Here is a 553,673-nt window from a genome sequence, read left to right as displayed (position 1 = left end):
TTGGATAGCATAAAGTGATGCAAACTTTATTTTATGTAAAAATCAAAAAATATCAAAATTATTTCAGTAGTTTATTATCCAGTGAGATAATAAACCACAACATTATTCAGAAAAATTCAGCAAACTTCAAGTTTTAGGATGGTAGATTAAAGATGTTTCTGCCTCTTTCCTTTTCTGAAATTATTCCAAAACAAAAGTAAAAAATAAAAATGGAAACTCTGTCTTTGATACCTGTAACCCAGAACCATAATATTTTAAGTTGGGAGACAAAGATAGAACAATGGCAACTGACTAAACAGAGCATAGACAATGCTTACTGAAGGGGAAAGTAAAAAGAAGCAACCAAATCTGCCAAGTAGAACCCCAGAAAGACTCCGGAATGTGAAGCACCAGGTACCACAAAAGGCAGAGGTAAAGAAAGGGGTCAAAAACAAGGGAATTGTATCAAAGACTATACAAACAGTAGTTATAAAATCCCTCTCTGTGGGGGAATTGAATGCAAGAGGCTCTGGACTCAGATAACTAAGTATACTAAAGTACTAGGGTGAGGTGCTATCAGAAGATAGGAGGATTAATCATTAAAAAAAGAGAGTTTAACAACATTCTATACTAACAGAACTATACTAATCCTAACAGACATCTGTAGAATGTTACATCCAATCACAGCAAAGTGTGTATAATAACTCAAGTGCACATGGAATATTCTCCAGGATAGACCATATCTTAGGTCATAAAACAAGGAACAATGCATTTAAAAGGACTGAAATCACACAAACTAGGTTCCTTAATCACAATGGAATGAACAGAAGGAAGTTTGGGAAACCCACACAAATGTGAAATTAAACAACATACTTTTAAATGAACAATAGGTCAAAGAAGAAAGCACAGGGCAAACTAAAAAATATATGAAGACAAATGAAAAAGGAAACACAACATACCAAAACTCATGGGATGCAGCAAAAGTAGTACTTAGAAATTTACAGCTGTGGATTCCCGTATTTTTTAAAAAGGCAGACCTCAAAACAATAGCTTAACCTTCTACCTTAAGAAACTAAAAAAGCCCTGGCTGCTGTGGCTCAGTGGTTGAGTGCTGGCCTGAAAACCAAAGTGTCCCTGGTTTGATTCCCAGGAAGGGCACATGCCTGGGTTGCAGGCCAGGTCCCCAGTAGGGGGTATGCGAGAGGCAACCACACAATGATATTTCTCTCCCTCTTTCTCCCTTCCCCTCTCTAAAAAAATAAAATCTTAAAAAAAAAAAGAAACTAAAAAAAAAGGACACACGAGGAAGCAGAAAGAAGGATATAATACTGATTAAAGCAGAAATATGTGAAATAAGAATAGAAAACTATAGAGAAAATCAATGAAGTCAAAAGTTAATCTTTGAAGAGTGACAAAATTAACCCTCAGCTAGACTAATCAAGAAAAAAAAGAGAAGACTCAAATTGCTAAAATCAGGAGTAAAGAGGGGACATTATTACCAAAACTATAGAAATAAAAATGATCATATAAATTAGATAACCTAGATGAAGTCCCCTACCGGGAGCACACCCTTGCCTTTCCTTTCCCTCTTTTCCCCCCACTCCTAGGTGCCTTATTGTGCCTTTTTCCTAAACTCCAAGGGCCCCTCTTTTGTTTCTGTAACTTCTTTCCTGAGCCTGCTCAGCCTAGCTGGCTGACTTCTACTACCCCTGCAACTTTCTAAATAAACTTTTTCTTATAATTTGAAAAAATAATTAGATAACCTAGACGAGATGACCAAATTCCAAGAAAGACACAACTATCAAAACTGACACAACAGAAAATCTGAATACAGCTATAACAAGTAAAGAGATAAAATTAGTAATCAAAAAACATTCCAAGAACCAGATGTCTGCACTGATGAATTCTGCCAAATATTTAAATTTGAATTAGTACTAGTCCTTCACAGATTACTCCAAAATGTAGGTGATGAGGTAACACTTCCCAACTCATTCTATGAGGCAAGCATTAACCTGATATAAAAGTTCATGAAGACTTCTAACGAAAAGAAAAAGAAAACTACAGAACAATACTCCTTATGAATATAGGCACCCATTCCTCAAAAAACCACTAATCCAGCCGCATGCGAAAAGGAGTATGCAACATAACCAAGTAAGATTTACCCCAGGAAGGCAAGGTCTGTTGTGTTGAAATATGAAAAATCAATGAATGTAATATACCATATGAATTGAATAAAGCACAAAAACACAGAATAATCTCAATAGACACAGAATAATAATTTGACAAAATCCAACACCCTTCCATAAGAAAAATACTCAACAAACTAGTGACAGAAGGGAATTTCCTCAGCTGCATAAAGCATGCCTATGAAAAACCCAAAGCTAAAATCATACTTAGGGTTTAAAGATGGAATGATTTCCATCCAAGATCAGGAACAAGAATGACCACTCTGACCATTTGTATTCAACCTCATAGTCAAACTTCTAGTCATGTCGGTTAAGAAATAAAAAGAAATGCTAATTGGAAAGGAATAAATATAAAATGTAACTATCTTTATTTGCAGATGACATGATCTTGTATATATGCAATCCTTACACACACACACACACACACACACACACTCTTTCAGAGCTGATAGTAAATTAGTTCATGGAGATTGCAAAATACAAAAAAATATACAAAAATCTTCTATTCACTAGTAATGACAATAGAATCTGAAATTTAGGAAACAATTCTATTGTATTTACAATACATCAGAAAGAATAATGTATTTAAAAATAAATTTAACAAAATAAATACAAGATAGTTATACTGCAAAATACCACTGCAAACAATAGCATTGAAAGAAATGAAAGAAAACCTAACTAAATGGAAAGAGGTCCCTTGTTCATTGATTGGTAAACTTAATATTAAGATGGAAAGACTGCCCTGGCTGGTGTGGCCCAGTGGATTGAGTGCTGGCCTGTGAAACGAAGGGTCACTGGTTTGATTCCCAGTCAGGGCACATGCCTGGGTTGCAGGCCAGGTCCCCAGGTTGGGGTGAGGGAGAGGCAACTGACGGATGTTTACCTTGCACATTGATGTTGCTCTCCCTCCCTTCCCCTCTATCTAAAAATAAATAAAAACAAACAAAAATAGATTGAAATATTCTCCAAATTGATCTACAGATTCAACACATTCCCTAGCCAAATATCAGCTGCGGAAATTTTCAAGCTACTCCTGCAATTCATATGGAAATTCAAAGAACCCAGAATAGTCAAAACAATGAACAGTGTAGTAATGCCATAAGGACACACATATAGATCAATGGAATAAAATTGATATTGCAAAAATAAACCCATACACTTATGGTCAATTGATTTTCAACATGGTGCCAAGACAATTTACAGGGAAAGAGCATAGCTTTTTCAACAATTGGTGCTTTGACAACTGATGTCCACTTGCTAAAGAATTATCTTGACCCTCTACCTCATATCATATACAAAAATTAACTCAAAATGGATCAAAGACACCCCAGCCAGCTAGCTCAGTTGGTTAGAGCATTGTCCCAATACACCAAGGTTGCAGTTCAATTCTCAGTCAGGGGATGTACAAGAAACAATCAGTGAATGCATAAATGAGTGAAACAAAGTGATGTTTCTCTCTCTCTCTCCATTCCTTTCTCTTTCCCTAAAATCAATAAAAAATATAAGAGCTAAAATTATAAAACTCTTAGAAGAAAACACAAGTGTAAGTGTGAGCTTAGATTGGATCTCTTAGATATAACACAAAAACACAAGTAATGAAGAAAACTGATAAATCGAACCGCATTATTAAAACCATTATGCACCAAAGTATCCTGTCATGAAAATGAAAAGAAACACTCAGAATGGGAAAAATATTTACAAATCGTAAATCTGATAAGGGTCTAGTATCCAGAATATATAACAACTTTTTAAAAAAGATTTTATTTGTTTACTTTTCAGAGAGAGGTGAAGAGAGGGAGAAAGAGAGGGAGAGAAACATCAATGTGCAAAAGGAACATCAGTTGGTTGCCTCTTGCACACACCCAACAGGGGACCTGGCTTGCGACCAAGGCATGTGCCCTCAGTATCAAATGGCAGCATTTTTCTTTGCGGAGCTACACCCAACCCACTGAGCACCCAGTCATGGCCAGATTATATAAAGAACTTTTACAACTCAACAATAAAAAGAAAAACAACCCAATTAAAAACAAAAATAGAATTGAACAGACATTTCTTCAAAGAAGACATTAAATGACCAATAACCAAATGAAAAGATGCTCAGCATAATTAGTCACTAGGAAAACATAAATCAAAACCACAATAAGATATTGCTTCAAACTCACTAGGATGGCTGATAATTAAAAACACAGGTGATAACAAGTATCAGAATAGATGTGGAGCACTTCAAACTATCATACATTGCTGTTGGGAATATAAAATGGTGCAACCTCTTTGGAAATCAGTTTGACATGTCCTCACAATGTTAAACATAGGGCTATCAGCAATTCTACTTCTAGGTACAGACCCAGGGAACTGAAAACATATATCCACACAAAACCTTGTACCAAAATGTTCACAGGAGCATTATTCCTAATAGCCAAAAAATGGAAACAACCCAAATATTCCTCAACTTCTAGGTGGGTAACCAAACCCAGCATATCCATACAATGGAATATTATTCTACCATTAAAAGGAATGAAGTGCTGATACATGAGATAACATGGCTTAAACTCCAAAACAGTATGCTAAGAAGCCAGACACAAAAGGTCACATGTTAGTTCTTCCATTTGGGGGTGATGAAACTATCTGGAATTAGATAGTGATTGTAGTTACACAATAGTTGCACAACATTGTGACTATAATAAAACCCACTGAATTGTACACTTTAAAAGGATGAATTTTATGGTATGTGAATTATATCTAAAAAAAAAAGTAAAAATAGCCCTGGCTGGTGTGGCTCGGTGGATTGAGTACCGGCCTGTGAACAAAAGGGTCACCGGTTCAACTCCAAATAAGGGCACATGCCAGGGTTGCGGGCCAGGTCCCCAATAGGGAGCATAAGAGAGGCGACCACACATTGATGTTTCTCTCCCTTTCTTTCTCCCTCCCCTCCCTGGTCTAAAAATAAATAAATAAAATCTTTTTTAAAAAGTAAAAATAAATAACTACCAACCTATCATGTTATGTACATTGTCACAGGTATGGTTTATTATTTTCATTCTGATAGGGTGAAAAAGATTTTAATGTTATGTTAACTGGATGTTTATGTTGAATATTCATGTTTCTAGAAAAGCCAAAACTATGGAGACAGTAGAAGGATCAGTGTTGCCAGGGTTTAGAGGAAAGGAGGGAGGGTTGAACGGGTAATTTTAGGACTAATGGTGGATACATGTCATTATGCATCTGCCCATATCCATAAAGTGTTCAACATCAATAGTAAACTATGGTCTTTGGGTGACAATAAGGTGCCAATGTAGGTTCAGCAATGACAAGAATTACTGCACCCTGGTGGAGGGTATTGATAATGAGGGAGGCTATACGTGTGTCGGGGCAAGAGACGTGGGAAATCCCTATACTTTCCTTAAAACTGCTATGAATTTAAAACTGCTCTAAAATAGAAAGTCTATTAAAACATAACAGTACAACAAATATGCATGAACCTATTCCCAAGACTGTATACATTGTTTAGTATGTTTCAACATTTGTTAAGGACAGATGAAACATGAGGCAATGTGCTTTGTTTTAAGGAAGGGGGAGAAAAAAATAAACTGTGGGGGTTCAACTTCATATAAACACTTAAACAAATACTGTCTTATTTGATTCCCATACCTATTACCATTGAATTCCTATACACTTCAGGCAGTAAAGTAAGGATGTTTTTGAAATCCCAAATATCTGCTTAGCTCTCAGCAACAAAATACAAAGAAAATTTCTAATGAGATTTTTAACTCCTTTGCTAAATTTCTTCCCTCTAAACACTCTTAACAGTGTATATTAAAAATGTACAACAAACAATGATTTGTTTATTGGATAACTTAATAAATTGACAATTTGGTTTTCAATCAATGAAGTGCTTTGGAGGGATACCTTGACATATATTCTGCCACAGAGGAGCTTACAATGTAATTAAACAGGAAAGACATATGAAAGTTAAATAATAAAGATTTGAACAACATTTCAAAACAATAAATAGAGATTTCACAAAGCACTGCATGACCAATTGTCAAATAATCAGTGTTGTAAGAGTAATTAGAGGAGAGAAAGGTTACTTCATAATTGCTGTGCTTATGACAAGGGTGAAATCTCAGCTGTTTCTATACTAACAGAATTGAGTAGATGAAAGAGGCAGAGAAAAAGGTAAAAATACTGAAACTTGCATAAAATATTGTAATAACTACAAAGAATCAGTATCAACATACAAGGCCTGGCACGAGTAACACCCCTTTTTTATTACAAAATCTTTTATTACAAAATCATAAGCCCATAATTCTGTAACATAACAATATCACATTCAAGCACACCATATGCCATTTTAGGTGAAATATTCAAATTAAAACTATACATTATTACACCCATATTATTACCCTACCAACCACACTCAAGCCGGCCTTACTTCTGCTTGTATATCTTCAAGTGTCCTGAAACTTACTAGCAGGACTCTTTCTTTGGGTTGAAATGTCAGCATTGGGGTAGCAGAGGCAGACTGAAAATTCTCATTAGTTTCATCAGTAAAAGCAATTAGTTTCTAAATCATTGGTCTTAAAAATCTGTGTTCCTGGCTTTTCCTGACATGCTAATTGTTGCTTTTTGTTGCCAAGATGTGAGACTACCAAGGTTGGTGTGTGCAAACAGTCTTCCAGAGGAGGCCTGCAAGGACATCTACGCTGCAGCTGTGGCCCAACACAGACAACAGATAACCACAGGGCTGACACGTGCCCTTTGTCCAGCTCCACCGTCATCCGCTGAGGAAAAAACAAAGGCATAGGTTGTTTGCTGTGCTATCTACTTACTAACATGAGCACTTAGGTATTTTTCAGCTTCAAAAAAAGAAACAGAAAATCCAACTCCAAATAGTTTAAACAATAGGCAAATTACATAAAGAAGTCTCGAGCTAGGACAGCTTCAGTTGGTTCACTTCCACTCAGCAATGTCCGCAAATACCAGGTGCTGCTATCTTTCTGCTCTGCTTTCCTCCTTGTATTGACTTTGTTCTTAGATACCACCTTCCTCAACAATCACAAGATGGCTGTCATAATTCAAGTTGACACATCTAGACACTATAAAGTCCAAAGAAAAAAGATGCTTCTTAGTATCTCTGTTTATAAGTGGAAAACGTCTTCCAGCACTCCTCCCAAAAGCTCCCCATGACACCTCTTTGGCCAGTTCTTCATACACCCATCCTAAATCTGTCACTGGCAAGAAAAATGGGATTACTATTACTGGATTACAAAAGCATACTGCTGTGTGGAGGAAGATGGATCATTATAATAAAGTTCTAATTTTGTTATAAAGAGGAACACATCAAAAATGATAGTTAGCAGCCCACCATCAATGTTCACTATAATAACACCAATTCAGGTTCATGTAAGCTCTGACTCAGTGCATTCATTTGTTTATTTATTCACTCTACAAACACTTTTGCCTACCTACTGTGTACCAAGCACTGTGCTTTCTTACTGGAAATGTTGGCAGCAAGAACAGCGCCAGGTGTTACACTGGTAAGGTTAGACTGGACCTTGGTTCAGCAATCTGGTTACTTGAGTTCTTGCTAAGAAACAATCAGAGCCAAGACTCAAACTATAAGAGAAAGTTGATTTAGAAAGTCACAGAGGTAGAAGAAATGAGCTCAAGAAACAAGTTACAGAGGCAAAAGAAGGGCCCTTGGAACTCAGGAGGGAGAAAGGTGAATGTAACAAGCCTGGTGGGGCAGGAAAGCTGTAGGCATGCTTTGGAGAGGGGGAGCACACTGGGTTCTCTGTCATAAGGGCTCCTAAGTGTGGGGACTTTAAGGGCGGTGGATCTCAATAGATCACAACTGAGGCCTACCTGTATTCAATGTGGGTCAGAACCTCATTGTCCTGGGGGCTTAATGCTTAAGGGCTAGTCTCTGTTCCCTTGTCTGTTCCCCCTCTAAGGGGTCTAACCTGCATGATTAGCAACATGCCAGAGGAGGAAAGGTCAGGGAAGGTCTGAACCTCATGACCAGTGATATGAAAGGTTGGGGGTTTTAAACTGCATGACCAGTGATATCTCAGAGAGGAAAGGTCACCCTGGGGGCAAGGTCCTTGTTTTCCCAGTTTTGCCTGTTGCTAGGCACCCTTGGCTTTCCACCCTGGTGACCTTCTGTACCTGGCCCATTGTCCTTGCTTTCCTAGTATCTGCCTAACTGCCCACAACAGAAACACAAAGTAGGAAAAGACTTGGTTCCTGCTCTTGAGTTTACATCAATCTCCCAGTGAGACAAAAAAAAAATTAAGTAAATTAGAATAAAGTAAATAATAGAGATGCAAATAAATTAAAACTCTAACTTATAAGATCTACTAAGAAGAGTATATTATGGTCTATAGACTTCAGATATCATCCACCACTTGAAATTTAATAAGATATAGGCAAATCTTAATTCCTTTAAGAAGAACAGGTTTTGATATCCTAATTTGGTGAGTTTTCTATTTTTGCATTTTATCATAGACAGAACTCAAGAGAAGAACCATTGCTGATAGTAAGTATTTTTACTACTATACCAGCCTGGAGCCCACAGCACAAGTCTGAGCTGGAAATAAGAGACTTAGGAGTCATCCGCTTACAGGTGGCAGTTGTGGTCATGAGGATGGATGTGATTACCTAAACAGAGCATAGGCTGAGAGGTCAGGACAGAACCTTACGGAGCAGCGACATTTAAATTGAGGCAAAGAAAGTAACTTCTGAAGGAATACTAGAAAGTTAGGAGGGAAGCAGAGAGAGTGGTGCCCAGAAAGAAAGGAGGAGAAAGTTCCAAATGAAAGGAGTGGTTAGCAGTGCTAAATGTTAGAGCAGTTATCAAGTTGTGAACTGAAAATTGTTCACCGATTATGTTCTTAAAAAGTGAGTTACTACAAAGGGATAATAAAAATGTTCAGAAATTGGATTGTGCCAGTGGTTGTACAATTCTATAAATTTGCTTCAAATCACAGAATTAAACACTTCAAATGAGTGACTTTTATCATATGTAACTTATACCTTATTAAGGTGTGTTTGTTTTTTTAAGGGTCACTGGTGGCCCGAGTTAAAGAAGTTTCAAAGAGTGAGGACAGAAGCCAAGTTTGATTTTAGCAAGAAATAGGAGATTAAGAAATGGAAGCAAGGCCAGTGTGGCTGGGTTGGGCACTGTCCCGCAAAGCAAAAGGTCGCTAGTTTGATTTCAGGTCCGGGCACATGCCGGGGTTGCAGGTTTGGTCCCTGGTCTAGGGCATGCGTTAAAATCAGTCAGTTGATTCTCTCTCTCTTTCTCTCTCCATCCCCCTCTCTTTAAAAATAAATACATACATTTTTTTAAGAAATGGAAGGAAGAAGTGAAGACTCTTTTATTCAAATAATTTGCTTCTGAAAAGAAGAAAAAAAAATGTAGCAACTAAAGAGGCATATAAGGCCAAGACAGGGAGAAAGATAGTGAGTTCAATTTTAAACATATTCCATTTGAAGAATCCATACACCTAGAAGTAGATAACTACTACTCTTTGTTTTAAAGTAGAAATTGAAGCAGATTGCTTAGTACAAGTTTCCATAATAGGTGGGAGTGGAGTTGAAGCTGGAAAAAGCAACACACAGCAGATATACATCCCCCTTTTTATCTCCAGGCAAATGTCTTTTCCCAGAATTAATGAGGTCAGAGAATATCTGTAGGGCTTATTCATCTCCACCAGCTGCTAGCCATAGAAATATCAACTGATTCTTCAGTATGTATAGTGAAAATCTCCCCATTCTTCCTGTTCCAGTTCTTCAATATCACAATGTTTTCCTAAATATTCAATCTCAAGTTCATAACTGGGTCTTTAAAACTCTTTAAAACATTGTTACATATGTTGTGTTTTCTCTTACTAGTGTTAATAAGGTCACCAGAAATCTTCTAAAAATATAGGACCTCACCTCTAACCTCTCCAAACTTTGTTTCCCCATTAAAATTAAATTAAATGATGTTCGTAAAGCATTTAGCACAGTACCTGCATAGAAAAGAACTCAAGAAATAGTCACTATCATTGAAAGGAGAGAGATGAAATAAAAAAGTTTCTGTGCAGTTGTCATTCTTCCCATCACCCTTGGGATATTATTCCTTTTATATTATTTGATAGAAAACATTATTATCTGAACTACTGAACAATTTTACTTGTAAATTCATAAGTTAGAGATAAAATTACTCACTTTGCAAAACAACTTGTTAGTTGCAAAGGTGTCACAGGGTTCCTGTAAGTAGCACCTTCCTGTTTATTTAGGGATCATCAAATTTCATTAAGACTTTACCAGAAGGTAAAAACCAAAAGTATAACAAACACTCTTTATTAAATATCAATCATAAATCAAGATAAAGCAAGTTTGAAATTATAATGAAATAAGTGTCCAGTTTTCTAATTTTTCACTTTATTGTACAGAGCAGGGGTGTCAAAACTCATTTTCCCTGGGGGCCTTCAAAGGGCCAAATGTAATTTTAGGACTGTGTAAATACAACTACTCCTTAATAGTTAAGTGGGAGCTCGGCACTGCCGCTGGGTAGAAACAAGGTGCCGGGCCAGATAAAACAAGGTGGAGGGCCGGATTCAGCCCTCGGGCCATGTGTTTGCCACATGTGGTACAGAGAGTTAAAATATTGGACAATCCTATTTAATAGTATATGTTTATGCTTGGTGGTAATGAATGGGCAAAGCCACTCGGATTCTAAGACACAGCTTTACTGCAGAGGAAGGATTCTGTTGATCTTATAAATAAATACAGATTCCTGGAAGGGATCAGACTCAAAATTCAAAGAAATAAACTGCATAGAGACTGGCAGTCAGCTCTATGTAGTAATATCATTATACATGCAGTTTTCATTTATTTACATATAATTTCAGTGTCTTGCTTTATATCTTCTAATAATCACACACTTCTTGAGGACATAAATTTTTACCTTCAATCTGACCTACAAAGCCTAGCCCAATGTTTTATTCTAATGGTGTTCAATTAATACATGTTAAATTGAAATAACAAATGCATAATATTGGTGTATTACGGACTGGCTGCCAAACAAACTACAGGGTGCACAATTTAAACTGTTAAGATTTTGTATTCAACGCCCTGGCTGGCGTAGCTCAGTGGATTGAGCGCGGGCTGGGAACCAAAGTGTCCCAGGTTCGATTCCCAGCCAGGGTACATTCCTGGGTTGCAGGCCAGAACCCCCAGCAACCGCACATTGATGACTCTCTCCCTCTCTCTCTCTCTCTCTCTCTCTCTCTCTCTCTCTCCCCCCCCCCCCCTTCCCTCTCTAAAAATAAATAAATAAATAAAATATTAAAAAAAAAAGATTTTGTATTCAAAATTTAATTGGGCGTCCTTATTTTTATTTGCTAAATCTAGCAACTCCAATTATAAGTAACCTTTCATTAGTAAAAAATCATATCTTGCAGCTCCACAGACTAAGGGCTTCTCTCCTTAACAGCAAGTCTACCCCAATCTGAAAACTTTAGAACAAAGTAACCTAACTTGCTCAGCAAAGAGACATAGATAGAAAACACGTTATCTGGAATGGTCTGATTTTTATAGGAAGGATAAAGTACACTACTCATTATAGTTCTTTGCAGAAATTTTGGGAAGGAGAAAAAGAGATACTTGTTAAACCTTTTTGTGTTCCTGAGAAGAGATATGCTCTGTAGATACAAAAATCTTTATATACACTTTGTCCCCCACGTTTGTTTATTTTTAAAGGCAGTTCTAATAGGAGATTAGCTTAAGGGGTAGGCAAGTTGGTGGAAAGATTTGAAAGAGGGAGAAATAATTGGCAATTTCTGCACTTACAAAATTAAATACTTAGTGAATTCAGTTTCTGTTTTGGATAAAAGTTTTTTTAATTTCCAAAAGTAAAAGCTTCCATATTCTTTTAAAAAACACAACATAATATGTGAATGACCCCACTGTCATTACCACCTACTCTGGGAAGGGTTTAAGAACTCCTCCCTCTTAACCTATGATTTCTAATTAATTGCTCTCTGTCTTAAACCCTAGAGTTTTAAAGGGGGAAAAAAATGATGCTGTTTAAAACTGTCCAGGAGCATTTGAAATCTTGTTCCCTAGCATATGTCATCAGTTTGGCCCAAATAAACTATTGGGTTGGCTAAAAAGTATTTTTTGTTTTTTTTTTCTGTAAGATGGCTCTAGTAGCACTTAGTTGCCTTTCACTTCATTTGAAACAATTTTGTTAGATTGTGTTGTGACAGCTGTCATACCAGTGTGCAATTAAAAAAACTTATCAAAATTGGTGAATTTTTGTGCAGCCATTATAATATTGAAGATGGAAGAAAATACTCAACATTGTCGGCATTTTATGCTTTATTATTTTGAGAAAGGTAAAAATGCAACTGGAACACAAAAAAAATTTTGTGCGGTTTATGGAGAAGGTGCTGTGACTGATTGAACGTGTCAAAAGTAGTTTGTTAAGTTTCATTCTGGAGATTTCTTGCTGGATGATGCTCCATGGTCAGGCAGACCGACTGAAGTTGATAATGATCAAATCGAGACATTAATTGAAAACAATCAACGTTGTACCACACTGGAGACAGACGACATACACAAAATATCCAAATCAATAAAGTCATTGGTGAAAATTTAACAATGTGTCTTTTATTTTACAGAAAACACTAAATAGACTTTTTGGCCAACCCATAAAAAATTTTTAAATAATAAAAATAGTAAGAATGCTAATGTCCAGAAATGAACATGATGGAGAAGCACTGGCATTATTTACACGGCACATTCATCTGGACTTGCATACTTGATACAAGGACCAGCCTTGTTCAGGCCTTAACAGAGTGTATCATGGACATCTCACAGAAAGAGAAAATCCTAATATTTACTTTACAAATTAATGTATAAAGTAAGAATGAAGACCTTAGTAAACTAAAGTTATCTGTAGATAGTTGTTGAATAAAAGAATTTTAAACTTTACATGTGTGGTCTATAAAAAAAAACAAATTTTGCAGGAGTATTTCTATTAAAGTACACTGATGAAAAGAAATTCAAGTTAAATTGATATTTGGGCTCTTGGTTTCAACAAAGATCTATTCGGTAACTCAGCCAGAAAAGATTCAGATTTCTAAAATCCTAGTATCCCAGGCCATGGATTAAAAGACCATTCTACAAACTTTATGTTCTGTAATAAGGCAGGATTCTGTATGTTTCTTTATCAAAGACATCAACTTTTATTTGTTTCTTTGTTACTTTAAAACTAACCCCAACATTTTCCAATCAGAGTTGTATATTGGTACAATAATTTGAACTATTTATATAACCTTTGTTTATTCTAAGAGCAAAGTTGTTCTGAAGGTTTACTCTATTACATTGTTTTTATTCTTAAAAATAAAATTCCACTTGATAATTTTTTAAAGTGTATTACCATTATTTTCTAATCACTGGCTATAAGTAGAGCTCTGGATTTTAGTCCCAGCTGTCATTAACTTCCAGTGACCTTGAGCCTTCAGGCTTTCCTCCCATAGGCTTCAGTTTCTCCACCTGTAGAGTGAGATGGGCCACATGACTTTGGATTTGGTAACGGTTTCTTAAATATGACACCAGAACCACAAGCAAGAACAGAAAAAATAGATAAATTGGACTTGGCTAAAATTAAAAACTTGGTGTATCGAAGGACACAATCCACAGAATTGGAGAAAATATTTGCTAATCATATATATGTAAGGGTTTAATATCCAGAATATATAAAGAACTACTACAACTCAACATTTCAAAAATGGACAGATGACTCGATAGAAATTTCTCCAGAGAAGATATAAAAATGACCAGCAAACACAAGAAAAGATGCACACCATCTAGTATTAGTCATAAGGGAAATACAAACCAAAACGTGAGATACCATTTCTCATTTATAGGATGAGTTCTCATCACTAGGATGACTATAAAAATAAAAATCAGAAAATAAGTGTTGGTAAGGATGTGAAGAAACTGGAACCCTTGCACCGTGCTGGTGGGAATGTGGAAGGATTCACTATAGTCAAAAAGTTAAAATATAGAATTACATGGCCCAGCAATTCCACTCTTCAGTATATACTCGAAATAATTAAAAGCAGAGACTGACAAATACAGGGTGGGGCAAAAGTAGATGCACAGGTGTTCATATGAAAAATAATATAGTAATTAATAAGTAATACTACAAGAATAAACTGGGTTTCACATACTCACCACTGTAAATCTACTTTTGCCTCCACCCTGTACTCATATAGGATATATTCGTTCATAGTCGCATTATTCACAAAGCCAAAAGGTAGAAAATCCAAGTGTCTATCAACAAATGAATAAATTTAAAAACAATGGTATATCCATACAATTAAATATGTTTCAGTCATAAAATGGATCAAAGGGTTCTGGAAGTTGATACATGCTACAACAAGAAAGAACCTTAAAAACATTCTAAGTAAAATTAAACAAGAGGACAAACATTGAAGATTCCACTTACGTGAAATATCTAGAATAGGCAGATTTAAAGAGACAAAAGTTGACTAGCGTTTATAAGGGGGTTGGCAGGAGGGTTAATAAGGGAGTTACTGCTTAATGCATACAGTTTTGGTTTGAGATGATGAAAATTTTTGGAAATGATAATGGCAATGACTGCACAATATTATGAAGTAGTTAATGCCACTGAATTGTACACTTAAAATGATTAAAACAGAAAATTTTATGTTATATACATTTTACCACAACTAAAAAAAGTATAACTGACTGAGGCCCAGGACCTGGTGATTTCTAAGTAGGGTGGCTCGGAGCTCCACAACAGTCCTCATTTATGATTGTTGTGCCAATTGTAATTAGCAGTATCCCCGTAAACTCTCAAAGTTGTCCTCGTTTGAGCAATAAATTGTATGGTCACCCCATGTCTAAGGATCTCTGATATTCAGCGGTTCTGAGACCTTCACCACGGGCATTAGGACCTCGTAAGGTTTTGTAATGACATCACCTCTGGAAAACTAGGCCTCCACGGAACTGGAGGCAACGCAGCACACCTCACTTCGCACAAAGGCCCAGCTTCCTAGTGGCAAACCTTCCCTACTAGAGCCTGAGAGCCCGCGAGCAAGGAGAAACACTGGAAGGGTACTAGCGAGGCAGCGAGCAAACGGCCCCACCCCGTCGCGTCCCTGCACCCACAGCGAGGCCAGCCCCCTCAAAGTGGGGGCGGAGGCCGGGCCGCCCTTTTGGGCTGGCGAGAGTGGGGGCGGTCCCTAGTAACCAACCTTGGCTCCGCGGACCAATGGGGAGAGGCAAGGGGTGGAAACTATTGGAGGAGGGGACCTCAACCAGAGGGCGTTGGGGGTGGCCTGGACCGGCAGCCCTGTGGGCTCTTGGAAGCTGCCACGTAATTCCCGGTTTTTGCGGCTGGATTTTGTCCGGTGGGGTGCCACCGTCAGCACTTCCGGGGTGAACTCGGGCGGAGCAGATCAGTCCCCACCCCGTCCAGTGCTTCCAGTGCACCCTTCAAAGCCCTTGTCAAAGCCCAGCTGTCCCCGCCCTCTCCTTTTAGATGACTGTCTACCGCGCATCTCGGAGGTGAACTGGCGGCTCCAGGTTGTTCTGACACGTTTGAACTTGGTTTTTATTACAAAATAAATGCATAATGTAGAAGATTGGGAAGTTGAGAAAAACATTAATGTAAAATGAAATAAAAATTGCTTATTATCTTGTCAACCATAAGCAATCGTGATAACCTTTGGTTGTTGTTGCTTTTATTTTTTTTCTTCTGTCTGTTTAACACAATTGGGACAATGCTGTAAGGAAGTCGTGTATTGTTCGTTATATACTAAGTGTTTTTCCTTGTTATTTTAATTATATGCATAGTATAAAGTATTCCATAGATGAATGTGCCATTATATCACATTTTCCCAATGCGTCTTTTTTTGTTCTTCCTCCCCACCCCCAACCAATGGGTATTTAAGCACTTGGAACGTTAAGTGAATAGCTTACGGGGGTGGGGTAGGTAGAGTAGGAGAGACAGGTAAGAACTGGCTAGTCCACAGCTTCATCCTCCCTTTCTAAAGTTGTTCTACAAGAACCACAAGAATTTAGAGCCTTTATAGACTTCATAGTATTGGGGTTCTAGAGTACAATCTTGAAAAACTCATAATCATAATATTGTGGGGGTTGTAAGGACCTCTAAAGAAACAAGTCCAAACTTTCACCAAATGTAGGTGTATCTAACAATCAGAGCTTTTTCCAAAGTTGAGTACTTTACATCTAGAATGTCACCTCTTACTAGCTGTACTCAGTCTCTCTCCTGTATCAGAATGGCTCTAACAAGTCTTCACAGACGGGTAAAGAAATATGTTGGGACTTCCAGCCCCAACTTCTTTTTCACTAGGAACTAGATATCTAAATACTTTGTACCTTGCACTACCATTTCTAATTAAGTAAATAAGCAGGACAGGGAAGGGTGAGTTTTATATGGATTTATTCACTTATTTATTTGCTAGAAGAGAAATAAATTTTGGTCTCTTTTGGCCCGTTCCATGAAACCATGGAAGGAAAGGGACTGGTTGCTCAGGGATTTTGTAATAATGAAAAACTGGCCTAAATGTGTGTGTCCAACTAACAATATTCAAACGAGGTAGCATTGAGTGGAAGTTGGATAAAAAGAGCGCTGGGCTAGGAGACTAAAACCTGGGTCCACTTTCTAATGGTGTGATGTTGAGCAAGACACTTTAACTCTCTGACCTTTAATTTCCTCATCTTATGAAAAGGATATTAAGTCTTTCTCTGTTTGCTTCAAAGACTGTCGTGAAGAGCAATGGAGAAAATGTTTACAAACACGTTTTAGAAAAAAGAAGGCACTGTATTTTGTTATTATTGGATGGCATAAAATTTTTCAAAAGAATGTTTTGAAACCTTTAAAGAATCATTATAATTTATGTAATCGAGAGAGGAGGTCTGGCACAAGTCAAGTGGTATGGTAAATTCCTAGACCTATATGACAATTTCTTATGCCACGATAGCATTATCAATTCAGGTAACTTGTTTTATTCAGAAGAATTTGCCCCTTTGGCTTGGAAGGAAGAGAGTTCTCAAATGATTCAGGGTGGAGATTTGTTGAGCATTTTGTTAGGATTATATGTACTGGAGGACCAGAAATGCTGAGCAGCCCAGTTTCAGCAAGAGAACTCAAGAAGAGAAGGTGGTTTGGGGTTCAAGAAGGACCTCCGGACCACAACAGAGTTGGAAGGTCTGTCTTCCTCTTACTTGGACTTGAAGAATAATGTGTTCATTTGGGTTGAGCCTTAGTTTCCATACGTAAATGGAAATAACAACAATAGAAATGTTAGCTAATTGTGTTTTACTGCCTATTTGTGGCAGAATAGTGGCATCCAAGATCATTAGAGATGAAAGGGCCTTAGAAATTTTATATATATAATTAAAGCAGGAGGCAAAAGTTCTGGATGATAGCCTGATCCACTTGGCCTGTCCCTTGATCAGTGAGCTCCCAGACCATCACCCCCAATTGTACAGATTTGCATGCTGAGGTCTGAAAAGAAAAAGTGACTTTATCTAAGTCATTCATGTCACATAGTGGTAGTGGCGGACTTGAGCCCAGATTTCTTAAACCCTAGTATGATGTACTTTCCCTGAATATAAGCTGCTTCTTAAAACATAATCAGAGTGTGTATAAAAGGCTGAAATTGTCAGGAAAAAAAGTATTAAGAATCCAAAGGTATACATAGGTAATGGACATGATCAGGCAATTCACAAAGGAACTACAATTGGATAAGAAAAAATGGGGAAAGGTTCAATCATATTAACAACAGAAAATGAAAATTCTTTAACTTATAAACTACCAAATTTGCAAAGATTTTTGATATGCAATTTTTTACTTATCACATGTGGAAAATTTTCAAATATATTAATATTCAATGATTGTGAGGATGTGGTAAAACAAGAAATAGAAATAAAGTTAGCGATTTGGCAAAATATACCAACAGCCTCAAAATTAATCTATATAGAACCAATTCTATTTCTCATGATAGCTATCATAAAGTAATATTAACAAAAAAATTTAGTATAATCTGTAATGCTGAAAGTAAAAAAGTTAGGATCCAGTGATATATCTTTACAACACAATATTATGCAGCTACAAAATGTTATTCGCAGTAAGTTTCAATAAACTAGGGAATAGTTTATGTCATAATATACTGGAAACAAAAATGCCTCTAAAATTGGGTGCAGAATATATTGCAACTATTTTTAAAAGACATGGAACATGGAGAACTATAATGAAATGTTAATATCTTGGCTGTCTTTGGGTGGTGTAGATTTAGATTTTTTGTTTGTTTTACTTTACTTTTCTGCCTTTTCTACATTATTTTATAGTAACTATGTTCCTCCTTTTTTTTTTTCAAGGAAAAGCACTGAGAGACTCAAATAGGAGTCGCTTATCATGAGGACCATTTGCATTTTGATTAGCAGTCCTTGGGCTCAAAAGTGCTAGTGTTCTTCAGCAGTCCCACTGTTCATCCACAGACACTCTCTGGTGCCTCCCATGTGCGCCAGCTGTAGGGGTGCTGAGAGAAACACAGTGCTGAATCACAAGGATTTTAAAATCAAGGAGCATGGCCTGGTGATCGGAAAAAAAACATCTGCAAATAACTATAATACAAATGATAAGTTCCAGAAGGGAGGGATAGGAAAATGTATTGAACAGCATTATCAGTGTAGTAGAAGCCAAGGGTAGGTGAATAGCAGTAGCTGGAATGGTAAATTGGAGGTGGATCATAAAACCTATGAATGATGAGGTAAAGACTGTGTTGTTAAATTGGAGGACTGTATGCAGCTATTGAAGGTTTTGCTCTGTTTCGGTCTATATTGTTTTTGAAATCATGACCTTCATGACATGTGCTTCAGGAAGCCTGCTTTTGGAAATAAACTGGAAAGTGGATGAGACTGAAGGCTGGCAGATCAAGCAGTAGCTAGCACAGTAGTTCGGGTGAGAGGCAGTGACTGTGGACTCAAGAAGTAGATTGGAAAGTGAAGAGGAGGAAGCATTCAAATAGAGACAGAATAGTCAGAGATGAAGGTTAGAAGCTCTTATTTCAGTAGATCAAGGAGGTATTACCATCTCCTAAGGAATTTATTTCAAAATTGGCCTCCCCATCATGATTTTGTAAAATCTGCACCTGTGTCTCCTAATCTCAGACTGCCAGGCAGGATAACTCCACTAGTTTTTCAGAGTGAAATTATGGTTTTTTCTGTTTCTATTTTTTTCAGTACACATGTGATATCTGGGGCTTGGATAACAGCAACTACAAAGGATTCTTCCTAGTTTATTAGAAAAGTTTTTCTTATGTCACATCATGGTGTAAGCTATAAAAGGTGGTATAAGCTATAGAAGGGATGGGACCTTGGCTGAGTAGCTCAGTTGGTTAGAGCATTGTCTTGATATGCCAAGGTTGTGGGTTCAATCCCTAGTCAGGGCACACACAGGAAACAGCCAATAAATGCATAAACATGTGGAACAACAAATCAGTACTTCTCACTCCCTTCTTCTATCTCTCTAAAATTAATAAAAAACCTTTTAAAATGAATGGGAAGAAGGAGGGAGAGGATGGCCTCTACAGTGTCCAACTATTCCAGTACCCCTATTCTGGAGGGGCTCTGTGCAGCAGGTGCTCTCCCAGGAACCTGAACACAGGTTGTGGGCTTCTAGAAAGAGTCTCAGTGGAGTTGCACATGCTGCTGCTTGATGAGTGGTTCTTTGTACAGTTTCTCCCTCCCTTCCTGCAGGCTCCCGTGATCTCACCAACCACTTGAGCTTCCCTCTTGCAGCCTCTTTCATCATCCTTTCTCCCTCTCTCTGGTGTTAGGTAATCCCTACTCACCCAGCCTAGGCCTGTACAAGCAAAAAACTCCTAGTAGGCTACAGGCTGGGGAGGCAGCACCTTTCTGATTTTCCCTAGGTAACCAGCTCTCTTGCACCTATGGCCTTGATTTTTTTAAAGTATGGCTTTCTTTGTACTAAAACCACACCAAAACATAGAAGCAGAAATGCCCTACTGAAGCTAAAATAGTTTCCAATTGGAGTTAGTTTAACACATATTTTCACTTAAGCCATACATTAGAGCTATTGTGTCACCCTTGGGAAACTTTTTATAATATAATAGGTACCATGGAAGGATTACTTTAAAGGAAGTTTAACTTGGGATCAAACATATTCTTCTAAAGGGCCTCCCTTTATTCTCTCTTGTTTCCTACAGCTTTCTCTGATGTGGTTGTGCTGAAAACCGAAGCAGGTTTTTTATTTTAAAAAAAGATTTTTAAAGAAAGTGGGCCTGTGAAATAAAGCCAGAAAGGCAAAGGTCCTTTATGCTTTTATCTGTGGTTCAAGATCTTGGAAAATCTAAATTCCATAATAACATCTAGGAACTTTTAAATATTCGCTCATTATTTCATTCAATATTTATTTATTTTATGTTTTACTGACTTGATAGAGAGAGGGAGGCAGAGAGAGAGAAACACTGATTTGTTGTTCCACTTATTTATGCATTCATTGGTTGCTCCTTGTGTGTGCCCTGTGACCAGACATAGAACCTGCAACTTTGGCATATCGGGTCGATGCTCTAACCAGCTGAGCTACCAGGCCAGGCCCATTCAATGTTTATTGGAGCCTCATTGTGTTCTATGACCTGTGCCAAATACTAGGAATACAAAGAAAAAGGAAGAATACTCCTTTTTCAAAATTTATTTATTGATGTTAGTAAGAGGAAGGAAGGGAGAGGAGAGAGAGTGAGAGTGAGATTTGTTCCTCGTATTTATGCATTCATTAAGTGATTCTTGTATGTATCCTGGCCAGAGATTGAACCAGCAGGCTCGGTGTATAGGGGTGATACTCTAGCAAACTGATCTACTGGGCTAGGACAGGAAGAATATTCCTTTAAGAATATGCTACCAGCTAGGGTTATATCCTAAGAACCCTGAAACATCAATGCAAAAGAACCTATGCACACCAATGTTCATAGCAGCACAATTTACAAGAGCCAAGTGCTGGAAGCAACCTGGGTGCCCATCAGTAAATGAATGGACCAAAAAACTATGGTACATTTACACAATGGAATTCTATGCAGCAGAAAGAAAGAAGGAGCTCCTACCCTTTGTGACAGCATGGATGGAACTGGAGAGCATTATGCTAAGTGAAAAAAGCCAGGTGTTGAAAGACAAATGCCATATGATCTCACCTTTAACAGGAATCTAATCAACAAAACAAACAAACATGCAAAATATAACCAAAGATACTGAAACTGAGAACAGGCTGACAGTGACCAGAAGGAAGCGGGGAGGGAATTTCAGTGGAAGCGGGGAAGGGTTTGCAGGAACAAGTATAAAGAACACATGGACAATAACAAGGGGGAGCGTGGAGACTGCAGGGAGGAGGGGGTGGGCTGGGCTGAGGGTAAAGGGCAGAAAACTACTTGAACAACAATTGAAATAAAAAATAAAAAGAATATGCTACCAGGACTAAGTCTAAAATCAACAAAGATTGGAAAACATCTGTTTGGAAATGGAGGGGAAATTTACAGGATTGAAAAAGAAGTTGGTGCTTCAGTACATTAAGCTTCCATTATGATCTAGGAAAGGCTGATTCCATAATCAATTTCTCAGTAAAATTGCTAGTGGCCCAAATTCATGTGTGCTGTGTAAATGCCAATTTACTGGTTTGAGATTTAGAGTTGGCAATGGGAGGATACCAAAGCTTCTAGTTTGCTTTTGGTATTTGTTGACCATAAGAAGGGACTTCTAGAGCAAAACATCAATTGCCCTTACCCTGGTCATGTACAAGTCGTTTAAGCTTAGGGAAGCCATGTATCTTCTTCCCTTCAACTACAAAGTGAGAAAACATACCCACCATCCATTTTTTGGTAAAGTTTCATAAGGCTCATGTAAACAAATAGTTACAAGACACTGTGTTAAGAGCATGAATAATGGGCTGTGCAGATTACAGTGGAGGGACCACACCACACCATTCCTGTGAGGTGAGTATAAGAGGCTAAATAGAAAAGGCAACATTTATAAATGCTGATAAGGATGTGGAGAAAAGAGAACCCTTGCACACTATTGGTGGGAATGTAAATTAGTACAGCCATTAAGGAAAACAGTATAAACAGTACATATAAATAATGGTAGATTACACCAGCCTTTAAAAAGAAGGAGAATCTGTCATTTGGGACAACTTGGATGAACCTGAGGACATTATGCTAAATGAAATAAGCCATGCACAGAAAGACAAATACTCCATGACCTCACCTATGTGTAGAATGTAATATAGTCACACTCACAGAGGCAGAGTATAGAATGGTAGTCACCAGGGCTTGGGGAGTGGGGTGTGGGAGGGGAGAATGGGAGATGTTCAAAGGGTACAAAGTTCCAGTTATCCAGGGTGAATATGTTTAGAGATCTAATGTACAATGTTATGTCTATAGTTTAAAATACTGTATTGAAAAATGGAAATATGCGAAGACAGTAGATTTTAGATGCTCTCATCACACACAAAAAAGGAAACTATGTGAGAAGATATGTTAACTAGCTTGACTGTAGCAATCATTCCAGTATGTATATCAAATCATCATATTGTAAACCTTAAATATATACATGTTTAAAAAGTGGCCCACAGAAATTAGTAAGGAGACTGAGTCATAAACAGACAGCTATAAAGTGATGCGGAATTCCAATCACAGAGATACAAAGAGTCCGTGTGTGAAGGGAGTACCTGGTCACATGAAGTCAATATCAAGTGAAATAACATATATGCAGTTATTCTTATTGCTGCTGTTACTGTTTTTAGTATTGCTATTGTTTTTAGCAGGAAAAGGTGTAAAAATTGGTAAATATGAATGGAGCTTCAGAGATAGGGGGTTTGCTTTATTGTCAGAAAACTTGTCAAGATTTTTTTAGCCTATTGTTTTATCAATCCTTCCTATGATGAAGTTCCAAGGAGCTTACAAAGGGCTATGTAGGTAAATCGGGGCGGAGTTGCTAAGACACCATCTAAAGAGACAAATTCACAGTTAAGCTATGCACTGAGCATAATGCATTGCACACAGTGGTCACGCAACAAAAAATAGTTACTACCGATTTATTATGGGGCAATTGAATGACAGAAAAGTTCACTTAGGATCCATCAGCTTCCCTTCCCACCCATTCAGCTTTTAAATAGTGGTTAGAAGTCAGATTCCCATGTTCTGTGCTAGATGCTAGAATGAATTAATCAGACAGGATCTCAATCCTTGAGGAGCTCACACTTAAATACGGGAAAGAGATAGTAACAATATATAGTATGGTCCTGCCTGATTAATTCCGCTGTTTCAGAATCGTGCGCCACGTGTCTGGGCAACAAGAAAGGGCAATTAATTCTGCCTGGAGAAAGCCGTTAGGGTGACACTTTAGCTGTAGTGAGCGCGGAGACTGCGAGGGATTTCTGGACAATGAGTCTCAGAAACTGCCGGAACCAAGGTGCTGCGGCAGTAGAGTGAGTCTCGGTCGGATATTGTTACTGGACCCGACCAAGGCCGTCCTGCCAGAATTGTCAGCCGATCCGGGAGTGCAGCTGCTTGCACGGATCTTCAGCTTACACAATAACAGGCCGCCGCAGCAAAGGATGAACGGAGCTCTGGGAAAGGTAACGTGGGTTCTACGCACGCCAGGCGCTAGGGTTTCAGAGTAGAGCTGGGAGATGGCCCGGGCGATCGCCGCCTCTGCAGACATCCGGATGCAGACACTGGCGAGAACCTGGCTCTTCCCGGCAGCACATGCGGTGCCTTGTAATCCAAGGGTTGTGCTCCCTCCTCTCCACTCCGGGTGCACTCGGCCTCATATTCCCGCGCGCCGCGTACTTGCTGCTAGCCACTCTCCTCGCCCATTGGCCTGGCAATAGAAGATTCCCACTATGGCAGTCACAAAACCAGGAGAGTGCCAGTATGACCTTGAGCAGGTCACTTGATTTTTGCGTTAACTCATCAATTTCGATTTTTTTTCCCCTAAGAATACCGTTTTGACTTGCTGAACTGATTGTGACGTGAGGCTACTTGGCAATGATGAAAGGGTGGTGATAAAATATATTTTACTTATAAAACTTTATTTAAATGACTGCGGTAAAACCGCATGAACCACCATAAATGCATTCTTTGGCCTTCCCTTGTCCTCCTAACAGATTAAACAAATTTCAATTGTGCTCTTTCAGTTGTATTATGCTGCTTGGTAAATTAATGACTTATTTTTAGCAATTTATGTTAAAATTTTATTTTATGTATTAATTGTAGAGACTCTATCTCCATGATGCAAAGATTAGCATGCTTATGATCTACTAGTAGTTATCTTCTGGCAGCCCCTGAATTTCTATAGCTTTGTTTCCTTAAGGGCCCAAACTTAATCTGTACGAAATAACTCGCTGTTGTTCACCTTAGCCAAATTTTGAGAGTTGGGCCAGATCTGGTGAAAGAATAATAGAAAAAAAATCACGTTTCGAAAATCTATTGTTAAAGATGGTCAGATTGTTAACTCCACACTTCTGCTTTATTTGCCTTGATCCTGAGGAATGCTGAAAGGGAAGGATCATTTTTCAAGGAATGCTTTTTTTTTTTAACAGTTCCATACTCCAGGAGAGCCCATAGAAATATGTCATTAGGCTATTACCTGAAGATACAAAGACAGATGGGGCCCTTCTAAGTCTGATGCCATTTTCCCCTTCCAGACTCCTTTGTAGACTACCCTTCCATTGCTCTGCTGCTTTGTCCAGATAGTTTCTCATTTATTTTCCAAATGCTGGCTTCCTGATTCTAGATCCTGTGCAGTCTTCTCACTTGGAGTGCCCTCACCCTTCTCACCACTTATCCAAATGTTCCTTCCTTCAAGGCCCAGCTCATCTCATCTTTTCCAGAAAATGGTTCTGACTACTTCAGCTAATGTGCCTATTTATTTTCTGAACTTCCAACTGGTATTATGTTTTGGTACCTAATCATGTTCAGTCTAATGGTCATCCTTGTCTCTGCCTGTCTGAAGTGTTAGTTAATACTTTACAGTTTTAAGGAAAACCAGTGGGATTTGCATCAAACCTAGGTTCTATCTCTTGCTACTCATATGACCATAGGCAGGTTATTTGACCTCTCTGTGCTTCAGTTTCTCATCTGTAAAATGCAGATCATGATGCTCACTATATGAAATTGTTGTTTATACTTTAAAAGATTATAGAAGACAATGTAAGAGTAGTTTGTAAAGTATGAAGGACTGTACACATGAAAATATTCATATTCTATAATTAATAAAATGGTTCATTTGCATAAATTAATTTGATCTTCATGATATTCTGAGATGATCCTGGCAGATACAAGATGAGGAAATGGAAGCTACTGGTAGTGTCTGGTACCCAATAGGTTCTCAAATGTTCTCCTGAGTGCCTGAATGAATGAACGCCTTGCTTATAGGGCAATAGCCTCTTAAGTGGTAGTGCTGACACTAGAGCCTAGATTTCCTACCCCTCAAAGACATCACTGCCTTTCCTTTTCTGGGTATTTCACATCTCCCTAATTTAATCATAATCTTGGTTTTCCTCATCTGTGGAATGAAGAATGAAAGGCTTCCTTGACCTTCCCAGTTGTCAGTCCTTTTATTTATTTATTTGTTTGTTTGTTTATTTATTTATTTATTTATCCATCCTCACCCCAAGATATGTTTATTGATTTTAGAGACAGGAAGAGGGAAAGAGAGAGGGAAACATTGATCCATTGCCTCCTGTATGCACACTGGCCAGGGATCCAACCCTCAACCTAGGTATGTGCCCTGACCAGGGATTGATGCTGCAACCTTTTAGTGTAGGGGACAATGCTCCAATCAACTGAGCCTCTCAGCCAGGGTGTCAGTTCTTCCTTTTTTGTGACCTATGGAGTCCACCATACTGCTCTCACATTGTAATACAATAAGTAATTTGCACATCTACTATCCTCACTAGAAATATATGGGGATAGTCAATTATATTTTCTTTACATCTGTATGTACTCAGTCTACAGTGTACTTGGCTTAAAGTAGGTACCTGATAAATATTTAATGAATAAGTGACTGAACAAATGTTGACATTACATGGTATGTAGATGGTAGAGCTGATACTAATACTTCAAACTTTTAGTTCTCTTTCTTTGGGACCCTAAGATGTTTTTAGCTTCTAATCATCTCAGATTTTAGGTGAGTGAGAAGCCTTGCTTTACTGGAATAAAACTGGGTGGAATCATGTACCTCCTTGGGTTAACAGGAGTAGTAGAGCAGAGTAGACACTAAGACACTAATGCTGATTTTCATCAAACCCCAGAAAACATATTGACCGATCAAGATGACAGCCCAGAAAGAGCAACTCTGGGGACAGATCTCATAGTTCAAGTGAAAATATTGAAGGCTAACATGGAGCAGAGTTCATATTTCATATGAACAAGTGACAGACCAACAGATATGAATTAGGAGGACATAAGAGAATGGAAATGGGAAACAAATTTACAGTGCCTAGGAGGGCAGGGAGTCCAAAATCCCAGTAAAATTGTCAAAAGGTTCGCTGTGTCCTGGTCATTACTAGATTTTAAGTGGAGGACAAGGACATTTTTCTATTTTGTTCATGGTTTTGTCTTCAGCACCTGTCACACACTAACGTATATATTGTTTAATAAACGAGGAGCTGGACCATCACCACCACCATCATCACTACTATCTATTTGACCTTTAACAGTGTGTATTGCACTTGCTAAGCCCTTTTTATATATTATCTAATTTATTCATGTCAACAACTCTGAAGTAAATATTTTTATAACTTCCATAGAGATAAGGAAGTAAAGTTTGAAGGCATTTATTAATCTAATCAGTAAGTAATTATTGAACACTTGATACGTTTAGAGAGTGTGCTAGATGCTGGGATGTAGCAGTTTTCTGTTTTCCTAGAATGTGTATTCCTAGCAAAAGAGACAGACTGATTATAACTCATTCTGATAAATGCCACAAAAGAAAGTTTCTGAGTGCTGTATGAATGTGTAACGACAGAATCCAAGCAAGTCTGCATAGTCAGAAAAGTATTCTTGAGGTTGTTACATGACTAAGACTTAAAGAATGATAGCATTTAGACAGGGATAGCATGTGCAAAAACCCTGAAATGAGAACACACTGGGAGTTGCGGAAGGCCCAGAGGAAGCTGGGAGGGAGAGAAGCTCTGGGGCTTGGATCAAGGAAGAGTGTGCAGGGAAGTATTGAGATGAGAGTTGGGGTGATAGTAGGGCAGTGGACTTAAATTTCAGGAGATGACCACAGGTATTTTGAAACTGAATTTAGTTCTGGATGAAGTTAGGGAATTGGGTTCAACAGAGCTCAGCTGTGGCCTAGAAATATGATCTAGAAGTTATGATATAAGACCAGATATTTCTTTTTTTAAGAAATTGACATATTGCTCTGGCTGGTGTGGCTCAATGGATTGAGTTCCAGCCTTCAAACCAAAGGGTTGCTGGTTTAATGCAACCCTCTCTCTAAGAAAAAAAATTAAAAATTAGAAATAAGTGAACAAAAAATATTGAGATATAATTTACACATCATAATATTCACCCTTTAAAGGTGGAAAATTCAGTGGTTTTTAGTATATTCACAAAGTTGTACAGCCATTTCCACTATCTTAATTCCAGAACATTTTCATCATTCAGAAAAGAAACCCTGTACTCATAACAAGTCACTTATTCCCCAATCCCTGTGTCTACCCTCTGGTAGCCACTAATCTACTTTCTGTCTCTGTGGAATTGTCTGTTCTGGTCATCTCATATAAACAAAATCACACAGTATCTGAGGTCAGATACTTTCTGTCTCTGTGGAATTGTCTGTTCTGGTCATCTCATATAAACAAAATCACACAGTATCTGAGGTCAGGTATTCCTTAACTGACTCGCCGAAGATTATACAGCTAGTAAAATGCAAGTGCTGATATTCACACCCACATCTCTGGAGATCTTTAACCTGTGCTCCTAACTGCCATAAAGACTCAGTGCAAAGACAGACTTTTTTAAAAAGGATTTTATTTATTTATTTTTAGAGAGGAGAAGGGAGAGAGAAAGAGAAACATCAATGTGTGGTTGCCTCTCACACACCCCCTATTGGGGACCTGGCCCACAACCCATGCATGTGCCCTGACTGGGAATCGAACCGGCGACCCTTTGGTTTGCAGGCCAGCACTCAATCCACAGAACTACACCAGCCAGGGCTGAAGACAGACTTTGATAGTCAATGTATTAAACATCTTCAGAAGAGAATGACTAAAGGAAAACTACAAACAAAAGCAGGTTTGAAAGAACTTAAGATCAGCTAGAACACATTTACTAGCTATGTACATTGGACAAATTAATTCACCTTTCTGAGCTTTGGTTTTCTCACAGTAAAATGGGAGCAAAAATATTTACCTAACAGAATGGTTGTGAGCATTAAAGGAAATGATGTTTGGTAAATAACAGGTGCTCAACAAATAGTAGGATTATTTAGGGTATTATTAGTATATGAATTTCACTAATATAAACTGGTATTACTCTTTCAAGAGGTAGTGTGGCAGAATGGAAAATGTGAGCTTTGTATTCAGTCAGACTTGGGTTAGAATTCTAGGTACCTCTTACCAAGCCTGTAGCTTCGGGCAATTTACTCAAGCTTCTGTATTTTCCTCTATAAAACAGAGGCAATTATGCCAGTAATGCTCTATCAAAGGATTGGTATAAAGATTAATTGAAATAGTATGTGTAAAGTGCTTAGCACAAAGGACATACTCATAATAGTAAAAAAGGCATTTTAAATAATAGTTGTTAATATACAAATATATTGTTAACCTTCATAAAACAGCTTTCAGTTGCTTGCCTTATGGGCTCCTGACCCACCGCTGGCAGCCCCCACTTTGGAGCTCTGGTGTCTGAAGCTACTCAGGAACTGTAGGTTTTGCCTCGTGACTTAGCGTTGGTAGCTGTGAAGTCCTTTCTCAGTTCTTGGCTCCCAAGTTCCTGCGAGAAGTATTTTTGAAACCCAGTGTAGCAGCTGTGTCCTCATTCATTCATTCACTAGCGTCACTGCCCTCCTCTTCCATTTGCTCCAGAGCTAGAGCTGCTCTTCCTTTGCTGTCTGGTAGGAGGGGGTATTTGTGGGTACAATCCCAAAATAGACTACTTTGGTCCTGATAAATACTGCTGATCATTGCAGGGAGAGGAAGCACATTTCTCAGCTGAGAGTGTTCACACCACAGTTTGAATGTCTTCCAGAAAATTGTCAACCTTTAAGCCTGGCTTTTAGATAATTAAATCCTTTGCTATTGTAGAGACTCAAAAATCTGAACAATTAAAGTGAGGAAAAATTAGTCTCATCTAGATCTTTCTTCCCATCCAGTACTTCCTCTGTTTGAAGTGACCCATTTAAGAATATATTCTGTTCACTGGTTTTCTTTTTATTTTTTAATTTTATTTATTTTTTAGAGAGAGGGGAAGGGAGGGAGAAAGAGAAGGGAGAGAAACATCCATATGTGAGAGGAACATCCATAGGTTGCCTCTTACACGCCCCCAACTGGGAACCTGGCCCCCAACCCAGACATGTGCTCTGATCAGGAATCAAACTGGCAACTTTTTGGCTTGAGGGAAGATGCCCATCTCACTGAGCCATACCACTTAGGGCTGCACACTGGATTTCTCTTCTGCTTGTCATGGTTGGTATGTAGATCTTAGGCCTGGAGGGCCCTTAGAGTCACTTGCTCTAATTCCAGAGATGGGAAGTACCAAGGTATGGTGACAAAGGTATGTCACCAAGGTATGGTGACAAAAGGTTGCTGCTACCAATCGAACGCCAATACGAGTCCCTGATTTGGGGCACGGTGAAGGGGTAGAAAGCTTATTCACATGAACAGTTTGCAAACCCGGGAAACACAGTCTCTGATGGAAACTGAAAGTGTGCTCCATGAACACAAAGGAGAAGCCCATTTATATAAAGAAAGTCCCGGCCCTGCCCTGGCTGGTGTGGCTCTATTGGTGCATCATCCTGTGCACCAAAAAGTCTTGGGTTTGGTTCCCAGAGGCAAGCAATGAATGTTTCTTTCTCATATCGATGTCTCTCTCTCTCAAAGCATTAGAAAAAAAGTCCTTAGGTGAGAATTAAAAAAAAAGTCTACCCTGGCTGGTGTAGCTCAGTGGATTGAGCACAGGCCTGTGAACCAAAGGGTTGCCAATTCAATTCCTAGTCAGAGCACGTGCCTGGGTTGCCAGCCAGGTCCCCCATAGGGGGTGTATGAAAAGCAACTACACATTGATGTTTCTCTCCCTTTCTTTCTCCTTCTCTTCCCCTATCTACAAAAATAAATAAATAAAATCTAAAAAAAAAAAAAAAAGTCCACGCCCCATCCCTGGTTGGTCCTTTTTTATGCAAATGAGGATTCCAAATCCTCACAGTATGATTGGTCCAAATAGCTTGTCCTGATTGGTCAGAATTCTGTGTTCAGAGTGGTCAGGAAATATGCAAATGAGGATATAGTTGTGCAGTTCTGATTGAATGAGGCAGGTCTCGGCCCATTGGTCAAAATACAGTACAGGCAATCCTTTATAAGCGTTGATTGAAAAGTCAGGAACACAGTGCCAGAGGCTGGCAGCTCAGTCTATGCCTTTCCCCTGAAGTGTAGAGGGCATCAGAGGCCTCTTTCACTAGTGGCAGGAATTTGGGCCCAGTTAAACACAAGGAATCCTTTGCAATTACTGTCCTTCTGAAGGTCCACAGTATGGTGGTCAGTGGTGGGGGAGCCAGCTGGCGTTCCTGTCTCCTGGAGCACACAATTGCCTACTCTCTATCTTTTATGTTAGGTTAAGCACTTTATATACATACATACTTTACATTCTTTTAGTATCTCATTCAGTTGTGATTTCTAGGATTGTCTATATACTTTGCCCTTCCTGCTACCTATTTATATCCTTCCCAATCTTCATGACCTCATATTCTCTGGGAGAGTTTTCCTAAATGTAATCACTTCCAACGCACCAACACATTCATTTATGAGAGAAAGGGTGTAAAATAGTTAGAAAATTATTTGCTTTGAAGTCAGAGAAACCTAAGATCCTTTGCTAGTTTTTATAGTAGCTATTTGCTTTTGGGTAAATTATTTAATCTCAGTTTCCTCAACAGCAAAATGGGATAATAGTACTTAACCTGTAAAGGAATTATGATTTAGAAGTGTGTTAGGTACTGAACAAAAGATATGGGTGTGCCCTAACTGGTGGGGCTCAATGGGCTGGGCGTCATCCCATAGGCTGAAAGATGGTGGGTTTGATTCCCAGTCAGGGCACATGCCTGAATGGTGGTCCTGGTCCCTGATTGGGGGCATGCAAGAGGCAACCGATGAATGTATCTCTTGCACATCAATGTTTCTCTCCCTCTCTCTCCCCCTTCCCCTCTCTCTAAAAATAAATAAAATCTTGAAATAAAAAGATGTGGGAGCATAGCAGAGGGTAGCATCGATTATCACTCATTCACTTCTTTCTAATCATATTTATTCAGCAAAACATACCTTGATTGAATGTCTACAATGCCTGTGAGGAACACAACATGACCCCTGCCCCTGAAGATCTCTTGGTTTAGTGTAGTGGTCTATGGGTGATGTTAAGAGTTTCAGTCAATCTTTTGAAGTAGCATGCAAACTTTTGTATATCCATGTCTGTGTGTGTTTGTCTGGGGAGAAGGTTCATGACTTTGAGCAGATTCTCAGCAATGTCTGTAACAGGCCAAAAGCTAAGAACTTCTGGCCATCTTCACCTGGGTTTCCTGCCAGAAGTGCTGGTTGTTCGTACCATTTATTGTGACTTAATCATATAATGCTTATACTATTGCTTAGCTCTTTGACAGAAATGTATACCTATATCTCCAATCTTTTGAACTAAAAATTAAGGAGTATGTTTATGACATTCTGTAACAGCTTTATTGAGATATAGTTCAAGTACCACACAATTCACCCATTTAAAGTGTACAATTCAATGGCTTGTAATATATTCAGAATTGTACAGCCATCACTACAATCAATTTTAGAACATTCATCACTCCGGGAACAAACCTCCTATCCCTTGGCTGTCAACCCCAGCTCCTCAATCCCACAGCACTAGCCAACCACTGATCTGCTTTCTTTCCCTTCAGATTTGCCTATTCCCAGTATTTCATATAAATGTAGTCATGCATTTGGCCCTTGTGACTAATTTCTTTCACTTAGTATAATGTTTTCACATTTTTGTTTTTATATTCCTGTTAATATTCAGCACAGTAGTTGGCACATAATATTTTTTTAAAAATAAACTTTATTTTAGAATAGTTTTAGAAGTATAGAAAAGTTGGAAAGATGATACAGAGAATTCCCATATACCTCACATCTAGTTTTCCCTATTAACTTATATTAGTATGGTACATTTTTCATAATTAATGAACTAGTGTTGATATATTATTATTAATTAAAGTCCATTATTTATTTATATTTCTTTCTTTTTTTAACTGATGTCCTTTTTGTTTCCCAGAGCCCCATCCAGGTTATTATGTTACGTTTAGTTGTCTGGTCTCCTTAGGTGCCTCTTGTTTGTGACAGTTTCTCAGACTTTGTTTTTGTGTAAAAGGCTTTTAACACATACATGTTGAAGGAATTGAAATTGTTACCCACCGTGGACAGGATTTTCTCTTTATGTTATGGGACCTAAGGACATTTAGTATTTATTATCTAGTTACTTTATAAAAATAGATTTCCTCTCTGTTAAACACTCCTTTAGTAAAGCTACACTGGTGATCTTTGGAGTGGGTGCCCAACAGGACAGGCTAAGATTGAAATAACTGGGGAGGGGAACCTCAGGGAGAGAAGCTTCTATTGCTACTGTCTCTCTCATTATTATTGTTTTGTTGATGTCATAACACTATTATTACTATTGAGAGAGACAGTGTGTTGTAATAGAGCAAATAGCCTTTGGAGTAAAACAGTTCTCTTAGCTACTTACTGACTATAATTTCTTGGACTATCACCTCCATGGGCCTTGCTTGCCTCACCTATAAAATTGCTTTGCAGTGTTTTGAGAATTAAGGAAGAAGTTAAGGAAGTCTGTCGTATGGTGTCTGTACTTGGCAGAAGCATAATAATTGTTGACTGATGTTAGAAAAAAATGGAACAAATTGGAAAGGGGAAATAAGGTTCTTTTTTTTTAAGAAGGCAGCATGGAAGTGGGTTGTTTTTTAAGCATTTTCTGTAGTGGATGGAATAAGAAAAAGAAGACGACCTTGGTTTGCCTTCATGTTTGGTATTAACTACAGACGGCCTCTTTGCTAGACAAGAGCCTTTGGGTCCTTTTGTTTGTGTTCATGGGTTTCTAGGCTCTCTGAAGAAGCGCTTGGAAGTTTATTAGTTTGTAAGATTTTCCTAACATGGCTGTTTTGCTGTAGGTGCTGTGTTTGAAGAACGATGTCATTTTTAAGCAAGCCTTTCCCCTCTTAAGGTAAGTATATTAATTAATAACAGTACTTAAATATAGCTAATATTTGCATTGTGCTATGTAGTTCACACAGCATTTTTCTTTCATCATCTCCACTTGCACGCCTGCCGAGTACCTGCAGTGTGAACTCCCCTGCCATCTTGCTCTTTCCCCATTCTCAGAGAGTGACAGTTCCCTTCATCTAGTTGCTTGTGCCAAAATCTTTGGAGTCAGCCTTGACATTGTTATTTCTCTCACTCTACATCCAATTCTTTAACCAATCCTGTTGGCTCACCTTTTGAAATATTACAGACTTAAACCATTTCTTACCTCCAGTTTCAGGCCTCATACTTTCTGTTTTACTAAACTACTAGGGACCAGCTCCTTATCTTTTTTTTTTTTTCAAAAAACCACTTCTTTTTTGATGTATGAGAATTTTCTTCTTTATTCTTACCCAAGGATATGTTTACTGATTTTAGAGAGGGAGAAAGAGGGAGGAAGAAAGAGAGAGAGAAACATCGATGTAAGAGAGAAATATCGATCGGTTGCCTCCCATATGTACCCTTACCAGGAATCGAACCTGGATCCTAGGTATGTGCCCTGACCCAGGACTGAACCTGGAAACTTTTGGTGAATGGGATAATGCTCCAACCAACTGAGCCACCTGGCCAGAGCCAGCTTCTTATCTTTTTAACTACCATCATCCTTCCTTCTAATTGGTCTTCCTGCTTTTATTTTTGTCTTCTGTTCTTAGCACTAAAATCAGAGTGATTCCTTTAAAATCAAGTTAGCTGATGTCACTTCTGTCTCAGAACTCTCCCATTGAAATAAGAGCTGCAGTCCCTACCATGGCTTTCAAGTCTTTTTTTTTTTTTAAACGGAATTCCCTTTTTTTAAAAAATATTTTATTTATTTTTTTTTTAGAGAGGGAAGGGAGGGAGATAGAGAGAGAGAGAAACATCAATGTGCGGTTGCTGGGGGTTATGGCCTGCAACCCAGGAATGTACCCTGGCTGGGAATCGAACCTGGGACACTTTGGCTCCCAGCCCGCACTCAATCCACTGAGCTACGCCAGCTAGGGCGGCTTTCAAGTCTTTATATAACCTATTTCCTCATTGCGTACTACTACTTACTCAGCTTTAGCCATGCTGGCTCCCTTTCTATTCCTTGATGATCTAAGCATCCTCCCACCTAAGAATCTTTGCATGTTCTCCCCTCAGACACCCATGTGGTTTGCCCTCTGACTTCATTCAGGTTTGTGCCCACATGTCATCTCATTAGAGAGGCCTTCCCTGACTACCCCTCCGTGAATCTCTATCTCCTTACCTTGCTTTATTTTTCATAGCAGGTGTCACCACCGGACACATTTTATGTATATGTATGTGTATATATATTTAAATTATCTGTCTTCCTCACCCTGCCACTAGAATATCAGCATCATACGGATAAAGACTTTCTAGTTTTGTTTACTGCTATATCCCTAGCCCCTAGAATGGTGTCTTGACACACAATGGGCATTTAATAAATGATTTTTATTGAATTAATAGCTCTCTATAGTGATCTGGTGAAATAGATGATGTTATCTCAATTATATGCATAAACAACTGAGATTCAGAATGGTTAATCGATAGCTCTAAGATGACATAGCTAATGAGTTGGAGTTAGGATTCAAACCCAAGTTGTTTTTTACTCTTCTGCATATACAGCATGCTGCCTCTCCATTGGTTTTTCTCTAGGTGGTAATGAAGAGCATTTGGCAGTTTATTTATTTCTCTATTCAGCAGATAGCCACTGAGTGGCTTATGTGTGGCAGCCACATGATATAAACTGAGTATCTTCCTGGACCATGTGATGCTCGTGAGCCTGGATGATTTCTTTAATCCTTTACATTTATTAATGCCTTTTCCCTGTTATTCCCTTTCCATCTTAATCTGTTTTTCCATTAATCAGTCAGCTATTCAATGTGCACTTACTATGGCTCCATGCTAGGCATTTTACATGTTCTCTCTAATCAAAAAATACTACAGGACAAATATAAATATTGTCATTTTACAAAAGAGGAAGCTGGCTCAGAGAGTTTAAGATAGATTTTCAGTCCCATGAGATTATACTCATATTATCTGCATTTTAAAGGTGAGATAACTGAGTTACAGAGATATGAAACAACTTGCTTAAGGTCACAGTTTAGAAATGGTAGAGTCAGCATTTAATCACAGGTCTGCTTGTCTCTAACTTGTTCCACAGTGTAGTGTCAAAGCTTTGCAGGATGCTTAACTATAATACTCTGCTTACCAATCAGCCAGACAGAACCGTTTTATCCTCCTCCACATTCTCTGGCTTCTGTCTCCAGTCTGGCTCTCATTGCTGTCCCTTCCTCTCCATCCTCCATGAACTTGTTCTAATAATGCAAGACTCCTGCAAGAACCACCTCACTGGTTCTCTTGCCTCACCTCTTCGCATTCATTTCTCACCTACTGCCAGGGTTAACTTTTCCAAAACTTACTTTATTTATTGATTTTAGAGAGAAAGGGGGAGAGAGAGAGAGAGATCAATCTGTTCTTCCACTATTTATGCATTCATTGGTTGATTCTTGCATGTACCCTGACCAGGGATTGAACCCCCATCCTTGGTATATGGTGACGATGCTCTAACCAACTGAGCTACCCAGCCAGGGCAACTTTCCAAAACTTAAACTTGACCATATCACTCCCGTGCTTAAACTCTGCCAGAAGCTTCCCACTGCCTACACAGAGTAAAGACCAAGCTACTTATACAAGTTTCTTCATAAACTGGCCCCTGATTACCTCTTTCACCCTGTATCCTTTGCTTGAGTTTCCCTTACATGCAACTGCTTGCTGTTCCCTAAACATAACCACTTTTGTCCCTCTGCCTAGGATGCTTTACCTGTAAGAGTAAATAAGGCAATTTCAATTCCCTGGTAGAAATGATCACACTTTTTTGTGTGTTCCACCAAATCTTGTCCCTGTTTTTGCTCTGGACCAGTACTGTACTGTGGCCAGTATTTGTTTACATACAGTCTCTCTCTCCTGACCGGATCACTGATAGAGACAGTTACTTAGTTTTGTATCCTCGAGACCTAGCACATTGTCTGGCACATAGTACAGTAGGTCCTTAAAAATATTTGTGAAAGGGAGGGAATAAGGACATATCTAGTATTAACATATCCTTTTTTTTTTAAATTGTTGTTCACATTGACTTATCCTTAATGAGGATTTTACAAGTTTGGATAACTGGGCAAGTGAATAGTCAGTATCTGATTGTATTCTACATATGCTCTCCCTTTTTTTAGATTCAAAACTTCAGGAGAAAATCCCATCTGTTCTGCAGGTAAGCATTTATTTCCTGGTGTAGTCTGCCTGCTTTAAGTGACTCTCTAACACTCTAATAATTTTGTCTAAAAGGATGCCTAACATATCTTTGAGAACAGTGGCTGGGACCGCATCCTAGCCCTCACATGGAATAGGACACTGGGCAAAAACATGCAGTAGCAGTTAACAGCAAGAGCTCTGCAGTTTGGATTCTAACTCTACCATATACTTATTGTGTGACCTTTGGCTACATCTCCATAGGTTGGTTTTCTCACTTAAAATTTTTTTTCCCTTTACTTATTGATTTGAGAGAGAGAGAGAGAGAAAATGAGGGAGAGAAACAGTGATTTGTTGTTCCACCCATCCATGCATTCATTGGTTGCTTCTTGTTTGTGCCCCGACTGGGGACGGCAGTCGCAACCTTAGCTTGTCAGGACGACGCTCCAGCCAACTGTGCTACCTGGCCAGAGCCAAAGTTCATTCTGAACTACTCTGTATTCTGAGGAAGTTTTTTTAAAAGTTAGTATTGAAATTATCACCTGTTAAAATGGTTTCAAATGTAAATATTCATATGAATGCATGTGGTAAAAATAAATATAAACTGTAGAAAAGATGTATGATAAAAAGTTGAATTTTCTTCTATTTCCCAGTCTTACTCCCTAGTGATGTCCACTATTAGAATTTTTTTAGATATTTTTCAAGAAAGTTTTGTGCATACAAGAACATATATATAATGTGTATGTATGACTGTATCTTAAAGCTGGACATTTAGGTTGTATTTAGTTTTTGATATTTCAAAAAATGCTGCAGCAACCATTGTTATACTTCATTGCAAACTTGTTCCTGTACATTTGTAAGATTAATTCCTGGAATTGAAATTGCTGTGTCAGTGGACTGTGAATTGAAAATTTTGGTAAGTGTTGTTAAATTGCCCTTCAGAGAAGTTGTGTTAATTTACATTTCTATTTTCTGGCCAAAACTGGATATTATAAAACATATTATTTTTTTTGTTAGTCAAAAATTATGTCTCCTTGTAATTTGCATTTCTTGAGTTTGTCACTTTTTCATATTTTTATTTTATTATTTTTAAAAAGATTTTATTTATTTATTTTTAGAGAGGGAAGGGAGGGAGATAGAGAGAGAGAGGAAAACATCAATGTGCGGTTGCTGGGGGTCATGGCCTGCAACCCAGGCATGTACCCTGACTGGTAATCAAACCTGTGACGCTTTGGTGCACAGCCCGCACTCAATCCACTGAGCTACGCCAGCCAGGGCGTACTTTCTCATATTTTTATTACCATTTATTTGTATTTCTTTCCTTGTGAACTGTTTATATTTTTTGCCCCTTTTTTAATTAGATTGTTTGCTTTTTCACTTTTGATCTATAAGAAACTTTTATCTAGGTTTTATATACTAAGGAAATTAGCATTTTTCTGTTATATATGCTTTGTATGGTTTTCAGTCCTCTGTCCCTTGATTTTGTTTTTGTGTTTTTTGTTAAACAGAAGTTTTAAATTTTTATACAGATATGTGTGTTAATTTTTGATTTCCAGATATTCTTTCATGCTTAGAGAAAAAGATCTTCTGTATGCCAAGATTATTTAAAAAAAAATCCTTCATGTTATCTTCTTTATTTTTTTTTCCTTTAGATATGTGGTCCATATGGAATTAGAATTGGGTGGGAATGCAATTTTATCCCCAGAATGAGTAGTCAGTTGTTTCAACATTAACACATCCATCTTTCCGTGCTTGCTTTAGCGGCACATGTACTAAAATTGGAACAACACAGAGAAGATTAGCATGGCTCCTGAGCTAGGATGACACGCAAAATCGTGAAACGTTCCATATTTTAAAAGAACAAAAATACAAAAAAATCCATCTTTGCTCCATAGGTTTGAAAGTATCACCTTTATCATATACTAAATTTCCATATAGGTACAGGACTATTTTAACTATATTTTATTTCATTGATCTGTCTGTATATTTGATGCCAATACCAAGCTGTTTACATACAGTTTTGGAGTATATTTCAGTATTTGATAACTATCTAATTCTGAGGGTTTTATTTGTTTGTTTGTTTCATTTTATTTTTAAAGCTGAGATCAAATAGAGCATGTTAAATGCTATTGGAAAAGACCCAATAGGGATCCTTTTGAAGAGACAGGTGGGGGATAATAACATAATTTACTCAGTGTCCTATTCGGTGAAATTTAAGTTGTCTCCAAGAATTTCCAGTGTAAACAATACTGTGGTGAAGATCCTTGTCATTAGTATTTGTTCCCTTGTCTGATTGTTTACTTGGGAAACATGAAATTGTTAGGTCAGAGGAAATGCACATTTTTAAAGTTATTGATGTGTATTACTAGACTACTCTCCAGAAGATTGCACCATTTTATATTTCTTTTGTATTTCAGAATCCCTTTTTTATACATTTGTCAATATTATTATTTTTAAAATATTTGCTAATAATAAAAAATGCCACCCCTTGTATTTTTAATTTCTGTGTATTTGATTAGTAGTTGCTTGAACATATTTTCATACATTTTCATACCGGTCATTTATGTTTTCCTGTGCCCATTTTTCAATTGTTAGGGAATCCCAATGTTTAGAAAGCTCCAAGGCCCAGGGTAACTCACCAGTGTTGGCATGCCAAGATTCTACTTGAAAACTTGGCATTTTTTCATGGGTTCTTTGAGATATCTTTAAAGTCAGAAATTTGAAAGTTGAATTGTAATGATGTTCAGGCGAAAAGAGCCGGGAGTAATGTCACATCCCTGCCTTCACCCTTCACGCTCGCTGTGGGCCCTGGGCGCCATCCCAGCCGCTCTCTCCAAGGCATGGGCCGGATGGTAGTGAATGCCTTTTTCTCACTGATTGAAGCATACATAGAGAGGTAGAAGTAGATATTTACAAAGAGGTCTAAAGAGGTTAAGTGAAGGGAACTCGAAGTCCTCTCATTACAGCATGGGCAAAAAGGTGGAGTCAGAGAAGCAAGGTATATTGCAGTCCGCGTAGTTCAGTGTAATTAGAAAACCTGAAAAATGTTTGAAAATAGATTTTGAAACAAAAGTGGGTAGCTGCCAGGGCCAAATCATTGCAGAGTCTTGGTAAACTATCTCAAGAACCTTAAAATATATATATATATATACACATATAATATATATAAATAAATATGTATTTTTATATGTATTTACACACACACATTTTATGAGCACATACTACTTGCCAGGTGCTGGGTAGGGTGTGTCGGGGACTAGCAGTCTGTTGAATGAAGAGAATATCCTGTAATTAATTCTTGGCTGGGGCTACGCCAGTGTTTTTCTCGTTTTCTTCTGCATAGCTGTGCTAAAAATACTTGTTCCAATTTTGCAGGAGAAATAATTAAAGTGAATTTGTTTACCTGCACCCCGGATTGATGGGTTGAGTACTGAGTTTAGTGACAAGGACATTGAAGGACAGTTGGCTCCGGCACGTGCACAGGCAGAGGTGCGAGGTGGGAGCAGCCCGTGTGTGATCACATCCTGGAGTTGTGCTAACTGAAAGATTTTCAAAGCCTCCTTTTGAAACCCTGGGGTTTTGTGTCTAAGAGAAAAGAGTTGCCTTTTCTCTTAGAAGGCTGCAATGTCAATGTGACAGCAGGAAACCCAGCTTAATGACACACAGCGAGAGGGAAATTCAGTTGAACTTATCAGAAATCAAAGGCTTTCAAAGTTGTAAATTTTATAATTAAAACAACTGGCTAATTAAGCAGGTTAACCACTGGTAATTTAAACAAAACCTTTCATTTAAGGAAGAAAATGGTTAATTTAACAGTAGTTTGAATTGGCTTCTTAATTAACCAGCTGCTCTAATTATAGGAATTGCCCCAAACTGAATTTGAAAGTGCCTCCTTGCCAGCGAATTCCAGTACGTGAGAGGCCGAGGCGAGGCAAGCATTTGTGGTACTCTCACCTGACCAATGTCACTTTTGGTCCTACTTTTTAAAACCACTGGAGGGTTATTGAGTGTCTGTGTATTTCAAGGTGGTGATGGTATCTGAGTTTTATTTATACAAAGGTTTTACTGTATACAGGGGTGGGCAAAAGTAGATTTATAGTCATGAGTATGCCAAACAGTTTATTCTTTTTTTTTTTTTTTTTTTTAAGATTTTATTCATCCATTTTTAGGGAGGGAAGAGGAGGAGAGAGAGAGAGAGAGAGGGAGAGAGAGAGGGAGAGAAACATCAATGTGCGGTTGCTGGGGGTTATGGCCTGCAACCCAGGAATGTACCCTGGCTGGGAATCGAACCTGGGACACTTTAGTTCCCAGCCCGCGCTCAATCCACTGAGCTACGCCAGCCAGGGCTTCAAACAGTTTATTCTTGTATTATTGTTTATTAATTTTGTATTATTTTCCACATCAACCACTGTAAACCTACTTTTGCCCACCCCTGTAATAGGCGCATGGGAGAGTGATGAAGTGAACTCTTGGTGATCTTTGTATGTTTAGAGCAGCAGAAGAGTTTCCCAGAGACTGTGACATTGGAGCTGGCTCTGAAGGCTTATAGGGTTTCACCAGGCAGAGGGGTGCAGTCCCAGCATGGGGAGTGTCCAGGGTGACAGGGGTATGAAAAGTGCATGGTTTCTACAGAGTGGCCAGTGTAGCTGATGCTGAGGAACAAGGTTTTAAAGGCCTGGAGGAGGGGAGAATGAGGAGATGAAGTAGTTGGAACTAGATCATGAAATCAAGGTTCTTCCATGCTCACCCAAGAAGTGTTAACTTTGGGCAGTAGAAAATCATCAAACGTTTTGAAATATGGCAAAAGACCTTTCCTGTCTCATTCGTTGGTGTGTCTGTAGTGATTGGTATGGTGCTTTGCACACAATAACTACTTTTTAAAAAATTGTGTGTGTACAATAAATAAATAATTGAATTAATGAAAGAAAGTAATTTGATTAGATCTGTGTTTTAGAAGGATTAATTTGTAAGCCCTGGAGGATGGAATGAGAGAGAGGGATGTGGATACTCTGAGATCCCTGACAATAACTTAAGCAAGGCCACCACTTGTATCTCCTACTCCTTTTGTCCACACTCCCTCTCCCCAGGACGACCAAAGTGTAATCTTTTCAAAATGTAATAGACATATAATTTCCCTGCTTATGCTCATTCAGTCAGAAATCCACACCCTTAACAAGGCCCAGTGTGGTGCGTTCCAACTCGCTGTTTGAGTTTCTGTGTCCCCCTCGCTTTGCGCTGGTCCCACAGACAGCCTTTTTGTTCCTTGCACGCGCCAAAACTGTGTCGCACAGTGGAGCCTTCACATGTGCTATTTCCTCTGCCTGGAACATTCATCCTCCGTCTTTTCACTTAATAAACTCTTATTTGCCTTTCAGGTCTCAATTTATTTTATTTATTTTTTGCATAGGTAATGCATGTATGAAACAAGTTTTAAAAGACACAAGAGTATAAAACAGTAAATGTCCCTCTCCTCCTGCCTTCTAGCCACTTCTCCTCCCTGGGCATAACCACTGTTACTGTTTCCCTCTGAATTCTGATCACAGTTCACATGTCATTTTTCCAGACAGGCCTTCCCTGAGACTCCAGTCTAAAAGAGATAAACCGATTGTATTGCCATAGCCCGCTTGTGCTTTTTTAAATTATTTATCTCAACTAATAATTTTATGTTTATTTTGTGTCTTCCATTAATTATACCTTCCTCCCACTAGATTGTCAGCTCCATTAACTGGAGTTTTGTTGGCCTTGTCTACTTTTATATCCCCAATTCTTAGCATAGTGCCTGGCATATCATAAGTGTTCAATAATTAAGCCCTTCCTGAGCTTTGCCTGTTTCTGTAAACTCGTCTCTTGCCACCCTGCTCCTCATGTTCTGCCTTGAAATTCTGTCTGGCTTTTCCTTTCCCCATACCCTGTTCTCTCATGACTCTTAGAATCCTTCAAGTTTTACTTAAAAGCCACCTGCTCTAAGAATCCTTTCCTGGCACCTCAAAACCAGCTTCAGTGCCCCTCCCATGTATAGCCCTTATCACCCTGCGTTGGTATTACTGTTTCCCCAGTAGATCATAGGCTCTTTGTTGTAGGGACTCTGTCTTTGTCCATTGTTATAGCCCCAGCTTCTAGGGCATTGCGTGGTACCAATAGTCGTGCCACAGATAATGGGTTGGTTATACACTGCACAGCTCTAGTGTGTGCCATTCACACGGCTTTGAGGGTATAATTGTCACTGGCTACCCTGATGGGAATTGATAAATATTTATTAAGTGAATGAACATGGTTTGAAGGGTTCAGTGCTTTTTTCAAAGTCTTATTTTTGAGGTCATGATAAAATCTTGTTGGATAAGATTAATTTGCAAGGCTCTGGTCTAAGGATCATTGTGTACCCATCAGGAGGATTTGGATATGAGCTCCTTGGGTGGGGTCCCAAGTTGCAGAGATGAAACTCAAAAGGCTCAAAGGATGAAAAGTCTTAGATTCAGAGAGCAATTTGGGGGCAGGGTCCAAGAACACACCTCAGTTATGTTCAGTGCTCTTTGGGAACGAATACCAAAATACATCTTGTTCCTTGAATAGTATACTCTTACTCTTTCAAGAATGCAGCTTTTACCTCTTCTGAACCTATTCCCCTGCACCCTTCCCCACTCCCACCCCATTAGGCAGAGTTAGTTGTTTCTTCCTCTAGGCACTTACTACCTTGCTCTCATCTCCACTGAAATATTTTGTACAACATAAGATAATTACCTGTTTTCTCATCGTCCTTGCCCGGGACACACTGAGTGAGTGTCTCTGGGGAAAGTAGCATATTTTAGTTATCTTTGTCCCGGGTTCTATGCAGTCATTGGCATGTAATAGTAGATTTGGAATAATGCATATTATAGGACTAATGCATATCCCAGGGCTGTCTGGATGAAACAGTGTGATTTTAAATATAGGATTGACTCTGAAGCCAGTTTCTGATTGGCCTGGCACAGAGCCAACTTGTATGGGAACCCATTTTAAAAAGAGAAGCTTAAGAAACATTCCTCTGGAGATTTCCGGTTAAGATAGGGGTGTGGTTAAGCACAGCTTACCTCTTTGCACAACCACAGCAAAAATTACAACTAGACTACAAAAAAAAAATTATCACCCAGAATCATCAGAAAATAGAGCTGTATGAAAATCTGACAACCAAGGAGTTAAAGAAGTCACATTCATCCAGATGGGTAGGAGTGGGGGGGATGGGGAGATGAGTAGAGAGGTGCAAAGATACGGAGATGCAGAATGGGTGGTCCCACACCTACATATGATGGATAAAAATTGGAAGGGATACCTCGGGAGTGAAGGAATCCAGCCCCATATCGGACCACCCAGCCCAGGGTTCCAGTGCCAAGTCCCCATAACTTTTTACTGCAAAAACCAATGGGGGTTTGGGTGGTGGAAGAAACTGTGGGATCCTCAGAAGTCTCCTCTTAAAGAGCCCACAACAGACTTAGGACTTACACAGGCTCATTCCCTCTGGACTTCAGCAATGGGTCAGCAGCTAGAAGGGCATCAGCAACGTACCTGGAGAAATCAAAGTGCCTGACATCAGGATGAGTACTGGGGACAGCTTCCTCCTGGACAAAACTCCAGACACCAGACATTGTCCCCTTTCTGAGCCCTCCCAACACAGAGCCACAGAGTGGCAACACCATATTGGAGACTCCATCAACTTGGTTTACATGATTTGCCCCACCCTGACAATTACCTAAGGCTCTGCCCCATCCGCTTAAAGGTGCACTTTTCTACAACAGGCCATGCTACTAAGAAAAGGAGTCAAAGCAGCTCTGTCAAATACATAGAAACACACAGAGAGAGGCTGCCAAATTGAGGAGGCAAAGAGATATTGCCCAGATGAAAGAACAGAACAAAACTGCAGAAAAAGAACTAAACAAAATGGAGATATCTGTCAGATGTAGAGTTCAAAACACTGGTTATTAGGTTGCTTAAGGAACTCATTGGGTACTTCAATAGCATAAAAGAGACCCAGGCAGAAAAGAAAGTTACACTAATGAAATAAAGAAAAATCTACAGGGAACCTACAATGGAGTAGATGAAGCCAAGAATCAAGTCAATGATTTGTAACATAAGGAAGAAAAAAACATTTGATCAGAACAGCAAGAAGAAAAAAGAATCTAAAAAATAAGGATAGGCTAAAGAGCCTCTGGGACAACTTCAAATGCACCAACATTTGAATCATGGGGTGCCAGAAAGAGAATAGAAAGAGCAAGAAATTGAAAACTTATTTGAAGAAATAATGAAAGAAAAAACTTCCCTAATTTGGTGAAGGAAATAGACATACAAGTCTAGGAAGCACAGAGAGTCACAAACAAGAAGGATGAAAAGAGGGCCACACCAAAACACATCATAATTAAAATGCCAAAGGTTGAAGATAAGGAGAGAATTTAAAGGCAGCAAAAGAAACCCATATAGTTATTTACAAGGAGCTCTCATACGACTGTCATCTGATTGCTCAAAAGAAATTTGGCAGGCAAGAAGGGACTGGCAAGAAGTATTCCAAGTGAAGAAAAGAGGACTTACAACGTAGATTACTCTATCCAGCAAAGCTATCATTTAGAATGGAAGGGCAGACAAAGTGCTTTGCAGACAAGGTAAAGCTAAAGGAGTTCATTATCACCGAGCCATTATTATATGAAATGTTAAAGGGACTTATCTAAGAAAAAGAAGATCAAAACTATGAACATTAAAATGACAAATTCACAACTATCAATAATTGAATCCAAAATACAAACTAAGCAAACAAACAGAACAGAAACAGAATCATAGATATGGAGATCATTTGGAGGGTTATCAGGTGGGAGGGTGAAGGGGGAGAATGGGGAAAAAGGTACAGGAATTAAGAAGACAAGTTGGTAGGTACAGAATAGACGTAGGTTCTAAGTTGGTAGGTTAAGAACAGTATAGGAAATGTAGTAGCCAAAGAACTTATATGCATGATCCATGGACATGAACTGAGGGGAGGGATTGCTGGAGGCAATGTAGGGCACCAGGTGGAGGAGGGCAAAGGGGGAAAATTGGGTCAACTGTAATAGCATAATCAATAAGATGTATTTTTTAAAAAGGAAACATTCCTCTAGATGCCATTAGACTTTTCCCACCATGCTGTGTTTGCCCCCCACAGCGTGATAACCCTGGGGCGATGACAAGAAGACCATAGGAACTGGGAGGAAAGGGAGTAGTACTAGGACTAGTCCAGAAGGCGGACACCAAGCAAGAGAGACAGACAGACATAGCAGAGCTGTGTAGTGCTGGTTCCAGTGAAAGCATGGAGATAAGGAACTGAGATCTGAGCTAAAAAGATGAGATCCAGCTAGATTTTGTATTCCAGAAATTCAGGGGCATAACACATCTGAGCGTAAATTGCTTAATCAGAATGACCTGGGTTTAAAATGCAGTTCTGCCTTTTATTTGCTGGATGATTTTGGCCAGTTCACCATAATTTTTGAGCTGTAGTTTCTTTATTTGTTAATGAGAATAAAAATAATGAAGATTAAAGGAGAACACATATATATTAACAAGTCCTTCCTTGAAGGGGGATCTGGGAGGCACGTCTCTGGGCTAACACAACAAAGATGCATATGGAGATCCTATTGTATACTTAGTGGTAGTATGCACACACAGTTTGTACATTAGGTTTTTGTTTATACTGTTAGTCACTTAGCAGTGTGTGTTAGAGATTGTTCCTTATCAGCACAAATAAATCAAATTAGACGGTTTTAAAGACTTTGTGGAAAACTATGATTATTCTCTTACCTGGTTATATTTTGCCGCCTGTTACTTTTGCTATACAATTCACAGAAAACTTCAAAGGAATTATTGCCTGTTGAGGGAAAAGAGAAAATGAGAACCCTGTGAGAATGTATTTTGTCCCTATACCACCAGTGGCTCTAGCAGGAGAGAGTTTCTCTGAGATAGGTAGTGGGGACTGGATAGAGTCCAGTGGCCAAACGGATAAAAATGGGGACTAAACTAAGGGCCAGCCCAGGATAAAAATATATACATATATATAGCTCTGGTTCTTTAAACCAATAAGACACCTGCTACCCCAAAGTAGTTCCAGTCTTGCAATGGAGAATTTGTCTCCTCACGTGTGATCTGTCTCTGGAGGAGTTTTGAAATAGGTTTGTGTTATTTTCTCTTTTAGGTGGCATTTTGCTGAGTACCAGTCGGCACTACAAGACAAAGCCCACCCATGGCATTGGGAGATACAAGCACCTAATTAAAGAACAAGAGGTAAAGGGGACAGGGATCCTTTAGAAAAGGAGAGTGTGCAGCTTTTACAACACCCAAAGTTGGATTTGCATAGGCTGGCTGGTATTGGAGCTAGAAAGAATAGGGGGTCATCCCTCAGTCCTCTCTGTTTATTTAATTTAGATATTATCCATAATGGAGATGCTTCTCCCAGTTCCCAATCTTATCCCTAGGCCACGTTATCACAGTAAAAAGCAAATGATTTGTTTTTATTATTTGTGATACTTTACAATATGTTCCTAGTACTTGGTGCAGTGTAGACCTCACAATAGAAATGATACATTCAGTTTAGCTGAGTGAGTGGCGAGTAGTAGAGGTAGACTGCTTTTTTAGCCAACTAGCTGAGCTTTATAGTAGTTGCAGATTTAAAATACGTATGTGTTCCTAGAATCCGTTATCAAAGGTTATTGGGAGTCAGTTCTAAGCATTATAAGATTATTTAGCCCACTTAAAATGCAACTGCTTTTTGACCCAGCATTTCCACTGCTGGGATTATACCCTAAGAGCCCTGAAACACCAAAAAAAAGAACCTATGCACCCCAATGTTCATAGCAGCACAATGTACAATAGCTACATGCTGGAAGCAACCTAAGTGCCCATCAGTAAATGAGTGGCTCGAAAACTATGGTACATTTATACAATGGAATTCTATGCAGCAAAAAGGAAGAAGGAGCTCCTGCCCTTTGCAACAGCATGGATGGAACTGGAGAGCATTATGCTAAGTAAAATAAGCCAGGCGGTGAGGGACAAGTACCAAATGTCTCACCTTTAACTGGAACATAATCAACAAAAGAAAAAAGCAAACAAAATATAACCAGAGACATTGAAATTAAGAACAATCTAACAATAGCCAGAGGGGCAGGGGGGTGGGGTTGACAGTGGGGAGAAAGGTTTTCAGGAACTACTATAAAGGACACATGGACAAAACCAAGGGGGAGGGTGGAAGCAAGGGAGGGAGGTGGGTTTGGCTGGGGTAGGGGGGATTGGGGGGGAGGAAATGCAGACAACTGTAATTAAACAACAATAACATGATTAAAAAAAAGATTAGCCAGTCCTGGCTGGCATAGCTCAGTGGATTGAGCTCAGGCTGCGAACCAAGTATCACAGGTTTGATTTCCAGCCAGGGCACATGCCTGGGTTGCAGGCCACGGCCCCCAGCAACCACACATTGATGTTTCTCTCTTTCTTTCTCCCTCCCTTCCCTCTCTAAAAATAAATAAATAAATCTTAAAAAAAAAAAAAAAAGATTAGCCCATTTCTCTGGCTCCAGCCTCAGGATTGCTTAGATTTCTGTGCACGTGCTGAGGATTTTCTGATGGGGCAGACGCAACACTGGGCGGAGTGTCTGAAGGTCTGGCTTTGAGTCCTGACTCTGTCACTTCCTGTGAACAGTACAGTTAAGAAGATTTTGCTGTTCTACCTGAGGATTCCACAACATCACTTTTGGTTCTTGGGCTTATTTTAATGCTCCTACGTAACCATGCTCATCTCCTACTGCCTCTGTGTCCTTGGCAGAAGTTCAGTACCACTGTACTTGGGCCTCAGAAGCCACTAAACTTGCCATATTCTCCTGAGCCTCACCCTTATGTCAAGGCATTTCACTGTAGGAGCATTGCTATGTCTGAGGCCTGTATCAGGCAGCCTCCCCAGCAGGAAACAGCTCAGTAAAAATGGTTTGTTTGTGGTGGGAAGACTATGCAGTTAAGGACCAGGAAACTTGTGTTCTAGGCTTGCTTCTGCAACTCATTAGCTTTGTGACTTTGGATAAGCTAACCTTTCTCCTCTGGGCATGGTAGGTCCTGAAATTCTATGGAAAATGTTTTCTATGTGTGAATTTTTCTGAGAAGAGAGTCCTTAGGTTTTTTCAGGCTCTTCAAAAAGGTTGAGAAACCCTGGATTAGAATATCTTTAAGAGTCTTTCTGCTTTGATATCATGTATCTCCACGATGCCATAAAATATTAATCGAAAAGCTACTATGTGCTAGGCACTGTTGGGGGTGACTTGCTTATTCAGACTGGGTTGCAATAAAATTTTATAGGATGGATGAACAACAGCTGGTTTATGCTCGGAGAGAGCTGGTAAATAATTTGAGATAAGACAGATGATTATGCTGCAAGCAGAAAGTGACAAGTGGTAACAGAAAGATAGAAAGTGCCATTAAAATTCAGAAGGAGTGATTTACACCCTTTCTGAATTGTGATAACTTAGAGTAGTTGTTGGAGTCGTTTTATTTTAGGACATCCCTCTTCTAAAAGTCCCACATAAATTAGTGGGAAATGAAACTGGTTTTGTTGGGGTGTGTGGTTTTTTTGTGGTTTTTTTAATGTTTTGGGATCCTCCATCTTAAGATAATTTTTTGCATATGCCATGCTCCAACACACTCCTTAGCTTGGTTTAATGCCATCCGTCTGTCCCCATCTTTCTCTCTAGCCTCTGCTCCCGTCTCACGGATTCCATGCTTCAACTGCAGTGGGCCTCTTGCTTTTCCTCCAGATCATCATACTGTTCCAAGGCCTCTCACATGCTGCTCTCTCTGCTTGGAAGACCTTCTCCCCCTTTTCACTTGTTAATACATCCTCAACCTTTAACTCTCAGTGAGGAGCAAACTGAGGACAGAGGAAATAGCTCTGCCCTTCTGAGGAACCTTCCTGGATTCCCTGCACTGGGTCACTTGTCCTACCATGACTTCCGCAGTTCCCGTGCTTCCTCTGTCCTGGGACCTAGTGGTCTGTTTTAACCATCTGTGTTGATGGCCATCTCCCCTTCTAGATGGTGAGCTCCAGGGTAGAAGCCATGTCTCAGTTTTTCTGTATCCTCGGTGTCCAATGCAGGGCCTGGCATCAAATAGAGCACAGTAAATATTGATTGAGCTGAACTGAAATGTGGTTACTGAAGCTGCCCTGAGGTTTTATAAATCAGAACTGCAAACAGCCCACTAGCTGCAAACAGCTGGCTCCAGATGACCTTGGTGGCTTGAGGGGAGCAATGCTCTCTTTGTCGGTGTTACCAGCTTTTCTCTGATGTCATTCATTGTTCTGGGGTTGTGAGCACAGTAGCTGGATAGGGATGGAAGCTGCTGCAGGCTCCTTGCCTCCTGGACAGGACAACACAAGGAAAGCTCTTAGCTGCCAACTTGCAGAGTGTCCGTCCGGAGTTCCTGTCTCTTTCCCCCACGGGGAACTGGGCTGGAGAAGCTAGAAGGCATCTTGTGATTCCCTTTCTCTCCTGAAATATAAAGCCTAGAAAAAACACTCAGTAGCTAGATTCCCATTTTTGCCTCTGTGGGTGTCAAGGTGGGCCCTCTATTCTTTAGAGCCCCAAACCCCTGAGATGAGAATTAATTTTCACACAGTAAGTTCCCAGCCCTCATCCCATTTCTGCTGGTCCCATTTCTCTTCATTCCTCCTTCCAAAGGTCCCACATGCAGTCTTCAGACTCCTGCACCTTGGGAAGGAAAATGAGCACCGACTTCACCTCAGCTTTCCCTGGCAGTACTGGTTTTACCCCTTTCTTTCTGCAGTGGCCTGGTTGGTTCCCATTCCTCCATCCTGTGCCCATGTCTTTGTTACTTCTCTGAGGAGTGAGTGATGGGGGAGATGAAAATGAAGTTTCCTCTTGGGTGGCAACGTGAGGATGACAGCAAACCATGGGATTCCAGGTCTCTCAGAGCGTGGACCCAACCTCCTCCTCAGTGACTTCTCTTTTTGCACCCTGCGCTTCAGACTCAGGCCTCATGCGCCCATGCTGTCCTGTGCCTCTGTGCCTTTGCATGTGCTCCTTCCACTTTATGGAGTGATACCTTTCTTCTTCTCTCATCTCTAAGTCCCAGGTTGACTGGTGGCAGTGAGAGATCACATTTCGGAGCACACCTGCACACCTAGTACTGTGTCTCAGTGTGTAGATCTCATTATCCTCTCAAAGGCTCTGCATTATTCTGTTAAAGTTAAAAGGCCACAGGGTGTTTGGAGTGATTTTTATTAGACAGAAATGAAAACAATGTAGTCCTTCATATTTGTATAGTGCTGGGTCATTTCTCCTAAGACTACTTCCTTACGTGTCTTCAGTTGTTGTCCTGCCTTCAGCCTTGGGGTAATTGCAGCCGAAGAATCAGAGAATTGCGAAGAGGAAGATGTAAGAAGATGAAACAGAGGCCACATACGTTGCTGTCAATTTGTAGTTGTTATATTTTCTGTCTTCTAGGCCCTGGGGCAAGAGAGTAAGGTGTACCTTTTGTAACATTGGTAATTTACTTCCTTTTTATAGAATGGCTCCCAAGACTCCAGATACCTTTACTCTCGGAAACTTAATGCTGCTTTGACTGTTGATATCTGCCATTTCCGACACCTATTTATTTTATTGTAGCACCCTTAGCTCCGTGTGGAGACTGTGGCCTCCTTCCTGGAAACATCAGCAGCCCAGAATCACTTTATGGTGACAGTCCTAGCTTCCTGGGAACAGAAAGATTGGCTTTGCCTGCCCAGGGACTGCCGGGCTAGACCTGGATTATAGGACTGGCTTAGGAAACATTGTTTTAAACCAGCATCCATGTTTTCCGTCAAGTGTACCTCTTGTAACCCATTGAAAAGAAAAACCATCATTGAACATCTGTTACGTGCCAAGCACTGTGCTGAACACAGATGGTTCTCAGGTGATTGGACACAGTCTCTACAAAAGGTGTACAGTGGGCTAGGGAAAGATAGTGCTCAGGTTGGAAACTTCAGTGAGCAGAGACTATGGCTATTTTATTTACTGTCCTATCCCTAATGCTAACCCTGGTCCATCGCATCACTAGTGGTCAGTAAATATTTGTTGAATGAATGAATATATGTGGTAAGTGACAGAAGTGTATTGGGGGCTGCTGTGACTTAGCCTGAGGAATCAGGAAATGGCCTTCTAGAAGAGCTTGAGTTGAGTCTTAAAAACTGAGCAAGAATTTACTCCCATTAAGGATGTGGGGTAAACAGTCAAACACTTTGGAGGGAGGGGAAACATTCTGGGCAAAGGCGGGAAGACACTGATCCTGGAGATGCAGTTAGGAAACTTTCAACGGTTTGTTAATCCTGGTGTTCCCAGTGGACCCTAGGGGATGAGGGGACATGAAACCCGAGAAGCAGGCAGGTATGGATCAATCTTTTTAAAGATACCATTTACTGAGTGACTCCTACAGACCCTCGTGTGTCTCTGCTCACTGCCCTTTCAGCTGTACCCGTCTGTGGCGGTGGTTCTCCGGTTCCCCTTAGGGACATGATTGGCGTGGCGCAACAAGGTAGTTTGTGTTGGACTTGCCACGGGAAGTGGGCTGCTCTCCATGACTGAACTGAGAGGATCTGTTCTTTCATGCATGTCTTTTCTCCCTCCCTCTCTGAATTGTAAACTCTTTGAAGCCTGGGACTATGTTCTCTATTTCTTTGGTGTCTTTTCTTAGAATGGTTGAATCAGCACTTTGCACACAGGAGGTGCTTAATAAGTGCTTCATTCTGTAAAGCATACCAATAGGATACCAGGAGCATACTTTACCTCTAGTTTATAGTAATCATAATGTCCTGTCTGTGTACATTAGTCAACTTTTTCAAAGATGTCATTTATTAACTACTATATACTAGATGATATAACTACTATTGACATATGTCAGGCTTTAAAAAACACTTCACTTACAAATGGTATATTTTGACCTGGGTGATGTGGCTTAGTGGACTGAGCACCGGCCTGCGAACTGAAAGGTCGCTAGTTCGATTCCCAGTCAGAGCACATGCCTGGGTTGCAGGCCAGGTCCCCAGTTGGGGGCATGTGAAAGGCAACCAATTGATGTATCTCTCACACATTGATGTTTCTCTCCCTCTCTTTCTCCCTCCTGTCCCCTCTTTCTAAAAATAAATAAGTAAAATCTTTTTAAAAAACAAATGGTATGTTTTATTTAACCCTCAGATATCCTATGGTCATGAAAGACCTCATTTGAGGAATATAAAACTCAGAGAGATTAAATGACTTGCCCAAATGGCTAGTAATTTCCAGGGCCAGTATTTGAACTGAGGATGGTCAAATTCCATCTCGCATCCATGCTATTTTCATTTCCTATAAATTCACTATTTCAAGCTTTACAAGAACCTTAGGTGTTAAAGATGAACAAACTGACACCCAGAGAGAACACTCAGTGTCATGTAGTGACTCAGCAGACAGGACTCAGGTCCAGATTTGTTTGGGCTTCCATCTAAGTCTCATGCTCTTTGTGCAGCACCAGGCTTTGCCTGTGCCACCCCGTCAGGGCCGGTCTGCTGTCTAGTGTGTGTCCCTTGAGTACGCCACCTGGAGTTAGAAACATAATCACTTGATTTCTACGTACCTTATAGCTCATTGTGGGCTGTTCGGAGTACCCTCACCAAATTACTCAAGATCCCAAGTGTAAATCTTAGAATTTCCATCGCCAGAATTTCTAGAAGCTAAATATACTTTAAATATATCAGTGTTCTCATTTGAGGATTAGGGTGATACAGTTCCTTCCTAACTTCCCCACCCTGTTGAATGCCATCTATAGTGATACTATTAGCAGAAGCTAGAGGAGAGAGCCCGGGCTGCTAGACAAAAAGTAGGTAGCGTTTGCCATTTCCTCCCTGACTGTTGTAACCTGAAATAAGTCATTTCCCCTTTCTGGGCCTCAACTTCTCCCTTGTGTAAAATGAGAGAGGGTAGGAAGGAGAGACCAAATTATCTCTAAGATCCCTTCCAGCTACAGCAGCCTGTGATTCTAGTTGGACTCCTTTCTTTATCTGCTCTTTTCCAGCGAAGTTTCCCAGTGACTTTGGGCAAGCAGTGTGCCTTCACGGGATCTCAGTTTTCTGTCTGTAAAACAGGGTAATGATGTGGCCATTTCTGTACAAGAATGGTTTAGTAATTTATTCCACTATCCATTTTGGGGATCATAGTGCATTCCTACAGGGATCTCAGAATGGCCACCCTGGACCACCCCACGGTGAATCCAGGTCAGTCACAGGAGTGCCAGAGTTTGATGGTGGACAGCAGTTCATCTGGCCTGCCACCTTTCTCCCACCCTCCCTCTTCTTCCTGCCTGGCTCTCCTTCCTGTGCAGTCATGGTGGACCCCCAAACACAGCTCGAGTCAGGTACGTCCCTGCACAGGTATCTTTAGTAAATCTCCACGGCAGTCACAAATGCCTGAACTCAGGCAGTCATCATGGAAATGCAGGGAAGGATGTGAGAAAGATTATGCAGATGAAATTATAGGAACTAGGGACTGAGCTTCTGTGCAGTCGTCAGGCTCTGCTGGTTATTCTGTGCCCTGGCTCAGAACTGAAATATAATATCACAATGGGCTCCTGATGGTGGGTGTGGATCACTCCGGGCATATCTAGGCCAAGGAGGAAAAGCAAGCAAGATGCCAAGAGGGATACTGGAATCAGCTTTCTTTTTTTGTTCCCCAAAGTGACACCTTTGAAAAGCCCTGGCATTTTCTCTGGTTAAGAAAAGGCTTCTGAGAAGCTCCTCCCCTCCCTGCTGGAAAATTTCAGCCTCTCCCCATTGCATTCTGAGGTTAGCATTCTCCACAGCTGACTGCAGTGCTGACCATCAGGATGGAAAGCCTGGATTGGTGCTCTTGGCCTCGGGGGTGGGGGGCTCTGAGGAAAAGAGAGCCAAGCCCCTGACCCAGGACAGTTGGTCTCTGGAGGATGGTGTCTCACTCACTGCAAACTCTAGGATCCTGGGGTGGACACTGCTGTTTAGGACTTCAGGAATACAGAGGCTGCAGTAGAAAAATCCCTGCATGGGGGTGGGGGCGGGGGGTGGTCAGGAAGTCTGGGTTTTTGTTCTTAGCCTCTATGCTGTCTGGCTGTGTGCCTTTGGGGGACTTAATCTCTCTGGGCTTCATATTCTTACCCTGCAAAGATGAAGAACTAGGACTAAACCATCTCTAAATGCTGTCCTGTTCTAAAATTCTATAACAGTGATTCATTGTATGTTTTTTTTCTCTGCCAGGCCCTATGCTAGATATGAGGAATATAAAAATAAAAATAGTACTAAAATTTGATATTTATCGAGTGCTTAAATGTGTGCTACAGATTATATTAACTACTTTGCATACAGTGTGTTCTTCAGAACACCCTCGTGAGATCAGGCCTGTCATCAGTACTACTGGCCTTGTGAAGGACTGTTTCTTAGTCCTCCCCTGGCTTCCCCACACTGGGGCCCGGCTCTTAGGCTGCCCTGGGGAGCAGTGATGTGAGAGAGCTGTTCTACCAACTACCTAGACTTATCATAAGTCTCCAATAATTAGGACTGCGTGGTTTAGGCTCAAGGACAGACAATGGAACAGAATAAGAAGCACAGGGACAGACCTGGGTGTCTGTGGACACTTAGGTGGTCAATGTGACACTGTAGTTGTGCTGGATCAACTGGGCTGGTGATCGTGTGGAGAAAAATGGCTCCTGACTCCTATTTCACACACCATACACGAAATTACTTAGAAATAGACTATACTGTCCTGGCTGGTGTGGCTCAGTGGCTTGGGTGCTGGCTTGCAAACTGAAAGGTCGCTGGTTCAGTTTCCAGTCAGGGAACATGCCTGGGTTGTGGGCCCATGTGCCCTGTTGGGGGAGTGCGAGAGCCAACCAATAGATGTATCTCTCATCTGATGTTCTCTGCCTCTCTTTCTCCCTCCCTTCCCCTTTCTCTAAAAATAAATAAATAAAATCTTTTTAAAAAATGAGCTGTAGATCTGTCCCCTACACCAAAAGGTTGCAGGTTCAATTCTGGGTCACAGCACATACCTAGGTTGTGGTTTCTATCCCTGGTCAGGGCATGTACAGAATTTTAAAAAGTCACTATAACCATAAAAGAGTGAGTAAATTCAATTACATTAAAAGAACTACTCATCAAAATATATCATTAAAAAGTAAAAAGGGAAGCTACTGAGAGAGAAGATATTTACAGACTTTTTGGATATACAAGCAAATAAATACATATGTAATACACACACACACCCCTACCCTATTTTAGTATGTGTGACAGTATTGTGAACACATTGTTCTACAGTTTGCTTTTGTCATCTAATTTACTTCAAAGGCCTTTCCCTATCGGCACATAAAGAAGTTCCTTATTCCTTCTTATAGCTCCATAATGTACTATTGTATGGATGTTCCATGATTTATTTAACAAGTCCCCATCTTGATGGGCATTTAAGTTTGATTATTTACAGTTGAGAAATTTCACTGATCCTGATCTGTATTCCCAGGCCTCATTTTAACTTTTAACAGCAGCTTGCATAAGCTGATATGCAGTGAAGCAACAGTTTACATGAAAGGGAAAAGTAGAAAAAGTTTCCCCCTCTCAATTCTTAAAAGGAAGACTGTGTAAATAATCACAGAATTTTTGACCCAGCAATTCCACTGCTGGGACTCTATCCTAAGAATTCTAAAACACCAATTCAAAAGAGCTTATGCATCCCAATGTTCATAGCAGCACAATTTACAATAGCTAGATGCTGGAAGCAACCAAGATGCCCATCAGTAAATGAATGGATCATAAAACTTTGGTACATTTACACAATGGAATTCTATGCAGCAGAAAGAAAGAAGGAGCTCCTACCCTTTGCAACAGCGTGGATGGAGCTGGAAAACATTATGCTTAGTGAAACAAGCCAGTCAGTGAAAGACAAATACCATATGATCTCACCTTTAACAGAAACCTAAATAACAAAACAAAGAAACAAGCAAAATATAACCAAAATCACTGAAATAGAGGACAGGCTGATGGTGACCGGAGGGGAGAGAAGAGGGAATTTAAGGGGACAGTGGGAAGGGTTCACAGGAACAAACTTAAAGGACACATGGTCATAAGCTAAGGGGAGGGTGGTAATGGGAGGGAAGTGGGGAAGGTGGGAGAAGGGACTGGATTGGGAGTAAAAAGGCGAAAACTGTATATGAACAATGATTAAAATAAAAATAATCACAGAATTTTAAAGCTAGGAGGAGTAAAAGAGAACTAATGCTGAGTTACCTTCCAACCAATTTCTCTAAGATTCTGATGAAAGCAAAGCTTCTCAAAAAATGTGCACATGTGTAAAATTTTGCACATAAATTTTGGGGTTGACAGACTCCTTGAAATTCCTCTATGGGTTCTAAATTAAGAATCTGTTACCTAGCATAAGCCCACCAATTTAAAAACTGGGAAACTAAGGGCCAGATATGGGAGGTGAGTCTCAAAACAAGTTAATTATAGAAGACAGTTACTTGTATTCATCTTAAAGTCATGCCAGGAATATTCCATTTCCTTTCCTTGGCTGATGTCACAGCCCAGACTGGCAAGGGAAGCTGCCCATTCGTTTCCAGGAGAACTTTATTTTCTAGGTACGGTAACCTGAGAAAAAAGTGGTAAACAAATTAATATGAAAGATTAATTTTTAAAAATAATTATATGGTATGATTAGAATTTCTTGTATAATAGTTTATCTTTCTCTCTTTGTTTTCTGTTCAGCCCAAGAAGAAAAGGGGAAAAGTGGAAGTGAGACCCATTAATCTGGGGACAGATTATGAGTACGGGGTTCTGAACATTCACCTGACGACATACGACATGGCCCTGGCAGAGAGTTACGCCCAGTATGTTCATAACCTCTGCAACCATCTCTCCATTAAAGTGGAGGAAAGGTATGAAGGATGCCTTTGCATGAAATATTGTTGGTGTGGGTAGCATGCTGTGCTTCGTTGTTAATTGAGGTTTTGAGATATAACTTACATGTAGTAAAATTCACCCTTTTTAGATATATAGTTTGCCACAATCAAAATATATAACTGTTCTATTTAACTCTAGAAGTTCCCTGATGCCCAGGTGTAGTGTAGTAAGTCTCCTCCCCATTTCCCCCCAAGTTCCTCACAACCACCAACTGATTTTCTGCTCCTGGTGTTTTAAGTTCTCCAGAACATCACATAAGTAGAACCATACAGTACATAACTCTTCATCTAGCCTCTCTCACTTAGCATAATGTGTTTAAGACTCATCCATGTTTTTATAAGTATTTTATTACTGTGCAGTATTCCATTAAATAGTGAGCTTTATTTAGCTTATCCATTCACTCATCAGTGGATATACATTAGCATGTCTCCAATTTATTGGTAATAATGAACAAAGCTGCCATAAACATTCTCATGTAGGTTTTGTGGGTCATTTGTCTTTTTTTCTCCTGGATAACTACCTAAGACTGCACTTTTGTGATTGTGTAGTGAATGTATGTTTAACTTCATAAGAAACCACCAAACTATTTCCCAAATTGGCTGCACCATTTCGTATTCCCGCCAGCATCATAAGAGTGTTCTGGTAACTCCTTATCCTGGTTGGCACTTGGTATTGTCAATATTTTTAAAGGTATTCTAATGCATACATAGTGGTATCTCAATAGTGGTTTTAATTTTCACTTTCCTAATAAATAAATGATGTTGAGTATCTTTCTGTGTGCTTATTTACCTTCTGTATATCTTCTTTGATGGCATGTCTAAATCTCTTGTCTGTTTTATAAATTGGGTTGTTTGTTTTTTTATTGCTGAATTATGCAAGTTCTTACAATCTATTTTTGAATACCAGTTATTTTTCAGTACATGTTTTGCAAATATTTTCTTCCTATCTATGACTTATCTTGCCATCTTCTTTTTATTTTTTTAAAGATTTTATCTAGCCCTGGCTGGTGTAGCTCAGTGGATTGAGCGTGGGCTTGTGAACCAAAGTGTCACAGGTTTGATTCCCAGCCAGGGTACATTCCTGGGTTGCAGGCCATAACCCCCAGCAACCGCACATTGATGTTTCTCTCTCTCTCTCTATCTCCCTCCCTTCCCTCTCCAAACATAAATAAATAAAATAAAATAAAGATTTTATTTATTCATTTTTAGAGAGAGGGGAAGAAAAGGAGAAAGAGAGGGAGAGAAACATCAATGTGTGGTTGCTTCTTGCACACCTCCTACTGGGGACCTGGCCTGAAACCCAGGCTTGTGCCCTGACTGGGAACCCAACCAACAACCCTTTGCTTCACAGTCCGGCTCTCAAATCACTGAGACATGCCAGCCAGGCCCTCCATCTTATTTTTAAAAAAAAAAATTTTTTTAGCCACACCCAAGGACATGTTTATTGATTTTAAAGAAAGAGAGGAAGGGGGAGAGAGAGAAAGGGAGAAAGAGAGGGAGGGAAACATCAATGTGAGAGAGAAACATTGATCAGTTGCCTCTCGCACATGGCCTGAGCAGGACCAAATCAGTAACCCAGGCATGTGCCCTCACCAGGAATCAACCCTCAGTCTTTTGGTTTATGGGACAATGTTTCAACCCACCGAGTCACATTGGGCAAGACTCTTGTCATCTTCCTATCTGGGTCTTTTAGAGAGCCGAAGTTTAACTTTGATGAAGTTCCATTTATCAGTTTCAATTTTTTTCTTTTATTGTTCATGCTTTTGGTGTCACATCTATGCTTAACCCAAGATCACAAAGATGTTTTCTTTCTTCTAGAAGTTCTATAGTTTAAGTTTTACGTATAGGTCTGTGACCCATTTTGAGTTATTTTTATCCTCACTTGAGGACGTACATATTGATCTTAGAAAGAGGGGAAGGGAAGGAGAAAGAGAGGGAGAGGAACATTGACGTGAGAGAGAAACATCAATCAGGTGCCTCTCATAAGCACCCAGATAAGGGACCAAACCTGAAATGTGCCCTAACCAGGAATCAAACTGGTGACCTTTTGCTTTGCAGGATGACACCCAACCAACTAAGCCACACTGGTCAGAGTTCGAAGTTCTTTTTTAAAAATGTACCTAACCAGCCCTGGCTGGTGTGGCTCAGTGGATTGAGCGCTGACCTGCAAATCAAAGGGTTGCTAGTTCGATTCCCAGTCAGGGCACATGCCTGGGTTGCAGGCCAGGTCCCCAGTAGGGGGCGTGTGAGAGGCAACCACACAGTAATGTTTCTCTCCCTCTCTTTCTCCCTCCCTTCCCCATGTCTAAAATAAATAAATAAAGTCTTTTAAAAAATGTACCTGACCAATTGCTCGAGTGCCATTTATTAAAAAGATTTTGTTCTTCCATTGAATTGTCTTAGCACCTTCTGAAAGTCAATTAACCATATATATATAGATGTATTTCTGTACTCTGTTCCATTGCACTGATCTATATATCTGTGCTTACACCAATACTACATTATCTTGATTACTATAGGTTGATTACTGAAACTACAACTTTGTTCTTTTTTAAAATTATTTTGGCTATTCTAGGTACTTTGTTTTTTCATAAAAATTCAGGATTAGTTTGTTGCTTTATCCAGGAAGAAGCCTGATAGAATTTAGTTGGGATCGTGTTGCATCTATTAGATCAATTTGAGGAGAATTGATGTTTTATCTGTTTTAATTCCTCTGACCCATTAAGATGATATATGTCCCCATTTATTTAGGTATCCTTTGCCTGCTCTGCTTTTCATTTACTCTTTGGGTTTGTTGGAAAACTGTAGGGGAGGAGAACTAATGCTTACTGACTTGCTACTCCAGACCAGGCACTTCACATATCTTATCTCAGTGTTTCAGAAAGTGTGGGATGCCCAGTGGTTTGCCTTAAATAACATTAAGTCACATCATGAAAAATTTCATCCCTTTTTACTTCTCATTCAACCTAACACGTCAAGGAGAAATTCTTCGTGTGGTCCTGGTATGTCCTTAACAACACTTTAGCACTTCCTAATCTTTATGACAGAGAGGGGACCTCTGACTCACAGTCTTTGCCTTGCACTAGAATCTAGCTAGAGTTTTATAACATGATTTTGTTTTCATTGTATTTATTTTTAACTTTCTATTTATGACAGCTGATACTGGTTTTTCATTTATGGTAGTAATGTAAAGTCAGGCTTATTGAGATACAATTTACATTCAGTAAAAATTTACCCTTTTAGTGAACAATCTCTGAGTTTTGATCGAGACACACATTAGAGAGTAAATACTATCATAATCAAGGTATAAAATACTTCCATCATCCCAAGAAGTTCCCTCCTGCGTTTGTAGTTATTCCCTCCATGCACCCCCAGTCCCTGCAACTACTGGTCTATTTTCTGTCCCTATAGTTTTTGCCTTTTCCAGAATATCATGTAAGTGGACTCATACAGTATTTTTCCCGTGAGCCTGGCTTCTTTCACGTAGGATAATGTATTTGAGATCCATCCATATTGTTGCCAATATCAAGCTGTTTGTTCCTTTTTGTTGCTGATTAACACTTCATTCAATGAATGTATGCTTATTTGTCCATTTACTAGTTGAAGGACATTTGTGTTGTTTCCAGTTTTTGGCAATTATAAATAAAGCCACTATAAACACATATGGATTTTTGTGAGCAATTAAGTTTTCATTTCTCTAGGAGTGTGATTGAAGGGTCAAATGGTTAAGTGTATATTTTTAAATTCATAGGAAACTACCAAACTATTTTCCAAATTGGTTATACCATTTTCTTGCTCATCAGCAAAATGAGTTCCAGTGGTTCTAAATCTCAAGTTTCTTTTTTAAATTAATTTTTAAGTTTTGAGTTAAAGGACAATATTTAATAAATAATAGTTTGGGTGGTTTGCCATTGTGACAAGGTAACAGATGGTAAAATATATAGATATGGCAAAAATTATATTTTCTTACTCACTAGATAGATATTAATGTTGTATATTCCCATGGTACAGATGAGGAAACCAAGGCTCAGAATAGCTAAAAGTAAACTATTCACAGAACTAGTAAATTGTCTGGATTTAATCCAATTCTACCTGACTCCAGTGTTTTTAATTCTGTAGGGTCTTATTTTAAGTCATTAAGCCAAATTTGAACTTTTGAACCTTTATAACTTAGATATAACTATACTAAATGCTATTTGGAAGACTGGATGATCAGGTGTGATTTTAGCTCTCGCAGCAGATAGTACTTCAATTGTTTTAGACCTGAGGATGTGCTTTATCTCTTTCTGATGCCCCAGAGAGTCGGTTGCTCTTTCAGCACTTGACACTCACCTCGATCTCATCACTTAGCACTTTGAGCTGTGATGGTCTATTCATGTGTCAGCTCCCCTCCCCACTGACTAGATGGGGAATCTGTTCTTTATTTCTTCAGCACCTAGCACAGGGCCTGCTGCCACATGGGGGGGCATGAAGCCATTTTTGAAAGAATGACAGGTTCTTGAATATGACTGCACAATCCAGGAAATGTATACATTTCCTAAAGTTTAATGACCGTGCTTTTAATTAATTAATTAAAAACTATTTATACTATTGATTGAGCCTCTTCTTGCTATGTGATAAGCATTGTACTAGGCATTCCAACTGGAGGATACTAAGGCAGATGTTGCTGATTTCAGGAAATGTGTGTGTGTGTGCACACACAGAGATAATTTTAACATAATGTGGAAGGTGGTAAGTGAAAGATGAAGTGCAATGTCAGTTCAAGGAGGCAGAGTAGTATGATAATTTAGAGCAATGCCTCTCACAGTACCACTCCAGGAAGAAGCTTATGCCAAAATGTGCATTCACATTTTGCTTCCTTCATCAAAAAAGTCTTGCCATTGAAAAAATTGTTGGCTGAATTCAGTATTGGGTTCGGTGACTGTTGCATGCTTCTCATCTTGTCCTGGACTGACAACGGACACTTTGCTCGCCAATGACTTGTCTGTGGACCACACTTTGAGTAACACAGTATGAGCTCCGGAATCACACTGGCTGATTTAAATTCTAGTTCTACCAGGTATTGGCAAAATGATCTTGGGAAATTCTGAACCTCAGTTTCCTCTTCTGTATAAATGGGATGATAACTTTCTTATTTGAGAACTTAAAATTAAACAATGTAGTATATGATAGCACCTAGCAGAGACTGGAACATTTGGAAAATTACAACACCCTAAATAATAATTAATAATTAGTGAAGAGATTTTTTTTCAGCCTGCAGGGATTGTGGTAGCAAAGAAGCATTAAATGTCATTTACAGAATGTTATCTTACCCACAGTGAATCAGCTCCCTGGCACAATGGTTTTAAATTTTCAGAAGGACTTTTAAAAAGATGCTCTTTTTTAAAACCCAACTGTGAAAAGCTCTGGCTGCATTTGTTGAGCACCTACTGTCAACCAGCCACTGTGCTAATTTTTTGTATATTGTTACTTAATCCAAACAAGCATGTTGCACATAATGAATCAAAGCTCAACTCTGGAGCCAGACCACCTAGGTTTTACATGTGCTTTGCTGCATTCTCATTGTGTGACACTGGGCAGTTTGCTTAGTTTTGTCATCTGTAAAATGGGGTTAATTAAAGTACTTACCTAAAAAGGCTATAGTAAAAATTAAGGGAGTTAATACATTTAAAGTGCTTATAACAGTTCCCAGCAACTCTTGCCTGCCATCATCATCACCATCACCATCATCATCATCATTATTATTATTACTTGGCTATAGTCATGTACCTAATAAATGGCAAGGTCTGGACTTCAACCCACTTTCTTTTTTTTTTTTTAAATTCTCAATCCCTCCTAACTGGTTCACCACACAGCTTTCAGTGTGATCTTTCTAGAATGGAAATAAGATCATGTCACTCTCATGTTTAAATTCCTTTAGGATCAGATTGGAAGTCCTCATATGGCTTACTAGGTGTCCATGGCCTGGGCTTGCTTCTCTTAACCTAACTCACACTTTCTTCTCCCTCTCCCTCTGATTATACTGGCTTTGTTTTTGTCACTTCCCACCCAAACACCTTGCATTTGTTCTCTAGAGCTTATAATACTCTTTCCCCTTCACCTAACTAATTCCTGTTTTTTCCTTAGGTTTCATCTTGAAAGTCACTTCTTCGGAGAACCTCATTAAATTAGGTCCTATGTTAAATATTTAGTAGAAGCAAAGGTTACATAACTTCCCTTTCATAGCAGCCAGTCCTTACCCTTGTAGTTACTTGACTTTTATTGGTCTTCCTTATTAGGCTATAAGATCATTAAGGCAAGGACTGTTTCTGTCTCCATCAGCAGTCTAACCCTAAGACCTTGCCCAGTACCTGACATATAGTAGGCAATGAATAAATATTTGTTGACTCGGATTGAGATGCACTAGACATGGACATGATTCCTAGAATAGCAGAATGAATGATGTGCTGGTTTTTGCTGGCTCTTTGTTCCAAATAGCACAGAGCATAAAGAGATATTTATTTTCAGCAACTCATTTCTCTGCACTGATTGAGTTTTTTAGACTACCAAATTGTTTGGCATTCTCACTGCCCAGCTTTTCAGAGATGAAATCATTTTTTCTCCTGATTTTCATTTCATTATGATCCATTTTTCCTCTGAGGGGGGCAAGGTAGGGCTTTGACCTTGAGAAAGAGAGCAGGGGAGCAATGTTCAGGCTTTTGTTCTATAAATGGTCTGCTTTGCTGTAGCTGCTACTCACCTAGGAGAGGAGGGGAAGGGGCCTCGCATGCAGGTCTCTTCATTTGCCTGCTTCCCTTGCTGAGCAGTTGCCTGGAGAGATGGAAGTCTTACTCAGCTGGGAGCAGCTTCTAAGCCTGAAGCTGATGTAGCCCCTGTGCTGTGTGGAGAGAAACATCATCACTCAGCATCACTCTCTGTAAGGCTACTCTTTCTGCTTTTTTTAAAGTCCACTTACATTATTTAAAATGAAGGTATAATTTATATGTCGTAGAGTCCATAGATTCTTAAGTTCCCCAGCACCCCCGCCAGCTCCCATCTGTCACGTCTCAGGCAGTACTCCCAAAAGGTAGCATTATTTTGTCATGTTAGATTGACTCTTGAAATTCAATTATTTCATTTCTTTCTATCTGTCTTTACTGTGATCATCCAAGTAATGTTTAAAATGTAGAAAATTTGGAAGGTGTGGAAAAGTATAGACAGTAATGGAAAATTACCTATACTTTTATGACTCAAAGGCCTATTCTACTTTGAAATGACCAGAGTTCCCAGTATTCCCCTATCAAACTATGTCTGGTTTTTCTGTTGGTTCTCTGAGGGTCTCTCATGCCTCCTTGCCTTTGTAATAACTGCTGCACTTTTGGGGGCAAACACATCTATCCATTCTTTAGATCTTGATAAAGCACTACTTCACCTATGAAGCCTTCCCTGAACCCCCCTTCTCTTCCTATTGTCCCTATAATATTTGGTACATACCTATTATTGTCTTTGTCTTACTGTAGTGAAGATGTTCATGTACTTACCTGTTTCTCCAAAACACTCTTAGTGAACTCCTAGAAAGCAAGGGCTACATATATTGCCCACCAGAGTGCTTAGGACAGAAGAGGCTCTCAGTAAATGTTTATTGAATGAATGAATGAACAAATCAATGAAATATTGATAAAGTATGTGAAGAATAAAATTATACTCAGTAGCAGGAATGGACAACTCCCTTTAATTAGTCAGACTTATCTGCAGAATGTCAAAAAGGAAAAAATAGTATTTTAGAGTGCTTTTTACTTTCCTGAAAGCTTTTACATAGTTATTTTACTTGATCTCCCATTACAAGGCTATGAATGTGTCATTTTTTTTTTAATATAGGGAAGCTACTATCAAGTTTGAATTGGAAGAGGAGGAGATCAGAGATTGTGCTGAAAAGTGGGGAATGTTATTTAGGGAGGCTGCCTGGAAGAGTTTGCAATACCTAGCATTTACTCACTGTTCACAGGAGCAAAGGAACTGGCATTTGTGCCAGGCAAATTATTATGTAGTCTCAAGTAATCATTGCAACAACCCTATAACTAGGTATCGTTATTTTCATTTTATAGCTGAAGAGTCTGAGACTCAGAAAGCTGATTTGTCCAAGGTCAAATGGGCAATAAGTGGCAGAGCCGACATTTAAATCCAAGACTGACTGTCATGTGTCTAACCCATGTTCCATCACACCAAACTTCCTTTTGTAGCAGTTCATCTGTAGAGAGCATGCCCCCCTGCTCTTAATTAATGAAGCTTTTCATGGCATGAAAATTCAGGAATTCTGTTATTATGATTCCACTTGTCTTCAGTTTGACGAACCTTTTGATAAGATGAACACTACTGCCATATTTCTGTGTAGCCATCCACCAGACCTAGCCCTCATAGTACTCTATTGATACGGGCCTAGATTGGAATCCTCTCCTGAGGGAGCAGCAACTTGCTGTAGTCAATATTGCTAATGAGCGGCAAAGCCAAGATTTGACCCCAGGTCCAGTGTTCTCCCACGGTGGCATGTAGATCTGCTGGAGCTGAGTATAGTGGGCACTGATTCTATAGCAGTGGTTCTCAATTGGGGGACATTTAACAATATCTAGAGATAATTCTGAGTGTCACCACTTGGGAGTACTGCTGGCATGTGGTGGGTAGAGGTTAGGGATGTGTAGGCCAGCCCCCCACAACAAAAAATTATCTGATCTAAAATGTCGGTAGTGCTGAGGTTGAGAAATCTTTCTCTAAAACAATTGGGTTTCAGGCGTTACTCCTGTAGAAGAGGTGAAATACCCAAAGTGAGCTTCCAAATATACCTGTTAATGAGCTTGATTCTTTTAGAATTGGCTATTCTTTAGAAGCAGCAAGTGCTTATTAATCACCAGGCTTTATTCAGATTGTTATACTAGGCAAGATTAGGGATGTAGAAAAGTGTTAGACATCACATGTCCCCTCAGGGAGGTTAGAGACTTCTGGGGGAGGTTTAAGAAGATCTGAGTACCTTGCCCCAGCTGCAGAGAACAGCCCTGGATTCCAGGAGCTGTGCACGCAGTAGTGGCTGTATCAAGGACTACCCTGACTGCAGTGGTGCTGCTGGCTTAAGGGAACCCTCCCCATAGCTGACTCTTCCTTTCCTCAGTTATGCGATGCCCACCAAGACCATGGAGGTGTTACGGCTGCAGGAACAAGGCAGCAAAATGTTCCTGGATGCAGTTCTTACCACCCATGAGCGAGTGGTTCAGGTAGGCACTCTGGGAGAAACCGGAAATGTATTTGCCTCTCCTGGTTCTTCTCTCTGTCCATTTTACCTTCTTCTGCCATGCCTGTCTCCTCCTCTTGCCTACCTTGAATGATGATGTTCTCCAGGTTTCAGTCCTCTACCTCTCCTTATGTAACATCTTTCCTCTACACAATCTCATTTGCTCACCTGACCTCAGTAACTGTCATTATATACTGGTAATGTCTGGATCTCCAGTCGTGATCTCCTAATATCCAGCTGTCTCCCAGACTTCTCCACTGGTGTGTTCCACAGGTACCCTACACTCAGGGCTTACAAAACTAATTTTAGAGGAACTGATGTCCTTTTTTTTCTAGACTCCTCCCCATCTTTGAGACTAATGCTTGATCCTTTTTTGCTCTCTGATATCTATTCATTTACCAAATTCTAAAGTTTCTACCCCTAAAAATCTTTTAGCTCCATCAACTTTGCTTTATCCTCATACCACTGTCATCATGTCATTTTCTTGCTTAAAAGCCTTCAGCGGCTTCCCTTTAAAAGCTCTAGCAGTGGTTTTCTGTCTGTGCACTGCAGACAGGTGGGTGCAACCACACCACCATGAGAGTGCTCAGAGCTATTGAAAATTCACAGTTAACATCACCTCCCTTTTTTTAATAACAGCTTTATTGAGAGTTTTATTCCCATGCAATACAATTTACCCACTTGAACTGTACAGTTAAATGGGTTTTAGTACAGTCAGTTATGCAACCATCACCGCAATGTTAGAACGTTTTCATCGCCCACGAAATAAACTCTACCCTTTTGCAGTCACTTCTCTCTCCCTGTCCTCCCAATGCCTAGCAACCAGTAGTCTACTTTCTGCCTCTATGGTTTTACCCCTTCTGGACCTTTTATTTAAATAGAATTATACAATCAATATATGGCCTTTTGTGTTTAGCTTCTTTCACTTAGCATAATGTTTTCAAGGTTTATCATGTTATAGCATGTGTCAGTACTTCATTCCTCTTTATTGTGAAATAACATTCCAATAGATATTACCCCTTTTTGATCCACTCAAGAAACATATCAGCAAGGTAATGAATGTTAAGGTAGTAACACCTTAAATCTATGTTAATTTTTAAAATAACTAAAGTACTTAAAATCTTCCATACTTTAAATATTATCAGGAAAAAATTGAGATACATCTAATGACAGGTCTAAGTTGCTACCGAGGCCCACAGAATCAAGTCTGAACTCTAGATTTGCACGCAACTGCCTTCATGATTCTCCTGCATTTTCTTCATGTTCCATTCATCCTAGCTACTCATGGAACTGGTTTTAATTCCCTAGTATTGTGCTGTGCTGCCACATTTTACTGAATATTGCTTCCTCCATTTTGAAGACTCCCAATACTGTTGAATTCTCCCAGTTTACTCCCTTTTTTCTTCAAGACTTCACTCAGATGTTACCTCTTTTGGAAACTTTCTTTGACCTCCCCTGATTAATTTAGGTAGGTATTTCTCTGATGGGTTTCTGCAGGCCCTTCATACCCTTCTACCACATTATCAGCACAAGGTCCGACACCAATCAGTCATGGTCTTTGTGGGTTAACTTGAGTTGAATCAGAAAGTCATCTTGGACTTGATAACCTCTTTGGTCCACTTATGACATCCATTGCCTACCAGAGCAGATATAGGCCATGACCTTCTTGGCAAGCAGACATGCTGGCAGAGAGGAGGAGAAATCCTGCAGAGACTGGGCTCCGAAACCAGCTCTGGAAAATCCTTCACCCGAGGGTCGTCTAACTCTGCCGGAGCTGATATTTGCGCCCATGCCGTGTCTCCCTATCACCTAGCTTTCGGCACCTCTCTTAGAGCATTTTCTTTCCTTTTGCAGATAAGTGGTTTGAGTGCTACATTTGCAGAGATTTTCTTGGAAATAATCCAAAGCAATCTTCCTGAAGGAGTCAAATTGTCAGTGAAGGAGGTAGGTGCTGCTTTGAGAAGGGGCCCCCTGGTGGCTCACCTGTGTTCAAAATATCTAGACTGCCTGGCTTTAGAAAAACAAAGAAATGTGGATAATTTAGCCCAGACAATAATCAGGAAAGGTGTGCAGGCTGGAATTACTGTGGTCATTATTTGGCTTTTCAGAGATAATGCATTATGGACCATTAGCTGAAATCCACCACAGCATCCTGATGGTAGGGGTGAGCCCATCACCTCTCAATTCTCTCCCTCAGACAGCTGTATAGCAAGAGCATGATTTAAGATCACATACAGTATAACTAATCAGAACACAAATAGGGAAATGTACTTTGGAGAAAAGTTTCTTGGATCTTTGAGTCTTGACTATACTCTGACTGAATACATTTAATAAAGAATACCAGTAAGGAGGAAGTTTGGCATGGAAAACTTGGAATACATTAGGAACTTCAGCCTAAATATTGAGTATTTGGGTCTTGTTGCCTGGCATACAACCCATGCATGGGCCCTGACTGGGAATCAAACTGGTGACCCTTCGCTTTGCAGGACGCCACCTGACCAACTGAACCGCATCAGTCAGGGCTGATACTTATAGAATTGTGACATTAGTTTGTTATAAGTCTGCCTTCTCTCACCAGACCATATGTTCACGTAAGGCAGGGAGGAAGTCTAATTCAGCTTTGAATCTTTGGTGGATCCTTTTTTGATGCTGTGCATATTTGAATAACTGGGAGCTCTGCAATAATTCCCAATTATCTGTCTTCTCTCCAGCACTCTGAAGAAGACTTCAAGGGAAGGTTCAAAGCTCGGCCAGAACTAGAAGAATTGTTAGCCAAGTTGAACTAGCTCATCACAGACTCTTTCGTGCCAGCACTGGTGATACTGAGTACCAAGGGGAAGAGCTTGCTGTGTGGTCAAAGTTAGGCAGGGAACCCGGACCCTTAGATACAAGTGTGAATCTCCACAGCCAGGCATGTGTCCTCTCCTCTGTGAAGGAGTACTTGCCACTTTCCTGGGAGCCAACCCTAGGTATCCTCCATCTAATAAAAATCTGCTGATGATGGGTGTGTTTTTTAAAAAAAATAATTATTGAGGTGAAATTCACATACCACAAAAGTAACCATTTTAAAGTGAATAATTCAGTGGTGTTTAATACATTTACAAGAGGTCATGTTGTGCAACTATGACCTCTATCTAGTTCTAAAACCTCATAACCTGTTTTTGTAATAAAGGTTTATTGGAACAGAGCCATGCTCATTCATTCACATATCATTTATGGCTGCTTTCACACTCCAGTGGCAGAGTTGAGTAGCTGTAACGGAGACTATAAAGCTAAAACATTTATTATGTGGCCCTTTGTAAAAACAGTCAAATCCTGATCTAAGTCATTAGTGCTCAAATGTAACCATGCATCAGGATCACCTGGAGAGCTTTTTAAAACACAAATTGCTAGACTGTACCTCCAGATTTTCTGATTTAGTAATTTTGAGTGAGGGCCCAGAATCTGCACTTTTTACAAGTTTCTAGGTGAAACTGATGCTAAGTGGCCTTTAGTGTTTTTCCTGTTCTGAGCATTAATTCATTCATACTTTTGTATAGAAAAACTATCATTTATTGGGCTAGACCCTGTGTCAGGTACTACGTTAGCTCTAAAACTCTACCAGATTTTTAGGGTGTGTATGAGTGTGCAGGTGGATCAGTATCTATGTGTAAGTACATGTGAGTATCTTGAGTGTGTGTAAGTATATCTCACATTTATTGAGCCCTTATAAATGCTGTGTACTATATACAGATTATCCTTGAGGTTGGTGGTATTATATCCCAATTCAAGAGATGGAAAAACTGAGGTTCAGAAAGATGAGTAACTTCCTAGGGTCACACAGCTAATAGTGGCAGAACTTTGTCCCCTGTACCCCATTCCTTCTCTGAGATACTCCTACAAGTTTGTGGGAGCTCAGAGCATTTTACTATTTTAAAAAAAAATTATTGAATATATTGAGGTGACATTGGTTAATAAAATTATACATTTCAAGTGGATAATTCTATAATACATCATCTGTATATTGTATTGTGTGTTCACCAAAGTCAGGTCTCCTTCTGTCACCATTTGTCGCCCCCTTATCCTCTTCTACCTGCTCCCACCTCCCTTTCCCTCTGGTAATCACTATACTGTTGTCTGTGTCTATGAGGGTTTTTGGTTTTTTGCACTTAATTCCTTCAACTATTTCACCCAGCCCCTCAACCCTCTCCTCTCTGACAGCTATCAGTTTGTTCTCTGTATCTATGAACCTTTTTTTATTTTGTTTGTTAGTTTATCTTGTTCATTAGATTCCTCATACAAGTGAAATCATGTGATATTTATCTTTCTCTGACTGGCTTATTTCATTTAGCATAATATTCTCCAGGTCCATCCATGCTGTCACAAAAGGTAAGATTTCCTTCTTTTTTTACAGCCAAGTAGTATTCCATTGTGTAAATGCATCACAGCTTTTTTTATCCACTCATCTACTAATGGGCAGTTGATCTGCTTCCAGATCTTAGCTATTGTAAATAACACTGCCGTGAACATAAAGGTGCATATATTCTTTCAAATTAGTGTTTTGGGTTTCTCTGGATATATTCCCAGAAGTAGAACTGCTGAGTCATAAGGCAGTTTCCTTTTAATTTTTTGAGGAAACTCCATACTGTTTTCCATAGTGGTTGCACCAGTCTGCATTCCCACCAACAGTGCACAAAAATTCCCTTTTCTCCACATCCTCACCAGCACTTGTTTGTTGATTTATTGATGGTAGCCATTCTGACTGGTGTGAGATGATATCTCACTGTGGTTTTTATTTGCATTTCTTTGATAACTAGTACTTTACGCATCTTTTCATATGTCTATTGGCCATCTGTATGTCCTCTTTGGAGAAGTGTCTATTCAGATTCTTTGCCCATTTTTTTCAGGTTTTAAAGCTTTTTATTTGCATATTTTAAAAAAGTGCATTCTAATAATTAAAATCATTTTAACAAATAAATGGCACTCCAATTAAACTGCATTTTACAGTCTACAGGACACCTTAGAACAGCTTGGCTTTTACTCTAGATTTCACTGTTGTTCCACCAGTTTCTTCCTTCACTAACATGCAAGTTCTTTTCCTTCCCTGCCAGCCAAATAGGCAAATGGGAGATTGGATTATTTCTTTTGGTGTTGAGTTGTGTAAGTTCTTTATGTATTTTGGATATTAACCCCTTATTAGATGCATCATTGGTGAATATGTTCTCTCATTCAGTGGGTTGTGTTTTCATTTTGTCGATGGTCTCCTTTGTTGTGCAAAAACTTTTTATTTTGATGTAGCCCCATTTGTTCGTTTCTTTTGTCTTAGGAGATATAGCGGAAAAAATTATTGCTATGAGAAATGTCCAAGATTTTATTGCCTATGTTTTCTTCTAGAATTTTTTGGTATCAAGTCTTACTTTTAAGTCTTTAATCCATTTTGAGTTTATTCTTGTGTATGGTGTAAGAAGGTGGTCTAGTTTCACTTTTTGCACACATCTGTCCAATTTTCCCAACATCATTTATTGAACAGACTGTCTTTACCCCATTGTATGATCTTGCCTCCTTTGTCAAATATTAATTGACCACAAAGGTGTGGGTTTATTTCTGGGCTCTCTATTCTGTTCCATTGATCTATATATGTCTGTTTTGATGCTAGTACCATGCTGTTTTGATTACTATGTCATCGTCGTATAGTTTGGTATCAGGTAGCATGATTCCTCCAACTTTGTTCTTTCTCAAGATTGCTGTGGCTATTCAGGATCTTTTGTGGTTCCATATATATTTTTGGAATATTTGTACTAGTTCTGTGAACTATGCCACTGGTATCGTGATAGAAATTGCATTGAATCTAGATTGCTTTGGGTAATATGGATATTTTAATGATATTTATATTCTTCCCACCCATGAACACAATAACACTTCCAGTTATTTGTATGTCCTTCAGTTTCTTTCTTTGGTGTCTTATAATTTTCCACGTACAGGTCTTTTATATATCCTTGGTTAAATTTATTCCTAGGTTGTTGGGTTGTTTTTTTTTGTTTTGTTTTGTTTTATTTTTTAAAAATATTTTATTTATTTATTTTTAGGGAGGGAAGGGTGGGGAGGGGCGGGAGAAACATCAATGTGCGGTTGCTGGGGGTTATGGCCTGCAACCCAGGCATGTACCCTGGCTGGGAATCGAACCTGGGACACTTTGGTTCCCAGCCCGCGCTCAATCCACTGAGCTACGCCAGCCAGGGCTTGTTTTTTTTTTTTTATCCAATTGTAAATGGGATTGTTTTCCTTTGTTTCCCTCTCTGATGTTCCTTATTGGTGTATAAAAACGTAACTGACTTCTGGATACTTATTTTGTATCCTGCTACTTTACTGAATTCATTTATCAGTTCTAATAGTTTTTTGATGGAATCTTTAGGGTTCTCTACATACAATATCATGTGATCTGCAGAGCATTCTTAGTATTGCATGTACCTTTCTGAAGATAAAAAGGTGGATAGATGTACACTCACATACACACTATCTCCTTATCCTGTGGGCAATGGGCAATGTCACATGGACCCCCTTGGAACCTGGGATACAGCAGTCCTTTCCAGTTGTTCACTTTCCCTTGTCAATTTGTAAAAGCAGAATGCAGGATTTCATAAACTGACAAGACATTAAAGTCGAAGGACCTTGGGACCCAGACAACCTAACCCTCTCTTTTAGCAAGTGCAGTTTAGACCAGGAAGGGCAGTGCTTTACCCAAGTTCACAGGGCACCTCATTGGCAGAATTGGGAGCAGGATTCTGACCTCAATTCCCAGTCCGTCCCTTTTTATTATGTCACTGGGGATGAGTCAGGCTTATCTCTTAAACAGGAGGCAGCTGCACTCTGTCACCTTGAAGCCCTTGTGTCACTGACCTCACTGATGATTTCTCACCAGAGTGAAAGGGCTTCGTTGCTCATGATTAATCTGCCCTGGGACGATTGTAAATTGCTCATATGCCTTGTCCTGGTGAGAGGGACGGGAGAGACTTTGATTGCTAGAACCCCAGTTACAAAACAATTACAAGCTTCACTTGACTTTCTCCAGTGAAGCCCAGGGGGAAATGGACTTCCCTAGGATCCAATGGCAGTGACATCAAATGGAATGCAAGTATCCCAACTCTAGGTTGAAGTCTCCCTCCCTGGGACAACCTACTTTAAAGAGGCTGACGAACCAGGGCTATTCCTAAATTTCTACATGTATTAGTTTTGAGGACTCAGGTGAGTCACTTTACTCTCATTAAACTGGTTTTCTAATCTGTAAATGGGGATAATTCACTTTCAGGAGTTCGAAATGGAGACAATGTATATAATGGGCTAGCAAGTGCTCAGGAAATGTTATATTACCTTCCCCTCTAAGCTTCAGCATACTTTTTAAAAATAATTTTTGCCCCATTGAGGTATAATTTATATACAGTGAAACAGATTTTAAGTGTATATTTGATCAATCTTGAAGTCAGTCTTGATCAACCGCCCTTGAAACCTATATACTTCTATCAAAATAAATACTTCCATCACTCCTTGGAAATTCAAGGAAGTTCCCTTACATTCTTTAATTTTTCCCCAGAAGCAACCACTAATCTTACTTCTATTTCCAGATTAGTTTTGCCTGTATAGTAATACACATATGGTATCACACAGTATGTAACTTTTTGTGTCTGAATGCGTTCATTTACCCTAGTTTTATCTGTGTTGCATTTATCAGCAATTCACTCCATCAGCATACTTTGTTTTGAATACTTCAGTCAAGGTTAAACTACACCTAGTACTGCTGTCAAGACAAGGGAAATAGGCCACAGAGGGATGCAGACCCCGGCTCATGGGGTCTGCATCACACTATGGATGAGGCATGAGAAATTCACACAGACTACCGAATCCTGTGGAGGAAAGGGGACAGTATGGCTTTTCTCTCAAGAGGAGAAAAAGCCTCGGCCCTTGCCATGACGGGCCTTTATTTCTTTTCTGGGCACATTACATGATGGTCCTCATTTACTATGCACAGGATCGCTTCAGGTGATTACCTTTTACAGAAAACAAAGGAGATGATGCTGCTAATCACATCACAGAAGAAGGATATTTGCAAATGCAAAGGGCAAAGTGGTTGAACTGGTTACACTCCATACTGGGGAGTTTTAGTGTTGATTTTAGGAAGTTACAGTAAGCACTTGCTGTCTCAATTCAGAGTGAGGGAGTTTTAGCAAAAGCAAATCTCATAGCAGTCTAGGTACATTGCAGAATCATCTCCTGATTCCCCAAGGGAGAACCTATCCGTGGGCATGGGTCCTGTCTGGGCCCGCACCACGCAGAACAGTCTCCTACAACAGAGAAGTGAGGAAGGTCAATGGGTTAGGAATGAGGATAGAGGGGTGCTAGTTTTGGCTCTATCAACACATAACCTTTGGGATAATCTGTTTTGGTCTTCATTGTACAGATGAGCAAACTTGCCTGGGAAGGAAAGAGACTTGTCCAAGGTCACCCAGTTAACCAGTGACAGCCAGGGATAGCTCCAGGTCACTCAATTCCTAGTTCACTACACATTACTGAGATTTTTTTTGAAATGGATTTTTATGTAGATCAGTAATTTTCAAGAAGAAGCTGGGGTCAAATGGTGAGTTTTACTAGTTACAGCCAGTAGATTCCTCAGCTTCATGTTAGTCCCTTTCCTCTGGCTGAGGATTCCAACTCCCACACCATACAGTTGGAAATTGCCAGCTGTGGATTCCGAAAGAGTATGTTTTAGTTGCCGAGAAAGAAATTAAATCTAGATATTTTGGCCACTCAGACACTGTAGCAATGCTGAGGTCTCCAGTTCCCACTGTTTCTAGGATGTAAGATGTACTTAAGGAAGGAAAGCTCTCTGAGCAGGCAACTGGACACGTCTAAAACTAGACCTGCTGGAACTGCACTGCGGACGGAGGTGGCCCGTGTACCTTGTGCTTGTTTCATATGTACTTTGATCTCTTTGTGCCGTTTTTATCTTCAAATGTCTGATCTCCCTGGAGAATCTGAAATGATTCATTTAGTTCTTATAAACCCCCAGAATAACTTTCATTCTCTGACATTTCAGGTTTAGGGAAATCAGCTCATCATTTAGACAAAATACCCAGGCTCTGAGGAATGAAATTTTTTCAGAAGACAGCTTTTCAAAAGAAAACTTTTCAGAAGAAAGAATCCTTCCCACTTCCTCTAACTGCTTGAAGTCCCTGCTGGAGCAGGGAGCCCTAGCATTCGGTATAGCGGGAAAGTGTAAGGTTTCAACCTGGACCTGCTCCAGCTCTCTTTGGATTTCTCAAGTCAGCAGCCCAGGACTTAGTCTGGCAACTTTACCTGCGGGAAGGAGAGTGTGAGCAGTATCTTATTACTCATCTAGTAAAACACATTACAGTGCAGCTTTGCACTGAACACAGGCCAAGTCCCTAGCTAAGGACCTTGCAAAGAAGAGTCGAATCATGAGTCTGCTGTAGGTCTAGCCAAGGGGGAAGAGCCAGCCAAGAAGTCTCTCTACTCATCCTTCACACTGCGCCTCTCTGCAGAGGTAGGCATAGACTATATAGGAACAGGCATGGACCACCTTAAACTCCAGCTGCATAGCTGTAGGCTGTAGACAAAAAAAAAAATCTAAAACACTATAGGTAACTTACACTAATTTCCTTTTTGTAAATCACTTTTAAAAAAGTAATATTTACCCTGGCTGGCGTAGCTCAGTGGATGGAGTGCGGGCTGGGAACCAAAGTGTCCCAGGTTCAATTCCCAGCCAGGGTACATGCCTGGGTTGCAGGCCATAACCCTTAGCAACCGCACATTGATGTTTCTCTCTCTCTCTCTATCTCTCTCCCTTCCCTCTCTAAAAATAAATAAATAAAATCTTAAAAAAAAAGTAATATTTAAATAGTAATTATGGTTACTTACTGTATTAAGCATCATACTAGGCACCAGATGCCTGTGAGAGTGCAGATGATAGCACAGGCTTTAGAAGAAGACACACTTGGAGTCTAATCCTCAATCTGACCTTTATTTCCTCCTCTGTAAAGGTGAATTAATGGAATGTTATGAGAGATTAAATGATATAACACAGGATAGTGACTAGCACACAATAATGACAATAGCCAGCATTTATTGACTACTTTCTAAGTGCCCAACACTGTTTCTTAGCTTTTTATAGTAAGTCCTCAATGTCATCGATAGGTTCTTCAGCTTTAAGAAAAACTATGCATAATGAAACCAATTTTACTATATAAGCAGAGTACCTACCACATTTCTCATCATTATAAAATGACATTGAAAGAAAAGACATTATTCAAAGGTCTGATGTACCAATATTAACTCATTCTTTCTACAACCCTATGAGGCAGGTCTACATTTATTTATTAGTTGTGAGGCCTATGAGAAAGGCATTATAACTGCATTTTTACAAGAAAAAAAAGTCTGAGATGTTAGATAATTTGCCCCAAATCACCTAACTAGTGAGTAGCATAGTAGGATTTGAAAGCATATTGTTGGGGGGGGCACGAGAGGTGGGGATGGATACAACTGTACTTGAACAATTTTTTAAAATGTTTAAAAAAATAAAAATAAAAAAATGTATCATGGGGAATAAGAGCACAGACTCTGGAACCGGACAGCCTGGGTTATATGCTCCATAAATACTAGTTAATAGTTCAATAAATGCTAACAATTTTTTATTTATTACATATTATCTCATTTAATTCCTTTCATGTGCCTATTAAATAGGATTCATCTCTATTTACTTGACGAAGAGGCTTGGGTGGCAATAGAGTAGGCTTTGCCCAAATACACTGATTACCCGCCCAGTGTTAGCTCCCTGTCAGAGCTGGAGCCCTCCGAACCTACTGCCTCCACAGAACTGGTTTGGAGCTCTTTTCACTTACCCTCTCTGCTAGAATCTCCCCTTACTACTGTAACGATCACATTGTGACCATTTATCCACTATTATAAACAATGCTATAATGAGCATAATAGTATATACATCTTGTAAAATAACAGGAACTGGCAGAAGTAATGCTTGTTTGAGTGTGGTTGGTAGGGTAATAATATGGGTGTAATAATTTATAGTTTTAATTTGAACATTTCTCCTAAAATGTCATATGGTAGGCTTGAGTGTGATATTGTTATGTTACAGAATTACATGCTTATGACTTTAATAAAAGATCCAGTCATAATAAAGAGGTGTTATTTGTGCTGGACACTTTATATTTAAGAGGATTCCTACTAGAGGAATTACTGTTTAAATATTTAAAATATTTATAGATCACACCAAATTGCCCTGGAAAAGCTTTACTAAATTATAATCCTTCAAAGTGTGAATGTGTCTGTTTCTCTCTATCCCCACCAATACTAGTCATTATAAATACTTCGATTTTTGTCAAGAGGATCAGCTAATTAAACTTTTTTTTAAAGACTTTCTTTCTTTTTAGAGAGGGGAAGGGGAGATGGAGAGAAACATCAATGTGTGGTTGCCTCTCATGTGCCCCCTCCTGGGGACCTGGTCTCCAACCCTGGCATGTGCCCTGACTAGGAATAGAACCAACGACCCTTTGGTTCACAGGCCCACATTCAATCCACTGAGCTATACCAGCCAGGGCTGACCTTTATTTTTTAAATCTGCATTTATCTTACCATCAGTGATGCACAATATTTATTTACATTTTCCTGTTTTGGTGAACTTTGTTCACTTTTCAATTGGCCTGTTTTCTTTTTCTTATTGAATTCTAGGTACTTATTTACTGCAGATGGTAATCCTTCCTGTTATATGTTACAGATAGATAATATCTCTTTCATCTTTAAAGGTTCAACTCAAGCCTTGACTGGCATGGCTCAGTTGTGTGAGCGTCATCCCACAAGGCAAAGGGTCCCTGGTTTGATTGATTCCTGGTCATTGCACATTCCTGGGCTAAAGGCCAGTCCCTGTTTGAGGTGCAAGAAGCAACCGATGTTTCTCTCCCTTTCTCCCCTTCTTCCCCTCTCTAAAAATAAAGGTTCAACTCAAATCCCTTTGAGATTCTTGCTGAAAGCTCCAGTCCACACTACTCGCTCTGATGACCCACAACACTGAACACACATTCATCTTTATATATATGCTCATATACCCAGTCAGCCCCTTCTGCTTGAAGGCTGAAATTGCACTTTATCATTCTTTAAACTGGTATTCCTCCTGTCTTCTGCCCTCTTTGCTTTCTCTCCACCCCAAATACCAACACAAAGGTAGTATTAGGGCCTACTATACTTCAGATTTGTGCTTCTAATTTATATATACATAAAACAATAAAATGATGTGTATGATACACACAAACATACAAGAAATATTACTGGTGATAATGACAGCATATGTCCCTTTGCATTCCAGCTTCTATGACAAGGGTCACTCTCCCAACTCCCTTCCCACTCCCAATGCCTTACAGGGCTAGGCAAAGAGTAACAGAATGGGTAATGTAATTCCATAGAAGAAAATGAGAAGTGGTGGCAATTTATGAGCCAGAGAACACAACCACCTAAAAAAGAAACCATATTCAGCTCTAGCAAATTGTTGTCAAGTAACAATATGTTCAGATGATATGCTCATCTCTATTTTTCAAAAGCGAAAATCTGTATTTTATGTTAAATGTACTTTTTAAATGTCAAGCTAACATTGTGTTTGCTGGGTTGGGAGTGTGGTGAGGTCAAACTCTGTATCTGTCAATTCAACAGACTCTGAATGAGAGTCACTCCATGTTTTTTGTTTTCACATTTGCTTAATGATACAATGAAACATCCAAAACAATTTATGAAAGATAAAGGCATTTATATCACTGTCAGGATATAGCTGTCCCAGTGTGGTTTTATTTCGGTCTCTCAGACTACACTAAACAACATGAAGGCAGAGATCATATTATTTATCACATCAGTTTCCAACAGTGCCTAGCACTAGAGAAGGTCTGAGAAAAACTTGCTGTTGAACCAATGACTGAATAAATGAAGACATGAATAGGTAACCAATTTACCTTTAGATTGTGAATTCTAAAATTCAATGTCCATGTAATCAGCTCAGTATTTGGCACACTGGCACAACTCAGCATTTGGCATAAAGTAAAAGAACATGCCTTAACCCTTAACCTCACTCTTCATATTACATTGCAAATATTGGTCAATATTTAATATTCATAGAACAAGATGAGAGAGGATGTTTGGGTCTCACCATGAAAATATGACAGCTCTTTCTATGACAGTTATGTCTAAACTCATGGCTTCCTGGTTCTCAACTCCAATCCCAATGACCATCCCCAAGTTTTATACCCCTTTGGCCCACATGTCCACTGTTTAGGATTTCTCTCTCCCAGGATTTCTCTGGGTGCTAGTTTCTGCAAGCCGACCTCTGGGGATAGATGGTTTGGGGTCTCAGCTGTGGACACTGCCTTGTTCTTTCCTCCTCTGCAGCTCTTCCCGCCGCCTTGCCTGCTGCTCACTCATGCAGTCCCTGAAGGCCTGCACCTGTGGCTGACACTGTCGCCAGTCCTGGTGCTGGGCCATGCACTCCTGCACTGCGTAGTGGGAAGCAGCACAGCCAGAGCGGGAGATCAGCTGGTCCAGTGGGTCCTCTTCCTCACCCTCCTTCTTCACCTGTCGGGCCCAGGTATGGCCTTGAGCTGACATCTTTGGGAGTCTCTAGACATTAATGGAAGCAAGGTTAGAATAGGAGCATGATTATATATGGGATTCCTCTATTATAAATAATACTGATCACTGCACTACTATAGCTTATTTGTGCGTATGTCTCTGGAGACTAAGCTATTTGAGAATAGATAATGGGCTTCATTCAACCTGGTGTCTTCAGCACTAGGCCTGGCAGGCAGCAGGCCTACAAAATGGTCTGAACTAAAAGGAATGACATAAAGTATGTGCAAATACTTAGAACAACACTAAATACACTCAAATGGATTCTGCTAATGGGATTTGAATTAGGTGAAATGTCACCTTTCTAAAGAAGATATCTCTGATTCACAAACCAAGAATTAATCTCATCCTGGCTGAGTGGCTCAGTTGGAGCATTGTCCCATACACCACATAGTTGCCGGTTCGATTCCCAGTCGGCATGCATATGGGAAGCAACCGATCAATGTTTCTGTCTCTCTCTCTTTATCCTTCCTTTTTCTGTAGAAGCAATGAACATATTGTTGGGTGAACATTAAAAAAACTAAAGAAAGAATATCTCTTCTAATATTGGCCTTATTCTATGGCTACAGAAGAACAAAGTTTAACATTAGGGAGAGAACCCAAGAATGGGTATAGTTTGACATATGGGAGGAATGGAGAGAGTTGTGTGGCTGTAACATACAGCATATAGTGGCCAGGCAAGAAATGAGTCTGTGAGGTAATTGAGAGTACTTAATGTGAGGTGTATTTGCCTAAACTTCTTCCAAAGAGCATCTGCTTCAGAAAACTGAGCAAAAGGTACCACACAGAAGGAACTTAAGAAAGGCTTTAAGAGAAATGATGTCAGCCTTTGTACAAATTTCACCATGAGACTATAAAGGAACTAGAATTTCTTAATGCCTTTTCTGTGTCTCTGACTTATTCAACAAATGATCACTGAGTACTTATCATATACCAGACACTATGCTATAGTTGAGGATACAGAAGTGACCAGGAGAGATACAATTCCTGCCTTCACAGAATTTATAATCTAGACAAGTAAACAGGCAGCTTACTATACAGTGTATAGATAGCTCAGATTGAGAACACAGTGGAATGATATCCTGACAAGGGTAGAAACAGGCAGAGGAGGTTTCCTGGAGGAACTGATTTCTAAACTGACTCTTAAAGGATGAACAGGAGTTAGCCAGAGATGGAAAGAATATCCCTGTCAATGGAAGAGCAGGGAGGGGTGTGGGGGGTGGGGGTGGTAATAATTTGACATGAGAGCAACGGAAAATTCTGTATGGCTGGGGAATATAGTATGAGAAGTAAACAAAACAAATGAAACTGGCAAGGTGACACAGTATTTGATTACAGCCAGGCCTTGTTAGCCATGTTAGGGTGTTTACAGGGCAATGGGGAAATGACAAAAAGGATTCATGGACTCTGTAGCGCTGCATAAACTTATTGACTTTGGGGGCAGTATAACCTGAGGAAGGAGAAAATGGGCTTTGAAACAGACTTGGGTTGGAAACTAGCTTTGTCACCGACATATTGGGTGACCTTGAGCAAATCACTTCATATTGTTTTTGAAAAATACAGATAATACATACCCCACAAGATTGTTAAAGACTGAATGAGATACTGCCTGTAAGGAACCTGGCACGTCCAAAAGAGTTCAATAAATGACAGTTCCTATTACTGTATTTGTTTCCTCTTCCTAAATACATTGTGAGCTCTTTAAAGGCAAGGTGCAAACTTTAGAGCAAGCATAGTAGCAAACAAAGTGCCTTAAATCCTAAACCAAGAAATCTGGGTTTGAATGCCGGCACACGCCTTACCAGGCAATCTTTTTCAGTTTCCTCCTTGAGATAACATTTAACTAGCAGAATTACTGTAAGGTTTAACATAATGATGCCAAATGCTTGGGCTACAGCTGGACGCAGGAAATGCTACCGTACTCTTTTACCAACTACATAACAGCTTCAGTCTCCCTGGGAGTAAAAAGAGGAATACCCTTGCTCAGAGATTAGGGCAAGCTAGATGGCCGGCCTGGACTAGGAAGGCAAGGAAAGAATGGGAAAGCACAGAAACCCAGGAGGCCAAATCACCTGAGGTTCCTTTCCCACCATCAGGAGAGGGCGCAGGCGCGCCCCCGTTGTGCACGTCACGCTTCACCGAGCAAGTACGCGGCACCCAGTGCTCATCAAACAGGCTGACAAGAGGACCCGAAAGCGCGCTCCAGTACGTCGGTTTCGTAGGCAGTTGGCACTCTTCCGAAATGCCCTTCTGAAACTAGCCTCTGCAAGAAGGGCGCGCGCGCCCAGGAAGTTCGGTGGGGACAGAGAGGAAGGGACTCACCGCGCGTTTTCATTGGTGGCCTCTTGGTGTAGATCCCACCGTTCTTACTCGCCGCTGCTCTCTCGGAGGACACATTTCCGGGAAAGAGCGGAAGAGGCGGGCTGGTGCGGTGGGGTCAAGATGGCGGCGCCTCTGAGGATTCAGAGCGACTGGGCCCAAGCCCTCAGGTGAATCCAGACCTAGAACCAGGACAGAGGAGGCGGGTAGTTGATGTTGCCTTTCCATCGAGAATCATGCCCAGTCCAAGATATCCATAGGGGTTACTCATCAATTGTTGAGCGAGCAGTGAGTCAAGAGAAAGAAGTCTGAAACCCACATGGTCATTGTTTTTTCATTCCCGGAAGGGATGCCCTGAAGCTAAGGGACAGGAAAACTGGGAGGCAGTTGGCCAAGTAGTTATAGTCATTTAGTAGATATTTATTGGTCGTCAGCTATTTGCCAAAGTCCCAATACTCACCACCACCACATTGTCTTTTAGTATGTTTGTCGTTTAGACCACTGTCTTTAGTAAACCACGTAGCATCTACCATGTCCAGACTCTGACGTAGATAGATAGATGCTCGGCGCTTTTCAGATGCAGTTAGATGTGTACTCTGAACAGAAGTGGTGGTTCCTGCCCTAGAGCTTACAGTTTAATCGGGAATGCACAGCAAACAGTTCATTTATTTAACATATTTATTTCTCTGGGTACCAGGATGAGTACAGCAGTGCCATGAATGGCAACTATTACTACTAATAAGGAGTTTTTAATTGAAACAATGGTAAAGATGAATAACATTCTTGCATTTAAGAAACTTACACCTTACTAAGTGGGCTAAAATAAAATAGCAATTACTACAACACAGAATGTGTGATAAGTAATAAAGGAAGAACACATTTATTGAGGGCCACCAGGTGCCTATGAGAGAATGCAACATCAGATTCAGAGGAAATAAGTTGTCCAAGACTGTGCAGCAAATAAGTGATAGTTGCTGGCAACCTAAATGCCTAGGCCCTTCTGTACCCTAAGAGTGTTAGGGTGATGAGATAATGATTTGAATGACTGGGGAAGTACATTCTAAAACATGGGAAAAGTCTGTAAGTTGGTAGAACACAGACCTTGTGTAGTAGTCCCAGGTTTCAATTCCTGCTTCATAGCAGTGACCTTGGGCAAGTCATTTCTCTCTGAGTTTCAGTTTTTAAATCTTTAACATGGAAATAATAGGATACCTTGTTAAATTGTTTTGAGGGTTATGTAATGATGCTATATGCAAAGTGTCTAGCACAGGGCCTGGCTTACAATAATTCCCAAAATATCTAAATATATTCTTGATTTTTCAAAGCTATGCAGCTATTAATGAGTAGTGAACTCCCTATTGATGAATTGGTTGAGCTTCATTTAACCAACAGATATATACATTAAACACTTAATCTACGAATATTTCTTCAACAAATAAAGTTTGTCTTGGAATAATTTATCCGTGGGTGAGATGTTAGACTAGATTATATTTAATTACTGTGGCCAAACTGGAAACTATATAATCTTTCTCCACTTGCATCAGTAGCATCCTTTTCAGTGTTGAGTGAGCCTAATTAGGCTTTGTCTCTCTTCATAGGAAGGATGAAGGGGAGGCCTGGTTGAGCTGTCACCCCCCAGGTAATGTCCTTAAATCTACACTCATTCCCTTTAGAGAAGGAGGATTTACTACCCTTAAAAGAAAGCTTCCTACTTTCTCCTGGCCCAAATTCCTTGCAGAGTGCTCATACTCCTCAAACCTTCTTGACCAGTCTGTGCTGCACTGATATCACCCCAACTCCTCCATTCTAGGGGAAGGCCTTCAAATTCGTTTTCCATTTGTAAGCCATAAACTTTTTCATAGAGACATTGCTGATGCATCTCAGTCTCTTACCCATATATTATTGTATTCTAAGCAGTTCTATAGTTTGAAGTATGACCTTTGTGAAGATGACTCCTATATCTATAGCTCTAGCCCTGACCTCTCTTCAATTTCAAGCAGTTGTATGCTTGCTGTTTCTGCTTGAAGCTCTTGTCATCTTAAATCATCTAAAATCAAGCTGAGCATTTATGTCACCAAACAGGTTCTCTTTCTTAATTTTCTCATTTAAGTTACTATCATTCTAAGCATCAGAGTGTAAAACCTAGATACTTCACCCTGCCGTATCCAGAGCCCCCAAGTCTTACCAATTTTTCCTTGGAATGACACTCCTGTGTTATTCCCATCCATTCATTTGCACTTAGTGTGGTAACACTAAAAACAAAATAAAAGAAAAAAAACTCCTAAATTTGTGAGAACATTTTGTTTTACTGATTATTTTTTATTTCAGATATCTTTGATGGTTTTATATAATAATATATTCTAGTTTATGAGAACTAGTGTTATGAGAACTAGTTTTAAACAGAGTTTTCTTTTGAGGAAACTGGTGCATAGAAGAGTAGATGTTAGCTAGAAGGGCTCATAGTCAAGGGTATTGTTTTGTTTTTAAAGATGGGAACTAATTGGAGAACAATTAAAGTTATAGATAGAGGAGAGAAGGACTAACTAGAAAACCAGTGTCTTAGAGGACAGAAAAGGAAACTGAATTAATTTTAAAAGACTAAGATAAAAGAAAGTGAGATTAAATGCAGATACAAATAAATACATAGACATGGGCATGGAAATGTGAGAGTATCTTATAGTCTCAGTTTTCTTTGTGATATTGGAGGGAGGGTTTCGGGTGTTTTTAATAACAGTTTTATCAAACCTAAATGTGTGCTATGTGCTGGATGCTTTACATACATTAATTATTCTTACAACCCTATGAGGTAGGTACTATTAGTATTCTAATTCTTTTATAACATCTTTATTGAGATATAATTCACAAACCATAAGGTTGACCTTTTTAAAGTGTAAATTCAGTGGATTTTCATATGCTCACAGTTGTATGTCTGTCACCAATATCCAATTTCAGAACATTTTCATCACCCCTAAAAGAAATCCTATACCCTTATAACAGTCACTTCCCATTTCCCTTTCCTTTTAGCCACTGACTGACTTCCTGTCTCTATTGATTTGCCCATTATGGACATTTCATGTAAATAGAATTATTTAATATATGGTCTTCTGTGTCTGTCTGACTTTCATTCAGCATGACATTTAAGGTTAATCCATTTTGTAGCATTCATTCCTTTTTGTGGCCAAGTAATATTCTATTGTATGAATATACCACATTTTTATCCATTCATCAATTGATGGATATTTGAGTTGTTTCTACTTTTTGGCTATTATGAAGGAAGAAGGTTTTGATGGCAGTATAGGTGGCATGAGAATTGGCTGCTGTGGGGAATAGAAAGGGCAAAAGGAGTGCAAAACTGCAGTGTTTGGGAACATGAATTGTGGTGTTAATCTATACAATTGTGCACTTTTCTGTAGCAGCCTGCACGTAGAAATCTAGAAGGTGGGTGGGTAGTTTGATTCTAATTCTATTATATAGACAAAAAAAAAATACCAAGACAGATCATGTCAGTGGCTTGACAAATGCAGAGAGGTCATTTGAGGGTGCCAGCAGGAGACTGGTTGAAATGATGTATCATGAGGGCCAGGCTTCATAGGGCTGCTGGTGAAGCCAGGAGGAGTTCATAGAGTGGGACCAAGCACAGAATTCCCCAATCCCGTTTTTGTGGCATCTTTCTTAACCAGCATTTCATGCCACTTCTTTGCCAAAAGCTTCTTCACTAGATCTTCCCTGGTCCAAACTTCTACCCTAGATTGTGAGTTCCTCTGTCAGTGCCTTCAACTTCCATTTCCATGAGTGTTGTAACCAAACTGGTGTATCAATTGGTGCCTCCCTTCTTGTTCTTTCTTTCTTTAGTTCTTGACATGCCCCCTCCTTTATCTCCTGCCTGGACCTATCTTTCTTTCAACGTTCCACCTTCTCTATGAAGCCCCCCTACACTGTGAATCCAGGATGGTTTTTACTTCCCTCTTACTCCTAGAACTTCAGTTTGGCACCAACAGTTATTTGCTGAATAATTTATAGCAACCTGCTAGTTTCTGAACTCTAGGACTTCACAGTCCAATGGGAGGTCAGAAATGTAAACAGCATGTTACAGGCTGTTGCGGAAGTGTATATATAAGGTGCTATAGGGGATTAGAAGAGAATGTTTTTAACTCCATTTTACTATCTGCATATGCTAGTGTACAGAGTAATAGCTTATTTAGCCCATATGGTTCTACTTAAGTACATTTTCCAGATTAATAAAGCTTAGCTCTCTCTACTGTGTATTACACATATACGAGTATACTGTGGATAAAGGCATCTGTATTCACATTGATCTTCACTTTTCATCCTGGAAGAATTTCATTTTACAGCCAGTAAAATTCAGGTTCAGATCACTTTAGTATCTTTCTCTACAAATGCTACATTGTGTCTCTAAACCTCTATTCTTAGTTTTTAGCCCTTCGGTGTATTCCCTCTCAAATTCGGGTCATTTAGGCTAGTATTCTTCCCACTTCACCTCATTTTTAACACCAGTACCTGGTTTTCTTTCATGAACCAATTTCCTACCATCTATACAGATACCTAAATTGGGTCTTCAAGGAGAAAAAATGTTAAATTCTTACTATTTTTTGAGACATGTTTCTTTTGTGCTATATAGGGAAACCAACTTTGTATGGCAGCCTAACCTGTCAAGGAATTGGCCTTGATGGCATTCCAGAGGTTACAGCTTCAGAAGGATTTGTTGTGAATGAAATAAACAAGGTAGGTTTTTATGTCTTCTAGATGGCATTGTGCCCATGCATATGGTTGTACCCATATATCTATTTTAAATATTTATACTGTTATATGTGTATCAGTGTCATCTCCATTTCATTTGTACAGTAATCAGTTTTTACTGCCTTTGAATGTCAAAGTTTTTCTTTTGTAGTTACAGATACTTTTAAATGCAATCAGACTCCCTCTTCCCTTATACCAGCACTTTCCAACAGATAAATAATGTGAGCCCCATATATCATTTTAAATTTTCTAATAGCTCCAAAAAGAAAGAGTGAAATTAATTTTAATAATATGTCTTATTTAACTTTCATGTATCATGCATATTGCAAATATTTTCCAGAAGTTCAGTGTCCTTAATTTATATCTCATAAAGGTTCCCTTTGGGTTGTGGTTGGGAAAAAATATATATTTTATAATACACAAATATATTTAAATTTATATATAATACATAAGTACATAAAATATATAAGTATATTTTTATATTTATAAAATATTTAAAATATTTCTAACTGCAAATAAAATTAATGAGATAGTTTACATTTCTTTTTTATTAAGTCTTTGAGATCCTACGTGTATTTTACACTTATAGTGCATCTCAATTCAGACTCTAATTTTGTTATTAGAAATACTTTATATGCCCTGGCTGGCATAGCTTAGTGGATTGAGTGTGGGCTGCGAACCAAAGCATCACAGGTTTGATTCCCAGTCAGGGCACATGCCTGGGTTGCGGGTCAGATCCCCAGTGGGGGCCACATGAAAGGCAACCACACATTGATGTCTCTCTCTCTCTCTCTTTCTCCCTCCCTTGCCATCTCTAAAAATAAATAAATAAAGCATTAAAAAAAAGATTAGTCCTATAGAAATTAAAAAAAAGAAGAAAAGAAATACTTGATATGCATTTAAATTTTATAAAATTGAAGACATAGATCACATACTTAAAAACTTTCCTAATAGAATCAAATATCAATTTTTATATTAAACTTTAAATAAAATTTAAACTTCAGTTCCTCATTTGCATTGGCCATATTTTGAGTGCTCAACAACTTTATGTGGCGAGTACCTACCTGTTGTCAACACAGCACTATAATATGTCTGGATGGGCCTCGGTGAAGACCTGGGCCTTCACCAGGTACTTAATAGTTTTTCTCGTTGGTCTTTGAGGTAAGTATCTAACCAAGCTAAGTGTTGTATAACTCATGATCTAACTTTCCTTACTCATTTCGATGGCTGCAGTCAATATGCTCTGGTGAGATGATTTCCAGAGGGTAAACTAGCCTTTCCTTTATTTTTCCTTTGGAATTAAACTGTTGTAGTTGTGAAATATTTCTGGTATAGACAAGAATAGAAAATACAGGACTGGCACAAATAATGCCCTTTTTAAATTACAAAATCATAAGCATGTAATTCTGTAACATAACAATATCACATTCAAGCACACCATATGACATGTTCATATTGCTGTCCACTTCATGCAACACATTTGTGTGCCCTACCAACCACACTCAAGCAAGCCTTACTTCTGGGCACTGTGTTTTGTTTTCTGTGTGATGTGTTTAGCAAATGTTCGTTCATTACCCTTTTTGCAAGGTGATAGGTTACATGTTAACACTGTATTTTGCTATGTATAATGCACACTTTTTTCCCCAAATTTTTGAGGGAAAAATAAGGATGCGTATTATACATGGGTAGTACTAATTCCATATCTATATAAATGTTTTTAATTCTTATATTTATGCTTGTGTGTTAAAAGTGTAACTCTAGTAAGCAATAACAATATCCATATGCAAAATGGATATGGAATATGATCATCAGTTTTGTTTCTAAATATAAATAAATAAATAATTGACTTTAAAAATTAAAACGAATATCCCTGGCTGGCGTAGCTCAATGGATTGAGCGCGGGCTGCGAAACAAAGCGTTGCAGGTTCGATTCCCAGTCAGGGTACATTCCTGGGTTGTAGGCCATGACCCCCAGAACTGCACATTGATGTTTCTCTCTCTCTCTCTTTCTCCCTTCATTCCCTCTCTAAAAATAAATAAATAAATAAAATCTTTAAAAAAATTAAAATGAGAGATTTTTTTCCCTGAAAGTTTGGGCCAAAAATGTGGGTGTGCATTATACATGGGGCACGTTATATGCAGCAAAATATGGTATATATCTTATGTTTGTTTTTTTATGAGCAGCTGTGGAATTGTAGAAAGTGTCAGAAGATATGTCCAACTCCTAGTTAACTCTGACACTTACTAGTAATATGATTTTGGACAAACTCATAGATAAGACAGCAGTATGGTGATTACCAGAGGGAAAGAGGAATTGGGGGAGGTAGAAGAGGGTATGGGGGGATGAAGGGTGATGGAAGGAGACTTGACTTAGGTGATGAACACACTCTACTAATACATAGATGATGTATTATAGAATTGTACACCTGAGCCTTGGCTAGGTGTGGCTCAGTGGATTGAGTGTTGGCCTGCAAACCAAAGGGTCGCTGGTTCAATTCCCAGTCAGGGCACATGTCTGGGTTGCAGGCCAGATTCCCCCAGTAGGGGGCACACAAGAGGAAACCACACATTGATGTTTCTCTCCCCTTCCCTTCCCTTCTCTCTAAAAATAAATAAATAAAATCTTTAAAAAAAGAATCATACACCTGAAACCTACATAATTGTATTAGCCAGTGTCGCTCCAATAAATTGAAATTTTTTAAAAAAGAAAAATATATTATTTGGGACAAATAACTTAGTTTCCTGAGCCTCAGTCTCCTCTATAAAATAGAGATAATATTCTACCTCATAGACTGGTTAGTGAGGAGTGAGACTGCATATGAATGAAACTATAAAATATTACAAAAATTAGTTATTGTTTATTATAAGAGTCTTTTCAGGTTGGCACTTTAAATTTCCATTTTGCAGATAAGCAGATAGACCCAGAAAAATTCATTAACCCTTAATAATCAAAGCTAATTAGACTGGAGTTCTATTAACTTCAGGTATAACACCACCTGGAAGCCTACATTTGTCCCAGATGTTTCACTGCTGTCCATCCATAGTCTGGGTGCTGACTTCTTTCTTCCCTTCGTACTCAGGCCCTGATACAATTCTTACCTTCCAACGTCATTGCTAATTTCTGCTGTGTACCTGCTGGGTCAGACAGTAAGTGCTTATGGTTGAGCATTCATTTGTTTCCTAATTCCCATGAGTCACTTTGTTATTTGATGTTGCTACATTGTTCTTTTAAACAGATCTGTCAATATGCTTAAAAACCTAACCCCAAAAGATAAAAGTTTCATTTTGAATTTTACCTTAGTGTAGAATACTCACACGCCCTCCTCCAACCCCCAACCCTAAATTCTGTCCGTGTTGATATCTCCTGCAGCTTTTCTTTAAACTCTTTTCATTAACAGCATGATTTTCTACTGCTGACATTGGAAGGTAGTTCAACGTTTATCTTCCTTCATAGTCTGTTATGGATTAAAGGTTAATTTACAGGATTGATAAACAGGAGAAAACCACTGATTCTTGAAATCTTTCCCATAATTGGCCCTAAAGAAATGAAGTCTTCTGAGCGTAAACCAGTGCTTAGGAAACTGGAACACTAAGTTTTCAGGGCCCCTTGCATCCTTGCTTGGTATGAATACTAGCTAGGAGAGTTTAGCTGACACTTTAGTTTTGGGTACAGGAGACAATCCCAAATCCAGGTCAGCGCTCTGGCAGCTGTAGGGGCTTTGTCATGCGGTTAGAAGCAAAAACTCATTTAATGAAAGGCCTGCAGGCAGCCAGGCATGGATATGCTGGCTAAGGAAGTACTGTTTATATAGATATTCCAATTGCCTTTTTAAAGGAGTAGGTGACCAGTAATAAGAGCATATTGATTTTTAGTGATAAGACTATTATAACTTTAAATTTTTTTCTAATAAACTATGAGGACTGTGCTTGTACATAAATTAGTCTTATAAAGAGGTTCAGAAAAATCATGATTATGGAAGATATTTTCATTGTCCAACAGAATTTCCAGAAACTTTGAAGTACTGTTATGGAAGACATAACAAGTTAGGGGCCCATTTGTGAGTGCAGCTCCTCAGCTCTGTTAGGAGATACACACTGAGATGACAATGTTTTCTGCTAGTTAGAGTAAGGAATTGTCATATGAAATCCTTGAAGGGTTTGCATACTAAGCCTTTTATATCTCTGCACATACTACCTTGAAATACCAACATACTTACTTGGAATGACTACAGAGGCTGCCTTTAGCAGGTCATGTTTCCTGAATCTAACATCTTGTTCTAGGTGTAACTTCCTACTGTTGTCACTAGTGTTATCTTGCTATGGTAGCTGAAAGATCTGTGATAATGCCTAGGCCAAACACACAGGGAATCATAATACAGCTTTGCCTGTGGTAGCGACCAGTCTGCAAACACGTATGGCCAGTTTCAGTCATAGGTGGGAATGGGCACCGCCAGCCTGACCAGGCCCTACACACGCTGTAATGGTACACACAAGTGTACCATTATTTACTATACCAGTGTTCTCTGGTAACTGTGAAGTGGCTGTCAGTGGTCTAACACTTTTTCAGAAAGTTCTTATAGGCAGCAAACTGACTTTTAGACTAGTCCTTTAGACTCCAGGCTGGAGGGCTGGTGCTGTTTCCTCCCATCTGTTGATCCTGTTCCTTGCCCCACTGCTAATTAAGAGTACTGGTATTAGATTTTCTTCTAAAAAATTAATGCTATCATGTTTGTCTGTTGTCTCTTATTATTGGTTTGTCTTCTATGGGACAGTTTAACCCAAAAAGATACTGACATCTCAGTGGTACCAAATTACCTTGCAGCCCTGCAGTGAAAGGACTGTTAAGCTACAAGGGAGTGATTGTTTTGTGGGCAGAGGAAGGAGGGTTAGAGAGGATACACTTAAAAGATGAGAACTTCCTCTTGTCCTACTGTTCTATTTAAGAGGCTTTAATTCTGTTGGAGTAGCTTTACTGATATATTTCATCTTTCCCTCTCTCCTTAGAAGAGCATTCATGTTTCATGTCCAAAGGAAAATGCATCTTCAAAGTTTTTGGTACCATATACTACTTTTTCCAAAATTCATGCTAATAGTGTAAGTATTTTGATAAAATGGGGAGAAATGTAATACCATGTTAATTTTTTATTTTATCTACTTGTTGAGTGCTATAAACAATAATTAATGAGAACCAACCGTGTGGGAGAACATATGTGCCAATGATACCTCAGACAAGGGTTTAATCTCCAAAATATATAGAGAACTTACACAACTGCACTCTAAGAAGACAAGCAACCCAATTAAAAAATGGGCAAAGGACTTGAACAGACACTTCTCCAAGGAGGACATACAGAGGATCCAAAGACATATGAAACGATGTTCAATATCGCTAGCTATCAGAGAGATGCAAATTAAAACCACAATGAGATAACACTTCACAGTGGTCAGAATGGCCCTCATAAACAAAGCAACAAACAACAAGTGTTAGAGAGGTTGTGGAGGAAAGGGGACCCTAGTGCACTGTTGGTGGGACTGCAGACTGGTACAACCACTATGGAAAGTAGTGTGGAACTTCCTCAGAAAACTAAAAATGGATCTGCCTTTTGACCCAGCAATTCCGCTGCTGGGACTCTATCCTAAGAACACTAAAATACCAATACAAAAGAACCTTTGCACCCTGATGTTCATAGCAGCACAATTTACAATAGCTACATGCTGGAAGCAACCAAGATGCCCATCAGTAAATGAATGGATCAAAAAACTATGGTACATTTACACAATGGAATTCTATGCAGCAGAAAGAAAGAAGGAGCTCCTACCCTTTGCAACAGCGTGGATGGAGCTAGAAAACATTATGCTAAGCGAAATAAGCCAGGCAGTGAAAGACAAATACCATATTTGATCTCACCTTTAACAGGAACCTAATCAACAAAACAAAGAAACAAGCAAAATATAACCAAAGACACTGAAATAGAGGACAGGCTGACAGTGACCAGAGGGGAGAGAAGAGGGAATTTCAGGGGAGAATGGGAAGGGTTCACAGGAACAAACTTAAAGGACACATGGACAAAAACTAGGGGGAGAGTGGTAATGGGAGGGAAGTGGGGAGGGTTGGGTTGGTGGGCTGGAATGGGAGTAAAAGGGAGAAAACTGTACTTGAACAATGATTAAAATTTTAAAAAAATAATTAAAAAAATAAAAATAAATAATTAAGGTACCATTCACGTATTGTGATTATAATAGCTGATGAAGTATGAATGTTTGGCAAAACTGGTACTTAGGCCACATAGAGTAGGTGTACACTTAGAGAAAGGAAATTTGAAGTTAAATTTACTTATATTTTTAGCAGAGCTACTCACAGGCTTTTGGGTAATGGTGGTAGTAGCTGATGCTTGCATAATTTGCCACTGCTCATATTTTTGTCCCTTTGCCTACAGGACGGGGACATTTTCTCAAAATTCTAAGTACAGCTTATTGGGGAATAATTTCCAAAGGTCTTTTTGAGAAAGCCCTTTCTACTACTGTGGGTTTTTGGAAGCAAAGGGAGAAATAGGTGGATAAACTGGTTATTTTAAAGCCTCCACTTCTTACTGTGTGGTACATGTTTTTAAAAAACTATTTTTTGTCTTACTGCAAAACAAATAACATGTTTAGGGCTGAAAATCTAGGGAACAAACAAAAGTGAGTCACTCATCTTTCTGTAACTTAAAGATAACTTGTGAACTTTTTTATACAGCTTTCATTAATAGTCATCAGTAGTAATGGCTAATATTTATTGATTGCCTACTACATGCCAGCATCATGCTAAGCTTTGTGTATCATTATTTTATCCAATCTTTGTTCTTTAAATATTTTACCAAAATAGGTTTTATAGTACTTGCTATTTTCTGACTTGCTCTTTATTCTTTAATAATATATTATGACCCTGGTGTTGTGACTCAGTTGGTTGGAGCATCTTCTCATAAACCAGAGTAGTGGGTTTAATTCCTGGTTGGGGCACATGCCTAGGTTGTGGGTTCGGTCCCTGGTTGGGGTGTGCACAGGAGGCAACCCATCCATGTTTCTATCCCTTTCTTTCTCCCTTCCCCTCTTTCTAAAATCAATAAAGAATGTCCTTGGGTAAGGATAAAAAAATTTTCTTTAATTAAAAAATTATTATGTACATCAATCCATGTCATCTTTCTATGTATTCTTTTAAGAGCTGCATAGTATTCCACTATAAGATTTTACTATAATTTGTTTTTCCAATCTTACATTATGGACATTCAAATATTTCAATTTCTTAAATTCCTATTTTGATGATAGAGTTAACCCTTGGCTTACAAAGATAGGAAGAATTAGAATACATTGGTAAAAGTAGAGTAGCTGAATCACAAGGAATACAAATTATAAGGTACTTGGTATGTTCTGATTGACATCCACTTAAGTGACCTATTCAGTCAACCTTTGCTCTGCATTTCCTCTGTGAAATATCCTGGCTGATGCCCACAGCATATTCACAGTCTGTAAGCTCTTCTTTGAGGTCTGCATACTTCTGACACTACTAGGTAAGTTGAGTGGTTATCACAGATCAGTTTCAGTGCCAGTTACACTGGTTTTGAAATTATGTTAGTTAATTAAATATGTTAAACTGATGAAATAGTGTGAAAAGGCAGAGAATGATTATGTCTGAAAACCAAGTTGATTGCTTTATAAAGACTTGGTAAAGAAGAGGAGTTTTTTGTTTGCTTGATTTTTTAAACTGCTATTATAGTATGAGTGAGCAAGATAAATGCAAACTATTAGGGGAAATATTGAAAAAAAAGAAAAACAACCTAGCCCTGACCAGCATGGCTCAGTTGGTTGGGCACCGTCCCACAAAGCAAAAAGTCACCAGTTTGATTCCTGGTCTGGGCACATGCATGGGTTGCAGGTTCAGCCCCCAGTTGGGGCACATCCAAGAGGCAACCAGTTGATGTTTCTCTCTCACATTGATATTTCTCTCTTCCTCCCTTCCTTCCCCTCCCTCTAAAAATAAATAAAATAAATCTTTAAAAAAACCCTAGATGAATTTTTGTTTTTAGATTGCTTTGTAAGTATCAATAAAGACTTAGCTTACTTCAAAGAAACTGGAAATTGTACATTGTGCCTTTTGGTTGTAGTTTATTAAAAGAAAGTCAAGATAAAGCTTCCTTGTAGTAATCAGTGGACTAATGAAAAGATTAGTGAATTTTAATGTACATTTGTATATTTGAGTTAAAATGTAGGTTTTATGCATCATTTTCATTATTTTCTACTTTAACTGAAATTGTTGATTAATTGACCTATCACTGGGCCTCTTCCATTGCCAAAAAGGTTCTGACTGCATTATTGCTTTTCTACCAGCCTGACTTAACATACTCTGTCAATGCTGTGTATTAAAACTTTTAAGTTTTACCTATTTGACAGATGGCAGTTCATTTTATTTTAACTTGCATTCTTTTGATTAATCATGACTTGACCACTTTTTCATATATTTATTGGCCACTCTTCATGTCATTTGCCCATTTTTTTAAATTGACTTTTTAGAGAAAGAGAGAGAAGGGAGTGTGGGAGAGAGAGACAGAAAGAGAACAGCGATTTGTTGTTGCACTTACGCATGCAATGACTGGTTGGTTCTTGCCTGTGTCCTGACTGGGGATTGGGCCTGCAGCCTTGGTGTGTTGGGTCAATGCCCTAACTAAGCCACTCAGCCAGGGCCTAAGTGTGAATTTTTTTCTTTATTGCTAAGAGATTTTATAATAAGAATACTGATCCTTTGCCAGATATATTGCTGATTGTTTTTTCTAGCTTATTGTTTGCTTATGATGTCTTTTGACGTACAGATATTTAATATTTCTAGATATTAAAATATCTAGTTTATTCCTTTATAGTAACTGCGTTTGGAGTCTTGCTTGGGGTAGTCCATGATTTTATATATAATCTCATGTGAATATATATAAAATCACTTTTACTTGCATAAAATAGTGGGTAAGAGCATTGACTCCAGAGACAAACTCATTGGATTTGACTCCCAGGATTCAAATCTTGATTCTGCCACTTACTAGCTGTGTGAACTTAGGCCACATAATTAACTCCATGTGCCTATCTATAACATGGGGGTGAAAATAATATTTATCTCTTAGGGTTGTTATGAGGATTAAAGCAGTTAGAATTGGGACTGGAATATAATAAGCACAATATAAGTGTTTGGGGTTTTTTTGTTTGTTTTTTAATATATTTTATTGATTATGCTATTACAGTTGTCCCATTTCCCCCCTTCTCTCCCCTCCACCCTGTACCCCCCTACCACCCACACTTCCCCCTTTAGTTCATGTCCATGTGTCATATTTATGAGTTCTTTAGTTTCTACATTTCCCGTACTATTCTTGCCCTCCCCCTATCTATTTTCAACCTACATTCTATGTTACTTATTCTCTATACCTTTTCCCCCCTCTCCTCCTCCCACCCACCTGCTGCTAACCCTCCATGCGCCCTCCATTTCTGTGGTTCTGTTCCTGTTCTAATTGTTTACTTAGTTTCTTTTGGTTTTGCTTTAGGTGTGGTTGTTAATATTTGTGAGTTTGCTGTCCTTTTACTATACATGTCTTTTCTTTATCTTCTTTTCTTAGATAAGTCCCTTTAGCATTTCATAAAATAAGGGCTTGGTGATGATGAACTCCTTTAACTTGACCTTATCTGAGAAGCACTTTATCTGCCCTTCCATTCTAAATGAGAGCTTTGCTGCATAGAGCAATCTGGGATGTAGGTCCTTGTCTTTCATGACTTGGAATATTTCTTTCTAGCCCCTTCTTGCCTGTAAGGTCTCTTTGGAGAAATCAGCTGACAGTCTGATGGGAACTCCTTTGTAGGTTACTGTCCCCTTACCTCTTGCTGCTTCTAGGATTCTCTCCTTTGTTTTTACCTTGGCTAATGTAATTATGATGTGCCTTGGTGTGTTTCTTCTTGGGTCCAACTTCTTTGGGGCTCTCTGAGCTTCTTGGATTTCTTGGAATACTGTTCCCTTTGCCAGATTGGGGAAGTTCTCCTTTATTATTTGTTCAAATACGTGTTCAATCTGTTGCTTTTCCCCTTCCCATTCTGGTACCCCTATAATTCGGATTTTGGAACGTTTAAAGGGTCTTGGATGCTCTTAATCTTTTCCTCAATTTTTTGAATTCTTATTTCATCATGCTTTCCTGCTTGGTTGATTCTATCTTCCTTCTGGTCCACTGTATTGTTTTGAGACTCATATTCCTTCCTTTCACTATTGGCTCTCCTCCGCGTGTCTTCCTGCATCTGTTTTATGGTAATCTGCATTCTTTCATCTAAATTTCGTCCAAAATCCACCAGTTCCGTGAGCTTTCTGATCACCAGTGTTTTGAACTGCGCATCTGATAGATTGGCTAGTTCTTGGTCGCTCAAAAGGATGAGTCCTGGGGGACTGATCTGCTCTGTTGAAAACATATTTTTTTTTTCCCCGTCTCTCCTTTTTTTTTTTTCCGGTCTGGTTGCTCTTGTTACGGTGGGGGGCGGAGCCTTAGGTGCTCTCCGGGGCTGGGCACCCCAGTCGCTAGATTATGACATTATATGTGGGGGCATGGCGGGAGTGGGGCGGGAGAAAACAATGGCGGTAGTTCCGTTCCCCTTGACTCAGACCCTTGTCTGGGCTTCTGGGCCGTGAGTTCTGCCCTGGTCCACAATCGCTACCCCTCTGGGTCTGCCAGCCGCAGCTTGCGTACTCAGGGATCACCGCTGCCTTCTTGTGTGCCGGATGGCTTTTGCGCCGATTTCGCGCCAAACCTTCCCCCGACCTCCGCGCGCCGCCGACCTGAGCCAGCCCCGCACCCACCCGGCTCGTCTTCTCTTACCAGTCCGGATGAACGCGTCTACTTCAACTTCTTGGCTGCCCGACTTCCATTCAGATAAATCCTCTGCCGGATCTGGGTGTTATTCTGATAGTAAATTATTGTTGTAAATTATTGGTTTTCTAATCTTGGTTGTACGAGGAGGTACGGTGCGTCCACCTATTCCTCCATCTTGCCGGAAGTCCTCCAGTGTTTGTTAATTAAAATTGTAAATATAGTGTTTTCTTTGGATTATTATTTTTTTACATTTTAATTTTGTTATTTGGTTTGAAGTAGGGAATCTAACTTAATTCTTTTTGAAGTGATTAGCATGTCAGCATTATAAAATAATTCACCCTTTATCTCACTGGTTTGAATTGTCATCTTTTCCAATATTTAGGATTGTCCCAAATATTGTCCCAAATATCGATCTGTCTGTTCTTGCGCTGTGACTAAGGAAGGGATCTTTAGCTTTGGACTCTGACCTGGGTTTCTGTCCTGGTTCTACTATGTCATGGTGGGAAAATTACTTAATCACTTTTTAAACCTCAAATTCCTCATTTGAAAAACAGATAATGCCTATCTTACAGATATCTGAGGGAATTACATGAAGGTAGTATCTGTTGCATGTCTGGAACAAAATACCTATTCAGTAAATGTTAGTCCCCTTTCCTTTTTCTTTAATAAAAGTTCAGAGGCAGGAAACAGCTGGTATGACCTATAGTGTACTCTTCAGTGTTTTGTCACTTTGAAAGAAATGGATAATTCAGACAAAAGTACTTTTTAGGTCTAGGAACTTGGGCCCCCAAAATACGTACACATAAATAACACAGTATCCATGCTGCCTCCAGGGACAGTATATTAAGTGGGAGGACGCAGTATAGCATATCAGACTGTCTCAACTATGGCAACCTTGGCACTACTGATATTTTGAGCTGGATAGCTTTTTATTGTAAAGGAGCTATTCTGATGCACCGTAGGCTATAGCCTTGTTGGGAAATCAGTGATGATAAATTAACCTTTACCTGAAACATGTCCTTTGTGTTGGGATAAGTCTTGGAGGAGTGTGAAATGGGAGGTTTATGGCATATTTCAAGAGAAGTTGAGCATTTTATTATTTGTAACTCGGGTTATTTTGTCTTTTGAAACAGATAACATGCCTGGACATTTCCAGTGGAGGAGGCCTTGGTGTGTCTTCTAGTGCTGATGGGAGCATGAAAGTCTGGCAGGCTTCCAATGGAGAGCTCAGAGTAAAGGCTTTGGATACACTTTTAGGGTCTTGTACATGACAGGTAGTCTAAGAAAGGGTGGACTGGGGCATGGAAAGAAGAGTGTCTTGTTCTAAAAATATAGTACCATTGCACTTCAATTGAGCTTTGTTCCATTTGTTAATCTGAGAACCATCCTTGAGGTTGGTGATTTACCACAACAAATTGGGGCTGGAAGAGTGGAGGAGCCAGCCCAGTGCATGTCTAAGTGGGTGGTACCCTGGAGTGAACTGTCTTCAGTGATCAGTTTCTAAGACAAAGTAGCTAGGCTATTATATTGATTATATGGCTTAGCCCCCCCGATGTGTACAGTGGATTTTAAGAAGAAGTAAGTAAGAGTCCTTAAGCTGCCCTGGCTGGTGTGGCTCAGTGGATTGAGTGCTAGCCTGTGAACCAAAGGGTCGCCAGTTCAATTCCCAGGCTAGGGCACATACCTGGGTTGTGAGCCAGGTCCCCACTAGGGGTGTGTACTAGGGGGTGTGTGAGAGGCAACCACACATTGATGTTGCTCTCTTTCTTCCTCCCTTCCCCTCTCTAAAAAATAAATAAAATCTAAAAAAAAAAAAAAAGAGTCCTCAAGCCTCCTCAGCCTCTTATATGTAGAACTAGATTTAGAGTCATGGAGTTCAAATCCACATCTGCAGCCAAAGCCAAAAAGGGAGCCTATAGCTCTTAGAATACTGCCTGGTAGACAGATAAACTAAAGTGATGCATTGGACCTCCTTAGATTTAAAACCCAGCATGTGCGTATAGCATGTAGATACTTCATTTACAGGATCAAGGATACAGGAGGTATGAGAACATCAAGGGATGGACAAGAGAACTAGCCTGAAATTTTCTTTTGTTTTTTCAGAGAATATTGGAAGGACATGTGTTTGATGTGAATTGTTGCAGGTTTTTCCCATCAGGCCTTGTGGTTCTGAGTGGGGGAATGGATGCCCAGCTGAAGATCTGGTCAGCTGAAGATGCTAACTGTGTGGTGACCTTCAAAGGTCATAAAGGAGGTATGAATGGTGATTTTTTTTAAGACTTCTTTAATCATCCCCAGAGACAAATAGCTAAAGAAATAGAAAGAGAAGCTCGTTTTTTGCACAAATACAAATAATTCATCCAACTGGCCATTTAATGAGCTGTTATTTCCCCAAGGATTAGAAATTCCTTTGCTACTCAGTCTAGTTATTGCTACCTAGAACTAACTGTCTTACACAAATAGTTGTTTTCTACAGTTGATAAGGGAAAAAAATTCTCCCCAGGAGATCATCTCCTTGTGTGCAGGGAAAAAGAGAGAGAGATGAACCCACATTTTCTCATTATTAGTCCTTCGGCTGAGGCGACAGTAGAAGGTGGCACATGACTCTGTCACTACACACCAGAAATAGAGCAGGCAACAACTGTTCGATGGATTTAAATCACAGTTCAGATTTTAAAAAATGGATAATCCATACAACTAGTTGATAGCAGATTATAGAGAAAGAGTAAGAACATACTCCCTTTATAACTGATTGGCTGGTTTGTTGGAAAAAACATTACATTTAGAGATGTTTTATCCTTAATTGAAATGGTAAAAAGGTGATAAATAATGTTATTTTTATTTTATAAGTTTGGATATTTTTGAAAATGTAATAACATTCTCAAATAATTCCTTAACTTGATCCCTCCTTTGGAACTATAATACACATCATCTATACCATTCATTTGGGAATTAATTATAATTAATTATGTATTGCTCTATACTTAGGACATTTAACCCAGTGTTTTTGCCTTATGTACTTGACTGTATTATAAATATCTTATGTGTAAGGATTGAGTTTTAAGTTTTAATTTCTTTATAATGGTTTGTCAAACTGCACAGAGATCATTTAGTAAACACATGTTAACCTCAGCAAATAAATAGTTTACTTCTAAAACTGCAAGTAGGTGGCTGCATGGAGAGGGAACAGAAAGGATATTTGGAGCCTTCTTCACATTTAGCCTGAAGAGCTGACAGGTCTAAGGAGTCAGAGCAGCTTGCACAGTCCAGGAACCAAAGGAGTCTGGAGGAAAACGGAGGTATCACCTGTCTGGCTGTGCTTCTGAACATCTAAGGTGTGGAGGAACTTCCCAGTGGAACCATGCATGACTGTGCATAGTGAACATAACAAACTGTGCATTCAACATCAATACGCACTTAACTCAAGTTAGGATACCTTTGGATTATTGCGTGTGCCCTCCACATGAATCCTCCACATGAATCCTCCACATGAATCCTAAGCCTCCCAACATTCTTCAGTTCTTCTTAAGAATACACAAGTGTCACTGGGTTTAGAGTGGATTATAGGATGTTTGTTAATCTGGTTTAATCTGGTTTCAGTGTTTTGTTTTTTTAAAGATTTTACTTATTTATTTCTAGACAGAGGGGAAGGGAGGGAGAGAGAGGGAAACATCAATGTGTGATTGCCTCTCATCCAATCCCTACTGTGAACCTAGCCCACAACCCAGGCATGCGCCCTGACTGGGAATCAAACCGCAACCCTTTGGTTCTCAGGCCAGAGTTCAATCCACTGAGCTACACCAGCCAGGGCTAATTTCACCTTTTATTCATATAGTTTGTTCCATTCTTTTGGCCTTGTGAGAAAGTTCTGGGGTGGGAGTAGAAAAGGAAAACTTTCTAGATGGCAGATTTTTGGTGAGCATTACTTGAAATTTGTACATAGGTAATACCATTCACAGCTCCCTAACCATAGTTGTAGCAGCCAGCCATGGGTACATGCTTTTAAGAACTTTTTCTTTTTTCTAAAGCTTGAATAACTTCCATGAAACTCAATATTTTTAAATAGTTGTAACGTTCCAATAAAGACATAAACAGATCTTTGATTGCTTAATAAGAGCTGGAGGCCCTTCCTAATGTTCCTACTGGTGATTCCACAGGATTCTGAAAAGATATAAGATCCTTTTCTAGGTAGATTTATGCTGAATGTGTTATGGAGATAGAGTGAAAAGGTGCATTTTCTTTAACTCAAAATACTTTACAATTATTAATATAAGATACAATTAAATATTATATAAGGAAGCAGCATAACATGTTGCTTCCTTAGATCTGTTTTTGAGAGGAAAACTGTTTTTAAAACCTTGTTTATAGTAGCTTTTATATATAGTAGATGTATAATTGCAAGGATTACATTTTTCCAGCTGTAGTCAGATATCTAATTTGGAGTTAGTCCTTACCTTAAATTGGGTATATTTGGAAGCTTACATTGTGATTAGCTCTTGTATGAGTTGTCTCTAATCATATTTTCTCAGACAGGCCCTAAATTGGCTACTTTTTCAATTTGTGGCATTTTCATAAATTAATCTTTTTCTGAAGAAATCTTTCAAGGTGAAATTTCCAGTAAGAGTTGAGGCATTCAGTCAGTTGCATGGGTTCTCCATCACCTATACCTTATGTTGAGTTGCTGTGGAGTTTTTTTATTAAGGTTTGTATATCCGAAGTCACCTCATCCTCAGAGCAATGGGAGCAAGACAAAGATCACTGATTGACTAAGTGACCTTTGGTCAGGTACTCTTGTTAGTCAATCTGCAAGTATTTACATAGGATCAGTAAATAGGTTTTAAGAAAACAAGTACCAGCCCTGACTGTATCACCACAGGGTCAGATTACTTTCTGCTTTCTACAGCCCCATGTTATCACACATATGCCACTGTGTTATAACTCTGTGTCTATAACTACCTTTAACTTTGTACACTCTGTGCTTCTAAGGCCAGACACCATAGCAAAACTCAGATAATGGGTAATAAAAGGACTCCCAAAGCTATAAAATCTACCCTGACCGATGTGGCTTAGTTGGTTGTGTATCATCCCACAAATCTAAAGTCATAGGTTTGAATCCCAGTCAGGGCACATGCTTAGTTCTCAGGTTCGGTCCCTGGTCAGGGCATATATGGAAGGCAGCTGATCAGTTTCTCTCCCTCTTTCTCCATCCCTTCCCCTCTCTCTTTAAAAATAAAGTATAAAATCTGGATATTTTGGATGTTATAACACTCTGAATCTTATTTGGTCTTTTTTTAGCAGGCAGTCCCTGTCAAATTATGGTGTTAGGGCTTGTCAAATCTATGGTGGTAGATCAAATAGCTTCCTGCTGGGCTCCTATAACACCACTCTAGCAAGAGCAAAGTACTGTTCATAGGGCCTCTTTGTAAACAGGTGAGGTGGTAGCTCAGCTTCCCCTTGGCCCTGGTGAAAGTGGGTCCATGACTTGCAGCCACCTCAACTTGTACCACCTCCTTGCCTTCAAGGGGGCTTGTCAGCTCACTTTCCTGCTGATTGACACCAGGGTGGGTGGGTGGGGAAAGTGGAGTGCCATTTCCCACGACTTTATTCTGCCTCTTTCCACCTGTTCGTGTCAGGTGGGGGTGGAGGCTCAGTTCACCTCTGGACCCTGCTGACTGTCCCCAGCTGGGCCTGGTCAGTGTCACTGGGTGGAGGGATGAGACTGCTTCCTCTCACTTCCTTGGGGTTGGGGTAGAAGATCATTCCTGATTCAGCCCCACTGAAACTTCGGGTGAGGGAGAGGTAGCGGTTTTCCTGTTGCTATTTGAGTGGGGTGGGTTTTCTGTTCTCACAGGCCATCTCTGTCCCAGGCTTTTGCCTGGGGCAATAGACTTTTCTGGGAGTTTTTGGTGTTTGTTTGTTTTTTTAAATTGTGCCTAGTGTTTTACTCAGTTCCATGTTAGAAGCTTCTGCAGTGTCCCATCCGGGATATGTGAGAAGCAATAAGGAAATCTAGAGAACTCATTGCTCTTCAAGCCCTGAGGGCCATCGGTGGTCTGCCTTCTTTCCATCTTTCAGTCTTCCTGTGCTTGTTTGTTGCGTTACGTCCAGATTTTTATAGCTGCAAGAAGAAAGACCTGGGAGGAATGGGGCTCGTCCATCTTGGCCAGATCAGAAGTCATACCCTCTCTTATGAGATGGGGAGACTAACCCTTTCATTTAGTTCTCAATGAAAGCAGCAGGTCTTTTTAAGACAGTGATTTTCATATGGCACTCTCTAAGGTGTCTATTTAATTTTTGCTTAAAAAACAGGTTTTTAAGCCAAAATAAAATCTCAAAAAAACACTACCCTAGAATACTCCACATACACACACCAAAAAAATCCAAAGCTGCTTTTTCTATGCCTGTCTCCCACAGGTAGTCTTTTTTTTTTTCTTACTTAGAAAAAACATTGATTTGTTGTTCTACCTATCTATGCACTCATTGGTTGACTTCTGCATGTGTCCTGACCAGGGATCGAACCTGCAACTTCGGCATGTTGGGACAACGCTCTGACCATCTGAGCTATCCAGCCAGGGCTCTCACAGCTAGTCTTTGTGCTCTTGGGAAGCAGGGACTCCTCTGTTCTATGTATTTGTTTTTCCAGCACTTGAACATGCCCAGCATGTAGACTATGTCCAGTACATCTGTGAAGGAATGGAGTCATTTATGTGGATCTGTGTTCTCTGCCCTTGTAATTTCTTTACTGCCTACTCCATCTTAGGGTCTTTATTTTCCCTTTTGCCAGGTATCCTAGATACAGCCATTGTTGAGCGGGGGAGGAATGTGGTATCTGGTTCTCGGGATGGAACAGCACGACTTTGGGACTGTGGGCGGTCAGCCTGCCTGGGAGTCATTGCGGACTGTGGTTCTTCCATCAATGGAGTGGCTGTGGGTGCTGCTGACAACTCCATCAACCTCGGCTCGCCTGAGCAGGCGCCCAGTAAGTTCATAATGATATGTGAGCTTATTTTGTTTCCTAGGCCCCTTCAGTATTTGCTTTAGTTTCTCCTTTTCTTCCTTTTCCTTTCCTGCTCTGTAGCTGGTATTTTGATTTCTACCATTAGATTAGTATTTATTGCAAACCTGTTGTTCCTGTTGCTTTGGAATCTGCAGAGGAGCTCTATGTCATAGTTACTATACTTGAGTAGTTACAGTTTCATATCAGATGAGACTAATGCCTATAAAACAGGACAATAAAATCTTAACTGAAATAACAGTGATTCTTGGAAGAAGAGAGTGCTTTAAGTCAGTGTCAATGAGAAAGATGTCACAGAAGAAGTTGACTTGAGCCTGGAAGAATGGGTTCTGGGTGAACGGACAAGCCCGGGCAGGATGGGAAAATGGAAGCTGGGGCAGGGGCCGCAGGGACTCCACTCCGTGTTGCCTGATCCAGCGTTACTGCTTTGTGCTTATCTTTCTGGATTCTCTACAGGTTCAACGTAACCAGCTCCTCTTCTCAGGACTCTTTTTCTTCCTTGGCATCCATGATACCACACTGCACTGCTTTTCTTCCTACCTCACTGGCTGCTGCTTTTTAGTCTCCTTTTATAAATTTTCTTTATTCTACCTTTAAAGTATTTTTTTTATTTGAGAGAGAGAGAGAGCGAGAGAGAGAAAGAGAGAGGAAGTGGGGAGAGGGGAGAGAGAGACATCAGTTGGTTGTTCCACTTATTTATGCAGTTAGTAGTTGCTTCTTGTGTGTGCCCTGACTAGAGATCGAACCCATGACCTTGGCATATCAGGACAACACTCTAATCAACTGAACCCCCTGGTCAGGGCCTATTCTACTTTTAAATATTGGAGGGCCCTCAGCTCTAACTACAGTTTCTCCCTAGATGATCGATGGCTTTAAGTATTGTATTTAAGGTGGTGATTTCCAAAAGTATGTCTAAAGTATAGGCCTGAGTTTTTGACTATGTTTAGAAGTCTAATAGCTCAGACTTGCCCTGTCTGACAGGGAGTTTCTTATTTCCCATCCCTACCCCACCCCCTAATCTGTTTTTCCCTGTCTTCTGGTTTGCTCAAGCCCAAAGCCCAAGATTCATTCACCATCCACCCCCACCTTTCCTCATGTCCCACATCAGCAAAGTCTGTCATCTCTGCCTTCACAGTGTTTCTAATTTTTCCTCTTTACTTTCTCCTTCCCACTCTCCCTCCTGCCAGCATGCTGGTGCAATCTATCATCATCTGTCCCTTGTACTCTTCTCCTTTGTGGTCATTTAAAAAGCACATATCAAGCCCCTGTCACTGTTGTTTGTCGCTACTATTTTAGACATACATTAAAATCTTAACCTCTCACCATGGCTTATCACAAACCCTCACACTTGCTGACCCCTGTGTTCCTCTCCAGCCTCACGGCACACCGCCCTGTGCCAGGCTCACTGTGTCCCAGCCACAGGCCTTGTGTTTGTTTTTTTAGCACATGCCTTCTGCTGGCCAGTGCTTTTCGAAACTCTTCACATGACTGGCTTCTGTTTACTATTCAGGTCTCAGTTGAAAAGCTGACTCCAAGGAGCCTTTTTAAAGTTGAAGTTTATATTTAAAGTTACCTTCCCCCCCCCTCAATCTTCCCACTGTCTATTTATTTCTGGTCATATTTTCCTGTTTTATTTTCTTTTTAAAACTCATCACTCTCTGAAAGTATCCTGTTTGTCTACCTATTCCACTGTTTCCTCATTCCCCTAAACTCCTAAAGGACCTTGTCTGTTTGTACATCACTGTTTTCCTCGGCACCCAGAATAGTGTCCGATACATTGTAGTCCCTCAATGAATATTTAGTGAATGAATACATTTTATTTCCTCCAGACTGGAAGAAACCTGAGGGCAGAGACTGTTTTGTTCAATGTTGTACCTCTGCTCCTAGTATGGTATCTTGTCACATTTTTTACAAAGGACTTAATAATAATATATTTAAGTTGTGTTTATTGAAATATATTTTACATAAAAGTCACTCTTTTTAATTGTACAGTTTCTGTGAGTTTTGACAAATGTGTATAGTCATATAAACAATACCACAGTCAAGATACAGAACATAATAAGTGCTTTTTAAAATTAATCAGTGGCCCTGACTGGTGTGGCTCAGTTAGCTGGACATTATTCTGCAGAGTGAAAGGTTGTGGGTTTGATCCCCGGTTGGGGCATGTGCCTACTTGGTGGTTTCAGTTGCCAGTTGGGAACAGAGACAACAGGCAACCGATCGATGTTCTCTCTCATATCGATGTTTCCCTCTCTTTTCACCCTCCCTTTCCCTCTCTCTAAAAATAAACAAAACCTTTAAAAAAATTAATGAGTGAATCACTAACAAAGTAATTCAGTCAACAGCCATCAGTATCTGTGCTTTCTGGGTACTGCCAGCTGATTAGCCCGTTACTGACATAGCTCATCTGTCATGCAGGTGAACGGGAGGTTGGAACAGAATCGAAAATGCTGCTGTTGGCCCAGGAAGATAAGAAGCTTCAGTGCTTGGGACTACAGAGCAGGCAGCCGGCAAGTGGTTCCTCTAAAATCTTTGAATTCTTGGGGACACTGGATCACTTTGATTCTTGATAAGCTGTTTTAGAAATATTTCTAAGCCCTGGCTGGCATAGCTCTGTAGATTGAGTGCGGGCTGCGAACCAAAGTGTCGCAGGTTCGATTCCCAGCCAGGGCACATGCCTGGGTTGCAGGCCATAACCCCCAGCAACCGCACATTGATGTTTCTCTCTCTCTCTATCTCTCTCCCTTCCCTCTCTAAAAATAAATAAATAAAATCTTTAAAAAAATATTTCTACATGCTCGCTGTATTCACCTTTTAAGAAAATTACATGAGTGAGAGGCAGTACGTTGTAGCAGTTAAAAGCATGGGGTTTGTTATAGGGCAACATTTAAATCCCAGCTCTTCCTTTTAATGGCTATGACATTGGACAGGTTACTTAACCTCTCTGACCCTCAATTTCCTCATTATTAAACTGGACCTGGTAGGACCTACCTCATAGGGTTATGTGATGAAGATTAAATGCTCTATTGCTTTGTGACCTTTGTTATTTGTTAAGCCACTCCTTCCCTCTTGACCTTCCTGCTTGACCCTCATATGTGAAATGAGGTTATATAGACCCCTTTCTACCTCTGAGGTAATATGAAGAAATTCTGAGTAAAGCATCAGGGCTCTAGATCAAATAATGATCAGAACTGTCTTTTATAGAAGAATTAGTTGGTTTTTTTCCCTCATCCTCTGGGGTTTTGCTGAATATACTGTATTCTTAATTAAACTCTGAGTTCCGTGAATTAGATTTTTAAAATTTCTTTCCAACAGTCAGATAACTTTAATGATTTGGTTTAGCCATAGGGTGTGTATTTTCATTTTATTTTGCTGTGTCATTGTGTTGGTAACATTTCCATTTTCAATGTTTGTTCCAGAAACATCACCATTTTTTATCATATTGCCTTTGCACTCTTGAATTTGCATGCTGGCTTTTACTTCCAAAGAGAAATCAAGGATTTTTGTTTGTTTTGTTTTGCTTTCCTTTGTTTCTTTCCTTTGTAGAATATTCAAGGGAGAAATGATCAATTTGAGCTAACAGTAAGGAATAAATAAAAATCAGATCGTTTCCTTTTTCAAGTACATGGGAGAATTGTGGTTCTTTAAATTACCAGTTTATTTAACTTTTTTCTGTTTGTTTGTTTTTTTTAATTCTCACCCAGGGATATCTTTATTGACATTAGGGCAAGAGGAGGGTTGGGGAGAGAGAGAGAAACATCAATGGGTTGCCGCCCCAACTGGGGACTGAACCCACAATCTCAGTATGTGCCCTGACCAGGAATCGAACCCACAACCTTTTGGTGTATAGGACAATGCTCAAACCTGAGTCACCCCACCAGGGCTAAGCTTGTTTCTTTTCCTGCAAAATATTTCCCTTCAAAAGGTGGTTAGAAGTGACATGAAGCAAATCTTAAATGTGTGAATTACAACTGTTTCTCAAATGGAAGGTTGTAATGAAAACAGGAAAAGGGAGGATTTTTGGTGTTGAAGATCCTGTGAGTCAGTGTGTTGAGGGTTAGTAGTTTGAAAATCGCTGCCTCTATCAAAATTAAAAGCTTCTGCACAGCTAAAGAATACAGTTTCAAAATTAAAAGAGAACCAACTGTATGGGAAAACATATTTGCCAATGATACCTCAGACAAGGGTTTAATCTCCAAAATATATAAAGAACTTACAAGACTGCACTCTAAGAAGACAAGGAATCTAACTAAAAAGTGGGCAAAGGACTTGAACAGACACTTCTCCAAGGAGGACATACAGAAAATCCAAAGACACATGAAACGATGTTCAATATCGCTAGCTATCAGAGAGATGCAGATTAAAACCACAATGAGATACCACTTCACACCAGTCAGAACGGCCATCATAAACAAAGCAACAAACAACAAGTGTTGGAGAGGTTGTGGAGAAAAGGGATCCCTAGTGCACTGCTGGTGGGACTGCAGACTGGTACGACCACTATGGAAAGCAGTATGGAACTTCCTCAGAAAACTAAAAATGGATCTGCCTTTTGACCCTGCAATTCCACTGCTGGGACTCTATCCTAAGAATACTAAAACACCAATTCAAAAGAACCTATGAACCCTGATGTTCATAGCAGCACAATTTACAATAGCTACATGCTGGAAGCAACCAAGATGCCCATCAGTAAATGAATGGGTCAAAAAACTATGGTACGTTTACACAATGGAATTCTATGCAGCAGAAAGAAAGAGGGAGCTCCTACCCTTTGCAACAGCGTGGATGGAGCTGGAAAACATTATGCTAAGCGAAGCAAGCCAGGCAGTGAAAGACAAATACCATATTTGATCTCACCTTTAACAGGAAGCTAAATAACAAAACAAAGAAACAAGCAAAATATAACCAAAGACACTGAAATAGAGGACAGGCTGACAGTGCCCACAGGGGAGAGTAGAGGGAATTTAAGGGGACAGTGGGAAGGGTTCACAGGAACAAACTTAAAGGACACATGGTCATAAACTAAGGGGAGGGTGGTAATGGGAGGGAAGTGGGGATGGGTAGGAGGGGGGACTGGATTAGGAGTAAAAAGGAGAAAACTGTATTTGAACAATGATTAAAATAAAAAAAAGAAAAGAAAAGAAAATCGCTGCCTCAGAATACATTATGATATAAACTACTGAAGAAGTCCTCAGCCAGCCTCAGGTTCCTGAAATCCTGGGAGTGCTTCTTCCTCAGTTAACGAATGTATAGTTTAGATTAAGAATGCTTTACGGGGGAAGAAAGAAAATATCTCCACAAATAGTAAACTTTCTCTTCTTCATGCCTGTTTATTCCTGGAAACAAATTAAGCTTTAGTAGCATTTTTGTCTCTTACTTGTTCCCAGATATTCCACTTTATTGGCTCAGATGCCTTCAACTGCTGTACTTTTCTCTCTGGCTTCTTGCTGTTGGCTGGGACACAGGATGGAAACATTTATCAGCTGGATGTGAGGAGTCCAAGGTGAGTCACCACGCGTCTGCGTGATGTAGACCTACAGAGTGGGGGTTTTTATTGACTGCAGCGTAGCATATGGATGACTGCTGAGTCAAGGGTATGTTTTTCCATTTATAAAGGTTTTCTGGTGTGAATTGTCTGGTTTTTTTTTATTATTCTTAGGGTCATATTGAAAGGAAATCTGACTCATACTGTCATGATTGTCCAAGTGTAGTGATTGCTTTGGAAATTAAGCTTAAATACTAAACTAATATTTCACTTAAAGTGATTGTCAAACTTAATTTTGGGGAGCTCAGTAATTTTCTCAATGGTGTTAGATCTGGGTTGGCCTAAGACTGATCGGTTTTCAAGTTCAAGTAAGCCAGGTCTGGTTCTTTATTTAGCTTTTATAATAACCTATCTAAAACAGGCCTTCTTCTGGTCTTAAAGCTATCCAGAGAAAATCACATAGCCTTGGTCCCAGGATTTTTCAGTGTCTACAGTTTCTTCCTCCTCCTACTTCCTTCCTTTGTTCAGCTGATACTGAACGGCTCTGGCTTGTGCAGGACACTGAAAGACAGGAAAGGAGGCATTTGGAGTCTGATAGTCACACTGGACTGTCACGGTGCGGTGACCAGTGGGCTGAAAGGGCGGTACACAGGGATGGGCGGAAGCATCAAGGAGAGGCCGGAAGGTGAGATTGCGTCCCCAGGGATCTGAGGCTTTCACTGCACCTTGTCCAGTAGGAAGTTACAAGTCAGGAAGAAAGGGCCCTGCCCTGGGTAGAACGGCACGTAGGGAAGCACGAGGGCGTATGGAAGTAGTTTAGTATGACAGGTGTGTGCCCTGCAGCGGCACAGCAGTGAGAAGCGATGCCAGACAGGAAAGTGCAAGTTTGCTTAGAAAAGACTTGCATACCAGCCTAAGGAGCTTGGACTTTATTCCAAGAGCAGTGAAGAAATTCCAGCTAAAGAGTGACTAGCTTATACTTTTCTTTCATAATTTGTTACTTTATTTTTGTACTTGTTTTTGCCTCCTCAGAGACAGGGAATCTCTGATTACTATTATAAAATCACTCTTACATGTAATATATATATCTTCCGTTTTGTTTTACAAAGTCTGACAACTTTAATATTTCACTTCTTTCTTAATTGTCTATAAGTAAAAAGGTTAACATATTGTTAACATTGTTGTGTTAAACCCTTGTCAGGTCTCCCTGACAACTGGAGATGCCGGAGGTGACCAGGTTCATTCAGCTCAGTGACATGTTTAGAGACATGTTTACATGTACTCCAAGGTGTGAATGCACTATCTTGATCTACCATTTAAGGGTCTTGCAGGAAAGAAGCTGTGTGGTTGTTGAATCTCCATTCACCTACGTCCTGTTTGCTGTCACGTGGTTAGTACTATATACTCAGGCATTGCTTTTGAAGAAAAAAGCTAAAATTGCCCCTTTTACCTCGAATCCTAGGGCTCCAGTACAAGTCATCCACAGATCAGGAGCTCCAGTTCTGTCCCTCCTGAGATTCAGAGATGGATTCATTGCAAGCCAAGGTGGGTCTGGGGGCCAGTGGAGACGGATGGTTCCATGTGGTTCAATTAAACATAGGTTTAAGTGCCTGGTCTTTGGGGCTAGGGGCACGGTCCTCCATGAACGCTTGGTATATTGTGCTTATCACATAATGTTTATCACCCTGCATTATAATTGTCTGTGTCCCCCTCCAGTCCAGGTTCCCTGAGAGGAGTGACTGTGGCTTATTCATTGTACTACTATCCCAGCATTTAGATCAGTGCCCACTATGTAGTTGGTGTTCAATAAACATTGGTAGAGTAAATGTATTGTTCCTTATTGTACAACATTGAGTTTCAATAACGAATCAGTTACAGTGTGCCCTAAAGGAGCTTATAGTTAGTAAGACGGACAGCGGTGAATATGTGATTGAGTACAGTTTGATAAGCACTGCAGCCGAAAACTCTATGGGAACGTGGAGAACAGCTAGCTTTGGTGGTAGGTGTGCTGCAGCGATGTCTTCACAGACCAGGCGACGTGTGTGCCGATGAGTATCTTACCAGCAGGAGATGGAGAAATGAACGTTGCAAGGCAAAGCTATAGTTTGTACAAAGTCACAGATGAAGGAAGGGAGCAAAAAGAAGGAATCTGTCATTTACTAGGTGCCTGCTATGCAGTAGGTCCTATGTTTGAGGCTTTACATAAATAGTCCAGGTAAAGTGGTGTAGCCAGGACAAGATATTTGGAGTTGGGGAGTGGGTTTGGGGGAAATGCCTGGAACAAGGTGTTCACTAAGGGACAGTGTGAATCTTCACAGGAGTGATGCAGGTGAGAAGACGAGACAGTATGGGCTGGAGGGACCATCCTACCTGAGTCTCTCAGGGTATCAGTTAGGGTGTTTGTGGCTCTTAGTAACAGGACCCAATTAAAAATGGCTTCAATAATTAGGAAACTGTACTACTTCACTTAATAAGAAGTCCAGGTTTATGGTGGTTTTAGATTAGATTCATTTAGTGATTCAAAAACAGTTAACAGAGGAAATTGAAGAAATTTGGCAACTAAGTCAGTGTGGTGTCCTGGATTGGGTCCAGGACATTAAAGACTGGTGAAACCCAAAAAAGTGTCCACTGAAACTGGCTGGCTACTCTGCAAGGTGCTGCGGAGGGAATTCTGTAGTTACTTCAGGAGTTGGAAACAGGTGATCTATGAGGCCCTTTGGAATGGTTTGAAAACAAAGACAAGCCTTCTCTCAGAAGGCACTCGGCCTGCAGATCCTCTCTAGCTCAGCATTCTAGGCAGCCACCATTAGGTCCTCATATTTGACCTACATCATGAGACCTGTTTGCCTTTCTGGGTCTTAGGATTATCTTCTGAAATATTGAGGTTTTAAAAAAACTCCTTTGCATGTAGCTGTCTTTTCAGTTTTCTCAATTTTCTTTTTGCTTTAGGTGATGGAAGCTGTTTCGTTGTCCAGCAAGACCTAGACTATGTCATTGAGCTCACTGGGGCCGACTGCGACCCTGTGTACAAGGTACAGGTCCGACTGCAGACCGGTCTCGGGGAGTCTCACATGGATCTAGAGCTTTGGAGGAGACTGAATCCAGCTATTTTGTGATTATTCGGGTGATAAAATACTTAGGAATGAGATAGAAAGAAATCAAAATTTTGAGTCAGATCTAGAAACTTGAAAAATTACTTTACCTCCCCAGTCTGTCAGTTCATCTGTAAAAGGAGGGCAATAGTGACATAATGCATATGAAAGCTCTTTGTAAATTTAAAATATTCTCCAAATATTAACTATTATTATGATTAGTTCAAGAGTGATTGTCTTATTTGATTAAACAGGAAAGAGAAAAATAAAAGGGGAAATAATATTTATTGACCAGATACTGTGATGGATGTTTTATATATATTATCTCATTGATTAAATGTTATTATTCCTTGAAGTGTAGGTATTATTATTCCTGTTTTTTTAATTAAAAAAATTATACAGTTATTACCTGCCTATAAAAATTCAAGCAGTACAGAATTATACAGACTTAAAAGTCCCCTCTAAGTCTATTTTAGTTCAATTCTTTTCAGAAGTAACCAGCATTAACAGTTTGACACATATCTTTGAAGACTGTTTTTGTGTTTATGTATTTATGTAAATAATACAGTTTTATCTCAGTTTGTACATAATTGGGATCATCCTATATATGAGGTCTGTCCAGAAGGTACCCAGCCATGTAATATGAAATATAGAGACATTTATTGAAGAAGATACAGGACATGAGAAACATTGTATACAGGATAATGACACCTCAGTCCCCTTCAAAGTAGCCACCTTCAGACCTCACACAGTTCTCCCAGTCGCCATAGCTGCTCTGTCACATTTTCCTGAATCTCATTGACAGTCTGAAATCTCTTCCCTTTCAAAGGTGATTTTAGTTTTGGAAAAAGCCGTAAGCACAGGGTGCCAAATCTGGGCTGTAGCAGGGCTGAGTCACCTGGGTGATTTGCTGTTTCACAAAAAACTCTGCACCAGACATGATGAATGAGGGGCACGTTGTTGTGATGAAGCTGCCAATCACCAGTTGCCCATAGCTGTGGCCTTCTGAATCATGCAAATAGTTTCTGTGGAGGAATGTTCAAGCTTAATGTAAAATTTCAACTCATTCAGTCATTTTGAATTTGACAGCCACACAGTACACATGCTCAGTCAATGGCGTCTACCAGCCCTACTGACTAGTACAGTGAAGTTGTCATTGTTCACACATGTGCATTCCAGTCCACACTGGTTGGCTGTCACATTACATTGGTATCATGCAAACCATTCTCACTATATTAACAGTGGCTGGACTTTTTCCCGATAGACCTTGTATGTGGTCTTATGACTTTTTTTTTTTACTTATCATCTTGCAGCTCTTTCCGTACAAATGGATATAGATCCACTTCATTTCTAAAAGTTTCTGTATAGTGTTCTATATTGTAAGTGAACATGTCATTTTCTTTGTACAAATAAGGAAATGGGCCTAGAGGAAGTTGAGGAAGTAGCCTGTGGTCATGTCACTGCATACTGCCCAACCTGAGATTCCAAAAGCTCACTCCTGAATTCATGCTATGTCCACTATATAGGGATTCTTAACCCTCTTTAAGTCGTAGACTTCTTTGAGAAGTCAATGAAACTCTCAGAAAAAAGGCACGTATTGAGAACTGGTTTATATACAATTGTATGAGGTTCAGGGATACCCAGGGCTGTCTGTGGACCATCTCCTCCCCAGGTAGTCCAGAGGGTTTAGACTCTCTGCACTAAACCATGCACAACACTAGTGGGTTTGCTCTCCACTTGACTAATTAGGATCTCTGTTCTGTAGCCATAGTGCACTTGACTCTGGCCAGCCATTTTTAAAATACATGTGAATATAGTTCTTTTCTTGTCTTTGGAGTCAGTAACGCTTCTCAGACTCCCTTGTACTAGGAGAGGATGAGTGACTAGGCTGTATCTTTCTGAAATGGAAGAATTCCAGGCTTACTTTGGGCTGTGAACTTTTGTGTTCCAGGTGGCCACGTGGGAGAAGCAGATCTACACATGCTGCCGAGATGGTCTTGTGCGGCGCTATCAGCTCTCCGACCTCTGATTCCTCGGAAAGAGAAGTCCTACTCAACAAAAACCTTTGACCCCGATCAACAATGAGCAGAAACGTCATCAGTCCTTCCCAAGAACCATGCCCTTTATTGTCTTGGGCACCCTTTGGAAGTCACAGAAAGCCAACTCCATTGGCCATGCACAACTGTCATTCCATAACAAGACTCATTTGAGCTGAATAAGGAGCTCACATGTGCTCACTGCATTTGCCCCAACTTCTTGTATAAAGTCACCCCAGCAACACAGGGTGAGGTTATGGATTGCTTACAGTTTGATCTCACACCAGTTGTGTTAAATGTTTACAGGACCAGAGGACTAAAGCCTGTTCTCTGAAGGAAATAAAGAGAATACATTTGGAGAAGTCTGAATTTGAAAAACTTTGTTAAATACTCTTGTTCCAGCAAAAACTCAGTCAAGCTGATGGAACTCCTTTCTCGGGTGCTTCCTGTTGGCCTGGCCATAGAGAAAGGCTGCTTCACAGCAGCAGGAAATGTCCCATAAGCAGCAACCTGGAAAAGATTTTTATACAGGGAGGAAAAGCAGCCACCCCAGTTTCCCTTGGACTGAGCGGTTTCTGCCACCTGTGACTTTCTGTCCAGGCAAACCAACTTGGACTGTCAGCCTGTACACAGGTGATTGTGAAGGCAGGGGCTGTCAAAGTGCGGTCCCTGGAACAGCTGTATCAGTATCGCCGGGGAACTTAGAAATCCATGAGCCCTAGTTCAGACCTAAATCAGAAATTCTAGGGGAGGGCCCACAATCGATATTTTAACAAGCCTTCCATGATTTGGATGTTTGCCGAAGTCTGAGACCTAGAGGAAGAGATGATAAAGGGCACTTTAGTCATAGATGGAACCCAAGGCTCATGGGGTGGCCAGGCTGGCCTGTAGGAGATGAGGCTGGAGAGGTTGGCAGGGCCTAAATAGTGAATGGGCTTGCATGCCAGTAAGGAGTTTGAACTTCACTTAGTTGGCAGTGGGGAACCGTGAAGGCGTTTTTAAGCAAGGGTGTGACATAGTTACTTCTTTTTTTCTCTAAACATAAGAATGAAATTATAAGGTATGTATTCCCTGGCTTATTTTGACTCAGTGACTCTGAGTTCTTTTCATCTCAATACATTTGGACTTCACTCATTCTTTTTAACTTCCAGAGCATGAATACCATATAATTTACATTTTAGAGATTATTAAAGAGAAAGTTTCTTGGATCATGCCACATTTGAGGTGGGCCATGTAGGCAAAGTTCTGGAATTTATTTAAGGGAAGAAGGTAATTCCTGTCTGGGGTAATAGTATGATTTACAGAATTCTTAAAGGTATATTCTCATGTAATCTTTTTTTTATAGAGATAATGAAAATTTTTAAAAGATTTTCTTTATTTTTAGAGAGTGGAAAAAAGAGGGAGAAAGAGAGGAAGAGAAACATAGTGTGTGGTTGCCTCTAGTGCACCCACTACTGGGGACCTAGCCCACAAACCAGGCATGTGCCCTGACTGGGAATCGAACTGATAACCCTTTGGTTAGCAGGCTGACACTCAATCCACTGAGCCACACCAGCCAGGGCTCATGTAATCTTTATTACTACCTTGAGACATTCTAGTAGTGAGGCTTAATGAGATGATGTGATTTGCCAAAGGTCATAGAGAACAGGAACTTGAACACAGTTTATCTTGACTTTTTAAAATCTTTATTATATTTTTTCCATTACCATTTAGTCCCTTTATACCCTCTTCCTCCCAGCAACCCCACACTGTTGTCCATGTCCATGAGTCCTTTTTACTTTTTGCTTATTCTGTTTTAACTTTAAATCCCATTTTTTCTACCTGTTGCTAATTGCTAAACAAAATTGTGAAAATAAAACACTGTAGTTAATTTACTGGCTACCTACTCTGTTCTAGGTGCTTTATTTATTTCTTTAATCCTTGCAATCCTGTTTTACAGAAAAGAAAATAGAGGCTCAAGAAATTAAGTACCAGAGCCTTGATTTGGTCCTTGCTTAGTTTGTCTGCAAGGTCTGTGCTCTTTCCTCCTCTCCATGTGGTCACGAGTCCTCTGGGAATAGAGCTATTTCACTTAAGGGCATTTGTGATAGGGTCAGGTGACCCAAAGAGACAGTCCAGAACACAGAAACATTGATTCCTAGGAGGTCCATGGGGTACCTCTAGGAAGTCAGATGAAGAAAACAGGGTGACGCAGGATGTGGCTCAAGTTCATTACATGGCAACTATGGCTGTGAGTCCCCATTCCAGGGCTCACTCTTCTCCATTTGCTGTCACATTCATGAGCTCCTTGTCATAGGGCTCCAGGGTTAGTATCCTGGCTGTTACGGAATTAACGACCCTTGAAAGCTGCCATGAAATCCAGAATTAAACAGAAGGAGCAGAGACTAGCTCTCAGGTGCCCAAAGCCTTGTCCACTTTGAATGGAAAAATCCCTAGTTGGCAACAGACAAAGCTGTTTTTTCTTTTGGGTTGAGGATTTGGGTTGAGGAGTGCATTCTGGGTAAGGAAGGATGGACAACCCCCATCCATAGCACTAGAGGCCTAGTGAGCTCTGTGCTAGACCTTGTTTCTTGGTTTTCTGATGCCCCCTTGTGACTTCTTGTGAGAAATACTACCTCTGTTTCTCAAGCCAGTTGTGGCATCAGCTATTGAGTAAATACTCTGCCAAGCACAGTCCTCACAACAGCCTTGCAAAGTAAAGGTTTCTTTTTCTTGAACTCAAGTCTCTGTAGACCTCTTTTATATATTTCTTCTACTTTATTTTATTTTGAAGTTCAAATTTACAAATAAGTTGCAATAATAGTACAAAGGATTCCACTGTATCCCCGCCCAGATCTCCTCCCAGTTAACTTCTTTTTTTTATCCTTACCCATGGGCATGCGCGTTGATTTTAGAGAAAGGGAAAGAGAGGGAGAGAAACCTCGATGTGAGGGAGAAACATCAATTGGTTGCCTCTCGTACACACATTGATCATGGGACCAAACCCACAAGACAGGCATGTGTGCTGACCAGGAATCCAAACCATGACCTTTTGGTTTACAGGACAATGCTCCAACAAAGAGCCACACTGGCCAGGGTGACAGTTGTTAATTTCTTTCTTTTTTTCAATCACCATCCAAGGACACTTTTTCATTACTTTTAGAGAGAGAAGGAGGGATAGAGGAAGAGAAAGAAATATCAATGTGATAGAGAAACGTCTGTTGGTTGCCCCACCTGCATATACCTGGACCAGGGATTATACCCACCTGGACAGGGGATCAAACCCCCACCCCCCATTAAGGAATGTCACTCCAACCAGCTGAACCACACCAGCCAGGACAGTTGTTAACTTTTTATTATGTTTATCATTTATATTCTCTCTTTCTCTCTCTCCCTGTCTCTTCTCTGCTCCTTTGGCTCATGCATACACTGCTGCCCTCAAACAGGTAGGACAGAACTTCTCACTCTAAGGGTTGCCTCAAAACTACTTCCCACCAAAATGTGCAATCCGGAAAGGGAAAAACAGAAGCGACCTTTCAGTGGAGAGACCTAACAAGCATCACCTCAGCAGGCAGTCAAGTTCAGCATCACCAGTGAGAAGTCATACTGCTGTTGTGCACCTTCAATCTGATGTGGTGGGAAGGGTGCTTTACCTCTGTGATCTTCCTTCCAAAACCCCATCCTAATCATAAGAAGAGCATCAAACAAATCCAAAGTAACTGACCAGTGCTTCTTAAATTGTCAAAGTCATTGAAAAGAAGGAAAATTTGAGAAGCAGTTGTAGTCAAGATACCTGAGGAGACAGGACAACTAAACGTGATGCGGAATCCTAGGTGGGATCCTGGAACAGCAACAAGACCTTGGGTTAAAAACTGGGAAATCAACTTTCGGCCAAGATGGAGGCATAGGTAGACACACTGTGCCTCCTCGCACAACCAAAATAAGGACAACAACAAAGTTAAAAACAAAAAAACAACCAGAACTGACAGAAAATCAAACTGTATGGAAGTCGGACAACCAAGGAGTTGAAGAAACATTCATCTAGACCGGTAGGAGGGGTGAAGACGACAGTTGGGGCAGAGAGGACTCATGGCAAGGTGGTGGCTGGTGGAGCAGGGCGGGCGGTCCCACATTTGTGCACAGATAAATCGGGAAGAACAGCTGGGAAGCAAGAAAGACCATGCAACCCAGGGCCCCAGCGGGGGGAAATAAAGCCTCAAATCACTGACAGAGAACACCTGTGGGGGTTGAGGTGCCAGGAGAAACTTTCAGCCTCACAGGAGAGTTCATTGGAGAGACTCACAGGGTCCTAGACACCCACCCACATGGGAATCAGCAACAGAAGGGCCCAATTTGCTTGCGGGAAGCGGGAAAAGTGACTGAAAACTGGGAGGGGGCAGAGCAAGCGCCATTGTTCCCTCTTGACCCGTCCCCCACATACAGCATCACAACCCAGCAACTGGGTTGCCCCGCCCTAATGAACACCTAAGGCTCTGCCCCTTACTACATAACAGGCATTCAGAGACCACCGCCCCCCCCCAAAATGGCCTAAATGAAAGAACAAATCAAAGGTCCAGAAAAATACAACTAAGCAATGAAGAGAAAGCCAACCTATCAGATACACAGTTCAAAACACTGGTAATCAGGATGCTCACAGAATTGGTTGAGTACGGTCGCAAATTAGAGGAAAAAAATGAAGGCTATGAAAAATAAAATAAAGGTAAATGTACAGGGAACCAACAGTGACGGGAAGCAAACCAGGACTCAGATCAACGGTTTGGGGCAGAAGGAAGAAAGAAACGTTCAAGCAGAATAGAATGAAGAAACAAGAATTCAAAAAAATGAGAAGAGGCTTAGGAACCTCCAGGACATCTTTAAACATTCCAACATCCAAATCATAGGGGTGCCAGAAGAACAGGAAGACCAAAAAATTGAAAACTTACTTGAAAAACTAATGAAGGAGAACTTCCCTGATCTGGCAAAGGAAATAGACTTCCAGGAAGTCCAGGAAGCTCACAGAGTCCCAAAGAAGTTGGACCCAAGAAGGAACACACCAAGGCACATCATAATTACATTAGCCAAGATTAAAAATAAGAAGAGAATCTTAAAAGCTGCAAGAGAAAAGGAGATAGTTACCTACTAAGGAGTTCCCATTAGGCTATCAGCTGATTTCTTAAAAGAAACCTTGGAGGCAAGAAGGGGCTGGAAAGAAATATCCAAAGTCATGAAAAGCAAGGACCTACATCCAAGATTTTCCAGCAAATCTATCATTTAGAATGGAAGGGCAGATAAAGTGCTTCCCAGATAAGGTCAAGTTAAAGGAGTTCATTGTCATCCAGCCCTTATTATATGAAATGTTAAAGAGATTTATCTTAGAAAAAGAAGATAAAAAAATATGAACAGTAGCCCTGGCTGGTGTAACTCAGTGGTTTGAGCATGGGCTGTGAACCGAAGGGTCGCTGGTTCAATTCCCAGTCAGGGCACATGCCTGGGTTGCAGGCCAGGTCCCCAGTGGTGGCCATGTGAGGCAACCCCACACTGATGTTTCTCTCCGTCTCTTTCTCCTTCCCTTCCCCTCTCTCTAAAAATAAATAAATAAAATATTTCAAAAATATGAACAGTAAAATGGCAACAAACTCACAGCTATTAACCGAATCTAAAAACAAAAACAAAAACAAACTAAGCAAACAACTAGAACAGGAACAGAATCACAGAAATGGAGATCACATGGAGGGTTATCGGTGGAGGAGTAGAAGGGGAAGAGAGGGGGAAAAGGTACAGAGAATAAGTAGCATAAATAGTAGGTAGAAAATAGACAGGGGGAGGGTAAGAACAGTACAGGAAATGTAGAAGCCGAAGAACTTATATGCATGACCCCTGGACTTGAACTAAAGTCGGAGGAATGCAGGTGGGAGAGGGTGTACAGGCCGGAGGGGAATAAAGGGGAGGAATGGGACAATTGTAATAGCATAATTAAAATATATTTTAAAAACTGGGATATCTGAATGAAGAATGGACTTCTGTTCTAAGTGATGTATTGATATTGGGTATTACTTGTGACAAATGTACCACGTTCATGTAAAATGTTAATGGGGCAAATGAGTGTGGGATGTTTGAGAACTCGACTATCTTTACAACTTGCCTAAAAATCCAAAACTTCTCTAAAATAAAAAATAATGTACAAAAAACAGCTAGCCCTGATCTGTGTAACTCAGTTGGTTTCCACTGCATAGCAGAGGTTGCCGGCTTGATCCCAGGTCAGGGCACATGCCTGGGTTGCAGGTTCAGTCCCTGGTTGGGGCACATATGAGAGGCAATAGATCAATATTTCTCTCTCTCTCTCCTTCTTTTCCCCTCTCTCTCAAAACAAAACAAGACAAAAACAGCTAAATGCCTTTGTTCTGAAAACTTTTAATTAAAACTCATTGCTATGCCCCTTAACCCTCTGGTTTCTGAGTTGAGTGATCTTTATAAGGGTCACGGAATCAGCCGCAGTTCGCTCAATCCTTTCATTCACTCTTCCTATAATGCAGAGCTAGCTGAGAAGGTGGTTTGCTTAGGCAGGAAGGACTACAACTCCCAGAGTGCCCCTGTGCAGTTGTCAGGAGCAACCAAGGAATGCAAACTAACAGCCCTGCTGGAGTCCAGACTATCTACAGGACTGCCAGCCAGCCTGCCAGCCATGGGCCAGGATTATTATGCTATACTCCATGTCACTCACAATGCAGAGGATGCCCAGATCAAGAAGGCGTAAGTTGGGACAGGAGTTGGATTTTAGGTGTGTGCTAGGGCAAGGCTACACTTTCCTCTGTTTCAGATTGAGCTTTTCTGCACAGTTTAGGGCAAGTAACATAAACCTCGTTTCTTCTCTCTCTTCTTGCACACTTTCATCCTGGCTTTGGTCTGGGTTTGGCCAGGGCCCGGACATCATCCTTTCCCCTCCATGCCCTGTCTCCTCTCTTGGGCGCCCTGGTTTTCCCAGCAATGAAGTGAGAACAAAGGAGACATTTGAACTTTGCTCTGAGTATTATGGAGAACCAATGGACTGTGAACAGAGCAGTGGTCTGTCCAGAAGTCTGCGGTACAAATTTTATTTCGGCCGTCATATGGGATTTGTTGTTGAACAAACTGCACCAAGTCTCGGGGGCTTTATGGTCCCATCTCTAAGAAAGCCTAGGACAGAAATCAGCACATTTCCTGGGGGAAAAAAACCAATTTTAGACAAATATTTATTTAGCAACAACCTAGTGGGTTAGAGATAAACATGACTCAGAGACAGTTTAATTTTGTTGGTGAATACAGATGTTGACTAAGTCCCAAGTGTGATGCGTGGTACAAAAGGGGAAGAGCAGGTGCCGCGGAAGCCTATTTTGGGAGGAGAGAGAATCCTGCTGCGTCTGTCATGATGACCAAGGCAACAGAAGAAGCCTGAAGTAGGGCAGCGGGCTACTGAGAGGGGAGAGAAAGGACTTGACAATTAATTGGATAACTAGAGGGTAAAAAAAAGAAGGAATCTAGAATAATTTCAATTGATTAAGGTTGGGTAGTGATAATAGCTGCATTGATTGAATTGTACAGATGCTGTTCTGAGAACCTCCCATCATTATTTCACTCAGTCCTCACAACCCTGAGAAGAAGGCGCCATCATTACCCCGAGGCCATGGGCCTAGTAAGCAGCAGAGCCAGCATCAGACACTGGCCAGCTCTAGCTGCCTGCTGAGGGCCAGGTCCTGCGAGCGTGGGCATCTAAGTGGCATAAGTGGGGAGTCTCCAGCGAGGTTGGAGAAGCGAGACACAAACTCATGACACAAAGAACAATTCAGGGCAATGTGCCATGTCAGCCACTGTTCAGAGCATCTCACTGGCACTGGGACCCGCCTAGAGAAACGTCATGAGGAGGGAGGGCAGATGAAATCCAGAAAAGTAACCCAACTTAAGCAATGGAAAGTCCTAGGTCTGAATCCAGGTACTTGCTAGCTGTGACATGGGAAAATTACTTAACCTCTCTGAGCCTCTGTTTTCCCACCTCTCTGTAAGCAAGGGGGGTGGGTTGTTGTGGTATTGAAATGGGGTTATATGAGAGAACGAACACAAAAATGCCCCGCAAACATTTGCATCCGAAACCATGTCATACAGTGATTAAAAGATTGGCATACGGCAACAGTGCTGAACCCTTCTCCCTGCAGCCCTGAAGGTATGAATCACATGTATAACCCACTCTCCTATATGAGTGCTGAGATTTTGCCCCCCCACAGAACAAAACTTACATAACAACGATTCGTAATCACTCAGCAATTAACCTCCTCGGTATCACTCCTTCACTGCAGGCTGCCACATTGGTGCCGTGACTCCACCCCCTCCCCCACCCAGCAAGGCAGGTGAACCAGAGTGATATTACAGCAGGGATCATTTTAAAACTCAAGTGTGTATGAAAAACTGAACTCTTCTCAAATCTCTTTACTTTTACTCATTGATACATTTTATTGGCAATTCTCCTCACATAGAGACTGTGACCTCCATAGTTAAGGGCTGGTGTCGAAGTCTCGGGGGGGCAGAGCAGATTCTCTTTGCAAGGCCTCCAAGGGCTGAGCCAGGACCCTCGTGGATGAAGAGGTAGAGTAGCAGGACAGCAGACCCTGCTCAGTAAGAGCGACAATTGCATAAAATTCAGAGCAGTCCCACAGTGAGAGGGGCTGCCTCATGGGACAGTTAGTTCATATCATTCGTTTACTCTCTGCTACTCAGTGCTAGCTACTGGGGATGCAGAGAACTGGACACAGTAATTCAAGGAACTCACAGGCTAGTGGGGGAGACAGACTAGTCAGCAAACAACTGGAGCACTGCATGGAAAGTTACTGGGACCAAAGGCACTGGAGACATGGGAAGGGGTGTCTAGAATGGAAGCTGCAATCCAGGAAGGTGTCCTGGAGGAATTGCCCCCAGCGCTGAAAGTTGAAAGGTGGATAAAAATTTGCCAAGAGGCGATGGGAGGGACTGCAGGGGGGTGAGTGTTACAGGTAAGGGAGCAGAATGTAAAGGCATGAGCAATGCAGTGTGGGGAGTCTGGGCAGGAGAGGGCATAGGAGTAGAGCAGGAGAGATGTGATGAGGAGGCCAGAGAGAAAAGCAAGAGCTTGAATCTGAGAGGCATTTGGATCTTATGCTAAAGATAAAAGGAAACCAGGGGAGGATTTAGGCAGGAGAGTGACTTGGTCAGGGAGCATTTTAGAAGCATCAGACTAACAAGAGAGAGGGATCAGACCAGTGGCAGCACACAGAACAGACTGGAGAGGGGGAACCAGAAAGAGGCAGGCACAGTTCCATGATGGTTGTAGGGATAAACAGGCGGGAACAGAATATTAGTTAGGAGGGAGAGCTGACGCACCTTAGTGATGGTCGTAGGGTGTGGAGTGGACAAAGGAGAACTCGGAGCCAAAGATTGTGCTCAGCTAGTGTTCTGGCTGCAGTGCCTGGAAAATAGGGGTGGGGACGTAAGGAATGAAAATGTTGTTGAGATTGGGTTCATGGAGTAGTGGGGTCTGTGGGACATTGGAGAGGAGATACCAAGTGGGCAGCTGGGCAGAGCCTGGTGTTCAGAGCAGGGACCTGCTTTGCAGTAAAGACTTAGCAGTCATCAGCCAGTAGGTGGGGCTCAAAGTGTGGGGCCGGTGAGCTCGTCCAGGCTATCCTGTGGAGAAGAGAGGCAGCAGAGCTCTGGGGACACCAGCGTGGAAGTGTGTGCAAGGCAGAGGCTCTGTGCTGTGACCCAGCAGAGGGCACATGGGGTCAGATTTGCACTGGGCGACTCAGGCTGTGCTGATGTCGCTTTGCTCCTCCAGACCCTCTCCCCGCCTTTCCGCACCCCGCTCTCTGCTCTGCAGATTGACTCGTCTGAACTGCACCCACAGGCTTCCTGGCCCTCAGGCTTCCTAATGCGTCCTGCTAAAGAGAACTCGAGGCAGGGGACTGGGAGGGAGGAGAGTAGTGCTGGGTATTCACTCCTGGTTCCCTTTCTGTGGGGTCTCTTCAGGTTGGCTATGGCCCTTAATTAAAGATCACGACTTCTGCCAATGGGCCCTGCCTCTACACTCTTTCCTGGGGCTCCAGGTAACCTCTCCCTCCCTCACCCCTAGAGACTCAGGAGTGGTCAGGGTGCTCCAGGGCTCCTGGCCTCCTGGCCTCTGGTACTGCACTGTCCCTGCGGTTTCCCGCCCACTTCCATCACTTTGATGAGTGGTCCCTTATTAAACTCTTCCTTTAAAGATTTATTTATTCATTTTTAGAGAAGGAGAGAAATATCGATGTGTGGTTGCTTCTCACATGCCTGGTACTGGGGGCCTGGCCCACAACCCAGGCTTGTGCCCTGACTGGGAATCGAACTGGCGACCCTTTGGTTGGAAGCCTGCGCTTAATCCACTGAGCTACACCATCCAGGGTCCTTATTAAACTCTTTACAAATCACCCAGTTTGTGCCACCTCTTTCCTCCAGGGATGCTGATGATGGATTCTCAGGTGCTGTAAGCAGTGTGTCACCGAGTGGTGGGCTTGGGTGGGCACAGAAGTGGGGAGAAGACTGAGTGCAGAGGTAGGAGACGGTGAAAGACTCTGATGTGCGCTGAGTGCCTCTCTGTACCAGCCCCTCTGACCCTTTACTAGATCTAATCTTCCCAAGAAGCATGTGTGTCAGTTCAGACACCAGGATGGGATCAGATGTGCAAAACAACATACTGGGGGAAACCCTGGGGCGAAGGGGAGCAGGAGGGTGCAGGGACAGCCTTCAGCCTTCAGACCACAGCGCAGGCCTGACCCCTGTGAAAGGAGAGAGGGAAGGGAGGTTTGGGGGCGGAAGGCTGCGGAGTGGTCTGGAGACAATCTCCGCCAGGCTGGCGGGAGTCCTCAAGCAGAGGCTGAGTGTTGGAGGAGTCCCATGTCCTTCAGCAACAGGCCAGTACTAATCTCCCCAGCACGCTTAGGCACTGGCTGGGAGCAGCTGGGGTGCGGGGCAGGTGTAGCCTAGGCACAAATGCCCAGGGGTCAGCCAGGGGCTGTCAGTCAACTGTGCTTCCTGCACTGGGTTCTCCTCAATGGAGTCTGAGCAATGTGCCTCCCTGGCCAGCACAGCCCTGAAGTATAGCTGGGAACCTCCAAGCTCTGAGAGGCCACCAGGCAGTAGATAGCAGGGCCACCTCTGACCCAGGGACTGCACTCAGGAACACGGCAGTGGCTCTGACCTCAGTGAACGCTCCTGCTCTAGGTATCGGAAACTTGCCCTGCAGCACCACCCGCTGAAGTCCGTTGAGCCATCCTCAGCAGAGATATTCAGGCAAATCGCAGAGGCCTACGACGTGCTGAGTGACCGTGAGTGATGGGCTGAGTCTGGAGGAGTGATTCCAAGCCAGCTCCTCTGTCCCACCCCTCCATTAAGATAGTTCCTTAAGTCTCTGAGTGTCAGGCTTTCTGAGGGGCCCCAACACAAAGTAAGCAGGATTGAAGTAAACTGAGAAAGAAGAGAATGAAGGTTGCCTTTCTCAGTCGACACAAGCTAAGGCGGAGATCACGGTGTGGAGAGCTCACAGACCAAGTGGATGTGTTCGCCCTGTCTCCTCAGGGCAGGCTCTAACATTTCAAAGCTTTAGAGTTTGAAAGCTAGATTATCAGATTCTAAAATTGCAAGGTTCTAGGATTCTATTTACCCAAGATAAGAGAGCAGCTATGACGGGTTAAGCCTGACCCTCGGTCTCTCTGTTCCCACCCCAGTCCCCATCCATCCCCTGCAAGTCCCAGTCTTTCCCATCTCTCCTTGGGGGGCCATCCTGGTCCACTCACAATGAAATCAAACCCCTAACTTCTACAGTGTCCTTCCCGAGACTGCCAGACAGCAGCCATTTCAGAAATAAGGCCATTTTGCCCCATGCTCTTTCCCACATCCCCCTTCTTCCCAGCCTTCCAGCCCTCTTAGCCCCCGAGGCTGGACCCCTTCTCAAGGTGGCGTATATCCACAGCTGTGAAGAGAGGCATCTATGACAAGTTTGGAGAAGAGGGTCTGAAGGGCGGGATTCCTCTGGAATTTGGGTCCCAGATACCATGGACAACTGGTTACGTCTTCCATGGCAACCCTGAAAAAGTGTTCCATGAGTTCTTCGGGGGAAACAACCCCTTTGCTGGTAAGAGGTTCTACCTACCCCCTTGCCCTACAGAGAAGCGAGGTAGCTGTAAAGATGCTTTTCTTTGACTAGTGGGTATTTTTTTTAACTTTTACAGTCCTCCATTCCTTTCCCTGAAGCAGCCACTTAGCACTAATAATTTATTATTCCAGAAATGTTATGTGCATTTATGAGCATATTTTTATTTTTATTTTATTTTACTTATTTTAGTGTTTTTAATCCCCACCCAAGGACATGTTTGATTTTAGAGAAAGTGAAAGGGAAAGGGAGAGCAAAACACTGATGTGAAAAATAAATGTACACCGGTTACCTCCTATACATGCCCCAACTGGGGAATTGAACGCAAAGCCCAGGCATGTGCTCTGACTGGGCATTGAACCCACAACCTTTTTGGCATATGGGACAACACTCCAACCAACTGAGCCATGAGGCAGCATATTCTTATTTTTACATAGACTTTTATTTAGCTAAGGAAATAGGACCACATTGTACACAGTTTTTTTTTTCATTTGTCTTATTATACATTATATACAGATTTACTTTACTAACTTTTATGGCTGCATAAGGTTTCATTGTACCGATGTGTGGTAGATGAGTCCGGGGATGAATGGGTGGATGACCCCAGGTCCCATACAGACAAAGAGTTGATTTCTGAGGCTCAGATCATCTTGTAAGAACAGTCAACCTTCAGGCCTGTCTTCCTGGCTCCCGTCATGCAACTCAAGAGAACCTAGGTTTTCACTGCCTGGCTCCCCAGCCCCTTCTTCCTGCCTCTCCTCCAGCCTTTGTGCACTCCAGAGGTTCTCTCTCCCTCCCTTCCATGTTACTGTGATGAGCAGGCTGCAACCCACTGCCCTCCCCTGTCTGCCAGAGGAACCTGGGTTTATAAACTCCCTGTGAGACCAGGGAAAGGAAGAGACTTGGATTCGGAGGGCCCTTTTCCCGCTGTGAGCTGCCACTTAGGAGCTGTGTGGATCCTGGGCCTATCTCTTCACCCCTCTGAAACCTCAGCTTCCTCACCATTCAATGGCTGTAACAGTCCATTGCTCACAGACCATTATCAAAGGAGATAATGTTTATGAAGATGGGCTTTGTGGTCAGAAAAATGCCTGCAGTGGACTTGTTTCTCCCAGTCAGGGGTGCATGGATAAGAGGTAGTTCAGAGGAGTCAAACCAGAGTATACGGGGCCTTGCTCTTTAGAGAAGTTCAATCTCAAGGCTTGGGGGTCCATCAGGCAGTGCCCAGGGGCTAGACTGCTACAGTGCTTCCACCTAGGGGTTCTGTGTCCCATCTTCCTGAAGAGCCAAGGGGCCAGGCTTGCCGTGACCTGGCTGTCGGGGTGTCTAAGACCAGGCACACCATAGGTGCAGCGTGGACAAATGAATTCAGCAGTGCAAAACAGGGCCAAGTGGTTCACAGACCTCTTGGTTACCAGCCCATCACATCTTAGGGGGGACATAGTGTGATGCCGCCTTGCCCTCCCCAGCCTAAGGTCATCGTGTCATTCCAGTGTGAAGTTCATTCCATGGCACTAGCCATGAGAGGCAGAGTGCAGAGCATCCGATCTTGATAGTCACTCCTGACTCCACAGCTCACAAAGGGCTGCACCTCTAGCATATAGTGTAGTGGTTAAGGGGGCAGGTTCTGTGGTTAAATCGTGCACTAATCCCAACTCTACTACTCAAATACCTGTGGCACTTTAAGTCTTTTGTTTGGCCTCTGAGCTAAGCAGTAATAACATAAAAAGCTGAAAACAACACCCTGTGCATAATAAGATCTCAGCAAGTTTAAGCTCTTCATCATTATCTCGTTATTTAATCCTAACAGTGGAGGCCATCGGGCTTTATCTCTCCATCTCAGAGGCAGAGAAACTGATGCCCCAGTGACTTCACAGCGCATCAGGGGACAGAGGCCCTGTCTGCACCAGGATGGAAGGGCGGGGCATCAGGAGGGGTTATGAGTACAGAGCTGGCCAGGGGCAAGAAGAGTTGAGGAAAGAGGAGTTGGGAATATGGGATATGCTGGTGACCGCTCAGATTTGTCAGGGACTAGCCCTGTCCCTCCTGACTTCTTTATAAAACCTTGAGTGGGGGGTCTCTAGTGGCCTTGGGCTGAGCTGGACAGAGAGGGGGACTGTAGCCTGGGGAAGGGTAGGGAGACTGCCATGCCTAGGACGCTCCCCTCCCAAGAATGAAAACTCTTGAGTCATTTCTGGTGCTGCCAGGTGCTGCTGCCAGGGCACCTCTCCTCTCCAGCCAGGGTTAAGGGTCCTTCCCTAAGTTGTGGGGGAAGGAAGCCAGCAAGGTCAGGGGGCGTGCCCAAAGTCGGGGATGAGGCCATGGGGGTGGCAAGGAATGATAATCATTGGATCTGCAATTGAGTTGGGCTTCTTGGCCTAAGTCTGAGTCTCCCAGAAGGGATGGGGTGCTGGGTATCACCCGTGGGGACTGAAGACGTGGGGTGGGGGAAGTACTATCGATCTGGTTTCTACATACAGTTTCTCTTACTCCTCTTCCCACCTCCTGCAGAATTTTTTGATGCAGAAGGAAATGAGGCGGATTTGAACTTTGGGGGGCTCCGGGGCCGAGGGGTCAGGAAACAGGACCCCCCAATCGAAAGAGACCTCTACCTTTCCCTTGAGGACTTATATTTTGGCTGCACCAAGAAAATCAAGATCTCCCGCAGGGTGAGTACTTGCCTGGGAGCCGCCATCTGTCCCCTGCAACCCTAACAGTCGCCCTGGCTCCAGTTAGGGACCTCAGGGGTGGTCTCTGACGGAATCGTGCCGTCTCAGACTCGGAGACCCGGCACCCCACCGCAGAATTCAGAATCTGAAGTTGGGAGGGAGCAGCGCGGGTACTAGCCTGGTGCTTTCCTAGTGTAGGAATTCCCTCTGCAGCTTCTCTAACCCGGACAGAACCCTTCCCTTCTCCAGTCAGCCACACCCTTACGGGAAGTGGGAGGGCTCTGCATGGGGGGAGGGGAAACCGTGAATTCTGCCCTCTGGGTGTCACCAGCCCGTGCCCCCAGGATTGCATCAGGGGGGTGCCCTGTGAGTGAGAAGGAGCCATGTGGGAATTGAGGGGGCTGGGACCCAGTCTCTGAGGAGACTGGCTGAGGAAGAACCTCAGTCCCACAGCCCAGACCTGTGCTAGCCCGCGAACAACGCTGCTTCAAAACTTTGCCCAGTGGAGGAGATGCCACTTGCGGGCATGCCTCCCACGGATGACACCCATGTGCGCATGTGGCTGGGCATGGACGGATGATGATATAATAGGGGAATGCTTCAGGCGAGGCTCAGATATGCTGACCTCTGTGTCACCCTCTGGGGCGGGAGAGAGAACGGCCTACGTGTTCACGGTGCCTGCGTCAGTGGCCTGGGCCACATGATTTCTAGGATTGGAGCGGCGGCCTTGACCTACTCATGATGACTGCTTGGCATCTCAGGCCCTGGCCCCATGAGGTGCCCCGCCGTTCCGGAACCCTAAACTCCTGGTTCTGGTGGAAGAGTGCTGGAGTGGAAATGGCTCAAGGCAGGTTGTCCCCCACTGACGGACGACTGAGCGCGGCACGGTACCTTCCGCGCTTCCTTCACATTGGGAAGCGCTGAGCAGTCCTCCCCCGACCATCCCGCTGCAGGTGCTGAACGAGGATGGGTACTCCTCTACCATCAAGGACAAGATCCTCACAATTGATGTGAAGCCTGGTTGGAGGCAGGGCACACGGATCACCTTCGAGAAGGAAGGTGACCAGGTGAGAGGGAGGGAAGTTGATTTAGGTCCGTTCTAGGGTTAGTTACCTGGACCCCCGTGGTGGGAAGATGGAGGGGGGAGGGGGCAATGCTTTTTCTTGCCCCCATGAGCCCTCATCTCATGAGGGCAGTCTGCAGAGTGGGTGAGACGATGGCTAATGTCTCTTCCAAGGGACAGAGCTTAATACTTCTGTGAGGGAGCAGCCCAGGCCTCTCCCCATTTTGCAAGAGCACAGGAAGTGAAAGGAGAACCTAATGCTGACTCTAGCGCTTGGTTTTCCTTCAGTGTTTCTCTGAGTAAAGTACAGCTATACCAACTCCGCAGAAACCAGTTATTAATGATTTGAAATACTAATTTAAATAAAAATATAAAATTACTGTTCAAGGCAGTGATGGTGTCCTCAGAGCCAAGAGAGGTTAATTTCTCTGCCGGCTCTTCCTGTTTCCCTTCTCACCTACAACGCATTTACGCATTTAAGTCAAGACCCAGCTACAGTGTTCCCCTGCTGGGCTATCTTTCCTGCCCTCCCCACTGGGGCCATACCTCTTAGAACTCTGGCCTCTGGGTTCCCTTTTTCAGTCTTGGGCCTGCTGAGGATTGACTGTGCATATTTTTATCCCTCTAGACTGGGAGCTCCTTCAGGGTAGGGGCCAGTCTGATTCATCTGTCCCCAGGGGCCAGAAGACACCTCAGCAGGGTTTCGGTGACTTAATGAAGCGTGGCAGGACGGAGACTGCGGAGTGCCCAGCTCAGCTCAGTGCTCCACCCACCACCTAAGGAGGCCTCTGTCTCCCTCCCGCTGAGCACCTCTATTTGCGCATGCTCAGTAGAGAAGGAATGGGTGAGGGGTCCAGGATTCATCTCGATAGTCTTCTCACAGGAGAGGCTAGTGGGTCAAATGGAAAGGGCCCTCCCAGAAAACCTGGTCTGATCTCCTCATTGTTCAGATGGAGACATGGAGACCAGTAGAGGCAGGAACTTGGCCAAGGTCACACAGCCAGTTAGTCCTGTCCTGGCTTGGCCTCTCTCGCCCAGGGCCCCAACATTATCCCAGCCGACATCATCTTCATCGTAAAGGAGAAGCTACACCCTCGCTTCCGCAGGGAGAATGACCACCTTTTTTTTGTGAACTCCATCCCCTTGGGCAAGGTGAGTGGCCAACGTGGAATACGGTGGGGGCGGGATCAGAGTGAGCTCCCCCTGCCCCTGGGAGGCCCGGAGGCAAGCGGGCCTTCCGAGTGTGGTGATCTTTGTGGCTGACTTCACTCCCGAGTGTGAGTGGCCCTTCCACACCCTTACAAGCCAAGCAAATAAACAGCACTAACCCAAACTTTGCCTCTCCTCCCACCCTACCTGTGGTCAGTCACTAAATCCCCTGCAAACCCCTCACCACTTGGTCCATTTCTGCTCATCCCCACTGTCAGGGGCCGAGTGGCAGTCTGTTCCATGGCCTTCCTGCCTCCCTGCTCATCTCCTCCAGCCTCTTGCCCACAGTGGTCTTTCCACACACTCATCTGACCAAGCCACACTCCTGTTCAAACATCTCCACGTGGAATTTGAGGCCCTGCACGATCTGGCCCCTGCTGATCTCATGCCACTTAGAGCTCCTGCCCACGTGGTGTGCTTGCACTCCTTCCTTCTCCTATTTGTTCTGGCCCTTCTGCCTGGAGTGCTGTCTTCCCGCTTTGTCAAACTGACCTCACTCTTTAAGGCCCTCATCAACTGCTACCAGCACTGTATAGCCCTTTTGTTCAACCAGATGGTTTGGGAGCTTCTCCTTGGCTCCCACCAAGCCCTGTATTTCCCTCTGTTATGATGCAAATGAACATAATCAGTCTTACCAACGAGACTGTGAATCCTTGAGGGCAGGTCATTGCCTGGCTCACTCACCTGTCAGTCCTTGCATCTCTCTTTGTCTCTCTTTATCTCCTCAAGGCCCAGCTCAGAGTCTGGTATCAAAGAGGATCATAAACGGCCTTCTAAAAAGATGGTCACAGGTACCTTTTCTACTCCCACCTTTGGCCTTAATTTCCCCTAGGCTCTGACCTGCTGCACCGTGGAGGTGAAGACCCTAGATGACCGTCTGCTCAACATCCCCATCAATGACATCATCCAGTGAGTCCATCTGCTTGGGCCCCCATGGGCAGAAGGGCTGGCCTGGGCCTTAGAGGGTAGTATCAGACAGGTGGGCCTAGTTGTTCAGGTTGCACCGAGCACAAGGAGATGAGAGAGAACTAAAATCCAGCTTCCACTCTGCCTGAGCTGTGGACCGCCTTCACCTGGCAAATGGAGCACCTTTTTCTAACTTCCATGAAGAAGCCACAGTAGAGGCCAGAGACTCCCAATGTCAGGCGATCCCTGTTGCCTTTACCTTCTGTCCTCCGACAGCTCTCAGTCTCTCCATCTCTCTGTAACAGCCCTGAGGGAATTCCACTAAGCCCTTCCCAAGGAAGGCCCTCTGCCTGGGAAGCTTTGCCTCGCCCCCCTCCCCCCCCAACGCAGGGTCTGCTCACTTTCCCTCCTTCCTCGGCCTGTTTCCCATCTCCAAAATGAGACCCCTGGAATATTCCACCAGAGCCCTGGTGTAAATGGGTTTTCAGGGAGCAAACTATCTGGAATAAGCCAGTCTCTTCTCTCCCCCGTCCCATGGCAGAAGCCGCAGTGACTGCCCCTGGCCTGCAGTGAGGTGGGCTGGGGTGGCGGGGAGCTGTCGGGGGCTGCTCCTCTCAACTCCCTCCTTTCATCCCCTCTCAGTCCTAAGTACTTCAAGAAGGTTCCGGGTGAGGGGATGCCATTGCCTGAGGACCCCACCAAGAGGGGGGACCTCTTCATCTTCTTCGACATCCAGTTCCCCACCCGCCTCACGCCCCAGAAGAAGCAGATGCTGCGCCAGGCGTTGCTGATGTAACCAGTGGGCTGGGCACCAGGCCTTACCTGCTCCCGCCTCCCGCAGCCTCTGGGTGTTCAGCGGAGCCAGCCCACTGCACAGAGGTGGCATGAGGATGGGATGGACTTTGAGACTAACATAATAAAGATTTGTTTCCTTATCCTCCAGCTACACGCAGGAGAGTGTGTGCTGGGGGAGGGGAGAGGAGCTTCATATAGCCTTTCTCTGGAGCAGAGGAAGATGGAGGACGTGAGTCCCTGTCCTGGCTTTGTGGGCGTGGCTGGGTCCCCTTGGGATCAGAGCCTCAGTGCTCTGAGCTGGGGCAGGGCTGAGCAGCCAGGTTCTCAGCTCTACTCATTTCTCATGATATGTGATCTTTAAGGGGGCTGTCTCTAGAATGTGATATGGTTACATTGTACTCAGGAAAACCCAAGTACAAGGAGAAGGAGACACCTGACTCAGCAGAACCTCAAAGGCCACCTCCCACAGACTCACCCTGCTTAGAGGCAGCAGAGAGGACACAAGCACAGGAAATGGCTTTGGTTTCTACATCACCAGCCTCAACTCCCTTGCCTGTGTGGTGGGTCCTGGGCTGCCCCCAGGTAGGGTGGCCTGGGAGTCAGGAGACCCAGGTTCTGCTCCCAGCCCAGCCACTGGCCCCTTGTGTTACTGCCCATCAGTAAAGCAGAGCTCATTAGGCCCCTCAGGTTATTTGTGAGGACCCAGCCACTGGTGTGAACGTGCTTGGTGAACTTGTTTAAGTGTCAGGGCTACAGCACCACTGCCCACGTGGCCTGTGGGAGCCCCGGCCTCCAGGCCCGGCTGGGCCTGCGCAGACCACACCTGCCTTCGCAGTCTTCCTTCCATCAGTCAACAAGTGAGGTGCACACTGCTTCTGTGCCAAGAGACTCTCCCTAGTCTGGTGTTGGTACAGGGTGGCCCAATCTTATGACAGACTAAGTGGTCACTTCTCTGAAGACTTGGGGTGGGGGGGCAAAGGACCCCGTGTTGCTTTAATTCCACCATTGAAAGCACCATGTTACTTGGCTTAAGGCCTTTTCCTTCAACGGGTACTCAGCAGCATGCCAGTCATTTTCAACCCATCAGGGAGAAAGCAGCAGTTCCAGCAGCAGCAGCCCAAGATGTAGGATCTGGACCAGGGGCCTAGGGAGCATCTCTGCATCCGTTTAAGAGGGGCTCTGGAGTCAGATACACCCCAGGTATGCTACTGACCAGCTGTGTGCCTGCAGGCAAATCCCTTCACTTCTCTGAACCTTAGATCCATCCAGATCACAACCCCCATTCTGCAGGCCTTGTGCAAACCAGGTGACTCGCCCTCTGAGGCAGCACCTGCCCTGCTCTGAGAGCAGAGACCAGGTGAGGATGTGTGGAGCCTGCACCAGGAAATTCTAGCACTCCAGGTCTCCCCTAGACCAGCCAGAAAGCCTGCTCATGACTCTGAAAACCTTCAAAACTTGTTACTTCAGTGTTTAGCTCATGCTCAAATACCAGGCTCCACTCTAGTGATCTTCAGTGGTACCTTGTGAGCCAGGCAAAGCAGTGCTTAGCATATACCCATTTTATACGCATTAAGAATAGAGCCAGTTTTATGTAGTTTCTACACCTTTCCCAGCTCGTCATCCCAGGATCACACCCAAAACCATGAGGAAGTCTGGCAGACTCCTGTCCACCTGTCTGGGACATAAGCCTGCTGAACAAACCAGCCGACTTGCCTAGTGTGATGGATTGCTGGTTTCCTCTAGCATGTAACTGAATGGCCTGCTAAATGGGTTTAAGGTGCACCCATTGCCAGGAGCCTCCATTTATGCTGATGCCCTGCAGCCCATCAGTGAACAGCCTGGATGAGTTCACTCATCCAGCCTTCACCTTAAATTGACTCATGGCACCCAATCCTGTCCCTCTTAGGGATCTGAGACACCTTAATTTGTTGGAAGCTGGGCCCTCTGTTCTCCAGAAACCTAATACCCTGAACCCCTTGCCCAGGCACCGAGGGGCCTGGCCTCCAGCTGACTGATGGGGAAGGAGCAGTAGCACCACCTGTTAGGCTGTGAGGTCATTTCCTCTGCCTGGCCTCATAGCTGCCCCAGCAGGTCCCTAGGAGGCCCCAGGGGAGGCAGGAGTCCTGGTCTCAGATCAGCTGACATCCTGTGTGTCCCTGGCCACACAACCTCTCAGCCCTCACACCCTTCAGACATCCACAAGATGGGCCAGGGTGGCTTAACTCTAAAGGCCCAGCCCTGCACGATACAACTCAGGACTCTGGGACCTCAGTTGCTGATCTCTTGAAACAAAAGTAGTCCTGCCCACCTGCTTTCCTGTCCGAGGACAGGTGGTAGGGAGACAGAAAGGTGTCAACCCCTGTGCAGCCTAAGCCTTGGTTTGTCACTGCTCACTTGGGATCTTTGGCCTAGGGACAGGGTGAGCCTCCAAGTGGAAAGGGCCCTCTAGCCAAGGACAGATGTGTGCCCTGCAGCCTGCCCCGCAGTGCAACAGACTGTCTCTAAGGATGGATGGGAACCTAGAGGGTGGGAGGCAGCCCGGCTTGCCCTCAGTAGGTCTGGGACTTTAGGGTAGGTTTCCCATTTATAAAACGGAGTAAAATAAGCCCACGGCACCTAAGATTCCCAAGTTGTTCTGTATCTTCCAGGAAGCACCGGAGCTGCGGGGCAGGTAGGAACACTTTCATTTTGCAGACAGACAGGTAAACAGGCCTGAGGCCAGCTCAGGGCTGGAAAGGCAGTGCTGGAGTACCAGGCACTGTGGGGTAAAAGCTCAAGTAGCCTGGAGAGAGCAGTCACTGCTGTGACCCCGGGCTGCTCCTTTACCCTCCACTTCAGCCTGGGGTCTGATCTGGAAACAGAACCAGCGGGACTAGATTGGACACTGCAGGTAGAAAGTGGGTCACACCCACTTTTCTAAGTCAGGGTAGCTCCTCCCCTGCCCACCAAGTGCCAACAGGGACCATTAGACTAAGCTCTCTGGTGACGGCTATGAGAGAGGGAGGAGACACCGAGGTTGAGCTTGTTTTATGGGTGATGTGCTCTCTGGGCTTGGGGACAGAATCTTGAAGAGCCGGGCTGAGAGGCTGGGGATCCTGGTTGGTGTCAGGCCTCCCACAGTGTTAGCTGGGACCCACTCCACCAGGACTGAGAGGCCGTGGGGACATGAGGTGGGAGGAGAGGTGAGAGTGTGGGGAGAGGGCAGGGGGTGGTAGAAATGGGAGCAGAAGGGATGCGGAGTGAGGGAGGAGGAAAAGGGAAGCAGGGCCTGGCTGGAGCCGAAGCCAAGCCAGAGTGGTCAGGCCAGCAGCAGGAGAGGCTCAAAAGGGGGCCTCCCGGGAAGCCCAGGAAGCCATGAGGGCCCGTTTCAGCTGCTCATAGGTGACGAACATCACCACGTTCCAGGAACCCAAACGGAGAAAGGAGGGCATGAACCTAGAAGGGAGAAAACACAGGTCACAGGGGGCACTCCCACCTCCTGCTCACCCAGGGGGCTCTGGCACCCGATCCAACCCAGTCTCTCTGTCCCAAAGGAGGTTGGGAGGGCCCAGGGACCAGAGCCTCACAGCTGTGTGGCTGTGACCAAGAGCCCTATGAGTCTCCATTTTAATACCTTTCAAGAAGGTAGCAACTTGGCGAGGAAGGAGTTAAGAGCGTGAGAGAGAAGGCTGGTGAAATACTAAGACCATGATCAGAAATTGCTTAACACTTGATTGCTACTCAGTTCCAGGTGGCTCTCTCCCACCTGTGTGATCACAGGCCTGGAACTGGGTGGGGTGGACCACAGGCTCACCCTTTGTAGAAGGCCCGGGGACCCTCCTTCTGGAGCATGGTGAGGGCACAGTGGCCAGCGCTGCTGTACTGGCCCAGGGCAGAGTTCATGTATCTCGTCTTGACTACATCCACAGGGGAGGCGATGACGGTGGTGCAGAAGCCTGCCCCGAAGGCAGAAGTGAAGTGACAAGGAAGGTCATCTGTCAAGGAGGAGGAGTAGGCAGAAGAGTCAGGACTCCTCACTCCATCATTCCAGAAGGAAAGAGATTACTTTAAGTAGCTGGGGTCTTATGGTTTTAGAGGGACAGAGGCTCCAGCTGGGAGCCTCCCCAGGACCTAAGCAACATTTTGCCCACCTCACCTCAGGGCCTCAGTGTGCAAAGTGGGAGCTTCACCTCAACTGGCCTCAAGGTGGCCAGTGCGAGAGAGAACTCCCTCCACAAGCAGAGGGGAACAGGATGAAGAGATGTGCTCCTCAGGCAACCCGATTCCCACAGCCAATCCTGGGTTGGGGGAAGGATGAGACCCAGCACCATCTGCCCTGACTCACCTGTCATGAGGTTGGCTTTCAGGAGGGCATCCTTGATGAGGTCGTAGGTCACCAGCTCAGCACAGTTGACAATAGCATTACGAGCGATATTGGGAGAGGTTCCTACAGAAGGAAGGGGCCCCTATGTGAGACCAGGGATGGGGGAGGAAGGAGAAAGGGAAGAAGAAATATCTGATACACACCTTTCCAGAGTCCTCGGAACCCTTCCTTTCGGGCAATGGTCTTGTAAGCATCAACGGTGCTTTGGTACCTCTGGCTGCCTGCAGCCCGGGCCTGAGCCTGGAACCGGACCTTCACCACATCCGTGGGCTGGGCTACAGCCACAGCCAAGGCCCCGGTGGTGCTCCCTGCCAGGAGGCGGCTCCCAATGCCGGCGTCTGTTGGGGGAGAACCATGGGGGTCAGCATCTAGCTGGGCCCGGACTCATTTTCTGGTTCTCCTCACCAAATACACTGTGGGACTATAACCTCTTGCCTTTTGGAAATAGGATCCAGACCAGCTCTTGCTCTAAGAACTCCTCACGTCAAACCTAATACTACTGTGTCTACTACTTGCCAGGCACTGGGATACAGCAGGGAGTAGGACAGAGAAAGACTTAATGTTTTCTCTCAGAGTATTTTTATTCCCTTCACTGAACCTGCTCCACAGTCCTGAGAAACCAGAACTGTTTCTACTTGATGAATGAGAAAACCTAGGCTTGAGAGGAGCGGCTTTTCCAAGGACTGGGACATAAGACTTGGGTTCTCATCCCGGATCTACTCTCCCCTGCCACGTCATCTTGGGAAAAGCCAACCCATGACCTGGGTCCTGTTCCCACATGTGTAAAACAGTGTGGGCATGGCGTGCGGAAAAGAAATGAAAGTGTTGGCCTTGAAAGCTAAAGTCCTGGGTGTATTTTCTGGCTTCCCACTATGTGCCCTTGGCCAAGGCCTCCTCCCACCAGCCCCTGCAAGCCTCAATGTCTTCACCTGTAACACAGGGACAGTGCTACCTCCTCTCAAGGCGGTTGTGAGGGCTGTCACGGGAGGACCCCTGCTTAGAGCTGGCACAGGCCAAGCTCTGGACTCATTAGGAGAATCAGGGCCCTTCCATCCCTCCCTTCCTCTGATCCTCCTCAGGATCATGAGGCCTAAAGGAGCTACGCAGCAAAAGGAACTAGGATCAGTCATCACTGAGAGGAAAAGGCCAAGGGGCCTAGGGCCCTGCTCCACACTTACGCTCAGAGCCCTTGGTGTAGAACTGCTTGACAGAGTCATAGAGGCCGATGCGCACGGAGGCGAAGCTCATCTGGCGCTGCAGGCCGGCGACCAGCCCGTTGTAGAGGCTGCGGGGACCCTCGGTGCGCACCATGGTCAGGATGGTGCCTAGCACGCCGCGGTACTGGACACAGGTTGCCGCTCTCACTGCCCCCTGCTTTTCTCCTTGGATCTGCATGGCCAAGACAGGTATGGGGGTGGGCAGGTTGCCATCCCCATCTCCCACCGTTCCTATGGTCCCAAATGTACAGTCCCAAACACCCCACTGGCCCTTGAGGAATCTGCATCTTGGGAGGGGAACAGACTAGACACCATCAAGACTCCTAGGCTTCATCCCCTCACCTGCAGCCGGACTTTGGCGGTATCCAGGGGAAAGGTGATGAGATCCGCAATGCAGGCAGCTGTGCCGGCCCCCAGGAACTTCACAGTGGCGGTAGGGGGCACATCTGTGGCCTTGAACCCAACCATGATGCTTATTTCCTGCTACCTCCCAGAAGATGAAGGAAAATTGGAGAAGGGGGCACCTTCAACCAGCAACAAGACGAGATAGAGGAACTCTGCCGGAATCTAAGCCAAGGAGAGAGAAGCCCCATCATCATCAGAACCCCTCGGCCCTCCCTGCTCATCACCCCCAACCCCTCCTTCCCCAGCAGCACCACCTTCCTGAGCAAGGACCAGAGAAACCCTATGAGGGAAGACAGGAGTGAGTTCCAGAGGTACTGAAATAGGGGCTAAAGAAGCAACTCCTGCCTGCGAGGCCCAAATTTAGTGAAGAGCTCCCTCCCTTTCACCATGGATCATAGACACCCTAGTGCTGTCTCAAACAGGCTGTGGCCTAGACCTCTGCCTGCTGGGTCCAGAGATTTCACTGATGATGTCCACATTCCTGCTTCTGCGGGTCTGTCTGGAAAGCAGACAGAAGTGAGGAAAAGGTTTCGGCCAGACCAGAACCTGACAGGCACAAACCTGTAGGCTTATGCCCTGGGTTTCTTAAGTAGGAGAGGTTTCTATGGGTCTGGAATTGTCTAAGTCTGGAAGAAAAGGAATGGATAACTTGGTTCAGTTCCTTCCCAGCCCGCACATAGCTTGGGTTCTCCTGAATCATTCTTTCAAGACTGCTTTACTAGGTCCTGGTTCACTGAGATACAGAAGAATCTACCCTAGAGGGCCCGGCTGTCTGGCACAGGGAGTGGGCAGGTGACTCAGGCTCCACTGGGGTTTGCAGGACACACCATTAAAACTGCAGCAGAGGGAACACTCCCAACAGGAGAGACGTGAGGAAGAGTGGGTCATCAGATTTGGAAAAGGTAACGTTTAGCCAGACCTTGGGGGTTTCTGGGCAATTCCCAGGGCTCAGAGTAGTGCCTAGGTGCTCGATGTTCTTCCCCAGCCTGCTGTGTGACTCAAGGAAAACCATCTCCCCTCTTCTACCACAGGGGAACCCATATCTTCACCACAAAAGAGGTGGGGACCGGGAGATGCAAGTTGGAGATACAGAGTGATACAGGAAACCAAAAGCTACATTTTGTTCTCAGAGTTGGAACAACGCCCTGCCCCCCCCCCCCCAAGGGAGGAAGTGAGCCCAGCACCCCAGTGGGGGAGGATGACCTGCTTCTCTCTCCCCTGAGCTCACTTCTCTGATTTCGTAGAAGCAGCTGCTCTGAACCCAGTCTAACTGGCTGCCCCAGTTGCTGGGGCCAGGAGGAAAGAGCTGACCGGCAAAGGGAGTCAGCTGTGAACACAGAGACCCATGGAAACAAACAGCTCCAGGGCTTCTTCGCCCGAGTAACTGGGGCCAATAAGGAAGTCTAGAGCCTACTCACTGCTCAAGTGCACCAGAAACTCCTACAGGGCAGGGCTTATTTCCCTTTCACTGGAGTGTGGCTCACTTTAGGCTCAGTGAAGATGGGCACTCAAATGGCACAGAGGGTTGATGAAGCTGCTCCAGACCCTCTACCACCCCTGTTCTGACACCCCCATCCCCTGGGAGGTGCTCCACCTCATTGCCTGGGGCACCCTATTACTGGGCGTACCCCTCAGAGCAGCCCTGTGAGGCACCCTTACTTCCACATTAGAGATAAAGAGTGAACTTGGTGAGAGAGACACTTGCACAGCTCCAAAGCCTTCGCTCTTTGCTTTGTACTAGTGCCCAGTTCATTTCTTCCCTGCTGTTTTCTCAGGCCCAGGCCCAGGCAGGGCTTTTCACAACCAAGTCCAACAGCCACATTCTCTTGTGCCAGCATGACCGTTCTGAGAAGGTGAAGGCAAATGGCATCCCTCCTCTGGGCGTCAGAGACATGATGACATTAGCCTCTCGTCCTGAGTTTGGGCTGGATTGAGGCTGTAGTGAGCATCAGAACAGAATAGGACCCACCCCTGCCCACGTCAAAGACAAGTGGCGAGACTCAGCTGCCACTCTGAATGTTGCCTTGGGTTTGCCACAAGTCAGGTCCTTCAGGGCCATGAGTATGGGGGTAAAGGTCACCTGTGCTAAAGACTTTACTATGAAGAGTTAGTAAAACTCAGGCCTAGAAAGAGTTAATCATATTTTACACTCCCCAGCAAACAACAGTTTCAGTGTCCAAAAATAGTATATCTCATTTCTAGTTTGCGTCTCAGGGACAGTCAAAACTAGAGTCAGAAACATGTAGTTAGAAGAGTAGGTTCCCATTCTCCTGATTCGCAGGGTCACCCAGGGCCAACCACTGTCCCATCTGGGCCTCAACTTCCTCCTTTGTAAAATGGGGGCCATTATCCTTGGTTTGTCAGGGTCAGCTTAAGAGCCAGAATGAGACCAGGGACACATAACAGTGCTTTGTGAACTAGGAAGAGCAGCTTCACCAGGGGTGGGGGGTAGTTATTTTTGTTAATGTCCTGCCCACCATTCACCCCTACCCCAGACTACAGGGCTAGGAGGCATCTGGAGATCCCCCTGAGACTGGACTCTTACCCGGCTTTGTAAGGTCTCACGCTGAGGCCTCTAAGATCAGGCTTCTCTAAAGGTGTCCCGTTCTTCAAAGCTGCCAGCAGCTATCATGGCCCGATCTTGCTGGTTTTCCATAGAAAATGGCTGGGAGACGAAACACCTAAAGTTCATACTATGTATCCTGTGGATAATAGCAAAGGAGAAGAGTTCAGAAGGAAATTCACCTTAAAGGACCACACTCCAACAAGGAAACGGCCCTGCCCAAGGTACACAGTTCACTCCGTGCCTAGGAGGAAGGATCCATTTCCCCAGGGTTGCTGGGGAGTAATTAAGGGCACACGATGGAGGAGGGAAATGAACCCAGTAATTCCCCCCTCCCCAGCCCTGTCTGCTCTCTTACTGTAACACATTGGCTCTTTCAGACTTCTGCTTTGGTGACAGAAGTTCTCTGGAAAGCATTTTCCAGAGAACTCCGCAGTTCTCTGGAAAGCATTGCTCAGCCCAGTCAGCAGGAGCGGAATGGGCAGGAGTCATCATGGGTCACATGGCTTGGCTGCGAAGTTGGAGGCTGGGGCCCAGCAGAAGCCGGCTCAAGCAGCTCAAACCCACATCCCAACAGAAATAGCCCCAGCAATGGCCAGGAGCCCCCGAGGGAGGGAGAGATCATTCCAGTCACTGCAGAGGGGACAGAGGGTCCCCACCCAAGGCAGGGCTGGGCAGTCTGGCCGAGGGAAGGGAGTGGGAGGGTGAAGGTTTAAATTACAGTCAATTGAACGCGAGAGGTAGAGAACAAAAGCGAGATAGGAAAAGGGTGGAAGAAGAGATAAAGACGGGTCGGACAAAGAGCAAAAATACAAAATAGTTTGGGCGTAGGAGGGAAATTAGAGAGGGAAGCGTGCGTGGAGCAAGTGGAGCAGGAGCAGGGCTGGGGCAGGGCTCACCGGGCCGCAGGGAGAACAAGAGACCAGAGAGCGGGTGGCTCCGTCTGTATGCTGTGGAGGGTGCGCGGAGCGCAGACAGTTCTCTATCTGAAGGCGTAAGGGTTGAGGCTTGCAGCTGGGACTGGTTGAGGCTGCCGCGGAGACTTAAGTCCTGGGGGAAGGGCCTGCGGGGAGGGGCGGGGCTTACGGGCCGATTGGCTTCGAGGCGCAACCTTTGCCGCCGGGGCCCTAAGGACGCGCCCTTTCCTCCACTCCAGTTTCCATGAGGGCGGCGAGTCCCCGCGTCTACCCCTTAGATCTCCTTCCCCCGTGGTCACTCCCTTCCCCCATTCCGCCAACATTGTGAGAATGGAAAGACTGACGCCGGGAAAGAAGCAGAGGCTGCCCAGGGTCGCACACGCCTCTGCCCCCACCTTCCCCGCCATGGGCCTTTCTAACAGCGGCCTAGAGCCTAGGGTGTAAGTGCACGCCTTCCTTTCTTTCACGGGCCCAATCCCTGGCCCGAGCCTCGGCAAACCGCTCGCCCGCCATCCGCGGGCGCGGGCGCGGGCCCCGGCCCCGGCTGGGCGGGGCCTTCCGACCGGCCTCACTGGTGATTGGTTGATGCCACTGCGCAGTCAGAGGAAGGAGCCAGTCCGAGGTGCGGCACAAGTGTCCGGCAGTCCGGCAACCGCCAACGGTCGCTGGGAACAGCTGGCCTTCCTGCATCCTCCCGCCGAGGATCAACTTGTCCCTGGGGACCCGGCGGGGCTGCCGGCCTGGGTAGGGATGGGACACCAAGCGCGACGTGAACGGGTCAGCGCCGCATGAGTGAGACAGCAGAACAGGGCCCGGGCCGCGGCCGGGACATGCACGAGCGTTAGATCTCTGTTCGCCCTTGGATTCCGTGTCCCTAGTTTTGTGTACCCTCTCCCCCTTGCTGTTTTCATCCTTGTCTGCATCCAAGGACTGCTGAAAGGGAAGCGGTCTCCCTGAGGACACTAAGCTCCATCCCAGGAAGGTATTTCCTGTGTTTTAGTATCACAACACTCCAAGGGCCGACACACACACACACACACACACACACACACACACACACACACACTCTACAGGCTCAATATGTGCAGTTTGGGCTTTGTCGAAAGTGCCTTGAAAGGTGAAATTGGGAGGACCAGGGGAAACGAGCGTTTGGTGAATGCAGTTACTATGTTCAGGGTCAGTGTGGATACTGCCTGTGAGGCCGGTATTAACCTCCATTTTATAGAAAACAGAGTCCCAAGAAGGTTAAATCACCCGCCTAATGGCACACAGCTAGGAAGTGGTGAGCCTTCCCTTAAATCTTGGTCAGCTGGGCTCCATGCGTGTGTTTTCTGTATTGTCCACAAGCAGAAGGACTTGTCAGCTGAGGAAACTACAGCTGGAATGGGAATGGATAATTATAGTAGATGTCCAGGAAAAAACATCCCAACCTATAGAAAAGTTTTATAAGAGTTTATTTCAACTAAAGTTTTTAGGCGATGCCCAAGGGCAAGATCTCAACAGATTAAGAAAATGCTCTGGAGAAGGGCAGTTTTGCAGTTCCTTTTATGCATTTAGAATCAGGGGAAAACATAAGGAAGGTACTACGTGAAACCTGATGGTAGATTAAGAAGGTGGGAGAAAGTAAAGCAGAGGAACCTCTACAACTGGGTAAAAAGCAAAATAGAGAAACATTTTTTCTACAATACATTGGTGGGTACAGCATAGTTAACAAAGTTTACAGTACTAGAGATGGTATGGGGGGACAAGATAACAATGAGGGGTTCTGTGGTCTCCTGCTCTGGTGGTCTTATGTTCTGATGTCTATGGTTGTGCTTTCGAGGAGTCTAGAAAAGAAAATTACTCTGATGTTTCAACATTTCTGACATTTTCTTATGTTATCCTAGATACCTAAGAAAAATGGTCATGGCTCACTTAGGGTAAATGCTGACTTTTGCTATACGCCTGGGATATGACTACCTGATATGAACTGCCTAGTTAGGTATTTGTGATCAGACTGTCCTGTGTGGTTACTTTCGGTCACTGAGCTCATCGAGCCTGCCACATGGTGCCCCTGAGCAGGTCAGGTTTATTACATAGTCCCTTTCTCATTCACACAGGAAAGAAAAACACTTGAGCATATGGCCCTGGTAGAAGCAGAAGCAAAGTGGAAATTGAAAAGTCAAGTTAAAAAATTATTTCTGGCACTGTGAGGTCTCCCATCCACTGCTGGTCCTGTTAAATAGGAAGTCAGTAAACTTTGTGGATCCTGTAGAGAGAGACCCAAACTGCTTATACTGGCTGTGTCAGTGTAAACTCAAGTGCAAAAGCCAGACCAGCTTCAGGTGGTAAAGCACACTTGAAAAGGCTGCCTCTGTGTGAATATCCAGTGTTGAAGCACCTTCCTAGAATGACTGAACAAAGTAAAGGGCATGTAGTGAGAGTTTTCTAATGGAAAGCCAGAGTTTTTAAAGTCTTTTCTGCAAAGGTTGTTTACAGTAGTTTTCCTTCAGACTTTCTCAATTCAGAGCTAAGCAGCTAAACAGCTCTGAATTAAAAGGAGAAACATCTCGAGAGGAAACCAGTTGGCTTCTGTTGTGGCAACATCAGAGTTCTGTTTTGTTGCTGAGTCCTTAGATGACCATTTATGATGATTCTGCACTTTCATGTTCTCTAAGCTGGAAATTAAGTAAAGTTCTCCTTTCTCACAGCAAGCAGCACCAAGTTTTCTGTTTGCATATTGACTGGAAGCATAGACATGAGGACATATACACAAAAATCCCTGCAAGCCCACTTTGTTCCTTCATATTTGTAATGCCTATGGATACCCATATTGATACAAGCAAACTCTCCTTGTAGTTGTTTTACCAAATGGAAAAGGTTTCTCTCATCCCATCATTCAACATCTGAGTTCATCTGAAATAGGGATTATGACTCCCAAAACATTATTAATGCTCAATAATAACCCTGAAATATATCTGATGGTTTTTGAAGTCTTGTACCTTTGGACAGTAAAATCCATGAGGATCTGACTTCTGGGCAGTGACTTCTAGATAACTGGTCAAATATTCTGGGGAGTCCTAGCTGCTGATGGACTGAATCCATTAGTGAGAGGAGCCATGGAAAGAGGCAATGTATAACTTTTGTTTAGAACTCTGCTGTAAATTGCTGGGTCTACATCAATAAGCTCCCAGAACGTAAGAGATTCAGAAGAAAACCACAACTGGCTTGTTCTGGCTGTGCAGTCGTGTGGCGGTGTTGTTATGAATACGCAGAGGCACTGTTGTGTTTCTCAGAGTGAGTGCCTGATCTAACTATCTCTGCACTCCTCTACCAGTGTTTTGAACCTTTTCTAGTTCTGTAAGAAAGGTTTCCAGAGACTTACATGAGAATTTGCCAATTTTTGATGAAAGATTGCCCATCATTATAAAGGTTGAATCAAATAGGAAATCAATAAGCTTTGTGGATCCTGTAGAGAAACCCACACTGCTTATATTGGCTGTGTCAGCTGGACCTTGGTGATTTTTATCAGTATCAGAGTTGACAAAACTCCTACTTTCCTCGTTATCTAGTGATAAAAATACTTATAAATCTGTTTACAGACCAAACACTGAAGTTGATCCACATTATCTCTCTCTCTTCTTATGGGCAAAGCCCAATCAATAATACATGGAAACACCATTTTTTTAAAAAAAGATTTTATTTATTTTAGAGGGAAGGGAAGGGAAGGGAGGAAGAAAGAGAGGGAGAGAAATATCAATGTGTGGTTGCCTCTTTCCTGATCAGGAATTGAACTGAAGATCCTTTGGTTAACAGGCTAGCAGTCAATCCACTGAGCCACACCAGCTAGGGCTCTTTTTTTTTTTTAAGAAATATATTTCTTTTTCATTTTTAAATCCTCACCCAACTATGTTTATTGATTTTAGAGAAAGAGGAAGGGAGAGAGAGAAAGAGAGAGAGAGAGAGGTTGATATAAGAGAAACATCAATCAGTTGCCTTCTATAAGAGCCCCAATTAGGGATCCAACCTGAAACCTAGGTATATGCCCTGACGTGGATCAAATTCACAAAGTTTTGGTGTTTGGGATGACTGAGCCACCCAGCCACAGTGGAAACATCATTCTTTTTTTTTTTTTTTTTTTTAAGATTTTATTTATTTATTTTTAGAAAGGGAAGGGAGGAAGAAAGAGAGAGAGAGAGAAACATTAATTTGCGGTTGCTGGGGGCCGTGGCCTGCAACCCAGGCATGTGCCCTGACTGGGAATCGAACCTGCGATGCTTTGGTTCGCAGCCCGAGCTCCATCCACTGAGCTACGCCAGCCAGGGCCAATGGAAACATCATTCTTAACAAGGAAAAGTCTGTTTTGAGGACATTTGCAAGCTCTGCAATATTAACATGCTCAATTATTGAAAGAAATCTAGTTTAAAAGTTTCATCACCTAGTCATCTTGCACTCAATTCATTACAAAATAATCAAGGCAATCAAATTGTCATTAGATACTGATATATTTAAGTAAATAATTGTTATATAAACCATGTATCACATTGTGATCTAGCGATCTAGAGAGCTGAGGACCTGAATGAGCGATGTTATCTGTGGTATATTTGTGTACATCTTTATGTCATTTTTGTGGTCTTGCCAGCTTGCACCCCCACCATACCTCTATGGCAGTTTCCACTGCCATTATTAGTAGACAGTGTGACCATTCTTCAAATGGACACACCATATGTGAACATTCTTCAGACTTTAAAAAGAAAAAAATTTGATGATCTATACTGATTTATATCAATGTACTGCTTACACTTCTATGCCAAAAAACTTAGCCAACCCTAGTAAAGCTGGGCAATGAAGCACACATTTTCTCATGATTCATAATGTCCTCTGTAATTTCAGTATGATACAAGAATGGTGTTATCTTCACGCCTTTTACCATAATATGCAATAAATGGTGAAGGTCCAGCATGAAGTAATCTTGACTGTAATAGTTCCTCAAAGTATTTGCATCCATCTTTCTTGACATGTTTAAATTATGTTTCCACATCATAACTGATTGTGAATATGTAGAGGACAACCCACTTTGCATATTTTACTCAGTGAATTTCCAAGACCCTGTCACGTGTTGGCAGGCAGCTTGCTCTGTGGGTGGCTGTGCCTGATGTGGAACTCCACACCTGTGCTGCGAGGGCCCCGAGACAGTGGAGGGGAGCTTGCTGGAGGCGTCACTCTCTACACTCTAGAATGCCTGTGCGCTTTCTGGTGAGGGCCCTGGGTGCCTCAGCATGACAGAGAACAGAGGAGTATCAGAGGATCTAAGTTTCTTCATTAAATCATATTTTAAGGGAAAAAAGGACTTTTAAAATCATCTTTCTCATAAATAATTCTCCAGGCCCACTAACCTGCTCTCATATGTGACCATTCCTCGAATTTCAATGAAAAGATTGGAGAATGCCTGTATTTGGCTTCTCTCCATTTCAAAAATTTTGCCTGTATAACTCTTTTATTTCTAGGTTTCTCATATTCTCTCTAGCTTGGTCCATCCCACCCATACCCATTATTCTGTGCTCTTCTGTTTTCTCTAGGACCTTCCTTCTGCAATGTTTCTCCCTCGTCTTCAATCTTTCCTTCCTTCGTGTGTGTGTGTGTGTGTGTGTGTGTGAGTGATTAAACAGGCAGGACTTTCTTTCTCCTTCCTTTTCCTGCCAAGCTCTCCCAACAATTGGCTGTCCTCTGACTTCTCAGCCTCTTACGCATGTGATGAATGAGTAAATGAATGATCTCATGTATGTCTCCTCATTTACCTCATGCCAACCACACGGGCCTTTGTTCTGTTCTTCGAACATGCCAGGCTCATTCCCACAGACTGTTCTGTTCTCTTTTCCCAGAACACTCTTCCTCAGATCTCTGCCCCGCCAGCAACTTTCATCACCAGCCCCCAACGACACACACAGACACACAATTGCACATCAGGTCAAAAGTAACAAATTTTTAAATATGAATTTTATTTGAAAGCCAAAGCAGACACTAAATTGGTAATTTTTGTTTCTTGCTTTTGTTTGTACTTTCCAGTTTGTATATGTAGATGATGTGAAATTATAATTTAAACTTAGGAAAGTGCTGAGTGAAAGTGGATATTCACTTTTCCCCGGGGTGCGGAGGAGTCAGTGCGGGGTAGGAAGGGTGACTTGCCGAACATCCCCCCTGGTGCTGAGGCCGCCAGTGAGGTGGGGTGGGGTGGGCTGTGTGGGCGTGTGGGGCCAGATCTGGCTCAGCCCTTGCAAACAGGAAGCCTGAAGTGAGAAAGGGAAATTCTGTCCAAGAAAGAGAAGGCAGAAAAGTGGCTGTTCTCATTTGAATACCCAAGGTGTGAATTCCTTTATTAAGTCATAATAATTTTCCAAAAATTCTGAGTCCTGCTACTTTTGACTGTCAGTCCTGCCATTTAACTCTCTTTCCCCAACCTCCACACTCTTCAAGGTGACTCCCAGTCCAACCAGGGAGTGGGGGCTGCATGGGAGGGGGCGTCCTCTGGCCTCCTGGCATGCTCTGTCCTCGAGTTCCTGGTTCCTTTGGCCACACCTCTGGTCAGCCCTCTTTCAAAAATCTCCCTGGAACTTCTTCACTGTCCGACAACACCTTTCCCAAGGCCTAGTCCTTATATTTACATTTGTACAGAATTTTTGCCTTTATAAAGTGTTTCTAGCTCCCCACTTGATTATCACACTACCCTGGTGAAGTAGCACGAATGGGATTTTTACTCCCATTTTATAGGAAAGGAGACCGAGGCAGTCCTCTGGATTCTCAGTGTCATCAGGGACGAGTCGCAGCCTCATGTTGGCCCAGCAGTGCTCCTTTGGCACAGGTTCCCTAGTTTTCTCTTTTTCTCACATTTCCTAGGATCCCAGTGGGCTCTGTGCAGCAGACACATTGCACACACGGCTGGCGGTCCTTCTGATCGCAGGCTGCACTCACAAGCTTCGTGCTGCCTGGCAGGGTCCCTCTCCACTCTGTAGCTGGCTGCCAGGTCACCGTGAGCCACTCCCGTCCAATGCTTGCAGTCTTACCTCTCACCTTCTGATTAGATTTTTCAGCTTACAAACTTCCATTTTATCCAAATGGATCTGTTTTGGTTTGTTCTCTCTAGCCTAAATGTTAGGCATCCAACCTAATAAGTTTCAAAAATTAATATAATTTATTTTCCATCGTGTCAGTGCAAAACAAAAAATGTTCTTAAGCCAGCGCACTGAAGACAAGACTCCTCCCTCCTCTCCTCCTTCTGTTTCTGGAGTCAGCAGCAAGAAGGAGTGTAAACGCGTGTGGGTCTGTGTCCCTGTGTGTGCAGACCCACTGATTTATTCCATCCTTGACTGGTTTTGTTCCAGTTCTGTCCAAGTGGCCTGTCCTATTCAAAACGGAGATTCCCGGAGCATCTGGACGTTCATCAAGGCCCGTTTCAGCTGTTCGTAGGTTACAAACATGATCACATTCCAGGCTCCCAATCGAAGAAAGGAGGGTGTAAATCTGGTGAGAGAAACAACCCCAACATCAGGCGGGGTGGGTGGAGCTCCCAGAGAGCCCCCGCTGTGCACTCCACACCACAGCGGTAGTGCCAGCCGACCTCAGGAGCGTTTTCTGGGATTGGTTCAGTCTTTTTCTTCTCTGCCGAAGGGATTTAGGCAGAAGTTGGAACCAGGAAAGATAACTAACATTTTTAGTGAGGTCACTATTTCAGGCAGTTACTCTCGCCGTTCACATAAGGTGGATAATGATTGTCGCCAGTTGTCTTTTTCAGACACTAAGGCCCAAGGGGGTTAAGTCGCTCTACTAAACCACCTGACTCCACTCTGCTGCTGGACGTTTCTGGGCTCATTTACATCCTGAGTGGTCACCCCGGATGAGGCTCCTGCCAGGGCACCAAGAAGGCGAGGCACCACAGGGTGAAGATGGTGTAGCACCAAATTTAGCTAATCCAGAGAGCCTGCCTGTCCGGTGATAGCGTGTCTGGGAGAGAGTCCCCACCTCAGCTGTGCCCCACAGACTCAGGGAGGAGCCTGACATCTGGCCCATGCCATCCTCTTCAGCCTCTCTCTGCTAATCCCTCCCTGTCCTCCCTGCTCCTGCCAGACCCTTATTTCCAGGCCCTTACCCATGTTGCTCTCTCTGTTTGGCATGTCCCCTACGCTCCTCGTCTGGCTGGTTGCTATTGGCCCTGTAGGAATCAGCTTGGGTGCCATAACCTCATGCCAAGGCCTCTCCTGAACCCTCTGCCTAGTCCCCTCACAGGGAGTATAGCAGCACTGGGGCGCTGAACGTAAACTCTGGAGTCAGGTCTGGGTTTAAATCCTAGCTCTACTGGTTTCTAGTTTCATGATCTTGGTTGAGTTAATCTTTCTGAGCCTGTTTCCTTGTCTGTAAAAGGAGGAAAGCAACAGTGTCTACCTCATAGAGTTATTGTGAGGATCAAATGAGTTAATGTACCGCACACTCTACAGGCCCAGTAACCCCAAGTGCTCAGTAGATGTCACCTACTTGTCTGCTGCTCTTCAAGGGAAGCACAGCACAAGGGCCGGCCCCCGTGAGATGCTCAGGAAATGTTTGCCAAGTAAAATAATAAACCGAGACAAATGGCTACAGCTGGAGATGGTAATGGTGGAGGTAAAGGCACTTATAGGAAAAGACCAGTCTGTTCATGGAAACACACACGATGATGTCATTCCCAGGGTGGAGAACATGCTTGTTTGTTGAGCTCAGTCTAACACTGGGTGCCAGAAAACTGTCATCAGTGGTGGGAGGTGAGAGGGCTAAGGAAAGAGCTCAGCAATTCAATGAACACCACTCAGTGGCTGATGGCCTGGGTTTGGGAAGTGGCTCTGCCATTTTGTGACCGTGGACAAGTTACTTGATCTGAGTTTCTTCCTCAGTAACTGGGGAGAATACTGCCCAGTTCAGGGGGTTGTTGACATAACATATGTAAAGTGTTTAGTGCAAGGCCTAACACTCAGGGACTTAGCGATAATGATGATTGTTAATAACCTAAGTACTGAGTGCCGGCTTTGTGCTCGGGACTCTGCGAGATGAAAGCCGTATAAGCCACAGTCCTTGGCTTCAAAGAGCTTGCACTCTAGTACAGCGGATAAACGAACAAATACTATAACACAAAGTAGGAGGTGGTAAATACCATGCAAGTGGTGTCAAGAAAGTATTGGTGAAGCTCATAGGGGACTTGAGAGTGTTGAGGAGGAGGTGGCATTTGAACTAGTCTTGAAGGACAGCTAAGATTTAGAACATGTGTGTTTTGACAGTTGCCAGAGGGGTGTTGAGGGGATGGCTGAAAAAGGTAAAGGGATTAAGAAGTATAAATCAGGCCTTGACTGGTGTGGCTCACTTGGTTGGGTGTCATCCCGCAAAGCAAAAGGTTGTTTGTTTGATTCCCGGTCAGGGCACACGCCTGGGTTGCAAGTTTTGTTCCAGGTCAGGGCATGTGCAAGAGGCAACTGATCAGTGTTTCTCTCCCTCTCTTTCTCCCTCCCTTCCCCCTCGCTAAAAGTAAATAAATAAATAAATAAATAAATAACAAATAAAACTCTTAACTTAAAAAAAGAGAAGTATAAATTGGTAGCTACAGAACAGTCATGGTGATGTAAAGAACAGCACAGTTAGTACAGCCAATAATATGGTAATGACTATGTATGGTGTCAGATGGGTGCTAGACTTATCGGGGTGATGACTTATTGGGGTGATGACTTCATAAGTTATATAAAGGTCTAATCACTGTGGTTATACACCTGAAACTAACATAATATTGTACATCAACTCTAATTGAAACTAAAAACTTATTTTTTAAAAAAGATTTAGAGCATGCAGATGGCATGAGAAAGGCATTTCAGGCAGAGGGAATAGTAAATGCTAAGACACAGAAGCAAGAACACGTGACCCACATTGGGCACCTCAGGCGCCGTCAGTGGTGAGCCCCAGTTGCAGTGGTGGGTTGGGGGTGAGTCTCAGGGTCACCAACCACCTTTCCCGCCTTCTCCCCTGCTCTGTAAGTGTGGGGACAGCACTTTGCCTGGACTCCTTTTGCTCAGATAAGACTCCCCTGACTCTCCAAATTAAATTTGGTTCACTCTTCTTCTTTTTTTTTTTTTTAACTTCCATTGTTCTTGATACTCTCCTTTGTGGCATTTATATCTCTGCTGTTCACCACTGCATCCCCAGATGGACCCATGGTAGGCACATTTTACATGGAAGGAAGGAAGGAAGGGAAGGAAAGGAAGGAAGGAAAGAAAAAAAGGAAAGAGAAGAAGGGAGAGAAAGGGAGGAGAGAGGTGGGAGAGAGCGAGCCTGAGTTTTCTGGGAGGGAGTGTGGAGGCAGGAAGGGGAAGCTCACCCCTTATAGAGGGCTGTGGGGCCCTCTCGGGCCACCATCTTCAGCATACAGTCCAGGGGGCTGCGGTACTGGCCTGGGAGCGAGTTGATATACCGGGTCTTCACCACGTCCACTGGGGAGGCCACCACTGTGGCACATAAACCGGCTCCAAAGGCAGAGACGAAGTGGCAGGGGAAGTTGTCTGTGGCAGGGAAGGGAAGAGCAAATATTGGGCTGTGAGGTGGGGGTACACCTGCTTTCTGTTCCTTGTGAGCTTATCATATGTCCCCAGGTAAGTGGTGAGCTCCTTGAGCATAAGGATAGTATTTTGCATCTCTCTCACTGCCCTGGGTGGAGCTTCTGGTGAGTACTCGTAAGATGGAACAGAGCCGTCCAGAGTTGGAAGGTCATTCAGCCCAGCCACCCTGTTCAAGGAACCTGAAGTCAGAGTAGGCGATCCTCTCTCACAGATGTGTGGTGAGAAGTGGAGCTGGGCTGGAACCCAGGCCCTTGGCTTCTTCCTACTCATCACAATGATGTACCAGCCCCTGATCCTCTCTCTGCTCCTTCTAAAGCCCAGTTGCCTATGGGTGGTGCCCAGTATTTGGAGTTCCAGGTTCCCTCCCTGCTGTGGCGGGGGTGGGCTGCCTGCCCGGAGCCCAGGGCCTCACCAGTGAACAGATGGTAGTGTAGCAGCTTCTCCTTGATGATGTCGTAGGTCACCATCTCAGCACAGTTGACAATGGCATTCCTCATGATGTTGGGCAAAGTTCCTGTTAGAAAGGGGATTGGGGGCTGATAAGTGGGGAGTAGGAGAAGTAAAACCCCCACAGGCCCTTGTTTGGGTGGCTGGTGCCCCATTCCAGTGGTCTCAGACAGACCACCTTGGCTGAGCAGATTACCCATTTTCTAGTGTCGACACCTCTCAGATTATCCGTGTCCTCCTTAGAGGCAGGAAACAGAAAGACCCACCGTGATTGTTTGGGCCACATTTTGGAGGATGCAAATATCTATCTTCTGCAATATCTATCAAAATTTAGATATACCTCCCTGAGACTTGTCTAGAGCTAGAACAGAAGTGTTCCTTTGGAAGAGGGAGGTGGGGCTCTGGAAACAGGGACAGAGCATAGTGCGAGGGCAGAGCCCGAGCAGGGCATCACAACCAGCGCTGGGTTTCACGGAGGGCCAGGCTCCAGTAGGGCACTGAGCAAGTGAGGGCAGGGCCAGAGCTGGGGCCTAGGGGTCCTGCTCTTAACCTTCACTGGGTCCCTGTTTCTTCTGCAAGGATGCATGTGTCCCCCTGGTCTCCATATGGGAGAGACCCAACATTTGTGGAGGTTGCCACCTTTTAGACACAGAGGGAACCCTAAAGCTGTGTTCCTGAGGGAGCTCCCTCCTCACAGCGTCTCCCTATGTCCTACTCCTCGCTGTTGCCTGTTTCTCCTCCATGCTCTGCAGTCACTGCTCTCAGACCTTTGCTTGGAAGGCCCTTCTGTGTAATCTCCTCACAAGCAGAGCCCACTGAGCCTTTGAGGCTCGGCTTACGTGTCACCTTTCCTCCAGAGCCCACATGGGCTCTCCTGCCTGTGGACTTGCACCTCTGCTTGAACCCAGCATGTCCTGCGCCGTGGTAGGGAAGCTCCTTGATGCGTCTCTCTTCCTCCCTGGGAGAGTGGAAGGTGTCTTCTACTTATTTCTCTCTCCCTCCCAATAGCCTGCACATGGTGAAGGGCTGGCAGGTTGAACTGAATTAGGGCATTGTGGTAGGTCAGGGGCTATTTTCTGTTGGGATATTTTTTCAGAATCACGGAATACACTATGCTCTTTGCTCAGAGTACATTCTTTGCTCAGTTCTCTGCCTAAGTCCTAGGGTAGGGAAAGCTCTGCCAAAGGCCCCCTGATACTGGAGCCCAGACTTACCTTTCCACAGGCCCCTGACCCCTTCCTCCCTGGCGATGGTCCTGTAGGCATCCATTGTCCCGCCATACTTCTGGTTGCTCCCGGGGCCAAGGTGTACGGTGGCTTGAAATCGGACCTTCACTACATCCGTGGGCTGGGCACAGGTTACTGCCATGGCCCCTGTGGTGCAGCCCGCCAAAATCCGGGTGGTGATGCCAGAGTCTGGGGAGAGGGGAGAGACTGGGCCAGTGTTCCACCACCTAATGCCTCTCTGGGCCTGATGCTGTTCTCTGCAGGGCTGCCCCTGCCTGATACCTGTCTCTTCTCCTGGATCAGGTTCTGGAACTTTCTTGTTGGGGCTCTGAGTCTCCTCATGAGTGTCTGTTATAAGGTCCCATACCCCAGCCCTGCCTCTGAGTCTGTGCTGCCCGGCTTTTTGGACCCACACACCCCAGTTCTGCTTCTGCCTACCCGCCGGTGTCTGTGGGATACTGGGTACTCACTGTCTGTTCCTTTAGGGGTGTAGAACTGCTTGACAGAGTCATAGAGGCCAATGCGGATAGAGGCGAAGCTCATCTGGCGCTGCAGGCCGGCGACCAGCCCATTGTAGAGGCTGCGGGGACCCTCGGTGCGCACCATGGTCAGGATGGTGCCCAGCACGCCGCGGTACTGGATGTTCTGGGCCATCTGTGCTGCCTGGTTCTCCCCCTGGATCTGAAGGACACCCCCACCCAGGTGTGAGGAGCTTGGTGGGGGTGGGTGGGGCTGTGTTCAGAGGGGCCTGCCTAGGGCTGGACTTGGAGACAAGCACGAGCACAGCTGCCATATCCTGGAAGAATATCTGGGGTTCGTGCAGCAGTTCCCAGCTCCCAGGGCAAATGGAGGCCAGACTGTCGCTCCCACTACAGTGGTCAGGCTTGCTCTAGGTCACCTGGTAATTCCTTACTTTCACTTTACTCTTTATGGTTTACAGACTGTGGCTGGGCCATGAAAGGCCCTGTCACATCAGGCCGAGGAATTGAGATTTCTTTATCTTGGGTGATGGTGACGGGGAGGGGCGGCCCAGGGTCTGAAGCAGCGCAGTGAGTGGCCTGCTCAGGGTTCTGCGTGAGGAACAGTTTGCTGGCAGACAGTGCAAGTACTGTGGTGGAGAACTCAGGGCCTCCTCTAATGTGAATGACGACCCTGGCCACAGGGCACCTACCTGCAGGCGGACCTTGGCCGTGTCCAGCGGATAGGTGAGGAGATCAGCGAAACAGGCAGCTGAGCCCGCCCCTAGGCATTTCACGGCTGTTGTGGGAGGCATCTCTGAAGGCTTTAGTCCAACCATGGTCCCTGAAGTCTCTCCCAGTCCCTCGAGGGCCCGGTGTAGGTCCCAGGACAGGGGCCACTCTGCAGCTCTGGGCACTGGTGCAGGGAGGAGGCTGCAGGAGACAGGCCAGAGGAGGTCGATTGAACCTACGCTGTCCAACCAGCCCCCAATCCCCCCTCAGCACCAAGGGGGCCGTGGGAGTGCAAAGCCCGGGCACTGCCATGTTTAGCTTTGTGGGTGCGGCTGATAAAAACCGGTCACTTAACTCTACCTTATCTCTTTGATCTTTTCCAGCATGAAGTTGCATTTAAAATTTTATTTTTATTTTTTAAACTTTTGAAATTGTGGTATAACTTCCATATAATGGTTGTATGCACATTAATGGTCACTGAACTGTAATGAGAATTGTGCGCTGATTCTGGGATATTTGGCCATGACAGCAGGTGGAGGAAGCGATTTTCTGGGAGGGGACCCAACCTGGCGTCCAAGTGTACATAAGTCAGATCGTGGCACTCCCCGTTGGAAAATGTCCACTGTACCCCCCGACCCCATTATTTAGAAAAAAGGTCCAAAGTCCTTGTCATGGCCCGTGGACCCCTCCAAGAGGTCCACCCCATGCAGGGTTCTGTGCTTGGCACTGCCCGGGAAATCTTGAGATGGGTAAAAACACTGTGTGTGACCTGCCCACAAGGAACTCTTGAGGAGTCTTGCAGGAGCATTAGACATGCCTACAAGCAACAGTAGGGCAAGATGAGCTGGACCAATGTCAGAGGAAGGAGCCATCAAGAAGGGACTCACAGGAGGGAAAGACCCTCTCTCTAGTTTTGAGGAAGAATTAGAACAATTTCACGGCCGGGCTGGTTGGAGGGCTATAGGAGTTAGGCCTGCAAAGGCAGGCAGGAGAAGAGTGTTCAGCAGCTGGAGAAGGGTGTTCGAGGGACAGGGGAGGGGGGAATGGCTGCTGGGATTCTGTGTGAGCTTCACACACAATCTCACGGAATTCTCATAACCTTCCGAAAGGGGGCCGTCTCTTCCTTTCCCTACCTTGGGTGAGCACACCGAGACTCAGAGGCATGTGCTTGCTCAGTGCTCCCAGCCACTAGTGTCAGAGCCTGGCTCCCTCGGCCATGCTAGGCTTAAAATAGCCCTGGAAAGAAGGAAGGATATTTAAATCCATTACAGATGAGAAAATAGACTTAAGATGGAAAGAGACCGGCTCAAATTCACAGAATTCCAACGGGGTTCTTGTGATGGCACAAGGCTCCCTTCACCAGTCTATGCAGGGGCCCCAGTGGCCGTGGTGGTGTGGACGTCCACCGCCTTGCCTTTTCATCGAGGGCTTCGAAGGCTGGGTGGGTGTCACTGCCCATTTCGGTCAGTGAGGAAAATGGGTCCCAAGAGGCTGAGACCTCTGCAGGTTGCACGGTCAGGCCTTGGCTCTCTCTGCAGGGCTCGTCCCACAGTCCAGCTTCCTGCCTTTCTGCAGTGCCTTCTTGAGAGGGTCCAAGAAGGACCTGGCTCCTTGGGAGGATGGCGTGGAGGCCCCTGTCTGCACAGCTGAACCTGGCTGGGGAACAGCTGTTCCTGCGTAGTCATTCTGGGAACACCACCCTCCCCCCCTTCCGCACTCTCCTTTGCCCTACAGAAGTCCAGCAGCTGCCAGGGCTGGCTGCGTCCCCAGTGGGAGGTGCTGGCTCCTCTGAGTGTGGAGGCCCTGGGGGGCTGTGCTCCCTGGTGTTTCTTATTGATTGTCAGAGTGTGCCTTCTTCAAAACCTTTGGTGGTGCTGCAGACTCTAATAGAAGAACCCTACAAATTAGGTATTTTTACTTCACTTTCAGAGTTATGAACTGAGGCCCAGACAAGTGGGATGGCCTATCCGAGGTCACAGGTGAGCAGGGCTATGTGACAGACACCAAGGCATTTGTGTGACGTGCCGGCCTGGCAAGGGGCACTTCATAGGCATTGTCTGACAGGCTGGATTTACCTTCCTGAGGGAGCTTGGGGCCTGAACCACCAAGACTTCCCTTCTGAACTTCCTTTTGTCTCCAGCTACCCCTGGTCCTATACCGTACTTTTCTGTAGGATCAGCTCATTAGCTGCTGTGGTTCCCCGAGGTGGAGAACACCAACGACTGGGACAGGGCTGACTCACCCTGCTTCTCTGTGCCACCAGGTACGGGGATGGCCCGGGAGTTGAAGAGCCCCGGGAGGAGGAGTTGACCAAGGAAACCTGCTTGCTGAAGGAGGCATTGAGAAATCGGAGGTGCCCGCAGCGGCCTTTGGTGGAGGGCCTCAAATGCCAGGGCTGTACTTAATCTAGCTGGCAGCGGAGAGAGGGTGGTGGTTTTCAAGCTGAGGAGTGACACCAGCAGAGCCTTATGAGAGCATGCTGGTGCAGGTGCTGAGGACAGACTGGGAGCTGGGGGGCTCAGAGACCAGTGATGGGTCATTGAATGGTACAGCAAGAGGTGGTGGAGCCTCAGCTTGGTCAAGAGCCGTGGCCTGGGGGTGAGGCTGGAGCATATCCAGAGGTAGTCTTGAGCTACCCACTGGAGGCAGAGTGGATGCACATGGATTTAGGTCAAAAGCCACGCCTTTTGGGGAGGGCTCTTGCACTTCCACTGGTCAAGGTGGGGTGGGTGTTGGGGAGGTCCTAATGGTGGGCACAGGTAAGGGCTGCCCTGAGGCCGGTGCTCCCCAACCTCCTTCCCTCTTCACTCTAGCCTCCCGCACTGGTACTCAAGGAGACCTAGCAGCCAGCAGACCTTTGCCACTGGCTGGTAGGAGAGGAAGTTGACAGCAGAACCCTCCTCCAGGGGCTCTGTTGGGGCACTTGAGGAATGGAATATTCTGGTCTGCATGACCTGGGGTAATGGTGCCCACTAATGCTTGCAGAGTGCTCTCCGCACCGGACCCCGTGCTGAGGGCTTTCTAGGCATTGACTGATTCAATCCCGTTGTAAGACTCTAAGGTAGTTGCTATGATTATTCCCACTTCCTCCTCAAGGGACTGAAGGTCTTTGAGGACTTCAGCTGGTCCCAAGGCTGAGGATTGGAGCTGGGATTGGAGCCCAGGGCCATCTGACAACTGTGCCTGTCACATTGCCCAGAGTGTCAGACTTCAGGGAGAGCACAGGATCCCTGGAGCCGCTTGTTTACGAGTGGATTCTCACCCCTCAGCCCAGAGATCCCCATTCAGGTCTGGATGGGGTCTGGGGATCTGCATTAGAAACAAGTTCCCTGAAGTAGGGGTCAGAGGCCCCAATTCTCAGATACACTGCCCAAACCCTTCATCCCGGCGAAGCCTCCGCAGTGTCCCTACTGAGAAAGTCGCTGCAGGGAGAGTTCCTGTGGGCTCTGTAAAACTCTCAGCATGCACCCTGGGCCAGGCCTCACCCCAGACATGCCTCCACCATCCCTACTCAGGAAAGAGTCCCCAAGGCCCTCATGGGCAGAGGACTCTGTGCTCCGGAGTCATCCTGGAGGCATTCAGGGTCAGATTAAGGAGGAAGCCACTTGTTGTCTATGGGGATAGACAAAAGCACAGCAGAGGCAGCCAGCGGAGCAAGGGGTGAGTCCTGTGTGAGTGACAGGAGTGGTGGGGCCGAGTCCCAGCTCTGCCACTGTGTCCTCCTCAGGCTGCAGTTCCCTCACCACGACAAGGTTGGGGCTGGACTAAATATCCATTGGCCCGGCCATGCGATGGCAGGGATCCCTGCCAGTTCCTGGCTGCGACCTGCAAGCCGCCATGAAGGGGAGGACGTGGGGTCTTACCTGCGAGGCCAGGCACGGTAGGGGAAGCACAGGGCCTCCTTAGGGCTCCTTCCCGGGAGGTGGCAGCAGGAATCGGACTGCCCCTTTGCCATTCACTGCTGTCTCTGCTGCCTGCACTTGGCACCTATCTTTATACACCCCAGGTGACCTGAAACCCGACCCTGGAGACGCTGGTTGACAGTCTGATCACTTGACAAGAGACGGCTGGTGAGGGGCAGGGAGGTGAGGGGGGAGGTCAGAGTTCTAGATCTGGTTCAGTTTCTTTGACCTAAGGTTCTTTAAAACAGCTCCTTTCAGCTCCTGAAAGAAGAGCTACCTCAGGTGATAAGGGTATATACAGGGTCCGGCAGAAGTAAGGCCTGTTTGAGTGTGGCTGGTAGGGTAATAACAGGGGTGTAATAATGTATAGTTTAATTTGAACATTTCCCCTAAAATGTCATATGGTGTGCTTGAGTGTGATATTGTTATGTTACAGAATTACATGCTTGTGATCTTGTAATAAAAGATTTTGTAATAATAAAGGGGTGTTATTTGTGCTGGACTGTGTATGTATGTGTGTGTGGGGGGTGTTGGATCTGTTGCTTTGAAAGTCCAAAGATCAAGGCCTCCCTCGACAGGTGGGGTGGGGCTCTCCTGGGCCTCCTCGTAATAACGATGACACTAACTCTCATTTGCTGGTGCCTACTATGAGTTAGATACCTTACATGCATTATTCCTATTTCTTACAACCATATGAGGTAGGCACTATTAGGATTTTAAGCTTTAAAAGAACAGCTTTATTGAGCTATAATTCACACACCACTTTCCTATTTAAAGGATATAATTCCATGTTTTTAGGATATTCACAGTTATACCGCCATCAGTCATCATGTTCAATTTTAGAACATTTTCATCACCCCTCAGAAACACCCCCGCATGCATCAGCAGTCACTTCCCTCCCCGAAAGCTCCAGGCAACCACTAATCTACTTTCTGTCTCTGTAGATTTGCTTTTCTGAATACTTCATATTAATATAAACATGTGGCATGCTCCGTGACTAGCTTCTTTCACTCAGCACAAATGTTTTCAAAGCTCACCTGCGTCCATCCCTTTTTATGACTCAGGATCCTAACGTTTACAATGCTTATTCTACAGAGGGGAAACTGAGTCTCAAGGATGGACAATGACCTACACAGGTCATATGGCCAGTATGAGGCAGACCTCTAGCCTGTAATTGTAATGTCCTTTGGGTCTATCTCCTGTCACCACTGATTTCGATGACATAACACTTGGAGGCTCTGGCACGGACGCTGCTGGAGCCAAAAGGGAGCTGGGAAGGTGTGGGAGCAGGGTGGGACGGGCCCCCTGCAGCAGCTGCTGTAGGGTAGGCGCTGAGTAAGGGTTGGGCACATCTGAACCTGGGACCCAGGTGACGGAGAAAAGAGGAGAGAAGGGGAAGGGGTCAGGGGAGAAGGGGGTGAGGAGGAGAGGAGGATTTGGGCACAGAGCCAGGGCCCTGAGGTGGGTGGTCGCAAGTCCAGCTGCTCTAGTACCAAGCCCACCCTCCTCCTCGAACCAGGCTCTGCCCTCACATCAGAACAGGCAGCTGTGTTAGTGCAGTGAGAAAAGGGGCTGCTGAGGTCGGGAGGGCGCAGGGGGCAGGTTCAGGGCTCTGAAAGCACGGGCCTGGAGGTGGTGGGTGAATTACTGTGGGTACTATATACAGGGAGGGGTAACAAGGGGCAGCAGGCCCTGGAGAAACCCAGAGTGGGCAGCTGGGCTGCTTTGCACTGGCCCGAGAGCTGCTTGAGGGCAGGGCCAGGTGTGTCTTCTCTGGTTCCTTGTCCCCAAATCCAGCCTGCTCTAGAAGTTCCAAGGTTGGTTGCTATGAGCTGGGATCAAATGCCCCTGAGTGACCAGAAACACCCATTTTCGGGTATCTGCAAAGGGAGAGCTCAAAGGGAAGTGTGGGAGACACTGGCTAGCACCGGGGTGGTCGGAGCAAATACATACCTCATACTGTATGACCCTGCAAGGCAATTCACCTCTGAGCTGTCCCTGGGAAACAGACCCAGCTTAGGGGGATGCAGTGGGCTTCAGACCCTCAGGGTGCCTTTGTGTCATAAACGCTGCTCTCGGCCTGGGTAGAGGCAGCCTGTACCTTCCGTGGCCTCATCCTAACTCAACCTGATCAGGCTATTTATAGGACCTGAAGCAGGATTTGGAAGGAATATTCATCACCTGCTTAACCCTTCAGGCCTGGGCCCCTGACTGCTCCATTGTAGGTTCTCTGTGGCCTCAAGAGAGGTAGAGCCCAGGCCTCAAAACTCTGGGCTGGTGACCCGAGAGGGAGGCTCTGGGCAGGGTGGAGCTGGCAGGCCGAAGCTAAGGGGGCTGAGGTGAACAGATGAAGGAGGGCACTTCACTGATGAGGGCAGCCTGTCCCCCACTGGGGTTCCTGCATCACCCTGTACCCTCTGGGGGCACGTCCTGCTTGTCTCCCAGTTACTGGTGTGCTTGCCTACCCACTGATTTGCTCCAGAAGAGTGGGCGGGGGCTGACATCTCCTCAGGTTCCACTAAACGCCTAGTGCAGGTGAGGCACTTTCACAAATGTCATCTCATTGAATCTTCACAACAGCCCCTAAGAAGCTGGCATTATTATCTCCGTTTTACACCTGAGGCAACCGAGGCTCAGATGGAGGGAGAGCCCAGCCAGAGGGCACCTATTGGGGAAGTGGCAGAGCCAGACGGGTCTCTTCTGCATCGCCAGGTGCACGTGGCACGAGTGCGTTCTCGGTTCCCCTCTGGGCTCACCTCAGGACTTCTCTCTTCTAGGCACCTTCTCTGACTGCCCCAACCCACAGGGCTTCCCCCATAAACTCCCTGAGTCCCGAGCACTTACTGGCTGTAACCTGTTTTGGTCACTGATTGCAGAAGTCTTGCAATAACTTTGGAGGTATCTTGTGCGGTGACTTACTTTCTAGCTAATCAACAGAGGCAAATTAACTTCACTGAGCTTCAGTTTAACTATGAAAAGGGAACCCTAATATGCAGGTTATAGAGCTGTTTTGTTTCAGACTAAGTTAAGTGATCTGTGTTTGGGGTTGGCAAGCAGGCCCTCCACGTTAGCTCCCTTCGAACCTCTCACAGCCACCCTGCACACCTTTGCCTCATCTTCCCCACAGGATTTGTCCACAGTAGCTGCTCAAATGTTTGGGGCCTGACAGTTGGAGCCAGAGCTGCCCATCCCAGAGACGGGGGATTCTGAGAGGGCTTATCCCAGGAGACTCCCTTTACTTTGTTGATAGATTTGAGGCACCAGCAGAGGAATAATGGATGTCACCCTAATTTGGACCAACCTGATCTTTGGGGAGCTCAGAAGTCTCACGGTAACTCTGCCCTGAGTTTCAGACGAGCTTCTCCAAGGTACTGCGTGGTTGTTAAACCTCTGCTCTGGCTGTTAGAACAGAAATGAATCCCTAACACCCCTGTCCAGTGGTGTACCCAAGAAATACTTGTGCATGGAATACAAACACCAATATGATTTTATTCAAACAAAGGCAGGAACAATGACCTTCAGAGCTGGGTAAAAGCAATAAATTAAAAGCATGGTTAGAATTTCAGACAATCAGGCAAAATGTTTGAGAGGTGATTTTCCCCTCCTCTCGAACTGATTAATTCAACACAGCTAAAAATAATTTATATCTATAAAATACCCTTATTCCCAAGCAAATGAATTGAAGGTGGCCTCAGTTATGCATGATGCATATGATCTACAACCCGCCCCCCATCCCCCACCAAATCTTTAAGGCAGAAAAGGCCCATCACAGGCAGAGGGTGGGCTGTGTCAGCTGTATACTGTGCCAAGGACATGAGGGGCAGTTTCTCAGCCAAAAGATGGCTGCTTGGGTCCCTTCAAAAGATAGGCGAGCCACTTGGGTGCTGGAATCCACTTTGTTTCTAGCCTTTGCCTCACCACAGAAGGAAGAGGACGAAGTCCTTGCAGGTGGACACGGGGCTGGTTCGGGACGCTCCTACCATCTGTGCTGGCTGGGTCTCGTCATGCCCATGGGCTACGCTGGTGGTGGCTTCAGGGTTCTGATGGCCCTGACAAGGGCAGACCCGGCAGCTCCTGCAAGCTGGTCAAGGCTGAGGGACAGTGGGAGGTGGGTCCTTCCTTCAGTCTTTCAGGCTGCATTTGTTCTTCTGGGAGTATTGGGAAGAAAATATCCGTGCAATCCTGCGAGTTTCTTCTTCAGGCAGGCTGGGAGGCAGCGAGGTAGGTCTGGGGCGACAAGGCCTTTGGAACTCAGCTCTTCCAGTGGCTTCGCTCTTGGCCTGGACAGAAGGAAGTCAGCTAGGTTAGCACTGAGGGCGTGGTACTGCCAAGAGACGGCTTTGATTCCTCTCATCTTTCGGTCCCTTGGCTAACAGTGATGCAGAATTTACCGGCTTACAAAGCACTTTACAAACCTGACCTTGTTTAATCCTTACCTCAGCCCCACAGGAGGGTCCATCATTCCCATGCCATGGCGAAGAAACTACAGTTCAGGTGAAATAAACTCAAGGTCCCACGGCGCAGAGTAGCAGAACTAAGATGTGGACTAGCTCAGACTTTTTCTAGGCCTCTGGAGGAGGGGCAGTCTCCCCCAGGCCAGGTTTGAAGCTGCATTTGTCCTCTGAGTTGTGACTATCCCATGTGTGACCCTGGGAATATATCCAACTTCTGGGGAGATGTTGGTGAATAATACACTCTGCTGGCTCTCTGGAGTTCCCGATGCCACCAGGTGGTATGAAGCACACACTCATGGCCCTGCTACCATCTTCCTGCCTCGAGCTGCCAGGTGAGCACTAATTCCACCTTCAAGGTGCTTGCATTAGGGTTATTCCGTTTTGTCCTCTGGACTCCCTGTGACTCACTCATTTGCTCAACCACTTTTACTTTTTGGTGCTTAGTCGGTGTCGGGTTTGGTGAAGGAGCCCAAAGCTATGTAGGAAAGCTGCCCCAGGCAGCTGGGTGAGAGCAGGGCCCCAGGGAAGAGGCAGTGCTCAAAAAAGATGGGAGTCGCCACCACAGGCAAACCTGGCTGACTGGGTTCCAACAGCCCTGACGGGGGCAGACCCGGCAGCTCCTGCAAGCTGAAACCTGCCCTGTGGGTGGACATGTCTTCCCTGTCCTCAGCTCCCAGGAGCTGAGGTCCTCACTAGCTGAAGGAGCACTAAGATCCCACAGGACTACTCCTCAGGCACGGAGAAGCAGCTTGGTGGAGACCCTCGAGATTGAGGCTACCTCCCTGTCTCCTGCAATTCACTGCTAATGGGAAACTGAGGCCCAGCTACAGGTGCTTCTAGGATCAGTAACATTCACTGATCCTTCCTTCATTCCTTTAACTTGTCTAACGCCTACTGTGAGAGGGAGACAGAAATGAACAGACCATTTCTTGACCTCCACAGCTCAGAGTTAAGCAGGGGAGACAGATCTACTGAAAGAATTAGAAGAGCAGCCGGCATATAAGGGGATTGGAAGTCAGGCATTCCCACTCTGCTGCCTGGGTGTGTTTCCTACCCATGGAAAAGGGGGAGGTGGGCAACTTTGAGGGTCCTTGCCAATCTGGAAGTCAGAACGCCAAGGGAGTGCACACAGCCTGAGTAAGCTCTCAGCACGAGCAGCCCACAGGCAGGGTTTCCTGAGAACTAAGAGGTGCTAGGGGCTGAAGAGACTAGAAGATATGGCTCTGTCTTCCAGGCAGGCGTGGGCTAAAAGGAGAAGTAGGAAACCAACCCTTTGCTAGTGTATGCATTTCTTCTTCCCAAAATACGGGAGGCTCCTGTACCCCATAATGCCTCAGGCCAGGGGAGGCCAGTTGCCCAGTCACTGCCTGTTACCTGCCCCTTCCAGACTGAGTGCTCCTAAGGACATGGACTGAAGCTGACTGATGCTTGTGACTCCAACTGGGCCAGGTCCAAGATAGGGGCCTGGTAGCTGCTAGATCAGTGAATGGGTGGGACCAAGTCACGTGACCAGAGGCTTAAATTGGGTGGGGAGGAGACCGCCTTTTGCAGCAAGTATTATTCTGGAACCCGTGGTTGTCACAGCCTACCATGTGCCAAGTCTTTAGTTGAGTCAAATCCTTTCTGTAGCATTTTAAGCTTCAGCATACCTCTCTCCATTCCCAATATCCAAGGCTGTCATTTCCTGAGCTATTTAGGATTTAGGAGTGACACCGAGTCCCCTTCTAGTCATCTAATTGTTCTGCAGATGGATCTTCTGGGTCACCAGTTGTATCTTAATTTCCATTTCTCTGCTATAGTGAAAGGGGGCCAGGAGATATTGGTCTTAAACCCCAAACCCTGAGACCAGGCCTCCGTGTCCTCTCTGACAGAGGAGAGGCGTTCTCCGTTTGGAGAGGCTCTGATGGGTCTTGCTCTCCACGACTGGAAGGGCCCAGTATCTCAGCTCATGAAATGACCATCAAAAGATCTTCGTTGGTGATTCATCAAACCTTTTAGGAGCCAAAGACCTATTCACCCTAATCGATTCTTAGGGACAACAGATAGCCACAGTTCCTGTCCTCGGGGAGCTGCTCAGCTACAGGAGAGACAGATGCCGACCTGCCCAGTAATCACAGGGATGAGGCCTGGAAATTCGGAGCATGGAGAACAGAGCAACTACTAGCAGCTGAGGAGGTCAGGGGAGTCTTCATGCAGAGGTGGGACCTGAGGTGGGCAGGATTCCAACAGAGCTGGGGTGGACAGGTCATCCCGTCAGAAGGAACAGTGTGATCACCGGCCTACATCTGCTGGCTGGGCCAGCAACTCCAGTGTGGCCGGTTCAGCCAACCACCCAGCACACACACCCAGACCCAGCGACTCAGGGGACCTTATCTGTATGGCCCAGGCCCAGGGGCCAGGGCCTGGCTCTGTGTACAGGGAAGGGCAGGGGTGTGGAAGGACGGTAAACACACCCTCAGCGGCGTTTGTTTTTTGTTGACCTCTACAGAGTTTTAAAACATCTTGACTAGTAATAAAGGTTCTTTCTTCATCAGGATTGCTACCCCCAAACACACAACCCTGGAGGGGCTGGGCAGAGGTTAAACTGGTACTACATGTAGCAGCTGCTCCTCTGAAGTGCCCCCATGCTCCTGCTGGGGCCCTGTGGGCACAGGTAAGCTGTCACCGTAGCCTGGGGTTTGCAGGAGCCTCGGCCTTCCAGGGGAGGCAGAAGGAACCCTCCTGGAAGCATGGTTATCAGACTAAGGAGCTATAGGGGCTCTGGAGTCTAGACAGTGGGTGTCATATGTGGGTGACATCCCTGGAACAATACTTTGACAATGGACTTGACAGAATATAAAGGTGGAATCTGAGTAAGGAAGATGACAGTGTGTTCCAGGCAGGGGCTCAACTTGAGCAAAGAAAGGCGTGAGGAGAGAATTTCTTTGCTGGAAGCAGTGGGGATGGGCTCGGTTGGACAGCAGGCAGAGAGAGGGGAAGACACACGTGGAGAGGCACTGACACTTGCTGAGGCAAGTTCCCAAATGAGTGAGGAGAAACTGACCCAAGTTCCTCTTGTGCCTTCCCAGTGGACTGGGACATGGGTGTGGGGGCCTGGTACCGTCCTGGGTGGAAGGACAGAACTGGCTTTTCCAGTGGGCGGGGATTTAGCGTGGCAGCAGGCCAGGGGCTCTCCAACTGCTCCCGGCTTTCCTGTTAAATTCTCTAACTTTCTGCCCAACTTTCCCATTAAATCCTTTAACTTTCAAATATGGGAACTTGCTTTTTTTCTGGGCACCTGGGCACTGAGGCCATGAAGATGAATAAGCCTTTTAGCCTATTATTTGAGACGGACATATCTCAAAAAAGCCTTTAGCGCCAAAGGTGGAACTCTTTAGGGTGAAAATAAAGCATTGAGGGAGGGATAAGGAATGGTGATGGAAGGAAAACTGGGGACTTCCTGGGGTCCTCAAATCGAGAGACTGACCCTGGTTGGGGAGCTGGTTCTAGTCATGGCTTAGTGCTTCTTAGCCAAGTGACTCTGGGCAAGCCATGTTCTCTCTGGGCCTTGGTTTCCCCAACTGAAAATGGATCAGCAGAAGCAGATAATCTACAGGTTCTCTGTAACCCAGGCCCGTGATCCCCTCTTTGGCCACATGTTCCCAGGAGGGTGGCAGGGGCAAGTGCCCCCACTCACCCCTGCTCCGGGGCGTCTCACAGGGGCGGCGGTGGCGTGGAGGAACACTGGTCTGCGGCGCAGCCCAACTGCCCCACTTACTCCGGGACAAGACACTCTCTCTCTGGGTGTCAGTATGTTCATTGCCAGATGGAGCTAAGAACTTCTGCTTGGCCTTCCTGTCTCAGGGTATGTGAAGCTGAGAACTAAAACTCAGACATGACCAAGGCTCTGGCCAGGCACAACATCTTGCAAAACACAGGTGCTAAGCTAGAGCTAGAGCTGACACCAGGTAGAGAGAGTGAAATGAAGCCTTGCTGTTCTCAGCCAGGCAGAGAAGAAGTGGGGTACAGCACCCCCAAGGTGTGCCCAGTTGTTAGGCCAGGCCTGGCCAAGCTCTCCCCACTCCGCTAAGCCCTGTCCAGTGAGCCTCTGGGCCTGACATTAGGGCTGAAGTTCTGTTCTTTGCCAGAGCAGGCTCCCCCAAGTGATATAAACACCAACTCAGGAGCTGGAAGCAAAACTTTCCAGAGCGGAAAACCAAAGGAAACAGCTGCGTGGTTCAGGCTGGCTAGGTGGGCCTGCCAACAGATTGCTGCTTCAGAGAAAAGTGAGGGCTCAGTGTAACTGCCTGTCTTTCTCAACTTTCACCCCCTTGGCTGGCTGCCTTTTCCTGGGGTAGGGAGGGGCTCCCAGAGTCCTCTCTAAAGGCTGGGACTAGGACTTGGTGCTAAAGAGAGCAGGAAACTTATTGGCTGCAGCTAAGAGCAGGGGGGAAGTGAGGACAAGATGCACATACTGGAGGCCTAGCCCTGAGAGGCAAATCCTAAATCTGACCCATTCAGCTCAGCCTACCATGACTGGCGTCCCTGCTCTGAGCTCATACTCCATTTCCACATTAGAGCTCTGATGGTGTGGGTCTCACTACCTATAGATGCTCCCTCTGGTTCCTCACCATCCCCTAAGGCCTCCCTCTCATTCCTCTAAGAAGCCTTCCTTGACAACTGACTATCCACAGGGCTGGGGTCACTTCTTCAACCTGGGCCTGTCTTCCCATCTACCCAATGAAGAGGCCTGACTAATCCAGACTCCTTAACCTTTTGATCTCATGCTCTGGCTGTGAGAGGGCTCGAAAGTCCAGATTCCTGAGAGGAAAGGGTTAAAGTGACACTTCAGGAACTCCTGGCTCCTCTCAGGAGAGGAGAGGCGACTTGAGCCTAGACCCTACCCAGCAGACCTGTGGGCCCTTTCCCTTGAGGTGCCTGCTAAATTGCACTGTGGGCCAGAGTGGGCACCAGCCAATTCTAGCTGTTTCCCTGACTTCTGTACACCCTTGGCCAGGGTGCTCAGCTCCTTCCCAAAGTTCTGTGTTGCCTTTACCAGAAACCCATTAACCTTTAGATCTCCTCTTGGGGCTCAGCAGATGGCTAAGGTCTTGGAGGATCAAAGAACTGAGGCAGCCCTGGCTAGTGTGGCTCAGTTGGTTGGAGCATCATCCCGTAAACCGAAAGGTTGTGGGTTCAATCCCTGGTTAGGGCATGTGCACAGGTTGAGGATTTGGTCCCCAGTGTGCTTGAAAGGCAGCTGATCGATGCTTCTCTCCCTCTCCCTAAGGTCAATGAGCATACTCTGTGGTAAGGATTTAAAAAAAAGGAAAAAAAAAAAAAAGAAATGAGGCAATAGGTCAGGGCCTCCTGCTCCAAGCGGGGCAGCTCAGCCATGTGGCCTGGACCACAGGCTGAGGAGAGAAGACACTGGACTCAGGAAGTTCACTTGGACTCCTGCTGATCTTATCTGTTGATTTTGGGGTGGTTATGCTTCTCTGTCAGGACTGTGTATCTTTTAGATGCCTCCGGGCTTGCGGAAAGGAAACCAATGGGCAGAAAATTTCCTTGGACTCCTGGGAGAAAAGCAGCAGCCTTAAGTTCAGCATTAAGACTCACAGACAGGCAGGCCCTGGACCGCTGAGCCGAGGGCCCCGCCACCCTCAGGCGGGAGCAGAGTGCTGCCTGGGGCCTCTGACTCGGGGTCTGACCTGAGTACACGGTAAAGAGCTACAGCCCTGAGCACTGCGCCCCACACTTCTGGGGCGCCCTTCTCAGCAGCCTACTCCCAGTGTTAAACTTCTGATCATGTCTCTATCCCTAAGTATTTCTTTCTAACCAGCCCCTCCAAAATGTAACAGCCTAAGAGAGAAATTTCAATAAAAAATTATAAAAATTACAACAGTTAACATTTGTATAGTTCTTACTATGCTGCACGCCAAGAGCTGTTCTAAGTACATGACCTTACTCTGTTAGTCCTAAACAAGCCCTAGGAAGCAGGTACTACTGTTGTGCCCATTTTTCAGATAGAAGAACTGCAGCACAGAAAAGTTAGGTAACTTGCTCCAGGTTACACACAGGTAAGGGTGAAAGCTGAGCTTTAAACTTAGGCAGTCTGGACTCAGAGGCCTTGTTCCTCACCACTACACAAAACTGCCTGATAAAGTCTGTGTTGCCTCCCCAGAGACCAGAGACCTTGCCCTAGACCCCAGAAAGCCAGCAGCAGAGCCTGGGCAGAAATCAGGTCTGCTGACTCTCAGCTCCCCAGCTGGCCTGGACACCTTGATCACCAGTAATGTCTGAAACACTGTGGTCTGGCTGAACGGAGGTGAGAACTCTGGGGTGGGAGGGGATGGACGACCTGCCTGGCCTTGTCTCTGACTTCCTACCTCCTACACTCACTCTTCAGGAACAACAGCCTTTGGCCTCAAGCCTGTGGTTCATCCAGGGGCTCCTTTGTGATGTGAGCAGAGCCTGGCCTTAAGGCAGGAAGGCAGAGAACAAGACAGAAATCTTATGGTGGGAGCTGCCCCGCAGCAGGCAGAGAGGCCAAGGCTCCGATGACAGGTTGCTTCTTGTTCTTTGTTCTGATTCCTATCTGCCTGGATTGCTTTGGTCCAGGCCTATCTCTCCTCATCTCTGGCCGTCTCTCTAGCCCGTACTGTCTGTACCTCCCAGGTGCCAAATTCTGTTGATTCTCTGACAGACTTCTTTTTTCCAAATCCATAGCCTACAAGGCCCTTCCTTCATCTTTGTTGGAGTCTACTCAAGCCACTCCCTGTGTCTCTGTCTTCCTTTCCCTATACCCCTTTTCTTTGCTTTGTTTTACTTAAGTGTTAATTTAGGCTAATGCCATTTGAGACAGTGAATGGTCTGGAGGCCAGTGCCTCTCAGAGAACACACTCCCCAACGGCAGGGTCCACAGCACCCCATCCAGCTTTTTAAGCGTTACAAGTGCTTGGTAGGAATTGGCGGACTTGGATATAAAACTGGCTCCCCTGAGCTCCCAGAGGAAAGGGCCACAGCTCTCTGTCTGCTCCTGCATCTAGTTCAGGACTAGGCCTTTGTACATTTGCCAAAAGATGTATATTTCAAGTTTGAGGCTCAAACTACCTTCCTACTCTCTGGCCTGCCTGCCCGCAGGCCCAACTCTGGCTCTCCTAACCACTGAAGGGAAGTTATTGAAGGGTTCTCAGCGGAGGCATCATGTGATTTATTTTACATCGAACAGGTGAGGGCAGAAGCACAGAGGCAAGTTGGGAGGCTCCTGCAATAATCTAGGCAAGAGATGATGGGCTAGAGCAAGGTGGTAATGGTGGGGGTGATAAAAAGTGGTTGGATTTGGATATATTTTAAAGGCAGAGCTACTGCGATTTCCTGGTGGACTGGAAACAGAGGCATCAGGAAGAATTCCAAGGGTTTTGGCCCGAACAACTACATTAGAAGGATAAATTATCTGTACTGAGGTGGGAAAGACTGAGGAACAGATCTGAGAAATAAAGTCTGGAGGTGAGTTTTGAACATGTTGAATTTGAGATGCCCATTAGACATCCAAGTGGACATAGTGAGGAGGCGGCTGGACACATGAGCCTGGAGTTATAGGAAAGATCTGAGCTAAATAACCACAAGAATTCTGCAGCATACAGAGGGAGTTTAAAGCCTTGAGATTGAATGGGGTCACCTACAAAATAAGTGTAAATAGAGAAATCTAATGATTATGGTCTGGGTCACCCCTATACTAATGAGTAGGGGAAATGAGGGAGACCCAGTAAGAAAGGCCAAGCAGGACCAGCCAATGAGGGAGGAGAACCAAGAGACACTGAGGCCATAGAAACCAGTGAAGAAAGTGTTTAAAGGAGAGAGATCAACTATGTCACATGCTGCTGAGCGATCAAGTAAGTTGGGCACTCGGATTGGACCACTGGCTTAGGAATATGGAAGTTATTTCATATTTTAGCAACCTTGGCGAGTCCCTCCCCACTCCAGTGGTGAGGTGGGGTAAAAGTCTGTCTACAGTGGTATTCACACTGGCTGCAGGATGGAGAGTGGATGGTGGCGGGGAAGTGTGGAGATGAGTGGGACTAGTCAGAAACTGCTGTGGGTGAGATGAGTGGGACTAGATAATGAAATGGTGAGAAGTGAGTTGATTCAAAAGATATTTAGGGGTTGGCATTAACAGGACCTGGTAACAGATTGGCTGAGAGCCGTGGGGGATAGAGGAGGAGGAGGAAAAGATGACACCCACATGCTGGCAGCAGTGGTGGATGAGTTTACTGAGATGCGTGCAGGTGGTCGAGGGGCTACGCAAAGGACGACGACAGGCTCAAGTGCTGGATAGAGTGAATGTTCGTAACATGTCAAAGATAAGACATCTAGGATACAGTGCGATCCAGGTGTATCTGCAGCGTGGGAGAGAAGTCTAGACTGAAGATAAGGATTTGAGGCTCATCAAACTATAGTAACTGAAGTAATTGGAGTGCCTGAGATTTTCCTAAAGAAACATCTCCAAGAGCAGAAGACACAAGAATGGGGAAAACAACATGTAAATTACTGTTGTCTCATTGTTAACCTCTTTCCTCCCCTTTTAGGGAAGTTGATAAAACTTGTTTGCTCATAGTGGCTAAGCACACAGCATCAGAAGTAACTTTATTTTTTTTATTGTTATTATTTTTAAAACATATGTAGGGCGTCTGCTCACAGGAAGGGCACAAGTTCTGTGCCCTTCCACACAGCGGCCCCGAGCTCCTGTTGGGTGTGTTGTAAACTGAGGAGCCATTCCTTCAGGCTCCCTGCTCTGAGCACACCCTAGAAGTAACTTTAAATAAAACCAGGAAGCTGTCCCAGTGAAGAGGTTCTTCGTCACAAGAGGGAAGAGAAAGCAGAGGCGGCAGAACTCTACTGATTCACTAGTAATCTGAAATGGTGCCGCCTGACGGCTGTGCAGCAGTCCAGATAACCCTGCCGTCCTTCTTGAGGAGGCAACAACTATACGATAAAACTGTTGTGAGGAAGGTAAGCTATGAGCTGCCTCTGTACCCAGTCTGAGTGGCACTTGGTATTCTACAGGACAGCCACCCTCTGAGGCCGGACAACCCCATCTGGCAGATGAGGAAACAACAGACTCAGAAAGACCAGAAGACTTGATTAATGTCTCACAGACACCTGTATCCACTATACATGGAGGATGGAGGGGAAAAACCTGCTCCACACATTCTTGAAGTAGAGATAGTTTGGACGGCTCCTGGGCTCAGGTGCATCATTACAATGTGGAGTGAAGGATCAGGCCTCCCCTTAGATCTTGTGGTAAAGCCAGAGCACATGAGCCAGCACTTACAAGCTCTCTTTTTGAGGATGGGTCAAAAAGACCCATTGCCCTGGCCATGAAGTACGTTGGCTACAACATAGGTGCCCCAGGATACAGGCTGAGAAGAACCGAGCAGCCTCTCAAATTGCTACTCTTCTTCCTTCAGGGCCAAGGATTCTATCTATTCTGATAGAATCCTCAAATGGGGGTACGAGACAGGGCTCCTGCCCTCCCCTCCTCATCTCTCACTTTGAGCTGTTGACTATGCCTATTTTTTCTCTCTCTACTGCATCGTGCTGTTTTCCCTTTCTCTACTGGGTCATTGCATTAGCATACAGAAAACTGTAGCTGGTCCCATATTTAAAAACCAAAATCAAGCCCCCCCCAACCCCCGCACCAGCTTGAACTCACTGCTATTCCAGTCACTGATCCTGCTTTTCTGCTCCACATGCACAGTCGGCTTTATGGGAGCAGTTGGTGTCTCCATTTTGTCAACATTCAATCATTCTTAAAATTTTAATTACCTGTGATTTCACTGTGTAATATTTCAAAGAATCTATGTAACACATGTAAATTATGAAGCATAATAAAAATTAACATCTGTAAGTCCACATAACCCAACCTAAGAACTTAAACATTATTAATAAAGATGAACAGGCCTATGCGCTCCCCCTCCCTTACCCCCTCCGCTGCCTCCATGACTCCGGACACTGTAGTCAAATTGTAGAAAACCACAAAGAAAAATCTTAGCAGCCAGAACTAAAGGTCATGTTACATTCAGGGCAACAACAATAATGATGGTTGCTTCTCACTGGCAACGATGGAAATCAGTAGTGTGAAATGTCAGTTCTAAAATGTTTAAAGAAGCAAACAAAATTCAAATTAGAGTTCTACATCCAGTGAAAAAAATACCTTTTGAAAATGAAGGCATAATAAAGATATTTTCAGATAACTGAAGCTGAGAACATCAGTTACCAGTAGGTCTGCACTACATGAAATTCTAAAGGAATTTCCTTTAGAATGTATGAACCCTCTTCACACTGAGGGAAATGGTCCTAGACTGAAATCAGAAAGAATGGAACATAAGAAATGATAAATATGTGGATAAATACAAAAGACTCTTTTTTGTCTTAAATTTTTCAAAGTAAGGCCACTTTTAAGACCTTCAGAGACCCCAAGGTGAGATGATTATGGTGCCCTTGCCCAATATAGTTCACAATTAAATCTAAAATAAACCATAAGCATAAGGAAGTTAATACTGGGTTGGCTGAAAAACCTGCTTAGTTTTTTCCATAAAATAAAAAGACACATTTTTCATTTTCACGAATAACTTTATTGATTTGGATATTTTGAGTATGTCAGCCATCTCCCACATGGTATAATGTGGACTGTTATCAATTAATATTTCAATATGATCACCATCAAATTCAACTGGTCTACCTGAACATGGAGCATCGTACAGTGAGGAATCGCCAGCACGTAACTTCACAAACCTCTTTTGACACATTTGATCAGTCACAGCACTTCTCTGAACACTGAACAAATCTTTTTTTGCATTTCAGTTGCATTTTTACCTATCTTGAAATAATTAAGCATAATATGCCGAAAATTGTTATTTTCTTCCATCTTCAATATTAAAATGACTACACAAAAATTCACCAATTTTGACAAGTTTTTTTCAAATGCACACTGATATGACAGCCGTCACCACACAATCTAACAAAATTGTTTCAAATGAAGTGAAACACAACTAAGTGCTACTAGAGCAGAGCCATCTTATGGAAAAAACCAAACGAATATTTTAGTCAACCCAGTAATACTTCTGATTTATCTCATAGTGACTGTTTCAATGTTTAAAAATATATATAATTCTGCCCTGGCTGGTGGGGCTCAGTGGATAGAGCACTGGCCTGCGAACCAAAGGGTCGCTGGTTCCATTCGCAGTCAGGGCACATGCCTGGGTTGCGGGCCAGGTCCCCAGTGTGGGGGCGGGGCGGGGGGGGATGGTGTGTGAGAGGCAACCACACACTGACGTTTCTCTCCCTCTCTCCCTGCTGTCCCTTCTCTGAAAATAAATAAAATCTTAAAAAATATATATATATAATTCTTAATTTTTTTTCTCCTAATTTTTTTGGTGTCTCTACTTGTTGTTCCTTAAACATAGGCTTCATTTGGTTCCTAGGTTACCTAGAATCGGTGGGCACCCAGCCAAATGCACGAGACTCAGAAAACATGAAGCTGCAAATGCATTAAGTAGTGAGAGAGGCTTCAACAGTGAGTATGATCAACCTCTTGAGGTTTCCTGGGTTGTAGGATTTTCAATGCTGAAAATGGGACAGTTTTGGGTGAACGGTGATGAATGGTTACCCTAACTAGGACCCAGAAGAAAAAGCTGACCCTGAGATCACCAGAGAAACAATGAAATTTTGCTCTCATGGAAAGAAAAAAGGCTGGAAAGTGTGAGATTTATCTTTTCAAAACTAGACTTGTTCTTTAACTGAAATGAAAATTCTTACTTCTCCCTCTCCTGCATTCTGCACCTCATATTTAATAGATCAAGGACAGCAATATGGCCCCTTGGGAGCTGGCACATTACGAAGGTGGAGACACAAGGGCGGGAACAGCAGTTCTGCTTGACAGGTGAGGGTTAACAGCTCAAACTGGCTCGCAGACCTCCCCTCCTAAGGGCATGACTCACTGACTCTTCACCCACTTGGCTGAGTGGGGAAGACGGAAAGGGAATTAACAGTGTCTGTTTTTTTTTCCTCTAGGGCAATTCTTGCCATCATCCCATTAGGTAAGAATTATATTAGCCTGATGTTATTTATAAGGAACTTGAGATTCAGAAACTTAGCTACTGACTAGTAGATTAAGTATTTCACCCCCTGATGTCTTGCTTACAAGCTTGTGCTTGTTGCCTGGACATAACTCTGTGAACTTTATGTAAATGCTGATGGGAATGTATGGCACACGCAAGGGAAAATGCAGAGGAAAGAGATGAGTTGCTGACCATAAACTGGAGTTTGGCATAAAGGCCACAAAAATCAGAGTTCCTGGGCAGGGACTGGCGCCTCTCCTCCTCTGGGAGAGAATTTAAAAATTTGATAAAAACTGAGGTGTGTGGGAACTTAGGTGGATCTATGTGCCAAATAAATGGAATGTCCTGAAAACGGTGCTGGGGAAGTTGAGGGGGAGAGGGAGAAGGAAAACCAGTAAAAGGATCAGACATCTAAAGGCTTCTCCTTAGGACTGCACCCTCAGGCTCTCAGGGTGCTTCTGCACTGACCCCATCTGTCATCAAAGCTGGCTCTGGAGAAGCATAAAAAATGTTTAAGTGTTAACTGCAAAATGAAGCCTACTTAAAAGTAAGCAAATTGGTTAGAAAAATACACCATAAGACAAGTGTCATGATTTTAAAGTGGGGTAATGAAAAGCAAAGTTTGGAGTCATACGTTTTCAGTCACTTAGTAGTTGGGACACCCTAAGCAAGTGACTTAACCTTTACGCATCTCTACAAAATAGAAACAATAGTACCTTGTAGGTTGGTATGGGAAGCTCCGAATCTCAGTTTTCTCATTTATTAAATGGGGATAACAGTACCCACCTCATTTGGTCACTGGAAGAATTACCATATTTTCTGAGTTGAATGCGCTCCCGTGTTTTCAGCCCAAACTTTCAGGTTAAAAATCTTTCATTTTAATTTTTTAATTAATTAATTAATTAATTTATTTATATTTAGAAACAAAACTGATTATCATTCTCCAGGGTACTACTTTGCATATGCATATTGTTACTGCTTTCTAGTTACATTTTTAATGCATAAGCACAAGTAAAAGAATTAAAAACACATACAGATATGGATTTAGTACTGTCCATATAATGTGCATCCTTACTTTTCTCTAAAAACATTGGGCAAAAAAGTGCACATTATACACAGCAAAATATGGTAAATGAGTTTATACATGTTAAAATACCTAGAATAATGTCTAATGCAGAGTAAGCATTAAATAGGTATTAGCTACTATAATTAATAAGCTAAATACATGATGTCCATGGCATGTATTATTCTCTGAAATTCTTATTATTTTTTTAAGTTCTATGAGGCTGGGGCTTTCAGCCTACTCTACCCCAGGACCTATAGTAGTGCCTGGCACACAGCTGCACTTCATGGCTCCTTTCTCCACTACCTCCCTGCAATTACTCTTTCAAGGTCACCACCAGTGACCATCATGCTGCCAAATCTGAAAGACATCACATTTTCTCTTCAGCACCTTGGGTGAATTCTTTAAAATTGAATTAGATCTCACTCTCCTGCTTAACACGTTTCATTGAATAGCCTTGTGTTTAGAATAAAATCAAAACTCCTTTCCATGATTTACACATCCCTTATGATCTGTCTGGACCTTCGACCTCCTCATGTCGGTCTCTATGTCCCAGCGCCACTGGCTCTGTGGCAGGTCCTAGATCATGCTGAGCTCTTCTGGCCTCAGTGCCTTTGCATTTGTTGTTTTCTCTGCCTGGAATACTGATCTCCAAGTTGCTTACACAGCTGGCTCCTTCTCACTATACTATAGTATTCAGGGGCACAGATTTTGAAATCAGACTACTTGGGTTCCAGTTCTGGCTCTACCACTTAATAGCTGTGCGTGCTTCAGTATCTCACCTTAAAACAGGGATAAAAGTGTGTACCTCATCACATATGTCAGTTATTAACTGACATAAAGCACTTCAGACAGTGCCTGGGATCTGGCAAGTACCACACTGATGATCTTTTAGTTTAAATACTGACTCCTCAGACCCTGTTCTTTATTAGAACACCCAGTACTCATCACAGTCTAAAAATGTTTTTTTGTTTACTATTTATGCTCCACGAAGACTGGGAATTTGTCTTATTTACTCTTGTTTGCTCAGCACCTAACATGATGCTTGATAATAAATATATGTTGAGTGATTAGAAAAATAGTTACCATTATTTTTTCTTGCCACATTCAAGAAAGGTCAGGTGCTGTGCCAGGACAGAAAACAGAAGAACTGGGATTTTTACCAACCACCCAACTCAGCTGAATAAATAGTTCTGAGGTGTTTGGAAACAATCAGTCGGTATACCACTGGTATTGTTCTCTTCATCCAGACCTTACTCATCTGTCGGGTCTCCTAAGGTTGCGCCTCCTGTTGGAAGCTTCCTCTGCACATACGCAGCTTTGCTTTGTTGGAGCTCCCATAGCACGAGGTATGCATTTCTTAGCTGTCCTGCTTTTATGCTTCTGCACTGTTTCTCCCACAGCATCTTAATCGATGATGCTCTGCCCTTAGTACATTTACTCTTCCTTACTTTCCCTGAACTCCTTGCCTACTACTGCTGGGCCCACAGGACGTGCTCAGTACAAACTTGGAGAGTGACCACTGCAACTGCCTTTTCAGGATGCCAGCTTGGGGTAGCTTTGCAGTCTGCACACTTTCACGGAGGAGATGACTCTACAGGAAAGGACGGTCTCTTACCTGATCTGTTGTGGCTGCTGGTGGCAAAGCTGCAGAGAGTGAGAGCATCCGCAGGGAGGCCTCCAGCTGCTGGGGAGGCAAAAAGAAGTTGGGCACCACAATGGGCTCGGGGCTACAATGGAAGTTAAGGGACACAAGCACGTAGAAACCACCCACTTGTCACACCGCATCTTCACTGACCTCAATCACACCCACTTGTCCCCCCACTATTTCTGACTGTGAATCCTTTGCTCAAGCAGTTATCACTGCTTGGAAGTCTCTCTCCATTCCTAACAAATCATAGTTTATGCTTCCTTTATGGGTCAGTTTAAATCCCACCCCCTCTAGGAAGCTTTCTCCTGATCTTAGCCCACAGTGATCCCTCCTTCTTTCATAGTCCAGAGCAGAGTTTGCATTACAGGATACTGCTTGGTGATCTAGTCTGATAGGAATCTCAATGTATTTTCTTTCAATATTCCCTAAATTTCTCAAAGACAAAGATGGCATAGTTCCCATTGGTTACCTGCCTACTTCCCTAGAGCTACCTAGTAGGTAGCAAGTGATGAGTATTTCCTGAGGGCCTGCTGGCCAAAAACTGAGCTGTTAGAAGTCAGACAAAATAGGTCCAAGGGCCAGTGTCTTAGACACTGGAGGGAGATGCCTGGTAATGAGGAGGGTCCGTCCTCCTGGTTCTCTGCTCACACCCAGAACTGAGAACTCTGCCTAAGTGGGCACAGCTGGTCCACCTGGTTTGGGTGTGAGCCCTTGAAGGCAGATACTAGATCTTTCACTTCTCCACTGTATCTTCTGGAAGTATCCAGCACTGTGTTGAGAACAAATATTTGTTCAAAGCACTGATTCAGTTTGGGAAGGGAAGGAGGGGACTATTTTGACGTTTAATGTTTTGTTTCTGCTTAATAAGCTAAATATGGTTCTGATTCAAACTGGTTTATCATCAGCTTTCCACACTAGACTCTGAACTCCAAGAGGGCAGAGATGATTTCTTTCCTAGCCGCATTCCTGTTACCTGGCATAGTACTAGAACACAGTAAGTTTTCGATAAATATCTACTAAATGAATGAAATGATGCATTTCTTACTTTGGTTCAATCCCTGACTCTCCTTCAGAGGCCCTGGCGAGGTAGACCTACTTGCTGTTGCTGCTCCGACTGCTGCGGACTGAGCCGGATGGCCGCTGGTGCTGTGTGGAAGGAACGGGGTTGCTGAGAGGCCTCAGGGGTGAGTCTGAAACAATGAAGTCCCCCCTCTCAGCCTACCCTCTTCTGCCTTTCTAAGGGTCCTGGTCCAACAGTAACTCCTGTCACTTAATAAATGATAATGTCAGGAAAGCTCACTTTTGTGCCTGTTTCTTCACCAGCAAAATGGATATAATAGTGCTTTTTGTTTTAAGAACTAAGAGCTTATATATGCAAAGTGCTTAGACTGGTGTCTGACACGTATCAAGCACTCAGTAAATGTCAGCTATTCTCGTCTTCCCCATTCCTGGGGAAAAGTTGCTTGCCCTCACTGTCCTTCCGCTGGTTCCCTCACCCACCGAAATTTGCCTTGTATTCCGCCTTTTGCATTGCTCTCCTTAATGCTAAAGCCAGTGAACACGAGTCAGTCCATTGTCTACGGGGTCTGTCCTATGTGTCAGTGTGTTGACCACTGATCCCTGAAACTGCTCCCACACCACCTCTCTCCTGGTCCTTCACCTCTGACCAGCTCTTCTCTGTGGGTGTCTGTTCTGCCTGCCCTTTACATATTGACCTCAAGACTCTGTCTTGTGTGTGTGGTTCTCCCTTTCATGCTCTCCCTGCTGCCCTTAAATATTTCCAAAGACAACTATCTTTACAGCTGACCTGTCCTGAACTCCAGACCTGAATGTCTCACAGGCACGTGTCCACAATGGAAATCTGCTCTTCTCCACAAACTATCCTTATGTGTAGTTCCCTATCCAGTAAATGACATCGCTACTTAGTAACTTCAGAAGAAACCTCTAAGTCAGACTTTAAGTTTCCCTCTTTGCCATCATTTATGCCTCCATTGAATCCTCTCAAACCTACCCTTCTCCTCTTCATCATAAAGCAGTCTATGCTTTAGGTCAGACTTTCTTCATTTTTTATTATTGTGAGTTTCCTACCTGGTCTCCTCTGATCAATCCTTTACAGGAAACTGAGTGACTTTCCTAATTGTATATCTGACCATATCACACTCTTGCTTGCCAGTTAGCATTTACTGAACACTTTCAGGTAGAGTGCTAGGTAGATTACATCATTAATTTAATTTTCACAATAACCCCAAGAAAAGTTCTATTATCTCCATTTTAAATTTAAGGTAGCTAAAGTTTTATTCGCTTGTAGGATAGAGCCCAAGCACCTTAGCCTGGCATGAAAGGCCCTTGAAGATCCAGCCCTACGCACCACTCACTAGCCCACCTACCCCTGGGCTCTAACCACATGAACCACTGCCCACAGGCCAGGCTCTCTCACCTGGCTGTGGCCCTGCACACAGTTCACCTCCTCATCTGTCCACAGACTACCCATTCACCCTGAGGTCCAGCTCTAATGTCTCTTACTGGGATACCTCCAAGCAGAGTCCTACTGGGATACCAGCTTCCTCCTCTTGTTCCCCAGCCCTTAGCCCATCTCTCATCCTCACAGCACTTAGGACAATAAACGTCATTCTCTGTTTATTGTTACTGTCATTACCTGTCTCCTACCTCATAATGGGAACTTCTTGAGGTAAGTTCCGATTTAAGTCTCTGTCCTTAGTACACAGTACAGGGCCTGGCAATACTTGTTTTTATTTTTTTCCCCAAGAATAAATAGTTGGGAAGGTGGGAGGGTGGTACCTGTGACTGCCCCTCCACTGACCATACTTTCTGAGCACCACTAAATGGACTGCAAAGGCAGCAGCGTCAGAAGCCAGAATGAGCGGGCCTGGGAAAGGACTCCACCAGAGCCTTGGCTTTCAGTACTCAGTCTCCAGGGATTTCACGCTTTAAAGCCAACTGGTTAGGCTGCACGTGTGAGGGCTGTTGATGGTCCTAAGTGGTTTCCTTTCCCCATAGCGTGTCCATCTGTGTTTCAAAGGAGAAAGAAGGTGACCTTCTCTCCATAACACTGCTGTATCAGCTGTGCCTACTTCCTCTCCCCTTGGCTCCATCATTTGCTTTTTTTTTTTTTTAAAAAGAAACTAAATATTAGGCAAATCACTGTAACTCAGAGCCTCAGTTTCCTTATATGCAAAATAGAATGGTAACGCCTACCTTACAGACCTGAGATGATTGAATTAAAAAGTGTATGTAAAGTGCCTGGTACACAGTAAATGCTCAATCAGTGACAGCACTTTCTTTCCCGTCTACATCCTCCACTTCTATTTCAACTGAGATGAAAGGTTTCATTCCCTAGAGCCACAGCCTTGCTTTCAGGTGTAAAATACCCAATAGATTAATCAGCCTAGAACAGGCTAATAAATGTGCTCCCAATATCTAAACCCAGTTCACAGTACTATGCTTCAGAGGGCTGGTGTTAATGGGAGAATTGGAACACCCTGTCAGTGCAGGTGAGTCTTCTGAAGGGTCCTCCTACGCCCCTCAGTGCATTCCATGAGGGTGGTGGCCATTGCTCACACTCACACTAGGCTGGCCTAAGCACCAGCATCTGAAATGCCTATATATGGCTTAAGGGGCTACTTGTGGGAAACACCAAAGGATACAGAAGGAGGCTCTGCTTTGTGGAAACCTCTGGTCCAGATGTTGCCTGCTTCTGCCTGATGTCAGGGCAGTTAATGGGTAGCCCCTTATGATTTTCCCTTTTGTTCTGGGAGGCTTTTTGTTCTAGGTATAGAGGGAATTTCTCAAAGCTATCAGCAGAGTCACTTAGCTCACTGGAGGCAGCTTCATTCTCAGCCTGGGCCCTTGCCTTGGGCTCCTGGTCCTGATCTGCTCTTGGTAAGCAAGTGTTCTGTTGGGCTCCTGCGAGTGTCGTGCACTGGAGGAGCTGAGGGTCTGCTGAGGCAGGCTCTCCAACTCTGGCCTTGGAGCCCTCACCCTCACAAGGAGCATGACTTTGGCTAGAAGAACCCTGCCTAAGCAGGTGGGGGTTGACAGCCCTTTCTGGGCTGAACATAAAGCTACTTCTGACCTTGAGCTCCTCTCTAAGGCAAGGATCTGGAGAAGGACAAGAGGGGCCTACCCTCTGCACCTCATCAGGCTGAAGGCTAATGATCTCACTTGTGTCTGACACAAAACTGGACCAAGGGCTAGTTTTGTCTGTTATGGTGGTGATCTCATTGAGTGTCCTGGGCTCAATGATGTCTTCTTCATAGTCCTCATCACTGGCGGCTGGGCCTGCCTCATTTTCCTCATTGCTCTGCATCCCTGTAATAGGTACGGTATGTCCGAGGGACTCATGGAGTATTCCTCTTCCTCTTCTACTCAAAGACTCTTCAAGGGTAGGGGGAAGAGGGGAGGCTGTGCGCTCATCTGGAGCTCTTGCCAATGGCAGGTCTGGAGTTGTGCTTCGTTCTTGCATGGCTTCTGGGTTCTGAGCAGCTGGGGACGTGGTAACATCTCTGCTTCTACTCCTGGCTTGGTGAGAACTCAAAGATGCTTGAGAGTTCCTGGTGATAGTCTGCAGATCTGAACAGCAACAGATATCATTCTTACTACAAGGTAGGGCCACAGACCACTCAATTTCCCACACTAGCTTCAAGCTTCAGAAGCAGTCTTGCAATCAGACTTTGAACAAATCTTAAAGACAGTTAATCTACCCAAGAGTCAGTGAAACTATATTCAAGGCAGTACAATTTCTAGCACTTTATTCTAGTATCAGAACACCAAAATCTAATCTATTTAAAGTTGTGGTTACATCTGTAGAAACGTTTTCAGAGCTATCTGCTCCTGCTCAGGAATTCTTGGGAGCTGGGAGTCCTGGTGAGCATGTTCACGCTTCCATTTACTTCAGTAATTACCTATATTAAAAACCAAAATGAGAATCCACTTATTTACCTATTTGATGACAACTATTTGAAGTATCTGTTTTACGTGGAAAATGAAAACAAGGTAATGTCTACCACCCAAATGATAAGGCAGGGGAGGTTCAGGAAGAATATGGAGGCAGCATGGTGTGTTGGAAAGAGCAGAGATTTTGGAGCTGGTCAGTCTTTGGTTGAAATCTCTACCAACTTCATGGTCACCAGCAAACTATTCTCTCTGAGCCTTTTTATCTTTGTTTAAAAATTAATTAATTAATTAATTTTAGACAGAGGGGAAGGGAGGAAGACAGAGAAGGAGAGAAACACCAATGTGTGGCTGCCTCTCATGTGCCCCTACTGGGGACCTTGCCTGGCCTGCAACCAGAGCCTACTTATCTTTACAATACGACTAACACTGCCCTTCCACAAGGTTTCGGTGTGAAGAATACATATGATAAACAGGCACATGTTGTGTGGCACATATACAGACAATAAATGGAAGCTACCAGTCACCTGAACTCGATTTGGGGATGAAACCGTAGGGAATAAATTAATAAACATGCATAATAAATGTCATATGTTCACAGGATTATTTGAGAAGAAAGAGCAGTTGGGAGGCAAACCTGACTCTCAGGGGTAGGAAGCACATCTTCACAGCATCTAATGGAGTGCTCAGCCTCCAGAAGGTGCTGGCTAGGTTTAATACAGTGACAATTTTCAGGTCTCAAAGGGGAGTGAGTAGATGTATAAAAATGGAACATCCCGCCTGCAAATAGAAACAGGAACCAGAAAGCACACTTAGTCGATCCTGGTCCTTTGGCCCGAACTGCCCTTCTGTCCTGGAGCAGTCTTTCTGCTTTTCATAAGCCAGCCCATCCTTTAAGGCCCTGCTCTACCGCACATCCTCCAGGGAGCACGCTCAGAGGCACCAGCTGGATGGGACGGCTACACAGCTTTGTTCTACATGGAGGCCCAAGAAATGCTATTGTGTAACTGTTTCTCTCTATATTTCTTCTATCAGACTGTAAGCTTCTCAAAGGCAGAGAACATATATGTCTGATTCATGTTGCAATTTCAGGGCCCAGCAAAGGACCTACACATAAACAAAACAACCATTCAGTGAGTCCTTGTCAAGTTACACTCATATCTACCAGTCCGATGACTTCTTCAGAAGTGTATGATGGAGGCAGAGGGAGTTTATTTAAACTAATTTCCCTGATTCAATCATCTCTCTCTTTCAAAATTCATCCTCTCCTTGTGAATATCAGTTCTCATTTTGTCATCCCTTGCTTAGAACTCCCCATTTTCTTTCAGGATAAAGATTAAACTCTCAAGCTTGCCTCCATCATACAGTTTCAATTCTTTAGTTCTTTTCTCTCTCCTTGTTTAATACACCCCTTTAAAGGGATTCCCTGTTTACTCTCCCTTCCACCCTAAAGGAACCTCCCCGTTTTGCTTGTTGCTTTCTCTCTGGGTGGGAGGGCAGTTTCTTTTTTCCTCCTTTTTAATCCTCACCTGAGGATAAGTTCACTGATTTTAGAGAGAGAGGAAGGAAGAGAGAGAAAGAGAGAAAGAGAAAGAAACACTGATGTGACTGGAAACATCTATTGGTCCCTTCCCATACACACCCTGACAGGGGATCAAACCGCAACCTAGGTATGTGCCCTGACTGAGCATCAGACAAACATAACCTTTCGGTGTACGGGATGATGCTCCAACCAACTGAGCCACCTGGCCAAGGCTGGGGGGCAGTTTCTTTGCTTGACTATAGAACATACGCTTGATGGAAGCAAAGACAATGCCTGTCTTGCCCTCCACTGTATATTCCTGGGACTAGTAACCCAAGACTGTCTAGAGTGGTTGGTGCTCAATAAATAGCTGGTTGAATATTATTTCCAAGCAAGTGGAAGCCAAAAACGCAGTACACCTCTCGGACCCTGGCTACCAACAGGTTAAATATCAGGGGAAAGTTGTTAGGAAGATCTGTACTTAATATAAATTTCTGGTGGCTTTTTCCCCTTTCAATAAAGAAAATGGAACTTACCCATCCCTGTGTATATTCACACATTTTCCTTGAGCAAAAATGATACCAAGAGAGAGCTGAGTTCAGGTGCTGATCTAAATGATTTCTCAATACTCTCCAAAGTGTGCCTGATATACAAGTTTCCAGGGCTTAACCCTGGACCCAGCCATCTGTATTTCAAAATAAATATCCCAGGTGATTCTTACCTCAGGAAAGTATGGAAATCCTTGTTCTAGAGTGATCTCTGTCTGGGATGCACAGTGGAGTTACCTGAGGAGTTATGAAAAACACTGATGCCTAGGTCCCACTCTTTGAGATCCTGACACAACTGACCTATGCTGCAGCCTGGGCATCTGAATTTTTAATTGCTCCCTCAGGAATTTCCAATATACAGCCAAAGTGAGAACCAACACTTTAAGGGGTTTTTCAAAGGGCGGACAATAGATTACCAACATCCAAAAGCATCTGGGGTGTTTGCTAAAAATGCAGATTCTGGGCTCTGAGAACTAGAATTTTAAATGTATTTGTAGTTGTCTTTTTATGAAAATAGAGCAGCATAAGTTCAAGAACTACTGAAGGGCTCATCTAATTCAACCCTGCCCCACCTTCTTTTTTGGTTAGGGAAACCTCAAGAAGGGACAAGAAAAGTTAAGGAAAGTCAAATACTAAGTCCATGCTAGAAACCCGCCAAAGACCTCACCCGGGCCTCCTGCCTCTCAGCCCAATCAATGCTCTTTCCATTGCACACGTTCTTGTGCCATGCTACTATGCCTCTCCTTTAAAAAAAAAAAAAAATAAGATGATGAAAGCTGTTGGTCTCTGTTGGTCATAGGAGCTTGTTTGAGGGTAGGCATTCAACTCCTTTATGGAAGGTACCCAGTAACCATAACTCCTCAACAAGAGGAGCCCTGAGCCATACCCGTGATTAAGGAGCTGACTTGCAACACCAGGTTATTAGATTTCTCCAGGATGCACTGGCTCTCAGGGTCTATGCTGCTGGCTCCTGGCACACCATGGTCTCTAGCAGGGTTCTCTTGGAACTGTGACATGATCTGAGTCTCAGAACTGAGGGGAAGTAAAGGCTTGGTGAGCTTCTGGCTGAAGTACTGCTGAATCTGATCTAGCTCACTCAGATTCCTCCTGTAGAAAAAGAAGGGGAAAAAGAGACAAAAGGGCCTTTCACTGGAATTATATGCATCTTTAAAAAAATTATATTATATTGATTATAATATTACAGTTGTCCTAATTTTTCCCCTTTTGCCCCCTTCCACTCAGTACCCCCCATACCCTCAGGCAGTTCCTTAACCATTGTTCATGTTCATAGGCCATGTATATAAGTTCTTTGGCTGCTCCATCTCCTATGCTGTACTTTACATGCCCCATGGCTATTCTGTAACTACCTATTTGTGTGTCTTAATCCCTTCACCTATCACCCATTCCACCACCTCCTCCTCCCATCTGGCAACCATCAAAATGTTCTCTGTATCCATGATTCTGTCTCTGTTCTTGTTTGCTTAGTTTGTTTTTTAGATTCAGTTGTTGATAGATAAGTATTTTTTTTTGCCATTTTATTGTTCACAGTTTTGCTCTTCTTTTTCTTAAATAAGTCCCTTTAACATCTCATATAATAATGGCTTGGTGATAGTGAACTCCTTTAGTTTTTTCTTATCTGGGAAGCTCTTTATCTGCCCTTTGATTCTAAATGATAGCTTTGCTGGATAAAACAGTCTTGGCTGTAGGTCCCTGCTTTTCATGACTTTGAATATTTTTTGTCAATCTCTTCTAGTCTGCAAAGTTTCTTTTGAGAAATCAGCTGACAGTCTTACGGGAACTCCCCCGTAGGTAACTAACTTCTCTTCTCTTGCTGCCTTTAAGATTTCTCTTTGTCTTTAACCTTTGGCATTTTAAGTTATGATGTGTCTTGGAGTGGGCCTCTTTGCATCCATCTTGTTTGGGACTTTCTGTGCTTGGTCTTGCATGTCTATTTCCTTCACCAATTTAGGGAAGTTTTCTTTATTTTTTCCAATAGATTTCCAATTTCTTCCTCTTTCTCTGCTCCTTTTGGCACCCTTATGTTGCAAATGTTCAACCTCTTGAAGTTGTCCCAGAGGCTGCTTATACTATCCTCATTTTGGGGGGAGTCTTTTCTTCTGTTGTTCTGATTGGTTGTTTGTTGCTTTCTTATGTTCCAAATCATTGATTTGATTTTCAGCTTCATGTACTCTACTGCTGTTTCCCTGTAAACTGTCCTTTATTTTAATTAGTGTATCCTACCTTTTTAACTGGATCTTTTTTTATGTTGATGAGGTCTTCACTAAGTTCCTTAAACATTCTTATAACCAGTGTTTTGGGCTCTGCTTCTAATAGATTGTTTATCTACATTCCATTTAGCTCTTTTTCTGGAGTTTTGTTCTGTTCTTTCATTTGGGCCATGTTTCTTTGTCTCATTTTGGCAGCCTCCCTGTGTTTGTTTCTATATATTAGGTAGAGCTGCTTGACTCTATGTCATGGTAGTATGGTCTAATGTAGTAGGTGTCCCATAGGTTCCAGTGGCACAGCCTTTCTTATCACCCAAGCTGGGTACTTGATGTGAGCCCTTTGTGTGGGCTGAGTATACCCTCCTCTTGTAGTTAAGCCTTCACTGCTGTTGGCAGGTCAATGCAAGGGATTTACTCAGGCCACTCAGCTGCAAGGATTTGCTGTGACCACTTACCACCAACCTCCACCCTCATGGAGGATCAGCAGTGGAGGGGAAGGGTGGTAATGATCTGATGTAGTCTTTAGCTATCCACTGGATGTGCTGGCCCTAGCGTTTTCCAGGTGGTGCAGGCCAAAGTCAGTCCTCACCTGTATTTTGCCTGGGGCCATGCTGCATGGGGCATAAAGCAATCTCAGATGGCTGCTACTTGTGCTGAGCTTGGAGATTCCCAGGCAAAGCCAAGCTGTGAACCTAGGCTGGCTGCTGCTAGTGCCAACTCACTCTGGGGCTCACTGAGGCTGGCTAGTTAGCTTATTTGATAGGATTTAGGAAGTTGTAAAGCATGAGCCAAGATCAGTCACCCATTCATATGGAAGAGCAGCTGTAAATTGGGCCTGTAAATTGGGTGGGGTGGAATCTCTCGGGATCTCCAAGGTGGGTTAAACAGTGTAAGCTAGGTTGATGGAGTCTAAGATATGACACCAGCTTGCTGACTTTATGTGGGGAGGGTTTAAAACAGGGACAATGGCCTCTGCTTGTTTTGATCCAGACACTTCAGTTTCTCCCAGTATGCCACTGGTGCTTTTCAAGCTGCTACCCTGGTGCTGGAGCTCTGGGGGCCCAAGTTCAAGGGGTGCTGGAGCTCAGGGGGACTGAGTCTGAGTAGGCGAGTCCATGTGTAGGTTGAGAGGAACTGCTTGAGGCTCTAGAAGTTCCTTCCACTGACTCAATCTCTGCTAGTTTTTGCAGCCAGAAGTTTCGGGGACTTACATTCTGGCACTGGAACCCTGGGCTGGGGGGCCTGCTGTAGTGCTGGGACTCCTTGCTCCTGAGACATCCCTCCTGAATTTTTATCCATCACAGGTGAGTGAGACGCCAGCCCATTCTGTGTCTGCATGCCTCCTACCAGTCGGTATGGATGGATGCGGTTTCTTTAATTCTGTAGTTGTCAGACTTTCATTCAACTTGATTTCTGATGGTTCTAAGTGAAGGCTGTTCTATATTTCAGTTGTAATTTTGATGTGGTTGTATGAAGAGGCGAGCCATGTCTATTTATACCACCATCTTGACTGGAAGTTATATGCATCTTTTATGTTTCCCTGACATTCTACTGCTTGCGTTAGGAATTTAATACCTCTCACTTAGTCTGTATATACTTGGACTCTCTCTAATCCACCAACTCATCTTTCACTTCTGACTACAATCCCACTCCCAGGGACAACTTTCTCCCACTTCTGTCTAGCTCATGCAATTTCTCTTCTGATGTCTCACAAAATCACATCTCCCTGTAGGAAACCACTCTTGATTATGTCCTCAGATCCTCTACCTCTGATGGAGTAAGGCCTTACTCTGGGCTAACAATAACCTTTGCTACCTCAGAGCCATTCCTAATCCTTCAAGCAAGTGACCTCTGCTAGCAAGGCTTTCCTGACCCTCTAAGTTAGTTTAAGGGCCTCTGGGTACCACCGTTCCTTCCATACTCTTCAATCACATCACCCGTTTGTTTCACATCTGTTTCCCCTGATGAACTATGAGCTCTGTGCCAATTCCTTTATGGAAATATAGACATGAATAAATTACTTAAAATAATCTGTTCAAAAACCTTTAAGTGGGCCATATTTACTCTTTTTTTAAGTGAACATATTCTCAAGATTTTATCATCACATAATAAAACTAAATATGAAGCTTAGAACAGGATCACTTGGTCCTTCTTCTTCTTATCACCTTCCAGTTCAAAACACTTGCATCTCTTAATAGCTAGCATTCTCTTTGCTCTGCAGTTGGACTCAATGTATTTAAGCCTCAGCACAGTTTTCTTTGTAGGTTTAGGCTTTTTGTGGAAAATTGGCTTAGTCTGCCACCACAGCCATTCTGTTTCCTGTCAAAATGCTGCTTTCCCTGTGCATACAGAGAATCCTTGCCCTTCTTGTACTGTACTTTGTGAGGTGATGCTTGCCATACTTCTTATAGAAAGTCCAGCGGGTTTTGTGAGGTGATGCTTGCCATACTTCTTATAGAAAGTCCAGCAGGTTTTAGGAATGTTGACTATGTTTGTGAGAGTGCCATCAGCAAGGGAAGGAGGGCTGTATTCATTCTTACCTTTCTCCAATGAGAATCACACCAACCACTACCACCTTCACTTGAATAGGATTTTATGTTTTATTCTTTCAAATATATTATCTTGTTTAACTCTCAGCCACCCAGAAGTGATCAGTAGTTACTGTTTTACAGATAAGGAATGAGGATCAGAGAATTTAAGTGATTTGTCCAGGGTGGGTGGTATGCAGCTACCTAGAACTTGGGACTCCAAGTCTCATGCTTCTTCCGTGATAATAGATCGACTCTGTCCCGACTGGGTTCATTCCTGTCTCACAGCTCTGAATGCTGGAACCTGAGAGTTCAAGCTACTCCCCCTGCGTTGTCCCTATTCCTTTCAACTTTTAAGGTGCTCATATTTCTCCTTTTCAGAGTCCATCACCCCAAATCATTGGGCCACCTCCCCCTTAAACTCCTGGCATCTCCATTGATCTGCTGAGATTTCCCTTTAGTTTTCTCATTATGTGTTAGTTTAGTATCCCTAACTAGGCCATGAGCATCTGGTAATAGAAGATAGCATCTCAAACTTCTCTGTTTCTCTAGTATACTCAATGTGCTTGATACAACTGGCACAACATAGATACTAAATACCTGTGAAGTAAACCAGAAGTCTTTCTATCCTTTTGTTAGGAACAGTCTGCGTGTCTTAGAGACAAACCCAAACTAAATGAGAGGACAAAGCTTATCCTTATTCTGTCACTAAAAGCTGCAACTATCAAATCACAGTGGGTCTGCTTAGGTGTCTATATCTGGGTGTATGCCACATGGATAAATACCTGTAGCAGGAACACACAAACATAAACATGGTGACACTTTAGAAAATATGCAAACCCAACTGGCCTTGTCAAGAGATTCTGGGTATAGAACCTACTAACATTAGTTGCAATGTTGTCATCTGTGAAAAAGGTTTATTAATATTTGCCCTGCAGGCCTCATAGGATTGCTGTATCTCAAAGGAAACACTGGTCTTGAGCTTTGTGAACCTAAGGTTAATGCAAAATTGATATTATCTTGATTCGTCTCCATTTGGTAAAGGATTTGTTTATGGCAGTGGTTCTCAAAACCTGGAAGCATCAGCATCACCTGAGAACTTGTTGAAATGCAAATTCTCAGGCCCTACTGAACTGGAATTGTATGGGTGGGTCCCAGCAACCACTGTTTTAACAAGTCTTTTCATGCAATTCTGATACACACTAAGTTTTGAGAACCACTGCTCTAAGGCAGTGATCTTTAGCCTGGTGATTTTGGTGTCAAGAAGACATCTGGCAATAGAGACATTCTTGGTTGTCAAGGCTGATGGAAGGATATTAGTGGTGTCTGCTGGAGTCCAGGCATGATGCTAAATACCATAGGACATGCCCCCACAGAAAATATCTGGCCCAAAATGTCAACAGTGCTGAGGCTGAAGGAAACTACTCTAAGGTGAAGGAGAGCTTCTCCTTCTCTTTTCTCATTGGGTTCCAAATTCTGTTCTGTGAATGACCTAATAAAATACAGCCACACCATGGATGGTTTTACCTAAATAGCCTCCAGTCTCTAGCTGAGAATCTAAAATGAGAGTATGAACATATTACTTCCTTATAATGCAAGTTTGAGCAGTTTCCCACAGTCAATAGCACGACTGCTCAATCTTTTTTAACTCATGTTCCACCAATAAAAAGATTTTGCCAATCTTTCTTTTCTGAGCTTGCTTCATGAAACCAAATAGATTAGTCTTTTCCAAACATAAAACCTTTTTTCCCCTCAAACTTTACACACACTCTTCTTCCTCTCCCCATCACTTTCCATTTGAAAATTATTTTAAAAGTCTGAACTTTTAGCCTGACATTCTATCAAGGTCCTTCAAGATCTGAGCCCTGCAGAACTCACCCTTCTCCTTACATCTTATGCTCAGCTTTATCCTAACTACAATGCTGTTAGTGTGTTCCCCAAACTTGACTTGCTGTTTTATGCCTCTGGGCCATAGCATGGTTTTTCTGCATCGAATGTCCTTCATATTTGTTGACCTGTTCCTTCAAAGACCAATTCAAATGTGACTTCTTCAAATCTTTCCATGACAACCTAGCCTGTTATTCATTCCTCCATCTACCTTCAGCCAGGAAACCTGCAACTCTTATCATACAACATTATACTTATCTGGCAACATAGCTATCTCTTCCGTTGGGAATGGCAGGGCCAGGACTGGAAGTCAAGCCTATCTGACTCTGAAGCCAGGTCCTTTATACTGCACCATACTTCTTATTAGACAATCCAGGGACTGATCCAGATGATCTATAATGACCCTTTCAATTCTCATAGTGCTTCTCTGGCTCAGATGCTGACTAAGCTAAGAAAAAAACAAGGAAATATTAAAAGGACAGATGCTGGTCTGGAAGAATTCAGTGGTTGTGAGGATAAAGACAGTGGGTAGAATAAAGCTTTGTAAATTGTAAAGTAGATGAGAGGCCGTGTAGATGTGGGGGTAGTTATTAAGTTTGGTAAATAATCTAAAGTTCCTGTATTTATGGTGCATCAATAATAGAGCCTCATGAAGAAATAAAAGGCCCCAAGCTGAAACAGTCTGACCTATGAGGAATCCTGCAGGACACCTGGGTCCAATTCAACACTACTGTGCATGAAGGCCCCTATTAAACCTCCTAGAGTGGTGGTAGCTGATGGAAAAGCTGTGCTGCAGGTTGCCATTGCACATTCACCTTGTGCTCCACTATAGTTAGAGGGCCTTACCTGAGAGAAGTCAGAATGGAAGTATGGGAGGACACAGGTGACGTGGGCAGTTTGTCATCACTCGGCAAGACTGCCTCTCCCTGCTGCAGGGATTCATGAAATCGACGGATGTTCTGCACATGCTCTTCATGCCTTGATGCCTGGCTTTTTGTGGAATGACTTCTGTCAGGAATAAATGAGGGCAAAATAAATTTCCAACCAATGAGAAAACTCCCAGTGTGACAATAAACAAATCACTTTGGTATTGCAGATTCATCCCACTACTACAGTTCTGGCTTCATCAATGCTGGCTTGGATTATAACAATCTCCTAAATAATCTCACCTTCAGTATTACCCATTTACATTGAATAAATTTTCCATATTAAAGCCTAAGTGGTTTTTTAAAAACTGGATCTGAAACAAGAACAACATTTATGGAGTGCTTATTACATGCCAAGCAAAGTTCTAAGCATTCAACATGTACTGACCTGTTAATCATCATCATTATGATTAGTTTTGGCTTCTCTTTTTTTGGCTATAGAATAAATTTCAAATTCCTTAGCAGGTTATTTAAGAACTTGACCCCAGCAATAACCTTCTTTTTAAATAACAGGTTCACTGAGATATAATTCACATATACAATTCACCTAGTTAAAGTGTACAATTCAGTGGTTTTTAGTATATTCAGAGCTGTACAACCATCATCACAATCAATTTTGGAACATTTTCTCACTCCCAAAAGAAACCTCATGCCTATCAGCAAGCACTCCACATTTACTCCTCTCATCCCAACCACCAGCCAAACCTCCCAGCCCTAGGCAACTGCTAATCTGCTTTCTGTCTCCATAGATTTGACTAATTTGGATATTTCATAGAAGTGGACTCATAGTACATGGTCTTTTGTGACTGCCTTCTTGTTTAACATGTTCTCAAGTTTCATCCATGTGGTAGCATGTATCAGTATTTCATTCCTTCTCACGGTTGATCACATTTTGTTAATATAATCATTGGTTCATAAATATTTGTGTTTCTATTTTTTAGTTATTAGAAACAATGCTGCTCCAAACACTCATGAACACATTTTTATGTGAACATATCTTCACTTCTCTTGGGTACATTTACCTAGGAGTGGAGTTACTGAATCGTACAATACTTCATGGTAAGCCTTTACGGAATTGCCACTGTTTTCCAAAGCAGCTGCATCATTTTAAAATCCCACCAGCCATATATGAGGGTTCCAATTTCTCCACATCCTCCCCGACCCTTGTGATATTTGTCTTTTGGGTGTGAAGTGGTATCTCATTATGGTTTTCATTTACATTACCCTCATGGCTAATGATGTCAAGCATCTTTTCAGGTGCTTATTGGCCATTTTTGTTGTATATCTTCTTTGGAGAGATGGCTGTTCAGATAATGTGCCCATTTTTAATTGTTATTATTTGCTTTTAGAGTTGTAAAAATTCTTTATATATAGGGGTGGGCAAAGTAGGTTTATAGTTGTAAGGACAAAGACATTCGGGTTATGATCATTACAACAGCTTTATTAATTCTGTGTTTTGTGTACTCAACAACTGTAAATCTACTCTTGCCCACCCCTGTATTCTGGATATAAACTCCTTATCAAATCTGTGATTTGTTAGTATTTTCTTTTTATTTAAAAAATATTTATTTTTAGAGAGAGAAGGGAGGAAGAAAGAGAGGGAGAGCAACACCAATGTGTGAGAGAAACATCAATCACCTGCCTCTTGCACGCACCCCAACCAAGGACTGGGCCTGCAACCAAGGCACATGCCCTGACTGGGAATCAAACTGGCGACCCTTTGCCTACAGGATGACACTCAACCAACCAATCTATGCTGGCCAGGGCTTGACTTGCCAGTATTTTCTTGCATTCTGTGGGCTGTCTTCTCATTTTCTTGATAATATCATTTATAGCTCTAAATTTTAAAATTTTGATGATTTATTTTTTTCTTTTGTCGCTTCTGCTTTTGTTGTCATATCTAAGGAATCATTGCCTAATACAAGGTCATCAAGATTTATTCTTATGTTTTCTTCTAAGAGTTTTATAGATTTAGTTCTTACAATTAGATAGATGATCCATTTGGAGTTAATTTTTGCATGTAGTGTGAGGAAGAGGTCCAACTATAATCTTTTGCATGTAGCTATCCAGTTGCTCCAACACCATTTGTTGAAAATCCTATTGTTTCCTCATTAAACCATCTTGGCATCTTTGAAATCTTGGTATCCATGGCACATGTGTTTATTTCTGGACTGTCAATTTGATGCCATTGGTCTATATTTCTATCCTTATGCCAGTAACACACTGTGTTGTTTACTATAGTTTTGTAGTTTAGTTTTGAAATCAGGAACTTTGTTCTTTTTCAAGACTATTTTGCTTACTGTATTCCTTGAATTTCCCTCTGAATTTTAGGACTAACTTGCCCATTTGCATAGGAAACCGGCAGGAATTGTGACAGAGAGGAATTGTGTTCAATCTGTGGGTCAGTTTGGGGATTACTGCCATCTTTACAATATTAGCCTTCCAATCCATGAATATGGGATGCCTTTCCATTTATTTAGACCACTTTAATTTGTTTTAACAATGTTTTGTAGTTTTCAGGGAATACATTTTGTACTTTTTTGTTAAATTTATTAAGTATTTTATCCTTTTTGATGCTATTGTAAATGAAATTGTTTTTTCAATTTCATTTTGGATTATTTGCTACTGATGTATAGACACAATTGACTTTGTATGTTACATTTTAAAAGTTTTTCAGTTTAAATTTCTAATATGGTAAAAAATTGATAGATATAACCTATATAAACAAACCTCTTTGAGGTCATCAATAATTTTGAAGGGTATACAGGAGTTCTAACCTGGAAGTATTTGAGAACCACTGCTTTACTCAGTTATAGCTAGTACAAATAAAATTCACATATTTAAAATATAGAATTCAATTAGTTTTGATATATGTGTACATTTAAGGAATCCATTATCACATCACGATAATAAAAATATCCATCACCCCTAAAAGTTTCTTCCTGTCCTTAGTAACTTAGTCATCCCAGTACATGCAATAAAAATTAAAAAAAAAATCAGAGAAATTATCTAAACCTGAGATCTAGGATTTGACAGACACACGGGCTTCCTTTATGCAGAACACCAAGGCTTCCCTCATGCAGTGAGCAGGTAGAAAATTACATAGTACTGAAATGGGCCTTTGAGTGACTAAGCAATATCAGAGAGTATATTTTTTGGAATAAAGGGTCTACTAAGTAACTGCTACTGTTGGAGTATCTGCTGTAGGGGAAGATCCCTTGCATTTTCTCTGAGGTAGAAAGACGTGGGAAAGATTGGTGGAAGCAGAAGGATGCTAAATGGCACTAGGGTCTGGAAGGGAATGGGGTGGAAGGAAGGCAGTCTTATTCTTAGACTCTGCCCTTTAACAGGATGGAATATGTTTCAGCCTGATAGCCATATGCATAGCTATGGTTGGCTTGGCTGAAAGGGATAGCCAGTTGCTTTTTATAAAATAATCAGGCACATCAGTTTGGAAGGTGAAAGATCATGGTATCTTTCTCATATAGCTGAGGACTGCTTTTATGAGTGAAGGTTAAAGGCCTTTGAGGAAAAGAGAAATGTGTACCTTGCCTGAAGCTATCCTTTAAACAAAAAAAGATTTTATTTATTTATTTTTAGAGAGAGGGGGAGGGAGGGAGAAAAAGAGAGAAACATTGATTAGTTGCCTTTCATACTGGGGACTGAACGTGCAACCCAGGCACGTGCCCTGACTGGGAATTGAACCCATGACTTTTTGCTTTGTGGGATGATGCCCAACCAACTGAGCCACACTGATCAGGGCTGAAGCTATCCTTTTGATAGCAGTAAAGTTCTAGTTCCTATATTATAAAAACTTTTATTTTCATAGGGTCTTGGAGTTCCCAGGTGTTGTACAGAAGGTCAACAAAGCTCTTTCCCTGTCACCAGTTTCTTCCTCTAATAAAGGAAAGAGAGAAATGACAAGCCTGTTGAACTTCTGCTCTTTGACTCCATTTCTTCCCATCATCAAGAAATCCCTCACCTCCCAGGAATGGAGAAACCAAGCTCTTCTGATGAGGTGTGAACAAGTTTTTCTGGAGTCTGTCTTGAAACACAGCTGGGGAATGCAGTATAGACATCAGAGACAGGGAAGGAAAAAGAACTATACATTGGGATCTGTAGAAGCAAAGAAAAAAAATGGTACTTATCACAACAAATCCTTTTGGAACTAAGTAATATAAATACATTTGTAAAATTTATTATATGTGTATAAATATAATTTATTGAGTATTTTCTGTGTTGAGCCCTGTACTAAGCAATTTATATGTATTTTCTCATTTAAACTTCACAATAATCTTATGAGGTAGGTACTCTTATGCCCATTTTATAGACTATATTATTGATTGCTTTTTAGTTGCTTTATCTACATTTATGATCCAGCTAGTTTGTGAACTTCTGACTAGACGTCACCTTACATTTACATGTGAGGATAATCTGGTTGTGGTACTTCTTATCGATGACTACCAGGGTTGATGTGAAGAAGAGACCTCACTATACAGGGACTGTTTCAGTCTGTCATTTTCTCATGCATGAATTCATTATTTGCTGATGCCCCCTCTGCCAGATCCTGGGCCAGACATGCATGGTTGAGAGATGAATAAACCACAATCTGTGCCTTGATGGAGCTCCCTTACCTGGCACAATTTGGAAAATTCTCCTTACCTTTACAGTTAAACTCCCTGAGAGAGTTGTCTATGCTTACTATCATCAATTCCTCTCTTTCTAGTCTTTTGTTTTTATTTTTTTAATGATAGACTGATGATTTTAATGTAAGAGTTTTAAAAAAGTTCAACCAATATGATTTCAGAGTTCACACTACAATTAATCTTATTTTATTTAAAAACCGAGATGTAATCCATGTATTATAAAGTTAATCCTTTGAAAGTGTTCAATTCAGTGGTTTTTAATATATTCAGAGTTGTACATTCATCATCACTATGTAATTCCAGACCATTTTTATCACCTCTAAAAGGTCATTACAAAACACAAATATATAATGTGCTCTGTAAGCTGGAAAGCACCAAACACATGTAAAGAATCTTCTTGGGGGTTTTGCTCAGAGAGACTTTGCTGGTCAGTGATGTGAATCAGGATACATACCCGTGATCCTGGGGTCTCTCCCCCACGTCTTGCTTGCTTTTCTTCTTTGAAGCGCATCAAACTCTCCAAAGGGGAGATAGCAACTTTTACCTGCCCCTGGCACTCTCCACTGAAGTCTGTGATATTGTACCAGCCGCAGATATACTGGAAACCAGAGAGAAGTGGGGAGAGGTCCACCGAGGCAAAGCCAATTACCCTCTCCTCATCTGCGGGGAAAGAGAAGAGCTGGGTAGTGCGTCTGGGTATGTCCTGCCACTGAGATTAGATGCTGCATACAGAGAAACTGATTTATGGGGACTGGGAAGTTTAGTGATTCCAAAATTAACAAAAGACAGAGATAATGAGGATGAGAGAGACTAACCACCACAGCCTGCTTTCACCATTATGAATGAATTCACTGTTTGTATGGCAGGGAAAAGCTGGCAGGGTCAAGATTTGTCCTCTTGATATAGACAACTGGAAAACACCCTTAAACATATGAAATACTTATTCTTTTCCATAGGTCATCATGTCTCATTGATTTCCCTCAAAGCAGTGAGTCTTTAAAGAAAGCATTTGAAAATGGCAATAAACACATACCTATCAGCAATTGAATCTAAAAGACAAACAAGAAGAGACAGAATCATGGATATAGAAAGCCTCTGGATGGTTGCCAGATGGAGGGGGTTTGGGGCAATGGGTGAAGAGGTGAGTGGATTAAGAGGTACAAACAGGTAGTTACAGAATAGCCATGGGAATGTACAGTATAGGAAATGGAGTAGCCGAAGAATATATGTATGACCCACAGACATGAACAGAGGTGAGGGGAGGGTTGCTGGGTGGGGGGAAAAGAGGGAAAAATTGGGACAACTATAATGGCACAATCAATAGAATATTTAAAAAATAAATAAACTGAGCTTTCAAAAAAAAAGAAGACAGGTGTGTGGAGCCTAACTAAATAAAGCAGGGGTTCCTAGTGTTCATTCAGAGAAAATCTATTTATAATCAGCTCCTGCTGCTTTTATGAGGTTGGGGTGGGGTGGGGACATAATTAAATCCCAGGAAGCAGCATGGGAAGAATCATAAAAACCAGACCTACTGTGTCACTTCTGAACAGGAGCACAGGAGGAGAGACAGGGTCAGTTGATTTCACTTATACTCTGACTACTCTCAGGTCTTTTGTTAGCCTTTGGGGTTAGCCCTAAAAACCTATTACTAGCAAACAAAAATGGTGATGCTGCAGATGACTCAAAACAACTGGGGTCTGGAATCACGCCCTAGCAAGAACCTTAAAGCAACCAGATTTACATGAGTTCCTATGTATAGGAGTTGTCAGATAGCTGGATGCCCTCACCACCTTATTTTTCTGAGTCACCCAATGTTACCAATGTGAAGTACAAATGGTGAAGGCTATAGAGCCAGTCAAACCTGGGTTCAAATCCTAACTCCATCAATTCATAGGTATATAACCTTAGACAAGCCACTGAACTTCCTTGGGCTTCAGCTTTGCATCTATAAAACTGAACTAATTTTTACCTTGCAGGATTAGAGGTGTCTGTAAAGTTCTTAGCATACTGCCATTCACTAATAAAAACAAAGACTGAGACAGTGTTTACTAAGCATCAGGCATCCATTTCATCCTCCCCAAACCCTGTGAGGTAGGTACTATTATCATCCCTATTTTATAGAAAAGGAACCTGAATCAACAAAAGTCACGTCATTCACCCAAGGCCATACTTCTTTGGAAGGGGCAGAACTGGTATTTAAATTTAAAGAGTGTGGCTTCAGAGTTTGTGTTCTTCACACTGTTGTATTAATGCCTCTTAATAAATGGTGGCTGAGTAAAACTAGGTTCAAGGACCATAATGTCAGTACCTCTGTCCTAGGAGAGTTTTCAAATGGAGGAAGGATCAGCTGTCAGACTCTAGTCTTGTGTACTGCCTGAAAATGCTAGGGTCTTGGCTAATAAGCCAGAGTTAACAGAAGGCATAACATCATGCAAATGGGGTAGAAATCACTTGGGTATGGCATGATGTGCATTATGATAGTTGAGATACAACTGGAAAGACTCAAACATACTTGGATTTCTGTGCTAAGAATGTAGACAAACAGGGCTCTAGCTGGCGTAGCTCAGTGGATTGAGCGTGGGCTGTGAACCAAAGTGTCACAGGTTCGATTCCCAGTCAGGCCACATGCCTGGGTTGCAGGCCATGGCCCCCAGCAACCGCACATTGATGTTTCTCTCTCTCTCTCTCTCTCTCCCTCCCTCCCTCCCTTCCCTCTCTAAAAATAAATAAATAAAATCTTAAAAAAAAGAATGTAGTCAAACAAACTATATGCTTTCTAAAGATTTAAATTCCAGTGGCATTCTGTGGGATACCCTCTAACACACATGTGAGTACTCAGCACCATCAGGGCCATTGTTTCACTTAGTTAAAAAAAGAAAACAATTAGCAAACTGTCAATTGTGTGTGAGCTCATTTTTATATCCAGGGTTCATAAAACAGAGTTCATACCTCCTTTATGCCAAACTTTGAAGACCAGAGTTTGCTGTGGGTCCAAAAGAAGCTCTTTTGATAGCCTATGAAGAAAAATAACCACCATAAATTAACTGTGTAGGATGTTTCTGTGGGATGAAGCTTAGATTTGAAGAATGTCTTGTAGTTTGCAATGTACTTTCCTAACACTTCCATTTTACCTTCATGGTCATCTTCTAGGATATATTTTCACAGTTAAAAGGAGGAGATGGAAGCTTAGAGAGGTGAAGTAACTTGCCAAGACTTGAAAACAGGATCCCCTGATAGCTTCCCCCTCAACAATATCTGCCACACTCAAGCTCTGTTTCTCAACACAAGGGAGGGAATGTGGAGAGGGAGCCCCTCCACATGTAATGAACAGTTTTATGGGAGCAGGTAAGAATATGTCTTGTGCCATGGGAATGGGAGAATGGTGAGAGGGGAAAAAGATGGGGGGTGGGCATTTACTGAGTGCCTTGTTTGGGCCAGGCATAGTGTCAAGTGTTATATATACATGTAATCTGCACAAAAACCCATGGCATTTCATGGGAATGAAACGTAACCATGGCATCACTTCAGAAAAGTGAAGTGATTTGCTCAAGCTGACATAAAAGTAAGTGGCAGAGCTGGTATTTGAACACTACTTTGCCTGACTCCAAAGCCATTCTGTGCAGAGGTAAGGCACCAAAATAAGAAAGTGCCCAACTTTAATATCAGAGAAAGAAGTTGATGTGGAATTTACTCACTACCTTTAGTATATTTTATATGACACAAATTACACAGTTTTAAATTACAAAGATTTGCAAAGTTCCAAACCAAGTACCACTGTTCCAGGTAAGCAAGATGGAGAACCAAGGCAAATCAAGAGATTTAATTTCCTTCCCCAGATACCACTAGAGAATTGAGGAGAGTGTACTTCGAGTCCAATGAGAGGCACCATGCTAAAGTGAGACAAACGCCATGTCAGTTTGGAATTCTAGCTGGGTCAGAACACTTACCTTTGAATTCCAGTTTTACCACTGTCACCTGAGTGACCCTGAGCCTGGTTTTCTCTGAGCTCTGTTTTTCTTATCTGTTAAATGGGATAATATTATCTACCTATAAGGTTGCTAGGAGGATCAAATGAAATAATTTTGTGATATAAGAATGATAAACAGTATCATTATTTTTCTTCTAATCTTGCCTCTACTACCTACAGATTATGTAACCTCCTTGGGCCACAGTCTCTACAACTGTAACATGATTGACAGGACTCAACCTCAGATCTTTCGAGTCTTCCACAAGAGATTTAGTGCACAGCTACTGTGTACTATGAGGTAATTTTCCTAAATGTCATCTAATTTGAACCTCATGACTACCCTGCAATTTATCCCATTTTGCAGACGAGCAATCTGAGGTTCAGAGATGTTACGTAACTTGTTCACACAGTTAGTAAATGACAGAGATGGGATTAGAGGCCAAGTGTCTCCAGTTCCAAAGCCCAGCCTCTTCCAACTGCACTGGAGATCTTTTCCAAGGATGTACAAACCACCACCTTTTCTAAGATTAGTTCTCTCTGCCCTCTTCACCTAGATGACACATACATTCTTCCATACTTAGCTGAGGTGTTTTATTTAAGAAGCCCTCCCTGAACTTCTAGCTCTTATCCTCTAAGAATATGGAGCTGAGGGGCAGCATATGCCACTCTATATAATTTTTAAATTTATCTTAGCCATCTTAAATGCCCTGTTTTGATCTAAGCACTGGGAATTAAAGATAATTACAGTCCTACTAAATAATTTTTGAACTGTACTGAGCAGAGCTTAAAAACACCACAATAAAACTTTTAAACCACTGCTAGCTGTAAATTCTCCCATTTTTTAAAAAAATTTATTTTCCAATTACAGTTTACATTCAATATTATTTTGTATTAGTTTCAGGTGTACAGCCTAGTGGTTAGAAAATTATATACTTTACAAAGTGATACCTCTCATATTTCAAGTACCCACCAGGCACCATTTATAGTTATTATAATATAACTGACTCTATTCCCTGTGCTGTACTTTACATCCCTGTGACTATTTTGCAACTACCAATTTGTATTTCTTAATCCCTTCACCTTTTGCTAGCTAAGAATCTAAAAGCACTAGTATTAAAAAACTGCTTGATAAGAAAAGCATTTCCCAGGTCTGCTCAATATTATTGTGTCTATTACATTCTCCACTCTGAGTTTATCTCCTGGAACAAAAAGCCAATTCTAGAAGGCTAATGGAACATCATAAAATACAAACCTTGATTGCTGCTGAAAATTCCAGATGGGAGAATCTGTGTTTTCAACCACGGGGGTATAGACAGGAGATGGCTCCTCAGCTGTGGCAAAGGATACACAACAGCTGGGTACAGATACTTTCCGTTCTGTCAGCGGGCTCCCTGGAAGAGAGCAGAGTGCAGTGATGGGAGTTTCCCTTTTGAATGTGATGGGAGAATGTGATGGGAGTTTCCCTTTCTATAGGTACAAGCAGGACCGGTCCAGCCCTCTCGTACCTTTGGGTCTTTGCTCAACTACTATTTCCTGTATTTGACATGCTTCCAGTGTCCTCACTGTTACTAAAACTGCCCTATCAAGGCTTAGTTCATAAATATTCCCGGACAATAAATGACTTCTCCCATCTCTTTGTATTTTATAGATAATGGAAAATACTGGATTGAGAGGCAAAAGATACAACTGCAAAAAGCCCCAGGCTTAAGAGTCAGATGATCAATTATTAGCTCTGCCATATATATTCTGTGTGACCTTAAGCAAGGCCTATCTAGGCCATAGCTTCCTCAAATGGGGCATATGATACTTACACCTCCTAAGATGCTGAAAATAAATAATAATAGTAGGTAACACTTACAGTATATCACTTACTATGTGCCAGATACTGTTCTAATACCTGTATATGTATTAGTTCCTTTAATCTTTACAACAACCCAATGAGGTAGATATTATTATTATTATCATTATAGATGAAAAACTGGGGTACAGAGAGATTGAACATTTTTTAAGTGGTCACACATGTATTATATGGTAGAACTCAAGTATTCTGGCTCTACAGTTCAAGCTTCCAGCCATAAACTATATTGCCTCTCCTATAGAATAAACAAATGTAAAACACTGAGTACTGTGCTGGTGTTAATTTTTATAAGGTCAGGTTTCCACTGTGGGAGACTTGTCATTAAAACAATTCTCTCTCAAAACAATGCAAACTGAAGATGGCTGGTGATACTAGATAGTTAAACTGAGTTGTCCGACAAATAACCAGTAGCCACATGTGGCTATTTAACTTTAATGAAAATTGAATTAAGACTGAAAATTCAATTCCTTAGTCACACTAGCCATACTTTAAGTGCTCAATAGCCACGGGTGGCAGGTGGCTACCATAATGCACAGGAAAGATGCAGAGCACGACTATTGCAGTGCAAAGTTCTTCTTGACAGTACTAAATAATACAGCCTCCATATAATATAAACTCAATGTACTACTTCTGACCCCTTTTAGCTCTAAAATGCTGTGAATCTCTGGAGTACAGATTCAGGAAAGAGAAAGGAATAAGAAAATAAGTGTGTCAAATATTATTTATGTGATCCAGAGGAACCGATTCTACATGTAGATTCTAACTAGTTTGTCGTCTTTCTACCTGTCTAGCTCAAGGTTTCTCCAAATCCATATTCTCACTTCAACTTGTAGGTGAAGTTAATCTTTGAGGCACCACCCTGCTCCTTCTCTGTCTGGCTGCTCCTGTCAGTACCACTCTTCTGTCTGAAGACCTCGGGATATCCTATGGACACAACGCAATCTGAAGAACAAGCCAAGTTTGGAACTGCTGATTTTACTCTCCTCCGTGAGCAGTTTAACATTTAATAAGGAGCCATTAAAAGATAGGCTCTAGCACCATCTACTCTCAGAAGCCTCTCTTAACTCATAGGCAGAATGACTGAACTTTGTATCCCCAGTTAGATTTATTTCTCCGACTTCACCTTTCTTTTAGGGAAAGAGAGGTACCTGCACCTTCGCTTTGATGTTTTTTCCTCAACCAAAAGGATTTCTGTTAGAGTAGATCCATTCTTTTCAAAAATTTCCACCAAAGTAACAGTAATCTAGAGAAAAATAGACACTAAACTCTAAGTGTTGGGGTTTCTGATACCTTTAAAGAGCAACAATAAGCATGGCATCTATTAGCAGGTTTGTATTCCATCTAAACATTCACAAGGATTTTATATTATCTTCCATAATACAGACCTATTAGTTTAAATGAAAAATAATTTCTCCCCCAACTCTTGGTAAAAAATTGACACATCATGGTATTTGATCTCGTGACTTCTAGTGCCTTAGAGCACTCAACCAGACCAGATGGCATTACTTTTTAGACTGTCTTACAGAGGTTAATTAATAAAGAAAATGAGTGCTAAGGAGAAGAAGAGCCTTGAGATAAAGAACTGACAGAAGGAAGAAGAATGCTAGCCTTAGAAGTAAAACCTGGCCCTGACCTGTGTGGCTCAGTTCGTTGGGCATCATTCTGCAAACTGAAAGGTCAAGGGTTCAAGACTTGGATGGGGCACATGCCTAAGTTGCAGGTGTGATCCCAGTTGGGGCATGTAAGAAAGGCAACCAATCGATGTCTCTCTCATACGTTAATGTTTCTCACTCTCTCTTCCTCCCTCCCTTACCCCTCTCTAAAATCAGAGAGCATGTCCTCCAGCAAAGATAAAATAAGTGAATAAAAAAAAAAAAAAGAAGTGGGATCTGGTAGTGTCTGTGAGGCAGGAGGGAGCTGAGGCATGTATAAGGGTTGCTGAAAAAGCAGAACCTGGAGAAAGGCTTACTCTGGGGGCAAAAAGCTTTATAATCAGAAAGTCTCTGAAGACAGAAGAACTTTATGGGCAACTAAATAAAACAAAAAACCCCCACTGGTTTACAACATGGCAAAGACAGTTTACAAGCATATTCTTTTATTTTTATTTTTTCATTTTTGTAGGCTGGGAAGTAAATGAATAAAGTAATGTTTCTATCTAATCATATCCATTAGCCTGTGTTTCAATGTCCCAAAGCTTAATTAATAGAATACAAGCATATTTTTGAAAGAGCAGGAAAGAAGATTCTAATAAAATGGTAGTAAGCAAAGAATAGTTAATGGAAATCAATAATATAGAGTCCATCATTACAAATATATAATGTACAGAATGGCACTAAATGAGCTATCTTCTTAAAAGTTTTATTTTTAGTGAAACTGAGCAGTATTTATGCAGACTGACATGCTCAGGACCCAATCCCACCTACTTTTACTGCACTGTATTCCATTCCTGTAAAGACTGAAAGGGTAAAACCGTATTTCTTAGACTCTTTTGCAGCTAAATATGGATAAAAATTGTCTTCTTACAATTAGGTGTCATTATAACAGATTTGAAAGGCAGATGAAAAGCAGAAAACATCTTTTCCTCCTGCTTTTTCTACTAGCAAGGGTGACAATGAATTTTCTGCACCAGGGTCTGGTCCCCGGGTATCCCAGAGGCCCTATGGTAATAGTGATGATGAGTTCTGGCATACTATTCTAAACTTAAAAGATCTAGTGGTTAAGCTTAGCCTTAAAGCCCGCTCCTCTAGCTCTCCCAATGACTTGAAGTACCTTAATGTTCTATATTAAACTCTTTTCTGTTTAAAATGTCTGGAGTAAGTTGTTTCCTATAACTGAGCTCTTCCTGACACAGCTTTCATACCACCCCTACCTTGCCCTTTCCTCAGTAGACTTCTTCCAATAAAGTGTCATAAATTTTCATGTTTAGGGAAGAGATAATCTGCTTAGAATACTATGCTTCTCTAATCTATTATAGAATACTGTGGAGGTTCCCACCATAATAATTTGTGTGACTGTGTTTGTGTCTGTGTTTCCTTTACTAGACCAAGAGCTCCTTGAATACAGATCAGGCCCAAGGTCCTTATGAAAGGTCTGAAGATGCCTCACTGCCCTTTGTCTATAGATGGTTGCTGGGGTTGGAGGACAGAAGCTACCTTGTCTGCTTGTTGTGTGCACCAGCAGAGGACAGCAACATCTGCTCAGGAAAGTTCTGAGAGAGATCAGCAGAGAGGACCAATTGCAATTCTGAGACACATGACTTCTAGGTTCTGCTGTACTCTGAATGGTTGAGGAAAAGGGAAATGGGTTTGCCCAAAGCAGGTTAATTGCCCAGCTAAGGCCAGAACCCTGTCTTCTGATTCTCTTTCCAGAACTCTTTCTATTACATTATAATTTGGAAGGCACATTTCAGAGAGTTGATGGAGAATCTGTACTCTCAGTGGTCAGCACAATGCCTGACTGATACATAGATGTTTGTGGGGGGAAGGACCGCAGGGGCTATCACTGCAAGGGTAGGAACCTCTGAAAGTCAGATGTCCACTCTGATACTTACTCTGACCTGGCTAAACAGAAAGAGGCCAAATAACAAGTGACATTTTGTAACTCATGCCCAAAATGTGAGAGGTGTTAAGTATCATATTAACAAATAAGAGGACATTACATTTGCTTAGCTACATCATAAAGATCACGGTGCTGGGATACAGAAATAAACAATACCCAGGCCCTGTCCCCAAGGAACAGACAGCCTAGTGGAGAGACACATCGGCATTTTCAGTAGGGAGTAAGAGACGACATGAAGGAGGGAAACTGTGTGGGGGTGGTGGTATGGGGACCTGTGGACAACACAGAGGGAGGTTTTCTGCTAATAGGGGTGGTCAGTAGGCCTTCAAAGCATTGCAGTCACTTTAGTCAGCTCTTGAAGGGTGAGCAGCATATTTGCTGAGTAAGACAGGAAAAGGCATTTTAGGTAGAGGAAACAGCATAGTCAAAGGCTTAGTAGTATGAGAGAGAACGAGCATTGGCAAAAAGTTTCTAAAGCCTGAACAAGAAAGGTGGGCAGTGAGAATGGAGAAAAGGTGCCAGAAACTTTCTAAGAGGCCACGATCATATTCTTTGTATTGGACACAGTGCAAATTTAATAACAAAATCCTTATGATTTATCCTGTTAAATTCTCCATAAGCAACTTTCCTGCAGGAGAGGCAACACAGGAAATCAGAGAAGGTATTAGGGAGAAGGCATTTGTGCAAGGCCTCAGACTCATCCACTTCATCCATTAGGCAAATATTTACCACTTATTATGCATCAACTACAGTTCTGGGTATTGGGATTCAGCAGAAAATAAAACAAAACAAATAAAAAGAATTCCTGTCTCTATCCCTGTCTCTGCAGGACTTATGCTCTTTCAGGAAAGACAGAAAATAAACCAACACTGTTGAAGAATACAGATAATAAACAAGAAAGAGGGATAGAAAATGTTGGGGAGGGGCTGCAATTTTAGATGGGTGGCCTAGGAAGGGCTCGCTGAGACAAAGTGATTTCAGTAAAGACGTACCAGAAGGGAAAAACACTCCATGCAGAGGGACATTGATCCAAAGACCCTGAGGTAGGAGTCTGCCTACAGAGTCAAAAAAAGAGGGTTTGTGAGTGAGGAGAGGAGCAGGAATGCCACTGGAGTGGGTTGAGTTTTATAGCTGGGAAGAAAGAAAGGGTCCAGGCCTACAAAGGTGCATGAGCTAAAGCCCAGGGAATCACTTATTGTTTGTTACAGTAGAAGGGAAAGGAAGCCATGCGCTACCAGGAAAAAAGTCAACATCATGCCATTGTGGCCATCTAAAATCATGTCAATTATTCTTAGTTGAGCCTTTACTACTGCTTGGCAATTTTCTTATCTCTTCATGAGATCCTATAGGTCCTTTCCAATGACTTTGAGTTCCAGCCAAAGAGAATCAATTACTATCAGATTTTCCATGCCCCCCTCAGCAAGCCCAGAACATACAATTTCCTACTTCAATACCTTTGTTCAGGTTGAAATATTCACTTGGAATTTCATTCACACCTTTCTGAAATCTTATTCAATCTTAAAAGTTCTCCTGATTTCTTAGTCATATCTAATTTCTCTATTTCTAAAATCTGTAAACACCATAAATTATATTAGCCTTTGCCCCTCAGAGCATTCTGCTTCATATACCATTCTTTAACTGTGTAGTTGCTATTGTCCTTAACCAGGTTATCAGCTCTTGGAAGACAGAAACTATGTATCATTTGCTCTGCACTCTCTGTACCTGGCACTGGCCCCACACAGATTTACTGCTTGCTGAATTTAACTACCATTCTTGCAATGTAAGCACAGGACTGGACGTGTGATACTTGCCCATCCTGGGCTCAACTGACTGGTAAGCATTATGGACAGGACTAACTGGCAAACAGCTGTATCTCATACCCAAGAGGCAGGATGTTCTAAAGGAAAGAGCATGGGCTTCATATCCAGATATAACTGGATTCAAGTTCTGGCTTTTCAGAGCTTATTTTTACTATGCAACTTACATCACCTTTTTGAGCTTCAGTTCCCTCATTTATAAAATGGTCATGTACTGTAATCTATTCATATCATCACCCCACTTGAGATAAGGATGAAGTGAGATAATGAATGTACAAAAGTGAGAACAGAAGTTGGCACAAGTGCTCAATAAATTATTGTCAAATTACCTTGCTAAGTCACATCTTAAAAATGAAACTCACTGTCTAGTTTAAAAGTTCCAAGTATATATTGCTTTTTGTAATATGGGGACTCCCCTGAAAATGGGACCTAAACCATATTTTTATATATTGTTTTACTTTCAGTGCAATAACAAAAAAACTCCCCAAAATAATAGTTGTAAAAAATAAAAGCTTTTATGTGCTTTCTTTAAACTCATTTATCTATTGATTATTCTTTTTTTATTATTCTCGTTTAAAAAATTCATTTTTATATATCAACTTGTCAAAAGTAGGCTGTTTTGATAGGGCAATAAAAAAAGCAAAAATTGTTTCCCAATTTTGTTACTCATAAGGCATCTCAGCATCTCTAATACTGCAAAGCAAGACTGTACTCAAAGAAGGCTTTGTCCTGAGATAAAATGTTTCAAGGTCTCTGATACACAGATTGTGAGAAGGGTCATTCATTATATTGAGGCATCATTACAGAAGTTTATAATCCTAGGAGTGATGTCTGTTGATGGTGTGTATGAGTTGAAATAGAAATGAAAGATAAACAATAGTTACTATGAGTTTTCTTTCTGTTCCAACATAGCAGAAACTAAGAGGGGCCAATACAGAGATGATAAGGAGCCAAACCAAAAGATGTACCTAGTGAAACTTCTGGACTCAAAAGGCTATGGTTTCTGACTCTCATAGCCATCACACATCTCAAACCTGTTAGCCCCAGCTATTTACAGATGAGAAATTCAAGATACAGAGAGAAACAGTAAGTTGGTCAAGGTCAAACAGACACAATTTATTGGCTGGCAAGATGGAGCTCAATTATGTCCCTACTAGAATGTAAGCTTCACAAGGGCACAATTTTTGTGTTTTGTTCATTGCTTTTATCTCCAGCACCATGGACAGTATTTGCACATAACAAATACTACAACATTTTGTTGCTGAGTGATGAATGAACGAGTAAGTTAAGTTTAAACAGCTCATATCTAGTGGAGACAAAAGCCATACAGACAATTTCAGTACTACGGGGGACTTTTATGACAGGGAAACTCTCTGGTAAATGGTGGTGTTTCAGCAGAGTCTTAGGAGAGGAACTGGAATTGAGCAGGCAAAAGAGAAGGGTGATGGTAAAGGGAAAATTTTAGGAGCAATTACAAGGCTGAATAGAAATAGGGGAAGGGTTCAGTGTGTCATGGACTCCTTTAGCTGTCTGGTGAGGTCTATGGGCCTCTTAATAGTGATTTTTTTCTTTAAAATGCATAATACACATAAGATTACATAAAAAATCAAATCATGTTGGCATAGTTATCAAAACATTAGAAAAACTTTGTGATAGGTAATATATGTGCTTTATTAATGCATAACAAGATCTAACCTGTAGTTTTAATAAACACTGGTAAAAACAGCTATAAATGATATTCTGGAATATCTGTAATAACTACAATGAGACATGAAATTATCTCTGATTTTGATTGTTGACAACATCACAGACACTGTTAAGATTACCAGGGTCTATTGCCTATATTCACAATTAGAGGAAACATTAAATTTTAGTTAGAGCAGTGATTTACAACCTTTTGCATTTCATAACACACGTAAACTAATTACTGAAATTTTGTGACACACCAGAAAATATATTTTTTGCCAATCTGAGGGAAAAAATAGGTATAATTTTGCTTCTTTCACACTGGACTGGTATTGTGTTGGCTGCTGTCATTTTTTAATTTGACAATCTGAGGGAAAAGCGGTCAGTGTCGCATGTTTAAAAATTCTTGCGGCACACCAGTGTGGCTCTTGTGGCACACCAGTGGGACATGACACACCAGCTGAAAATTGCTGAATTAGAGGTTAATAAAAGTAAGATGTAATTATTTTCCTGTCTAAGTTCACCAACCCTAATTTTTATCCTTGGATTCCTTGAGGGTTTTGTGGATTTAGTGTTAAAAACTCTTGGCCCTAGGTCTGAGTTGGTAGCAATGGAAAAGAAGGAGATCGAAGAGAACTTTAAGAGAGAGAACGATTTCATGGATTTTAGAATTTGATGGTAACTAAGGAAAAGAGAATTATCTAAGCTGATACTCAGTTCTAAACTAGGAAATTTATGAGACGCAAAATTGACTGACAATAACTGACAAGGTCCACTTATGTTTAGAACGACTTTCATATTGCTTAAATCTTTAGGCTTGAGAAATACAATTACTGATCAAGAGGGTGACCAGGTCTTCAAGATTCCACCATGATCTGAAAGATCATGAGGACAGGACCACAGCCTGAGGGGGCAGTGTATGTTTCTGGATGAGTGAGCACAGCATACCTTTCAAGCTCAAGTGCATTGCTCTTTCTACCAGGATACTGACTGTAAAAGTTCCATCCAACTCAGCAGGACCCTCCTGGGCTGGGCAGACTTCAGGTGTGGTGCTGTTGCAGGGCACCTGGTTGCAGGTGGGAGACTTCTGGTGGCCATGTGGTAGAGAGAGCTGAATCTCATCATTCCTTCTGGGGGGTTGCTCGGACTCACTGTGGCTGCTGCAGTCCATGGAGTCCAGCTCATGGGTGGGCCCCGGGTGTGGGGAAAGAGATGAAAGAACCACGTGAACTCGCAAGGCAGCTCCTGAGAGGTTGGAAGCATTTCGTCCAAACAGAGGATATACACCTGCAAGAGAATCAAGGAAAATAAGTGTAAGCAAGCAGGAACCAAAAACACTCTTTAACCTTGGAGGAGATGCTCACTGAGGATGCTGTGGTACTTTTTCCTTTGGTAGGCCTACAGGCCCCAACATACCAATTTGTAAAAAATACAACAAAATAAACCCCACAAAATAAACTGTGAAGTTAATATATACTGTGAAAATTGTTACACCCTACTCCTCAAACTCACACACTATCTCCAAAAATGGAAAGTAAAAGGCTTAGATTTGAAGCCAAAGCCAAGTGACTGCCAGCAGAGCTGTTGTGGAAGGGATTCATGTGCTGCGGGGCAACTAGGCTTGGATGACTTCTGAGGCTGCTTAAAAGTCCAAGATTTTTATGAAATTAGGAGTGGCATGTCTTCTCTTCCACATGTCCCACTGACTCTTGTTTTTAGGCCTTCTCACCAGGAAGCTGCCTTGATATTCAATTTAGCCTGTTTCACCAATCGGATGTGCTCTGGAAGTAGAAATGGAGATCATTTGGAAGGAAAGTAGAAGGTGGTGGCAGAGGAGTCAAGAAAGTAAGAAATTAATATTGGTTGAGTGTTTTTTGTGTGCTAGAGTCACAGAGAGGTTAAGTAACCTGCAAAGATGACTTTTTCAGCAAGTGGCAGGTTTAATTCAGGGATCTGAGCTTTACTTGTTTGCTGGATAAAAGAGATTTTATTTATAAGGCAAAAGGTACTAATAGTTCCTTCAGAATCTTGAAGTTTGCTTCGTTAGACTTATTTCAATTCAGGAAAATATAGTTAACTGATTCACAAATAGCATAAGATGGAAACTTTTCTATTTTTTTTTCTATTTTTAGGTAGGGAAATAACAACCTTACAGAATGTTAAGATGGATAAATATCATATTTGTAAAAAACCTAGTCTGGCCATCTCCATTCTGCACTATAGTTGCTAGATTTATTTTTCTAGAATGCAAAGGTATGTCACTTTTCTATTCAGAACCCATTATAGTTTTCCACAGCTCTCAGGAAAAAGTCCAAACTCTTCTGAGTAGAGGAGGCCTTCAATATAGTACTCTTGTCCACTTCTCTAGCTTCATCTCCCATCATTTATACCAGCAGTACCAAATGACTTACAGTGCCTAAAATGTATCAAACTGCCTATGTCACTGTGCCTTCATGTACACTGTTCTGTTTTAAAATGCCCTTCTTCCTGCTTTTCTTGGCTTATTACTAAATCCTCTGAAACACAGGTCTCCTTCCCTGAGATGTTGTCCTTGAACTAAAGAGATGCTGCATCCCTGTGCTCCCATAGCACCACTGAGGAAACCTTTGTTGTCATTCCCTGGCTTCACTGTACTTGTTTATTCACTATTCTGTTCTCCCATTAGATGGTGGGATGGTTAGAGACAGTTCTTAGGGGTGTGGTGATTACACAAAGGTGCATGTCAGTAGGTAATGCTCTTTTTAAAGCAGCCAGCAAATCTACTTCTTTTTGAAATTTCTTTAGTTATGAGAAGCATTACTAAATTACAATACTATTAATCTTTCAGCATACAATAATGGAAAGAATACTTCCTAGCCTATGATCTTGGGCAGTTACCCACCCTCTCTGAATCTCCATCGCCATGACTATAAAATGGGTCTGATACCTATCTCACAGGACTGCTGGGAGGATTAGATAAAATAACGTCTGAGAGGGGTGTCTCACATAGTACTTGTCACCTAACAAGTGCTTAAACCACAAGAGCTGAGGCTGGTTCTTAACTTACCACTGACAGTTAGTGTCCTCGCTGTCCTCTCTCCAAGTCTGGCCAGGTCCACATAGGCAGAGCCAATCCAACTGTCTGTATGGTGGGGCCTCTCCACACTGTCATTGCCATAAGCCCGCCATACTTGGATCTCTAATCTCTCCTCCCTAAAGTACCAAAGCAGTGATGGGCCCCTAGTGACTTCTGCTCTTTTGGATGCCTTAAAAGTAACCATAATCTGCTTTTCATTTGCAGATTCCCTAGGCTTCTTGAGAGGAGTCCAAAAGCCTTCCTGATCATATAGCTTGTAGCGGAGGTAGCAATATGTGTTCTTATGAATGTGCTTCTGGCCAGCAAGCAGCACACAATGGATGGGCAGCCAGAGCCTTGGTGTAGAGATGGTGACAGTGGCTGGCTCCTCTTCATCCATCTTAACAACGTCCTTCAGGTTATTCTCAAAGCTCCAGCCCAATAGTTCAGCAGCTTCCAACACCCGTTCTCGGTCTCCAGGATGGGTGAAGGAAATTGAAAGCTCCAGACCACCCACAATCTTCTGCATGAGCTCCAAGCCATGAGGCATGGCCCCATCTTCTGGTAAAATAATAGGATACCATCCTGTGATCCCTTATAGGAGAAAACATTTTCAATTATTGTCTTAAAAGTAAAAAGACTTACCCATTCTCTACCCCAGAGCCACCATCACCCTAATCCAAGACAGAACAGAAAACATATACCCAACAGTGCATTGTAGTTTCACGTGACTACTGAAAGGCAGTGAGATCAGGTAAGGAACAAAGGCTAGGAGGTAGAAGATCTGAATTCTCTCCTTGGCTCAGCCCAAAAATAGTGGTCCAGTCTGGGTAAGCCATTAATTTCTTTTAGCCTTGTTTTCCTTATCTGACAAATGGGAAAATTAGTGCTGATCTTGCTTACTAGACAAAGTTGTTATGATCATTAAATGAGATAATGATTTTGAAAAAGCTTTCAAAGACAAGTGCTAAGAAAGATGTAAAATGTTATTAGGATGCTGTGAGTACAATGAAAAAAGCAAGGGACGGGAAATCAGAGAGTTGGGGTCTAGTCCCTGGTCCTCCACCAAGGGAACTGCCACTTAGTGAACACACACCAAGGACCAGGAACGGGATTTCAAAACAGTAACAGCTACTCTATTGAGTACTTTATTATGTGTCTGAAATTCTCCTACTGTCTTGTACAGGTCTGGAAGAAGTAAAGCTTGCCTAAGTGTGGTTGGTAGGGTACGTGAATGTCTCACATGAGATGGACAGCAATTTGAACATTTCACCTAAAATGTCATATGGTGTGCTTGAGTGTGATATTGTTATGTTACAGAATTATCTGCTTATGATTTTATAATAGAAAGGGGGCATTACTTGTGCTAGGCCCTGTATATATTACTTTATTCAGTTCTCCTGACAACCCTGTAAAATTACAAGGATTAAAGTGGGTTAGAATCTTTATTTTATAGAAGAGAAAATGGAAGCCCAGAGAGTGCCCAAATTATCATAGGTATTTAGTGGCAGAGCTACTGTTTGAATCCAGGCTGGCTACCTACTTTAGGTTTATAATATCATTTTAAAAGAGATGTTATTTATTTGCTTTTAGAGAGAGGGGAAGATAGGAGGAAAGAAAGGGAGAGAAACATTGATTGGTCGCCTCTTACATGTGCCCCAACCAGGGACCTAACAACCAAACACACAACCCAGGCAAGTGCCCTAACTGGGAATTGAACTGGTGACCTTTTGCTTTGCGGGATGATGCCCAACCAATTGAGCCAAACTGATCAGGGTCATTTATAGTATCTTAAACCCTTAGAACTAGATTTGTTTCTAAATTTAGAATTCTTCATATTTTAGAAAGGTATACGGTACATAAATAATGTATTATATAACAATCAGTGGTCATATAAGTCAGAGGTTGGTAAACTTACTCTGTAAAAGACCAAATAGTAAATATTTTAGGCTTTGGGCCATATGGTCTCCTATGTGCCTAGCCCTGTGCCAAGATCCTTTACATGGTATAATTTCACTGAATGGTTCAATAATCTTACAAAGTAGTAGATCTTGTTATTTCCATTTTACAGATGAGGAAACTATGGATCTGAGAGATGAAGTGAGTTTTTCTAGATCACAAAGAGTAAATGACAGAAGTGAGATTTAAACCCTGTATCAAGTTGGACAGAATTCTCTCTGGCAGGCACACAGTACCTGTTTATTAAAGTATTACTCAAATTTCAATTTATAATTAAATTTGGGAGATGTGTGATAAAATTTTGGAAACTAGATTACATAACCTAGTTATAGGAAAAGGGACGAGGGAAGGAAAACTAACATTTACCAAATGCTTACTACGTGTCAGGTCCTTTACATATCCTATTTAATCAATTCCTACCTTGTAGACTTGTCAGGATTAACTGTCTCAAACCATGCGCTAACAAAACTGGGGACCAGAAAGGTCAAGATCACCAAGATAGGAATAAGTAGGATAGGACCAATATTTCCAAATTGCCTTGGTGGCTGTATCTTCACTTCATGTCTTTAATTCCTCCTTCATTGAGAAAGAAGAACAGGCAAATCTGGATTTGATCTAGTCCTGCCATGCACACTGGCTGTGTGGTTTTGGCAAATCACCAATGTGAGTCTAAGTTTTCTCATCTGGCAAATGAAAAGAGTAAGATCCTGTATTCTTGCCATGCAGGGTTATCATGAGGCTCAAACAAGATCTAAGAAATTATTTTACCTAATGGATGTCAAATTTATTAGTAGTAGTATCATCATCATTATCTTTCCTAGATTAAAATAGTACAATGTTTTGAAATTCTTTGCTTTATTAGAAAAATTTTGAAATGATTAGGAGAGGACTTAAAGTGCTTTCGGGGAAAACTTTTGAGGTCCTTGGAAGAATTCAGAAGCATGTGTTAAGGGTCATACTTCCTTTTGCATACTTTGAGAGGGAGTTATACAACATGATCTCTTACAGGGAAATGAATGGGAAACGATAGGATTAAAAAATGATAATCTAGAATATAGTTACCAGATCTCTTGATTAGCAGCTCTTTTGTTGGAACCTTTACTATGCCAAGCAGATAATCTTTGAATGACTGGATACTGGTTATATCACTGGCTGTCAAATCAAACAAACAAGAGAAATTAACTGGTGGTCTACTGACCAAAGAATTTCTGTTCACAATCCACATAACTCTCCGTTTACAATCACTGAGTCTCAGTGTTGGAAGATGTATTAGAGACCATTTTGCTTTAGTCAAGTGCTCTCTAAATTGTTTTTAATCAAATCATTAATCATATATGTATAAGTGTGTGTGTATAATTTTAAATCACTTTATTTTGAAAAAATGCAGGCATACAGAAAGGCTTCAAGAATATTACAATGAATTTCTATACACAATTCACCTAGATTCACCCACTAACATCCCAACACATTTGCTTTATCTCTCTCTACATTCTCTCACACACATATACACTCAATACATATTCTACTTATTTTCATTATACCCTTCATAAATAAGTTGTAGAGAATATGACCACTCATCCTTAAACACTTCAGTATCTATTTGGTAGAAAGGCTATACCATTCAAAACTGAGCCCTTTTAATTCTGATTATGATGAACCATTTGGTGCTCACCTGACTTGGTATCTTCATGATAAATGGCAAAGGTGACCTCTGCAAATTCCAACAGCTCTGCCAGGAAACAGGCCTCTCCACTGCAGTGCTGAGTTACTAAGTTACATGAGAACTCAGTGTGATGGGAGAACTCAGGGCAGAAGGTACAGGCCACAGGGCGGGTTTGGCGCTGTTCTTCCTTGGGCAGGAAGGAGAGATGAACGGTGACAAAGGCATTGACCCCTACTGTGGCGCTAAACTGTAGAGAGGGTTCTTGCTCAGCCAAAGCCCTGTAAAGAAAAGAGTGAGCAGGAGAAAAAGGAAGTATCAAAAATCAGCTTGACTGCCTAGGAAACATCTCTAGCATTTCCATGAGGCCACCAAGAACACTGACTGATTATGACTCCTACCTTGGCTTTCATCAGTGCCACAACGTGCTTTCTTAGTAATCTGGTTACCAGAGTATATGTGTAAGGGGGTGGGAAGAGACAATGGTCATCTGTCCATCACAGTGACATTTTACAGACACTTCAATGTACTGTCAATGCCTTTCAGCCCAAACACTACCAGGAACCAACTACAGTTGAACAAGTTGGGTTTATTGCTCATTACAATGAGGGAGAACACACACTGTGGGAATCATGGGGCATCTTAGAAGGTCTCAGAGAGGACTTATAGCACTGGGCTCATATTAGGTGATTTGAAGGAGTGTTCAAAAAAGTAGGGCTTTGCTCTGGACTGTTGTTCTTTATGAATCTTATCTAGAAGGAGGGAAGACTAGAATAAGGCTAAAGCTATAACTGGTAAAGCAGCAGCAGTCACTCATATTAGCCAGGGTGTAGGGATATTGGGTATTTTTGTGGTTTTCTTAATGACCTTGTTTTGGTTTGTGCTTAGGCAAGATTACGGAGTGGTCTTATTTTTGTCTCACTTGGTCATGGTCACAAAGCTTGCCTGGTCTGTTGCTGGTATTCTGTGTAACTGTTTGTGTCTAACAGGAAAACACCAAAGCCTAGCTGTGAGTCTCAGATCAGGTCCCAGATGCCAGAGGCTGCTTTTCTCTTTCTCAGCACAGATGTCCCATGATGTATAGATACAATCTACCCACCTTTAACTGACACTCATGAAGAGTCAAATCTTTTGTGTGTGGGTATAGTATGAGACAAACCTCCTTACCCCCAATTCCCCAAGAGGTCACCTGTTTTTGAAGCATTCCCAAAGAAGACTTAAGGGTTCCTACCTCTAAGATCCTTACTTTACTTGGTACATATCAATAGAGGGTAATAATTTAGGTTTGAATTCTGGCCTCAGACATGTTATACAGCCTCTTCCAAGTTTCAGCTTCCTATTGTTAACATTGCTAAAATGAAGATAGCATAAGGATACAAGATACTACAAATGTGTGTATATTTAAATGACTATTGCAATTTCATTTCTAATGAAATTAGTGTGAAATGACCATTAATAGTAGACTGCTGTGTGCCTATATAATGGCATACTATGAAATATATATTACAGACTTCTGTCAAGATGGAGGCATAGGTGGACGCACTGTACCTCCGTGCACAACCAAGATTAGAACAACAACAGTTTAGAGCCAGAATAACACCCAGAACTGACAGAGAATTTATCTGAATGGAAGTCAGACAGCCAAGAAGTTGAAGTAGACCCGTTCATCCAGACCGGTAAGAGAGGAAGAGAGGAGGAGCAGGCACGTGGAGATTGGGGAGAACTGGGCGCAAAAGGCAACCGGGAGTGCGTAAGCCTTCCGGGATGCGCAAGTTTGCAGCAGTGGACCCTGGGTATGCAAGCGGCGGCTGGCAGACCCAATGAGGCCGCACTGTGGACCAGGGCAGAGCGCGCAACCCAGGATCCCAGAGAAGGGACTAAGGTCCCAGGAGAACGGAGCTACCACCATTGTTCCCTCCCACCCCCGCCCCCACCCCCACATACAACGTCACAATCTAGCGACTGGGGTGCCCAGCCCAGGTGAACACCTCAGGCTCCGCCCCTCACTGTAACAAGAGCAACCAGACCGGAAAAAAAAAAGAGAGAGAGAGGGAGAGAGAGATATGTCTCCAACAGAAGAACAGATCAGTCCCCCAGGACTCATCCTTTTGAGGGACCAAGAAATAGCTAATCTATCAGATGCACAGTTCAAAACATTGGTGATCAGAAAGCTCATGGAATTGGTTGATTTTGGGCGCAAATTACATGAAAAAATGCAGGTTACCATAAAAGAAATGAAAGAAGATGCATGGAGAATCAATAGTGAAGGGAAGGAAGCTGGGACTCAAAACAATAGAGTGGACCAGAAGGAAGAAAAAAACAACCAAGCAGGAAAGAATGAAGAAATAAGAATTCAAAAAAACGAGAAGCTTAGGAACCTCCAGGACATCTTTAAACGTTCCAACATCCGAATTATAGGGGTACCAGAAAGGGAAGAGGAAAAGCAACAGATTGAGCATGTATTTGAACAAATAATAAAGGAAAACTTCCCCATTCTGGCAAAGGAAATAGACTTCCAAGAAATCCAGGAAGCTCAGAGAGCCCCAAAGAAGTTGGACCCAAGAAGAAACACACCAAGGCACATCATAATTACATTAGCCAAGGTAAAAATGGAGAGAATCCTCGAAGCAGCAAGAGATAAGGGGACAGTAACCTACAAAGGAGTTCCCATCAGACTGTCAGCTGATTTCTCAAAAGAGACCTTATAGGCAAGAAGGGGCTCGAAAGAAATATTCCAAGTCATGAAAGACAAGGACCTACATTCCAGATTGCTCTATCCAGCAAAGCTCTCATTTAGAATGGAAGGGCAGATAAAGTGCTTCTTAGATAAGGTCAAGTTAAAGTAGTTCATCATCACCAAGCCCTTATTTTATGAAATGCTAAAGGGACTTATCTAAGAAAAGAAGATAAAGAAAAAACATGTAAAGGACAGCAAACTCACAATTATTAACAACCACACCTAAAGCAAAACCAAAAGAAACTAAGCAAACAACTAGAACAGGAACAGAACCACAGAAATGGAGATCACATGAAGGGTTAGCAACAGGGGAGTGGGAGGAGGAGAGAGGGGGAAAAGGTACAGAGAATAAGTAGCATAGAATGTAGGTTGAAAATAGATAGGGGGAGGGTAAGAATAGTATGGGAAATGTAGAAGCTAAAGAACTTATGACACATGGACATGACTAAAGGGGGGGATATGGGTGGGAGAGGGTGTACAGGGTGGAGGGGAGTGAAGGGGGGAAAATGGGACAACTGTAATAGCATCATCAATAAAATATATTAAAAAATAAATTAAAAAAGAAATATATATTACGCCTATGAAAATGAGATATGAATAAATAAAATGTTAGCAGTGGCTAAAAAATAATGATAAATTACTCAGTGTTTTAAAAATTACATTAGATAATATATACAAAGCAGAGAACCTGCCTATGGGCAATGAAAAGACTCTTTTTAAAAAAATTATAGGGGTGACATTGGTTAATAAAATGATACAGGTTTCAAGTGTACAATTCTATAATACATCATCTGTATATTGTATTGTGTGTTCACCATCCAAAGTCAAGTCTCCTTCTGTCACCATTTATTGCCTCTTTACCCTCTTCTACCTTTCCCCACCATTTTCCCCCCGGTAATACCATCCTGTTTGTTGTCTGTATCTATAAATATTTTTTTTTTGCTTAAACCCTTCACGTTTTTTACCCAACCTTCTAATCACCCATCCTCTGACAGCTGTCAGTCTGTTCTCTGTGTCTAATGAATAACAACAACAAAGAAACAAAATGGAAAAGACTCTTAATAGGAAACTCTCAGAGATGGTGGTAATATGACAGAAAAGTTTGGACCCCAGCCTGGTCTATATTTATTCATTCAGTAATTATTTATTGAGCATCTGCTCTGGGTGTCATGCATTGGGTTCAGAGCTAGTAAAATAGCTACAATTTCCAACCCATGTGGAACTTAAAAACTACTGGCTACATCCAAGGAAGTTTCTGCTAAAGATCAGGTGAGTTAGAAGACTCAAGTAAATAAGAAAGAAGTACTTTCTTTACATAGACACTAAAAATGTATTTTCAAAAAGACCACTGGCACATCAAGTGAGGGCTGGTGTGACTTAATGAGAGAAGGCTCACTCCAGAGCACCTGCTATCTGAATACCAGGATGAAGATTCAAAGGAGGAGTAAGTTTATATTACCAAGAATTCCTCTTTTTCATAATAGGCAATGTAAAACTTATTTCTGATTCTAGTATATTCTACCACCTAATAAATGTAACATTAATTATCTATACAAATGGAAATAATCATAAAAATCCACACATTGGTATAGAATTTAGTAGTTTATAAAAGTGACTCCACATATGTTCATTTTTACACTAATCCTTATAAAATCAGGGAGGTGGTATGTGTTCATAATTTTCATTTCCAGATGAAGAAACTGACACCCAGAGAGGTAAAAAAAAAAAAAACAAAACTAGCTCAAGATCACGTATGGCTAGTGGCCAATGGCTTCAATTTCCAGTGCAGTTCTGTTCCTATTATACCATGCTATGCCTCACATCCTGTAGAACTCTCCTAACCTATCAGAAGAATAGCGTTAGAAATGGCCTGGCTTTTTGCCTTTCCTTATCAAAACTGTAAGAGACCAACTTCAGGACTCACAACAAACTGCCTGTCATCCAGTATGACTTTCCCCATGAGTCCCCAGAGAAGGGGACTACTTATTGTGTTTCTCATCTATTATTCAGTTTCTCTGAGATCTACCAGTTATCTAAATTTCAAATACTTCTCTGCCAACTAAATAGTAGTTAATTTAATACCATATTTAAGAATTTTGCCCTTGGATGGGTCTCAAACAGAGCAGGTACTATAGAGACAAGTTTCATGCCTCCACGCCTTTGCACATGTTCTCTTTGACCAGAGTAATTCTTAGTGCTCTTGGGTATTTTGATAAGTCCTACCTTTCTTTCAAGACTCATGTTCATGAGATATTTTTAAGCAGCCTTGAATGCTTAGTTGAACACAATGGACCTTATTTTGTGAACCAGTTGTCCTTAAAATAGATTGTGTATAACCTAGGGGGTTCATGGGGTAAACTACTTGCACATAGGAAAAAATACTAAAACTTCTATATTTGTTATCTAATATACTAAAGTTTTACTGTTGTGATATATTTTATAATGTATTTAATATATTAGCATAGTAGTACATGAAGATAATTTATACATAAGTATGCACATATTTGGGGGGTATGCTGAATTTTTATTACTTACTACTATTAACAGGAATAGACAATTAAAATTAAGAGACCACTGCTACTAACAATGGGAAGCCATCAAAAGTTTTAATGTGAGGAAGTGACATGATTAAAAAACTGCCATGGTATCATTTATATTAACACTAAAACGTTCTTGAGCAATTTCTGAAAAAAGTCTATTTGGAGAATTTAGTGAAGAAAAATATTAACTACACTGAACATTTTACCAGCTGTGTTAGCATCAGATCTCACATGGGCAGTACTTCAATTAGTTATTCAGAGTCTATGAAGTTAAAGGCAAAGGAGTTACAAGGGTAAAAAGTTAAGGAGCACTTGTTTCTTCTTTCTTGAACTAATGTCCAAAGTGAATGAGTCTGCAGAAGGGGGAGTATGACCTAGTTCTCTTTCTTACTGAGCATCTGTTATGTGGTGGTGGTGGGGGGGGCGAGATACAGAGAGGACTTCAGGCGGTGTCAGTGACTAGAGGAATTCACAGCCTAGTGGGACAAAACTCATGTATGTAAATAATGTAAACAGGGTGACATGTGCTGCAACCACAGTGCTAACAGACAAAGGACAAGTACCAATTCTGTCTACATGTAGGAATACATAAAGGAAGGCTGCAAAGAAGCTGCAAAGTCTTAAAAGAAAGTAGGAGTTTGTTTAGAGGACAAAAGAAAGAACATTTAAGGTAGAGAGAAGTATGAGCAAAGACCTAAAGGAGGTAAAGAGGGCCAAACTCTTTATATATAGAAACAGTGCTCCAGGCAAAGAAAACAGCAAGACAAAGGCCCTGAGAGGAAAATGAGCTTGGTGTATTCAGAAGCAGTAAGAGACGAGCAGCTGAAGTGGAATAATCAGAGGGAAGACTAACAAGAAGAGATGAAGTCATAAAGATAATGTGGTCAGGCCATGGAGGGTCTTACAGTCATTTTAAGGAGTCTGGCTTTTACTTTGAATGAGATGGAAAGCCAATGGTGTGTTTTAAATAGTGTGTGTCAAGATCTGACTTAAATTTTCACAAAATTACTGCCTTTTGTATTGAGAACAGACTTGAAGGGGAACAAGCTAGAGAAATAGACGTTGGTACTCAGAGACAGAACATGAGATTATAGGAGAGTTGTCATGATTGGTCCTGGCATGTTTTGAGGGTGGAGGGTATGACTGTGGAAATAAGTGAAATGGTTAAATAAGGTCGAGGATGAAGTTGTTAGACAAGGTTAAGTTGGTAATAACAGTTAGAAATGGCAAAGTTTGCCAGTGATTTACTCACATATTCTTAACTGCTATCTTAAAAAAGAAGAATAGAGTTGTTAATGAACTGAAAATTGTACACAAAAGAGTTCTGTGTATTTGAGCATCACATATGTTGTGGACTGCAGTGCAAAAACGTTTGAGAATTGCTTTTCTAAGGGGAACTTACTTGGCTGCTGCTTGCAGACCACAGGCTCTGATAATCTGGACCGAGATAGAGACAGCTCGGGCAGCAAGAACTCCGTCTGCTGTCCTTGGAGAGCGCCTGTACCTTAAGCTCACATCTAGTAAACCTGAAGAATGAGGATAAAAGGAAAAAAGATTAAAAAGGGTGGCTGGAAGAATCTCTGCTCTATCAAACCAAAGTCCTGGTCAGGAAAGAAGAAAGAGAGTAAGCACTATAATCCCAATGAACACTAAGGGGCCTTAGCAGTGAGAGAATCTGTCCATGGTCAGAATCACATTGTATTATCATACTGAAGGTTTACTAAAGCCATAACAGTAGTTTCTATTTTCTCTAGATATCCAAGAATCTATGGTTCAGAGATTCAATAGCCTGCCAAGATTAGATAACTATCAGAGGCAAAAGTTACTTCCAGATTTTCTAAACTTCCAGTTATTTTTACAGAATTAGGATGGCTCCAGCTTTTCTTCTTTTTAAACCTTTAAAAGGTTTTCATACTCTTTTACTTCTGTCATCCTCCTGCCACCACCACTTGAAACACTCTTCATATGCCACCTCTTTTTTTCCAAATCTACCATCCCACTATCACATTTCAGGGAATGCTTTAAGGAACAATAGAACAAGCTGATCAGTGAGCATTAAGAGGAACAACTGAATCTTAATCATGGCAAGATAAAACCTTTTGTTTTGGCAGATACTCCCCAGATTGTACAGTAATGTGACTTAGGAGGCTAATATTAGTTTATCTATTATGCACTAGGAGGGTAGGTCATCCTGCTGGAACCATTAGAATATAATTCACAACCTCAACTTGAGCAAAAAGGAAAAAGGACTTGTGTTGTCATGGACTACAGTGTGGTGAGTGCTGAGGGGAGGTGGGTATAAGGTGACTGAATGGTAATGGAAAAAGTACAATAAAGATTAAATTAACCCCCCCCCCCCCAAATACCTCAAATTCTAAGTAATTCCTTCCAATCTAAATTCTAACCTTCTCCTTCCTTACTGTGAATTCACAGTTCATGCTAATTATTTCCACCAATCCCACATCTGCTTATGTTGCTTTGAAATAATAATTCTCTGAGTATACCTATATAATACTTAGGATTTATTTATTCTATTTTATTTTTTAAGATTTTATTTATTTTTAGAGAAAGGGGAAGGGAGGGAGAAAGAGAGGGAGAGAAATATTGATTGGTTGCCTCTCACACACTTCTAACTGGGGACCCGCAACCCAGGCATGCACCCCAATCAGGAATCGAATCTGTGACCTTTTGGTTTGCAGATGATGCCCAACCCATTGAGCCACACCAGTCAGGGCCAAAATACTTAGGATTTAGGCTGCAAGGGCTTATTAAATAATTGCTGAAGTTAAAAGTGAAACGGGACAAGCAACATTTATATAAACTGTCTGCAGAACTATGAATTTTCTAAAATTGTATGCTAAATTTGGAGTGTATATCCTACACCAATTTTTCCGAGAAGGTGTCTCATAGTTTTCAGCAGATTCTTAAAAGAGTTAAGTACTACAAAATGTGAAGAATCATTACTTTAGAAAGATATTTACATATACTGACTTTGACAGGGAAAGACAAAACAGTCTTCAATTACCTGTTGATTGGTTCCTCAGTTCTTTCCTATTCTCAAGCCTGGGGGTTAAAGGGAGACTAAAGGTCTGTATTCCTACATTCTCACGGTACTGCACGGTTACCAGGGCACAGATCCTCGATAATGGCAAAGTTCCTCTGGCAACCATCTGGTCTCTCACATTAGGATAATAGTATCTGTAAGCAACAAAAGCACAAGCTGTCAGTTGGAAGAATTAGGCAGATGAATGATTCAGTCTGTCCTAGGGATCAACTTTCAGCATCTAGTTATCTTTGAAGCCTGATCTCTATTTGTGGTATATAGCTGTGGTTGTGTCTGGCTGAATTTACTGCCTGTTATGTGGAGGTGGAACCCCATAAATTATACCCTGTGTTCAGGACAAAACCCAGCTTCCCACAGGCTTTCTGTATGAGCTATCTGCATCTGGCCTGGACCTATAGGAGTAGCCACTCCTGACAGCATCCACCCTGCAGTAGCACAAGTGGTTCTAGGTGGAGCAGTACCATCTCTTCTGTGGCTTCAGGCCCAAGCCCCACAAATTTGGAGGGGTAACGAGGATCTGTTAGTACTTACACCACACTATTTCCTTATCTCAAAATATCCCATTCTTAGATTACAAAGTTATCAAACCTAATTTTCACCTGATTCTATTTAGGAAAAGGATTTGTCAAGTGGCTGGTACTCTTCTCTCGTTCTGTTCCTGATGCTGTTTCCTCTCTTTTTAGATTTATACTCTCTTAGTCATTTAATTGGTTTCTTGGGGCCAGGGATACAAAGGAGGAGGCTGAACACTATTTTAATGACACTATTTTTCCTGGAAATTGCCAAACTCTGTGGCATAAATGGAGGAAAAAACAAATTACAAGAAGTGAGTCTGGAAGGCCATTATAGTAATTTAGGCATGATATGATGTGGGCCTGAACTTCATAAGGCAGTAAGATAATCAGAAAAAGGGTGATTGATACATATGAGAGATAGTAGGAAGTAAAACTGGTAGAACTTTACTTATGATTGTTAGTAGAGGTTAGAAATATAAGATATAACTGCTCCCAAGAGCTTAATAGTTTAATAGATTTCAGCAAAATCTGGACAAGAGTTACTAATATACACAAATAATATAAAGCAGGGCAGAAGGGACTGCCTAGTTTCCTTACAATTCAGCTTAAGCTGGTTATGGGAAGGATGCTCTATGCTTGTGTATTTGCTTCCTAGGCACAGGATTGGGTTCTCCACACTACCTGCACCAGATTTCAAAGTGGACTCCACCTCCAGGCATGAGTGCTTGTGCAGAGAAGGCACTGAGTAGGAGCCTTTGCACTGGAACTTCAGTTGGCAATAGGAGAGAGTGATGGTGCTCACTATTAAAGATGGGGTCTGGAACACAGAGTGTGGTTGTAGATCTGAAAGGCTTCAGAGTGATTCCTTTGGAAAAGAAAAGCAATTCAGAACAATCCAACACATCATTTAGTGTTTTATATGTAGTAAGACAGTAAGTTAATATATTGTACTATTCAATTGCATCTTCATAATATTCCTCTAAAGAAAACAAAGCAAATATTATTACTCCTACTTCACAGATGCGGATATGAACGCCTTGAGGTTACATGGTGAACCCAAAGGTCTTAGAGCTAGTAGGTCACAGACCTGGAGCCAGATATATTTTCAGAATGTGATTTCTATCAAAGGTCCATTTCCCTAGTAGCTATGGTATGTACCTAAGGTCTCATCACGATACAAAGAAAAAGATCACTTTATTGGTGGACAATGAATGGGGGCTCCAACTTCTCTACATCTTTGCCAACACTTATTCGTCTTTTTTCCTTTTTAAAAAAAAAAAGATCATAGCCATCTTAGTGGATGTAAAGTGGTATCTTGTGGTGGTTTTGATTTTTCAGTCCTCAAATGACTAATGATGTTGGGTATTTTTTCATGTGCTTATAAACCATTTATACGTCTTTTGAAGAAATGTCTTCAGCTCCTTTGCTCATTTTTTAAAGATTTTATTCATTTCTTTTTAGAGAGGGAAGGGAGGGAGATAGAGAGAGAGAGAAACATCAATGTGCAGTTGCTGGGGGCCATGGCCTGCAACCCAGGCATGTACCCTGGCTGGGAATTGAGCCTGTGACACTTTGGTTCGCAGCCCATGCTCAATCCACTGAGCTATGCCAGCCAGAGCTTCTTTGCTCATTTTTAATTGGATTGTCTTTTTATTATTGATTTATATGAGTTCTTTTATATATCCTAGGTACAAGTCTGTTAATGTGAATTGTAAAACCAATACTGGTAGCTCTTCTGTATCATTTGCCAACATGCTCAGAATGGCAAAAAATTTGAGTCAGCAAACTTGCTCATTCCAAAATGAGGTAAAAAAAAAAAAGCAATACTTTGTCTCCTCATTAAGCTTTCAGAAGTGCCCAGAAGATAGATATGACTGGGGACAGTACAGTGTAGTGCAAGAAGCTCTGGCTCTGGGACCAGTGAACAAGGTATGAATGTCAACCTCGGCATTTGTTAGTAGTGAACCTTGTTTTCTCTTTTGTAAAATAAATAGAACTGACCAGAACAAGCTGTTTTCAGGATTTAAGATTATGATCTACTATGCTGTACACCTGAAATTAAACAAAATACTGAATGTAAACTGTAACTGAAAAGTAAAATAAGATTATAATCTATATGAGATATGTATATGTACATTTCTCCCAGAAGCAATGGTTCAGTATTTTCTAATTTAGTGTTCTTAAAGACTTCATAGAGTATACTTTCATGGATAATGAGAATCAACTGTATGTTTATGTATGGTAAAAGTAGGCATGTTAATGACATAACATGGGACAAGATGTAAGTAATTGATGGATCTAGGTAAAGGGTATACAGAAGTTCTTTGTACTATTTTTGTAACTTTTCCATACATTTGAAGTCAAATCAAAATGAAAAGTTACAAAAAAAATTTTAAGAAGAGTAAAATAAACACTTCCCCTGCCTTCTGTACTGGCCAGGTAAGAATAGAAACATTAAGGAACATAAAATTCACTCAGGAAAAAAAAAATTCTTAAGTACACCCAATAAAAGAATTATATAAGAATAAGAAGACCTAATTTCCCAAACTTACCATTTTCAAGGAACTCAGGTCCTTTTAGCATACTGGGTTGTGAGTCTTGAACTGGAAAGTAATACTGAACATAACAATCTGCTTCTCCCCAGACAGTTGCCTGAAGAGGAACTAGCCCTTTAACCTTGTCTACATGGAGCTCAAAGTGGTGCTCCATCAGTCCATTTCCTTGGTCTTCTGCCTATTAAAACAGAGACTGGTGAGCTTTAAAGAGTAATTTGCTTAGCATATTTTTTGCTTCTCTATGAAATCTGAGTACACATGAAGAAATAGACATAATTAATTAGCCTATATTAAAACATACTTAATTTTCATTGTATATAAATCTCACAACTGCTAACTGTAATCAGATCAAGCTAGATTTATTCTAGACTGTTGCGACTGCATCAATACTATAAAATCTATAAATGTAATCTAGTACAATAACGAACCCAAGGGGGGAAAAACATGATTATCTCAATAAAGGCTAAAAAGGTATCTGATAAAATTCAACATCTGTTCCTAATTCTCAGTACACTTAAGAATAAAAGGCCACTTCCTTAATAAAATAAGGAATACATATTCAAAGCAAATTTACTTAATTACTATTTACTTACTATTTTTAATGAAGTAGGTATAATACCCAAACTGTTCATTAATGGTAAAGACTACTTGGGAGGTAGTGAATATACAGTTACAGAAGGTACTTCTACTAATAATTAATAATGTAGTTACTATTTGCTATGAGCCAGGCATTCTATAAAGCCCTTCACTTATATTAGCTAATTTAACATGCATAGCTAGTTACAGTGGGACCAGAGTTTTAACTCAGGTAGTCTGATTCCAGAGCCCAAGGTCTTTACCTCTATTTTATACAGCTTCAGCAGACAATAGGTAACTGATTATTGGGAATATTCAAAGGGGGAATTCAAGATTCAGATGAGGGTTGGACTGATTTTTTTTAAAGATTTTATTTATTTACTTTTAGAGAGAGGGAAAAGGAAGGATAAAGAGAGGGAGAGACCACATCAGTGTGTGGTTGCCTCTCATGCACCCGCTACTGGGGACCTGGCCTGCAACCCAGGAATGTGCCCTGACTGGGAATCGAACCAGTGATACTTTGGTTCCCAGGCTGATACTCAGTCCATTGAGCTACACCAACCAGGGCCAGACTATATGATTCATGCATGTTTAACATTCAATAAAATTGGAACAGAAACTGAACTGGGTCTTTGAAATCTAAAAACATAGGTTAATAATACCTGCTCAAAAACCTTCCTTATGGACACAGAAAACTTACAACTTGATTCCCCAGAAAAGAAAAATATAGGGAAAAAAGCCTCTCCAAATTATAGCACCTGATCAATTTGACCTTATAGTATTTCAGTAATTTAATAATTCAGTTCTGTAGATGTTGAACTGAATGAGAAAATAATAATTGCATTTGTTGGTGACTAATATTTGAAGAATTTCTTTTGTACTCATAGTGAATAACATTTTCTAACTTTCTATACTGTAATGTGAAGGGCAGGTAACACCTAATAAGACTTGGGAATATTATAAATGATTTTTTAAAATGTGTGCTTTTATGTCATTTCTAAATAAAAAGAAAACACTACTATGTATTTATAGATACTAATATACAATAAAAACATAAAAGTTAAAGTTTATAACAAATAAACAATAACCTACTAACAGATACTTGCCTAATAGTTCTTTCTTTGTTAGAAATATTAAATTGGTCATTCAGATTCATATTTAAAAAACCATGACATACTTAGATGGTGTGGAGACAGATTTAGCTATACTAGATACCAAGAGACACAAAATGTAAGATATAACAGGACATGGTACAATGGACCTAGAGTCAGAAGACCTGTGTTGTCTGAACCCCAATGCTTCCATTCTCAGCAATGGGAACCTGGACAATTAACACAGCCTCTTTGATTTTCTATTTCATCACTTATAAAAAAGAATGACAATGACCCACCTTATATAATTGTAAGGAAAATAAACATGATAAAATATGTCAAGGTACTTTCTCAATTGTACAGCACTATACAAAACAAATTACTTTTACGTTCTTAGAAAAGCTAAGAACTTCACTGTGACTTTCCAACGTGGATTTGGTCAAGAAAAGCAGAGTAAGATTTTACCTATAGGTAAACTGGCTTACCTATAGGATCACTCTTCACCCCCGACTCCATTTTTTTCCTCCTGGATTATCTTTAAAAATTCTTTTTATTATGACTATTTTTTTGTATTAAGTTAACAAATTAGTGAATTAAGATCTGGTTGTCCCATTAGATTTTTTTTTATAAATTCAAGGTGCTCAGAGGGAAACCAATATCCATTTAAACCATAAAAGAAAAATACCAATGATTCCTTTGATGTATAGGAAACACTGAAGTGCAAGTATGCTCCTTTGTTAAGCCTTTCGTGACTGAAATAAGGATTTGGGGCAGTGGTTTCATTAAAATATGCAAGATAAAATGAGATTATGATACTTAAAATTTCCTAAGAGAATGTTCTCATAACACACACACACACAAAGGTAACTAGGTGAAGTGATGGATCATTTCACAACATAAACATATATCAAAACGTCACACAGGTAACACCTTAAAATAAGATTGCGGTTTTGTAAACATCAAGAGTTTAGTTATTACCATAGCAATGGATGCTTTAGATGGCTGGTCCAGTAAATGGGCTGGCCTAGGATTGAAGGGAGGAAGTGTTCCTTCTTCATTCTTTAACCTTTGTAGTGCCATTATCTGATCCGAAGAACCCATAGCTAAAAAGACCCGAAGACTCCCGTTTTGCTGGCCTGAGAACACATCAATCACAGGCATGTAGTTGTCAACAGCAACAACTGGGTACTGAGCATCAAGCAGCAAGCAAGAAATCTTGGGATCTCTAAAGGGAAAGAAATTGTACATGAGCAAAAATACAACCATCAGTCATATCAGAGTTGCTTCGTTTCTTACTTGGCTCATTTCCTGCTTGTTAAAAATGGGTCTACAACTAGAAAAGTAAAGGTGGTTTGAAAAAACATATGATTCTATCCATAATCCACCAAATAAAAATTACTAAGCAGTTAAGTCCCAAATGTAGCAATTTGAGGGCAGAGGATGTGTCTGATTTCTCTTGCTATCACCATGGTCCTAAGCCTAGGGTCTAGGATCTTGAGCACTATCTCAGTAGGGTTCAGCTGAACTGTACTATTTTATAGGTAGGCAGTGTGCTCAACAAGACAAAGTATGAATTTTGGAGTCTGGCAGATGAGATTTGAATAATATCAATAATACCATCTACTGAGCACTAACTCTGCTAAGTACCATAGTTTTTGGAGCATAGGACGCACTTAGGTTTTAGAGGATGAAAATAGAGAAAAAAATTTTGAAGCAAAAATTGTGGTAAAATATTTAATAATATAAATAGCATGATATTTCACCAATGTAAATGTAAACAGAACTCAACAACAGCATTAACAACCATTGTTCCTCCCAAATTTGGGGGGGAGAGAATGTGCATCTTATAATACGAAAAATATGGTACTTTAAAGTTTCTACAACCCTTCTAACACTGCAAAGATTGGTATCATCTACTATTAACAGATGATGAAGAGTCCAAATGCTTATTATACCATGCTGAATCTTAGCTCTGCCCCTTACTATATGACACTGAGTGATCAATTTTACCTTTCTAAATCTGTCTCCTCATCTGTAAAATGTAGGTAATAAAACTCCCATCAAGGGGCTATTGTTAGGAGTAAACTGAAATAACAGACATAAAATATCAACTATGATGCTTGGTACATGGTAAGTGCTCAGTCACTGATACCTAGTACTGTTTTATGCTCTCTCAGCAAAGAATGGGGTCTAAAGAAATAAGAAGAAAAGGAGAATACCAAACCTAAATATAACAACTGAAAAAGGGAAAAAAGCCAAAAGCCTTCAGCTGGCAGTGGCATCCATGGTTACAACAGTATTCCTTAGCCTGACTATGCTTTCCTACATTACCATTGAGTATTTAACTGTTTATAGAATGCTTACCCATTTATTTTCTCACTCGATTCTCCCCACTGCTCCAAGGGGGAGATAGATGATCTATCCTCCTCCTTGTTTTACAGATGATAAAAAAAAAAAGCCAAAGAGACTGACTTCTTCAAATTAAAGGACAAGTTTCTTCATTTATAAAATGGGGATAATAATACCTCCTGTAGTTATAGAAAGGTTCACATAAGATAGTGCCCACAATAGCGCTCTTTGTAAAATACTAAACACAGCATTAAAACACAGATCCATGAGAAGGCTGTTAGCAAAGAGGTCAGTGCTAAAATAATTAAAAATCAGCACCTTGAATCAAAACAAAAAATGAACAGTGTGTATTGTGGGTAGAAATTGCCTTCAGATAAATCAATACCCAATCTAGATGTTGGACAGTGACAAGTAAGGTACAGCAATCAAACCTGAAGGTCTGAAAGACAATCCTCAGTATAGAAATCTTGCACATAGCTGATGTGAACAATACTAAAGTTTTGTGACAGAGAGATAAACCAGTAGTTTTGTGAGGTGATAGCCTTTGGCAGTTGAGCTTCTTGGTAAGAAGTGTGGACACTAGATCCAGGCTCTCTGGGTTCTAACCGGTTATACTAGTTGATATATATATGTTATTGAACTTTTCTGTGCCTCTGTTAACTCATCTGTAAAATAGGGAAAATAAAAGTTACCTGCCTGAGAATTGTTGTGAGGATTAAATGACTTGATGGGGTAAGGTTCTTAAAAATAGGGCCTGAAACATGGTAAGCAGTATTTGTAAGACTGTTTTAACATTGGAGAAAGAGCAGAAACTGTGGTGAAACTGAAAAAGTCTTCCGAGGTAGTACTGGGCTAGCCATGTTTGCCAACCAAAAGAATTCTTCTTCAGTCTATACAAAATTAAAGATGTAAAATAAAGAAAACTCTACTGGCTGGCGTAGCTCAGTGGATTGAGCGCGGGCTGGGAACTAAAGTGTCCCAGGTTCGATTCCCAGCCAGGGTACATTCCTGGGTTGCAGGCCATAACCCCCAGCAACCGCACATTGATACACTGATGTTTCTGTCTGTCTGTCTGTCTGTCTGTCTCTCTCTCTCTCTCTCTCCCTCTCTCTCTCTCCCTTCCCTTTCTAAAATAAATAAATAAATAAATAAAATCTTAAAAAAAAAAAAAAAGAAAAAAAGAAAACTCTAAAAGGTCCTATTTACTTGAATGACATGTAAAACTGATGGAGAGGAAGTTTCACCAGCCCGAGCAGCTTGTCCTGTCCTGGGCTCCGCACCTTGTTCCAAGTTTCGATTACCATCACATTGTTCTTAAGCCTTTCCAAGCATTTGGGAGACAGAGAGACAGGAATCACCTGGAGGCAGGAACAACAAAAAACAAAAGCCTACACCTGAGACAAAATAATTAATTTATACTTTTACTTAACACACATTTTCTGAAAGCCTATTGTGTGGCTTGCACAGTGCTGGGAGCTGAAGACATTAAAATAAAATCCGATTGGCATCCTCAGTCTGAAGTGACAGTCTGGTGTCAGAGATCAACATACATAAAGGCCAAATACAAAGTGCCAGGAGTTCTGTGATGGTACAGCTCATACATATAGGTCTTCAGGGACACAAAGAAGGTTGTCAGACATGTCAATCATGATGCCTGCCAAGCTCGTTCAAAAGGCAAAATGACCCATTTGTAAACCCCTGATTAAAGACTGATATTTTTGAAACAAAGATGACTATTGACTAGACAAGATTTGAGCACCTGACCAAATGGCAGCCAATCCATTGGTTGGGTGGTATGGCGCAATGCAAAAAGCTCTGCCCAATAGCAGCTATGGTAAATAGCAAGATCAACAGTTCATCCAGATTTTCAGTGTAAAATTACTCTAGAATTGGCCAGTCAGCTGATGGATGAAAGAAAAAACAGAAATCACAAAGAGAACCGGAGATCCAGAGTCAAGAGCAGGTCAGTCAAATTAATGGTAGAATCAAGGGCCCACCGATCTGAAGGACCTACATCTTGACAACTGTAACAGCAGAGGAGAGGCAGGCCCTAGCGGTGAAACCAATAGAAAAACACAAGAGGCATAAGGGTGAAATGGGGAGAGCAGATATCCAGAGCAGATCTACTTTTGTGTCCATTTAAGATACTTGAATTACATAAGGTACCCTGAGCACATTTCTGTTCCCTGAAACAAATAAACAAAACAAACAAACAAACCATAACACATCAACCTAACCTACAAATAGGGAGATTTCAGAAAGAACTTCTGGGAGAAAATAACCCCAAATCTTAAGGTTAAGCGGGAACTAACTAGTACAAAAAGCTCTGCCTAATAGGAGTCATGAAAGCTGAGAGGAAATTCCAGACAAGCACATGTAAAGGCAGAGAGGTAGGAAAAGAGAATATTCAGGAAACTGCAAGTAGATGAGCACAGTTGAGGACTATGGAGGGGTGTCCAACCTTTTGGCGTCTTTGGGCCACACTGGAAGAAGAGTTATCCTGGGCCACACATTAAATACATTGTGACATGTAATCACAAAAAAACCCTCAAATGTTTTAAGTAAATTTATGATTTTTTGCTGGGCTGCATTCAGTCATCCTGGGCTGCATGTGGCCCACGGGTAGCTGGTTGGACACCTGATAGTGTGAAGGAAAGAGTGGTGAGTGGGAACTAGAGAAGTACAGAGTTCTTAAAGGGTCCTGTAGTTCAAACTAAGGATTTGGACTCTATCCTGAAGGCTATGGAGAAACATTGAAAGGTTTGAAGCAGAGCAGTAAAATATTCAGGTTAGAGTTATAGAGGTGCACAGAGGAAGGAATGGATAGGTGGTGAACTGAAATAGGTAGGCCAGTCTAAAGGCTATTTAGAATGAGAATGAGGACCTGAATGAAAGCAGTGACAATGAGGTGGGATTTATTCCAGAGGTAATTAAGTTAGCAGTATCTATTGGATTTGGTAAAAAATTATGTAAGAAAGAGTCAACTTCTAGGTTCTACTCTAGTTTCTGGGTAAATTACATGAATTAGGGCAGACAGGAGGAGGAGAAAAAGATTTGGAAGAAAAAAATTTAGATTTGGACACATTTGAATATCTTCTTTCATTCATTACACATTTTTACTGAATACCTGCGATATGCCAAGTAGTATGTTGGGTGCAAATGTAAAATGCTTTGAGACATTCAAGTGGGGACAAACAGCAAGCAGTTAGACACAGATCTGAAACTAGAGGGGAATATCTGGCCTACAAAGAAGGGTGGATTTAGAAGTCATCTTCATATAAAAGAGAGCTGATGCTATGGGGGTAGAAGTGGTGACTGTGGGGAACGAAGGCTGGCTTGGAAGAATTCCAAGGATAGAGGAATGAACACAAGCACCGATAAAGGTAAAAGAGATAAGTGCTGTTGTTACCACTCTTTTCCTACTGGCCCAATAACCAAAAAAAGGACAGCTGTTAAGTCAGGAAGAAAATAAGAGAATAGAGCTACAGAAATTGAGATGGTAACAATGTAAGCAATAGCATAAGATTCTACAGAGAAATCAAGTAAAATGAGTATTGAAATAAGTGGAGGAATAAATCAGAGTGAGAAAAAAGTAAGTAAATAAAAACAAAGGAGAGATTGGAGAAACACAAAAGAAAAAGGGAAGTTTAACTGATCAAAACTCTAGAGGAAGCAGCAAAGAATAGCAGTGAGAATTCAAGCAAAGGAAATAGTGGGGAAAGGCCCTGGCTGGTGTGGCTCAATGGACTCAACACCAGACTGTGAACCAAAGGGTTGCAGGTCAGGTCCCCAGTAGGGGGTGTGTGAGCAGCAACCACACATTGATGTTTCTTTCCCTCTCCTTCTCCCTCCTTTTCCCTCTCTAAAAATAAATAAATAAAACCTTGAGAGAGTGAGAAAGAAATAGTGGGGAACTGAGAACAGAAAGAAATACGCAAAAAGTTTGAAAATGCTGGCAATAGTTTTTCTTCTTCCCATCCAATAGTTGGACTGAGTCTACACACCAGAAAATTACAAAGGTCCCTCCCAGTCTGAACATTCTAGATCTCTTTTATAATAGCAGTATGATTTGGTACACTTACTTGTCTCCCACCCCTGTACATCCCTAGTGGATATAGAATGTTAATATATGTACAAATTTACCTGAGAAAAGTTAAAGACTGGTTGTGTTGTGCCCCATGCGATGACAGATCTGGTGACTTCCTCTGTGCTGAAGAGTTTGCAATTAAAATAAACATTGCATGGTGGTTGTTTCTCAGATTCTCCAGTAATGAAATCTTTCCCATCTGGCACCATCAACAGCACATGCAACAGGAGTGCACTCTCTTTGGTTGACCCATTTGTCTGATTTACTAAATTATGAGAGGCTGCCATAGCCATGAAGGTTGAAGGATTTGGTGCAACAGGGCTTGGTGACCTTGGGTTGAGGAGTACCCAATTATGTTCTTCCTTTGCAGTTTCTCCAAGAACTTGATTTAGGTTCTGTGAGTTTTTCGTACAGGTAACATGCTGGCTGGGTTCTAGTAGTTTCTTATCTGGACTTGTAAGAGCAGAAAGTGGGGTATGTTGGGTGCTACTATTTAACTTAGTCTTGACACCAGTGAAATCCTTGTTATCTATAACAAGCTCCACAGTTACCTATAGAACACAAGAGAAAGTTAGTAGGAATCTCTTCTAGAATCAGAACCAGAATTTTGGAGCTAGATGCAGCATTGGATTGTTAGAAAATAAATTAATTCACCCACAGATACCATAATATAGACTGCATATTCATTATCTTCCCAAGATTAAGAAAAGCTAGGCAGATGATTTATCAATGATATAGGATGAACTGGGAACATCAACTTGTGCCAGAAAATAAGGACATGCTCAGAAAAGGATAGAGACAAATTGAAAAGACATAGAATCCAGTTGAAGGGGCTCCCCTGACCAAATCTGGAACTATTTGAGCATCAAAATGAGAAACAGTAATAGAATATAACCAATTGAATAATGTGAGAATCCATAAGTCCATACCAACATAAATAAATATGGGGGAAAGGCCAACTCTTCCATATAGTAGGTACCAATTACTAAATGTTCATGGAGTGGTGGATTTAAGGTGGAGTTAGAAAATCATCTTTCAATCATCATAGTAATAAGTGATTCAGGTAAAGCCCAGTGGAAGACATTCTACAGAGTAAGTAGCTTTTTTTTTTTTTAAATATCAAAGTACTACAAGACAAAGAAGGGCTGCAGAAAACTGTTCCAACTAAAGGAGATTAGAGAGACATGATAATTAAATGCAATGGATGATCCTGGATGGGAAAAACATGTTACAAAGGGAAGTACTGGTACAATTGGTGAAATTTGAGTATGCGCTTTTGAATTTTTATAACTGTACAGTATGATGTCTTTCTTCTCAGGAAATACACACCAGGGGGAAAGAGACATGAAAACCTCAAATAGTTCAGAAAAAAATTGTGTATGTGTATGTAGTGGGAAGGGGAAGATAAAAAGGAGAGGGTGAAGAAGAGGAAGATAGACAAAACTACAGCAAATTCGACAAATGTTAATAATTGGTCATTCTAGGAAAAGGGTATGTAAGTTCTTTGTATTATTCATAATTTTTCTGTAAGTTTAAAGTTATTTTTTAAAAAGTTAAAAATATTAAGTAAAAGAGAATGTAAGAGAAATGATGAAGAATAAATGTGGTCACTATTATGAGACTAAATTACTAAGGAAAAGAGGGAACCTGCTGTTTCTTTTATTTAAAACCCACAGCAAAGTTCTTTTGCTCTATTGAATCCAGACAGCAATCTATCTAGAACAGTACTTCTCTCAAGAGACAGAATAGGAACAATTTCCAGTCCTTCAATTCTATTTTTACTCCTTTCTGATTTTAAACATTGCTGGCCAGAATGAACTAGGCAAGCAAAAAATAAAACTTTGATAGCAGAAGACTAATGTGATGTCAGTTTTTGCAAAGATAATCACACAAATCTTTAAAACTAAATGACATTCATTAAGAACAGAAGGGGGCAAATTGGGCTTCCAAGAAGCAGCAGCAGCATGAAAATCAAGAACAAAAGCATAGAGGTATAAACCAGCATGATACCTTGGCAAGTCTTTACATAGTTTGACATGGCTATTGGTAGGGAAATTGCAACAGAAAAGGTTACAGTGGTAGGCTGGGGTCATTGGTGTGCCCTGTATTTTATACTTTGTGTGATGAGGGGCCATTGAAATGTTTTAGGTATAGCTCTGATGATTTTAAAAGCTCACCAGGAAAAGCCACATATTCAAATTCTACCACCTAAGATATTCTGATGCTTCTGAATACAAGGAAAGAACCCTCTCTTGAATAAACTGTATATCAGAATTCATTCACCAGGTACAAACTCAATTACTTCTTTCCTTCTTCACTGTCACTATTCTATTCTAAGTTATCAACAATCTCTTTCCTGAACTAATCCAACGAACCTTCCCATTTTCCCTCTTGTCCCTTACAGTCTATTTCCACACAGTGATCTTTAAAATGTGTATCAGATGTTGTTCCATGCTTCAATGTTCTTTCTTGGCTATTAGCATAAAATCTAGACCCTTTACTCTGACCTACAAAGCTCTGAATGATATAGCTCCTGCCTGTCCATCAAATCTTACTTTCTACCACTCTCCCTTTTGGCTCACTATTGAGTCAGCATTCAGTCCTTTGACAACACCAAGCCCATTCCCACTTTAGGAGCTTTGCATGTATTATTCTCTTTCTCTGAACTGATCTTTCTTCTGTTTTTTACTTGGTGGTCTCATCCTCTCATTCATCAATCTCACCTTAAATGTCACCTTTTTTAGACAGATCCTTCCCTGACCACTATCTCCTATTTTCTTCCAGGTACTCATTGTCACATACCATTTATTTCCTTCATAGCACTTCTGTTGCCCTTAAATATAAGGGGCAAGACCCCCTGATTTCCTTGTTCACTGCTATACTCTCAAGGCCAGCCAGTAATACATGCTTTCTATACACTGGACTGACTGAATTATATCTATGTACCTTGAGGGGCCCAAGTGTAGCCTGACCATTTTCTTGTTGCACTGAAAGCTGGTCACTGAAAGAAAGCAGCTCAGACTGAATGACAGCTCTCAAAGGCAGTGATGCAGATCCAATGACTTCTGGCTAAGAGAAGAAGGAAAGAAAAAGTTTAAGTTAAACAGGAATCACAGGGAACTTTAACTGGAATGACAATATATAATGTCTTATAAAGGAGCCTATGCTTTATGAAGTAAATAGCTTGATTATTTGACTGAGGCACCACTAAATAGGAACCCATATTCTGACATATTGTGGTCCCCGTTTTGAGTTTCGCTACTTTCATGAGTCACAAAGAAGTTGGAAGATTATCTTTTCTATTTTTAAGAGTAAGTTCCTAATAAAAATTGTTCAACTTCACCCTTAAAAGTATAAAATGAAGTTAAGATGATATAAATTTTTGCCATTAAAGCTAGGGAAATATCCCTGGCTGGGTGGCTCTGCTGGTTGGAGTGCTGTCCCATCCACTGAAAGGCTGCAGGTTCAATCCCCATTCAGGGCTCATACGGGAGGCAACAGATCAGTGTTTCTCTCTCCCCCCGCCTTCATCTCTCTCTAAAAGCAATAAAAAACAAAACCCATATAGTCAGGTGAGAATTAAAAAAAAAGAAGCTAGGAAAAGCACAAAACATTATCCATGATGCTATCAAGGTTATGGAGAAACAGAGTCTGTCATATACCTGAAGCTGGGAATATAAACTGGCAACACACATTTGGACAACAAATTTGGCAATAAATATAAAAAGCTTTAAATATTTATACTCTTTGGCCCAGTAATTTCACTTCTGTAAATTTGTACTAAAGAAATAATAAATACATAAACCTTATATACAAATATGTACTTTTAACAATGAGAAATAACTAGATGTTCAATAATCAAGTTATTAAGTTAATTATAGCACACTACTACAATGAAATAAAATATAACCATTAAAATGATGTTTATTAAAAGTCTGATTAATACAAACAGTATCTGTTTAATGTTTGATAAAAATAAGGTATTCAATATTTATGAAATTTTGTGGAAAAGATTAAATATATTATTTGAAAAAATCAATAAAAACCCTCAACACATGAAAAAAAGGATAGAAAATTGCATTCAAAATTATCCTAAATTATCAAAAATTTACATATAGAGCATATTATATTCATTTGAAAAGGAGACACATAAATATTAACAATAGTTATTTCTTGGTGATGGGTTCACAGTGATTTTTGCTTTTTAAAAATGTTTTTGAAGTTTCTATAAAAATATGTATAATTCTTTTATACCTAGAAAGAAGTAATTAACTAGGTGATTCAATTTAAATATACTAAAATGTTTACAGAGGTTTTTTTGAGGTTGTGAAATTATGTATTTTTCCTCCTCTTCCTATTTTGCTCCACTTCAAAAACCTCTGAAAAAACAAAAACCAAGATGCATTCTTCATGCTATATGTACCAAAGAGGAGGTCAGAGATGAAAAATCTACTCAGTTTTTACTGAAGGAAGTAAAAACTGCTCATAACACATAGTTTAATAATTTATGTTGTATCAGTTACAAATGGATTTTATAGACTTGGAATTAGCTGATTAAAACTGCTGCCCACATCATGTTATTTTGAATATGGGCCGATTATGAGAATTCTACGTGAAAAAAGTAGGTTCCCCAATTAAGGCTAATAGCCTATGTCAATCCAAGCAGTCAGCTCTCCATAGAAGGGAGCACAGTAAAGACATTAAGAATTTAGGACTGAAAGTCAAAAGACTTGGGGTAGACTCCTGGCTTTGTCTTTTATTTACTTGGGTGATCTTATGCAAGTTACTTAACTTCACTTAATCTCAGTTTTTTCATCTGTAAAATGAAGATAACAATGTCCTTAATTCATAGAGTTATTGTAATGATTAAATCTGACAGTGTGTTCATGAAGAGCTTTTAACATATCCAGTCTACAACAAACAGGAAGCAGACCATAATATCTGTTCTATAATAAGCAGAAAACAGAAATTTAAAAAAATAATCGGAAGCATTAGTGTTGTTTGAGCCTAGAGAAATTCCTAGTTTAAGTAGAAATATAATTTTAAGTGTGTTCCAAATCCCTGGTGTCAATGGTAAGGCAAAGGTCAAAATCACTTGCAGTACCTTTTTCTGTAGGGCTTTTTTGGTGTAAATTTGGAAAATTAGTTTGGAATTCCACCAGTGTTCTATCATGGGGCCATCAAACTGTACTGGAAACACAAATCTCTGCTGGAATTTCACCACTGTAAGTAGAATCAGAAACATAAGCACATGTCACACCACCCAACTAGAGCCATCATTAACCCATGCTTTGACCTCATCCACCTCCCTTTCAAATCTGATTAAAATCCCTTTCAGGAATCCAGTCAATGTAACTTCACAAAAGTGTTAGGGCTACAGGACTAAAGGAGTAGAGACAAAGAGAAAACCCTGGGTACAGTATACGGAAGAAAAGCAGTCTAATATTGCTCTGCTCTGCTATGAGAAATGAATGACAAACATATGAGCACAGAGTATGTAGAGAGACAATACTGTTTTTAGAAGACAAGTTGGTAGGTAGTATATCAAAAGAAGGGGGCTGGCTAGAAGTGAGGCAATGAAGGTAAATCAAGAGAAAAAACCTGAATAGAAATGGTAAGAATGCAAATGAGTTTATCTCATGGCTAAAGACTAACGTATTCCTATTTTGACATTCATGCAAGGTTCCAGGTACTGATGTTAGTTAGCAGTGTTAAGCAGGATAAAGTCTATCTCTTGGATAAAAAGGAAGGGTTTTTGCTATAATAAGTGTAAATGGGATAAAGTAACGGTAGTATTTGAATCTGTGCTCACTGCCATGAAGCTTTAACAGGTTAAAAAAAACGGACTAGAATCCTCTGATATGAATAAGTTCTGTTACTTACTTAGTGACCACCTCAGCCACAATGTATCACTTGTAAAACAATCTTCCAGTTTATTCACTTCTAGATTTTTAAAATGGATCTGAAGAACCCTCACAAAAGACCAAATTCATTCCAACTGCCAATTTGACCTAGTGATCTCTCTATTCATCTTTTTGCCATCTTGATTCTGGACTCTGTTTACTTCTCTTGGTACTCATGGACAGGATCCAGGTCTTGCTAAATAGGCCCACACATATAACTGTGAACTAAAGGTCTGGGTCCAGGAAGCCCATATCTTCTAGACCAGTTTACCTGCTTCTTCTACCAGGAGAAGGGAACTAAGACAACACCTACAATACCTCATTGTTGTGCTGAGAGGATCAACTAAGGTAATATATGATAAAGCACCTCTATGTATAAAATTCTTTATATATAAATAGAACTCTATTTTAATCTGGTGCCATGCAGATTTCTCTTCATCACCTACATACATTTTTACATTATATTACCATATTTCTCACATAATTCTGTTTCTTAAGCTCATTTTTTTACCACTAAAAGTGAATTAAGGCAATAGTGGAAGAAGAAATTCTTGTAAGTAAATTGCTAGCAATATCCCACAGATATGTTTTAAAGTTGCTAACAATGTTCCAGAGAATATATTTTTTAAAGATTTCATTTATTTATTTTTAAAGAGAGGGCAAGGGAGGGAGAAAGCAAGGAAGAGAAACATTGATGTGTGAGAGAAAGTTGCATGCACTCTGACCAGGGACCAAATCCACAACCCAGGCACGTGTCCTGACCAGGAAAAGAACCTGCTACCTTTCACTTTGTGGGACAATGCTCACCCAACTGAGCCACACCAGTCAGAGACCAAAAAAAAAAAAAAAGCTAACAACGTCCCAGAAAGATTTTAAGAATTGCTAATAATATCCCAGAGAAGATTGTTTTTAAAAGGAAGAGGTTCTGAAAATACCTAGTCCAGCCTATATTATTGTTGTTAAGGGAGGCCCACAGAAGAAAGTAATTTTGTCCAATGTCACACAATAAATGTGGGGAATAATCAGAACTAGAACTCTTACAAATCCAGGCTTGATGCTTATTCCACACTTCCTGTATGAACGTCTTTAGAATAACACGGGGAGAACTCAACCACTGTGGCCAATAACAGTAATAATGAGATAGTACTTTATACCCATTAGAATGGCCAGAATTTAAAAAATGGAAAATAACAAATGAAGAGAATGTAGTGAGGATGAAGAGAATTAGAATCCTTATGTAATTATGGTGAGGACGTAAAATGGTGAAACAGGTATTGAAGAGTCTGGCAGTTCTTAAAAAATTAAAACATACAGTTTACCACATGACCTGTTAGGTATATATCCAAAGGAAATGAAAACATATGTAAATACAAAAACGTGTACACAAAAGTTCCTAATAACATTATCCATAAAAGCCGAAAAGTAGAAATACCCCAAATGCCCATCAGCTGATGAATGGTTAAAGAAAATGTGGTATAACTATACAATGAAATACTAAATAGCCATAAAAAGGAATAAAGTACTAAGATATAACACAATATGGATGAAACTTGGAAATATTGGAAGTCAAAGAAACCAGTCACAAAAATCACATATAATTCGATTTGTATGAAATGTCTAGAAAGGGACTATTGATAGGGACAGAAAGTAGATTAGGAGTTGCTTAGTACTAGGGCTGAAGAGGGAACTGAGGAGTGAATGCTAATAAGAATTCAATTTCTTTTAGGGAGAATGGAAATGTTCCAAACAGACTGTTGTGATGCTTGTACAACCCTGTGTATATACTAAAACCATCAAACTGTACACTTTGAATGGATGAATTGTATGGTATACAAATTATATTTTGATAAAGTTGTTTTTGGAAGGGGAAGAAAACAAAAGTGGTACTAGTCGAAAGAGCATGACCTAAGCATCAGGAGTTCTGAGCTGTGCTCTCAGCCGTGTTACTGCCCTGCTGCCCTGCATCGGGATAGGCATAGCAACTCTGGGCTGGTGTCCTCACTTAAAAAATAAAGGAATTAGAAAAGCTGCACTTAAAAATTCTTTCTGCCTCTATGATTCTATAATACTGTAAGAGTCAAATGAGTAATTAGGGATTCCAAAATTCTTCCAAAGCCAAAATATCTAAAGAACAAAAAACCAGTCTCTTTCTTACTTCCATCTGTGATTTTACTGGAGGCGAGTCGAATGACCTCAGTTATCAAAGTTTTCTTTCCCAATCCACTTTTGGAAAACCCCACAGGTAAGTGATATTCCAAAAAGAAGGTGCTAAAAGAAAATCAAAATGAAAAAAGCAATTAAAAAACAAACCAAATAATAAACCTATTTTTAGTCTGATAAATCCTTACATATCTTTCAGGGTTCTATTTTCAGCATCTCAGGTCCTCAGAGGAACTATCTTATCTCCTCTCTTCACAGCCTTCACCAGTTCTGCCAGGCAGAATTCAAGGCTCCCTTCCTTAGGCGCCCACAGCATTTTTAATATAAAACTTCTATTTTGGACCCCAAAGCCCTCCATTACAGATAGCCATTTAAATGTCTCTCTCTCTCTCTTGCTGACTATAAGGTATGTAAAAACAGAGTTTGGGTCTTAACTTTCTACATTCTTTCACATATCTAGCATAGTGCTTGGGACTTAGTGGGGGATTCAATACATTTTTGTTGAATGGTGCATATGAAGGCACTTCACAAACCATAAAGTATTACACATTTATTATCATTATTATCAGACACTTCTAACTAATGTCAAATTTAGCTTTCCCATATTAGAGGCATACCGCTTTTTTGTTGTCAGCTTAGGTGGTCTCCGAGGAAAGCTTGTTTTGCCAGGGGTCATCTGTGGACTATCTGGAGGAACTCCCATTGTTTCGATGATGATTCTGACTGAATGTGTTCTACCCAGAAGGGCCAGTCTATCTATACTTAGTGTTACCACTTGGGCATCTTCTGGAGTTTCTGATATCATGTGTTGTTCGATCAAATTTCTGAAAGGAATTCATACAGATAGCGAGGCAGACAGTCAGAGGCTCAATAGGAAACAATCTAGTTTGCATAGGCACGAGGAGAAAAGAGGAAGAAGGGCAGCAAGCATGTGAATTCACAGGTTATCAAGTATTGGGACAGCTTTAATCAGAATTCTGGTCTTAATCCACAGTAACAGAAATCTCAAAAAATGTAAAAACATTCTTCTAATCTATAGGCTCAATTCCACACAAGAATAGAAACTGATGTTACAGAACTGGTTTTTCTACAAGGAATACCGACTTTACTTCAGTTACCCACTACCTTACTACAACTACAATGATCACTTTTTTATATTCCTTTTCATTTGCTTTCCTTACATATATTTTCTACATAAGTATAATATAGCACACATACAACCTAGAATTCTACTTTCTCCCTGAATTATTTGATGTTATCCATCTTTTCATGTCATTACATTTTTTAAAAGGACTACAATAATTGAGTTATAGTAACTAACTTAACCAGTCTAAAACTGTTGGACAAACAGGTCATTTTACTTTAGGAGATCTTGTGAAAATAATCTTCCTTTGTTTTTGCCTCTAAACAAGCATTCATAGAGAAGCTCACCTATTTCTCTTGCCCACTGCTCTCTTCTTCAACTTATGATCATTTGACTCCAGAACCTTTGAAGATCTGGCAAGAGTTTTTGACTGGCTCATTTTTTTAGAAGGGACAATATCATCATCTTCACTGAAGAAATCACTAATGCTGCTATCAGATTTCTGTGGGGGGAAGAAATGAACAGAGAGGTTCTAAAAGATAGTGCTTTGGAGATAGTGGTAATAAAAACATTTCTTTACAAGAAACCAAATTCTTTTCCATACATGTATCATTCTTATCTTTTTTTTTAGATTTTATGTAATTATTTTTAGAGAGGAGAAGGGAGGGAGAAAAAGAGAAACATCAAAGTGTGGTTGCCTCCCGTGGGCCTCCTACCGGGGACCTGGCCCACAACTGTGGCATGTGCCCTAGACTGGGCATCGAACCAGTGGCCCTTTGGTTCGCAGGCTGGCACTCAATCTATGTAGCCACACCAGCCAAGGCCAAATACCATTTTTAAGGCGATAACTAACACCTGGGAGATAATCCCACGTTTTTCCTGGTTGTACAAGAATACACTTGACCCTTGAACAAATGTGGGAATTAAGGGCACTGATCCCTCTGCACAGTCAAAAATCTGCTTATAACTTTTGACTTCCCCAAACCTTAACTACAGTTGACTCTTTACATCTACAGACTCAACTAACTCCAAGTCACAGTTGGGAAACCACAGTTGGGAATGCTAAAACATTGTTTTCAATCTGTCATTGCTGAATCCACAAATGCGAAACCCATAGATGCACAGGGCTGAGTATTAACTGAAAAAAACCTGTGTATAAGTGGACCTGTGCAGTTCAAAACTGTGCTGTTCAAGGGTAAACTTTAATCTGAAGTTCACAACAATAACCTACAAGTTCAGTTCAAAGAAAATATATTCTTCTTTCACATTCAAATAATAACCACGGTTTATTGACTGCCTGCTAGGAATGTGGTACTATGCTAAATGCTGCACATGTACTACTAATACCACATTCCTATAAGGTGTCCTTACCTCAATTTTTATAAGTGAGAAAAATGAAATGTGAAAGAGGTTAGAAAGCTTGTTTATGGTTCACAGCTATAAGCAGTAAGGGCAAATTTTGATCCCTGGGTTCCAAAACCTGTATTTTCTACCACCGTTTGAAGTAAAAATCACTGGTAAAATGTCACCTAACTAGATGGATGCACAGGCTGCTTTTCTCACCACTCCATACTGCTACTGATTCATTCTGCTTTTACTCTTGCCAAAAGGGACTGTTTATTATTTGTCATAAATTTCCTTAATGGGGGAACCAGTGGCCCTAGTAATTAATTTTTATTTTGAGAAAAGGCAGCCATTACAAGTGACTGATCAGCCCTTTCTACTATAAAATGCAACACAGAGAAGACAGCTAGCTATCCGGGCCCACAAATTATAGCTATTTGACTACATTTATATAGCCCCCAAAAGCTTAATAATATAAATGCAGGAGGCTAATTCAAAGTCATTTTAAATGTATCACCTCCAACTCCTTTTTCAGCAACTCAGGGTGTATGTGTAATGTGTTGACTTGTGTGGTAAAAGCAACATGCAGACTCTAATGCCAAGCTCAACGCTGACGAGATAAGAATCTCGGGTAAGAATTCTAGTTTTGCCACTTAATTACTAGTAATTAATGTCTCTAAGCTTTTATTCCATGACATATAAAAATGATAACACTATCTCATAGGGCTAGAAAAAGAATTAAATGAAATGACAAATTTAAAACATTTGGCACAGTACTGAATAAATAACAGGTAATGTAAACTCCATGGCACAGAGAAAATGTGTAATAAATGTAAGTTCCCCTTCCTTTTTATCCTACAGGTAACACAGTGTCAGTGAAGAGTTTAAGGCAGGAAGTCATGAAATCCTAACAATTCATAATGTCCTTTAAATCCATCCCTCCTTTCCAACCCCATTGCTGCCACTGTCTTTCAGGCTCTCCCTCTCTCTCTCTCTCTCACACCTCCAGTAGCCCAAAGGCTTCTCATCTGCTTCTGGTTATTCTACCTTGTTGGTCCCTACATCATTGCTAGATTAACATTCCTAAAACACTATCATGATCATGTCATCTCCTTACCATCTGACATTCACAGGCTTTCACAGACTGGTTGCAGTATGCTAGCCTGCCTTATGGATGACTTTTCATTTAGTTAAATTAGTTACCTTGAGTATACAAACTGCTTCCCTAGATAGGTCATTCTTGCTATTCCCATTTCATATCCTTTCTCTCTCTAAACACCATTTTCCAAATCTCAATTAAAACCCCTAATTCCTTATGATGCACTTTCCTGACAACCTCATGTACAAGTTTTCCCCACTTGCTCTGAATCCTGGAAGCTTTGTCTCACCACTGAGCTGGTATGAACTAACTTATATTTCAGCTATCTTTTCTGACTCAGAGCAAAGAAAAATCAAGAGTATGACAGCAGTGTTCACAAATATAAATAATTACTCATGGAACAGGGATTGAATTTAATATGAACAGACCCTGGGAATTAGTAAACTGGAATGAACAGAGCATATGGCTTGATATAAGAAAGTACTCTGGAAAATGCTAGAACTGTCTAAAAAGAGAATGCCTTAAGGGTCAGTAGAGGTATTTGTTATCTGTAAGTAGAGTTGTTACTGGAATATACATAGCAGTCAAGGGTAGTTCTGAGGGTACACCTGCATTAGCTCTTCCTTAGAAGAGCTCTAAGGAAGCCATATAATACATTCATTAAGACCATAGGCTTTGGACTCAGGTAAACTAGAATTTGAATCCTGGCTCTGACACTTACTTACTATGTGTCCTTGGACAACATACTTAATCTTACTACACTTATCTCCTCATCTGTAGAATGAGGATAACACTTTCCTTTTCAGGTTGTCATTATAATGAAAAATATGGTATGTAAAATAAATAGCTTTCTATCTGGCGAGTGGTAATATGCTGGCGTCTATTAACATTACTAACACACTAATTGTAATCTAATTTCTAAAGCTTCAGATTCAATGACTTACAGGTGCTGTGTAAAATAAGTTCTCCAGGAGACTCTGGTCATACTGAGGGTCATTTGACTCACTGCTGCAACACACATCACTCCCAGGAGCTGGAGAATCTGGAGGAGAGCCTAGCCCATCCCAGTAATGACCTTGGGATAATTCAGCACTGCAGAGATAAGAAAAACAAAGCAAAAGAAGTTTCAGCTAAGCTATTCTCTTTTCAGTGAAAACAGTCTAAAGTTCTAAACATAAAAGAAAGTATGTTAAACAGAATCATACTAAACAGAAGACTATCTGATAAATATTTTTGTATTATTTTCCCCTTCCTCTGGGATGCCAATAGCTAGTATTAAAAAAATACACTACTAACACTGATTGTGATTTCATTCATTTAACATTTTCCTGGGCACCTATTATGTGCCAGGAAAGGCCTTAGGTCCTAATTGATACAGAGATGGCTAAGTTACTCTATTCTTGTGTTGCTTATGGTTTAGCAGGGAGGAAAAAAAGGGAACTAATTAATTCTATTCAATGAATTAAATGTTAATACATTGTCTTTGTGAATAATGGCTAATTCATAAATATGCTTTCTCCCACTAAACAAAAATGAGTGTATTTAGGGTTAATTATGTCAAGATTAGTTTTTTATAAAATATAGAAGTAACACAGACACCCTACTTACAGTCTGTACACTAATGAAGATAAGCATATAAATATGTATATACTTCATTTGTTTGTTTCTCCTACAGTAACTAATACAGTGAAAATCTGTTAATGAACCTATTGAATTCTTAATAAATGTTATTCATAATGAAAACAATATTTATTAAATACTTAGTATGTGCCAGATACTGTGGTAAGCATTTCAATTAATTCTTTCAACTTTACTTCCCTTTTAAGCTAGCTGCTATACCTTTTTCCCTCCTTTGATTTGTCAAGAATATTTTATACAATAACTACCTTCAAATTACATCATGTTCTTATAGTTCTTGCAACTAATATATGCTCAATAAATGTTCCTTTCCTCACCTTTCCTTAATCTATAACAGGGTGTCTCTATTAGAACTATTGACATGCTGGGTCAGATAACTCTTTGTCATTGGGAGCATCTGAATGTTTTGGATGCCCAGACTCTACTGGCTAGATACCAGTAGCATTATCCCAGTTTTGACAACTCAAAATGTCTTCAGACATTACCAAATATCCCATGGGAAGTAGGGGAGAACTATCCCACGTTGGGAACCACTGTTCTATAGTAATCTCTTTCTTGAAGGTCACAACACTTCCTAGCTGCCAAAACCCACCTAAGAACTTCCCAATCTACATGCCCTCTCCACAGCTGCTGTGCACTGCTCCTTTTTGAAGTTCTACTTCTTGGTATTCTATACAACTCTATTTGCCACTTACATCCCCTCCACACAAACACACTCAGTTGCTTGGTTCCCCCCGCCTTGCAGATCCTTAACGTTACCAAGATCTCTACTGTTCAGTATATAGTCCTTCACCTTTTACATTTTTTTTTCAAATTAACATTTCTTTGAATTTATTCTACTGTCTATGGCATATTAAAAGGCATGCCATTTTTCTCCATGCAATATTTGGGACATGCTTATACCAGAAACTCGGAGAGGTCAGAGCTATTCTGCACAGGTTAGAGGCCTGGGATTCCTGGGAGGACAGGAGAAAGAAAAGACAAAAGAAGAGTGGGGTGGGGCTGGAATTAGCCTGAGACAAGCACACTCTCAGCACTTCCCTCTTCTTAAATATTTTTAAATCAAACATTAAAAAAATAGGATTACAAGATATAAAAATAAATAGTAGCAGCCTGCTTCCTCACTTTCAACTCACTCATATATTTCTTCTGGTATTTATCTTTATATTATTGAGTAACACATGCGTATGACTATTTTCCGATTTCTCACTTTTCTTTTTTTTAATTTTATTTAATCATTGTTCAAGTACACTTTTCTTTTATTCCCATCCCAGCCAACCCCCCAGCATCTCCACCTCCCTTCCATTTCCACCCCCCTAGTTTTTGTCCATGTGTCCTTTATACTTGTTCCTGTAAACCCTTCCCCCTTTCCCCTGAAATTCCCTCCCCTCTCCCCTCGTCACTGTCAGCCTGTTCTGTATTTCAGTGTCTTTGGTTATATTTTGCTTGTTTCTTTGTTTTGTTGTTTAGGTTCCTGTTAAAGGTGAGATCATATGGTATTTGCCTTTCACTGCCTGGCTTATTTCGCTTAGCATAATGCTTTCCAGTTGCATCCATGCTGTTGCAAAGGGTAGGAGCTCCTCTTTTCTTTCTGCTGCATACAATTCCATTGTGTGAATGTACCACAGTTTTTTGATCCATTCATTTACTGATGGGCATCTTGGTTGCTTCCAACACTTGGCTACAGTAAATCGTGCTGCTATGAACATTGGGGTGCATACACTCTCTGATTTCTCACTTTTCTAAAAGACTTACAGACTTCCTATTAAGAAAAATTAAGAATCTACTCTTATACCACCACTCTTGGACACAGATTTCCTTTTCACCCATCTTCTCAATTTAGTTATATTATAATTTTTGGCAGTTAATCTTCAGGCTTAATATTATGTCAGAGCCAAGTATAATTTTTTACTTTCTTAACTTCTAGTTTTACTTGTTTTAATAACTGCCTTAATTTTCATCTACTTAGCTTTCTATGTGCCTATTACTATTTCATTATTGAACTAACTCTCCAAGACAATTGAAAATTTCCTCTCAATTTGGTCAAACACGATGTATCTCCATCTACACACACGCTCCTCACTAGGAAATAGAAATATTCCTAGTTAAGCCCTGCCCAGCTCCCACAAGGAGTGTTTATTTTCTACTATGACACAAACCTTAAACCTCCTTTTCTCTTTTGGTGTTATATCCCCTACTTCTTGGACTCCATGCCATATGCTTTCTTCCTTTATTCTCCTGTGGTAAAAGTATCACTCTATGCTTTCCCAAGGAACAGTGCAAGAGAAGTGAGCTTCCTGGTGGCATGAAAACATTTTCACTTTACCATAGAACTTGATTGATAGTTTGATTGAAAATGAAATTTGATGGTAAAAATTCAGAATTTTCTATGGCTAACCATCACCTACAGTACCACCCCGGAACGCGCCAGAGACAGGAGCCCAGAGCGGGCTGGGCCGGGACGTCCCCTCCCTAAGCAGAGAGGGTGTTTGTTTGAAGGTCACAATAAAAAAAAAAATTCAGAATTTTTAGAATTCTGTAAGTATTTCTCCATTGTCTTCCATGGAGCTGGTGGAAGTTTTTTGTTTGTTTCTAGCTTTACTGAGGTATAATTGACAAGTGTACTTATAAAATATTAGAAGTGTACAATGTGATTTGATATACATATAAATTGTGAAAGAATTCTTCCCATTGAATTAATTAAAACATCTATCACCTCACATATTTGCTTTTTTGGTGGGAAAGGTGAGAACATTTAAGTTCTATTCTCTTAGCAAATTTCAACTATACAATACAGTGTTATCAACTAGTTACCTAGTCATCATATTATACATTAGATCTTCAGACCTTATTCAACTTAGAACTGAAAGTTTGTGCCCCTTTATCAATCTGTCCCCATTTCTCCTGCCCTCCAGAAACCATTTTTTCTAATCTCTGTTTCTATGACTTTGACTGATCTGTCTGATCTGCATGTTGGCTCATTAGATTCCACATGTGAAATCATATGGTACTCATCTTTCTCTGACTGGCTTATTGTACTTTAGCATAATGCTCTCCAGGTCCATCCACACTGTCACAGAAGGTAAGATTTCCTTCTTTATTTACAATAGTAGTCCATTGTGTAAGTGTACCACTGCTTTGATGAACACTTGGGTTGCTCCAAAACTTGGCTATTGTAAATAACGCTGCAATGAACATAGAAGTGCATATATTCTTTTGAATTTGTTTTGGTTTTCTTCAGATACATTTCCAGAAGAATTGCTGGGTTGTAAGGCAGTTCCGTTTTTAATTTTTTGAGGTAACTCCATACTGCTTTCCACAGTGGCTGCACCAATCTGCATTCCCACCAACAGTGCACAAGTGTTCCCTTTTTTCCACATCCTCACCAACAATATCTGTTGTTTGTTGATTTATTGATGATAGCTATTTTATATTTTTTAAAAATATTTTATTTTTAGAGATAAGGGAAGAGAGGGAGAAAAAAAGGAGAGAAACATCAATGTGTGAAAGAAACACCAATCAGTTGCCTCTGGAATGCATCCCAACTGGGGACCGGCTTGCAACCCAGGTATGTGCCCTGACTGGGAATTGAAATGGTGACCTTTGGCTTTGCGGGGGGAGGCTCAATCTTCTGAGCTATCCCGTCAGGGCTAATGATAGCCATTCTGACAAGTGTGACATGATATCTCATTGTGGTTTTAATTTGCATTTCTCTGATCATTACTGACATTGAGAATCTTTCCATATGCCTAAGGGCCATCTGTGTATGTCCTCTCTGGAGAAGTGTCTATTCAGGTCATCTGCCCATTTTATTACTAGATTGTTTGGGGTTTTTTGGTGTTGAGTTTTGTAAGTTCTTTTTTTTTTTAAGATTTTATTTATTTATTTTTAGAGAGAGGGGAAGGGAAGGAGAAAGAGAGGGAGAGAAACATCAGTGTGTGGTTGCTGCCTGCGTGCCCCCCTCCGGGGACCCAGCCTGCAACACAGGCATGTGCCCTGACCAGGAATCGAACCAGTGACCCTTTGGTTCGCAGGCTGGTGCTCAATCCACTGAGCCACACCGGCCAGGACGAGTTTTGTAAGTTCTTTATAAATTTTGGGTATTAATCCCTTATTAAATGTATCATTAGCGAATATGTTTTCTCATTCAATGGGTTGTCTTTTCATTGTTGCAAAAACTTTTTAGTTTGATGAAGTCCCATTTGTTTATTTTTTCTTTGGTTTACCTTGTCTGAGGAAACCTATCACAAAAGATACTGCTACATGAAATGTCCGAGATTTTACTGCCTATGTTTTCTCCTGGGATTTTTATGGTTTCAAGTGTAACATTTTAAGTTTTTTAATCCATTTTTAGTTTAATCTTGTAGATGGTATAAGGTGGTCTAGTTTCATTTTTTTGCATGTATCTGTCGTTTTCCCAATACCATTTATTAAATAGACTATCTTTACTCCATTGTATGTTCTTGCTTCTTTTGTCAAATATTAATGATCATAAAGGTGTGGGTTTATTTCTTGCTCTCTATTTGGTTCCATGGATCTATATAACTGTTTTTATGCCAGTATCATACTGTTTTAATTACTATGGCCTTCTGCAATAGTTTGACATCAGGGAGTATGATTCTTCCATCTTTTTTCTTCGTTCCCAAGACTGCTGTGGCTATTCAGGGTCTTTTGTGGTCCTATGTGAATTTTTGAAGTATTTGTTTTAGTTCTGTAAAGTATGCCATTGGTATCTTGATAGGAAGTGTTGAATCTATAGATTATTTTGGGTAGTATGGACATTTTAATGATGTTAAGTTTTCCTCTCTATGATCATGGTATATGCTTCCAATTATTTTTATCTTCTTCAGTGTCATAATTTTCTGAGTACAGGTCTTTTACATCCTTGGTTAAATTTATTCCTAGGTATTTTATATTTTTCATGCAATTGTAAATGGTATTGTTTTCTTGATTTCCCTTTCTGCTAGTTCATAAATGGTGTATAAAAATGCAACTGATTTCTGAATATTTGTTTTGTATCCTGCCACTTTACTGAATTCATTATCAGTTCTAGTAGTTTTTTGGTGGAATCTTTTGGGTTCTCTATATACAGTATCATGCCATCTGCAATAATGACAATTTTACTTCTTCCTTTATGATTTGGATGCCTTTATTTCTTCTTCTTGTCTGATTGCTGTGTCTAGAGCTTCTAGTACTATGTTGAATAAGAGTGGTAAAAGCGGACATCCCTGTCCTGTTACTCATCTTGAGGGAAATGCTTTTAGTTTTTCCTATAAGTATGATGTTGGCTGTGAAACTGTCATCTATGGCCTTTATTACATTGAGGTATGTTCCTTCTATATCCAATTTATTAAGGTTTTATCATGAATAGGTGTTGAATTTTGACAGGCGCTTTTCTGCACCTACTGAGATTATGATTTGTACCCTTCATTTGGTTAATATGGTGTATCACATTTATTGATTTGTGGATGTCGAACCATCCTTACATCCCTGGACTAAATTCCACTTGATCAGTGTACTATACTTTTAATGTAGTGTTGGTTTTGATTTGCTAACATTTTGTTGATTTTTTTAAATCCTCATTTGAGGATATGTTTATTGATTTTAGAGAGAGAGGAAGGAGGCAGGGAGAGAGAAAAGACAGAGAGAAAGATACATCAGCCCTGGCTGGTGTAGCTCAGTGGATTGAGCATGGGCTGTGAACCAAAGGGTCACCAGTTTGATTCCCAGTCAGGGCACATGCCTAGGTTGCTGGCCAGGTCCCTAAAGGGGGGCATGTGAGAGGCAACCACACACTGATATTTCTCTCCCTCTCTTTCTCCTTCCCTTCCCCCTTCTCTAAAAATAAATAAATAAAATCTTTTTAAAAAAGAGAGAGAGATACATCAACATGAGAGAGAACATCAACTGGTTGCCTCCCATATGCACCCTGACCAGTGATTAAATTTTTTGGTATATAGGGATGATGCTCCAACCAACTGAGCCACCTAGCCAAGGCTGTTGAGGATTTTTGCATCTATGTTCTTCAGGGATATTGGCTTATCATTCTCCTTTCTCATGGTGTCCTTGTCTGGCTCTGTATCAGGCATCATGGTGAGTGCTTGCATGCCTGTTAAGAATAACTTCTTTATTACAGTATTAAGTCTCGTGGATACAAGCTCCATTAGTTTTCAGAGCTACATGTTTTGGGAGCCCATCTCTCTCTGGTGGGAATTTAAAAAGTTGAGGCACTACAGGTGAGGTCGAAATCCTTTGTTCAAGAAGAAGCTAGGAGTTGGGGATTCTCTCCTGAATGTATGACACTTTGCAGGGTGGGGTTTATGGCGAGAGTGTTTCAGCCTTTCTTACTCATTTTGATGTTATTTTCTCATTTGTCTGATGTGTAGAAGTTGCTCATTTACCTTCTGGATCTCTTATGGCGGAATTGCTTTCTGTGTAGCTGTACGTTCGGCGCATCCATGGGAGGAGGAGAGCTGAAAAGTGTCTAATGTTACCATGTTGGTCAACTCTCTGGAATATGTCATTCCAATTTCTGATACTGTATATATAACTATTCTTTCCTTTCTGAAAGTTTTTAAGATTGTCTCTGCATACCCAATATTTTGAAAATTCATGATTGTGTACCTTGATCTGTCTTTTTATTCACTTTGCTAGATTCCTGATCTTATGTTTTTTCAACCAGCTTTATTTAGACATACTTCACATTACATGCAATTCACCCATTTAAAGTGAGAAAGTTAACATTTTTAGTACATTTACAAATATGAATAAACCATCACTACAGGGAATTTTAGAACATTTTCATCAGCTCAGAAAGAAACTCCATATCCTTTAGCTATTACCACTATGACCATCCATCATACCCAGCCTTAAGCCACTAATCTACTTTCTGTCTCTATAGATTTGTATATTTTGTACATTTCATATAAATGGACTACAAATTATACTCTTTTGTGACTGGTTTCTTTCATTTAGCATGTCTTCAGGGTATATCCACACTGCAGCATGTTATAAGTCCTTTACTTCTTTTTTATGGCCAAATAATACTCCATCGTAAGGAAATACCACTTTTAAAAAATCCATTCATCAGCTGATAAACATTTTTGACTATTATGAATAATGTTACCATGAAAATTCAGGTACATGTTTTTGCATGGCCTTGTTTTCACTTCCCTTGGGTTTATACCTAGGAGATGAACTGCTGGGTCATATGGCAAATCTATGTATAACAGTTCGAGGAACTGACAGACTGTCTTTCAAAGTGGCTATAATACTTTGTTGAAAAGACTATTCAACACTGCTACCAGCAATATATGAAGGTTCTAAATTCTTCACATGCTCACCAATACTTATTATCTGACTTTTTGTAAACTTAAAAAAAAAAAGATTTTATTTCCCTAGAGAGGGGAAAGGAGGGAGAAAGAGAGAGAGAGAAATATCAATGTGTGGTTGCTTCTTGCATGCCCCCCACTGGGGACCTGGCCCACAATGCAGGCATGTGCCCTGACTGGGAACTGAGCCGACAACCCTTTGGTTTGCAGGCTGGCACTCAATCCACTGAGCCACACCAGTCAGGGCAATTATCTGACTTTTTGGTTCTAGCCATCTTGGTGGTTATAAAGTAGCATTTTATTATGGGTTTTATTTGCATTTCTCTAATAACTAATGGTGTCAACATCTTTTCATGGGCATATCAGCCATTTGAATATCTTCTTTGGAGAAATATCTATTTAGATCCTTTACCTGTACTGTTAATTGGATTATTTGTCTCTTAATCCTTAAATTATATGGGTTCTTTATATATTCTAGATATGTCATTTATCAGAAAAAAGATTTACAAATATTTTCTCCCATTCTGTGGTCTTTTTACTTTCTTAATATTATTTTTTGAAGTACATTTTAAATTTTAATTTATTCTAATTTATCCTATTTTTTTGTTGTTGCTTATGTTTTCACTGTTATATCTAACAATCCTCTCCCAAATCCAAGGTCATAAAGATTACCTCTATGCTTTCTTCTAAGAGTTTTATAGTTTAGTTCTTCTGTTTAGCTATTTGATCTATTTTGAGTTAATTTTTGTACATGATTTGAGGTGGGTCCAATTTCACTTTTTTTATGTGTGGCTAGCCAGCAGTCTTAGCACCATTTGTTGAAAAGACTATTCAATGAATGATCCTGATACCCTTGTTGAAGTCAGTTGACTGCAGACACATGGGTTTATTTTTAGACCGTTCCATTGATTTATATGTCTGTTCTTATGCCAGTACCAAATTGACTTGTTTACTGTTGCTTTGTAGGAAGTTTAAAAACAGGGGAATGTGAATCCTCCTGTTGCTTTGTAGGAAGTTTAAAAACGGGAATAAAAAGGTCCTCCTCCTTTTTATTTCCTCAAGATTGTTTTGGTTATTCTGGGTCCCTTGCAATTTCATAGGAATTTTAGAAATCAGCTCATCAATTTCTATAAGGGATTTCTATATGGATTGCATTAAATCATAAACATGGGATTTTTCCTCCAATTATTAGATCTTTTAAATTTCTTTTAACAATGTTTTATAGTTTTCAGAGTTTATGTTTTGTACTTTTGGTAAATTTATTCCTAACTATTTTATTCTTATCAATGCTACTAGTATAAATAAACTGTTCCTTAATTTCATTTTGGATTATCCATTGCAAGTATATAAAAAATCAACTGATATTTAAATATTGATCTTATATCTGGCAATCCTCCTGAATTAATTAGTTCTAATTATTTCTTAGCGCATTCTTTAGGATTTGCTACATATCAGATCTTGTCATCTGTGACTAGAGATAATTTTACTTCTTCTCTTCCAATTGCAACCTTGTTATTTATTTTTTCCTGCCTAATTGTGCAAGCCACATAGGTAATAAGTGGTAGACCCCAAATTACAACTTGCGTCTATGTAAAATCCGTGATCTTTTCGTTACACCCTACTAACACAGGGGTAGAGGATAGAGCTGGGAGGTTAAGAATGGAAAGGTGGGTGTGTTCTCCCTCCAGGGAGCACTCCATTCCCCCTCTCTCTCTTCTTTCCCCACAGGCAAAAGAAAAAAGAATGGAAAGGTGGATTAAAGACCTTTCTGTAAGTGAGGCTAAGAATAATAGGCTAAAGATTATATTTTTATTTAGTGGGTAATGAATAATAATTTTTATTTAGTGTTTAACAAGTAAGCAAGGGAATGTCCAGGTTTTTCTAAGGAACTATTACTTTATGAAGATAAGTCTGGGAACAATATACACAATGATTTAGAGGAAGAGCTTAAAACAAAGAAAGCTAGTTAAGAGCTCTTACCTGCCCAATAGCAGCTGTATGGCTCTGGTATCAGCTTTTGTGTCATGTTTCCAAAATGTATTCTCAGTTGCAGGGAGGGGGTGATCTTCAACATGGTCTTTAAATTGATTCTTAGATAAGGCTTTGATTCTAAGGTGTGGAAAAACACTTTCTAAGTGGCTGACATACAGAAAAAATATAAGTCAGAATTAACTGAGCTAAAAGATGGTTCAACAGGGAAATTTTAACATACTTTAGATGTAACTATCTTAAATATACATAAAACTTCACAATTTACAAAACCCTTTTCTACATTTGAATCTCACTTCATTTCTTTAAGACATGGAGGAGAGAATATCCTATGTTATATATAAGCATGTTGGTTCAGAGAGAGCAAAGAATTGAGCCATTTGCATGTTTAGTAAGTGCAAGTGCTGGGTCTAAATTTTGAGTGTCTTAATTTCTAGTTTGGCTTCTTTTCCACCACATTAAGAATTGTTTTCTGAACAGTTTGAAATTATTTAGTCCATAACCTGACAAAAACAGATGTTAACAACTATCAAGAAATAAACTCTTGAGGTTCTGTTTATTCTGTAACTTACTGGGTTGATGATCTGAGAAAATCTTCCTTCATAGGAGGATGAACTTCATCCAACAACATGCTAGTATCTGGGCTTGATTTCATTGCAGAAACCACCATGGCGTTACGTAGTTTACTGCCTTGTTCCAACAGAGCTAAAGAGGGTAAAAATAGAACACAAAAAATCTAAAATCCAGCAGAAATACCTGCAATATTTAGCACCTTTGCTTCTATTAGTGTACCATAATGGCTTACTTGGCTGCCTTCCTCCACTAGCTTGATAATACCTTCAGGACATTCATTTTGCAACAAATATTTACTGAGCTTCTAATATGTTAACTGTTTTAGATGCTGATATTACAGCAGTGAATGAAGTCTCTCTTTTGAAGAGACTGACTTCTTTGCAGGGGCCATTGTATACATGCATTGACTCTTCCAACTGGTGTTTGTACATAATAAGGTTGGTAATGTGTAAATATATTATTTTTGTATTCAGATACCTTATTGTATTCTCTTAGTATTTTTAGTAGTTTTAATGTCATTATTATCCAAGAAACACAACTATACTAGCTAAACTTTTAGGATCCATGGTGATAACCTATTCTAAATTTGTATTTTCATAAAGAAAAGAATACCAAAAAAAATTCCGTGACTTTTCTAAGTTCATACCACAGGTTAAAAGAAAAGTCAGGAGGAAGTCTTCAGACTTTAGATAGGTAAAATTTACCCCATCCCTAAACAACAATAACAATAATTAAGCAGATAACATTTATTGAACTCGTACCATGTGGTGGGAGTTACTCTAAGTATATTACACATATTAACTCATTTAATCCTCCTAACAATCCTGAGTTAGGTACTACTATTTTCTTTATTTTCCAAGTGCAAAATAATGAGGCACAGAGGATAAGCAATCTGCCTATATGCATGCAGTAGATGATTTTTAACCACTGTACTACATATGACCCCACTTTATTCTTAGACTTCTTTTAAAAGCTTAGGACCAGTGGTATTATTCTAAGGAATACTGGGAAGTATTATTTTCTTGAGGTTCCACAGTTGTTCAGAGTGAGTGAGAGTAGACACCAAGTACCTGTCTCTCCCAATCTGGAGTTTTATAGCTTCTAAATAAAGAAGATATGGTGGTCAGGCCAAGAAGAAAAGAAAAAACAAGCTAAAGAGATTTATAAGCATCTAATATTTGTTTGTATACAGTTAAACATATAGCTTAAAAACTAAAAAAACAAACAAACCCCAAATCTTGAAATATCGTTATGTTCAATGAATGTGTAATTTAGTGACAATACAACTAAACTAAAAGAAAATAAACATCACCCATCATGTTAGGTAGGATCCTAAGATGTTCCACCCCATCCCCTGCCATCCCCTGCCCTTCGTGTACACATACTTCCTCCCAGTGATTCAAACACGCATTCTGATATTTCTCTTAAGGGGTTTTGCAGGTGTGATTATGGTTCCAAATCAGTCAACCTTAATATAGGAAGATTACTGGTGGTCCCAAATCTTTTAAAAACAAAGTTTTCTTGGCTGTTTGCAGGACAGGAAGGTCAGAGTTTGAAGGATATAGAGGATTAAAAATTGTCAATGCTGCCTTGAAGATGGAAGGGACCATGTGGCAAAAGATGGAGGCTGTCTCTAGATGCTGAGAGTAGCCCCTGGCTGATAGCCAGCAAGAAAATGGAACCTCAGTTGTACAACTGAAAGGAACAGAATTTTGTCAACAAGAATCACCTTGAAAAAAAATTACAAGAGCTTGCAGATGAGAATTTAGCTTGGCTAACACCTTGATTTTAGCCCGTGATACCCTAAGCAGAAAACCCAACCATACCTTGCTGAATTTCTGATCCACAGAACTGTGAGCTAATAAATGGATGTTGTTTTAAACCATTAAGTTTGTGGTCATTTGTTATGCAGCAACAGGAAACTGAAAGACCTATCAATTCCAAACCCGAGAATATGGATTGCTAACATTTTGATATATTCCTTATACAGGCATACCTCATTTTACTGCACTTCACTTTATTGTGTTGTGTAGATACTGTTTTTTACAATTGAAGGTTTGTGGGAACCTGTGTTGAACAAATCTATTAGTGCCACTTTTCCAACAGCATTTGCTCACTTTGTGTCTGTGTCATATTTTGATAATTGTAACAGAATTTCAACTTTTTCATTACTATTTGTTATAGTAACCTGTGATCAGTAATCTTTGATGTTACTATTGTAATTGTTTTAGGGCATCATGAACCACATCCATATAAGATGGTGAACTTAATCAATAAATGTGTGTATTCTGACTGCTCTATCTACAGGTTGTTCCCCTCTTTCTCTCTCCCTCTCCTCAAGTCTACATGTTCACTGAGAAAACAATATTGCAATTAGGCCAATTAATAACCCTACAATGGCCTCTAAGTGTTCAAGAGAAGGGAAGAGTCAACTGATGTAGCAAATTTCACTGGTGTCTTATTTTAAGAAGTTGTCACAGCCACACCAACCCTTCCAGGAATTACCACCCTAAACAGACAGCAACTGCCAACACTGAAGCAAGACCCTCCACCAGCAAAAAGTTTACAACTCACTAAAGGCTTAAACTATGGTTGGCACTTTGTAGCAATAAAGCATTTTTTAATTAAGGAATGTACACTGTTAAAAAAATAGACTTAATAGCATATTTTCAATAGGTTATAAAATAGTACAAACATAATTTTATATTCACTGGGAAACCAGACATTCATATAACTTCCTTAAGGATAATACTTGCTTTATTGTGGTGATCTAGAACTGAACCCGCAATATATGTGAGGTATACCTGTAGTTTTTTAATCTATGCATACATGTACCAGTGTTTTACTTATATATAGAAATTTTTTCTTTTGTAAACTGATATATATTATGTACACTGTTTTGTGACTGTTTTTTCACTTAACTACATAAATTAACTTTTTTCTATGTAAATAATGGCCACACAATATTCCATTCAGAATTCATTGTATTTTTGTTTCAATTAAAAAAAAAAAAGTCTCATTGGGATTCACCCAGAAAATGCCTGTCTTGTTTATTTAATGAGAAAAGGTGAAAAAAAAAAACCACCCCCCAAACAGTGGGCTAACATTAAAAAATTTGGCTAAAGGAGCTTGCCATGTGACAGGAAACCCTTTTCCTTTTAGTTTCTAGTTGGTACTTGGCTTTATTTGATACATTGGGTGGCCAAAAAAGTTTGTATGGTTTTTTCCAGAAAATAAGAGATACATTTTTCATTTTCATCAATAACTTTATGACTAGAATATTTTGAGTATGTTGGCCATCTCCCTTATGGCATAACGTTGATTGTTCTCACGGTCTACCCTACCATGGAGCATCATCTAGCAAGAAATCTTCAGGATGCAACTTTGCAAACCACTTTTGATACATTTAATCAGTCACAGCACTTTCTCCATACACTGCACAAATCTTTTTTTGTTTTTCAGTTGTGTTTTTGTCTTTCTTGAAACAATAAAGCACAATATGCCAAAAATGTTGCATATTGTCTTCCATCTTCAGTATTAAAATGGCTACACCAAAATTCACCAATTTTGATAAGTATTTTTAAAAAGCACACTGATGTGACAGCTGTTACAATACAATCTAATACAACAGTTTTGCATGAAGTTAAAGACAACTAATTGCTATTAGAACCATCTTACAGGGAAACCAAATGAACTTTTTGGCCAACCATATTTCAAAGTTCTTTGATGAGGTGGGTTCACTCAATAAATGTTTTATGAATAAAGTAGTTAATGATAAACAGTGACAATAGTAAACTTCATTTGATTTTAGGCCCACATAGAAAAATAGTTTTTCTATTGATACCTAAAAAATTTCTAAACAGAGAAATAGCCTCGGTACTTTATGATCTAACCATACTTAAACTACTTCCAATTCTTTAAATGCAATACTTCCTTGTGCTCTCAAAGCTCCAGATATTTAATTACATCAAAAATTATCACATGGTATTTAATTGTCTATCTCACTCCATCAACTTTTAGACAAGGTCTTATTGGTGTTTGTATCTTTGGTGCCTGTTACAGTGCCTGATACATATCAGGCATTTGATAAAATGTTTTATTAAATACTTCCACTAATGCATTTATCACACATATTATACTGTTTCTGCTTTAGAGTCTTTCCTTTTATAAGACTAAATTTCTTAAGGTCAGGGTCTATATCTTATTTATTATTCTAAACCCATTACTCAAAACAGTGACTGATACAGCACAGGCACACAAAAGATACTTTCCAAAGGCAGGTTTTAAAAAGGAAATAAGTATTAAGGAGAACAAGTAGGAAAAAATTTGAGCACAGGTGGTCCATTTATTGGCCTCCAAGAAGTTTCATTATTGAAACAGCTATTCTTAGAAAAGCTTCTCTAAAGTCCAAGAGATGAGAACAAAAATATCTTCTCTCCCCATCTCAAGAGGAAGCTGGTACCTACACTATAAGAGGTGTCATGGCATCCTCCTGCACCTCAACTCAATAATCATTTCCTGAACACAAATGAAGGGCAATTGAGTGAGTTCAGGACAAATGTTTCCCATGTGCATTTCCTATATGTGATAGGCACAGCTCTTGCTAAAACACAGGGAGGTATAAAGCTTTTTGGTTTTTGTTCCAACTTCTTGCCATCTGTTCCAAACTCCCAACTCTTAGAAGCCAAATGTATAGTTAGTGTTTCATAAATGCTAGCTGGGTGACTAACTCAGCTTTGTACCCCCTTTTATGGGGTGATGTCAGTACAATAAAGTAAAACCAGGAAGATAATTAAGTTTATACATTTGTTCTATCCCTCCCATGACCTCAGGTCTAGACCTACTTACTAGAGTGACCCACTTAATCTCAGTACTTCATAATCTTGTGGTTGGAAGGAAACTTTAAAGATCATATCTGCCTACTTGATGGTTTAATCTAATCTGGAAAAGTCCCATCAGAAGGCTACCTAGCCCCTGATTGACCATTTCTAGTGATAAAGCATTCACTACCTCTTGAAGCTGTCCTTTCTCATTTTGCACAAGTTGAACTACTAACTCACACTGAGTCATAATCTGCCTTGGTTTATCTTTAAACCCACTGATTCTATTAAGTCTTATCGGGAACTGATCAGCAGGATGTGGCAAATGTAGCCCAGCATTGATCCGGAAAACTGATCAAATATGAGGCGGCACACGGGAGGCAGGTGTGCAGGTCGTCTTTCCCATGGGGAATCAGGCCTGCATTGTACCTAGCCTGCTATGAGGCTTGCTTTTGCTAAAACTCCCTCACCTAGAGTTAAGACTTCAGATGTTTAATGTATATCTCTGAAGCAACTCCCTACGTCTATTGTTCCCTTGCATTTGCAACTTTTTCTTCTTTTTTTGTTATCTGTAAGAAGTAATCACTTAACTAAATTTAAAAATAATGAGAACCTTCTGTGATGTAATGCGACTGGAAAGCAATAAAAGCCTGTCCAGGCAAGGGTCAGGGCGCTCTCCTCTCTTGAGAGTGGCCATGCTGTCCCTTTTTTTCCACAGGACTCGACAGTCTGTGTGAATCTGTTTGCCTCACCCACAATACACAGACTCCGGTGGGCTGGAGTCTGCATCAAATCTTATGGAACAAGTTGCATATTGGCAGACCATGGATTGTGCCTGGCATATACTGTTTGGCTTGAACCGTTGGCTAGCACATTTTGATTTAAAATAAGAAAAATATAAAGCAGGCCTAGGTTAACATCAAATCTATTTCAGGATACAATAATGAACTAGAGCTGAGGAACATCTCCCTCTTTCACAAGGCAGAACCTCTCTAAATCTAAGCCTGATCTTCATTTTAAAATGGGAATAAAAATCCTTACCTCACTTGGTTTTTTAAAAATTATATATGTAATCTTTTATATTTATGATAAGGCGCTTATACATGTATAAGGCACTTGGCACAGGAGCTAGCACATGACAGTAGCTCAATAAATGGTAGTTGTTTTCTCAAGGCTAAATAAATATCTCTTGGTGGTCCCTTTGAGGCAGAATAGTGAGAAGCTAGGGAAATTCCTTGACAAGTAGAACAAGGGAAACTAAAACAAAATAATTAAGCAAGGCCAAACAACTTGAGCAGTTTCCAGCCATCTAATGAATTGCAAGGTTTTATTTCCCCTAACCAAGGACATTTAGAAGCAAATGGTTTACATATCCCAGACTGTCCTTGGAAAACCAGGCTTGGTCCTAGTCCCTCTTTGATAACATCATTTAAAAATAAAACTAATCAGAAAAACAACCCTGATCCCTCTATACACACATTTTGATGAATCCACATTATCAAAGGACACACCTGAAAAGCTAATGAATATTCTGTTAAGACCCTCCTAGGATTGTGGTGGTCAAAGAAAGATAAAAAGTCTCAAGACAAAGCACTTTTGCTAGAACACACTCATGCTTTGTATCTCTGCTGTCTTTCTCCTAAACTCTAATGACCCCATGAGACTAGCAACCAGAGGACAGCAGGCAACCGCAGCTCATCCTGGGCTTACCCCCTGAACCTGTCTCCAAAGCCTCCCTTTCCTCTTTTTCTCTCCTGTTGCTTCTTCTACCTAAAGCCAGCTCTTCCTTTGTTTCACTATCCCCAGCTTTAATAAACATACTCTCAAACTCACCTGGACGTGTGTTGTGAAATCTTTCTTTCCTACATGAAGTCAAGAACCCACACACTACTGGCAGGCATGAGGCAGACCCACTCCAGGCCCAAGCCCCTGTCTGGTAACACCTTCACCAGCCTACTTTTGTTAGAAGGAACTCATTTTTAGATTTTACTCTTATTACCTTCTTAATGAGGCTTACCATCGTCAACCTATGTAAAACTGATGGGGGACTCAAGAGTTGGAAAATTCAAGTTTAACGCAATAGTTAATAAGCTTAGTAGTTAATGCATATAAAAAGCTATTGTTTCAGGAACTGCTGGTATGGTCCCCCGACTCCAGGAGGCCACAGGTAATTGACCTTTGTGCTCCAGAAGAGACCACAAGCAATCAAAGTGGTATCCGAGCCACTGTGTTTCAGGGAGAGACAGTCCACTGCCCAGGACACAGATAAAGAAAATCACCCAGGACACAGGATATAGGACACAGATAAAGAAAATCACTTGTCAGAGGATGAAGGGATGTTAGGGAAATTACTGGACTGCAGATTTTATCTGATTAACCTCTTTCCTGAATTTGAAATTCCTTACCTACACTTTTTTCCATTGAATTCCAAACCCTCTATCTGCATTTTTCTTCTCCTTATAAAAAGAGTCAGTTTAAAATGGAATTTAAGACACTCTGTTAGGGCACAAACCATCATCTTCTCAGATTGCCAGCCCTCTGCATAAAGCGCCCATAGAGATTCGATCCCTGTCTTTGCTTATTGGGTCTGGTAGGTGACAAGCAGCACAAATGCCACCTTTTCTGGTTTCAAAACTAACATTCCCTCCTTGCACTTCCTTGCTTCATATTTTCCCATTGCTAGTATCTCCAACTAATACCACATACTTATTTATCTAGTTTATCATTGGTCTTCCCATCTAGAACATAAGATCCGTAAGGCAGGAGTTTGCGTTGTTTGGTTTTGTTTTTAATTTAAATTGCTGTATCCCTGACACCTAGAAGAATGCCAAACATTTAACAGATGCTGAACAATAATTGCTTAATGAGTGTACAACTACCTTTCTGAAAGTGTGGTGCCCAGGTCTACATAAAATATTTCAGGTGTGAGCTGATAAGTGCTGAGTATAGTGGGACAATTTTCTTATTAATGCAGCCTAGGTTACATTAAAGAGTAAAATTAACAGAATCAGAGTATATATTTAAAAACAGCAAATCATAGACATTTCAGCTTAACAAATATAAATAAAATTTCTTCATTAAAAAAAGTACTCTTACTAATATAAATTATGTACCCAAATAGTTATTTAAAAGACTTTTCTATTAATACTGTAAATATTCTACTTTGAAAATTTTACTTGTGAGGATGGAGACAAATTCCTGTCATACTCCCAATGCCACAGAGATATATAATAGATCATAACAGTGTAGTGTAAGTTATCTCATTTTTTAAAAAGATTTTATTTTTCCTTTTTAAGTTTTATTTATTTTTAGACAGAGGAGAAGGGAGAGAGAAAGAGAGGGAGAGAAGCATGAATGTGTGGTTGCCTCTCACATGCCCCCTACAGGGGAACTGACCTGGCCCACAACTCAGGCATTGTGCCCCTACTGGGAATCGAACCAGTGACCCATTGGTTCGCAGGCTGGTGCTCAATCCACTGACCCACAACAACCAGGGTGACTTTATTCATTTTTAGAGAGGGGGAGGAGAGGAAGAAAGAGAGGAAGAGAAATACTGATTTGAGAGAGAAACATCAATCAGTTGCTTCTCCTGTGTGCCCCAATTTGGGACCTGGCCCGGCTAACCCAGGCATGTGCCCTGGGTTATGAACCACGGACCTTTTGCTTTGTGGGATGATGCCCAACCAACTGAGCAACACTGAGCAGGGTGCCTCATTTGTTTTTATACCATTCCCTAACATGAGGTAATCTGATCCAGTTGCTATTTGCTCTTTTATTTCAGTCTAAGCCCTTACATAGGTAAAGTGACTCCTTTCTACTTCTGTTTGGCTGCAAATCATATTTAATTCCCAGGTGCAAGATCAGCAGGTGCCGTGCACTAAATGTTCCCGCTCTGAGACCAGTAGTTTTCAGAATGTGAAACTGGTTTAGTACTAGCCTGTACACAGTCATACAAGTAAATGCTTATGATGAGACGAAACCTTACTGGCCTTGAATTATTTGGGAACAAATAAGAACTAGTAATTTTCTATGATAAAGGCTTTCCCCCGTGACCAGGTTCCTTCCCTAAACCTACAATTATAAGCACCTACTATTTAGAAGTAACTCAGAGGTTTTATAGAGTTGCCTTTAAATAGTGAGAAATTCTGGGCTCTAGTAAAATTACTCACTTTTTATTTGCCTATTTAGTTTACACAGAAATTCTGGTTCTCTTTGCAGGATGGCCAACAAATAGTGCAATCCCCAAAATACAGTTTAGTTTCAGTTCACAAATATATACGTACCTGAAAGAAGGTCCTTGGTAGGGGGATTGTTTGAAGGAAGAACACATGAGTCACTGTGACTCTTGGCAACAGTCCTAATTTGAGGCTGGAATTCAGAACTGTTGAGAAGGGACATCTGCTTCTGTGGGGCTTTGCCTTTCACAGTCATAGACTCTATACTCTGTCCTGAATTAAGATGGTGCTTTAGTCCAAAAAAAGAGTCCTTTATTTTATCAGTGTTCTCTGCAAAGTACAAGTGGTCCTTTCCCCTGTTTAAAAAAAAAAAAAAAAAAACATCAGCAGTTTATTATCCATTATGGCAACATTCCACTTTGTCAGAGACAGAAAGTGGGTCGGTGGTTTACAGCAATACCACTGTAGCTTAGGCTTTGTCATCTGTTTTTCACCTCTCAAATGAAAATAATAGAAGCTTTACCTACTACTGTGTGTGTGTGGCTAAAGTGAGACAATGAAATAAAGAGCTCAGTGCTGAGCCTGATATAAACCAAATGCTTCATAATTATTTAAAATCAAAAGCTATTCCTCTTACTCCATTCTGTTTCACAAAACATTGCCTTTCCCCCCTTTCCTCACAGACACTTGACATCTCATCTGTAGATGACTTAGATATACTTTTTTACCTACATGTTGCCCTCCTCACTAGGCTGTAAGCAGTACTTAAAAAGAGCAATTGTGTCTTATTAATTTATCTTATTTTTCAATTTCAGTATTATTTTATATTAGTTTCAGGTGTATAGCACAGGGCTTAGACAATTATATAACTTATGAAGTGATTCACCTCAATAAATCTAGTACCCACCTGTCACCATGCATGGTTACTACAATATTATTGACTGAACTTCCTATCCTGCATTTTACACTGTCATGACTATTTTCTATCTTAATAATTACTATCCCCAGCACCTGGTACTGAACGAGGCACACAGAGGGTATTTAATACTGAGTTGCTAAATGAGTGACTACCCTTAGTCTTTTACCCAATCACAAAACGAAAGATAGAAATTATGAGTGCAGTGAGAATTAGCTGACAGACTGAATGGTATTAGGTGTGGTAATTACCTTGGAGTGGTCGATCTACTACTATTGGCTGTTAATTCTTTTCCACTAACTGTGGTGGTAGGTATCCTATGAGGTCTTGATGGAACCAGAAACTGGGTATTGCTGGGTTCAGTACATTCTCTGAATCCCTCTTCAGACAAAAGGACATTTTCTGTCATGTCAGTGGTAGGAAGAGGGTGGTGGTTGTCATAAGTTTCTGACAAAGGTTCCAGGGCAAGTGAGACCTGAAAGAGACACGTAATATATTAGAACTTGTCTTTAGTATTGACTAATTTTAAAGTTCCTTGCTTACTTTAAATTAATGGCTCCCATTCCTCATGGGACCAAGTTTGAATTCCTGCTGACCTCAGAACCCTTATCTCTCCCCCATTCCTCTCTTCTATATATATCAATTAAATAGGTTGTCTAAATGTACCTTCTATTCACTCTCTTAAACCTTTGTATATAGAATTCCCTCAGTATTACTTTCTCTGTGTAACCTCTTTAAAGAAAGATTTTATTTATTTTTAGAGAGAGGGGAAGGGAGGGAGAAAAAGAGGGAAACATCAGTGTGTGGTTGCCTCTCATGTGCCCCCTACTGGAGACTTGGCCCACAACCCAGGCATGTGCCCTAATTGGGAATCCAACTGGGGACCATTTTGGTTCCCAGGCCAGCACTCAATCTACTGAGCCACACCAGTTGGGGCTAAACTTTCTTTTTATGAACTATATTTTATTGATTATACTGTTACAGTTGTCCTGATTTTCCCCCCTTTACCCCCCTTCCAGCCAGCACCCCCTACTTTCTCAGGCTATCCCCACACCATTGCTCACATACACAAGTCATAAGTTCTTTGGCTACTCTATTTCCTGTACTGTATTTTAAATCCTTATGGCTATTCTGTAACTACGCCTTTGTACTTCTTAATCCCCTTACCTCCTCACCCATTCCCCACAACCCCCTCCCATCTGGCAAACATCAAAATGCTCTCTATATCCATGATTCTGTCTCTGTTCTTTGTTTGCTTAGTTTGTTTTTTTGATTCAATTATTGATAGTTATGTATTTTTGCCATTTTATTATTCATAGTTTGATTTTCTTTTTCTTAAATAAGTCCCTTTATTTCATATAATTTCATCTGGGAAGGTCTTTATCTGCCCTTTGATTCCAAATGATAGCTTTGTTAGGTACAGCAATTTTAGCTGTAAGTCCCCGCTTTTCATGACTTTGAATATGTTTTGCCAATCTCTTCTAGCCTGCAAAGTTCCTTTTAAGCAATCAGCTGACAGTCTTATGGGAACTCCTTTGTAGGTAATTATATGCTTTTCTCTTGCTGCTTTTAAGATTCTCTCTTTATCTTTGAACTTTGGTATTTTAATTACGATGTGTCTTGGAGGAAGCCTCTTTGCATCCATCTTGTTTGGGACTCTCTGTGTTTCCTGGATTTGCATGTCTATTTCCTTTGCCAGATTAGGGAAATTTTTCTTCATTATTTTTTTCAAGTAACTTTTCAATTTCTTGCTTTTTCTCTTCTCCTCCTGGAACTCCTATGATGTGAATGTCCAACCTCCTGAAGTTGTCCCAGAGTCTGCTTATACTTTCCTCATTTTTGGATTTTTTCTTCTTGTTATTCTGATTGGTTGTTTTTTGCTTCCTTATGTTCTAAATTACTGATTTAACTCTTGGCTTTCATCCACACTACTATCTCCCTGTAAATTGTTCTTTATTTCAATTAGTGTATCCTTCATTTCTGACTGATCTTTTTATGCTGTTGAGGTCCTCACTAAGTTCCTTGAACATTCTTACAACCAGCGTTATTAACTCTGCATCTGATAGATGGCTTATCTCCATTTCTTTTAGCTCTTTTTTTTTTTTTTTTGAGTTTTGATCTGTTCTTTCATTTGAGCTGTTACTTTGTGGGCCAAGTTTTTTTGTCTCCTTGTTTTGGCAGCCTCCCTGTTTGTTTCTATGTATCAGGCAGAGCTGCTATGAGGCAGGTACTCCCTGCCTTTGTAGTGTAGCCTAATGTAGTAGGTGTCCTGTAGCATCTAGTGGCACAGCCTCCCCTATCACCCAAGCTGGGTACTTGAGATGTGCCCTTTATGTAGGCTGACTACACGCTCCTCTTGTAGTTGAGCCTTGGCTGCTGTTGGCAGATCACTGGGAGGGATTTACCCAGGGCAGTCAGCTGCAAGGATTGGCTGTGACCACTTACTACCAACCTCTGCCCTCCGTGAAGGATCAGCTGTGCAGGGGCAGGGTGGTGGTGTTCTGACATGGTCTGTAGCTATTCACTGGGTGTGCTGGCCCTGGTGTTTCCCAGGTGGTACAGGCCAAGGTCAGCCCCCTGCCCTGTGTTTTGCCTGGGTCCACCCTGCATGAGGTATAAAGCAATCTGAGATGGCTGCTACTTGTGCTGGGCTTGAAGATTCTCTGGTGAAGCCAAGGTATGAATCTAGGCTGGCTGCTGACAATGTCGGGCCTGGGGCTCACTGAAGCCAGCTGTTGCTTGTTTGAGAGGATTTAGGAAGTTGTGAAGCAGGGGCCAAGACCAGCCATTCATACGGAAAGCAGCTTGGGTGGGCCTGTAAGTTGGGTGGGGCAGAGTCTCTGCAGACGTCCAAGGTGGGTCAAACTGTGTTAGCTATGTTGATGGAATCTCAGATATGGCACCAGCTTGCTTGGTTCATGGCTCTGTGGGGGAAGGGCCCAGAAAAGGGACAATGACCTCTGCCTCTGCTTGCCTTGATTCCAGACACCTCAGTCTCTGCCAACATACCATGGGTGCCTTCCAAGCTGCCACCCTGGTTCTGGAGCTCAGAGGGAGTGAGTCAGAGTAGGTAAGTTCGTGTGTGGGTTCTTTAAAAGGAAGTGTTTGGGCTCCATAAGTTTCTTCCACTGACTCAATCCCCAATGGTTTTTATAGTCAGAAATTGTGGGGGCTTATCTTCCTGTCTCTGGAACCCTGGGCTGAAGAGCCTGGTGTGGGTCTGGGACTCCTCACACCTCAGACATCCCTCCCAAATTTTATCCACCACACGTGGATGTGGAATCAGCTTCTTCCATGTCTGCACCCTTCCTACCAGTTTGGATGGATGTGGTTTCTTCAATTCCATAGTCATCAGACTTCCATTCAACTCGATTTCTGACAGTTCTGAGTGATGGTTGTTCTATATTTTAGTTGTAGTTTTGATGTAATTGTGCAAAGAGGTGAGTCATGTCTGCCTACACTGCCATCTTGACTGGAAGTCCCTGTATAAACTTCTTTGTATCCAGGAAGAGATGCTATGGCCCTCCCTTCTTGATATTTCTACTTACTCTGTATCTATCCATCCATATAACTACCATTTATTGAACACTTTACTACACACCAGAAGCTGTGCTAAGTTTCTCAAATAGAGAAGCTCATATGATGAAATAACTGTCAGAAAAGTATATTATCCTAATTTGAGGATTAACAAGTAAAGAGATAGGCTTACAGGAGGTATTTGTAACTTGTAGCTTATTTTTCATCCTGATTATATTATGCATTCCTGGAGGCATGGACTTTCATAGTTGTTTTTCTGTGGACTAATTAGCATAGTACTCACTGTACAGGTCTAATATGCCTAATCATATCTAATGGACTGAACTATAATGTGAGTCACTGCCTGTGACTGGCCCTGAGCAACCTGTTTGGAGCTGCAAAGCTACCCACTGTTTGTGGCCACCTCTGCTGGGCCTGGGTATGTATAGCAAAGACCAAGCTGTGCACCAAGGCTTTTACCAGCACTGGGTTTGGGGTAGGTCAGCAAAAGTACCAAAGCACCCTAAGATCTGCCTCCACCTGTTAGACTCAGTCACTGAAAGAGCCTTTGGTGATACTTGAGTTGCATAAGGTAGGTTCTCAGTGCATCATGAGGTAGGGGTGAGTGGTGTTTACTAGATCGATAGAGGTTCAAACTTGGTGCCAGTGCTGCATCTGAGGCTACTCGGCAAATGTCCCAGGGTATACCAAGTCTAGCTGCCATCCTCTGGGTGCTTGCATACCTTTATGGTGGGGTAGGGTCTCAGGGATTTGTGAGGGTAAGGCCAACAGAATTTAATAGGCTGTAAATGACCAAGATTTGGCCATATGAAGGGAGGGCTCTCCACTGATTGGGAAGGTGAGGGAAAAATGGCCCCTGTCCTAGAGCCACCCAATTCAATCTGCCCCAGATCCTGCTTGGAGCAGGGGAGGGACTGTGGGAGTTGGGAGGTTGAGGCTAGTGGATGTCCTATGAAGGGGAGGTACTGGTCAGGATGGGGCATGATGAGGGAAGTGGCCCAGCCTCCGAGTCACACAACTCAGTCTATTCCAAATCCTGCCCAGATCTCAGGAGGGCAGAGACATCAGGTGTTATGAGGGTGGGGCTGCCTGGAGCCCAGACAGTGGCGCTAGTGGATCTCCCACGAGGGGGAGGCACAAATAACATTCACGGGGAAGTGGGGGTAATGGCCCCTACAAGCACACAACTCAGTCACTGACACCCTGAGTCTACCCAGAACTCCACACTCTGGCCCAGGCAGCTGACTCCTCAGCAGGGTAGAGTTATTGTATACCTCCAGGTTGATGCTGTATGTAGAAGAGTGCTCCACCTAAGAGAGATAGTGTGTGTGGTGGGGGAGACCTCAGCTCAGGGATCCTGGCCACTGCCCCTTCAGCTCTCTTCCTAAAGCCATAAACCCCAGCCTCTCCTCATACAACTCTAGTCTGCTCTGCCCTCCAACAAATGAAACTCTGGGTGAGTGGCTGTGAACAAGATTTTTTTGTACTGGCTCTTTGAGAGAGCACCAGTGTCTCTATCAGACTTCCCTCCTTGGTGGACAGAATCCCCCACTGATTTTCACTGCCAGATATTAAGTAAGCCCCTCTTCCCAGCTCCGGTGTGCTGGGCTGAGAGCCTACTTTGGGGCTGAAGCTCCACACTCTTTGGGGGAACCTTTGTAGCTGAGATATCCCTTCAGAATTTCAGCCCTTGTTCACAAACACAGGGCTAGCCCTTTTGTGTCTTCACCCTTCCTTCCACTCTCAAAATGACTTTTTCTGTGAATCCTTGGTTATAAGACTCTCTTCAGTTGCTTATTCAGAATGATTGTTCTATATTTTAGTTGTAATTCCAGTTTGGTCCTGGGAGGAGGTATGTGTAACATCTACCTACTCTGATGCCATCTTGGATCTAAATCTACTCTTAATTAAATGGTTTAAAAAAGAATGCTTGTAATACCCATCAAATATAAAATGTCTGGTATTGATAACTTCTAAAAGTATCAAGTTTCTAGTCAAATCAAAGAAATGGATTTCAAAAGAATTTATAATTACATATTCTTGTTTTCCAATTTTAATGTAAAATAATCATACATTCACATATTATGTTACATGCTCATATAATAGTATAAGTTCAGTATTTTAAAATTTCTATTATATTTTTGGCAGTTGATTTTTCTTACAACCAGCCTCCTTGACTCATTTGTTATTTTTGACATCTGATCTATACCAAGAATAGAATACAACAAAGATTCCTCTCCCAGCTCGACTCTAATGATTTTATCGATCTACTCTGAGCACCCTCCCTCCAGCCACCATGGCTCTTGTTATCATTTAAAACTCTTCTAACTCCATAACCTCAATTTCCCTTTAAAAACTATGTATCTGTCTTCTTTGAGTTATGACTAAATGTGATCTGCACAGCAACACTCTAAAGCCACCTCTATTCCTTCATCTTCCAGCCATTCAGCTCCCCATTGGCTTCATTCACAACTCATCAGGAGGGATTCCACACAGTCAACTCAATACTGTGCTCGGGGACAGCAAAGCAGTAATATGACAAGAAGTCCATCATACACTGCATTTTTAAAAAGTTATTCTAAAATTAGTATTATACATCCACATAATTTGAAGAGTCTGTTTTACAAGCTTGTACAGAAAACAAGTCCTGCCCTGGCTGGTGTTGCTCAGTTGGTTGAAGCGTCACCCTGACCAAAATGTCGCACAAACTCAGGTTGCAGGTTTGATTCCTGGTCACAGCGCATATGAGAAGAGAGCCAATCAGTGTTTCTCTCACTTCCATGTTTCTTTCTCTCTCTCCCTCCTTCCCCTCCTTTCTCTCCAAAATCAATGAAAAAAATGTCCTCAGGTGAGGATAAAAAAAAAAAAAAAAAGAAAGAAACCAAGGCCTTCACATAGGCTCCCTCCATATTTCTCTTCCCCCAGAGGCGACCACTTTCAACTCCTGTACTTGACTCTTATTGTATTTACCTCTATAGTTGCAAATAATGTGCTTATATTAGCATACATCTTGACTCCCCTGCCCCTCAGTTTCTGGGCACTATCTTTTTTTTTTTAAGATTTTATTTATTTACCTTTTTAGAGAGAGGAGAAGGGAGGGAAAAAGAGAGGGACAGAAACATCAGTGTGCGAGAGAAACATCTACTGCTTGCCTCTTACACATCCCCAACTGGGGAACCTGGCCTGCAACGTGGCATGAGCCCTGACTGGGAATTGAACCTGTGATCCTTTGCTTTGCAGGTTGGCGCTCAACCTACTGAGCCACACCAGCCGGGGCTGGGCACTATCTTTTGACTTCTTACTATGGAAGATAAAAATTTAACTCCACCCCCCATCCTCCTGACTTGCCTATATAGTTCTAGTATAAACATTGATCTAAGCAAACTTTCTGTATGAACATGTATTCTATTTAAAGCTGATTTGGGGGGACAGTATAGAGGTTGGTGGGTAGAAGGCTCAAGGGAAAAGGAAAAAAATGGACTCATGGACGTGGATAACAGCGTGGTAATTGCTGGGGGGAGGGGGTTATGAGGGCACTAAATGGTAATGATAAAAAATAGCCCCCCCCCAAAATAACAGTAGAAAGAAAAAAAGATAAAGGTGAACCATGATATATAACTGATTACTTTTCCTTTCCTGCCAACTTTTAGCTAAAATGGAAATAGCCTTGTTTCCTCATTTCCTTAGTTTGTATTTTCTTTATTAATAATTTAATTCTAAACTCATTGCTAGTTGTCTAAATCTCTTAAATCTCTTTTAAGATTTTCAGACACATCAGGTATTTTATTACTTTTTTTTTTCTAAGAAAAGTGTCCCAGAGGTTTAGGATATATTCCAAGTCTACACGACACTTATTCCTGGCAGTAGAGCTGCCATTCTGGGATCTCCCTTCATCTCTCTCCTTTATTGGATCTCTTGTTTCCAAAATAACATCTTGATTTTTTAAATTTACTTGCTCATTTTGCAGAGAAAGTCCTTTAGCAGCTTTGCCAGAAAGGTTGTGAGAGAGGTACAAATTTTGCTAAGTTGTACATATGGAATGTCTTTGTACCACACTTAGACTACACAGACTGTGCTAGAGACAGACATAGAGCCTATTTTTATTCTGAAGGCATTACTGAATTGTCTTCTGGCTCCTAATGTTCATGCTTCTATTCAGAAGCTTGAAGCCATACTACTTTCCAATTCTTTACATGTGAGTGTTTCCCCTTTTCTCTGGAAGCGTATAGGATTATCTTTGTTTTTAATGTTCTAAAATGTCACACTGATACATAAGGGTGTAAGTTAAGTTAGTTTTCTTTCACCCATTGTGTTATACTTAAATGGCTCTTTCTAAAGAAATTTTAATATGAAAAATGTTTTTAAGATTCTTAATATAAAAAATTAAAACAAAATCAGAAATAAATGGTATAATTAATCCAGTTACTTGTTATTCAGTTTCAACAATTATCAACAGATGACTAATCACATTTCATTTATACTGTTCCCAACTCCTGCTTTGCCACTGGGATATTGAGATGCAAGTCCCAGACATCATACAATTTCTTCTATAAATACATTAGTAATAATATGAGGATTTCCCCCCATACCAGAACATAAACATATTACCATTAGCACACCTAAAACATTAATAATTTTTTAATACTGTCAAAAATTGAGTCAATACTCCAATTTTCCTGATCATTTCTAGTTTTTAAAAATTGTTCATATGAATCAGGACCTCAGTAAACTTTTTCAACATGAAAACTAATATATTTAATACTGGGAAGTAACTGAACAACCTTCCAGAGTCCAATACTCCTTAAAGAAAAAAAAATCAAGTACAAAATATGTAAATTCAACGTCCAGTATGCAATAAAAAAATTACAAGAAGCAAGATGTGCCCTATAATCTCAAGAACACTGAAATCAATTAAAACCCCAAATGACAGAAACAGTAAAATTAGCACACAGGGTCATAAAATGGCTATTATATAGATACTTTTAAGGCTCAAGGATGTAAAAGAACATATGAAGGTAAAGAAAAATAAATTGTACATTTAAGAAATAAAATCTACCAGCCAGGGTACATTCCTGGGTTGCAGGCCATAACCCCCAGCAACTGCACATTGATCTTTCTCTCTATCTCTATCTCTATCTCCCTCCCTAAAAATAAATAAATAAAATCTTAAAAAAAAAAAAAAAAAAGAATCGTCTTTAAAAAAAAAGAAAAGAAATAAAATCTATTATTGGGGCAATCACTTCCTAAGTTATATAAATGTCTAATCACTGAGTTGTATACCTGAAACTAATGTAATATTGTACATCAAATGTAACTGAAAATAAAAACTTTTTTAAAAAATAAAAATTAAGAAAAGTGATTTTTTTCTTTTCTTGTTTTAAAGATTTTATGTATTTTCAGAGAGAGGGGAAGGGAGAAAGAGAGAGAGAGAGAAACACTGTTGCCTCTTGCATGGCATGCCAGCCACCCATGTGCTCTGATGAGGAATCAAACCGGTGACCTTTTGGTTCTCAGGCCAGCGCTCAATCCACTGGGCCACACCAGCCAGGGCTAGGCAAAGTAACTTTTAAAGAGATGAGAAACACAGTATCTGAAGTGAAAATCTTACAGTTGGGATTAAGAGCAGATCAGACACTGCACAAGAGCAGTGAATTCAAATACCTAGCAATAGGGAAAATATCAAGCATCCAACATACATGTACTTGGGAGTCTCATATTATCACTAAGAGGATTTAGATAAGTGGGAAACAAAGGTATATTACAGTCTTTGGGTAAAAATATAAACAAAGGCATGAAGTGGGAATTAGCATGGTACATAGGAGTCATGTCCCTATCCATTCTATAAACAGATTCAACTATTTGAGTCAAAAAGTTTTATTCTATGCAGCAAAGAATTAAAATATGTTTTACCTGGAGTTCTCCAAGTTTCTTAGATGTTGGCGAAACAATGCTGAAAAATCCATTGATGTGATGGGTTGGAGAAAGCTTAGCTAATCCACTGATGTGAACTCTACCGATTGGAAGATGATCAAGTTTGGTGATTACTTCCAGCACCAGCACAGCCATATCTAATCAGAAACATGATAATATATGCAGATAGTTTTCATTTACTTTTATTTTTAGAAGTGGACAGAGGGGTATATATTAGAAAACTTTTTTATGTAAAAAAAATCATCTTATTTTCAAATACACCATGCATTTACCATATAATTATGGGGAGGGGGCAGAAAGAGTGAATCCATGACTAACAGAACAATAAAATTTCAGGGAAGAACAATGACTAAATACCTCACATGGAGAAAAAACAATGAATAAAAATATTCAGCCTATCAAGTACTTTGTAAGAAACATACCTCAAAAAGGGTGTTTTTAACATGTCAGGGAAGAACTCAGGCTTTGCTTTTGATATATGAAAGCAGTAACTCAGTTCTTTTTTCTCACCATTTCTAGTTTTGAATTGGACAAAGGGCTTCTTTTGTATAGATGCAAGAGTTGGTCTCTGCTTCCCTCAAGAATATCTAATTGCTTAATCTTTGATTGTACCTGTGGTACTGAAATACTGAGAGCACTTGGAACTAACTGGAATGGAAATAAACTCCTTAACTATATTTTTCAATTATTTGCACAGACTTAATACTTTCATGGTCATAATTTACAGGAGGGAAAACATGATGCATTCATATGGAGTCTGAGATTCTTTCAGGACAGTGTAACTTCTGAGTATTTCCTTTTGAAGTTGAGAAAATGGATCATTTTCACTATTTGTTCAATACTGTAGTAAAAAGAGCACAGTACTTATAATGAGAAGGCCTGTGATTGTGTTGTAGCACCTTTATTCACAAACTAATTCTGTATAAGCCATAGTTGTCTGTAAGATAGGCATCATAATACTTACATCATGGTTGTGTGAGGAATAGGGTATTGCAAGTAAAACATATAGCACAGTGTCCTCTCATATGGTAGATGCTTAATGACTATTATACAACATTAGACAAATTACCTAACATATCACCGTCCCTGTCTTACTTACCATGAATATATTTGACAATATATTCAATGGTTTCCTTTGTGCATTTTATTTTCTTTTAAATGAACTATGCATACAAAAGAGTACATAAAAGAATAGCAAAGCAAATACCAAACAACTTAAAAAATAGTTATATTTTTCCCAAGTTTTCAGTTAGAGCACACACTCTTGTGAACCAATGTTGTATCTTCATTTTTAATAAGCATATACTCATGTTCACAGCTGTGCCATCACTTACAAGGATCACCCCATCTGTTCCCTATTCAAATGGGACCTTCTCCAAGGCTTTTTTCCTAACTAGAATAATAAAATTTCAATACTGGCTGATTTGGTGGTTAACTCCTTCAATTTACCAATGGTAAAAGTAAGACCCAAGAAGATGAAACAGCTTGCTCAAAGTGTCAGGCAGCAAGTTAGTACAGAACAGAAGTAGAATTCTGATTTCCTAATAACTTACAAGTTTAGCTCTTATTAATTTCCTGGAATATTCATATAATACTCATTGTAAGTACCAAGTAATCAGGCACTTAATTACATGCATTCTGGCACTGCTCACTTCTGTTTCACATGTCAGCTTTGTTTTTTCAACAAATCTTTAAGTTCTTTTTGATCAGAGACAACATCTAAAATCTCTGTATCCATCACAATGCCTAAGGCACTTCATACACACACACACACATTTTAAAAAAATAAAACCTGTATTAATTTTATTGACTATATTCCCTATGCTATACTTAAGACATTATATTTTTGTAAGACTCACACCTACAATATGCCAGGTACTGCAGCAATAAAGCTACAAATTTATTTTCCATTTAATCTTCACAGAAATTTCTTTCAGGTAAGTGCTATTATCCCCATTTAACTAAATAGGAAGGTGAGGCTCCAATATCTTAAGGAACCTCCCAACATCACAGAGCATCCAATCCTGAAGCCAGAGGTCAAATTCAAGACTGTCTGACCTCAGAGCCCATGCTCTTCTCATTCAACCAGGCTGCTTCTTTATGGAAAGTCAGTTATTTGATCTCATTTTACAGATGAGGAAAAAGGGCATCAGAAATGGTAAGGGACTTTCCAAAAATCCCACAGCTGATAACGCTAACCTAAAGTTCAGATGACAAATCTAGTGCAGTCCTTATTTTATCACAGGATGCTCAAATAAATGTCTGACCAGTTACCATATGAATAGATATCTTTTTTCTTATTGAAGAATTGCTAATCACTCCTCATTTGTTAAATTATATAAAAATACCATCTGAGGATTCAAGTTTTAGGTTTCTAGTACCCGAATATCTATGGGTGTCCTTTAATAGCACTTATCACTTTCTACCTACTATTATACTAAACTTCTCTATGAATTTAGTAAGATACCATTCTGATTAAATACTTTTATTCATTTGTATAATTCCCATAGTGCCTAGCACAATGTCCAGCACATGCTAAGTGATCATTATGTATTTTTTGAATTACTGAAGTTTTTGTTTTTCACACTATGATGTTTTCCAAAATTTTTTCTTGGTAGAATGCAAGCTTTTTAAGATAGGTTAATCTTTAATTCAACTTCGGCTCTTTAGTATTCTTAGCCCAACAATGTTTACATGATAAATGCTTAATTTTTACTGACTTGAACTGCACTGATTTGATAAATAACCCCACCATCCAAAATGTGTTTATGTGAGACCTTGATCTAAATATTGAGAAGTGATGCAGCACATTTAGAATGCTTTCCTGGAACAGGAATGAAGAGATTTTGGCTCCTGGATTCCCATGGAGAGATCTTTCCCTTCTTTAAAAATCTGCAGTACTAACTCACTAAACCATTCATTGGTACTTAGCAGGGATTATCTTGCACTGTTAGTAAATTTTATATCTATATCCTCTTTCCTTGAGCATAATTTAAGTCCCAGAGCAAAAAGTATGGTTATTACTTAAACAAGCATGATTTGGTAAAAAGTACGTGAGTTCTGGCGTCAGACAGAGGTGGGTTCAAATCTGCTTTGCCATTGTCAACTATGTAACTTTAGAGAGCATTGATTTCATCTCCGAACCTGAGTTTCATCATCTATAAAAGAGAGAAAATAATCTATCTTGCAGAGTTAAGAATTAGAAATAATATGTGTCGATTCCTAGTGCATAGCATACTCTCAATAAATTGTCTATTTTTAAACCTCTTTGAGCCCTCAATAATTAACGATGTCATGTAGATACTAGGTATGCAATAACATCTATTGCTAATAACATCACTACATGCTTATTAGGTCTGTAGGTGCAACGCTAAGACAAAATTGTACCTGTTAGGTAAGAGGTAAATTGCTTTGGACCACAGCGAACAGCATAACGTGTAGTTGTTCTCACAGCTTTTGGTTCAGTCTGCAATGTGTCCCTGGGACAAAAGAGGGTTCCATCTGATGTTTCTCCCCACCATCTCACTCGAACCAGTATACAAGAAGGAGGCTTTGCAATCTTCCACATGACTTTATCAACAGTAAGTTTCAGAAAGCAGCGTAGTTGGCCTTCAACTAGAGGTGGTAGACTTGTAGATGGAGGAATGTCACTTAAACCTGTGGAGAAATTCAAGAATACTAAGTTAAAATTTAGACTAAATATAGAAAACATATAATCTGCTTTTTTAATAAAAACACACAAAAACATTTTAGTCTCCACAGAAAGCAGGCTTATCTTACCTATTCTAATAAAGGAGAAGTAACTAGTAAACTAGACCACAGAATAAACTATCTGGTCACTTAAGCCACCCTGACAACAAACTGGTGTTTAGAGTTGGTTTCAGATTAGTACAAATAAAGAACATACCAACTTAAGACATACTAACACAAACTCCTCAATGGAGAGAGACCATTTGAAAAATACAAATATAATGATACAGTACATATATTTTCAGATCTCAGTTGAAAGTTTTCTTCCAAATACTGATTATTACAAAGTCCACAATTCTTAAGATGTTATCTTTACCTAACTCTCTTACTTTAAAACCATCACTAAACATAGAGCAGCAAAAACTCCCTTCATTCAACTCTCAAATAAATGATTAGGTCTATACCATACAACTCAGCATTTCAATAAACAGCACCTTAGATTGTCTTTTCCCCCCACCAATATCACACGGTTGAGGACAAAGATTATCATCCTTCAGATTCTGCTCAATTTTTTAGCACTTTGCTGGGTTCATAATATTTATTGGCTTCATACAGATAACGAAATGTAAACCAGGCAGTTAAACACAGCTTTCTATACAACTTTCCTTTATTTTCTAACAAGGACTGAGAGATTTAAGAAATCATTCTTACATTACACATCTTTTTATTTCTCTCACTTTTCTCTTGGGCACTGTTTGTGCTTCACTAGAAGAAAATATACTGGAGTCTCTCAGCTCATGAATCTATCTAAGTAATTCTTTGGATTTCTGAAGTGAACACCCTGTCTGCTCTCTATAGTGGAGAAAAGTCCCATCATAACTTTATGGATAACTATTTCAATATAAAAATTATACATGGGTATGTACATGAGCATTACTGCATACACATATAAGATAGCTAGTAGGGCATTCTTATGTTATTTCTATTTTGATTTGCCTATTAACCAAATATGCTTGACTGATTTCACATAGGGAGCAACAAAAATGACCACTTCCATGCTTGTTTCATATCCTCCCATCATTCCAGGCAGGAAAGGTACCGCCTCAAAACTCTCTTAAGTATCTTTAAACAGCCCTGGCTGGTGGCTCAGCTGGTTGGAACATTGTCCTGTGCACCACAAGGTCGCAGGCTTGATCCCAGGTCAGAGCACATCTCTGGGTTGCAAGTTCCATCCTCCGTCAGGGTGCATACTGGAGGCAATCGATCATGTTTCTCTTACATCATTATTTCTCTCTCTCCCAAATTAATAACCATATCCTTGGGTGAAGATTTTTTTTAAAAATCTGAAGTTTGGATAAGATTTATTTCTGTAGCTCCAGTCCTCACCCCAATGGCCTAATATAACTATTCTGTTATTTCTTTGTGTATAATGTAAAAAGGCAGCCACTCATTTTTGTTTCTGAGAAAGCCCTGTAGAGATTCAAATTCTAGTTTCCTGATCTGCCCTGGGTTCCTAGGGTGACTGTTCTTGCTGAAGCTAACATTTTTCTACTCTCCTGGTGAGCTTGTCTCTCCTGGAGCAAACCTGATAAACCTCTTGCTACACACTCTTTCATCATCTCAAATCCATTGTAGATACTCACATCCTCACCCCTTCAACCCTACCTACCACATGGTCTAACTCGCCACTCTTTGTCTCTCCTCCACACTATCTTTTCCAACTTCCTGTTTGTAGCCCTCCACACTTCATGATTGTATTATGCCTCACTCATTCAACTAACATTTACTGAGTTCTGCTTTGTGTTAGTTCTTGAGGATTCAGTAACGTATAAAGCATGACCCTTGTCTGTTAGAATTACTGACATACTCCCCTCTCTAACTTATGTTTCTTCTGTCCTTTGTGGACCTCCAAAGGTAGACCCTAACACACACTTAACTTTGTTAAGAAAAACCCTTCCAAGTCATGGGGTTGATTTAATTTACACTGCAGTGGCAATAATAGTGTACTGTATACTTGAAAGATGCTAAGAGTGGATCTTAAGGGTTCTCATTAAGAGAAAAGAAATTCTGTAACTATGTATAGTGATGGATGCCAACTAGTTATTACGGTGATCATTTCGCAACATATACAAACATCCAATCATTATGTGGTAGACCTGAAACTAACAACATTATGTCAATTATATCTCAATTTCCAAAAATACAAAAAATCTGTAGAGTTTTTTATTTCCTTCTTTTAAAGGTGTCCTACCAGTACTTAAGCCCTCACTTAGCCCCATTTATTCGTCCAGTTTGCCACTCCCCAACCCCCGCCTCCGGCCCCTATTTCTTTTCCATTCGTTGGAGAGCCAACTGCCCTCTCTTTTAATCTGATTCCCTGGTTATTCCCCCTCCTTCATCCCTTTTCTTCTTCTTTTTTTTTTTTAACAGGCGGTTGTCGGGGGGGGGGGGGGGGCTCCCTAGAATTCCTTACACCCCGTTCCCCTAACTCCGCCCTATGATGCTTTCCTTAACCTTTGGTCGCTCAGGTTACCTCCTTTCTTGCGGCCACGGCCGCCCCCAGGTCCCTGGCCTTTGCGTTGTTTCATGATGAGGCCGAGCTTTTCTTCACCAACTCAACTCCAGCCCCAGCACCTAGGCCGTAGCCTCCCGCCATCGCTTCCCACCGCGCCCGCGTTCCCCGGCAACCGGCACCGCTGGGCAGCCTGGGAGGCAGGAAGAAGCAGCTTTTCATCTAACAGTCTCTTGGGAAGCGGTGAGAAGGCAAGGCGCCAAGACTCCTCACCACCAATAGACTGCAACACCCAGGATGCTTTGCTACACTACCTCTGCGGGGTTGGACGCTGTCACCTCCCGCTGCGCAGGCGCAAAGGGATACGTCCTTTGAGGACTCCATAGTCCAGAGTGCATTGCCTCTAAGAGCGCTTCTCTTTCCGGGAAGGCTCGTCTGGCTCTCCGCTAGAGGTCTGAGGTGTCCGCAGACTCCGTTACCCAGCTTCCTTTGTGGAAGGAATCTTCCTGTTGCGTACTTCCGGTAGAATCTTCGGAGGCGAGTGGGTGGGGTTTACGGAGCCGGTGGGCGGTGGGCGGTGCTGCCGGGAGCTGGGTGCTGTCCAAAGGCGACTGGGCACTACTAAAAGAGCAAGCTGTGACCGGTTGGGCCGCACTTAGCCTGGGACGAAGTTTCGGCTCGTGTTTGACTACCTCCGGCCTTCCCTTCATGTCGGCCCTCGAGAAGAGTATGCACCTCGGCCGCCTGCCCTCTCGCCCCCCTTTACCCGGCAGCGGGGGCAGTCAGAGCGGAGCAAAGATGCGAATGGGGTACGTGATCCAGAGCCCTTCTTTCTGGAGGCCAGGTCTTGGCCACTGGAGAATGATGGCTCTGGGCGTTTAGAGCTGCACCGCAAGGGAGGCTAAGAAAAGGGGGAATGTTGGCGGCGGCCTGGAGGCGTTGGATGGAGTAGAAGGCAGATTTGGGTTTTAGGGGAGGCGCCAAGTTAATGGAAATTGAAGGACAAATAGTATTGAAGGGAGAAGGGAATACGGCAAAAATTGAGGAAACCAAGAGGGTAATTTAAGAGATTTAAGAGGCACCTACAGAAGAAGGGATGGAGGAGGTTTGAAGAAAGGGAGTCGAGTGATGACGAAGATGGGGAGAAAGCTGCCAGGGATGGTTGAGGGAAGTGGGGAATGACTGAGAGAAAAGTTGGGGGGGATTAGGAGAAACAACTACAGGAAGATTTGCGAATAAGAAGACTGTGAGAAGTAGATATTAGAAAAGCTGAGAGAACTAGACAACACCTGAAACAGGGTTAGAAAAGGAAACGAACTAGGGAGCGGAAGGTTCTAGAGAGAGTCCCTAGAGGTGTAAGAAGCAGATTCACGACTTGGGGTGACTAAGAGAACTGAGAAAGCTTGGGAAATAGGCGTGAGGAAAGATGGAAAACATAGCCAAAAAAACAAGAGTAATAGGAATGTGATGAGTGAGTGTAGGGGAGGCATGATGAGGGCGAGGGCTGAGGAGTTTTAGAGAGCACCCCCTTGGGCTCTAGACATTGAGAAGTGACTAGGGATAGGATTTGGTGAATGGAAATGCTGCAGAGGGAAGGTCCGGGAAGCTTAAAGAGAAAGATTTGGGCAATTGACTTTTGCTTGGCAAATAGGCTTGATGGCAACTTTGTAGTGGTTTGACAAAACTCAGAATTAATGAAGCATTGAAAGTAACCACTTAAAATGTTTCAGGGAAACTATTTGCTAGGAAAAAAGCCTTGTTGAAGGGATAGACGTTTGGAATTTTAGGTTGATGAATGGCTTGTGTCAGGTTAGGGAATACTTGGGTGTAGGAGAGAGAGCATAATGAGTTGAACACCAGAGTGTTAATTGCTGGAACGCAGACAGAATTGAATACGCAGTTGGTTTCTGAGGGGTGCTTGTAATACCAGACAGGACTCTGGGGATTAGTGAGTGTAAAGAGAAAAGGGGCAGGAAGAATATTTAGGTATAAAGCAGTCAAGAGTCTGTGTTCAGAATCTAGAGATGGATTGGTAGATATTCTTGGAATAAGAACACTGGAGAAGACAAACTTCAGGTTAAGAAGTCATATGTACCAAAGCTGATCAAAGGGAAGATGAAGATAGGAGAGGTAGGACTGTGAAAGTAATTTCTAGCAATGAAGAGAAAGGAGAATCCTATAAATTGAAACAGTAGGAGATGGTGAGAATGGTGGGAAAAACCAGGGGAGGAAACTAGGAGTTGGAGTGGAGACCTGACTATGATACACAGTAGAAAAGTGAGAGAACCTTGATAGGTTGATGGACAGTGGATGCACAACAGAAAGAAATGGTAGAAGGCTGCATTTCAGGTAAAACGAGGGTTGCCTTAGCTTTGGAAGACAAAGATAGTACTGTAACATGAATAATAAGGAGGATATGGAAACTGATCCGTAACATTATTTGGGAAAATTAACCTGGAATATAAAATTAGTGTAACATTTATTGTTGATATGTGTCTTAGTTGCTGCCTATCTTACTCTAAAATATGATCTTTCAGTCTGTCAGCACTCTTTGGTAAAAAATGTACAAAAATTAGCTTTTTTATATCTATACATGCTTTAGGTAAGTTTAATTAGAATTCAGCTTCTCACATTCTCAAAACAAGTTCTGTGGTGATGAACTGAAGAAAAATACTGAGAAAAAAGGAAAAATCTGCTGATTAGAAGGATGTATAATTGATAGTAAATTACTCTCTTTAAATAAATGTTTGGTTTTTTAAATTTAGGTTAACTGCTTGTCCTGGAAAATAAAGTTCTCCAGAAAGAGGTTCCTTTATAGTAGTATTGTGAAGAAGAGCATATGTCGGTGAATTTTATGTGGTCCTCAAGCAGCTTATTTTCCTTTGTTTTTTTCTAACTCATAATTGGAACATAGGCAGGCCTCCTCTCTGTCTAATGTTAGTGATAATATAGACTCTCTCCCCTCTACAATCATAATGCTGGAAGAGAGCATTGGAATAATTTCATCTCACTACTCCACTGTATAGTTGAGGAAACTAAGGCTCAGAGAATTTTGTATTCTGTAAAATAAATGAAGGGACAGGGGATAATACTTTCTCTAAATAAAAGACAAGACTGAAACTCAAATTTTCCTCATACTGAGGTACCCCAGGGCCAGCCACTAAATATTAGGGCATAGATTTCTTGACTGTGAGATCCGCTGTGGTTTTTTGGATTCATAGTTGTTTTCCTGGCAGTACTTAATTTGAGTTGTGTATGTTACTCCTTTGCAGATATTCTAGGATTCAGTCCTTTTCCTCAGTCCTGATTTATGAAGTCTTACTTCCACCAATTTCAAAGAATGCTTCTTTATTTCTGCTCTGCTCCTTTTTTTAAAATCTTAACTATCTTTATCTACTCCATGTATCTCTTAGTCTTAAGTTGGGCCTGTTCCTTTGACAGTCTCATATGACTTACTCTTTTAAGTACTTTTCATAATCTTTTGCCCTCAGTTTCACTAACCTTTTTTAGATGTGTACATATTCAGGGTGACTTTGAGTTTATGGTTTTTTTTGAGTTTTCATAGTTTAGTTTTTCAAATTGGATTTAGTAATTCTAGAATATTAGTGGGTAATATTCTGGATAATGTAATAATAGCAATTAACTTTTTTTCTCTAAGTACTATGTGTCTGGCATTGTAGTAGTTTTATGTATGCTATTTATCCTGTGCACAACCTTGCAAGGTAGATATTTCCCTGCATGAGGAAATTCAGATGCAGAGGTTAAAAATCATCCAATTGGTATATTGGCAGAACCAGATTCAATCTAGGTTTGTTCTCTAGAATTCATTCCCTTTTCAGAACATCAACAGTCTTCTTCCCGAAGGCCTGAAATCCTGGTTTTATTGTTTTATGATAGATACTAGTAGATGATGCCCCAAACAGTTCTTGAACTTTTTTTTATTAAGCCTTTTGGAGCTACTTTGATTTTAGATTCCTGCTTGTGATTGGTCTCTTTGTTAGGATTTCCATAACAAAAATAGCATAGACTGGGTGGCTTATAAACAACAGAAAGTATTTCTTAAAGTTCTGGAGCCTGGGAAGTCCAAGATTTCATGCCTGCTAAAGACCCCTTCCTGGTTCATAGATGGCAGTCTTCTCACTGTATACCCACATGCCAGAAGAGAGTAGGGAGCTCTGTGGTGTCTCTTTTATAAAGGTACTAATCTCATTATGAGGGCTGCACCCTTATGACCTTGTCGCCTCCCACAGGCCTCACCTACAAATATTACATGGGATTTTAGAACTTAACATGGATTTGGGGAGGACATCAATGCACAGTCTACATAACACGTGGTATGCTTGAGAGTAGTGTGTTTTGAAAAGCACTGCTTTAGTATATTTCAATACCATTAGAGAGAGTGTTGATTTTTTTTTTAAATGTTTATTGATTATAGAGCCCTGGCTGGTGTGGTTCAGTGGATTGAGTGCAGGCCTGTGAACCAGAGGGTTGCTGGTTCGATTCCCAGTCAGGACACATGCCTGGGTTGTGGGCCAGGTCGCTGGTAGGGGGTATGGCATGCAAGAGGCAACTACACATTGATATTTCTCTCCTTCTCTTTCTTCCTCCCTTCCCTTCTGTCTAAAAATAAATAAAATGAAATCTTTAAAAAATGTTTATTGATTTTAGAGAGCCAGGGAAGGAGAAAAAAAGAGATACAGAAACATCGATCTGTTGCCTCCCAGGTATGCCCCAACCAGGGATGGAACCCGCATCCTAGGTATGTGCCCTGACAGGGTATTGAACCCACAACTTTTTGGTATATGGGACACTGCCCCAACCATCTGAGCCACCCTGGCCAGGATGAAACTGTAGATTATTGAAACCATTCATTTTTCAACATGTTTTTGGTTATCAATAGTACTAGGTTTCTAATATCTCTTCCATTGCTACAGTGCTTTAACTAATGTGTATTAGTGCCTTTTTCTGTAATTTTATAAGGTAAATGAGGACAGGGGCTAATATTTTCTGTTAATGAGAAAACTCAAATGTTCATTGACTTTCCCAAAGATTGTAGAATCATTAAGTGGCAGAAATAGGATTCAAATCCAGACTTCAGATTTTCAGTCTATTGTTGTGTACCTTGGTAAACACGAAGAGCTTGATGTTTAAAGTAATATAGATCTGACTTTGAAGCCCAGCTTGAGTGTTCACTTTGGTCAAGTCATTTAACCTCTCTTAGTTCGTTTCTTATCTATAAAACAGAGATACTTCTGCTTACCTTAGAGTGCTGTAAGAATGAGAAAATACAGAAAAGTACTTAAGCTTCCTACATAAACTCTTAAGGAATGGTAACTAGTAAATTATTTTATACAGGTGCAAAAGGCTTACTCTTTATGAAGTATGAACATTCTTTTCAATCTGTTATGTCAGCTTTTTCCATTCAAGCTATATGTTTATTCATATCTAATTAGATAGTCTTTCATTAAACTTAAGTTTATTACAGATATCAGGTCTCAGAAAGGCTTTAAGGAGCTATGCATGCAGATGGAGAAATAAAGGGAAAAGTGAAGTGATTTGCTCAAGGTCACATACTGAATTACTAGAAGAATTAAATTCTAGTGTTTCTCTTAGTTATTTATTAATTTTTTAAAAAATTAAGTTATAACTCACATATAGAATTCACCCTTTTAGAGAATACAATTCAGTGTTTTTCAGTAAATTCAAGGTTGTACAATCATCACCACTAATTCCAGAACATTTTTATTACCCACAGAGAAACTACCTGTTAGCACTCCTGTACCCCTTTCTACTGCTCCTGGCAATTACTAATATCTAATTTCTGTTTCTATGGACTTGTCTATTATGGATTTCATGTAAGTTAAATCATGCAATACAACCTTTTGTGACTGGCTTCTTTCACTTAGTATATTGTTTTCAAGGTTCATCCATGTAGTAGCTTGTATCAATACTTCATTTTTGTTGAATGATATTCCATTGCATAGATATACTCATTTATCAGTTACTGGACACTTAGGTTTGTTACTTTCTGTAAAACTCCTTTTTCATTTACAGGTTTCTAATTTTTTGCCATTATGAATACTACTCATGAACATTCACATGCAAATCTTTGTGTGGAAATATGTTTGCCTTTCTCTTGGGCAAAAACCTAAGAATGGAATTGCTGGTTTACATGGTAAATTATGTTTTACTTTTCAAGAAACTGTCAAACCGTTTTCTAATGTGGCTGTTTGAAGTGCTTTGTGTATTACGGACATTTTCTCTTTATAAATGTCAAAAATATTTTTCCAAGTTGACTTTTTACTTTGCTCGTATTTTTTGCCATGTAAAACGGTTTTTTGTTTTTTTTTTTAATTTTACATACTCAAATCCAGCATGTATTGCTTCTGGATTTTGAATCACAGAAAGACATATTCTTCTCCCAGAAGAATATGAAAGAATTTATGTAGGTTTTTTTTCCAGAACCTGTGGGGTTTCTTTTTTTTGCATTTGTTTTAAATTTATCTTGATATGCAAAGTGAGGAATGGAGCCAATTTTATTTTTATCCACAGACTGTCCAATTATTGTAACACCATTTATTAAAAATAAACTCCCCAATGATTAAAAGGACATCTTTATTATATACCAAATTTCCACATAAATTTGGATCTGTTTATGAAGCTTCTTTCCTTTTTTATTTTATGTGTCACTACACTTTTAATTAGAGAAGCATTAATTAGTATGTTTTAGTAGATGATAGAGGTAGGTTCCCCCTCATTTCATTTTTAAGATTTTCCTGATTCCTTTTATTTGTTTATTCTTACAAATAAACTTTCTAATCAATAAGTATCAGAAAAAATCTTGATAGTATTTTTATTGGGACTATACTAAATAAGTACAATAATTTAGAATAAACATTTTTATGATATTGAGTCTTCCTTAAAGAAATATATTATTATTAATTCCTTTTGAAGAAAAAATTCTCAATCCCAGTTCTTGACTTAAGCTATCTTCAATGTAATGCTACTTAAATATGTACAAAAAACTAGGGATAAATTCCTTATGTATAAGAGTAAATGCCATATTACTCTCATACAATTACAGAACTCAAAAGATTTAGGCCTGGCCAGGTAGCTCAGTTGTTTAGAGGCTCACCCCAATATACCGAGGTTGTGGGGGCAATCCCTGGTCAGGGCACATACAGGAATCAACTAATAAATGCATAAAAAAGTGGAATAACAAGTTAATTTTTCTCCGTTCTCCCCTCCCCCTCCCCTTTTCCTTTCTCCCCCGCTTCCTCTCTAAAACTAATAAATAAAATTTTAAAAAATTTACTGTTTAAATACAACTAAACCTACTAAACTACCCAAATTCAAATTAGCAACATTACATTAATGGGAAATAACTTAATTTGCTAACAGCTTACTGTGGTTGAAACCAAAAGCATATTTATTATTAATAGGCAATCCCAGAGTTAATTCAGTCATTCAGCTGTATCATTCAGGTCCCAGATTTTTTACATCCTTTTTTGGTCATTCTTAGAAATGTTGGCTTTTCCTTCTTTTGTTTGTCACCATATTATGGTTGCTACAACTCCACTTGAATCTTGCCTTTATTCTGTCTTTCCAAATAAAAAGGAGGGAACAAAGATCTTTTCTTAGCTAAGCTTGTCTTACTGTCTCATTGTGTAGAACTGGTTCACACATCCATCATGAGACCAGTCACTGGCAGTAGGGAATGTGATTACTATCATTGGTTTAGACCAATTCTTATTTATTCCCTTGGGCTGGAGGAAAGATAGTGAGAGATCTCCACTACCTACTAAAACAATTTGGAATTCTGTTAGGGAATAGAGAGTGGGAAGTGGGTAAAGAATGTAGAAAGCTAACAGCATCTGCCCCAAGCCCTGATGTTAACAAGTAGGAGAGACTGATCTTCTGACTTCATATTCCCTACTGATTTCATTGTCACACTGGTATAGGACATGATTTCCCTCCTCCTCTTTCCCCTTTCCCACTTTTGCCAGGTTTGAGCCCCTTGACCTGAGCACTTCTGCTTGAGTGTCCATTTTTTCCATTGTTGTTAGATTTATTGCCAACAAATATTTTCTTCTTAGGGTCTCCGAAATTGGATAATTTTTAAAAATCTAATGAACCCTCCTTGCTCTGTTACTTGCTGTCAGATTTGAGAAGACCTTTGATTGGTTCAGAAAAACTTTTTCCTTCATGCCATGAAGTAAATTTTTTTTTAGAAAAGAAAGTTTTAATTCATAGCATTATTAAAAGAGTTGTTGGCCTGTACACCTCACTTTGGTGTTCTTCAAAATCCAGTACAGGCATACCTCATTTTATTGTGCTTCACTTTATTGTACTTCACAGATACTGCATTTTTTATGAGGTCTAGAGGGCAAGACCTTCCACCAACAAAAAGATTGTGACTTGCATTACTGTAGTACTTGCCTCACTGTGGTGGTCCAGGGGTGAACCCACAGTATCTCTGAGGAATGCCTGTGTTGACAACCAGTCCTAAACATGTGCTACCAGTATATTTTGAAGATTGAAAGAGAGATTGTTTTGAAAATCCCCGTTATTCCAAACCATAACAGCAGGCTGAAGTTGTGGCCAGATTTCCCCAAAGACCATAGTGCCAACTCTATATCAATACTATTAGTTCTGTACTTATGTAGTTTTCTAGAAAGAATGTAAGTTTTAAATCAACATATTAGGACTTCCTTCCTGGCTTCAGTACATATACTTAACTGGTGCAAACTTGACTTTATTTTCTTAAAATGTGGATAATACTAGCCTCAAAGAGTTGTTTTGAGAAGAAAGATAAGATACATATATGGAATCATTACTTAAATGGTAAAACTATATAATGGAAACTTATTTACTATATTTCATAAATTTTTAGATACATTCCTTTTCATATTTGAAATAATAGTGTCTTAACAGTTGCTGTTGATCAGGTAACAGCCCTAACTTGTTTCTCATTGCCAGTCCATAAGTGAATACCAGAACCAGCATCAAAACTTGCAAAATAAGTTTTGTCAGCTTGGAAGAAAATTCTGGAGACAGACAAAAAAGTGGAGCATTTTTAACCACTAATAACTAAATGGTTGTGAGGATGAGTTAATCTATATTCCTAAATTCAGAGTCAAAAGTGAGATAGCTCTCTATGTAATGTTAAAGTTGGCATATGAGCTGGTGTGAGGCTCAGAGTATTAGTTAGAGTGATTCAGAAAAGAGTAAGACTCACAGTATAAAGAAATTGTCTAGGAATACCTAAGTATTTTATTTTGCTCCCATTTTCCTTTTATATATACCCATAAGTGATCTGTGATGAATCAATATAAGCACAGAGCTTTTTCAGGAAACATAAAAGGCCCTGGCTGGGTAGTTCAGTTGGTTAGAGCATCATTCCGATATGCCACGGTTGCGGGTTTGATCTGCAGTCAGGGCACGTACAAGGATCAACCAATGAATGTGTAATAAGTGGAACAACAAAGCGATGTTTCTTTCTTTCCCTTCCCCTCTTTCTAAAATCAATAAATATAAAAAATAACAAATTTTAAGTGATGGAGTGTTGTACTTTAATTGGCAGCTCTTTTTCTTAGTGATACATAAAATTATGGTTCATCTTATAATTGATAGTGCCCTGTAGATACAGTATTTTATCTATTCTATTAGCAGCTAGATTGTAATCTACTTGTTTAGTCTTCTTAATTTAATTGTAAACTCCTTTTGTGTTTTATTTACATGCTCCAAAGTGGTTAGCACACAGGACCTCAATAAACATTTCAGGAATTAATGAGTGATACTCAGACACAGTGGACACATAATGTTTTTTTTAATAGTTTAGAATTCTCCACCCTGAATTTAGTAGGGAAGTAAATGGGGGCAGGGGGCATCGACTTGTTGAGTATAGAAGTGAGATTTACAAACTGTAATTATTGACAGTATGCAAAAATGAACTTGTATCCTGTTTATATCCTTCTGTGATTACATGTTTATATCCCTTTATATTTATTCTATTAAAAATATAGCTCAAGTTGTCATGAGGATTAAATTTGGGTAATTCCTGTGAAGTGTCTAGCACAAGTACATGCTTGTCTGGTTTGTTTCATTGAATATTGCTCATCCCTTTAATTAAAACAACTTTTCCTTAAGTATAAAAGAGCCATAGTTTGAAATATTGGTATATTCAAATCACTTTGAATTCAGCTTTCTGTGTTAATCACCTAAACTACATTATTATTGGCTGAATTTTATCACAAATAGCATTTTAGCATATTATGGCTAAGGAGGATTAGGGATGGAGCTACCCAGAGAATCTACCAATATTTCATAATAATATTAATCAGGGGAAATGTGCTTCAGTTTTTCCAACAACCTACTTTTAAACCTTTGGAATATAAACCCAAATTTAAGTTGAAAAATCTCTGTACTAACTTTTTTTTTCGCTAAATATTGGGAAATCATAATCTTTTATTGATAATTAGAGGATTTATATTCTTAACTCCTCCTGGTCTAGGTTATTGTTTAATAAATAAGGATGGTACTTCTAAGTTTTATAGTATTTGACTTGACTAAGTCCTTACCAGATATAGTTTTTATAAATCCTTCCCTGACCTGATTTCATCCCCATAAGTGTCCCCCAAAAGATTGGATATTCCATCTGTGGGCTCTCATGGTATGCTACGCTTATTTCTGTCATCAGTGTACAGTGACTGTTTGTTTATCTATTTTAATCCCAGGCACAAGCTCTTTGAGGGCAAGGACTAAGTTTTATTCATCCATGGAAACTTCTTGCCTACTGATTGCCCTAGTGCCTAGGAAGTATAATAGGACCTGCCATACAGGGCATAGTGAAACATCTCTTTAATTGAATTGGAATTAAATTAGCTGCTTATTTAAGCAAGTTGTGACTGGGAAAAGCCTCCAAAATAATTACCCTGAAGATATTTGCTGAATGCTTATGATGTAAGTCTTTTGTTCTAAATTACCATGGCATTCAGATGAGTCTGGGGAGGAGCTTATATGGCTGTTGGTTCTGAAATGTACTTCATGAGAGTCTTCAATATGGACTTTATTGGCTTATAAAATTTTTTCAATTATAGTTTACATTCAGTATTATTTTGTATATGTTTCAGGTGTATAGCACAGTAGTTAGACAATCATATACTTTACAAAGTGTTCCCCCTGATATTTCCAGTACCCATCTGGCATCATACATAGTTATTACACTATTATTGACTACATTCCCTATGCTGTACTTTACTTTACATCCCCATGACTGTTTTGTAATTACCAATCTGTATTTGTCAGTCCCTTCACCTTTTTGATCCAGTCTCCCAACCCCTTCTGTCTGGCAACCATCATTCTGTTCTCTGTATCTAGAAGTCTGTTTCTGTTTTGTTTGTTTATATTGTTCCTTAGATGCCACATGTAAGTTAAATTATATGGTATTTGTTTTTCTCTGACTGACTTATATCACTTAGTATAATACCTTCTGGGTCTATCCATGCTGTTGGAAATGGTAAAATTTTGTTCTTTTTTATGGCCAAGTAATATTCCATTGTGTATGTATATTACAACTTACCCACTCGTCTGTTTATGGGCACTTGGGTTGCTTCCATTGCTTGACTATTGTAAATAACACTACAGTGAACATAGGGGTATATATATTCTTTCGAATGAGTGTTTTGGGTTTCTTCAGACTTACTGGCCTTTTAAACTCTGATCCCAGACCTGCTTGGCTCATTTCTTTTGTGCTACTGCCTAAGCAGAACAGTAGCTTAGATAAGTTCTGATCCTTGAGTATGGTCACACACACATTGAGTATGAGAGTGAACAGCTACAATTACCTCTTGCCTTCTTGCTTATGTCTCAATGGTTGTGTTTTTGTTTGAGGCCAGACATTTTTAGTAAAGTTGTCTATATATCCTTTTTTCTCTGTACTTTTTAGGGTTTTGGCAAAAAAGTTATTATGTTATTCTTGGGTTGGATGAGTAATAGACATAAAATTTAGAAATTTTTCTAACTTAAGTAAAGCAGAATTCTTTATTACCAAAGGCATAATTTCACAGTTCTTCCTGTGCTTGCAGCAGTCTGTGTTTATCAATCCATTTAAAGCAAAGTATACTTTTGGTGTCATCTGACTCAGCGGGTTAGAAATTCCTGTGGGTTAAATGTCTTATCTGAATGTGTTTTTAAATGGGTAAGGTTTCATTTATTTGCTTGAAGCTACATCATATACTGGGCCATAAGTATCCTGCCCTGTCTAATGCAGGACATTGTGTGAAATGTTATACATTTTTGGATTCTATTATACCCAGTTAACAATTAACATTTTCACCAATGGCCAACACAGAAAAGTAATAGTAATAAGACCTAGGATTTTCAAGCACATGGTAAATCAGTATTTAGTAAGTTGGAATTCTTTAAAAAGGCCTCCTGTGTTCTCCTTGAGAATGTTATCAGAAAAACTTGAGCGTTGTTTGATTCTTCCTTCTCACTTTCCCATCACCTCCTGCACCTTCCCATCATTACCATTACAGTTGTAAACTTTGACTTTCTTTTCAGTCTCCAAGGTACTCAGCAGGCTTGCTACAAGGGTTCTCTTCCATCTCTTTCTGGGTATTTCTGGGTGTTCACTGCTAGCTTTGGTAATTTCTAGAATGGAACACCTAGAATGATTTTGAGGGTAGTATTGAAAACTAATAAGGAAGAGACCCTGAGAATATGATTCTAGCTCTGCTGCTTTCTGTGGCCTTCTATGAGTTACTTAATCTCCTTTGGCTTTAGTTTTCTCATTTGCGAAACACAGATAATAGTACCTACCCCAGAGGGTTGTGATGGAAATTAAAGTAGTTCATGTGTTTATCTCCATTCTCTCTCCAAACCCAATTATATTATAGTAAAGTAATTTGGAAAAAGGGGTAAATCCAAAGAGCAAAGAAGAAGAGGGAAGATGAGATACCATCAAGATTTAGGAAGATAGCAAGTTAAAGAATTAACTCACTAACAAATGAACAAACTGAAAACTACTCCCAGAAGGGAAATAAAATCGCAAGCTAATTCACATCACAATCCTATAAAGTACAGGTGGCAAACACAAGGCCTACAGGCCCAATCTGTCCCTCCACCTGTTTCTATCTGGCCTGGCACCTTGTTTCTACCCAGCAGCAGTGCGGAGCTCTCGCTCAACTGTTAAGGAGTAGTTACATTTATACAGTCCTAAAAATTGCATTCAGCCCTTTGAAGGCAACCAGGAGGCTGATGTGGCTCCTGGTGAAAATGAGTTTGACACCCCTGACATAAAGGCTCAGAAGTTGTAGGTGCTAAGTACCTCTGAAAGGTGGTTAAACCTAATGCTGGTCTTGTAAAATGAGTTTGGGAGCCTTCCCTCTTGAATTGTATGAAATAGTTTGAGAAAGAGAGGTATTAGTTCTTACCAGAATGTTTGGTAAAATTCATTTGTGAAGTGATCTGGTGCAGGGCTTTTGTTTGTTGAGAGTGTTTTGATTACTGCTTCATTTTCATTAGGTGTAATTTGTCTATTCAGATTCTCTGGTTATTCCTGATTTAGTTTTGGAAGGTTGTATATTTCTAGGAATTTATCCGTTTCATCCAGGTTGTCCAGTTTGTTGGCATATAGTTGTTCATAATATTTTCTTACAATCCTTTGTATTTCTTGGAATAGGATAGAGAGTCCAGAAATAAACTCAAACCTTTATGGCCAATTAATATTTGACAGAGGAAGCAAGCACATGCAATGGGCTAGAGATAGTCTGTTCAATAAAGGGTGATGGGAAAATTGGACAGATAAATGCAGAAAAATGAAACTAAACCACCTTCTTACACCATACACAAGAATAAATTCAAAATGGATCAAAGGCTTAAATGTTCAACCCAAAACCATAAAGGTCATAGAAGAAAACATAGGCAGCAAAATTTTGGACATTGCTCATAGCAGTATTTTATCTGATACATCTCCCCAGGCAAGGAAAAATAAACAAATTGGACTACATCAAACTAAAAAGTTTTGGTACAGCAAAGGAAATCATCAACAAAGTAAAAAATCCCGTAGAATGGGAGAACATCTTCGCCAATACATCTGATAAGGGGTTAATATCTAAAATTTATGAAGAACTTACAAAACTCAAAACCAAAAATCTCCAACCCAATTAAAAAATGAACAAAGGCCCAGAATAGACACTTCTCCAGAGAGCACATACAGATGGCCAATAGACATATGCAAATATGTTCAACATCATTAATCACTAGAGATATGCAAATTAAAACCACAATGAGATAGCACCTCACACCTGTCAGAATGGCTATAATCAATAAATCAACAAACAAGTGCTGGCGAGGATGTGGAGACAGGGGAATCCTTTTGTACTTTTGGTGGGAATGCAGATTGGTGTACCCACTGTGGAAAGCAGTATGGAGATACCTCAAAAAAATTAAAAATGGATCTGTCTTTTGACCCAGTGATCCCACTTCTGGGAATATACCTGAGGGAATCCAAAACACTAATTGGAAGAAGATAAGCACCCCTATGTTCATTGCAGTGTTCTTTACAATTGCCAAAATATGGAAGCAGCCTAAGTGTCCATCAGTGGATGAGTGAATAAAACAACTATAGGATATTTAGACAATGGACTACTATTTGGCTATAAAAAGAAGAAAGTTTTACCCTTTGTGACAGCATGGATGGACCTGGAGAAAATTATGTTTAATGAATTAAGCCAGTCAGAGAAAGACATTTTACCATATGATTTCACTCATATGTGGAATCTAATGAACAAACTGAACTAACAAGGAAGGAAAATAGGGAAAGGCTGAAAGGTGGAGAATAGGATGACAGCTACTGATGGGGGGGAGTTGAGGGGGTAAGGTATTGATAAAAAAGGAAAAAGAACTAATGGGCATGGATAACAGTGTGGTTATTGCTGGGAGGATGGGGTAGAAGGAGATTAAATGGTAATAGAAAAATTACAATAAAAAATAAATTTTTAAAAATTATCTCTTTGCTCTTATAATGGAAATCTTAGACCTAATGACATTAACCTAACTACCTACTTGTTTTATATAGTATATGTGTATAAGTGTGCATATATACAATGTTCAAAATGACCAATTATACTACCAATAAAAACTACCAACAGTACAAGGTCTTTTCAGAAAAAGTCAGCATCGTTTATATAATGAGAATAGTTTGTGCGATATTGATGTAACCTGGCAGCCAAGGAATGTGCATGCATGAACAATGACGACTTTACTAGTCAGTTGCAGGCAGTAGACACCATTGAATTAGCATGTGTACTGTGGCTGTCACATTCAAAATGAGCGAGTAGAGTAATGAATCTGCATCAAATTTTGTATTAAGCTTGAACATTCCTTCGAGGAAACTACTGGGATGATTTAGAGGACTTTCGGGGATGATGCAATGAGTGCAGCCTAAAAAACGTATGGCAGAGATTCTTAAAAGATGGTTAAGAATCTGCTGAAAGTGATCCACATTCCTGAAGGCCTACAACAACAGAACACCTAAAAATGTTGAACATGTACAAGCTGCAAATCAACAAAGATCAGTGACTGAGAGTGTGAAAATGAAGCTGATCTGGGGATTCCAAAAACTACTGTGTCCAAGATTTTGACACAGGATCTTGGCATTAAACATACTGTGGCAAAATTCCTTCTGGGGCTTCTGCTACCAGAGCAAAAGGAACATAGTGCAACAGTTGCTAATGACTTGATTCAAACTGCTACCAATGAAGCAGAGTTTCTTTAGATGGTTGTAACCTTGAAGGGTACTGAGACATCATTGTCCTATATACAGTGTTTCTTGCATCTTGTTACTTCTCCAGTAAATGTCTGTTTTTTCATAGTACATGGATAGATACTTTCTGGACAGACCTCATATGATTACTGAATGCTGTTTAAGGTTTTTATTCAGGGTTGCTTTTTTCTCTTAAACATATGGGTGTGAAATGGTACCTTGCTGTGACTTAAATTTTATGTCCCCACTATAAATGAAATTAGCAACCTTTTCATATGTTTGTGGGCTATTTGTGTTTCTTCTATTGTGAGGTACCTATTAAAAGTTTTTTTTTACTTATAAAAAGGTTTTGGGAAGCAATTAATGATAGTTTAATAAAAAAACAAGTGAATAAAAGACAATTATTCTGGAAAAAAGTCCAAAGTACAAGAAAGAAAGTGTTATCAATATACCCTGTGGCTCAGCTGTGACAGTATTTTCATAATAATTAACATTAATGAAGTATTATGTATCTACTTATGTACCTAATGAAGTATTATGTAATCACTTTTCAGAGCTTATAGTTGAGGGTGTTAAGGCAGATTTTAAGTTATTAATGATCCCAAAGCTTGTCATTATCGGAAATGAAATTTAAGATAATCTGTACATAGCTATAGTATAAAAAGTATGTATATGTTTTTAAGAATCTTCATGAATTTTTTTAATGTGGCAAAATGAAAACATAACATAAAATGCACCCTCCTGACCATATTTGGGTGTACAGTACTGTATTGTCAACCACACACACATTGTAGTGCAACAGATTCCCAGAACTATTCCTCCTCCTGCATTACTGAAACTGCATCCTCCAAACAACTCATTTCTCCTTGCAAGCCCCTGCCAACCACAATTCTATCTCTGTTTCTGTCTTCTCTGTCTCTTTCTCTATCTCCATCTCTCTGTCTCTATCTCCATCTACTTTAGATATCTCATGTAAGAGGAATCATGCAGAATTTGTCTTTTTATGACCGGCTGATTTTGCTTAGCCTGAGATCCTCAAAGTTCATTCATGTTATAGACTGTGACAGGATAATATTCTTTTTAAAGGCTGAATAATATTCAATTGTGTATATATAGAAATTTGTCTATCCATTCAGAGCACTGTACAGATTCAGTGCAATCCCTATCAAAATACCAGTGGCATTTTTCACAGAATTAGAATAATCCTAAAATGTATGTAAAACCACAAAAGACCCTGAGTAGCCACAGCAATATTGAGAAAGAAGAACAAAGTTGGAGTTATCACAGTACCTGATACCAGATTATACTACAAGACTACAGTAATCAAAACAGTATGGAACTGTCATAAAAACAGACACACAGATCAGTGGAACAGAATAGAGAGCCAAGAAATAATCCCACACCTGTATGGTCATTTAATCTATAACAGAGGAGGCAAGAATACATAACATGGTAAAGACAATCTATTCAATAATTGGTGTTGGTAAAACTGGACAGATACATGCAAAAAATGAAACTAGACTGCTTGCTTACACCAAAAACAGAAACTCAAAATGGATTAAAGACTTTACAGCCCATACATTTTTGGGATATGTCTCCTCATGCAAGGGAAACAAAAGAACAAATAAATGGCACTACATCAAATTGTATATAGTTTTGACAAAAAGTTTTAATTTTAATGAAATACAACTCCTAAATCTGTTCTTTTATCATTTCCTGTTTTGGTGTTGTATCTAAGAAATTGTTGCCTAACCCAAAATCTCAGATTTACTCCCGTGTTTTTAGAGTTTTATAGTTTTAGCTCTCATGTTTAGGTTTACGATCCACTTTGATTTAGTTAATGTGTGTAGTCTGAGAAGGTGGTTCAGGTTCATACTTTTGTGCATGGATATCCAGTTGTCCTAACACCATTTGTTGGAAAGATGGTTCTTTCCCAGTGAATTGTCTTGACCCCTCTGTTGAAAATCCATTGACTGTGCATATTAGAGTTTATTTCTGGACTTTCAGTTCTGTTCAGGAAATCTGTATGTTTACTGTCATGCTAGGACCACAGTCTTGATTAACATAGTGTTGTAGTGTTCCACTACCTTTTAATGAAAACTCTGGGAGGATTCAGTAAGGAGGATTCTGTTTATATTAGCCTCAAAGCATAATAACAACAACAGCAGCAGCAGCAACAACAACAACAACAACATTTACTGAGGCAGCAGACGAAGTGTTTTATGCACGTTAGCTCATTTCACACTGTCAACAGATAATCATCAATGTGTCAGACTCGGAGTACATTAATAAACAAATGGAGAACATTTATGCTCTCATGAATCACACAGTAGCAAATTAGCACAAACTAATTTGAGAGTAAGCAAGGGATAAGAAGCCTACTTTAACCCACATACAAACCCCTGTAAAATAGGCAATATAACTTCATCTAACATAACGAAACTCAGAAGTTAAATGACTTGAAGAAGGTCACACAATTTAATAAAGGCAGAACTGGGTTATGAAAACTAATAGGTAGCAAATCGAAAATTAATTTAGGTTTAGGACGTATTAAGGGTTTAGTATCTCCTCATTCTTTTTAAAAAATAATTCCTTTTTTCCCCCTGGAAATAGGTTGTTATGGTCAAACTGTGACCAAGGGTTTTTAATTTGGGATTCACAGATGGGTTTCCTTGCACCAGTGGAACTGTATACAAAATATACACTCTTGCTTTTTGTTTTTTTTTTTTTTTAGATTTCGAGTTTATAACGCTCATCAGATTCTGAACAGGGTCTGTGATAACAGCAAAATGTCTATAAACATGTTTGATAAACATATTTGATTGTTCAAAGGGCCAAATGCAATTTCAGCTCCTTAACAGTTAAGGAGTAGTTACATTTATACAGTCCTAAAATTATTTTGGTCCTTTGAAGGCAACTGCAAGGCTGATGTGGCACCTGGTGAAAATGAGTTTGAAACCCTTGCCTTAGGCAGAAGCTGTATTTCCTTTGTGTTTCTCACAGTACCATTCCATCCCTTCTCTGCCAGATTCCTCCCTCCAGTAGCAGGAAGTGGAAGAAAATTACATTTATTTTGGGGGGTTTTGAAATAAACTTAATTGTGACATAAAAATTCTCTCTCTCTCTCTCTATATATATCCTAAAGTAGATTTTTATTTATAAATTATATGACTTAAAATGTATCTTAGTTCAGAACTTTAGAATTGACCTTGATTCTACTGTCTTTCACAGCTTTAACATTTCTGAGATTTGTTGATTATTTTTTTGAAAGGTCTTTCTATGTTTTTGTCCTTTTTAATTTCATTGCCAGTCTAGACTCCCATCTTCTAACCAAGTTATTGCAACATAGTAATTTCCAGAATCAAGTCCATCTTATACTTTTCACCACATTGATCTTTTCTAAAATAATTTGTACATTTTATTGGCTCCTCATTTTCTACAATACCACCTAAACCCTCTTTGACTTTTGGGACCCTAACACACAAATAACAGAAAAAGGACATATCATATTTCTTACTTTATTATTTCTAATACTATTCCTTCTCCACTATCTGCTTCTAGTTGTATCAGCTCCTTTTAGTTTTTCCAAACTGCTGTACTTACTCTCATGTATCGCAGTTAGCTGTTTTTAAAATTTTGTTTATCAGTGTCACCTATGATAGGCACCATACCAGACCCTTATTTGTTCCCTTCTCTCTGCCTTAAATGTCTTCTTTACTCCTCCCTATTTCCATTAGTCCAAATTCTGTCTGTTCTTCAATGCCTAGCTTAAATGTTATTTTTCCTTTGAGGCATCTCTTTATTTCTCAAGCTGAAAGTAATCTTTCTTTCCGCCTTTCAACATTCACAACACTTTAGACATGCCTCTTAGGTTATTTATTTCTGTATATGTTAGATATTTAAGTATTTGACATTAGTTTCTTAAGAACAAACATTATCTCACTAGTATGTAAAGATTAATGTAAGGTCTTTGTTATCTATTTCATTTCTAACATTGGTTGCAAAATTGCCTAACGTTGTGGAGTGTAGAAACAATTACATGTTCAAATGAAGATGTTACAAATATGCCAGAAAAATCTCTGGGAGTAGGAACAGCTTTTGGAGGTATATATTGTTGGCTCTTTTACCAGATGGGAATTGCTCATATATTTCTATAAGTTGGGTGGTCCCTGAAACTTTATTTTTTTTTAAATGAAGGAAATTAGAAGCAGAGGATATTCTCTCAGGAAGAATTTCTGTTTATAGGAAGTAATTTTTCTTGAAAAACAAGATTTTATTTATTTAATTTTAGAGAGGGGGAAAGGGAAGAAGAGAAACATCTATCAGTTGCCTCTCACATGGCCCCATCCAGGGACTTGGCCTGCAATCCAGACAAGTGGGAATCCTGACTGGTTTGCAGGATGATGCCCACTTCACTGAGCCACACCAGTCAGGGCAAGAAGTAATTTTTCTTTAACTGATGCCCAGCCAACTTGTAAAGTTTCTGTGGCCTTGACGAAGTCAGCCATATTTAGAATCTGAAAAGGAAACCTTTGATAATATTCCCTAAAGCTTTAATACTTCTCAGAAGCATAAATGAGAGAGTGGGAGAGAAAAAGAAGAATCTGAGAATTATTAATATAGCATTAGGGTAAAAAGCAGAAGGTTTGAAGAGTGATGGTTTGAACTAGATTTAAATGCCATCACTGCCACTTAGTAGTTGTATAACCTTGGACAAATTACTTTATATCTGTAAATCTGTTTTTCATCTGTGAAATGGGGATAAAAATAACTCAAAATTTTGTGAGGATTAAATGGAATTCTGCCTGTAAATTACTTCACACATTGACTCACTGTAATGTATAATAAATGTTAGGTACTAGTACTGTGGAGATATCAAAAATCTTCTCATAATAGATCCTTAGAATCCATTGTAACATGTTGGGCATGCCATGTTGTGGTGGTTATATTTAAAATTAGCATATGCATAGATGTATTTGTGACTGATGAATAGGTAGAATTAAGAGTTCTGCTTTTAGTTTTCTAGTAGGAGTTTAGGTGCAGCCAGCAAAAGAAAAAAAATGGGTCTAGGTTGAAGTTGTAGTTTACTTTCACAAAGGCAGTTTTTCTATCAGAAGATAGGATTGTTCATTTACTGAGCAACCATCAAATACCATATAGATTCTTTTAAAATGTGTTATTTTATTTAGTTACTGCAATCCAAGGCAGAATGAGTTTAAGTAATTTGAACTTGCTCAAGCCCATACTGTATTAGGAATTTGTAGCAAATGATAGGAAAATAGTAGGAACTGTGGAAAGTTTGAATCCCTCTCCCATTCCAAATCGTATACTCTACTTTTATATTCCTACCACCTCCCTCTCAACTTGGGGGACGTTAAAAGTTAGTGCTGGCCTGGCTGTGTGGCTAAGTTGGTTGGAACATCAGCCTGTGCATGAAAAGGATGCAGCTTTGATTCCCAATCAGGGCACATTAGTAGCTTGGGAGTTCTATCCCTGCCCACGATGCAGGCATGTATGGGAGACAATTGATAGATGTTTCTCTCTTCCTCTTTCTCTAAAATTAATAAAAACATACCCTTGGGTGAGGATTGAAAAGAAGTAGTGCTTTGTCACACATCAGACCATTTAAATCAATTTTTAGGAGTGTGACCCTACAGGGGGGAGGGGAGGGAATTTTAGGGGAAAAGGGTGAATGTTTACAGGACCAACTATAAAGGACACACGGACAATAATAAGGGGGGACATGGAAACTGGAGGGAGGTGGGGGGGTGGGCTGGGATGGGGGAGAAAGGCAGAAAACTGTACTTGAACAACAGTTAAAATAAGAAAAAAGGAAAGTGAAAAAAACCTCCTGAAGTGATTTTATTGTTATGTGAATTGAGAACTTCTGACATGTTCTAATGCCTACAAGAGAGTACATAGTCAATAAATACTTGACTTTTGAAAGAATACAAACCTGACTGCCCAGCTGCTCAGTTGTAATTCTTTCCTGTATTATTGTCAACCTAAAGTGATTTTGTGTTAACTTAAATCTTAAAAGGGCTTTGTATGATACTTTGTACCTATTCTCCATTCATCCCTATGCAGGAAAATGTCTGGCAGGAGATAATGTTTTGCTGCTCATAGAATTCTGAATTTCCTCCATTACTGGTGAGAAGAATAGGTGTGGAAATAGGGGAAAGCTCAGGATTTCTTTCTTGTGTTCCAGCCAAGGTTGAAGACAGGTTGTAAATATACCTTTATTGCTTATGTTTGTTTTACAATAGTCTTACATTTTTAAATACATGGTTCAAAAATCAAAAGATAGCAATATATATTGAAGATTGTCCCTCTCATCTCCCATGATACCATCAGCGTTATATCAGTGTTCTTTCAGAGATATTCTAAATATATATAAGCAATTGGATTTATACATATTTCCTATTTTTATCCAAATGGTAATATGTACCAAACTTGATATGTAATCAAGTTAGTTTACTTAACAGTGTATCTTCCCATATATAAAGAATTTTATCAGTATATAAATGTTTCCTTCAGAAATAAATAAATGTTTCCTTTTAACAACTAAATAGTATTTCTCTGTTTACAATTTATTTTAATCATTTACCTTTTGGTGGGTGTTTAGGTTGTTTTCAACTTTTTTCTGCTACAGACAGTGCTAGATTGAATAGATAAGTCATTTAACTTCTTTGTGAGCATATATTCAGATAAATTTCTAGGAATTGAAGGCATTAATATTACCAGTTTGCCTTCTGTGAAGACTGAATATTTATTGGTTGGGAAATGATAGCATGAAATTATACGAGGTGTTAAAGGTATGAAGAAGCATAAGTGACCAAAAATGATTGTAACAAGAATGATATTAAAGTAGGTTGAGAGGATAAGAATGAGCCTATAGCCAAGAACAAGGAGAAAGATCTATTGGGTTCTGTGGTGTATATATACACGGAAAACATTTGTGATGAAAGTATACTAATGAATTTCTTCAAATCCTAAAGTTTTTACTCTTAAAAGTATTTGAACTTTTAGAAACACATTTTTAATGTACTACTTTGTGTATGAAAACTCTTCATATCTTTAAGGGAAAATACCCTCATTATTTTCATTTCAGATTTGCATTTAGCATTTATTTGATCAAGATTTTATCTTTTCATGCATAACTATTTTTTACTTGAAATCTCTCTCCCTCTTTTTATTTCCTTAGCCCTGGAAGAAAGCGGGACTTTTCGCCTGTTCCTTGGAGTCAGTACTTTGAGTCCATGGAAGATGTAGAAGTAGAGAATGAAACTGGCAAGGATATATCCTTTGCAAAATGGCTTATTCTTCAGTAAGCTTATAGTGTTGTTTAAGTTAGAAAAGTTGTGTAGTTCCTAAAATATTCTTTATTCCTATTGTTTATTTCATTTTTATTCTTCACCTGTTATTTTATGCAGTATGGAATATTGCCTATAAGTCAAGGCCAATATATTACTTGCTTATAATTGTCTAATGCATGGGGAAAGGATTAAGAATTAAATTTCTGAAACATATATACCTTAATGGCCCAGGGGAAAGTTTCATAAATTAAGTGAGTTGAACTGGTTTTTAGTGTCTAGAAACCAGGGACTGTGTCTTCAGAAGCACAAAGAGAATCCTTTTTTTTTTCCTATTGAAAAATGGTCACTCTGAGTCCTTGCTTCAAAAACAGAAGTTTGTTATCTTAGAAACTTCTATTTAAGTGTCCCTTGAGTTTGGAAGTTTGCAGCTTTGCACGTAGCTCAGTGCTGCATAAGTTTTCTAATCAGCATTATTATGAGTAATTAATCAAAAACTTCAGTGAACAAAAGCTTAGATATGTTTTCTTTAACTATTCATACACTTTTCGAGTTTATAAGAGTGGTTCAGAGGGTCCTGTCCTACTCCTTCTGCATGGAGGAGGCCATTCCGCCCTTTCCTGGGCTGTGTTCACGGTAAGTAAGTAGTTGATAGTAAAAGTTGATGTTAGCAAAATCATTGTTTACTTCTGGATAAATTTAATTAGCCTAACTCTTCCTTCTGTACTCAGTCATATGACTTGATATAAAAGGGTTATGGATGTCAGTCAATTTTATATTTATCATGGTAGGCCAAAGATAAACTAGAGGTTCTTAACTGGGTGGGTTTCAGTGCATGAATTCTTCAGTTTATAAAATGTTTTTTATATTTTTTATATATATAGATAACTATTTTTTATTATTGTTTAATTACAGGTGAACACATTTCCCTCCCATTGCACTCCCCTGCCCCGCATGCACACTCCATCCCCATGCTCCCACAGTCAGTCCTCACCCCGTTGTCCATGCCCATGGGTCCTTTATACATGTTCCTTGGTGTAACTCTTCCCCTCCTTTCCCCCACGATCCTCCTTCCCCCTTCCCTCTGGTCACTGTCAGTTTGTTCTTTATTTCTATGCCTCTGGTTCTATTTTGCCCGCTTGTGGGTTTTGTTGATTAGGTTCCACTAATAGACGAGATCATATGGTATTTGTCTTTCACCGCCTGGCTTATTTCACTTAGCATAATGCTCTCCAGTTCCATCCAAGCTTCTATGAAGGGTAGAAGTTCCTTCTTTCTTTCTGCTGCATAGTATTCTGTTGTGTAAATGTACCACAGTTTTTTGATCCATTCATTTACTGATGGGCACTTAGGCTGTTTCCAGCACTTAGCTGTGAACATTGGGTTTTATTGTTCCTTTTGAATTGGTGTTTCAGGATTCTTAGGTTATAATCTCAGCAGTGGAATCACTGGATCAAAAGGCAGTTCCATTTTCAGTTTTTTGAGGAAATTCCATACTGTTTTCCACAGTGGCTGCACCAGTCTGCATTCCCACCAACAGTGCACATGGGTTCCTTTTTTTCCACAACCTCACCAGCACTTGTTGTTGTTGATTTGTTAATGATGGCCATTAATGATGGTGTGAAGTGGTATCTCATTGTGGTTTTAATTAGCATCTCTCTGACAGCTAGTGATGTTGAGTATTCTTTCATATGGGCCCTCAGTATGTCCTCCTTGGAGAAGTGTCTGTTCAGGTCCTTTGCTCATTTTTTAATTATATTGTTTGTCTTCCTGGTGTAGAGTCTTATGAGTTCTTTATATATTTTTGAGATCAAACCCTTGTTTATATATATTTCATTGGGATAAGGGGGATGGGATTTATGCCTTGTCAAAAGTGGGGGTCTGTCACCCTGGCTGGTGTAGCTCAGTGAATTGAGTGCCGGCCAGCAAACCAAAGGGTTGCCAGTTCGATTCCCAGTCAGGGCACATGCCTGGGTTGCGGGCCAAGTCCCTAATAGGGGATGCATGATAGACAACCACACACTGATGTTTTTCTCCTTCTCTCCCACCCTTCCCCTCTGTCTAAAAATAAATAAATAAAATCTTTTTAAAAAATGGGTGTCTGTATCTCAGTCATCTAAGTATGGATAAACAGACATACCCAAGACTCTACCCAAGTGCTTTAGCTAGAGATAGTCTATTTTTTATTTGTCTCCCTCATAGAGCTTATTGTAATACTTTATACATGGAGATGTCCCATAAGTATTTAGAAAATATTTCTTCTTTTATACAAATAATATTTTGTATTTTAATGGTACTTGTGAGCTACTAGGAAGTAAGCAGTATTTGGTTGATGATACCCTGGTCTGGAGTAGAAGATAAGTGTCTATGTGAATGCTGTTAGTTTTAGATCTTCCTAATATCCTTGACTTTGGGATGAGACAGTCCATGTGCAAAAAGAGACACTGCAAAGGAAGATCCTAGCAACATTCCTGTCTAAAGTGAAATTGTCATACCTCCTTATGTGTATCAAACAGATATACACACTTCCTCCATTTACCACTAGAGAGTCTGAATGATATAAAATGGGAGCAAGTGGGAATATAGCCCTAGATACTTAGAGCCAGATGGCTTTAGAGTTAAGAAGGCTTCTGAATACACAATTTTGTTTCTGGCAGGATTATTGGGATTAGATATATAAAATCACCTTCTGGTTTTGTCTATTAGACTATGAAGTCCTTGAGAACAGGGAAAACGTCTTACTCTTTTTTGTTTCCCAGTGCCTGACATGATTCTTGAAACATAGGTACTTACTCAACTGTAGTAAATGATTAAATGATTTGTCCCTCTCTTGTTTACTTCCTTTCTTTTGCTTTAGGACATGGCTGTACAATTTGCTCACGCATGCCAGACTATTTCATGTCTCTAGACATGTATTGTCTAATAGAGATATAATGCAAGCCATATATGTAATTTTTTTAAGATTTTATTTATTTATTTTTAGAGAGAGAAGGGAGGGAGATAGAGAGAGAGAGAAACATCAATGTGCGGTTGCTGGGGGTTATGGCCTGCAACCCAGGCATGTACCCTGGCTGGGAATCGAACCTGGGACACTTTGGTTCCCAGCCCGGGCTCAATCCACTGAGCTACGCCAGCCAGGGCCATATATGTAATTTTAAATTTCCTAGTAGGGACATTAAATAGGTGAAAAGAAACAGGTGAAAATAATTTTAACATATACTTTATTTTTAAAAATATTTTATTTATTTATTTTTAGAGATTGGGGAAGGGAGGGAGAAAGAGAAAGAGAGACACATCAATGTGTGAGAGATACATTGATTGGTTGCCTCTTGCACACCCCCAGCTAGGGGACCTAGCCCACAACCCAGGCATGTGCCCTGACTGGGAATCAAACCAGTGACTTTTTGGTTCACAGGCTGGTGTGCAATCCACTGAGCCACACCAGCCAGGGCTAATTTTAATATATATTTTATTTAAGTCATTATACTCAAAATTTTATCATTCCAAAAGGTAATATAAAAATTACTGTTGAGATATTTCACTTTATTTTTTACACTGTCTTTGAAATACAGTGTGTATTTTATACTTATAGCACATCTCAGTTTGGACTAGCCACATTTCCAGTCCTTAGGAGCATAGCTTTAGTCATTTACATTCCTTAACTAAATTGTAAGCTTTTTTAGACGCAAAGAGCATGGTTTATTTTTGCCTGCCTTGTATTGTGTGCTCAGGGAATGTTCTTGAATGAACAGTTAATAGCAACATCTTCCTAATTTAGCAGTTACAGAAATAAATATACCCTAGTTGCCCTGAGCCAAGGTCAGAGCCACCAGAAATGGCTCCTGTACCATGACTTGCCTGGCTCTCCTCTAAGCTACTATACTGTCGCTGGGCAGCTTAACACATTGGAGACATGAAAGGAAAGAAATGTGTGACTGGGGAGAAGAAAGAGGCACCATCTTAATTGGCATGTTAACATGCAGGCAGCTGTGTTGAAACTTGCTAGGAATAGTGACTCCAGGCTCTGTTTCATAAGAAATTCGGCAAAAGGTAGTCTGTGGATAGGAAGAGCTTTATTCCAAGGATAGTACTTAATGGGTTACAGGATTTTGTAAAGTTTGAAGAGAATTACATATGTAGGCTAGAGGTGGCCTAACTATATACTTTGAACTTTTGAGTAGCTCCCTAGTAGTCTAGTGCAAAATCAGAGCTAACGTTACCTATTTGAGTATTCAGAGTCCTTAGAAATAAAGGATCTAGATAGGGCTAGAATAGACTTTTCAACAAAACAGCTGTTGCTTTTGACACTGATAGAAGGAACAATGAAGTAGAAGTCGGAAGATGTGATTTCTAGCTCCAGTTTTACCAGTTTTAGTAGTGTATCCTTGAGGAAGCTACTCAAGCCCTTGAGCAAGCCTCATAAGCCTTCATTCTCCAAGTACAGTTCCCTTATACTTCAGAGTTTCTTTGAGGATTATGTGAAGTAATGGATATGAAAACTTTGTAAATTAAAAGCTTTGTACAAATTTGATAATAAGCTATTGACATGTACTGATATTAAATAATTTCATCTCATCAATTGGGACAATGAAATAACATGGAAAGCCTGACATAGAGGAGGTAATTGATAGATAGCTACTGACATTATTATACTTGTATCATTATAGCAGATACCTCTAGTTCTTTTACCAGAATATAGTCTACAAGTAACAAATTCCATGAAAAATTAATGAAGTAGGGATTTTGTGATTAAATGAGTTTGAGAAACATTACATACAATGTTCTTTTTTTTATACCTCGCTTGCAAATTCATCCCAGATATCAGTATATTATTAAAGTCTTTGGGGTGTCCTTCAATAAATCTAGTTAATTTCAACCATCTCTTCCAAATGTATTTGACCACTTGATTCCTTTTTTTCTCAAACATCAAAAACAATTGAATCTGAAGTATCTGCTGATTCTCACACTTTGTGAAACTCCTTTATAGATAGATCATTGTGTCCTAGTTGCTTACCTGGTTTACTGGTGAAACCAAGGGAATTCCTCACCACTCAATTAACTTTATAGCTTGAACTTTGGCTGGTTAAATTGCCTGCCCTTTTTTGTTGTTATTCCTGACATGTACCAGCCTACTGAATGTGTTTATATGTGACTGTGCTTTGAAAATAAAAATTGCTACATGAAAGTTAGTGCTCTTGCAATTGACTGGATTCTAGAGCTCGTATTTCCTCAAGCACTGGAACATGTCTGTGAATCCAAAGGCAGCTCTGGCAAATAGCAGGAATAAGTTGCTCAAGCACCTTTTAATCACAAGAGGCAGAATTTCCCTCAGACCTTCACCCAGATAATAATCGGTAACATTAGGCATAAAATAGAAGCACAGAGGCACTAGCATAGGAGGACAAGTATACTGACAGACAAAGGAAGAGATGAACAACTGCTTGATATCTATGATGCTAGATCATGAGACCTCTGAGAGCAGAGACTGTGTTTTATTCACCCTTATATGTCTAGTACCCAGGGCCTGGCATGGAGTTGATGCTCAGTAGTTCTTCCTTGAATAAGTTAATACCAGCTCTGAACAATTAATAGAGGTTAAGTTTTGTTCATTATATTCTGTTTAAGAAAGCAGAAAATCATGTAATTTTCCTAAAGTCTTTATCAAATGACAATAAATCATTTACATATGGCTGATACATAAAGAAGTTGTATGAGATGGTTAAAACAAATTCCAAACTCCAGGAGACATGAGGCCAAAGGATCTGACAAGATAGTTTTATTGAATAAGCAGAGAATGTTCATCCTCACTAGTCATCAGATACAATTCATAGGAAGTATCATTTCTTTATGTATCAAATTAATATTTTTCAAAACCAATCCTCAATGTTGGCATAGGTACTAGAAAACAAATACTTGCAAACATTGTTGGTGGCATTGTCAGTAGAGCTCTTTGGGAAAGTAATTTACACTGTGATTGAATCATCAGATATTTATACCATTTGACACAGAAATTGTTCTTCTAAGAATCTGTTCTAAGGAAAAATACCAAATACAGGAAAAGCTGTTTGTCTAAAATTAACAATCCCAATGTCCAACAATAAATGGCTAAATAAACTGGATGTACCTATAAGACAAGATAATATACAATCTTTTAAAACAATTCTCCTGGACACTATGGAAAAAGCTGTTTTTCTGTTTTCTAAATTTTCTTTCAGTTGTAAACTTTCTTTTATTACTTCTGTAACATAAAGATGGATTTTTTTTACTGGACACTTTTTTCAAAGGAAAGAGTTTATATTTCAAAAGTTGTACTCAAGGTTGTATTCAGTTCTGTATCCCACAGGTTCAAAGGAGATTGGCAAACTGAGACTTGTCCAAAAAAGAGCAGCCAAGATGAGAGTACTGAAACCAATAGCGTTCAGTAAACAAACTGAAATGTTTGGCCTGAGAAAAGCAGACTTGGGAGGCATAATATTTGCTTTCAGCTGTAATATTAATTTTTTAAAAATCAGCCAAATATTTTAAACAATTATTATGTGCCGGGTACTTTGCTTACCTACATGATTCCATTTAATCCTTTTTATATTTTTGTGAGGTTAGGCAGATGAGAACATTGGAATTTAGAGAAATAATAGCCAGTCATGGCACCAACACTCAAACCTACCTCTGTCTGCCTGCAGTGTCAATTTTCTCTGAAGACCAGTTCTACACTGCCTTGAGAGTGGAGACTCAGGGCAGAGACCGTAGAGATATATTTTTGACATACATAAGGCTGAACTTATAAAGACTGGGGCAGTTTCAAAGCAGACAAAGCCCTCTACAGAATAAAAGTGAGCATCATCTTGGTAGTATACTAGTGTAGTGCATATTGTAGCATTTAATTGTGAATATATCCTAAAGTTCCTCCTTAGCCATCATTTTATAAAATCTCTGGATCATTTTTGCATTAAATGTTTTGTGGGTCTTTTGGGGGGATACCAGAGATTCACCTGAATAAGTTCTATTATCAAAAGAAATCATTTCTATTTTCGGCTTTAGGAACAGGAAAAAAAAAAAAACGTGTGTGTGAGAGAGAGAAATAATTTTTTTATTAAAGGGTGATAACTAAGAGAGGGAAATTACAGTGTTTTAAAGAGTAAGCTTGGTTTGAGCGCAGGCTGCAAACCAAAGTGTAGCAGGTTTGATTCCCAGTCAGGGCACATGCCTGGGTTGCAGGCCACGGCCCCCAGCAACTGCACATTGATGTTTCTCTCTCTTTCTCTCCCTCCCTTCCTTCTCTAAAAAATAAAATAAATAAAATCTTAAAAAAAGAGTAAGCTTAAGATCTATACAAAATTAATTTTTCAGAATTCAGTATACTAGCAATGGTTAATATACTGAATGTAACCAAGGAATAAGGAGTTGTTATAGTGCCCTGGCTGGTGTGGCTCAGTTGGTTGGAGCCTCATTTCATAAACTGAAAGGTTGTGGGTTTGATTTCTGGTCAGGGCACATGCCTAGGTTGCATGTTTGGTCCCCAGTTGGGGCATGTGTGAGAGGTAACTGATTGGTGCTTCTCTCTCATATTGATGTTTCTCTCCCTCCCCTCTCTAAAAAAAATCAATAAGCATGTCCTTGGGTGAAAACTAAAAATAAAGAATTAATAACAATCAAGTTGATCATATATGGTGGGTGGTGAAATACTTAGGGCTTCTCTAGGCCTCTCCATCAGCAAGTACTGGGTAAAACAGACTGGCCTATTGCCATGAGAATCCAGAACTAAGCAGAAATTGAAGTTTGGCTGAGAGAGGAAGGGAACAGTGGGAGCTCATTAATAAATGCAGTCTCAGCAGGCTAAATTTTGCCAGCCTCCAGTTAGTTATTTTCAGGTTTGGTACCTCTGAGGGACTTGTGACCAAACAAGTGAGAATGGATTGAAGTCAGGAATTGAATCTGAAGTGTTTGTTGAATCCTATTGTTTCTTCCAGTTAATTCAATTCATGTAGCACATATTTACTGAGTATGTTCTATATTTCAGGTATTGTGCTGGATTACTAAAGGTAGAAAAATGAGAGTTCACCTTTTTTTAAAACTTTTTAAATTGAATTTATTGGGGTGACGTAGGTTTATAAAATTATATATGTTTCAGGTGTACAGTTCTATGACACATCATCTATATTTGTATTGTGTTCACCATCCCAAGTCAAGTCTCCTTCCATAACATTTATCCTCCCCAAATCCTCTTCTATGTCCCCCAGCCCTCCTATTGAGAGTTCACACTTTAACAAGATTAGCCAATCAGAAAATACTTGTTAACCGCCTGCATTTTACCAGGCATTTATGCTAGGTGCTGTGGATACAGTGGAGAATTAAACATATTTGCTGTCCTCTTGTTCATATTATGATTTAAGTCTAATAGGGAAAATGGAGATGACACATGTGTTCAAATAACACAGCAAAGATTTAATTTAAGAGTCTCATTTTAAACAGACTGGGGTTTGAATCTTAAAACAGCTTAATCTACCAAGCTTTAGTGTCTTTTTTTTAAAGATTGTATTTATTTATTTTTAGAGAGGGAAGGGAGGGGGAGAGAGAGAGAGGGAGAGAGAGAGAGAGACAGAGACAGAGACATCAATGTGAGGTTGCTGGGGGTCATGGCCTGCAACCCAGGCATGTATCCTGACTGGGAATCGAACCTGTGACACTTTGGTTCGCAGCCCGCACTCAGTCCACTGAGCTATGCCAGCTAGGGCAAGCTTTAGTTTCTTAATCTGTAAAATGAGTATAATACCATCTAGTTAATGGGGTGGTTGTGAGAGTAAACAAGATGTACAGTTCTTGATAAAGTGCACTCAGGCACTCAGTTTAAGATGAGTTTACAATATCTATTGCAGAAGGCACAAAAGTAACAGAGGAGGATATATAAACTTACAAAAATGTGTCTATCTTACTATTAATAAGGAAAATATAAAGTAAAAGAGTAACACTTTTCACCCATCAAATTAGCCAAAATTAAAAAATTTGAGGATCTCATGTTTGTAAGGATACCTGTTTCTCCACACCTTTACCAATACTTCATATACCTTTCAGAACCTGTTCTGTCAGCAACAAAAATTGTGCTGATATTTTTCCAGCCTACTTCTCAGGGAGATAATAAGGTGAGATAACAAAGTGATACAACAAAATGTTATTACAGCTTAGATTTTACTTGCTTTAGTCTAGGACTAGGCTGAACTTACAATTGTTAGAATCACCTGGGGAACTCTAAAATGTTTAACTATCATGGCCCCACCCCAGATCTCTCAGATAAATCAGAATTTCTGATGGGTTAGCTTGGGCAGTAGTAATTCCTAAAGCTCCTTGTATAATTCTGTTAGGCAACCTGAGTTGAGAACCACCTGGAACCAGGCTGCTTGGATTTTAATCTTGGCGTTGCCATTTAATAGCTGTCCGGCCCTAGGCAAGTTACTTAATCTCTCCGTAAAATGTCCTCACCTGTAACATGGTAAGAATTATGTCTGAATAAGACTTGGGAGGAGAGCGTTAGATAATTCATCTGAAGCACTTAGATTGGAAGTAATGCTAAAGGCATCCCAATTTCTGATTTCAAATTTTATTACAAAGCTATAGTAATCAAAACAATATGGTATTGGCATAAAAATAGGCCAGTGAAACAGAATCAAGACCTCTGATTACCCACGCATTATATGATCAACTAATATTTGACAAGAGAACCAGGAAGATTCAATGGGGGAAGAATAGTCTTTTTCAAATAAACAGTGCTGGGGAAACTGGCTAACCCACATACAGAAGAATGAAATTAGATCCCTATCTTACACCACTCACAAAGTAACTTGAAATGTGTTAGGGACTTAAATGTAAGACCTGAACCTGTAAAACTACTGGAAGGAAACAAGGAAAAAGCCACTTGACATTGATTGGCCTTGGCAATTATTTTTTGGATATAACACCAAAAGGAAAAATAAACAAGTGGGACTATATCAAACTAAAAGGATCTTGTCCTGGTTGGTGTGGCTCAGTGAATTGAGCGCCGGCCTGCGAACCAAAGGGTTGCTGGTTTGATTCCCAGTCAGGGCACATGTTTGTGTTGTAGGCCAGGTCCCTAGTAGGAGGCACACCAGAGGCAACCACATATTGATATTTCTCCCCCCTCTTTCTCTCTCCCTTCCCCTCTGTCTAAAAATAAATAAGTAAAATCTTTAAAAAAATAAAAAGTGTCTGTAAGCAAACAAAACAAAATAGCAAAATGAAAATGCAACCTACAAAATAGAAGCAAATATTTGAAAACCATCTATCTGATAAGGGGTTAATATCCAAAATATATAAGGAACTCATACAACTCAGTAGCAAAATAAAGTCTGATTAAAAATGTGCAAAAAACTTGAGTAGACATTTTTCCAAAGAAGAATATAAATGGCCAATAGGTGCAAGAAAAGATGGTTGACATCACTAATTATCAGGAAAATGCAAATTGAAACCACAATGAGATATCTATTACCTCACCACTGTTGAAATGACTATTATCAAAATAGTCATTATTATCAAAAAGGTGAGAGACAAGTGTTTTGGTGAGGCTGCATGAAATAAAAGGGAACCCTTGTCCACTGTTGGTGGGAATGTAAATTGGTTACAGCCATGGAAAACAGTATGAAGCATCTTCAAAAAGTTAAAAGTAGAACTACCAAATGATCCAACAATCCCACTTCTGGATAATATTCAAAGGAAATGAAAACACTATCTCAAAGAGGTAGCTGCACCCCCAAGTTCATAGCAGTGTTATGCACAATAGCCAAGACATGGAAACAACCTGAACATCTGTTATTGGATAAATGGAAAAGGAAAATGTGATACACACACACACAGGAATATTGTTCAGCCATATAAAAGGGAATCCTGCCTTTTGGAACAACATGGAGAACCTTGAGGATGTTATGCTAGGTGAAATAAGGCAGACAAACACAAATACTGTATGTTCTCATGTATGCAGAATCTAAAAGAGCTGAACTCATAGGAATAGAGATTGGGGCTAGAAGGCCGGGGGATATGGGGAAATATTGGTAAAAGGGTACAAACTCCCATCTATAAGATGAGTAAGTTCTGGGGATCTAATTTATGGCATGGTGACTATAATGAATTATAGTATATTATATACTTGAAAGCTGTTAAAAGAGTAGATCTTAAATGTTACCAACACACACACACAGTATGTAAGAAAACAGGTGCCAACTAACCTTCTTGTAATCATTTTGCAGTATACATGTGTTTCAAATCATCACATTGTATACCGTAAACTTACATATATGTCAGTAATAATAAAGCTGAGAGGAAAAGATCACAGGAAATACCCAAAGAGATGACAAAGGGCTACATTTGGATAGCAAGTCAAAGAGGTTTTTTTTTCTTTTTTCTTTTCTATGTTTTCAACATATTTATAATATATTCAAGGTGATATATTTAATAGCTTAAAATAAAAATAATATGGGGGGATGTGATTTATGAAATCTGACTTGTGTCCTGACCAGTGTGGCTCAATTGGTTGGGAGTCATCCCACAAATGTTGCCGGTTCGATTCATAGTCAGGGCACATGCCTAGGTTAAGGGTTTGGTCCCCAGTCAGAGTGTGTACAAGAGGTAGCCGATCAATGTTTCTCTCTCACATCAGTGTTTCTCTGTCTTTCTTTTTCCATCCCTTCCCCTCTCTTTTAAATAAATGAAAGGGAGGTAGGGAGGGAGGGAGGAAGGAAGAAATGAACTAGACTTGTGTTACACTTTGAATATTATATTGGTAACTTACCTTGATTGTGGTTATGTATTTACTATTAACTTGTTATGTGACCCTGAGCAAATAATGTCCTTTCTTGTGGCCTCAGTTTCTTCATTCATGAAATGTGAGGGTTAGTCTACACAGGTGTCTTGTTTTGTTCTTAAAAGTTAAGAAATGTTGATGGCATTTACTAGTTGTGATGTATTATTGTCGAAGAATTTAGTTCATTTAAGAAGATCCCCAATTATTTATGGTTTGTTTAAACCTCTAAAATTGTAGCTTCCCGTGATATATGATTTCTTTTTAAATATATTTTTATTTAACTGCAGTATGAGCTTATGTGTACTCCTGCATCTGTCTTAAGTGAACCTTTGGTAGGTTTCATGACTTGTACTGCTTTCAGAATTATGTCATGATCTGAGTGTTACATTTGTGTGATATCCTGAGCCAAGATATTAACTGACTCATGGTCCTCATCTAGGGAATTTCCCTTCCAGAGTAGGGAAAAGATAACCAAAGAATATGGATGAAAATAATAGTTAATAGCAGAACACAGAGAATCACTGGTTAAAGATGCTCACTCTGTGTTTCATGAAAATCTAGGAAGAGTTAAGGTGTATAGAGGGATTTAGCTGGAGAAAGCCATATTTTGAAGTTGGTATAAAGCTGTTATATGCAACAAAAAAGCAGAAAATTGTTTAAAAATTTTTGCTTAAAATTAGAAAGTCTTCTTTTGATTGTCTTGATATCCTTGAATTCTGATGGCAGTTCATTCAACGAAGTTATCGGTAATGGGGAAAGATTTGCTAACCCAGATATATCTTACTGCTTTTCCTTTTCCTCCTAGGCAGCCATCATTAGTAGGGTTCAATGTAGGATTGTGGCTTTGGATCTGCGAGGTCATGGTGAGTGAAGTTCTTATTTCTGACTGAATGACATATTTACCAAGCCCTTTGAATAGTATTAAATATTACAGATTTCAATGTACCCATCACATAATTTGGTCTGTTTCATTTGGGCATTTTGAGGGAAGTTCTAGCTTGCAGTTTTTGCAACTGTTTTATAAATACACACAAATATATAGGTTGTTGTTTTGCTAAGAAAATGCCCTTTAATGTAACCAAATTCTGATGCTTGTGATGTATGAGGAATGTGAATAAATCTTTTTTAGGCTACCGTAATTATCTTCTTTAGGATGTCCAACTATAAACATATGTCTGTAACAGAAAATTCTTGCTAAGCCCACCATATGAAAGGGGACCCAAGTAACCCCAGAATTATCTTCCAGAAAGCAGGTCCCTTATGTCGTACAGGCTTCCTCCGCTAGGGGAGTGTTCTAGGAACCCACTTATTTCAGTGTACTAGCTGGCGTTGTTGTGAGAGGTTATATTGGGCTTCAGTGAATTTTTTTTAGACTCTTCATCACATTTGCCCATTTCATGATGGGTGATTTACGAGCACACCTCCTCACACTGCACTGAGTGTTCAGAGGTTTCCACCAAAAATGGTGTGACCCCTGTGCCCCACCCTCCCTATTCACCTGAGCTTGCCCTGAATGACATTATTTTTGTTTGTTTCCCTGGATAAAAATGGTCCTCAAAGGGAAACGTTTTGCCAATGTGGAAGAGATGAAACAAACAAAAAAAAAATCAGAAGCACTAAAAGGCATAAAAACTTGACAAATTCAAAAACTATTTTGAGCAGTGGGAAAAATGTCTCAATAGGTGTATTGCGTCAAATGGAGAGAGCTGTGACGGTGACTGAAGTTTAAATATGTAAGAACAAATACACAATGTTTTATAAATTCCAGGTTGTTTTGGTTCCCTCTGTGTAAGTATAAAGTTCCCATTTCATTGTTCAAAAGGGAGATATTTTGAAAGACAGTACTCTTGCATTTATAATTTCTATCCTTGGGAATTTTATTTTCAAAATATTTTTTAGCCTGGGCTGGTGTGGCTCAGTTGGAGTGTTGTCCCTCCCGTACACCAAGAGGTTGCAGTTTTGATACCCGGTACGGGCGCATATGAGAGGCAACCATTGCTTCTCTCTTACAGCAGTGTTTCTTTTTTCTTTTTTTCTTTTAAGATTTTATTTATTATTAGAGAGAGGGGAAGGGAGGGAGAAAGAGAGGGAGAGAAACATATATCAGTTGCCTCTTGATCACACCCTCCAGGGACTGAATCTGCAACCTAGGTATGTTCCCCGAGTGGGAGTTAAACCCACCACCTTTCGCTTCACAGGACGACACTCAACCAAGCCACACCAGTCAGGGCATTGTTTCTCTTCCTCTTTTCCTCTTTCCCTTCCTCTCTTCCTCTTTCCCTTCCTCTCACTCTAAAGACTGTTAAAAAATGTCCTCAGATGAAGATTTAAAAAATTGTTCTTAATATTTTTTTAGGTGAAACGAAAGTCAAGAATTCTGAAGACTTGTCTGCAGAAACAATGGCAAAGTAAGTAATCCAATATTGTTTATACATAACCTGGTTTTCATTAGTATTCTAAAGAGTAGTGTACTTTTATCATTTTCTTGGTGAGATTTTTGGGCAATAATTAGTACATTCTTTGGTCTTTTTTACTTATATATCTGATATCTCCTCACTATTTAATCTTGAAAGAAAAATTCGTTTTTCTTGGTATATTCAATGTGATAGCTATACATAAAACACTTGAAAATTCTTTAGGGCACAGTTTAGTTTGTGTTGGCTTTTGAAAAATTTTCTTTTGTTGATATTGTTGAACAGAATTTGGATATCAATTGGGGACCCATGGTTGGCAAAGTAGTTGTATACAAGAGGCCCTGTGAAATGTTCTTAAGGTATCCTGCCCACATTCTTTGTCCAACTTTTGTAGTAAGACAGAAACAGAGTATTAAAGGAAAATGTAGTTATACCCTAGGTCTCAAAAGATGAATGTAGCATATACAGTGGCTTTTAAACCTGGTCACTCATCAGAATCACCTGAAAAGTGACTAAAATACAGGTGATTTGGCCCTACCTCACAACACCTGAATTCGTGCTTCTACTAGTGGGATCAGAGCATTCATATTTTGATAAAGCTTTATAGAGGAATCTGATATAGCCAGTCCTATGACTGGTGTTTGGGAACACCAGTCTGTATTATAAGCAGAATTCCTCTCATTACCCTGTTTTCATACATGCATGTACTTAATACATGTCCTCTCAAGTAGTTGACCAACTTTAGCTAAAAAATATCTTGTCCCTTCTTAGCTTAGTAGCTTTAAACCAAGAGTAAACTGTTTTTCCTTTAAAACCCAAACTCATATGGCCAAAATTTTATTGTTATAATAGATGGTATTTGTGTCCTTTTATTTGCCAGGCTTTATTAAGTGTAAAATAAGCATTTATTAAGAATAAATAATTGCTTAAATTATATAAATTTATCTACATTATTAATTGTAGTATATAGATATTATCATTTTTTTTTACCAGTGAGGAAACTAGCTCAGATAGGTTGAATAACTATATGAGGTCACATAGTTAATAGACCAAAATTATGATCATTCAGTTAGAGTGCTTGGTAGAGAGGGAAGGGGGCAAGAGAGACAAACAATGCATGAACACCATTTTACGCAGTGAGCATATGCCTTAGAAACCACAGACAGGGAGCCAAGAATCTGTTCCCTCAGTTCTAATAATGCTTTTATAAGGTGAGAACAATAAAGCCTGAAATAATAAACATGTTAGTCATACCTATGGAAAGATTTGTGAATGATTTTTAAGGACTTAAAGGGTATCTTGACTGTTGACAAAAAAGTGAAATACATCATTTAAGTGGCGAGGCAACCAGACAAAGGGTGATGATGGCTTGGCTGGCTTTCTAGAGGAAATTGAAGAATTAATTGAGGACCTTACTAGTAGTGTCAGTCTGGGACACACAGGAGAGAGAAACCACTTAGTAATTCGAACAGGGAAAGTTTAATTTAAAGATTTTATTAACTATAACGGGATTGCAGTAATGAAGAACTAGATAGTGAGAAGTAAAGAGAAATCTAAAGAACATAGGGTTCATTAACTTGATTGTGGGAATCATTTCACAGTTTATCTGTGTGTCAAATTATGTACACTTTAAGGATATTACAATTTTATCAATTATACCTCAGTAAAGCTGAGAAAAATTCTGTAGAAAAGAAAGAATACAGTAATAGCTGATGTAAGAAGCAGCCACCATTCCGTGGGCTGAGGTAAAACACTAATGGGTAGAAATTGATATCTAAACCTTGCTGGAGAACTCATGACAGTGGCTCTGAATGGAGGCAGAGAAGTCACTTTTGATGTCACATTGGTAGAACTTGTCATAATTCTGCTGTCTAGGGCACAGGGGAAGCTGTTCAGAGGGAGATTATCTCACCAGACACACTCTGGTGAGATAAATATTGGGGGTGGTTCCAGACATCTGCTGTACAACATGGTACCAGTAGGTACCAATAAGATATTGTGTACCTAAAAGTTTAAAAGGGCAGATTTATGGTAAGTGTTCTTACTCCATATACCCAAACATAAACACATACACAAAAGTGATGCAAGGCAACTTTTGGAGGTGATGGATGTGATCAAGGTAATTCTTGACTGTGGTGATATTAACACAAATATAAATATAAATCTCCAAACTTACCAAATTGTGTACATTAATTATGTACCACTGTTTTTGTGTGCCAATTATACCTCAAAAAAACTAGGAAGGAAAAACTGGGGATGGGGGTATGAATTGCTGGAGAAGTTGACACTGGGGAAGCTATATGTGACCCAGGAGCTACAAACTTCCCATGCTGAGGGAACTGCAAGTTTCAGGAACTTGGTGGAGTAAACACACATGAAGCAGGAACAAAACTCTCTCTTTCTGCAATGTCTCTCCTATGTCCTCTTAACATCTTGCCAGCTGGCAAAGAAAAAACATTTAAAGGCTTCAGATCCAATTTGCAGAAAATGCAATGTAAGGGGAATTGGAGCTGAGAGACAATAAGTTGGTAATTGGCACAAGAAAGTTAAAAAGAAAATTAAAATTAAAATTATCTATAACTGATGATGATTACCAAAAATGAGAAGATCCAATAATTTGAATTCTTGTTCTTTTTTCTTTTTATTCTTTTATTTTTTAAAGTATATTTTATTGATTATGCTATTACAGTTGTCCCGTTTTTTTCTCCCCTTGATTCCCTTCCACCCTGTATCCCTCTGCCACCATCATTCTTCCACCTTAGTTCATGTCCATGGGTCATATATATAAGTCTTTGGCTTCTCCATTTCTTACACTATTCTTGTCCTCCCCCTGTCTATTTTGTACGTACCATTTATGCTTCTTATTCCCTGTACCTTTCCCCCATTTTCTCCCTTCCCCCTCTGTGCTGATAACCCTCTATGTAATCTCTATTTCTGTGATTCTGTTCCTGTTCTAGGTGTTTGTTTTGTTTTTGTTTTTGTTTTAAGTTCAGTTGTTGATAGTTGTGAATTTGTTGTCATTTTACTATTCATAGCTTTGATCATCTTCTTTTGCTTAGATAAGTCCCTTTAACACTTCATTTAACTACGGCTTGATGATGATGAACTCCTTTAACTTGACCTTCTCTGGGAAGTACTTTATCTGTTCTTCCATTCTAAATGATAGTTTTGTTGGATAGAGTAATCTTAGATGTAGGTCCTTGCCTTTCATGACTTTGAATACTTCTTTCTAGCCCCTTGCTTGCAAGGTTTCTTTTGAGAAATCAGATGATAGTCTTAAGGGCACTCCTTTGTAAGTAACTCTCCTTTTCTCTGGCTGCTTTTAAGATTCTCTCCTTATCTTTAATCTTGATTAATGATGTGCCTTGGTGTGTACTTCCTTGGATCCAACTTGTTTGGGACTCTCTGAGCTTCCTGGACTTCCTGGAAGTCTATTTCCTTTGCCAGATTAGGGAAATTCTCCTTTATTATTTTTTTCAAATAAATTTTTCATTTCTTGCGGTTCCTCTTCTTCTTCTGGCACCCCTATGATTCAGATGTTGGAATGTTAAAGTTGCCCTGGATGTTCTTAAGTGTCTCCTGATTTTTTTGAATTCTTATTTCTTCTGTACTGGTTGAGGTTTATTTCTTCCTTCTGCTCCAAATCATTGATTTGAGATCGGGTTTCCTTCCCTTCACTGTTAGTTCCCTGTATATTTTTCTTTATTTCACTTTGCATAGCCTTCACTTTTTCCTTTATTTTGTGACCACACTCAACCATTTCTGTGAGCTTTCTGATCACTAGTGTTTTGAACTCTGCATCTGATAGGTTGGCTATCTCTTCATCTCTTAGTTCTACTTTTGGAGTTTTGATCTATTCTTTCATTTGGACCATATTTCTTTGTCTGATGCACCTGTTATGTAGTAAGGGGCAGAGCCTTAGGTATTCTCCAGGGTGGGGCAACCAACGCTGTATGTGGGAGAGGAGTCAAGAGGGAGCAGTGCTGCTTGCTCAGCTCTTGCCCCACTTTCAGTCACTTCCCCCACTACCCACAAACAAATTGGGTCCTTCTGGTGCTGATTCCCTGGTGGGTGGGTTTGTGTACGTTCTAGGACCCTGTGAGTCTTTCCAACAAACTCTCCTGTGAGGCTGGGAGTTTTTCCTGGCCTGCAGTTCACACAGGTTTTTACAGCAGAGATTTTGAGGCCTTCTTTTCCCACACTGGAACCCTGGGTTGCGTGGTCTGTCTCATTCCCCAGTTGTTCCTCCCAGTTTATCAGCATGCAAATATGGGACCACCCAGTCTGCCAGCCACTACCTCGCTGTGTGTCCTCTCTGCCCCAGCTGCCCATCTGCGCCCCTCCTACCAGTCTGAATGAATGTTTCTTTTGTAACTACTTGGTTGTCGGACTTCCATACAATTCAATTTCTGGCAGTTCTGGTTACTTTTTGTTTTTAAATTTTTGTTGTCCTTCTTTTGATTGTACAAGGAGGTAAAGTATACCTACCTATGCCTCCATGTTGGCTGGGAGTCTGAATTCTTGTTGAAGTAGTCTAATCAATAAAATGTTTATATGATTTCTTAATCTAGTCAGTCTGTGAAACAAAAATCCCAAAATAGGCATGCTTAATGGGTGGTTACTGAGGTTTACAAATAGTACTGACAGCATGATTTTCACCTTACATATCACCTTTAGAACCTATACCCTACTTAAGATGCAACTCTACTGAATATAGAAGAGCCAAGATTTGAGCTCGGGTTATTCTGATACTCATTTTTCCATCAGGTCTGATATGCTTCTGAGGAAATGAACAGAGTATTAATAAATATGAGAGAATCCCCCTAAAGAGCAGCTACCAAAATTGTGGTACATCCAGTCACAGACTAGATTTGTAGTTAATCCCCTCTACTTTATCTTTTTTTTTTTTTTCCTGAAATTTCAGGACATGTCTCAAATAAGGCCCTAATCTTACTGACTGAATAATTTGACTAACTTTAATGAGAATACTTTTCTCTTGGTGATAGATGATTAAGTGATTGATCATAACCAACTTTTATCCAGATGAAATATACCTTTCCTAAGCTTAGATACACTATTAAGTTGGTTTGTTTCAGAACTTATCCACCTTCATGCAGTGTTTTAAGGAGACCTGGATTTAGATAATCTTCTGTAACATTCTTTTATTTTACTCATTATATCTGCTACTAACTAAAAATCTTAGCCTTAAATTTAACTCCAAATGAATATTACACTATTACTTGTTTCACTCATAAAATTGTGTGGCCTCCTTTATCTCCAATTCAGATTGTCTGCAGATGCTGCAGCTACCTGACTGACATTTGTAATTGTTGTGTGAGGTTTTTAAGATTAATTCCTTAAGAAACATTTACCTTTGCTATTCCAAATAGTGTGGAGACCATATTTGAAAAGCTATGCCCCTACATCCACACCTGCTGTTTTTCGCTAACACTGTGTGAGTGCTTGAGGAATGTAGTGACACTCAGCAAGACAAAACTGTCTTTTGAACTTGACTGACTCAGCCACTCCCAAAAGAAGACGGTAGAGCCTGTGGTTCCTACAAACACACCATACTTACCTATTGCTATAGCCAAAAAGGCCTATAGCAAATAAAAACCTAAGTTCCTACTTCGGTTCTCATTTTCAAAGCTATAAGGTTTGACTTTGTTAAACAGATACACTCATAATTAAAGGCTAAGAGAGAAGCCAATTAAAACTAGCTCTGAATATCTTTCTAGTTTCTCAGAACATATACTTAACATTTATGTTAATATTTCAAACAACTTTATATGACATTATAAATAATAATTAACATTTGTATAGCACTTTACTCTTTTCAAAGTATTTTCACATTCAGAATAGTAAATGATATTCTCATTTTCATTTTATAGATGTTGAAACTATGAGAGGTTAAATAACTAATCCAAGTCCCTATAATAAAAAATAGACTGGAGCTGTAATTCATCTTGTAACTCTAAACTTCACTACATTTTAATGCTTAATAAAGTTGTTTTTCTGTTTTATAGATGGGGGAACTGAAGCACAGAGCAGTTAAATGTTTAGTCCAGAACTTTATGCTTAGGTTTAAACTAAAGGTATATGTTTATGTAATTGTACTAAATGTGTAGAACAGTGAAAGTGTGATGTAAATGAAAGTCAGAAAATGTGGGTTCTTAATCCTTAAACTGCCATTTATCAGAAGAGCTGGGTGTGTGGCTACATGAGTAGATTCCGAGGACACTGTTAGGAGTTTTATATAGTTACATTTGTAAGGTGGCCCAGTAGATCTCTACAGTCCTAGAATGGTTAGTTACAGACCAAAGGAAGGAATTAGGAAAACTACTTTACAGTGTTGTCAGAGAGCATTTCCAGCTTTTTTTCCTTCTCTTTGCAGGGATGTTGGTAATGTGGTTGAAGCCATGTATGGGGACCTCCCTCCTCCAATTATGCTAATTGGACATAGCATGGGCGGTGCTATTGCAGTCCACACGGCATCATCCAACCTGGTGCCAAGCCTCCTGGGTCTGTGCATGATTGATGTTGTGGAAGGTAAAGTTTCTTGTGCTAAGCTACTGGAATCAAAATCTTTGACTTACAAGAGCTATCCCTGGTAGATTATTGTTTTCATGTTTTAATTTATTGTTGATTTCATTCATCTTGTAGTATGTCCCTTTGTCTTTCATATCTTTCTTTTATGCTATTTTGTGGCAAAGGTATTCCAAGTTCTTTTAAAAATTGGGATATAATGGATATATATAACTTCGTATTAGTTTCAGGTATACAAAATAATGATATATGTACAGAGTGGAGCAAAGGTAGGTTTACAGTTTGTCTGGGAAATAATACAATAATAAATAATAATACAAGAATGAACTCTGTGTATCACATACTCACAGCTGTAAACCACCTTTTGTCTCACCCTGTATATATTGCAAAATGATCACCATAATATATCTAGTTAATATCCATCACCACACATAGTTTAAACATTATTTTTCTTGTCATGAGAACTTAAGATCTATTCTCTTAGCAACTTTTAACTATATGCTACAGTATTATTAACTATAGTCACCATGCTGTACATTGCATCCCCAGAACTTACTTTGCAACTGAAAGTTTGTATTTTTCGATACATCCACCCAGTTTCACCTACACCCCATATTACATAATCATTCCCTGTGACATAAGAAACTCTTCATAAACTTCTTGTATGGCTGCATAACATTTAAATTATATGTATATCCCCTAATTTTATTTAACATTTAAAAAGAAGCTGCCCTGTGTTCCATGACCCAGTCTCAGCAGCCAGACTATTGCTTATACAAGGCAGCTCTGTTCATTGTAGGGTTACTTCATGAAGGAGAGAATATCAGGAGGCAAAATCATTGGAGTCCATCTTGTAGCTTGGCTATCACATCAGTCTTCTGAATTTTATTAAACTGCATCTTCTTTTCCCCAAGCAGCACTGAATTCTGCCGTCATTGCAGCAGATGTATATAGTTGGCCCAGTAAGTGTAAATGCTTAGAAAATGATAAGTGCTATGGTTAAAATTTTTGTTTAACATCTAGGTACAGCCATGGATGCCCTTAATAGCATGCAGAATTTCTTACGTGGCCGTCCTAAAACCTTCAAGTCTCTGGAAAATGCCATTGAATGGAGGTAATCCACAAATCTGTCTTGTCTATATTTTAAATGTTAGATTGTAGCTTTCTTTTTCATCAGCTCAAGTACCAAGGTCAAAGGAATAATTTCTCACCTTAGCTTTGTAGTTATTTCATGGGTGGAAACAATTATGTAAAGACTGGAATTTAAAAATAAATACAGAGTCCAGCACAAATAATGCCCTCCCTTTTTTAAAAAATATATTTTATTGATTATGCTATTACAGTTGTCCCATTTCCCCCTTCACTTCCCTCCCCCCTGCACACCCTCTCCCACCCACATTCCTCCCCTTTAGTTCATGTCCATGTGCCATACTTATAAGTTCTTTAGCTTCTACATTTCCCATACTATTCTTGCCTTCCCCCTGTCTATTTTCTATCTACCATCTATGCTACTCATTCTCTGTACCTTTTCCCCTTCTCTCCTCCTCCCACTCCCCTGTTGCTAACCCTCCATGTGTTCTCCGTTTCTGTGGTTCTATTCCTGTTCTAGTTGTTTGCTTAGTTTATTTTTGTTTTTGTTTTAGGTGTGGTTGTTAATTATTGTGAGTTTGCTGTTATTTTACTGTACATGTTTTTTGTCTTCTTTTTCTTAGATAAGTCCCTTTAACATTTCATATAATAAGGGCTTGGTGATGATGAGCTCTTTTAACTTGACCTTATCTGAGAAGCGCTTTATCTGCCCTTCCATTATAAATGATTGCTTTGCTGGATAGAGCAATCTTGGATGTAGGTCCTTGCCTTTTACGACTTGGAATACTTCTTCCCAGCCCCTTCATGCCTGCAAGTTTTCTTTTGAGAAATCAGCTGATAGTCTAATGGGAACTCCTTTGTAGGTGACTGTCCCCTTATCTCTTGCTGCTTCTAGAATTCTCTCCTTCATTTTAATCTTGGCTAATGTAATTATGATGTGCTTGGTGTGTTCCTATTTGGGTCCAACTTCTTTGGGACTCTCTGAGCTTCCTAGACTTCCTGGAAATCTATTTCCTTTGCCAGAATGGGGAAGTTCTCCTTTATTATTTGTTCAAGTAAGTTTTCCACTTGTTGCTCTTCCTCTTCTCCTTCTGGCACCCCTATAATTCGGATATTGGAACATTTCAAGATGTCCTGGAGGTTCCTAAGCCTCTCTTCATTTTTTTTAATTCTTGTTTCTTCATTTTTTCTGATTGTATATTTCTTTCTTCCTTCTGGTCCACTCCAATGATTTGAGTCCCAGTTTTCTTTTCATCACTGTTGGTTCCCTATGCATTTTTCTTCATTTCACTTAGTGTAGCCTTCATTTTTTCATCTAATTTGCGACCAAAATCAACCAATTCTGTGAGCGTCCTGACCACCTGTCTCTTAGTTGTTTAAAAATATTGGCTTTGGGGCTTTGATTTGTTCTTCCATTTGAGCCATTTTTTTTTGCTTGTTTGTTTGTTTGGTGGTCACACCTGTTACATACTGAGGGGCACAGCCTTAGGTTTTCACCTGGGTGGGGCAACCCAGGCGCTGGGTTGTGACAGCTGTATGTGGGGGTGGGGTCAGAGAGGGAATAATGGCGCTTGCTCCACTCCCTGTCAGATTTCAGTCCCCTCTGCTGCTTCCCACAAGCAAATTGGGCTCTTCTGGTGCTGGTTCCTAGGTGGGTGGGCTTGTTTACATTCTAGGACCCTGTGGGTCTCTCCAGTGAACTCTCCTGTGAGGCTGGGAGTCTCTCCTGGCACCTCAGCCTCCACAAGTGTTTTCAAGCAGTGCTTTTAGGCTTCATTCCCTGGCGCTGGGGCCCTAGTTTTTGCCTGGTCTGTCTCGCTGCCTGTTTTCACCTGGTTTATCTGCCCGTGAATGTGTGACTGCAGACAGCCAGCTGCCTTGTGTGCCTCACTGGGTCTGGTCGTTGCCTCCCCACGCCCACGTCCGGGGTCTGCTAGCTGCGCCTGTGCTTGCACACCTGGGTGTGCCAGCCACCACCACTGTTTTTTCCTGCTGTGACCCCTCTCCGCTGGTCACCAACTCTGCCCCTCTCACCGGTCTGGATGAATAGTTGTTGGGACTTCTGTACAGTTCAATTTTCTGTCTGTTCTGGTTGTTTTTTTGTTTCTAAATTTTTGTTGTCCTTGATTTTGGTTGTGCAAGGAGGCACAGTGTGTCCACCTACGCCTCCATCTTGGCCGGAAGTCCGGGTTCTCTCTAATGCCCCTTTTTTATTACAAAATCATAAACATGTAATTCTGTAACATAACAATATCACACGTAAGCACACCATATTGCATTTTAGTTGAAATGTTCAAGTTGCTGTCCATCTCATATGAGATATTCACATACCCTACCGACCACACTCAAGCAAGCCTTACTTCTGCTGGACCCTGTATTTTGAATGTTTCAGACTGTCTCAGTTGCATAAAATCCACCTCTTTTCTAATATACTATAGTACCTCCTACAACTTAGTAATTATGGATCATCTGCTGTCTAGCTATTCCCATTTCTAAAGTGAGAGTTTAGACTAATTGAGACTCTAAGATCTCTTCCATCTCTGATGCTCCATGGTTCTAGATTCACTTTCTGTGTTCTAGAGAAAATGATGGAGAAACAGAAGATTGATGTAGATTCCATATTCAGTTTTTATTTGGATTTTGGGTAAATAAAAACCCTTTGGGCCTTGGCTGGTATGGCTTAGTGGATTGAGCACTGGCCTGTGAGTCAAAGGGTCACTGGTTCAATTTCCAGTCAAGGCACATGCCTGGATTGTGGGCCAAGTTCCCTGGTGTGGGGCACGTGCGAGCTGACCACGCATTGATGTTTCTCTCCCTCTCTTTCTCCCTCCCTTCCCCTCTGTCTAAAAATAAATAGAACCTTAAAAAAACCCTTTGGGTAAATCATTTTTACTGACAGAATTGTTTATGGCTTTCATTTAAGTAAAAGCTATTTAGTCAATAATTTATTCATTAATTCAATCATTTGATTAAATATTTAGTAAACACTTTGTGCTGAAGGGTAAAGATTCATAGATATGTAAAACACTGTCTTTTCCCCCAAGGAGATCAGTCTTACATAAACTGTCTTCATTATCCTATCTTTCTACCTATTCTTCAGAATCCATCTCTAGTACCTTCTCCAGAACCCTGTCTCTAACTCCTGTAAACCACACAGATCACTGCCTCAGTAAAGTAGCTTGAGACCTTTAAGTCTATATTATGTTTTCCTGTTTACCCCTTAAATCTTCTAATCGTCCTTTAAGGGTATGCTTTTTTAAATTAATTTTAATCTGTCTTAATGCCCTTCCTGCACCATGAGGGCAGAAGCTATTCTCTATTTCTTTTGTACTTTCATATAGAATAAGGCATGCTGCTGGCTGCCCTAGAAGGCAGAGCATATCTGTTAACTAAACCAGAGATATCAAATGGAAATTAAGAACCTGGTAAATATATCCCCAGAGAGTTTTCCTAGGACAGAGAGTCTCATGCCAAATATAGCTTGCCAGAATAATGTGTGTGTTTAGTGAAGTTGCTTCTACCTTCCCGTGTTCATGCTGCTGTTCTCTCAGAAGCACCGGAGATCTCTAACGGCGCTGAAAGTGCAGCTGCTGGCAGCTCAACATGTAGCTCTGGAACTCTGTCTGCTTCCCTAGTAACAACCAGTGAGAAAATTATTCCAAATAACTTTTTCAATTTATTCAGCAAACGCTTTTTTTTTTTGATACCTAAGATGTATCAGTACCTGATCTAAGAACTGGGGATAAATCAGGCTTATTTCTCATATATTTACTTGTGGGGGATGCCAACATCAAGTAAATGCATAAACACAATATAGTGAAGGAAGCACAGGAGAGAGAAGAGAGGTATCCAGTCCAGCCTGAGAGTCATCTTGGGCCTTCTCTTAAAGGAGATAGTCTTGATTCTAGAGGCAGATGTAGGATAGGATAAGGGTTTTTAATATGTTGAGTGTTGAAATATTGTGGGTTCTATGAAAGCCACTGATTTTTGGACCCCACTTTCTGAGCCTGAGAATCAGAAAGAGCACTATGAAGCATTTGCTAATTTTCTTTTGTACTCTGCTGGATATCTGAATTGAGTTATGATTCATGGTCATTTTGGCTATTCTAGATTTTTTTTTTTTACAGACCTGTTGAAGTACTAAATAAGACAGGCTATTCAGTAAAGATTTAAAGCAAAGTGCATTCCTGCTTTTGCTTTCTTCATCATCCTAATGAGAAGCAGTACTGTCTAGTCATTAAGAGCCTGGGCTTTGAAGTTGGGCAGATACAGATTTGCATTTTGGTTCTACCACTCTGGCTGCTGTGAGGAAAACAATAGGGCAAGGAGTAGGGAGTGGGAGTGATAATGGAAGTGGGAAATTGGTTAGGAGGCAGTGGTAGGTGTACAGGAAATGATAGTAAGCATAGATAAGGATGGCGGCAGAAGTAATGTGGTCATTTGGAATGTATTTTGAAGGTAGAACTGATAGGACTGTCGTATAGATAGGATGTTGGTGGGGAGAGGGGGCTGCATTCAAGGATGACTTACAGGATTTTAGCCCAAGCAAGTGGGTGAGTGGTAGAGAGAAAGAGAGGTAGATATGGGAGTGGGTAAGGGGCAGAGAATAAGGATTTTATTTGGAAAAGCCGAAATGCTTATTCTATGATACATCTAAGTCGAAAGGTTAATTATCATTTTCATACCATGGTAAAGTTGAAAAATCAGACTGTCTGTAGCTAGATCAAACTAGAGATAATTTGAGGGAGAATTATTGCATAGATAGTATTTAAACCCAAAAGATTGAATGCAATCAAATAGGGATTTGATGGTGATAGAAAAAAGATCCAAGAACTGAGCCTTGGGATATTACATAATATTTAAAGCTTAGGAAGAGGGGGAAGATCCAACAAAGGAAACTGAAAAGGCACAATTGGTGAGATAGAAGGAAAATCAGGAGAATATAGCAGGTGTTTCTAGAAGGAGGGTGAGAGCATTTGTGTCAAATGCTGAGAAATAACTTAAGAAATGACCATTAGAATTGGCATGATGGAGGCAACCTTGCAAAGGAAATATCAGAAAATAACCTGTTACAAGTTGGAATATTAGCTGAGGAAAGGATGGGAGGTGATAAAGTAGAGAAAGCAGGTGAGAACTTTGACTTTTGTTGTGTAGGAGAACAGAGAACTGAGGTAGTATCTAGTAGTGAAAGTGGGGTTGGGAATGTTTTCAAAGGCTAGAGAATATTTTTAAAAGATGTTTTATAATGTCCACCAGGGAAAAAAGTGGTGACATAGGAGAGAACAGGCTAACTAAAGAAAACTATGTCCTCATAAAGGAGGGGGGTGGGAACCAGTACCCACAATTGGCCTTGAATAGGAACAGAGTATTTCAAATTTTAAACTGCCATCACAGCAGAATATATGATCATGAAAACTGGTGGACTTATATTACTTTAGACTCAGTTCGTGGTAGAAAAATGGAGCAGTAATTCTAATTCTGTTTACCATTAAAATAATAAACAAGGATTATCTAAGGGGGTGCACTTCACAATTTTACATAATGTTTAATCTAAATAATGAGGTTTAAAGAAGTATGTTCTGGTGGCATGCTTCCTGTGGTGTCATGCAGTGGTTTTGCTGGGCCCACAGGCATACTTAGACAACTCTGAGAAAACTAATCTAATATGATGGAGTCTAAGCTCCTAAGCTCTGTATCATGGCATGCAGGGCCCTGTCACACTCTCCCTTTGCTTGTCCCTGCTCCTGTCCTCTAAAGTCATCATCCTGCTGGCTCTCATGTCACAGTGCCTTTGTTCGCACAATGTGCCTTCTGCCAATACTGCTCTGACCACCCTCTTTTATCTTTTACTTCTTAGCTTCAGTTCTTAGTTTAGGCAGGACATTTGGGAAGCTTTCTCTAACCTCCTCATTCAAAATAAAGCTCATTCCTTTGAACCTTGCCTTATCTGTTTGTGTTTCTTCCCCCTGAATTATGTGCTTCTTGAGCACAGGCCTGACACATAGTATCCTCTTGTTAAATAGTCTCAGAACTGAATGGCTTCAATGTCTTTACTTAGTTTTTACTATGCAGTTTATAGACGTAATAACCAAGTGGGAAGTAGTGGTAATCTCCATATAAGCTATGGTGGTAACCATAATTTTTTAGTAGGTCCTACAGAATCTGTAGAATTATTCATTTGACCCTAGTGACATGATGAGGATGCTGAATAACCTCTCCCCCTTCTTACTTTTCTCTTGTAGTGTGAAGAGTGGCCAAATTAGAAACCTGGAGTCTGCCCGTGTCTCAATGGTTGGCCAAGTCAAACAGTAGGTCTTATTTTTCCCTGTTGGTCTGGTTCGAGAATGAAACATGGTGGGGGAATTATAGTTTGCTTTTTCCTCATATACTTATCCTACCATCCTTAGAGTGCCTTCATTATTTTAGATAATTTTTACAAGTGAGCTCAGTTGTGCCATTGTGTAGATTTTCTTTTCTTTTTTGAAGAAATCCCAAGACCAAGTAGTATCTTCTGTATAGTACTGGATTACCTTATTAGTGCAACTCTAGATATTAAAGGTGAAGAATCCCAGAGAATGGATGTTAAAAATTAAGTGCCCACTCAAGTGCTGATAGTATGGTTTTATTCTGATAATAGTCTCCTTCTAAGCCAAATATAGTTGTAAGGAAATTACAGCATAAAAACTTTAGCACAGCCTGAGTGAAAGCCAGATTCTAAGGTGAGCTGAGATTATTTAGCCTAATTGACCTTCCTGGATAGTGTTACATGAGTCCTGGGTATTGCTGTATAGTCACAAAATAAACTTCAGGTGATTTGAGAAAATGTTGCCCAGTGGAACAGACAGGAAACACAAGAGTCGATGGAAATGATAATGGATTATTGAATGGGCGCCATTTTCCAGGCACTGTGCAGGGTATTTTATATACAGTATCTCATTTTTTTAAAAACGAACATTATTGAAAATTTTCAGACATATAAAAATAGAATAATACAATGAAACCCAAAGTACCCATTGTCTGTTTTCAACAGTTACTGACTCATGGTCCGTCTTGTTTTATCTGTACACTGTGTCCTCTAAGCATAAAATATTTTGGAACAAGTTCCAGACAAACAAAATTTCCCCTATAAGATTTCAGTATGTGCTTTATAGGTTCCACTTCTTTCTCTCTCATTTTTTTTCTTGCAATTTATGTGTTGAAGAACCCTGGCTTTTTGCCCTGTAAAATTAAAGTGATATTGTCCTTAGAGGAAAAATGACAGTGTACATTGTACAATCTGTCAATGACAGATTGACATTGTAATGACAATCTGGTTGGATCAGGAGTTCTAATCTGCAAGGTTCAGCTGGCGTGGTTATTGTAATTGCCAGTTTCTATCAGCTAATAAAAAGGTGGGGCTTTTTATCATTCTGTTTGAGCCTTATTCTGCTATAAGCAGGGTGCAGTAGAAAAATACCATGCTTTAGAAGTAACTGGGCCTGAATTTGCCTACCAGCTTCATCCACTCATGAGCTAGGTGATCTTGGACTATTTTTTAACTCTTCAGGCCTACTTCATAGGATGGTTAAGAGGATTATGTAAAATAATGCCACTAAAACTCTTGTCACCATTCCTCAGGAAGTGGGTACTCGCTTCTGTGGGAAAGTTTTGGTGCAAGAACTATAAACCATTCCTGGAATACAGTCTCGTACATTGGTCATGACCTTCCACAGTTCTGGCCTACTTTGTACCTTTTAAAGAACATGTTATTGATATCCTTCTCCCAGGAGCATTGTTAAGTTTTAACTAACATTTGATCATAAAAGACTGTAAGTATTAGAATCTCTGAGATAGTTTGTGTATAGAAGAGAGTTTTGTGACAGCATTTCCTTAAAAAACCTAGGTGTGAAGGAATTACAAGTCCAGAAGGCTCAAAATCTATAGTGGAAGGAATCATAGAGGAAGAAGAAGAAGATGAAGAAGGAAGTGAGTCAGTAAACAAGAGGAAAAAGGAAGATGACATGGAGGTGGGTAAAAGCCTGAATTTTTGGAATGATGGGGTAGGGAATGGTTCAGAGTATGGGGATATTGAAGAGGAGGTGACATTCCTTTTGTCTATCATTAGATATTTTAGGGGAGCAAAGACATTATCGTAATAGATACTTAGGTTAACTGTAAGATATAAGGCACTTCTAGATAGTGCTGACAAATTGCAACATGAAATTTACAGTATATACCCTACCCTCAAACAGACTGAGCCCTCATCAGCCTCTTTCTCACTTCTGTACTTCTGTTCCTATGATTTTTTTCATAAGAAAATCCCTATTCCTACCATTCTATACTAAACCTATCCAATCTTACCCGTCTTTTAAGGTATATCTCCTTGGGGAAGCTTTCTGACCTCAGTTTATGTCAGTCCCTCCCCAGTGCAGCACTGAGAGTTTAGACGACACAACTTAGCACTTTGTTCTTTTTGGTTTTTAAATATTTTTCCCTCAATCCTCACCTGAGGACATGTTTACTGATTTTAGAAAGGGGTGGGGGGTGGGGGCAGAGAATGAATCATCAAAGTGAGAGTGTGAGAGAGAAACACCAATCGGTTGTCTCCCGTATGCGCCCTGACTGGAGATCAAGCCTGCAACCTAGGTATACACCCTGACCAAAAATCGAACCCTCAACCTTTTTGGTGTACCGGATGGTGCTCCAACCAACTGAGCCACCCGGCCAGGGCAGCACTTTGGTCTTTTTGAAGTTGTGGCTAACTCATAGGACTTATTTTCATAAGGCACATTCAAAGGTACTGTGGTCTTTTAGTAGTCAGAATGCAGATTCAGTGTCCTCTAATTGCCCAAGAATTGTCTCCCAACAAAAATCACCTATGTATTTTAAAGGCAGAACCTAATGTTCTATATAAATTTCCCTCAGCATTTAGCTCAGGATTGTGTGTGTAGAAAGTGTTCTCTGAGCAGTTGATGAACAATTGATTTGAGGATAGTGGTGAGAAGGGGTGCTTTTTCTTAGAAATAATTAGTGTGCATGATCCCAGACTTCTTGGGGTGGACTATAAACATCTTACTAATGGCAGGTAATGAATGGATTTGCATTTGGAAATATTTCTTTGCACTTGGAAATGCTACTGTTAGCTAGGGGGGAAGTAATTTTTTAAAAAATATTTTTATTTATTTTTAGAGAGGGAAGGGAGGGAGAAAGAGAGAGAGAGAGAGAGAAACATCAATGTGTGGTTGCTGGGGGCTGTGGCCTGCAACCCAGGCATGTGCCCTGACTGGGAATAGAACCTGCGACACTTTGGCTCGCAGTCCGCGCTCAACCCACTGAGCTACGCCAGCCAGGGAGAAGTATTTTTTTTAAACCAATATTTTTTATTTAATGAGGATCTTCTTGTCATCCTTAAGATCAATGAATAATATCTTGTACCTGTTTGGTGGTTACAAAAATATACATAATGCGTGATCAGTTTGCCCTCTCAGCACTCTGAGAGGCGAGGAAAAATCTTTTCTCCCATGTTAACAGTGTGGAAACAGATGAAAAGGCTTGTCCAAGGTAATCACATAGTATTCAGTAGGTTTGAGACTCTGATGCAAACTATCAGTTACTTTCTACCTTTTATATGGTAGGGTCTACACCGAGTGCTTCACATTTGTCATACCTAATTCTCAGTTTCGCTCTCTGTTGTAGGTATTATCACTGTTTTACAACTCAGGTACATATACTTGCTTATGGTCACACATAAATATTAGTGCTGAAACATAGCAGATCCTTTGTTTTGTTTTGTTTTGTTTTGTTTGAGAGAAGGGAAAGGTGGGAGGAAGAGAGGGAGAGAAACATTGACTGGTTGCATTTTGTAAGTGCCCTGACCAGGAATCGCAGTCAGTTGCTGCACTAACTGAGCCAACTGGTCAGGGCAGATTCTCTGATTTTTAATTCCAACTCATTTTTTCTTGGCAAAATTTTATGCACCCAATTATATGAAATCATGTAAACTCCCATAAGTTATATAGGCACACCACCGATAAGGGATATAACTAAACAGTCTATACTTGAGGAAAGACACAAAGAAACTCCAAACAGCAGTCACAATTTCTTGCAACTAGTAGGTAAATAAGACCTGGAGCTCTAATGCACAGCATAGTAATTATAGGCAACAATACTGTTGTTGCTAAGAAACTAGATCTTAATTGTTCCTACCACAAAAAAGAAATGATAATTATGTCACATGAGAGAGGTGGTATTATCTAATGCTATGGTGGTAATCATATTGTAATGCATCAGTATATCAAATGAACACTTGTACATCTTAAACCTACATAATGCTGTATATCAATTATATCTCAGTAAAGTAACTCAATTTATTAAATAAAATGATGGAGAAAATGTTAATACAAATTAAACTTAACAATGACAAAGCAAAAAGAAGAAGCATTTATAACTTCTAAAGCTTGGTATCCAGGGGCTGTTTATGACCCATTAAACCTTTTGGAGTATCTCTTCTGTAGCACAATATAAAAAGTGGTGTTTGAAATGACCCTGAGACATACATAAGAAGTCAGTTGCATCTATTCTGCTCTGTAAAAGAAGATAAAGATATACATTTAATGGGGGAGGGTCAGGCAAATCTAATACAAAATTGTTCAAATGCTAAAAAGAAAAGGAAAATATTTAGGCTTTGGTCCCTAAAGGAATAGACTTCAGTTGTCCAGGAGACAGTTGTCCTTTATGCATAAATCTCTTTTTTAACTGTGTTATTGAGAGATAAGTTATCCAAAATATACAGTTCATTGGTTTTTTTAAGTATAGTCACAAAATTATGCAACCATCACAACAGTTTAATTTTAGAACATTTTCATCACTTTAAAAATAATGTTTACACTATTATTAGACACTTTTCATTTTTTCCTAACCTTTCCATCCCTAAGGAACCACTAATCTATTTTCTTTCTCTATAGATTTGCCTAATCTGGGCATTTAATATAAATGAAATTATATAATATGTGATCTTTTGTGACTAGCTTCTTTCACCTGAGCCTAACATTTTCAAAGTTTATCCATGTCATAGCATGTGTTAGTACTTCATTCCTATTTATGGCTGAATAATATTCCATTATACAGATAGACTACATTTTTTATCCATTCATCAGTTAATGGACACTTGGGTTGTTCCCACATTTTGTTTATGAGTAATGTTGATACAAACATTTGTGTACAAGTTTTTGTGTGGGCATGGGTTTGTTTGTTTTTGTGTTTTTTTTTAAGATTTTATTTATTTTCAGAAAGAGAGAGAGAGAGAGAGAGAGAGAGAAACATCAGTGTGCGGTTGCTGGGTCATGGCCTGCAACCCAGGCGTGTACCCTGACTGGGAATCGAACCTACGACACTTTGGTTCGCAGCCCGCGCTCAGTCCACTGAGCTATGCCAGCCAGGGCGTGGGCATGGGTTTTTATTTCTCCTGGCTATACACCTGTGAGTGGAACTGTTCGGTGGTAATTCTATGTTTAATCATTTGTGGAACAGCCAGCCTGTGTTATCCAAAGTTCCTGTACCATTTTACATTGCCACCAGCAGTGTATGAGGGATCCAGTTTTTCTACATCCTTGTCAGTACTTGCCATTGTCTTTGTTTTTTATTATAACCTTTCTCATGGTTTTGATTTGCATTATCCTAATGACTGTTGAGGCTGAGCATCTTTTTGTGTGTTTATTGGTCATTTGTGTGTGTATCTTCTCTGGAGAAATATCTGTTCAGATCCTTTGCCCATTTTAAATATGGTTATTTGTTTTTTATTACTAAGTTGTAAGTGTGTTCATATATGTGATTTGCAAATATTTTCTCCCATGGGTTGTCTTTTCATGTTCTTGATGGTATTCTTGGAAGTGCAAAAGTTAGATTTTGATGAAATCCCATTTATCTGCTTTTTGTTTTGTTACTTGTGCTTCTGGTGTCTGTCATATCTAAGAAGGTTTTGCCTAGCTCAAACTCACAAAGATTTATGCCTATGTTTTCTTCTAAGAGTTTTCTAGTTTTAGCTCTTACATTTAGGCCTGTGATCCATTTTGAGTTCATTTTTTGTATGGCATGAGTTTGGAGATGTAACTTCATTTTTTGCATGTGAATATTCGGTTGTCCCAGCACCGTTTGTTGAAAAGATTGTCCTTTCCCCATTGAGTGGTCTTGGTGTTCCTGTCCAAGATCATTTGACCATATATGTGAAAGTTTATTTCTGGGCTTTCTGGTTTATTCCATTGGTGCATTTGTCTGTCTGTATACCAGTACTGTGCTGTTTTGATTACTTTTTTTTTAATTTGTTTTAAAAAGATTTTATTTATTTATTTTTAGAGAGGGAAGGGAGAGAGAAAGAGAAAGAGAGAGAAAGAGAAACATCAATGTGCGGTTGCTGGGGGCCATGGCCTGCAACCTAGGCATGTGCCCTGACTGGGAATTGGACCTGCGATGCCTGGTTTGCAGCCTATGCTCAATCCACTGAGCTACGCCAGCCAGGGCATGATTACTTTTTAATATGTTTCAAAATCAGAGAGTGTGAGTCCTCCAATTTTTTTTCTTTTTCAAAATTTTTTTGGCTGGTCAGGGTCCCTTGAGATTCCTTATGAATTTTAGGATAAATTTTTCTATTTTTTTAAAAAAACACCATTGGGATTTTGATAGGGTTGTGTTGAATCTGCAGATTGCTTAGGATAATGTGGGCATCTTAACCATGCAGTGATCTTTAGTATAATATATTGCTGTCTCATGTTTTCAAGCATGCTGTCTCATGCTTCTTGATTTTCATATTGTGGTTGACTTAGTGTCCCAATTATTTATTTCAATTATAGTAGTTCAAATTTTTAATGATGCAGAAAAGTATAGAGATTTTTTTTTTGTTCAGAGTGCATTTGATGAGTATATACTCTTGCGCCTTCTACTTTATACCGAGATTTAACAGATAATTGACATTTTGTCTTATTTGTGTCAGCTTTCCTTTTTTAAATTACTGTGCAGGGACATTATATCATTATATTAAATCAAAATTTAAGGAAAAATGATCTATCAACAAATCAACATATTTTCAGTATTTCCTTCCAGTTCCTTCCCAAAGTATACCACATTTTTCCAATGGTCATCCTAACTTAGATGACATGTTGTACTCTGCTTCTTTTACTTAATATTATAACATAAACATTATTTCATACTGTAACATGTTTTTTGTAATGTGATGGTGTGTTCTTTTTGCCAAATGGATATAAAAGAAGCTCAGTCTTGGCTCTACCATTTACTAATTTTGTAATCTTAAGAAAATGTCTAAGTTCACTGAAGCTAATAGAAGTAAAGGCAAACCTCTAATTATCTAAACATGGAACTAACAACAATATAAAGGCTGTTATAAGGATTAAATGTATATTAAAATGTCTGGGACATAGTAGGCCCTTAGTAAGTACTAGTTTCCTTCCCTTTCCTTTTCCCAGGGACCTAGTTTTTATTCTGTTCCTCCAGGGATTGCCCTCAGAGACTCAGAACTTGCTCTTATTCCTCCAGACCAAGAAAGACCATCCATACACTTGGAGAATTGAACTGGCAAAAACAGAAAAATACTGGGATGGCTGGTTCCGAGGCTTATCCAATCTGTTTCTTAGTTGTCCTATTCCTAAATTGCTGCTCTTGGCTGGTAAGTGTGTACGTGTGTCTGTGTATTAGTCAGTTAGGGCTGCCATGGCAAAATGGCATAGACTGGGTGGCTCAAACAACAAATTTATTTTCTCACAGTTCTGGAGGCAGAAAGTCTGAGATCAGGGTACCAGCGTGGTCGTATTCTGGTGAGAGCTTTCTTACTGGCTTGCAGACAACTGCCTTCTCGCTGTGTCCTTATGTGGCCGAGAGGGAGCAAGAGCAAACTCTCTGGTGTTTATTCTTATAAGGTTACTAATCCTGTCAGATGAGGGTCTCACCTTTATGACCCCATTTAACCCAATTGCTTCTTCATTTAACCTTAATTCCATCTTGATTTTGGGGGGACACAATTTCAGTCCATAGCAGTGTAGGTATATTGCCATCTGAATATGTTCTTGTTATATATAACTACCCACCAAATGGGTAGTGACTTCCAAGGTGAAGTACCATCCTCACTCATTTGTGCCCTTTCTCTTCCCCACACCAGATCCCTAAACCTAATGAAGCATAAGCATCCACCTGGGATGGCCTGATTCTGGCCTGGCCTCTGTACCTGGTCAAGCCCAAGTCCTTCTCCTAGAGTGGTGTAAGGATATTCTGAGTATAATGGAAATTTTAAAAAGTAAAACCCTGTTTTCAGATACCAGTTTAAATGAGCAAAGTGATTGCCTGGCAAGCTTCCTGTGGTGAGAATATACCCTCAGGGAGTTAGGATTGTCATTAACATGAATTGAGAATGACTTCATGTTTGTAACTTTGTCACAATTTTTACTTCATACTTGAATAGTAAAACCTACTTCACACGGTCTTTCCTAATAAGCTACTTATGGATTCTCTTTTTTTTTTCCTAGGTGTTGATAGATTGGATAAAGATCTGACTATTGGCCAAATGCAAGGTAAGTCATCAGGAAATTTATATCCCTAGGTCAGTGATTTTCAACCTTTTTTGTCTCGTGGTACACATAAACTAATTACTGAAATTCTGCGGCACACCAAAAAAAATTGTTGATGATCCAACAAAAAAATAGTTAGAATTTTGATTCATTCACACTAGATGGCTATTGTGTTGGCTGTTGTCATTTTTTTAAATTTGACAGTCTAAGGGAAAAGAGGTCAATACCCCTGACTAAACAGGTATTGCATGTTTTTAAAAGTCTTACAGCACACCACTTGAAAATTGCTGCCCTAGGTCATCCTCTGAGGGAAAAGAAAGGGGCAGAGTCATGTGAAAATTAATATTCTGAGATGGTGAGATGCAGCGGAAAGAGCTTGAGCTTTAGAGTTAGATCCAAATTTGGCATCTGCCTCTGCTCCTGACCTGCTATGATTAGGGACAGGTATTTCCCTTTCCTGAGCTTCGACTTTTTTCCCCCTTCTAAAAATGAGAATTATACCACCACTTATGGCTCAGAGTTGTAAGGGCTAAAATTAGGCAACTTAAGTGTAAACTATATTTAGAAGACAGCATGGTAAGGTGGTTGGTAAAAGCAAGTGCTCTGAGCTTTGGAGAACTGGATTTGAGTATTGCTTCTTTCCTACTAATTTTTTGACACTGGGCTAGCTCTTGACCTGCTTAGCTTTAGTTTTCTCATTCGGTAAAATGAAAAAATTGATGGTAGCCTCATAGGCGTCATGAGGTTAATGAGTAGGAAAGTGACATGTGCTCAGGTCCAGGTGTGTTGGCCAGATGTCAGTGGCGGCGTTGGAACCTATTTTGTAGAGGCTCTTGTTTTCGTGTGGATGAAGGCTAGGTAAAGGTGAAGTCAGTAGACACTGGCACCTTTTGGGTGATGGGAAGAAGAGGTGTGAACCCCAAGGCCAATGTTTCAGGCTTAAATGGATTGTGTTCTTGACCTTCCTTTTCTACTTACTGTCCCCAGGCAATCTCATGGCTTCTATTTATACCCTCATAACTCCCAAAGCTACACATTAACTCAAACCTCTTCTCTTCTGAGCTCCAGACCTGGCCCATGTACCAAACCTGTTGATCATCTCACTTTGCCATTTCATGGGACCCTCAAACTGTTCTCTTAGCTGTCCTCAAGCTCTCCAAAAAAAGAGGGGGGGGGGGGGGACATATATTCCCTCACAGTAGTAGTTCAGAGGCTCCTGAATAATTTATAAACTCTGGTCCCCGGCCCTCATACCTGTTCCTTCCTCCAAATACATAGTGTTTTGAAGCCTGGAGAAGGACCATGGACTAAGACTATGATTTTTATGGCACTGATGTTGGTAATTCTGAGCTTAAACACCTTTGCTTGAATTCAATTCAAGAAAGCCTTTTCTAAGCACTCTTTCTGGGCAAGGCCTGTGCTTGATGCTGGGCAGACAGAAGAATCAAACATGGCCCCTGCCTGATATTATCTGAAAGCAGTTGATCTGGACTGGCCCAGCATATGGAAGCAGTATGGACCACCAGCCTTGGAATCAGACAGTTCTGTGTTTGAATCCCTGTTACTGCTTTTGTGGCCTGAGTGAATTGCTAACTTCTTTAATGCAGAGTTTTTCACCTATAAAATGAAGATAATGATTTAGCTCAATACATCTGTGTGAGGTTTAAATGAGAAAATGTGGGAGAAGTAAGAGCAACAGATGATAACTTCACTCTGTTCACTCAAGGGAAGCAGTCATGATTCCTCACTGTTTCTCTAGTAAGGGTTATGCCAAGACCATCTTCTCTTTCAAAGTACCACGTAAGTACAGAGACTGAATGGCTGGAATGAGGAACAGTTCATAAAGCCAAGGGAAATGGCTAAGTCGGCATAGATTTCTAACCTCAGCTTTCCCAGCATAGTGTTAAGCTAGCTGAGTTAGTTATAGAATCCTGGAAACCCAGCACTCACTTATGGTACAGTTTGGGTAAAAGATTTAGGTTCTCTAAAATTAAGGTTCCTCTTCTGTAACATGAAAGGGGGGGGGTTGGAAATCTGCCCACCTCAGAATAATTGTGAGGATTGCCCATGATCGCATTATTTTATGTGTACTGGACACAGTGTTAGTATGTGTGAGTTCTCCTTGATTCCAGATACCCATTCTTTCAAAGAGGAACAAGAAATGCACCCCTAGTATTATTAATCCCAGGGTGGTTGGAGTTCCAGATTCTATCAGGCCATTTGCTCAATTATTCACTCATCCAAGACTTACTAAGTATCACTACTTGTTCAAATTCTTGCTCTGTATTGGACTTTATTAGGGATATAGAGTAAGTAATGATACTAGCCCCTGGCCTTACAGAAATGACACACTGCTAGGGAGACAAGCACCAGTGGCATGTCAAATATAAGCTTACAAAGCAAGAAGGGTACCCACTGCTCTGTTTGGATTCAGATGAAGTGACAGTGGTACATTAAGAGATTCTTGGGAGAGGAGCACAGACTGGAGTACCTGGGGCAGCTTCCTGCAAGAGGAGGACCATTAGCTGGGCCTTACTGAGTGGAATGGTGTTAATTGCTCTATTAATTAAGCTGCCTTGGGCAAATCACTTTACTAATCATGGCCTCGATCAGTTTTATCATCTCAGAAAAGAATTTCAGTGTTTGTCCTGCTTAGTTTCTTTTAAAAATTTTTTTATTGTTGTTGAATTACGTACTTGTCTCCATTTTTCCTCAAGTGCTCTTCCCTGCCCATCCCCTCCTCCCACACTCAGTTCTCCCCCCACCCCCTGTTGTCCTTGTCCATGGGTCCTTTATATACATGTTCCCTGACTTGACCCTTTTCCTTATTTCCACCATTATCCCCTCCCTGGTCCCCTCTGGTCACTGTCAGTTTGTTCTTTATTCCATGTCTTCATTCTGTTTTGCCTGGTTATTTGTTTTGTTGATTAGGTTCCACTTATAGGTGAGATCATATGGTATTTGTCTTTCACCCCCTGGCTTATTTTGCTTAGCATAATGCTCTCCAGTTCCATCCATGCTGTTGCAAAGGGTAGGAGCTTCCATTTTTCTTTCTGCTGCATAGAATTCCATTGTGTAAATGTACCACAGGTTTTTGATCCATTCATTTACTGATGGGCGCTTAGGCTGTTTCTAGCACTTGACTATTGTAAATAATGCTGCTGTGTTCTGCTTAGTTTTATAGGGTAGATTTGAGAATCAACTTAAAACATGAATAGAAGAGTATTTTGAAAGAGTTTTAAATCACTGTGTATGTGGGGTAAGAATGTAGTGACCAGGAGGGCTTTCAGAGCTTACTCCCTTATTTTGTAAATGAGGCTCTGAGAGGCTGCTGTCTCTTCCTTTAGGAGTTCTGGGTCCCATATCTTTTCGTCTGCTTAAGGATCTTACTTTATTAGTCACCAGTGACCTCTGACTACCCTTAGTAGCTATCACATTAGCAGCGAGCTTACCGTGTTCCACAAGACACTGTGAAGAAGTGCTTACTACAGTGTCTGGCACATAGTTAAATACTCTAATGGGAACTTGTCATAATTTCAAAATCCATAACATAGCTTACAAAACCCTTAATGGTATGGTCCTTGCTTATCTTTTCAGCCTCATTATTAACTCTTATAAGTACCATGCCAAACTTTTTATTTCTTGGAACAAATGCCATTTCATCTTCTTCTCTTTGTGTAGGCTGTTTTCTTCCATGTGGGAAGCCTCCCTGGATCCCTGTTTGGTTGTGAAGCCCCCTTTCTTATATTCTTCCAGTTCCATGTGTGCAGTTTAATCATAGGAACTACATGTTGCATTAAAATGTTAGTTCTTGTGTTTCGTTCCCCCTCCGGACTGCAGCAAGTCCTGAAAGCAGGAACTGTTTCTTCCTATACGTCTGGCCTCAAGTGAATGCACATTAAGTAGTTGCAGAAGGAACAGTGAAGGGAAAATTATTTGTCCAAGATACAAGTATTACCATCCTCCTTAAAGGCTTGGTAACTGGGTCTAGTATTGGTGGAGACAGGGAGGGAGACACCCTGGGATCCTGGAGCATCCTGTGAGGCTGCAGCGGTAGAGAGCTGTTTTGGTCCCTGAGGTTGCCTGGGTTTGTTTCCTTTCCAGGGAAGTTCCAGATGCAGGTGCTGCCTCAGTGTGGCCACGCAGTCCATGAGGATGCTCCGGATAAGGTGAGCCCGGTGCTTGGTGACTGTGAGAGTTGTGAGGACTTCTGTGAGAACAGCCTTGGGTTTCACAGAAGATAGAACATGTCTTTGAGTCAGTCTGTGCTGCCTGCAGCTGTTGTCTTGCCCACACAGATGCAGCTCCACCAGCTCCCCACACCCTCCCCTGACAGCTGGCTCTGGTCTTGTCTTTCTGTGTATGGGCCGAGGAGGTACTGATGCCCTGCTGTTTCATCCTGGGGCCTTGTGGTTAAGATCTTAAGCTCTATTTTTCTATTATCCCCAAAAACTGTATAGAAAAAGGAATAATTGGTATAGAAATGGCTCCCTGAATTATATTAGCAGTTAGGAGTTAATAAGATGCACTCCCTCTATAGGAAAAAGGTACTCTGAAACTCTCAAGGGGATAAATAAGCCTTCACATCATTTCTTTTGACTTCTGTGGACCCATTCCTGGCAGGGATAGGGAGGAATCTCCTAGCCACAACGGGACCCGTGTCCTTTTGATCTCAAGCTCCCCAGACCTATAGGACCCATAAGTTCACTGCAGAGCCTAACCTTCCAACAGAAGCCCCCAGGACCTCCAAGAATGAGGCCCATTGCTAACCTCCATATGGCTTGGAACATCTCTCTGTTTTTTAGGTAGCTGAAGCTGTTGCCACTTTCCTGATCCGGCACAGGTTTGCAGAGCCCATCGGTGGATTCCAGTGGTAAGGAAGTACAAAGGCATAAGGAGCCCAGTAGTGTTGGCCAACTCTAACAGAAAGATATTTGTTGTAAATCTCTTCCTTAACCCTGTCTGGTTGGGTCACCATGTCTTTCTTCTTCCTCCCCACACAGAGCCCCAACATGTGTGTTTCTGCAGTGCCTTTGTTGTGTGTTTGTGTTCTCTGGGCCAGTGGGTTGTTGCTAGCTGAGGTTAAACTGTGCCTTGTCCCTCACCCCCCTCACCACAATGTGCACGTCTTATTGAGGTGGCCCTTTTCTGAGGAGGCTGCAATGGGAATCAATGCTTTCCCTGGCTTTGGAGGAGTTCTGTGTGCCTTCTCCTGCTCTGCTCCCGAGGAAGGCGGGGCAGGTCATGAAGGCTGTGCAGAGATCCAGAGCAGGGTTTCCAGCCTCAGCACTGTGGACATTGGGACTGGTAATCCTTGGTATTGAGGGCTGCCCTGTGCTTTTCAGGATGTCTAACATCCTTGGGCTCCGTGTACTAAAAGCCGGTAGCACCCCACACACTGATAGTTGTGACAAGCAAAAATGTCTCCAGATTTACAAAATCTCAAGGAAGGCAAAAATACTCCCTGTTGAGAATCACTGGTCTGGAAGGAAAAAGGATGCCTTTCATCTTAGGATGCTCTGCAACTGATTAGGGAGAAACAGTTGGACTCCTTGTTGAGGAGGAGGAGGCAGAGAAGCATGGTGACCCAGACCACACGGTCTTGGCCCCACTTGAGCCAGCTCTTAGCCTTCGTGAGCTACAGAAGGCTCCCGGTCCTCAGAGAGCCCACAGCCTGATGCAGAGTCATGCCTGTAAGCTGGAAAGCCTCTTATCTGGTTTTGGTGAGGATCCCTGTTCCCCACCCTTAGAAAGTTCGAAGAAGAAGAAATGTTAAAAAGAAATGGCTTCTGCATTAGAGAACTGGGCCCAAGAGGTGAGGGTGACAGGGCAGGGGAGGCATGGGAAATGATGACAGCAGCCCGTCAAAGTGAGCCACCCCTCAGGCAGCTGACCATTGATTGGTCCCAGGAGTCGACGGTAAAGACTTATTTTCTTTTAATAAGCAGAGTTTGGGGCCCTGGACCATTTGGAGCTTGGTCAAAACAGCAGTGCACTAGGAGCAGACCCTGTGTATAGCCCTGGCTGGGGCTGTGGGAGGTGGGATAGATCTGCAAGGGTCTTGGTGGTCATTAGGAAGGGCTTCCTGGAGGAGGCAGGGTACATTTGTTTTCCCTTCTCTTTCCATTCTTCACAGTGTGTTTCCTGGCTGTTAGTGACCTGCTATTCGCCCCTTTCTCAACATCGAGCTCTGTTGTAAATACATCGCACCAGAGGCCACTGTGATGCCGCTGTCTCTTCTTCACCATTCTGCCCGACCATGTGACACCGGCTCCCTATAGATGGGCATCCCAGATGTATAAACCCTTTCGTGTATTTCTGCCAAAAGCATTGTTTTCCAGGGCCTTTGACCACCATCAGCCTCCCTAGTCCAAGGCTCCCCAGATCCTGTCCCTTCCCTGTTCAGGGGTCTGCCTGTTCATCCTGCCTTACCTAGGGTAAAGCCTCCATCCGAACTGCCACGCTGGGCCCCCTATTCCTGGCATTAGGCAATGCACCTGGGTCCAAATGTCTCTTCAGGCTCAGGGACCTCATTTCCTTGAGATTGTTCTTGGCATGGTCCCGCCCTACCTCAAGGGATGGGCCATGCACAGGGTTGTCCTTACTTTCCCCTTTCAAATAAAATACCAGTCAGGTACCTTTTTATCCCAGTCTTATTCTTCTAGACTTGGAAGACCCATGGAGTCCAGGATCCAATTCTTAGGTACAAGGAGGGGTGATGGATAGCATCACAAGAAACCAGCCTGAAAATCAGGTCCAGCCAGTTCAAGCACATGGCCTCCCACCTGGGGAGAGCCCACCGTCCCACTCCCACATGTCTGGGCACCTGCCCTGGGCTGAGGCCAGGTTGTTCCAGGGGCCTTTTGAGCCCTCACGTGTCACAGAGCAACCCAGGTTAAGTACAGCCCATGCACAAAGCCACAGGCCAAAGCCTGTGCAGTTTTTAAGAGTCAGATTTAACCGTTTTCATAATTGGTCCCTGGAGGTGTGCAGAGTGCCCGCTTACCTCTTCCAGACCCACACAGCTTGTCTTTGGCATTTGTGGTTTCCATGTCACTGTTCATAGCAACTGTACAGCCCGGCATCCCCACTCTTTGCCCTCTCCCAGCTGCCTCATCACAGCACTGCGGCTCCCCCTGCTGCCCAACCACACCATTTCCAAGAGCAGGGAGGGGCAGTCTCCTGCAGTCCATCTCTTCCGTGTCTGTCTGAGCTGATGCGAAGCCCCTCCACCTTTCGACCCAGCAACTTCCTACTCCTGTCCTGCTGCACGGTCCAGAGTCTGGGACCTACTTTGTTTCTTTGTTATTTATGACCTTGTTAAAGAAAATAAATATCTCCCAACCTTTACCTATCTAGTCTTTATGAAGTTGACCTTATTTCTGGTGTGGTCTGTGGGCAGGGGGATAGCTCATTGGATTTAGTTACCACAGAGCTCCAGAAAGCCCTTTCCTGCAGCCCATCAGCATTACATGCTCTGCCTGCTCCCCAGATTTAGAATGCCACTGGGATGGATAGGGCCAGCCTGTACAACAGCCAGGGAAACCTGGGTTCCAGTGCTGGCTCTTCAAATTATTTGCTATGTCAACTTGGGCTCAGAACAGGACAGTCTGTGCACTGTTCATGCGACCTCAGCCACTCGTGGCTTCATATCTGCCAACACCCAAACTTTGTCCATAACCCAGATCATCTGAGCTGTAGACACTTAGGTCCATCCTCCTCCTCCTATCTCTCCCAAATGACCAAAAGCCAATCATTTGACCATTTTTCTAAAACTGAAATCATCTTCCCCCTAAAACTAACTTGTTCTTCCTCCCATGTTTCTTAGCTCAGTAACTGGGAGGTAGCACCATCTGTCCAGTTGTCCAAACCAGACAGCCAGAGCTCTCCAGACAGCTCTCTCTCCCACCCCAGACCTGTGGTAGACCCACAGCCCCCGCCCCAGCTGAGGCCTCATCTCTCAGATCACTTCAGTACCCTTGCCGACTCCCTGCCTCAGCCCCTCTCTTAGTCATCCTCTACAGACAGTGGGCGGCTCCTCCTACAAGGCTTTGGGGGACCAGGCTGCCTCAGTTAGAACTCAAAGTCCAGCCATTACGGTTTGAGTGAGGTAACTACATTGTGTGTTGCAGTTCCCTCATCTGAAGAGTAGAGGTCGATAGCACCTACCCAAAGTGTCCTGAGGACTGCGTAAGTTCATACAGGATAACTGGCTCTCTCGGAAACTGGCACAGGGGAGGCACTTAGTAAATAGTTCCTGTCATGCCACTCCCATATCATACTTAAGACCTTTATCACTCAAAATGGTCTAGAAGTATCAGTATCATCTGGAAGCTTGTTAAAGATTTTGTCTCCACCCCAGACCTATTGAGTAAGACTTGGTCTGTATTTAACAAGTACATTAATTCTGAGACATTCTAGTTTAGACATTCACTAAATATTTCAGGGTGAAGCATGAGCCTCCCTAGCATAGAAGAAAAGGGCTGTGTGTGATCTCATTTCTCCCACCAATCCCTTTGAGCAGGGAGGTGTCCCTCTGTGGGGCTGTGTGCCCTCTGTCCACAAGGGGGCAGCATTGTCACATGCATGATTTTCAGGGACAAGGCCACTTTCCTTCACCAGGCAAGTCAAAATAGACATCAGATTTTGATCATCATCTAGTTTGCTTTACACACATCTCATTAAACACTGCAACCCTATGAGGTAAGGGATGTTATGCTGCTTTTACAGGTAGGCAGGTCCAAATTCATATAGTTCAGAAGCGACAGTGTCAGAATTCAAACCTAGTTGAATTCTTCATATTGCCTCCTAGACAAATACATGGGACACTGGGCAGAGGTCATTTTGGTTCAGATACTGGATTTAAAAAAGCAAGAGGGTGATGACTAGGGAAATACGGCTTCTTCAGGTGTGATGGATGGTGACTGAGAATGAATGAAATGTTCGTCAAGCCTTGTGTCAAGTATTGTGCTAGTCACGTATGTTTCCTTTATCCTTTGTGTCCTCATGCTGGGAGGTGGCAGCATCTTTGTCTGCTGAGTGTTTCACTCTACCCCAGCAGAGAAGGAACCATTCGTATGTACACGCGACATATATTTAATGAGCACCTACTATGTGCTGGCTATAACAACGTCCTTGAGCCTACAGAGCAGCACTATGAACTTGGGGAATAAAGGAGACCTCCTGCGCCTTTTGAGTGAAGGGTTGTTTAGAAAGCCAGAAGAAGCATATTTGGGTGTCTGTCTGTCCCTTCCCACCCACGCCCCCGTCACACACACACGCACACACACACAAACTGAGGAATGCCCAAGGAGAACTTCCTGAAAAAAGAAAGTAGGCAAATTTTGAGGTAGACACAGATCTAATGGTGGGGGCGGAATCTTGAGAGGACTCAGACAAAGGCATGAGGGGAGCTGGCATAACTTACTTCTTGGTGGTGTCCATTTCTAAACCTGCTGCTGTGAGCATTTGCTGATTTAGGCAAACCGGAGAACCTATTTCCCTGGTCATCATCCTCTTGCTGAGCTTCCAGTGGATTTTGGAGACAAATATATAACGAGGCCCTTTAAATTAGCTCATAGTCTAGAGAGACTGTTGGTAGAAACACTGACCACATTGTGCAAAGACAAAGGGGACAATCAAACCTTTGGAAACAGGGCAGGAAAATTTTCACAAAAGAGGTAGCATTTGAATTGAACTTTGAAGCATCATCACAAGGTGGAGATAGAGAAGGAAAAGAAGTAATACATTACAGGTAGAGGGGACAGCATACTCAAGCCCAGGAGACTGGAAAGTCAGTCTGAGAACGGGTAGATTAGTGTGAGTAGTGTGTCTGGGGTAGAGGCTGTGATGTGAGAGGCAGCAGGAAGCAGAACTTAAAGGCTTTGAGTGGGAAGAATGGGGAGTTGTGTGAAGTTCCTGTGTAGATGGATTGATCTGCGCCAGGCTCCAAGCAGGGAGTTCAGCAAAGAGGCAGTTACATGCCGTTCATGTAAAAGGCGATGGCACACTTACCCAGGACAGTGGCTGCAGGGAGGAGAGGAGGCAATGGGCTTAAGGTCTTGGAGGCGGAATGAACAAGACAGAAACTGATTTGGACAGTGAGGTGCAAGGACACAAGTTGGATTTGAAGGCCTGTCTTCAGAACTAGGGAGTTAATAGGTCAAGACATTAACAGGGGAAAGGCAAGAAGAGAGCCTACAACAGGAATAGAGAAAGCAAAGAGCAGCCACACTTTTCCCTGCAAGAACAGTGTGTTATTTGTCAGCTTTGAGCCAACTCTTCTCCTGCCCCAGCTGGCTGCTGCATCAGCAGCCAGAATCAACACATTCTCACTCTGGTTCCAGGGCTCAGAAAGTTATGTAAACTCAAGAGGCTCCCTTATTCCTAGAGCTGGCTTTCTATCCCAGCAGTTTGCTAGAAAACCCCAGCCTGTAGCCAGGCAAAACCTTGGAACCTGAGACTAGCCAGTGGCTGGCCTCTTACGTGTGGATGGAGGGAAATTAACTGAGAACTGTGATAGGGGGGGAAATGTTTTTTATTTTCCTGATCATCGGTGATGATGCCACATATTGATGACTAATCCAATTTAAGCTTAGACTAATTGACACAATACTACATGTACCATTTATAAAGCACATTTTCATCTTTTGAGATCTCACAACTCCTCTGTGGAGTGGGTGGGGCAGGCAGATGAGGAGTGCTGTCCTATAGATGAGAAAACAAAAGCTCTGATGAGAGAAGCGATTTGCCCAAGGTCACAGAGTAGCACAGTCTGTACTCGGACTCAAGCCACAGAGCTCTCAGACCAGGGCACGTCTCCTCGCTCCCAAACAACACCAGAAAAGCAATGGGGGCAAGGCAGGCGAGAAGATCGGGGCTTTGTGACCGGTACTCACTAGTGGTGACAGGCACTCAGCCACTTGCTGGGTGATCATTGGCACAGCGCTTCTTTTGGAACTCAGGTTCCTTATCCAAAAAAAGTGGGTTGATAATACTTAAACTGCAAGGTGCTGTGAGAGTTCAGTGAGACATCAGTGTACATAATAAAGGCGTGCTTCCTCCAGCGGTCAAAGTGGAAAGCAGTAAATGCCACGGTGCTAAGACAAGGAGGAGATGACTGGGAATTGCAAAGGGAGGGGAAACCAAGGCAAAAACCCTTAGATCAAGGTGCTGGGTTCTCTTCCCCAGCACCACCAAGTGGGGCAGTTCTCAAGCAGCAGAAAGTTAGTTGAACTTGTGTATATTTGGTGCCTCAATGCAGACCCTTGCCTGGCCTAGGAATGTCCTTGTCAAGTTTATTAAAAGCTTTTTTCCAACTGTGGCAAAATGTAATGTAGTATTTATCATTTTAGTCATTTTAAGTGTATGATCCAGTGGCATTAATCACAATGCTGTACACCCTTCATCACTATCTTTAAGGTTTTTATCCTCCTTAGTCTAAGCTCTACTGCTAAACAATAACGTCCTGCTCTGACCCATGTGACTCAGTTGCCTGGGCAATGTCCCACAAAGCAAAGGGTCGCCAGTTCAACTCCTGGTCAGGGCATGTGCCTGGGTTGCGGGTTGGGTCCCCAGTTGGGGTGCATATGAGAAGCAACTGATGTTTCTCTCTCACCTCATTGTTTTTCTCCCTTTCTCCCTTCCTTCCCTTTCTAAAAATAAGTAAAATATTAAAAAATAAATAAAATAAGAGCTTCTCCCTTTCTCCCTCCTCCTAGACCCTGGGAACCTCCATTTTGTTTTCTGTCTCTGGATTTGCCTGTGCCAGGTAACTCATATACGTAGAAAGATAACAATATTTGTTCTTTTGGTCTGGTTTATTTTACTTGGCATAATGTTTTCAAGGTCCAGCCCTGTTGTAGCATGTGTCAGGATTCATTCATCTTTGTGGCTGAGTAGTATTCTATTGCGTGTATGTGCTGCCTGTTGTTTATCCATTCATCTGTTTATACTTATTTGGGTGGTTTCTACCATTTGGCTATTGTGAATAATGCTGCCATGAGCACAGGTATACAAGTACCAGTTTGAGTCCCTGCTTTTAATTCTTTTGGATGTACACCTAGGAGAGGTATTACTAGTTGTGTGGTAATTCTATGTTTAACTTTTTGGGGAACCACCAAAACCATTTTCTATAGCAGCTGTACCATTTTACATTCCCACCAGCAATGCATGAGGCTTCCAATTTCTCCACACCTTTCCAACACTTATAATTTTCATTTAAAAAAATTATAACCATCCTAGTAAGTGCGAAGTGGTACCTCACTGTGTTTCTCTGATTTTTGAATTCCAGGACAGCCAGATGTAGAGGGAGACAGTGAGTGGGGTGACCCTGGGCCGAGCGCACTCCCCCAGGAGGGCTTTGGAGTCAGGCAGGTGAGCTAGTGCTGGCTATCCCGGCTGCTGCAGGCTTGTCCGCACGTCCACAACCCTAAGCTCTCCCTAACCCCACGCACCGGTGGGCCCCTGAGGCTCAGCGGCTCCCACATGAAGAACTGACTGAGCAGAGGCAGCAGGACAGACAGCCTCGCTCCTCCAGGGTGAGCAGCTGACCATTCCCGTTTCCTTTTTTGTTGCAATCAAGTTGGAAATAGAGATTCCAGAGTCCTAGCACCTGGAGAGCACTGTGGGGGTTTCTGGGCTCATGGTGCTCCCTAGGGGACCATGGGTAATTTTTAAAAGAATATTTAATATTTAATTTTTGATTTGGTAAAAGGAAAAGCCTTTTTTTCCCTGAAACAGATTACAGAACATAAACAAACTCTCTCCTGGGATGATATACCTGAATTTCCCAGGCTAAAGAAATTTTTAAGTTGATCAAAAGAAAAGGGTCTGGATTTTTGTAGTTTGAGAAACGATACACTAAGGACTCATTGTACACCTGTGAGTTAGGGAGATACGCGCCCCTCTCCACAGCATGCACACACACACACTCCTGCACACACACATCTCCTTACCCTCCAAGGCCCAGCTCTAGCGCCACAGGCTCTCGTCGCACCAGAGATGAAGTGGTGCCCCTTCCAGACTTGTGTTAACATGTGGCATGTCCCCTTTCCACAATTAGCGTCGTCGTGCGGGCTTTCTTCTCTGGGGGTTCCTCAAGGACAGAGACTCAGCGTCATCCCAGCATCGCCTGCCCCAGCAAAGGGCCTGGCACAGAGGCAGCAGCAGTAAAACTTAGTTGAATGAACGAGTGATAGATCACATAAAATTTGTGCCCGTGGAAACAGCATCAAGTGTTGGTACCATCATTTGCTCATTGTGCGCCTCACCCCAGAAGCACCTGTGGAGCTTTGGAATGGGCCTCTGAGCCAGGAAACCTCGGCTCTAGTCTTGGTTTTGACACTGACACCTTGTGTAACTGTGGACAAGTCACTCCACCTTCCTGGCCCAGGGAAAATGGCTGCTGCCCTTCGGCCCCATCAGGTGATAAGCAGATGAACGGGAGGCATCGTGGTCCTTATTTCAGTTATGTTTCCTTTGAAAATGTGATGAACTTTATTTTTTTTAGACTTTATTTATTTATTTTTAGAGAGAGGGGAAGAGAAGGAGAAAGAGAGGGAGAGAAACATCAGTGTGTGGTTGCCTCTCACATGCCCCCCACCGGGGACCTGGCCCGCCACCAGGCATGTGCCCTGACTGGGAATGGGACCAGCAACCGTTTGCTTCACAGTCCGGTGCTCAATCCACTGAGCCACACCAGCCAGGGCTGAAAATGTGATGAACCTTAAAGAGGACAGAGAAGGTAGTTACCTGTGGGAATCCACCTGAGTCATACCCTTAAACCCTTACCAGCTCACTCCTCTGGGATAACCTTTGATTTCAGGGGTTACCAATTTCAAATGCCAGTGTGTCCCTGGCAGGAACAGAGGGAGCCTCTGGCACTCAGACCTGAGGGGGAACAGGCCTGTCAAGCATTTGATGGGAACGGTCATGTGACCAAGAAAGGGAATCAAAGAAGGATGGGGCAGAGAGGAAGATGGGAAGGAGACAGGTTCCACTCTTTAAGGGGGAGGAAGTTGTGGGGAGTCTAAGGTGAGAGAGAGAGAAGTCTACAGAGAAAGAGGTTGGAAACAGCTGACAGGGAAGACCACCTTAGCTCCTCATCCCAGCTCTGCTTCTGGCTGCGTGAACTTAGGGAAGTCTTTTTGTGGATCCTCTTGTCCCTCCCCTGCCAAGAGGGATGATAATTGTGAATGAGATAAGGGAGATGAAACAGCTGGCCCAGAGTAGGTACAGGTGGATGTTTTTCTCCTCTCCCCCGACCCTTGGCTGATTTCACAGTTTTGCCAGAGTGCAGCACTGCAGGCAAATGCCCCTCCCCCCCCCCCCCCCCCCCCCCCCCCCCCCCCCCCCGTGGATTCCCCCAGCTTGAGCAGCCAACACCCCCAAACAGGGAATTCTTTGAGTGGTTCCCTGAAAGGGCAGTTTGTGCTGGCTGCCTTGGCATTGCTGGACAAGGGCCCCCAGAGTGAGCACCTTCTCACTCCCCACCCCAGACCGTCCTCCCTGCCCCCTTGTGTGTGAAAGGGGACAAATGAGGTGACAGCTGCTCCCTACCCTCCACAGGCATGCCTTCTCTTCCTGTTCTGTTCCTGGGGCCCCAACACGGAAGGAAGCCTCAGTCCACTCTAACCGTAGGGTTCTCCCCTTTCTCCCAGCTCCCGTGACCCTGAGGGTGAACACCTCACTGCTTTCTACTTGACTATACCTAATTGTCTATTCTTCTGTTTGGGCACGTGCTAATTTTGCCTTAAGGGCAGTGAGCAGCCGTCCTCATTTTTTGGATTCTCATGGAATACTTAGCATGGGGCTGGTCATAGTGCAATGCATCTTCGGAATCGAGGTGACTCATACGTATATTCAACAAATACCTACATCGAACAGGGTTCTTGGTCATTAGGCATTAGAGGCACAAAGAATAGACCTTTTTGAAGCCTGGGGAAATGTTGGAGACTCCTCTCAAAAATTTTTGACACTTGCCCTGGATGGTGTGGCTCAGTGGGCTGAGTGCCGGCCTGCAAACCAAAGGGTCGCCTGTGCAATTCCCAGTCAGGGCACATGCCTGGGTTGCAGGCCAGGTCTCCAGTTTTGGGAGCGCACTGGAGGCAACCACACATTGATGTTCTCTCCCTCCCTTCCCCACTCTCTAAAAAAAATAAATAAAATATTTAAAAATTTGGCATCAAAAGATACTGCCAATGGGAATGAAACCATCACAGTGAAACAACACGTAATGCTAACAACAGAGAGCTGGTTAAGATGATTGGGGATAGGCAATCTTGGATTTGAATCCTGCCTCTGTCACTATAGCTGTGTGACCTCTGGCAGGTTACACATTCCCTGCCTCAGTTTCCCTCATCTGTAAAATGGGGATAATGGTGCCTATCTCATTGTGAGGACGGATGGCCGATGTGTGGTTACTAAAGATGATGATGATTGTAATTACTCCCTGGAGCGAAGCCTGCAAGAGACATTTAATGCACTGCCAGGAGCCCAGGTTGGACAAAGCTGTCCGGAAAATGGTTGAAGAACAGAGCAAGGAAGAAAGACAAAATTGTAAATAAGGTGTACAGTCAGTCCTATTTGTAATTAGCTACCTACCCACAAAGCGCCGTAGGTGGGCATCTCACAGCCACACCGCTTTCTAACAGGACCAGTCAGAGTCTCTGAGGACACGGAAGCACATGCAAAGATAAAAGAAGAAGGCATTTCCACTCGCCAGCTGTGGTGCAGTGGGGGGCATTGCTTTGCAAGCCATCAAGGGGAAAGAGCACTGGTGAGGCAGACAGAAGGCCAGGCCTCGGGCCAAGCTCTCCTGTGTCACCCCAGGCATGCCACTAACCATTCCAGACCTTGCTCTCTACAATGCCTGCTCACCTTTCTTCCCTGGGTAGGTGAGGTTCGAGAGAAGGAATGCAGAGGTGTTTTTAAAGCTAACATTACTGGCCAAAAGTTCTGTGGAGCATCATTCCTCCTGGCCCTGCTCCTCTTTCTGCACCTCTACAAACCCTCCCCAGGCCACCCCTCCCCCACCATCAAGACTTGCTCCTTACCAGGCAGACTCTGGGCGGGTGGGGGGCCTGTCAGTGCGCTGCACCTGTCTCCACCTGTGGCTGCGTTGTCCTATGATGATCTAAGGGTCTGGGCAGGGTCAGCACAGAATTCTCTCTGTTCCTGGTGCCCCCAAAGGCCTGGCTCTGAGTTCACACCTTGGTAATGTGATTTGAATAATGAGGCTACCCCAGCTACTCAAGTCACAGTGACCCCTTCAGCTCTTGATTGTAGCATTCAATAATTCATCTCATTGCATGCAGCATTTCATACTGTGTTTAGCCAACATTTAACTCTGGATGACTTTGTCTTATCTCCCTACTAGCCAACTGCATCCTGCACCTCACTCCCCACGGTGCACCAGGGGCCAGGGCCTGCCCCTGGGGAATGCTCAGCAAGCAGTTGTTGCTTCATTTGCACGGTTTTGGGGTCTCAGTCACAGGTCACGATGTTTGATGACCGCACCTCTTAGACAAGGTGAAAGTAGTGGTTTGAAGCACAAGGTCTGGAGCTAGAGTGTGGGATCGTGGCTAGTTGCCTAACTCTCTAACTGCCTTCTTTCCTGTAAAACAGGGCTAGTGACTGATCAACCTTGTAGGATTGGGATGAGCATTAACTCATTGCGCCCTCAGAGTTTCATTAACTCACGTGGGCCCTTAGAAAGGTGCCTGTCATGTGGGAAACTCACCAAGGTCACCATTGCTGGTTTTAGCTCAGACCCAGCCTGCAGCCCTGAGACGGCTGCGGTCTGATCCCCACAGCTGTGAAGAGAGGAGGCAGCGTTGCCTACACGGCTTTCTGTCTCAGGCCCATGCCGCTGGAGCTGGGGGCAGGGTGTCAGTATGTGACTGAAGGTAGCAAAACATGCCACATTGTAAGCTGTTCTGGCATTTGATTATTTTTGAGCTATAGGCCCTTGAAAAACAGCAAATACAGGAGGAAGCTTTCTCTGAACTCTGTTCACCTGCTTAAAGAGAGATCCTCTGAAAGGAACTCAGTTGTCATGAATCCTCTCCCTGGGAGTTGCATCCACCAGGAAGACTGACTCATCACAGGAGAGGGGACTAGAAGTGGACCCCACACCCGAACTCTCGAACACCACCATACATACCTCCCCTCCCATCTAGTCTTCTAAGGGCCCATTCATTGTTCCTAAGGAGGCCTCCATCCTCCCTCCCCTTCCCCCATTTAAGCCTGAATTCTCAGCACCTCAGGAAGTTACTCATTTGTCTCTGAGTGTCTCCCATGTATATAAGATATATACATGTTAACAAACTTCTGTGTTTTTCTCTTGTCACTCTGTATTTAATTACAGAGGTCTCAGCTAAGAACACAGAATGGTAGAGGGAAAATTATTTTCCTCCCCTATATGAGAATAACTTAGGCCATTTCCAGAATCCAGGCATACTTGGCAGAAATATGGGATGTGACCAGGCGCTTGTCAGGGCTATGCAGGAAGCTGCACGTCAGCACAACAGAACCCTGTCCTTGGGGGCCGCAGAGCTGTGGGGAGCAGGAGCCCAGAAGTGGGTGGTGCAGGCTGGGGGCAGGGGCGGCACACTGTCTAACCACCGAGTGGTTTAGCTGTGAGGCTTCTTTGTGAGCAAGACACACACCCCTGCCCCTGCTGAGAAACCTGAGCCAAGTTGCCTGGAATGTTCTCTTTGCACAAGAGCTCAGATATTAGTCACTGGTCAGTGCAGACTTCGCCATGCTAGTCCTTTTGCTGGGAAGTACTCCGAATTAAGACTCTGCCTGCAAAAATTCTACCTGTCCCCCAAAGCACAGCTCAGAGCATGCCTTCTTATTCATTTATCCAACACTTTCTGCTGAATGCCTGCTTAATTCAAACCAGACCTTCCGCTGGGGAACCAAGAAGAATAAGGAGCACAGAGACCAACGTGAACAGCCAGGTAAATAAGAAAATGTAGAAATACAGGGAGATGAGAGCTATAATGGAGGCATTTACAAGATATAAGGGCGTCGTCTTACAGCTCTCGTCCTGCGGGGGAGGCGGCTGGCCACAACTAAACAAATGAATCAAGTCATTTCAATTCCAGAAACGAGTTAACAAAGAAAATGAAATCAAATATTTTTTAAAAGACAGAAACATACAAGTCAATTATTAACATAAACTTTTGTAAAAACCCAGGTAAAATAAAGACATGTCTGTTTTACTTTTAAAAAATAAAAATTAAAAAAAAATGAAATCAGTTAATGTGAAAGAAAATGGCTGGAAGGCAGGGTGATCAGGCAAGGCCTGTGTGGCGCTGAGCCAAGGAAGAAATGGTGACAGGAGGTTGGCCCTGGAGGAGCTGAGGGGACAGCAAATACAAAGGCCTGAACAGCGGGGGTGATGCTGAGGGCAGGAGCACGGTGGTCTGGAGGAACTGAAGGAATGTCGTGTGTCTGGAACGGAGTGAGCGGGGAGTGGTAGGAGGTGAACCAAATTGAGATGACGGCATAAATAAAACTTTACATTCTGCTTTTTTTCACTCAATGTTATACTGTAAGAATATGCTTCGTGTGAAAATGATGTGTAAACGTTTTTAATGGCTGTATTAAAATATCATCATCCAAAGAAAAAGGAAAAACTGCTTTCTGCTTAAAAAGACTATCTGAAGTACACTCCTGAGACAGAGACACTGCTTGTCCGGTCTTCAGCAGAAGTCAGCGGGTGAAGGGCGGGCAGCCCCGGGAGCCGGGCCAGCCCCTCCTGCGGGCCTGCGTCCTCACTGCACTCAGGGCCCCCAGAGACTGTTGGTGTGTCCTGTTCCCCACAGAGAGTACCTGATCTCCAGAAACTTCTCTCTCCAGCCTTCTTGCCCTGTCCTTTGAACTGTCCAGTCCACTGTGGCTCACGCCCGGAGGAGAAGCAGCGTGAATGGTTTCTCCGTGAACTCTCGAGTGTCCCTCGCAGAGACCACTTCCCTGCCTCCTGCCTGCCGGGAACACATGGCGCCGCCGACAAGGCCCTCTTCCGCGGGGCGCTCTCCTTTCATCCCTCCTGGCTCCGGCTTCTGGCTTCTCTGGAAAGCCAAGGACTCCAGCAGCTCCTCTCGGCCGACACGTTAGTCTTCGGGGCTTGAGCTGCAGGGTCTGCGGAACTCCTGTCCATACTCGTGGATCCACTTGTTGGCCACTGTGTAAGGGGGGGCGGGGCGAGAGTAGGCTCAGCAGCACTGGACAGGGGCAGCGCTCACCACAGGGGTGTGCCTGGGCCTCCTTAAGTTCAACTCACTTGCCTGACCCCACTGGCAGCCCTGCTGTGGGCTACAAGATGTTGCTTCTAGCAGAGATAAATAGCAAAGAGGACACTGTCCCCTGGAAAAAGTCCCTGACAGGTCCTGTCTACTGTAGACTAATTCAAACCCGTGGGTCCTAAGGTCACTCATCTTCCATTCACGGAGCTCCTATAAGCCCACCTCCCCCACGGTGCCACTCCAGAGGAATGAGGGCCACTTGGGGCGGCCTGTCCCAGCCATGCCCATCTCAGCATGAGAGTCCCTCTTCTCCTTCTTCTGTGTTCAGAGAGAAGTGCTCTTGGACACATATAAACACATTTCCTATTTATTTATCTCTTCCTCGTTTGACCCTCTCCTCATGGGGAACCTGAGGGTTCTCTCTGCAGGATGCAGGACTGGGACCAGCCTCACAGGCCTCCTCAGCTGCACTCGGGAATCAGGGCCAGTCTGGTCGGGTCAATGAACTTTTACTCACACCTGCTCTGTGACAGGCTCCCAATTTGTTGGGGACAACTACCCCAGAACCTGACCGTCCCCATGTAACATGGCACTGTGATGAAGCTTTTGGAATGACAGGGCTATGCTATTCTCCATCCACCCCTGTTTCACTTCACTATGAACCGCTCACGCCATTCTCACACCCAGAAAGGCGGGCCTTACCCCACTTATCTCCCACCAGGACCGGACAGCCAGCATGCAGTGTGTCTCCGTCTCCTTCGCCACTCCTGTGCAGGTTCCACCAAAACAGGGCTGCATTCTGAAAACAAAAGGGCCCGACCCCGGAGTGGGGGCGCACCAGAATCTCATTCCTTGGAAGCACATGACTGAGAACAAACGCACGCGTGTCATTACAAAAAACTGTCTGCGCAGACTGGAGGCCAGGCATGCACAAAACGGCACAAAGTGGCATAGCCACCATTTGCTCATTCACTCACGCATCTGGCATTTATTGAGGGCCTACCCTGCTCCCGGCCCTGAGCACGCAGAGGCAAATCCTGTCCGTTCTGCTCTCGGGAGCTCACAGTCTTTTAGGACAGACAGATATAAAAACAGCCCAGGACAGGACATCGTGGCAAGTGCTAGGAGAAAGATGAGCATAGGATGTCATTGGGTCACTGAGGAGAGGCACGCAACAAAAACCACGAGGTGCAGTAAAGCCTTCCTCACACAGCCAAGAAGTTAATGAATTCAGCCTCCTACCTTCCTTAGGCACTCACTGATAAGACGCCCAGGAAGCCGGCATTATCACACTCCCCAACCTACCAGCAAGGAAGTTTTGGTTCAGGGGCTTTAAATAATGCAACTAAGAGTCAAACCCCACAGTAATGGGAAGAAAACTGGGACTCAGAACAATAGAGTGGACCAGAAGGAAGAAAGAAACAACCAAACAGGAAAGAATGAAGAGATAAGAATTCAAATAAATGAGGAGAAGCTTAGGAACCTCCAGGACATCTTTAAACATTCCAACATCCGAATTATAGGGGCACCAGAAGGGGAAGAGGTAGAGCAACAGATTGAAAATGTATTTGAACAAATAATAAAGGAGAACTTCCCCATTCTGGCAAAGGAAATAGACTTCCAGGAAGTCCAGGAAGCTCAGAGAGTCCCAAAGAAGTTGGACCCAAGAAGAAACACACCAAGGCACATCATAATTACATTAGCTAAAGTAAAAATGAAGGAGAGAATCCTAGAAGCAGCAAGAGATAAGGGGACAGTCACCTACAAAGGAGTTCCCAACAGACTGTCAGCTGATTTCTCAAAAGAGACCTTACAGGCAAGATGGGGCTGGAAAGAAGTATTCCAAGTCATGAAAGACAAGGACCTATATCCCAGATTACTCTATCCAGCAAAGCTTTCATTTAGAATGGAAGGGCAGATAAAGTGCTTCTCAGATAAGGCCAAGTTAAAGGGGTTCATCATCACCAAGCCCTTATTATATGAAATGTTAAAGGGACTTATCTAAGAAAAGAAGATAAAAAAAACATGTATAGTAAAAGGACAGCAAACTCACAATTATTAACAACCACACCTAAAGCAAAACCAAAAGAAACTAAGCAAACAACTAGAACAGGAACAGAACCACAGAAATGGAGATCACATGGACAGTTATCAGCAGGGGAGTGGGAGGAGGAGAGAGGGGGAAAAGGTACAGGAATAAGTAGCATAGATGGTAGGTAGAAAATAGGGGGAGGGTAAGAATAGTATGAGAAATGTAGAAGCTAAAGAACTTATGACACATGGACATGACTAAAGGGGGAGATATGGGTGGGAGAGGGTGTGCAGCTTGGAGGGGAGGGGGAAATGGGACAACTGTAATAGCAGTCAATAAAATATATAAAAAAGAAAAATATATATATGTTATTGATTATGCTATTACTGTTATCCCAATTATTCCCCCTTTATCCTCCTCCACCTGGTACCATTCCCTCCAGTAATCCTCTCCCTTAGTTCATGTCCATGGGTCATGCATATAAGTTCTTTGGCTACTCCATTTCCTATGTTCTTAGCATCCCCCTGTCTACTTTGTACCTACCAATTTGTACTTCTTAAATCCCTGCACTTCCCCGGCACCCCCCCATCCTCCCCTGCCCCCTCCCAGCTGATAACCCTCCAAATGATCTCCATTTCTGTGATTCTGTTCCTGTTCTGCTTGTTTGCTTAGTTTTAGATTCAGTTGTTGATAGTTGTGAATTTGTTGCCATTTTAATTGTTCATAGTTTTGATCTTTTTTCTTACATACTTCCCTTTAACATTTCATATAATAATGCTTGGTGGTGATGAACTCTTTTAGTTTTACCTTGTCTGGGAAGCACTTTATCTGCCCTTCAATTCTAAACAATAGCTTTGCTGAGTAGAGTCATCTAGGTTGTGGGTCCTTGCTTTTCATCACTTTGAATACTTCTTGCCAGTCCTTTCTAGCCTGCAAAGTTTCTTTTGAGAAATTAGCTAACATTCTAATGGGAACTGCTCTGTAGGTAACTCTCTGCTTTTCTCTTGCTACTTTTAAGATTCTCTCCTTATTTTTAACCTTTGGCATTTTAATGATGATGCATCTTGGTGTGGTCCTCTTTGGGTCCAACTTGTTTGGAATTCTCTGTGCTTCCTGGACTTGTATGGCTATTTTCTTCACCAAATTAGGGAAGGTTTTTTTTTCATTATTTTTTCAAATAAATTTTCAATTTTTTGCTTTTCCTCTTCTCCTTTTGGCACCCCTATGATTCAGATGTTGGTATGTTTAGAAATGTCCCAAAGGTTTCTTATTCTAGCCTTGGTTTGTTTGTTTGTTTGTTTTAGATTCTTTTTTCTTCCTGCTGTTCTGATTGAATGCTTTTTTCTTCCTTGTGTTTCAAATCATTGATGTGATTCTTGGCCTCACCCCCAGGGAACTGTTTGTTCCCTGTAGAGTTTTCTTTATTTTACTTAATGTAACCTTCATTTCTGCCTGGGTCTTTTTATGCTATTGCAGTACCCAATGATTTCTTTGAGCATCCTGACAACCAGTGTTTTGAACTCTGCATCTGATAGATGTTTATCTCCATTTCATTTAGTTCTTTTCCTGGAGTTCTGTTCTGTTCTTTCAACCAGGCTACATGTCTTTGCTCAATTTGGCAGCTTCCCTGTGTTTGTTTCTGTGTATTCGGTAGAGCTGTTTTGACTCCCTGACTTAGTAGCATGGCCTGTTGTAGAAAAGGCACCTGTAAATTGTATGGGGCGGAGGCTTAGGAAATCGCCAGGGTGGATCAACCACTTTGTGGCTTGGTGTGGGGGAGGGCTCAGAGAAGGAACGATGCCACTGCCTGGACTTTGGAGACTGCCCCAGAGGAAGCTGTCCTCCAGCACTTGCCCTGTTGCCAGTCACTTCAGTTTCTCCCCTTCTTCCCGAATGCCATTTGTACCCTTCCAGCTGTTACTCTGGTGCTGAGTCCCAGAGGGGGTGGGTCTGCATGAATCCTAAGTCCATTGTGGGCCTTTTAAGAGGAGTCTCTTGATAATCCTGCAGTTTCGTCTGGTGTTTACAGCCAGAAGTTATGGGGACTTACCTTCCTGGTGCCAGAACTCTGGACTGGGTGGCCTGGTCTGGGCCTGGGATCGCTCGCTCCTGAAGTATCCCTCCCAATTTTTACCCACCACACGTGGGTACAGGACCTGCCGTTCTGCACCACATCATGTCTCTACACTTCTCATGAGTCTCTGCCCCTCCTATCCGTCTGGATGAATATGACTTCTTTAATTCTTCAGTTGTCAGACTTCTATACTGCTCAATTTTCTGATAGTTCTTGGGGATATTTGTTTTGTAATCTAGTTGTCATTTTGCTGTGGTTGTGTGAAGAGGCAAGCTATGTTTTCCTACACCTTCATCTTGACCGGAAGTTCCCTACATACTTCTTATAGACGTACTTTAACCATGGCCAACCCCCCAAATATTCATACATACCTGTGTTTACTCGATGTATACTTAGGATGTGCTGGGTACTATGGTAAGTGCTTTATAGTCATGAACTCATTTATTTGTCCTCATTTCACTCCTGAATTCAATAGGGACTATGATCCCTAATGGATTGATTGATCTGAAATTTGGGGTATATTTATTCATTAAATAAACCTCTTTTCACATGGCCCTCCTCTGCCTCACATGATTTCATAGTCCTATTGCCATACCTGGTTACTACCTATTACCTTCTCTGTGAGCTCCTGGAGCACAAAGACTGTGAGTTTTCCTTGGCACCCTCAGTGCCTCCAGCCCTCTGTGTATTGAATGAATGACTGAGGGGACCAGTTGCTGTAGAGGATCCAAAGGTTAATAAAAATAGTTCTTTCCTTTGAGTTCTATTGTAATAGGGGAGGCAGACATGTAATCATCTACTTGTAACATAAGTGCAAATAAAATTTAAGATAGAGGAATAATAACATGTGGTCATATAGAAGACTGAGGGATTATCTTTGATTCTGGGAATTGGGGAAAGCCCTCTAATCTTCTCCTGCCCCCCAGGAATAAGCTTACAAGCACAGAGAACATGAAGGCTACAATGTTAGTTTCACCTACAGCCTCTGTTGGGACCAGACCCCCACTCACCTTGACCACAGGCACGCTAAAGTTGGCATAGATGAACGCCGTAGCTCCACCAGCTTCCACTGAGCTCAGCTGAAACACCAGAGGAAGAGCCAGAGTTGGAATAGCCCAGGACCGCCCTACTCCACCCTACCTGACTTCTGATACCATTTCTGCATAGATTCCCTCCTGTATTCTCCTATTTCAACTCTGGGAGAAACACTTATGGAACGACAACCATCCAATTTAGGGATTCATGGAGCCTACTCAGCGGCATCGGTGTTTGCTTGCCGGGCCACAAGAGGACGTTTAGGAATGCTCCCTGTCCTTCCCCTTCCAGCTAACATCCTCAGTGGGGCTACAATAAACAGATTAAAACTCTAAGACCCTCAGCAGAAACAGTTTCACAATGCAAGACACTTGCACACACACTCACCCTAAAATAAAGTAAATGTTTCATACAATATTCTTGGCCCTGGCCAGGTAGCTCAGTTGGTTAGAGTGTCGTCCTGATACACCAAGGGTGCGGGTTTCACTTCTGGTCAGGGCACGCATAGGAATCAACCAGTGAATGCATCAACAAGTGGACAACAAACTGATGTCTGTCTGTCTGTCTCTCCCCCGCTTCGACAAAACGTCAATAATAAAAAAATTCTCAAATTCTTACTACATAAGATACCCTCTGTTATTTTCCATTTCATTTTACTTTATTCTAGTTCAGATTCTTAAATGCCGATCAGATTCATTAAATTTATTCCACAGCCCACTAGCAGGCCATGAGCCGTGGCTCACAGAACACTGTTCAGACTACATCGATTAGTTTTAAAAGTCGGGCATCATAGGAACTGCAGATGGCACCTTTCCCAGGTCACCCAGCCCCTCTCCAGGTAACCTCAGCTAAGGAGTTTCTTCCCCAGCATATTCCAGAATTATGAATGTGTTTTCTTACTATGAAAACACATACTGGGACATTATGTGTTTTAGGGACATTATGGGGTCCTTGCTTTATGGGGTACAATGATAGAAACATTCCATGAAACTTTAGAGAGTGACATGCCCTGTATTATCTCACTGATCCTCGTGACTATCCTGTGAGGAGGCACAGAGCCAGGACACGAGCTCAAAGAATAGACATGATTTGTGCTGAGGCCACGTATTAAGTAGCAGAACCAGAATGAGGCCAACTGACTCCAAACCCAAAGTGCATTCCATTCTAGTGTCTCAAACGCTTGAAGCCCAAACACACATGCACAGTGTACACACACATACACACATGTGCATTTGCCACTGAGAATTGCGGGGCTCCTGCTTTCCTGCTACCCTTACCATAGTAACCGGGCCTCTGTAACCAGGGAACCAGCTGTAGAAGACATTAGGGGGATAAAAAACAGACATTGGCCCTGAGAGGTCTTATTCTTTGGTTGATATCAATCTTCTTCACTATCTGTGACTTCCCATTGCCAGCTTGAGTCATCAACCAGAGATGCAGCCAACTGCCAATTCAAGTTGTGTCCCTTCCCTCTGTGCCTGATCAGAACGCTCAGAATGACCACTAGAGGCCAGTCACCATTGGAAGTGACAACCTTCCAGTTCTGTAGGAACTAAAAAACTGAACCACAAGAAGAACATGTTGGAATGTCGCCATGAAAGTCTACAGCACGGGTGGCAAACACAAGGCCCATGCGGGCTGAATCCCACCCTCCGCCTTGTTTTATCTGGCCTGGCACCTTGCTTCTACCCAGCAGCAGTGGCGAGCTCTCACTTAACAGTTAAGGAGCAGTTACATTTATACAGTCCGAAAATTGCATTCAGCCCTTTGAAGGCAACCGTGAGGCTGATGTGGCCCCCGGTGAAAATGAGTTTGACACCCCTGGCAGAGCCCTGACCTCTGAGGGCCCTTTCCTGGCTGCGCTGTGATCAGATGCAGCACTAAGAAGAGAGGGCACACGAGGGTGGGGGCGTGTGCTATCCTAAGAGCCTGGAAACAGGCCTTCATCTCTGGGTGTTACAGAGAGCCTTGTATTTAGCATGTTTATCCCTTCAGTTAATAGTAATATACCTCTTGTGATGTGAGCAACAGACGATTGAAATTCTGAACTGTCTATAAAACCCACATGTTTGGAAAGGAAGGAGATAGAGGAGATCATAAAGACTGGTACCAAATCCCTTCGAATCAGGTCATAAATTAGCAGAGAAGGCCAGTTTATTTTTGAAGAGGGTATCATACAGATTTTATGGGGACATAAGGACGAAAATGTGCACTACTTATGGCAGAGCAGCACTTAACGAATTTGTCTGCAGGCATCTCTGTTCTTCCTCCTGTAGTAATCTCAGATGCCTCGTTTCTCTCCCCTTTCCCCTCACAGCTCCACAACCTTTCCTTGTGGTTTCCAGGCCCCAGGATCTCCTGGCCTTCAGTGTAACCCCACTTCCCATCCTAACCACTGCCTAGGACAAGGCCAGTTAGGTTGACACACTGGAAGCTCTCTGAAGCCAGGAACCCTTGATTTGTACTTCTTTGTATCTCCTATAGCGCTTAATAGAAATACTGCCTGGAATTCACAAAAATCCTGGAGACTTTTCAGCTGCAACTACCAGATTAAATCAATACCTGAAATTGCTTTGAAAACCATAAGAGAGAAACATAAACAATCATTAAGCAAGAAGCCCTGGCTCAGAACAAGACTCACATAGATCATAAATGTTGCAACTCGGTTCCCAGACTTCATCCTGTACAGTGGGCTGCTTGGCGACTGCGACAAAAGCAAAACATATCGTTATTTTATGCAGCTGGCACCAGAGAGGCAACCAGGATGTCACCATAACACAGGGAGGAGAAAAATGGGGCGTCACAGGTGGGAGATAGCCTTCACCTACACCTAGTTGAATTTGTGCCCATCTGTGCTTTTTGATACTCAATGTACTTTTTTTTTTTTTTTACTAAGATATTAAACACTTATAAAACAGAATTCCTTGCCAGGAATGAAAGTACTCTATGAGGGGTTAACTGTACCTTCAGGTTCTTAGTGAAACACAGAAATTAGTATATAAAATATCACAGATAATTTTTCTGTTGTAATAGCAAGTGATAAGACTGGAGTTCCCAATTATTTGTTGAAGAGACACATCCCTTTTTGTTGTGGAACAGTGTGAGATATAATTTACCTGTGATGAAATTCACCCAGTGTGAGTGTGCTGGTCCATGCATGTTAGTGAGTTTCACAGCCGTGCAACCATCCCCCCGGGCCAGCTTTTGAAGGCTCCCACCAGCTGGGTTTCCTCAGGTCCGTCTGCCGCCGGTCCCCACTCCCAGCCCCGATCCCTGGTAACCACTGCTCTATTTTCTGTCTCTTTAGTTTTGTCTTTTTCTAGAAATTTCATATAAATAGAATCACAAAATACATAGATAAAGAGAGTAACCGGAGAAAAGACAGTCTTCCCTGGGGAGTGTCTGAGTGAAGCAAGACAGATGACACTGGTAGTCCACATTCTCCTCCCCCTAGCAAACCACAGAGAGGGGGTGGTGGCACACAAGGAAATGAGCCACCAGAAATCAGCGGGAAACCAAGGCTTCCAGATCTTCCTGGAACGAGAACCTTTATACTAAGATTTCACTGAGCATTCCATAGGAGGCCTGCAAGAGCTCTGACTCAGCGAAATAGGCAATTCTGTGCTTCCTCTCCCAGGATTCGCTCACTGACCCCACAGTTACCGTAGCATGGTCAAAGTGAGGCTCGTAGTGCCCTCCGATTCCATAGTTCACCACCTGCAGGTACTCCGCGTAGGGAGGCTGGATGTTGAGGCCTGTGAGGGCAGCGATGCGATGGTCAAGGGTCACCAGCATTGGGTCGACAGTGTCCTTCAGCCAGGCGCTTAAACAAATCAGAGATTAGAGCATTAGTGATCTGATGCCAGAAGTGAGTAAACATCTGTGAACAAATGAACGAAAGATGTCTACTGCCAGAGGAAGAACAAGGAGGACCGGAAGATAGGCGTGGATGCTTAATCACCTTCTCTCCTCACGCCAAGTCCGCCCAGGCCATCTTACGCTGTCTTAACAGTCACACCTTCACTCGTTCAACAGACAGTCCCTGAGGCTCGCGGAGAGCCAGGCCCCGTGCTAGGTGCTTTGGAGAGTGAAGGTCAAAGCATGAGGCACTGGGATGCAAAGAGGAAAAGCACAGAAACCTGCCTTTAAAACAGCTGCTCTAGAGACACAGCAGCAGCTGTGTGCAATGGAAAAAGCTCTGGGTTCGAAGGAGTATGAGCGGTGCCTGATAATCCTCCGTGTGACCTTCTATTGGGCACTTAACCTTGACTGTCCCTAAGGTTCACTGCACTCCTCTGTAAAGTGGGGATGATAACAATATCTACATCACAGACTTCAGAGGATTGTTAGAGTCTGTACCTGTGAAGGTGATTTGTAAGCTGTACGTTAGAGGTTGCAGTAGAACACAGAAAAATTTGTGCTCTTCTGCTCCACTCCAAGACAAATCAGGGTAGGTCAAAGGTCAAAGAGCAAAGTTCAGTCTCTTTTCCCGAATGTCTTGTTGAGGTTCTGACAAAGCGGAGGACTTGGGATCAGAAGGAAGGTCCTGGAGAAATGCGGAAGGGAGTCTCCTAGGGAGATGAAGCTCTGAAGGGAAGAACCTCAGCACGATATGGGAAGACCAAGTCTTTACTCTTTAAATTCTGGGTTAATTTGCACATTCTTTCATATGGAGCACATGCTGTGTGCTCTTCGGTTTCAAAAACAGCCAAGATGAGGCCATTGTGTCAAAAAGCTCATGGGAGAAGATACAGGAATATAACTGAGCACAGATGCAGGTGGGGTGAAACACGAGGACCCGTCTTCACGGACAATGCTGGGGAGCACGGAGGAAGGAGACCATGGTGACCGGGGCTCTGCCATAAGATGGCGACGTGCAGGCCAGATGTTAAGGGGCATAAAACGCCAACAGGTGGAAGGACACGAGTGCTGCAGGGTGAAGAAAGAGCATCGGTGCAGACACGGAGGGGTGGCAGTGCAGTGTGCACACCTGTGACAACAAGTAACGGGACATGAGGCTGGACCAGTAGGCCCGGGGCAAGCTGTCCAAAGATGCGCCTCTGTACTCAGAAAACTGGTCTTTACTTTGTGGGTAACGGAAGGTCAGTGAAGGTCTGTGGGGGGAGCGTGGTCTGACAGTTAGGGGCTCACTGGTGACCTTCGAGAGACAAGTTACGGTGAAGTTGTGAGCACAGAGCCGGAGTTCAAAGGGAAGCAGGGCGGTGGAGGGAAGGGGCAAGAGGCGGTAATGAGCATCTCAGCCCTTTTACCTGAAAAGTAAAGAGAACACCTACTGCCCCAGAAGGTTCATCTTCTCTCTGGCACCAGGGTGTCAGAAAGGTTAGGAAAACAATGAAGCTGAGGTCATATGCGCCTTCCAAAGCTTAGAGGAGGCCTCCTACCGTGAACGGCCCCTGGAGGCACCAGATTCCGGATCAAAGCTTTCATCACTCTCCTCACTTCCCAGACAACAGACACCATCCGCCCAGCCTGAGGCCTGGCCTCACCCCAAGGACACGGCCATCTCGGTCATCTCGCCTCCCCTCCTGTGGCTGCGAGGGGGACCCTCCTCTCACTGTATCATCATCATCAGTCCCATCCTTACAGCACAAATAAAGCACTGCAGGGGCGGGGGAGGGGCAGAGGAGGGAGGGGTACAGCTGGGCCCAGGCAGCTGAATCTGCCCCTCCAGAGAAGCCGTCTTGCCTAAGGGTCATTCTCACCCCCCCTCCCCCGAGGGGTCAGTCTAGTCATTCTTCCTGCCTGAGTGTTGGCAAGTCATGCTTTGAATATGAGTCAGGAGGTGGGAATGGAACCTTATAAAATCAAATTACGAATGGGGATGGGACTGTATTCTCTGGGAAAACAATCCTGGTTAGAACAAGGACACACTTATTTTTTGGTTTTTCAAGTGTTTCCCCTAATAGCCTCCTAGTTAAGTCCTCAGACCATATAACAACCTGGGAAAGGCCTTTGGGTGAGGGCAGTGGAAGTTTCTCCCCGTCTACAGGAATGCACGGACAGAAACACGAACGACAGGTTCTCCAGCGGCATCTCTGATGGCGCCACCGGTCGGAGGGCAGGCGGCAGCTGTGACGGAGCTCCTGACTAGGAAGGGCCCCCTTACCTTTTGCTAATGCGGTACTCCACTGCTAACTGCTTTTCGCCCGAGGCCACCACAGATCTCTGCAGCTGGTGGGAAGAAGGTAGGAGAAAGTCCAGGTGGTTAGATGATGCGGAGGGAGGAGCTCTGTCTCTCCACAGACACGCCCTCCCCTCTCTAAGTATTAACCTAACAATCACCAGTTCTTCCCAAATAAAAGTTTGCACAAGCCACCAATTTAGTGATAGCCATCAATCTTGAAATTAAAAAATAAGGGACAAAAAACCTTAGCATCCAGTCTGGGAGACCGTAAGTGTAACAGGGTGCAGCCAAGAGGGGGACCCCAAATAGGGATTTGAAATGGGGTCCAGAACTCAAGGTATTCAGGAAATATTAGGATGTCCTGACCATCCCCTCCCCCCACAGGTGTGGGTTGGGGGAAGGGAAACATGGAGCAGGGCCATCCAGAGCTGTTTTGTGTAGCAACAGCTTTGCAGCTAACCTCTGGTGTGGTCATTTAACATATCTATAACTTTTAACTGGTTGCATAGATATGTTAAATAGCTGTGGCCATGCTCTGAGCCAGGGGAATGGAAGTAACTTCCCCCCAAGACTTAACTGGGGGGCAGGTCCCCCGAGTTACAGCGCCTGTGTGGGAGCTTGGAGAAGATTGGCCCCATGACATAGGGCCACACCTGCCTAGACTCATGATGGCAGTCCAATAAAGCTGGAAGGATGTGAGACTGATGGCAAGTGTAGCCGATTGTGGGAGGAGTCGGAAATGGGGCTGGAGAGGAGGATTGGCTCGGGGATTTAAACCCAGATGTGGCAGCCATTATGCAGGGAGGACCACTCGGCTGGGGCAGTGGAGGGAGAACCATGAGGGTGTGGCAGTGCAGAGAGAACCACTCGGTCTTTAGCAGAGTGGAGACTCCCACAGCCCTGCGAGGGAGAACCACGTGGCTTTGGCAGAGAGAGGACTCCCGCAGCCCTGCAGGAGAGAATCACCATGCAGCTTTAGCAGAGAACCACCACTTGGCTTTGGCAGAGTGGCGACCCTCCCTCCTTGCAGCCATTGAGAAGGGAGAATCACATGGCTTTGCCAGAGGGAGACTCCCACAGCTTTAGAAGGGGGAACCACCACCCGGCTTTAGCAGAGATCCCGGCGACACAGATGATGGTGTTGGGAACCGAAGGAGGCCTACCAGCCAAGAAGGATTACTGGGAAGAACCAGGGGGCTACCTGAGCCACGGACTTCTATTTCCTTTCCTGAGATACGGTACCCCAGACTGGGCAAAGAGGGGAAGGAAGGACTGTGTGTGTGTGGGGGGGTGTTTTAAGGGACTTTGGGATTTTGATGAGGACATTAGGTCATTACTTTAAGTTTGTATAGCGTTGAATAAACATTTCCTTTCCTTTTCACGAATCTCTAGCATTGAGAGATGTCTTTCTATAGGTGGCAGACATAACAAACCTGGGGGGTTCCTTTCGGGTAATAGTATATCATCCCAGGCCCCTCCTTGTTGTTCTGTAACATAAGCACTCAATAGAAGTCTGTTGAGCTCAAACAAAGTGATATTTGAATCCCTTTGTGTCTGCAAGGCTGAGTTCCATAAGAAAGAGGGCTGTTTCTCTTTCCTCTCTGCGTCTGTGTGTGGGGCGGGGCCTGTCTGAGGGTAAGCGCTTCCTGTTTGTTGAATTAAATGAACCGCCAACAGGGAACCTTCTACCCTCAGAGGGCGCCTCTTCTGAACAACTCCAGCGAAAGCTCCTCCTTACAGAGAATCAAAATCTGTTCGCTATGGGGGGCAGGAAGGAGCCAAACAGGTTTGAAGCCACTAATTTAACTGAACGCCTGGACAGAACATTTACATTATTTTAAAATAAAGTGGCTTCTAATTGCAAAAGTGCTGTACCAGGGACAGAAAAAAGAAATACTGTTTATTTTCACAACGATGTGACTTCTGCTCCATAAGGGCAAGGACGTGGCCTTTTGTCAGTGCTGTGTCCCCCCCTTCCCCCTCTGCCTGCCCCTCCCCCAGCCCAGGCCTAGGGAAGGCCTGCCAGGGAGGGGCGCTCAATGCTGGGAGGTGAGCCGAGTCCTTTGCCTGAAGAACGAGCCCTGGCACTTGCACTTCCCGTGCAGTCAGAGCAGAGCACGGGGCACGGAGCTGCACCAGACAAAACCTTTTCCCTTTCTGGAGGCTTCTGCAATGTTACTACTATTCCTGCTCCTAAACCAGGTAGATGCCTTCGGAAAGCCTCTTTCTTTCCTCAGACCTATTTCCCCAGCTAAAAAATGCAGCACATGAACAACACGTTCTTGGGAGTTCCCATCACTCGACAATATCAGGATGTCAGGAGGTGGGAAATCGGCAGGGGACTGGCAGCGCCTCTATCTAATCCTTCACCAGTTGTCCCCAGCATCCTCTCCAAGTCGTTCATAGGAGAGAGGAGGATTCGTTGAGGAGAGATGCTCCCTACTGCTCTTTTAGGGCAACAGCAGTAGTTACAAAAAAAAAGTCCTAGGGAAACTCTCCTTCCCCACACCCTCCATTAAGGAGCCACCTTGCACTTAATTCCTTTAACCGTTATTTACAGTACACATTCATTTCTGGGACAAATATTTATTGGTTGTTCTCTGTGCAAAGCACTGTGCTAGGCATTGGAAATACAGCACATGAAGCCAGATATAGGTCATGCAATGGCACCTGAAGGGGCAAGTAAAGGATGCTGTGGAAATACTGAGAAGCAGCATCTAGCCCATGCGTATGGGGACCAGGAAGGCTTCCCAGGATACCCCAAAGGTAAGTGGAATCATACAGGTGAAAAGACGTCAGAGAAAGAGCGTTTTAGACAGAGCAGAATGTGTGAGGAGGTTAGTGATAGTATGACTAGTGCACGGAGGTGCAGGGTTAGGGCAGCTGGGGTGTGTGTGGGGTGCAAGGGGGACGTGCTACGGAAGGGGTTGGCAGCAGCCAGGCCAAGGAGCTGGTAGTCATTCTAAGTGACCCGTTGGAGAGTTTAAGTGAGGACTTGACATGATCTGAGTCAACCCTTTAGAGATTACTCTGTACCGATTACTTTGTAACCAGTATAATACAGGGCTAGGTGTTTCAAGGACAACATATGATCCCAGCTAGTTTACAGTCCGGCTGGGGAGACAGGATGCTCGCCCGTGACACTGTTGGTGGTACCAGAAAACACATAAATGGCAGAATAAATGAAAATACCAAACAACTGGTGACAGAGTTTTTAGTTCAGAAGAGAGAGAGGTTATTATTGTATGTGGCCCCCAAAAAGTACTGTGAAGAAAATGTTTCTACAGAAAGAACCAACGAGAGTGGGCGAGAGTGGGCAGGGCTGGTGTGCCGGGGAGGCGTGGGTTCCAACCAAGTCTTCAAGTGTGGATAGAAGGTGGGTGTGGAGGGGGGTGACAAGAGAGCATTCTTTGGAAAAGGGACAGTGACTAGGAAGCAGATAAATTCAACACAAGCCACTGGGGTGTCTGTGCTCACCTCCCGTGGGGCCGCTGCCACCATGGGGCTTATTCCGGGCAGAGCCGAAGATCAGACAGAGAGCAGCCACCCCAGCAAGACCCTTCTGGGGGAAGGGAGTGCGGCAAGGTCGGTGCCTGCCAAGTGGAAGACCCCGCCAGGAGGGATTAAGTGAGTATCTCCCGGTGAGCTGCCTTGTCCTGTTACCATGGCAACAGGGTTGTTCCCAGGAAAATGCAGCTGCTGGCCAAGTGCTCCTGCTGGCTCACGCAGAAGCCGGAGCCATTGAAAACACATCCTTCAACCCACTGCTGGAGCTTAATCATCTCAAAAACCTTCTCTACAAAGCTTCTGAACTTCACTGGATTGGCTTTTAGGTGAAATGACTGTTGTTGCCACTCTCCTCCCCTCCAGTCCGTGTCTGCCCTCAGAACCCTCCTTCAAGTCTGCACACCCGATCTTGCCCTCTCCTGTTAAAACCGTCTGACCGCTCTCCCGCAGCCTCCGGGGTGAAAGCCAACTTCCCCGGCGCGGTACGTCCGCGCTTCCAGCAGCGCCTCCCCGCCTCCCCGCCTCCCCACCTCCCCACGCCACCGCAGCCACCGCAGCCACCGCGCCGCCCCCGCCTCCGAGCGCACTGCAGCTCGCGTGCCTGCACAGGCGCCTTTGTCTTCCTGGAAGACCCTTTGCCGCCTTGTCACTGCGAGGAACTTCCACAAGGAAGCCTTCTCTGTTTCTCCCTCTTCCCTCACCTAGTCCTCACCCAGCTGCCTTTCCCTCAGAGGACGGTTCACTTTTTTAAAAAACAATCGTCACCCAAGGATATATTTACTGATTTTAGAGAGAGAGCGGGAGAGAGAGAGAGACAGAGAAACACCGATGGGTCACCTTCTGTACGCAACCCTAACGGGGACCAAACCTGCAGCCTAGGTGTGTGCCCTGACGGGAGATCGAACCCGCTACCTTTCGGTGCGTGAGACGATGCTCCAACCAACCCACGGAACCACCCGGCCAGGGCAGAGGCTTTACTGTCTTGTGCTGCCAAAAAACGACTCCCTGCACACGTCTCTCTGACAGCATATCTATGCCACAACGTATGGTACGGATCTGCATTCCCCATCATGCGGTAAGTGCCCCCGGAGGGAAAGGACCCGCACCCCGGCCCTGGACGCCCAGCACCGGCGCCACGTCCGGCACACACACACACACACCGCAGGCTCTGCTCGGCCGGCGAACAGCTGAACGGCTGCCCGCCCGCGGGAACAGCACTCCGCGAGGGGCCAGTGACGTGAGCGATTCTGAGTCAGCCTTGATAGGCTCTATTATTTTTCTAAATATTTGCCACACGCCTGGGGGACAATTGAACGTCCCCTGTACACCGACATCAAGCTTAGCACAGGGACCAGCGCTGCCTTCCCTGTGGGAGAATTAGACATTTTGTCCCTCTGGACGGCAGTGGCCACGCGCCTTGTTTTAACCAGTGACTGAGAACAGACGTAATGTCTGGCACTTGCAAGCAGAAGCTTTAGGAGCCAGCTAGGAGTTTGCCATCTCTGTCTTTTCCTCGCCCACGAGACTGGCAGTGTCCCCAGCAGAGGCCGCCCGTCAGACTGGTCCCAGAGTGAGGACAGGAGGGGCACAGCTGCAGTCAGCCCACGGCCGAGGCTGACGTGAGAAAGCAGCAAATCTGCATGGCCGCCCCGGAGATCTCGGGTGGGGTCGGCTCGCCCCGAGCACACCTCTGCCTGAGGTACCTGGTGTGATCACAGAGGTAGACTCTCAGAGTGACAGCCAACGCACCTCTAAGTTTCTCTTCTGGCTCTACTTGCACGTGTGACCTTAATCGAGTCCCTTCCCCTCTCTGGGCCTCATGTTCTCCCTTAATAAGATAATAAACTTGAACTAAACTTTCCACCACTCTGTAATTTGTAGTTCTGGACCAGGACATCACTCTTGCCCCTGTCACTTCACCCTTTTTTTTTCTTCTACCAGTTACATGGGATGATGGACATTTGGGGGGATCTTCTTTTTAAGTTAAATTTACATACAATGAGCCCTGGCCAGTGTGGCTCAGTAGGTTGGAGTGTCATACCATAGCCTGAAAGGTCAAGGGTTTGACTCCCGGTCAAGGCACGTACCCAGGTTGTGGGCTCCATCCCCAGTCAGGGCATATATAAGAAGGTAACCAATCGATGTTTCTTTTTCACACTGGTGTGTGTGTGTGTGTGTGTGTGTGTGTGTCTCCCCATCCTCTCTTTCTGAAAGCAATGAGAAGGTGTCCTTGGGTGAGAATAAAAAATATATATACAGTGATATGCACAGAACTCAAGTGTACCATTTGGCAAGTTTTGACAAATGCCTACAGCTGTGCACTCCATATCCCTGAGAAGATATTGAGAGCACATTTTCAACACCCCAGGAATCCCCCGTGTACCTTTTCCCAGCCAGTCCCCTCCCTCCAGAGGCAACTACTACTGTGATTTTTTTTGCCATTGACTAGCTCCATGGAATGGTTGTTGTTCTGAACTCCTAGACTGACGAAACGCCTTGTTGTTCAGGCCGCCTATGCTCATACTCCTGAACTCCGGGCGTGTGAAGACACAAGAGTTCTTGGAAGGTGTGGGGGACACTCACCCACGGCTCGGCAAATCCTCTAATTTTCTGAGCCTCCAGGTCACTGACAAAGTCGTGGTAGAGAACGACGTAGGGCTCCAGGTGGATGACCTCCTTCCGGACGGGCTGCAGCAGCAGGTAGGGGCTGGCACTGGTCTCGTAGGAGCAGTAGAGGCTGGGGATCTGGTAGTGCGTAGGCTGGAAGGAAAGGCTAGAATCAGCATAAGAGGAAAGGGTCTAGGAGCCACACTGATTTAGGGGAACTACAGCATAAAGGAAGTGGAATGTGGGAGATTCAGAATTCAATCCCTGCATTTTTATAGCCTTTTCCGCACATTGTCCCATTTCTACCCTTTCTAGCCAAGCTGGTTTCCCTTTCTCCTTTCTCTGAAAAACCCTACCTGGGAGCCCAGGGTCTGACACAGCTCCTCGTAGGTGGCTCTGGTCTGCAGGTGGGGTACATTGGGCCTCTGGATGACAGGCTCTGCTGCTGCCCAGCTGGGGCTCTCTGCCAAGAGCTTTTCATATTTCAAGACATTCCTGGCCATCCTCTTATTATCTGGGCCTGGGAGAAACCAGAGCAGGGAACAACGCAGATGAACAAACAGCGGCCCCCAGGGAGCACTGCCGTGGTTTCCTACAGCTTCACTGCCACACACAAGCGGCAACGAGGCACCTGGAGTAACTGCTGTGTCCGTGCACTGAGGATGTGAGGCCCTCCTTCCCAGAGCAGTCCTGGTATTTTTAAAAGGTTGAGTTGAGCCTGACAGATCTGAGGGTGCAAAGGACTTTGGGAAGGAAAGTGGGCTGCTCTAGGACAGTGTGATGGTCAGTTTTATGTGTAGGGAATAAGCTTCATTCTTTCATTTGTTTATTTACTCATCTGTTCAGTAAATCTTCAGTGAGCATCTACTGTGCACCTGATACTCTGCTAGAGGCTAACCCCCTGGAGTTTACAGTCTGATGGAGAAAAGAGACATTAAATAACTAGTTGAAATGAAACAGGACAAGTCACTGCTATAAAGAGAAGTTGAGAGAGCCAAAGCCTAAAGCAGAGACCCAGTCTATTCTTCTGGAGAACTGGAAGCTAATTGATTAATTCCCAACGCTACTAGATCCTTCAAAATTCTTAACTAGCCTACACACAGAGCAGAGCAGTATGGGACAAAGGGGTTCTAGCTTTGGTTCTAGCCTGGGTTCCTGCAGAGGTCTCGTGTCTTATTTGTGCCCACTTAGGCTGCAAGATGCCTGCGGGGTGGCAGCTACCCCTGGCCTGCTAGTCTCTGTGTATTTCTCAGTGCCTCTCAGGAGAAGGTACTGAATTGCTCTAATGCTTCTGAAAAGCAACTTTCTCTGTGGAGCTCAGTCTGCTTCCAACCACCACCTCTGTCATGGCAAGGGAGGGGGCAGAAATGACCACCCTTTTCTAACAGGAGAAGAAATGAAATTTTGAAGAATGGAAATGATGAACCCAAGACACCAATGAAAATATTGCAAAGCCAGAAATGGAACCAGGAATCTCGGTTTGCTATGTCCTGTGTACCCACCTATGATAGCGCACGGTGTGGGTTCCCTGGGAGAGGCAGAGACTGCAGTAGACCGAGCACAAAGGGACATGGTTTCTCATGCTGCCTGCACCGCTAACTGCCCATGTGTTCCCAGACTATACAGCCACTTCCTTATTCTGCCATTTGTCAAATTATGAGAATGGAGTAACATTACTAAGTGAATTCATTAAAAAGTGATCAATAAATATAATTGTAAAGTCTTCCATGAAATACTTTATAAATATTAAGACATTATAGTGATTTTGTATCTTACTTTAGTATCTAAATATCTTATTAAAGGAAAACCTGGGAAGCCACCTACTACCAAAATTTTATTTTTATAATTTAAAATTTTTTTTATTTTTATGGATTTTAAAGAGGGGGGAGGGAGGAGAAAAGGAGGAGAGGGAGAGAAGGAGACAGAGAGAGGGAAACATCGATTTGTTGTTCCACTTATTTATGCATTCATTGGTTGATTCTTGTATGTGCCCTGACTGGAGATCAAACCTGCCACCTTGGTATACTGGGACGGCATTCTAACCAAATGAGCTACCTGGACCAAGGTTCACTACCAAAATTTTAAACAAAAATATTGAAGCAGAGCCTTGGCTGGCGTAGCTCAGTGGATCGAGTGCGGGCTGGGAACCAAAAAGTCCCAGGTTCGATTCCCAGCCAGGGTACATGCCTGGGTTGCAGGCCATAACCCCCAGCAACCGCACATTGATGTTTCTCTCTCTCTCTCTCTCTCTCCCCCTCCCTTCCCTCTCTAAAAATAAATAAATAAAATCTTTTTAAAAAAATATTGAAGCAGAGAGCTAAGCTAGCAAGTCTCCATCTTGTTCAACTCTGGTGAGGGTCGGAGCTGAGTTCTGTGCTAAATGGGCAGGATGCTTGCCCAGCAAAGCGAGCCCTGGTTTAGAGTGAAGAACTGATATTTCTTTGTAAGCAGCTGTGGGGAGTAACCCTGCTGAGTCACTCCCCTTGCACACACAGCTTCCGTTGATCATACTTGTTCCCGGGTCCACTTCCCAATCCTGGGTCCTTAGATGTCCCTGAAGAACTGGGTCCCATCCAGGACCTGCTCCCCGTGGAAGAACAATAATATATAACTGTTTGGGGGTGGGGAGGAAAGGGACAGGTTGCTATCTTAGCATTTTGCAACTAACTTAAAAATCCCCACCCGCATGCATTGATCAGTGTGTAAGATTTAATCCAAAATTAGAAATGTGATTTGGATTATGAAATTAGGAAAATAAAAATAGATAGCTATATTTCACTTGCAGAGCTTTAAGGCCAAGAGCAGAAGGATTTCCCAGTAAATCAGACCTGTGGCTTATCTTTTATCATTACGTACTGTAGAGAAGGAACTCTCGGGAGAGGCTGAGAGCACATGAGACATTTCCCGCCTATAAAAAAAAAAAAAAAAAAAGGAAGAGTTAACTGCACTGAGGATATCTCCTTTGACCAAATCAATCAGTGAACTTTCAAAAACATTATAAAATATTCTTACCACAAGTAGGTAATACAACTCCTTGAAATGAGCAGCAGCCTAGAAAAGCAGAGGTTCTGCCCTAATGCAGGGTTTGCAGCCTGATGTAAATTAGGGCTCCTCAGTCTCCTCATTTACAAATGACTTATTGCCACCCTTACCAGGGAAGGTAGACAAATAACTGAGAATAAACTTTCTTAAAATGTCCTCAAATCCTGAAGCACGCAAAAACATGTAATTGCAAGGCGTTGTTATTTAGGTATATTTCATTATTAAACTTATTATGAAAATATAAGAGCCTTAGTAAAAATATAAATTTTTTCTCCAGGCTCAATACTGCCTAGAGTCTACAGTAAAGTTATGGGAGGGAGGCAAAGGACAGCTCAAGCCGAAACATTCCCACTGCATCGTGATGAGCTCTCCCTGCAGCCATTCAGCCCTGGGCTACACATGGTCAAAAGTAAACAGGACTTTCCGAACAAACCTGGGGAACAGAACCAGGTGTAGGCTGCTGTGGAATGATGATGCACTGATGGAACAATATTTCTTTCGATCATTTTATTTTTGCATATTAAATTTCTCTTTTTAATGATAAAAGCAATAATAAGCACATTCTAAAACATATGAGAAATAGAAAAACAATGCTCCACTGAAACCCAGGTCCTCCAAGTACTCTGCATAACATATAGTCTTGACATAGTTATAATTATATTTCTTATACAGCTTCATATCCTGATTCTTTCACTCAACATTGTTCTCAGGAATTTTTTTTATCCTCACTCAAGATATATATTCTTTATTGATTCTAGAGAGAGAGGGAGGGAGAGACAGAGAGGCAGAGAAAAACATCAATGTGAGGGAGAAACATCGATTGCTTGCCTCCCGCTCATGCCCTGACCAGGGATTGAACCTGCAACCCAGTGATGTACCCTGGCTGGGAATGAACCTGCAAACTTCTGGCATACAGAACAAAACTCCAATCAACTAAGCCATCTGTCCAGGGCAGGAATTTTTTTTATACCATTACAAAAATAGTCTTCAGAGACATCATTTTTTAATTATTATTTTTAATTGTGGTAAAAAACACATAAACTAAATGTACTACCTTAACCATTTCTAAATGTACAGTTCTGTAGTATTAAATATATTCACATTATTGTGCAACTAATTGCCAGAATTTTTTCATTTTGCAAAACCGAAAGTCTGTACCCATTAAACAGCACTAATCTCCCCTTCCCCTCAGCCCCTGGGAACCACCATTCTACTTTGTCTCCGTGAAGGTGACTCTCTAGTTACCACACACGAGAGGAATCACACGGCATTGGTCTCTCTGTGACTGGCTTATATTATTTAGCATAATGTCCGTAAGGTTCACCTATGTTGTGGCATGTGTCAGATTTCCTTCCTTTTAAAAGTTGAATAATATTCCATTGAATGTATGTACCACATTTTGTTTATCCATTCAGCCTTTGATGGACACTTGGGCTGCTTCTGCCTCTTCACTGCTATGAATAGTGCTGCTAGGAATGTAGGCTTGTGAGAGAGACAGCATTTTTTAAAAGTATATCTTATCGATTATGCTATTATAGTTTTCCTATTTTTTTCCCCTTTATCCCCCCTCCACCCTGCACCCCCAACCCTTCAGCTTCCCCCCTGCCTTAGTTCATGTCTATGGGTCATACATATAAGTTCTTTGAGTTCTCTGTTTCCTATACCATTTTTGACACCCTATTTTATGCCTACCAATTATGCGTCTTCTTCCTTGTGCCTTTTCCCTCCATTCCTCCCTTCCCCTCCACACTGAAAACCCTCCATGTGATGTCCATTTCTCTGATTCTGTTCCTGTTCTAGTTGTTTGCTTAATTTTTGTTTTTGTCATTTTTTAGGTTCATTTGTTGATAGTTGTGAGTTTGTTGTCATTTTACTGTTCATATTTTTATCTTCTTTTTCTTAGATAAGTCTCTTTAACATTTCATATAATAAGGGCTTGGTGATGATGAACTCCTTTAACCTGACCTTATCTGAGAAGCACTTTATCTGCCCTTTCATTCTAAATGAAAGCTTTGCTGGATAGAGCAATCTTGGATATAGGTCCTTGCCTTTCATGACTTGGAATACTTCTTTCCAGCCCCTTCTTGCCTATAAGATTTCTTTGGAGAAATCAGCTGATAGTCTTATAGGCACTCCTTTGTAAGTTACTCTCTCCTTTTCTCTTGATGCTTTTAAGATTCTCTCTTTATCTTTAATCTTGGGTAACATAATGATGATGTGCTTTGGTGTGTTCCTATTTGGGTCCAACTTATTTGGGACTCTCTGAGCTTCCTGAACTTCCTGAAAGTTCATTCCCTTCGCCAGATTGGGGAAGTTTTCCTTCATTATTTGTTCAAATAAGTTTTCAATTTCTTGCTGTTTTTCTTCTGGCACCCCTATGATTCAGATGTTGGAGCACTTAAAGTTGTCCCAGAGGTTCCTAAGCCTCTCCTCATTTTTTGAATGCTTGTTTCTTCATTCTGTTCCAGTTGGATGTTTATTTCTTCCTTTTGTTCCAAATCATTGATATGAGTCCTGGTTTCCTTCCTGTCACTGTTGGTTTCCTGAATATTTTGCTTTATTTCATTTTGGGTATCTTTCATTTGTTCTTTCATTTTTCAACCAAGCTCAATATCTGTGAGCATTTTGATTTATCAGGGTTTTAATTCTCCATCAGATAGGCTGGCTATCTCTTCATCGCTTAGCTCTCTTTCTGAAGTTTTGCTCTGTTTTTCATTTGGGCCCTATTTTTTCCGTCTTGGTGCACCTGTTAAGTCATAAGAGAGTGGAGCCTTAGGTATTCACCTGGGCAGGGCAGCCCTCCTTGCTGCGCTGGGGATCTGTCTGTGGGGGAGGGGCCAGAGAGGGAAGAATGCAACTCACCTGCTCATCTCTAGCCCCACTTTCCAATGATCTCGTGTGCGGCTAGGAGTTTCTCCCACTGAGGCAACCCCTGCCATCATCCACAGTCAGCTCCGAGTCTCAGTTTCCCATTCAGTCGGCCCGCCCACACAGCCTGCCGCCTCTCCATGGGTTCTCTCTGTTCACTGCCTTACAGGTCTGGTTGTTCTGGCTGATTTTTTCTTTAATTCTTTGGTTGTTGGAGTTCATGGAGTTTGATTTTCTGGCACCTTTGGTTGTGTATTGATTTGAGATTGGTTATCTTCTCTTTGGTTGTGCGAGGAAGTGAAGGGTTTCTACCTACACCTCCATCTTGGCTGGAACTCTGAGAGATAGCATTTTTAATGGCTGCATTTTATTTCACCAAGAAGGTACATCACAGATCACCTAACCATTCCATTATTGTTGGATACACAGGTTATTTATTATTTAATATCATGAATTATTCTGTTTTGTACTTAACAGAGGGATAGTTAAGTAATCTAAGGATATCTTATAACATCAGATATTAACTAAGGGTTAAAGTGTTTCAAACTCTTGAGACAAAGAAAACTAAAATGTCATTATACATATGTTTAAAATGCAGGGGTTTTTTTACAAGATAAAGTTAATTTTATCAAGAAAAATGTTAGAGTTACTTTTGATGTTTCAGTTAAGTTTCTTGGGACATGTAAATACTAAATAATGTTAAACGGACAAAGAGAACACACACTTGTAGTGTACAAGTTAATAATCACTTCCCTTCACTGAGTGCATGTGTGCCATGAATTGTGTTAAGGGCTTTACACGTGTGAGCTCGTTTAATCCTCAAAACAGGTCTTTGAGGGGAGCCTTGCAGGGCAGTAGAATATGCCACCCCAAAATATACCTCTTTGGCATAGGATTATTTTAAGCTAATTATTTTGAGAAAGGGCAAACACGGGAGAAGTTCTGAAAACCAAGGCAGATGTTTCCCTTGTTGTGAGGGATATCAAGGGAATCTCCATCTGTAAGGATCTCCCTCTCTGGACCAGGTAGGGAAGGATGACCTAGGTCACGGGAGGATCTTATCCACGGAGAAGGTACCCATTACACTCTGCATAACTTCCTCCTGGTTTACCATGGCTTTCTGGGTAACCTCCCACAACTTGCCTCTCCCTATAGCTTTCTTTCTTGTCTTTAGCTGAAGATAAGTTTTTTAAAAAATTCTATTTTCATTTCCAATTACAGTTGACATACAATTTTATATTACTTTCAGGTGTACAACATAGTGAAGACATACTTACACAACTTATAAAGCGAACTCCCCGAGAAGTCAGTCCCCACCTGACACTACACATAATTGCTGCACTATTACTTGCTGTAAGCTGAAGGTGATATTTAAGGTAGAAACTTAGGTTGCCTCAGAGAGCTGCTCATTTTTCCCAGGTATCTCCTATGTGTACATTAGGTATACAGGTTAGTAAGCTTCTGTTTACTTTTCCTTTTGTTAATCTGTCTTTTATTATAGGGAGGTTTCAGCCAAGAACTCAGAAGGTTAGAAGGAAAATTATTTTCCTCCCCAGTAGCATCATTATTATCCCTGTTTTATTTCATTTTTTAATATATTTTTATTGATTATACTATAACAGTTGTCCCATTTTCCCCTCTTTATTCCCCTCTGCCCTATACACCCCCTCCCACCCACATTGTCCCCCTTTGTTCATGTCCATGGGTCATACTTGTAAGTTCTTTGGCTTCTACATTTCCTGTACTACTCTTGTCCTCCCCCTGTCTATTTTCTACCTACCATCTATGCTATTTATTCTGTGTACCTTTTTCTCCTCTCTCCTCCTCCCACTCCCCTCCATGTGATCTCCATTTCTCTGATTCTGTTCCTGTTCTAGTTGTTTGCTTTTGTTTCTGTTTCAGGTGTGGTTGTTAATTATTGTGAGTTTGCTGTCATTCCACTGTAGATGTTTTTTTACCTTCTTTTTCCTAGATAAGTCCCTTTAACATTTCATATAATAAGGGCTCGGTGATGATGAACTCCTTTAACTTGACCTTATCTGAGAAGCACTTTATCTGCCCTTCCATTCTAAATAAAAGCTTTGCTGGATAGAGCAATCTTGGATGTAGGTCCTTGCCTTTCATGACTTGGGATACTTCTCTCTAGACCCTTCCTGCCTGCAAGGTCTCTTTTGAGAAAACAGCTGACAGTCTGATGGGAACTCCTTTGTAGGTAACTGTCTCATTTTGTCTTACTGCTTTTAAGATTCTCTCCTTATCTTTAATCTTGGCTAATGTAATTATGATGTACCTTGGTGTGTTCCTCCTTGGGTCTAACTTCTTTGGGACTCTCTGAGCTTCCTGGACTTCCTGGAAGTCTATTTCCTTTGCCAGATTGGGGAGCTTCTCCTTTATTATTCGCTCAAATAAGTTTTCCACTTGTTGCTCTTCCTCTTCTCCTTCTGGTACCCCTATAATTTGGATGTTGGAATGTTTAAAGATGTCCTGGAGGTTCCTAAGCCTCTCCTCATTTTTTTGAATTCTTGTTTCTTCATTCTTTTCTGATTGTATGTTTCTTTCTTCCTTCTGGTCCACTCCATTGATTTGAGTCCCAGTTTTTTTTTTCCATCACTGTTGGTTCCCTGTGCATTTTTCTTCATTTCACTTAGTGTAGCCTTCATTTTTTCATCTAATTTGCGACCAAATTCAACCAATTCTGTGAGCATCCTGATCACCAGTGCTTTGAACTGTGCATCTGATTGGTTGGCTATCTCTTTGTTGCTTAGTTGTATTTTTTCTGGAGCTTTGATCTGTTCTTTCATTTGGGCCATTTTTTATCTTTGTCTCCGTGTATGAGCGGTGGAGCCTAAGGTGGTCACCAGGGAGGAGCAACCCACATAGTCACCGCGTTGTGATGCTGTATGTGGGGAAGGGGTCAGAGGGAACAATGGCACTTGCTCTGCTCTCTGCAGAATTTCAGTCATTTCCCACACTACCCACAAGTAAAGTGGGCCCTTCTGGTGCTGATTCCCTGGGCAGGTGGGTTTGTATACATTCTAGGACCCTGTGGGTCTCTCCAATGAACTCTCCTGTGAGGCTGGGAGTTTCTCCCACTGCCGCCTCAACTCACACAGGTGTTTTCAGTCAGAGGTTTGAGGTTTTATTTCCCGGAGCTGGGACCCTGGGTAGTGCAGGCCCTCTCGCTCCCCAGGTGTTCCTCCTGGTTTATCTGCATGTGAATATGGGGCCGCCTGCTCCACCAGCCACCGCTGGTCCTTGCCTGCCCCAGTCCTCCACCACCGCTTTGCCTCGAGTCCTCTCCTCCCAGGTTGCCCATCTCCGTCCCTCCTACCGGTCTGGATGGATGTTTCTTCTTTAAGTCCTTGGTTTTGTCAGACTTCTATACAGTTTGGTTTTCTGTCAGTTCTGGTTATTTTTTTGTTTTTAAATTGTTGTCCTTTTGATTGTGAGAGGAGGCACAGTGTGTCTACCTCCACCTCCATCTTGGCTGAAAGTCCTATTATCCCCATTTTACAGATAAGAAAACTGAGGTCCCAGGAGTAAGTTGCCTAAGTTTTCATAGAATTTTAATCCAGGTCTGTCTTACTTCAGAGCCTAGGGTTTACATACTATATTCCTCTGTCTCTTATTATTAGCAGGTACTGAAATATTTTTTTTTACTAAAATAATATTGAAAAAATATGTATAATTATATAGAATATAACTACATAGGATATAATTATATAATAATTTAATCATTTTCATGGTATACATGTATGTATATGTATGCACATAAATTATATATACACATATGTACCGTATATAATTTCATATGATAATGAAAGGCCCATGGAGAGACATTTACCTCTGTTTACTGTGGGTGAAAGGGGAATATAAAAGGTCAATGGGACAATGCCTTATGTGTTCTATTACTGCTGCATAAAAAATTGTGCTGTAAAAGCCCAAAGAAGGAGAGTCTGTGGACTCTAGGAGAACTAAGGGAGATTTCACAAAGTAGGTGACATTTGAGCTATGCCTTGTAAGATGAATAAAATTGACCAGACAAAGCATGATTGTGGAAAGAGAGACTTTTTCTGTGAGTAGAAGGGAAATCTGAGTCAGCACAGGCGGGGAGAGCAGAACGAATAGTCAGGCCCTGGATTTAAAATCCCGTCTTTCAGGGTGAGCTGCTTTAGTTTATCTTCTCTGAGTCTGTTCGTGGCAATTCTCCACTCTCTCCCTCTATTAATATTCAATTACTTCCTGTCCTTTGTTGCACGACAGTGATTCTGTTTCAGTTTTAATATGTAGCCATTGAGCAGAAGAGTTAGGAAAAGCACTCTGGAAAGTTTTACGACAGAGATCCACTTACCAGAACTTCCACGAGGGGAACAAGAGCATCTGCCACACTGAGAATAGACATGTTTAGGGAGCAACACGTGGGGTTGGACCACCCACATCCTCCTCCCTTTTCTCAGGAAAAGGGGGAAAGCTAAAGGACTGTAGGGAGAAGAACTGGTTTATTAGCTTTGGAAACTCTAGTGAAATGGCTCTGTCGTGATTTTTTAAGTCCATTCTTAAAAACTGTACAATCTGTGGGGAAATAGGGTTATTAGCTATGCCAAAGGATGGCAGCTCCCATATTCAGGGAAACGAGCTTCCCTGTGAGGCACAACAGGCCGCAGATCAGCCGTGTCCAGGAAAAACACCCAGAGGAGGCACTGAGCTGCTACTACGGACTGCTGCAGCCCACTCTGCCTGGACCCTAGTCATCTTACAGTAGGACTCGATGGCAGATGGCAGAGGGTAGCAATCAAACTTCTTCCTTGGACATTTGCAATACCATGGCACAATATCTGTGAAGTGTTATGAGTTGTTGAGAGTGCAAAAGAGTGGTTTACATTGACCATGAACCCATTAAACAGTTGTCGATGTAGCTGTTGCAGCTACCGGTGCGAGGCTGCCTCCTGGACGGGAGATGAGGATTTTAAAGTGGTCCATGCATTGGACAGAGCACTGGACCGAGAGTCCAACAGACCTGGGCTCTCACCCCAGCTCTGGGAACTTTGTGACAAGTGAGGAATTTTTTTTTGAGATTTAGTTTGCTCACATGTGAAATATGGAAATAATAAAACAACTGGCCTGCTTGACTCACATTTGGTCCTGTTGGGAAGATGAAATAAATTCAGAAACATGAACATGCTTAGAAAATTGTAAAGCAGATGTAAAGCATTCCATTTGTGTGATGAAAGCAGTGAGTCTCACTTACTCCCCTACCTGGAAGTAAGCAAAGGCCAAGTGATCCAAGGCGTCCTCCAGACTTGCCTCGTCCTCTGTATTCCACTGTCCGTGAGATCCTCGGAAGAGACCAACGGCCTCCTCCAGCCATGGGATGGCATGGTAGTAATCCCCCATGTCATAGGCCACCTGCGGGGGATGTAAGTACTATCGTTAAAGCCTTAGTCCACAGGTAGAGAAAAGGAAATGACATGCAAAGAGTGGAGGGCCATTGGAACCCAAGAAGGCAAGTGTTCGTCTCAAATTCATTTAAATTCAATTCATTAGGCATCTGTTATATACAAGGCATTTTACTAGGCATAAAGAAGACACACATGTTCTTACATTTAAGGAATTTATAATCTGAAGAAAAGACATATGAATTCAAGTCAACTATAATCCTGAGCAGAATGGCATGAACGCTCGAAGGAAATATGTATAATATGCTGAGAAGACATAGACAAAGGAGGAGGCTTGGGAATCTCAGAAGTTTTCATGGAAGAAGTGGCATCTGAGATGAGATGTCCTTGAAGAAGGAAAAGGATTTCAATAAGCCAAGATTGGGGGGAAGAGCATTTTAAGATGAGGGAATGGTAGAAACAGAAGCCAAAAGCAAACATGTGTTCAAGTGGTCCACTGTGGCCATGGTAGAAGGTGAAGAGAAGCAGGGGATGAACTGAAAAAGGCAATGAGAGTCATGAATGCCATGTGTTTAGGAGATATTGCTGGTAGCAGTGTGAGGAATGGATTCAATTCATTCATTTATTCAATATTTACTGAGTATTTACAATGTACTTGTGGTCTCTGCCCTTACGATCTTACAGTCGAGGGGCACATGGTAAACCAATAATTGTGACACAATGGGTTAACACCACAATGAAAACAGATCCTGGAAATGCTGTGAGAGCCCAGTGGATTGCCCTATATTAAATGTTGGAATATGGCAACACACACTAGACAGAGCTCCTGTCTCCTAATAGCTTACAGTTAACTAGAATACCAGAACTGCAGGTGGAATGTCCTGGAAATTGATGCTAGAGACAACATGGAATTGTAAAGTCACAGAGTTGGAAGGACTCTCGCAAAATAATCAAATTCAGTTATAACTTCCAGACAGGCAGAAGGACAGCAGAATGTAGAAATAACGTGACTGCAGCCTAAATATAAATACGATCCTATCACAGGTCTGCCTTACACCTGCTGTGTTACTTCTCTGGTCATCACGTTCTGATTTGAAACAAGGTTGAGATGAAGAATGTTAATAAAAAATGACCTTACTTTTTCTGCTAAGTTACAATTTATTTAATTAAAGTTTCCATGAGAAACTTCAAATCCTAGCAATATGGTAAGTTGAGATCACTGAAATCTTTCCAACCACAAAGACACAGAATTTTTAATAAAACACACAACAAGCATTTTATTATATATTCTGAAGGAAAAAATGGAAAGTACTCAAGTACCAGAAACAAAATAGGAACTGAACATCCGGGCAGTAAACTTCTGATCAGATGCTGGAGCTGCCTAGAACGAAGCGGGTATTAGTCTTAGTAACTTGGTCTAGTGACCTCAGGTCACAATGTCCACATGAGCACAGATGAGCCTTCTGTAGACCTCTCCAAGCCTAGGGATTGGAATTAAGAAATATTCATAAAACTAAAACCCATGGAAAACTACATCTTGAGAAAAAGAGTAGACTGGGAAAAATCTACCCAACTTTCTTGTTGGTTTCTTTCTGTCTGGGCTCACTTTAGGGAAATACAGTGTCTCCTTAGAATATTCACAGCCTTAAGCCTCTACCACACATGAATTCAGGGCAAGAATTTACATTATTCATACCGTTAAGGAACCCCTAGGCCAATAAATCAATATTAAAATAGATATAAGGTCACTGCAAATCAAAACCATAATGATATATCACTTTACACCTGTTAGAATGTCTTTTATCCAAAAGACAAGAAATAACAAGCGCTGGTAGGATGTGGAGAAAAGGGAACCCTTGTGTACTATTGGTGGGAATGCAAATTGGTGCAGCCACTATGGAAAACAGTGTGGAGGTTCTGCAAAAAAACTAAAAATAAAACTACCATTTGATCTAGCAATTCCACTTCAGGGTGTTTATCCAAAGAAAATGAAAACACAAACTCAAAAAGATATAGGCGCCCCCTGTTCATTGCTGTATTATTTACAATAGCCAAGCTATGGAAACCACTTAAATGTTCCTCAATGGCAATGAATAAATGGGGAAGGAAGATTATGTATATATAACACAGCAGAATATTATTCAGCCATAAAAAGAATGAAGTATTGCCATTTGCAACAGCATGGATGGACCTTGAGGGCTTTACACTAACAGAAATAAGTCAGAGAAAGACAAATACTATATGATCTCACTTATATGTGAAATCTGAAAATCAAAAACAAAAACAAAAAACCCAAGCCCATAGAGGCAGAGAGTACACTGGTTGACAGAGGCAGGGGGAAGGGGGTAAGTCAGAATGTACAAACATCCAGTTACAAAATAAGTAAGTTGTGGGGATGTAATGTAGAGCCAAAAAAAAAAAAAAAAAAAAAAAAAGATCTAAGTCCAGTGATACCACCAGAGTACCTAGAAGAAGAAAACCTAATACTCTCATTCTGGACACAGAGATTCTCTTATGGGAAAAAATCCTGCTAAAAATACGCTCATGATCGAACAATATACACTGTATCTGGAAATAACTGATGATGAACAAGAGTTAACAGACACGATAGTAGGGTAGGGGAATTAGACAACTAAGAATTCCAGAAAAGAGAAAGATTGTCACTTTAAAGTAATCAGTGATGGAGGGAATTGGAGACATGTAGACAAAACAAATTTGGCCAGATGTTAATAATTATTAAAGCTTATTCTCTGACCCAGCAACACCACTCCCAGGTTTTTAACTTTCCAGGTTTTTATTTTTAAAATTATTTTATTTTTGTTCAACTACAGTTGTCTACTTTCCAGGTTTTTTAAGAGAAATGAAAACAAACGTCCACAGAAAGACCCACATAAGAATGTTAATAGCAGCTTTATTCAGAGTAGCCCGGGCTGAAAACAATCCAGGTGTCCATCAGCAGGAGACTGGGTAACAGGCTTTGGTATATTCTTACAATGGAATACTACTGAGCAATAGAAAGGAACGAATCACTAATGAGTGTGACAACACAGATGGATTTCACAGAGCTAATGTGCTGAGTGAGAGGAGCTGGACTCAAAAGAGCCTGCACTGCGCGGTCAGTGCAATGGCTGAGGTGGAGCAGAGAGGGCTGTGGGTGGTGAGAAGGGAAAGGAGTGAGGCTTTATTGAGCTCTATGTAAGTTCTTTTGTAAAAACCTGAAAAAAAATTGGAAGCAAACGTAGCAAAATTTGAACACATCTCATCTCAATCACAGATATAATTGCTTGTTTTAGTATTATTTTATGTACTTTTCTTACATTTGAAATGTTTTATCTTTCGAAATAAGTAAATAAACACAGAAATAAAGATGGCCAGTGAGACTTTCAGGCTGTAAGTGACTTACTAAATTTCCCACATGCGGTTTTAGTCTCAAAATGAAAGGCCTTGCTAATGAAGCCTGTGTTGACATGCCACTATTTTAAATTTCAAGTAGCTGTGAACATGATGATCCAGCCCTGCTTCCATCCAGGATCTCAGAAAAGGGAAGATGGCACGCAGGGAGGCTTAGGCAGCTCACTCTGCTGAAACTTGGAAGACGGATCCTCCAAACGTGGAATCGGGCCACAAGGCCCCCTCTCAGACCCACTAATGAATACTGCAGGAGCTGGAAAAACTTCACTTTCCTGCCACACACATCTTCAAAATTAAAAAGGATTTACTCCATTACTCCGGAGGCGAAGGCTAACAAAGAGTATACTGTAAAATGACCTCAAGTGTGCTTATAACTTATGATCAAGATCAGTTAAATACCTCACATGGAAGCGTCCTGAAGTCTATTTCCTTATGTAATGTTAGAGTGAATGGCCTGTTTTGTGACTCTACCTTAATTATTTCTAAATGCCTAGGAACTGTGCGAGAGATTCCAGAGTCTCAGGAGGCCCCTTCACATCACCGTCTCCTATTCCTTCCCCCACCCTCAACCCACTTCGGCTTTCCACCCAGCTGTTCGTCTGCCGCAGGGAACTGTAGCTCGGGCGACCCAAGGACCATTTCGCCCACGACAGTCCCGGTTTATGTTTGTTGTCCTGGCTGATAACACTCCTCCCTCTCTCAACAGTGTCCTCAGTAGGTGATTGATCACTTTAGCTATCATGGAAACGGCCTGGGATTTGGAGTTAAAAGACCCAGGTTCAAAAATTTTTTTAACTATTTTTTGTTAAATCCTCACCCAAGGACACTTCCATTTGACTTTTTAGAGGGAGAGGAAGGGAGAGAGCGAAACATTGATGAGAGAGAAGCATGAACTGGCTGCCTTCACACACACCCAGGCCGGGGAGCCGCGCCAGGGCCAGGAATTGTGTGTGTCTGGACCAGGGGGTGAACCCGCAACTGGGGTCTGTGCCCCGACCAGAAGGAAGCGTGCAACCTTTTGGATGATGCTTCAACCACTGAGCCACACCAGCCAGTGCCCAGGTTCAAATTTTAGTTCTACTTGAAGTTGTGAAAATGTAGGCAAGGGTTTTACCCTCTCTGAGTCTGTTTCTTCACCGGAAAATGCGGAATAACAACCAGTTTCCGGGTTTGCTGTCAGGATTAGAAACGTGTAAAAGCAACCAGGATGGAGTTATTTCACCCACAAGAAAGCTGAGCCCGCAGTTCACCTCTCTCTGAGAGCCGTTACCTTGCCCACTTGGAAGCAGTCATCCGCGGTGAGGGAGACGAGCCGTCTGGGGCTGTACAGGTCCGTGACAGCGGAGCCAGTGACTCTCTGAAAGACGCCTCGGGCAAGGCCCTTCACATTGAGCATGTACACGTCCTGCAGCCGCATCAGGGCCCTTGCTGCTCCCTCCAGGTCCTCGAAGGCTGGCAGATCCTGCTCCACCTTCTCGTAACCATCCTTCAGGGCTATAAAGGTCGTGAAAACAACCCCCCATTCAAAACACAGGCATAATCATGCTTCGTGAGCAAAGATAATGGTTGGTTTGCTTTTCTTCGCAGTGGCAAGCACAGTTCCTGGCACAGAGCAGGTGCTTAATACAATCTTCTGAGTAAGGAAAAAAGGCTCTTGGGTGAAAACTAAGGCACACACCTCTATCACACTGTCCCATCCTATCTGTCTCCAGGAGTCTTGCCCTTCATGGGGACAATTCTTCCTCTTAACTTCCCCAAAGTCAACAGACTTGTTCAAGTACAAAGCAGAGTAAATTAGGAAAGTGGTCTTGCTCCAGATCACACTGTTGTAGCAGCTTAATAAAACAGAAATTCTTAGAAGACATCACTGGCTACACATATGTAAATGGGATGATATAACCTGTCCTTCCCAGCAAGGCTGTAGTGAAGATCAGGTGAGATCATGGATATGAAGGTACATTCCCATGTAAAATTATGGAAACATAGTAACAAGGGGGCCTAGTTCTTTGTAATAATTAGAGCTAAGAAGATCAGGTAATACCTACCCACTTCATTATCCATCATCACATCCCATCAGAATCTCTCTCCTTTCCACTGAGTCAGGAGACAGAACCTTCTCTTCACCCGCCAGCCCTCCTCTTCATTACCTCGGATGTTCTCACTGGCCTCCAGACTGTGCACCACATTCCTCCAGTCAGACTGCAGGCGTTTGATGAGGGTAAATGCAAGCAGAGGGTTCGACACAGGGGACGCTGAATCCTCATGCAAAGAAAGCACCTTGTCATAGAACCTGAAAGAGAGGACTAGAATGATCTCACCTACTGGTGCAACCACCACACCTAGGAAAGGCTGGCATGGGGGTTACACATTAAGAATAGTTAAAAATGAAATGCTGAACCCTTTAGACTCCTGTAATATTCTGACCAATGAGCACAAAAATATGAAAACTACCAACACAACAAAAGCAGGTCTATGCATGTGTCCATTCAATGAGTCGGTCTCTGCTGGTCAATTCTTGTGCATCGGGCATTGTGCTGGATGTTAGAGAAACAAAGGCAAGATGGGGCCAGCCCTCAAGGGTTTCACAACCCAGAAAGTCTTCTTCTCACTCCTCATTCTATACTCAATACTCAGTACACTCTATACTCAAGAACCTGGTAGAAGCTCAAACACGTTGTTTGATTCATTGCGGTAATTGTGACACATGCTCCTAGAGAAGTGAGCACACAATGCCGTGTAATGCTGCAGCAATTTTTCAGCAGGGCACCTAACCAAGGTGGGAGTTAGAAGGTCAAAGGAAAGATTTCCCCGAGGAGATGGCACTTGATCTGAGTCCTTAGGGACCAGCTAGAATAGCGATGCTACTACTTATTGAGCCCTTACCATGCATCAGGCCTTCTGCTAAGTGCTTTAGACACAATCTCACTTAATCTCCCCAACAACCCTCATAGTAGGTTTTATCATACCCATTTTATAGGAGAGGAAACTGAAACAAAGCCACACTGTTAGCAACAGAGCCAGGGATTAGCCCAACTCTGCCTGACTCTGAAGCCTGTTCTCAGCTGCCTTTGCTGTGCCATTTGCCAAGGAGCTAGAACAAAGAAGGGAGGAGGAGCCAACAGGGACCAGTATGTACAAGGGCACAGAGGCTTGACGTCTGCTCATTGAGTAAGTCAGACTAGACTGGTTGCTTGCTGGTTTTCAGACTCCACGCTGGGAGCTGGGCAAGATAGGGTCCCACGTGCTAGGATTTCGTGGACAAGAAAAGTGATGTTTTTCTCATCACTCTATGCCCAAGTTCAACACATATTTCTACAAAAAAATGAATAAAATGCTGTGTTTTTCTAGGAGCTAGGAACAAAGTTTGGAGTAAGACAATAACTTCAGTCTCAGGGACTCACAGCCTAGTGGGCAATATAGACATGAATAATTTACATTACAGATGCAACACCAGATTTGTGAGCAAGGCTTAGGGGGGAGTACAAGAAGGGGGAGATTAATTGGCCAGAGTAAATTAGGAAAGTGATCTTGCTCCAGATCACACTGGAGCAGATTGGAGAACATAATCTCTCTTTTCACAGATGAGATAATGAATGGAAATGTGAGGGATGAATGCAAACATGTGGAAGGGAGAGGAGTCCTCCTTCCAGTCAGGCAGAGGCTGTTCAAAGGATGCAAAGGTACAGAGAGAGTCGGTAGGGGACTTACAAGCAGTTTCGTATTGCCGGTGCACAGGGTGTGTTGGGAGATGGGTAGAGCAGACTGGAGAAGTGGGGAGCTCCCTACAGGCCTTGTTGAACAATTTGGCTTTTACCCTGAGCACAACTAGGAGCCACCAAAAGGTTTTAAGTGAGAGTTGGATGCACTATGATACGTTTACATTTGTATATAAACCTGTGAAAGGGTGGGAAGAAGGGCTCAGAAGTGGAAATGACCGGAGGCAGAAAGACCAGGCAGGAGACCATTTCAAAACTACAAGTGGGAGACAAGGTGAGTCAGAACCCAAACAGTGACAGTGGTGGCCAAGAATGGCGTGGACTCAAGGGAGATGTTTAGGAAGTACACCACGTAGACATCGCTGATGGCTGATGGGGAGTGAAGAGGTCGGGTTTTCCAGCGTGCTTGCGACCTTTCTGGCTTGCCGGCATTTGCAGGAAAGGGCCAGAAGTGGTGGGGCCAGCGACGATCATCTCCCTAGTTCATTTCCCTCCCTCTCAGATGCCCTACAAGAGTGTCCATGGAAGCAAGAGATGCTGTCTCCTTTTCTGGTCTGCTATGGTTATTCCACTTCTAACACACTAGCAGGGTTTACATTATTGAAATGTATTGATTATAATAAGGCAGACTTAAGAGTCCTAGTCCTGCCCTCTAAGAATTTTCCCTTTGTTTAAAATTATTAATTTCCAAGAACTATAATAACAAAGGGAGTGAAAGACTGTGATCAAAGTGAAAAGAATGTGGATTTATGTGAACATGTGCAGGAGCATGTGAGAATATAAGAGTCCTTCGGCACGAGAGGAGGACTTCCCTGAGTGGAATGGGTTGAAAATGGAGTCCAGAGACAGTGTTTGTGTGGGGGGAATTTCAATGCCTTCAAGTAGAGTCTGACCTAAAGACTTCCCGAGGGTGGTCACTGCAACTATAAAACAGAGCCTGCAAATAGGTGACCTGCCTCACGGTGCTTCCAGGGAGCCAAACGTTCAATTCAAGCATAAACTAAGGAAGGAGATTCTGGGCCCCACGGAAGGAATGGGAAGCCTTTCAAGTCCCAGGACGTCTCTGATCCCCAGGCAGGGCTATTCGAGAGTGGCCACCCTAGGGTTTTGAAACTGAGCCAGTCTCCAGGGTGTGGGACTTTTTCTTTTCTTTTTTTTTACTACCCATTATTTCCTGCTTCAGCTCCATATGGAACTACTTAGTGAACGATATTCCATTGCTAGATGAAAAAGCTTACAAGCAGAGACTTGGGCTTGAGTCCAGCCTGAAGAGTAAGTGTCCAGGAACAACTGAGACTGAAGGGGCAGCGATTTTATAAGACAGTTGGACAGGGAGGAGCTGGGAGGGGCTGGGAGGAGACCTTGTCCTGACCAGCCTCCAACTATGCTTGGGTTTCTCCCTCTATAAAATGGCAGAGCTAGTCTGGTCTAGAAGATTTCTCTTCTAGTACAACCATTCTAGTATTTCTTTCCATCACCTTTTCTGCTACTGAACAAATAGATTCCTCACCTAGGGGACTTGATGAAGTGCTTGAGGACTAAACTAACAGTTAACAGGCATCAGAAGAAACTGAGGCACAAAGAGAAAGAGGTAACACAGAGAGGTGAAAATTGCCCCAAGTTATCAATCAGATCAAAAGCATTATCTCTTTCTTCTCTTCCCAGCCCACTTTGTATTATGGGGTCAATTAATTTAGGGCAGTGGTTTGATCTTTACTGCAGTACATAAATCAATTCAGCTTTCAGATACATCGCTTTTCCATTACAGGAAGAAAAAAAACCTATCAGCTAGTATCTGAGGCTGGTTTGGAATCCAGCGCTGGCCCTCTGCCCAGCCTCTGAGCAAAGAGCTGGTTTTCAGAGGCTGAGTAACTGGATGCTGAATTCAAACCTCATGGTTTCCTAAATGGCCGATGCTGCTGAGAGTGGAAAAGCAGATCCTTTCCTTAAAGAATTTGCACATAAAATTTGCAACCCAATCCCTGCATTAAACAGAGTGTGGACAGATGATCCAACCACAATACACAGGCTATTTTAATTCAATATGTTTCTCCTTTGGAATTCAGAAATGGCTTTACTTCAGCTTTCTGGGCCATTATGAATGGCTAATTCTTAGCACAGAAATTATTGCTGCTGACACTGCTCATTCAATCTTGGTAGTTTTTAAAAACTGTACCAACAAAGAGAGGAGTTAAATATATTTATATTAAGGTATATAGATATGTAACTAATACATACTATACTGGTATGTAACCGTATATAACTAGTATAATTTGTATTTATTAAAGTGGGGTAGAGAGTAGTTTCAATGTAAAAAAATATTTTATTTCTAAATTTAAAATTCAAAGAAGAATATCAAGTGAGGCCTGTAGAAATAACATCTCAAGTCCATAAAATCACCAGATTGGGAGTATAGGAAAATGAGCAGGAACTGTTAAATTCTTGCTTTAAAAAGCAGACATTTCACTAGGTTTTAGACCATTGACTCAAGAGCAGTCGCTAAAATACCAAATTAAACTTTCTGAAATTAAATGTTCATAAGTCATATGATAAGAGAATCTAGAATTCTTCTGATTCTTTTTTACTACCTGAGCTCTCATGGTCCTAGTTACCATCTAGAGCCAAACGTGGGGTGTGGTTTCAGGAGTCAGTCAAACAATGATCATAAAGACCTAGCATTTATTGATCAATTTTTACATTTCAAGCACAATGGTAAATACCTTTATACAGTATTTAATCCTTCCAAGAACTCTATGGGGATAGGTACTATCATTATTATTATTTTACAGATTAAAAAACTAATGCTTAAAGAGGTAAAGAAACTTACCCAAAGTCAGAGCCAAGGACTGAAGTAGAGGTCTATGAAATTCCTGAACCACCATGTGCTTGGCTGCTCACAAGACCTCACTCAGGTCTGGGTCCTGTCAGTCCTGGATTTGCTACTTACTAGGTTTATAATCTTGGATAAGGTACTAAACTTTAGTTTTCTCATATTTAAAATAATTCTCACTTGTTTAAGAGAATGATACAAACCTACTTCAATTATGTGCATCAGAGAGAATTGAATGAGATAAGGTCGGTGTGAGACCTCCCACTCTGGCAATGGCAATGGAGATAAGACCATGAAGGGTAACAGCCCCCCCCCCCCCCCCCCCCGGCTGCTTTGAGCCACACTCTCTTCTGAGCTTGACCCCTGAGAGGCCCCACAATGGCGTCTGGATTCTGAGCCCTCGTCTCCATCCCAGCCACCAAAATAAAGAGATTAGTGGCAAAAGAAGAAGCAGGGAGCATGTTGGTATCTGAAGTCAAAGACAAAAAAGTCTATTTCCATTAATTAGCTTGGACTCCAATGAATTGAGAGTCCATTTTTTTTAAGAATAAAATTAAAATATTTTGCTCCGTAAATGTGGGCATATAGAATGTTAAGCAACTATTCTCCTCCAAGGAGTGACAAGAATGATGGAAATTATCATCATGTATTGTTATTATTAATACACACTCACATATATTATATATACATGTATGTATGTGAACCATCATGCTATTTAAAACTGACGGTAAATTTAAACATGCATATAACTACTTTTATGCAAACTACATACTTAAGAGCACATTCCAAGTTACATTGTCATTCAGTCACCACTGAGTGACAAATAAGATCTGTCATATACACTTCTACACACAAGCTGTTCTCTTGTATGCACCCCTCTCACACAGCCCTTGTGTCCCATGCACCTCCCTGTGTGCCCCAGCCTCGGTACCACCATCCCAAACACTTGCTCACAGCTGTGTAAGCTGTGCCTTGGGAGACAGCCCTCTGTTGTCTCCGCTCAGCAGAGGGTCACATGGCTTAAGTACAGTATTAATATATTCAGATAACGAGGTGGTTACGCCTCAGTTTCTCCCACTGTGGGCCCCTGGACGTCGTACACAGAAAAGGCACAACAAACACAATCATTCGTCTTCCACAGTCTGACACTGACAGAGTCGGTGTGCAGCTACAGAGCCCAGCAAGCCTGGCCTGCGGGGTTTCATCCTCAGTGTGTAGCACCAGAGCTTGTCAACTGTATCTTGAAACAATATGGGCTGAGCATCTGCTTGTGTGTGCTAGACTCAGTGTCCTCTGGCATCAAGGATGGTTTTACCCAGTATTTTCTTTGTGTCACTTTCATACATGTATAACATCTCAGGTGTCATTTATTTAGAATTTAGAGAGCTCTTACATGCACAAAGAGAAGGGAGAGCTGAAAGCAAAGGAGGCATGGACATCTCTCATTAAGACTCACGATGCTACAGACTTCAAGCTCCCTCAAGTCAGGGCTGGGACTTGTTCACCCCTTTATCCCCAGTGGGTGGGACAGTGCTTGGCACTCAAACATAAATTGATGAGCGTGAAGAATTATTCATATAGCAACTTGTACAATTACTTAGCATCTTTCACATGTAGAGTATCATATCCATAGTATCATGCCATCAGTCCCAATGACATGTAAGTCTTCTACATGGTCACGAATGTCACCTGACTCATACTAAACACCAGTTCGCTGGGTCACATGGTCAACACACACACAGCTACGGCCCCACACAGTATTCTCTGCATCTCCTTCCAGTGTTGTCTCTGTGACACTGAGCCTGGGGCCCACCCAGCCTGACACAGTGCCTCGGGAGGTCCTACTTGGCCTCAGAGACACTTCACCACACCTTTCCACACACATTGTATCAACCTTGCTGTGTGACAGCTAGATGTGGAGTGCCATTGTGTCTGTGTGTGTGGCCTCACACTGTGACACAGCGTCACTGGGGTCTTATTCAGTCTCAGTTTCCCCATCATCTCATGCCACAATGTCTTGGGGTCACACACAGGTGACAATGGATCTAGATAGTCACACCCACAGTGTCTCAGTCTCATGGTGTGACACTGGGTCTGAAGTCTCACGCAGGTTGACAACGAGCTTCGGAGTTACCCTCGACTCTGTAGTAGTGTCTCAGTCTCATTCTCTGACTCAGTCTCCCCTACTCAGGTCCCTCTGTCGCTTACCCTCAGGTGCCCTCACCTTGTCAGGTCCCGCAGCCGCGCCTCCTCCCCGCGCAGGTAGCGCCGCAGCAGTGCCAGCAGCCGGCGCTCGGGCGCCAGGGCACGCGCCACGCTGGTCAGTGCCGAGAACGTGTCCCCACCCGCCACGGCCCCTGCCGGGTCCGCTGCCCGGAGCGCCAGCACGGCCAGCAGAGCCGCCAGCCGCGCCACGGAGCCCATAGCTGGCGCTCGCACTAGTCCCTCAGACCTTCCAGTTAGTCGCCGCCCCGCCTCCCGCTGCTCCCGCCCATCTCGCTCCTCAGCCCCGCCCAGTCCGCTGGTCCGTCCCAGCCGCCCAGCCCTGTCTCAGGCCTCGATGCTTTCTTTGCTCTGATGCCACCCCTCACTCTCTGTCCCCCACCCTCCTGCCCTTACCTCCTTACACTGCGTGGGGGCTGCCTGCAACCTCGAGGGCTGCCTGCCTTCCACTAAATCACAACCTGGGGCAGGTGTTTCCACTGTGTCCATTTCACACTTGGGGAAACTGAGGCAGTGGTGGGGTGAGCGACGACTTCACTGGCAATGGCTGCACAAGACCATCCTGAAAACACAAGACACACAGACACACACACACACACACACACACACACGCCGATCAGGGGATGGAAATACAGAAACACCACTGGATTCTGATGGAGAAATCCAGAAGAGTAAATAATGCATCATGGTAATAGCTGTGCAGCTAAAGAGCTATGAGAGAGCAGAAGAGAAGGAAATATTTCACAAAGGACTTGACACCTGAGTCATCTTAAAGGGTGAGCAGAATTTTAACTGGAGGTGAAGCGGGTAGAGGCCATTAGGGTCAGTGAATGGCAGACAAATCTAGGACCTGTGCAACCTAACATACAAAGGTCCTGGGTCACTGCTCCACACAACATTCCTGTGGTCACTAAAGCAAACAAAAATACTGTCAATTGGCTTACTTATTCTTTTCTCCTCTTTCCCGGGCACTGTTCATTCTTTCATTTAACAAATATTTAGCACCTCTGTTACTGTGCCTAGCACACAGAGAAACAGCAGGCCCAGCCCTGGACTCCCAGGGGGAGGCTGAAACGTGAACCACCACCATGAAGTGCTATCTGGATAGCCGAGGGCTGTGCAGTGAGCAGCGGCCACCCTGAGCAGGGAGCCCCACAGAGCAGGCGCTGTGTGCAGGCCCAAAAAGATGAGAAGGAATTGTCTGGAAGATGGCCGGCAAGGGAAGGATGGGCTTTCCTGGCACTGGTGCATGTGCGTACCAGCCTATGGAGGTGGAAAATAGTTTGAGTTTCAGAAATAAAAAACTCATGTGTTTGGGGCTGTCAGATTGGTAAGGGGATTTCCATATCATACTAAGAAATTTAGTCTGTCCTCAATGAAAACCTAAGGGAAGTTTTTAAGTGGACATAATGGTCATTCAGTGACAGAGTGAGGCCTTTTTCTTGCCTCATTGCATTGGCTGGAACCTCCAATATAATGTTAAATAAAAGTGACAAGAGAAGACATCCTTGTTTTGTTCCAGATTTTGAAAGCTTTCAGTCTTTCACCTTTGAGTGTAGTGTTAGTTCCTTTCTGGTCCCAGTTCACTGAGTGTCTTTATCTATCAGTTCCATTTTCTGCATCTATTGAGATGATGTAGTTTCTATCTTTTATTCTCTTAATATGATCTGTTATGATTGATTTTTGTTTGTTGAGCCAGCCTTGAATTCCTGGGATACATTTTGTTCATATATGAGGGGCAACCCCCCCGAAAACCAGAAATTACCTTCTGGAGTGCAGGCTTATTATGGAGTAAGCCCCTTGTAGTACAGGCTTCCCCTGCTAGGTGAGTGTTCTAGGAACCCATCTGTATCAGTGCACCAGCTGGCATTGTTGTGAGGGACTGTGCTTGGCTTCAGTGAATTTTTTTTTGAAGACTCAACGTGTCTGCACATTTCATGATGGATGATTCGTGAGTGCACCTGCTCACACCGTGTTGAGTGTTTAGCAGTTTTTGATCCAAAATGGCCATGACCCCCCATGTCCCACCATCCTATTCACCTGATCTTGTCCCAAACAATTTTTTCTGTTTCTGCAAATAAAAAGAAAGTCCTCAAAGGGAAGGATTTTGCTGATGTGGAGGAGGTGAAACAAAAAACAGTGGAAGCACTAAAGGGCATAAAAATTGACAAGTTCAAAAACTGTTTAGAGTAGTGGAAATATGTCTCAATAGGTGTTTGGCATCAAATGGAGAGTACTTGGAAGGTGACTGAAGTTTAAACATGTAAGAATAAATACACAATCACACAATTTTTAATAAGTAAAGTCCTTTTTGGGGGTCCCCCTTCATATTGCTGGATTCAGTTTCTCAATATTTTGCTGAGGATTCTTGTATCTATATTAATAAGGGGTGTTTGTAGTTTTCTTGTGATATCTTTTTCTGGTTTTGGCCTCAGGATAATACTGGACTCATAGAGTGAGTTGGGAAGTGTTTCTTTCTTGTCTATATTTCAGAAGAGTTTGTAAAGGATTGGAGTTAATTCTTCCCATTTGGTGGAATTCACCATCGAAGCCACTTTGGCTTGGGCTTTTCTTTGTGGGAAGTTTTTGACTACTACTAATTTAATTTCTGTAGCAATTCCTTTACAGTAAGTCTACTGGTAATGAATTCTCTTAATTTTCCTCTATCTGAGAATGTCTTTATCCCAATTTTATTTCTGATGTATATTTTCACCAGGTTGACAGTACACTTTTGCAGCACTTTAAAAATGGCCGCCCTGGTTTCTGATGAGAAACCCACAGCATTCAAATCGTTATTCCTCCGTAATCAATATGTTGCTTTTTTTCTGGCTGGTTTGAAGAACTTTGTCTTTACCTTTATGTTTCAGAAGTTTGATTATGATGTAGGCCTAGGTGTTTTTGTTTTGTTTTGTTTTGTTTTTTAGTTTATCCTATTTGAAATTCACTGGACTTCTTGGATCTGTAGGTTTATACATTTTGTCAAGTCTGAAAAACACTCATCTATTATTTCTTCAAATACGTGTTTTTAAAAATATTCTTCTGGAATTCTGATGACACAGTTTAGGCACTGCCTAATTTAGCTACTGCCTCACAGGTCATTAATCCTCTGTTCATATTTGACAGTGGTTTTTCTATTCTTCAGATTAGATAATTTCTATGGATTTATCTTCAAGTTCAGTGACTCCTGTTTCAGGTCTGTTATGCTGTTGACTCCATGAGTGAGTTTTTGTTTTGGTGATCATACTTTCAGTTCTAACATTTCCATTGAGTTCCTCTTTATATCTTCTACTTCTTTGTTGATACTTCCTACCTTTCCATTTGCTTCAAGAGTGTTCCACTTACTTTTGGAGCATTTTATAATAATCTTCAACAATGTTGACATTTGTGCCACCTCTTCCTTGACATCTATTGATTGCCTTTTCTCATACTCATTGAGATTTTCCTGGTTCTTCATATACTGGGCAATTCTGAATTAAGTACTAAATATTTTGAATATTATAAGTGTCTAGATCTTGTGTAAATCTTATGGATAATCGTAATATTTTTGGTTTAGCACTCAGTTGACTCAGCTGGATTCAGAAATCCTGACCTGCCTTCTGTGGTTGTGCTCCCAATGTCGGTTCTATTTTTGAAGCTTTGCAATGCTATTCAGATCTGTCCCCATGGTGCACAAGCCAGAGGCCAATCTCGGGACTGGATGGTGGGCTAACCCATATCAGTGCTAAAACGTATTACACACATTTTAGCATCAGATCCGTGGATGCACAGCTCAGGGGTGAGGCCAGGAACTATTGGGTTGCTCTCTGAATTTATTTCCTCTCTGTGATCTCTCTGATACTTTCCAGTCCTCTGAAGAGCCCATTTTTGGTTCTCTGGTCAAAAACCTGAGGCTTCAGTTACCCTACTCTGCTGTGTTTTTCTCATGATTGCCTGCATCTAGGGCCCAGAGGCAGGGAAACAGAGGGAAAACAAACAAACAAACAATGGGGCTTTGCCCCACCCTGTTGGGATTACTAAAAGTAAAAATTACAGCATTATTTGATATGGTTGCACTGCATGTAGATGTCATACATAAGGTAACTCAAAGTTTCAGGCAGCCATAGGCCCTCACCACTACCATTGCCGTTCAGGCCGCCACAGCGGGGCTGCCTGTGGGGAAGGGGTGCAGGAGAACAGAGGACAGAGAAGGAAAACATGGTATGTCCCTCCATCTCAGCGTGGAGGGTCCTCTTTCCCTCTCACTGAGCTGCTCCTGCTGGTTTCTCAGTCCTCACCCTGGGGCCAATTTCTGAGGCAGGGACTGCTGAGGATTGAAAAGGAGAAACTCACTGCCAATTTAGTGGTGCTCCACATGCTGGCCTTTCCCTCTAGTCTACCTTCTATCACTTACTTTTTTATTTTTTAATCCTCACCTGCTGACATGCTTATTGATTTTAGAAAGAGAGGAAGGGAGGGAGAGGGAAAGAGAGAGAAGCATCAGTGCGAGAGAAACAAGAGATTGGTTGCCCCTCAAACGCATCTCAACTGGGGACAGCAGAGTCTGCGTCCCAAGCAGAGACCGAACCTGCAACTGAGGTGTGTGCCCTGACCTGAATCGGACCTGCAACCTTTCGTTTTATGGGACAAGGCTCCACCCAAGTGAGCCACATCAGCCAGGGCTATCACTTACTTTTGAGACTGCTTAAATGCCTGCTCTATGCATTCTGATCAAGTTTGAGAGCTTCAATCAGTGGTAAGATATCTTACCACAATAAGAACTTCCTACATTTTATTATTTTGTTTTAATTCTGCATCAGAGAGGAATGTTATACATCACTCTATGTAACAACAGGACTCCAACTTTAATTAAAACCAAACTGAAATTTAACTAAATTATGCAACAAGTACAAATAATTATGTGACAATAGAATAAATATTTTCCAAGCATGGCTTGAAAAATTTTTCTAAGTTTGTGAGGGCTCAGCTTATGTTTCTTTTTGGTATTTATCAGGGTTTTTTTTTTTTTTGCTTATTGTTTGACCTGTATTATCAGACAATCATTATTTCTGAATGTCAAAAACCAAAAAATATATATAATAGCTCTGAAAAAATGTTACTATTATTACTAGGCTTTTCAGGCACAAACATAAGGAAAATTAAAGTAGAAATAAAAAGAGCCAAAGAAAGGATCAAGATTTTCAAATAACTATAAAGGCAAGAAAAAGAAGCTTTTCCAGAAATAATAAACATACCTGGCTTCGTGTAAAGGAGTCTCCCCGGTTCACACCACACCAGCCCTGCTGGCCCTTGGCCTTTTCATTTCCTGTTCCTCCCAAGCTCTGTCCGGATTCATGTGTAGTTTCTGACTAACTCCTACTCACCCTTTGAGTCATTTCCTCAAGGACTTTTGTCTGCAGACTAGGTTTGAATCCCCACATTATTCAAAACACCCCATATCCTTCTCTTGGTAGCATTTATTACAGTTATAATTCCTTCTATAATTAATGACTATCTGTTCTACTAGATCACAAGTTTCATACTGACAGGACTGACTAGCAGAACGCCTGGCAATTGTAGCACTCATTTACAAAAGCAGAATAATGGAGCAGAAAGAGCATTTAAAACTATCCCATCAAAGTCTTTATGAAGGGCCTTCTATGTGCCAGTCCTCTGCCAAATCTTTTATACAATCTGTTGTCTTTCCCTCAGAATTAGCCTACGAGGGATGCATTTTTCTTCTGCATTTACCATTGAGAAAACTGTTGAGCTCTGAAGTTAAGTAATGCTGTGCAGAGTGGTAAACACTGAGCGCAGGGCCTCCAGCTCGCAGTTGAGTGCTTTTTCCGCTGCATCTTTCCCTCAGGTTGCTCGTTATCGGTTCCTGGGTCACGTTCAAGGACAGTTTCTGTGGGACTCATTTCCATTCACTTCTCTTCGGTTTTCTCCTCTATATCATGGAAGGAATCAACCTATGGACCAATGTTCCTAAAAGTGTGGTCCACAGTCCATCAGTCCCAGACTCATGGAGGGAAGATGGATGTTCTTATGAAAAATTCAGATTCAAGAGCCTCAGCCGGACTCATTGAATCCAGCTATAGGGAAGGGCGGGGGGGGGGGGGGCAAGGTCCAGGAATATGCATTTTAACAGGCTCTTGAGGTAATTCTTAAGCATGTCTAAATTAAGAACACTGTTAGTTTTTATTCCAAAGTTCCCTCCAGCTTTGATGGTCATTGCTTCTAAATTTAGAGAGTATGTCATTGTATCTCTATCATCTTTTACAGAGCCTGGAACTCAATACACTTCTAGTGAATGAATATATTTGAATTTGGAAGACTGAGTCAAGTCCTGGCTTTGGTATTTGCCAACTGCGATCCTTGGGAAAATTACTTCACCTCTTTGACCCTTGGTGTTGCCATCTTTAAGATGAAAATAATAATAACAGTCCTTATTCTGGCTCCCAACAGTTGATGTGGAAGATAAATTAAATCATGTTTTTGAAAGCTCTTGATGCCAATTTGAAGATGATTTTAGTTGAAGAACCACGGCAGGTCTGAAGTGAACACCAACAGGAGATATTTCAGTCCTTCACATTCATGGATGGCTCGCCTACAGCTCTCTCGAGTGCACTAAATAGGGGGTTTATTAGAACACACACAAAAATAACCACCACGTTTCAAAATCACATTTCGGTTCAAAGTAGGAAGGGTCCTTCCGAGAGAGTGTTTGTAGAAGAAATCTGAGGCATTCCCATAGTTCCCCCTGGTGGAGCTTCAGAAATCTACCGTTCTTGCCACATATTTGCTGCTTGCTTAGCAGAGAGATTAATTTGTCAGTGCATGTATCTGTTCTCCACCAAGACTAGGGGCTTTTTGTGGAGGTTCTCTCTATCTCCAGGGCCTAGCCTTTATTTGTGCGTGCATTCATCAACCATTAGTGAGCACCCATGATGCTGGGTGCTGTGCTTGGCACCCAGGAACACAGCAGAGGGGCCAGATGGTCCCAGCCCTGAGAGCCCTCACAGTCAAGTAGTGGAGACAGACAAGCAGATGGCCAACAACAGTTAGGTGTGCCAGGCAGGAGGAGGTTCGGGAAACTGTGGAAGCCACCTTCTTTGGCTAGAACCCAATGATCAGTTTTGAGAAAAGCCATGACACATTACGGGACAGGTGGGGGGAAATGAGTCATAAAATGTAAACAGGAGCCAAATAGAGTTCAGCTTTTATCCTAAGGTCAATGCGGAGCAACCGAACAGCTTTATTTTTTATTTACTTAACACTAAGTCTATATAACAGCTTGTCTGGCAGAGGAAAGAGCAGCAGAATAGTGTTCTCTTCTGTTGCAACTTCAAATTGTGTCAGACAGTTTAGCAACTGAACTGTTTTTTTTTTTAATCCTTACCCCCGGGGCACTTTTCCCAGGACTTCACAGAGGAAGGAAGGGAGAGAGGAAGGTGTTAGGGTGGTCGGTGAGGCAGGCTGTGGAAGGAATCACAAAGAGAAGAAAGTGTAGAGGGTAAAGTTTTTATTGATTCTCCAAGAAAGGAGAGGGGCACAGTGTAGGGAGAAACGCCAGCAGTGAGGGGTGGGGGCTTTGAGCTTTTACTGGATTATAATTGGATTAAAAAGGTGTGTCGGGGGCGGGGGGGGGGGGGGGGGGGAGGCCCCGGGGCTGCTGGGACATCGTAACAGGGGCTGCAGTTTGTTCCAATTTTGTCTTCCTCCCATGGCTGTAGGAAAGGTTAGTTCTGTTCTTGCTTCCAGTGGTTTCCAGTCTTGGGAACAGAGGCTCAGAAGAGTGAAATGGCAGTGTGTTTAACAAGGTCATAGGCCTGCTCAGCAAAGGGTGCCACAAAGCAAATGGCACTGGCTTTGTCCTTTCAGGACTGAGAGAGAGAGAGAGAGAGAGAGAGAGAGAGGGAGAGAGAGACATCTATGTGAGAGAAAAGCACTGATTGGTTGCCCACAGCACCCAGGGCAGCAGTTGGGAGGGTTTAAGCAGAGGAATAATTAGATTAGATTTTTAGATTTTGTTCTTTAAAGATCATTCTGCCTATGGGAAGAACTGAGTGGAGGAGACAAGACCAGAGGTAGAAAGGCCAGTTAGGAAGCTGCTGTACATAGTTCAGGTGATAAATAAATGCTTGGCTAGGAGGGGCACACATGGAGTTTAGAATGTATCGGTAAACTTGCATTTCTTTCCCTGGGTGAGGTATAAAAGTATTTTATCCCTCACATCTTATATCACATTACACAAATTCAGCTCTTGCTCCTTGCCCAGATGGGAATAAACCTCTAACTCCCCTCCACTCCCACTTTCCTTATTTAGCCTCAGGTCAGTGCTGCCCTGCCCACATCCCCCCCCACACCCCGCCACACACACACCCCCACACCCCTCAGCTTCTGACTTGGCTGCGGCCCACCTCCGGCTGGAAGCCCTCTAGCCAGTCTCAAGTACTCCTGCTTCCCAGTTTTCACTCATATATTTCCTTTGCTTTGTGTTGAATTTATTCATATACCGTGTATGCCTCCTCCCCTTTGCTAATTCACAGCCTACTTGCCTTTCAAAAATCAGCTCAAATTCCAATTCAGTTCACTTCAGTTGAACCCTTTTTTCTGAGGGCTTATTACCTGCTTGCCTTGGTTTGGGGCCCTGTGGGTACTGCTGCACAGAGCCGCCGATTCCAGCCCTGGGAGCTAGCTCACCGCTGCCTGGCTGAGTCCCACACACAGACCACATCCTCACTGCGAGGGAAGGGCTGTGACAGAGGTCAGCAAAGGGAGCTATGGCAGCACAGAGTGCGGGACCCCTGCCCTGCTTGTGAAACACTTAGAATAGAATGTTCCCCTGGATTGCACACTGAGTCACGCCCTACCAGAACACACTGCTCCATCCAGGGGAGCCCTGACGGAACCGTGGCAGTCATTAATTGGGCGTTTGAAACGGGGGTCCAGGAACTACCCCGACTTCTTCTAAGTTAGCTTTTCAGATTGAAAACCAAGCCACAAACCCCAGAGACAAACTCAATACCTGGTGGGCAGAGTCCCTTTCTGCAGCTCGTAATAAGTGCTGCACAATCCCAGAACACTTCACTTTGTTGGTGTTGACCCAGACATCAGTGTTCCAGAAAAAGAGAAGCCTGCTAAACTACACCCTGACTCATTAACCCCAGCAACTTCCGTGTTCCCAAGCCATAAAAACCCCTAAGCTCCACATTTGGGGTGCAGAACCTGGGGCCCTATCTTGGTGTCCTCGCCCTCTGCAGAGCCATAATAAATCTGCCTTCTCCTTTATCAGTGACCCTGGTCTAAATTCTTTTATATCAGGAGACAAGAACCCAAACTTGTTGGTAACACTTGTTCGGTGTGGTGGGGTTGGGGGTCAGGCAGGAAAGGCTTTTTGGAAGGGATGATGCTTGAGTTGAGGGTTACAGGAGTTGTCTGCAAAGCAGAGAGGTGTCAAGGAGAGAGCTGCAGGCAGAGTCCCCTCCATGCTATGTTTGTTGTGCTACCCTCATGACAGGTGGAAGTCCCACCTTTCACTACTCTGGGTGGGCTAGCGCCCCCATTTCTAGGATATCATATTAATTCTGGATCAGCTCCTTGAAAACTGTGCATAGGGTGATCAGAAAGGTGAGGGGGACCAAAAACTGGCCATACAAGGAACAGTAGCTGAATTACGCATATTTAGACTGAAGGTTTTTTTGTTTTGTTTTGTTTTTTAGTGAAAAGAAAATGGACCTTTGTGTAACACTGAGTTTCCAAGTGCAACTGAAGGGTAGATGCTGCTGGAGGTAGACTAAATTTTTTCCAACATTTGAATCCCCCATTAGATGTGTGCCACCCTGTCTGCACATAACTTCCAGTTGGTAAGTTAATTCTCTCCATGCCTTGCTGCCAGGGTAACTGCAGTGGCCCACCTCCCACTGCCATCCAGGATGTCCTTCACTATCAGCCTCTAGCTCCAGCTCCGAGGCAGGCAGGTGACACCAGACCAGCCAACTGGGCCTTCCCTCCAGGTACTCTGAATCCAAAGTCTGGAGGAACAAAGGTGATTTACCTGGTGGCGCAGGGGCAGGGAGAAAGCTGTCTTGGACAGGCTGTTCCAACAATGCCATGTTTGCTGTGTCTGTTTTCCTACTTACTAGCCCTTTGGAGTACCCTTGGTACCTGTGCATTTCCAAGCCAATAAATATTTATAAAATGCATGAATGAAGCACAGGGATAAAGGTCAAAGGCTAATTTAAAGCAAATTACACGCAAGGCTGGAATATTTAATGATCAGAACCAGAGGAAAAGAGAGGGAAATAAAGACAAGCAGGAGAATGATCCCATCACTAAAATAAATGAGGAAGTGCTAATTTAGGGAGGGAAGGGAGAATGGCGAATAAAAAAAGTTTTGTTGTGATCCCTCCTCCAAGACATCCCCATTTGTGCGCACATCTCCTCTTTTCCTTTGGGAGTCATAAAAGTTCTTTTATTTTTGGTGAGTTAGCTTCCTGGTCTCTGTTTAGATGCGCCTCAGGCCAGTGGCCTCAGAGACTGTAAGGACCTTGTCAAATAGCAGCACACCCAGTGGCAGCAGGAATCAAAGATGACTCGGCGGTTTTGAACCAGGATACAAAGGCACTAAGAAAAGGACATGGGTAGGGATGATGCTGAGGCAGCAAGAAGTAGGTAATGCCTGGATGACCTGTGGACTAATGGGTTTATAAAGCTCTGGAGCTGGTGCTATCACTACCGCATGCTTCTCACGTGCAACTTTGTGCATATGCAGAATCAGGAAGTGAGTGTTTTTCTTCTGCAGGCAGAAACATGAACTCATTCATTCAATATTTACTAGGCACCTGCTCTGTTGCCATGCACTGTTCTAGGCAGCATTAAAGTAGTGAAAAAGCTACACTCATGGAGACCACGGAGACACATAATACTGTTACTGGACAGGGTCTGGCCCTGAGTGCATCTGCCTTTAGGGCCAGCTGCAGTGTCTGGGCTCTTGATTTCATACAGGAAAGATTTCACAACACGAGTCCGCTGACTGGGAGGGTACGTTTAGTAAAGCTGGGGACAGTAGAACAAGGAAGGGCTCAGTGTGGAAGAAGCAACAAGAGAGCCTAGGGTGGGCCGCCTTAGCTCCCTGAGAAGTCAGAGAAAAGGCTGGCCTTGGGAACAAGTTCAGGGCGTTAACCTGGGATATAAGCTCCCAGCCACCCATTGCCTTGCAGGGGTGTCCACCCCACAGGCCGCCCAGGATGGCTATGAATGCAGCCCAACACAAAATCGTAAATTTACTTAAGACCTTTTTTTGTTCATCAGTTTTCATTAGTGTTTGTATATTCAATGTGTGGCCCAAAACAACTTTTCTTCTTTCAATGTGGCCCAGAGAGGCCAAAAGGTGGGATGCCCCTGCTAGAGTTTAGGAGACAGTTGCCAGTGAAGAAGGAAGGGGGCTGCTCCCCAGAAGGAAAGCATGGGAGCTGCGTTCTTTGTCTTGAGGTTTTTCTCTCTCTCTTGCAGGCAGGAACCTTAGGGGAGGCCTCAGGGTGGTTTCAGTAGCACATTCATCAGGGCTCCAGGTGTGCCCTTTCAGGGGCATGGTCTCCACTGATTGGGCAGTGGCAAGGCAGGGGGTCTTTAGTCACTGCAGTTAGTTCTGGAGTCACCCAAGTGGTTTTGCTGCTTTTCTGGGCCTGGAGCTGAAACACAACTGAGGCCAGATGTTATCTCTGGGGAGGCGACCTTTGTCTCTGGCTGTAAATTGCTCTGCCAGTTTGTTCACTGTTTGTCTCAGTTTCTCTGTTCTACTTGCCAGACTATGTCCCTGCCTCAGTGCTACTTAATTTATTTGTCCACTTGTTTGTGTGCGATGAACAACAATATTATGTTAGCAGATCCTAAGATGGACAGACAAATTGGTCAACTGAAAGAGAGAAAGAAAAACAAGATGGACAGAACTTTAATACAAACTTTTCTAGGACTTCTGATGAACCAATAAAAAAATACTGACTGAAAAATGAGCTACAATATTTATTTAGGCTCAGTGTAGATTCTAGAGTATGCTACGCATGCATTTCAAAAACTATTCAGTTTGGATAGTAAACTTTATGAACTACACAGTTGTCTAAGATATAAAAATTACACAGAAATTCATGCTTATGAAGAGACCTGTTTATTACTGATAACATTTCATTTGGCTAAAACCACAAGAAATCCACACACAAATACTTAAAGTGCAAATTCTCACAGGCAGTATTTATAATACACCCTGGTGTTTTCTTAGGGAAAAATGGGAAGAGATTGACAGAAACTGTTAAAACAAGGGCACAAATTTGAATTGCTGCTGCACAGTCAGGAAAACAAATTAATTCTTAACCCATACATTTTCTCTGGCATGTTCAATAATGTACACAAAGAGTTTATTTTAGCCTATAAGAAGAAGGCCTCACCACGGATAGATGCAGATCCTTGCTTGAGTGGCTCCTGTAAGATATATGCTGAATCATAACGCTGGACAACAATGTACCACATGGTATCGAGTTAGTTATGACTCACTTGAAAGGTAGCACTAGGAGGCTCAAAATGGCACTTATATTAGTGATGCTAAGTTTTCGTAGACACTTTGTTAGCCTCTTGGCCAATACCTCGCTTTGAGTGTAAAATACTAGGCGTTATACACAATTTCCAAATAGAAAATTTCTTTCTCCAAAGAAACCAAATATTTAAGGGCGTGTGTGCTTGATAAACATTACTTATTTTAAATTTCAGTAATGAGAATTATTCTAAAAGCTGAATTAGAAAATTATATTTTTGATTGTTCTTAAATGTTTTGCTTCTTTAAAATAAAATCCCTTAATTACTATTATCATCAATTAAGCACGCTGCACCAGCCACTACACTAGGTGGTGGATATGAGAACATAATAAAGGGAGCGGATAGTCAAGAAGGATCTCGGTCAAGGAATGCCAACAAATTAACGAGAACAAACAGGCCAACACCTCAGCTATATTATAAGGTTCACTGGTAACATAACAGTTTCAGGTCAGTTTAAACTGGCATTCATACTTTCAAAGGGCAGCTCCTAAAGGGCAGGAAATATCCCAGTGATGTTCTGTGTTTCTGTTTCTTGCCCTGGAGTCAGGGTGTGTGCGCCCAGGGACCTGCAGCGATTGGAAGGGGCTGGGGGAGAAAACGGAGGCCTGTGATGAACACGGTGCTCCTTTCAGGCAGCACCCGTTTTGGTGGATATTGAAGGAATCATTTTTATATCAACACATTCTTATTGTGGAGAACGCAAACTTCACTCACACTGTTGAGACGTCACATGACATTGCATGAGTGGCAGGTGCGCCTGACTTTGCTCTCAGGCCCCTCCCCCTACACATGCTGCTTTGGGGTCATGCCGGGGAAAAACTTTGAGAAGCAAAACTTTGGCTATGTCACTTTGCCCTTATCTTGGTTGCTTCACTCATTCTTTTATGTTCTCTTTTTAAAATACATAGTCTTTAATTAATAAAGAGAAAAGATGGCTTAATGGATAGCACAGGATGATGAACATGTTAAAGCAACCACAGGCGAATGCTAACTGTTTCCGACTAGCTCTGAAGTCCCGCTGTGTACTGAGACAATGGGGGTTCTCTTCTCTCTACTCAGACGCCTTCTGGCTATGGTAAGATGCTCTGAGGCACAAATACAAAAAAATATTTCCTCAAATCTTGTGCTTTGGTTGCCCAAAGTACAAGGAAACTGAAAAGAAAATGCTAGATCAACTGATCATTCATTTGGGTTAGTACGATTCTCTCCTCATCAGTTTTTAGAGCAATCTTAGAAAACAAATGAATTGTAAAAGGCCATAATAAGTTAACACATAGTATCCAGACAGACTACACAAAGTTATGAAATAGATTTAAAATTACTTCTTACACTGTCTTATTCTCACAATAACAAAATACCCAAAAGTCCACAAACCAACTTAGTTTATGAATAAGCTTAAAGCATCCTGGAGGATACAGTTAGGACTGATCAGTGAGGTAATAGGGCAAGAGCATTTCACAGTAACAAAATGTGGGAGGGCACATAGGGAAGAGGGAGGTAGAGAAAAAAGGGCATGGAATTAAATGTATCTAAGCTGAATTTGGACTTTTCAAGCATCACAAATGACAATGGAAAAGACCTGAACGAAAAACCAATAGCAGCAGCTCAAGAACAGCTTCTCCATTAAACTCCAGCTGAGCAACCTTTTCAGGAAACAGGAGTTTGAGTTCCTATATGAAGATATTCCAAAGTATCCAATTTCTCAGAAAACTCTACAGAAGTTACTATATCCACATAACAATAGGCTATATTTAAAACAAACCCCTCAAATATCCTATGATGCAATACATTCTTCAAGATGAACAACGCTGTGTTCAAGTCTCAATTTACCAGATTAAATTAAAAATAACACCTAAGCAGGTCTTCACTCACCCCATTCACGCATCTACCACTCAAAAAAACAAAACAAAACAAAACAAAAAACAAAAAAAACCCCTCTCCTGTGAGCTAAATTCCTACAGATGCGGAGTGAGATTCAAATGTGACTTCCAGTGATCTTTATGACATCTTTGCCTCAACCTGAGTTTTAAAAAAAGGTTTAGAAGAGATTTATAAAAGCCATTTAGTATATCCTGTACTGTTTAAATTTTTTATTCTCTTGAAAATAAAAAACTCAAAAAGAAGGCTTCATAATGATTCCTGCCCAAGTTTTTAAATCTTAAACTACACATGCTGCCTTTTTTCTTTTTAAAGTTCCTCATTCCCCCCTATTTTATCCTTGCCAGAGACGGAAGACAGTTTTATCATATTACTTCCTAATTTAAGTCGTTCAATAAATGACTCAATAACTTCAGATTAAATTATCTCAAGAGCTTTCTCCTCTCCAGAGTTAAATAATCTTAATTTTTTTACTTTTCTTTACTCAGAGGTTTTATTTTTCCGTCTATACGTTATTCCTTTTCATTTGGGCTATATCCCCTACCCAGTCTCATAGGATCCTAAGAAACAACAACATCCCCGAAACTGAATTGGTAAGAGGGGCACTTTTTCTGGAGTTTTACCACTTGGCCTCCTCAGTGGTCACTAATAAAAGAAAACAAAAGGTTCCCTAATCACTCATCATCACAACAAATAAACACAAGTAAACCACTTACCCACAGTTTATTCCCTATTTTTAGGGTGATAAATTTGCCCTTGACAAGAAGCACTTCCCTGCCACCTTACTGACCTTTCCATTGTTTGCTTATTTCTACTGTTTATTTCCAGCCTACACTTTAATCCGGCCCCACTAATTCTTTCCTTTGCCCCAGAGCTCTCGAGAGTCCCAGTTCTGATCTGCACATTGAGTGAGAATGCACCAATTTCCATAATATTGCTCATAATGAAAAAAATAAACACTGCACAGCCCCAGGCTCAGACCCACTGGCCAGCACGTCTGTTCGTCCTGGTTGGCTCGGGCTCCTGAATTATCCTGTCGGGCAAGTGTCCCACCCACTGTATCGAGGTCATGTTAGATATCGCACTCAGCCAGACTTGAGAGCTTGGCCAGAATTAAATAATTCCCTCAATCTATACACTACAGGAACACTAATTTTGTTAATTTTAACTTTGGATTTTTCAATTTTCGAGATAAGAATCCAAGCTTTAATAGCTTTTCGCCTTAAGACAACTTAGATATTACATTATATTAAAGCTCTCCAATAAAACTGTTCTCCTTATAATAATAGAATGACAATCATAACATGGCTTTAGGGATTACAAATGGGCTATTGTATCATTTTAGCTCCACTTTGTCCTTCAGTCAATGGAAAAAAGACATGGAAACCAAATATACATATTTTCCATACATATAGCATTGCTCATACCACTTTGTAGGATATAGGCCATTTCCTAAATTACAGTCTACATTCCTAAAAGCAAATAAAGCAAAAAAAATTCTACACATTTCTCCGAGTGCAAAGCCTTTGAAAACACATTCATTTAGAAATACAGTGCTCTACATTTAGCTAGCTAGCTGTCTATTATCTACAGTCACACAAGACCCCTCTATAAGAAAGGAACAAATGAACAATAGTGGCAATACAATAATTTGAAAATTATATATGGATTATGTGGGTTCATCCAAATGTTAGCCGATAGCTACAACAAACCAAACCATGATTTAATAAGTATATCAATCAGCTCAAATTTTGTATCACCATTTTTTTTAGGAAACATTTTGGGAAATACATTTTCACCAGTTATCATCCGCAGGCAATTTGTTCAGATAACTATGCTCAAGGCCTTGTTATTGTTACCTCTTCACTGCACCACGTGTGTGTAAGTGTCCCTCGAGCTATGCGCTCGACAGGATGCACTTCAAGGAGACTGAACAGAGCTCCTCTGCTGTTCTCTTTAGAAGACTGCAGAATCGACCAGTCCCTTCCAGTTTATTAGTTACTCCTGTGATCGGAGATTCTATGGAAGCCAGCAAGATAGTACGATAAACTGGATGGTAGTTTTAGTGTTTCGTAATATCTGAATGTTTTATTTCTTAGTAAAATTAGCATTACTTCATCTGATAAAGGAATAAATCCACTTACAAAAATTAATTCAGAAGTTAGGCTTTTCAGTACATTCAGAGCTCCTGTCTCAGATTTTTTCTTTACTCAAAGGCTGTGATAACTGAACCCTTAATTCTAACATGAAGATGCCTAACTACAGTTACACGGAGCCTACTTTTATTAAGATTTTTATATACATTCATAAGATTTTAAAGTCAGCAAACCTTTTTAATACAGAGGGAGAGCACCTATATAGTTTGGAAGATTTTCCTTAACTGTCTGAGAATGAACTGATGAAATGCTCTTCAGTGCAGGAACACTGCTTCAGCTCACGCCATCCCCTGAGAAGGCACTGAGAAATCTGACAAGAACAAAGCTTCTAGGAGTGTTGCCACTATTGTTTTATGTTCAGCACACACTGGAATTGCAAACACATACAACAAATTTACACTGCACCAACAGCACCTGACACAGAAGAGCTATAAACCACATTTGTAACATCTGTTCTGAGCTAGAAATGCTAACTACCTTATTTCAAATACCCTAATTTGTAAGTCAATACCTATGATGTAACATGGACACTTTCCCACAGTGTTCTGAGAGTAAGTGCTGTTTTCTTGCCAATTTTATGAGATAATTTCTTTAACTAATTCTACAATTATGTAACTGCCTATTTAAAAAATCCATGCTATACACAATCACAAGAACATGGAACTAAGCTTACTTAATCATACTGGAACAAGAAAACTCACTTTTGCACTGTTTTGTTTCTGTTAAAGGAAGAATGTGTTATTATAATACTTTTAATGTAATACTTTTGTTCAAGAATATGAAAAAACTTGAATCATTTTCTCTCCAGACCATTTCATGTCAAAGTTACACCATTTGTTTAATCAGACGGCCAAAAAGAAAGAAAAGAAAAGTGAACAGACACTCGGCCAGATGAAGGAGAGGGAGAGGCTAACTCGAGTTCTGCAGGCGGAGCTCCCGGTCGTCCGTCTGTCCGCCAGCACAGAGGATCCAGGAACGGCGGACCCGTGTCCACTAGACAGAACGCCAGATCAGGCCATTTTTACTGGGCTCAAGAAAATTCTCAATCAAAGCTTCAATGAGTTTCTTCAGTTCCTCTTCTAGTAAGGTGGTGTCACTAAGCAAAAAGATGAAGAGTTTTAAAAGTCTTGATTTTCAGAGCCTTAAAATGTTAATTGTTATAACTTTTAAAGTAGGCATATAACTTGATGGAATGCTTAAACAATTGGTAAACAAAAGAGAGATTCACTCATTTAAAACAAAACAAGACCAAAGCGGGAAAAAATCACAAAAAGAAATCGCAGAAGCTGAAGCTGAACTGCGTCAGGAGGAGGTCCTCGGCACAGGGTACATGGACAAGTTACAGGACTTCCAAAGATTTCTCCCAGTCGAAGTGATTTAATGACCTAGAACACCGATTCCAGGTATCAAGAGGAAATGGCCTCCTGAGACACCTGTGCGGATATTATGGGATGGCATGGCACGTCCTTCAGGGGGCACAGGCGAGTGTGACTGAAGGAATGAGATGTTTAAAAAATAAACGTACACTCACTAGTGCGCCCTTCAGAGTTACCGCCTGAAGAGCTGCTGCTGCTGCTCCAAACATTTCCAGAAAAGTCTCTTTTGAACTCCTCCACTTATTTTACATGCTACCCAACAAATCAGTTTTTATTACTTTTATAATCATCCTCTATTTTAAACCAAATATAGCAGCATTCCCCAATTTGGTTTACTTTAAACTCTGCTCTTCCCCTCCCCCCAAAGGAAATACAAAGATTTAGAAAAATCCAAAATGACGTACCTAGTAGGCAATTCCAAAAAAATCTTCCCCAAAATATACCGATCAATGACAACACTATCGGAAGTACTACTTTTAATACATTTAAATAGCCCTTGAATATGTTTATTAAAGTGAAGTTACTTATTCACATACTCTTAAAAGGAAATACATTGGGCAGACTAAGTCATATCACAGTAGATGTAGAAAATCGATATTTCACAATAAACAAACTATTTGTTGATTATTTCTTTTTGTTCGTCACTAAGGCTCAGAGAGCCTTTTCAGGACTACACATTTACCAGAATTTTAAAATTCAATTCCCAAATGGTACAGCTGCTTTGGAAAATTGTTTGGCAGTTTCTCAAAAGGTTGAATACAGAGCTACCCTATAACCCCACAGTTCTATTCTTAGACACACACCCAAGAGAAATGAAAACGTGTGTCCACATAAAAACTTGTACACAAACATTCTGTAGCACCATTATTCATAATAGCCCAACGGTGGAAATAACCCAAAGGTTTATCACCTGAAAAATGGATAAAAATGTGGTTTATACATATAGTGGAATAGTATTGGGCCATGAAAACAATTTTTAAAAAGAAAGGAATAAAGTGCTGATTCATGCTACAACATGGACGAACAGTGAGAACATTATGCTAAGTAGAAGATGCCGGTCACAAAAGCCACACACTGTGTAATCTCATGTCTGTGAAATGTTCAGAACAGGCAGCGCAGCTGCAGTGGCAGATAGTGGCGTGGTGGTCGCCTCAGGCCGGGAGCGGGGAATGGGAAGTGACTGCTCACGGCTGCGGGGTTTCCTTTTGGGGGGATGAAAATGTTCTAAAGGTGATTGCAGTGAGGCCACACAACTCCGAATACACTAAAAACCATTGAATCGTACACTTTAATGAGTGAACTCTTTGGTATGTGAATTAGATCTTAATAAAACTTTTACATATGATATTTAAAAAGTCGACCCTCACCTCTGCTCAGGCGATGCGCACATCTCTGCATAATACTTGATCTTCGGTTCTGTCCCGCTCGTCCGAAGGGTAGCAACACAGCCGTTTTGAAAAGTGAATGTAATCATCTGGCTGTTTTTACTCACGGGCAGCACCTGTGCACAATGGTAACGACAGCTTTATCACACCTGGTGACTTTTTCACTTTCAAGAGTTTCAGAATACATTACACTTATATGTGATGTTTAAAGTAGCCAAATTCATAGAAACAGAAAGTAACAGGGAGTTGCCAAGGGCTGAAGGGAGGGACCAACGAGGAGTTGTTTTGTGGGTGTGGAGCTTCAGGGCAGCACGGAGAAAAGGTTCTGGGCATCTGCACGGCCATGTGAACGTAGTTAACATGGCTGAACTGTGTGCTTAAAAATACTCAAGTTGGTAATTTTATGTTTTATTTTTAATTATTTACCACAATTAAAAATAAAAAATTTTTAAAGAATTGTAAAAGACAAAAGAAGGTTATCTACATAATTCACAAATATGCCCCTTACTGGACATTATAATAGTACATGCACTAAGCTCGGTACCTTACATAGATGATCTCTGGGCCTCGACAATAACCCCGCAAACTAAATATTACTGCCAATTTATAGGCAAGGCCCAAAGAGAGCACATGACCTGCTCAAGGTCATCATCCGCTAAGTGGCAGAGCAAGAAGTTCAAGCCAGGTCTACCTATAACAAAGTCTACACTGCCTCTACATTTGCCAAGTGCTTTCTAATTTTAAAGGCCTTTCACAGTTCATTACCATATTTCGCCATGTATAGTGTGCTCCTGTGTACAATGTGCACCCACGGCTTTGTGCACATTATACACAGGATTACTATACCCATGGTGTGTAATCATTATACCCATGCATAACGTCCACTCTATTTTTCCCTCAAAAATTTGGGCAAAAAGTGTGCACTATACATGGCAAAATACGGTAATAGTCACCAAAACAGAGTTCACATATCCTGGAGGATAGGCAAAACAATTCACTGGGGTGCAAAAATATTTAAGATATTTTTTACTGAAAAATTTTTTAACAAAGAAATGAAGCTTTATGGACAGTAAAGATATGGACCAATGCTGGTACTCTTCCCAGACCACAGATCAGTCTGTGAAGTCATCTCAAGGGAGCTGTGGGGTTTGCACAGAAACAGGGGTTGACAGTGGTGCCTTTGCTCAGGTGTCCTGAGCCTGGTCCTTCACTTCAGACCCCTCTCTTGGTTGGTGCCACCACCATATTCTCAGAGAACTTCCTCCCCCACTTTTTACTCATAGAATATCAATGAGCAAGTCCCATCTGTTCTATCCTTGACTCACCTGAACTTTGTCCAATTCTCTCCATCACTCCTGCTGCTATGATTAAGTTCAGGCTCCCATTCTCTCTTGTCTCAGTTACCAAAGCAGCACACTAACTGATCCACACATGCCACTCTTCCTTGTACCCCACACTCTAGAGAACTACTTGTGGTTCTTTAAAGGAGAATGAGCCTTCTCACCTCCAGACCTAGTACTTGCTGTTCCCTCCGCCCAAAACACCCTCTGTTCCTCCTACATCTGGGTAACTCCTGCTCCGACTCTGGAACTCAGCTCGCAGAAGTCCTCCAGAAAGTCTTCCGCAAGCCCCCGAATCTGAGTAGGGGCCCTTCCTAAGCCCTTCCATGGCACCCTCTGCACCCCATGGTAGCATTTTCAGTTTGTAGGGTAATCGCTGTACTTGTTCATTTCCCCTCTGGACTCTTGAGCGCAGCGACAGCACCCCAGCGTGCCTGTGCCTGCAGCGTGGAAGGGTCGTGATAAATGCCTGCTGCGCCCACAGAAGGATGTCAGTCTGAGGTGTGGAGAAGAACGAACTCAGGAAGTCCTTGACACTTACTACATGACCTTAGGGGATTAGCTATATCTATACCACCTGCCTTGCAAAATTGTTATAAGCATCAGTGAAGAACAGATAGAAAAGCTCTTTGAATGACAAATACACACTTTAAAGGGACTTAAGAAGGGAAAACCAGAATACAAGTACTCCAAACACAGCAACAATAGAAAAATAAAAAGCAAAAGAAAAAAATTGGTTCTTTTCTTCAAGTAGTTTACAAAGACACAAAAACAGATACACACACACGTGCACCGAATACTGATGACTGGGAACCGATATTTGCTGACCGCATGAATATACACAAAGGCAGTGTGGGTAGTGTTCTCCCGGGGAGGCTGCAGACTTCCCCAAACATATCATGCCCTAGAATCTTCAGCGAAAACCAGGATGTTGTTATAAATGATCATTTAGGCTGAATATGATCAGCAATCCATGCATTTAAATATTTGCTGAGCACCAACCATGTAGGCAGGACATTTGAGAGGCCTAAAGGTAAATACATCAGAAATGGATCTGCCAGGTGAAACACAGATAACACAAGATGGAAAGTGATGAATGACAAGAGGAAGCTACAACATGTAATGAAAACTCAGAAGAAAGATATCTGCTTATGGGACCTGGAGGACATGTGGAGGTGACATTTGCCTTAAGTCTTGAATAATGGCTAAGGTGTGGACCTGCGACAGTAGGGAGGAAAAAGTTTGAGTAAAATTAGAGAAACTTAAAAAAATATATGTGTGTGTGTGTGTGTGTGTGTGTGTATGAGATAAATTATAAATGGTACTATTTGGCTGGAATAAGAGGTATAAGAGAATAAAGTTGGAAAAGGGAGATTACAACCAGAAAGAAGTGTAGCTTGAAAATTATAGCCTAAAAGGCTATACATTTCATTTTATTTTCAACAATGCTTTATTTTCAACGTTATTTATTTAATCTTGACCAGTGTGACTCAGTTGGGCATTGTTCTACAAAGCAAAAGGTCGCCAGTTCGATTCCTCGTCAGGGCACATGCCTGGGTGGTGGCCCAGTCCCTGGTTGGGGTGTGTGCCAGAGGCGACCAACTGATGTTTTGCTCCATCCCGTTCTTCCTCCCTTCCCTTCTCTTTAAAAAGAAATTTTAAAAGAATCTAAAAACCCCCCACATTATTTATCTAGCATCATCACACATTCTCCCCCCTTCCTTTCCTTTTTCTTTCTGCCTGCCTTTCTCATTCTTTTTCTCGCTGTTTACTTGTTCATTTCCCACAGATGGTAGCATTCACTTGGGGAGTAATAAGACAGAATCAGAGTCAGAGAGCCAGTGAGTGAACTTACAACAGCTCTGGGGAAAAGCAATGGATCTTAGTTTCAAGAAACTAATAGGCTTGAACTTCCTCTATTTCATCATAGTATGAATTATTAAACACTATTAAAAAGCCCTGGCTGGTGTGGCTCAGTGGATTGAGTGCTGGCCTGTGAACCAAAGGGTCACTGGTTTGATTCCCAGTTGGGGCACAAGCCTGGGTTCTGGGCCAGGTCCCCCATAGTGGGTGTGCGAGAGGCAACCATACATTGATGTTTCTCTCCCTCCCTTCCCCTCTCTCTAAAAATAAATAAATGAAATCTTTAAGAAAAATAAAATAAAAACTTTAAAAACCCCTTTTAAAAAATATTTTTAAAAAGGTACTTACTGATTTTTTATTAGGTTGGCTGCTGTCATATCCAGTGGTAATGTCTCGTACATGCAATATAGCAAATGTCCCACAAAATTTTGGATATTCTTTTGGAGAATCAAAATTACGAAGCCTTTCAAATATACTTTTGATGGTAGTTGGATCATAACACAAGAAATATGAAGTTTTTGAAATGTGATAACCATACCTGCACCAAGATTTAAAGAGTTCAAATCAGATTTCAGATAACTCTTTAGAAAAGTACATATTACAGAGAAACCAGTTATAGAATTATGTAGAAAGTAGCAGTCCTTTATTCAGACAATTTTAGTACTTTTTAAAAAGGACTATTCCTCAAAAACAAATTCAGTGGGACTTACTTTTCATAAACTTTAATAAGCTGCTGATTCAGTGTCACATTCCTGGTTTCCAGGTAAGATGCCATCTCAGCAACAACCACGGCTGCACTCACCCCGTCTTTGTCCAGAACTGCGGTTCCACACAGAAAGCCTGAGAATTAAAAAAGGAGAAAAATGTAAGCCTGCAGTACTTTCCATAGTTCTACATTTCTCCAGAGGGAGCAATGAATTAAAAGCCTAGTAACAAATGAAACCCATTGATACTGAAGGTATTTAGGGGACCTTTAGGTGTTTTTGTTTTTTTTTTCCTCCGATGAGAAATGAATCTACACATTTGTGAATGCTCTGTGGTTTTTACAACTCAGAATATAAAACCAAAAGACAAAAATTCCTCTCTATAGAATTACTACATTTTTAAAAAATGCTGTCATTCAAATTTCAAATGTTTTAATATTTACTACATACCAATAGACTCTTCAAATGCAAAAAGGACTTCTTTCCCATTTTCCAGGAGGTCTTTTATCCTACTTCCAATCCATTTAAAACCTGGTAATGTTTCCTGAAATGCAGAGGAGGCCACTCTTGTTAAGTGACTCTCTCACAAATACATATTAGAGAAAAGCCCCTAAATGCACCATATAACACTCTCATAGTGATCTTCTGTTATGGTGTTTGGTCCACAAAGATTTATATAGTGAGCCCTGGCTGGTGTGGCTCAGTGGATTGAGTGTGGGCTGCGAACCAAAGGGTTGCTGGTGCGATTCCCAGTCAGGGCACACGCCTGGGTTGCGGGCCAGCTCCCCCATGGGGGCCACATGAGAGGCAACCACACATTGACATTTCTCGCCCTCTCTTTCTCTCTTCCTTCCCCTCTCTCTAAAAATAAATCAATAAAATCTTAAAAAAGATTTATATGGTGGTAAACATATAGTCATAAAGTACATGGAAACACATGCTGCCAGGACCCATGACCTACTATTTATCAACCACAGTAATAGGTGATTTACACCAAATATAATCCCATATTTACAAGTGGTGATGCATATAGTCACAAAGTAACATGTTATGACCATCTACTATTTATCAAACAGTGTAACAAGTGCTAATATCATTATCATTTTTTAAAACTTATTTTATTGATTTTTGGAGGTGGGGGAGAGGGAGAGAGAAACATTGATTTGTTGTTCCACTTATTTATGCATTCATTGGTTGCTTCTTATATGTGCCCTGACCAGGGATTGAACCCACAACCTTGGCACATTGGGACAATATTATAACCAACTGAGCTACCCGGCCAGGGCCATTATTGTTTTTTTAATTCTCACCCAAGGATATTTTTTTTTCATTGCTTTTAGAGAGAGAGGAAGACAGAGAGAGACACAAAGACAGATGAATTGACTGGTTGTCTCGCACACACTCCCAGCAGGGAATCATACACCTCTGTGCCCAGACCAGGGACGGCACCCTCTTCGGCCATGGGACAAAGCTCCAACCAACTGAGCCACAGCGGCCAGAACCCAGTATCATTTTTAATGCTCACAAAAACTCTGTTGCTGAAACAGGATCAGAGGTTCAGTAAATTTGCCCAAGATTATGCTGTATACAAGAGACAGAGGCAGGATTCAAGTGCACTGCATCTCAGAAACTGTCCTTAAAGCATTATTATAAAGCACTAAAATAAGAATACTTATGAAGATTGTGATCTAGTCCCCTTAAGTAATGAAAGGCCACAAAACTTCAATGATGCACTTTCAACATTGTCACAACATATGCCTGAACCAAGCGTCTTTTACCTTAACACCAAGCCCTTGTTTGGTAATTAGATTTGAGGACTTTGCATCTGACAGCTATCGTTCCCTTTTCAGCCGGGAATGTTTCAGAGTCAACAGAAAGAGCATGCGATACGCTCTGTCTCCAGAGTGCACCATTCTAGTTCACCTCTCTATCTCTTCACTGGAAAATAAAAATAAAAGCTAAAACCATATGCCATCCCGACTTCCAACAATAAAAACAAGGAAGCAAATTTACAATATTGGTTTTTGGAATAGTTTCTTTTTTCTCTTTTGTGCTCATTATACATTTTCTTGCCATAAATAGAAATAATAAAAATGTTAATTTAACATTACTGTAATTCAGAATCTTAGGCTTAAATAAAACTTCACTTTCTTCTATTTTGCTGTTTGTATTTTAGAAAGCCTAACGTTGAAAACTCTATTTCACTAAGACAAGTACAATTGTCTTTTCTTCAGCCAATTACTGTTACGACCTGTAGCTGGACTGTGGCTCAAGAAAACTGTCCAGAGGTGACATTTTTACTGATATTTGGCAAAGATGGCAGAGGAGAAGCAACTTAATTGACATTAGTCCCAGTAGCTGTTAAAATGGCCAGTTTAACTGCCTGAGGCTCCAAAAGATTAGTGATCTGTGCTGAGAGGCATTATTTATTTTTTGAATATAGAATTATTGGATCTTAATTTGCAATTTAGAAGACTACTTAAAGTTTCTTAAGACTGAACTTGAAGAGCCTAAACAAGTAGTCCATGACACCTACAACGTTTTGCAGTGGAGTTTATGTTACTGATGAGGTCACCAGGTGCCAGATTTTCTCAGGATGAAAACCAGATATTGTTGTATGGAATAATAACCATTAATGCAATTTTTAAAGAACATTTTATCTTAGTTTCGGACATTCACACATGGATGAATTTGGCTCAAGTGTCTAAATCATCAAAAAGATAAAGTGTGAGCAAAATTAGAAAAACGTAAGAATTATACATGAAATTAATAAAAGTCAGTTTTGGTGGGGAGACAGCTTGAATTATAGGTTTAGAAAATTAACATAGAGATATTATCTATTCTTACTTCAAAATGAAACCCTTCTTTGAGTGCAATGGCCCTCAGAATCTTGGAAGAGACTGTGGTGGCTAACATACAAACGTTCTTCACGTCAGTGTTTTGTGATTTATTTTTCTTCCAGCAATCAAACATCCACCACCCAAACAGAGCTGCCAGCTCATTCCCCGTGAAGACTTTCCAGTGACCGCTGTGGAGAAAATAAAAGGTCAAGCCAAGACTTTTATAGTTTCTCATTATATCTTCTTGACCCAAGACCTACAAATTATCATCCTCCATATAGGAAAACTCAAGAACTATTGTATGGAATTTTTAAGAAAACATTTACTACTACTTTTCTAACCGACCATAGGTGAGCTTAGGGTCGAAATGGTAGCAATGTCTTTTGAAAAACTATCACTTTTACTTTCCTACTTAATGAGAAAGAAGTTAAAAACATGATGTCCATTCTATGTAAAGACAGTTGTCACAACAGTATAATGGCAAAAATATACAGCCACTCAAGGGACCACAACTGGGAAAGGATCACATTGATAAGCAGTCTGTTGTAATACTATGCCATTTAAAAATTTAATATTTTAAACAATATTTAAGGATGGGAAAAATCACAGTATGATATCAAGTGAAAAATAATCGATATAAAATTATACACAGGGTGGGACAAAAGTAGGTTTACAGTTCTTCATATGGAAAATAAATCAATAATTAACAAATAATACAAGAATAAACTATTTTATGTACTCACAACTATAAACCTACTTTTGTCCCACCCTGTTTAGTATGATCACAATTTTGTCAAAACAAATATATTTTAAATATTTGAGTAGAAAAAACTTAGAAAGGAAATGTTAAAATCAACGTAGGCATTTATTCCTAGATAGTAGGCTTACAGGAGATTTCTTATTTCTGTATTTATTTTAGCATTCCCAACAAGTCTGTAAGACTTAAAATTAAAAGCTGTTTTTCAAAATTTAAGCTTTTAATCAAACAACAGGTTCTACTGACTTCTCCTGGAGTTCTGCCACGGCCAGTCGGTCTGCGTCGGGATCTGTGGCCACCACTATCCGGGCATTTTCTTTCTCTGCCAGTCTCAAAGAGAGCTCCTGAAACAGGGACCCAAAGAGCTGGATTGTATTTAAGATGTTAAATTCAATGTCAATATTTCTAAATGTAGGCACTATGTCAGTGACATGAATTTCAGAAGAAATATAGTTCAGCTACATTTAAAATAAGCCTAGAAATAGGGCTATATCTACCATAGAGATTTCAAACAAAAAAGAATAAATGGCTCCGATATAACTTAAAAGATGTAAACTAAAGTGGATTCTGCTTTTGTAAGTGTCTTTGAATTGCCAATGAGTTCTATCTATCTGATGAAGTGCAATACACTAATAATAATTTAAGGATAGAGAAGCATACCAGCACGGATTCTCCCTCTTCAGGGTTTGGGCATTTAACGGTGGAAAAGTCTGGATCCGGATCTTTCTGTTCTGGGACCGGAATTGGAGGCTTAAAACCGAACACTTGAAAAGCCAACTGCACGTAGTCATGTCCGACCCCATGAAAAGATGTATGTACAAATTTCAAGGTGGTCTTTGAGTTTAATTCCCTGTGAAAGAAAATCATCATTCAATCAATCATAAAATTCATTACTTGGGATATAATTAAAATAAGCTAGAGAAAAAGCTAACATCTATTTTGTAGGATAAGGAAAACATACTCAGCCAGCCAGGAAGCTTTCTAATAATAGTGTTAGTTATTTATGCAATAGTTAATGAAAATATGGAAAAAGAAAAGGAAAAATAAGATTCTAGAGAAAATCTATTGATCTTTAATAAAGGGAATTTACATATTTAGCTATCTTTTTAAACAGCTTTATTGAGGTAATTAATATACTATACAATGCATCCATTTAAAGTGTATAATTCAATATCTTTCACTATATTCAGAGTTTTTCAACCATTTTCATAATCAATTTTAGAACATTCTCATTACCCACTCCCCCCCCAAAAAAAACCTCCGGACCCCATAGCTGCCACTCCCTAACCGTCCCACTCCTCCCAACCATAGGTAGCCACCAGTGTACTTTCTGTCTGTTTCTGTCTCTCTAGATTGTCTACTCTGGACGTTTCAGGTACACAGAATCATATAATATGTGGTCCTTGGTGGCTGGCTTCTTTTTCTTAGGTGTTTTCCAGGCTTACCATGCTGTAGTATGCATCCATAATTCATTTCTTTTTACTGCTGAATAATATTTCATTGTATGGATATACCATATTTTATTTATCTCTTTATCAGTTGATGGATATTTAGGTTATTTCTACTTTTTGACTATTATGAACAGAATTATTTAGCTATAATTTTAAATATAATAATCAGCCAATACTTTTTTATCCCTATTTCTTTCCCTTATTCATTTCTTTTTCTTTTTTTCTCTTTTTATTTATTGTTGCTCGAGTATAGTTGTCTCCATTTTCCTGCTACCACTTTCCCCCACCCCACCCTCAGTCTTACTTGTTGGTCTTATTCTGAGGTAATGCTATCCTATATTCCCACTCGGTACCTGTAAAAACATATCTTTTTCAGGTCTTCCATGTATCTCCTACAAATGTCCTGCAGAGGATCTTTCTTCAGCGGGCTGGTATCCACTAAATTATCATTCCAGGAGCCATTCCAGGGCTCCACACATTCTTCTATACATTTCAGGATTTCTTTGTCGTGAGGAGATGTGATCTGAGCACCTGTTTCCCAGTAAACCTAGATAATAGGTAAATACAGTTATAAATACTTAAAATGTTGGTCAGATATTTTCTACTGACATATTTCACTTTAAAAAGAAGCAGGGTAATTAACCAAATAGAAAATGTCAGCACAGAACTAGTATAATAAATACCAAGGTACACTGATGGCAATAATTACACAGGGACTCTTCGACAAAATGATCATTTATTCTTTCTCTTTTAGAAGTATATTTTAATAAAATAGGGCATCACTATGACAACATTATAATATGCACATACCAACATATCCAATCATACTCTTATATTAACTGTATACCTAAGATAATCTAAGCAACCATGGAATATCCAGAAAACTTGATACTGTAAAATTTTAGCATTATAAAGTAGTTCTGTTATGTGATAAAAAATATTTTTAAGTTATAAATTAAAGTAGAATTTATGTCACAACAAATAAAGTCTATGAAAGACCGTGTTAATTATCCCGTATATACTTTATGCATTTTCAGTACTTAATGAAAATACACTTTATTAAGTTGTCGGTTTGTCAAGTAAGAAGTATTAGAGACAAGTAGTGAAAAAAGGCAAAAAATGCATATCTCTGATTCACAGGATATCAAACTCAGAAAGGACTCTGCTTAGAGAACATCTATGCTGACTTCAACCTTGTATTTGACATGAATCCCCTCCACTGCATCCTCAGTGAAGGAAAGAATATACTTGAACATGCACTAGGCACTGAGTTCTGTGCCATGCAATATGGTAGACAAGATAACCTGAGAATTCTCACTGTATAAAAACCTCAAAATTCTAGATAAAGTAGAAAAAGTATTATCTCAGATGCATAGCTTAGTTCACAAGAAGGAAAGGGAAAACTCCAGGTGGGGGGAACCAAGGAAAGAACTGAAAAGCAGAGTGATGAGGCTGTGGGGCTGATGCTGTGGCTGCCTGGGGTTTAGCAGCTGCCCATTTATCTGGTTCCGGAGTTGTGGAAAGGAGGAAATTGGAACTGAGACACCCCTCAGTGGAAATACAGAACAGAAAAACTTCTGCCCACTATTATAGAGAGATAGTGAGGAAGCATGTCTAGGTTTTCTTAGTTCTGAGTGATTTAGAAAAATTCAAATCTGAGGTCTGAATTAACTCAGAAATTGCTCCCAGTCAGCGAAACTCCCAAGGTTCCTGCAGAAATTAAAAGCAAAAACAAAAACTGCTGTGAAGGGATGTTCCTACATTCCATGCCACCAAAAAGATTCTACCCATAGGCCCTGAAAGCTCACTGTGGGCATCTACAAAAAATGAGAAAAGAATCCTGGCCTTTCTCCCGGTCCACTTTTTCTTGCCTTGTATGTGGACACGATGCCTGGAGATACAGTAACCATCATGTAAGGACCACACTTGAGGGAAAGGCTGAAAAAAAAAAATTGGCAGAGATGCTAGGCCTGCTATCATGGAGCTGCAGAACAATGCCAGCAGCCACCAACCTGTGGACTTTTGTTATGCAAGAAAAATTGACGCTCATCAGCTTAAGCCACTTTTCTGGGTTTTCTGAACCTACAGTGGAAAGTGTCCCTACCTGATAAAGTAATAACAACAAAAAAAATCCACGCAATATATTCCAAAATATACCCAGGAATAGGACTTAAAAAGGAATGTAAAAAAAATCTATTTAAAGAAAAATTTTTAAATGTTACTAAAGAATCTAAAAGAACTCTTGAGAGAATAGAAAGATAAATCTTGTTCATGAATAAGGAGACTAATATAAAAATACTGAAACTTCCTAAATTAACCTGCCACTATAGATGATAAGAATAATAACAACAGCTAACATTTAGTGAAGATTTATCGGAGCCAGACACAGTAGTAGTATTTTACACTCATTATCTCCCTTAATCCTCACTCTCACCCTGTGATGTTGGTTCTACTATGTCCCCAGTTTACAGATGGGGGAACCAAAGCACAGAGAAATTGAGTTACTTGCCTCAAGCCACAAAGCTTCTGAGTCTCAGAGGTAGGTTTCAAACCCAAACCATACTTTTAACTGCTGTTCTACACTGACTATATAAATCTGCCTGCATGTATGAACAAAGATTATGTAGGAGAACATTCATTGTAGCACTGTTCATAACCAGATGATCAGAAACAAATGAAATACTCATCAACAGAGGAATAATTAAATAAACTAGGATTCATCTATATAGGTTTTTAAAGACCAGTGAGGCAGACAGACCTATCTATCTATCAATGAATCAATGGAGAGAATGATCTCGAATGATCAGACTGTTTCATACTGCTATGTGAAAAAAGCAAGGTGCAAAACACTGTATAGAGTACCCTAACCATTCATGGAAAAAAAGGAGGCAATGACAAATGCATATCTGATTATATATGTGCTTAGACTATCTCTGGAAGGAAACTAAAACTGGAAACAGTATTTGCATCTGAAAGAGGTACTAGGGAAAAAGGGATGGGAGAGGTAATTTTTATTGTTTAACTTTTTAGGCTGTTTAACTTTTATACTTTTTACCTTATACTTATATTTTAAGAAGAGGAAATCTTTGAAGGTTTACTATGTGACAAATATGTTCAAAAGCAATGAACATTAAAACAGACTAAGTCCCTCCACCCATGGGCTTACAGTGGGAATGCGGTCAAACAAACATGTCAACAAACAAGATAATTCATTATAAAGAAAGCAGGTAATTAGAGAGGGACGTAAGTTCTGTGAAGAAAATAAACAAGACGTCAGCAGGTCACTGAGGGAAGGCGCTTCAGATACGGTGACCAGGGGAGGTCTCTTCAGGGAAGAAACAGCTGGGCAGGAAGCTGAAGGATGAAAACAGGCCAATTTGCAAGATCTGGGGAAGAGACACCTGAGCAGAGGAAAACACAATTATGAAGGCTCAGAGGTTGGAAAGGGCTTGGTACATGGGAGGAACTAGAAGAACAGGAAGAAGAAGCAGTGTGACTGGCTTGTAGTGAGCACAGGACAGCAACGAATGAAACGAGGATGAGGAGGCAGGCAGGAGACAGAGGCCCATGAGCCCTAAGTTAGGGAGTTTGGATTTTGTCTGAAGAATGAGAAGCCATTGAAGAATTTTCAAAGCAGGGAAGTCACATGACCTGTTTATATTTTAAGCGGTCATCTGGTCCTTTGGTGGAGAACAGATGGTGGGGGAGAACAACGGAGGCAGAGGAGAGACCAGCAGGGAGGCTGGAGTTCAGACACAAGACAATAATGCTTTGGAATGGTGGTGGTAGAAGGTATGGACAGAAGTAAACATATTCAACATACATCGTATATTTTGGATGTAGAATGTGTAAACCTGTTAGTGGATTAAATGTCAGGAGTGAAGGAGGGGTAGTATCAATTCACAGAGACGGGAAGACTGAGAGGAACACATTTGGGTGTGCATGGGGCAGGCTGTAGGGGAATCAAGACTTCTTTTCTGGAGACACTAATTCGGACATGTCTGCTAGACATCCCAGTGGATAGCAAGTAGGCAGCTGGATGTAGGAGTCTGATGCTCAGAGGAGATTTGGGTTATTAGCTCTCTTGACAGTTGGCCTTTCTTTGAAATCTCTTATTCCTTTGTTTGTTTGTTTTTTAAGATTTTATTTATTTATTTTTAATAAGGGGAAGGGAGGGAGAAAGAGAGGGAGAGAAATATCTATGTATGGCTGCCTCCCATGCATCCCCCACTGGGGGACCCAGCCTGCAATCCAAGCATGTGCCCTGACTGGGAATCGAACCCAAGACCCTTTGTTTTACAGGCCAGAACTCAATCCACTGAGCCACACCAGCCCTTTGGTTTTTATGACACCAAAATTTTCTGGTCTTTCTCCTATCTCCAGCACTTCTTCTTTTTCCCTTCTTCTTCTTTTTTTTTTTTTTTTAAGATTTTATTTATTTATTTTTGGAGAGAGGGAGAGGGAGAGAGACAGGGAGAGAAACAGCAATGCGTGGTTGCCTCTTGCACACCCACTACTGGCCTGCAACCCAGACATGTACCCTGACTGGGAATCAAACCAGTGACATTTTGGTTCACAGGCCTGCACTCAATCCACTAAGCCACACTAGCCAGGGCCCAAATACTTTTAAATACTCTAATATGTATGGTGATCCCAAAATCTGTAACTTCAGCCTATATTTCTTCCCTGAGCACCAGATCTATGTATCTAACTGTGTGTAGGATGTTGCTATCTGGTTGACCAAATATCTTAAACTTAATATATCCAAAACTGAGTTAACCATGCTTCTTCCCTACCTCTGTGAATGGTAATACTACCCACTTAGCTGGCCAAGGCCCCAATCTTAGATTACTATTAAATCTTATTGTTTTCAGTAAAACAGAGTCCAGTGTCCCTGGAAACCTCCACACAAGAAGAAAAACAAATATAAGGCCCTGGGCTTATCACCCAGGAGCCCCAAACATGGACTCGGTACTGTGCTATGTATGTGCTGTTTGCACCCCCAGGGCCACTCTTCGCCCGTCCCCACCCTGCTTTCTGTCACGGAGGCTGACACATCAAGTGGGGCCTGTGGCCAGTGAGGCAGAAGGTTAGAGGTGAGGACAGTGATTCCTCAAAGTACTATTCCTCTGGCTTGCTTTCTGCAAATTCCATCAATTCTTCAAGTTTTTGATACAATATGATTTTATTTCTGAAATGGTAAAGACGATGGATTTGGCGTAGAATGGGGAAATCAAAGGCAAGAAGATATTTGAAGTGAAGAGACCAATAAAGAGACTTTTGTAATGATAGTACATGTTGAGAAGTAATAAGGGCCGTTAGAGATACACATTCTTTGAGGGATGGCCTCAGTGTTTTTATCTTCCTGTTCTCAATGTCTAGCTCTGCTTCTCGGTGTAGAAAATATACTCAGCACTTATTTAAATAAAATAAAAGCTATGTAAATAAGCAAAGGATAGGAGTCCAAGGTTTACCTTGTATCCATTGTCTTCTTTGCGGTTGTGAGATGCCGTAATCATCACGCCTGCAACTGCTTTGAGCTCCTGGACTGCATATGGCTGAAACAACAGTGACAGCATAATTTCATTGTGCTTTCTGGCTATGCATACAGTTGACATCAAAACACCTTTGACTAAATAATAGTAAAAGACATTAAGATGTAAATAGCCTAAAACCTCAACCACCAACTCTGGTTCATTGGGCTAGGCCCATTTCTGAAAGGTCACCAATAACCACCTGTTAGGGTAAATGGATTTCCCCTCTACACTCATTTACCTTAGTCCTATAAATGTTTTTTTATTATTTTTTAAAAAGATTTTATTTATTTTTAGGTCTCTGCTGGGGACCTGGTTCACAACCCAGGCATGTGTCCTAGACTGGGAATCAAACTGGTGACCCTTTGGCTCACAGGCCAGCACTCAATCCACTGAGCCACACCAGCCAGGGCTGTTTTTTTATTATGTTGTTCATTTCAAAAATATCTAATGAGCACTTACTATATGTTAGGCACTCCTCTACACTCTGGAGATACGAGTGGTGAATATAATCATAAAATGTTAAGAGCTGGAAGTAAATTTAGAAATCACCTAACCTGCCACATTTTACACCGAGGTTTATCCAACATTATACAATCATAAGGGAGGAGAGTCAAGAGCAGCACATCTGTCTCTTGTGTTCCAATTTGAAAATCTGTATATATATTCTGTTACTATCATATAATGGTCAACTCACCATCTTTGCTTCCAAAGATAGTTCTTAGAGGTTGGATTTTCCTTTTTGTTTGTGGTAGTTAGTGTTTGTCTACCTAGGATGTTCCCCCTACTCCTCTACCATTATATCCAACTTCTCTCCTCCTGGCAGGGGAGGTATGGACACATGATCCAGTTCTGAGATGAGTAACAAACCCCCTGGCGATTTAGTTCAGAAACTGGTTAAGAATACGCCTGGTCGGAGTTGTTTCTAAGATTTTTCTGCTGCAGGTAGACACGGAAAAATGCCTTTCAACTCAAGGTCATGGTGATAAAGGGTGTGAATCTGACGTTGCGGAAAAATAACTTCCCTACCAACTGGAGCAAATCTACCTTCAGCAATAGAGGAAGAGGCCGCACAGGGACTGAAGTACTTGGGACTGGCAACCCAGTGGCAGAATCCAACAGAAATGTTCTAAATTTCTGGAGCCTCCCTGGTTTCTGTCATTCATTAGACTCAATTGTCTAAAAATTTCTTCAATTCTTAGAGCCACTCAGTATATTTCCAATAAATCACTAGCCACCATTTATAGAGACATTATCTCTTCCCCAAACATTTGGTAAATCCTGCCTGTACAATCATCTAGAATTGGCACATTTAACTTGAGAAGATTAAAAAATACATATCAGTTCAGCCCTGGCTAGCGTGGCTCAGTTTGTTGGGCACATTCCTGCAAAGCAAGAGGTCACTGGTTTGATTCCCCGTCAGGGCACATGCCTGGGCTGCAGGTTTGGTCCCGGGTCAGGATATACAAGAGGCAAACAATTGATGTTTCTCTCTCACATCAATGTTTCTCTCCATCACTTTCTCCCTACCTTACCCTCTCTCTAAAAATAAAAAATGTTATCAGTTCAATTTCCTTAGTGGTCACAGGCCTATTCGGGTTTTTCTCTATCAGTTTTGATGTATTGATTATTCTAGGAAATTGGCCAGTTCATCTAAGCTTTCACATTTATTCATAATATGTTCAGAATATTATGGTTTTCTTAATTTCTGATATATTTACTATTCATCTTTTAAATTTCTTTTTGTCTTTTGTCTTTTTTCTTGAACACCCTTGCTAAAGGTTTATTAGTCTCTCCAGAGAGCCAACTTATGCTTTTGTTGATACCCTCTTTTATTTCATATTTAATTGATTTTTCCTCGTATGTTTATTATTTCCTTCCTTTTACTTTATTTGGATTTATTCTGTTTTCATTCTAACATACTAAGTTAAAGGCTTAGCTCATCATTTTTAATCTCATTTTCCTAATATATTCATGGACTATGAATTTCCCTTTAAGTAGGGCTTTATTTACAGCCCATAATTTTTGCTATTTATTGTTGCTCAGTTTTAAATACAGGCAGTCCTTGCTTTGCACAGTTCTGATATATATGAATTTCTGACACCATATTTTATTTTATTTAAAAAAAATTTTATCCTCACCCAAGGACATTTTTTCACTGCTTTTACAGAGAGAGGAAGGGCAAGAGAGAAATACTGACTGGTTGACTGCTGCATGCGTCAGGACCGAGGATTGGACCCACAACCTAGGTGTATGCCAGGGAATTGAACTTTCAACCTTTTGGTTACAGGATGATGATCCCACTAACTGAGCCACACTGGCCAGGGCTCTAACACCATATATTAGTTAAATAATACCACTCTTCTCACAGCATGTTCAAATTTCAGTACAAACTTGGCTGCTAGCTCTTCAGTCCACAATAACTATGTAGATAAGAGATCCATCATGATCAGTGATCAATCATGTCACTCTCTTAAGGTCTGTCAGTGACCAATCACTGAGCATGTTACTCAGCTCCACAGACAGGAAAGCACGTAGTTGTGTCACCTCCTCATTTCCCAGTGGCAAACCCACAGGACAGCTTGCAAAAATGGATAACTGAAAGAGGGAACTGGCCAGCAAAGATGAAAATGCAGCAAAAACACAAAAAGCAATAATAGTAAAAGTGAAATTTGAATCAAATATAAATGGAGTTATAGAAAGAAATAACTGGGAATTCCAGAGACTCTAAATCTGCAACCAGCTGAGCTTAGTTAGTGGAGGCGGATATATGGAGATTAGCGGGGGGTACAGTTATGATGAAAAGGATGAAGATGTCCCCGAGGAAGTGACAGTAGCAAAACAAAGGAATTCTCAGAGACATTTCACAATATTGAAAGTACCAAGGATGAAATGTGGAAAGCTGATCCAAACTCAGAAGTGTGACACTTGGCTAAGGCGTGGAAAAGTGCCCGCTCATGCTGTCAAGGGGTACAAGGAGCAAGCACTGTTCGTACTCTTGATAAATTATTTTACAAAGGAAAAAAACATTTCAGTTCTCGGTGTTTTAAATTACAGTGTACTAAGTAAATATTAGCTTTATCATTTTTTATTTTCCCTATACATTTTTAACCAACAGTTAGGGTTAAGAGTATGTTTTCACAAAAAAATTTAAAAGGTTACAGGGCAAATTTTCCCCATTAATTATTAACATCAGTGTGCATGGTTTTATAGTCCTGCGCTGCCACACAAAGTGAGGATTGCCTATAGTTTCTAATGTCCTCTGATAGCTTCCTTAACCCATAAATTACTTTTATATGTGCTTTTAAAATTCCAACATTAGGTTCCTTTATTTCTAATCTTATTGCATTGGGGCCCAGGGCTATAGCTTGATAAGCAGTTCTCCAGTATTTGTGGAGATGTCCTTTGTGACCCTGCTTGATAAGAATGAATATCCTACCATCACTACATACAAAGTTTACATACATGCGTGCACACATACACACACACAGATTAAACATGCTAACAGTATGTTCAGATATATCCTTAATTGTTTTTGCCTGCCTGATAGATTGGTTTTTGAAAGAACAGTAATAAAATAGACTACCATGATGGTGGATTTGTGCACTTGTTACAGATCAAATTCTTAGGCAGTTCAACACATGCTTATTGAATGAAAATAAATTCAGAGCAACATTTCTGTTCCTTTGGCACAGAAATGTGACTTAGTACAAAACTATATGCAAGACAAATACTTGAATCCTGGTTGATTTAAGAGATCTTTTCAAGAGCAGAAAACTGTAAGATCAATAACATAACACACTTACTACAAAAGGTGTAGGAACATATCTTGAAAAAAGGTACACAGGAACATCTTTGGCTAGTAAGACTGCAGCAGTGAGTTTAGCAAGCCTAAAAATTTAAAAAAAAAAAAAAAAAGATTTCACTTAGTCTTACCATACTCCTTAAAAAAGCAACCTTCATATAAATGTTTCATATTACAATTATTATGAATACAGAGTAGCCTAGTACAATGAATGCTTATAATCACTGGTTATTTAAGCTTCATGCTCCAACTTATAAATGTTAAGTGAGATTTTTTTAAAGGAGCTGAACAAAGAAGAGAATTGACATTTTAATTTCTTTCTTTTTCCTCATTCATATTTTGATGATTCTTTTACTATGAAATAAAACCTGGAAAAGGCAAAAAGAATGGAGAAAAATGAAATAAGAGACTTTAATAAACATAATATGAATAATTACCCCCTGAAAAAAAAGTATCAGTATATCATGATGATCCATGTGTAAAAATACCCTAAAACGAATCAAATAAAACTATAATGAGAAAACACAAGCTATATCATTACTCCTACCCAGTGCCTGTGTCAAAATATAAAGTCATAAAATAAGTCATAATATCATTCTAAATATACTTACTCTAAAAATTTTTAAATGTTAAACTCCTTTCTATAAAAGCTAAAGCTAATCTTTGAAATGTTTCTATTTTAGCTCTAAAATAAACATTAGCATGTGATCACATTTCTGTTTGACGGTTTCCTGTTTCAGAAATCCTACTAGGAAAAAAAAATGTTTTTTCCCCCAACCATTTTAATCTCTGAAACAATTAACACTGTACCTCTGGCTGCTGCAGCTGCTAGTTACTTGCCCCCGGGTATCATACCCCACGACAAAGCCCCTCTGCTTGAAGTCTGAGAAACATCTCTCAAGGTATTTGTACATCCCCTGAAGCAGATAAACACAAAACATTAGTTCCTGACTAATGCCTGCAGTTTCCTGCAACTTAAAAATCTGTTATTTTATGTGTAGTATGCAGCTCTTGGGCTCTTAGGGATCTAGCCTCGGCCTTTATGCCCTTGTTTACCAACTTGGGAACAATACAGATCAATCCTTAAACGTGAGATGACTAACATTTTCTTCCTGGAGTTTTAAACACATTTGACCCAGAGAAATATCAAATAACTAACTATTAAACCCAATATGATACGTAAAACATGAGGAAAAAAAAGAGGGGACATGAGAGTCAGTAGCTAAAACAAATTGTTAGAAGAGCCAAAAGAAATTATTTCTTGACTTACGGCTCCAGAGAACAGAAATTTTGACCATTTTAGGCCTTGCTAAATCATAAGCCCGAAGCTAACCAAAAGACTTCACATATTTATGATACAAACATTTTTCTCAGCAATGTAAACCATTATCAGAACATTTCTTATGATGGCTTATCCCATTTGTAATTCCTTGGTTTTAAAATCTCACAGAAAAGAAAATCCCATAAACTAGGAATATTAGCAGTCAAGGGTGATGAAAAATGATTGAAAACATCATGAGAATAGCTAAACCATTTTATTTTTCAATGGATAGTTTGCTAACTTTACACTTTCATTTTTAAATACATTTCATAATTGTCACAGTTCTTTAAAACTACTTTCACAAATGTTGCCATATTTAACCTTTACAACCCTGAAAAGAAAGAGATGCAATACCATTTTTATTTTTGTCTATCTTTCAACATCTCTTCAAAAAGGAAACAGAATAAGATTGATGATCCATTTAATGACTTGCCCAGGCCATTCATTCAACTAAAACTAAGTTATACTGATTAATTAAAGACCTATGTGGCAAGCAATGCTAAGTAACTATGTGGCAGCAGCAAATGAGGCCCCAGAGACTTCTGGGTCCTTCTTCCATGGATCTTTCAAGAATAATTATTCTTCTTAACCTACTCTCTTTGAGTGAGTAAGTGAGAGAGAGAGAGACAGAGAGAGAATGCTCCAATTAGCTAGTTTCACTCACTTATTTCTAATGATTATATTATCCTAAAACCTCATAGAAACTCATATTATTCTATTACTCTCTAGTATGAAAATCCATTTTATCTGATCCCCTGTACTCAGATTCTTAAAAGGGCGAGGGCTGAAGAATCAGATTCCATCTGGCTTTTCCACTCACACTGAACTCCTGTAAAAATCTGCACTTCTATAGGAAATGACTTTCAAACAGCTCCTCCACCCCTTTTGTAAAGTCAAGGGATCTTCATTTAAAATTAAAGCTTACAAAGAAACTAATATATAAACAAGACTGAACAGAAGCACCTCCGGATGAGGAGGCGGGGCGGGGAGATGGTGTGTATTCTGCCTCTCAGTCAGCTTGCCATCCTTCCTTCCCCAGCCCCTGCATCAGCCCTTGGCTCTGGAGGATTCCCTCAGAACAAGGCTAAAGATGACTTACTGTTTGGCAGCATCGATTAGAATTATGACTGCTGAACATTTCTCTAGTCCAGAACTAATTTTAGTATATGCTAAATGCAATTTGGCTTCAAGCAAAAAAAGTATAGTTCCTTGAAGCACAGAAGATGATTCATTGGAAAGAGAAGTAATTTGCTTACAAAATAAGCTACATAAAATGGGGAAAAATAAAATATATGGTATCATGTCCCACACTGTATTAAAGAACTCTCAAATGGATATGGATGACCATGTGAAAGGAAAATATTTTAATCGACATTTTCCAAATAATCTGGTTAACCTTTATCAATGGCCATATGCCCAAATGGGTAATCTATATTTGTTTCTTTTATTCACTGGAAATGTCAATATTCATTTCCTGGGTGTTAAATGCAAAGTAACACTGTCAAGAAGTTGACAATGGCAACCAAAATAACACTTAATCAGAAATTTACTCTGTGACCTTGAAGATACAGAAGTAACTTCTAAAATAAATCAAAGGTCAATATTCTACATTTTTTACCTACAAGAATACCTTCGTGGATACTAAGCTCTTATTTTTCTTTTTTAGAAAGGCACTACACCTAATTTATAAGGCAAAAAAGAAAAAGAATAGAGTGATAAAAAGTGTACGTATAATGCTTATAATACTTACTTGTGTTGACTGTATTACTGTAAGGTCATTGATATAGCAAAACCCCGCCCCCATAGCAGAACGGAGGCCTGCAGTCCCAAACGTCATCCGGCAGCAAAGACGATCTCGCAGCTCCTTGTTCATTCCATTCCGTAGCAGATTTTCAATTTGCTCTTTTGTTTTGGGGTTCTATAAAAAAGAAATATTAAACTTAATCAGGGTCACAAGTAGAGTCCTAATATGAAGTGTTTCTGAGGAGCTAATATTATGCATAAATCACGAGTTTCTACATTGACTACAAATTCCATAGTGCTACTTAATATTAGTATGCATAATAAAATAGTACCTGCCATTTACTGAGTCTCTAAAGGAGCCAAAGCTCTATTAAGGGTGATTTATATTATCTCTAATTGTCACAGTATTATTTATAACATATTCAAGAATGTTTTTAAAACAAATTGATAAGATCTACAAGTCCAAAGTAAACCTCTCAGTCAAAAATGACATCAGTTAGAGTCTATATTAAGTTTTAAAGTAAATATAGAAGCTACTGAGTACATGCCATAAAAACATGCCTACCAACTACCTACACAGACCTCTGCAATTCAAAATGACCAGTTAAGCCTACTGTTTTTAAAAATCACAGAAAACCATTCTATTTCATCTATACTAAGAGTTGACCATAAAAAGGTCTTAGGTGTTACATGTGGACTTATTTAAGAATGAGAATGACAATTCAGTCCAAACGTGGCTTGGGAGACAGGACATGTCAACGACTATATTTTAGGATTTTGTGTTTCATTAGCACATATTTTAACTAATTTTCATAAGTCTCAAGGATGACAGTGACTATAAGGAGTGTTTCACAAAAAAAGTAGCAACTTTCAAATGTTAAAATGCAATTATAACAAGAACAAAACTGGAATTTTCTAGTATTTTCTTTCTAGGATAGTCAACTATTAAGAAAATAAGGTAATATCTGCTTTATAGCCAATACAATGATAATGAATATTCAGAATGACAAACCAAGGCACTTGAAAGATACTAAATATTAGAGCTTATCTATACTCATAAAGAAATAAAAACATTAATATCTAATTTTAAAAAAAGATTTTCTGGTTACAGTAGAAATTAAAGTAACCAGAGTACATGCCACCAACTAATGAGAAGCCAGGAAATTACGATTAACTGAAATTATAATTTGCTCAAAATGAATGGAAGTTTAAATATATATTTCCATATATTTATATGAGGTCTGTCCAGAAAGAGTCCAGCCATTGTTAATATAACAAAAATGGTTTGCACAGCGCAGTGGTTTGTGCTGACATTGATGTAACCTGGCAACCAAGGAGAGTGGACTGGAATGCACATGTGTGAACAATGACGACTTCACTGTACTAGTCACTGAGGGTGGTAGATGCAATTGAGTGAGCATGAGTACTGTGTGGCAGTCACATTCAAAATGACTGAGTGAGTAGAACAAATCAGCATGAAATTTTGCATTAAGCTTGAACACTCCTCTGCAGAAACTATTCAGATGATTCAAGGACTGCAGCTATGAGCAACTGGTGATTGGCAGCGTCATCATGACAACATTTCTGTTCATACATCACGTCTCATGCAGAGATTTTTGGCAGAACATCAAATCAGCCAGGTGACTCAGCCCCCCTACAACTCAGATTTAGAACCCTGAGACTTCTGGCTTTTCCCCAAACTAAAATCATCTTGGAAGGAATGAAATTTTAGACCATTGATAAGATTTAGGAAAATATGACAGGGCAGCTGATGGCAACTGGGAGAACTGTGTGAGATCCCAAAGTGCCTACTTTGAAGGGGACTGAAGTGTCATTGTCCTGTGTACAATGTTCCTTGTATCTTCTTCAATAAATATCTCTATTTTTCATATTACATGGCTGCATACCTTCTGGACAGACCTTGGTATATCATGTAGACTCAAGGAATCTCCATTTTATAAATGACACAAACAGACAAATACATAAGCTACTTGAAAATATGAATAGCTATTAAGATTAAGAGAAAAATCTAAATAATAAGATTATCTGGGCAACTCTCATTCCAATGTCTAAGACACCACCTGATTTGATAGAGAGGTCAAAGAGAGACTTGGAGAGGGTTAACATTTACAAATGGGCATAAGAACAGAAAAAAGTAAAAAAACCTTCAGTACTGTAGACAGCACTATAATACACTGTTAGTAGCACTGAAATTGGGATAGTGTTTTTAGAGCTAAAATGCACATGACTTTTGGTCCACAGATATCTCTGTCCTCAGCAATATCTTCAACTGAACAAAAAGATTTATTCATATAAGACTATTCATTGCAGCATTTTACTGGTAGTATTACTACTATCACATTGATGAAAAAATTAAGATTTAGAGAGGGAGCCCAGTAACACTGAGCTAATATTGGACGTCTAGGCAGGATTTGAATCCAGGCTGGTCTGACTCTAAAGCCTGTATCATCCCACTACAAACAAAATAGTTTTTTTAGAGTAGTTTAATACTGCTTCTAATAAAAAATAACTCCAGCTACAGAGCAAAACAATATTCCTTTTATTACACTATAAAAATATAAAAATGATCCACCAGACATGAATGCCATTGGGTTTCTGAGTATACTTCCTATGTTTAACTGCATAGTTACTAGAGTAGGGTCTAAAAATTCCATTCTTTGTTATAAACATTACAACTAGTAAGTAATAACTGAACTCCTGGTTCTAAAAAGTCTGTAAAAAATTAGTTCCAGCCAAGATGGAGGCATAGGTAGAAACCCTTCCCTTCCTAGCACATCTAAAAGAAGGATAAAAGCCAATCTAAAATCAATAAACAACCAAAATCGCCAGAAAATCAAACTGCATGGAACTCTGACAACCAAGGAATTAAAGAAAAAATCAACAATGAAAACGACACTGGTAAGGCGGATCACCGGGGCCAACTCAGAAAAACCGTGCAAGGCGGCTGGCGGGTAGGGCTGACTGCCTAACTCCACAGAGTTGTGCAGGAGCGATTGACTTAAGGGGAAGAAAACTAAGACTCAGAGCTGACTGTGAGCTAAGGCTGGGTTGCCTCGGTGAGAGAAACTTCCAGTCTGACAGAGTCTGTTGGAAAGTGCGCTAGAGACCAGTGGGCGATCACATTGTTCCCTCTCTGGCCCCTCCCACACAGACAGGGCAGCAAAGAGGGTTGCCCTGCCCAGGTGAATACCTAAGGCCTCACCCCCTTACAACCTATCAGCTGTGCCAAGACAAAGAAATATGGCCCAGATGAAAGAACACAGCAAAACCTCAGAAAGAGAACTGCATGGGAGGAAAGCGATGAGGAGATTGCCAACATATCTGATGGAGAATTTAAAGCCCTGGTAATCAAAACACTCACAGAACTGATTGAGCTTGGTCAAAAAATGAAAGAACAAATGAAAGATACCCAAAATGAAACAAAGCAAAATATTCAGGGAACCAACAGTGACAAGAAGGAAACCAAGACTCAAAGCAATGATTTGGAACAAAAGGAAGAAATAAACATCCAACTGGATCAGAATGAAGAAATGAAAATCCAAAAAAATGAAGAGAGCCTGAGGATTCTCTGGGACAACCTGAAACATTCCAATATCCAAATTATAGGGGTACCAGAAGGAGAAGAACAGCAGCAAGAAATTGAAAACTTATTTGAACAAATAATGAAGGAAAACTTCTCCGATCTGGCAAAGGAAATAGACTTCCAGGAAGTCCAGGAAGCCCAGAGAGCTCCAAAGAAGTTGGACCCAAAGAGGAACACACCAAGGCACATCATCATTAAGTTACCCAAGATTAAAGACAAAGAGAAAATCCTAAAAGCAGCAATAAGTAAGAAGACAGTTACCTACAAAGGAGTTCCCATAAGGCTATCAGCTGATTTCTCCAAAGAAACCTTACAGGCAAGAAGGGGCTGGGAAGAAGTATTCCAAGTCATGAAAGGCAAGGACCTACATCCAAGATTACTCTATCCAGCAAAGCTTTCATTTAGAATGGAAGGACAGATAAAGTACTTCCCAGGTAAGGTCAAGTTAAAGGAGAAAGCCCTTATTATATGAAATGTTAAAGGAACTTATCTAAGAAGACCAAAAATATGAACAATAAAATGACAACAAACTCACAACTATCAACAAATGAACCTAAAAGAAAAGAAAAACAATGGAAACAAAAACTAAGCAACCAGAACAGGAACAGAACCAGAGAAATGGATATCACATAGAGGGAAATCAGTCGGAAGTGGGAAGAGGAGAATAGAGGGGAAAAGGTACGGGGAAGAAGAAGCATAATTAGTAGGCATAAAATAGATGGGGAGAGATAAAAAATGGTATAGGAAACAGGGGACTCAAAGAACTTATATGTACAACCCATGGACATGAACTAAGGTGGGGAGGAAGGCTGGAAGGTGGAGGGGGGCAGGGTGGGGGGGAGGGGAAAAATTGGGAAAATTGTAATAGCATAATCAATAAAAAATATTTAAAAATAAAAAAATAAAAAGTCTGTAAATTAGAGAAAATAAATATGGAAAAAGACTCATGGTGCATTAACTATAAGTAAAATTTTTATGGTAAAAAGAAAAAAGCAATTGTGGTGACAGGCATTTGCAATCTATTTTAAACTCAGATTTCTCCATTGTTTCATAATTACACATTAAATTAGGAGTTTATGTTACAAACATTTAAAAATATAACTAAATGGCTATTGATGTAGCCATGATTATCATGTATTTTCCATTCAGATGATGAAATTACATTTGAATTCTATTAAAATCTCCAAACAAGTGATTTTTATAAACTAATAGTTAATAATATATGAAGTCTAAATATTTATAAGAAATGGTTTTTAAATACTATTTCCACATAGAATTCAAATATACAAATGAAAAGGTAAGCAGAACACTAGGTAAAGTGTTTTGATTTTTAAAATAAGAGGTATGTGTATATTTATATATCATTCCAGAAATATCCCTTGCAAATATAAGAGACTAAAAATAGTGGTTTACCTTTGATAGGGACATCAGGGGTGAGGTCTGAGGGAGTAAAATGACTTACTCTTCTTGTACAGCCTTGGTACTGTTTGGAAATTTTAAGTATGCTTAACTACTTTTTTATGCTAAAAAATAGTTAGGTATCCAGGATGGCTGAGAAAAATGTCTACTTTTTGTCTACATGAACAGTTTTTACCTCAAAAATTGCTTTTTTCCCCAACCACAGAAAGCTTATTAATAATAGCTGCATCTATATACACTGGAGCTCTATCAAATACAGATTATTGTTTGCTGTCTAAGTGTGCTCTCTTATTTACAACTCATTCATTACTTGAAGGTAGGAAAAGCCTAATTACAAAAAAAAAAGTTCAATTCTGGTCAATGGAGTTGTAGGTAAACACACCTCGCCTCTGCACACGATATAGCAAAAAATACAGCCACGCTACAAAACAAATATCACCCAGAAGTACACAAAATCGAGCTGTGTGGACAGACATCTGATAACCAAGGATTTAAAGAAGCCACATTCACCTAGACAGGTAGGAGGGGCAGAGTCGTGGAGAGGCATGGAGACACAAAATGGCACAGGGAGGTGTGGAGATGGGAATAGGTGGTCTCACGTCCACATGTGGTGGATAAAAAAAAGGAGGGATACCTTGGGACGAGGGATTCCAGCCCTAATCCAGACCACCTCACCCAGGTCCCAGAGCCAGGAAGATAAATCCCCATAAGTCTGGCAAGGATAGTATACTATTATTTATATTTAAGAAAAAACATAAATCAAATCTTACAAGATTTGATAGTATACTATTATTTATATTTAAGAAAAAACATAAATCAAATCTTACAAGAATTCTTTCCTAAGAGGATAAAAAAGAGGTACACTCATCAACTCTTTTTATTTGTCTAGCTTAACCCTGATAAAATCACCAGAGATATAATTAGAAAGAAAAATCATAATCAAAGCTCACTGATGAACACAGGTGTAAAAATCTTAAATAAAATATTATCTTTTCATATGTCTGTTGGCCATCTGTATGTCTTCTCTAGAAAAATGTCCTTTCATGTCCTCTGCCCATTTTTTGATCAGATTATTTTTTGTTATTGAGTTGTATGAATTTCTTATATTACAGGGTATAACACAAATAATGCCCCTTTTATTACAAAATCATAAGCATGTAATTCTGAATATAACAATATCACACTCAAGCACACCATATGACATTTTAGGCGAAATGTTCAAATTGCTGTGAGTCTCTTGCAAGGCATTCACGTACCCTACCAACCACACTCAAGCAAGCCTTCCTTCTGCCGGACCCTGTATTTTGGATACCGATCTCTTACTGGATATACCATTTGCAAATATATTCTCCCAGTCAGTAGGCTGCCTTTTTGTTTTGTTGAAGGATTCCTTCACTGTAAAAAAAGCTTTTTAGTTTGACATAGTTCCCATTTGTTTATTTTTTTTCTTTTGTTTCCCTTACTCAAGGAGATGTGTCCACAAAGATATTACTCAGACTGATGTCAGACAGTTTACTTCCTATGTTTGTTTTCTTGAGTTTTATGGTTCCAGGTTTTACATGAAAGCAATTCTACCCCTGTGTATTCATCCAGAGAAAACTAGGAGACTAATTTGAAAAGATATGCATCCCTATATTCACTGCAGCATAATTTATAATAGACAAGATATGGAAGCAAACTAGGTGTTCGTCAATGGATAAATAAAGATGTGGTACATGCACACAAAGGAATATTACACAGCAATAAAAAAGAATGAAGTCTTGCCATTTGTGAAACATGGAGGAATCTAGAGGGTGTTACGCTAAATGAAATAAATGGGCAGAGAAAGACAAATACTGTAGGGTTTTACTTATATGTGGAATCTAAAATCAAATCAAAATAAACAAAACAAAAACAGACTCATAGAAACAGAGACAAAAGGGATGGTTATCAGAGAGGGTTTGTGGGAGGGGAGCTGGGTAAAAGGGGAAGAGGAATTTAGTTAATAATGTAAGAAGATTACACAGTGACAGATGACTACTGGAATTAGTGAGATGATCACACTGTAAGGTATAAAAACGTTGAATAATATACCTACAACTAATACAACCAATATAAGATTGTATACCACTATACATAAGTAAAAAATAAATGTATCAAACCAAATCCAGCCATATATAAAAGAATAATATATCATGACAACATTGGATTGGATTTTATACTAATATACAAGATTGGCATAAGATTCTAAAATGAATCACGGTTATCCACAACATTGACAGGTTAAAGAAGAAAAATCATATAACAATCTCAACACATTCAAAGTGCCTGATAAAGTTAAACATTTATTACAAACAAGGACTATATATGAATTCAGTGTATGTGTGCTAAGATCTCCCCAGACATCCTTTTAACCAGTTGGCTCTTCTCACTTCCGGCTGGTACAGGCACTAATGCTATGAGCTCACACAGGGGCAACCTTCCGGCAGAACTGCCCCGGGGGCAATCAGAGCCAGCTTGTACAGAGTACACGAAGGTTATACACACCTTCTCCCAGGGCCAGCAGCCAATGACTGTTTAGTGCAAGGCTGTGCAATCAACACTCCAGGGGGCCAACACATCAAGTTGAGATTAAACTGCACCCCAAACTACATCAGTGCTTAGTTCTTTCCCTTCCCTATCCTGATTCCCTTGTTCCCTCACAGGTTCCCCCTGAGAGCAGTGGTTTTAGAAATCATTTGCCCAAGAATCCTCATCTCTGCTTTTAGGGAGCTCAACCTAAGATACATATATGTAAACATACACAATTGACCCTTGAACAATGCAGGTGTCTGGGGTGCCCAACCCCATGCTATTGAAAATTGGCATACAACTTTTTGACTCATCAAAACTACATCAGTGGGGAGTTGGTTCCAGGACCCCTGCAGATACCAAAATCTGTGGATGCTCAAGTCCCTCATATATGAAAATGGCGCAGATCAATTTGGGTGGCCCTCCGCATTCACGGATCCCAAACTGAGGATAAAAAAACCAGAAGGTATAAAGGGCCAACTGTATTTACTGAAAAAGACCTGCATGTAAGTGGACAGTGCAGTTCAAATCTGTATTGTTCAAGGGTCAACTGTATATACATTTAACTTTTAGCACACAGGACTTCTAGTCAATTAGAAGAAAATTAGCAATTAGAAGAAAAGAAGAACCTACACTCCTAGCTAAAGCTGTAAAGCAAGAAAAAGAGACAAAAAGTACCAAGAACTGAGAAAGAAGAAACATAACATATTTGCAGATGAAATGACTGAGCACACTAAAAAATCCAAAGGAGTAAATAATTTTTACAACGAACGTTACAACATAGTTGTGTCACTGGGTACAAAGTCAATCTACAAAGGTCAACTGCATTTCTCTATACCAACAAACAAAACAAGAAGTAATTTTAAACCATCTGTTTCCTGTATGGCCAAGTAAACTCCAACAATATGTGACCTTCTCACAGGTAACAGCTATAAACTCTAGACAAAAATACAAACACAAAAGATCAAAACCAAAACCATAAAGACCCAAAAATACTGGAGAGTAGACAAATGCAAACAATTCTAAAAGGGAGGTGACACTTGGGGAAAGCAACCACTACAAGGTGAGTTTCCTATTTTTATGGCTTTTAATGCAAGGGCAGGTAATATTAATCAGAGCCATGCACAGCGGCTAAAACACCAATGAAAATTTCCTGGTCCTTGGGCCCAAAGAACCAGAGCACAGGGGTGTGCGTGTCCAAAAAGGAGAGAGTTGGAGTGGGAGGGCCTCACATTCTGCACATCAGCTCTGGCCAAAGCTCTATCTGGCTCCTGTATGTGGGGGATAAACACCAGCTAAGGATAAAAGAATAAATTGAGATTTAAGCAGCCTCTCAAGAAATGGTTTGCAGTTCGAGTTCAACCAAATTAACTACCTGCAAAAACACACACAAAAAATCAAACACTCAATATTTAAAGGATGCTTGAGTTTTCAGTGGCTTTATAAAGCAGAGGGTTTTCTCCCCCAAGAACATGCAAATTACAAAAGTAAATACACTGTAGTATAATATCAACTCTCTTACTGTTAAGTTTTTCTTTATAATGATATATAAGTTCCTTGATATTTGGGGGAGAAGATATTCAAGTCATTTATTTTTATCTAAGTATGAATCTAATTTTACAGAAACCACAAATGGAACTTTTTTTTTTAGAGGGTTTTTTTTTGTGTGTTTTTTTAGATTTAATTTATTTATTTTATTTTTTTAGGGAGGGAAGAGAGAGAGAGAGAGACAGAGAGACAGAGGGAGAGAGAGAGAGACATCAATGTGCGGTTGCTGGGGGTTATGGCCTGCAACCCAGGAATGTACCCTGGCTGGGAATCGAACCTGGGACACTTTGGTTCCCAGCCCGCGCTCAATCCACTGAGCTATGCCAGCCAGGGCACAAATGGAACTTAATATTTTTTTATAAATTAGGACATTCTATGTAGAGAATGTCTTAGGCTGTATTTAATATGTTATTGTATTGTTGACTTTGATTCTCCTAAGGAAGTATCGGTTCTGAAAAATCATACAGTGTACTATTTAGACATAAGTTAATAGTACCTACATTTTCAAAAGTTATAGAATAGGGCCCTGGCCAGGTGGCTCAATAGTTGGAGCATTGTGCCATATGCCAAAAGGCTGCAGGTTCCATTCCCAATCAGGGCACATACCTAGGTTGCAGGTTCAATCCCCAGTCGGGGAGCATACAGGAGGTAACTGATCGGTGTTCTCTCTCACATTGATGTTTCCCTCTCTCTCTCCCTCTGTCTCCCTTCCTCTCTCTCTAAAATCAATAGACACATCCTTGGGTGAAGATTAAAAAAGAAGTTATATGGTAAGTATTTCTATATTATAAGAAATATAAATATTTCAATTTTGAGTGTTTTCAGGCATTGTAATAGTTTTGACTATGTGATTTTCTTTTTTAAAGGAGCTGTTTAACTTCCAAGGTTATATTGATATGATTAAGTGAAAAACAAAATGACTCTTTAACCAAACAGAAAATTTAGACAAAACTCTGGATATGCCCTGGTTACTTTGGGGAAAGGAGGAAGGGAAAGGGGATCAGGGAAGTGAATACGAGAAATGAAATGGCATCTGCAATCTGTTTATTTCTTTAAAAAGGAGATCTGATTCAAATTTGGCAAAACTTTATGACCTAACAAAATGGGAACTGTTTATCATTCTCTATTTTTAAAAGAAGAAAGAAATCAATTTATTAATGTCTCCTTACTTCTCCCTTAATTTTCTTAGAAGGCTCTATAAGCACCCTAATGTAAAACTTTGAATCCGTGTTTCTAGAAGAGTCTCCAGGCTAGCTTCCACAACTCCGGTCCTACAATACATACTGCAGCCAGATTAAGCATCCAAGAACCAACAACAGAATCAATTCCAGTAATATCAAATGTAAAGGTTAGGACAGGTAGGACTAGGTGCCCAAAAGGCAGAGAAGTTCAAAACCTTTTTTGGATTGATTCAAATACTCTCTTCTCTAAGCCTGAGTTTGTGTATAGGTTAAAAAAATGGGAATAGGGACTTCCCACCAAGATGGAGGTGTAGGTGGACACATTGTGCCTCCTCGCACAACCAAAATAAGGACAACAACAATTTAAATACAAAAAACAATCAGTACTGACAGAAAATTGAACTGTATGGAAGTCCGACAACCAAGAGTTAAAGTAGACACATTCATCCACACTGGCAGGAGGGGCAGGGTAGGGGAGCCAGGATGCAGAGGGCTCCCCGCAGGGCTTCTGGTGGACCCAGCCAGGCAGCGGATTGTGGAGGGGTGTGGCGCAGAAGGTGGCTGGTGGGATAAACCAGCGAAACTGAGGAGCGAGATAGACCACGCAACCCAGGGTCCCAGTCGTATGGGGAAGAGACCCACAGGGTCCCAGGAGTATGCAAACCCACCTACCCAAGAATCAGCACCAGAAGGGTCCAATTTGCTTGTGGGAAGCAAGGGAAGTGATTGAAATCCGGCAGAGAGTGAAGCAAGCGGCATTGTTCCCTCTCGGACCCCTCCCCCACATACAGCATCACAACCCAGCAACTGGGTTGCCCTTCCTTGGTGAACACCTAAGGTTCCACCCCTCACTACATAACAGGTGCATCGAGACAAAAAAATGGCCCAAATGAAAGAACAGATCAAAGCTCCAGAAAAAATAAGCCCAGAAACAACTAAGTCATGAAGAGATTGCCAACCTATCAGGTGCACAGTTCAAAACATTGGTAATCAGGATGCTCACAGAATTGGTTGAATTTGGTTGGAAATTAGATGAAAAAATGAAGGTTATGCTAAGTGAAATAAAGGAAAATATACAGGGAACTGATAGTGATGGGAAAGAAACTGGGACTCAAATCAAAAGAGTGGACCAGAAGGAAGAAAGAAACATCTAATCAGAAAAGAATGAAGAAACAAAAATTCAAAAAAATGAGGAGAGGCTTAGGAACCTCTAGGACATCTTTAAAAGTTCCAACATCTGAATTATAGGGGTACCAGAAGGAGAAGAGGAAGAGCAACTAGTGGAAACGTTATTTAAAAAAAAAATAAAGGAGAACTTCTCCATTGTGGCTAAGGAAATAGACTTCCAGGAAGTCCAGGAAGCTCAGAGAGTCCCAAAGAAGTTGGACCCAAATAGGAACACACCAAGCACATCATAATTGCATTACCCAAGATGAAAGATAAGAAGAGAATCTTAAAAGCAGCAAGAGAAAAGGAGAAAGTTACCTACAAAGGAGTTCCCATTAGACTATCAGCTGATTTCTCCAAAGAAAACCTGCAGGCATGAAGGGGCTGAAAAGAAGTATTCCAAGTCATGAAAGGCAAGGACCTACATCCCAGATTGCTCTATCCAGCAAAGCTATCATTTAGAATGGAAGGGCAGATAAAGTGCTTCCCAGATAAGGTCAAGTTAAAAGAGTTCATCATCACCAAGCCCTTATTATATGAAACGTTAAAGGGACTTATCTAAGAAAAAGAAGATGAAAAATATGAACAGTAAAATGACAACAAACTCACAGTTATTAATAACCACACCTAAAACAAAAACAAACTAAGCAAACAACTAGAACAGGAACAGAACCACAGAAATGGAGATCATATAGAGGGTTGTCAGCAGGGAGAGGGAGGGGAGTGGATGGGGGAAAAGGTACAGGGAATAGGAAGCATAAATGGTAGGTACAAAATAGACAGGGGGAGGACAAGGGTAGTATAGGAAATGTAGAAGCCAAAGAACTTATGAGTATGACACATGGACACGAACTAAATGGGGGGAATGTGGGTGGGAGAGGGTGTGCAGGGTGGAGGGGAGTGAAGGGGGGAAAATGGGACAACTGTAATAGCATAATCAATAAAATATATTTAAAAAAAGAAGAAAAATGGAAATAACTACCTCAAACAATCCTTGAGAGGATTAAAAGAGACTTTTTACATAGAAGGTTCTAGTACCATGTATGGCATATGATCACTCAAAAAACACTAGTTTTCCTTCATCTATTCCTACCCACCACAGCAGTACAAAAACATATGCTATTTAGTTTTTTTTTAAAAATCCCTTCATTGTTCTTACATGCTCCTGTTCAGTTTCATTTCCCTCATCAGTTTCGTTTTCCTTTTTTAAATTTCTCCCACCTTTAGAGAGAAAAGTTAGGATAAGAAATAATACAAAAGGGATTATAATGGAAAGCAATGTGCTCTGCCTCCATACCCATCATCTGTTCCTACCCTACTTATCCATCGAGGCCCAGCTCAAATTCTACTTTTACACAGGCTCTTCCTGACTTTGAACTCCTATCGCTCATAAGAACCAGTGTTCAAACAGTTGACCATGTAATTGTTCTTAGTTTATATTTTAATTTTTTTAATTATGAAGTACAAACTACACTGATATACTTTCCTTGTATAACATAAGCACTTATAATATAGATAAGACTACAGACAACTTTGACTGTTATCCTCATTCCGAGACCCCTGCTTCTGAGGAGCCAGTACCGTTTATGATGCATCCGCCCAGAACTTGCCCTGCATCTACGTACTTAGGGAAATAGAGTGTTGCTTTGTCTCTTTTTATTTTGAATATACTGTATTAAATTATACATGATGCTCTATAACTTGCTTATTTCACTGACTTGGAGACCCTTTCAATACATGTAGATCTATGCCACTCTCTTCAACCACTGCATTATGTTCCAGTTTATTTACCCTTCGCCCTATTAATGGGCACTTAGGTTTTCCCTAATCTTTATTTGCATAAATAATGAAACATTTCAGAAGGAAATTTTAGAAAATTCTGAAGCAGAAACTACACAATAACTACTTACACTGAATTTGTTGAAGAGATTTTCTAACAAGGTTCTGGTTAGCTGAAAGTGAAAATGCCTTTGCATGTAAGAAGTACAGTATTTTTCACTTACTGTAATTTTCATACTCTTTCGGGCATTGAATGACCATGTCACAGTTTTGCTTGGTATTCACTAAATTACTTGGTGTAAAAGATCCCAAGCAGGACTGGATACACTATGTCTATTCTTTCCACCAGCATTAATCATTTTCTCCATTAACTCCAGACACCAGAGGGCAGCAGCCCCAGTACTAATAAGCAATAATGCAGAGAGTAATTTAATGGCAAAAACACTCCTTTGGTAAAATTGGCACTAAATTACTAATCAACTCTTTATTTGGGGGGAAATATTTCTTAAACAAACAGAACAGACATGTAAAGCAGGTAAAGAACAAAACAAGCAAATAATGTTTGTTTTCTTTATAGAACGATCCTTGGTTAGTCACTGATGTCCACAGATGTTTCTGGAGAGCTGGTATGGATTTTTTGTTTTTGTATATAAAGCCAGGTTTTCTGCACGCCTCCTCTTAAGCAGATGGCCAGTTGGGAGCTCTGTGTTGTGAGTGAGGGTTATTGTCTTGCAGACTTTGTCAGCACTAACTACATTATGTAAATTCTCAAAAGAATAATGAAAACTAATAGTACAATGAAATTTAGGAGGGGTAAAAAATGGTGTGAGTGAGCTCCCATTTTTCATAGCATGTATTTGACAGATAATATCTAAAATGTATCACGGAACAGTGGTACCAGCATATTATTTAGTCTTTTAATGGTAATCATGAGAAAAACAAAGGGGATTAAAAGTGGCTTTAAGGAGCAATTGTAGACAAAAAGAGGCAGTTAGAAACATTACTTTCCATTATCATCCCTTTTGTACTATCTCTTATCATAAGCATGCATTTCTTTGAAATAAGTAAAAAGAGCATGGTAGAAAATAAGGAAAAATGTAAAAATTTGGAAATGTAAAAATCTGGAAATAAAAAATTTTATGTTTAAAAAGGGAAATAAATCCAAACTCCCATCCGTATGAACTAAATTTCTTGGACAGAAGGAGTGTGTTGTTGCCAAGGAGATCAAAGCAACCGTTGTTGGGCAGCAAATTTAGCTCTTTGAAAAAATTTCATAATAATTTATCCTGAATCTTACATCCTATTCCAGCTTTTAAAAATGCCAATAAAGTAGTTTTAATGAAGTCCTTGAAACATGGTGTATGGTGTCACTCACAATTACTAAGTATTCAGGTTATAGAATCTAGTACAGTGATAAGAAAATTGCAGTGAAGGTCAGATGACCTGGGTTCCAGTCCCAACTCTGCTATGTGAAAGCCCTATGTCCTTTAGTGAGTCATTTTTCCCCTTCTGGAATTAAATTTCTTTACTTGTAAAAATGGGGATAACAACTACCTAGCCTGCCTACCATGCAAGGTATGTTGTGACTATCAAATGAGATTTAGATCATTTTACAAAGCTTTAAACACTACACTAATAAATTCAAGTAGTAAGTATTAATATTTCCCAAGATTGATACAGCAATATGTATTCTGTACTCTTCATTGATTAAATGCCAAATTAAGTAAAGTAGTATAAAAATGTGAATAAAACAATATAATATAAAATATTACTGTAAAAATTGGATTGAACTAGGTGGCAGATCCAAGTTCTGGTCCTGGCTCTACCACAGATGGATAATTTCCACAATTTCTTTGTGTTTCTACACAGTGAAATTGGACTAGACCACCTCTGTAGAGGTGTTTCCTTGTGTATTTTCCATCACATGAAGATGATTTAAGAGTGAATTCATTCACCACTTTTTTATCTGGACTATATTTTGCTTGAAAAAATTTCATTGCTAGATGTCTGCAAGTCACTCGCTTAGACTGAAGTCTTTTATTTCTATTTCCATGCATCTCATAACCCTAATCTAACCTAATCTATCTTTAACTTTACATTCTACTCTTTCTCAACATACCTACATCGACACCAGAGTTCTCTACTCACCATTTTTCAAAATGTCATCATCAATTTCTGCCTCCACTTTGTGGTCAATATAGAGCTGCTGCTGCTACAGCTGGCTGAGCAGCTCCGCCCTATACGCATGTCGCTTCCACCAAAACTTGGTCAATGCTTAATCTTGGATGTAACTTTGCTTTCAAAAGCTAAAATATACAGTGGATCAGAAAGAAGAGATAGTTGTCATGTTAAAGAGAACCTGACTTCTAGGCAAGCAAGACGCGTTTGTAATTTGCGAGAAAGCACAGAAAGAAAGGAAAGAACTAGGAAGGAAATGAAAGCCTTGGGCAGCCCTAGAGCATAGAAGGGAGACAGCACTACAGAAGAGTCGTCTGTGTGCGGCCTGGAGGAGGTGCCCCCTGATCCATGCACTCGCTGGGATCCAGTTGTAGGATAGTTCTATCATAGAGATGAATGCACTCATTTACTTATTACAGACTGATGTTGTTAAACATTTATGCCATGTGACTGACACCCTATGATTTGATTTCATAGTCATTAAAAATTTTCTGATCCTTTGACTCCCCTTATGGTGCACCCAGAAAATGCCCTGACTAGAGACAAATCCACTTATATTACATTTGTACCATAAATTAATGAAATAGAAAGTGATGAATTCAGATACCTGTTTCTGTGACCTTGAGTAGGATTATTCTATCCTAAAACAAGACAGAATAACAAATTATTCTGAAGGCAGAGGAACCAAGGGTCAGATCCTGGACTATGGTTAATTTACCAATAGAATGCCCCCACTGAAACTACGTGGGATACTCCATACTGCCCAGTGAACACCCTGTGTTGCACTATTTTCTTTTTAACACTTACACACACCTTTATTTATTCAAGACCACTGAAGACATATCACAGCTGACTGTAGAACATACAGGCATTAGTGGCACCAGCCCACCCTAAACTTCCTGCAGTAGAAAATCCACCACTGACTCCCCAAAACTTAACTACAAATAGCCTACTGTTGACCTTACCCATAACATGGTCAATTAACACATATTTTATTTATAACATTATATAATGTATTCTTATAATAAAGTAAGCTAGAAAAAGGAAAATATTAAGAAAATCATAAGGAAGAAAAATACATTTACAGTATTATACATATTTATTTTTAAAAATCTGCATATAAGTGGACCCATAGAGTTGAAACCTGTGTTGTTCAAGGGTCAACAGTAAAACAAAGGCTTTCTAGGACCTCATTTCCACCTGCCTTTCCAACAAGTTCCCTCTACGGACCCTAAGCTACAGCAGAAACAAATGTCTAAGAACACCCATTAAGTTTCAATCTCTGCTTGGAATAGTCTTCCTTTCCATGTTAACAAGTCTAAATTTTAATTAATTCTGAAAGTTTACCAGAAAAAAAAAAATGCCCTTTTCATGAAGACTTTTCAAAGTACACTACCCCATCAACACTAAACTAACAATTTTGGTGACTTAGGAAAGTAGCAATTTGCCTTCTAATCAATTTATAACTTACTATGTGCCTCACTTAGAGTCATTAGAATCCGTGGCATTTGGTAGGTTCCTTCTTTCAGTAACTAGGTAATAATCAGGTATTAAACTCAGTTTCTTTGTGCTGAAAGACTACACATGCTGCCAACGCATAATGTGATCTATAAGTCCGACCTATTATTTTGTTTTTGCATTCTACATTTCAGTGCCCAGGGATACAGCCTAGCTTACCTACACTATCAGTCTACAGTAGATACACCTGTATTTACCAATTAAAAGTATTTTTGCCCACTGAGAGAGTAATTAATCTTTATTATTTTTATGAAATAATTATTAAAATTATTTAAATTTGTTCCTGTTAAGGACACTTATTACTTGCTCCATGCACTTTATTTATGAGTTTTTGTTTGATCTTCCCTTCTACGTTCTTTAAAGATATGCTCCACATCTATTTCATCCTTGTACTTCCCACAGTTCTCAGTCAGTGTCTTAAAGATAGAGGACACTTTAAATATAAATTAAGATTTTCTCTTCCACTTTTAATGAAGGCCCTCCTCATCCTGTTTGTATGTATTCCATCTTCTTAGAAAGAAGATGGAATACATCTCCTTGACCATCCCAGTCCATAGGTCACTCTCACTTTTCAACTCCTAAAAGAACGGGCTATAAACCATTTAATTGCCACTGAAACTACACTAGCATTATCTTTTTATGGTTATATGTATTTTATTGTCTCTTTATATTTTAGTATATTCCAATATCTAGGCATAGCATAGACAATCAATTTTAAAAAATCAATCAAGGGATTCATTAAGAAAAGTATAGTCCAAACCAAAGGAGAACAAAAGATCTCATCCATGGCAATGAAAAACAAACTCCTATTGCAATGCCAAAAGCTTTGACATACATAATAGTTACCAATAAATTAAATTGTGTTGTAATTCTACAAGCGTCTTTGAATTTCATAGATCTTCCTTTCACTTTAGGGAGACATTAAGTGCCAACAACATTCATTTACTGACCATTTCATTCAATACCAATGAAAGCAGATAACTTTAAACAAAAACAAATAACTATATTAAACATAGGGATAACATGCATTTGTAACTTAGTTTTCCCTGCTGAAGACATTTATATAGTCAGTTTGTAGTGTATATCATTTTACTGTATGCTAAACCTTAGCTCTTTTATTTCTATTAGGTTTCTCCCTCCCTCAGGGACTAAAAGCAGATAAGCAATTTTGAATTGTCACTTCTTTGTATCCTTCCACAGCAAGGAACTATTTTCACTGCAGGCATTTTATAAATACTGGCAAAACGGCTTTAAAGGCATATCCTTATGTTAATTAATGGGATAGCACAGATTTTGTACCCTTGATTAAGTACAAACATATATATGTAACCAAATCCCACAAGGAGAGTTGGTTCCCCAGTTTAGCATCTCAGTCACAACACTCTAGAGCAACAATTTGCAATTTCTTCATCTCACGGCACACATAAACTAATGACATACTAAAATTTTGCAGCACACCAAAAATATACTATATTGTTGCCAATCTGACAAAAAAAAGGTGTAATTTTGATTCAGTCACACTGGACAGCTATTGTGTTGGCTGTTGCCATTTTTCAATTTGACAATCTAAGGGAACACAGGTCAGTGCCCCTGACTAAATGGCCAGGTACTGCAGGTTTTAAAAATTCCTGGGGTGTAGGAGTTGAACATTGCTGCTCTAGAATCTTGCTACTCAAAGTGTGGTTCACAGACCGGCAGCATTGTTACCACCTGGGAGCTCATTTTGAAGCAGAATCAGGCCCTACCCCAGGCCTCCTAAATCAGAATCTGCATTTTAAGATCCTCTGGTGATCTATAAGCACTTCAAGTTTTGAGAAGCACTGCTTTAGGCTCCAGAGGAAGAATGAGAATGTCCAAGATGCATATGACCAAGTAATGCTAACTAACTCGTTTTTGCTTATTTGTTGGTCTTCCCTATCTGCTAATTGAAGGCTTGTTGAGAGCAGGAATCCTTTTTCTATCTTCCTCAACACTAGTATTCCCTATGCTGAGAAGGCTCTGGAACATTACCCAGTGCTCAGTAAATATTTTTTGCTGAATGCATGAATGACTGAACACGGTGAAAATAAAACTTTTTCACAAAGCTGATCTTTTAGGAAATTATTTGTACATGATTTTACAAACTACCATACTAATTCTTTAATCTGTATTATTAATTCCATTTTAAAGGCTGCCTTCTCGACTTCAACAAATGCATTTAACACATCCCACAAAGCAGAAGCTTGGATCATCATCCTTTGTTGGAGCCATCAGAGGCCTCTTTTACAAGTGAGAGAGATGCATTTTAATTCTGGCTCTCACGATCCATCTCACATGCCTGCACAAGATGAAACCACCGCAAACCTTGGAGGGGGTGGGGGGAGTAGAGGAGGAATGCGTAAAGCATAAAAATTCTGTATCAAGGACATCACATGAAACCTGAAAAACATGATTTTTGGAACAGGATACTTCCAGAAAATAATTCCCAGCAAGAGAAAGGAGAAGAAAACTCTTACCTTTCTCAAAAGCAAAAGGTGATACTAGACAATACCAGGGAGTGATAAAAGACCAGCGACTGCCTAGCGACGTTAGGTGAAAACACACCAGACCAGAACTAAAGCGGATAGCGGTTAGAAATGTCCGAGAAGGGTGACAAAAACCGCTTTCAGGTTTGCAGAGAAGGAAGTCAAGGGAAAAGAAAGTGGACAGAAAATAGCTCTATGACGGGTACAACTTACCACAATGATGACTATTAATTATTATTATTTGAGAGAGAGAGAGAGATGACATGCACTTGAAGGGAGGGGGTGAAGGAAAGGAAGGGAGGTTGCAACTGCGCGCTCCGCAAAAGGAAGCGGCTACGAACGTCCCTGCCCAGCTCGGAGGGTCCCAGGGCGGCAGCCCTAGCCTAGGTGGGTGGCAACGCCCGGCTCCACCGGCTCCCTCCCGGTGGCCTGAGCCATCTCCTCCATAGCCAACCGAGCACCGGGTGGGGACAGGAGAAAGCAGACGGTGTGTGGGGAGGGCGTGCTGGAGGAAAGGGCGGATGCCAGGCTGTCCAGGTACCCACCTTATCCCAACGGAGCCACTGCCCGATGGCCGTGTCTAGCTGAGGGTCTCCAGTGTGGTAGGGGGCGTGGAGCAGGTTGGAGTTTAGGTCCCCGTCTGCGTTTTCAGCCATGGCAGACAGATTTGGATACGCGGGCCAGAGAGCTGACGAAGACGCCGAGTTGCGGGGGCCTAAGGTGAGCTTACCAGGGTCCCGACGCCCCCTCCTCAGTGAAGGGCATCGGAGACCAACCACAGGATGTTTGCGCCAGCTCCGGCAGCAGCTCTGGGAAGCAGAAGAGAGGAGGATGCAGCCGCCCGCTCCTCGACACACCAGCTACTGGTCTCTGGGCGAACAGGCTGAGGCGGTCGCTCAGGGAGAGAACAACAGTCCCAGATGCCTGGATCTCCACCACAGCCGCCGCCGCTGCCGCCGCCGCCCAGGCTACCTTAGGCCCCGCCCCAGCACCGCTGGCCCCGCCCCTGCTAATTTAGGCCCGGGGGTTGGGGCGTGAAGAGCAAGTGGAGGGGAGCGCGCTCGCGAATTCTCAGCAGTAGCAGGAGTTAGAACCCGGCAAGGGTGGTGAGGAAACGGAGCACGGCTCTTTTTATTTTTCATACAGCCTTTTGCCACTGGTGTTTGTTTGTTACACTTCCCATACCCTCCCACGCGTCTCCTTTTCTCGATCGGCTACCACGAGCGCCCCACCTCAGCGCTCGCTCTGCAGGTCCCCGGCGTGCGCACAGACCACCTTCCAGTTTCGGCGTGGGGCACGAGCTTGGTAGGAGGGAGCGCAGGGCTGTACCCGCACGGCATTACGGGAGTTGTAGTTCTTTTCTTTCCCCGTGGTTTCGGTGACGGCCGCGAGGACTACGACTCCCATCAGATCCGCACCCTCCCTTTCCTCAAAGGAAAAAGAGCTATCTCAAGACTGTTCCCTGCGGACATTCTTTGTACCTGTTAGTAACGCTGCGCCTTGTGGCCCTGGGCTTAAATTAAATTAAGGACAGATTCAGTAAGGGGACAGCTGATATGCATTTAGCACTTAGTGTTTTGCAGTTTACGAGTTATGCTCTGTCGCTTCAACCCTCCTGTGAGGTAGGTGGGCGTGATCATCCCCATTTTACACACAAAGAGGAAACTGCCTTTCTGAGAGTGAACCGACTTTCTCAGAAGCGATGTTCGTAAGTGATGGAATCAGGGTTCTAACCTGGTTTCAGATCTCCTCAGCTGGCAGTTCTTTTTGCTCTGCTTCAGTGAACTAGGAGGTAGGGAGAATAAGATGACTGAAAAATAGACAAGGAAGTGGTGAAGGAGGGACAATGGGTCAGCATTTAACCATAAGTAACGATGCATTCGCGTCATGAGAGAGACACTTGAGAACAATGGCAGTAGGAATGCAAAGGAAGAAGAAAGATTATTGAAATAATTTAAAATGTCTTACTTTCGCCTTCGCATCTTTCAGCTCACACCGCTTGAGGTCTGGGAGATGCTGCAAAATGCTTACCTGCCACTCAAATTTGCTCCTGAGTTGCTTGGTTTGGCTCTATGATTTTGACCTACTCAGCTTTTTTTGTAAGACGGGTGTAATAATATTTGAACCATGGCTACAGTAACTTAATGAATGGCTTTAGAGTGCTTTGAAGTTCGTAGATAAAAGACATAAATTCAAAGTGTTACTCTTTCCTTTGAAGTGCCATTTACCATAATAAAATCCAAAGTACTAAGGTACAAAAGGATCATAGCGTCAATTCCTGAAAAATATCATGCCATAGTTTTGAGTTACAGTTTTTGCTAAGCTGTTGGATGGTTTCTTTAATGGAGTCAGCAGGTTCTTTTAATCACACAAGGGTTGGGAAACAACCATGTGTCCTGGAGATTCATCATTCACCATCATCACTATTATTGACCATGACAACAAGCATTAAGTGAACATTCACTCTGCTAAGAATTATGCTAGGAGCTGAGACTACAAGGAAGTATATAACATAATTATTCATTTTTTAAAAATAAAATCTATCTAAGGAGTTGGGATCTATGCAAGAAAAGATAGCCCGTGACAAAAAGCAAATGCTGCAAACAACTATTAAGGAAGTCAGAGCCTGAGATGGTCAATAAAAGCAACAAGCAGCAGGAGAGACCAGCACTGGGCTTTTAGTAACAAAAATTATTAAGTACAGAAAAAGATAAAGGGAATTTTAAACTTGTAGACCATTAGTTCTCAAGTCTCCTGAGGACTTTGTTTAAAATGTATGTTCCCCAGTAATGCCCAGAGACTGAACTAGTGTATCAGGATAGGGCCTAGGTACCTACGTTTTGACAAATACCTATTGACTGTGACATAGGAGACCATAATCTTGCTACTCAAAGTGGGAAATGAACAGTGTATTTGTGTGCTCTGGGAGCTTACTAAGAAAGACAAAACTTCAGGCCCCGTCTCATGTCTAAGACTCCTTAGCCAAATCTAAGGCCATGGAGATTTGCCCTTTGTTTTCTTCTAAGAGTTTTATAGTTCTAGCTCTTATATTTAGGTCTTCTCTCCCTTTTGAGTTAATTTTTGTATATGGTGTGAGAGTGGAAGCTAATATTCATCTGCATGTGTCTATCCAGTTGTCCAAGCATCATTTGTTGAAAAATTATTGTTTCCCTATTGAATGGTCTTGCTATTCTTGTTAATAAACATAAGGGTTTATTTCTGGACTCTCAACTCTATTCCATTGATCTCTATACCTATCTTGTGCTAGTACCACAATGTCTAAATTACTGTTTTTGAAATCAGGAAATATGACTAGTACTTTGCTATTCTTCAAGACTATTTTAAGTATTCTAGGTCTCTTACAATTCCTCATAAATTTTACAGGTAGCTTGTCAATTGAATATTTCTCCAATTATAGATCTTTAATGATTTTTGACAGCCCTGCTGGTGTAGCTCAATGGAGTGAGCATGGGCCTGGGAACCAAAAGATGGCTGTTGATTCCCAATCAGGGCACATGCCTGGGTTGCAGGCCAGGTCCCCAGTAGGGGGCATGTGAGAGGCAACCACACATTGATGTGTCTCTCCCTTTCTCCCTACTTTTCCTTCTGTCTAAAAAAATAAGTAAATAAAATATTTTTAAAAATAATATCTCCTGTTTACATTGATTCTTTGAATGAGCGTTTCTCTCTTCCTAGAAAGACTTGCAACAACATGGACAGACCTGGAATGTATTATGCTAAGTGAAATAAGACAGACCAAGACAAATATATGATTTCACTTATGTGTAGAATCTAAAAAAACATAATAAATGACAAACAAAACAGAAATAGACCCATAGGTGCAGAGAACAAACATGGTTGCCAGATGGCAAGAGGATGGCAGGGTTAGCTGAAAAAGGTGAAGGGATTAAGAAGTACCAATTGGTAGTTACAGCACACTTGTAGGAATGTAAAGTGCAGTATAGGGAACATAGTAATATGTAATAACTATGTATGGTGTCAGATGGGTACTTGAGTTATCAGTCAGATCACCTCCTAAATTCTATAATTGTTTAACCACTGTGCTTATACACCTGAAACTAATATAAATGAATATTAGATGTCAACTGTAATTAAACAATAAAATTTAAAAAAACAAAAAAGGAAAAGCAACAAATAAATACATTATAAATATCAAAGCTGTTGGAGATAAAGAATAAAGAGAAAGAGAGTTTTTCTCTCCTCATATCTCTCTTTAAAAAAGAGAATGACCTGTTCATGTTTGAAGACTGTAGATAAGGGTAGAAAACACTTATTATGCACATGTAAATATAAAACTAGGTGGTTGTTTGCAAAGGGAACAAATAAAATGTATTAAAATGTTAAAATCAATGTAATACATCACATCAATAGGATAAAGAAGAAAAGTCACATGATTATATCAATAGATGCACAATTCATGAAAGAAAGAATTGGTAAGCTGGACTTCATTGAAATTAAGAGTTCCTGTTCTGTGCAAGACACTGTTAAGAGAATGAAAGGACAAGCCACACAGTGGGAGAAAATATTTGCCAAAGATGTTCTTGATAAAGGATTGTTATCCAAAATAAAAAAAGAACTCTTAAAACTCGACAATAAGAAAATGAACAACCCTTTGTTTCAATTAAAAATGAAACAAAGTCTAACAGATACCTCACCAAAGAAGACACACAGAGCAAAAAAGCATATGAAAAATGTTTCACATAAAACATCATCAGGAAAATGCAAATTAAGACAACAATGAGATACCACTACACACCTATTTAGAATGGCCAAAATCCAGAACACTGACTGTACTAAGTGTTGACAAGGATGTGAAGAAACAGAGCTCTTTTTCATTGCTGGTAGGAATGAAAAATGGTACAGCTACTTTGGAAGAGTTTGGTGGTTGCTTAAAAAGCTAAACATACTCTTACCATCCAATCCAGCAAGCATGTTCATTGGTATTTATCCAAAGCAGGTAAACCCTGTAACCACCCAAAAACCTGCCTATGGATGTTTATAGAAGCTTTTGTCATAATTCGTAATTGCCAAACCTTGGAAGCAATGAAGATGTCCATCAGTAGGTAAATGGATAAATATACCCTGACACATCCAGGCAGTGGAATATTATTCAATACTAAAAAGAAATGAGCTATGAAGCCATAAAAGGACATGGAGGGAACTTAGGTACATATTACTAAGTGAAGGAAGCCAATCTGAAAAGGCTACATACTGCATGATTTCAACTATATGCCTTTCTGGAAAAGGCAAAATATAGAGACAGTAAAAAGATCATCGTTTGGTAGGAGTTACTGGGAAAGGAGGAATAAATACGTAGAGCACAAAGGATTTGTAGAGCAATGAAACTACTCTATATGATTCTATAATGATGGATACATGTCATTATGCATTTACCCAAATCCATAGAATGTACAGAATCAAGAGTGAACCATCATGTAAACTATGGACTTTGGTGGGTTTGTCAATTGTAACATTACTCTTGTGGCAGAATATTAAAAGCGGGAGAGGCTATTCATTTGGAGGGGGATAAGGGGATATTTGGGAAATCTCTGTACTTTCTGTTTAACTTTGCTGTGAACCTAAAATTGCTCTAAAAACTAAAGTCTTTTTTAAAAAGATGATTGTGCCGCCTTAACATTGTATTCAATATCTAAAGTCTAGGCCAGGTGAAGGGTAAAGGGCCATCAGAAAAAGCAATTGTTTTCTCATGAGCCCCTCCCTGCAGGATTTCCCTTATATCTCATTGGCCAGAAATATATCATATGGTCACTGTTGGGAATGGCCCTGCCTGGTTTCAGAAGCTGTAACCCCCCATGGCTAAGGCTGAGTGAGAGACCTTGGGACCATAAGCCACTCAGGAGACAAAGCTTATCTCCCTGGCAAGGGTGCCACTTCTGCCCCCTTTTACTTCACCCTTCTTGGTCCAGAGTTTATGCCTGATTAGCCAATGATGGGTAAGATTCCTCAAGGGAGGGATGACCTAAGACAGGCACAGTCATGGGGGTGGTGCTCAGGGAAGGACTTGAGGGTCTGTAGCAAAAGGGGCTGATGGACCCTTGCCCCTAGGCTTTGACATAGCCTGAGTGCTCATTCTGTCTGCAAGAAGTCTCCTAATCTCTTGGCTGCCTTACTTCCCATGCCTGACTTAAGCCTGAAACAATGACAGAGGAGGATGCAGCCCTGTGCTGGAGAGGGTGGGTTCCCTGGGGCGATCAAGCTTAAGAAAGAATACATAAAATCCTGTGAAACCTGCTTTGCTAGGAATGCTCTCAGTTTTCTGATAAGGGCCCAAGCAGGAAATGAGCTTGTTTCCCAAAGTTTTATAGCCCCTTAGCTAACTGACCCCGACTCAGAATAAGCCCTCACAATTATTTGTATGTTATCTATTGTTTGATCCTTACTGCCTGACAATGATTGATGAGCTTTACCCGTATTCCTGTGCAAATTGAACCTGATAAAAGCCCATTGAGGAAAGGGCACCTGGTCTTTCTCCTTTGAGAGATCGGCCACCTTTCCTCCCCAAGCAGATCCTGTCTTGGTAGACTTATTCTCATCCCTGGTGGACAGAGGCGTGTGTGTGTGTGTGTGTGTGTGTGTGTGTGTGTGTGGAGCCCTTCCCCACAACAGGTCACTCCTAGAAATCAAATTTCTAATGGTAAGGAATTACCTTACCATAATTCATGCAGCTCCTATTATGAATTAATTGATGATGTTTCTCAAACCAGTGACACCAGCATTTGTCTCTCTTTTAACCTCCCAATGCTATTGAATATTTCACTTGGATATCTCATACAACTATTAACCATTCTGACACCATTATTTTAATACTATTTTAACAACAATATTTCAATCATGAGAACATTTTGAGTGTAAAGAATCACATCAGACTTAGGTCAGTATTGATGAATTTTCATTAAGAAAGTAATTGTGGAGTAAATTCATTCAAATTAATTTAATGCCATGACAAATTTTATAATTTAACCATTTCCAAATTTCCTCTTATTTTTATTTTTTCTAAAATTATATTTAAAATAAATTCTTTGCATTTTATAAGAAAAAAATTGATTCATTGATCAATTTTTATCCATATCAAATGTTTCCATAACTTCTTCCATCTTTTGTGGCCATTATTTCCACAAAAACTATTTTTTATGGTATAGATATTTTTAATGTAATTTTTTGAGAAAAAAGAATTATAAGGAAAAACTAGGGAGAGAGAAAGCTGTATATTAGAAGAGACTTAAGAAAAATGTCAGTCAGGACTTCCGACCAAGATGGAAGCATAGTTAGACACACTGTTCCTCCTCGCACAACCAAAAGAAGGACAACAACAAATTTAAAAACAAAAACAACCAGCACTGACAAAAAAATTGAACTGTTTGGAAGTCTGACAACTGAGAAGTTAAAGAAGAAACATTCATTCAGACGGGTAGGAGGGGCGGAGATGTGCAGCCAGGTGGACAGGACTCATGGTAAGGCAGTGTGGCCGGCAGACCCAGTAAGGTGGCAGACTGCAGACTGGGAGGTCCCACTTTTGCCTGCAGACAAACCTGGAGGAACAATTGGGGAGCGAGGCAGACCACACAATCCAGGACCAGCACAGAAAAATAAAGCCTCAAATCTCTGATGAAAACATTTGTGGGGGTTGGGGCGGCAACAAGAGAAACCCCCAGCCTCATAGAAGAGTTCATTGGAAAGACCCACAGGGTCCTAGAACGTACACAAGCCTACACACCCAGCCAATTTGATTGTGGGTAGCCGGGCAAATGACTGAAAACTGGCAGAGAGTGGAACAAGTGGTGTTGTTCCTTCTTCGACCCCTCCCCCACAAACAGTGTCACAACCAGCACTGTGGATTGCCCCGCCCTGGTAAATACCTAAGGCTCCACCCCTTACTTCATAACAGGCACAGCTCAGACCAAAAAAAAAGGCCCAAATGAAAGAACAGATCAAAGCTCCAGAAAAAAATACAACTAAACGATGAAGAGATAGCCAACCTATGAGATGAACAGTTCAAAACACTGGTAATCAGGATGCTCATGAAATTGGTTGAATATGGTCTCAAATTAGATGATAAAATGAAGGCTACGCTAAGTGAAATAAAGGAAAATGTACAGGGAACCAACAGTGATGGAAGGAAACAGGGACTCAAATCAACGGTGTGGACCAGAAGGTAGAAAGAAACAAGAATTCGAAACAATGAGGAGAGGCTTAGGAACCTCTAGGACATCTTTAAAAGTTCTAACATCCAAATGATAGGGGTACCATAAGGAGAAGAGGAAGAGCAACAAGTGGAAAACTTATTTGAACAAATAATGAAGGAGAACTTCCCAAACCTGGCAAAGGAAATAGACTTTCAGGAAGTCCAGGAAGCCCATAGAGTCCCAAAGAAGTTGGAACCAAGGAGGAATACACCATGGCACATTATAATTACATTACCCAAGATTAAAGATAAGGAGAGAATCTTAAAAGCAGCAAGACAAAATGAGAGAGTTACTTACAAACGAGTTCCCATTAGACTATCAACTGATTTCTCAAAAGAGATCTTACAGGCAAGAAGGGGCTGGAAAGAAGTATTTGAAGTCATGAAAGGCAAGGACCTACATCCCAGATTGCTCTATCCAGCAAAGCTATCATTTAGAATGGAAGGGCAGATAAAGTGCTTCTCAGATAAGGTCAAGTTAAAAGAGTTCATCATCACCAAGCCCTTATTATATGAAATGTTAAAGGGACTTATCTAAGAAAAAGAAGATAAAAAATATGAACAGTAAAATGACAACAAACTCACAGTTATTAACAACCACACCTAAAACAAAAACAAAAACAAACTAAGCAAACAACTAGAACAGGAACAGAACCACAGAAATGAAGATCATGTGGAGGGTTATCAGCAGGGGAATGGGAGGGGGAAAGAAGGGGAAAAGGTACAGAGAATAAGTAGCATAAATGATAGGTAGAAAACAGATAGAGGGAGGTTAAGAATAGTATGGGAAATGTAGAAGCCAAAGAACTTATGACTATGACACATGGACATGAACTAAATGGGGGGAATGTGGGTGGGAGAGGGTGTGCAGGGTGGAGGGGAGTGAAGGGGGGAAAATGGGACAACTGTAATAGCATAATCAATAAAATATATTTAAAAAAGAAAAATGTCAATCAAATGCAATGTGAGTCCCTTGTTTTATCCTGATTTGAACAAATCAACCATCAAATAAAATTATGAAACATCCCAGGAAATTTCTATATTGACAGGATATTTAATAAAAATTATGAGTTATTACTAATTATATCCTTATATCTTAAGAGATATTTGCAAATCTTAGAGGTATTTCCTAATGAAATAATATGAGGTTCTGGGTCTAATTCAAAATATTCTAAGAGTAGGAAACGTAGGTAGGGGACAGAGGAAACTGGGTGGGGGGCTCCCCCCACAGGACACCCACCTCCCACACACCTCTGTCCACCAGGGATGAGAATAAGTCTACCAAGACAGGATCTGCTTGGGGAGGAAAGGTGGCCGATCTCTCAAAGGAGAAAGACCAGGTGCCCTTTCCTCAATGGGCTTTTATCGGGTTCAATTTGCACAGGAATACGGGTAAAGCTCATCAATCATTGTCAGGCAGTAAGGATCAAACAATAGATAACATACAAATAATTGTGAGGGCTTATTCTGAGTCGGGGTCAGTTAGCTAAGGGGCTATAAAACTTTGGGAAACAAGCTCATTTCCTGCTTGGGCCCTTATCAGAAAACTGAGAGCATTCCTAGCAAAGCAGGTTTCACAGGATTTTATGTATTCTTTCTTAAGCTTGATCGCCCCAGGGAACCCGCCCTCTCCAGCACAGGGCTGCATCCTCCTCTGTCATTGTTTCAGGCTTAAGTCAGGCATGGGAAGTAAGGCAGCCAAGAGATTAGGAGACTTCTTGCAGACAGAATGAGTACTCAGGCTATGTCAAAGCCTAGGGGCAAGGGTCCATCAGCCCCTTTTGCTACAGACCCTCAAGTCCTTCCCTGAGCACCACCCCCATGACTGTGCCTGTCTTAGGTCATCCCTCCCTTGAGGAATCTTACCCATCATTGGCTAATCAGGCATAAACTCTGGACCAAGAAGGGTGAAGTAAAAGGGGGCAGAAGTGGCACCCTTGCCAGGGAGATAAGCTTTGTCTCCTGAGTGGCTTATGGTCCCAAGGTCTCTCACTCAGCCTTAGCCATGGGGGGTTACAGCTTCTGAAACCAGGCAGGGCAGTTCCCTAAAGGAAACAAAATTTACAGTCAGTTGGTAATTTTTGAAACAAAGTGATAGGTACATGGACTTCATTATAGTAGTTTCTATACTTCTGAATATCTTCAAATTCCCCACAATAAAAAAAATTTAGATAAATCTTGGGAAGAATATTTGATTCTCTGGAAACAAATTTTACTGTGTGCAGTTTTAGCCATTGTCAATTTTATTCTGGTGTTAATGAATTCTATCAATAATTTTTTATTACAAATCAGATAAAAAATGATAGTGTGTGTTTATTTCTTAGCCATCCATGAGTAACTTGCGATAAATTTTTTTAGGATGTTTCCACTGCCAATAACAACAAATCTTAACTCATTTGGCTACAACCATATGGGAATGCGCTATTTGCCATAACTAGAAGTGCTGCATTGCACTCACACTGGGATTGATTCATTCAGTGGCTCAGAACTCTGCTATCCTATGTATCACCCTTGTCCTCATAGTTGTGCTGGACTACTTCATTTCCAGCCATCACATCTGGAGCCAGCAATGTCTAAAGGCAGAAAAGAACAATGTGTCTCTTTTTATTAGCCTGAGAAGCTTTTCCCCAGAGGTCTTTCACAGTTCTCTACTCACATCTAATTGCCTAAATTAGACACATACCTAATCAGTCCCTGGCAAGGATAATGAGACCACATGGGTGTCTTAGATGGGTTGTGCTTCCTTCCTGTAGTAGACTGGAGCTGGAGAGCCTTGGGCAGGAATTTGCAATCTACACAAAAGTGGAGCTCTGTCCGCATGAGAAAAGGAAGAAGTGGCATGTAGGGAAGCTCCAACAATATCTGCTAAAGACAGGAAGACAGGAAAAAGAACAAGGGCACATGGGGTGGGGTGCGTGGGGGGAGACTAAAAGAGAGAGCAAGAGGCAGAAGTTCCACTATCTAAGCTCTTGAATGCACTGCAGCATCAAAGTTTCCTTGGGAAGGCATCAACATATATCATACGTCTCCCACAGGAGCCTCAGGAGACAGACTAGTTCATGTAGAGATTAGTAGTTGCTCAATTCTTATTTTTGGATGCATGAACTTTTATATTAGAGGAAGTAATAATTGGTCTCTTGTACTTTTTCAAATATTTTGTATAAAGTTTGCCCAAAAACAGTTTGCTCACCCTATGATATGTGCTTATGGAACACTTGGAGAAATTGTTTCTATGTTTGACCTCAATCAAGGCAAAGTCAGCAAGGATGGAGCTCTGTGGACTACCTGCTTTTACTTAAAGCATTCTTTTTAGAAAAAAATTCATTTATTTATTTTTAGAGAAAGGGGAAAGGAGAGAGAAGGAGAGGGAAAGAAACACTGATGCATGAGAGAAACATTGATCTGTTGCCTCTCACACACACCCTAGTTAAGGACCTGGCCCACAACCCAGGCATGTGCCCTGACCCGCAATCAAACCAGCCACCTTCTGGTCTGCAGGCTGGCGCTCAATCCACTGAGCCACACCGGCCAAGGCTTAAAGCATTCTTTATCATCAAGAAATGGGATATTATTTGTCTGATGCAAGCTGGATTTCTTTAAATTTCTTTGTGAGTTGCTTCTGAAGTTTTTTCATGAAGTTTTAAAAACCTGAGGCAAGTAGCCCTAGAAGTCAGCTGGCAACAAGCCTCCATAAAGCAGGTTGAGCCAGTCCCCTGACTTTCCTTAATCAAGTTAAACAGTTAAAAATAATGATTTGCCCTGGCTGGCGTAGCTCAGTGGATTGAGCGTGGGCTGCGAACCAAAGCATCACAGGTTCGATTCCCAGTCAGGGCACATGCCTGGGTTGCAGGCCACGGCCCCCAGCAACCGCACATTGATGTTTCTCTCTCTCTCTCTCTTTCTCCCTCCCTTCCCTCTTTAAAAATAAATAAAATATTTAAAAAAAATAATGATACAGATTGTAGTTTATTATATGCACTGAAGATGAAAAGTAATGAAGGGATCTCAGCAAGTCACCTGAGGATAGATCAGATTTGGTGTCTGGCCCTGCTATGTGATTCTTTCTTTGCACCTGCCTTTTGTTACCATGACAACTGGAGGGCTCAAGGGGAGGCAAAGCTGTTTTGATTGCTGGTCTGAGAATAGGAGGAAGAGCTAGGACAGGTACAGAAACATGGATTCAGGTCAGGGAACAATGAGAGCTACGAGCTCTTTGAATGTGTCCATGCTGAGCATTTCATGTTATTTCGTAGGGAAGACGGGTATGATGCCAAGTCATAATACAATGCAGAGTACACAAGTAAGACATGGAGAACTTAAAGGCCAATGGGGCAGAAAACTTTTGTGTAGCCAAGGTGTCCCCTGATCTCCCCACCATAGATTTTGGACCCTTGTCCATTCCAGACTACAAATGCCTAATCTACTCCGTCCATCAGCCAAGCAAGTAACACAATGAAAATACTGTATCTAATTAATAGCTATGTAAAAATCTCTCTCAGTCCCACTCCCTATTAGTAGGGTTTTTAGTAGAAAAGCACAACCAGCTGGATCCTATCTTGCTGAGGTGCCCGTAGGGGAAAGGACCTGGGAGTGGAGTAGCAGCAGCTGGCCTGACAGGGCCTCTTCAAAGCGCAGAAGCTAGCAAGTCCTCAACTCATGGAGCAGCCAAGGGGTATTGGGGCACATTGTCTCTTGTGGTGACCCTGGGGATAGGTGCTAGCAGCTGGCAAGCTGAGACTAACTTCAAAGAGGACTGTCGTTCCCAAGTTGGACCTGGTCTAATTTGGTACACGTCAGTACAGACGGGTCATCACACAGGATGACCTTCTTGGCAGTAAGTAGTTCATTCTGTTTTTTCCTGCTTCGGGCACAGCCACCTCTTAGGCCCCAGCTTCCACAAGGGTTATTTCAGAATTGATTCTGGTTCCTAGCACAATGCAAAATCCCTCCCTCCGTTTTTTAAAATACATTTTTATATTTTTATTACTTGTTATTTGCTGCAATACATTTTAAAAATACATTTTATATGTTTATTTAATGCTTTTTATTTGTTGCAATACTGTTTCCCAAAATAAGGATTGGAAAATTTTAGTGCTAAAGATTGGTGAGTCATTTGACCCTCAGGAACTGTGTCCTAATGAATCATTGACTTGAATTATGTCACATCTTTATTCTAAATCTGCTTTTTGTGTTACTTCCTCTATTTCCCTGACCTCTTGTTGGTGAAGAGGGAGTTTGTGATGTACAATATTTGAAAAGTGTATTCACTAAGCTCTTGGCACCATGCCATTTGAACATCATAATCCTGGCATTATGTTATGTTTCTTTTCCACTTGTTCTCAGTTTTCATTCCTGAATGTTCTGCAATCTCTCTTGCATGCTTAAATTTCAAGTGTACGTAAAAGAAGTGACTTTTATTACATGCTAAGGTGGGAGCACTGTGTTCCAGCTTTATAAATAATAGCATTGAAATATTTTATTTCAAAATGACTGAATAGGTTCTATTTCAAAAGAATTTTAGTTAAAGCTGGGGTGGTGAAAATCTTAAAAAGTAATTCTTTGACCCTACAGCATTTTTAGTTAGCTATTAATTAAATATATTTTTATTGTGTTTATAGCCTTACTAATACTTTGTTTTCAAATAGTCAAACAAAAATGGATGTGCACGTTGGACTACCTTTACTTATTTTACTATTCCTTTTGGCTACATTATAACAATTAAAAATGATTTCATATTAGCTGAGAAAGTATTGATGATTCACATTTATTGCACAGTTAATATGAGGTATATTTTGCATCTTGGAATAGCAACCTGGGCATCTGTTCTCCTGCCCCCTTCCCGCAGGCCATCTGCTTTCTCTTATAAAAGCTCTACCGCTTACGTATTCCACATGCTGCCTTTGAAAAAATTTTATTTATTCATTTACCAAATATCTGATATGTCCAAGGCACAATTTTACATGTTGCAGGAAATGTAAAAAATAACATTACATTATATACTGTTTTATAATTTAAAAATATATGTGTTAGAATGTGGGGTTGGTGAGAAGTGGCCAGGGAGGAGGAAGGATTTGTTAGAAATGAACCCTGAAGGAGATGGTTAGGATATTGCCAGGTAATAGCGAGGACGGAGATTTGTGTGTAGAAATGGAAATATCCTTGCATCTCTCATCTTACTCCTCTCTTTCCATCCAAAGCTCGCCTCCACTGTGCCTCCCTCTTCCTCATCCAAATGAATGTGAGCTTTAGGAGGGCCAGGGCTTTTATCTGTTTTATTCGTTGCTGCATATTCAGCACCAAAAATGCTTGGTACATGTAGAAGCTAAATAGAGTTGGTTTTTGAATGAGTAAATGTATGAATAAATTGATAATTCTCTGTAAGGTTTAGGGTCTCTGACCTTCAAAGATGTCAATTAGTTCCTTTTCTCTTTAAACCTTGGTCAATACAATTAATTGTCAAACTTTTAAAAAGTTTTTAATTTTAATTTATATCTTTATACTTGTGGGTGAGACTGTACATAATATTAGATATTTTGCAACCATTTAAAATTTTTTATTATTAAAAATTTTTTTTATCTTCACCTGAGGACATTTGCCCATGGCTCTTTAGAGAGAGAGGGTGGGAGAGAGGAAGGGAGAGAGAGAAATGTCGATATGAAAGAGAAGCATCGATTGGTTGCCTCCCATATGCACCCCAAACAGGGAACCCATAACCCAGGCATGTGCCTGACTGGAATCAAAGCTGTGACCTTTTGGTTACTGGATGGTACTCCAGCCTGTTGAGTCACACTGGCTGTGGCTGAAGCCATTTTTTAGTTTGTTATTAACTTCTGTTTGTATCTTTTCCAATTTTTATATAGGTTATCTCTTATTCATTTGTAAGAACTCTTTTGTATTTAGGAAATCAGTTTTTTTGTCTGTCATATGTCTTGCAAATATTTTCTCTAGTTTGTCACTTATATTTTGACTTGTTTATTGTATTATTTACTGTGCATTATTTTTAATTTTTATATAGTCTTCTATGTAAATATTTTGTGGTTTTAGAGTTTCACCTTGATTACTTAAGAAAAATTATCCCATGCTTTCTCCTAGCACTTTAACTATTTTGCCATATATATATACACACAAATATATATATATATTTTACCATATATACACACAAAGATATATATATTTTTGATCTACTTAGAGCAATTTTTAAAAAGATTTTATTTTTAGACAGAGAAAAGGACTGATTTAAAACAAAACAACTGATTTAGACATAGGGGAAGGGAGAGAGAGAGAGAGAGAGAGAGAAACAAACATCAAGGTGTGGTTGTCTCTCACGCACTGCCTCCTGGGGACCTGGCGCACAACCTAGACATGTGCCCTGATTGGGAATTGAACCGGCAACCCTTTGGTTCACAGGCTGGCACTCAGTCCACTGAGGCACACCAGCCAGGACATGGACAGATAATTTCAATTAAATAATCCAACATAGTGTATCTGTGTAATACGCTGTTTCGGGTATATGTGTGCATGCACATGCACACTCGTGATGAGGTCTATGAGATTGTATCCCATGTGCATATTTATGTAACCACTGCCACTTCCAAGACACAGAACTGGTCCATAAACACAAAGGAACTCCCTAGAGTTAGCCCTTTATATTTTCACCACCCCCCGTCATGCTCCTGGCAACCCCTAATTTGTTCTTCACATCTATAGTTTTGTTGTTTCAAAAACGTTTTTAAATGGAGTCATGCAGCAAATAGCTTTTGAAATTATTTTTTTTTCACCAAGCATAATGCCCTTGATATCCATCCAGGTTATTGTGTTTGTCACTAGTTCATTCCTTCTTTATCACTCAGTAGTATCCGCTGCATGGATGTGTCTGTTTATTTAATCATTCACCCACTTCAGTTGATGTTATTTGAGTTGAACATTTGGGTGATTTTCAGTTTTTTTTTTCCATTATAGTAAAGCTGTCATGAACCTTATTCCTGGTGAAGAATGTTCTTGTTCCTAAGTAGGGGGTATTGAGTTAAATATAATCCTTAGTTTATGGTATACTATCATCATTGGTCCAATGCAGAGCCCAGTTATTCAAGTATGTATTTTTATTTATCGGTACAAATAAAAGGAACATCCATGAACCTACCACCTAAGCTAAGGACAAATAACTTATACCTTCCTGTGTTCTCTATCCCTGTCCCCTCCAAGACACCCACCCTCTTGAATTTTGTTTTTATCCTTACTTTGAGGGAAGTGGGTATTTTATCACATACATATCACATTTACTTATTTTTTATTTTTATAAAAATATTTAAATAATCTATGTTATCTTCTAGGATTTTCTGTTACTGAAATTTTTGGTCACTGAATTTACATTCCTGATCAATATTTTACTGTGAAAGCATAACAGGAGAATTAGGTTGCTTTCAGTTTTTGTTGTTATGAGCAAAGGTCCTCTTTCTAACCATTATGCTATAATTTAATAATAATAATAATAATACTTTTAACAGTAATAAAAATAGTTCTATAACCTAATGATAATAATGTGCCCATCATAACACTGCTACATTGATGTGAGATGCTCTATGATAGTCCTATTCTTATATTTAAGTTAACAAATTAAAAAGGTCAATGCAAAACCCGGTAAGATCTAAATATTGTGCCCACTCATGGTGATATGTATTTTTATAATAAGCCTCTCCCTAGATACTCTTTCAAGGTCAACTTTATAAAGTATTTGTTAGGAGTAGAGAATTATTTATATATTTATACAATTGGTTTAAGAAGTAAGCCACTGTACCAAATAGGACCAGAATCCTTTTACTGGTATTAACATTCGGATGACATGAAAAATACTGGGTTGGCCAAAAAGTTTGTTTTTTTTCTGTAATGTGGCTCTAATAGCTTAGCTGTCTTTAACTACATTCAAAACAATTTTGTTAGATTGTATTGTGACAACTGTCATATCAGTGTGCATTTTAAAAAAAATCAAAATTGGTGAATTTTTGTGTAGCCATTTTAATATTGAAGGTAGAAGAAAATACACAACATTTTGGCATATTAAGCTTTATTATTTCAAGGAAGGTAAAAACGCAACTGAAATGCAAAAAAAGATTTATGCAGTGAATGGAGAAGGTGCTGTGACTTATTGACTGTGTCAAAAGTGGTTTGTGAAGTTTTGTGTAGAGGTTTCTCGCTGGAAGATGCTCCACCATCAGGTAGACCAGTTGAAGTTGATAGTGATCAAATTGAGACTTAATTGAAAAAAATCAGTGTTATACAACATGGGAGGTAGCTGACATACTCAAAATATCCAGATCTATAAAGTTATTGGTGAAAATGAAAAATGTGTCTTTTATTTTATGCTAAAAACTAAATGGACTTTCTGGCCAGCCTAATAAATGCTGTCCTTCTCTAGAAGTTGCCCATTTAGTGTCCTGGATGTCTTCCCTACACTGCTCTCAATCTACTCTCCACCCTTCTACAGTCCACTCCATGCCTCAGGAGGCTGACCTGTATGAGGTACATCCACAGACTTCCTTCTCTCCTGCTTGCATCTAGTTGGCCAATGAAGAGCACCAGCGGGTAACTGAAGGAAGAAGGAGGTTAAAGTTGGAATGCAACCCCCTTTCCCTTGAGGACACAACTCACTTCAAGGGACCCTCTCCACACAGCCCTTTGGATCTCTGATTCCAATAGCTGTTACCTCTCCTTATCCCTTCAGACTTCAGAGAGGTAACATCTCCCCACCAGGTTGTTTCTAGCCCTGGGGTGCTCCATTATCCTTTGTGGCATTTCTGCCCTTATCTTCATACATAATCTCTTTGTTAAACTCTCCTTAGATTACCCAATCTGAAAGGCCTCTCTTTCCTGGTTGCCTGCCCACTCATACTCTGAGGTGGCAGGTGATTATTTGTTTGCTTCAGCGGTAAAGGCATGTCTGCAACAGGGGCAAACGAGAGGGAAGGAGAGTGCAAGGTTAAGAAGTCCTAGTGCCATGGAGATACGAATTCCAGGCCGAAAAGCCCTCATTTCTTCTTTCCATTCCTTCACTTAGCTCAGTATATGGCAAACAGGCAAGCAACAGGAAGCCCATTAGTGTCTAGACCAATGTGAGTTGAGTTTTCTGTTATTTGCCATGAAGTACACTAAGGTAGCTCATGGCTTAGTTAACCGCAACTTCCAGAGATAGGCTGTGCTTCAGAATTAGTTGATTTAGTAGCTTAACAATGTTATCAAAGACTCTGTTTGCCATCCACAGTGTCAGCTTCATCCCAAGGCTGATTTTCTACATAGTTGTAAAATGGCAGTAGTAGCCATTCTCCTCACTTCTGGTGGGAGACAGTTGCCTTCAGACACTTTTTCAGAAAATTTAGGAGATTCTTTCCCTGAAACTCTCAGCACACCTTGAGAGTGCTTCTCCTTGCTTCTCATTGCTCCGTATAGTGCCACATGCCCATCCGTGAACTATAACTGTGGCTGGAGTTGGGATTGTGCTGATTAGTGTAAATATGAGCATAAGCCCTTCTCCTTGAAGCAGGGCAGGTCAGTTTCTCCAAAATCACGTGGCTCCACCGTAGGGAAGGAGGGGGAGAGTGGGTAATGAACAACAATTAGGGGAGATATCAAGAAGAAAGAGAACAGATATTGGGGAGAGAACCACAATATCTTCTATGCTTCCTAGATGTATAAGCCAAAAGTTTATTTCCTGCTTAAACTACTTTAAATTATTTTTTCTTGTCTTGAAAAAGTCCTGATTAATACAATCAGGAATATCTTGATAGTAGTCCCAGCTCTGCCATTTCCTCGTTGTGTGACTTTGGGCATGCCACATGAGCCATCTAAGCCTTAGCTTCTGCTTCTGGACAAGTAAGATGAGTAACACCTGCCTGACAAAGTTGCTGGGAACTCAAGTGAGAGGAGAGAAATGAAAGCACTTGGTAACCCACAAATGGCTAGGCAAATGTGAAGGTTCTTTATTAGAAGCAGCTTTGTTGTTACTATATCCTGGAGATCATGTTGCTCTCTTTAGTGAGTAAATCAACACTCACACACGACTTAGAAATGCTCGATTGCTAACAACCTCCCTAAGGTTTACCATCTTCTCTTTCCATAAGAAACTTCTCTCTGAGATACTGAGAGCTGGAGTTGGATTAAATTAGAGGGATTTCTCCATTGCTCTGGAAAATAACTAAGGTGTACAGTCATTCTAGTCGATTCAAAAGCACTTACTGAGCACCTTCTGGTGTCTCCTACTGTGCTAGACATAAATATAACCATAACAAACTATCAGTGCGAATTATCTCAGAGAGAGTGGCCCTCTGCGCAGCTGGAAATAGTCAAGCAAGCAAACACTTATTGTGCTATCTTCCAGGCATTATTTGAATTCTCATCAGCGTAAGGACTTCCATGAGTTGATGGTGATGAGGAGGAAAGTACAGAAGGAAATAATAATATGGTTAGGAATTTGGCAAAGTGGGTTTTGTTAAGTACACTGTTAAGCTTAGGACATCTATAAATCTGTTTTTCACTCCAGTCCCCTGGAGATGAGTACTCCACTTTGAGAAAACAGTAACTGGGTTTAGTTTAATAAAAAGAGCTCTAATAATCAGAATAATCATGGACATGGAGAAAGATGCTTTCTCTCCGCAATTGTACAAGCTATTAGAGTTAACTGTACTGAATAATCTCAGAGTCTAATGCTGTAGTGGTTCTCACCAGGAAAATGTTTTCCAAATACATCTCTATCTCCCTTGCCTTGCCATACTGGAGTACCTCAGCGAGTAAGGGAAGGGAGAATCAAGGCTTGTGAATTTTGATAAAAAGTGATTGCCTCCATTTTGAGACCCACTAGACTAAGAAAATGAGTTGTGAGAACCCAGGGCCCCCACCCTCTGCATCCAGTGTTGTCTCCCATTGTGTTGGAGAGGCTCAAGGGATAAGTGACTTCTTGGTCCAGAACCCCACAGCCAGAACATAAGCTTGGAGCCTGTGCTTCTCAATCCAATTTTCTTTTTCACTCTTCTAAGCTGCTCATTGTCAATGTAAACCTCCACAGGGGAGTGTTTAGGAAATATGCATTGCCTTTTATTACACTTAGTGCACTATGATGGAACTACAAAATAAATATAAATGCATATATTTATACAAGTCTAACTATATATATCAAGATCCTTGGTTTTATTAGTGTTTTTCATCTAGTTAGGAAGACAGGACATATCCTTTAAAGGATTTAAAAATAATGGAGCATGTGTTTAGTGCCAAATGAGTGATTTAGACCAGCGAAGCTTGCAAGTAATTAGTTGCTGATAATGAAGCAAATTTTGCAAATGGTTTACCTTTACAAAATAAATTATAGCAGGTTATAAGCTTAATAGAGACATTCTTATTTGTATTTCAGTATGCTTTCTTAAGCTGGGGAGAGAGGGGGAGAATTATATGCAGCTAGCCAGAAATTTTGCAGGTAACAATCTGTTAACTTTTTCTGTGGGGATGGGGAAAAAGCTGAGAACAGTTCATTTATACACAGAAAGTTGGACTTTCTGAATATAGACCATTATTGAAGGCTAGTGATTTTGGACATTTTTGTAAGGAAGATGAGAATAGAGCTGCCTTTGATTGCAGTATGAAATTTAAGCCGACTGTAGAGAGATTATGGGGAGTGGGAGGAAGGATTCATCCCAGGCCCTAGAAATGTCCAGTAACTACATACGTGACTTAGAACAAGGAAAACTCACACTGGATAAACAGTTGTATGGCAGGGACTTTGTTAGGTACTTGACATATATTGTCTCATTTAATACCTGTAAGAGCCTGAGACAATTGGGATTATTTCCACAATATCCCAGATGAGGACATTGGTCTCAGGAGAGAAAAAGTAAATAGCTCAAGCCAACCAGCTAGGAAGTGAGCTAGATTAAATATGGCTAATCCTTTTCAGCTCCTTTCACTAAGTCCACCACACTCGGAAGCTGGTGTACGGAGGGTGAGGGGCCACATAGAAGGTGCCCCAGCAAAGCCAGGCATGTAAGTGAGGTTAAAGAGAACCTCCTCGCTCCTCAGCGCCTCCAGCTCAACACAGCCCCTCCAGTGAGCTCATCTGAAGCCAGCACAGGAACTTCCTGGCTGGTTGACATAATCACGAGAAACAATAAATTGCTATTGATCTAACTGCTAAGTTATGGAGTGGTTGGTTACATGCACAGCCATAGATGATTGAAACAGCCAAACTTTGATTTCAGGTCTTCTTTGTTCCAAAGCTGGTATTCCATAAAATAATCTATAAGACTCCTTTGAATTTTTAATAGAATTGTATTCCAGATGCATGGAGTTCAGAAAGTCCAAGGTGCATTTGGATAACAGGAGGAAGCCAATCTCAGTAAGGCGGAAGGTTGTTGTAGAATAAATAGTGGAGACCAGAGTTTTATAGCATAGTGATTAAGAGCAAGAGCTGGGTTTGAATCCTGGCTCTACCACCTGAGTTTTGTAACTTTGGGCTTGTCATATAATGTCCATGTCTTGGTTTTCCCACTGTTAAAAGGTAATAAAAATAGACCCTTCCTCCTAGGGTTGTTGCTGGAATTAAATGAGATGATGCATGTAAAAACTTAGAGGAGAGATTGACTCACAGTGAGCACTCAGTCCATATACAGACACCAGCGAGACTGAGGAAAACACCAGCGGCAGGGAGTCCAGCCTGCCCTTGAGGTGAGGGTGCTGTCACAAAGGCAGTGTGCAAGTCTGGTGATATCTGCCTATGGCAGGGTGCTTCTAACATTTAAGTCTTGGAAACTCTTGCAGAGGGACTGCTGATTTTTTTTTATCTCCATGTCAGAAGGAGAGAAAGTTTTTATTATGGTGATAGCTGGTATATGAGTCTTTTAAACTTAATATGTCCTTAACATCTACATAATATGTTCAACTATAAAGTATTCACATCTTTTTGTCATTTGATCACTACTATGCATATAATTAGGAATCATGGAGTCAGAGTTCTAGTCATCCCTTCAATAAATATTTATGCAGCATTTGCCATATGTTGGGCTCTTTGCTGGGTCCTGGAGGTAATAATGGCACTGGGAATAAAATAGGAGTAGTCTCTGTTCTCCTAGAAGTTACGTGAGAGTAGGGAATAGAGGCAGAGTGAGCAGGCAGTTGTGGTCCAAGGTGATTAATGTTCTGTCGGGGGAAAGATGGGTGCTTATAGGAGGTATTCCTCACCCAGGCTGGGGAGACAGACCAAATAAAATATATGTCACTTCCTAAATAACGTGATCTAAATGGATATCTAGGAGATAAGTGGGAGTTAGCCAAAATGATGCCTGAAATCTGCCGGGAGTCAAGACTAGTTCACGCTGAGGAGCAGAGAAGAGAACACTGCATAATTGGTGGGGTGGGGGTTGTCTCTGGTATCAGAATTTTGTTCTTGACAGCTGAGGATAAGACATCAACTTGTTGACGGGGACCCAGAGGTGACTGAACAGTAATACAGTAAAACTGACCTAAATAAGTCACCTCAATGGATGACCCAGAAAGACAAGAAAAGGGAAGAAGGTGAGATTAAGGGATAGCTCATCTTTCAGGACATAAACGTGCAGAAAAACAAAAGATGGTACAGTGGAAAAAACAAGTGTCAGGTGACATGGAGCTGATCTTGGTTCAGCCATGAACTTTCAGTACGTGATATTGGATGAGGAATATTCCTTCTCCAATACTGGTTTCTTCATCTGTAAACTGTGTGGGTTATTATTGTATTTGAAAGGAGGCAAGAAATGGACTCTACAGAACAGAAAGTGAAAGTGGCCAGACTAGCCGAATAGCATTCCGTATCAGTAACATCATTACCCAAGCCACAGCCTGGCCAATGCACAGAGGATTTTAGGAACTGATGTTCGGAGGGGAAGCCAGTAGTGCCAGTTCTAGAAAGGGAGCTTACTTTTCTAGATTCATGGTTCGTTCCTCTGATTACTTATTAAACATTTGCAGAGGAAAGTGGACTGTGATTTTTATTCGGTTGCCTGTGCTTCTCTCTGCTTTCCTCCTTCTGTTGTAGGAAACTCAGAGAAGGTATTGAATGTCTCAGAGTACATTGCTTATTTGTTCAACAAATATCATGGAGCCTGCGCTAGGGCCAAGTACCATCCTTAGGCTCAGGATAGAGAGTTGAACAAAACACAGTCTCTCCCCTCACCAAGCTGATAATCTGGTATGTATGTAGATTAGTAAATAGACAATTAGGATAAATTACAATAAATGTGATGGTAGGAGGACATGGCCTTCTGAGGCAGATAAAACAAGCACCAAACCTAATCTGAGTCAGGAAACGCTTCTCACCCAGCAGGGCCAGCAATAGCCCATAATGGCACCTTTTTGTGAAGCAGAAAAGGAAAAAAAAGGTGCCCTTTCCTCAAAACACCTAACTGCCAACTCCAGAAAATTGTCACAAAAATATAAAAATCTTTAATATCTGTGCTGCGATTGGCATGTCCTACGTGTGTGCAGTGTGTAACCTGCATAACTGTGTGTGGCACCCTGCTTCCCTGAAGAAACGGCACTAAGCTGAGCTCCAAAGGGGGATAGTGAGTTAGCAGACTCCCTACCTGTAGGCCCGGGTGCATCTGAGAGTCGGGTCTGCTGCCCAGCGTGCCATTAATTATTTAGGCAGCACAGCCCTCCAGTGGCTGCTCTTTTGTCTTCACAGATGCCCCACCCTTTCCCCTTCACTTAGTCTGATCTCCTGGGGAGCTCAGAGCTTTCTTTCCCTGCCGGTCACTTAATCTCCCTACACCTGTTTGTCTCCTGGAGACCAGGACAAGGGGTTGTGTTTCTGCACCTTAGCCCTTAGTGGTGCTTTATTCAGAGGAAGAAACCCCAAGAGAAAACCGGATCCTCTCTGGGAGGGGCCAGCCTGGGAGGCACTGTATTGAGGCCTGGGGATTGTGGAGTCTTCTTCTATTGGCTGCTAATTATGCCATTCCTTTGACTACATTTTTTAAATTCTTGTTTTTGTTTTTTAACTGTGGTGTTTTATTTTTTATTTTTTTTTATTTTTTTATTTCGATCATTGTTCAAGTACAGTTTTCTCCCCCCTACTCCCGTTCCAGCCCCTCCACCCAACCCTCCCCCCTTCCCCCCATTACCCCCCACCCTTAGTTTTTGTCCATGTGTCCTCCAAATTTGTTCCCGTAATCCCTACCCATTCCCCCCTGAAATTCCCTCTTCTCTCCCCTCTGGCCACTGTCAGATTATCCCCTATTTCAGTGTCTTTGGTTATATTTTGCTAGTTTTCTGTTTTGTTTTGTTTTGTTGTTTAGATTCCTGTTAAAGGTGATATCTTCTGATTGTTGTTGAGTCTTTCTTTGGTGGTTCCTTCCCACCAGCTGGTTAAATGTGGGTCACTCTGTCCACCACCTTCTATATTTTGTTGTGCTGGTGAGGGCAGGTTGTGTTGAGGCTGGTTCTTCTTGATGCAGCGATCTGTTCTTTGTTCTTTCGGTTCTGCCACAATCCTTGGTCCTCCGTTCTCAAAAATGCTGAAATATGTTGGTTGCTTGCCTTTCCACTCCAAAGATCGGTCAGGACTCCAACTGTGGTGTTTTTAACTGAGAAGGGAGCATGGAATCCTGTTGTTTTTAGAATCCTACAATATTAGCCCTGGGAAAATCCCATGGTATGCTTTCCTGTCCCAGCATTTTTATATAGGTGAAAATAAACAGCCAGGAAGACTTAGAGGAATAAAGAACTTATAAAACTCAACACCAAAGAAACAAACAACCCAATTAAAAAAAGTGCAAAGGACCTGAATAGACACTTCTCCAAAGAGGACATACAGATAGTCAATAGACATATGAAAGGATGCTCAATGTCACTAATCATCAGAGGAATGCAAATTTAAACCACAATGAGATACCATCTCACACCTGTCAGAATGGCTATCATCAATAAATCAACAAACAGCAAGTACTGGCGAGGATGTGGAGGAAGGTGGTGGGAACACAGACTGGCGCAGCCACTGTGGAAAGCAGTATGGAGATACTTCAAAAAATTGAAAATGGATCTGCCTTTCAATTCAGCTATCCCATTTCTGGGAATGTATCTGAACAAACCCAAAACACTAATTCGAAAGAACATAAGCACCCCTAAGTTCATTGCAGTGTTATTTACAATCACCAAGATATGGAAGCAGCCCAAGTGTCCATCAATAGATGAATGGATAAAAGAACAATGGGACATTTAGACAATGGAATACTACTCAGCTGTAAAAAAGAAAACTTTACCCTTTGTGATACTATGGATGGACCTGGAGAATATTATACTAAGTGGAATAAGCCAGTCAAAAAGAAAAATACCGTATGATTTTAATCCTATGTGGAATCTAATGAACAAACTGAACTAACAAGGAAAATGGGGACAAACTCATAGACGGAGAGCAGATGACAGCTAATGGGGGGTTAGGGGGTGGAGGGACTGAGCATAAAAAGGAAAAGGACTCATGGACATGGACAGCAGTGTGGTGATTGCTGGGAAGACAGGGTATCGGGGGACTAAATGGTAATGGAAAAAATATAATAAAGATTAAATTAAAAAAAAGTAAAAATACTATTTATAAAAATGACTTAGAGGAGAGTAGTAAGGGCTTGCTTTTATAAGAGAAAACTAGAGGAGGGTTTAGTAAAGGGCAGGGGCAGTTCCCTCTTCTTTGCTTTGGTAACATTGGGGGTTCCTGCGTGGATGGAATGTATATACTCTCAGGTCTTTTAGGACCAGCTAACAGGGGGAACTGTTTCCCTTCCCAGACCATCTGCACCTCTATGTAAAGATAGAACAGAGTCACATTTCAGTGCCCTGGATGTCTTGACCATGAAACGAGGTCTACTGTGGAGAAAGCCACGTTCCCACACTCTAGTGCCTATGCCGTGGTGTGCTGCATTATAAGTTATCCCATGCACGTTACATTGCATTATGTTATATTATTCCTGGGCTAACTGGACATGTTTTTCATCTCACACCCCCTCTCTGTCATGCCTCTCTGCAGGATCTAACAAGATTATTTTAAGGGAGCTGCTAGAATCTTAGGCTGTTTCAAATGGAATAACTTTAAAAAGTGTCTGTCCTAGCTCTACAGATTACAGCCAAGGCGCACAGGCCCAGAGGGGCACCGAGGGACGAAGGTCAGCCAGGGAGTTAGAGGCCAAGCTTAGGTATCACACGCAGTGTCCTTTCCACCGCTGACACTCTCTCTTTTGCCAGGTTTAGGTTGGGATGGGTTTTGGCAAGGTTCTGAAAACCCTGCTGTCTTGTCTCTCTAGCTCCAAATCCTTCTTTCCCAGTTCCTTCACCCAGCTACAAATCCTTCTTCCCCAGTTCCTTCATCTTCCCTCCTTTCTCACTCTCAAAATTTGACTCTGATCCAGGAGCCACAACAGGTGTTGGGCCTGCTTCTCAGCAAACTCTGGATTTTGGCTGGCAGGGTCCTGCGGGGTGGAGCATGCCCTTGTGCCATCCAGTTGGCTGGCAGATCAGTTTCAAGGTCTCTCTGGTTACCTCCAAGGCTGGTTCATCTAAAAGGTTCCTTCCTCCTTGTAACGTCCAGTGAATAGCATGAAGAAAATCTTCAAAAGTCTCCTCTGATCTCTCCAACTAGAAAGGAATATTTTATTATGGACTCATCTTGAGCTCCCTAAGGATTGCTCTTTTGCACTAGGCTTGACACAGTATTAATACACAACAAAGGCTGTTAAAACATGCCTATTGTTGACACTAATGGTAATAAAAACTCACCTGATTATCTGAAACCTGACTCAGCCACTCCACTGAAGATGATAGAGCTGCTGTAGCGCCAAGTGCAATACCTTTTATAAGTTCCATAAATATGCAAAATAGGCCTCAATTTTAGCTTAAACTATGCCTACTTCTTGAATTCACACAGGTGTGGGCATACGCAGTGTGGCAGGCATGGGGAGTGCACTGCTCAGCTCTCCCGCACAGACAGCCTGCTGGGAGGAGTGGAGCTAGCAGGCTGAAGCACCTTAGGAATCTGCTGCAGTGTTTACAGCACAGACATGCCCTCCCTGTCCTTCTCCCCGTCAATGACTGAGCACTGTAGACACGCCAGAGCCAAGTCATTTCTGCCCAGCAAGGCGCTCTTCTAACAGGCAGTCTTTGCTCTGCTGCTCCCCGTTAGCCAGGTGAGACTTTCTCAGAGACTGCATTGCAGTCGGAGGCTCCTCCTTCTGAATCCTCCTTCCCTCCCTCTCCTTTCACAGGTGTCAGAACTGCACTGCAGTCTGAGGCTCCCCCACCTTGTCCTGTTCCCACTTCCTCGTATCCTTCACTCTAAGGGAGTATTTCCTTCAATAACCCCCTTGCCCTTCTTAACTTTCTCTTGGCATCTGCTTCCTGGAAGACCCAAACAGACACTTCCAACCTAGTAGGCCCAACTCACCAAAATTCTGTTTATTTTTCATGAAGTCTTCAGGTGTCTCCCGAGAGGGAACTTATCCTAAAGAAAGTGAGAAAATAGGCAATGTAAAAGAATCTTCACAATTAAAGAGGAGTGAATGTCAGTTCAACATTAGGTTTATCACGTAGATTTGTTTCCTGGCCTTGCTGCAGCCCTACCCATAACCCCCACCATGGGCTCATGCTTAGCAATTAATAGAAGGGAGTGGGGGGCGGTAAGGAGAAATCAGGAAAATATAGAAGAGCTGCTTTACTAACACTCCTGAGTCAAAAGGCGTAAATAATAGCTACTGAAAGCCCACGTGATAAAGTAAAACAGAATTGGGGAGAAAGTATCCTCCCCTTTGCATGATCCACATAATGGGTGTTGTGTACTGGGAACTCCAGCAAGGTGGGTGTTACTGGGCATCTCAACAACACAGTGTGAGAATCACTCTCTGGGCCTCTCAGAAATTAAGAAGAGCATTTCTCAAGGAGCTGGGGTCCTTTATTAACCTGGAGGCAGGAGCTTGCAAAACTAGATGGAAGTCTGAATCACAGGCTATCAGAGCTGAAAGGAACTATAAAGATCAGCTAGTCTACTGGTTCTCAAGCTACGTTCCATAGAGATTCTCAAGGGTCTTGAGGGCGGAGAGCTGCAGATGAAACAGAAACATCTCATAGTTCAAATAGGGGAGAGGTTAATTTGATGCAAGAGGATTTTCAGTAAAAGTAAAGGGATGAGCAGGTGAATTAACCAGCCTAGGTTGAATGGCTAATAAGCAGAGGAGCTAAGATGAGAATCATTTCTTGCTGGCTTCTTGTGTGCCTTCATACGTATGGGACTTTAGTTGCTACTTTGGTAATGTGGTAGCTGGAAGCAAGTTACTCAGAATGGAAAGAATTTGGAGGTCATGGTTATATTCCTAGTCCTGGGAGACGGGCAGATAGTATCTGCCTTTTAGATGCAACTGGGTGACTTTAAACAAGTATGTTTTTCCTGTAGTCTGGTTTTTATTATTTTTCATCCTCAGGCTCACAAGTCAACCGGGACAAAGATTCTGACCAAAAAAAAAAAAAAACAACCAAAAAAACAAAAAAAAACGCCCAATGGAAGGAATATGTTTGTTTCTAATTTAGAATAAGAACAACCACACCCCACAGATCAAAACCCATGGAAACTTCCACTGCCTTGCAGCTGTATAGAGCAGCATTTCTGAGCGAGTTCTCAGAGATACTTAATATGTTCCCAAGAAAGGATTCCATATTCCTACTCTGGGGGATGTTCCATATTATATCCTTGTCTTGGAGGTTCGTGTTGCACATTGGAAAGTCTCTGAAGAGCTCTGCAAAAGATGTCTGTTTAGTTTTAGTCCAATGTTTTGCAAACTTGCTTGTTTACGGAAACTTTTATTCATGGAATATCTGTTAGCATCCTACAGAAAACACTTGGGAAATGCTGAGGTAAAGACTGTTAACTGGGAACAGAGGAGTCTGCGTTGTGGTCCTGGCCCTGCCGCTAACTTGCATTTTTCTCTCCCCATTGGACCTTGTTTTTTGTTTTAATGCAAAAAGGGGTTGAAATCAGTGACCTAAAGAGAAGAAAGGACTACCACTGACTGCGCACTGACTCTGCCAGGTGCTGGTATGCCATCAGCACCTCACATTTAAAAGGGTCCCATTCTTGGTTTAATCCTCTGCTGTCACCACCTTAAACAAGGACCCCTGGATTTTCATTTTGTACTAGAACCCACAGATTATGCAGCTTATCTTGTGTAGATAGATAAATAGATAAAAGATAGATAGGTGGATAGATATTATCTCTAACATGTATAATCTTCACATCAGTCTAATGGGAGTGTGTGCGCATCACTATCTGTGATACACAATGTGGAAGTCAAGAATAAAAAGAGGTTGTGTAAATTGCTCAAGGTCACACAGGCAGTGAACAGCAGGGGCAGTATTCCAACCCAGTCCATTTGGCTCTAAAGCTTTTGCTCTCATTAGACCAGCTGCCAGTGCAAACATTCTATGATTCTAAGATTATTTGGTTCTTCAAACTACTACTTGATCTATCTCACAGTTCAAAAGATGTGTGGATCCCATTCACTACCTGAGTGAGTATTTGCCTAATGAATTAGTGAGTGATGGACTAAATGCTGGTGAATGAATGGTTATAGAAGTTACACATGGAGTCCAACAAACCTGGTTCTCACATTTACTAGCCACGTGGCCTGGGGCAACCCAGTTGGCCTCTCTGTCTCTGTCTACGTCATAGGTGTGTTGTGAGGAGTACATGAAACAATATATTGCTTAATACATGATAATCCCTCAAAACATTATTACTCTTCTTTTAGTAATGTGCCCAGGTTAGATCTCCTATTGATATCAGAGCTTCAGGTGTTGGAACGATTGGATTTGTTCAACAAGCACCAGAACATCTTTACTATTTTTCTAAATCAAATCAAGTTTAATTTAACTCTACTCCCACTTGCCAGGTTGCTGGGATATTCAATTTCAGAATGTTTGTAGGGATGCAAAAACTGCAGGGTGTACCTAATCTAGAAAATCTGGGGAACTATCGTCAGTCCATGGTAGTTGTGGCTCATTGCCCATGGAGGTGTGTTCCAGTCAGATGTGTGTGGCCCAGGTACTTAAGGCATTTACTCCTTCCATTCTAAATCTGGCCACTAACAGTTACCATATAGCCCCCAAAGCCAAGGTGTCCTAGGTGTCCTTGTAGTTCATCACTGCTAGAGAGACTGAGAGAGAGTTAAGTAAGGTTCCAACCACCCTGCCATCCTCCTGGTTTTATGAGTTCAACTCTGCTCCCCTTTAGTCTTCAGCGCTTTACCCTCTCAAGTAATCCAGCTCTGTCCCATCAAGAATGTGTGTGTTAGATGCCCTGGCTGGTGTGGCTCAGTGGCTTGAGTGCCGGCCTGAGAACTGAGAGGTTGCTGGCTTGATTCCTAGTCAGGGCACATGTCTGGGCTGTGGGCTAAGTCCCCAGCTGGGGGAATGCAAGAGGCAACTGATCGATGTATCTCTCACACATCGATGTTTCTCTCCCTCTCTTTCTCCCTCCCTTCCCATCTCTCTAAAGGTAAATAAATAAAATCTTTTTGAAAAAATGTACATGTTGTAAATGGACACCTCTAAATGTTTGCCCCCTGAGGTAAAGAAAGCCTTCCAACCTACAAAAACTAGCTGTCCTTACAAAAGGGTACACAGAAAATTTTTAAGTCTTTTTACCAAGTGTATAGCAGAAAAATCTTAATTGATTTAATTCATTCAATTATATGATATTTTCAAACTTTTCCATCTTCTGTGAAGACTCCCATGACCCCTTGCTCCCTTGGCCACTATAGTTCCCATCTAAGCCTGTGTGTCTTATCTTTAGTACAAACTAGGCAGCGAAGGGGCGTGAGCAAATTGACAGGACTAGGCAGATTATATTACTGATTCTCTCCCTTTCAGGTGAGAATCATCACAACCAACTGTTTGGAATTCCACATTTCACCCCATTCCTCTGTCATCACTGACACCAACTAGTGCAGACAGCTACTCCAGGTGTCTGCTGGGTGAAGGGCAAATTGAGAATTCTGCTGGGAAGTAGCAGCAGAGCTGTGGATCTGTAGCACTGGGCCCTCTAGTGGCTGCTTCTCATTCAATGACCAAAACGGGCTGTTTTCTGCATGGCCAGTCTCTGCTACTGCCACATTGTCTTCTTTTTGGCTTTGCTAGAACCACTAACTGCCTCCATCCATATTCTATCATCCCATTCCTCTATCATCACTGACACCAACTTTGAAACAGGCTCGGAGGCAGAGCACAATTCTTGAGCAATCGATTCCTTTGAAAACACTAAAAAGGAGAGTTGCATGCAAGTTTTGTGGGGGAGTGCGCTTGGGAAATACACCAGTTAGGAAGTGAGGAAGTAGAAGTGGGCTGAGGAAGAAGCTAACTCACAATATGGTTGTAACTGAAACCTCAGCTGATCCTATGGGGAGTTCTGGAGCTGAGACGGCCCTCGGAGTTTTCCCAACTTGAGGCTGTGCAACCAGACCTTTGTATCCCTGCTTCAGTCTGCCATTGTGAGCCGTTTTCTGGAGGGGGTGTAACGTGGGGCGAAGTAGTTCCCTGTGGCCCAGGGCAATACTCAACGAGGAATGCAACTGGAAGCTGCCAGCAGCTCAGGTTCCCAGCAGCCGGGTCATGGATGCAATGGGCCCAAGTGTCTGCGCATAACACCACTATATCCACTCCTGGGGGGTCTGCGATCACTTCATGGACTCACAGAATGCTTTTTAATATCTCTCTTTTGTTAGTTTTCCCTTGATGCAAGGAGGAAAGGTCCAGAAATGGATGTCAGGAGACATAGATTCTAGCCGACTGCTGCTGCATGGCCTTAAGCATACATCATCTAAATCATCTGGGCCTCAGGTTTAACAAGAGAGTTCAATCACGATCCTTCACCATTTATATTTTACCAAATGCTCTCCCATCCACTTTTAACTGGACCAAACTCTCTAAATCAAATGAGATCATGAAGATGGAAATACTTTGAAGGGTTGAAAACACAATGCATATATGAGAGATGATGTTGATTCATTCCACTGATACTACGTAATTAAGCATCCACTTTGGGCCAAGCCTTGTGCTACTGGATGGGGGCATAGAGATGCATTAGACACGGTCTGTGCCTGCACCCTCACCCTGTTTTTAGGAAAGGTACAATATGATAAAAATTATCATAAAGAGTACAATGTGATAAAAATTATCATAAAATTATAAACAGGGCAGTAAGTTGAGTAAAAGAAGCCTCTTTCGCTTAGAAAGGGACTGAGGGGAAGTAGGTGGGGCAAAGTAAAATTTCATAGAAACTGAAGAAAAATTTTTAAGTTTTTTTCGTTCTTTCTTTATCTTTAGAGAGAGGGTAAGGGAGAGAGGAAGTGAGGGAGAGAAACATCAATGTGTGGTTGCCTCTTGTGTGCCCCCACCAGGCACCTGGCCTGCAACCCAGGCATGTGCCCTGACTGGGAATAGAACTGGTGACTTTTTGCTTCACAAGCCTGTGCTCAATCCACTGAGCCACACCAGCCAGGGCAGAAGTTGAAAATTTTTGGAAGAAGAAAAACTGAAAACGGTAAGGTAATTCTTGCCCCATGATGGTAGGGACCGTGCCTATTTTTTCTTGCATGTTCTTAGAGCCAAAGCCATTGCCTGACATCTAGGCATTTAATAAGTATCTGTTGAATGAATGAATGAATGAATGATAAATTGAAAGCAGAACTGTGAAGCCTGCAGCTATCCCACAGAGCTGTTTTGAGATGAATTTAAATCCTTTCCTTTCCCCAGCTGCAGGAGATGCACCAATAAATAACTCACATTAGATCCCCTCTAGAGATTAAACCTCCCCATCTCCCAGCCAGTTCTGTGGCTAGCATCTCTGTTGCCTTTGTTCCCAGTTTTGAGAGTCAGTGCTGAGGGAAATCAGGGACCCTCACGCAAGAGGTGTGCCAATTAGTTTTATTGTTCACTCCCATATTCTTTGTGATAATGCTCTTTTTTTTTTTTCCAAAGGTACTTGGCTGGGGATCAAAGGAATTGGGCAAGGATGAGATTCTGACTACCCTACTTGATCCCTGAAGGGGAACAGAGAGGTCAGCCACCAGGTCTGCTGGGAGAAAGGATCTGATGTGACTCAAAACTCTACTGCGGAACCCTGGCCAGCGTGGCTCAGTTGCTTGGAGCATCGTCTCACAAACTGAAAGTTCATGGATTTGATTCCTGGTCAGGCTGTGGGTACGGTAGGGCAACTAACTGATGTTTCTCTCTCACATTGATGTTTCTCTCCCCCTCTCTTTCCCTCGCTCTAAGATCAATAAGCATGTCTTCAGATGAAGAAAAAAAAAGAAAAAGCTCTAGCGGGGAGAACATGGGCTTTCAATTCAGGCAAGTTTGTGTTAAAATCTAGACAGCTCTGCATATTAAGTGAATGTTAAACAAGCTGTTTCACTCCTGAGCTTCTGTTTCTTCATCTATGAAACAAGGATCAAAAAAATTACCTCAAGAGTTTTTAAAAGGGTGAAATAAGGTAACATGCAAATTCTCAGCACAGTGCCTGGCAGAGATTAATTGCTCATCAAATATTAGTTCTTCATTTTTTTCTTTCCTGTTCGTTAATTTCTGATCTCCTGCTCCCAGGAGCTCATTCTCTGTCACAGTTTAACCACTGCCACAGGTGGGTTCTCTGATTTCAGGAAGCCAGATCACGTTCTCCGGTTTCTTAGTGGCACCTGCAAGAGGATTCTTCTTCCCATACAAAGTTGGCTGAAAGCCTTGATTGGTTTATTTCCCCCAGGCCTAGACCAAAGGCTTAGACATTACCATTCCAATGAGAGGAGAGACCAGTGCCAGAAAAAAAAGCAAAAGTCACACTCCCAGGACTGGTTTAGCTATACCCACAGGCTCCCACCCTAACCCCAGAAAACATGATCAAATGCCAGTAGCAGCGCTTCTTCCTTCTTGGCATGGCTGTGCATTTCTTGATGATGGTAGGGACTTCCTTGGGAGAAGGGTGGGAAGGGTGGGCGAAGACTACTAGCTGTCCACCCAAATCCATGTGTTTCTGCCATAGTAATAGAGCCTTGGCTGGAACACGGCTGCCCGGATGGGACCTCACTTGCCAGGGCCCCTCGCAGTCAGCTGTGGCCTTGCCACTCCCATCCATGGATGAGAGCAGCGGGCTTATATGCAGCTTTTGCCTTGCTTAAGGGTAAGTGTCTGGCCCAGGGTTTCTGTTCTTTCTCTCTCCTCACTAATTAGAAATGCTTTCGCCATAGTAAACTTGGAAGCTACATGTTGAGGGTGGTGATTATTATCCTGGGTCTCTGAATGACTGAATAGGACAGAGCTACACAAATATTTGTAACACCACCTCGGACCCCACTACACACGTGTCGAGGATAGTAATTACTGTCCTGTCCCGTGTGGCTCAGTTGTTCAGGAGTCATCCTATAGAGCAAAAGGTTGTGGGTTCCATTCCCAGTCAAGGCATGTACGAGAGGCAACCCGTCAATGTTTCTGTCCCTCTCTTTCTCTCTCCCATTCCCTCTCTCTAAAAATAAATAAATAAAATCTTTTTTTAAAAGTGAGTTAATGTTAAATGCTTACACAGCTTCCTGATATGTAGAAAACGCTCTTAACTATTAAGGCAGAGGTTTCTTTTATCTTTTTTCTTTACTTACCTATTTTGTGCCTAAATGAGTGCTTGGCACACAGTGGGTATTCAATGAATATCTGGAATGAGTGAAGACAGAAGTTTGGCTTTGAGGGCTCAAGGCCATATGCTGTATCCGGCCAGCAGAGGGCAGACCCAGTGCAGGCAAAAGAACCTGTGGCTGAGAGGTGGACAGCGCTCCCAGGCAATGGGGGTGGGGTGGGCAGGGGAGGGCTGAGGGGAGAACCTGTATCATAGAATATTAGAGTGTTTAAATTATACCACCTTAAAAGCCTAGAATTTTATTTAGTCCAACTCCACGTGTGTGAGATCTACTGAGCCCCTACTCTGAATTCAGACAGGTAAGTTGTTCCAGGCCCCGAGATCCCGGGAGTTGTCCTGCTGTCTGCCACTCCTCCAGAGCTCGTGACTACCCCATGCTCCTCTCAGCAAGTCTTCTTTCCTGCTCGTGTGTGTGTGTGTGTGTGTGTGTGTGTGTGTGTGTATGGGGTCTGCATCTCACAAGGAAAACAAGTTGTATTGTTTTATTATTAAGCCCTGGGAGTATGAGGGCTGTGTGAAGGGGCGCCTCCTCCCTGGATGGCACACTGGAATCCAGAGCGGCCACGCTGGGCCTGCCTTCTCTCTTCAGGATGGTGTTGCCTCATTTCTGTCTCCAAGCTTCCTGGGTCTTGTTCCCTTCACTCACTCTGCCCATTCAGATCTGCCCTATCTTTCAAAGCCCAGTTCAAATGCTACCTCTCTCTGACTCCTAGATCTGCTCAATCTCGTTTCTCAAAACTCTTTAAGTGTCCATCACCTGCCCACTCATTCTTACACTTGACTTCATTCCATATTTTATTTGGGATTTGGGATTGGTGGCCTCTGAAGTCCCATCCAGCTGCAGACGCCTGAGTCTGCTGTCTTCCCACAGGTCACATCTTCTTAAGCAGGTCTCCACTTTTTCCCTCAAGGAGTGGTAAGGAAAGTCTTGAGCACACACAGGCTTTGCAGATTTGCAGGGAGTGAACGTAACTCCTCGTGGGAGCACAGGTGTTCTGTGACCCTCCGTTCAACAAATACATGGACATTTATTTTTATTTTTTCAAAGTGGAAGTAGCTTTCTGCCCCTCTCTCCCATCCTGTATTATACAGGTAACATACTTATGGTCAAATAAACCAAAAAGTACATAAAAATTTAAAGAAGAAAGGGAACATCACCCGTAATCTTTCTCCTCAAAGATAACTGACATCAAAATATTTTTTCAGAGTTTTTGCTATACATAAAAATGTACGTTTTGATAGGGCCTTTTGGAGACCCCACAGAGCTTTCTTAACTATAAATCAAACCAAACAGCAGGAGGCCCCAGCCTGGGATTCAAGCTAGTGAAGTATCCACCTGCCTTGCTAGACTGCACAGACTAGACTGACCCACATCAAATGCTGATATTCAGCTGTTTTTGACCCACAAACAGTAATTTTATATGGTTCAACCTACTGTACATGGAGCCTATAATGTCAGAACTGGTAGCACTCTTAGAGACTTTAAGTCTGACTATTTCACTCTGCTGTGGAGAGAGGAGATCAGAGAGGGGAGTGTTCAGCCAGTGTCACAGCTCACATCAGTGGTAGAATCAGGACTGGTTCCCTTTCCACAGAGCCAGGTACCTGCCTTGCACACTCAGCTTCTTTTCATATGGTGACCTTCCAGGTGTGATGATAATCTCATGGAAGCAGATTGAAACTTGGTATCAGAAAGTTTCTCCCAGAACTCAGTCAAAACAGAAGAGGCTATACACTTGAGGTAGTGAAGATCTCGTGGCAGGGGTTGTGTCTGGGAAGGGCACCGTGACAACTGTGACCTGGTTGGAAGCACAGGAACCTTGGAGCTAAGGAGGCTTGGCATTCAGAGCCCTGCACAGGCACGACTCCTTCTTAAGGTTTTAAGAGAGGCCCCAGAAGTGTCAAATGGTAATATATTTTTGTAATAGGTGCGTAAGTAGGAGTTTTTTGAAGGAGGGCTCCCAGGATTGTCTGCCTTTTAGGCTTGGGTTCACCCTGTGTGGCAGAGTCTTAAAAAGCACTGGGCACAGAGACCAGAGTTCAAGTTCTGGTCATGGCACAGCTCTAGCCCAAGTGGGCGGAATGGCACTTGCCCTGCTTCCCTCCCGGGGGGAAATCATGAGAAACATCAAGTGTGAACATGTAAAAATAAGTAACGCTATACCTCTCTGTCGCATGGGATAATCATTGCTGCTTCTCACAGTCAGTGAAGATAACACACACACACATACCCTCCGCACACCTTCTTGTCTAGTTTCCCTCTGCCACGACTTCCTTTTCTCCTTCCTCAAGTCCCTGGCCCATGATACTCCAGCCATTAGACCAGTCATTAGTTATTATCTTTTGCTACTTGTATATATTTGTTCATGGTTCCCACTGTCTATCATGTCTATCAAGTCTTTTGCTGGAAAAAAGTCCTTTTTCCCCCACAAGGCCTAGGTCTGCCCTTCTCTCCCAGCCCAGTAATGACACCCCTTAGCACTGTGTCTCATTGACCTTGCACATAGGAACACTGAGGCCTGACGGGAGCCACGGCTGAGTTCTGGAGGCCTCAGAAGTCAATCAACCCTCAGGTGTCTTGATCTTCAGCATCCTGGGTTTCTAGCATCAGATCATAGACACCCGGTTCTTGATGTACACGTGGTAGGGGTCACTGCGCTTGTCCACTTTGCGGGAGCGGGTGTATCCCAGGATGAGGCTGCCCACAGTGGCAGCAAATAGGAACATGACAAAGAGAATGTACATGTAGGAGTTGTCATCACGGCCGGGTAGGCTGGCCTGCCGCTCCTGAGTCAGGTTGTCTGGTCCTGGCCGACAGAGCAAGTTGCTGTGAAGAGTGGCATTTAGAGCCTTCAGAACAGCATGCAGACTCTCATACCAGACCTCAGTCCCATTGGTGGTCTCCATAGCAACAGGGATTCAGGTGGGGAAGAATCGGAGGACACTCTGGTGGCAACAGAAAAGAGAAAGGGTGGCTTTCATGACCTGCAGCTTGAATGACCTCCTCAGTCCTTCAGACCCCAGCTAAAACCCCAACATCACAGTTCATTCTGCTTGTTTCCTTGTCTGTCTTCTCCATAAGACTGCAAGCACCATGAAGGCAGGGACTATGTCTGTGTCACTCACTGCTATATACAACCACTCAAGGCAGCACTCAACAGGTGCTCAGTAGGTACCTGTGGAGTAAGCCTTCCTCGACCACTGTAATCCACATTGATTTGTCCTTTCTTTGGATTCTGTAAATCACTGAGCTTTCAGTTAGAAGGAACTCGGGGATTATTTAATCTAACTCCTTCTGTTTTACATACGGGGAAGCAGAGGCCCAGAGAGAACACGTGGCTTAACCGTGATCCCAGAGAACATTTAGAGGTAGAGTTCAGACAGAGTCCAGCCTTTTGTTGGCCAGCTCAGAGTTCCTTGACTTTCATGCCAGCTCTTGGTAGGACTGTGTTGCATTATTGGAAGATACTCCTCAGAATTCTCCTTTAGCACAATGCCTTCTTATACTCCACATACACCATTTAGATGTTTGGGGATGGCTTAGATTTCACCCTGGCTGGAACCAGAGGGTGGGGTCATTGACCTCTCAAGCAACCTATGTCCCAAGCACTCAGTATTCCTAGTTATTTAGGATTTTTTTTGGAAGGATTCTGTTGGGAATACTTCTGGAAAGGAGGTGGCTGGGGAGGCAGGGAGAGGCTGATAACCACTTCAGGCACTGGTGAAGAGGACAGGGTTGGGCCTGAGGGTGGGGAGCGATGGGGCACTCAGTCTGGTTTGGGGTTTCACCTTCCACAGAGAGACAAGACACAGCACCTCAACCATCCTGCCTTCTGACACAGTCACCATGTTACCTGGCAAATAATAGGTGATAATAAATATTCCTTTTCCTCCTCAGAGATCCTTAGTCTATAATATAGAAAAACATCCAAAGACAGCCTTGCATCCTGGTCTCTAAAAAACCACATGCCATCCCCTTTAAACCAGGCTCCACATCCACTTCCTTCTGGAAACTTTCACTGAATGCTCCCCACCCCTCGACCACACTCCACAAGCTTTATCATCTCAACCTTCCCTTTGGCCCTGCACTTACATATAAGGCAATGTGTGGCTGTTGTCTTGTTACTGATAAGGGTATCAGCAGGCCGCGTGCTCGTGGTCAGCAGAGCTGTGTCTGTCCCTCAAGTCTAGGGGGTCTATCCTGAGACTGACTAGGACTTCTCCTTCCCTGGAGGTCTACCCCGCCTCTGGCTGGGTGTTCTCCTTTCCTCAACAGTCTCCAGTAAATGTGGCTACTTTAGGGACTTCTCCATGGTCCCAGCGCCCTGAGTTCACTGACTAGTTCTAAACCCTCCATTATCTAGGCAGAGCTGCCAGCCAACCAAAGTTAACAATCCTGATTATTAACCATAAGGTCTCTTTCCCAGAAAAGATGACAGTTAGTTATGACCATAATAAATATTCATGAACAGCTCTAAGAATGCAGAAGCTGGGGTGGGGGGAGAATCTAAATGATACAGCAATCACCTAGGACTGGCCCACATTTCCTGCAAGGCTTCTGGGGCCCCATGCTCTAGAGCACTTGGGCTACCTTATGTGAATGGAGGAGGGAAAGAGAATGAGCACTTGCCGAGTTAAGATCCAGGAGGCATAGGTCTCATCTACTACCCCACTTGTCAGGCAAGAAATGTGTGTCTTCTTTTGTCCTCGTGTGGGCCAATGGAAAGCAGGAGCAGCACAATGAAATTATTGGTTCAGCTAATCATTCATCCAGTCATGGTTTTTGGAGGCCTACTTTTGGGCAGGCTCAGACCCAGTCCCCACCGCACTCAGGGGCACGTTGCCAGCTCTTCCATAATGCAGGGGACATGCCAGAGTCTGCTGGGGCTTAAAGGAAGAAGGGATGAATTTTGATCAGGGCTCAGAGAGTGTTCACAGTGGTGGAGGCATTTCAGTGGACCTTGGAGGGTTTTTAGGAAGCAGAAAAGGCAAGAAAAGGAAACAGATGAGCAAAGGCATGACAACTGGAAAGCGCATAAAATGTTCTGAAGAATGGAAAGTAGCATAAAGAGATTAGCATGTAGGATGCGTGAGAGGATGCCACAGGATGTGGGGTGGAGATACGGGCCTGAACCAGATCACGCAGGGCTTTGAGTGCCACGGTGCGGAGCTGGAACTTTACCCTGCAGGTGGAGAAGTATCATGAAACAGTACTTGAAAAAGGGACAGAAAGATCAGATCTGTGTTTGGATACGACACTGGCTATTATGTGGACTCAGCTGAGGGCAAGACTTGAGGCAGAAAGCCCAGTGACAAGGGTCTTGAAATAGTTCAGCTGGAAGACACCGAGTCCTGAGCAGGGGCCTAGGGAATGACAAGGTGGGGGCAGGGGCAGACGTGAGAAGCTGTTGTGGGAGGGAATGGCTAATGCAAGGGTTTGGGGAGGAAGGGGTCTCAGCCAGTGTTACAGGTCGACAGCAGACAGATAGTGTAAGCAGCTGGAGGAGCCTGCTTTGAGAGAAATAAATTTCTCACCCTCTTTGGGCTTCAGTTTCCTTATTTATCAAAAAAGATTAACATAAGGTGGTGTAGTTCAGTGGATAGAAAGTGTCAGTTTTGCAAGATGAAAAAGTTCTAGAAAACTATTGCACAACAGTGTAAATGTAGTTAACGCTACTGAGCTGTGCACTTAACATAGTTAACATGGTCACTTCTAAGCTATATGTCTTATTTTTTTACCACAATGAAAAAAAAAAAAAAGATGATCACCCCTGCCTTGCCTCCCTCTGGGCTTTCTTGACCATATACTTTCACTGTGGTGAAGATTTTAAAAATGTATATTTGAATGTAAACATGATTTCCCATTAAAGTGGAAATCTGTATTTTATTTTTGAGGAGTAAATATGTATACACAGGACACCCACAGTGCAGGTGAAGTCTCCCTGCTCCCAGCAGCCCAGGGCACTTCCCCAGGGCAGTCACTGCTACCAGTTTTTTTCTTTCTCTTACAGGGGGTAGCACTGACAGGGCAGAGGGAGGGCCATGCCGGTCTGGAAGACTCACCAAGTAGCAGGCAAATTCTCTGGCTCTGAGTTGGCTTTGGGAATCTCCTTCTGGGTGCCCCAAGGCTCCTTAGCCCCTCAACCTCTTCAGAATGTCTCTGGACACATTGGGGGTCTTAGCATTCACTTCAGCAGTGGGGAAGACCCAGGACTGGGAAGCAGGAGGGGGAGCAGAAAAGGAAGGGACCAGACACAGAACAAACTCCAGAACCAGGGCAGATCACCCAAGGCGGGGCTCCAAGGGTTGTGTAATAGCCTTGCTATGGGCTCTGACACCCTCCTGCTTCCCCTCCCCTTCCTGCAGCAGCTGGGCCAGGCCAGCCTGGGGTTAGAGTTACAGGAACTATACAGTGGCCAATGGACATCTGATTGCTGTCCCTTAACTCCAGGCTCACAGGGTCTCAATTGAGGAAGCTTCATGGAGGAAGCTCAGTTTAACACATGGACTCCTTCTCAGGGACCAGCTAATAGTGCAGCCTAAGGCATTCCCTTTCCCAACAGTGTTGGTGTCTTAGCAGGAAGGAGCCTCTGAAAGGCTGAAAGGGCCTGAGAGTCAAGCGAATGATGTAAGTGGCAGAACGGCAGCTGGCAGTTGGGTCGATGCTTTACATAGGAACAGTGATATTCCCAATTAGCTATTTGGATAGACTAGGTATAATCATGGTCATGGCATCAACACTACCTGTAGCATAGCTCATTGTGAAAATTAGAGAAGAAAAATACGCAGTGCCTGGCACTAGACACCCCACAGACACAGTGGTGGTTTTCTTTTTGTAGAACAGAGGTTGGTGGGGCCTTCAGAGCCCGTCCAGTCTAACTGCCCTCATTTCACGGTGAAGCAAATGGAAACTCAAGGAGTGGTCTTGGTTCAGCTGTTACTTATGTGACTTTGGGCACGTGACTTCCCTTTGCTGGGCCCCAGCTTCTGTCTGCATCTGTGACAAAAGGGGTTTTGCTGTACAGTTTTAGTCAGCTCTAATGTCACATGAGGACATTAGAGGACATTGTGACATGAGTCATGAAACCACACTGAGAGATCAGAGCAGACTGGGTAGGCTGTTGGGACAGGCATTCCAGGAATGTTCTAGAGCCTCTCAAATCATGAGATAGGCTGTAGAATTTTTCCCTTACAAGTTAGGATTCTGAGCCCTGGGATGGAGCTACACTTAATATTCCAACCTAGATAATCTGAAAACTGAATTGCTTGAATTGTTCATTTTTCCTCTTAACAGCTTACCTGCCATGGTGATCTAGCCTGGGGAGGAGACAGAATCTGTGCAGAAAGTGGGGGCATGGGGACAGTGTGGGGGGGGGCCCTCAGACCCTCCTTCCAGGACCTCTCTGAGCAGGCCTGGATGCTTGTGGTCTGATGGGAGAAGGGAAGAAGCCATAGTTACTTATCTTTAGGGGCTGGGTTGGGGTGGGAAAGAAGCCAGGGGCAAGGGCGTCCTGTCCTGTTGGGTCAGGAGAGGCAGAGAGGCGATAAAGGGACAGGTTGGTTCTCTACGACCTGCCTCTGGGTCCCAAGTTGGGGACCAGGCATTTGGAACATTGGAATTTTGTTCCTCTTTCTGTGCTCCTTGGCTTCCCCCTTCAAGATAGTCACTGATTATGAAGTTCATAATGATGAGGGAGACAGAGCTCTTGCCCTACACGCCCTTCACTTGAAACAGAAGAGAGACCAATTAGGAAGGATCCGGTCAAGCTGAAAGAGATTTTTAAAGTTCATTTAGCATCTGGATTCTAGGCCACCCCCCATTCTGTAGACTGGAAAACTGGAGCTCAGAAGGTGAAGGTGACCCACTCAAAATGACAAGGCTACAAACGGCTGAGTGCAGACTACAACCCAGGCCTGCGGGAGTGCTGCGCAGGAGCTCATTTCACTGCTCATGGTGACATTCCTTGACATTTGAGCAGCATATCACACCAAACAGCCTCCTTGTGTCCTGGGCATCATCCCCTCTAACTCCATGACGACGGTTTCTTCCTGCACTGCAGATCCTCACCAATCTTAATTGAGGATCCAGTAAGGGGGCAAGGAGGTAAGTTTTGGAGAAGGAATTAGTCTTCCTTTAGTCTCCTCTTCCATGGCCCTTTCTGTTCCAGACCTACCCCGGTGTGCTGGACGAGCCGGCACACTCTTTTCCTCCACATTCTGTTGCTACTATTCCTTCCACATTGACAGGTTCTCTCTAAATGTTGACTTGAACTCACCTGACCTCTGACCTGGGGATAGAGGTGTACAACTGTGATCTGAAGACTGACCTGGATATCTTAGTGAGATATTATTTCAGGTTTCTCTGGGGAAAAGTGAAACACTGCCGTTGGTTTTCTGGTTCACCCATTGCTCTGTTGCAGCTACTTTTACAAAGGAGCGTCGTAAGTGCCCAGAAATGTTGTAGAGAGAGGCAGGGTGGGTGGGGAGTCACAAAAAGCATGTAGGGAATACAAAGATAACTCCTAAGATGCACAATTTTGCCACTGGTCCCTCTGGAGGTCTTGTCACCACCAGGGACTGGGAGGCCAAAGGATGGGAGAAGAGTTGCAGGAATGGACATTAACATATAGTTGGAAGGAGACACAGGAATAGAATCTGAGTTGATTGATTACCCCTTAAATAATCATGTCATTGGTACAACCCCCTCATTCAGCCAGTGGGAAAAGAGAGGATCCCCCAGTGAGGAAATCACTTGCTCTAGGTCTCATAGCGAGGAGGGGTAGAGCTGGGACGACAGGCGTCCAGTCCACAGATCCTTCCACTATAAGTTCTCCATTGCCTGTAAGACAGTTTAACCCTCTCCAAACATCATTCAAAGTCCTTTGGATATGACCCTGCCTCTAGTCCCATCTCACAACAGCGTTCCCCAGTGTCCTGTGCCCCATAACACTGAGCTACAGGCCATTCTCAAAACATTCCTTGCACTTGCACACCTCTTGCCTTTGCTCATACTGTTTTCTTGTGCAGGAACGCGCTTCTTCTTTCCATCCGCACGGTGAACTCCTGCAGCCTTCAGGATGCAGCTCCATGTCTCCTCTGTAGACCCTGTCCTGAGACACCACTTCCCCACTCACTAGCTAGTTAGTCCCTCCCTCTTGTCTATTCCTTAAGTGGTTTGCATAAACCCCTGTTAGAGCACCGTGCTGTACTGAAATTATATGTGAGTATCTATATAGAATCTATATTTATAGTCAGATGTGAGGGCAGGGACCTGCCATACCTTTCTTTATTCCCTGGGCCTGAGCACATAGCAGGCACTGAAGAATAAATCAATCAATTTCTCTACTTATTAGACCATTCCCCCTCAGCACACACATACACATTCATGAAAACAGCTTACATTACTTAAAAAACAACTTCAAGGACAGGCCAAAACAGATTCCATTTGGTTTGAAAAAGAGGAGAGTCAGAGGAAAGAAACCGCCTCAGCCAGGTGGGGAAGTAAGTCAGGGCAGGAAGAACTCTAAGCCTCCTTTGGAAACCCAGGCATTCCCTGACCTGAACCCCATTCAATCAAAGGACAAACATTCTTGGCCCCAAAATACTGGCAGTGGCTTTGCAACCTACTTCCCTGTGTACCTACCTAGGGCGTGGCCACTGCACACACACAACTCCCAGTCACCCAGACTGTGATCTTGCCTTTCAAGTGTTCCTTTCATGGTTCTAATCTTGGTTGTGTGCTTGGCTACGTGACCTTGAGCACTGTACTAATGTTCTCTGCAACTCATCTATGAGATGGGATAATTACCCCTGATTACCTCACAAGGGACCTGGGGGAGACTCTAGGGGGAAGGTATTCCAGAAAGTGCGAAGTATTATATAAACATAAGAGATCATTATTGGGCAGCCTGGCCCCCTTGGTGTCCTCCCCACCCAGCCACCCCAGGGTTTCCAAGAACAGCCATTCCTACATCCCCTCTCCCCACCCTTGGTACTGCTACCTTCAGAAGAAGCCAGTTTCATATTATCCTTCTTGATTCTTCAGAAGCCTTCCTTGTCTTCCATCCTCTCTGATCAGTCCTGTAGTCTCTTTCTATTCAGGGGTACCCTTCCATAGTCCTGTTGTCGCTGGAGAACACACCAGAGTGGTAATCAAGAGACCTGACCCTATTTTACCAATGTGTCTAGTCATGCATCTTGGTTAAGTTGCTTCTCCACTCTGGGCCTCTTTTTCCCCAATGGTAAGATGGGGTTTCTTGTCTCTTAGCAGGTGTTTTTCAGTTTGTGGATAGAAATGTGTTTGAGATGTGGGGAGTGAGTGAGGATGAAGGAGGCTGTTGATGTCTGGAGGAGTCAAGAAAAGGAGAAAGCTCTGGCATTGGGTCTCCTTCATTCGGAGGGACAGAGGGACAGAGCAGCTGGGTGCGCGGTGGAGCTCTCGCGTGTACAACGCATCTCTGCAGGTGAAGTGGACAAAGTGGACTCTTTTCCATTCCCTAGTGTGATCTTGGGCAAGTCCTCTCCCGCTGGAGTAGGTTGGGAGAATAGGAGATACTCTCCATAGGCCTCAACACAAGGGTGAAAACAGATTCCCAGGTGCAGACCGCTTTTCCCTCCTGTCACGGGGAGCGCGCTGGCAACAGGCCCAGAGGCCCATTCTACGAGCGGCGATTCAAGAAAAGCAGCACAAGGCACAAAGCGGGCGGGCGACCCGCACAGGTTTATAACCCTTAAACGAACTCATCTCCTGATTCCCAGCCTAGACCTATGTTATTAGCAGCAGGAGATGTTTTGGGGAGTCCTCAGGCTTTCCCCAGGGCTGGGGCGCATACAGGCAGTAGCCAATGGGCACATCGACTCTGCAGAGCAAGCGGCTCCCGTCAGGTATGAAAACCGGCTGAGTCCCGGAGTGCCATTTCCGCGTGTGCACTCCCTGCTCACCCACAGGTGCTCGCTTGCATATCTGTGGATATGCAAGAAGCTTTCGTGCCGCCCTCCAGAACTCCCACCGTTTCCAGGCAGGGCGGGCCTGGAGCCCAGCTCCGTACTCCTGCGAACTGCCCCAGGAACCCCGCTGCTCCGTCCTGGGGAGGATCAGCTTCGTATCTGAACGCCCCCCTCCTCGGCTCTACGGTCTCAAGGGAGGCGAGAATATACCTCATTTCTAACTCCCCGCAACAGCTCAGCTTTCCCAACCCTGCGGTACGCTTTACCTGCCTCTCCGCAAGGCTCGGAGGGGCGCGGGTCTGCTCGTGGGGCACCGCGCCCTGTGCAGGAGGGTGCACTGCACTGCACCCTTCGATCCGTCGGCTCGGCTGTGAGCAGCGGGTGCCCTGCACTGCCCCGCGCCCCCTTGGTTCTGCGTACAGACCTGCGCTTTGCTCCCTTTTTCTTTCCCTAGGGCGTCCCCTCCCCTGGCCCCGCCCGCCCCCCAGCACACCCGCTTCTCCTCCGGCTGCCTTCCGACGCCTCCGCCCAGCTGCACCGCCTCACCCCGCCGTGGGTTCCGACTCTTCCGTCCCCTGCAGCGTCTGCTTCCTGGACCTGAGACAGAAAGCTTCTCTCTTCGCATCAGCTTATCTAGCCTCTAGAAGTGAGGCTGAACGTTGGTTGGTGGTGGAACCAGTCTTTGCTCCTTGTGGCTGCGTGGTGGTGAGCAAGTCACTGCTCCTCACTGGGTCTTTTGTCTTCCTTGCGATAAAATAGGTAGAATTCCTGCATACATCCCACACAGGATGATGGTTAGGGTCAGATGAGATCTCGGAATCCAAAGCATTAAAGGCGAGTGGTCCCTGGAGAAATCGGATCCTAACACAGAGGCCCAGGTTGGGAAGGGAATTGACCAGGCTCACCAAGGACGTTAGTGGCAGAGCTTACGTCCCCTCCCTCTAAGTTTCCACGTTGTTGTTGTTGCTGGTTTTTTTTTTTTAAATCCTCACCAAGGACATTTTTTTTTTTCATTGCTTTTAGAGAGAGGAAGGGAGAGAAAGAGAAACGTTGATTGGTTGCCTCCCATACACACCCTGACTGGTGATGGAACCAGCAACCCAGGCATGGGCCCTGACCAGGAATGGAACCTGAAACCTTTCAGTTAACAGACGAAGCTCCAGCCCGTGGAGCCACTTGGGCCAGGGCTCAATAGTTCTTTACATGCCTAAATACTAGGTGTCCAGCCTCACACCTCACTGGTCCCTGTCCCAGAACATCCCTCACTTTCTGGCCACCAGGCTCACTCAAACTGCTGCTCCCTTGCTGGTGACTCTGCAGGCTCCAGAAAGGAGAAGCCACTGGGGACAGCTGGGAAATGGCCAAGAGGCTAAGGGCAGGGGAGTGGACAGAGCCTGGGAATGGCCTCTCAGGGACTCTGTGGGGAGTCCTTCTCAGATCCCTCTTCACCAGCCTGTGGCCTTGCAATGACTAAGAACAAACAGGCCCGCTCCTGCTCCCTGGCAAACAAAGATCTGTTCCAGGACATCTGAGGCACGTACCCTCGATCACAGAATCTCAGGTTGCATCTAGGCTTCCTTTTGGGCTATCATTTTGAAAAGACCTACCACATGGACGGAATGTTATACAAAATTGTTAATCTCCATCAAAACCTGTTATTTCTGTGGGTGTGTATTTTGACCCAGCTACTTTTTCTTAGCCTGGAAATCACCTCTCAAGGGAAGTCATCCTGAGCCCTGCCCCCCCCCCCCCACACACACATGGTCTCAAATTTCATTCTGCCTAAAACTCACCTTGGAGCTCAGTTTAGTAAAGTAGACTTTTAGGTTGCACTCTAGAGGTTCTGATTCAGGAGATTTGGAAGGGTAGCCCAGGAATTAGCATTAAAAAAAGAAAAAGATTCCCAAACTATTCTAATGAAGGTAGTTCTTGACAGCCTTGAGGAAATCACCCTTGCTCAGTTTGGGTTCCTTCTCACAGTCTACTCAGGGCCTTGAATTTACTCTATAGGACTGTTTATTACAGTTATCAAAAGCAACTATTTCCCTGGCTGGTGTGGCTCAGTTGGAACATTCTCTCATAGACCAAAAGGTAACTGGTTCGATTCCCGGTCACGGCATATAGCCAGGTTGCTGGCTCTATCGCTGGTTGGGGAGTGTATGAGATGGTGGTGGATCAACGTTTCTGTCTCACATTGATGATGTTTTTCTCTCTCTTCCTTTCTCTCTCTCTTAGGCAGTGAAAAAATGTCCTCAGGTGAGGATTAAAAAAATTCAAAAAAGAAAAGTCACTATTTGCCCACTTCACCTACTGGGTTGTGATTTCTTTGAAGATAAGGACTATCTCTTGTTCTAATAAAATTTTAGAATCATAGTCTTAGAATCACACATCTTAGAGTTCTAGAATCATTCAGTAGAACCTAAGTTGAAAGGACTCTTAGAGTTAACTAGTTAAATACTTTCTTTAAGAATCTCCTATATTTCATTGTGACATGAAATTGCCCAGTGTCTTTCCCACACCTCTCGGTCACCTCTAGTGACCAGAACTCAGCGCCCCCGAGGCAGCCAAGTTCTGATTGTAAGGGTGTTCTCACGTTTTGACAAAAACTGCTTCTTTTTGACTTCTACCTTTGGTTCTTGTGTCTATTGGAGACATAAAGTATATGCTTAATCTTGATTCTCTTTTTCAGTTCTTCAGAAACTTAAGTTTTCCTCCACTTCCCCTTCTCTGCAGTGAGGATGTGGCAGACACCCTGTTAGGGAAGGCGGCTGGCCAAGGGGCCATTGTAAAGCGGCAGCTTCTGCTGTTATTCGATGAGAAAAAGAAGAATGAAACAGAAATCCTGTCCTGGGGACCATAGTCTGAGAAGACCCTTCAAGGAACTCTAAGTTCAGGACAAGGGCCTGCCCTTAGGACTTGAAGGGTGGGCTAACGGAAGGGGTCAGGGAAAGATTCACCTGGAGATACAAGTCTTTGCTTTAGTGACACCTTCCTGTGTGGCCTTCCCTGACCATCCTATTTACAAACTCTGATCCTGCCCTTTTTCTGCCCTCCCTAACCTCCTTTCCTGCCTTGTGATTCAACAATACCTAACATCATTTTATATATGTAACTTATTATTAAAAAATCTTTTGCCGTTGCTGCTCTCGCTGCATCCCTCAACTGAAGCTCACAGCTCCTATTGGGCCAACCTCAGTGCTCTGCCCTCCCCAGCTCTGGGTTCCTGCAGTCACCCCCTTTTCTCTCCCTTTGAGGCCCGGAGAGGCAATAATGCCCAAATGCTTCAAACCCCAGGGTACTTCACCACCCCTTCCACTTGCCCTACCTCCTGCCCACCCCCTTTAAATAGAGCCTTGTCAAATTACCGACGTGAGATGACCATCTGCTTCCTGCTTGACCCAGGTGATACGGAGGCCCATTCTCCTATAGCCCCTTGCTTTTTCCTTGACCACAGCACTTACTGTTCTGTGTTATAACTGTCTACTCTACTTGTTGACTCCTCACCTACAACATGAGAGCCAACATGAGAGCCAACACTAAGCCAACGCAGAGTTAACTTTCCCGAGACTTTACTGAGTGAATGAATGAATGTCATGAAAGGAAAGACCAGGAGGAATTACATAATCAGGGAAAGCTTCCAGGAAGAGGTAGACCTGAGAAAGCCTGACGGGATAATAGGATGCTTTTTCAGCCTCTAGTCCAGACCTCTCTGAGCATGAGACTCCTGTATCTAACTACCTACGTGACATCTCTGTTGGGGTAACATGCTGGGGCTGAAACTCTTGACTTCCTTCCCTGGCTTCCCTCAGTCTTCCCTCAGTAAATGGAACCATCATCCATCCAATTCTCTGTTTTCTTTATAGAACTCCACCCAGTCATCTACTGCTTTGGGGTCTGCCTTTCTGGTTAGACTGTAAGCACTATGAGAACAAAGACCAGGTGTGTCTTTTCCCCATAGAATAGCCAGGATGTAGCCCATGTCTGTCTGGTAGGTGGGGGAGAAGGGTTGGGAGGTAGGATAAGTATGAATGGTGTCTGTCAACAGTCTCAGAGGCTTGGGTCCTCAGGGAAAATGCAGGGTGAATCACAGAGCACGTTCAATGGTCACATTAAATTATTTTACTCCATTAGTTTCAGGAGCCCAAGTCTGTGCCTCTGTGATCTCATCTCCTCTTGGCCTGTCAGCTGTGACCCTTGGGACGCTTTGTCTTATTCTGCGCTTCTCCCTCCTCCTGCCTCTGCAGGCAGCACAGAACAGTGAAGAGAGCATTGGATGAGGTAGAGCAAGGGCCGGGTGGTGTGGCATCAGGAGACAAGATCTTGGTGGCCTCTCCTCCCCACCTCACCCTCACACATGCTGTGTCCCAGGAAGCAAGGTGGCATAGTGGTCCAGGCCTCGGCCTCCGGGGTCCCGCGGAGCTGTATTTGAATCCTAGCTCTGCCACTCACTGGCTGTGAGAGCTTAACCTCTCTGAGTCTTCGTTTCTTTATCAGGACAATGAGGATAAAAATACCTACAATTTATGGTTGTGTAGATTACAGTGGGATATTGTATGTACTGTGCTTTACCTGGTAACTGGCACATGGTTAGTGCTCCATAAAGAATAACTATTAATGAGGGCATGTGTGTTCACGGTTGTGTAAATACAGACTTTGAATCTTATGGTTTGAACAATAAGAGCTATGGGAATGCAGGAGAAAGTGGGGTCAGCAAGAACTAGTGTTTGCAGAGGAGGTGGATGTTATTGGTCAGGAATCTTAGTTGCAACAGAGAGAAAAACCAACTCAAACTGACTTAAGTAGAAAAAAGAATGGCTCATGTAATTATAAGCTCCAGAGGTACTGCTTCAGGCATGGCTGGACCCAGGAGCTCAGATGATGTCTTCAGTAGGCTGTTTCTTTGCAACTTTGGGCTTCACTCTTCAGACTATTGCTCCATTCTCAGGCAGGATTGCACTTTGTGGTAACAGGATGGCTGAGTTCTATGTACACCCTCCATTCTGTCGGTATAACCAGTAGAGACAATTTCTTTCTCCCATAGCCCTGCCAGCAGAAGTCCTGGCCAGACTCTGGTCAGACTGTTATTGTCCTGAAACAGGCCCAGTGCCTGTCCTTGCACCAATCACAGAAACCAGGGGAAAAGGGTGGCAGGGGCAACATCTCTATGCAAACCACAGAAACTTGGATCAGAGAAATGGGCCAAGGGGGTCAAACAGTATGAACTTCCAGTTAAAAACAAGTCATGGGGATATAATATACGACATGGTGACCAGATGACTATAATTAATAATACTGTATTGTACAATATATTTACAAGTTGTTAAGAGAGATCTTAAAAGTTCTCATCACAAGGAAACAAACTTTGTAACTGTGTATGGCGACCGATGTTAATTAGACTTATTGTGGTGATCACTTTGCCATATATACAAATATCAAATCATTATATTGTACACCTGAATCTAATATAATGTTATATATCAAGTATACCTCAGTTTAAAAAACATACAAACTTGAAAAGTTTCCCTAAGAAAAATTTGGATGCTATTGTCAGAAATAGGGTGAACAGCCACACAGGCTGAAAAAAGTACCCTTTACAGCAGGCCTTGGAAAGCATGTGGTTTGCACAGACAGAGAGGAGAGATGATGACGCACCAGAGATTCACTGCTCAGCAAAAGTGAGAAGAAGGGAACAAAAGTGCTGTGAGCATAGCTCACACCTTCGAGGTAGAGGGAGCCGGCTTGTTCTGTGGAATCCTGGAGAGAAGACCTGGCACCTGGTGGGCTGGGGATGGGGAAGTCACAGGACCCCGATCTCTGCTCACTGGGAGCGTGGCATAGGCTGCCTCTGGCAGAAGTAGGCTTCTTCGTCAGAGTAACTATCAGAGAAGCCTTTTAGATGGGCTCTGAGATCCCTTGCATTTCCGAAATCTGAAATTCTACAGGCAGGAAATCAGCTCTTGTCCCCCACCCCATCCTGATCCCCACCCCTTCTCTCTCTTCTGAACTCCTCCCTGAGGGGACTGCTGCATCCTTCTCGCTCATGTGTTTGTGGGTGTCTGAGACAATCTGGATCCTAGTTCTGGCTCCTACAGCAAATGTGGGACCTGGGGGGAACCACTTACCTCTCTGGGGCTGTTTCCCCCTCAGGGAGCGAGCCTGCCTGATATCTGGGGCCCCTGCCAGCTCTGTCAAAGACTCCTGGGGAGGGAGAGGAGGCAACAAAGTTCTCAGGCTAACCAGCTGTGTTGGCTTTACAGGGTCTCAAAAGCATCTTCACACTTGCCGTCTCATTTGAGACTTTCACTTGACCTTCGAGGAAAGCAGAGTGGGAGTCCCTTTAGTGCACAGCCTTTGCGGGGTGCTGGTTAATGCACAAGCTTTTAGAGTGCAGATTTGAATGCAGAACCAGGGACCTGCCTCTAACTGCATGAACTTGGGCAAATCTTCACCTGAGCTGATTTCCTTCTTCTGAAAATATAGTTAGTAATTCAACTTTGTGGGTTTGTTATTTGCTGTGAAGATTAAATTATGCGTGAAAAGTGCTTAGAACAGCCCTGGGCTGGAGAGGGCTACGTGTGGTGGAGTTGAGTTGAACTGGATAAGAATAGCCCCTGGCAAGCACCAAGCACGTCCCAGGGAATGGTGAAGCCCAGGCCAGCCTCTGACTGCCCTCGAGGGCCTCGTGTCAGCCAGGGTTTTGACTGGAAGCACATGACACCTTGAAACTGGGTAATTTGAAGAAAGTGTGAAGGAGGTTTTAGGAAACCAACCAGGAATACTGCAGGTACTACTGGCTTGCATTGGTGGGGAGAGAAACTACTGTTGAGCTGAGAGGGCAATGGGAGGAAGGAGTCATACTGGACCCCGGAGGGGGGACATTAATTAGTAGGGCTAGATATTCATTGGGCAGGGCTGCTCCCAGGGGACATTAATTCCCCAGCACACTCAGCCTGACAAATGGGTACAGCTCCCACCCTTTACCCCGACATAAAGTCCTTGGACAAAAGAGCACACATTGGTAGTTGGAAGTAGGTTTATAGCACCGAAATGGTGGAATGTTGTGGTTTATAATAAGAAATACATATTTGTTCTTGTCCTGTTCCTGGCACAAAGCTCCTAAAAACTTTGGAATGTCCTAAGTGACAAAGGTGTCTTTTATTATCTTAAAGAAGAGGCTTTTGGAAAGCACTTGTGGTTCGGTTGCCAGGGGGCAAACCTTCGTGGTTAGAGGGTTGGAACTTTCAGTCCTCCATCCCTCTCCATCCCCCACCCTCCGCCTCCAGAAAGTGTAGCGGAGTGGGAGGTTGACTCAATCGCCTTGGCAAATGACTTAATTACATGTGCCTGTGTAATGAAACCTCCTTACAAACCCCAAAGGACAGGGTTGGAGGGCTTCTGGGTCAGTGGTCATGGAGAGGTCAGTGAAGGGTGGTGTGCTCAGAGAGAGCACGGGAGCTTGGCGCCCCTTCTCACCCACCGCGCCCCAGCATCTCTTCCATCTGGCTGGCCCTGAGCTACATCCTTTTATAATAGCTGGTAATCTAGTAAGTAAGCCGGTTTTCTGAGTTCCGTGAGCCATTCTAGCAAATTGAACCCGAATACAGGATCATGGGGACCTCTGATTTATAGCTGATTAGTCAGAAGCACAAGCGAGAGGCTGGACTTGTGATAGGCATCTGAAGTGGGTGCAGTCTTGTAGGACTGAGCCCTTAACTTGAGGGATCTGATGCTATTTCCAGGGAGACAGTGTCAGAATTGAGTTAAATTCTAGGATACCCATTATTGTCCTCAGAGAACTGGGGAATTCTCATAATATAGAAAAAATACACATATTGGAAATACAAAGACCGGGGAAATATTTAGGGGAGACCTAAAGCCCCTGCTATAGTCTGGGGCAAGGCAGGCACCTGAGTTCGATGAACAGCTTCACACTTCGGTGACTAGCTTGCTTCTCCCTCTTCCCAGAATATGTCTGTCTACCCCCAGAACTCCTTGCTTATCACTCGAGCCTGCAGCATCTGATGCCTTGGTCTGCCCAGAATCCCTTCCTTTGGGAGCAGAACCTCATTTTTCCTTTTGGGGAAACAGCTCTTCCTCCACTGCTGTCAGCCCACGTAGTGTAGGGACAGCTGAGCCCTGTCTGCCAGTTCCAGGACGGCTCCTGATTGGCTCAGAGTCCTTCCTGGGCCTGAGGCTGAATGTATATGGAAGTAGTGATGCCTAAAGCCGTAGAAGCTAAGCATGAATTACCAACAGCCATCTTTGGTACCATAAGGACAGAGTGAAACAAATTCCAAGATAAGCAGAGTGGAAGGATGGAGGAAAAAAAAATCAAGTCTTGATGCCATTGTATGAAGTCCTGGATCAATCTGTGCCTGAAGTCCATCTACAGAATTTTTAGTCATGGGAGCTAAGATATATTCTTTTCATCTGAGGTAATCTGAGTTGGAATTTCTCTTATTTACAACCTAGAATTCTAACTAGTTCCATGTCACCTTAAACCTTTTCTGCCTCTCCTCCCCTTTAACACTTGCTACTTCTTCTTTTATGTTCCTGTTGTACCCTGTGCAAACTTCTCTCATGGCACTTGTAACAGTGTTTGCAAATATTGTTTACAGACGTGTCTCCTCCACAAAGCTGTGAGCTCTTTGAAGGGAGGGATCAAGTCTAGCCCATCTCTGTGTTCCCAAGGCTGGCATAGAGACGGGTCACACTAGCTAGACTGTACCAGACATGTTATTGTCTTCAATTCCCAGAAAGAGAGACTGAGGGCACCTTAGCCACTTGGAGCCTGTTGAGATGAAGGCAGTGCTTTGTAGACTGGAAGTCATGTTCTGTGATGAACAGAAGAGGAATCAGGAAAGTTTAACTTGAAAAAGAGACCACTTCTGGGACAGCATTGATTCGCTGACAGACTATTTCTAGGCATCTCTGCTGTGCCAGGCCCTGGTCTGGTGCTGAGCGGGCCACAGATGATGCAGCTACATCCTCCTGCCTGGAGAGCTCCCAGGCTGGACCCGGTCAGACATGGAAACAAGTAAGGACAATACAGTGGGGCCAGTGCCGCCCGGGGCGGGAGAGGGGGGGATATAGGTGGGGGGAGGGGCAGGAAAGACCTCTCAGAGGAGGCCTTGCAGGAAGGCAGACTTATGGTAATGTTGAGGACGGGTTTTACTTTAGGGCGAGGAGTAACTTTCTAACAGTCAGAATTGTGCAAGAACAGAGGGCTACCTGCTCCACATCTGGGATAGATTTTTCTTAACTTTGTAGGTATTACAATATGCTATGATAACACGTATGGTAAATTACAATTTGGTAAAGAGAAAAATCAGATTTAGAGCGCAAAAAGCTAATTTCCTCAGGGCTTTGGAGAGAGGCTTTTTCCACGAAGCAAGGTGCACCTGGTCACACTGCCAGAGCTGGCTGTGTTGGGGGTCCTGCTAGCCTCGCCAGAGGAGCAAGGCGCAGGACCAGTCATTGCACTCAGTCACATCCTCACGCTCAGCACTCATTCTCTGGACCCTGGACCATCTGTTTGTTTGTGGAGAAAAGGGCCTGCACAAACAAGAAGGGGCTTTCTGGAGACGGGAAAGCCGGGGTGTTAAATATTCTCCTTCATATGCTGCGCTTCCTTCCTGGAGTAAGGGCCCCAGCAGGAAACCGGAGGTGGGCTCTGTCCAGGAAGGAAGGAGAGTCAGCCAACCTTTGTCCTTCAGCTCTGCATCCTCCCCAGCTCTGCCAACCCATGGTCCACCTGTTCTTGGAGGCATGTCCCATTCACCCTCCAGAGGCAGCTGTGGAAGAGGGCAGAGACCCAGACTGGGCATCAAGAGACTGACTCTGTCCCTAAGTGCATGACCTCATACAAGTCACTTAGCTTCCCTGAGCCTCAGTTTTCTCATTCACAGAATAATCCTACCTATCTTTTCATGCTGCCAGAGGAGTGAACGAGATTGCCATGTCTCATTCTAGGCCCCACACTACTTTTCTGCCTACTGCTTCTCACTCTCCTTGGCTTGCTCCTCCGTGGCCTGTGCCTCACAGCTCTCAAGCCTCTGCCCCCCTCTTCTGCCTCCTCGGGCTCCCAGACTGAACCTGTCACTCATCGCACCTATGGTCCAGATCCACACGCCCAACTAGCCCCCTCCACGTGTGCCTCCCACAAACATCTCAAACTTATCTGAACTTGAACTCGCCTTCCTCTCCCGACTTGGTCCTCATCCAGTGTTCTCCACCCCAGCAATACTTCTAGCATCCGGCCAATTGCTCAATTGCTGGGGATATCCTTTGTCTCTACTCCAACATTCAGGGTTGCAGCAGCAGCCATCCTCCACCATGTAGCCTAGGAAACATAAAAAGCTGATGGAACCAAGAAAAAATGAAGCAAATGCACCAAGAAGCCTGGCAGAGAATAGGAGAGAAAAGACTATCAGGGTTCGTAGAAGTCTACCTGGTCTGATTCTGTTCTTGACCCTTTGCTTAAGTTAGTCTGAGTTGGGTTTCTACACTTGCAAATACAAGAATCTCTACTAATGTAAACACTGTCAGTTAGAATAGGCTAGGTTATGTTGTGGTAATGAAGAACCCCCACATTTTGGTGGCTTAATTCCACCACATGTCCATCAGCAGCAGGGCACTCGGCTCACTGCAGTCTCTCAGAAAGTAGCCAGCATCTTAGCTGTCGTTGATCACCATTTCACAGGGAAAGAGAAACTTGAAGGGATCTGTTTCAGTGTTCCAGCTCAGAAATCACGTGTCACCTCCATTCATAACTCATTGACCAGAATAAGTTACCTGGCCCCGCCCAACCACAAGGGGGCCACAAAGTGCAATCATGCCTTGTGCCTGAAATAGTTGGTGAATTAACTTTAATAACATACATTTCCTGCTGCCTATTCTGTGCCAAGCTCTGTGCTTAATGAAACCGAGGCTCAGGAAGGTCAGGTAACCCAGCCACTACATCATGCAGAATGATTCTCAGTGGTCCAGGAGGATGGGGCAGGCTGCTGAATGAGAGGATTATTTAAGAGGGGTAACACATTACCCGGTACTAAAAATATATGCTGAGTAACTTCTTTCCCCCATCTCTGGACAGCATTCACAAACATGCTGTGTGGTCACTTATTAGGGTTGCCGAGGAGGGTAGTCAATTACCAGATGGGTAGCAGCACTGTGCACAGCCTTCCAACCATGAGAATCTAACTCCACTTTTCCTAGAATAATTATTTCCCTTCCTGGAAGTAATACTGCAAGATAATTGACTACTCCCTGCCTCCACACTCCTTCAATAGCACTGTTGGCTCCATGGGTGGGAAACTAAGGCCTAGAAAGGATATGGAGAAATTATGGGTGGACAAAACACTAATCAGCTAATACTGAGTGTCCATGACATGTAAAGTGTACCATTCCAAGCCATTAAGACAGTGTTTATAGCAGGAAAGGAGCATGAGAAAGAGGCTTATGAGGTCTGTCCAGAAAAAGTCCAGCCATGGTTAATATAATGAGAGTGGTTTGTGCTACTTTGATGTAACCTGGCAGCCAAGAAGAGGGGACTGGAATGTTCATCTGTCAACAATGACATTTCACTGTACTAGTCAGTGGGCATCTTAGACATTGTTGAGTGAGCATGTGTATTGTATGTCTGTCGCATTCAAAATGGCTGAGTGAGTAGAACAATGAGTCTACATCAAATTTTGTGTTAAGCTTGAACATTCATCTGTGGAAACCATTGCAATGATTCAGAAGGCCGCAGCTATGGACAACTGGTGACTGGCGACTTTATCACGACAAAGTGCCTGCTCATGCATCATGTCTACTACAGAGATTTTTGGTGAAACATCAGATCACCCAGGTAACAGCCTGACTATGGCCCAGATTTGGCATCCTGAGACTTCTGGGTTCTCCCAAAACTAAAATCACCTTTGAAAGAAAAGAGATTTCAGACTGTTGATGAGATTAAGGAAAATACAATGGGACAGCTGATGGCGATTGGGAGAACTGTGTGAGGTCCCAAGGTGCCTACTTTGAAGGGGACTGTGGCATCATTGTCTGATGTACAATGTTTCTTGTATCTTCTCCATAAATGTCTATTTTTCATATTACATGGCTGGATACCATCTGGACAGACCTCATATACCTGGGAATTAGTCCTGGCTTTGTCATTAATTTACTGTGCAAGTTTCTGCCAAAGTCTTGGTTTCATCTTTATACAATGAGGAGACAAGAATATACCTCTAAAGTCCCTTTCATCTTGAATAACTGATATAAATTATGTGCAGAGCCAAAAAATCAACCCTCAGATGTGGGAGGACTCACCCTTCTTGGAAGACAGTGAGGCCACAGAACCCTGGGAAATCAAAAAGACTTCAGATGTGATATTGTCTAAAGATGCATTTTTCAACATTGTTGTCACTAGCCACACGTGGGCTCCCAAACATTTCAAGTGTGGCACACACTGAGGTATGCTATAAGTGTGAAATGAACACTGATTATCTGGATTTAGTACACTTCTTGTAAAATATTTTTAAAATATTTTATTTATTTATTTTTAGAGAGGGAAAGGAGGGAGATAGAGAGAGAGAAAAACATCAATGTGCGGTTGCTGGGGGTTATGGCCTGCAACCCAGGCATGTATCCTGGCTGGGAATCGAACCTGCGACACTTTGGTTCACAGCCCGCGCTCAATCCACTGAGCTACGCCAGCAGGGCTAAAATATTTTTATACTGACAATATTTAGGGTCCACTGGGTTAATTAAAATGTTATTAAAATGAGTGTCAACTGTGCTTTACTTTTTTAATGCCCCTACTAGAAAATGTAAAATTATGAGGCTCACACTGTACTTTCATCGGACAGTGCTTGTGTCAGAGAAAACTGAAACCCAGAGTGGGTACATGACTTGCCCGTAGAACCAGGTCTGGAACTAGGGTTACCTGACTTTTCATTCGAGGCTCTTTCCGCCCTTCCTGCCTGTGGTAGCCAGTCTCCAAGATGGTCCCTAATGAGCCTCACATCCCGTCGTTCCCATATAGTCCTTTCCACACTGAGTTAGGGCTCACTGATTAGGAGACTGCATAAATGACTGAGTGATTTCCAGTGCTGGGTCATAAAAGGCATTGTGGCTTCTACCTTGTCTCTCTGGCATTACTTGCTCTGGAGGAAGCAAGTTGTGGGGTCATGAAAACGTTGAAGTGGCCCTTAAGGAGTGGGCCACATAGTGAGTAACTGAGGCTTCTTATCAACAACCGGCACCAACCAAGCATGGGAGTGAACCATCCTGGAAGCCGATCCTTCAGTCCCAGTCAAGCCTTCAGATGACAGCTGCCCCAACTGACATCTCAACTGCAACTCCTGAGAGATCTTGACCCAGAACCACTCAGCTAAGTTCTCCCAAATTCCTGACCCACAGACTATATATGATATAAAACATGTTTATTGTTGTAGGTTGTTTTGGGGTGATTTGTTATGCAGCAATAGATAACAGATATAAAGCCCTGTATCCTTAGAGATCTCATATAAGAAAAACTTCTATCTTTGGGAAATTTTCTTATCTTCTCCCAGCCTCTGGCCTGGTTTAGGTTACCTAATTAAAAGTAACTATCAGACTTGGAGAATTCAACACAGAAAGACAGGATCCCATTCTATTCTTTAAAGAAATTTTCCCTTTATTGCAGAATGCAATCACATCACCTTTACCTGGGCCATCCAGAGACACGAGTCCTACAAAATCAAAGGAACTGGAACCCCAGAATTGCCCAATTAAATACAGCATTGAGGAAGTAATAAATAATCGAGAAATGACACCCTAAGCTTAGAAAATGACACCAATAGTAGTGCTAAAACATTATATTTAAATAGCATGTGTTACTTTTCATGTTATCACTTCTACGAGGTAGGTGGGGAAAGCATAAAAAAAACAGGTTACATATGAAACCAATGGCTAAGAGCTCCTGATTTGCTCATAGTCTCATGGTGAGTGAATGATAGGGCCAAATCTAGAATCTGGGTTTCAGTGACTCCAAGTCAGGCTTGGTGTTTTCCAAGGCAGCACCTTCCAGCTGTGATAACATGAACATCCTTCAGCTGGAACTGTCCTCTGAGATCAAGGTGCACTTGTAGGTTTCCTTAAAAGCCTCAAGGAAAGGTGGTATAGTTTCATCCACTGTGACGTGCCTCTGGAGCTCCTTACTCAGGGAAGTGACGCCTGTCCCCACCAGCCCGCAGGGCACAATGTGCTCAAACCATGTGAGGTCTGTACAACAGTTCAGAGCCTGGCCGTGGGACGTGATGTGCCTTCCACAGCGGACTCCTGCAAGACAAGCCAAAGGGTGTTAGAATCGACACCGTCCCTCCCCAGGCTTCAGGATCCCCTTGTGTGCTGAGGAAACTGGACTAGGTCACTGATTTTCAAACTTTGTTTCTGGACTACCCAAGGGGTTGTGCACAGACCGGAGAGGGGGACAAAGTGAGGGGAGTGGTGTGTGGCTCTACAATAACTGTGCTTATTATAAGGATTACAGAAAATGCCTTTAACACAGAGAATCTGTTTCTTTAAAGAAGTGTGAAAACCAAGTGCTTTTATTGTTCTAACACTGTGAAGTAACCTGGCAATTCACTTCCCCTGTCTCTCCCTTTGGAAAGTTGTACAAGATGACTTCTGGGGCCCTTCTGGCTCTGCATATAATACCTCAGTGAAGAGGCTTAAAAACTCTTAAGCCACGCCGGTAGTTTTGACTGAAAGCCCGCGCGGGATAAACCTCCATTGGCCCAGCCCCGCCAGGCCCTGCCCCGCAAAGCTCACCAATAGCGCAGATCTTTTGCTCGCCCAGCCAGACGCCGGTGTAAGGCGGTGGCCGTGCGCGGGCGCCCTGCAAGCCCTGGAGCTCACACAGACGCACGGCGCACGCCTCCAGCGCCGCCACGTGGGTGCGCAGGCGCAGGCCTAGGCGCCGCAGGTCGAGTACTGGATGGCAAAGGAGCTGGCCAGGACCGTGGAAGGTGGCCAGACCGCCGCGGCCTGTGGCGTGCACCTCGGCGCCCAAGGCCCGCAGCCGCGTCACCTCCTCCGGTGTCAGGCCGCCGCGGAGGCCGGCAGTGTACACGGGCCCCGCGGGCTCGCAGAGCAGGAGCGCGCCCGCCTCAGTCCTCGACAGGGCCTCCTTGGCCGGCTCTGCCTGCAGCAGCCGCAGCCAGCGCTCCTGCAGTGCCAGTAGCTCGGCATACGGCACCCGACCCAGACGGATGATCCTCACCACGGCAGGTTTCATCCCGCTAGCCCTAGCGCCGGCAGGGCCCCACCCCTGGCCTGGGCCCGGGGGGCGTGCTGGGAGGGGCGGGGCTTAGGGGGAAAGTCCGGGGGCGTGCCGGGAGGGGCGGAGCTTAGGGGGCAAGTCCGGAGCCATAGCTTTGAAGTGCTTGTTACAGGCTTTCATTCATTTCAGAAACCGGTACTTAGGGCCTGCGTGTGCCTCTGGCGCTTGATACAGTGGTGCACATATACCGGGAGAAATATGATCTGTCCTGGGAAGCTTATATTCTTACAGCAGATAGTAAGCAAGCATTAAAGCATGAAATGCATAAGGTTCTTTCACATACTGATAACCACTAAGGAAAGAAAAATAAAATAGAATAATGTGACATTCTCTAGGAAGAGTCTCAAAAGGAGGTTAAAGTGCTGGAGGTTTATTGGGGTGGGGGCGAGGGTGGAAAGTGGGAGATACTTTCAAGACCACGCCTGTTAAGGGAGGGATAGAAGCAGGATTAGGCAGAGGGAGAAATGAATCTCAGCAGAGGCCTCTGCCAGTCCCAAAGAATGATCTGAACCTGGGATAACCTTTCAGAATTGTTCCAAATTAAAGAAGGGTGGAAGAAGTTTATATTCTTGTATTGACCAGTGGTAGATAGAGACTATATCTGGAGAGGTGCAATAACTTGGCAAGGCTGCTTCCTTTGGTGGAGGACAGTTCCTAGAGAGGAATTATGAGCCATGAGCAACCACCTCCCAGAAACTGGGGGAATGACTGGCTAGGTCCTGAGGGTGGATCTGGATAACAATACTCATTATGTTGTATTGGAATGGTATTAAAAATGACAAATCCGAATTCATTCAATAAACTTACTGAATACCAACTATGTGTTAGGCCCTCCGCTGGGTGAAGAGGGTGCACAAGGCCATGCCACCCCTGTAACCCTAATAGCGTACGGGATCCAGTTTTTATGTTCTCAGTGTATCTTCCAAATCTGTCTTCCAAGCTGCAACCACAGATCATCCAATGGAAAGAAAAAAGAATGAGAAGGAGAAAACAGAAAAGTGTAGATGTAGAGAATGATGTAACAAATTACTGTTTGCCCACCATCCAGACTTGTCAAATTTTAACTTTTAAAAATTTTACTCAGGTATTTTTAATTTTAGAAACTAATAACATCGACCACTCCTGTAGGTATCTAAAAGACATTTCATTAATATAAACATAAGTACCATAAGCAAATATTAGCAGATTGAATCCAGCAATGTGTAAAAGGATTAATGCATCATGATGAAGTACTATTTATCCCAGGAATGCACTCTAAAATCAAACAATGTAATTCATCATAAAGGAGAAAAACTGTATGATTATTTTCCTTAGATACAGAAAAAGCAGTTGCCAAAAATCAACACCTACTCTGACTGAAACTCTCAGCAAACTAGGAAGAGAAATTCCCCAATCTGATGAAGCATATTGGATCAAATCAGGGTACAGATGAGAGAGAAACTACACAGGTAATATTTTATTTCATTAAATTTTTTTTATTTGTTGATTTTAGAAGGGAGGGGAGAAAGAGAGACAGACAGACACTGATTTATTGTTCCACTCATTTATGTACCCATTGGTTGATTCTTGTATGTGTCCTGCCTGGGGATTGAACCCACAACCTTGGCATATTGGAACAAAGCTCAGGCCAACTGAGCTACTCAGTCAGGGCACACACAGGTAATATTTTAATTAAATTCTTTATTTTGGGACCATCGTAGACTACTTTGCAATTGTAAGGAATAGTAGAGAGATGCCCAGATTCCCCAAAGGTAATGTCCTGCCAATGCAAAATTAGATCTTGATGTTGGTACAGTAAAGATACAGAACATTTACACCACCACAAGCCTCCCTCATGTTGTTCCTTTATATCTACTCTACTCCTTAACTCCTGGCAAACAATCATCTGTGTTATATAAATGGAATGATACAGTATGTATACTTTTGGAATTGGAAATTTTTTACTCAACGTAATTTTCTGGAGACTCATCCCGGTTGTTGCATGTATCATTAGTTAATTTCCTTTTATTGATGAGTAGTGTTCTATGGTATGGATGTGCCACAGTTTGTTTAAACATTCACTCAATGAAAAATAATTAAGTTGTTTCCAGTTTTCAAATGTTCTGAAAAAAGCAGCTACAAACATTCATGGACAGGCATTTTGTGTGAATATATGTTTCAATTTTCTGGAATAAATGCCCAGGAGTGTAATTGTGTGTTTAGTTTTTCAAGAAAATGCCAAACTGTTCTTCAGTATAGCTGTACCATTTTACATTCCCACCAGCAGTATATATAGATGCATATATATATACACACACACATATATATGTATATATATGATCCAGTTTCTCTGCATTCTTGCCAGCATTTGGTATTGTCATTATTTTTTTTTATTTTAAACATTCTGATAGGCTTATAGTTGTATTTCATTGTGATTTTAATTTGTATTTCCCTAGTGATTACTGATGGTGAATATCTTTTCATGTGCTTATTTTCCATCTTTATATACTCTTCAGTGAAATATGTTTGTGCCTTTTGCCCATTTTCTAATTGATTGTGTTTTTTTACTGTTGAGTATGGAGAGTTGTTTTCTAAATACTAGTCCTTTGTCAGATGTGGATTGTGAGTAGTTTCTGCCACTCAGTGGCTTGTATCTTTATCTTCTTAACATGGTCTCTGGCCAAGCAAAAGTTTGTAATTTTGATCAAGTCCAGTTTATCCACTTTTCCTTTTATGTATCATGCTTTTAGTCCAAGAAGTCTTTGCCTAGCCCTAGATCCTGAAGACTTTCTTCTGTTTTTCCCTAAGTTTTGAAACTTTGGTTTTTTTTTTTTTAAATCTTCACTCAAGGACATTTTTTTCATTGCTTTTAGACAGGAAAGAAGAGGGGGGGAGAAACAGAGACATCGATATCATGGAGAAACATCAATTAGTAGCCTCCCGCATGTGCCCTGACCAGGGGTCAAACCTGGGATCAAACCTACAACCAAGGTATGCGCCCTGACCAGGAATTGAACCTGCAGCCTTGTGGTGTATGTGACGATGTTCCAACCAACCGAACCACATTGGTCAGATTTTTTTTTTCTGCTGTGGTGTCCCTTTGCTCTATTCCCTTTGCTCCAATTGTTTAAAAGGCCATGTTTCCTCCATTTAATTGCTTAAAAAAAGATTTTATTTATTTATTTTTAGAGGGAGGGGAAGAGAGGGAGAAAGAGAGGGAAAAACACTCATTGGTTGCCTCTTGCACATCTCCAACCAGGGAACTCCCTTGCAACCCAAGCATGTGCCCTGACCAGAAATCAAGCCTTTTGGTTCACAAGCCCTGTGCGCTCAATTCACTGAACCACACCAGTCAGAGCCTAGCTTTTTCTTTTTCTTTTTTTCTTTTTCTTTTCTTTTCTATTCTCTTTTTCTTTCTTTCTTTTTTCTTTCTTTTTTTAAGCTTTTATAATTGCTTTTACATCCTTGTCAAAATTGGACATATTTGTGTAGGCCATTTTCACAGTTCTCTTTCACTGATCTGTGTGTCTTTCCCTCCATCAGTACCACCTGTTCTGATTGCTGTAACTCTAGAACGTCTTAAAATTAGGTAGTCTGATTCCTCCCACTTCATTCTTCTTTTTTCCAAAAACTTTTTAGTTATTGTAAATTGTTTTAATTATTTGCCTTTCCATATAAATTTTAGGTCAAGTCTTATCTATATCTAAAAATCTTCATGGGATTTTGATAGGAATTGCATTAAACCTGTACATCAGTTTGTGGGGAATTGGCATAATTGCCACATTGGGTCTTTCGGTCCATGAATATGGTATATCTCACCATTTATTTAGATCATCATTGACTTCTTTCATTAGTGTTTTGTAGTTTTCAGCATACAAATCTATACATGTTTTGTTAGATTTATGAGATCTGTCCAGAAAAAGTCCAGCCATTGTTCATGTAATGAGAATAGTTTGTGCGGCATTGATGTAACCTGGCAGCCAAGGAATGTGGATTGCAATGCACATGTGTGAACAATGATGACTTCACTGTACTAGTCAGTGGGGGCGATAGGCGCTGTTGAGTGAACATGTGTACTGTGTAGCCCTCACATTTAACATGACTGAGCAAGTAAAGCCACTGAATCTGCATCAAATTTTACATTAAGCTTGATCATTCCTCCGTGGAAACTACTTAAATGATTTGGAGGACCGCAGTTATGGCCAACTGGTGATTGGCAGCTTCATCACAACAGTGTGCCCGCTTATGCATCACAGGGGACACAAGGGGACTGAGGTATCACTGTCCTATGTACAATATTGCTTGTATCTTGTGTTTCTTCAATAAATGTCTCTATTTTTCATATTACGTGACTGGATACCTTCTGGATATACCTCGTATATGTATTTGTCTCTCTTTTGGTGATTCTAAATGGTATTGCATTTTAAATTTCTGTGTTCATATGTCCATTGCAAATGTCTAGAACTACAACTGATATTTATATGTTCATCTTGCATCCTGCAGTATACCTTGCTTAACTCACTTATCAGTTCTAGGAGGTTTTTTGTATATTTCTTAGAATTTTCTACACAGGCAATCTTGTTGTCTGCAAATACAGTTCTCCTTTCTTTCTTTCTAATGGGTATGCACTTATTTAATTCCCTTGTTTTGCTTCACTGCACTGGATAGAACTTCTAGCATTATGTCGAATATGCGTAGTAAGAGCAGACATTCTTGCCTTTTTCCAACCTTAGGAATAAAGCATTCAGTCTTTCACTGTTAAATGTACTGTTTATTGTAGGTTCTTTGTAGTTGAGCTTTATCACGTTGGGGAATTTTCTCTCTATTCCTGTTTTCCTGAGAGTTTTGATCATGAAAGTTATTGAATCTTGTCAAAAGCGTTTTTTTTTTCAATGATTGGTATGGTCATGTGATTTTTCTTCTTTAGCCTGTTAATGTGGTAGGTTGCATTGATTCTTGAATGTTGAATGTTGACCAGCCTGGAGTAGTTGAAATGAATCCCACTTGTTTATGGTGTATAATTCTTTTTATATATTGTTGTATTTGGTTTGCTAATATTTTGTTGAGGATATTGCATCTAAGTTTAAGAGAGATATTGGTCTATAGTTTTCTTTTTCTGCTTCTCTAGTTTTGATATAGGGTAATATTGGCTTTGTAAAATGAATTGGGAAGTATTTGTCCTCTTTCATTTTCTGGAAGAGACTGTGTAGATTGTCTTCATTCTTTTTTAAACATTTGGTAGAATTCTCCATGAAACCATCTGGGCCTGAAGATTTTCTTCTTGGGAGTTTCAAAATTACAAACTTTCTTAACAATTATAGGACTACTCAAATTATCTCATGATGGATGAATTTAGTAGTTGTGTTTTTCAAGGAATTGGCCCAGTATGTCTAAGTTGTCAAGGTTATGGGTATAGAGTTGTTTGTAGTATTCATTACTATCTTGTTGATGTTTACATGGTCTGTAGTGATGTCCTTTTTGTCATTTCTGATGTTGATAATTGGTGTGTGTGTGTGTGTGTCCCCTATCAGTCTTGTTACTGGCTTGTCAACTTTATTAATTTTCTTCAAAGAATCATTGTTCCTCTTGTTTTTATGTTTTCAGTTTCATTAATTTCTGCTCTTTATTATTTCCTTCCTTCTGCTTGCTTTGTGTTTATCTTCTTTTTTTTTTTCCTCTATGTTTTCTAGATGGGAGCTTAGGTAATTGATTTGATATTTTCTTTTCTAGTGTATGTATTTAGTACTATAAAATTTCCCTCTCGGTGTGACTTTATCTGGATCCCACAACATTTGATAGGATCTATTTTTATTTAATTCAATATATTTTTATTTCTCTCCAGATTTCCTCTGACCTATGGGATATTTTTAAGTCTGTTGTATTTTTGTTATCTTTCTATTACTGATTTCTAGTTTGATTCTGTTGTGGACAGAAAACACACTATGTACGATTCCGATTCTTTTAAATTTATTTTTTTAATGGCTCAGTGTATGGTTCATCTTGGTTCATGTTCTGTGAGCACTTTAAAAGAATGTGTATTCTGCTGTTGTTTGGGACAGTGTTCTATAAATGTGAATTAGGATATGTTGGTCAGTTGGTGAGTTCTATATACTTGCTGATTTTCTTTCTAGTTGTTCTACCAGTTGCTCAGACAGGGTTGTTGAAGTCTCCAACCATAATTCTGAATTTAGCTATTTCTCCTTCAAGTTCTATCAGTTTTTGCTTCACATATTTTGCAGCTCTGTTGTTTGGTGCATATCCATTAGCTCCCAATAAGACTGTCATCACTTCAGATGCCACCTAAACTTTGTGGGTCCCTGGCCACCTGAACTTCTTATCAACTGGCTACAAATCGTGAAGTTCCCACAGCCCCTTGCATTCAATAATTTGCTAGGACAACTCACAGAACTCAGGAATGTGCTATATTTACAATTATAGCTTTATTGTAAGGGATGCAAATCAGGACCAATTAAGTGAAGAGACACATGGGGTCCATCTGGGACAGTCCTGAATGCAGAGTTGCCTTGACCTCTCCCCAAGGAGTCTGGTGCAGCACCCTCCTGGCACATCAGTGTGTTCACCCACCAGGAAGCTCTACTGAACTTTGGTGTCCAGAGGTTTTATTGGGGTTTTATCACACAGGCATGACTGATTGAATCTCTGACCATGTGACTGAACTCCGTCCCAGTCTTCCTCCTCTCCCTGGAGATCAGGCTGGCCCACAGTCCCAGCCCTCTGATTGTGGGGTTGGTCTTTCCAGTGACCAGGCCATATCCCGAGTTCTGGAATCTCTTAGCAGAAATTCATGTTTATGGTCTAAATAGCACATGATAACAAAGACTCTCCTATTACTTGGGAAATTTCAAGGGTTTAAATCCACCATCCCAGGAATCAGGGACAAAGTCCAGTCAAATTCTTTATTACATAAGACATATGCATTATTATTGCCCTGTTTTGCAAGTAAGTAGATGCCTACAGAGGCTGCTCAAAGTCACGTAGCTTGTAGCCAGCAGAACGAGACTCAGACCTAGATAGGTCTGATCATAATCTCAATACTCTTCTCCACTCTGTGTAGTCTGAAGTACTTGTTCACTATTTACAGGATGAATAAGTGACTAGGAAAACATCAGAGATGATTCTGAAATTTCCAGCTTGGGGGATGAAGAATGATCAAGGTCTTTCTAAGAATATCTTTGCTTTAGATACATGTATTTTATAGATCATATCCAATATTAAATTATTTCTGTATCCCGTATCAAATGTTATTTCTCTGCTAAGAATATTGGAAAGGATTTTTAAAATTTTACTTTGAACTCATTTGGCTTTATCTACTTAAATTATGGCAATATTTGATTTCTTGGCAATCACAGTCTGTACATGTAATGTTTACAAAGTGAGACAATCAAACTTGCAAGTGATTTTAAATTGTAATCAAGCAATTATGAGTACCAGCTCCACCTCTTAAGGTCTGCATCACAGCCAGGGCAAGGCTACCACACTGCACAGTGGCTGGGAGCACCATTCACCTAGACCAGCATTTAAATGTGCCTCCTGGAGTCGTCCAATGCAGTAGCCCAACCCAGTGAGTTAGGGCAAAGATGAAGAGTCCATGTTCCCTACACAACCAGGAGTAGCAGGTGTCACTCCTACTCATTTCCCGTGTCCAGAACTTAGTCACATGAGCACATTTAGCTTCAAGGGGGGTTGGGAAGTATCTTTTGTATATTGTAGTCTGTGCCCAGTTAAAACCCAGGTGATCCATTAATAAAGGGAGAAGAGGATACATGGTACTCACTTTCACTATTTTATTGAATAACTAATAAAATTGCCATAAATTTACATTGGTAGACAGCTGGTTAGATATTTGTTTATTTATATTCTATAGCTTTCTTTTTGTGGTTTGGATTCTGAAAAAAAAAAAAAAGAATGGGAGGACGGTATTCTTAAACATTTTTTAGGTCCTTGAAAAGCTAGTCACAAGCTCTAAGTGGGGCCTGTGCTGCTTAATGGATACAAGACCAGTGAGGATGATGAGGCCGTTAACTGAAAGGGAGCCCGGGGTGTTTAATCTCTCTTGGAAGACCCTCCTAGATAAGAAGGTAGTCGCTGAAAGACCAGATTCAGTATGAAAGTTGGGAGTTTAGACCCTCAAATATAAATATCAACTAGTCCTTATGTACTTGGGGAATGTCCAGGGGTTGGGGAGGAAGAAGGGGGAATGGGGGGAGGAGACAGGGAATAACAGCTAGAACGAAATTCCAGCCAGGGAATGAAATTCTAACAGGGCCAGGAAATTGGGAAGGGGAACAAAATTACATGGACAGACACGTACAATGGTGGGTTTCAGAGCATATCACAAAAATCCTTGTGAGTCATCAATGACAGTGCTGCTGTTTAAAAATAAATGTAGCATTTAGATAGCTCCAGGCCCTGAAGGAAAAACAGTGGTTGGATTACATAAAGCCCTGTCCCAGGTTACCTACAGTCTATAAATAAATATGTATGAGGTGGAGAATTTAATTCAAAGGACTTGGTTCCTGTAGAGGAGGAACTCAGTGCTCTAGCCGAAGAATGGTCCTGATGTGAATTGGAAGGAGCCCTAGGCCAGGAGAGTGGGGATCAGGGTTCAAGTCTGTGTCTGTCTGTGTATTTGAGAATGTGAGCTCCTTTGGGATAGGTAACAAACAGTGTGATCTCTGGATCCCCATTTAGTCTAGTGCCTGGCACACAGTAAGTTCTTAGTAAACATTCGCAGAACCAATGACTGATTTGTTTTGTTTTATTTTGTTTTGTTTTGTTTTTTGTTTTTTTCCTGAACAGGTTTTATTGCTCAGAGGGCATGGGGTTCAGTATTTCTTGGCTGCTGCCTTCCTCATGGCTGCAAGGACATTGCTTAGCTCCTCTCTCTTCCTCTTGGCACGGATGTGTGTCCCCACCCTTTTCTTGATGAACTTCAGGGCCCTCTTGTCCTTAGAGACCTTGAGCAGCTCCATGGCACACCGCTTATAGGGGACAAAGCCACACACCTCTCAGATCATGTCGCACACGAACTTGGTGTGCTTGGTGAGGTGCCCTCGGTGGTGGCTGTGTCTCAGCTTGCTCACGTTCTTTGTCACTTTGTGGCCCTTGTTGAGGCCCATGGCCATGGCGTAGTGGAGAGCCATGGCTGCTGTTCCTCAATGGGGCCGAGGCGGAAGGGCTGTTTTGTTAAATAAATAACTACTTGTGTGTCCCTGAACTGGGACCTTTCCCTGTGAGTCTGGACCGTGAAAGGAAACAGTCAAGGTGGCCTTCAGCTACCTACTGACCCTAAATTTTCAGGACATGAGGACTGATATTTGGCTAACATCACCCTAAAAATTGTGTACCCCATAGCATGCTGAATCCAACCTAAACTCAACCCACAAAGCTCAGCTCAAAGACTGCCTCCTTTGTAATGCCTCCCCGACCCCTGACCTCAACAAATTGTAACTCTGCTAATACAGTCTGCTGGGCTATTGTGAAGTGGGTTTGTTACCCTCCCACCCCCCACTTCACCTGTAACCTGTGATCTGAAAATACAGAGTAAAGCTAACACTTATGTTGTATCTACAATGTTTTGGGCACCCTAAAAGCTTTCAAATCATCAATGTGTTTAATATCTTAACAGCCCATGAAGTAGTTACTATGTTTTCTCATTTCACAGATGAAGAAACTGAAATACAGAGTGAGTAACTTGCTTCCCATTAGGTAGCAAGTAAATGACGGGGACAGAATTCAAATATGGGTTGTCAGACTCCAGGATCCTTGCCCTTAACCAGGACTCTGTCCTATACCTCTTTAAATACCCCATAGCACGCATCTCATAGTTAGGCAGATGGTAGTGCACAGAAAAAATGTTTACTGAATAAATAAACAAAAGCAGTAAGATGGGAAGCTGATATTAGAAGGGCACATGGTTCCTCTGAGTACTAATTAACCTATTGAGCCCCATCCTTTCCCCAATATGTGGGGTTAGGGTATTGTTCCATCCATCTATTCAGCCAGCCAGCCAGCCACCCACCCATCCATCCATCCATCCATCCACCCATCCATCCATCCATCCATCCATCCATCTACCCATCAATCATCCGTCCATCCACCCATCCGTCCAATGAACAGTTACTGTACCCAACCCCACAATGTGTGCAGAATTGGCACAGACATGTCCACAGACGATGGCAGTATAATATGACATGAGCTACAAAATAGCGAGAGAGCCACTGGCTCTGCACAGGCATACAATGATTCAACAAAATTTATTTAACTCTGGGCCTTACTGTCAATCAAAATTATCTGAAAATCTTGATTAGTGCAATATAATTAGTGATTTTGCTGGAATGAAGGCAAGAAAAAATTTATGAAATAATCATTTATGAATCTTATATTTCTTTTTTACTTGTAAAGGTTGGGCAAAAGTAGGTTTACAGTTGTTCATATGGAAGATAATAGAGTAATTAATACATAATAATATGAGAATTAATTCTGTTTTGCTTCCTCACAACTGTAAAGTTACTTTTACCCGACCCTGTATAGTATTGTCCCTCAACAGAATGCCATTAAATTTCGTAATCTTTGATATTTTGCCTACTTTTAATTATAAAAACTCCATAGCTTTTGAGAGAAAGAAGCCAGACACAAAAGAGTGCATATTACATAATTCCACTCATATGAAGCCCTGAAACTGGCAAAACTAGCTCACAGTGATAGAAATTACCGTAAGGTGCTTGTCTGGGGCAGAGGACAGGGGACTTTGGCTGCGAACAGGCATAAGGAAACTTTTGGGGGTCATGGAAGTATTCCGTATTTATGATTGATTGGCGTGGTGATACATATGTGTATACATTTGTCAAAGGTCCTCAAACTATGCACTTAAAATGTGTGCATTTTATTGGATGTAAAAATATACCTCAATAAACTTAAGGCTTTATCTTTTAATAAATAACTGATTTAATTCTATGTATAACATATAAGTATTTAGACTTAGGATATGTGGGCCCCACTGTATTCTTCCCTAGGCTCCAGGGATGATGACACAGTTTCTGAAGAGCACCTGGGCACATGATGGCCCCGTCCCTGAGGTGGGGAAAGCACAGGGTGGTTAGGTTTGGTGGGAGCAGGGCTTGAATACAGCCGGCACATTTCAGGACTGAGTTACTGGCTGTGTCCATGGTGGAAACCACTGCTGCTCTGAGTCCCCTTGCCCCTCCCTCCACCAGCTGCCTGGACTTTCCCCTGGGACCCTCAGATCCTCCCACTCTCCACCAACTAAAGGGCTAATACCTGGCATAGTGATGAATGCTGACCCCAAACCCTGGGGACCTGTTTGTGCCTATGCCCTAAATATTTTTAATTTACTGCTGGTGTGATTGGGCAAGAAGGCATGTAAGTCAGGGTTCATTTGGGGAAATACAAAGTTAGAGACGACTATAAAGCATCCCAGTGGAAATGTCAGCATCATATTTTATATGATCTGGGTAGAAGTTGAGAGGAGAGGTCTGGGCTGGAGATGGAGATGGCGACTGTTGCTCCCCATTGCCTATGAATCAAGGCCAGACTCCCTTAGGTGGGCCGTGCGGGCCTTCCCTGTCCAGCCCCCAACCTGCCTTTTTAGTTCTGTCTCCTGCCACCGCCCTGCTAGGATCCCTGCCATCTCGCTGCCTCCTGATCTCTCCGTGTTGTAGACCGTGCTGTTCCCTCTGCCTAGAATGCCCTACCACATCTTCAATGATTACCACCCTCCTCCTCCTCCAGGGCTCAGCTCACATGCCCCCTCTTCCTGAGGCCCTGCCTCCCAGGGCCCTACACAAGGAAGAGAGCACCCTGCCGTGCGCCTCTGCTTAGACCTCTGCCTCCCACATTGGGCCTCACCTCCTCCAGATCAGGATGAGGTCAGGTAGCTCTGTGGGCCCAGCAGACGCCCTAATACGGAGCAGTTTTCCAGTAAATATTGAAGGAATGGGTGGTGATGCAGAGTCCTGACTGCATTTACCGCAGTCCCATCCTCACCCACAGCCTCTGTGCGTGTGGAGTCACACATTCGGACGAACTAAACTTGGTCTTGAAGGAAATGGCTCTTTACAGGCGAAGACCACTCCTTTGAAATCACTTCTCACTGTCTCACAGCCGGGAAAGAGCACACAGATGAAAAGAGTCAATGAGCCAAGTCAGACAGAACTGACTCTTGGCCTGGCCTGAGCTGACTTATGTTTACAGAAGTGTTTGGTGGTTCCAGGCACTGGGAGTAGGGGGTTTGTTAATGGGTGCAGAGGTTCAGCTTGGGACGGATGATAAAGTTTTTGAGATGAATAGTGGTGATGGTTGTGCAACAATTTACGTTTACTTAATGCCACTGAACTGCACACTTAAAAATGGGTTAAGTGGTAATCATATATATGTTATATATATATATAACCACAATAAAAAAATAAGCAAATAGGTATCCTGAGTAAAAGAAACCAGACCACCCCCCCGCCCAACCATGCACACACAACAAGCCTGATCCCAGGTCCACAGTGGGGGGTCCATGTGTCTGTGTTTCCTTTGTTCTGGGTTTCTCTTTACCTGGCTCCAGGGCCTCGTCCAAGAGGCAGGATGAGGGAGAACAGGATGGGTGTCAGAGAGAGGAAGTGACTAAATGTTGAACGAGGATCTGGTGATTGTGGGGTCAAAACCAAGACGGCCCCCTGGGAAGGCCAGGCCCGAGGAGGTGGGCTGCCTCCCTGCCTGGGAGGAAGAAGGATGTCCGGGGATCGGAGATGACACCCGTGTTTTTGGCCATGGGAAAGAAGTGAGATATCTAAATTAAGGAGGAAAGGCTGGTGGGAGTTGCAGGATGTCCATTCTGGCCCATGTTGCAAAAAAGAAAGGCTTCTGGAAGTAAATCTATACATAAATAAATAAGTACAGATTTTTTTGAAAGCCCTCAAATCCACTTTCTTGGTCTGCTTTACCAAGGATGTGGATGGCATAATGAGCTGAGAAGGGAAACGAAGAGATTTGAATAGATTCTGGCTGCTGTGGAGAAATTACAAACAAGGTCTGACACTATCTTTGTTTTCTTTTTCATTATGAAAAATACCTTTCCTGACACGGGCACCCTGCCACCATTGGGAGAGCCGTGAGAATCCAGCTTGTTCCCAAAACACTGCCACGGGGAGGCGAGGTCACAAGGGAACTTGCTTTCCCCCAGGGCAGCCCTGACCAAAAATAAATAAATGAATAAGTGATAAATAAGTAATGTCCTGGAAGCAACCCTGAAATGGGAATCGGAGCGCTCGGCCTCGGTCTAGTGCTTTCACGTCCTGGTGGGGTGCCCGGGCGAGTCATCCTCCGCCTGTTAGTTGTAGCCCTCTCGCAGGGCTGTTCTATCACTAGTGTTCTGTGCGTCTAGGGTATACTCTCTTAAAGCTCTTGTAGAGAACAATAGTAGGAGTTCGGAGAGTGGAAAGAAAATGCCAAACTGGATGGTGAAGCTGAATGTCCCAGAGCTAGATGAGAGGTCACTTAGCGCATTCATTCATTCATTCATTCATCCATTCAATATCCCTCTCTGAGCAAATACCCTGCGCCTGGCCCTGGGTAGGAAAGTGAGGACCAGAAATGGATCAGACTCAGTCCCTACCTACCTGGAGCTCACAGTCTAATAGAGGGGATGATCTGGGCATGAGGCAAGAGGGTAAATGAGTGATTCTACTACCAGGGACTCTGGGGCAGGGGGCTGGGTGTGTAGGGTCTGGTGTGGGTGCAGAGTGGGTGAGACCTGCTCAGCTGGTGGAGGCCAGAAAAGGCTTCCAGAGGAAGAAATCACTCAGCAGACAAGCAGAAGGCACCAGGCAGAAAAGGGGGGAAGCAGAAGAACAGCATATGCACAAATGTGTGACCCAGTGATTCTAATCCAAGGGGACAGAGTTTAAATGGGGTCTGTCAAAATGAAGATTTTCCAGGACTGTGACCAGAGAAACACGGCGGGGGCTGCCTGCTGCACGCAGAGCTACGGGCACACCAGACACGAAAGGACTGTGCCACAGTCAGGTTCAAATGTGATCTTTGTCACCTTAAATTGAGGTTCTATTTGAATGTATAGGTTTAGTAGTTTTGCTTATTTTCTGTTTGTCTTGGTTTAGAGTTGTAGAAGAACTGTAAGCACAGTAATATATATGCTGAGTATTGTGTTTATAAATATGTAAATTATATTAGAATTAACTTAAGTCCACTTTGGGGTGAGTCTAGGGGAATTTTAAACAGGGGCCCTTCTATTATGTGAGTTGGAGAAACATTCTGTTAGCTCCTTGGAACCGTGCTCACTGTTAAGGATTTCTTCTTTGAGTCGAAGGGGTTCTGTCCTGCTGCCACCCGAGATCAGACTGACCTCCAGAAAGACAAACCGTGACCTGTTATTAAGGAGTTCAGAAAACAGTGCACAGGGCTCTAAGAGGAGACTGTGTTAGGCATGTCTAATGTTTACCATTTTCGATGCTTTCTGCTGCAGCCATGCCACAGAGATCACACCGTAGTGGTAGGTGCTATGCAATTTGGGTAAAGTCCTTAGGTTTTCCAAAGTCCAAGACCCTAGTCTGTAAAACATGAGTGCTGATGAAACTACACAGCGGTCTCCTGCGAGGATTAATTGGACAAGTGCCTGGAATACAACAATAATAGTTGTACTCATCATGAACACTAAACACATTTCCTGTTTTATCTCACCTAGTCTTCCCAACAAGTCTGCATGGAGGTAGTTCCTCTCACTTTTATAGCTCAAGAAACAAGCTCAGAGAAGTGAATGGAATTTACTCAAATGGCTAAACTGGGATTCAAACCTAACTCTCAGCCCTGCAAGTGGCCTTTGCTCATGACGGTTACTCCAAATACTCACACCCCGACAGCCCCACCTATGGAAATCCTGCCTGCTGTTTAACAATTACCTTCTCCCCCTGTGTGCTTGGCCACCTTTGGTTGGTTGGCCTCTCGGACTGCAGGAATTAAATCTAGCTTTGTATCACACAAGGTCAGTTCAATCAGGACACACACCCACTAGGGTGGGGGATAGGGACAGATTATCTGGGGTCTGGGAACAATCAAGTGTCCTCTGGCTTGAGCCCCCCACCCAGTGAAGTCACCTCCATCCAAAGCCCCTTCCTAGAAAACCCCACCACTCCTTTCCATTGGCCGGGTCCCCAGGGGTTCGCAGAGGTGCGTGCCGTAGCATTGAATGGAACTGAATGAAGTCAGGAGACGTGGGTACCAGCCTCTGCCCTGCCACTACAACGTCTGATTTAGACAAGTCGTTGGAGCTGTCTGGTCCTCACACCCTGTGAAATGGTGTGCAGGTGTGAGTGTAATGGTATGTGGTGAAGTCCTACCTATCTCTAACCTCTTATGCTTCTCAAGTTGTAGCCAGGGTGTTGACATGAGACCTGTGGCCAGATTAAGCTTCTTGGAGCAGGGTATTTGCTGAGGTTACATTTATTGTAGTGGAACTTCATGAATTATAGCAAGGAGGGGAAAATGGGCATTGAAGACAAAACTTACCATAGTCACGCTGGCCTTCCAGGGACCTCTGTATTCATCTGCAGAGACAAGAGCGTGTTCGCATAGACAAAACCATGGTCAGCCTTTCCGGGTGTGAAAGCTGGGCCTTTCCTCCTCACCCCCTGAGTGGGGTGTGATCTGGGTGGGGAGGGCAAAACGAAGAAAGCAACAAGTTGTACTGTGTAAGAGAGTAATGAGAGTGTAGGGAGTGTTCATGGGCAGCTTGAGAGACCCGAGAGTAAGAAGCTGAAGAACAGAGAGGGGAGAGTGACGAGAACTCTAGAGAGGGCAGTGGGGAAAGATGTAGCCAGTGGAGAAATCTTTCTGACGGGATGGCTAATAAATGTCTTTTTTTCCCCCATGCTATGCCCATATGGAATATTTCTTTTTAAGCTTTTAAAAATTATACTGTATTTTTTCATTATTATTTATGCCCCCTATTCCCTCTTCCCACCCCCTCCCCCGCAATCACCACACTGTTGTTTATGTCCATGTGTTCTTTCTCTTTTTTCCCTTTTTAGCTCGATCCCTCCACCCCCGACCTCCCCATAGTAAATATTTTTAGACATAACATTTGACATTCCATTTCTTTCTTGTCTGTGATGTAAATCACTCTCCATCACCCGTAACGCTCCAGTAATAGCCTTGTGCTAGCACCACTTTGGGAAGAAGGAGGTGGAGGCGGGGGCTGGGCCGTGAGGAGGTGGGTGCGGCGTCGCGGAGGAGCGAAGTGGCTCAGAAGCAGCGCACAGCCAGGGGCGCAGGCGTCAGACAGGGGGCCCACGGAGCTGCTGCCGTCCGGTGCGGCGGTGCAGCGCACTGGCTAGAGGAGGTATTGTGGAGGGCTCAGAACCAGTTCATTTACTTTTTTATTCTGTAACACTTTATTCAGGTATAATTGTCAAACAATAAACTGCACACACTTAAAATGCCCAGTTTGATAAGTTTTGACCTGTGAACACACCCGTGGAACCACCATTAATCATTATAACGAACGTTTCTATTAGCCCCGGAGGTTTCCTTGTGCCCTTTTGGAATCCCCTCCTCTGACCCCTTCATGCGTTCCCAAGCGACCACTAATTTGCTTTCTGTCGCTATAGATTAGTTTGCATTTTCAAGGATTGTATATAGATGGGTTCGTATAGTATGTATGTTTTTTGTATGGCTTCTTTCACTCCATGTAATTATTTTGAGATCTATCCGTGTTGTAGCATGCACCAATAAAAAATTCAGTCCTTTGTCTTACTGGGTCATATTCCATTGCATGAATATATCAGTTTTTTTTATCTGCTTACCTATGGATGGACATTTGGGGTCTTTCCAGTTCAGGAGTATTACAAACAGAGCTGCTATGAATATTTGTGTACAAGTTTTTGTATGGGCATTTGCTTCCATTTCTCTTAGGGAAATGTGTAGTAGTGAAATGGTTGGCTCATATAGTAGGAGTATGTCAAATTTTTAAGAAACTGCCTAGAATGTGCCCTGGCTGGTGTGGTTCAGTGGACTGAACACTGTCCTGTGATCCAAAAGGTCACCAGTTCGATTCCCAGTCATGGCACATGCCTGGGTTGTGGTTGGGTCCCCAGTTAGGGGCATGTGAGAGGCAACCAATGTTTCTCTCACACATCAATCTTTCTCTCCCTCTCCCCTTCCCTTCCCCTGTCTCTAAAAATAAATAAATAAAATCTTTAAAAAAAAAAGAAAGAAGAGAAACTGCCTAGAATGTTTTCCAGACTGGTTGCACCATTTTATATTTCTAACAGCAGAGTGAGAGAGTTACAATTGTTCTACATCTTCACCAGACGTTGCTGTGGTCAGTCTTCTTATCTCAACTATTCTAACAGGTATGTCCTCGTATCTCACTATGGACTTCGTTTGTATTTCCCTAATGACTAATGATGTTGAACATCTTGTTTGCCATCTGAACTAATACAATATACATATAATGTCATGTAGCATTTAACTTTTTGAACATACGGAGTACATTTATAACAATTATTTTAATGTCCTTACCTGTGAATTCTAACATCTATGTCAGTTCTGGGTCAATTTCTTTTTTTTTTTTTCATTGTAAATATACTTTATTTTTAAGTAAAAAATGAATCACAGCCAAAACAAAATGTTTTGCCTCTGAATATTTTAAGCTTAAGGGGAAGTAGTCATGAATGAGAAACATATTTTCATTTTCAATGTCTTTAATTTTTTATAAATATTTTAGTTATGCTTCATAGTCACTAAGCAGTTTTTAAACTTAGCTTTCATGACCCTTTTAATTTCATGCTTTTAAATGGAGTCATTTATTTTCAAAACATGACAAATTTCAGAATCCATTAAAAATTATTTTATTCAAATTATGTTTTCCAAAAAAGAGGGTTCTGTGCCAGTCGTCTTTGAAAGTTTTCATACCATTTCAGAACCACATTTGCTGGAATAAACATTTCAGATGGACTTGGTGTCATCTGGGCCTGAGAGATAGCAAATGATGAAGCAAAATTGTAGAAGTTGTCCAACATCTTTTGTGTGAACTGAGTGAATGAGTCAACTGAGGATACAGCAGCATTACCTACAGGCATCTGCTGAGCCAGACTGTCCAATAATTCCACTGAAATTCCAATCTGAGCAACAGATGGCGTTCGGACAATATTCATGGCTCCAAAAGGGTGTTGGCTTCCTTCTCCAGATTTAAGACCTGAAATTTTGAAGATGGCACTTGGTTTCCCATTCGTGAGAAATCCTAGGAGCTGCCATACTGGCATTCCATTTGAATCAGGATAGGAAAAGTAGACAGATCCTCCCATTCCCTCAGGAAATGGGATTATTCCCAGCATAAAAACCACAACATGGTTGATATTTTCATAATCAGGCAAGTCAAAAACAAATTTATCTTCTGCCACTTGCTGTGCAACTGTTTGCACCAGCCTCCCCGCCACCGAGCAGCCAAACATGGCGGCCCGTTCTGGGTCAATTTCAATGGGTTAATTATTATTCTTATTCTGAGTCATATTTTCCTGTCTCTTTGTACATCTCCTAATCTTTGATTAGATGCCAGACATTGTGATTTCTACCTTGCTGAGTGCTGGATACTTGTGTATTTCTCTGAATACTCTAGCTTTGTTCTGGGGTACAGTTAAGTTACTTAGAAACAGATCCTCTTGGGTCTTGCTGTAATGGACAGTTCCCACCAGGACTACAAGGTGGGCAGGCAAGGGAGGCGACCAAATAAAGCAGTGCAGGTGCGAGGAGTGCTGAGACAAAGGGAACGTCAGGGGGTTGTACGAGTGAGGGTAAAGGAGGCACTGAACCCAGCTGGGACTGTCAAAGCGTGACTCCCTTCAAAAGGGGTGATTACTGGACTGAGTCTTTAAACACATGGAAAGTTGAGCAATGTGAAAAGGCTGGGGGCTAATGATCTTGGAGCTTAAAGTGCAAAGCAGTGGGACAGCCTGGGAAGGTATAAACTAAGAAAATAAAAATAATGTGGCCACACACGTGTGCTCCAGCATTGAAATACTGTGATGCAGGCAGTAGTGAGTTGGCTGTCACAGCTGATTGAGTGTGTGTTAGTTTGAAATTGGCCATTGAAGGGGCATTTACACTATTGAAATCAGCTAACTTGCACATGAGGGCTTTTTTTTTTCTTAAAGATTGGTTAAATTCTAACCAGCGCCACTGGCCCCAGCATACAAAGACCTGAAGATGACTATTATATCTTTTCCTGGTGTTCTCTCATATAGGCTGAAGTCTTTCTATTTCAAAAGTTTCTCTTACATGTTCTGCTTCTGACCTTGAGTTATTTTCCCTGCAAGTGTCATGCGTTCATTCATTTCACAAACCTGCCTACATGCGACACGCTTGTGCTGAGTGCTGTAGGTGTGATGCCATCAGAAAGTCATGGCCCCTGCTGTGACTTACTCCCAGGAATCCACGGCTGATGCCCTTTTTCCTGTCTGGACTTTGCAGACATTTTACTAGGAACTAAAGTAGGCAGATTGCTATCAGGAAAGAAATAATTCCTTAGCTTGTGGGATTTTTTTTTTAAAAAAACCCCACTAACGTGGATGGAGTCATAGTTGGCTCCAGGGCACCTCCCGTCTGGCTCCCATGGGACATTACAACAGAGATTGGCAGACCTTCCCAGGGACCCTACCGAGTCCGTGCGTGACCACTGCCTTACTCAGAAGCTTCTTTCCCTGCGGTGGTGTGTTCAGACTGTCTTCACTACCAACAATTATTTATTAAAATACCCTCTGGGTCATGCTGGGATGACTGGGACACACTTCCTGCCCTGAGAGGAGTCAGGACCCACTCATGAGGAAAAATTTTAAAAATAAGTAAGAATTGCGCCTAAATTAGAAAGTTGTAAGAGTGGAAGAAACTGTTTGATGCCCCCATGCTGGGTGTTGTTTTCACTTTCTTGATGGTGTGCTTTGAAGCACAGAGAAGTTTTTTATTTTGATGCTGGCCAGCTTATTTTTTCTTTTGTTAGCTTTACATGTCATATCTAAGAAATATAAATATTGCTAAGTACACTTACCTTTAAAATCAGCTGTAATTATAAGAGGTAACATATCTTTACCAGGGCTCTCTGGTTTTTTTTGCTGATGGACTCGAATTATCATCTGGGTGTGCTGCTTTTAGGCTGAGGAACTTACTTGAGAATTTCCTGTAAGGTGGGTCTGCTAGTTGAAAATTCTCTCAGCTTTTATTTCTCTGGGAATGTTTTTTTTTTTCCACCTTCATTGATAAGAGGTAGTTTGGCTACATACAAGTTCTTGGCTGACAGCTTTTACTTTCAGCACGGTGAACCTGTCGTCGCTGGTTTCTGGCCTCCAGTTTTTCTTCTGAAGAGACGACTGGTAATCTTCCCAGGGTTTCCTTGTCTTTGTCCTTCAGCATCTTCTTCTGTGATCACCCTGACGGGGTGTCTCTTTCTAGATGTCCTTCTTTGGACTCGTGGAGCTGCTTGGATGTGTGGATGAATGTTTTTCTTCAAATGTGAGGTGTTTTCAGCCATTATTTCTTCAGAATTTTTTTGCTGTCTCCTCTCCTTCTGCTACTCCGGTTACACGTGGGTTGATGTACGTAAAAGTGCCCCGCCTGTCCCCGAAGCTCTTTTCGTGTTCCTTACTCCTCTCTCTGTTCTTCAAATCGCACAATCCCTATCCATCTGTCTTTGAGTTCACTCCTTCTTCTGTCAGATCAAATCTACTGTTGAGCCGCTCTCATGAATTTTTAATTTCAGTTATTGTACTTTTCAACTTCAGAATTTCCATTTGGTTCCTTCTTTATAATTTCTGTCTCTTTGTTAACATTTTCAATTTGATGAGACATCATCACTCTTCCTTTACTTCTTGAAGCATATCTTGTTTTCATTCTTTGAACCTTGAATGCTGAGCATTGAATCCATGAAACCTAATAGCTGCTTTGAAGTCTTTGTTATGTCCGATGGGTAGATCTTCTCATAGGCAGTTTCTGTTGCTGCTTTAAAAAAACAGGGTATAGACCACACTTTACTGTTTCTTTGCATGTGCCATAATTTTTTGTTGAAAACTGGACACTTTAGATAACACATCACAGCCACTTTGGGTTATAAGTCCCTTCTCTCCTCTCCGAGGCTTGTTTTCTTTGTGTTGTTTGCTGGTTCATTTGTTCAATAATCTGGCTGGTCTATTTTAGTGCAGTATATTTCCCCCACAGTGTGAAGCTCACTCCTTGGAGGATATAGCCTTAAGCTTGTACAGCTACCCTGGGATAGCTGGTTTAGTCTTCGTTTCTTTTCCCCATCTCTCTGTTAAGCCATCTGCCCCCTTTGGTATCACACTCAGACGTTAGGCTAGGCTCCGGAACTTCTGGCTGATTTCTCAATTGTTTACAGCAATGCCCTGGGGCATAAATTGCTCTGGAGCCTAATTTCACATCACTCCATCCCACTTCAAGGAGGACTTCTTGCCCTAATTGCTAGAAGTACTGCCAGTAAACAACTTCTCATTGCCAGTTCCTTCAGGATTTGCCTCTACTATAGAGAGAACTACTTTGCCCAAAGCCTTGCCCTTCCTGGGGTAGCCCATGTCAGGTGACTGAATGAGGCAAAGGTATAAAGTCTTGGGCCTTTGGGTCCACCATGGGATAATCCTGATAGGTTATAAACATTCCAGAGGTCTCCCTGGGTTGGCTGAAGCTTTGGCAGACCTGCCCAACATTTGGGCTTTTCTCTCTGCTCAGTTTTTCTCTATTTTCCTTCCGCAGATGTGGATCCCTGATAAATATTCCACAGGCCACATTCCTGCAAATATCAGCATGTGCGTTTGGAGAACCCAACCTGTAGGAATTGGTTCCAGGAGTGGCCCAAATGAGCAGCTGGTGAGATGGGATTTTAAACCTGTAACAGTTACTACCAGGCTGGCAGTAAGGCTATCACCACTGGTGATAAGTGGAGCAGAAACAACACGTGGCACAAGGTGGCATAAGTGCTACTTTTCTTCCATCCAATGACCCTGATTTCTTCCCTGTGAGCAGTGCCAGCTCCAAGTGCCACCATTCAACAGAGAGGGTTGAAGGCTCAGTTAGTAGGTGTGGTTAAGTCTCAGTGGGGTTACATTAGTTTCCTGTTGCTGCTATAACAAATGACCACAAACTTGGTGATTAGAATAACAGAAATTTATTCTCTCATAGTTCTGGAGGCCAAAAGACCCAAATCAGTTTCATTGGTCAAAATCAAGTTGTTGGGGCTGGGTCACATGTCCCTCTGGAAGATCTAGGGAAGAATCTGTTCTTTGTGTCTTCTAGCTTCTGATGGCTGCCAGTGATACAGAGAGGTCTGATCAGACCCCTGGGTGTTGTGGGGGAGTACAGAGGAGGTTGCTCTAGGCAACAGTAAACAGTCTAGGATGGGGCTAGCTGAGAAGCTGAACACCCCTGTAGTACATGGAATTATGGGTCAGAAGATTTAAAATAAAAGTAGGGCAGAGACTGGTTCTCTGACTCTCTTCCTCCAGGATGCCTGGATGAGCTGCTGCAGCTGCCTGCTTTTCCCAAAGGACAGTATTTTGGATGGAAAGGAACTCCAGGTGCAGCCCAGGATCAGCCAGGCCTGGCAGAGGGTGGCAGGGTTGTTCTTCTTCGGGTGTCCTAGAGGGGGCTGGCTCTGAGGCAGAAGCCTGCCATTCTTCCAAAGTTGTGTAGCTTTGTAACTTATGTTGCTTTAATTTGTAAACTAATTTTATAGAAACAAGATAACTAAAAACTAACAAGGGAGAATGATAGGGGAACAAAGGAGTTAAAGAGTTTAGCTTTAATCGATAGGTTTAAGTGACTAATGCATGTAGAAAGCCATTATTTCAAACTTGTGAAGCTTTTGAATAAAGATTCCTTTCCTTTATCACCAAACTTTGCCTCTAGAATTTTTCCTAGAGAGTGGCGGCGGGTAGGAGGATCCCATTTGCCTTTCTGTCCTGTAACACCAGCATTGCTGGTGGCCACATCACTCCAGACTGGGCCTACATGGTCATAGTCCTCCTCTTCTGTGGGTCATCCACTCCCTGTGCCTCCTTCTTATAAGGATGCCTGTGGTTGCACTCCCGTGCCTGCTCCGATTATCCAGGATAATCTCCCCACCTCAGGATCGTGTGTAATGTCTTTCATTTAAGGACACATGCAAAGACCCTGTTTCCATATAAGGTAACCTTCACAGGTTTCAAGGATGGGGAGCTGGTATCTCTAGGGGCTATTATTCAGCCTACTACAGGGTCAAACTTGAGTTTTACATCATTCTGACAGGGAAGAGTGGTCTTTGGAAAAAAGTAAGGAGGCAGAGACTTTGCATGGTAGCACAATAAAGTTATGTTTTTAATTTTATGTTTTAAAATTAATGAATAAATCACATGTTAATAATCTCCCCATTGCCCTGATTGGTGTGGCTCGGTGGGTTGGGCATCGTCCTGCACACCGAGGGGTTGCTGGTTCGATTCCCAGTCAGGGCAGATGCCTGGCTTGTTGGCCGGATCCCCTAGTTGGGGGTGTGTGAGAGCCAACTGACCAATGTTTCTCTCACACATCAATGTTTCTCTCCCTCTCTTGCTCCCTCCCTTCCCCTCTCTTTAAGAATAGACAAAATCTTAAAAAAAAAAAATCTCCCTTTCTTCTAATACCGTCATCACTCTCTTACCACCAAACTCTGCCTCACCCCAGTCAGCCAGTGCTGTGTAACCCAGACACTGTGTTGTGTAACTTTCCACATCTTTTTTTTTTTGCTGATACAAATATACAAGCATAAAAGAGGAATTTTTTTTCCTTAACAAAAATAGGAACATGCAATACACATTATTGTGCAGCTTGCTTTTTCACTTAATATTTTATACTCATTCCTCCTGGTTGGCATATATGGATTTAACTCATTTAAAAAATATAGATCAGATGCCATAATATAATGTAAGTGCACAAAAATGTATTCCCTCATTTCTCTATGTTGGACATTCAGGTTATTTACAGTTTTTGCCACTGTTATACTCACGGTTCCCATAAATGTCATAAATATTCCCATAAATACTTTTATTTTTTTATTTTATTTTTATTTATTTATATATTTTTAGAGATAGGGGAAGGGAGGGAACAAGAGAGAGGGAAATATCGATGGGGTTGCCCCTCACACATCCCCAACTGAGGACCTAGCCTGCAGCCCAGGCAAGTGCCCTGCCTGGGAATTGAACCAGTGACTGTACTGTTCACAGGCCAGTGCTCAGTTCACTGAACCACACCAGCCAGGGCCCCATAAATATTTTTAGATACTGATTCTTTTACTCCAA

General features: G+C 41.7%; 13 protein-coding genes, 2 long non-coding RNA genes, 2 other non-coding genes and 2 pseudogenes across 30 annotated transcripts; 7 read left to right on the top strand and 12 right to left on the bottom strand.

Annotated features, from left to right (window-relative positions):
* Positions 1–19,072: 19,072 nt before the first annotated feature.
* On the top strand, positions 19,073–70,248 carry MRPL48 (mitochondrial ribosomal protein L48). Its single transcript, XM_036029991.1, has 9 exons — positions 19,073–19,158; positions 23,631–23,862; positions 33,666–33,718; positions 37,005–37,042; positions 47,201–47,289; positions 57,793–57,962; positions 67,126–67,228; positions 69,100–69,189; positions 69,957–70,248. Exons 1-9 carry the CDS (start codon positions 19,073–19,075, stop codon positions 70,029–70,031), a joined length of 936 nt encoding a protein of 311 aa, XP_035885884.1. The 3' UTR covers positions 70,032–70,248.
* LOC114501079 lies at positions 38,769–38,875 on the top strand. The gene has a single exon (XR_003684853.1). It is a non-coding gene; the product is annotated as a U6 spliceosomal RNA (small nuclear RNA).
* A 9,814-nt stretch (positions 70,249–80,062) lies between the features above and the next one.
* On the bottom strand, positions 80,063–83,318 carry LOC114499757 (cytochrome c oxidase assembly factor 4 homolog, mitochondrial). 5 transcript variants are annotated; one of them, XM_036028826.1, is made up of 2 exons: positions 83,236–83,318; positions 80,063–80,904 (listed from the first exon to the last, which is right to left on the bottom strand). In XM_036028826.1, the coding sequence occupies exon 2, from the start codon at positions 80,890–80,892 to the stop codon at positions 80,638–80,640; it is 255 nt and encodes an 84-aa protein (XP_035884719.1). In that variant the 5' UTR covers positions 80,893–80,904; positions 83,236–83,318; the 3' UTR covers positions 80,063–80,637. The 5 variants fall into 5 exon arrangements, with proteins under 5 accessions (XP_035884719.1, XP_028372002.1, XP_035884717.1 ...); XM_028516201.2 differs by lacking the exon at positions 83,236–83,318 and adding an exon at positions 83,085–83,211 and having other exon boundaries at positions 80,063–80,907; XM_036028824.1 differs by lacking the exon at positions 83,236–83,318 and adding an exon at positions 82,986–83,201.
* PAAF1 (proteasomal ATPase associated factor 1) lies at positions 83,307–118,345 on the top strand. Of its 3 annotated transcripts, none has more exons than XM_028516736.2 (12): positions 83,307–83,402; positions 84,831–84,871; positions 87,872–87,975; positions 92,995–93,084; positions 99,983–100,081; positions 100,953–101,103; positions 105,634–105,828; positions 108,283–108,374; positions 111,252–111,367; positions 112,812–112,894; positions 114,299–114,381; positions 116,393–118,345. In XM_028516736.2, exons 1-12 carry the CDS (start codon positions 83,356–83,358, stop codon positions 116,468–116,470), a joined length of 1,179 nt encoding a protein of 392 aa, XP_028372537.1. In that variant the 5' UTR covers positions 83,307–83,355; the 3' UTR covers positions 116,471–118,345. The 3 variants fall into 3 exon arrangements, with proteins under 3 accessions (XP_028372537.1, XP_028372538.1, XP_035884716.1); XM_036028823.1 differs by lacking the exon at positions 84,831–84,871 and adding an exon at positions 91,071–91,137 and having other exon boundaries at positions 83,334–83,402; positions 116,393–116,868; XM_028516737.2 differs by lacking the exon at positions 84,831–84,871 and having other exon boundaries at positions 83,312–83,402.
* A 4,711-nt stretch (positions 118,346–123,056) lies between these two features.
* On the top strand, positions 123,057–135,432 carry DNAJB13 (DnaJ heat shock protein family (Hsp40) member B13). Its single transcript, XM_028516820.2, has 8 exons — positions 123,057–123,206; positions 127,710–127,813; positions 128,458–128,619; positions 131,149–131,306; positions 132,260–132,373; positions 133,408–133,521; positions 134,411–134,487; positions 135,127–135,432. The coding sequence occupies exons 1-8, from the start codon at positions 123,139–123,141 to the stop codon at positions 135,278–135,280; spliced, it is 951 nt and encodes a 316-aa protein (XP_028372621.1). The 5' UTR covers positions 123,057–123,138; the 3' UTR covers positions 135,281–135,432.
* A 2,857-nt stretch (positions 135,433–138,289) lies between these two features.
* On the bottom strand, positions 138,290–145,273 carry UCP2 (uncoupling protein 2). The gene is made up of 8 exons (XM_028515583.1): positions 144,727–145,273; positions 143,810–143,966; positions 141,202–141,426; positions 140,821–141,031; positions 139,786–139,980; positions 139,604–139,705; positions 139,073–139,253; positions 138,290–138,714 (listed from the first exon to the last, which is right to left on the bottom strand). The coding sequence occupies exons 3-8, from the start codon at positions 141,325–141,327 to the stop codon at positions 138,600–138,602; spliced, it is 930 nt and encodes a 309-aa protein (XP_028371384.1). The 5' UTR covers positions 141,328–141,426; positions 143,810–143,966; positions 144,727–145,273; the 3' UTR covers positions 138,290–138,599.
* A 5,785-nt stretch (positions 145,274–151,058) lies between these two features.
* Positions 151,059–162,241, bottom strand: UCP3 (uncoupling protein 3). Of its 4 annotated transcripts, none has more exons than XM_036028820.1 (8): positions 162,072–162,128; positions 160,451–160,618; positions 158,190–158,409; positions 157,489–157,699; positions 157,007–157,207; positions 155,758–155,859; positions 155,108–155,288; positions 151,059–152,241 (listed from the first exon to the last, which is right to left on the bottom strand). In XM_036028820.1, exons 2-8 carry the CDS (start codon positions 160,546–160,548, stop codon positions 152,127–152,129), a joined length of 1,128 nt encoding a protein of 375 aa, XP_035884713.1. In that variant the 5' UTR covers positions 160,549–160,618; positions 162,072–162,128; the 3' UTR covers positions 151,059–152,126. The 4 variants fall into 4 exon arrangements, with proteins under 4 accessions (XP_035884713.1, XP_035884715.1, XP_035884714.1 ...); XM_036028822.1 differs by lacking the exon at positions 160,451–160,618 and adding an exon at positions 159,308–159,444 and having other exon boundaries at positions 162,072–162,091; XM_036028821.1 differs by lacking the exon at positions 160,451–160,618 and having other exon boundaries at positions 162,072–162,241.
* On the top strand, positions 157,600–176,081 carry LOC118501263. Its single transcript, XR_004903887.1, has 3 exons — positions 157,600–157,660; positions 157,875–157,877; positions 176,067–176,081. It is a non-coding gene; the product is annotated as an uncharacterized LOC118501263 (long non-coding RNA).
* C2CD3 (C2 domain containing 3 centriole elongation regulator) lies at positions 165,580–288,653 on the bottom strand. 3 transcript variants are annotated; one of them, XM_028515804.2, is made up of 33 exons: positions 288,370–288,652; positions 285,534–285,803; positions 282,126–282,283; positions 272,930–273,153; positions 271,871–272,118; positions 262,767–262,899; positions 262,186–262,314; positions 252,181–252,328; positions 249,141–249,295; positions 248,327–248,533; positions 247,705–247,817; positions 244,751–244,869; positions 242,593–242,715; positions 239,703–240,197; positions 236,766–236,917; positions 234,189–234,435; positions 231,541–231,721; positions 229,670–229,853; positions 228,435–228,607; positions 226,812–226,935; positions 220,145–220,413; positions 219,535–219,624; positions 216,505–217,107; positions 214,407–214,745; positions 205,792–205,930; positions 203,522–203,586; positions 201,027–201,232; positions 199,909–200,042; positions 195,847–196,008; positions 189,247–189,467; positions 185,045–185,969; positions 181,347–181,458; positions 165,580–166,390 (listed from the first exon to the last, which is right to left on the bottom strand). In XM_028515804.2, exons 1-33 carry the CDS (start codon positions 288,422–288,424, stop codon positions 166,232–166,234), a joined length of 7,062 nt encoding a protein of 2,353 aa, XP_028371605.1. In that variant the 5' UTR covers positions 288,425–288,652; the 3' UTR covers positions 165,580–166,231. The 3 variants fall into 3 exon arrangements, with proteins under 3 accessions (XP_028371605.1, XP_035884712.1, XP_028371607.1); XM_036028819.1 differs by lacking the exon at positions 262,186–262,314; XM_028515806.2 differs by lacking the exons at positions 165,580–166,390; positions 181,347–181,458; positions 185,045–185,969 and adding an exon at positions 185,981–186,301 and having other exon boundaries at positions 288,370–288,653.
* LOC114501212 lies at positions 175,221–175,350 on the bottom strand. Its single transcript, XR_003684964.1, has one exon. It is a non-coding gene; the product is annotated as a small nucleolar RNA SNORA11 (small nucleolar RNA).
* LOC118501264 lies at positions 182,394–184,025 on the top strand. The gene is made up of 2 exons (XR_004903888.1): positions 182,394–182,563; positions 183,862–184,025. It is a non-coding gene; the product is annotated as an uncharacterized LOC118501264 (long non-coding RNA).
* Positions 208,511–208,624, bottom strand: LOC114501158 (annotated as a pseudogene).
* A 209-nt stretch (positions 288,654–288,862) lies between the features above and the next one.
* Positions 288,863–355,185, top strand: PPME1 (protein phosphatase methylesterase 1). Of its 2 annotated transcripts, none has more exons than XM_028515807.2 (14): positions 288,863–289,157; positions 311,322–311,415; positions 311,974–312,066; positions 324,042–324,099; positions 325,593–325,644; positions 332,045–332,199; positions 333,220–333,310; positions 339,528–339,593; positions 341,168–341,291; positions 346,768–346,939; positions 347,793–347,837; positions 351,939–352,003; positions 352,640–352,707; positions 353,971–355,185. In XM_028515807.2, exons 1-14 carry the CDS (start codon positions 289,057–289,059, stop codon positions 353,987–353,989), a joined length of 1,203 nt encoding a protein of 400 aa, XP_028371608.1. In that variant the 5' UTR covers positions 288,863–289,056; the 3' UTR covers positions 353,990–355,185. The 2 variants fall into 2 exon arrangements, with proteins under 2 accessions (XP_028371608.1, XP_028371609.1); XM_028515808.2 differs by having other exon boundaries at positions 288,865–289,157; positions 346,810–346,939.
* Positions 355,186–366,784: 11,599 nt separating this feature from the next.
* On the bottom strand, positions 366,785–408,214 carry P4HA3 (prolyl 4-hydroxylase subunit alpha 3). Its single transcript, XM_028516603.2, has 13 exons — positions 407,978–408,214; positions 401,355–401,497; positions 400,478–400,701; positions 395,657–395,806; positions 387,347–387,398; positions 384,847–385,010; positions 384,467–384,643; positions 378,359–378,423; positions 375,895–376,054; positions 374,873–374,935; positions 372,207–372,275; positions 367,793–367,889; positions 366,785–367,029 (listed from the first exon to the last, which is right to left on the bottom strand). Exons 1-13 carry the CDS (start codon positions 408,175–408,177, stop codon positions 366,959–366,961), a joined length of 1,635 nt encoding a protein of 544 aa, XP_028372404.1. The 5' UTR covers positions 408,178–408,214; the 3' UTR covers positions 366,785–366,958.
* Positions 408,215–420,105: 11,891 nt separating this feature from the next.
* On the bottom strand, positions 420,106–469,411 carry PGM2L1 (phosphoglucomutase 2 like 1). Its single transcript, XM_028517199.2, has 14 exons — positions 468,690–469,411; positions 448,704–448,871; positions 446,443–446,549; positions 445,634–445,718; positions 441,768–441,851; positions 436,647–436,840; positions 435,503–435,692; positions 435,089–435,186; positions 434,093–434,273; positions 431,696–431,789; positions 431,252–431,381; positions 430,890–431,079; positions 427,321–427,454; positions 420,106–425,673 (listed from the first exon to the last, which is right to left on the bottom strand). Exons 1-14 carry the CDS (start codon positions 468,798–468,800, stop codon positions 425,571–425,573), a joined length of 1,869 nt encoding a protein of 622 aa, XP_028373000.1. The 5' UTR covers positions 468,801–469,411; the 3' UTR covers positions 420,106–425,570.
* Positions 469,412–504,496: 35,085 nt separating this feature from the next.
* Positions 504,497–514,419, bottom strand: KCNE3 (potassium voltage-gated channel subfamily E regulatory subunit 3). 2 transcript variants are annotated; one of them, XM_036028818.1, is made up of 4 exons: positions 514,301–514,419; positions 513,089–513,215; positions 509,151–509,300; positions 504,497–506,033 (listed from the first exon to the last, which is right to left on the bottom strand). In XM_036028818.1, exon 4 carries the CDS (start codon positions 505,992–505,994, stop codon positions 505,695–505,697), a length of 300 nt encoding a protein of 99 aa, XP_035884711.1. In that variant the 5' UTR covers positions 505,995–506,033; positions 509,151–509,300; positions 513,089–513,215; positions 514,301–514,419; the 3' UTR covers positions 504,497–505,694. The 2 variants fall into 2 exon arrangements, with proteins under 2 accessions (XP_035884711.1, XP_028372421.1); XM_028516620.2 differs by lacking the exon at positions 514,301–514,419 and having other exon boundaries at positions 513,089–513,227.
* A 13,260-nt stretch (positions 514,420–527,679) lies between these two features.
* Positions 527,680–529,319, bottom strand: LIPT2 (lipoyl(octanoyl) transferase 2). The gene is made up of 2 exons (XM_028517031.2): positions 528,834–529,319; positions 527,680–528,341 (listed from the first exon to the last, which is right to left on the bottom strand). The coding sequence occupies exons 1-2, from the start codon at positions 529,297–529,299 to the stop codon at positions 528,112–528,114; spliced, it is 696 nt and encodes a 231-aa protein (XP_028372832.1). The 5' UTR covers positions 529,300–529,319; the 3' UTR covers positions 527,680–528,111.
* Positions 529,320–538,132: 8,813 nt separating this feature from the next.
* LOC114500085 lies at positions 538,133–538,516 on the bottom strand (annotated as a pseudogene).
* An 8,533-nt stretch (positions 538,517–547,049) lies between these two features.
* On the bottom strand, positions 547,050–547,817 carry LOC114499482 (protein Hikeshi-like). The gene has a single exon (XM_036028817.1). It carries the CDS (start codon positions 547,815–547,817, stop codon positions 547,224–547,226), a length of 594 nt encoding a protein of 197 aa, XP_035884710.1. The 3' UTR covers positions 547,050–547,223.
* Positions 547,818–553,673: the final 5,856 nt, after the last annotated feature.

This window comes from Phyllostomus discolor, chromosome 6, assembly GCF_004126475.2.
Source record: "Phyllostomus discolor isolate MPI-MPIP mPhyDis1 chromosome 6, mPhyDis1.pri.v3, whole genome shotgun sequence".
Classification (NCBI taxonomy): Eukaryota; Metazoa; Chordata; class Mammalia; order Chiroptera; family Phyllostomidae; genus Phyllostomus; species Phyllostomus discolor.
The sequence above is the reverse complement of the archived record's forward strand: the minus strand, read 5'-3'. Positions and strand labels throughout refer to the sequence as shown.

Excerpts from the sequence above, each read along its gene's own strand:
- MRPL48 (XM_036029991.1), top strand. The coding sequence starts at position 19,073 with ATGACCTTCATGACATGTGCTTCAGGAAGCCTGCTTTTGGAAATAAAC. Across the intron at positions 47,290-57,792 it reads ACCTAATTAAAGAACAAGAG|CCCAAGAAGAAAAGGGGAAA; the intron begins GTAAAGGGGACA and ends TTTTCTGTTCAG. Across the intron at positions 67,229-69,099 it reads CCCATGAGCGAGTGGTTCAG|ATAAGTGGTTTGAGTGCTAC; the intron begins GTAGGCACTCTG and ends TTCCTTTTGCAG.
- LOC114499757 (XM_036028824.1), bottom strand. The coding sequence starts at position 83,006 with ATGGTGGGAAAGGAACCTCAG. Across the intron at positions 80,905-82,985 it reads TGGTGGGAAAGGAACCTCAG|AGACTCCCAAAGATGTCAGC; the intron begins GTGATTTGGCCT and ends ATTAATGTCTAG.
- LIPT2 (XM_028517031.2), bottom strand. The coding sequence starts at position 529,299 with ATGAAACCTGCCGTGGTGAGGATCATCCGTCTGGGTCGGGTGCCGTAT. Across the intron at positions 528,342-528,833 it reads GCAAAAGATCTGCGCTATTG|GAGTCCGCTGTGGAAGGCAC; the intron begins GTGAGCTTTGCG and ends CTTGTCTTGCAG.
- UCP3 (XM_036028820.1), bottom strand. The coding sequence starts at position 160,548 with ATGCCTCCTTCAGCAAGCAGGTTTCCTTGGTCAACTCCTCCTCCCGGG. Across the intron at positions 157,700-158,189 it reads CGGCCAAGGTCCGCCTGCAG|ATCCAGGGGGAGAACCAGGC; the intron begins GTAGGTGCCCTG and ends GGTGTCCTTCAG. Across the intron at positions 155,860-157,006 it reads GGTCAGGGGCCTGTGGAAAG|GAACTTTGCCCAACATCATG; the intron begins GTAAGTCTGGGC and ends CCTTTCTAACAG.
- PPME1 (XM_028515807.2), top strand. The coding sequence starts at position 289,057 with ATGTCGGCCCTCGAGAAGAGTATGCACCTCGGCCGCCTGCCCTCTCGC. Across the intron at positions 339,594-341,167 it reads ATGGTTGGCCAAGTCAAACA|GTGTGAAGGAATTACAAGTC; the intron begins GTAGGTCTTATT and ends TAAAAAACCTAG. Across the intron at positions 347,838-351,938 it reads GACTATTGGCCAAATGCAAG|GGAAGTTCCAGATGCAGGTG; the intron begins GTAAGTCATCAG and ends TTTCCTTTCCAG.
- LOC114499482 (XM_036028817.1), bottom strand. The coding sequence starts at position 547,817 with ATGTTTGGCTGCTCGGTGGCGGGGAGGCTGGTGCAAACAGTTGCACAG.
- PAAF1 (XM_028516736.2), top strand. The coding sequence starts at position 83,356 with ATGGCGGCGCCTCTGAGGATTCAGAGCGACTGGGCCCAAGCCCTCAG. Across the intron at positions 100,082-100,952 it reads CTTCCAATGGAGAGCTCAGA|AGAATATTGGAAGGACATGT; the intron begins GTAAAGGCTTTG and ends TTGTTTTTTCAG. Across the intron at positions 111,368-112,811 it reads CTGGATGTGAGGAGTCCAAG|GGCTCCAGTACAAGTCATCC; the intron begins GTGAGTCACCAC and ends CTCGAATCCTAG.
- PGM2L1 (XM_028517199.2), bottom strand. The coding sequence starts at position 468,800 with ATGGCTGAAAACGCAGACGGGGACCTAAACTCCAACCTGCTCCACGCC. Across the intron at positions 431,382-431,695 it reads TGCATTTGAAGAGTCTATTG|GCTTTCTGTGTGGAACCGCA; the intron begins GTATGTAGTAAA and ends TTTAATTCTCAG. Across the intron at positions 431,080-431,251 it reads CTTATTAAAGTTTATGAAAA|GTATGGTTATCACATTTCAA; the intron begins GTAAGTCCCACT and ends ATCTTGGTGCAG.
- P4HA3 (XM_028516603.2), bottom strand. The coding sequence starts at position 408,177 with ATGGGCTCCGTGGCGCGGCTGGCGGCTCTGCTGGCCGTGCTGGCGCTC. Across the intron at positions 400,702-401,354 it reads GGCCAGTGAGAACATCCGAG|CCCTGAAGGATGGTTACGAG; the intron begins GTAATGAAGAGG and ends CGACCTTTATAG. Across the intron at positions 387,399-395,656 it reads TGGCCTTTGCTTACTTCCAG|GCGGGAAATGTCTCATGTGC; the intron begins GTAGGGGAGTAA and ends TTTTTTTTATAG.
- KCNE3 (XM_036028818.1), bottom strand. The coding sequence starts at position 505,994 with ATGGAGACCACCAATGGGACTGAGGTCTGGTATGAGAGTCTGCATGCT.
- C2CD3 (XM_028515804.2), bottom strand. The coding sequence starts at position 288,424 with ATGAAACAACGCAAAGGCCAGGGACCTGGGGGCGGCCGTGGCCGCAAG. Across the intron at positions 249,296-252,180 it reads ACTTATTTTACACAGCACCT|AAATCTGATAGCAGCATTAG; the intron begins GTAAGTCATTGA and ends TTCCCCCCACAG. Across the intron at positions 234,436-236,765 it reads CAGTTTTACATGTCATTCAA|AGATCCCAAGATTTCTTGCT; the intron begins GTAAATAGGACC and ends CTTTCCCTTTAG.
- DNAJB13 (XM_028516820.2), top strand. The coding sequence starts at position 123,139 with ATGGGCCAGGATTATTATGCTATACTCCATGTCACTCACAATGCAGAG. Across the intron at positions 123,207-127,709 it reads GATGCCCAGATCAAGAAGGC|GTATCGGAAACTTGCCCTGC; the intron begins GTAAGTTGGGAC and ends CTCCTGCTCTAG. Across the intron at positions 133,522-134,410 it reads ACTCCATCCCCTTGGGCAAG|GCTCTGACCTGCTGCACCGT; the intron begins GTGAGTGGCCAA and ends AATTTCCCCTAG.
- UCP2 (XM_028515583.1), bottom strand. The coding sequence starts at position 141,327 with ATGGTTGGGTTCAAGGCCACAGATGTGCCCCCTACCGCCACTGTGAAG. Across the intron at positions 141,032-141,201 it reads CCGCCAAAGTCCGGCTGCAG|ATCCAAGGAGAAAAGCAGGG; the intron begins GTGAGGGGATGA and ends TTGGCCATGCAG. Across the intron at positions 139,254-139,603 it reads GAAAGCCAACCTCATGACAG|ATGACCTTCCTTGTCACTTC; the intron begins GTGAGTCAGGGC and ends CCTCCTTGACAG.